The 469,618-nt window shown below is 39.2% G+C and overlaps 14 protein-coding genes and 1 long non-coding RNA gene across 28 annotated transcripts; 8 read left to right on the forward strand and 7 right to left on the reverse strand.

The window, feature by feature from the left end:
* Positions 1-246: 246 nt before the first annotated feature.
* On the reverse strand, positions 247-70,219 carry samd4a (sterile alpha motif domain containing 4A). 4 transcript variants are annotated; one of them, XM_054769618.1, is made up of 13 exons: positions 70,055-70,219; positions 68,535-69,136; positions 43,443-44,021; positions 33,502-33,783; positions 31,499-31,608; positions 31,186-31,272; positions 29,841-30,087; positions 29,685-29,754; positions 27,435-27,553; positions 27,088-27,304; positions 21,740-21,860; positions 16,643-16,726; positions 247-9,192 (listed from the first exon to the last, which is right to left on the reverse strand). In XM_054769618.1, the coding sequence occupies exons 2-12, from the start codon at positions 68,728-68,730 to the stop codon at positions 16,667-16,669; spliced, it is 2,088 nt and encodes a 695-aa protein (XP_054625593.1). In that variant the 5' UTR covers positions 68,731-69,136; positions 70,055-70,219; the 3' UTR covers positions 247-9,192; positions 16,643-16,666. The 4 variants fall into 4 exon arrangements, with proteins under 4 accessions (XP_054625593.1, XP_054625591.1, XP_054625592.1 ...); XM_054769616.1 differs by having other exon boundaries at positions 29,669-29,754; positions 70,055-70,218; XM_054769617.1 differs by having other exon boundaries at positions 27,088-27,307; positions 70,055-70,217.
* A 6,641-nt stretch (positions 70,220-76,860) lies between these two features.
* Positions 76,861-135,614, forward strand: pacsin3 (protein kinase C and casein kinase substrate in neurons 3). 4 transcript variants are annotated; one of them, XM_054769958.1, is made up of 12 exons: positions 76,861-77,236; positions 84,357-84,438; positions 98,259-98,359; positions 100,033-100,189; positions 101,751-101,986; positions 102,089-102,244; positions 105,427-105,602; positions 111,483-111,603; positions 115,018-115,160; positions 118,010-118,179; positions 123,218-123,362; positions 123,887-135,614. In XM_054769958.1, exons 3-11 carry the CDS (start codon positions 98,306-98,308, stop codon positions 123,331-123,333), a joined length of 1,329 nt encoding a protein of 442 aa, XP_054625933.1. In that variant the 5' UTR covers positions 76,861-77,236; positions 84,357-84,438; positions 98,259-98,305; the 3' UTR covers positions 123,334-123,362; positions 123,887-135,614. The 4 variants fall into 4 exon arrangements, with proteins under 4 accessions (XP_054625933.1, XP_054625931.1, XP_054625935.1 ...); XM_054769959.1 differs by having other exon boundaries at positions 76,892-76,957; positions 77,152-77,236; positions 123,218-135,614; XM_054769960.1 differs by lacking the exon at positions 84,357-84,438 and having other exon boundaries at positions 76,882-76,957; positions 77,152-77,236; positions 123,218-135,614.
* On the reverse strand, positions 126,567-162,746 carry LOC129178115 (Golgi apparatus protein 1-like). Of its 2 annotated transcripts, XM_054769955.1 has the most exons (26): positions 162,392-162,746; positions 156,833-156,862; positions 156,496-156,582; positions 155,173-155,388; positions 154,875-155,078; positions 152,472-152,543; positions 152,149-152,335; positions 150,706-150,923; positions 148,124-148,245; positions 147,950-148,051; positions 145,790-145,943; positions 142,391-142,528; positions 142,100-142,186; positions 141,953-142,015; positions 139,596-139,709; positions 139,157-139,245; positions 136,009-136,126; positions 135,852-135,944; positions 135,642-135,779; positions 135,435-135,558; positions 133,656-133,798; positions 133,477-133,578; positions 133,303-133,410; positions 132,193-132,313; positions 130,835-130,941; positions 126,567-129,195 (listed from the first exon to the last, which is right to left on the reverse strand). In XM_054769955.1, the coding sequence occupies exons 1-26, from the start codon at positions 162,722-162,724 to the stop codon at positions 129,028-129,030; spliced, it is 3,438 nt and encodes a 1,145-aa protein (XP_054625930.1). In that variant the 5' UTR covers positions 162,725-162,746; the 3' UTR covers positions 126,567-129,027. The 2 variants fall into 2 exon arrangements, with proteins under 2 accessions (XP_054625930.1, XP_054625929.1); XM_054769954.1 differs by lacking the exon at positions 126,567-129,195 and having other exon boundaries at positions 129,283-130,941.
* Positions 162,747-166,929: 4,183 nt separating this feature from the next.
* On the forward strand, positions 166,930-172,483 carry LOC129178399 (troponin I, fast skeletal muscle-like). The gene is made up of 6 exons (XM_054770604.1): positions 166,930-167,001; positions 167,087-167,123; positions 168,909-169,037; positions 170,958-171,047; positions 172,068-172,244; positions 172,339-172,483. The coding sequence occupies exons 1-6, from the start codon at positions 166,994-166,996 to the stop codon at positions 172,423-172,425; spliced, it is 528 nt and encodes a 175-aa protein (XP_054626579.1). The 5' UTR covers positions 166,930-166,993; the 3' UTR covers positions 172,426-172,483.
* Positions 172,484-172,846: 363 nt separating this feature from the next.
* On the forward strand, positions 172,847-182,171 carry aph1b (APH1B gamma secretase subunit). The gene is made up of 6 exons (XM_054772000.1): positions 172,847-173,116; positions 175,548-175,718; positions 176,584-176,657; positions 176,812-176,934; positions 178,029-178,156; positions 181,143-182,171. The coding sequence occupies exons 1-6, from the start codon at positions 173,004-173,006 to the stop codon at positions 181,308-181,310; spliced, it is 777 nt and encodes a 258-aa protein (XP_054627975.1). The 5' UTR covers positions 172,847-173,003; the 3' UTR covers positions 181,311-182,171.
* Positions 182,172-188,166: 5,995 nt separating this feature from the next.
* Positions 188,167-272,013, forward strand: otog (otogelin). 2 transcript variants are annotated; one of them, XM_054771617.1, is made up of 57 exons: positions 188,167-188,313; positions 188,400-188,457; positions 189,138-189,192; positions 190,925-191,576; positions 192,809-192,907; positions 194,525-194,682; positions 194,865-194,986; positions 195,292-195,500; positions 196,323-196,453; positions 196,685-196,791; positions 196,980-197,089; positions 197,186-197,311; positions 197,380-197,488; positions 200,148-200,194; positions 201,271-201,416; positions 203,475-203,607; positions 206,601-206,778; positions 210,024-210,148; positions 211,336-211,548; positions 211,711-211,876; positions 213,860-213,934; positions 214,996-215,039; positions 215,201-215,366; positions 222,717-222,824; positions 223,296-223,434; positions 226,130-226,264; positions 226,476-226,550; positions 227,453-227,572; positions 227,753-227,869; positions 230,515-230,671; positions 230,824-230,850; positions 231,304-231,474; positions 234,528-234,806; positions 236,743-236,860; positions 238,498-238,577; positions 240,091-242,498; positions 242,601-242,778; positions 242,931-243,076; positions 243,151-243,240; positions 243,335-243,521; positions 246,403-246,623; positions 246,753-246,891; positions 247,030-247,218; positions 247,285-247,494; positions 249,044-249,148; positions 252,975-253,079; positions 253,173-253,274; positions 253,380-253,478; positions 253,587-253,627; positions 255,817-255,892; positions 256,088-256,266; positions 258,548-258,652; positions 258,824-258,943; positions 259,821-259,866; positions 260,315-260,386; positions 264,137-264,216; positions 266,927-272,013. In XM_054771617.1, the coding sequence occupies exons 1-57, from the start codon at positions 188,241-188,243 to the stop codon at positions 267,125-267,127; spliced, it is 9,927 nt and encodes a 3,308-aa protein (XP_054627592.1). In that variant the 5' UTR covers positions 188,167-188,240; the 3' UTR covers positions 267,128-272,013. The 2 variants fall into 2 exon arrangements, with proteins under 2 accessions (XP_054627592.1, XP_054627590.1); XM_054771615.1 differs by lacking the exon at positions 260,315-260,386 and having other exon boundaries at positions 226,404-226,550.
* A 22,936-nt stretch (positions 272,014-294,949) lies between these two features.
* LOC129178503 (myoblast determination protein 1 homolog) lies at positions 294,950-298,130 on the forward strand. The gene is made up of 3 exons (XM_054770788.1): positions 294,950-295,495; positions 296,676-296,748; positions 297,937-298,130. Exons 1-3 carry the CDS (start codon positions 294,950-294,952, stop codon positions 298,128-298,130), a joined length of 813 nt encoding a protein of 270 aa, XP_054626763.1.
* Positions 298,131-300,176: 2,046 nt separating this feature from the next.
* On the reverse strand, positions 300,177-328,713 carry LOC129178872 (troponin T, fast skeletal muscle isoforms-like). Of its 4 annotated transcripts, XM_054771517.1 has the most exons (15): positions 328,563-328,713; positions 322,606-322,645; positions 322,463-322,476; positions 315,879-316,022; positions 312,239-312,256; positions 310,308-310,328; positions 308,587-308,605; positions 308,441-308,486; positions 306,533-306,649; positions 306,364-306,441; positions 304,076-304,189; positions 303,883-303,992; positions 302,914-303,004; positions 301,989-302,029; positions 300,177-300,440 (listed from the first exon to the last, which is right to left on the reverse strand). In XM_054771517.1, exons 2-15 carry the CDS (start codon positions 322,623-322,625, stop codon positions 300,404-300,406), a joined length of 870 nt encoding a protein of 289 aa, XP_054627492.1. In that variant the 5' UTR covers positions 322,626-322,645; positions 328,563-328,713; the 3' UTR covers positions 300,177-300,403. The 4 variants fall into 4 exon arrangements, with proteins under 4 accessions (XP_054627492.1, XP_054627493.1, XP_054627494.1 ...); XM_054771518.1 differs by lacking the exon at positions 310,308-310,328; XM_054771519.1 differs by lacking the exons at positions 310,308-310,328; positions 312,239-312,256.
* Positions 328,714-340,474: 11,761 nt separating this feature from the next.
* On the reverse strand, positions 340,475-375,108 carry LOC129178917 (caldesmon-like). Of its 2 annotated transcripts, none has more exons than XM_054771607.1 (15): positions 374,920-375,108; positions 367,516-367,653; positions 365,369-365,591; positions 365,161-365,282; positions 362,965-363,142; positions 361,871-361,993; positions 360,661-360,684; positions 359,332-359,373; positions 358,759-358,790; positions 357,302-357,386; positions 357,092-357,232; positions 356,520-356,618; positions 355,132-355,215; positions 354,597-354,696; positions 340,475-340,881 (listed from the first exon to the last, which is right to left on the reverse strand). In XM_054771607.1, exons 1-15 carry the CDS (start codon positions 374,973-374,975, stop codon positions 340,877-340,879), a joined length of 1,452 nt encoding a protein of 483 aa, XP_054627582.1. In that variant the 5' UTR covers positions 374,976-375,108; the 3' UTR covers positions 340,475-340,876. The 2 variants fall into 2 exon arrangements, with proteins under 2 accessions (XP_054627582.1, XP_054627581.1); XM_054771606.1 differs by lacking the exon at positions 374,920-375,108 and adding an exon at positions 373,486-373,656.
* Positions 346,226-350,883, forward strand: LOC129178916 (proline-rich protein 33-like). The gene is made up of 2 exons (XM_054771605.1): positions 346,226-346,684; positions 348,904-350,883. The coding sequence occupies exons 1-2, from the start codon at positions 346,628-346,630 to the stop codon at positions 349,696-349,698; spliced, it is 852 nt and encodes a 283-aa protein (XP_054627580.1). The 5' UTR covers positions 346,226-346,627; the 3' UTR covers positions 349,699-350,883.
* A 6,690-nt stretch (positions 375,109-381,798) lies between the features above and the next one.
* Positions 381,799-391,283, reverse strand: foxr1 (forkhead box R1). Of its 2 annotated transcripts, none has more exons than XM_054771272.1 (7): positions 391,141-391,283; positions 389,019-389,111; positions 388,044-388,258; positions 385,860-385,928; positions 385,620-385,747; positions 383,317-383,549; positions 381,799-381,901 (listed from the first exon to the last, which is right to left on the reverse strand). In XM_054771272.1, exons 1-7 carry the CDS (start codon positions 391,259-391,261, stop codon positions 381,873-381,875), a joined length of 888 nt encoding a protein of 295 aa, XP_054627247.1. In that variant the 5' UTR covers positions 391,262-391,283; the 3' UTR covers positions 381,799-381,872. The 2 variants fall into 2 exon arrangements, with proteins under 2 accessions (XP_054627247.1, XP_054627248.1); XM_054771273.1 differs by lacking the exon at positions 391,141-391,283 and adding an exon at positions 389,196-389,306.
* A 2,324-nt stretch (positions 391,284-393,607) lies between these two features.
* atp6v0d1 (ATPase H+ transporting V0 subunit d1) lies at positions 393,608-401,959 on the reverse strand. The gene is made up of 8 exons (XM_054771907.1): positions 401,778-401,959; positions 401,240-401,411; positions 398,107-398,285; positions 397,968-398,047; positions 397,605-397,682; positions 395,881-396,057; positions 395,694-395,771; positions 393,608-395,372 (listed from the first exon to the last, which is right to left on the reverse strand). The coding sequence occupies exons 1-8, from the start codon at positions 401,902-401,904 to the stop codon at positions 395,211-395,213; spliced, it is 1,053 nt and encodes a 350-aa protein (XP_054627882.1). The 5' UTR covers positions 401,905-401,959; the 3' UTR covers positions 393,608-395,210.
* An 8,801-nt stretch (positions 401,960-410,760) lies between these two features.
* On the forward strand, positions 410,761-419,543 carry LOC129178623 (low choriolytic enzyme-like). Its single transcript, XM_054771003.1, has 11 exons — positions 410,761-410,885; positions 411,869-411,977; positions 412,087-412,174; positions 412,947-412,974; positions 413,578-413,625; positions 413,723-413,854; positions 414,939-415,059; positions 415,287-415,465; positions 416,604-416,685; positions 418,162-418,286; positions 419,346-419,543. The coding sequence occupies exons 3-11, from the start codon at positions 412,118-412,120 to the stop codon at positions 419,351-419,353; spliced, it is 780 nt and encodes a 259-aa protein (XP_054626978.1). The 5' UTR covers positions 410,761-410,885; positions 411,869-411,977; positions 412,087-412,117; the 3' UTR covers positions 419,354-419,543.
* Positions 419,544-427,784: 8,241 nt separating this feature from the next.
* LOC129178687 (uncharacterized) lies at positions 427,785-446,950 on the reverse strand. The gene is made up of 3 exons (XR_008569827.1): positions 446,811-446,950; positions 441,315-441,395; positions 427,785-441,175 (listed from the first exon to the last, which is right to left on the reverse strand). It is a non-coding gene; the product is annotated as an uncharacterized LOC129178687 (long non-coding RNA).
* Positions 441,385-448,414, forward strand: LOC129178686 (hatching enzyme 1.2-like). Its single transcript, XM_054771146.1, has 10 exons — positions 441,385-441,534; positions 441,618-441,703; positions 441,934-441,970; positions 442,072-442,122; positions 443,993-444,157; positions 445,816-445,936; positions 446,008-446,186; positions 447,608-447,689; positions 447,774-447,898; positions 448,096-448,414. Coding segments are annotated over exons 2-10 (816 nt in total). The 5' UTR covers positions 441,385-441,534; positions 441,618-441,649; the 3' UTR covers positions 448,098-448,414.
* Positions 448,415-469,618: the final 21,204 nt, after the last annotated feature.

Raw genomic sequence — 469,618 nt, forward strand, 5'->3', positions numbered from 1 at the left:
GCACCCCATTTAACAGAATGATTCAATAGTTGTATGCTCAAATGTCTGACTTGACATCTGAATGAAATGTCTATAAATCATGAGACGATTATTCATTTATATGGTTACAGTTACAGGCGGCCATAACTGTGATGTGGCCCAAGGTAAAAACAAGTTTGATGACCCTGCTGTACAGCCTCTCACTGTTGAGGGACATTTGAGTCTATCGGAAAGCTTGTTTAGTCTTACAGAATGTCACACACAAAGTGCAGGACTTATAACTTTTTTTTTTTTAATAGATAACAGGGCATGCCAAGTCACAGCATTCTGGTACGTCTCAACAAATTACAGCAAGACAATAATACAAATTTTTAAAAAACTTGAATGCATCCATACACATTCATAAACATCGTTTGTGTCCTCCACACAGAACAGGAAGGCTACGGACGGCCACCGCGTGATGACGGCTGTATGGCTGTGTTCACACGGCAAGGGTCGCTGCTCTTATCGCTTTATTCCCTGCACTTGGCCAAATCCAAAATCAATGTTTTGTTAATGCTTTGTCAGATTAAAAAAATAATAAAGCGAGCACAATTAGCTGCAGTGTGAACGAGCCCCAGACCTGCCATCACTGGTTTCCTCCTGTAAGGTTTCAGTCTATAAAGTCCATGAAAACAACACATTTACATTAGGGGTAAATGTCTTGAGTACAAAAAAAAGGCACTGCCATTTGTTATTCTAAATATGACTTTTCAGCCTTCTGCGCGCAAGTTTAAAATATAAATTATCCCCCATCTCCTCCTTTTTGTACATTTTCCCCAATTTTCTGTACTTTTTTGCAGGTATTTTTCTTTATATTAAACCACAATATTTTTTTGTGAAATATATATGCAAGCCTGCAGTCAATACAGGACATTGGCTCTTTGATCAAATACAAATACATGAACTAAAGGAATACAGTAAAGCTGTAAAAATGGGTTACAGGGTAGTTGAGTTATGCTGAATTTAAAAAAAAGCAGAGCCTAAGACAAATCTAAAGATACAAAACCGCAAATACAGTGGGGGGAATGATTATCAGATCGTCTGCTGAAGTTTACCTTGTGGGCTTGCGGGGGGGGGGGGGGGGGGGCTCTAGGGGAAAAAATATTTACCCAATCAACCTTATAAAATAAATTTCAGTTTTTTTTGCTTGATAGCCTCTAGAGCTGCAACAATGACTCTGATTAATCGATTATCCAATTAATTGATATACAATTAACTGATATTACAACTTAAAAGAAAAACTAATATTTCAACGTTATGCTACTAAAATGTTATTTTTCCTCATAACTGTACGTTTTTCTCGTAAAAGTACGACTTTTTCCTAGTTAGAAAACAGCTCTTATCTCTTTAATATTTTGAAAAATTATTGCTGATTTTTTTTCCACTTTTGCTGGATTTCCCCCCCCCCCATTATCCAGTCAAATTATATGTTTACAATGTACCACAAGCCAATAAAATAAATAGCCACGGGCCGCAAATGGTCCACGAGCAACACTTTAGTCACCCCTGGTCTAAGGTCAAACCGAGTACTCGATTAAATGGGACAACAAGCTCCAGATTAATCGACTGGGGGAAAAAAAATGTTAGTCGCAGCTCCAATAGCCTCTCTGTGTTACAATAAACCTACCATAAATATCTGGACTGTTCATTCTTTTGTAAGGAAAGAAGCACATGCTTATTTCCCCCACTGCATATGCCTCGAGTTAAAAGTACATGCGTAAATTCTGTTGGTACCACACTAACGGCAAATACTGCAGCTCACATATGACTTTAAAGTCAGTATTTGGTTTGTGGAAGCATCCAGGACTGTCCAATACAGGCATTTCAAGTCACATGGACAAATGATGCAGGAAAGCACATTTTTGAAATGAAAAGACAAAGCGTGTTGCTTCATGGTCGTGCTGCCTTTGGGGGGGAAAAAAAAAAGTTGAAACAGCGCCATCCTTTTTATCTGTGTAGAGTCTAAGTCATCCAGGTTCATGTTCATCTTCATACGTTAAATCGAGGCAGCTGGCCTTATTCTTGCTGTGTGAAGATGTTTCACTTTAATCTAAAAGGAGTCTTCATTTCTAAATGTTTGGATAATGTGACTGGTGACAGGTCTTTTTCCTTCTGGGTACAGATTTGTGTGGGTACAGGAGGTGTTCTGTAGACCTCATTCACCATATTTATCATGCACACAATAGTCCCGTACTAACCTTAATATAGTAAATATTTGGATAGCTTTTTGGTCATGTGAACACCTTTTTCAGGCAGTTGGGGCACTGCGCTCCCCACGCAGATAACTCAAGTGGTCCCCAGGTCCAGACATAAGAAATGGGGAGATGGCTCATTTGCTGTGTCTGCTCCTAAACTCTGGAATTCTCTTCCACCTGGTCTACAATCTACAACTGACCTATCAGTTTTTAAATCACAGCCAAAGACACACCTATTCAAACTGGCTTTTGGCACATATTGTGTGTTTTAGAGTTATGTTGTCTGTGCTGTTGTGTATACGTATTTTATTTCTGTGATTTGTTACATTGTGTAGAATGCTTTATAAATTGTTTGACTGTTGTTAAGGCACTATACAAATAAATATTGATTGACTGATTTTTCAGATTGCCAATTTCGAATCATTTTCCAGTTATTAAAAACCCAATTCAAACCCCTGCCGTATGCCTGTGCCAACCCAAATATGAGGTCATATCAACTCGCAAAATCGAACCGGTTATTAAGTTATTGCACACACTCAGATCATAAAGGATTGTGGGATTTGTTTAGGTCTGGGATGGTGTCAAACGAAGGTTCACATTTCTAGCCTGAGGAGGAATGTACTGATGGATATCCTTAATACTTCAGTGCTTCAATGGCTGTAAGTATTGGAACAGTAATATTCCTACCAGTTTATGAAATACTGGTAAGCCAGTCGATACAAATATGTTGATTTTGTATTCTGAGTATGCTGATTAACATGTAAACGGGAATATTCGTACTGTTGTAATGTTGTGTGCATGTAAACATGGTCAATGTTGAGGCTGCCGTCTGTCCCTACTCGTACTTTAGTCTGAAACTGGCAGTGCAATCTTTCAATGTCTTCTAGATGATGTTGTCTACAGAGTTCAAAGGCTTGGATCTTGAGCAGTGTGTCACCCACAAATGTGAACTACAGTTTGTCAAACTAGAAAGGCCCTCTCTCAACAGAGGTGGAGGTTTGCACCATCACCTGTCGTCATCTAGTCTAGCTGCCTCCTGGACGCTGGGAGGAGGCCCAGGGGCAGACCCAGGACACGCTGGAGGGATGTCTCACAGCTTGCCTGGGAACGCCTTGGTGTCCTCCCGGTGGAACTGGAAGAAGTAGCCAGAGACCTGGAAGTCTGGACTTCCCTATTGAGACGGCTGTCCTTGTGACCCAGACCCGGACAAGCGGAGGTAAATGGATGGGTGGACCATTATCTCACAACGCCAACATCTCCCCAGAATAATGTGTCACACCTTTGAGAAAGTTGTCACTTTAAACCAGGGAGGGGAATGACCTGCCGTTATGCCAGTCACCGGTCACACTTTGTAACAAAGGATTTTAATGTGAACATGTGGGACTCCCCAGCAGAGACATAAATATGGGAACTCTGCACCAGCACATTTAGAACTGAAGAAGCCTTTTGGATTAATGTGAATGTCTACACCTAGCCCTAGTCCTAACCCTAAATCCAGTTACCTTGATTTCAATTTTTGTGCACTGCTGAACACGTCTTTGACTCCTCTCACACGTATTCACAGTACAAAGTACCAAGTCCCTTTGATGATGATAGCAGTTAATTGGATAAAAACAATTGTGGAGGGGAAGGGCCTGAGAACCAGCCTTTTGGTGCAGATTCAGATTTTCACCAGTTAACTGTCACCAAAATGATGGGCAACTATAAAGTAGGACTGCTGAATGAGGTCTCACTCATGAAATACTCCAGGCAGGACCAGTCCGCCATTTACAGTAGTGTTGGGAAAGCCATTAGTTGTCAAATTTGAAATTCAACCAAAATTTGTAAAAAAAAAAAAAAAAAAAAAAAAAGTCCTTGGAGTTGCGCAAAAACTCAACTGAGAATTCAGCATATCTGGTGAGACTTTTGCATTTATGATTTCAGAGAAGAAAAGTTTAGTAATGACCATAGAACCGGAAATTGCTATTGTGTCATCGTAATGTAGCATACATGTCAGTCTTGGCAGCATAGACAAAGACAACAACAATATCTCAATAAGGCTAACCCTCCATGGCACCCTGTCGATACAGAAAGCGCCAAGTCTCTTATGCAAATAACACACGCGGTCGTTCAGTACACACATCTTTTGCCCAGGCAGATCAGCACAATATGGGAAACACAACAACAATGATGCTTTTCAACTGGCAAAACCAGGCACTACTGGCCATTGCAACAACAGTAACACCCAGACGTTATCCTGTGGACTTGATCCCAATGCGTTTAATGCAAACTGGTTTCCCCTCATAATTAACACTTAGATAACAGTTAAGTAGAGCTGAGTCAGTATGAACATGTCATATGATTATTACGACCAAAATTGTCACTATGCCATCAATATTAGCACAATATAGGTCAAATTTGCACTTTGCAAGATTGCAATTGAGTTGCCTTCTGCCATGGTTCAGATGCTGAAGACAGTATTTTCCCCCTTTCTTTCTTCCTCTCCATTCCCCCGTATGTCACTTCTTAAAATATGTACTGTCCAGCGGTATGCCAAAAAAAAATCCAATAGAATCACAACAAGAGTAGTTTTACTGTAGTACAGTAAATCTGTACTAGCTCAAGGCATACAGGCCACTTGTACACAATGCTACCGGTGGAAAAAGTTTGGATATCCCTGGTATACTGTTTCATCCTGAGAGTTACAAATGTTAAACTATGACTTAAAACATTGCTTGAACAGTGGATAAATGTTATGAAACTCATTGACAAAAACTGATCTTTATGGGGGGAAACATGTTGCATCGTGGGAAGGGATTGTTTCCACTGTATTTTGCAAAGACGTAATGTGTCTTTGTGAGAAAGTTGCACTGACTGTCCTCCCAATTCTTCCTGCCGTTGTGTGACTGAACATGTACTGTATGTTGCATGTGCGAGTCGTGGACCGGTTCCTGCATAGAGCTGCACTCTGACACCAAAGCTTCACATGACAAATTACACTGAATGGTTATAGATCAACAAAACATCATTAAAAGTACAAATAAACAACAAAACAACGGTTAATATTTGAGATGTTCGTATGGTCACCAGCCATAACTTGTTAATACATATGGTACTTTAAATAATAACAATACACCTAAACTGAGTAAAAGTATGACATCTGCAACAATTATGAAGAATAAAAGAATAAATAAGTGTATCTTCTTTAAGTACTGAAACGTATGGCAAGGGTTATTGCTATCCTGATGCTGCCCCCTGCGACACACACAGTGCAGTGCACGGTGAGCCTGAAGGTTTATAACATCAGTCTCTCCATGCATGAGTGAACCAGGTTCCTGTCACATTCACGTCATGGAAGCGAGGAACCGAAGGGCCTGTAATGCGACAGAGATCAGAAGAGCGATAAACACTGAGACGTAATCTGAATGTGCAGCATCATCGTGACACATCTATGGGGTGTGTGGACAAAAGACTCATCATACACAGGCAGTGTCTCAAATGGAATACAGTAGATCCCCGCTTTTTGTGAGCGCTACGTTCTGGACCAGTGAAAGGGGGGAAAAACATGAGTAATTGATACGCCCGTAAAAATATCGATTTTTGACACACGGCTCCCTCCTACCGCCCAAACCCTCCTGCTAGACCTCTGATTTTGGATCATTTGCAATAACAGTGACTTGTAATTATTAGATTAGATTCAGCTCCAGAACCCTCTCCTTCTCTCTTCAATATGCCTTACACATTTATTAAACACATTTAAAGCATAAAATGTACAGGGACTCGCCACTAATGAATGATAATGTAAGATGATCCATGACTGTTGAAGCTAGTGCTTCCGTAGCCAAACAAACTTTTCTCGGCACACAGCTACGATGTGTTGGACCGCTAAACAAAGTGCAAGAACTCAATGTTTGATGAAAAAACATTGACACATCAGTGAAGCATAAAGACAAACATGTATGCTGTACATTTTACCTGTTTTAGCACATATTTATACATTTATTACCGACTTATGGAAATAAAATACAAAACAATTTGTTTTTTGACCAAAATTCACAAATTTGCAGGCTGTCAATTGTGAATCCCAAATATGCGGGGATCCACTGTACTTCCTTCAAGTATAATGTGTACATTGTGTACTTAGCTCTTAAAGGTGCAGATTTTGACAGCATAGTGATGTCCCAAATCATTTACTGCCATTACTCACTTACCAATAATGCAGTATTTACCCGCTGCTGCTTATTTTGTTCACTACTTTACACCTGTAGGGGTTGCTTCTCAGCCGCCATTATTTCAAATTACTCCCTCCTCTTCCACTGTGTAGCCAAAATGGTGACTATGTAAGCATCCATCAGTGCGCACTCACTGTATTAGGCGCTTTGAGTGGGGAACTGACAGCGTTTTGCCAAACGTGCGTGTGAACACACTTATGCAAGTCAGGCAACTAAAGGCTTCATTATGCCACAGTGTCACGTACGCCGGCTCACTCCTCCCCTTGCAAACCCCCTGACAGAGCTTGACATGCGCCTGCAAAAAAATCTAACCTTGCGTTTTTTTTGTTTTTTTTTTAGTACAGCAATTCCGATATGTAGCCTTTCCTGTTTTTCAAAAGATCATACAAGTACGGCTAAGTTTGTCTCTGTATTTGTACAGCACCCGGTGGCCAGATCCGAGTCGTAGGTCCACATTTTGGTCAGTGAAGCATCCATGTGTGGGCGATGTGGGTAAAGTGTCTTTAGGCCCAAGGACACACACTAGCAGTGACTGGGATGGAGGAAACGGGATTCAACCCGGGAATCCTTGGTTTACTAGACGACCCACCATTTTTAAAAGTGTCTAAAGTTCCACATCGATTAATGATCTGGATTGTCGCTTCAATTGCCACTGTTCAATACTACTACACAGGAAGCTAAACAGCTAATCATTGAGAGTTGAAAAAACAGTGCCCCTAAAATTTTGGTAGAGAACTATTAACAGGAGCAAGACTACCCTGTAGCATAACGAAGCCTTGAGCCTTACGTACAGAAGTGTACCAATTGAGACACAGCCTCAGTCACAAGCCTCTATCACTGGATCTGGCAGTGTGGCCTGTCACATGCAGAATTTAGGCACCATGTCAGAATTTTCGGCATGTTTAGTCCCTATACTGCCCAGCATGAGATCAAAACAAAGGGGCTCTACATCCAAAATCTTAAAACTGCGCTGGTCTTTTAACTGTGTGTTCAGCACACAGTTGATGGACAGGACACCAAAACGTAACTGAACATCTCTGGTGGAGGACCCAAAGATCGCCACTGGGTGTCTGTACTGACAGCTGAGAATCACTGTACTGGTACTTTGTCCGTTTGGATCTTGCCCTATCACATTATCATATCAAGTGCAGGATAGAAATAAAGTACTATACAATTGCAATAAAAGAATGAAGAACCTAAATAATGCACCTACTATCAAATCACACTTGCCGCACATCATTAGTTTCCTAACCACCTCGGCCATTGGATAAAGTCTGCATTCCAGACACAATGAATTGGGGTTAAATTAAATTTCAAAACAACATAAGAAATAAAAAAAAAAAAACATGTCAGCCTATATTCAGAGGAAGCTACAGAAGAGTTTCATTTACCCTCAACCACCAACAATATTTGGCCTCTTTAGAGTGGTCAGGTGAACATGCACCGCCACCAACTTTTTGGCCAGCACGCGGCAGTATCTCCAGTCTCTGGGACGCAACCCTTCATGGACCGACTGTCTTAACGGCTGTGTCTCAATTCACCCACTTCCATACTTACACTTTGAGTGCACTAAGTGCATGAATTGAGACACAGCCAGTCTACAATGTTGCAAACCTTCTCATTTTCCTCACTCCACATTTCAAATGTTCCTTTGCACTAAGAAAATTAGACTACATAGCTTAAATCACCCCTGTTTTACAAAGGTTTTTTACAAAAAAAAAAAAATCTTAGAATCTGAACATGCATACAAATCCCATTGGTAATACAGCTGTATTTATCTCCCACTTATATGAAAGACTACGTTTTAAAGTCCTCCCCTACACTAATCCTCTGAATTCAGAGTTGATACAATACAAGCTAAAGATAAACAATATGTAACTGACCAGTCACTTCCTATTCCACTCACAGGACAAACTAGCAACACGAATCCACGTGACATCGTCTCCCTCCGTCATTTTAAGGACATCAAAAGGTCCGGCCTCTGATTTTTTTCGCTCCTTCAAAACATCCGCTTCCTTTTGGAGGATCCCTTCTCATCGTCCCAGCTCATTCCCTTCAACCTTCTTCGCCTTCTTTTCCTTTTTGCGCGTCTCCCTCGCTTCTCACCGTCCTCTCCTCACCCTTGATTGGCACATTTTCTTCAAGCCTTGCGTTGATAAATATAATAAAGGATAAGCATGTTGGTTGTAAACTAGCGTGATGGCTACTGAGGGTGTAAAGCTGGCAGTCAGTCGAGGCTTTACAGAATAGTATAACCCATACCTGATTTCTTTTTCATTCTGTACCCTTTTGAAAGTAGCATCATTATGTAAACAAAGACAAGGGGGCTTTTTCCCCAAACCTACGATCCTTGGAGAAACTCTTAAATGTACGGGGACCAAAGGGACCAAAAGGGCTTCAATGGGCCCGGATCCTCAGCCCGGGCATCTCCCACTCTGCTGATCTGTCTGTTGTAGTGCTTCTGATCTCCTGAGAGGGCGCTGTTCACACACGCTGATCAGACCTTTCTCTCTCTCTCCTCACACAGGTGACACAGGTGAGAACTTGTTGGTCACAGCAGGAAGTGTGTTTTCCAACCCCGTCAATGCAGCCAGTGTGATGGCATGTGTTTCTTGGATGCCCTTGCTTGATCTCTACCTTTGGCTACAGGAAGAGGGCACTGGAGGGCAGGTGACCTCAGGGTGACTTGTTGTGAGAGGGCCTTGTGAAGCTTCAGACACGCTTCTGGCCCTCATTTCATATTGTTGACGTGCGATCGGCACCGTCTGAGGATAAAGAGCACAGAAAGACAGAATGTTAGTATTAACACACTGAAACGTGTGCATCCGTTTCAAGCTTTATCAAGTATAAAAGGCTGGATTCACACCCAGCTCTGATTTAGTGTCGACATTTTTTGTACATTTAGTGGTTTTATTTTTTGACCATCTACTTTTAAAGACCATAGCTCATATCACTATGCTTAAACTTACTGTAAAGCCGAGAAACCCTGTAAGCATCACTTGCTCAAAAAGCACACGAACAAAATGCCAGCTCTGAAACGGAAGCAAAAAGTTACTGTATGTACCGTCAAATGAAAGGTGAAAAGTAACCTCGGCATCCTTGCTGCATGCTGCCATCAGTCATTATCACTATTGGACGAACATATACTGTGCTTCAATGATCAGTGTATTTAGATGTCCAACTTACAATAAGTTACTAACACCGGTAATCTCATTCACAGCTGCTATCCGCTCTCCAGTTCACTCACAGAGATGTGATGTTTATGAACGAGTCAAGTCTTTTGAACAGCTCTATTAAGTGAAAGATGAACCGATTCAGTTTATTGCAGTTATATATACGTTTGAAAAAATGTGGTAGGGTGAAGTCACAAAATTCGAAACGTGAGAGATGACGAGTCGTTCTTTTACGCACATGGGAATCGGGTTCTCATTCTTAAACCTAAAACAGGGGTCTCTTTTTCCACTGAGAGCCACATAATGAAAAATGAAAGGATGCAAGGGCCACTTAAATATGCTAAGCTAAATTACATATACTTCAAGAAAAAAACTGCATCTCAGCTTTGTGATATAGGTGAAAAAGTCTATTAGTATCAATTTTGCTGTATTGCTCTTTTTTCCCCATTTTTGTTGTTTTTAAATTCTTTAATAATCATCATATTTTGACTCTATTCCTATATTATGACCATATTTTCCAAAAATGTCAACTTTTATTTTGTTTTGTTTGTTGCTCATAATTAGGCCTCCCATGATAAAAAAAAATTTTGCCTTAAGATAATTGTCCTACAAATTATTGTCGATAATCGATATTGACACAATTTTGTTTGACCTTTTTTCATTAATTATATGGCATTACAGTATAATGAGAGTACATCATATCAAAAGCAATAAACTTTAATTTCTCAAGGGTATTTAACATTGTAATTGGAATGTCAAGCGCTTTTAAGTAAAATTGCAGATGCAATTATATTTTATTTTGTTTTATTTATTTTTTTTTAGCTTTATTAATGTAAGCTATTTTTATGACACCCTTATTTTATTACCACTATTACATTACCACTATGCACAGGATGTGCACCGCTCTTATTTTGAAGACTGGAAGTGTGACTAAAATGACATTATTTTTCCTTCATAATATTACGAGTTTTTTCTCGTAAAGCTAACTTTTTTCTTGTTAGAATACAAATTTTTTCCCCTTAGTATTTTGACTTTATTCTCGTCAAGTTACCGCTGTTTTTTTTCTGTTTTTTCTTTTTTTTTAATTTCAACTTTCTTGTAAATTTTCTTCTCCTAATGTGACTTTATTCCCATATTTAGAATTTATTCTCATAATATTTTAACTTTCCACAACCATAAATGTCCAAATATTCTAATTTATTTTGTTTAGTTTCTCATATTACAGCTTTAAAAAAGAACGATGTTTTTCCTTTAGTATTTCAGCTTTATGCTACTAAAGTAATTTTTCCTTAATATTACTCGGGTGCAACGATTACTGGGGGTGCACAGGAGTGAAATATGCGTGAGTGACTTAATTTCTTGTGTTAATTATTATGGTTGATCATTAAAATTCAAATGAAGGTTTGAACTTTTTTGAGTGTGTTTAAACAAGAGAGAAATGTGAGGAAATGTTATTGCCTATCTGAGAAAAGTGTATGGTGAGGAGTTTTACAGCTGTAAAACATACATCATTGTAAAAAAAAAAACAACAACAAAAAAACTTACTACTTACTTCGCCGATTTCACTTATTGCGAGCTATTTGCATAACTGCTGCATTACAGCAAAAATTGTAAAAAATATTGCAAACAATGAGAAAAAGCTGAAATGTTGATGCCAACAACCAATAATAACACAAAGCTTTGTATTTAAAGACAAAGCTTGAAATACGTATCTTTTTAATTTACTTTATAAACCTTTCTACAAAATAAATAGATAAATATATGTATAATTTAAATATATATACTGTATATACACAATATATATTTAAATATATTGTATATATATTTCTAGGCATATACTGTGTATCCGAAGGCTTGGGGGTAGATCTTGCGCAGGCAGGTTCACGGCCGAGACCAGAGCTCAAAAAGGTTGGGGACCACTGGTGTAATGGAACGAGGAAATGCATGTGTCGCTCACTGAGTTGAGAGTAATGTGTTCCACCACACAAGGTGTTTTCATTTTACTTTGAACATTGCAAAAACAATATCTTACAAAGAATATTTGTCTTATTTCTAGTCAGCCTCTCTGTAAGTTTAGGATTTATAATTGCACAGCCATCAACATAATGTAATATGTAATTTAGTCTTAGTAATGTCTAAAGTAATTATTGTTTCTCTGCTTTTCCAGGAAATAGTCTGGGATGGATAAATTCATCTACAAAAACACCATCATGTGGTCCATCAGACCCAACAAAATACAGTTTGTTCTTATGCACAATGTCGATTTAACAAATAAAACGGTTAATTATTGAAGAAATTAAACCAATTGGACGTTCATTTTTTTTATTTTCTCTTGTATATTCATAATTGTTCTTTTAAAGGGATAGTTTGTATTTTTTGACATCAAGTTGTATGACATCCCCATCAGCAGTGTAGTGTATCAACAGTGACTCTTTTTGAACGCATATTGTTTTGAGAATCCAAACTCTTTACTTAAGTGACCCCAGCAACTAACCGTAACTACATTCCTCCTCACCGAAATCCGACCAGAACTCCACTGACCGAACAAAGTGGGGGGTAAGTCACTGTTGATGCACTACACTGCTGATGGAGATGTCATACAACTTCATGTCAAAAAATCCAAATCATCCCTTTAACTAAGCACAAATATGTTTTTTTTCCAATTACTCGTTTATTTGAAAACATTTTCAGTAGAATACTCGATTACAAAAATATACGATAGCTGCATCCCTAAATTACGTTATTGTTGTAAAATTTTATTGTAAATTATTATAATTTGTAAAAGTTTCAAAAGACTAACCGTTCACCAACATCGCATCACTAAGCCAAACAAGAGGCAACTAATGTCCTAGTGGTGTGTCGAGTTAAAGTTGTTTTGAGGATGTAGGTACAGGCACTACTGCAATGTCATTGACATAAAAGGTAAGAACGGCATGGGTTAATCTAACCAATCTAACCATATATCCATTTTCTATACTAGTTAACCTGTTCAGGGTCACGAGGAGCTGGAGCCTATTCCAGCTAAGTGGAAAAGCAAAAGGAGCACTACGCCCTGGATTATTCACCAGTTAATCACAGGGTACATAAATAGAGACAACATGTAGTTGAAATCGTTCTTGAATTTCTTTGTGATGCTGGTACGATACACACGTATTTGAGTTTAGCAGGAATTTCACCATGCCATGTGCTGTTTGGGAATGAGGCCTGGAAGTGGCAGACAGTCAGGGGTCAGGTCCCTCACTGTCATGTACGGGAACAACACATCTGTCAAAATACAGATCGAGGCGTTCTGAGTAAAACAACAGTTTGACAGCTGTTGCCTCTGGTGGGGCTGAATAGGAAAATGTTACCAAGCCACACTTTACTTCCTAATAATTACGCCTGAATACATGAATCCAATTATATTTGCTATGGGTTTTTTGTGCTATGGGTATTTTTTTTGGCTTTTGTGATATTTTCTACTTGAACTAAGTTCTTGCTTTGCAGCTAGGGTGTGTTAGAAGCTAAATAAAAGGTGTTCAAGGCGCTTGCCATGCTAATTAATGAGTGTGATGGCAGAGGACTCGAAAGGTAACGATTGTTATTGGATTTCCGAAGTGTAGCAGAAATCATCAGTAATGACTTCCAACGCAAATCTTTTTACAGGATGCAATTACATTTCATATCCAAAGCACTCAATAAAACCTTGACATTCCTGTCAGGTTTTTGTGGTCCCCCCCCCCAATATCCAAGATTAAATCATCAAGAAAAGACCAGCTGTTATCCAACATTCATTTTATCAACACTACACCTCAATGATGTAACAATTGTAACCATAGAATTTCCATCTCATCTACCACTTTACATAGATCCTTGTAAAGATCTCTACAGGCTCAGAGAACGCGTCATTCATTCATTCATCTTCTATGCCGCTTATCCTCACTAGGGTCGCGGGTATGCTGGAGCCTATCTCAGCTGACGTTGGGCAAGAGGTGGGCTACACCCTGGACTGATCGCCAGTCAATCGCAGGAGAACGTGTCATATACATGTTTAAAAGTATGCATACAAGTGAAGTAAAGTCCTATTTCTGCCATTCATTCTTTGACTGGACAGATAGTTCCACCTTGGCGGAGGTATGTGCCCCACTGAGAGCCATCCTAGTTGTGTTGAGTCCGCATTACCTTTCCGTTGCTGTTAATAAATTTTTTGGCTTTGAATGAATACACATGTTGGATGCAAGAGTCGAGAAATAGATGGGGGAAAAAATGAAGCAAGGTCCTACATTTTTAATTGGTGCTGTTCTGTGCCTTCCCGGCGCACACATACACAAAGCAGCACTTGTCAAAAGTTCAGTAAGGAGCACTGAGGCCCTTCTGTCTTCACCTCAGTTGAGTTTAGTGGGGGGTGGAAATGACTGTAACCCTTGGCAAAATTAATTTTCGCACATATTCTTCACACACACTACCATTACATAAATTCCCAAAGTCTGCAAATATTTCATCATTGACATCATAGGATCATGCTTTTTTTCATTTTTATTTTTTTAAAGGTGAGTAGCAGTGTAAAGAGATTTGATGGCAGCCACAAGATGAAACCTTCTGTACTATACTGTATAGTTACATACTGTGCAATGTTGTCGTATAAGTAGGTTTTTAGTGAGGATAAGCGCCATAGAAAATGATGATGATGGGAAAGAAGTCATAATATGATGAAACAAAAATTTACAAAAACAAAGTTGGAAATAGCGGGAACAAAACAGCAGGAGCCTAATTAGAAAAAACAGCTGTAATTTTATGAGAATAAAGTCAACATTTTTAAAAAATTGTCATTTTAGTAGCAGAGTTGAAATATTAAAGAAATATTGTAATTTTTTTTGTCGTAAGGTCATATGCGTAGGCCTGTCATAACAAATTTTGCTGGACAATAATTGTCCTACAAATTATTGTCAATCGACGTAATTGACAGCATTTTTTGAGACCATTTTTTTCATTAATTATATGGCATAATAATGCGAGTACATTTTATCAAAGGGAATAAACTAACTTTAACTTCTCAAGAGCTTTTAAATAAAAAAACAAACAAAAAAAGACAGAAAAACCCAATGAAAATAAAATGGGCGCTGGGTCACAATCATAATCAAAAACAAAATAACAAATAGACACCGTCTCAGTTAAGAAAAAAAAAACCACTACAATAAAAAGCAAACTACAATAAAAAAACTACAATAAAATGGAGTATCAAGTCTAAACAAAATTGCACTTGAATAACATTGATAATAAGATTGGGTATTATTCCTTCACAGGGAAGCTTAAAATATTGCGAACGACACAGTGTGCACCATTTTGCGCAGATTTTTCTTCGTCGACCAAACACCTCGGTAAGCGCTGACTGTCGGGACGAAGGCTCCACTGCACCTCCTTCTTAGTTTTTTTTTTTTTCTCAGGTTGGAAAACTATCGGTCGGTCATCAGTGTTCATGCGCTCACTTTGTTCTTTCTGTTTAAAACCAAAATATTCCCACACTGGGGCTGTGGCACTCGCCTTAGAAACCATCACTTTTGTGTCCTCATTCATGTTGGCGCATGCTTGCTGTTAGGCTAACTTGCTGCTAGCACTGTGTGTATCCACTCACTAGTAGCCCCACCTCCACGTACTGAGACAAAGAGGCTGAATGGCTAAGAGGAGGGTTTACTCTCTCTGTCTATTCCACTATAGAACCAACGTGCGCAGACAGATGCAGAGTGAACCCTCTTGTCATCCCTCCTGTGTTGTAATGAGACGAGGAAAACAAACACGCATGCACACACGTCAATTTATCGAGGCCGGCAACATTTTCGGGTTTATTTTTATCTAATGTTTGATTATTGTCACAGGCCTAGTTATGAGAAGAAACAAAACAACATTAAGTTACATCATTGGAAAATTAGGTTGGGAAATGCTATTATATGGGAATAAAGTCATTATATTATGAAAGAAAATTTACAATGATTATTTAAGAAGAAAATTTAAAACAGCAAAAATGGGGAGAAAAAAGACTGAAGTTCCTAGTAATAATACGCTTTTTCACCTGTATTACAAAATATCCAAATTGCCCTTGCATCCTTTCATTTTTCGCTTTGTGGCCCTCACTGGAAAAGGTTTGGACACCCCTGATATGATCCTACACACAAAAATGACATCTTGACCACTGTTAAGTGACTGATACCACGCAACGTCTGCAACAATTAATCGATGAATTGATTATCCAATTAATCAACAACAATTTTGATAGTCGATTAATCCTTAATTTAAAAACGTAATTATCCTCTGATTTCAGGCAAACTGGCATGAATTCAGCGCAAGCATATTGAACTGCCTGTGATGAGTCAAGTGATGTAAACGATATGAACTCTGGTGGGCTTTTTTTAATGTTAAAGTTGGTTACGTTTTGTTTTAAGTTTACACAAATACAGGAACGACCCAAAAAGGTTTACGTAGTTCAATGTTTTAAATGATTTCAAAGCAGGCCAACACATGCACTGTGCACTTCTGTTACCTGATTTCTGTTGTTGGAACAGGTGCATAAAAAAAAAAAAAAAAAAAAAAGATTAGAACTTTGAAAAAATGTATGCGACTCCAAGCTATGTTTTCTTTACTGGAAGACGAGGCAAAATGGCTCTTTTGATGGTAAAGGTTGCCGACCCCTGGTCTAGGGTCTAACACAGGGGTGTCCAAACTTTTTCCACAGAAGGCCGCATATGGAAAAGTCTAAGGATGCACAGCTCAAGACTGTGACTAAGACTAAATGGTCACATCTTGTGACTAAAATTTGAGACATTGCGAGTAAATCTTTCATCTACCAGACCAGATACTGGTCTGCAGTAAATATTGACAGAGTCAAAAATAATTGTGCACAAAAGTCAACATGACTGGGTGGATTCATTGTAATCCTGTAGAGTAAATAAATCAATCCTGAAAATACTCATTGGTGTGCTGATGTTTGTGTCATGATGTGTCTCAAAGAATATTCTACAATGAAATGTTAATTTTTTGTCGTAAAGATCAACAAGGAAAACTGTATTACCTCCCAAGGCATGCTCTGTCATACTCAGACATAAAGATTCAAGGCGATTGTTGATGTCTGGCTCTGTAACTGGCAACTGAAGATCTATGTGGAGGGGGGGAAAAAAAACAATGAGTGTTACTAAACAAGTTCATATAAACTGAATGAGATTTATGTTGGTACATGTAAGCTACGACTCAACCAGCTCCAAAGCAACAGGGGCAATATGAGTCCAATCTGAGAAATAGAATTATGCCACTCACTGGTGTGCCTAAAGCCTTCTCTGCTGGCCTACCAGAAGCACAGACCTACATTTCAAACTTAAATTGTCGTGTTTGTTCCATGAAATTATATAAATTTATTTCCAACAGTCTGTCATCTTCATTTAGTAGCGTGTATCTTGGCTGCCTTGCTTCCAGTAGTGTATGTGTATGTTAGATTTTTTTGTATCCAATCAGATTTCCACTTCTGTGTTGCCATATCAATGTAATCTGCCCAAGGCCTTGAGAATCAAATTCTTGGACATCCTGGCGAGGTCACTGTCACATACACAGTAACAGTAGGACTGTCTTTAGCAATGGGTGGTAGCAAAGGGACTTCTGATTCAACATTTAGACTTGCCCTGCAGGCCTCCAGCTGTGATTGGTTGATCAGAGCAAGGAGACAGGCCCCTTGTAGTGAATGGTTGATCAGAGAAAAGTCTTCTGCCATTGTCCATTGAAATTTTTTGATTTGCAAGTTGCAACAGACCGTTAACGTCACAGGCAGGAGAAAAAGGGGCGCTTGATTTGGTCACCAGCACAGTACGGGTAATCTTGCCTCATTGGAGCCTTTTTGGAGCTATTTGTTATTGTTATCTGATATATAAGTATGATGTCATAATTTCGCATACATTTATCGTGTACCTCTACTTATTGTGACATTTTTGTTTGGTGATACGTTGTGCTATTTTTCTAATTTATCGTGCTAATGACACAAAACACATGTTCATCTTATTTCCGCCGAGAAAAATAACATTGAAAGGCATTTTTCCTGTGTTAGATGTGTGCGTGAATGTTTAAATATGTATTATTTTTTATAATTTCCGTCACTTCTTCCGTGTTTCCATGAATACTGTATGTGTACTGTAAGTGTTCTAGACATTAATTATTAGCACAACATGGCTTGTAATCACTCGTCTTTCTAGCCTATCTTGCAGGTGATCTGTCAGCTTCAGTCAAAAATTCAGTTGTTTTTTTGTTGTTTTTTTTAATAGATCTATTCTATGAATCTTAGATTAATAGTGTGGGGGCTCATTCCAGTGTTAAATAAGCAACTCTGCTCTGATGGCTGCTCACTGGTCTTATTTTGCAGTGTGCGTAGAGCTGTCTCTGTCACTTTCTGGCAGTTAAAAAAAACATACTTGTGGTCACTTTTTCTGTGTTATATCAGTTATCGCAACACAATATCGTGAATGGTATTGTTGTGAATATATCACTTTCTTGGCTTTGCTGTGACTTCATGGTTGCATGTGTTTGAATCTGTTTCCTGCAACCAAGACGGCGTCTGTTCAGACTACTCACTGGGGGCCGTGTCAAAATTACCACTTGATTTCGCTCTTATTTCATATTGGTTTATTTATCTGACAGCAGTATGACAAAAATGTTTTTAATTGAGTACATTCCTTTTGTTTTGTCACAATTATTGTGAGATTATTTAGCTGAAAATATACCGTAATTCCAGCTTCACTTTATATCACCTTTGACACAGCATATATATTGTTTCAATGTTGTAACATAGTTGTCTTTCCTATTAGCATTTTAGTACATGGTTTATTATTTTTAAATCTCCCAGGTAACAGTTGTCTGACACTGTTTTAGTTGTGAAGTGGGTGAAGAAGTATGGGAGAAGGTTAGGTTGAGGTTGAACATGTAAGGGTGTGTTGGGCGTATATTTTGGACTGTGCAACCAAGCAACCCTGGCGAGCTATTCAGTCTTTAGCCGAGTCTGGCCAGTGAAAATCCCTTGTGGTGAGAGAGAAAATCTAAGTTAGGCGGTCATCCACAGTAAACTATTTATAGGCTCCAATGATCTGCCACCCCTTAGCCCCCAAATACATTTACTCTCTCACTCCCTTTATTCTAACTGTGCTGCGTCTGCATGATTCTGCAGATTTGTCAAAGGAGGAGAGATGACAGTACGTCAGGGAGGGAGAGAAGGCAGCAAGTGGGCCAAGGAGTCGTCCTCACTGCACAAAGAGCCTCATTGTAGGACTCCTCAAACTTTCCCAACCCTTCCTCTCTCTCACACACACACACACACAACGTTCCCTCCATTTGGGGGTTTCACTCCTGATTCTTTTCAGTGGAAGAGTGGAGGACGACCACGGTTTCTGTACGTTGCTTTCGTGGGAGAGTTGAGACAGCAAACGCCACGACCTGAATCTGTGTGGATATTGGGTGATGTCCTGACTGCTTCTTTTCAAGGATGTTTGTTTTCCTTTTAAACTGTATACTACAGTGGAACCCGTTTAAGTGGACACACAATCTTCTTGTAGCCGAGAACATCTTTATTTAGAACAGCACAACACCGGTAGGAGCGAGTGTGACAGCGATAATGCCCAATTTAACACACCTGATCCCCATTCACACCTGAGACCTTGTAACACTAACAAGTTATGATGAGTCAGGATCCCAGGAGGAAAAAAATTGCAAATTGGGCCCAATTAGTACAGTTTAACATAAGCATGGACTCACTTTTGATGCCAGCGATTTAGACATTACCGGTTGTGTGTTGAGTTATTTTGAGAAGCCAGTAAATGTACACTGTTATCCGGACTACTTAATACTATACTATAGTACATACAGTCGCCCCTCGTTTATAGCAGTTAATTGGTTCCAGACGTGACCGCGATCAATTTTCCACGATATAGGATTCAATGTTAATAAATGGAATATTTCTGCATTTAGAGAATAGAAACCTAAATACGTTTTTAAACATTATTAGAGCCCTGTAGACATGAAATAACACACTTATGGTCACCTTTGCACTCGTATTATTCATTGTTTACAACACATTGCACATCTTTTATGCTGTAGGGCCTCGAGACGGCCGCTAGCTAGCGAGCTAACCAGTTAGCTTCAAAATAATTTATTCTAAACTTAAGCCAAAAACCTACCACTTCCAAACGGAATGGGAGAAGAACCTTTTTGTGACTTCATGCAGTTTTAAGGTAATGTAATGTAAGGCAATGTCTCATCAATGTTGTGTGTCATTATTGCCGCCTAGTAACCAGAATGCTACATATCAGTACTGTGAATTTCTCTTGGAGATGAATAAAGCTATCTATCCATATATAGATAGACAATAGTCTACCACGAAACGGCGATCGTTTATAAATTTCTGAAAAAAGCGCAGTATCACGAGGGACGACTGTACGGACTACTTTACATTCTATCAAAGTGTTGTTGAGCCTGAATCTGCAGTTAATGTGCAGGCAGGTTCAATAATACAGTAGATCCAATACAGACACCCAGAACAAGCCTTCTCTCTAAATTGAGACGTGTGTGTGCGTGTATGCGTGTGTATATATATATATATATATATATATTTATATTTATATTTAAGTAGAGCTACAATATGCAAAACCAAGAAGGGGGATTGAGACAAAAAACATTTGGAACTTGTAATTTAAACAACAACAAAAAAAACTGAAATAGGTTGTTTGTCACCTGATTAAAAGTTTAAGACCACAGGCTATAAAAGCCAAAATCTGCCCAAAATGTTCATTTTCTGTCAGGCATTCACACCATCATGCCCTCCTGATGGCTAAAGCTAAGAAGCTTTCTCTTTTTGAATGTGGTCGGATTGTGGAGCTGCATAAGCAAGGCCTCTCGCAGCGTGCCATTGCTGCTGAGGTGGGGCGCAGTAAGACAGTCATTCTACATTTTTTTTTTTATAGATCCTGAGCATTATGAAACAAAAAAGTCAAGTGGTAGACCAAAAAAAAAAAAGTCACACCTGCGCTGAGCCGGAGGATCCGATTGGCTGCCCATCAAGACACAGGGCGGTCTTCCACCCAAATTAAGGTCCTTACTGGTGCCGACTGCAGAGCAATAACCATCAGACAGCATCAGATGAAAAGGGTTAAAAAAAACAAAAACGAATCCAAAGACCTCGTCTCCTTCAACACCACAAAACTGCCCGTTTAGACTTTGCCAGGGAGCATCAAACATGGGACATTGAAAGGTGGAAAAAAAGTTTTATTCTGAGGAAAAAATGTAACCTTGACGGTCCAGATGGCTTCCAACGTTACTGGCATGACAAGGAGATCCCACCTGAGATGTTTTCTACCCGCCACAGTGGAGGGGGTCCATCATGATCTGGGGTTCTTTTTCATTCAGTGGAACACTGGAGCTTCAGGTGGTGCAGGGTCGTCAAACGGTGGATGCTTACGTGCAGATGTTGCAGCGGGCATCCCTCATGATGAGGTTCCTCATCTGTGTGGTAACAGCTGGGTTTTTCAACAGGACAACGCTGCAGTTCACAATGCTCGCTTGACCAAGGACTTCTTCAGGGAGAATAACATCACTCTTTTGGACCATCCTGCATGTTCCCCTCATTTAAATCCCATAGAGAACATTTGGGGATGGATGGCAAGGGAAGGTTATAACAATGGCCATCATTTCCAGACAGTTGATGCCCTTGGTGAAGCCATCTTCACCACTTGGAGCAATGTTCCCACTAGCCTCCTGGAAACACTCGCATCAAGCATGCCCAAACCCATTTTTGAAGTGATTAACAAGAACGATGGAGCTACTCATTACTGAGTCCTACTGAGAACATTTTTTGTTCCGGTTTGGAGAGTTTTTTGTTATTTTTTGAGCGATGGTCTTAAACTTTTGGTCAGCTGATAAACAGCCTATTTCAGTTTATTTGTTGTTTTCAATAAATTACTTTTTCAAAATGCTTTTTGTCTCACTCCCCCTTCTTGTTTTTGTATATTGTAGCTCTACTTAAAACCTCATTAAGATCCAAATGTGCAAAATGCAAATTATAGCAATTTTTCAATTGGTCTTAAGATTTTGATCAGGTGTGTATATCTTATGAAATAAAACAATGTACTTTATGGTTTCCTACCAGCTTGTTGGAACATGACCATAGGCGTTGTGTGAACTGGCAGTGAGCGTGTCCGTTGTACAGAGCTGTGGCTTCGACTGGGCATACTGTTGCTGCCTCCGGGGTTGGCAAACCACAGACCCTATGAAAACAATAGGATTCAATGAACATGGTCTTTCATTCTTCTACTGAAGAGACACAAACTACGGTATATCAGAGTTTTCCATAAGTAGCAGCTCCTGGCAAAAATTGGTAAGTTCTCACTCCCAACACCTGGCTTGAAACTTTTATATTGTTTACTTGGACATAAAGTGGCACCTGTAAATGCCCCTCACTGCTGTACAATTTACAATTCAGTGTTTTATGGGCAAATAAATCAAAAATTGATTTAGTTACCGCTGTCTCGGTTACAGTCGGACCTTCTGGAACGAATTAATGACTCTCACCAAGGTTTCTGCTACATGTAATTTATCATGGCGGCGTGCCACTACAAAATAAAAGCCATTGCATCTTAAAAATTTGGGTTTTTTTTTCCAAAACTTGAAAAATTTTTATATATTGTGTGAATTTATATATATGCTATATAGATACCTATATAGATTATTATTATTATGCACATATTAACCATAATTAGTTTGAAAACAATTTCAAATATCATTAAAATTTTGCATGCTTTATTTTGGTAAGCAAGCAAAGGTTTATTCACTTTATTATCGGGAGAATAAGCAATAGTCCGTAAAATGTGTAGTCAATTGACGACAGCTTGTCACATGCTAAGCCTACAGCATCTATGCTAGTGTGTGTGATCTCTGACATTTCAATATCATTCTACTTTCTGGCATTTTTGTTTACATGCCTGGATGGCGTCATCTAGCGAGCTCTGAGCTACAGGTGGCTATTACGTTCATGGGGTACATCAATCATCACAACTTACTTTTTTAAAGTGTCACTTAATCTTGCTCTCGTCATTATAATACTTATGGCGTGTCTTCATAAACACTAGTTGTGGGTCTAAGTTGTTCAACAGAAACACGTAGTGTGTACAGCTTTAGACAGTCACGCTATCACAGGAGTCTCCAACAAGGGTCTCCAGTCCAGGTTGTACCCGCCTCTCGCCCAAAGTCACCTGGGAGGGTGAGGATAAGCGGCAAAGAAGGTGGATAGATGTTTTTCAAAGTCAAAGCAGATGTGTGTGCAGTGTTTCCACTAGGATTTTTTTAAAGCTTTGGTACTGACGCCTGTTTATTTGAACTGTTAATTGAATGGCAAAGTTGCTGAGAGCACTGTCAACATTTAAATTGCACTTTATTTACAAAGCACATCTCCACTCAGTGTGCTCATTTGTCAATAAATACAGGTGTCATATTTGACATTTACAACATTATGATATTTGACATTTTGACTGATAAAACAGTTATAAAAAAATACTCAGGTGAAGCAAATATTCTTTGGTGGGCTACAGTACAGCTAGCATACGATCTGTGATAGCGTCACTATCCTATAACTGGACACACTGCGTGTTTATGTTGAACAACTTAGACACAAATTATGGAACGGATTGAGCAAGGAACTCAAACAATGCACTACGATGAGCGATTTCAAGAAACAATACAAACAGTTGATGTTTGCAAAGTACAAGGAGGAAGAGTCTTGAAACACTGTGCACATGCTGTACAATGCTATGTCTAAACTACTACACTCACTACTAACGCTTCCTTCTTGTCACTTATTACTCTTTATTCTTTAGGGAGTACATTTCCAGTACTAACCTATTATCCAACTGTGTTCTGTTCTATTTCATTTGTCAATGCTATGTCTAATCACTACTACACTTTTTACTTTTTTTGTACTACGTCACACATTCTCATTCATTTTCAACGTATTCAACGAGAAGAGAGTATATTTAGAATACAGGAAGTGAACAAATGTATTGCAATTGATGTAAAACAACTTTGCTTCTTCCTACTCATTTTTGGACATGTGGAACTGTGAATGTGACATATTACATTATATAAAACTTGTATGCATGTTCAAATAAATTAAACCATCGCCATTACCAACTAGTGTTTGGAAGACAAGCCATAATTATTATGATAACAAGAGAGCAAAATTGTTAAGTGACACTTTAAAAAAGAAAGTTAGCATGAACGTGATAGCCACTTGTAGCTCGCCCGTGGAGCAAAAAGGAACTAGCTGCCGCCAGAGAGGCATTTTAAAATTGTTTTCAACATAATTGTGGTCTATATAGCATATACAGTATATCCATTCATACAATATATTACTTAACATTGTTTTCAAGTTTTTTTAAACAACTTTTTTAAGGTGTGGCGGCTTTTATTTTGTAGTGGCGGTGTGCAACGAACAATTACATGTAGCGGAAACCCCGGACATCTAACCCCCAAATAATTCACAATCTGAGATGCTACAAATACAAATTCATCACGGTGACCTGCCTATTTTACCTCCGACACTACGACTTAGTCCTCCCCTAGCTCCCTCTTCCAACCCCCCTCCTGGCCCTCCAGTGCCGCAGGCCAAGGAAAAACAGGAAATGCCTATGCACTGTTCTCACTGCCTTTCTCTCTCGAATATAAATACTATCTCGCTCTGTCTTTTGCCCCTCCCTCAACAACACCTACCAAACAATGACTCACATTTCTCTCCTACTTTTCTGTCCACAGATCTACCATGCAGACACACAAGTAGGTCCAGAGCGAGGAAGAGGAACTGAGGTATTTCCTCCCATTGTAAGGGATGAGGATGTGTGTGAGTATGAGAGAGAGAGAGAGAGAGAGCGAGCAAGACAGAGGTTTACAATGAAATGGGTCAGCCCAGACCAAAACGTGCCAGGATGAGCAAGAAACAGCTCCATGGCTCCTCCTGTTTCAGCGTTCAGCACTGACGCAGGGCCTCTGGTATGTGGCCTGACTTCCCTACAAGTTCCATCCACCTTCTTTCATTCGTCAAACACCACCAACACTACACCCTTTTCCTTTCCCTGCATTCTTATGTTATGAAATAAAATTAAAGAGGAAAAAAAGCTGACTTTATATGGAATAAGTGATGAAGACGTCATTCTGCTATCCAGACCCTTGTAAACATCCTGGAACATATTGTTCCACATCTTGAAATGTTCTTTTGTAGACCAGCACTTGCATATTTCAGGCAGCTCATGAACAAACTGCTCGTGATTCACACCCAGTGTTTTCATTTCTTACATTTCCTGTTGTGGATGACTGTAAATATGTGGGAACTACAGCAGGGATAAATGTACAAGCGGTGTCAATTAACTAGAAATACAGTCATTCCTAACTAAAAGTAATTAGTTGGATTCTTCAAAAAATAACCATCACCAGTTCTTATGCTATGTAATTTTAGCAGCATGCAAAAATGTTGCTATTGCAATCAACCTTTTATGCAAGAAAAATAGAAAAAAATACAGAAAATGGCACATTTTGTACATTAAAAGATACTAAACCCAACCCAATGTAGGTCAATATATGCTAAGTTAACTGAACAGAACATCTACATCTTAGCTTTGTGTTACAGCTGACAAAGCAAATTAGCGTTTATCCCTCGTTGATGCCAGTTGATTTGTTCCGTGATATTTGAATCTCCGCTAAGTAGGATTCCTTATTTATAATTTGAATATTTTCATAGAGCATAGAAAACCTGTTTATGACTTTTTAAATATTGTTTTTAATATTATTAGAGCCCTGTAGACATGAAATAACACCCCTATAACCACTGTTACACTCCTGTGCAGTAGACCGAAAATAGGTCATTTAAAAGGAAAACTGCACCTCTTTTTGGAATTTTACCCATAATCCACAATCCTTATGTGAAACATGAACACATATTTCTTTATTTTTGTCTGCGCATTCTAACAAGAGAAAACGAGTTAGCGTGAGCCAACTAACACAGCAAGTCATGGGAGGCACCTATTTCAACGATAAAGCCCTAAAAGAACTAAAAAAACACCAACAGTGTACCATTTACATAACTGACCTGTATATTAACCAAGCTACAGCGATATTGTTATTGTAGCAGCTAACAAAAAACTTTATTTACAATACCTGGCGGAGTATCAACGCCTTGCTAGTCTCAGCGTCACAACACCTCAAGTCGGGACAGACGGAAGTGGATACTACTGGATACTACTATTTTTTTACCTGAGGATAGGAGCACAAGTCTTGTGCTGAAAGACACAGCCATCCCAATGAGAGCAGACATTGTAAGTGTCGTCGCTGTTTCTATGCTGCTGTTGCTGACGAAAGTAGCGTTAGCTCCTATGGGCTATGTGAAATCAATGCACCTAGGAAAGAAGTCTCGGTAATGTTTTAAATGAAAATACGTCAAGATAAGTATTACATGTTATCATCAATGTACTTAATGCATGATCACCACATGCATATAAAACGTGGGTTTTTTATGTTATGTTTTAGAGCGCTTCATAGTCGAAATAGGTACCTCCCATGACGTGCAGTGTTAGCTGGCTCATACTAACTCGTTTTCTCTCGTTAGAACGCACAGAAAAGGGGGAAAAATATGTGTTCATGTTTCATATAAGGATTGTGGATGATGTGTGGAAAGTGCAGTTTTCCTTTAGGACATAAGACTTGTACTAGGGGAGCTGAATCGGGGGTCAGACAGGAAGTGACGTGGGGGGTATTGGCAGAAAAATAAGATATCAAATGATATGGGTATAATTTTTTCCTCAGATATTGACATCGCTACGCAAGTGATGACGCGTTCCACAGAGCAACTTGTTCTGTATGTTTGCCGTGTGGAACTATTTCCAAGTTTTGCCTTGTAATTGTAAATATTTCATTTGCAATGACTGTAAAGTGTTCATGTCGCATCGCCTTAACAGTAGCGCTGACTACTAATGAGAAACTGGTACTACTGCATGTAAAACCAAAATAAGAGCACAAAACAGGAAACGGTGTGAAAACTAAAGTCCAACCTGTCATGTGCAAAGCGTCTTTCCCTCAATACTTCTAATATCACACCTCGGGAAGAATCCCTCAGTCACATGCAGTGTTTTAGCACTTTTTCTCTAACTTGTATTGCATATTGCAGTATTCGTGTAGCAAGAAAGGACACATAATGTGTTCATTGCACAACTTTAGTTTGAGGGAGGAGCTGCTGCCTATATCGGTATTGATAAGGACGTGTGATACGATACTGATTAAAGCCAGTATCGAGCATCTCTATGTTACAGTTTTCACTGTCTTTTGTCATGCCAATGCGTCACAGTGGGTTCTGCATGATGCGTTATGCCACCACATAATGTGCCTTGCCTAAGAAAAACGATGGCAATAAGTTTTACATGCTTTTTTCCCTTATCCTGTCCTTGTTTGACTCACCTGTTTCCCTTGCTTGGGGCCTGTGGGTGTGCTGCTGCTGCTGCTGCTGCTGCTACGGGGTGTAGATCCCAGCAAGCCTCCGCTGCCCAACAGGCCCAGCCTTGCTCCTGGTAAGCTCCTAGAGGGCATCTGGAATTGCCGAAGGCTTCTTCTGGCCATGACACTGCTCCCAACGCAGCTTGTGGTGGGGAGAGAGTTGGACTGACCAAATCCACGGCTGCTGCAGAACAAAGACACAGTTCTTCTATATTCAGATTCATATAGCACTCCTACAACAATGCCATGTGTGGGGGTGCCGGTTGATCAAATATGCAACCGCAACATACTGAACACATTATATACTCTACCTCCTCTGCGGTCGATAACCTGCAATGTCAAGGAGCGTTTTTCTCGGGATGGCCCGGAACAGCCTCTGGACCTGTTGTTTCCATGACAAAAGCCTCTTCTTCTGAGTCTCGCTAAATGACTGAAGGGCAGGAGAACAGGAGGAGTACAGAGTTCAGTGAAGAGCACGACTCGGGTATATTCGTGCATCATTCAAAAAGAAGTAGAAGACCATGCAAATGTGGAGAGGTTTAAATGTAAACAGATGCTTACACATTAATACACATGCAAAACAATCTCATTTATACTCATTTACAACCTAGGAAGTCCACGTGCACACTTCCAACAGGAGGTTACGATTGAAGAACCCCCACAAATGGCAGAAAAAAGGAAATGATGGATACATCCATAGAAAGCCTTAAAAATGTATAGTTTTGATAAACCCAGGGCCATTTTCGCCCCACAGCTCTTTTTTTTTTTTTTAATTGGCCATCGTCATGTAGAAATTGAGAAAATAAAATGAATTTAATTATTAATGAGATATATTAGATATTACACTAATTTGCTTTCCCATCTGTAACACAAAGATAAGATATATATTGTGTCCAGATAAATTAGCATATATTGACCTACAGTGGATTGGTTTTAGCATCTTTAATGCACAAAATGTATTAAAGCGGCCCCCACATTCTTTAATGTTTCTGTATGTGGCCTGCTATGGAAAAAGTGTAAACCCTGTAATATGCCTTTCACAGTTTTTAAATGTACGCCAGGGTTGGGCGATCATTTTTATATACGCCGGTATATACATGTAAATTCTTCCAATGATAATAAAATGACCAATACCGGTATAAATGATCTTTTAAAACGGAAAAAAGCAGTGTTGATGACGTGTTTTTCCTGCGACTGCGTGCCGCCGCGCACATCTACCACAGCATGGTCCAGCGGTGACCGAGAAAGCAGAGCAAACGACAAAAGAGAGAAAATGAGCATGGCTAAAGGCGGCGGAGAAGCGGAAACAATAGACGAACAAATAGTTGCTAAACGGGGAGGTACCTCAGTAATATGGAAGTGGTTTGGTTTAGATAAACCTCAACCATATATTTGCCTCACGGTCCACTACATAACCAGTCACTGAACTTTGAAGTCATCCTGTCTCCAGACAAGTTTTTTTTTCCCGGAGGAACACACGGGTGAAAACATTGCAAGTGAGTTGAAGGAGTTTCTCCAGGAATTGGACTTATTAACTACTGACAGTGGTGCTAATGTTGTGAAAGCAGCTGCCACGAACAACTGGACTAGACCGGCTTGCTTTGGACACTCTACACAGTGCCACAGGTAAGCTTACTTTTATTTTAATTCTTTTCAATTATATGGGTTAAGGTTTGGAGCTTTTTATACACGACTCCGCTAAATTTAATTATATCGTGATACATCCCAAGGTCCATATCGCCCAACCGTAATGTACACATGACAGTAGCGTCCTTTCAAAACATGCAGTTACGCAACATCCCGTCCTGTCACAGCATCTTCATGCTGGAAAATGTTGACTCGTGAGACAGCACCCTCTGCTGGATTCATGGCTGCTGCACTCTACAAGTACTAGGGGTGTCACGATTCACAAAACTACTATGCACGTGGTGTATAGTTTTGTCGACAATGTACTGACAGCTAGGCATAATATAGCGTGAGTCGAGGTGGTCCATGAAGCGTTTAAACCCGTTATTACTCGCCACCGACGGGGGCTGGTCATCTTCTGTGTTACAGCTAATGACATTTTGCCAAGTTTCCCGTGTGATGCTGCTGCAAATACGCGATGAGGTTGGTCGTGTTAAACTTCTCCGGTTCTGTGCCACCACGGGAAACTTGTGCATGGCATGTTTTGCACTCCTCTGTCTCTTCTTTTTCTGACTTTCACGAAAAAACTGCCACACAGCCGACATCACTCCTACTCCTTGTGCGCTGATGCGGCATCTCGAATAGACTGCTTGTATCTGAGGGCCAATGGCAGAGATTTTGTCCGATAATCCTGATACTGTTTACTTTTTTGCTGATATCGGCCCGATATCGGCTTGAGACACCTACTTTTTACCATGCCGATAGCGCCATCAAACCATTTTAGATTTAAGTTACCATAAATTAAATTATTCACAGTTTAAAGCAGAGAAAATAAATCTCTGAATATGCGGGAGAGCGAATGTCAAACAGCAAATAAGTGGGGATCTACTTGATGTTTACTTTCAAGGATGGTGCGCACCTCATGTATAAGGCACCTGTCAATGAGTTGCAGGTATGAGCTGATGTTGTCCTCATCCGATCTCGAGACTAGTAGTTGAGTGCAAACTGAGAATAAGACAGAAACTGGACGTAAGACAACCTTTATGTATGATGATGTTAACTGAGTTAAATGGGAGCGCTATCAAGCTCACCTTTGCCCATGACACGAATAAACTGGCTGGGTAGATCTCCCTCCGCAATCACACTTGAGCTAGCCTCAACCTCTCCACCTCCTCCAGCAAGGTGGGATCCAGGTGCAGAACTTTTGGCATCTGGGTTCAGAGGAGGGCGCTGTAAGGACGTCTCCTCGCCACCACTGAAAGCCTTGATAGGTGTTGTGATGATATTATGGAGTTCTTGCAGTGGCACACGCAGATTACCACCTTCTAATAATACATCCTGGCGGGTGGAAGGACCCAAGACAAATGGAGAGAGAAATGGTAAAGTGAGGTGAAGAACTACACCAAGCACCAGGTGTCTTTATTTGTTACAATTACTATGGGATCATATGTTGAAATGGCTCAAATATTAAGCTTGATTTAGCTTTCCAACATAATCCATGCTCTGGTATGCCCTAGAGCAAGGATGTCCAGATGACAAGAAAATGTAAAAAAATTAAATTAAAAAAGGAAGAGAGTAGTTTTACAAGAATACAGTCAAAATATGAAGAGAAGTACGTTGTAATCTCACGAGAATGTAATCTTATGAGAATAATGAAAATGCTGTCATTTTACCAGCTTAAAGTTGAAATGTTAAAGAAAATGCTTATTTTTTAAGTTGTAATTTTTGGAAAATTAGGTTGCAGAAAAAGTTGTAATGTCAAGAGAATAAAGGCAAACTATTAAGAGAAAAATAATGTAATTTTAGTAGCATAGAGATTCAATATTAAAGTTGTAATATGAGGAAAAAAACAAAATTAAGTTGTAATTTTTGAAAAACCCGGTTGGGGAAAAAGTTATGTTCTGCAAATATAATATTACGAGAAGAAAATGTATGAAGATTATTTAAGCAGAAAAAAAGCAATGGGGAAAAAAGCGAAGTTGATACTATTAATAGCTTCTTGATAATATGCTTTTTCACCAATATCACAAAGATGAGATGCAGGTTTTTCTTGAAATACAAATAACTTCTTAGCTATCCTTACAAAATATCAAAGTGGCCTTTCGTTTTAAAGGTGGTCATTGCACACCCACGCCCTACAGCAGCAATTACCTAAAAATGGGTCGTGGACCCATTTTCAGGGGATCGCGGCTTTTTAACCTTGCGCTTTTATTGTGAAGGGGATTTTTGTTTTTTTCCCCTAATACTCCTGTAGGTGGCAACAATGCTTTGCAGTGCTACTTGAAACCTGCTGTCATAGAAGAAGACCAACAACATTTGTTTAGTAGCCGGCATGTCGAATGTCTCTAGTTGAGCCTTTGATTATCTTACGTCTGCAATTGGGTTGCAATCTGCTGACTCTGTAGCCTGAAAGAACAGAAACATTTGGTCACTGACCTTTTCTAGGCTGCGAAGCAAGTTTTGTCTCTCTTTGAGCTTTTGAATGCTGATAACAATCTTGTGTCTTGCTCCTTTGGTGACTTTCTGCAGAAACAGGAAGAATACATCGTACACACACAGTACATGCGTACATTTTGAGCAAACGGTAAATTGATTGACTACAAAAAGTTGTCTCAAATCGGCCAAAAGCATCGATCCTACCAGTTCAATTGTAACTACAGTCCAACGTGCTATTGTTATTAGTAGTAAAAAGTTCCCACATCAGCCAGCCAGTCCAAAGGACCTCGACTGTAAACGGATTCTGCTGTACCTGTGCTTCCAGTTGTTCTTCCGTAAGTGACATCATTTCATCATACGTCATGGTGGAAAACAGTGCTGCATATTTATGGAGACGGAGACCCTTCAGCCATGAAGGAACATCTATGACAGACAGACAAATACCGTCTATTCCAATAGCATTTCATGCCAATGTGGGATTCATACAAGAATGACATTGAAACAGTGGAATAATAAATATTTCCGGGCCTCGGGACAGTCCACAGCAGCAGTGATATGACATGCATTCATTAAAGCACTTCCACCATTTTCTATGAAACAATTTGATTTATTTGACGGCTTCCAGTCAGTATGTAGAATGCATCATAGTACAATAATCCTTGGTTTTTCACATTAGTCCCAAACCCGACTGTGATAGTCAATTTCCATTACGTAGGATCTCTTATTTACAAATGTAATATTTTCCTCGTTACAGCGTAGAAAACCTCTTTATGACCTTCTAAATTTCGTTTCTGACATTATTAGAGCCCTTTAGACATGAAAAAACACTCCTCCAGCAAGGGTGTCCAAACTTTTTCCAGCGAGGGCCACATATGGAAAAATGAAAGGATGCAAGGCCCACTTTGGTAGTTTTTAAAGCAAAATGATAAGACGTTATAATATTTCAAGAAGAAACTGCATCTCAGCTTTGTGATATACAGTGAAAAAGCTTATTATTAGGAGCAACTTGTTTTAGCGCCTAAAAATTTTGATTTTATTCCCATAATATAAACTTTTCCTCAAACAATTAAAAAAAAAATGACAACTTTGTTTTGTTTCTCATGACCTAAAAAATAAAATTTTTTAAATATTTCAACTGTAATGTGACTAACAATGTCATAAAATAATGTAATGACATCGTTTTTCCTCATAATATTGAGTTTGTGACTTTCTCGCATAACATTTTTCCCAACCAAATTTTTCAAAAATTACAACTTTATAGGTTGTTTTGTTTGTTTGTCACATTTCCTCATAATATTGTATTATTCTTGTAAAATTAATTATTATTGTAAAATTTCTCGTGAGATTTACAGCTTTTTTCTCTTCACATTTTTGCTGATGTTTTTTGTAGTTTTCTTGTCCAATTATGTTGTTACAATTACTGTTACAAACACATTTATTATTTATTTTTTATTTTATTTTTTTGAAACAGTCGCCATACTTTGGACACCCCTGCCCTATAGTATTACCCAATATAGTAGACATAAGAGTAAACATGCCATTTAAGATTTAAATAAGACTTGAACTTATGCGTGTGTTGCTGTAAATGTGTTCCGGTACTAGGGGAGATGAGTTTGGGACGGACAGGAAGTGACGTCAGGGGTTCAGAGTTGAGTTTTAGCTTGGCGTGAGTTAGGGCCGCAACAGCAGCTCATGTTAGGAAGTATTGTGCCTGTTGTGAGATCATTCAAAAGTCTGGTGCTTGTGCGTCTCACCCAACATTAAAATATCATTACAAGTACTAACAACTAGTCACCAGTGTAGAATTCTACATATCGTCGCAACACCTTTGAATGTGTCTTCTGAATGCCTTATATTTGTATTTTACTTCATTTAGCTAGTTTTCTGCTTGAAAATCCTTAATTTAGGCAAAAAAATTTAACATTTGCACAAAAACATATTTTTGGACTAATAATTGAGCATATAAAAACCGTGACACAACCGACCATTAAGGAACTGTATTAAATTGGTTTAAATACTACAAGTATTTGTCGCATTGCTTACTGTTTGTATCTATCGGGGACAACAAATCATGTGCTTTTAAGTTAACCACGGTGTCCACATGCTTCCAATAAGCAGTATTATTTAACTTCCACTGTGATGCACACTTTATCAATGAAAGCAAATGAAACTAATCTTCTGGCTCGTCTTAAATATACCAAACGCTGGATGACTTTAATAGTGCTTTGAAAGAAATGGGAGTTGTTGGCGCTGAGTAAATAAAAGAGAGACTACTAAATATACAGTTAGTATACTACTACTACTACTACTACTCACCCCTCATGCCACTACCCTCCTCATGGAAGGAACTGCGATGCAGACCCGAGCCGCCTCCTAAACTGCCCTCTTCCAGATGTTCACTTCCTCCGCTGCCTGAAGAAGCAATGCTGCTTTGAGGGGATAGGGGTGCGTGATCGGGGGCTGGGCCTCTGCTACTACGTAGATCTTCCTGGGACAACCAGACAGGACCCATGGGATGGTTGCTCGGACCGCTCATTGGAGGAGTGAGTGACACTGAGCGCTTCAGAGGACTGTGAGGCTGATTGCTGCTTGTTAGGACTGTCAATCACAAAACAAGACACTTTTAAATCATGCATCCAAAGGAATGGTACTAACAAGTAATTGGACAGTCACGTATTCTGTCAAATTTGGCTTATTTGAGAATATTTTGTTAAAAATAAGCATCACATGACTGTATGTGTATTCATCAAATTATGACAATTCTTATGACGATGATGATGATAAAAATGCAATCTTTCAAATCGCTGATACAAATTATGATGGCAAATTGACTTGTTTGATACCTATGTGACATACCTATGACATGCATTATATGATGCTTGGTGGCTGCACAGAGTAAAGAACTGGTAGATGTAGTAGATTTACAAAGAAACACTAGTACTCAAATGAGTGTAACGAGAGAAGAGCGGAGAGACTACGTAGTTGCGCAGAGTAAATCGTTGCAAACCCATGGAACTGTCGTGTATTTAAATGGAACACAAACCAAGTGACTCAAGTAGGGCTTGTAAAGTCAAAAGGCAATTCAACACCACTAGACCAGAAGGGAGCTATCCAAACTGTTCAGGAAGCTATTTCAACATTGCTAAGATCATCACAAGAGGATACACTGACGACACTGGATGGCAAAATAGATTCGAAGCAATTCGCATTCAACTAAAGTGGGAGGCAGTTTTTCCAAAAGAAATGGCCTGTAAGGTCAAACCATCAAAGGAAGAACTAGAGAACTCTCTGGAAGGCCTCGTCCATTCTTCCCAGAGCAAAACAGGTATGCCCAACTCAACTTTAGTCGGTTAGCGCTTTCTAAACATGAAGATACTGAGCTTTATTGTGGGGGGTCAAAGCCGATACATTTGACACACACCGAATTGCAGCACAGATGAATCCTTCACCCAACGAAGGATTACAATCAATGACCGGTTCATCCAAACTCTGGTCAAGCGCAAGAACAAACATCGGAGAAGGCAGACTTGCTCTTGGGAAACTTTGTTTCAAAAAACGCTCAACAAATCCAACGTGGAATTCACTCAAACAGGAATCAGTATGATCTTGGAGCATCAACCGCACAATCCCACCCCTCCGGATTGGAGCAACTGAGGTGACCAGAGTCCAAATAGGAAAGCAAGCTCTCACCAATCTTGAAGGAAATGGGGTTTGATTTGGGAAGAAATCCAATTTCTCCTTACGGTGACCCATGTTTGCACATGAGACCCACTGATGCAAGGATGCCGAGCCAAGAAGGGCGTGTACACGTCAGTGCCAACACACGTCTGCCAGGGCAAACCAGGAGAAAGACAGGAAATTTCCAATTTCAAGTTTGTAAAAAAAAAAAAAAAATGGTGTGACCTCCTTGGGTTGAAGAACCAGGAGGTCAAGTGAAATATCTTTTGTCAAATTTGTCCTATTTGACAATATTTTGTTAAAAATAAGCATCACATGATTGTACGTGTATTCAAAGAGTGTGACAATTCTTATGGCGTTATGATGCCAAGAATACATGCCTTTCAAATCCCTGATACAAATTATGATGGCAAATTGGCAAATTGTTTGATACCTATGTGACATACCTATGACATGCATTATATGATGCTAGGTGGCTGCACAACTATTATTGCTTCAAGATGCAACTCATTAGTCTGAGTAGTAATTTGATGCTATTCCTCTTTGAGTCAACGGTTATCAACCTAACCTGACAAGCTGCTGTAAATAAGTGAGAAAGTGTGAAATAAAACTCGAGAAAATTTTACAGGAGTTGAAGTGTGCATGCTGACTTTAGTCCAAAAGAACTTGACAACATGTTTTGCTAGTGTACACCACACAATGGATTAATCACGACTTACCTATGGATAAAAATGCGACTAACCGCGATTAAACATTTTAATCGACTCGATAGCCCTAGTTAAACTCCTAACCAGGTTGCAGCCAAGTGGTTTTCTGGGGGCCACTTTTAAAGCTGTGTCCGTCTGGCGTTATTCAATGTTGACTTTTTTGTGTTTAACAGATCGTATACATTAATCCCTCGTTTATCGTGGTTAATTGGTTCCAGACCCGCCCGTGATAAGCGATATACATAAATGGAATATTTTCACAGAGCACAGAAAACCTGTTTACCTTCTAAATACGGTAGCCCTCTAGACATGAAATAACACCCTATAGGCACCTTTACACTCCTACTACCCAATATAGTTGACATAAGAAAAAACTAAGCCATTTTACACATAAATAAGACCCGTATTCGTGTGTGTTCTGTAAATGTGTTTTATCTACTGTATCTGTTTTATCTTGGCGAGGGTTCCAGTCACAGCAGTAGCTCGTGTTAGGGATTATTGTGCCTGCTGTGAGATTTAAACCTGCAATAAAAGCCTGTTGTTCTGGCGATCAAGTCTGGTGCTTGTGTGTCTCACCCAGCATTACAGTACCATTACTGACACCTAGTCACCAGTGTAGAATACTACATGTCATCCCAGCGTCTTTGAACGCATCTCTTGAATGCTTTATACCTGTATTTGTATTTCACTTCATTGAACCATTTTTATGCTTGAAAATGCTTAATTCAGGCAATAAATACATACAATTTGCTTAAATATGCATATTTTTGACAAATAACGGACGGTATTCAAACCGAGAAACAGCATGATTTATTACATTTTTGAAAAACCGTGAAAGAGTGAAGTCAAGGAAGCCTACAAAATAGTCATAAAAAGATGAAATATAAGAATGAAATGAAACAGTAATAAAGAGAACAACTCCTTACTTTCATCCCTGTGGTTGGCATGCAGGCCTTTCTACTAGGGGTGCAAATATTGGGCCAATATGAGGAATGATGACGTCATACCAATAAATCCGATAACACTAAAGAAAATAGCTCCAATAAAAGATCATTAAAAAAAAAAAACGCTCCACGAGGCTAGACTACACTTACTGTGCTGCTGGGTGAGATGGTGAGCAAATCAAGCACTCCTTTTCTCCCGTGTGGGACCACCCCACTGCCTTGGCCCCCTCGCGTGTTAGTGTCCCAAACGCACCGCAAACACTTGGCAACGACATAAACAAACATCCACCCTCAACACGAGCCATGGTTTGTACTTCCGAGCTGCTGCTATTTTTTTGTTGTTGTTAATAATGGTGATGTCATGATATTTGGTTAGGACAAATCTACAGTTAGTTTGTCAAATCCAACTTTGTTTGACTCGTTCTAACCTCCAGGTGTGCACAAACTACAGTTAAATCAAAATGTGAAAATTAGAGATAGATAGATGGATATTTGGAGATAAAAAGTCAGTTGCCCCAGGCTAGTCTGGAAGGCTAACGTCCTCATCTCCCCCCAGATCTCCTTGTAACAGTGCATGGAATCCATGACCCCGTTAGCATTCAATCATCTTTATCCTTAATGATGGTTGCAACAGTGGAGCGGTTTGGACCAAACAAGCAGTCGATATTGGTGGGCGTGTCTCCTCTCTCTGAGCTTTTTATGACGTTCATTTTCACTTTTCTTTTCTTTGGTGCACTGCCACTTGGGAGACATAATGAGGTGTACAAAGTTAACCCATAAGCGATGTTGTTCTTCCAGGGGTTTTAATGGACAAAAAATATGGACCATGAAACATCCTGACATCCGTGGTATTAAGTGCTGGTGTGTTGCAGTATCAGCCTGGACTGTAGCACCTGGATTGGTGATAGAAAAATGAACATTCAATCGTGGTAGCACACATTCTTTACAATTGTGAAAGTAAGTAAACTGGATACATTGGTGAAGGGCCAAAGAGTGTTGGGTTTGTGTTGCTCTCTTTTCTAATCCTATATGTGATCCTCTTACTGTTGGCGCTATGTATAGGACTTCACGGGCCCTGTTTAAAATAGGTGCCCAGCTAACATTACATGTTCCATTCCCTAAATATTAGCCATTTACCCTAAATACAGTCTCCCACAAAGGCTGCCTTACAAGGGAAAGGATGTATGGCATGCTCCGCTGTGGCTTGGGCTCCAGCTCAAACTGCGAGCGGGGGTCGAGCGGATGGTCCCATCAATAGCACACTTGGTGATGTGATAGGAAAATAATATTCTAGTAAGAATGATCATAACCACATGAACACAGCTGGAGCTTAAGACTCGCTTTGTTACTGATTTAGAACCGCTAGGACAGTTAAATAAAATAAAACACCTGACTCTAGAATAGGTGCCAATGAGATGGATTACATACTTGAACATCACCATGATCCTTGCGTGCTAGAGAGATTCATTTATTCTACTTTTTCCAGTTGGGTTGTGTTTGACCAGCCTACTGGTTTCCTGTGAGCACAGGTAACTCTGGTTCATGAGTTCTGAAACCCTGGAGAGCTTACTTATAGGTCTTGGGCTGCAAGCCGTCGAACTTACAAGATGACATTTCTTGGGGCTGCCAGCATAGTTTTAAATATGTCTTTATTTATAAACCTCAGCTGTTTCTTTCGTGTACCAGGAACAGGGGGAAAAAACCACACAGCCCTTGCATTCTTGTCTGGAAATATCCTGCTCTGACACTGGTTCCGTTCAGTTTCAACAGGTCAGCCTCATCACTGTGTTGTCTTCCACATCGCTCACTCTCTGCAGGTATCTTAAGAGATTCTGTCAGAAACAGTGGTCGCTTCAAAGGAGTTGTTTGTGGGCTTTACAAAGTCAGGATTTTTGACGTGCGTTCATCGATTGGTGAGTTTAAATAAACCGATCCGATCACCTGCGCGCGCACTACGTCTATTTTAAAAAGGACCTATTTACTTCATATCCTTATGTACTGTTGGTGGAGTTTAAAAAAAAAAAAACATTCTTCATCCTAAAGCGAGATTAGAAATTAGGGTTGAATGACGGGGGAAATAATCAAAGGCCCTGTCCACACAGAAAGATAAGAAAATTACATTTTCGGGATTGTATCATTAAATATTCCTGTACACACAAAATCACCTCAAACGACTCAAATAAGATGTAGTACACATGCCAGTGCTATAAATCCTACCACGGAAGAAGACACACAGCATGCAGTAAAATGAGACAAAGAAGACAGAAGCCACAAAAGCGAGTCAGCAACCAAAACAAGGGTGGAGTAGCGACTGAGTGGTTAAAATATTGACCGGCAGTCAGATCAAAATCCTGCATATTGTATTTTGTAATAGAGTAGTAGAATTGGATGTAGCCAATGCTTTATTTTCACAGGTCAGCAGCAATCATAATGCCATGAAAAATGACCACCCAACTCACGAGACGAGACTGTAACGTTCATTTTAGGACAAATAAGCTTTATTTAACAAGTCACAAAAAAATGCGAGTTGAAATGTCTACTGTCCCACAAATTGACGCCAAAAGATACCGTCTACAATTTTTGAGACCAAATAAACCACTGTTGTGATTATATATAATAATATATCATAATAATGCAATATTTCCTTTATGTGTCATCATTCACTCTATAAAGTTGTGGAATTGGTGGTCGTGACACTTATTTTCTCACAGGCAACTCGTACAGTCTGTCAAACGTTTGCAACATTTCTTGAAATGCTGGCTTTTCAGCTGTATTAAACTACAATGTATAGCAATGTATTAAACTACTCTATCTAAACACACACCATTTTTCACTGTTCCATTTGTATTTACTTTGAAGATCAAATGTCTCAGTGAGTGTTGACTATCAGTGTGTAGTTTTTTTTTTCCTAGATGGGAAAACTTGGGTTGGGTGGACATGTTTAGGTGGGTAATGTTTAGGTAAGTTTGTTTTGTTTATGTTGCCACCACTTTAGAACAAATTCAGCATACTGGCTCGTTTATGTTGATGGGCTCACCTTGCTCATTATTAATATTGCCACACAAGGGCTGTGGCATTTGGCTTTGCATTCATCTTTTTTCCTCCTAATTTCTACAACCTTGCATTGCTCCTCATTTATTGTGTGTATGCTAGCGGCCCCGCCTCCGGCTACAGAAACAAAGTGACTGTATGACTGACAAGAGGTCTCACTCAGTCTCACAACATCTCAATCTGTTCTATGAGGCGTCTAGGTGCTGAACCAATGCACACAGTGAATCCTCTTCCTGCCTGTTTGGAGGTGAGAGCCGTGGAAAACAGACACGCATGCACATGGCAATATATGGAGGTCAGCAAAATGATCCATCAAAATGATCATGTGATTAATGTATTTATTTTCACGATCAGTTTTTTTCTGAACGAGAAATCTTGTCTCCTCCCTGAGCTACCACCTTATCGTGGTGGAGGAGATTGCGTGTCCCGATGATCCTAGGAGCTAAGTTGTCAGGGGTTTCTATGCCCCTGCTAGGGTCACCCACGACAAACAGGTCCTAGGTGAGGGATCAGACAAAGAGTAGCTCAATAGACCTCTATGATGACAAAAAACATTGGACCACGTTTTCCCTTGCCCGGACGCAGGTCACCGAGGCCCCCCTCTGGAGCCAGGCCTGGAGGAGAGGCACGATGGCGAGCATCTGGTGGCCGGGCCTACGCCCATGGGGAGCGGCCGGGCACAGCCCGAAGAGACGACATGGGTCCCCCCTCCAGTGAGCTCACCACTCATGGGAGGGGCCAAAGGGGTCGGGTGCAGAGTGACCTGGGTGACAGCCGAAGGCGGGGACCTTGGCGGTCCAATCCTCAGCTACAGAAACTAGCTCTAGGGACATGGAATGTCACCTCTCTGGTAGGGAAAGAGCCTGAGCTGGTGCATGAGGTTGAGAGGTTCCGGCTAGATATAGTCGGACTCACCTCAACGCACAGCAAGGGCTCCGGAACCAGTCCTCTTGAGAGGGGTTGGACCTTGTTCCACTCTGGCGTTGCCAGCAGTGAGAGGCGACGGGCCGGGGTGGCAATTCTTGTTGCACCCCGGCTTGTGGCCGGCATGTTGGAGTTTAACCCGGTGAACGAGAGGGTAGTTTCCCTCCGCCTTCGAGTGGGGGGACGGGTCCTGACTGTTGTTTGTGCTTATGCGCCAAACAGCAGTTCAGAATACCCACCTTTTTTGGAGTCTCTAGAGGAAGTACTGGAGTGTGCTCCCTCAGGCGATTCCCTTGTTCTGCTGGGGGACTTCAATGCTCACGTTGGCAGCGACAGTGAGACCTGGAGAGGCGTGATTGGGAGGAACGGCCCCCCTGAACCCGAGCGGTGCTTTGTTATTGGACTTCTGTGCTCGTCACAGATTGTCGATAACAAACACAATGTTCAAGCATAAGGGTGTCCACATGTGCACTTGGCACCAGGACACCCTAGGCCGCACTTCCATGATTGACTTTGTGGTGGTATCATCGGACTTGCGGCCATATGTTTTGGACACTCGGGTGAGGAGAGGGGCGGAGCTGTCAACTGATCACCACCTGGTGGTAAGTTGGCTCCGATGGTGGGGGAGGATGCCGGTCAGACCTGACAGGCCCAAACGTATTGTGAGGGTCTGCTGGGAACGACCTGCAGAGTCCCCTGTCAGAAGGAGTTTCAACTCCCACCTCCGGGAGAGCTTCGACCATGTTCCGAGGGAGGTGGCGGACATTGAGTCTGAATGGGCCATGTTCCGTGCCTCTATTGTCGAGGCAGCTGATCGGAGCTGTGGCCATAAGGTGGTTGGTGCCTGTCGTGGCGGTAATCCCAGAACCAGTTGGTGGACACCAGTGGTGAGGGATGCCGTCAAGATGAAGAAGGAGTCCTATCGGGCCTTTTTGGCTCATGGGACTCCGGAAGCAGCTGACAGGTATCGGCAGGCCAAGCGGTCTGCGGCTCTGGCAGTCGCTGAGGCAAAAACTCGGACATGGGAGGAGTTCGGAGAAGCCATGGAGAACGACTTTCGGACGGCTTCGAAGAGATTCTGGACCACCATTCGGTGTCTCAGGAGGGGGAAGCAGTGCACAGTCAACACCGTGTATGGTGGGGATGGTTTGCTGCTGACCTCGACTCGGGATGTTGTGGATCGGTGGAAAGAATACTTTGAAGACCTTTGGAGTGGCCGGGGAAAGGAAAATCTGGGCCTCCCTGCTTAGGCTGTTGCCCCCGTGACCCAATCTCGGATTAGCGGTATAAGATGGATGGATGGATGGATGGAGAAATCTTGTCACGTTTTGATCTCACGAAATCCCATGACACCCCGACTATAGAAAAGGCTTGCTTATGTGTTTGGGAATCAGGTGCATGGCGCTTTGCATGTCACCGACAGCCTGGTTAGACATTCTAGTTGCACGTTCCACTTGCACTCTGTGGAGAATCAAGGAACAGAAGATGGAAGTAAAATCCTTTGCTGCTCATCGTCGTAGTAAAATAAAAATAAAAAGCATAACATTTGTGGAGAAGTCCCAAGAAGTCCCATTAATTCCATCTTGGGATGCAGATTTTTGACGTCATCCATTCACCAAAGTACTCGGGATGTCCTGATCCACATTTTTTGGCTTCTGATCCGATCCGATTTATTTTATAGCCTTGCCGATCCAATCTTTTTTTTCTTTTAATAATAAGCTTTTTTTTTTTTTTACAAACATGAATTTTTGCAATTGAATATGGTTGTGAAAGCATTAAAAATAATGCACCTCCAGGGAGGATGAGGACATACGGTAAGAGCTGGCGAGACTCTTCGGGGTGACGGCCATGCTCAGTTGTGTGAATCTTCGTTGGTCATCTCTGTGTGGAGTTTGCATATTCTCCCCGTACCTGCTTGAGTTCTCCCCCGGTACTCTGGCTTCCTCCCGCATTCCAAAAACATGCATGTTAGGTTAATTGGAGACTCTAAATTGTCCACATGTATGAATGTGAATGTGAATGGTGCCCTGCGATTGGCTGGCGACACCAGTCCAGGGTGTACCCCACCTCTTGCCCGAAGTCAGCTGGGATAGGCTCCAGCATACCCCCGTGACTCTAATTAGGATAAGTGGCATAGAAAATTGATGGTGTGATTAATGACTATTATCGTCCCAGGCCTACGTGCCCACGAGACGTTTTTTTTTCCCTGAACAAGAAATGTTGTGACACCCCTAGTGTGTTTGTCTTTCCTCCGAAAGTCCAGCGTTTGTTGCTTTGGCGTAGCAGTTTTTTTGTCTGTGCGCTTCGTGCTCCGTTATAACATTTGGTTGTCAGATTACGGATGAAATGTGTGGAATGTGTACTGAATGCAGCTCTGCTATCACCATCCCTTGAAATTGTTATTTTGCAGACATCGCAAGTGGCTGTCGGACAATTTTCATCAACAATGAAAAAGTACTTCCACACGGTCGACATGGCTTTGTTTACTTTCCGGCCTGCTGCAAAAACAAAGCACATTACGGCAGCTGCTGGAATAACTGGGTGGGCTCATCCTCCCACCTCTGATTAATTAAAAAAAAAAGAAAAAATTGATAAAGATACGGAGTTCCCTTCATTTAAAAAATAAAAATCTGCGTTTCAGCAGTCAAAGTACAGTCAGCAAAGCCAGTATGGAGCATTGTGTCGCGACCTACCGAACCAGCAACCTACCCTCACTCTGAATTGTCTGGCTTTTAACCTCTAACAAGGAAGGTCAAAGGACAGGTTGCACCAAGAAAAATCTGTCACTTCAGGCACTATAATTAAAGCTTGAGAACAAAGCCAAGTTGTTCATATACGTAGCAAAGCTACTCTGTGACTGACTGAGTGTGTTCTTTCTTTATCCATATTAGGATCCATCCATCCATCCATCCATCCATCCATCCATCCATCCATCCATCCAGAATTCACTTACTTGCGTTACCACTTCCACCAGTTCCAACTGTGTTGATGGTTGCTGGTACTGAGGATGATGGGTAAAGAGGCAGGTGTCCATTCTCATATGCCTGCTGCTGCCAACCTCCACCCAATCCTGAATCCCTGGAGCTCTGCCATCCATTTAGGCGATCATCTGACCCGTAGCGCTGGTGATGGTGGTGCGAAGAGTACAGGTTACCCGATGAAGAGCTGTTGATGGAGGATCCTGATGTAAGGGTGGATGGCGGAGTGGATTGGCGATGATGTGGCCCGGTAGGAGATGGCCTTTCCAGTGAGTCTCCCCTGGCAGCAGCCCTCTCCTCCAGGTGGTTGAGCCACAGGGCCAACGCGGCACGGTCCTCCAGGGAGGTGGCAGGGTGGATGAGGGCATACGACAAGAGCTGGCGAGACTCTTCCAGGTGACGACCATGCTCAATTGTGTGAGCAAGGATGCGCGGGAGCAGGCGCATGTACTCGCCTTTAGCTTCAACGTTGCCTGGTTTGAGTAGTGGCAAATGGGTGAGGACAAGTGAGATGACACGTTCTTTTGTCTCGCCTTGCCACTGGCTGATAACGTCTGTCAGAAGAAAGGAAGAAAAAGAAGATTCATTCGTTAATGAATGCACTCGCTCCTCCTGCAAATGATAAAATGATCCGTCACTTTTCACCTTTGCAATAAACAGAACGCCTAAAAGTAAAACTTAAAAAATAAAAATACAGGCCAAAAGTTTTGGGGGTGATTTGTGTTTCAATGACTCCGCTGCCTCTGTATATTATACGAAAACTCTTGGTGTCTGCTTTTGAGAGAGTTGATCATGAAAAATGATATAGACTGCCAACATAGAAGAAATAATCAAATAACAAGAATTAACAAGAAATAATCAAGCGCACACATTTAGACGGGACACAAAAAGCCATGTGTGCCACAACAACGTAGTCTATCCACATCCCTTTTTAATATTTATACAGAACTAATCTTTCACCACACTGGAAATCTAAGAGGTGTTTCTAGTAGGGGTGCACAGATTTTTGGCTGATCCCTGATCTTTAAAAAGCCTGACCTGGCTATTCCGATTTTTGTAAATGACTGACTGCATACAGCACACATGTTCCAGTCTTACATTGGAACCATTGTTGAACAATACCAGTGAAAATGTGAAAACTGCTGTCCGAACTACTAAATGATCAGCCCCTTTAGTCTCTTATTTTTCACATTTCAAAAGACAAACTAAACTTGCACAATAAGCTCCACTGCAGACCCGATTTGAGCCTCTTACCAAAAATAAATTGCACAGCAAGTGAAAATGCCTAGTCGTCTCATGCCCTGAAGTCAGTCGTTTTCCTCATAGTAGTGTAAGCTATTTTTTATGACACCCTTATTTTGTTACCACAAAATGTGGCACACCGCGCTCTTATTTTGAAGGCCGGAAGTGTGTTGTGTGTGTTGCTAGTCTCTTGACTCTTGCTAAAGAGAGCTGTGTACATGAATAAGTGTGCCTCCTGCAGCCGTGGCCCCTGTCCTTTATTGACACCAAACTTAGTAGCGGGCATCCGGAAGCCCTTGGTTGCAGTAGCTATGCTCTTTTTACTGCTCATAAGCAGAATTCAGACCTTTGCGGAGGTAAATAAAATTGGTGGATAAGATCGGTTTCATATGTAAGCATCGGCTGATCCCCCAAAATTAAGGAAATTGACGCCTATCGATGGGTGCATGCTTACTTTCTATTGGAAGGCGAAATGTGAACAACTTGCGATACGCGGATGATAGTAGTGCGCTGCCTGCTGAAAATGACCAGCAAAACGTAGTGGATATTGGTGCTGTCCTACAATATTAGAGACTATTCGAGGATTCGATTCGGAGGAGTCTGATTTGACGATCGACCTTGCAGTCGAATCGTTTGAAAATGTCATGTTACCAAGATTGTACCATTCTGACTTACATGCCTGACTGACATACTGTTGTTGCAGCTACCATGTTTGAGTGTTTTAGCTTTTTTCTTTGCGGTGAAAAAAGTCGCAAATGAGATCTGTTTATTTGGAGGGACCCCCCCATTAGCTATGATTAAAAAAAAAAAGTTTAATCAACTTCAAACAATCTAAGAAATTTGATTTGACTCTGAAAATTCAAAGTCGAAGACAGCCCTATTGGATACCATCAAAGATGTGGGAACAATTTACAGAATGAAATGCAAAAAAGACCAAGACCATGTATACAATTTTTTTTTTTAAATGATTGAATTAGTTGAGGGATTTAAATATTTAGTACAAACAATATCAATAAAGAGATCATGGGAGAAAGAAAATAAATGTTGAATAGCTCGACTCAAATTTTTTTATTTTTTGTTTCAACATCAAGGAAAAGGGCCTCAGAGGAAGTGGTACATAACGTTTACTTTATTATATTGCTCTGAAACTTGGACAATAACTAATTAGAATCTTTTGAGATGTGGTGTATACAAGTACATAAAATATTAAAAAGGTATCCTGCAAAGAAAGAAAAACAACAACAAAGACGTTCTAACAATGGCAATTCAACAGAGACATTACAGAAAGGAAAAACATTTTCTTTGGGCACCGAATCAGACACAAACTCGACTCCCACAAAGACAAATAGAAGGAAAAAGGTAAAAGACATGGACCAAGACGCAGCGGTGTGCACGTGGTGAGCGTTTAAACGGTCGTGTATGTCACAGTTTGAATATGAGCACTTAGGCCACCCTCGACCTGACCAGAATGATGTTGTCTCTATGTTTGACGTATGAGGTCAAACTACAAAATACACCTGCCACGTCCAAAGATATCATGCTGTACTTTGTGGTAACACGGCGGCACCAATGGAAACCCTGTGTGTGTGTGTGTGTGTGTGTGTGTGTGTGTGTGTGTGTGTGTGTGTGTGCGTACGTGTATGTGGAGGGGGGCGTTTGAGGGTTAGAAAAAGTTGAGGTGAAACTTACTAAGGGACATTTAACCAAATATTCCTGACTGCACCTGTACATGTTCACACAATATAGGAGCAGTAGTAGTGGTGGTGGTAGTGGTAGTAACTAGTAGAACAAATGGTCAAAGTAAAAATTGAGGTTCTGACTTCAGAAATAGGGTATTCTGAACTGCACTGACTGTTAGAAAACATTACTCATTTTACAAGAAAAATAAGTCAATGGAAAGTCATGCATGAAATATACCAACTAACTAAAATGGCTACTACTGAGCAACTATAGTTTTAAATGAATTACAGTAGTAAGATGAACGCTAGATAATATTCTTTGTGTATTTTACATTCACTGTCATGTTTAAAAAGTGTGATTTCCCCAAGATTCCAAGCTCATGCACGATGTGGGTTCTAGGATGGAACAACTCGCCCATCTTGCACAGAACTTGTGGTTTGTTGAAGACCAGTTGGAATTATGGTGGCTAATGTCACTTGAGGACATGTTGGCATCTTTGCTTGTTTATGAACAGCATTTGTTGGAAAGTTGAACAGTTGAGTAGCAGGAAAGTGGAGATTTTTTTTTTTTTTTTTTTTAATGCTCAGATTATCATTTCAGTCTAAACACTGAAGAAGCGTCAGTTGCAAAAACAATGGCTGTCACGCCTGTACCCATTTGGGCTGGGCTTCAGCCTGTGTATGATCTGTTTGTTTCATTAATAACTGGCAACATTAATTATATGACATGCTTACACACAAGTAAATGCACGCACCCGAGGGAGAACAATTGTGATTTGACTCTGTGGATTATTTTGATTATTTGTTTATTTTTATTATTTATTTATTGTTTATTTTTTGTTTTATTTGTTTATTTTTAGTATAGTAGTTATCCTCAGTAAGTGCTAGTGCAGTTGTGGGAGTGCAATAGTCAGAGTCGGCAAGAATGTATTAAACACTAATGATGCGCAGGTAAGACAGCACTTCAGACTCATTGGCCTCTCAGTCACTCAGTTCATAGTTCAAAAACTAGGAGAAACGGTGGGCGACAGAAAATTGATCCAATTATACTTGGCAGTGGTAGACAGAGGGGAAAAAAGCAAATGTGAGCATGCTCTTTATACCGTATACAGGTGGTCCTCGGATTACGAACCAGTTCCGTTCCTACGACGCGTTGTAGTGTAATTCGGAACTCATACCTAGATTGACACGTCTCTGGCACTGTACACAGAACGCTTCCTTTCGACGTATTTAACCAGGAGAATAAGGAACACAAAAGTCTCTTTGCAAAAGTACCATTGCCAAGAGAGGCCACAGTACGTACAGAGACAAAAGAGACAGGCACACTTTTTAACCAATTAGTCAATCAGGCGTTGGACGAGACTAGGGATGCTCCAATCAGGGTTTTAAGCTACCGATTCCGATACCGATCATCCATGAGCGAAATCAGCCGATACAGACACCGATCACGTAGATTAAGTGTAATTTTTTTTTTTTATTTACTATTGGCTACATGATATGAAAAAGGGAACCATAAAAATCACCTTCATTTAGACAAAAACCTATTTGACTGACTTTATGAAATTTACAGAGGATGAGACACCTTTAAGGAGACTTTGGATGTGATATCGAGTACACTGGTGGAGCTCTAGCAGGACTTCCAGTAGCACATAGGTGGGTTCCAAGCGGTCATCTCATCCGATCAATTCAATTATTTTTCGGGTTATTTGCTTTAAACCTCTGACTGTGACGCACATACGAGTGTCCAGTGTTGGCTACATTACCTGACTGATGATTGAAAACTCACCATACTTCGTCAAGTGTTTGGCTGTATTAAAAGCTTTTTAACGTGCTACCACAGCAAAATATTTTTCGTGGCATGTTTTACAGGGTGTAAAATTTATATCACTCTCACAAACGACAGGTAAGTCCCACACAGCAGACATGATTGTTTTGGGTTTGGCACACATGCGCAGTGTGAAGGAAAGGAAAATGGGCGGGAGACGCTTGCTACAGGCTGCATGCTGCAATAGTACAAGTCACAGGTGATCGGCTTCTCTGATCGCCGTTGAAAGGCATATATCAGCATATACCAGCCACGTGCTTTATCATGGAAATCGGCCGGTATTGATCGGGGGCCGATCAATCAAAGCATAACTAGACGAGAGCCCATACTTCCCCTGAATCTTAATTATTCATAAATGATTCCATAAATGCATGCCTGGATGAATTTGTAGTGAATGCTGATGGTTGTGATTGGATGTGGTTGTGTTTGATCCATGTCAAAGTATCCTTGGGCAAGATACTCCACCCCTACCTGCTCTTGATGCTGCATCATCAGTAGGTGAATGAGGTAACAGTATCAAAAGGAAGAAGGTAGAAAAGCACTTTACAGTGGAACTTTGGTTAGCGTCCCAAGAGCTTCCGAGGACTTCCGGACAGCTGCCGAACCCCTTTTGTCCGATTATTTACACAAAATAAACACAGTTAGGACACTGATAAATTGTTACTTACAGCTTGCTCTTCTGACTCTTCAACACATAACAACACCAAGTAAGATTGGAAAGGCATCTGACTTCAGCAACAGCTTGGCGGATAATCCAGCTTCGTACTTGCCCATGTTCACAAAACAGTCCCGCGTGAAGTGCCGTTGACAGATGAGCATATTTTTCTCTTGCCAGGAATCACCAACTCCAACCACTTCTGCCTGACGCTTGCCTCTTTAGGCACACCCGAAGAAACTGTTCCTGGGAGCAATGCGTGCTAACACGGTGAACAGAGCAGAGCGAAGCAGAGCAGGCCAGGCCTACATCGGTTAGCATATAAGGAAGTCCGCGTTGCGTTGACGTCAGTAAAACACAGCATGCAGTGCCAACCAAAACTGTTTTCAAGTCTCACAACCAAATGTGAAAACCTCATCTGACATGTTGGCATCGTTTAACACGAAAATACAACATTTATAGGTCAGAAAGCATAACAGGTCCCCTTCAGGAATGTGTAGAGCCCTAGGATTTCCACGTTAATCACGGAATGGCCAATAAAAACAGAGTCTACTGTTAAATGCAGAATTTCACTAAATTGACATCATGAAAACGAAATGCTGCCATCGTGAGGAGAAGAAACACTGGAGCGTATCGTGGCGGAATCTCATCACAAACACTAGCCTGCGCCCTCCCGAACAAAACATGTCGAAACGGCGACCTGAAACACCGGCGAAAGTTGCCAAACAAACTTAGAAACTGAATGGAAGCCAGCGAGTTAGCTTAGATTATCGGCGCATGCTAGTGCGGCTGCGTGTGTGCGACTACGAGTGTGTTTACACCGTGTTGTCTTTTACCGCTTGTTCATGCAAAGGATTGTTTTACGATGCCCGCTGACGTCGCGCAAGTTCTGAGTGAAATAAGGACGAGAGGCACGTTTATTCTTGCACCCAGCTGGTCTAACCCTCAACAGACATCCTTAACACACACAACACTTCCGGCCTTCAAAATAAGAACGCTGTTCGCCACATCCTGTCCATTTGAGTAAACAAAATAAGGGTGTCAAAAATAGGATAGGATTTTGTAGCATTGTGCGCAGAGGCTGACATCTCGTTAGAAAAGTTAGCCAAGCGACATCCATTTCTGAAATACTGGGCAAAATTTGATAATGATGTACTGCATCAATAAATGTAAAGATTTTTGCAATCAATTACCGGACATTTTATTTACATGAAAAATAAAACGGATTTCATAGGACCCTGATTTGTTAGTAGCGTATTGAGGACTATGAATGTCTGGAGAAGAATGCAGTCTTTCATGGCAATGTGTAACAAGTCACTATGTGTGTGTGTGGCCGTGTAAACCTGTGTCCTGTGATTCTCCTGTTAGCAAAACAAACATGCAACTGGCTCACTCTGTCCCAGTACTGGCAGCGCTCAAGCCATTGTTGATTCAACACCACATCCGACATCGCTGGCTCCCTTTTCCAACCAACAAGAGACCAGAGGCTTCATTTTGGACAAAGTAACTTGCAAGTTCAATATGTGCTTTCTAAAACATCACAGTGAGTAACAAAGATCCTGGAATACTTTTTAAATAAACACATTTTATGACCAGAGTGTCAATTAATTCCAAAAATACAATATAGAGGGCAGTGGGTGAGCAGAAAATTAGATGGGATAGTGGCGAGGGTGACTTAGGGAGAATTTAGCAGAAGGGGTGTGAGGGTGTACAAGAGTGGGAGGATGTACTGCATGAAGGAAAAGTTCCCGCTGCTGCTTTCTGAGCGGATTCTCCAGCTCAGCAGTGGGGAATGTGCTGGCATACTACAGAACCTGCTGCTAAAGAATGCTGTGATTCCTAATGGACCCACAGCTGAACTCCCTCCAATGCACGCACGTACACAATCACTTGGGTAAAAAAAGTCATTCAACAATAGGTCAGATAGGTCTGAACGCTACACACCAAACGGGAACACATACATCTCAATGAATGAAATATTCCAGCTGAAAATCTTTATCCGTCATTACATCATGCAATGCGTTTTTGGAGGTCTGGATTCAGAATCGTACTCAAAAGTGGAAAAATCAGATCACTAAGACGATTCAAAGTGAGTCTGAGGAAGTCTTGTGCAAATCAGGCCCTTATACCACCCTCATGGAGTCAGTTTCTGACAGTCTGAGCAGAAATATGCACATTAGTGACCTGCTAGAGGTCATTTTTGTAGGGCTCTGGCAGTGCTCCTCCTGTTCCATAACACGGAGCAGACCGCAAACCTGGTTAGGGCTGGTCAATTTTATCGATCGTGTGATATATACACAGTCAGGAGATCGGGAAGACCTGGGTTCGAATCTCCGCTTGGGCATCTCTGTGTGGAGTTTGCATGTTCGCTTGTGTTCGCTCCCCATGTATCCGTGGGTTGTCTCCAGGTACTCCGGTTTCCTCCCACATTCCAAAAACATGCATGTTAGGTTAACTGTCCACAGGTACGAATGTGAGTGGGAATGATTGTCTATATGTGCCCTGCGATTGGCTGGCGACCAGTCCAGGGTGTACCCCGCCTCATGCCTGGGATAGGTTCCAGCACACCCCGCGACCCTAATTAGGATAACCAGCACAGAAAATGGATGGATGGATGTTTCCAAAGAAACAATCTTACAGCTGCAAGTGTCGATATATTTAGTCTCATTCAAAATCCTGTGCTCCACCTGGAAGAGCGAATAGGTCAACTAGCCGCTACTGTCACTATAGGGCATTCTAGCAAATTCCGCTGTATAATAAATAAATAATTAAACAAATAAACAGTCTTTGCAAATGTTTGCTTGAGTGGAGGACAAGGACTGGTAGCATCACTGAGTTTAGCTGATGCACACTATGAATGTTGTGGACTTTCGGCTTTTCCCGGCAGGGACGACACTTGCACTATATTCAACATGTCCAAAAAGAAGTAGGAAGAAGCAGAGCATGTCTCACGAATGTTACTGATAGTTTGTTTCTGGAATTCCCCCTTGTGGGACGAATAAAAGGCATATCTTATCTTATCGTTGTTTACTTCTTTTTAAACATCACAGGGAGGCTGAAGCCTGTTGGAGCAGACCTTGTGCGAGACACATGAGACAATCATTCACACCTATGGGCAACTTGGAATGTTTTGATGACCCGTGCAAGCATGGGGAGAACGCGCTAAAATGGCCAAAAAGAGATTGGAAAACCAAGCCAAAAATAGATACAAAAAGATGGGGTGGGAGTCCATGTCATCAAAAGAAATGTAGGATGTCTTCCAAAAGATGTAAAAGTGCCATAAAAGCGATCTATGCATGGACGCACATGCACAGGTGCATACATGCCTAAAGGGAAAGAATCACGGGGGATAAAATATGACAACGTTTATTTCTGCATTGGAAGGAGAGTCAAGGGTGGAAGAGCCACAGAGAAACATTCATGTTTGGGTTTAAATATCCTTTCAGACCATTTTATGAGGTCAGCAGTAAAATGAAACCTTATAATTGTGCTAACGGTGTATGTGTTCTGGACTGTGTGTCCATATGTGGATATGTACCTCAAGAGACAAAGGGGTGTTCATCTTCATGAATCTAAGTAGGAAGCACCTGTCTGTGACAACATATTTGTCTTTCCTCTCTGCAGGAAAAGGAAAAACATCATCACAGCTACTGTTCATGCAGACATCCTGTTTGAATGACGAGAACGCTACATACAGTATTACAAACACAGTCTCAACATCTTACACCGTCACGGTGTTGGGGGCCGATGACTGATTGGTAAGTTTAAATAAACAGATAAGCAAGCTGATCATCCATCTTCTAGACCGCTTGTCCTCACTAGGGTCATACATGTAGGTATGCTTGAGCCCAATCCCAGCAGTCTTTGGGTGAGAGGCGGGGTACACCCTGGACTGGGCTGCCAGCCAGACAAAACAACCATTCACACTCACATTCACACCTATGGACAATTTAGAGTCTCCAATTAACCTAACACGCATATTTTTTGGAATGTGGGAGGAAGCCGGAGTACCCGGGGAGAACATGCAAACTCCACACAGAAATGTTCCAGAGGAGACACAAACCCACGATCTCCTGACTAAGAGGCCAAAATGCTAACCACTAGGTCACCGTGCGGCCGTGACGGAGAATTATGTCAATTTAAACAACCTATTTATGGTGTAGACTTATGTACTGTTTATATTACAGTATAGAAGCATTTTAACCATTTTAGACAAAAAACATTTGACATGCAATTTGAATTTTAGAGTTTATTTTATTTTTCAACAACATGTAATCAATGATTTTGATATGAACAATATTAAACAAGTAACATAAAATGTTCTTTTCTGTAGGCTGGGAAAAAAATTACAATTAAAAAAAAATTAACATATATTTATATATAATCATTACTGACTTCTGGTACATGAGATGTTTCCTGCAAGAAAAAAAACAGCCTAATTTTAGAGGAAAAAAATAGAAAAATAAAAATTAGATAGCAAATGCTGCATTGCAAATATGCGGGGGATCACAAGTAATCACAGCAAACTACTAGCAGGTAATCTCCAATAAATAAAATCGTCAAATAAAAAAAGAATAATTGAAAAAAAATGTTAACTGGAAATACTCATTTTCAATATTAATACAGTACATATTAATATTGTTATGTTTTTAAAAGCACCATCTGCTCCCCTGCTGCAGGAATCACATAAGTACTGAAGGTCTCGGAGGAGCGGCGTGGGGCCTGGCTGGAAGAAAAGCAGTAGATTTGCAGGCTACCTGTGGAAGTCTACATTTATACTCCACTGCTGGGGAGGCTCTGAAAGTGGCAATCACAGCTATGCGGGGAATGTCAACCTCAACGCTGCCAGGGTTGGGCTAAAGTAGCCCACAACTCTATTTAAGGAAATGCTAGTCAGAGGGCCATTGACAATGCTCTCTTCCGCACCAATTCTATCTATTCAAAAATCTTCTACATTGGAATTCTGTGGGAAACTTCTTCAACTATGATGAAAACAGGAATTGGGAGCACAAATGTTCTAAGGCTCAAATATATACATTAATTCTTTTGAATCCTGTAAAAGGTGGTGATGAATGTTCTAGAATGACAAGGCCAAACCCTATTAACATCTTGGTGGTGATCATGATTGGTTGCAGCTGATAGTTTCCCTTTGCCAGCATGAAATAAATTGACATCACTCATTGGATCGACCCCTACTCAGAACAATGGGAAAGTGCAGAGAACTGCATGAAGATCAAATCATGATAACTGTAGATTTACACAAGAAAGTCTTTTGGAGCCATTTCTGCAGACAACTGCAGATTCCAAGATCATGTTAACACTTAGCCAAGGTTTGGAAGACGAGCTATACTGTCAACCTCAGGAACAACCCAGGAACCACTTAGCGTCCACTCTGTCATGAACTGGAAGCTGCTGGAAGAGCAATGTCATTGTGCACAGTGAAACCAGTTTTACACGGCCAGGGACCAACAGAGTTACAAGAAAGAAGCCCCTGGTCTGTTCAAATTCAAGTTCACACCTACGGGCAATTTGGAATCTCATGGATCTGACAATACCTTAAATCCTAGGTTCCATGGCTTCAGTTCAAATGTCAAATGAAGGGGTACGCGACTGTAAAAAAGGTTGGGAATCACTGCCTTAAATCAATAAATTACATTAGTACCGCATCAGGGGGCTGGTTTTGAATTGGGTGTGAAGTTACTATGAGTGTCCCTATATAACCTTTTCACTTGCAATCAGATTCCGATATTGCGGCCTTAAATATCGTCCGAGACCAATATTGCTCAGATGTCAGATCATGCATACTTACACGTGTGTGCGTGCGAATGTCAGTGTAGCTCATCGCTACAACTCCGTATAGTAGATGGCATCGTAACTCTGCTTCTCAAAAGAAAACTGCACTTTTTGGGGAATTTTGCCCATCATCCATAATCCTTATGTGAAACATGAACACACGTTTCTCTTTTCTGTGCCAACTAAAGATGTAAAAACAGATAAAAAGAGGCCGCTGAGAATGCGTGTAATGGGACACACCTATTCCGCCTATAAAGCCTTCTGAAAAAACTTCCAAAAAGTGCCAACACTCCATTTAACATAATGTGACCTCCATATTAACCAAGCTACAGCGACATTGTTGTTATTAACAATGTTACGACAAACAACGACGTTACTCGCGTAGTGACACCTTGCCACAAAAATTCCCCCAAAAAAGTACAGTTGTTCTTTAACACACATGATACGCACATACAGTGCCACAACTGACTTGTTGCACATTATAAAACGCATCCGTTCTATATCTGTTCAGATGTACAAGAACATCTTTAAAATCAGTGTGCACTTACACAAATGTTAATGTTTTTTTCAACAGCCCGTGCGTAAACCAAGGCGCACGCTACCACTGCGTCAAATTAAACATACATTCGTAAGTCAAGTTTAAGAACATGAGATCTCTACTACGGCCTGGGTTTTGCATCATTGCCAATTATGCACATTATGCAATGATGTAATCTACTGTAAAATATGAGACAGCACGTACTGTATTTCAGATTTTTTTACTTTGAGTTCTTTGTGTGTGGTCTCAGATCATTTGCTTTGCGGGTTAACAGCTATCCATGCACTCCAAAAAGTGGAAGATGAAATAACTGAAACCAGGGTCAAAAGTGCCTTTTGCCAAGCAAGTAATGTTAGCCTATAATAAGAATTACAATAATTGATTGGATTTCTATAGAATCCCAAAGCACTTTACACTGAGAGCCCATTATTCACTGGTGGTGGTAGGCTACTATACATCTGCACCCACAGCTGCCTTGGGGCACACGAATGGAAACATGGCTGCCAATTTGCGCCAGCGGCCTCTTCGAGGACATTCATACTGCACACCAGTGTGTTCTGCACTGACGCAGCAACACCAGTCCGCTCTCCCATGCACCACCACAGCTTCAAAAAAATCCTGACGATAATTTGTAGCGCAATTATCAACCAGCAAAATTTGTTATCGTGATAGGCCTACGGACTAAATTTTTTTTAAGAAATAAAGTAAATACGATTAATTCATTCAAGAACACTCTTTTATAGTTTTACAATGATAGTTTAACATGCAGAAAAAAATTCTAAATGCATATAAATACACGTAAATTATCACCTCAATACTGTAATCCAAAATGCAGCCAAAGAAAGTTGCAAAGTGTCAGCATTTTGATACAGAAGGTGAGAAACACTACTGAATTCAAGACCGGGAACAGACCTCAGGAAAGACCCAGGACACGTTGGAGAGACTATGTCTCTCAACTGGCCTTGGAATGCCTCTGAATTCCCCGGGTGTGGCTGTACGAAGTAGCTGGGGAGAGGGAAGTCTGAGCTTCCCTACTTATGCTGCTGCCCCCACAACCTGACCTCGGATAAGTGGAAGAAGATGGATAGATGGATGGAGTCGCCAATTAACCTAACATGCACATTTTTGGAATGTGGGAGGAAGCCGGAGTACCCAGAGAAAACCCACGCAGGCATGGGAAGAACATGCAAACTCCATACAGAGATGTCCAAGGGAGATTCAAACCCAGACCTTCCAGATCTCCTGACTGTGTGGCCAACATGCTAACCACTATGCTGTGTTGTACTGTAACACATTCATAAGGTCTCTCATTGGGGTTCTTTATACTATAAGCCAACCAATATATCTGTATGCTAGTATAATTCAGTTTTATCAAGACATAATGCAAATTTTAAACATGACACACAAATAGTTGTGCAGTCTGCAGCATTTGACCAAACACCTGCAATAGGCACATCTACTTGTCTATGCAGTTGAGTTTGGACAGCTCCGAATTAACCTAAAAAAACAAGCACACTAGGCTACTGTACAGTTCCACCAACTGGCTCACAGCGCAGTGGGGAAGGGCTGTTCACTGATGGTCTATAGGAGGAAACACTGAACGCTTGTACAATATGTCTGGCCTGCTGAGAAAAGAGGACTGACTAGTGATCTATGAGACATCCTCACCTGTTGTCACCCTAAGACATTCCATCACACTCTTTTACTCATAACTATGTACACGTTTACTGTATAAGCAATATAACATTGAGCCATAGCTAGGCAATGTTATTTATAGAAGTGGTACATTCATTCAAGTACACGTTCATCTGTCATAGATTCAATTCAATCAAGCAATCCTCCATACATCATAAATAAAAATCTTCTGTATCTCACTATAAATGCCATGTTAAATCTGAGCATTCGTTGGCCTCAGAGTGCTCTTTTAAATATGAAAAAAGATTTGCTTGCAATGCAGGGAGCATGAGGGAGCTAACAATGTACATAACGGGACACCTATTTTGACCATAAAGCCCTCTAAAAAAAACCCCACAACAACATTTTATCATTTTATATACAGTACATGCTGTGACGATGCAGGTGCATTCATGATAACATGTAATACTTCCAGTATTTTGATCATTTTAAACATTACCGGAACTTCTTTCCTGGGCGCATTGATTTCACAGGGCCCATTGATAGCAACCAGCTCTACTTCCATCAACAAACAGCAGCGTGTCTATGTGCAACTACTCATCATGGCAGACTTCATGAGAGACGCCGATGACGACTACTTTTGGGCCAATGAGGATCCAGAGCCTTATCTTTTTGAGCCTGAATATACGACGGATGAGCTACAGGCTTTAGAAGCCGAGCGGGCAAGAAGCGGACAAGAAGAGAAAGTGTCGGAGCGGGCGGGGGAAAGGCTTTGTGTATATGGCGAGGAGAACATTGCATCACAACAAACTAATAGTCGTCAGCGTTAACAAACCCTGCAGTGGTACAAACTTTTTTCCACCTACCCAACATCAACTGCAAAGGAAGCCCCAGTCCAGCTGGACCAGACGGACAACTGTCCATCGAGTAAGTCACCATGATATAGTGCTTGATATCACAGCTATATACACAGTCCACAGCAGTGTGTACACAAAACATAGAATGTGGGCTAATACTTTACAGATAAGTTAGTTTTTCATAGAAATGGCCCCTTCAGGCATGACTTTATGAGTTGGTAGACAGATTGTCATCATAAACGTGGTTTGCGGGTGTTATTTTCCAATATTCCTGCTATTAATTTACACTTGTCCCATACCTGTGTCCATCTGTCTCTCTCTCTCTACATATGCACATCTGATACTTCGAGTCACTTTCGTCACTTCAGGGTACTAATATTACGCAAGCACACTTTCCCTTCATACTAACCACTGACAAGAAGGGCCTTTAGTGTAGAAAGAGCAAGGAAGAGAGACAGGCCTTATTCCATTTTCCCCTCTGGTCGTTTTGGCAGGCTGTCTGTCCCCATTCCTGAGGTTCAGTATGAGTTCACGGAACTAGCCATCAATTTCCAGAAATAAACTGTTTGCTCATGCGTGGGTGCTATGAAATACTTTGGTGTCCAAAACAGAGAAGAGTTTTATCTCTAAGACCTCACATTACATATAGAGTCTCCAAAAAAGATTGTCAACATGATGGGAAGGACAACAGCTTGGCTTGTCTGAGAGTGTAATCCCAATGAAGAAAATTGAGGAAAGTGAGGACAATCACAAAAGGTTGGAAATGGTCATCGTGGAACAGGCTATGGGTAGAATGGGTATACAGTAAATCACACACATGTTACGAGGGCAGTATTGTGTGATTTGTTTGTTTGTGTTCTCCTATTCAGTGTATTACTTTGTGACAAGGAAGTAGGCGAACAATTCTCCGCTGGCAGATCAACGGACAGCAGTCTTCTACAAGCAAACCCATGCGCCCTACTGTGATTTGCACCATAACGTAAAGTGTGAAGGTTCAGTTCAAATATTTATGGACCATGCACAATGGAAACAATAAAATGCATACCGTACCAAACGGAACTGACAACCATAATGCTTGTTAAAAACTATACCACACTACAGTTTGTGCTGAACTTGGCATTCAGGAAACCCAGGTTACTGAGCTGTAATTCAATGCACAGTTAAATAAATGAAGACCTAAGTTACAGTCAGTCAATCTCCATTCATGGATCCTGTCCTGAACAAAAAGGAAGAAACTTAGCTTTGCCCAAAAAACATTTACTTTTAATCAAATTTAAATATATAAAGTAAATACAGTGGAACCTTGGTCAGCATCTGCCCAGGTTAGTGTGTTTTTCCTTTAACATCAAAAATTTACGCTACAATTTTGCCTCGGTTTGCCTTCATTCTCTGGTTAGCGTACAATATAGCGAGTGTCTTGTCGTATGCTTTATGTATTTACCACAAAACAGCCTTCCTTTTTGCATCCTATTAGCTAGCTAAACAAAACAGCAACCGGAACCGGAAGTTATGTCGTTCGTCTATGATGTCATCAGCAGTTGACTCTCAAAAATGTTAACACAAAACACGTTTTTATAGTTTTGCAATTATAATTTTACATGCATGAACAATTCTAAATGTGTCAAATGAAAGGGATAAATTAACATTGAAGGTTACTTTTACCTTCGCTGAAGACACAACTGTTCCCAAACACACCATGTAGCAGCGAGGTCAATCACCACCACCGTCCCGTTTTCAGTCCCGTCAAGAATCACGTCTTCAATGAAGGTAAAAATAACCTTAAATGTTCATTTAATTAAAATTAAATGTAATTTAATTTAAATTTGTTTCAGTTAACGTCCGTTTCAGTTCAGAGTTCAGGGTCGGAACATCTGTAATAACCGCTAACCAAGGTTCCACAGTTTTCTTGTTCCTGATAGGGGTCGCCACAGTAAGTCAATCACATGGATAGTTTTGGGTCACCTTTTTTACGCCAGATGTCCTTCCTAATGTAACTTTGGCCAGGAATCGAACTCAACATGCAAAATACTGTAATCCCCTGAAATGGACACCAAGTAATTTGAATGTAATGTAGATTCAAGTAAAAAACACACACACACACACACACACACACAAAAAAAAAAAAAAGTTCTCCCTAAATTAAAATAAAAAATTTGAAACATTGTCTTCCGAAGCAGTGATTTTCACGTGTTTTGGCTGCGGGACCCACCATCACTCCTCAATGACAAGCGGTGATCCAAATTGCGGGAATTTTGCAACTCAAAGTTCTCATATATGCAATCGTTTGAGGGACTGTTTTCAAATCTATCTAAATCTAAACACAGCATGAGCTGCAGCACTGAGATGCTGTCGCTTTATGGCGTGCTCTTTTCCAGCAGATATCTGCAGCTGTGTGCCAGACAGACAGCACCTTAAGTCTCCACTCGATGTCCTTCCTCTCCGACATTACTTTTTTTTTTTTCGCCAGGCAAAGACCCGCAACCCACTAAAAATGGCTGCGCAACCACCATTTGAGAGTCACTGTTCTAAAGATGTTTTGCACTACGCAGATGAAAATTAGGAATATATATTCCTAATAACCACAAACGCAAATTAGGCTGCAGTTTACTTCCCCAAAACAAGTAGTTGAAATCAGCAACATATCTTTCAAGACGTCAGAAAAAGATTTCATAATTAAATTATACATGATTTTGTGTCGAATATTGTGTTTGTGTTACAACTTGAACAGTTATATTAAAGGCACACAAGTATTGCTCTGATGTTCAAAAATAACAAAGCTGCTAAAATGAAATAAATACGCTCTCACTAAATTGCTTGTGACAATGAAAAAAATGACAATCATAGCATAAGTGCATAAAAGCATAATATGTACAAGTGCAATAATGAAAAAAAACATACAGTACGCTCCTCTGGTGTCAATCTTTGGGTCACAACACAAGGGAGCTTCTCAGTCGCTCAGAAGTAGGCCACTGAGGATTCCATTCATTTGTACACCACTTTTCAAACAGTTGCATTTTCCACTTAGCCAGAGACAGCCAGCTGTAGTTTAACCCCTAACCAACCAGCAAACACAATCTCTAACTTACCATTAACTCACTGTGCACTTTGTTGGAATAAATTCCAATATGAACTCAAGATAAATACTCTTATGTTTTTTTTTCCATATATCAAAACCTATTAATACTGGGTTGTGTCCATTCTGATCAGTTGATCAATGCCTAAACAGGCCGCTAAGGCAAAACAAAAAAAAAAAAAATCACAAAGTACTGTACCTTCATGTCTCGTTTGTAGTAATGTATTTGAAAAAATAGCGATGATGAAACACTCAGGTTATTAAAGCTTGAATAAAACGACAAAGACTTCAAGAACAGTACTGATCAGTAAACATAATAATAATCATAATAATCATAATAATAATAACAATACACAACATTAACACTCAAAGGAGTTACCACAACATACCAGAGGGCTTAAATAATCCGGACAGTCTACCCGATCAGCATTATTCCCAAATGAAATACTGCACTCTCACAGACTTCCAGGAGACCCACTGATTACATCCTATTTTGCTGATTCAACTGAAGCAGAGACACCACAAGCAGAAAGCTGAGAGACATCACCCAAAACTCAACACATACAGAAACCTGAAGTGTATAAAAATCGTCATCGGTACGACTTGATTGCAGTAAGAAAGATTTTTAAATGATGTGGCGGCATTGCTCAAATGGTACTGTGACCATCCAGCAATTTGAGGTCTGCTGATTTCGCTCTCGGTTTCCCCTCTGCCCTGACTAAGCATTCTTGAGCAAGCTAGTAAGCCCCCAATTACTCCTGATGATCAGTGTGTGAATCAGACGGTTACTTACGTGGCCAGTCATTATCATTGAATGCACCACAGCTCATTGCTTTGAAGGTTGAGTGTGAGTGATGCAACAATGTAAAATACGATTCAGTGTTTCCACGACGGTTACATTGGGGGCATGACTCACACTGTACACACAGCACAGAACACAAGAAGGACATATAAAATACAGTAATAGAAAGATGAAATACAAGAAGTAAATGAAACAATAAAAAGAGAAAACTCCTTGTGTTTGTCTTGGAAGGGGCGTTCCAAAGCAGGGAGAGAGAGGCTTATTGGGAGAAGGAAATCTCAATGAGACCACTGCCCTGCTTAGTTATAACTAGGCATGTCACGATAATCAATAAATCAATTAATTTAAAAAAAAAAAAAAAACAACTGATTGATGATTATGATGCCCTCGATAAATTGACATGTGCATGCATGGGTGTGCATGTATGCGAGTGTGTTTCATCTGCTCGTCGCTCTGTGCCACACAGACTGGATGACAAAAGGGTTCACTCTGCATCCGTCTGTACACATTGGTTCTATAGTGGAATGAGCGGAGAGAGTGAACCCACCAAATAAGCCTCGTGAGAAAGCACATGCCAACGTGAATGAAGGCACAGAAGCAATAGTTTCTAAGGTGAACGCAACAGCCCCAGTGTAGGAATATTTCGTTTTTTAACAGAATGAACACGTAAGCGCATGAAAAGGTTCCCCACTGTTCCATGTTTCCGTCATTTGTGGATAATGGCTCTCACCGTGGTTTGCTGGAGTCCCAAAGCTTTAGAAATTGCTTTATAACCTTTTCCAGACTAATAGATCTCAATTAATCTCACTTAAGTTATGTTTTAACGGGGGGCAATCACTTTTCCCACACAGGGACATGTATGATTTTTTAAAAACTGCATTTTGTGTTCAGTTGTGTTGTCATTGACTAATATTTGAAAATTTCTTTGGTCTGAAACATTTAAGTGTGACAAACATGCAAAAAAATAAGAAATCAGGAAGGGGGCAAACACTTTTTCACACCACTGTATTTCCTCTGTTCCAGATGGACATGTGAAGCGATCCATCTGGTGTGACAGTATAGCCCTGGCGTAACTCAATGGGAATTGAAAGATGAAAGACAACACAATCTCTTTAACTTGCATCCACGCAGTTAGCAATTAGAAAAAAAATGAAATAAGCCTGCCATGCAGGGACTATGCGGCACAGGAAATGGATGGATAAAAGAATTGTGATGTAATTGTGACAAACGGTTGTGGTGAATTGACAGACTTCCTGTCATGCATGTTACTCTGGACTATTTTAACCTCTGGCCCTCGTTAAGGCGGCAGAAGCAAGTGAGTGACAAGTGCCTCCATTAAAAGCATATATACGTATGCAAACTGTCAGTCTACAAATACCAACAGTCACTGGTGTTCAAACACGGCTTCACAGCCTTTTGCTCATATATTACATACAATAATTGTTGTAGTCACTATGTATTCTTTACTTGCGTATCTTGCTTGCTGCTGTAACAAGTGAATTTCCCTCCTGTGGGATAAATAAAGTACAATATAATACAATAAATCATGCAGTAGTGTGTCACAGCACATGGCATGGCCATTATCCCGTTGTGTCACCTGAACGAATGTCTCTGGAAATATTGTGAACAAGCAGACGCGTAATGCAGATGCTGCAATTGGTACGATGTGAACTACTCATTCCACTTGCTTCGAGTTTTCAAGAGACAGGTAGGTTGCCAGGGTTTGTTTCCATGGCCACGCTTGCAGTGTGATGCAACAAACAAGCCATGTCTCCCAATGAGAGCCTGGTGGGGGCAATACTATTACAAACACAGTGAGCAGCACAGCACTATAGGTTGGCACATTGTTGTGTGTCGTAGATGCTTCTTTCGCATAGATTGATGGCATTCCACTGCACCAGTGTTTCCACACCTTTATTGAGCCAAGGCACATTATAATACAGTCAAACTTGTCTATAGCGGCCACTAGAGGGAGTCTGCAAAAGTGGCCGCTATAGACAGGTGGCCTCTATAGACAGGTTGGCGTCCAGTTTGAATGTTGACCAGTAGAAGAAAAAAAAGAAAAAAAAGGGAAATAATAATAATAATAATGTTGACCAGTAGAGGGCACTGCGGACTGCGGATAAAAGTTGTACAGCACTACTAGGCTTGTTATTATCATGGTTCGTGGTTCATGGTTTTAATTCATCCTGAACATGCATATGAGTCAAACAGTAGCACATCACATAGCACAATTCACAATTTTGCATGTCCAAAAAGGAGTAGGAAGAAGCAAAGCTTATTTAATCCTACCCCTCATCAGTTTCACATCAGTTGCAATACATTTATTCACCTCTTGTTCTTCCAAGTGTACTTTGTAGGTCTACATGACAATGTAGTGCAATCACAGCCAAGGTTTTTACTTACTAAAAGGAAGCTAGAGGCTTAATAATAACTGATAGAATATATCCACGACCCACAGAACAAAGCTGTGCTAGTAATGTCTTACGCTTGTTTTTAATATTTTACTTTTTATACGGCAGAGTGTCATCACAGCTTTAGTTCATCAGGAAGTGACGGGAAGTGACGGTGGGCGTCCCGAGCAGGAGAGCTAGGCTCAGTGCTAGCTGTGAGTTTGGAGAGAGTTGGGAAGTGTGTTTATGTTGGCGTGGATGTAAAGTCCTGCAGTGTTCTCCGCTGTTAATAAAGCCATTAAAGTGCATCGGCGACGTGAGTCTCTCCTTCCCCACAACAAGCGGCATTACAGTATTGACCAGTGCACACCAGGAAATAAACGGTGTCATTTCTTACAGGCATTGGCTGGACAGCTATGTAGTGGGGCTTGTTTAACCTTTGCCTTGTGGGCAAGCAGGAAGAAGAGACGATGCTGAGAGATGTGTGTGTGTTCTGAGCTGCTGTCTGGTGGCCGATTTCAAGAAATAAAGTTGGCAGAAGCAACAGGAGAAGTTTCCTTCTTTGCGTCGGAGCTGAATAACACTGACAAGTTAACAGACTAGTAGCGAACGGAAAAGAAGACGGCTTTGTTTGTGTGGAATACAGAAGATGAGGACTTTGATGGATTTGTGGATGAGGATTGATGAAAAATAACGTGAGTACATTCTAAAATACTTCAATTAAGTACAACCAAACTCAGTTTTGCTCCCGCTGCCGCATGCATGCTAGCGTATGTTTTTTTTTTTTTTTATTGTAGCGTCGCTGGGAGCACGTCCTGTTCCCAGTCTACTTTGCGGTAATGTTTTGGTGCAAATGCTCTTAAAGTTACATGTTTGACCAGGAAATAGCAAGTTCAAAAGAAGACGGCTTTTTTATGTGGAACAACTGACAGTTTGTGTGGATCTTGTGAATGATTGTGACTGAGCTAGGACTCAGTAATTAAAGTCTACACACGACGGCTTCATTTATTGAAAAACGAAACTTTTTCGTGCATGAAGCTTCTACTTGAGTTGGTAATTTGGCCGCTATATGCGGTCAGATATTGACCAAGGGAGACAAAATGGGTGGCCGCTGGCTGCATTAGACAGGTGACTGCTATACACAGGGTCTATAACATGTAAATTTGCTGGGGGGGATTTTTCAGTGGCTGCTATAGGCAGGTGGCTGTTCTATACAGGTGGCCGCTAAGACAGGTTTGACTGTATTACAAAAATGTAACAGCACACCACCAAGTATGCCATGACTCTTCCTGTACTGGTATGAATGGCCACAGGCGGATACACAGCTTATTTACATCCATCTAGTGTCCAACCACCCTGCCCCGCAACATCACAGGATGCAGGGGCCATTTTTACATTTTTTAAAACCAACCCGTGTAGATATGCTGAGACGTTTTTTATATTTAAAGAAAAAAAACTAGCCTGCATCTCAGCTTTGTGTTATCAGTGACAAAAGTGTTTTTAGTATGAACTTTTTCTCCATCCTGTTTTTTTTTAAGAAATATTTAAATTTTCCTCTAATATATTTTTTCCTCATACTAATATGACTTTATTATTATTATTATAATATTTTGACTTTATTATTGAAATATAGCATTTTCTCTTCCTATTTTTCCAGAAATTTTAACTTTATTCCTCGTTTTGTTTGTTTCTCGTATTACACCCTTTACTTTTTCTACTTTATGCTATTTTTTCTCTTAATATTATGATTCTAATATTTTGCCTTTATTCTTTCCTGCTCTTTTTTCCATTTTAACTGTTATTTTTGTTTTGTTTATCTTCTTGTTTAAATTGTATTTTTCGAATGTGCCAAGGACCAATAACAAAAAAAAAAAAAAAAAAAGAACAGCCGCAGGCCATAAATGGCCCCCGGGCCGCACTTTGGACACCCCTGATCAATACAAGGCACAAAAAGGTCCGAGAGCTCCAAACAGAAATGATCCAAAACCAAAAATACACAAACATGAAAGTGCTGCAATCACATAAACCCTGCAGGAGTAAAAACAATTGTGAAAGAAAAATGCTCCAAATGCCAAAAACACACACAACCCCCCCCCAATGCAACTACATGTGAGAAATGCTACAACTTCACAGAACAATAACGGAAGTTAGCAAGGCTAGGGGGGGCGCCAGACTTGCGACGTATGGCATTTGCAGTATTTTTCTTTTGCATTTGTTTTTGATCCTGGAGCGTTTATATGACAACAGCATTTTTAATTTGCTTCATTTTCCTGATGCATGTGTTTTATAGTGTATGTGGTTTGGTTTGGATCATTTCTGTGTTGAATTAGAAGTTCCCATAGTGTGGGGCGCACCTCCTTTGGGCCACCAAGGTGTTGCTGAGGGGCCATGGATGAAATGTCAGCATCAGGGTTACCGTATTTTCCCAGAAGTCACACTTTTTTATAGTTTGGCTGGGTCTATGACTTATAGTCAGGTGTGATTTATATATTAAGTTAAAGTAGGGTGGTGGTTGGTGTTTTGGCGACATCTAGTGGCTGCAATAATTCATTGAGATGAGCTTGTGACACAGTTTGGCACACAAATTGAATGATACAGAGCATACTGGACGCTTTTTGTTATGAAGTACTTTATACTTCTGCCTCGGAGGCTGTGTGTCTGTAATGTGCAACTACAATGGTATGATACCTGTGTAGATTGCCAAATGTGGTATTTGAAATAGCCGAGTAGTTTAATTCCAGCACAAATTATGTCTAGCTTGGCTATTGTAGCTGCAGTGTCAGCCAATTCCTAAATAAATACACACATTATTTTCAGTCCTTTTTAAATTCATTTGTGAATACAAAAAGTGAAGTTTTGGTGTTAAAATCCAGCTGTTTCATATGTTTCTACACACTGAGATGCATCCAGGTGTCATGTCACATATTACAAGTGGAATCTTTGAGAACCTTCTGACATTTATTAAACTGGTCTAAGTCTGTATTGTATCCATATACTTAAAAGAATGACTTAGCTCAACTTCTCTAGCTTTAGTTTTGTCTTCTCTTGTGAAATTAATGTTACTAGGAGTGGCACACCAAAAAAAAAAAATCACTGATAACAGCTCCATCATAAATACGACTTATAGTCCAGTGCGGCTTATACAATATGTGTTGGGGGGGGGGGGGGGTTTCCCCTCTTCATGATGCATTTTTTGACAGATGCGACTTACACTCCTTAGCAGGGCTGTCCAAACTTTTTCCAACAAGAACCACTTTGATATTTGGTTAAGCAACACATGTAGATATGCTAAGTTTTTATTTATTTCAAGAAAAAACTGCCTCTCAGCTTTGTCATATAGGTGAAAAATCCTATTATGAATATCAACTTCACTCTTTGCTGACTTTGCTCTTTTTTTTCTTCTTCTTTTTTTTAAGTTTTCTAAATATTTCAGCTTTCTTCTTAAATAATCTTGGTAAATTTTCTTCTCGTAATATCATTACCTTATTATATCCCAATATTTTTGACTGTATTCAAATTATATATTATTACTTTTTCCCTATGTAATTTTCCAAAAAATACAACTTCATTTTATTTACTTTGCGTTTCATAATTATACGACTTAAAAAAAATCTTCGACATTTAAACTCTGTGCTACTAGAATTTAATTCTTTTTCCTCATAATATTAGGAGTTTATTGTTGTAAAATTGCAATGTTTTTCTTATTAGAATGTAACATTTTTCTCTTAATATTTTGACTTTATTCTCATAAAATTACATAAGTTTTTCCCCCCCCCCATTTCTGCTGGGGTTTTTTTTAAACAATTTCAATGTTGTTCTTGTAAATTTTCTTCTCATAATTATGACTATTGCCAAAATATTTTGACTGTATTCTTGTAACTTTTTGAGAAATTTTCCCCCCAAAAATGTGTCTTGTTTGGGTTTAAAAAAAAAAACGGTTTAAAAAAAAAATGTCTTCCTCATTATATTATGATGTTATTCTAGTAAAATTACGACTTTTTCTTGTTAAATTCCAACTTTTTTCTCTTAATTTTGTTGATGTGATTCCTGTAAAATTACTGCTGTTCCATTTCTTTTTTACGTTTTCTTGTTAAATTATATTTTTAGAATGTGCTGCAGGCCAGTAAAAAAACAAAACAAAACAAAAAAACACAGTTGCGGGCCGCAAATGGCCCCTGGGGCGCACTTTGGACAACACTGCTCTACAGCAACTTATAGTTCGAAAAATACAGTAACAAAACAGGATTTTAAACCAACTTACTGACAGAGCCACTATTTTTAAAAAATCTCGTTTAAAATGTATTTTTACAGAGCAAATGTTCAGTGTTCAGGTGGGGTTATGTTGAACAATGTCAACTGGGTTACAGTATATGTTTTTTTTTTTACGTGCAGCAGAATCCATGGTCATGTCATTGCAAAGGATATTGTGTCAAAAACCACATAAGCAATATTTGAATCGACCACAGCGTTAGAGGCACACTTGGCCAATCTATGAGATTCAATATAAGAGTTGTATCAATAAATCTACACTTTACAAAGACAATAGTTTTGAGTGTGAAAAGTTGGCTGGCCTACCTGGATTGTTGGCATCTGCCTCCAGAACCTGCAGTTCCGTGCAGTCGGCAAGGGAGTGCTCCAGACAGAGCTGAAGGAAACGAGCCTGGGTCCGGCTCACCCTCTTCAGCAGAGACAGCAGAGCCACCGTCTGCTCGCACTCATTCCACCCTTTAAACCAGCCGGCAAGTACGCCCACCTGATCGCGAAACATCATGGTCTGGAAGCGAGGCTGCAGGCGGGGTGACAGTTGCGCCGCCGGCTGCCTTTCCCAAAGCGCAGCGTGATCTTGCCTGAACTGTCCACTGATGTTCTGGATAAAGCTGGTGAAGGTTCTTGCTATTTCTCAACGTTGGCTGCCTTCAGCTGAAGCTGCGGGAGGACATTCTGAGCTTTGGCGGCAGCAAGACAGCAGTCTTGTTGGTGCCACAAGGTAATCCTTCAGACTCGGTCCCCGAGTGAGGCGACGGCGATGCTCCTCTTGCTATTGACTGTTACAAGCGGCCCTCAGGAAATTACTCACACACAGTGGAATGATATTTGATGAGTCAGCTTTCCACCTTGCAGTACGTCTTATCAGCTTCTGCATCACTGGCATATTCTTAAGGGAACCCCTTTGGGGCCTGCAGAAAGGTGTTAGATGTTAGTGGAGGAATGGAATCGGAAAACCTCACAGTTTTATAATCTGGACTCTCCGTTTTTTATTTTTTTTTATACATTTTGCCACACAACAAAATGTTGTCCTGTGCCTGTCCCTGTTGCTGTTGTTTCAACTTTGCACACTTTGCAACACAAGAGTGCCTGTAAAGCAGCATTTATAGGCTGCCGCCTCCTCGCCGCCGCTGCCAGTGCGTTTAAGCTCATGGTATTCATTCCCGAGACAAAAATAAATTATTTTCACTCCTGGTATCCACCCATTCCTAAAAATACAGCAGTCTGTCGGCTACTCCCGGCGCTGCATCCCGGAATGACCTACAGGAAGGACGCCAGGTTAGCGGGCGACAAACGCACGCAGGAGTGTGTGTGCGTGTGTGTCGGTGCTGGAGCAACTTCCGTTCTCTTATTTTAATGAGCTCGTCCTTTATAAACATGCACTTTTTGAAGGCTTAAAGTCGCAGAGTTTTCAAAGGGGACAGAGTGAGGTGTCCACAGGCTAAACGTTAGCCGCCCTTCTAAAACTGTCACTTTGCTTCATCAGCACACAAGGAGTGACTTGTGCGTGCGTCGGTCTGTGTGCGTTGCCTAAAAACAATCAAAACGTTTCCATGGATTCACTGCGTAAAAAAACAGTGTTTTTAAGTAAGCCTGAGTTAGCTTACTCAATTGTATGCTATAATCGACAGATGTGGATACACAGCATCAGATTGCGTCAACAGGTAGCAAATATGGTCTAACTTAACTCCAACTTCACGTTTAATAAACCTGCCAGCGATATTGGCGGTAAATGGGGGAATGGAGTAGGGAAGGAAAATAGACATTGGAAAATCCCGTCAGAAAATAAGAGGATACGTAAAGAGGCGACACAAGTCGTACGAAGTTACCTTGTTGCGCAGTTTGCATCGCTGGCTTTGTCTCCGGAAGGCCGACAGGCGGTATCTTTTTTTGGGGGGAGCGGTGCCCCTTCACTCCAGCTCTTTGGGATTTGCCATCTTGACTAACTTTTCCTCCGTCTCTCCCTGCTGCTCCGCTCTAAAAAAAAAAAAGTGCTGCAGTCACCTCAACGCAACATGCCGTGGGAATGTGTGCTGCCGGTTTTCAAAATAAGAGCATGGCGACGTAAGGGTTCCAAATTTTGTACAGCTATAACGACACAATTGCGTTATAATATATTATCTCAAGTACTTTAACTGAAATTGTGTGTGCCAATACTTTTTTTAACACGGTTTTTCTGTATACAGCGACCGGCGCCTAGCTCAAGAAATTGTATTCAGAATGCATGGGCAATCTTTTCCGCCTATATTTCGGGAAGCTTGATGCTGACGCCCAGAGCAGCCAGTTTCCACATGCTATTCATTAATAGTGGAGCATGACGTCAGGGGCTTGGCAGCAAGAGGGAGCACCAAAATAGAGAGAGTGAGAAAGAGAGACCCTGCGACAGAGAGGCGGCCAACCACCAAACGACACCAGAAGAAAGTGGAAGAAATAAGTATTTGAACCCTTGCTGATTTTTCTAACAAAGATATGAACAGCCCAGACTAGGCTTGGGTACATATTATATTCACCTGTTATCCCATAAAGCCACATAAGACATTTTTTTCATGTACTTTGGTGATCATATTGACTTTTTCCTGATGTGTCCAAAAACGTAAACAATATAAACACAGACATCTGTGAAAATAAACATAGAAGACAACTGAAAAATGTTGATAGTATGGATCTGATACTGCTAAAGCCCTTGGTACCGAAACTATCACTATTGAATCAATCCGTCCACCCCCTAGTTTCCAGTTGAATAGTCTAATAGTTTTTATTAAAATTTAAAAAACAAATCAATTAAAAATCAAATTAAAGTTAAAGTTGAAATGCAAAAGAAATGAACAAGAAAAGGAAAAAAACAGCAAAAATGAAAAAAAATCATTTTACGAGAATAAAGCTGAAATATTATGAGAAGAGTAAAATAGTAAAAAATTAATAGTAAAAGTTGTAATTTTGTAACAATAAAGTTGTAATATTATGAGAAAACATAATTATTAAAATTAAAAATGTAATAATAAATAAAAAAATATTTTTTGCTGTTTTTCTTTCATTTTCCTGTTTCATTTGTACCATGGGCCAGTGAAAAAAAACAGCTGCGGTTGGCTGCGAAGGGCTCCCGAACCGTACTTTGGACACCCCTGCTCTATTTCAAAAACAATGAAGATTTTTTTTAACTAGTTGTAATGCACCTGATGTCACTGTGGAAATAAGGTTGGCACTGGAAGTACATGTGATTACGATCACAAAATGTCATAAACTATGACATCATATGAGACAAGGTTATGACAACATTGTAGAGGGCCACACACTACAAATTAAGCCTCACTTTTCCAGTCGAGTTAACGAGTGTAGATATGGACGGTGCAGTATATTCTGACGTTAATTTATTATAAAGGTGCTTGCAACTATCATCACTCAAGTAAGTACTGCAGTAACATTGTCATTTGAGGTTATGCTGATAGTGTAATCCGAATGCTTCTATTTGTTATACTGGCCCACGACACATTCTAAAATTACTGTTTAACGAGAAAACTTTAAAAAGAAAAAAGAAATTGAAAAAAATCAGCAGTAATTTTACAAGAACAAAGTCAAAATGTTAAGAGAAAAAAGTTGTAATCTGACGATAATAACGTTGTAATATTATGAGGAAAAATCATGTTATTTTAGTAGCATAAAGTTGAAATAGTAAAGAAAAAGATGCAATTTTTTGTAAGTCGTACTATTAGGAGACACAAACAAAGCAATGCATAAAGTTGGAATTTTTGCAAATTTAGGATGTCAAAAATTTTGTGTTTTGAGAATAGGGTCATAATTATGAGAAGAAAATTTACAAGAACAAAAGTGAAATAGTTGGAAAATAAAACAAAAGACAAAAAACAATAACAACAGCAGAAATGGAAAAAAACAGCTGTAATTTTACGAAAATAAAGCCAAAACACTAAGAAAAAATAAATCATATTCTAACAAGAAAAAGTCTCAATTTTACGAGAACAAACTTGTAATATTATGAGAAAAAATGATGTTATTTTAATAGCATACAGTTGACATATTAGAGAAAAAATATGTATTTTTTAAAAGTCAAACAAAACAACAGAAAGTTTTGGGAAAATTAGGTTGGGGAAAAAGTTATAATATTATGAGAATGAAGCCAAAATATTATGAAAAATAAAGTTTGAATATTACAGAAAAAAATGTAAAAAGATTATTTAAGAAGAAAGTTAAAATATTTGGACAATCAATGTAAAAAAAAACCCAGCAAAAATGGGGGGGGGGGCGGAACAAAGAGTGAAGCTGATACTAATAATGGGCTTTTTCACTTATATCACAAAGCTGAGATGCAGTTTTTTCTTGAAATATATATCACGTCTAAGCATATCTACATGTGTTGCCTTACAAAAATATCAAAGTGGCCCTTGCATCCTTTCATTTTCCACTATGTGGCCATCGCTGGAAAACGTTTGGACACCCCTGGTGTAGCCTTTAGCCTGGTCATCAGACAACACCCCTGATGCTTTCAACGATCGCTGAACAAAGTACAAAATCACAATGCTTGAGGAAAAAACATTATAAGTGAAGCATAAAGACGTAAACATTTTAAAATGGTTGGCAGCGTGTATGCTGTACATTTTACCTGTATTATCATGTATTTATCAATTATTATTATAATTATACAGTGTTTGTTCATTAAAAAATATACACAGTAATACCGAAAAAGGATGCAAAAACAGCAAAAGTATTACCACCTACTTAACTTAGCACCTACAAGAGGAGGAGCAATTATTATGAAAGATTGCTAAATAACTGAGCATCATTTTTTTCACATCTGCAGATGCACCTTCAACCCACTAGGTGGCTGCAAAGCTATGCAAAAGCCATAGTTGCGCTAGGCAGAAGACTATCACAATGCCATGCTCTTTTCTGAGCATTTCAAAAAGCCACAGTGCAGGTAAAATTACGTAAAAATTACGGCGTACAATGGGCAAATGCTACGTATATTTATTTACTGCCAGAAGTATGGAGAAAATAGTAATATAGTACTATATACGACACCGAATTTGGTCAATAAACATCAGTTTAGGGCATTTTTTAAAGTAGTTCCCCCTCACTGTGCACGGACTGCTGTGTCATGGTGGTACGGGAAGCGCCGCTGTACAGTGGCGGAGCCACGTGGTTGCCAGGGGTGGCCGTGGCCGCCCTTGGTCACTCTCCGGCCACCCCACTGGCCATTACAATCAAATTGTAAAAAAACGACAGTTTGGACACTCTTGTTTTAAGGGTCCTGTATACAAACTTCCAAAACTCACCCATATGAATGTTTTGGTTTGGGATTTTTGGGCCAAAATCAGGGGTCGTATTTTGACGAACTCCTCCTTGGGACTCTGACTAAGTGAGCCCAAATCAAAATCACTGATACTAGACTGATGGACGATGACATATTACAAAGCATTTTAGCCTACGCCCTAGGATGTGGGCGGGGCATGGTGACAAACATTGATGGTCAGTTTAACGATTTCCCACAAAAATGTAAACGTTAATAACGCTTCTCCACATAGTCAGCTCGCTCGTGCGTAGGTCACTTCATGAATTCGCTCAATCTGGAGTGGTCATGAGACAGTCACAATGTGGTTGTGTTGGTCACTCCAGCATAAATGGCACACCAAGGTTAATCCTATAAAGTGAGTTAAATGCTGTTGGCAAGCACTCACTACCTAGCACCTGATTAACACCACTATGTGGGGACTAGTGGTGTCATTTTGGAAGGTGGGATATGCCTCCTAGGTGCACAGTCTGTTCCTGATCGTCTTGGAGAAGTCACAGTGCCATATCCAAAGTTGGCAGCTGGAATAACATGGCAATTCTTGGCGCGGTCACCCAATACCACTTTGGCAAGGCCCAGGACCCTCACAGATGGCGGCAATCAGCACCTATGACATTCTTTTGATGGTCTTCTGGTTTAATCACATGGTCTTTAACAAACAACAGAAACGTTTTTTGACTGTAGTGTTCTGTATATTTGGATGACTGTTGAATGTCCGAGAATCTGGCATCAAACTGTGCTTTGTTCACGAAACAGCTGTCCGTGAAGTAGCAAGAATAGAGGAGTGATCGTAAGGTAGGTCTTTAGCTCCCAAGAAAACAATAATACTTTGTATTGTGGCCTAACTCCAGTTTAGAAAAATAAAAACGTTCTTACTGCCATTATCAAGAAAACGTGATGGGAAAAAATTATAGGTCTTTAGCTCCCCAGAAAACAAAAAAAAAATCCTATTGCGGCCTAACTCCTGTTTAGATTCTAGACACAATTCTTACATCCCCCCCAAAAAAACACTTTCTCGCTGCCATTTTCAAGAAAACGTAACGGAAAAAATGGTAGGTCTTTAGCTCCCCATAAAATAAAACGACTTCTACAGTTTAGAATGTAGACACAATTCTTACAACTGGAAAAAAAAAACACTTTCTGGCAGCCGTTTTCAAGAAAACGTGACGGAAAAAAATGGTAGGTCTTTGGCTCCCCAGAAAACAAAACAACAAACTTTCTATTGCCGTTTAACTCTAGTTTTGATTCCAGACACAATTCTTACAAAAAAAAAACCACTTTCTGGCCGCCATTTTCAAGAAAACGTGACGGAAAAAATCGGTACTGGGCATAGTTTGCCAGCAAGTTGCCATACATGGACTTCCTAAAGTTGTGATGTGAGAAATTCAATAGAGCTGTGGAAATCTCATGAAGTTCTTGTACACAATCGTTCAGGAGATTTAATAAAAAAATTAAACCAGGGGTAACTTAACAACACACCAACCTCATGATATGGTACTTAAAAGTTGCCCCCTTTAATGAACTTTTGAGGTACCTTATTCAGATTTTTTTTTTATTAATACTGTGTTCTATTTAATCTTGCTCATGGTCATACTCATTATTTGTTTTGGACATGCAGCACCTCCTGAATGTGCTGCTGGCTTGGTGCTGGGGTACGTCAGATCGTACAAGTACCTTGGTATCTGTTTGGACTCGTCTTTGTCATTCACCACACGCCATCAGTCAAAAATCAAAGCCAATAGAGGGTATTTCAACTATTTTACCAATCTTACCCTAATCATATCTACACTTCTCCTAATCCTCGATTAAGGTGACATTGTCTGTAAAATGGCAAAAGATGGACCCTCTACCACTCAACCATTCGTTTTGCCGTAAATGCAACATTCCAAACCCACCTTTGTGTTCTTTATCATCTGGTTCAACTCCTTCCCTGGCTTCTCTTAAACACTTCTCGGCAAAACTCCAAACATTTATCATTTCTACTTCACTTTTCCCATAATTCCTATGATACCAACACATTAGCTCCAGTACCCCCACCATTGGTCGCAACTCCTTCTGTTTTGCAGAAGCAAATGGACCCTTGATCTCCTGGTTATGAGACCATCATGCCAACGACTAGGTTACCGTGCGCCCCTATTGCTAATCCCCACTGTATTATTATTATAAGCATTTACACACACTCACTTCTACACCCCATGCATACATTTCCTCCTATTATACACATACTTCTCCTTGTGGCATTTTTAGTCTTCAGCTTGATGTTTAGTTTAGGAAAAATGGGGGAAAAAGAGGAGGAAAAAAAGGGGAAAAAGTGCAAAAAAGACAATGTAGAGAGAAAAAGCTAAAATGTTGACACAAATACCAAAAAAATAACACAAAGCTTTGTCTTTAATAACTTCGTTAGCCTTTCTGCAAAATAAAAACAATATATACAAATATTAAAGTGGGCAATGCAGAAATAAAACTAAACCAAAACAAAAACAGCAAAAATGGAAAAAAGCAAAAACAAAAAAATAAAAAATACAGCAAAGGGAAAGTAAATGGAAAAGCTAAAATGTTGACACTAATAACTAAAAATAACAGCTGTGTCTTTTCTAACGTATTTTTAGCCTTTTTACAAAATTTTAAAATATCAAAGTGGGCATTGTAGAAATAAAAATAAGACGAAACAGCAAAGGGTTAAAAAAGGACATTTGACATTAAAAACTAAAAATGACACAAATCTTTGTCTTTTATAACGTTTTTTCAGCCTTTCTACAAAATTAAAAACTATCTAAAAATATTAAAGTGGTAATTGTAAAACTAAAACTAAACCAAAACAAAAACAGCAAAAATGTGATGAAAAGGGAAAAAAAATACTGAAACAAACACAATGTAAAGACAAAAAGCTGAAATATTGACACAGATAACTAAAAAGAACACATTTTTTGTGATAGGCTCCAGCATACCCCCACGACCCTAAAGAGGAGAAGCTATTGAAAATGGATGGATGGATGGATGGATGGAGGGACAATTTTTTGTCTTTAATATCGTTTTTTGCCTTTTTACACATCCACATAACTTGATTTTTCAGTTTTGGTTTAGTTTTGCTGGTTTGGACACCCCCTTGTTTAGTTGTGCGTTCAGGATTCAATACTGATTTGCCCGACGGTTCTGTAGGGCAGCACAGTGGAGGTTGTTGAGTAACTATACTTCTCGTGAAGCCCGAAAACGAATCAATTATTGATGTTTTCAAGGTTAGATTGCGGGTTTCCCTACGGTCCTGAAAGGCAGCACAGTGTAGCTCGGCAGACAGTGAAGGGTTAACGTGTAATAGGATGAATGGATATTGTGACGAGCAGCGTCTGATTACAGCCTGAGAAGACAGCCACGATTGTGGAGGGAGGACGCCTCGCTATCGAACTCTAAAGTGCGTCCGTAAACTTTAGAGGTAAGCACACATGGTTTCATCTCAGCCGCAGAAATACTAGTTGAGTGTTTTACCAACACGGACCTTGCTAACAAGCACCTTAACCCCGGGCATTATTGACGTAATAATGGCGGAGTGGAGTAAAACTTGGAAGATGTTGAAATGAAGACTTAACTTTGGAGCAAGACTTCGCTTTTAACATCTGATTGTTCAAGCGTTCAACCCGGGAGGGAGGCACCTCGGCGCCCAGGTGGAGTTTTACCTCTGGGTTGTTCCTCCAGCACGGAGCGATCGAAACAGGTAAGCAACTTCACCTGTTGACTGAGCACATACGGTATGTTCAATATTGTAGTGGCAACGTAGTACTCTTATCTGGAAACTTCAAGCATATTTTTGCGTGTTAAAGCCCAAATGCTAACATATGGCACTTGATGACGCCTGCACTATGAAGCAGTACTTTTGTTATCAGTATTATTTTATGCTGCTACCATAATAACAATTAGTAATGTATGTCGGTGGTTCTTCGGTCTTGGTTCTTAATGAAATACTATTTTACGCATAGTATCTTATGTTTTCATAGCATTTTATTTAGTAGGGTGATATTTTTGTTGCAATCAACACAATCCGGGTAGTCTTAGGTTGCGTTCACACTTGCAGTGTTTGGTCCCATTAAAACGAACTCGAGCTCGCTTGTTCTGCTACTACAGTTCATTGCTCAAGTGTGAACGCAGTCGACCGTTTCCAGGACCGGACCAAACAGGTGGACCAAGACAGCCAAAGACAGGGGCGTGCCAAGTGCAGCCCGGGGGTGGGCCATTTGCAGCTCGCAGATTGAAATTTTTGTGGTACATTGTACAAATAAAATTAAACCAGAAAACCCAGCAAAAATAGAGCAAAAAGTAAAATGTAAAGAGAAGCAGCTGAAATGTTGATATTAATAACAAATAATAAAACAAAGCTTTGTCTTATAAACACACACAGTATATAAATAAATTTGTCTTATTTATATAAATGTTTATAAAGTTATTTTAAAGCCTTTGCACAAAATTAAATACCCCTGGCCTAAGGGCTGTGCACAACACAACACTTCTAGGTTAATTATGATTACATGACTTTTTTCCTACTCTGGAAGTTTTACCAGCTGACCTTTTACCATATATATACATATGAATTATATAGAGGGCAGCACGGTGGCCGAGTGGTTAGCATGCTGGCCACACAGTCAGGAGATCGAGAAGTTCACCCCGTGCGTGCGTGGGTTTTCTCCGGGTACTCCGGTTTCCTCCCACATTCCAAAAACATGCATGTTAGGTTAATTGGAGACTCTAAATTGTGAGGGAATCATGAATGTGAGTGTGAATGTTTGTTTGGCGACCAGTCCGGGGTGTAGCCCGCCTCTCGCCCGAAGTCAGCTGGAATAGGCTGCAGCATACCCGCTACCCTAGTGAGGATAAGCGGCATAGAAAAAGGATGGATGGATGGAATTATATAGAAATGTTCCTGGAAATGTTCTGCAAGGAGATGGCTTTCTGATGACAAATGATTGCAGCTGGACTGTTCATGTTGCCTTAGAAGACGTTGCGCCTCCAATCCACGCAGGCTTTATCAGTTCATGCTCAACGACTAGTTGGGACAAACACTACAGCAGTATGACTACATAGGACAGCTCTTGTCTGAGAATTTGGTGCAAGTATTTATCCTCTTATGGAGGAGGCATGTTTATATTTTGCTCACCTTTCTGTTGTGCTTTGCCAACTATTGCCTGGTTTCGGTCGCATTAGGTCGACACATCTAGTGATTTGGTGCATTCGTGTGGTTGGCCGTGCCTACTCTTGTATTAAAGTCTATTTACTGACGGACTGAAATGTGTCAAGGCGTACTTGTCATTTTTGGTCCGAGATCGTTTCGGTCTGTTTCCAAGCGGACCCTAGGACTGAGTGTGCTGACTTGCACCAAAACTTTGGATATGATGTCACCTAATGCCATACCAGGAGATGCTTATCAAAACCCAACAGAAATCTGAGCTACCTGGAAGCCCAGAAGCATAAATCATACCTGGCTCTTTTCAGCAAAGGGGTCGAGTTGCTCATTACAGTTTGTTGAAGTTTTCGGAAACGTCAAATGGAGGAACTCCAGCAACCTTTTTGACGTATTTTATTTCTTTAATACCCTCTGAAAAAGTCCTGTGATTGTATGTAATCCAAAAGACCTGCTGTTTTGAATGCGAGTTTTGTTGCACAGTCGACATGCAGCATAAACGACCTAATCGAGGCGCGAGTTTATGCATATGCTTTACTGAGAGAATTATTTGATCTGCTGACAAAAATACAAGTGCAGTAGATCCCCGCTTTATGCTGGGGTTACGTTCAAGACCATCCGCAAAGGGTGAAAAAAACGCGAGTAACTGATACACCTATAAAATGTCTATCACACACAAACACTCTCTCTTCAATTGCCATTGTTCACTTGTGACACCATCCAGGTTTAAATGTAAGACGATCGATGGACAGATGCAATCAGTCATGATGTAGTATTTAGCATGGTTGTCAGAACTATGGACAGCATGTATGCTGTACATGTTAACTGTATTACCACATATTAATTATTACCAATTACCGTAAATGCTGAACCGCGAGTGTGCAGGGATCCACTGTATAATAGTACTGGACTACTTAGCGTGAGCGCACCCTTAAGCTGCTTTTTTGTTTGTGTGGGTTCTCCATGATAAGATATGCAACAAAGACATAATAGAGCGGCTTCCTAATAGCTTGTTTACCGTGGTGGCAGTAATGCGTCCATGTCAGCAGTTGCTACAGACGATACATCCAATAGGTACATTTTAGGTAAAGCTGTTTGACTTATAGTTTTGGCTTGCACTCCTACTTTCAAGCACATGGATAGCATCCAAGTTTGAAGTGAATGCGTCCATGTTTATGACCCTGCGTCCAGACCGAAAAAAAGACTTCCAGAGGGACATAGTGATGGGAGTCAATGGAATGTCAATGACACTCAGTGATAATGGGCAGTCAAAATAACTTCTAAAGTGTTAGAACGGCATTTGGTCAATACACTAGATTTGGAGTCCTCCAAAACATGAAAAATGTTGGCTGTTCTATCAAGGGAAGAGGGTGTTTCTGTTCTTCAGGCAAGGTGTGGAGTATATTGAAAAACTAGGACAACCATTTCTTGTGTCAAAAGATTTCATTTTCTTTAGGCAGTGGTCTGAAGTCTAACTGGAATCCACGTGGGGGAGCTTGGGAAGTCCTGACAAGCTGCAGTTGGGTTGGGTGGGGCTGTGGGGGGTTAGCAGGGAGTTAGGTCAAATCCTCCTCCAGCTCCAAGCCAGTGGAATTTTGTGGAAACATGAAACAAGTCAATGCTTGATGTTAATTCCCACCCAGTCAGTGTCAGGCCTCTGGTTGGCCCTGTTAATCTACACGCCATCTTCACTCCATAGTTCTTTGGTGCTTTATTTTGCGTAGAACTTTTGGAACCTTCAGTTTATAGAAATGCTGAGTGTTTTCCTGGGTGAACAGCAGGACAATCAGATTCTGGGTTAATCTTTGGCAGTATTGCATGCGACATGTAGCGGATTACGCCAAGCCACCCTCAGCTAGTGTCCATGGGAGTGTGGATGGTCCTGTTATGTGTAGGGAATGAAATGATAGAACAGCTGTATGTGTGGGAAAAGGCTGACTTATCCCTTTCTTTGACTTTGCTGCTGTATTTTGCCTCTCTGGGATCTACTCTGAACTGTCACTTGCTTTCTTCTAAGAGAGACACAGAGCTTCAGGCTATTGACTGAGCAAACAGTAACATAACTCAATACTGCAATATTGACACTTACACCAATATCGATTTGCATTTAAGGATTTCAAGTTTAGGAACACTGCTCATTTCTCTCTGCAGTCTTTCTGGAACAATGTTTCATTCATTTTGGAAAAAGACTTGTATCCAACATAAAATCTTTTTACAAACAAAATGCGACACAAAAGCTTAAAATGTTTTGCCTTTTGTTGGGTCAAGTGTTGGCGTTTTGGTTATACATGGCTAAAAGGACTAAAATACAAATATAAGGCATTCAGAAGATGCATTCAAAGAAGTTGTGATGATATGTAGTATTCTACACTGGTCACTAGGTGTCAGTGAAGTTACTATAATAATCCTTGACATGGCCGACTGTTGTGGCTGTCTGAACCCCCGACGTCACTTCCTGTCCGCCCCTGTTCATCTCTCCTAGCACTGGAACACAATTGTACAATTGTATTGAGTCTTATTTATGTCTTAAATGGCTTATTTTCTGTTATTGTGTCTACTAAACTGGGTAACACAAGTGTATAGGGGTGTTATTTCATGTCTGGATGGCTCTAATAATGTTAAAAATCGTAATTAGAAGGTTGTAAACAGGTACATACTACAAAAGTATTCAATTTATAAATAAGGTATCCTACTTTGCGGAAATGTACTTGTCACGGTTGGGTCTGGAGCCAATTAACCGCAATAAACGAGGGATCACTGTACATTCCGCCACAAATAAACTTGGATAGTCAAAAATATAGGCACTTCCTGTTTGTGTTCACAATTTAATGGGACCTCCGCTTTCTGTCATACAGCGGGAGCTGTAAGTGGTTTAGACTTTTTCTGGTATACCTTGCAACTCTGCATTGTTCTCTCTTATTTTCTTTCACTAGACTTCATACTTTCAGAGCTCTTTAATTCCAATCCTTTTGACGTGTACATGCCTTATCACGCATGCCTTATTTTTTGCATGTCTTTTTGTTGTTGCATCATTCATGTATTGCATTCAATACTGTTCTGTTCAGTCTGACGCATAGAGATCACATAAATATATACTAAAAAAAGTTAGGGATATTCGGCTTTGGAGTGAAATTTCAGGTTGAACCTAAAATGCACTACAGTCCTTTGTTACACCGCAGTTCGAAATTGCTCCCTCACTCTTTCGTGGTTTTTCAAACATGAATTTGTTAATAAATGATTGCTGTTTTGTAGTTGACTAAGGGCTATTATTAGTAAAATAGTATGCATATTTAAGCAAATTGTACATATTTTTTGTTCAAGTTAAACATTTTCAAACATAAAAATAGCTAAATGTTTCTAAAGTACAAAAAGTTATATGTGAATAAAGTCAAAATATCACGAGAAGAGTTATGAAAATTGAGAAGAAAGTTGAAGTACAGCGCTGTGAAAAAGTGTCTGCGCCCTTCCTGATTTTTTTTTTGCATGATTGTCATACTTAAATGTTTCAGATCATCAAACTAATTCAAATATTAGTCAATGACAACACAACTGAAGACAAAATGCAGTTTTTAGATGAAACTTTTTTTATTAAGGGAGAAAACAATCCAAATCTCCGTGGCCCTGTGTGAAAAAGTGATTGCCCCACCCCTGTTAAAACATAGCTTAACTGAGATTAAATTAGATCTATCAATCTGGAAAAGGTTATAGAGCCATTTATAAGGCTTTGGGACCATAGTGAGAGCCATTATCCACAAATGGCGAAACATGGAACTGTGGTGAACCTTCCCAGGCGTAGCGGGCCAACCAAAATTACCCCAAGAGCACAGCATCTTCTCATCCGAGAGGACACAAAAGACCCCACAACAACATGCAAAGAAATGCAGGCCTCACTTGTCTCGGTTAGGGTCAGTGTTCATGACTCCACCATAAGAAAGATACTGGGCAAAAACGGCATGCATAGCAGAGTTTCAAGACGAAAACCACTGCTGAACAAAAAGAACATTAAGGCTTGTCAATTTTGCCAGAAAACATCTTGATGATCCCCAAGAGCTTTGGGAAAATAATCTGTGGTCTGACGAAACTAAACGTGAACGTTTTGGAAGGTGTGTGTCCCATTACATCTGGCGTAAAAGTAAAGCTGCATTTCAGAAAAAGAAAATAAATACCATCAGTAAATTATGGTGGTGGTAGTGTGGTGGTCTGGGGCTGTTTTGTTGCCTCAGGACGTGGAAGACTTAAGATAAATGGAACCATGAATTCTGCTGTTTTCTTAAATAATCCTGAAGGAGAATGTTTGTTTGTGACAATGATCCAAAACACACCAGCAAGTCCACCTCTGAATGGCTGAAGAAAAACAAAAGGAAGACTTTGGAGTGGCCTAGTCAAAGTCCTGCTGTGGCATGACCTTTAAAAAAGGCGGTTCATGCTGGAAAACCCCCCAATGTGGCTGAATTACAACAATTCTGCAAAGATGAGTGGGCCAAAATTCCTCCACAGCGCTGTAAGAGACTCATTGCAAGTTATCGCAAATGCTTGATTGCAGTTGTTGCTGCCAAGGGTGGTCCAACCAGTTATTAGGTTTAGGGGCACTTTTTCACACAGGGTCATTTAATTTTAATTTGTTTGATCTGAAACATTTAAGTGTGACAAACATGCCAAAAGATAAGAAATCAGGAAGGGGGGAAACACTTTTTCACACCACTGTTTGGAAAATTTAAGAGAACAGCAGAAATTAGGAAAAAAACAGCAAAGACCAAAGTTCATACTAATGATATGCTTTTTCACCTTTTTTTCCAGTGAAATATCTACAACTTCTTAGCACATCTACATGTGCTGCTTTACAAAATATCAATGTCACCCATTCATTTTTTACTATGTGGCCCTCACTGAAAAAAGTTTGGAGACCCCCCCTGTAAACATTGCCCTCTCCCTCTCACATGGTTTTCTTCTTACTCCAAAGCAACTTGTAGTCAAATACGGTACTTACGATCATATATTAACTTGTGTTCTGGGACCGGCTGGACTGTCGAAGCTAGTGCTTCTGTAGCCAAACAAGCTTTTGCGTCTCAGCACACAGCTATGGTGCGTTCAAGGAACGCTGAACAATGTGCAAAATCTCAACGCTTGACAAAAAACCTTACCAGTGAAGCATAAAGACATAATGGAAAAAATTTCGGCTTTCTAACAGTACTACATGTATGCTATACATTAAAAAAAAATAGAAATAAATTTAATATCTGTGAATTTGTGAGGGGATCCATTTATAGTTTTGTTACGTTAGTTTAAAATTGAATTTCAATGTATTTGTAAAACAAAACAAAGCACTAGAATCAATTCTGACACGCCTAATGCAGAATCTGTTGTGGTCCTTTTTGCCTCCCTTTGCAAGTTCTTGCCGAAGCAGGTTCATGTAGTGGTGGGAGCTAACCGCAATAAGGGCTCGGAGGTCCCTTGCCCGCTCGTTAAGCTTGGCCTACATGCTCCATGTGTGACATTTCACTCTGACACCCAAAATGTGCCACCTTCCAAGCACCTCCAAACCTTATAAATAATAAGCAGGTCCAGCTCAAAAGGAGTCGTGCACGGGCATCTAACTGCATGCTGCTGCTTCGCTGCTGTTTAACAAACATCTTTCTGCTTTCTTCATCTTTTGCTTGCGCAGGCTTTTTCTGCTCCACTGTCTCCCAGGCCTGAGGAGACATCCTTTGGGACGTCTGTCCATATCTATCTTTGTCTCTGTGAAGGTAAGTTCTGCTGGCTCAGTGTTTGAAGTCCATCCTTGAGTAATGCTTTGTTGTCTGCTTTGCTATCAGCATTTTTGAGGGGTCTGTTATTTGATGTTATTGTTTTTGGGATGACATTTGAATAGAGTGGTGGCAGGCATGAACTGTGACTGGTTTATCAGTGATCAACTAAACTAAACTAAACTAAAATGAGTTGGTCTGTGCATGCCTTTGGGATGTAAATCGCTTTGTGATAGATGATTCGATTAGAATCTAGATACGCAGGTTACGATAGGATTAAAAAATGATATATTTTAAAAACAGAACGATACGATTCAATACAATAGACATCAATCTTACATTATAAAATAAAGGTGCCAAGTATATGAAAGTGGCATTCTTACAGTATTCTAATGTATACAAGAGCACATCATATCCCCAAGGATGCTGTAAGGCACTGGCAAAAATAAAGTCAACCGAATATCATGTCAAATGTTTATATTGTTTAGACAAAGACCAAAAAAAGACTTGCTGAATGAACATCTTTACCTTTGCTGGGGATCAATATTTTACATTCTATATCTAGATTTTTATACATAAAACTTAAATTTGGACCAAGTTGTGTCCAAGTTGTAACATGGGCTATTTACACAGAAACACTATAAACCTTGCAATCCTACCTACACTCCGTGTTCCCAGTGTCACTCGTTAGCTCCGATGAGTGAGATGCTTTTTTTTCATCGGAGTTCAACAGCTGCCGCAGAAGCAGAAGCTGTAGTAAATATACACTTGATCAAACTTATGATTTGTCAGATCAAAACATGATCGCTGCCTAAGACTTTCTATTGCAGAAATGCACTACTTTCTGTTTTGACACTAAGCATCAAGGGAACTGCAGCTGTTTTAGCCATAAATCAGCCGCATCATTGTTTAAGCCGAAGGGTTCAAAGTGTGTGGGGAAAAATTAGCAGCTTATAGTCCGGAAATGACTGTAATGGCCACGCTTTTGGCAGAGGAGCTAACTGTCAGTGACTGACAGTGTTATCAGCTGATATTGTGTTTATGAGTTCAGTTTTGCCCCAATAGTTTTTTTTCTCATTGTCAATGGAAAAATCTACTGGTAGCTCCAAAATAGACAAGAGATCAGACAAGTTATTTGAGATTAATGAGCAGTACAATTGAATAAAACGTGCCCGCAAGCAGACGAATGAATACAACCTGAACAGACAGCTTCTAGAGCAGGGTCTTCAATTAAAATCGAGTAAGGTCTGTTAATGCAATTTTTTTTCACAACGAAGGTCCGAGACTAATTTTGCCTTAAATTGCATCAAACAGACCAGCTCATATGAATATGGAATGTAATGAAGCTCTAGCCCTAGTGTTTCAATACAACACAGTTAACTTGACGCACCTGCTGAACAATGTGGTTAAAAGAAAACAGAACCAAATTTTACATAAATAAAAGGTTGGACTGTACAAACAATGAAATGAACAGCAGAGGAGGCTTCTGCATTGTTTTTTTAGAAAACAATAAGTGTCTCGTTAAAAGAAAAGCGGCATCTGTTAAAGTTTCAGATTTTCTTGTAATTGTTGTAGCTGAAATTGGGATTTGCTTGATTTTGTCACACAATTCCTCGTCCTGTTTACCTTTTGAGTAAGGTCTCAGCAGAAGCACTCCTTCACAACTCTATTTCAGAATATAGAGATATAAAGAAAAGAGTGGCATGGGAACTCTTCTGTGCCAGAGTAAGCATATCTGCTCAGTTTCCGTTCATTTTACATTGACATTTCAATACTACTAAGATCCGGTACTAGCAAGAGTACTCGATCAACAACGGCTGCTTTTCCTCCTCTGAGCTACTTTGATACCTCCATATTCCCTCCACATCTGACAGCCAATCAAAACCGTGGGAGACTCGTACAATTCACTCTGGATGTGAACAAATCGCTCACTGGCTTCGCTGGTAACAGACACTTGTTGCTGCCCGTGTGCATGGTTTGCTACGCGTTGGTGACGAGTTTCGCCAATCGCAGTCGTTTGTCACCTCCCGTGTGTGGCGCCCATTAGTTTTAGTTGCTCTGCTGGAAATGAATGTTATGACTGCAGATTTTTCTTACAGGGATCTAGCAAGCCATGGTTGCCATTCAGCTCTCTGGAAGTAAACAAACAATTTTTTGGGCTCATTTTGAGTGACGTAACCGAAATTACGCTCGCAATCTGCCGCTGCGATCGGTCAGTGAACATGATTACAGTGTATTATTACATTATAATTCCCATAAACGTTAATTGATCATGTGTCCGTAAAGGGCCGTATCCGGACCGAGGTCCACCATTTGCTGATTGCTGTTCTAGAGAAAATATCTTTACTATTCATGCTAAAATGTTAGTTAACATAGGAAACCACATTTTAATGTGGATCTTAGCAGAAATGCATGTATGTTAGTGCATAATCATAACTAATATTGGTTAAATTAAATGGAATAATGGACACAAAACATTTTATAAGTGCAATAACAAACCATGCTTTCTTGACAATAATGTTATAGCATAACACTGAGGTCATAATGGTCACAAGAACAATTTTACAATTTGATGCATTTAAAACCTAAACGCAGGAGGAAGGTACTTGTACCTTTCTTCATTCAAATGACATTTGTCCAAGCAGATGCCTCTTAAGCTGTACCAGATTGCAGTAAGCCACATGGTTTGCATCTGTTTGCTTTACTTAGCACAGGACTCTGTGCTTCTTTAATGGGGGAGGTACTGTACTTCTAATCCCCTGCAACACTTTTTGTTTTTAACTCTTGGTTTTGATCAAATGGTTGATTGATCGGCACAGACAAAATTAAATATGGCTTAATTACTGTATTTTTTTTTTTTAATTGTCGCCCAAATTTGGGACCAGAACAAACACTAGCACCAGTTGCTGTGCTAAGATGACCATGCAACAAAACACAGTTCTGCAAAAAAAAAAGGTTTTTGGCATCTACGTCTAACAGTGTAGTCTCTTAATTTCACAAAAACTATGTAAGATGGAAACAGCATGTAAAACCTTTCACACTAGACATTTTAAAGCGGTGCAGTGCTTGCAGTTGATCATTTTCCAGGAAATACAAATGTGTCGTATCGGAAAACAGATCATAGCCCCACTGATGTACACCCCTGATTGTCAGGCTGCGTTATGTAGCTAGATGTAGGCAGAGTAACAGTAGCTCCAGCAAAAAATAACTCCAAAGTGCTTCTGTTTATAGATGTTGGGGAGCCACCAGGCCCTAATGAGTGCCTTCGAAACCATTCCAAATGTTGCTGGAATGTAGCAAGGGAAGCTTGGAGAATACTGGCGGAGCCCTGCCTGTGTCCGATATGTATAGCAAGGGTGTACAATAATCAGATTAATGACGAGTTTACCAGTAGGGCTTACGAGGTCTGGACCGGCCTGTCTGTTCATCCCTCCCTCCTCTCTGGCCTGACCCACTTTTTGTGTAAACCAACAATCACATCTAGTTCTTTTTAGAAGCAGCAGATGTTTGGATTGTTCTGTGCTATGGTACACTTATATAGTTTTACATTGCAGTTAGGGCTGCAACTAACTTATTCGATTACTCGATGAATCTTTTTTTTTTAAATTTAAATAAAAAACATTTTTAATTTCTGCCTCTTTATTTAGAAATCGAAGATTTGAGCTGACAGAGCAAATAAGTGCACAAACACCAGGTTGCCGCTTGAATATTCTGTTAAAATAATAAAAAATGTAAATGTTTGCTTTAGTAAAGCAACAAATGTACAAATGCAATCATGATCATTTTCTTAGTCGATTTAATCTGAGGCTTGTTGTTTAAATTCATGGAGTAATCGGTTAGGCCACAGATGAACCAAATTAATATGAAGCAAACAACTAGAATTAGTGACTGGGTCCGCAACGTATCAGAAAACAGGCTAGAACACACAGATAATAGGTCTGCTTTCATGGATGACTAAGGAAATGAAAAAATATTGGCTGAAATCAGAGGATATTTCCAAATCAAACGATTAATCGATTACCAAAATAGTCGATTAATTGGGTAATCGATTAACCATCGATTAATGGTTGCAGCTCTAATTGCAGTTGTGAACCACGTTGTTTGTATTATTCTCTAAGTTATAAATATTGATGCATGCTTTGTATGAATCTGCTGAGATATGGGCAAATAGGATCTACATTTTGGATCACTGATGTTATACAGTCGTCCCTCGTTTTTTGCGGTTAATTGGCTCGACTGCGATAAGTGAGTTTCCAGTATGTAGGATTCTAAATTAAGAAACTGAATATTTTTGTAGTTAGAGCAAAGAAAACCTTTTTATGACTTGGCACAGGCAGGCTATGGAATCACTGCAGGGACATAGTAGATGGCCACCACTAGCATAGCAAGCTACCGAGCTAACTAATTAGCCTCTCCACTCCAACTTAAAGTGATTAATATGGAGTGGGGAAGAAGGACAAAGAAGCCAAAAACGTACCACTTCCACACGGAATGAGAGGAGAACCTTTTTTTCACTCGATAGTCATGGCATGTCCATGTCAGTCATGGCTGAGATCAACTGAAGTAACTTTTTAAAATAATTTTTAGATTTGGCTTCTCCTTCGCGCACAAACACATAATGCGACTGTCAGGGTAACTTGTTGTTACAACTACGTACAGCTGACTTGGTCGCCAATTACAACACATCTGTTCAACAATATAGTGAGATATTAGATGTACAATAGCTTTAAAATCAGTGCAGACTTACATTTTTACATTACTTTTTTTTTAATTGCCTGTACATGTTGTTAGGAATGGAATATTTTCCACTCAGTTTTGGATAAGGAATGCAACCTATTTGTGCTTATCTGCAACAGAGAGGTAACACACAATCACAAGACCTTTCACTTGGAACAAATACATCCTCTTCTTATTAATTATCACGCACACACACAAACACACACAGTTTCATTATGAGTCCTGTCTCCTGGCTGAGACGCCCAGCCACCTAGCCAACACTGGTTTAAACCACATCAGACTAATACACTAACAAACAGCTGACAGGAAGTTTCCTGAACATTGGACTCTCCTCCACAGAAGGCTTACGAGGAAGAGGAACTCAGTTTCACTTTAGAGACCTCTTGGACCCCGGAACTTGGCTGGGTGGCTGACCCTTTCTCTCCAGCGCTGGCATTGCAGTTGCTTGTATTCACTTCAAGTAGAATATATATTGTTGAACTTACTTTTTGATTCAGATAGTTATTTCACAGTTTGCGTCGTGGTCAATTATGCAAATTAGATGATTACATTAGCTAGCCCAACACCACCTATAGATTGCAGTCCTGTGGGAAACACTAGCGTGTACAGTGCTTGGTTTACTGCAGACAGTGTATGTACCTTGCAATGCGATTGACCAGCAACCAGTCCAGCGTTTAGCTGTCTTTTACCTGCAGAGTCAAGATGGGCTTGTGTCCAGCTCATTTTTTATTGGCCCGCGGCATATAATGAAAATAAAATTAAAGACGGCCCACATTAGAACTTTGCAAAAAGTTTCAGGGACACATTTTGGGGAGGGCTTACAAGAAAAAAGTTTATGCCACAGCAACAGCATTGATCATTACCAAAATCAATTTTTCATTGCTTCTATTGGCCAAGGTGTCCAAAGTGTGGCCTGGGGCCATTTGCGGTTGACACCTTGTTTTTTATGGCCTGTAGTACATAGAAATAAAATAAATAGGGGAAAAAAAGAACAAAAAGGGGTGATGTAACAAGAAAAAGTCCATACTAATAAGATACTGTATGCTTTGTCACCTACAATGCAAAGCTGACATGACTTTTTTTTCTTTGTAACCTTTTTTTTAAAAAAATGAACTACATTTAAATTTAAAAATGAACATTTTCAGCATGCAGCTCGTTTTTTGTTGGCTTGTGGCACATGGGAAAACAATATGGTGCATAAAGACCCTAAAATAAATAAAACTATAAAATTGGGGGCGGGGAAAGGTATTAATTTTGTTTTACTAATAACATTAAAAACAATACATTTGGTCAACTATAATCCAAAGCTGACACCAAGTGTGTTTAAATGTATATAATGTCGTCTTTAGCCTTTTTTGTACTATTTTCCAACCCCACCCCAGAAAAAATATTAACATATTTTTAATTTATTAACATTCTCAACATAAAATGTATATGTAATTGGTTAAGTGTAAAAAAAAAATCGCTTGTTTGCCCAATAAATAACCTTTTTATCTTTTGAAATATTGAAAAAATATGACTTTTCTCCTTTTTATGACAGGTGGTCGAATAAACCCCTTTAAGCACTGTGCCTTGGATTGTTTTTAAACATCTTTAATGTACAAAGTGTGTCAAAATGGTCCCTGCAATGTTCAATTTTCCTCTATGCATTCCTTGGTGGAAAAAGTTGTGACACCCCTGATCTACTGTACAGTATATGCACTGTAGTCTCATGAGCTGATCCATTTTCATTAAGAGGCAAACAGGCAAGTACAGACGGAGCAGGAATGGGTGTCATCATCTGGTGTGGTCATGCACAAATTCATATGCACGGCCGCCGTGGAGCGTGCATTCAGCTCAGCTGCGCTTCACGGTAAAACCTCTATCTGTGGACTTTTTTCTCCAGTGTTTGAACTGAGGGGACTGACCCCAAACTCATGACCAAGGCCAAGTCAACAACCTTTCATTGGTAAACGTTAGAAAGGCATGTCTTCAAATGGGTCTTCTCGAGCAGGGGGGACTAGCAGGTATTGCAGGATGTCAATCGATTACGTGTCCAAAGAGCGGTTTGGGAGCCATTTTCAGCCCGCAGCTCTTTTTTTTTTTAATTCAGAGTCAGAATTAGGTTTATTGGCCCACAGCATATTCTAAAAAGAAAATTTGTGAATATGCACCTATAACACAAAGGTAAGATGTGGTTGTTTTGTTGTGATAGCTTAGCATATATTGACCTATATTGCCTTTCTTATTTTTTTTCTTATTTTTTTATTTTTAAATTGAATTCATTTTAATTTCATTTTTCATTATTATTTTTGTATTTTGTATTTATTTTTAAATCTTTTTGTATATTGACCGATATGATAAAAAAAATATCCCGATGGTAAGTAATAATTATGAGAGAAAGAAATTTATGAGATAAAAAAGTCATAATTGTGAGATAAGAGTCATAATCATGAGATAAAAAGTCAAAATTATGAGATAAAGTCATAAGTATGACATAAAAAGTCTAAATTCCAACTACAGCCTGTGCATATGATAATTCTGACTCTTATCTGACTTTCTTATCTCATAAGTTTGACTTTAAGAATTTTTTATACGAGTTTTTATCTTGTAATTATGACGTTCCCATGTCGTAATTTTTACTTTTTATCTCATTATGTATATATTTTTCTTTCAGTGGCGGAAATGGGCTTCCATACTTTTAGCATTTTTAATGCAAAAAAAGATTAAAATGAAAGAAAGCATCGCTGGGTGTCTTATTTTCTCACAGGTTGCAGAAAACATCGTGTAACTTGTACATCTGCACACCTTGAGCAGGACAGTTGTTAGCAGCCATACCTATTTCCAGACAACCACACCCTGACACGCAGACGAGAAATTTTCTTCATGTCGTAGTGGGGACCCATCAAGGCTACATGTTAACCTCTGATGTTGATGACTCAACCTTCCCTAACCGTCACAACCAACCCTCAATGTCATGTAGACACACAATGTGCTGTCCTGTAAGATGTGCAAGCATGAGTTCGCAGCCCACAGTAAAGTCAGGTTTTTCATTCACACTCGTGTTGTAACATGCGAGATTCCTGTGCTTTGCAGATGCCTTCAATTCATCTGTGAGTCATACACTGTGTGTGTGGCGTCCCGGGCGGGATTTTATAGGGTGCCATCCCTCAATCTGCGATTGCTTACAAAAGAAATGCAATCTTTTTTGGTATTACATGGTTAGCAAATTACAAATAAATACATAAATTCCCTTACCACACAATAAAAACCTTGTAAATAAGTGGATAAATAATTATAGTAATGAATTATGAATAGAACAGCAGCAAACAATTGAAGTAACCACACAGTTTGCACTCTTAACTCTATACGTAAACTACATTTACACTATGCAATAACTATATAAAAAAAACTACAAAAGCTATATAAAATATCTTACAACTACATGCAAAACTATGTACAAAAATGATGGGTGCATTTGGAGCACAGAGGAGCCTCGGTTAGCGTCATTGATTTGTTCCAGACGGTTCGATTCCAACCGAAATGAACACTAACCAAATCAATTTTTCCCATAAGAAATAATGTCCAATTAATTTGTTCCGGAAAGCCAAAAATGTTAACACAAAACATGTTTTTATAGTTTTACATGCAGAAAGCAATTCAAAATGCGTTTAAATACATATAAATGATGAATGAAAGGGATGAAGTGAACATTTAAAGTTACTTTTACATTCACTGAAGATGTGATTCTTGACGGGACTGAAAACCGGAAGGTGGTGGTCGTTGATCTCGCTAAGGGCGCCCCCTGGAGACCACTGCGCCCTTAGCACCTGCCTACGTTGCCTAATTGACACGCACACACACATTGCCATCAACACCTGTGCTGTCTGAATGGGATTATCTTGTGTCTGAGAGGTGCAACGTGACGCCTTGCAGAGTAAGCAGAGTAGGGAATTAGAAGGCAGCTACAACTGCCTTTATATCCACTATATTATACTGTAATGTTTGCACAAACAAAGAATTTTGCGTAATTTTGTGTTACACCTGGTCCGCAACTGCATCCGACAGTCTCACACTTAGGTTTCAACATATTTAAGTTATTTTGTTCACACTTTTTGTCTCTCTCACGACCTGAATCTTTTGTCACCAACATCCGCAGCGACAGTCAATAGCCCCTTTTACACAGCTACTGTTCAAGGCATGTTTTCTTGTAAAACAATAATGCGTCTTTGTGGTAATGGAATGTGGTAATGCTGGGACAGGGTTGTGGGGTGGATGAGCTGGGAGTGATGTAAATACGTCATCGGATAATTTGCATAATTAATCATCAAACTTTGTTGAGTCGCCTCTCTTTGTAATGTTTTAAAAATTTCACAAACGAAACGGAGTCGCCCGTGTGGAACCCACAGCAAGTGTTGCCAACTCTGCCGACATTCCAAACCCTCTTGGCGACATATTTTCTTAAACGCGACTAGTGACAAATCTAGCGACTTTTTCTGCCGTCTTTGGGGTGTTTTCTGGTATTTGGGGCCTTTAAAAGTGAAAGCACGCATTGATTTGCAGTTTCTGTTCTCACTGAACAGCTGCGGGTGCTGCTGAGAAGTCTGGCCCGCCCCAAAGAAGTCACAAGCCGTCAGTGCGTTGTCAGCTCCTGCGGCGCACTGAGAGCATAGTGGAGCTCCATGCATCCATGAATCATGCCGCTGCGGTGGATCTTGCTGTTTTACAGAGCGGGATATAAAATGTAAATGTTTCTTAATCTTCATTAAATCACTCCTCATTACACTCTAGCCTCATTCGGACTGGGTCCCGTACCTGTCAGTGTGTCAGAGTTGTGTGATAAATGAAACAAGTAGTCGGAACTGCAAGATAAAAGCTGGAGGCTGGAGGCTGGAGGCTTGTTCGAATGGAATTATTACACTGGCTAGACTTTGAGAGGCGCTGGCTGAAGTGATGGCCAATTTGAAATGAACAAACCAAGAACAAAGTTTATTTATAGTTCTAAACATAATTAAAGTGTTTTTACTCACTTTTTTTGTCTCTCCTACGAGGATATGCTTTTTTTCCTACAGCATCCCTTGCAATATCATATGCAAATAATATGCAAATTAACCAATGATGTCACCTAGCAACTTCTAGGACAGCCAGTAGCTAATTTTCTTACTGAGGAGTTGACAACACAGCAGAGATAGCTGCACGTTGAAAAGACGGATGTCAGTCATCTCTCGCCACTTCCTTTCGAATTTACTCTTTCACGGGTTTTCAAAAATAGATTAATTAATGACTTATGCCGTTTCATGGTTGAATATGGCTTATTATTAGTCAAAAGTAAGCATATTTAAGCAAATTCTGTATATTTTTGGCCTAAATCAATCATTTTCGTGCGGAAAAGTGACTAAATGAACTAAAATACAAATATGACATTCAGAAAACGTGTTCAAAGACATTGTGATGATATGTAGTATTCTACACTAGTCACTTGCTGTCAATAATGTTATTGTAATGTTTGGTGAGACAAGCATCAGACTTGATCGCCGGAACAACAGGCTTTTTAAAATGTATTTATTTTATTTTAATTTTTTTTAAAATACATTTTATTGGAAGACATTTCACAGGTGGCAGCACAACAGTGAAATTGAAAAGCCAACAACAGGCTTTTATTGCAGGTTTGAATTATCTCACAACAGGCACAATAATCCAATAAAACTGTGTTGTATTATAATAATATTGAATATTTTCCTTATTGAGTGTTCAACACTGTTCAGGAGTGGCCAAGTTTTTAGATATGTCAACCCTAAAGAACGACATTCCTTTTGTTTGTTTCAGCAGATGTATTTTGTTTTGTTTAATTGTATTTTTGTTTTGAAACCATTTACAGACAATCGCAAACCTTAATGTTTTGAGTAAGAGCGTCAAATTTGTTATGATTACGCCGTGTCTAGATGGCTATAATAATGTTAAAAACCGGACTTCTATAAGATGGTAAACAGGTTGTCTGTGCCATAAGTATCAAAATATTCCATTTATGAATTTAGCGCGGTGGGGTCTGCAAGCAATTAACCGCGATAAACGAGGGATTACTGTGTACACCTATTAATAATAATGACAACAAAAAATATGAAATCCCAACTGCATACAGTACACATTTTCTGTGAAAATTGGCAGAACAAATACATTCAGCACGAAAGATTGTCATATTATTTTTATTTTATTTTATTACAATTTTTTACTGTAAGTATGATTTCAAACTAAGAAATAAAATTAATAATAATATAGTTTTAAAATTATTTTTTAATTTTTAATTTTACTAAAAATTTAAAAAGGAATGTCTTATATTTATTTTAATTATTATATTTATTAATTATTATGCTGTGGCGTTCCGACTTTGGCCCCTGGGCCTTGAGTTTGACACCTGTAGATTAGAGACTCAGGAGCAGTGGTTGTTTTCCTCCCAGGTTGTTGTGTCTGCAGCAGGAAGTTTTCTAGCCTTGAGAGAGTGCTCTGCCCAATGAACAAAAAGCAGGAAGTGGATGTATAGACAAGTTAGGTCACAATGAACTGTGGGCAGGGTTCATCATCATCAGAATATCCGCGGGTGTTTCACAGCTGAAAAATATGACTGATGAATATAAGCTCAGAATGTAGTTTGAGATGACGTAATGATATTTTCACATCTTTAGCCTTAGACACCGGTGCTGCTCCTCAGATTGTCCTCCGTGTTGGCTTCATTCACAGGCTCAGTTTGAGTTGCATGTTTGATGCTTTTCTTTACTCCATTACGTTACATTTGATGCTATCAGGGAATCCCCAACCCCATAGATGGTCTGACATGCCTCCGCCCTGATGCATCATCATCATTTCGACTTTTAATATGCTTTTTTGTCAGTATACACTGTATATATAGTTTTTATCTGAACTACAGCATACCATAGTTTTTCATCAAAAAGTATTGGCTTTTGTAACATTTTAGTATGCATTAAACCAAGTGTGTCCAAACTGCGGCCCGGGGGCCATTTGTGGCTAGCAGCTATTTTTTTATCGCTCCGTGGCACATTCTAAAAGTACAATTTAACAAGAAAACTAAAAAAAAAATACAACAACAAAAAAATGGAATGGGAAAATCCACAGTAATTTTACAATAATAAAGTAAAAATATTAAGAGGAAAGGTGTCAATCTAATGAGAATAAAAGCTGTAATTCATGAGGATAAAGTAATATTATGAAAAATTATGTAATTTTAGTAGTTGAAATATTTAAAAAAAAAAAAGATGTTTTTCTAAAAGTCATAATATTATGAGAAACAAAGCGTCTGTGTAGGCTCTCAGTCGTACAGGAGTTGTCCATCGAGGGAAAGGCTTCTTGAGACGTCATCTGTACTTCTGTGAAGAGGGTGTCGGACGTTTCGCTCCTCATCCGAAGAGCTTCGTCAGCGAACTAATAAGTGCTGGTAGCCTAGGCCTTAAATACAGTAAGAGTGGGCGGAATTGGTGTGCCAACACCCTCCTCCTATTGGTTCCTTACACTAAGCCTGGGCGGAGTAGGTCTAATCCTCTCCCACCATTAGCACCTCCGATAAACGGGAGTTGTCGCTCCCTGAGTTGGGTATGAACGACTCTGAAGTGGCTCGTTGTTATGGCAACACAAAAAATTCCTACCTATTTCAAACCAGTAAATACCCTGAGACAAAAATTAGTGCATTTTAAAGACAGGCTCCCAACCAAAAACAGAGCAATGTGGTTTATTCCATCCACTGTAAAGATGAGGAATGCAAAGAGCACTACTTTGGGGAAACCAAGCAAATGCTCCAAAAAAGGCTTTATCAACATCGCAGTACATCTACACCTTAAAGCAACCAATCACTCTTTTGAGGACAGCAAGGTAAAGATTTTGGCCAAAGAAAACAGATGGTTTGAAAGAGGAGTAAAGGAAGCTATTTTTGTCAAACAACAGAACCCATCATTGAATCGGAATGGTGGTTTGAGGTTTAATTTGGACCCTGTGTTCAGCAGGTTACTGAGACCAAAACCCACAGCTCTTAGTCTTGCAAATGAGGTGAAGCCAGGGCCGAGCCAGAACAATAGATGCTAACGAGCCACTTCAGAGTACCCAACTCAGGGAGCGACACTTCCCTTTTATCGGAGGTGCTAATGGCGGGAGAGGATTAGACCTACTCCGCCCAGGCTTAGTGTAAGGAACCAATAGGAGGAGGGTGTTGGCACACCAATTCCGCCCACTCTTACTGTATTTAAGGCCTAGGCTACCAGCACTTATTAGTTCGCTGACGAAGCTCTTCGGATGAGGAGCGAAACATCCGACACCTTCTTCACAGAAGTACAGATGACGTCTCAAGAAGCCTATGAGAAACAAACTAAACGAAGAATAAAGGCGTAATTCTTTGAAAATTAGGTTGAGGAAAAAGTTATAATATTACAAGAAGAAAATGTACTGGAAGAAAGTTGAAATTTTTGTAAAATTATGTTGTTGTTTTTTTACTATTTTTCTTATTTGTTTTTATAAAAAAAAGCAGACATTTTACAAGAATAAAGTCGTATTCTAACGAGAAAGTTGCACTTTTATGAGAATAAATTTGTAGTATTAGAAGGAAAAATTGAATTTGAGTAGCACAGAGTTCAAATATTAAAGTTAAAAAGATGTTTTTTTTAAAGACATAATGTTATGAGAAACCAAACAAAAAAGAAAGATGTCAGAGTTACCAGAAGAAAATTTAAGGACAGTTGAAGTAGTTGAAAACACAGCAAAAATGGAAAAAAAACAGCTGGAATGTGACAAGAGGAAAGTCAAAGTATTACGTTAAAAAAGGTTGTAATCAAATGTGAAAAGCAATTTTACAATAATACATTTTAATATATTATGGGCAAATAGGCTCCAGCATACCCCCGCGTCCCTAATGAGGAGAAGTGGTGTAATGTATAAGTGGATATTGTGGGCAAAAATAAGTCATTTTAGTAGCATCTCACCTAGTATATCACTAAGCTGATACAAAATATCAAAGTGGCCTTTCATTTTTCATTATGTGGCCCTCGCTGGAAAAAGTAACACCCCTGCATTAAACTGAATCGTTTTTGTTTTTCAATCTTTCTCAGGTTCAACCCGAGCCGCCACCATTCCGTGCTGTAAGGCCGACCGTAAAATGTCTTCCGACGGAGACCTGAGTAACCTTGGAAGCTGTGGTAGCTTCTGGGAGGTAAAGTTTGTACAACAATCATGTGTTCCTTTTCCTGCAGACTACTGGCCCCAGTTTATTGTGATTCTTAACCACGTTCATCACTGGGTATCAAATAGATGTGAGGATGCCACACTGAAAAGTCAATGTTTTTACCTCTTACGTTGTTGAATATTGTGTTAGGACTTTTGCAATGATACTTTTCATTGTAAAGGCTCTTTAGCACAGGAGTGCCCAAAGTGCGGCCTGCAGCACATTCCGTCCGCCCGCATATCTGTTGACAGTGGCACATGTAGGTGTGCTTTGTGTATGACATCATTTTCACACAGTTATCCGTTTCTGTCTGGATGCAAATACTGTATTTAATAGTCCGGCAGTGTGGATGCTTTTTTCAATCCGCAAAAAAACAAATCCCAATAACGTTCCCGTGTGGACACGGCCTAAAAAGTACCTAATGCGAAGTCAACATACATTTTTGGCATTTTGACTTTTGTCAATTTGAGATCCAGAGGGGTAATTTCTATAAATCGGCCCATTTATTTTGACACGTGTGGTATTGTTAACGTCATCATTATTGCTCATGTGTGTTTGCCGACTCGTGGTGATGCCAAAATCAACACCAACAAGTGAAGAAGGGCGGGTAGGGCAACAGTACAAAGAACTGCCACTTCTTGCCACATGGCGGTGTGAATTTTATGGCTTCGCGGTTTTTCAAAAATATTTTAATAAACCATGCTGTTTCGTGGTTGAATACCGCCTATTGTTAGTTGCTTAAAAATGCATTTTTAAGCAAATGTTACATATTTTTTAATAAATATTTATAAATTATGCTACTTTTCACACAGAAAAATTGTTAGATGAACTGAAATACAAATATACAAATATAAAGCATTAAGAAGCTGATTGTAATGTATAGTATTCTACACTGGTCACTAGGTATTAGTAATTTTATGGTAATGTTTGGTGAGATAAATATCAGACTTGATTGCCGGGACAACAGGATTTTATTGCAGGTTTGAATTATCTTACAACAGACACAATAATAACAACATAATAATCTTAATAACAATAACCAGACTGTTGTGGCCGTAATCCACTGAACTCTGAACCCCCGACGTCACTTCCTGTCCCCACATGTCCGGGACATATTTATTGCAAAACACATGAGCATGAGTCTTATTTATGCTTTAAATGGCTTATTTTCTGTTATTATGTCTACTCTACTGGGCAATATGAGTGTAAAGGTGACTATAGGGGTGTTATTTGATGTCAAGAGGGCTCTAATAATGTTAAAACCGTATTTAGAAGGTCGTAAACAGGTCTTCTATGCTCTGACTTTCCATTTATAAATAAGGAATTCTACTTAGCGGAAATTAATTTATCATGGTCGGGTCTGAAACCAGTTACACGCAATAAACGAGGGATTACTGTGCACCTAAAGGATGCCAGCAAAGTGCTGTAGGTTGAAATATTCTTGTATTATCTCCTTATGTCGCTGGTGAAAGTCACAAGTAAAATAGCAGTGACTATTTACGGTCACGTCGACTTTTTGGTAATATGGCCTTTTAACGGGTTCTGATGTATGCGTCTTGGGAGAAATTGTCTGGCCCACATGACAACTTGTACAACGTGTGTAAACACACTTTGATTGATGTAACCTCATGCTTGTTATGTTTGCGTTGTGTCCTACGCAGCCAGGAAACTACAAGAGAACGGTGAAGCGGGTTGACGATGGCCACCGACTATGTAATGAGTTAGTCAGCTGCTTCCAGGAACGTGCTAAGATCGAGAAAAGCTATGCTGTGCAGCTGAGCGACTGGGCCAAGAGGTGGAGAAGTGTGGTCGAGAAAGGTAAGTTCCGATGCTACAGCTGAGCATCCATCATAAAGCCGTAATTGAACAATTAGGTGTATAAATGTGTACGTAAATGTGGCAGCAGTGTGTCAAGGCAGCAAAGTGTGGCGGATGGGAAAGTGAAGCCAGCCATCCTTAACTTTTTTTAACCCACAGTTTGACTTAACGAGACTTAACGTGGCGTCCGTCTGACACACGGATGCAGATATCTGCTGGAGAAGAGCGTGCCATAAAGCTGTGCAGCAGCTCACGTTACATTGTAAGCAGTCCATTAAAACAAAATATAAGCTAAAAATGTAAGCTATCTGAGAAGTTTGAGTGGAAAAATTCCTGCAATTTCGGTTACCACTTTTAGGGGGTGATGGTGCACATAGCCAAACCAGTTGAGAACCACTGCTTTCGTACAAATGCCATTTGCCAAGCTTCATGTATTGATGCTTCTATTCTCTAAAGCCGGGGTTCCCATTACATCGATCGCAAGCTACCAATAGGTTGCCAAGGTGTCAGCGTCACTTTGTAGGTGTCATATGACATCAATCAGCTGACATTAAGCTCCCCTCATGATTCACTCTTGTCCCCCTGCGGCATTTCAAGCTACACATGTATTCTGAATACAGATAAACTAACTCAGCGGTAAGATGTCTATATCTATAACAAAAGTTATCTGTTCACTTGTAGCGGATATTTATGTAGAAAAAAAGTGTATTGTTTGATGGCTTTGCTTCGCGTCATGAACTCCACTACAGAAATCAGTGCTTTCTACACGTCCGCTTCTTAAGCTGTTATTTCATGATGAAATGGAAAATGTGCCCATTGCTGAAACCTTTTTAATATGTTGCCTTGACTTCGGCTGCATTGTCTTTTGCATAATCATTTTCAATTCTTGTATATGGGTAATGTTTGATAGCAAACTGATAGCTTACTGGATGTAGTACATGAACTCCTAATGAACGTTACGTAGCTATTTTGACTGACATATTACCAGTACTCAGGTTATGTACACAATTGAGGAATCATGCATAATTATCTTTATTGCCATATTGAATATAACTGTATCAACTACTTTGATTACCTGTAAACTTTGAAAATGTGAAATACTAATTAATATTTACAATAGTATTTCAAAGTTTAGCGGTTAGATTTTAGATATGTCATATGTTTTATAGAAAGAGGTACATCATTTTGACGTGTAACTTGCATGCTGAAAAAGTGCGTGCACTCCTGATATGCATGTATAATGTACATAAATACATACTCATATTTTTTTAAAATAAATATAGTAAATATATGTATCTTTTATATTTACAGTAGGAGGTAGATATTTGGGAATTGGTCATTTTAAAAGTAGCTTGCAGGCTGAAAAAGTGTGAGCACCCCTGCTCTAAAGTAATCCCATTTGATATACTACATCACAGTCACAAGTTGTACTTGTGTAAACGGAACGATGACCGCTCATTATGAGTAATTACACCATATTTGACTATGACCAGCCTCAACCTCCATAGATTTACATTTGTTTTCAAACAGTAATTGTTCATTGCTCGTGCACATCACTCAGGGCCTCAGTATGGTACCTTGGAGAAGGCGTGGCATGCATTCATGCAGGCAGCCGATCGGCTCTGCGAGCTGCATCAAGAACTGCGTGACCGGCTGGCGGGAGAAGACAGTGAGAAGGTGCGAAATTGGCAGAAAGAAGCCTTCCACAAGCAGATGATGGGAAGTTTCAGGGAGACCAAGGAGGCTGACGATGGCTTCCGCAAAGCCCAGAAACCGTGGGTCCGCAAATTAAAAGAGGTTTGATACGTCTCTTCCCCCCCCCCCCCCCCCCCCCCCCCTTCACAGGGCAAATGTATGTGGATAGCTTACGTTAAAAGAGCTGTGAATTTCTATGTTTAGTTGGAGTCAAGTAAGAAGAGCTACCACCATGCCAGGAAGGAGGAGTGGACAGCCATTAATAGGGAAACGCACGCTAAGGCTGACCCATCCAAGTCTCAAGAGGAAGTCCGCAAATACACGACCCGGGTGGAGCGCTGCAACCAGGAGGCTGAAAAAGTACAAAGCTTACATACGCACACGCACACACACAAAGCTTTAAATTGATTTTCCTGATGATTGCTTTTTATCTTTGAAGATGCCTTAAAGAAGACTTCACACTAATTGTATTGGCCGTTAATTAGCAGAAATATAAGTAGCATCCCAACATACCGAAACCCTGCTTTTTAGAAGATTTATTGACCAACCAACAGGTTACTGAATGTCACCAACTCTAAATTGCATTTTCTTTCAAACAAAATATATAAGAACCCCACCATCACCAGTGAGCATATCTTACAAATAGTGGTTTAAAAGAACAGATTGTACAAAAAAAGTATATATTTTTCACAATTATGCATTAAACTAGGGATGCTCCGATCAGGGTTTTATGCTGGTGATTCCGATACCGATCATCCAGGACTGAAATCAGCCGACACGGATCACATGGATTAATTATACATTTTTCAATTTATTTATGATGAGTGCCAGGGGTGGTGTATTGTAAAAAGGGGAACAGTCAGGACAATTCCTGGGTCCCTTGACTGCCACGGGACCCAAAAAATATTTAATTACGAATAAAATTAGTAATTAATTAATAAATGGGGGCCACCGTGATTTTTTTTCATGGGACCCAACATTCCTGGCTGCACCCCTGCTACTGGCTGTATGATACGGAAAAAAGAAGCATACAATCACCTTAATTTAGACAAAAACATACTCGACTAACTTTTTGAAGAGAACATATAAACTTCCAAAGGATGACATGCCTTCTTTAAGGAGATTTTGGGTGCGAGAGTACATTGGTGGACCTTCCAGGTACATGAGAAAGCACTCCGCGAACTCTGTGTCTTCCACTGCTGAGAAAGGCTGGTCATCTCATCCGATGAATTCAGTTATTTTTCGGGTTATTAGCTTAGCCTTCTGATTGTCACACACGCACATACGCGCGAGTGTTAGCCACATGGCTGCGTGAGCTACCGTTTGACTGATCACAACGTGAGCCTCGAAAAGTCACCATACTCCGTCAGTTGTTTGTTCTTCAAATGCCGTATTAAAGCTTTTTAAACATGCTACTCCTAAGTGGAATGTTTTGGCAGTTGATTTTCACACGGCAGACATGATTGATACTGTTTTTAAGGAAAGTGGGAGGACGGCGCTGCCAAGGGTGTTAGGTCAAGACACTACACTGTACAAAAGGATCGCTTCGGCCCGCAATAGCGCTTGCCACAGGCGATCGGCGTTGAAAGGCATTTATCGGCATATGCTGAGCTTGTGATTTTTCATGGAAATTAAAATACTGATCAGCGGCCGATCAATCAACAAATACAAATTGTCGCTAGGACTGAAAAAGATGACTGGTGTTCATGGCTCTCACTCACGGCAGTCGTAGAGAAGCGACCAACAATTTGCACTCATGCTGTTGTGCCAACTATACATTCAAATATAGCTACCATGAGTAGCTAAATTTCCAAATCGATATTATTAGCTGACAACAAACATGACTAATGTGTGTGCATGTGTGTTACGTAGGGTGTAATTCACGTACTGCGAGCAGGAAGAGGGTGGGATCAGTGTGGTCCTTTAATATTTGTATTTTAAATGTATTTTCTGTCTGAGTCCACTAGTTTTCTTAACATTTTCTTAAGTAAAAAGTGCTGAATTTACACATTTCCTGATCAAATACATGGTAGAAACCTAAGATGAGGCCACCGTGAGCGTCTCCTCGCCTCCCAGTTTGTTTGTCAGCATGTCACCAATAATATAATGACTTTCTACAGCCTGTGTAATGTCTTTAATGTAAGTTTGATATGATTATTTGTGCGGATCGGACTAAAGAACAGAGAAATGGCATATGCAGTACTCGCTTCATGCTGAAGTGGAGGGTGGTGCGTGAGCCTGAAGGTGCTTGTCACTGCTGTTCTTCCACAGAAAGGAAAAAGCTCAGGATTAAGCTCACCAGAGGGTGAGCAGACTTTTACAACAAAGTATGAGCTTTTTCTGGAGAAGGACTGGGTGTATGTGCTTCATATACAAATAAAAGATAAGAACACAAATGCTTTTCAGTTCAGAAAAAAATGGGACTATTAGAAGTACTTGAAAACAATTTTAAAAATTTGTAATGATTGCAGCACGGTTGAAACTCAGCCCGCTCTAGAAAGCTGCTTATTTATCCGTGACTTACAGCAGCTTGAACCTACGCCAACAGCAGCACGCAGACTGTCTACTACTGTGCATACCGGCGCAAACATCACTGCCACATTGCATTCACTGAACTCCGGAATCTTGAATGACATTACTGACCCATAACTGTCACTGTTAACATCACCCAGGCTATTTCAATAGCACATTATTTTAGCAATTACTTTAAATTCAAAGGAGAAAGCCACAGATTTGTTCTTAATCGTGATTAGATTGAACCCTTGCATCTCATCTTTGCGGCATGGCAACTGTTTCAAAAGGGTTAAGGATGCTTTTGCTCATTGAACAGTACATGAGTATAATCAGTAGTGCTATAAAAACATGCATATTGTTCCGTCACATGATCGGATCAATTATTGGTTTATTTAAGCTCACTAATAAACCCCTCCAAAATCCTGATTGTGTAACGTGTACTGTAAAGAATTCAACCTTAAGTTGAAATGCTGGAAATACAAACACAATGATTCCATGTGGAGCTGCTCTTGTCCCAATCTGGGTGTGTCCGGGAGTCCAGAAAAACATACCCGTGTGTAATTTTGTGACTTTGAAATATGAACGAACTTGTTTCCTGTGTTTTCTGCTCCTCAACATAGAAGAAAGAAGGGTAGGGAGGGAAATGATCAACCAAACAGGGAAACCCTTTGACAAATTCTAGATCAGTCGGTAACCAGATGTGAGGCAGCCAAGAGGTCTTTAAGAAGAATCCAGCACGATGATTCCAGGAAGAATGAGATAACATCAAAAATAGACCATACAGGAGGTCCTCTGTCTACATACAAGTTCCGTTCCTACGACCACGATGCAAGTCAAATTTTAGTGCAAGTCATACCTAACACACCCAACTCGCCAAACGAGACGATACATGTAACTAGTTTTCTGTTTATTTCTGTACAGTAAAGAGTGCGTTATAAACACGAAATGTTGTACTACACTGTATGTACTGTGATGGAACACACAGTATGTCCTTGACTGAAGGTCAGTATGTCCTCTGTGTTTTGCAGGCAAAGGAGCGTTATGAAAAGGCCCTGGAAGAACTGAACCGCTGTAACCCTCGTTACATGGAGGACATGGAACAGGTGTTTGACCTCACCCAGGAAGCTGAGCGCAAGAGGCTGTTCTTCTTTAAAGAGGTCTTGCTGGACGTTCATACACACCTTGACCTGTCCAGCAAAGAAGGGTAGGACAGACTTAATTCGCTTAAAGTCACTCTTGCGCAGTACAGTCTATTATTAGTTAAGAAAGTGCATATTGATGCAAATTGTAAGTATTCTTGGCCTAAGTTAAGCATTTAGAAGCATATAAATGGCTAAATGAATACAAATCCAAATATAAGGTAATCGGATGACGTGATGTAGTGTAATATCTGTGCGCCTTTAAGGTGCGGGGCCCGGGAAGTGATGTGTTAAGCTGAGTGTTAGCAGTGTGGAGAGAGCAGTGACTTGCGGGAGTTGTGGCCGACAGCAGCTTCTTTCTGAATGTTCACTGTATATGTGTTCACTGCTTCTTGATAATGGGCTATTCACATGGAGGGCGACAACAGCGGCACCGGTGAGCAACGTGCTCACATCCAGAGCGAATTAGTCTTCCATGGTTTTGACTTACTGTCAGATTTGAAGAAAATTTTGAGGTATCAAAGTAGTTCAAAGGAGAAATAGCGTCCGGTTTTGATCGAGTACTTCTGCTAGTGCCGGATCTTGCTAGTATCCAAGATAAACTTACATACAGTAAATGTCTGTGTAAACTAAGGTAAACTTACTGTACCTGTTATGCACTGAGAAGTGCCCATGCTACTGCTTTTGTGTTTATACAGTAATCAGTAATCCTTGTTTATTCCGGTTAATTGGTTCCAGACCCTAATACTTTGAATTTCTGCAAAGTAGGATTTCTCATTTATAAATTGAATATTTTGGTAGTTAGAGCACTGAAAACCTGTTTATTATCTTCTAAATACACTTTTTAACATTCTTAGAGCCCGTTAGACATGAAATAATACCCCTGTAGTCACCTTTACACTCAAATTACCCAATATACTAGTAATAATAAAAGAAAATAATCAATTTAAGACATAAATAATACCCTTGCTCATGTGTGTTTCAATAAATGTCTTCCAGAAGTGTGGGGAGGAAGTGACGCTGGGGATTCAGGGTTGAGTTTTAACTGGAGCCACAACAATACCCTGTGTTATGATTATGATGGTTATTATGATTATTGTATTATTGTGCCTGTTGAGAGATAATTCAAACCTGCAATAAGTGTTGTTGACAGCGATCAAGTCTGGTGCGTGTTACTTCTGACACCTAGTGACCAGTGTACAATACTACCTGTCATCACTACATGTCATCGCAATGTCTTTCAATGCGTCTTCAGAATGCCTTATATTTGTTGTTTTAGGACATATAGCCATTTTATGCTTGAAAATGCTTAATTTAGGCAAAAAATACATAAAATGTGCTTAAATACGGATACATTTTTACTAATAATGGGCCTTATTCAACCACAAAACAGCATGATTTGGGAATTTACATATTTTTGATTGTGATAGTGTGACGCTGCAAATCATACATATCAAGTAAATTCTACAATTCTTTTCAGACTAAATGTGTTCATTTTCAAATATGGTTGCCTTCCCCATGATGCAAACTAAGATAAGGTAAAGATTAGGGTGTGTGTTGACATGCATGTGTACACTGAAGTTAATGGAAAACCTGTGCTGTTGTCCATTAACTGTTGGTCCAGCATTCTGTTTAAACAGCCCACGATTACCATGGCAACCTTGATTGGCAATGCCCAATGTCTTAGTGTAAACATTGAACACATTCTTTTGATTCACGTTGCACTGTGAGTAGATTCTCACAGAAGGTGTGTACTGTAGTTGTGAAGGAACGTATACTGTAGTTTTTGGTCTGTTTGATTTTTGTTTTGTAAATTAGACAAAAAGTTGATTTGATGGCGGTGGAGAGCCATGAGTGTGCAAGTTTATTTCGCTGTGTGGCAGGCAGACTCATGAAAGACCTCTGTCCTTCATCAGTGACCCAGTTCTTACTGGAGCACTTCACTTCCACTGTCACAAACTGTATTTACAGAGTCTGTAATTAAACTAACTGGTCTCAAACTTCTTTGAACAATGTTTGAAGCTCTACTCAGTGGTACATCAATACAGCCCAATAATTATGAGATTGCTTGGAAAGGTAACAGGCTTTTTCCACCCCAAAGCCATCTGCTAAAGCTGGTGGGGTGGCACTATGTTGCCATGAGAGATTTTGCAGGTCATCCATTTTATTCCGCTTATCCTGGTCCGGGTCGCGGGGGAAGCGGTCTCAGGAGGGAAGCCCAGACTTCCCGGTCCCCGGCCACTTTTTCCAGTTCCACCGGGAGGACACGAAAGCGTTCCCAAGCCCGTTGTGAGACATAATCCCCCCAGCGTCTCCTAGGTCTGCCGTGGGGGCCTTCTCCCGGCTGGGCATGCCCGGAATATTTCACCTGGAGGTGTCCGGGAGGCATCCGGACTAGATGCCCGAGCTACCTCAACTGGCTTCTCTCGATGTGAAGGAGCAGCGGCTCTACTCTGAGCCCCTCCTGGATGGACAAGCTCCTCACCCTATCTCTTAGGGTGAGTCCAGCCACCCTACGGAGGAAACTCGTTTCAGCCGCTTGTATTCACAAACTCATTCTTTCAAAGACCTTTCAAAGTTCATGACCATAGGTGAGGATGGGAACATAGATTGACCGGTAAATTGAGAGCTTTACCTTCCGGCTCAGCTCTCTCTTCACCGCGATGGTCCGGTACAGCGACCGCATTACTGCAGACGCTGCGCCGATTCGCCTGTCGACCTCACACTCCAACCTTCCCTCACTCGTGAACAAGACCCCGAGATACTTGACCTCTTCCACCTGGGGCAGGACCTCATTCCCAACCTTGAGTGTGCAATCCAGCCTTTTCAATCCTGGCCTCGGATTTGGAGGTGCTGAATCTCATCCCAGACGCTTCACACTCAGCTGCAAACCGCCCCACTAAACGTGGAAGGTCACAGCCCGATGAGGCCATCAGGACCACATCATCTGCAAATAGCAGAGACGATATCCTAAGGCCCTGGAACTAGACTCCCTTGACGCCTCGGCTGCCCTTAGAAATTCTGTCCATGAAAATTATAAACGGAATCGGTGAGAAAGAGTAGCCTTGGGGGAGGCCAACGTTCACACGGAACAGGCTCGACTTACTGCAGGCAATGTGAGCCAGGCTCCTGCTCCGGTTGTACAAGGACCGAATGGCATGTAGTAGCGCGCCACCAATTCCGTACTCCCGGAGCACCCGCCAGAGGACATCGCGAGGGACACGGTTGAGTGCCTTTTCCAAGTCCACAAAGCACATGTACACCGGTTGGGCAAACTCCCATGGATCCTCCAGTATCCTTGCAGGGGTGTATAGCTGGTCCAGTGTTCCGTGAAAACCACATTGCACCTCCTGTAGCCAAGGTTCGACTAACGGTGGTACGCTTCTCTCCAGCACCCCTGAATAGACTTTCCCAGGGAAGCTGAGGAGTGTGATCCTCCTATAGTTGGAACGCCCCTCCCATCACCCTTCTTGAAAAGGGGGACCACCACCCCGGCCTGGCAATCCAGAGGTACTGTTCCCGACTTCCACGCAATGTTGAAGTGACGTGTCAGCCAAGACAGTCCCTCAGCATCCAGAGCCTTGAGGAATTCAGGGTGAAACTCGTCCACCCCCGGAGCTTTGCCACAGGGGCGGTCCAATTCCAATACGGGGTACGTGAATAAAAATGAAAAGCAATTAGCATCTAACACTCAAAATTATGAGTGCGCCTGAATGCATCACGGTGCAAGGAGAACGGACCAGAAAGGAGACAAAGCATGAAGTTGTTCATTGCTCTGTGTGCATTAAATGAACAAATAAGTAGGTTTGATGATTATTTTGTGCATTAAGAGTGTTTAATCTCATTTATATTGGTGTCAATATTATATTGGTTACAGTCTCCGCACGGTGCAGCGGTGAAAACCTGTCACTGTGAGTGTGGATTCCCCCGAAAATTAGGCTTTATCGTTGGTTGTATGCATTTTTGTACTTCGGATAATGCTTTATCTTGATTGTTAAACTTTCCCATTCAATTTGGTATGAAATTAATACGCCGACTTAAACCATCGTGAGTGGACAAAAAAAGTGAATCTCACATTGAACCCATTGAAATGGAAGCATGCCAACATCAGACTGGAATAAAAGATATACAGGTTGATTACTTATTTATTTATCAATGCTCATGTGAAACTTGATCAAAGTGTTACCATGCAAAATACAGCATTTTTACCCGGAATTACTATAAAATTAATAAACCAATTAATTATGTTCAATATTTCTAAAACATATGTAGGATGATTACTGATCAGTGCTCATGTGAAACTTGTATCTAAATGTGACCATGGAAAAATATATAACAAAAATAAAACCAAAATATAAAAACCAAATATAATAACCAATTAATTATCTTAAATATTTAAAGTTAATTAAGACGAAAAAAAGTGTATGTTCTTTAAGTGTGCTGGAGTAAAGGGTTCATGGCTTCAGGTCAAATGTCTGAGGGGTAGTAAAAAGTTCTGCTGCCCTCACGTGACCCAAAATGAATCTAAGATTCAAATGTGGCTGCTCATTGTTTATAGCCATTAGAGAATAATTGGACAATAATGATAATCGGCCGAAATGGCTCTAAGGCTACATTCACACTGCAAAATCAGATTTTTTTAATGTGGTTGTTCACATTACCAAAAAATGCAAAATGTCCGGGAAGTGGCGTGCATGCGCAGAAGCACGAGGTCACATGCATTTTTGTGTGTTTACGGAAGTAAAGATTGCTGCGGTGTGTGCTCTCCTTAACGCGTTTGTGGCAATTTCAAAGATTTTGTGCAACGGGAGTCTATTTTCTTAACCAAATGATTCCATGTAGGATATTAAGAAGAAAGTTGACAAGAATTTTGGCTATGGCATTTTGTGTGGAACTTGCTGTAACGCAGGGGTCACCAACGTGGTGCCCGCGGGCACCAGGTAGCCCCCCACAACCACATGAGGTGCCCGCAAGCCTGCTTTTCATTCAGGTTTTCAGTTAATAATGTGAGAACACTAGAAAGAAAAGTATTCTGAAACATAAAATGTGTGCATTTTGTGAATGTCTTGGTAAAACTTGGGTTGAAATAAGGTATGAAAATCATTTCTACAAAAATGAGTAGCTCGTGGCCATTTTCATTTTCTAAAAGTGGCTCTCGCAAGAAAAAATGTTGGTTACCCCTGCTGTAACGTCTGTTTCGAGGCGTGTGTGCATGGCAGGAGTCGCTTCACTGACACTACAGATCGGATACAGATCTCTACATACGAACAAGGCCTGAGTCACATTTGAAAAATCTGAATTGTACTGTTCACACTGACTTGAAAAAATCAGATACAGGTCACATATGAGCAAAAAAAATCAATTATTCCATTTTGTGATTTTTGTGATTGCTTTCTTTGTGGAGACTGCCTTGTTCAAGACAGTTAAGTACATATTATATGCGGGCCATAGACCATTATAGTTTTAGACTGGCATGCGCCATTTAAAATTGGATCGCGGCTACATTTGGCCCATGTGGTGTAGTTTGGACACCCCTGCACTAACAAAATACAAATACAGTATTTTTTTCTTAGAAATGAATGACCAATTTAACCGGCCGAATATGGCTATTGGACAATAGATGTTTACTATAAAAGTTGCATTATAGCCTGTATCTATATCTGTTATTGGATTAGATTAGCAGTAGTAACAACTAAAAGTACATTTCTTAATTCATATAGGCTTTGCATGATTATTTTATTTTCCAGAGGTTTACTGCCCTTTTGCACATCATATTTATTTATTTTATGTTGAAATTGTTCATATGCTGCTTCCACAAATTTTCAGTTTGTATAAATATCTGAAAATAGTGAAATGTTCTCCCTTCAAGTGTTTGGAACTACAATGGAATGGAAGGGCAGACGACTGTGTGAGTGACAGTATGAACCTTTCACCTTTTCTGACAGTTTCAGACAGCTGTACCAGGACCTGGGTCAGACCATCCGAGCAGCTAATGAGGCAGAAGATCTGCGATGGTGGCGGAACACCCACGGGCCAGGCATGAGCATGAACTGGCCCCAGTATGAGGTAGGGACGCACCGCTCAAATAGATGCACATAGGAACAATGTAACAACTTTGAATTGACAATATTGTGAAATTATGATTGATGTAGGATCCTGTCATGTGAAAAGATCATCTTTTCATATTTTTACACGCACCATCCAGTCAGTAGTATTGAATGTGTGTTAGTTTCAGACAAACTGAATACTAAATGGGCTTTCTGTGAAAGCCTTGTTGTTACTGAGTCCTGAGTGGGTCAACGGAATGTTGGCACGCACACGCACACACACACGCATACACACAGTTTCCCTGTCAGTGGAAAACTACTGGTTTGGGACTGATCCTAATAAAGACAAATATTTACAAAGAGATTTTGGCAGATAAAAGCATAAAAAATACAGATTTTGTCTCATCTTTAAAATCGTCAACTAATTATCTTCAGAGCTCTCGAAATCATCTTACAAACTCAACCATGTTGTAGACCAGGGTAGAACCTATGGCTCGTGAGCCAGATGTGGTTCTTTTGATGACTGCATCTGGCCCTCGGACATTTCTTAATACAATCAAATTCATTTATTTCAATTTTTATTTTCCAGGTCAGACACCAAAACTCGATCATTACTGGATAATGCGGTTGCCCACCCGGTTCATTGAGAGGTCAAGAAGTAAACTTCCCTCCTTTAATCAAATAGTCAGCTAACCATCTGCAGAGCAAAACCCATTTGACAAGGAAAAAAAAAAAAATAAAAAATGAATGCTTAAAAAATGAATGCATTTAGTTGTATTCAATGTTAAAACACATTATATGGATTTTGTGGAAATACATTTTAAAATATGTGGCTTTCATGGCTCTCTTCGCCAAGAATATCCCCGACCCCTGTTGGAGACACATGGTAATGACTTTACGCCATCTGTTACCTGCAGATACATACAGTTGGAGAAAGAATTATTTCATCCCCTTTTGATTTTGAGGTTTACTCTCATACAAAGACATGAAAAGTCCCACCATTGTTATGATAGTCTTGTTTTAACAGAGTGACACATAATATCACCCCCCAAAAATCCATATTAATACAGTAAATAAGAGTTTTAAATTACAGTGGAGTCATTATGTTGCAAAAGGTTCGATGACGGCAGCGTATGAAAACCGAACCAGTTTTTCCCTTAAGAAACAATTTGAGTTAAATGAATAAATAACATAAACACTAAACATTTTAAAGAGAATAATGATAGTTAAACATGCAGAAAAGAAAGGAAAGTACATTTTAAATAACGAATTAAATTGATAAAGGAAAGTTTAACGGGACTTTTACCTTTTATTAAAGACTAACGAACACGGAAGAGCCATGCGGACGCCGTTTCATTCTCGTCTGTTAGAAAGATAACATTGAAGAGAAAGGATGCTCTGATCAGGGTTTTATGCTGCCGATTCCAATATCGATACTCATGTACATTTTTCAATGTATTTGTGATGAGTGCTGATTTTGTGTAAACATTTGCAATAAAAATGACGGCTGGAAGCACCGATTAGTTCCAGCTGCAGTAACACTCCCCTTCTCTCTTAAATTACAGTTGTTTGCTTGGAAAGTTAATAGGGACGCTAACAAGCTAAATAGTCGACAGGAGCTGTGGTTGCTCACAGAGTTGATGTCATGTGTTCACTCCTGACGAACATCTGCAAAAGCAAGGGTGTCCAAAGTACGTCCTAGGGGCCATTTGCAGCCCATGGCTTGTTTTTTATTGGTGCGCGGCACATTATAGACATAAGATTATACCAAAATAATCAGCACAAATGGGAAAAATACAGCAGAAGCATGAGGATGTAATAATAACAACATAATATATAGATACATGTTGTTTTATATATTTTTTATTTATATAGTTTTAATGATAAAATAAAAAATATAACATGTATATTTAATATAAATATATAATATTTATAATAATTTTATTATAATAATTTAAAATAAAAAATAAAATAAAATAATATCGTGTGTATGTTATTTGTGTGATTGTGTGTGTGTGCTGGATAGTATATTTGTATTATATGTGAGTCGCCAATTAACCTAACATGCATGTTTTTTTTGGGAATGTGGGAGGAAGCCGGAGTACCCGGAGAAAACCCATGCGCACACGGGGAGAACTACTCAACGGAGAATAGAACCCAGATCTTCCCGATCTCCAGACTGTTCCTGTATTGGCCAACATGCTAACCACTAGACCCCCAAATTTAAATATGTTGATATAAATATTTAAAATATATATAAATATCAAAGTGGCCAAGTGCGGGGAATACTCCTAAAATTCTTCAAGGTTGGCAGATCTGCTGAGGGCACAGAAGGACAACATTTGCCATTTTAGTAACTAAAATAACATTTGAAGAACAATAACATTTTAGCAAACCAGCGTCTAGCAGCATAGCCCAAGCAAATTGCTGTCACGTCTGCCCAGCAATTTGTTGCCAGCTAGAATTTGTGGAGCTTGATGAGCTGTGCCCCACAGGCAGGCAAAAGCAATTGCCGTATGCCAGTCACACCTGTTGGGCTGTTTGAATGACAAACTAGCAGGTGATGAAGTAGAGTTGACTTTGGAGCTGGCAAGAGCAAAAAGACACCAAAGAAATGACTCAAAAACTACTTTCAAGTGCATTTGCATATTAGAAAGAAAAGCGGCACCACCTGGTAGACCTACGCAGTCACACTGCTGCTCAACTCAACTCTGGTTTTACAGAGCCTTAACACTGTCATGTCCTTCACCACTTCACGATTTTCAAAAATACACTTAGTAATAAATTGCTGTTTTGTGGTTGAATACGGCCTATTATTAGTCAAAACATATGCATATATAAGCACATTTAACATAGTTTTTGCCTACATTAAGCATTGTCAAGCATAAAAATGGCTAAATGAATTAAAATACAAATATAAGGCGTTCAGAAGACACATTCATAGATCTGTTGTAATGATATGTAGTCCTCCACACTGGTCACTAGGTGTCAGTAATGTTATATTGATGAGACAATAGCCAGGAAGTACTATACAGAAGTAAAAAAAGGAACAATTAACTCTTCCAGTGCTAACATGTGAGTCTATGTTACGTCTTATTTATGTCTGATGTGTCTTATTTTCTCGTATAATGTCAACTATATTGGGTAAAACAAGTATAAACGTGACTGGAGTGGTGTTATTTCATGTCTAGAGGGCTTTAATAATTAAACCATATTTAGAGGGTCGTAAACAGTTTTTCTATGTTCTAACGCTGAAAATATTCCATTTATAAATAAGAATATGGATTTGGATCTGGAACCGATTAACTGCGATAAATCAGCGATTACGGTACTGTAAACAAACATACGATAAAGTAACTTTAATGTGACTTGCTTCTGTGACACATGAAATGATCACTTATTTAATAACTAAGCATTGTTTGTGTGTCTACAGGAGTGGACTCCAGAGACGGGTCGGCCAATCAGCAGGAAGGAGCGAGGTGGACAATCCGACGACAATGTAGTCACCCTCACCAACATCGTCACCTCAGGGGGAGATAACATCCCACCCAGCCCCATCACCCAAAATGCCACCAGGTAGGGGACACTTCTTCACCTTCACAGCGCATAGCTCCTTTTTTCACTAATCTTCAAAGTAAACAATGTATAAGTATCTGTAAGTATAGAACTTCTCAGATTAACATGGGCGCTGATGAAATCTAGGATTGTTATTTCTATGTATGCATAAAGATGTGCATACATGGAAGGAACTGAAACATGGATTGTGAAGAAGGTACCCTTCAAATCTAATAAAATAAATTAGATTGCGATAATGTACGTATGTTTTACTGTTGTGTTGAGGACTAGCTTGTGCGCTGCTAATGCTATCTAATGCTAGCGCTGCTAGTGCTTCGGCTGTGGTCACACTGACAGAAGCCCCCACACAGCTGTCCTTGGCTACGCCTGCCGTTTACAAGCAGCTCGTACCCAAATTTTAGCTCGCAGTTAGAAGCAAAAAAATCAGCCCCAAGCTCGCCTCTGAAAAACAACACTTGGGACACTTTTATACCAAGGTACCACTTTATAAATGACAACAAAAAATACCGGCAGTACTTCAGTGCGTTCCCGACGACGTCTGTGACAGTTCCAATCCCAGAGACAGCTGATACAATTAACTTTGGTCTCATTGCGAGAGCCATCTGTCATGACTCTGAAGCTAAATTTACCAATCAAAATACCCTTTTTATTTCTCACTTTCTGCTCAATATTTGCTGCCGCTCTTAGCTCCAGGTCACCGCTGCTTCCTCAGACTACGGCGTCGCTCGAGGGTCAAACAGGACGTGTGCATGTTAATCGTGCGTCCGAAAAAATAGTGCCGATAAAGGAAGCTATTCCATTTATTAGTGTGAAATTCACTTATCACGGTTGGGGCTGGAACCAATTAATTGCGATAAACAAGAGACGACTGTAGAGATACACTGGAACCTTGGTTAGCGTCATTAATTCGTTCCAGAAGGTCCGACTCGAACCGAGTCTGGTTATTTGCTAACCAAATAACCATAAGAAATAATGTATATCCAATTAATCAATTCCAGAAAGCCAAACATGTTCATATAAAACAGGTTTTCATAATTATATTTTTAATTGGAAATGCATATAAATATAGATCAAAATAAATATATATAAATGATGAATGAAAGGGATAAATGAACAAGTAATGTTATTTTAACCTCATTGAAGACGTGATTCTTGACGTGACTGAGACAGGAAGGTGGTGGTCGTTGATCTCGCTGCCACATCGGGTCTTTGGGAGCAGTCACGTCTTCAGTGAGGGTAAAACTAACCTTAAATGTTCATTTATCTCTTTCCTTCCTCATTTATATGCATTTACAATTGTGTCCTCATGTAAAACTATAAAAACGTGTTTGGTGTTAACATTTTTGACGGGCGATGTAGCTGACTTCCGCATCCAGTTCCCATTTTGTTTAGCTAGCTAAGAGGATGCGAACAAGGAAGGACATTTTGTGATTAAGAACACATTTGGACTCGCACAGTGCATTAATAACACGACAGGCGCCATATTGTACGCTAATACAAACCAAGGTAAAATTGTGGCGTCAATTTTTGTTAACCAAAAAACATGTTAACCGGGGTGGACGCCAACCAAGGTTCCTCTGTAATATTAATAAAGGCCTCCCTGGGATAAGCACCTTACTCCCAAATGCATCTTGGTACTCCTGCAGCTTCGAGTATATCCACATCCGTGGCAACTGTATGAGGAAAAATACAATATGTAAATAAAGCTAAGTAAGATAGGACAGGGTATTCAACACTGAGGTAACATTATTGGTGGCATACAGTAGTCCCCTTAAGGAGTTAACACTGTCTGCATCACACTCTCTAATTAGTTATAAAGTGTGTGTGCATGCGTGTGTGTGGATGTTCACACTCCCCTTGGAATTTGTCCTCCAGCAAAAACATTCCTCTCTCAGCTTAAACCAGGCATGGTGCCATACTGGACAGATTCCAGCCCAAACTGAGATGTGTCTGGTTTTTTAAAGGTTTTATCTTACTAGATTTTGATGGAGAAACCAGTGTGTGGAGTCTTCTATCAAAAATATATTAATTAAGAAATCGTGCTGTCTTGTGGTTGAATACAGCCTATTATCAGTCAAAAAATTTGCATATTGAAGCAAATTTTAGTTGTTTTTTTTTAAACTAAATGAAACATAAAAAATGTAAAATACAAATAGAGGGCATTCAGAAGACACGTTCAAAGGCACTGTGAATTATATGTAATGTTCTACGCTGGTGTCAGTCATGTTACACTAATGTTTGGTGAGACACACAAGCACCGCACTTGATCCCCTCGACCGATGTCACTTCCTGTCCGCCCACACTCGGCTCTCCTAGGGATCACATTTATAGCAACACGCAGTATAAATGATGAAATCATCTTTATCCTGATCCTAATGATGGTGGTGGCAGTGGAGCAGTTGGGACCCAAAAAGCGGCCAATATTGATGACCGGTTCTTCTCAGTCTTTTTCTGGTGCTTTTCATGATATTCATTTTCACTTCCATGGTGATGGCTTTCCTTTTCTTTGGCACACATCCGCTTGGGATAGAAAATGAAGTGTAAAAAGTGAACTAATAAGCAATGTTATTCTTCCTCGGTGTGGCTGAGCAGGCACACAATGTATTCATCCGCCCAGCACGAGGCACACACTGCATTCTTGTGCTTCGAGAGGCGCGTATTCTTCCGCTGGAAGCGCGCTGCAACTATGGTACTTCTCGCGCGAGTACCGTGTTTATGGACAAAATAGTTTTTAATGAATTTATGGGAGCACGTTTGTAAATCGTGGTCCATCACCAGTCACGTTTGACGTCAACACACGTACTAAACCATCTTAAGTGACAGCCCATCCTCATCTTCTGCTCACCCAGGGTTGCAAAAGACTACTCGTCAGACTGGTCAGATGAGGATAACCCGAAGAAGGTGGCCGTGAACGGTGTTGGAGAAGCGGAGGCCAAAGAGGAGCAGGTAGAGGGGGTGCGAGTCCGAGCGCTCTATGATTACGCGGGTCAGGAGGGTGATGAGCTCAGCTTCAAAGCAGGTATTAACCCCAACTAATTCTTCATGAGGAGAGGCATCACAGCAGAGATTCAGCCATTGTTTCTCAGAAAAGACTCACAAAAAAACAATCTCCAATATGTGACCAAAATTGGATTTTATGGGTAAGTGTGGGAATTTTATTTCAACACAGAGGCGGAATGACAACAAAAAATCCAGAAAAAACATTCAATAAAGGTTTTTTTTTTTGACTGAGTGAGGTAAATAATGGATCCCCAACCAACCAGCAAGAATTCTGATCCTCACAGAAGAAATACAAGGTTAGAGATGCAACAATTAGTATTTAATATATAATATAAAATTATTATTATTACATTTAGTGTGTATGTACAATATTAATTGTTATTTGTTATTTTGGAATTTGATAAATCGTTTTTTTTATTTAAAAAAATGGAAATATCCTCTGATTTGAGCCTGGTTCATAATGATTTGGTCCGTCTAGGGTACGGGTGTCCAAACCTTATCCAGCGAGGGCCACATAGCGAAAAATGAAAGGATACAAGGGCCACTTAAAATCAACACATGTACATATGCTAAAGAAGAAACTAGAAAGAAGACAAAACTGCCTCATATGACTTTATTCTCATCCAATTATGACTTCAACATCCCTCAACCTAATTTCCACAAAATTACACCTTTTATTTATTTTTTTGTTCGTTTCTCATATTACTTCTTCAAAAAAAACCCAACATATTTTGTCTGTAATATTTCAGCTCTGTACTACTAAAATGGTGTTTGCTTTTCCTCATTTCACAGTTTTATTCTCATAAAACTCATTTAACATTTTTTCTTGTGACTTTTTTCTGTTAATATTTTGACTTTATTCTTGTAAAATTTCATTTTTTTTTCCATTTCTACTATTGCTTTTTTTTTTTAAATGTTCCAAATATTTAGATTTTTTTCTTGTAAATGTTCTTCTCATAATTTTATGACTTTATTGGCATAATATTTTGACTTTATTCCCATAATTTTATAACTTCCCCCCACCTAATTTCCCCAAAATTACCACTTCATTCTTTGTTTGTTTCTCATAATATTGCGACTTAACGAAACATAGTTTTACTTAAATATTTTAACTTTATGCTACTAAAATGATTAAATTGTTATAAATTATTTTTATTATTTATTTTTTCTCATCTTACTTTATTCTCATGAAATTAAGACTTTTTTCTCACGAGACTGCAACTTTTTCTGTTAATATTTGGCTTTGTTTGTAATACAGTATTATAACTTTTTTCCCCAGCCTAGTTTTCCCAAAATTATTACTTTATTCTTTGTTTTGTTGTTATGTCTTTAAAAAAAAAATGTCTTTGATATTTTAACACTATACTACTAAAATGGTGTTTATTTTTCCTCAGCCCATGATTTTGCTCTCATAATATTATGACTTATGACTTCAAAAAGTATTTTTTTCTTTAATGTTTCAACTTTATGCTTCAAAAGTGATGTTATTTTTTACTCATAATAATGCTTTATTTTTTTTAAATCTTTTTTTCTCATTAGATTACAACTTTTTTCTCTTAATATTTTCACTTTATTCTTGTAAAATTACTGGAGACATTTTTGTTTTCTTGTTAAATTACATTTTTATGGGCCAATAAAAAAAAAACAGCCAGTGGCCGCAAATGGGCCGCACTTTGGACACCACTGGTCTATGGCCGAACCGATTCCTCGAATAATCAATACAAGCTTCAGATTAAACGATTAAGAACATAGTTGTTGGTTGCTGCCCTATACAAGATACTGTATTCATATTTATTGTCAACACAAAAACACAACGTTAGGAAAATCTTCAAGGAATTTAATCAGGCATTTTATTAGGAAATGACGAGGAACACGTTAACTGCATGCATATAAATGCAGAAATTAAAATTACACATCATAATTGCTGTAAATAAGCAGATATTTCAGGTATAACTGTACAATGGGGACTAAAATATTGCTCAATTTTACTAAAAAAAAACAAAAACAAACAAAAAAACAGAACAAAGTCAGACATTGGTTGGTTGTGACTTTCGACCAGCTGTCTGTGACCCACCCAGAATGGATCCGCGACGCACTGGTTGAGAATAACTGAACCAGAAGGTACGTCTGGCACTCGCCAACAAGGGTTTCTCCACCAGTGTTTTGTTTGTCTTGGGATCAAATGTTAATTTTATTCAATCAAATACAATTTTTTTTACTTAAGAACTTTTATTGAAGGTTTTTCGCTGGAGATTTTGTCAATTTTCTCTCAGCTAAAATAAACCTACCAAAAAGGATTTATTGGAGGAAAACTGACGTTACAAATTATTATTTTTTTATTTGATTTATTATTTATTTGCAGTTGCAAAATGTATAAAATGAACAAAACGGAAACTATTTACAGCTCAAAACAGCTAACATTGCAAACGGTCACTTTTTTTTCCAAATGGAAAAGTGTACATTTGCAAAATGATTGCAGCTTACAAAGAATGCTGAATCATTTTGAGTGCAGCTGTGTACATAAATAACCTATTTTGAGAGTGTTTATAAAAGACAATAAAGCGCACAGAAATCGACCCGTAATCTTAGAAAAAGTATCAAGAAAGAAACATGGATTTTATCTCCAGCTGTGATGCCTCGTTGCACATTTTCCACACACAACATGAACTTGTGAACGTGTGTACTGATGCTGAAATGTGTGATATGCTTTGGGATGACGGCCACAACATGCACACATAGAGGGAAGTCAAGAATTTTGGCAAATGTTCCAAAATGTGTATGCATGGATTCATGTAGTTGCTTGCTGAGTGGCTTAAATTGGATCCGGTGTACCGTGAAGCATATTAACATCATCATATCAATTTGGATATTGAGTAGTCAAGAGATCACAGAAAACAGAAACATCTCTGTGGTCTCTGTGCTTTTATTTTGATAGTGCTTTCCTATTCTTTTGTTGCACTTTTAAAAGCAACTCTTAACCCATCTCACCATGAAGACCATCTAATAGTTGAAAGTGAAGCACACCCGTATGTACAATATGCAAATATGCATTACATAAGGCATATTCTCTTCTACTGTATGCACACACACTTAAATCACCTTAATAGTTGCTTCACAAAAAGCTTTGAAAGTGACTGTACAGTTTACACATGCACTCCTGATCCAAATTTTAAGACCGATTTATTGCAAACAAGTATTAAAGTGAAATAGGCTGTTCATCAGCTGATCAAAAATGAAAGATCATATGTCAAAAAACCTGGAAACACTCCTAAAATAGAAATAAAAATGTTCAATAAAGGACTTAGTAATGAGTAGCTGGGCCATCTTTGTTAAACAGCTCAAAAATTGGTTTGGGCATGCTTGATGCCAGGTGGTGTAGATGGCTTCACGGAGGGCATCCACTGTCTGGAACTGATGTCCATCTTTGTAAACTTCCCTTGCCATCCATCATGTTCTCAATTGGATTTAGACCAGGGGAACACGCAGGATGGTCCAAAAGAGTGAGCTTATTCCTCTGGAAGAAGTTCTTTGTCAGGGGGGGCATTGTGAACTGCAGCGTCCTGTTGAAAAATCCAGTCATTACCACACAGACGAGGGCCTTCAGTCATGAGGGATGCCCCATGCAACATCTGCACATAGCCAGCTGCCGTTTGACGCCCCTGCACAACCTGAGGCGCCATTTTTCCATTGAAGGAAAAAGCAGCCCAGATCATGATGGAGCCCCCTCCGTATGGAAAACATCTCAGATGGGATCTTGTTGTCATGGCAGTAATGCAGGAAGCCATCAGGACCGTCAAGGTTACATTTTTTCATTCTTTCATGTCCCATGTTTGGGGCTCTCCTGCAAATTCCAAACGGGCAATTTTGCCTTCTCTCACAGATGCCGTCTGATGGTTATTGGACTACACTCGGCACCTGTGACAACCTTCATTTGGGCCGAGGTTGGTCTTGTGGCTTGACGGCAAGTCGGATCCTCTGCCTCAGGGCCGGTGAAATTTTTGGGGGTTTACCACTTTTTTGTTCCATAACCCTCAGGGTGTTTGAAGAAGTTCCAACCTCGGCAGCGATGGTGCGCTGCGAGAGGCCCTGCTTATGCAGCTCAACAATCCCACCGTGTTCAAAGAGAGAAAGCTTTTTTACCTTTGCCGTCAAGAGATCATGACAATGTGAATCCCTGACACAAAATCACATTCAATCACATTTCTGCCAAGATTTAGCCTTTTAAAGGCTGCGGTCTTAAACTTTTGATCAGCTGATGAACAGCCTATTTTGCGTTAGTGTTCTTTTGCAATAAATTGCTTACTCAAAATGTTGTCTCACTCCCGTTTCTTCTTTTTGCAGTTTGAATCTCAAGAACCTCCTTAAGATCCAACAGTGCAAAATGTCAATTCTTGTTATTTTGCAGCTGGTCTTAAAATTTTGATCCGAAATATATTATATAGTTGACATAGATAGATAGATAGATAATAATCCATCACTACTTCAAATTTTCACTCTCACAATTTTTCACAAATATTAATAATGGTTGATTATGGCCAATTATTAGTAAAAAAAAATGCATATTCAAGCAAATTTTATGTATTTTTTATGTAAATTAAGTATTTTCAAGCATAAAAATGGCTAAATGGACTCCAACACAAAATATAAGGCATTCAGATGACAAACTCAAGACAGGATGTCACGCAGTACTCTACGTTGGTCACTAGGTGTCAGTAATGTGTCACATTGCTGAGGCAACAGCAACACCGCTGGCAACAAAAGTGAGTTCACCCAACGTGAATATGTCCAAATTGGGCCAACTAAACCATTTTCCCTCCCTGGTGTCAGGGGACTCGTTAGTTTTAGATGATCCCATGTGTGATTGGGGAGCAGGTGTGGTAAATTTGGTATCGAAAACAGAATTTTTACTCTACATAAAGATTTTTTTAGGCTGTAAGAGGATTGCCAACACCCTGAAAGTGAGCTGCAGCACGGTGGCCAAGACCACAGCTTCCACTTGCCAAATCCTGGGAGTTAAGTGTTGTTCTTTAATGGTGTTTGCGTGGTCTTCCCTGCAGGAGAGGAGCTGCTGAAGCTGGGTGAGGAAGATGAGCAGGGCTGGTGTAAAGGACAGCTGAGCAGCGGCCAGGTGGGCCTCTATCCCGCCAACTACGTCCAGCTCACAGATTCCTGATGACCCGCCCCCTCTTCACCTCGCCAATGGTACAGCTTACACTCAAGGAGTTACTGACCAATACTCAATCATTGAGTTTGTTTTTCTCCATTTTTAAGTTCAGCACATTTCACAATAAGCGAACACTGAGGGGGAAATTTGTGGGTAACTGGCTTTTTTAACACAAATCACCAAGCCATGTGTAACCGGCGCAAACTGTGAACCCTTCCCTTCCCTTCCATTTTCACTTACGGTTATTTGGTCCACGTTTCATTAATAAAAAAAAAAATATTTAGGAAATAATTGCTGTAAAATAATCGCAAGTTACATGTTCCCTCTCTCCGCTTGGTGTGGTCAACGTGATGCTAGGGGTGCCAAGCTAAGCTATCCTGCATAGTTTTATGAAATGCTCCAATATACTCCTTATTATTCCTTAAATGAGCTCATGTGTGTATATATATGTATAAAACCAAAGAAGTATTTTAGGTGAAGTTTGTGAATTCACCAATAGAGTTCTTTATTTTCTCTTTATTTCTTTACCCGGTGGCCGAAAATGGAACTGCATGTACTGTAGATCATCATGACAGAACTGCTTTGCAGCGCCGCCCTGCTGTCTGACTGAGGGATTGCGCCATCAGCCGGGTGATGGCACACTAATGGTGTCATATGACCCCAGCAGATGGTTTTTTTTTTCTCCAAAAAAATTTTATTTTCAGTGCAAGCAGGATGTTTGTTTTTATTCGCTTCATATTTAATTCATCTGCTGTGTGAATCCCTTTTTCTTTTATATGTGATAGCTTTATGAGGCTAGTAATTATTATCATTATTATTTTAGTCTTGTATAATTATGCTTTCAGATTTTCCTGTTAAATTTAGCAATGCTGGGGACTAGAAATGAGAGCATGGAGCACACATGCTTCAGAGAAATATCTTTGTGTTTGAGGTTTTGCATGTTTTAAGTTCATGAGGGAGCTCCTTCTCTAGCTTGAACTCTACTTCCTGCGCTCCTTTTTTGACTCTTTCCTTTATCTTCCCCAACTTGTCATCTGTGCAGCACATAAAGTTGTGACTTCCACTATCTTTGTGTCGCGCAGCATCATTACTTACACTTACCTCACTCAACTGATAACATGTGAACCACACAATGGAGCCGCACCACACGCACCGTGCGGGCATTACAACAGACTCTTACACGCAAATATACATGCAAAAGAATGCAAACATTTTTACTCATTTATAACCCGCAAGGCACCTTCCCCAACAGAAAGTTACCCTGCATGCTTTGCGGGTTATGAATGAGTATAAAATAACATTGTTTTGCATGCATATTAGTGTAAGTGTCTACTTCCATGCCCGCATAATCCGTGGGGTGTAGTTACTTATGTTATGTTTGGTTGCATCGTGAGCGAGGTCACCATGAGGTTTGATGACCTCCTGCCGGTCTGTGTTGTGTGAGCATGAGCATAAATGTCGGGCTAAATGTACAGTAGCGCCATAGACGTAACCCAGGCTTGATGACCGTGTCAAAAAGAAACATTTTTGTCATTCGCAGGACATATACTGTTTATACGAATTCATGCATTCACGCTCACATTTGCACCTGTGGACATTTTAGAGACTGAAGAACCTAACATGCATTTTAATAACACAACTGCTGATGCTTCAGATACTTAATGAACCTTAAGGAATGTGCCAGTCATGAATGAGTTGTTCAAAACTTTTTTTTTTTTTACTGAACTGGGTCTCGTCTCCGCTAACTCAGTGATTGACTCACCCACACCGCGCTAGCTAAATTAAAAAAGGAACCCAGTTAACATGCGTTAGCCACCTGTGGAAAAAGCCTCAGATCATCTCCTCTACCCGCTTCCTGCCCAAGCAGCGTCACAGGATCGACAAAACCAGCAGGGTGCTTGACGGAGACTCGCATTTCACTGACTCACATGCGTGACGAAGACTGGAGTTTCACTGACTCACTGGTGCTCGACGAAGACTCAACTTTCACTTTCTCACAGGTTGACAAGACTTGAGTTTCACAGACTCGGACTGGTGTCTCAGTGGCTCACGTGTGCTGGACCGAGACTTGAGTTTCACTGACTCATGGGTCGACAAGACTCGAGTTCCACTGACTCACAGGTTGACAAGACTCGATTTTCACTGACTCACACGTGCGACGTAGACTTGCATTTCACTGACTCGGGTGTGCTCGATGAAGACTCGAGTTTCACAGACTCACAGGTGCTCTCCGAAGACTGGAGTTTCACTGACTCCTGTGACTCAATGACTCGAATTGAGTATTACTGACTCATGGGTTGACAAACTCGAGTTTCACTAACACGTGTGTGCTCGATGAAGACTCGAGTTTCACTTACTCACAGTTTGCCAAGACTTCACAGACTTGTGTGTGCTTGACAAAGACTCTGACTGGAGTTTCAGTGACTCACGTGTGCTCACTGACTTGAATTACTGACTCATGGGCTGACAAGACTCGAGTTTCATTGACTCACGGCTTGACAAAATTCAAGGTTCACTGACTCATGGGTTAAGACTAGAGTTTCATTGACTCCCGTGTGCTCGACGAAGACTCGAGTTTCACTGACTCGTGGGTCAAGCAGACTCGAGTTTCACTGACTTACTGGTTGACAAGATTCAGGTTTCACTGACTTGTGTGTGCTCAATGAAGACTTGAGTTTCACTAAGTCACAGGGGCTTGACGAAGACTTGCCTGTCACCGACTCACACGTGTGCAACGTAGGCTCTAGTTTCACTGATTCATGGGTTAACATGGTTCGAGTTTTATAAACTCACACATGCGGCGAAGACTTGCATTTCACCGACTCGTGTGTGCTCGACGAAGACTCGAGTTTCTCGGACTCGCCGGTGCTCTACGAAGACTAAAGTTTCACTGACTCCTGCGTGCTTGAAGACTCGAGTAATACTGAGTCGCGGGTTGACGAGATTCGAGTTTCACCGACTCATGGGTTAAGACTAGAGTTTCACTGACTCCCGTGTGCGTGATGAAGACTCGTGTTTCACTGACTCACGGGTACAACTTGTTGCACATGTGTGAGTGATTCCAGTAAATCGAATCAGTGATTCGCACATCATACTTTTAAAAGCATCTTTTTAAGCATCGGGTAAGTGATAGCTGTAAATGCTGCATTAAAGTGCTTGTGAATTGCATGAAAATTTGTTTGTTTTTTTTCTTTGAAAAGAAATTTGTGAGCGACAGAGGCAAACTTAGGAAAATGTGCAGACATTTTTATTAAATTAACATTTTTATCTGTACAGCAAAATAAAATGTCACAATAATTCTGTTCCATCTTCATATTCCATGTTACAACCTGAAAACAAGATGCGTTGCATACTTGCATATAAATAGAGAATGGGTATTTTTACTTTGATTCTTGGACTTATTCAGACTCATGTAAAATCACACAAAGGAAATCGTACAAAAAAAAAGTGTGCCGTCTGTTTGCATCTTCAGTTGTAGTGTTTGCAGTTTCTTTCCACCCGAGTGTGAAGGCCTTGAGGGAGGGCGCACACCAGGGGGGCGGGGGCGATGGCGAGGTTAGCCAATCTCTTCCTCCTCTTTGCTGGAGGCTTCACGCTACATTAGCTGTTGCTAACGCAGCAACACAGCAAGGGCGACGACAACTTTACATAGCTGCCATCTTCAAAAATAAACATCTATACCACTTAACCTGCTCAAGGCCACGGGCTGGAGCCTACCCCAGCCCACTCTGGTGGAGAAGCACACTAGTCTATCACAGCACTGAGTGGGAATAGAGGAGGTCAGCTTTGTGAATCACGAGCCAAAAGTCATCGGTTATGCGGTTGAAGCCAGAGTGCTTGTGGAGCACACAACTATGGTGCATTTGAGGACCGCCAAAGAATGTGAAATCTCAATGCCTGATCAAAAAACATTATCAGTGAAGCTCAGAGACATAAACATGTAAAAATGGTGTTTTTTTTCTAAAACACTGGTACATGTATACTGTACATTTTACCTGTATTATCACGTATTCATAAATTATAGTGAATGAGATGTGTTTTCTGTGGGAAAAAAAAACAGCCTATTTTCGGAGGAAAAAACTGCATTTAAAGGAAGAACAGCCTACATCTCAGCTTTCTGTTATCAAATGAAATACTAAAAATATTATATTGAATTAAGCCGGCGGTGTCCAAAGTGCGGCATGGGGGCCATTTGCAGCCCACAGCTGTTTTTTTGGCACATTCAAAGACTCATTTAAAAAGAAAACTACAAAAAAAAAACAGCAAAAATGGAAAAATCAGTAGTAATTTTACAATAGTGAAAATATTGAGAGAAATAATTGGAATCTAATTGGCAAAAAGTCTTATGAGAATAACGTAATGAGGAAAAATCATTCTTGTCGTTTTAGTAGTATAAAGGTTATATTTTAAAGAAAAAACATTTTAAAGTCATAATATGAAAAATAAAAATAAAGTTGTAATTTTTGGAACATTAGTTTGCAGAAAAAAGTCACAAGAATAAAGTCAAACTATTATGGAAGTACAGTCATAATTACGAGAATAAAATAGCAATTTTACAAGAATAAACTTGTAATATGAGGAAAAATCATTTTAGTGGCAGAGTTAAAATATTAACGAAAAAAAATATTTTTATGTCGTAATATTATGATAAACAAAATGAAATAAAGTTGGAATTTTAGGAAAATTAGGTTGGGGGAAAAAGTTATAATATTATGGGAATAAAGTCATAAGAGAAGAAAATTTTGAAGAAAGTCAAAATAGTTGGATTCATATTATGAAAAGAAAATTGACAGAAATTATTTAAAAAGAAAGTTGAAATAAAAAAAAACCTGCAAAAATGTGAAAAAAGAGCAAAGATAAAAGTTGATATTAATGTTTTTTCACCGATATCACAAAGCTGAGATGCAGTTTTTTCTTGAAATATACAGTATAGAACTTCTTAGCATATCTACATGTGTACAAAATATCCAAGTGGCAAATTTGCATCCTTTCATTTTTCACAATGTGGCCCTCGCTGGAAAAAGTTTGGACTCTCCTGAATGAAGCCATACTGTTGAGGCCATGGGGCTATAAAAAACGAGTGGCGTCTTCGAGCAACAGGCTTGTTGGAGTGGACAAAAATATGCGTAACGAGTCTCAATGCCCCCGAAAAGTTGGAGCTTGCACTCCGGTCACCTGTTGTAAACGCCACCTGCACTCAGTGATGACTTGATACTGCATCCTTTGGCTTCACGAGCACAAATCCCATCAGCAACAATGATAGAACAATAAAAAAATGGCATAGATATACAAAATTTGAACAGATACGTAATGCAAAGAGAACACTGGTGGTCATGGCAAGCAGGTTGATCTTCCTGTACAAGCGGGAAAAAGTTTGCCTCGTTGTTTGAAACTGCTGCTTGTGCGTTTCAGGAAGTCTCTTGGAAAAAAAAAAAAAGATCTCTTGAGGATCTCTGCATGCTCCAAGTTTCTTAAATATGACTAAAAACAGGAGGTTGGGAGGGGGAGCAGTTCTCAGTCAAGCCTGAAAGTGCCGATTTGACACTTTTCATGTCCCACGCCAAATAATGTTCTCCGGAGGGGGGAAAGAAGCGACTGAAGAAATGCTTTGATTTGGCGTCTGGCGGAATTTGACCACAAAGCTGAAAGTTTGACGGACTGGAAGCGGAGAAAGGGAGGAAGGGGAAGGGCGGCGGGTGAACTCTACCGGTCCTTCAGTTCTCTGGTCACATGCTTGGTGATGCGACCGCACAGCAGCCCCACCAGGAAGAGGATGCACATGCTCAGTGCGATCATGAGCAGGATGTAGTTCTTGGAGGGCGACGTCATCACCTGCACCGCCAGGTCTGAGAAGCCCTCTGCTGGCGCCACCTACAGCACGCACAAGCACAGTCATGTTATTGTCTGATATGATATCCATAGTATCGATACCAAGGGTGGTGTCAATATCAGATGATAATGGCGTGGTGAGATCGATATTTTCAAAATCGCGGTTAACCGGTTCCGGATCCGACCGTGATGAGTGAATTTCTGTGTTTAGTATGTAGTCGTTATATATAAATGGAATATTTTTGTAGTTGGAGCATAAAAAAACTTGTTCACAACCCTCTAATATTGTTTTTTAACATTGTTAGAGCCCTCTAAACATGAAAAAACACCCATACAGCCACCTTTGCACTCCAATTAGCCAATATCGACATAATAATAGAAAATAAGATATAAATAAGACTCATGCTCGTGTGTGTTGCTGTAAATGCGTCCTGGTGCTAGGGGAACTGAGCGGGGGGGTGGACAGGAAGTGACGTTGGGGGTTCACAGTTGAGTTTTTTTAGCCTGGCATGGGTTATGGACGCAACAGTAGCCCGTTTTAGGGATCATTGAAAGCTGTTGTTGACTGTTGACTAATGAAAGTTGTTGACTGTTGTTCCAGCAATCCAGTTCTGGCATTTGTGCGTCTCACCGAACATTACAGTAACATTACTGACACCTAGTGACCAGTGTAGAATACTACCTGTCATTCTGAGAACCTTTGAATGTGTCATTTAGCCATTTTTATGCTTGAAAATGCGTAATTTAGGCAAAAAAAAAAGCGTAAAATTAGCGTGATTTATTAGTTCATATGAATTTGAATTGAGTGAAGCCATGAATTTCAAAGTGTGAATTGGTGAGGGATTACTGTATAGGCAATACTAGACCTGCACATTTGCAATTCAGCGTTCAAGACTCCGCAAATTTGCCGATTTATACAAAAAAAAAAAATGTTTCTACAAACATTTTCTCTCAGAAAAAAGTCCGTTTTGTCCCGCAGAAAACGCATCTCGTTCACCGCAAGTTGGTAATCATTTGTAAACAAGTGATAACACAGCTAACATGTACCACTGTCAAAAAAGCCCACCATTTTTACATATTTATTTCTGTCTTTATGCCTCACTGATCATGTTTTTTTCCACTATGCGTTGCGATTTCGCACTTTGTTTAGCGGTCCTTGAACACACCATTATATGTGCTGTGATACACAAAAGTTTTTTGTTGTAGTGGTGAGTAGCTATACAGTACATTTGATACTTCAAATGTATTTAATAAGTGTGTGAGGCACGAGTCAACAATGGTAATCGAAGAGAGAAGGGGAGGGTTGTGGAGCTGAATCTCTAATCTCATCATTACAACAGGCACGTTTATTCCAAATGATCCGAAATCGTCGGAGAACGTCTCACAAATAGGCATTTTTATGACAGCATCAATTAACTGCATTTACTTGGTATCGGGTGGATACCAGAATTTGCAGTATCGCCCATAGATCCCAGCCTTTTAACTGTCGTGGGCAAGTGGACTGGAAGTGACGAGTCATAACAAGAAACAAGAACGAGAACAAGAACGGTACAGACAGCACGAACGCACAGTAAGAAAAATGGTGAAAAATGGGAACATGCGACTGAAATAAAACATGCCCCATAAAAAAAGATACATTAATCATCATGAAAAGAGTAAAATACTGCTTCCTGGTTGTTACCTTCGCAGCGTAGCTCCACATGTCGATGCGATCCTGGAGTCTTTTCTTACACTCAGGCTGCAGGCGAACTCTCTTGTCCTGTAACGCCTCCATCAGACACGACATCTCTGCATCGTGAGACACACCACACCATAACATGTACATTTTTCACACACATTGGAGGGTTTTCCAGCATGAAGCGCCTTTTTAAGGTCATGCCGCAGCATCTCAATAGGATTCAGGTCAGGACTTTGACTAGACCACTCCAGTCTTCATTTTGTTTTTCTTCAGCCATTCAGAGGTGGACTTGCTGGTGTGTTTTGGATCATTGTCCTGCTGCAGAACCCAAGTTGGTTTCAGCTTGAGGTCACCAACAGAAGGCCGGACATTCTCTTTTAGGATAGACAGCAGAACGCATGGAATGCAAGTCTTCCAGGTCCTGAAGCAGCAAAACAGCCCCAGATCATCACACTACCACCACCATATTTTACTGTTGCTATGATGTTCTTTTTCTGAAATGTGGGGTTACTTTTACGCCAGATGTAATGGGACACACACCTTCAAAAAGTTCAACTTTTGTCTCGTCAGACCACAGAGTATTTTCCCAAAGGTCTTGGGGATCATCAAGATGTTTTCTGGCAAATTGAGATGAGCCTTAATGTTCTTTTTGTTCAGCAGTGGTTTTGGTCTTGGAACTCCATCAGACAGGCGTTTTTTGCCCAGTGTCTTTCTTATGGTGGAGTCATGAACACTGACTGAGGCAAGTCAGGCCTGCAGTTCTTTGGATGTTGTTGTGGGGTCTTTTGTGACCTCTTGGCTGAGTCGTCGCTGCGCTCTTGGGGTCATTTTGGTTGGCTGGCCACTCCTGGGACGGTTCACCACTGTTCCATGTTTTCGCTGTTTGTGGACAACGGCTCTCACTGTGGTTAGCTAGAGTCCCAAAGCTTTAGAAACAGCTTTATAACCTTTTTCAGACTGATAGATCTCAATGAAGTTATTTTTTAACGGGGTGGGGGGACCATGTAGGTTTGGATTTTTTTTTCTCCTTTTTAAAAATAAAAAGTTTGATTTAAAAACTTAATTTTGTGTTGAGTTGTGGTGTCATCACTCTTATTTACATTTGTTTGATGATCTGAAACATTTAAGTGTGCAAAAAAAATAAGAAATCAGGAAGGGGGCAAACACTTTCACACCACTGTGTGTGTGTGTGTGTGTGTGTGTGTGTGTGTGTGTGTGTGTGGGTGTGTGGGTGTGTGTGTGTGTGTGTGTGTGTGTGTGTATATATATTCAGTCGCACCGGACTGAAAAAAGTGCGACTTATACTCTGGAAAATAGGGTATTGTACATAAGAAGCCAAATGATTGTGTGAAAGCACCCACGTCTTCCTCTGCCGGGTGTAATAGCAGCACAGTGATGTTTCAGGTCCAGGGCACAGGCTGTGTGGAGGACCGGGTCTACAAAGATGTCTGCTTTACTCTCCTTCAGCATGTTCAGCACTTCCTGCAGACAAGAACAAGCAGCAATTTTATCATTTTTCAGATGTTCTTGATGGAAATACGATGTGTGTCACTTGTGATGTGTGATGTGATGTGATGTCCACAACAACATTCAAACAATTTCTGCCCTCCATGAAGAAACTCATGGCTCATTTGGATCAGCCTCCCTGGGAAAGTCTATTCCAGAGTGCTGGAGGGAACCTCGAACCTCAGCTACAGGAGGTGCAATGTGGTTTTCGTCCTGGTCATGGAACACTGCACCAGCTCTACACAATTGCAGGGGTACTGGAGGGTGGATTGGAGTTTGCCCAACCGGTCCACTTGTGCTTTGTAGACTGGGAAAAGGCATTCGACCGTGTCCTTGAGGTGTCCTGTGGGGGGTGTACCGGGAGTACGGGCTTGGTGGCACGCTACTACATGCACGCTGCTACGTGCTATTCGTGCATTGGCAGCAGTAAGTCCCTACTGAGACTGCTGCCCCCACCACCCATACCCCCAAAAAATGGATGGGTGGATGGATGGATATCATTTTATGGCTTCTACTTGGTGGCTTTATGAAGCTGTGGCAGCGTCTGGGAAGGGTATATAAAGTATCCTGCAAGCTTCACTTTTGCTTTGCAACACACAACTATGGTGCGTTCAAGGACACCCGAACAAAGTGCAAAATCTCAACAGTTGACGAAAAAGCATCAGTAAAGCATGGAGACATAAACATGTACAAATTGTGGTCTTTTTTTTTTTTTACAGTGATACATGTATACTGTACATGTTACCTGTATTATCACTGATTTATAAATTATTATGGACTTATAATAAATGATCTGCAGGGAAAAAACGGCCTATTTTCATAGCAGAAAAAAAAATCCAATAATATATCACATTTCTTATTTGATATCTTTGTCTCAACCAAAATAATGATCTCTAAAAACATCAAGCTGTTGGCTCTCAAATGGCTGTGAAGAGAAAGTCATATTAAAGGATACACAAGTATACCTTTTTGCAGGCGTCCTGTTTGATCTTGAGCAGGTTCACTTTCAGACATTCTTCTACCTGACCAGTCTGCTCCTGAGCGGCTGCCTCCTCCGCACACAGCCTGGAGATCTGGAGGAGAAAGTGCAATGGCGAGGGGAGGACATTTTGCCGTTGACATTTCTGCAACATGCATACCTCGTCTGAGCAATGCATCTGCAGCTGCGGGTCCAGCCTGTAGTCCAGCGCAGACTCCTGGAGAATCACTCGGATCTGGTCCTCACAGTCTGGAGACAATCTCTGACGTTGAAGGTGAGATTTAAGAAAGTGATGTCCTCGGTTACCATATGGACTCGGTCTCTGATGATTGGACTGACCTGATCGGCATATTTGAGCTTGAGGCAGGCGATCACCTGACCCTCCAGCTCGCTGTCCTCACTCCCTTTGTTCAGGATAGACTGGCAGAACTTGGGAATATCCGCTCTGCAAGATTTCCTCAACACTGGGTTCAACCTGTAGTCTGTTGAGGGTGAGGATACATGGCAGACTGCTTTTATCGACATAAACGGGCACACACTGACCTCCTGTTCAGTGCAAAACAGGGATGTCCGATAACGGCCAACCGTTATCTCTTCAAGGGCTGCAAAGGTACATGGTTTTACCGTTCGGTTCGCCCTGCATGGGGCAATCCACCTTATGGATTGGCGGTTTTGCGATACATTTTGCACGTCAAGGTGCAGTGCACCTGTTTTTAAACACTTCACCTCTGTAAAGGGACAAAGATGAGTGCATAAGATGAATGCAGCGTGTTGCCATTGTTCAGCAGAGATGAGAACGCTGCACTTGAGGAAAGGAGCTTTACAAAAAAATAATCATCAAACACTTACTGTGGCACTTGCACCTTCCTAAAATGAAACGCTCTAAACCAGGGGGGTCTAAACTGCAGCGCAGGGGACATTTTAGCCTGCAGCTTGTTCTATGTTATATCTAATGAGATATATTAATAGATACTACACTCATTTGCTTTGTCACTTACAACACGAAGCTTATATAGCTTACAGTATGGTATAATACTGATCTACATTATATTGCTTATGGCAGGGGTGCCCATTACGCCGATCGCGAGCTACCGTTCCATCGTGAAGATAGTTCGGGTCGATCGCATGAACGTCACTTCATAAGTGTCATATGACATCAGTCAGCCGGCATTAAGCTCCCCTCCTGATTCGCTCTTCCTCCCCCGCGGCAATGGTGAACGTCATGTCTCAAACTACACACAGAGATGCAACTTTCATCATCTATATGTTTTATAGTCAGAGATAGATCATGTTGACTTATAGCGTGCACCTCGATATTCATGTACAATGTATGCCCTTTCGGCTCAGCTCCCTCTTCACCACAACGGACCGACGCAGAGTCCGCATCACTGCAGATGCCGCGACAATCCGCCTGTCGATGTTGCGTCGCGTCCATCCCTCACTCGTGCACAAAACCGAGAGGTGCTTAAACTCCTCTGCTTGGGCACTCCCCCCTTTTCCGAGTGAGCACCATAAACTGTCTTCCTTTAATACTTCAGGAAAAACCACTCGGGAGTCACAAACAGCTAGCGTACCTGCAGCAAAATAAGATGCGCTTGGGCACATGCTGAACGGGCCCAGTTTATAATTTCTTGTATTTTATGTTTCATACTTTGGACTTGACTTTGTTTTTACACGGATGTTTATGCCACATAAAAATGTGAATTATGAATGTATAACCTGTCTTACTTATTGACAGGAGAACATGTTATTTTAGGTGACGATGGATCATGATTGTTTTAATGACTATTTTGTTGAGACAAAATGTTTGAAATAAATATGGCATTTTTTCTATAACTTACACTGCACATTGCAGTATCCATTTTATTTGTATGGCATCACAGTAAAATAAGTACAGTGTGTTCATTCATTACGTGACATTAGTTGGAGGGAAACCTGCTGCCTACATCCACATCGGTTGATAGCGGAAATAAAGTGCCAGACGATATCGGTAAATTGGCAAGAACGCCAATATCGAGCATCTCTAGTGCAAAGTACAGTAAGTTTCAGAATAAAAGCATGGCATTCGGAGGTGCTACTGTAGCTTGTCTGCACGTGCACTAGAAGGTGAAGGTGTACCTGTGTTCTGGGTGATCTGCCTCTTCGTGATCATCTGTTTGCACTTTGGATCCATCAGCTCGCTGTTCTTGTTCTGCTTCAGACACTGAAGAACATTTCTGGCATCGGCTTCAGTGCAGAACCTCTGCAGAAGAGAGTTCCCCATCTTGTTGAGTTTTTTTTTTTTTTTTTATAATACAATCTCAGTTCTTTCCCTTCTCCTGGCACCTTAATCATCTGCTTGCAGACTCTCATCAACTGGTAGTCGAGCTCGGGGTCTGTCATCTCGGCCTCCTGCAGCCGGAAGATCCGCTGGTGGCAGCGCTGACTGAGCTGCTTCTTCTGCTCCTTCAGACACTCGATCATCTGAGGACGGTGAGGAGCGGGAGATTGAAAGAGTGAGAGGTGCGCGATGCTGCCGTCCTTAGCAAACCTTACCTGAGCGTTGCCAAAAGCTATGTTGGGACACAGGCGAGTGATGTCAGACTTGCAGGGCTCGTACAACTCTGGTTCCAACCTGATGTCCTCCGACTAGCAAGACATATTTGACATCAGTTTCTACATCCATTTCCGAGACCTGCACAGATGTATCTACCATCTCCAGCTCCTCTACCCGCAGTTGTTTACGACATTTGAGGGACACCCGCTGCTCTTTGGCCTCATGCAGCGTGTCGTTCCTGACGGTGGTACTCAGGCAGATGACCACATCCACCCTGAATCCAGACAGGACATCATTATTGACGTTCAATGCTTATTTAAGACAGTTAAGTTGGTTATGCTTTGTTTATTTCGAACGTGCAGCAAAATGTTACATATTTATTGAGCTACATCACAAACAAACACTGCCATTTTACTCAAGCACTTCCACCTCATTGATCACCGACTTGCCCTGTTCGGCGAGGCTCGCTGGCTATCATTCACCAGCTCGCGGGAAGAGCAATCGCATTCATTAATTGCCATCTTGTTCACTTTTTTGCCTTACTATTCATTTTTATTACCGTATTTTCCGGACTATAGTCGCACTTTTTCTCATGGTTTGGCTGGTCCTGCGACTTGTACTCCGGAGTGACTTATATACTGTATGGTTTTTTTACACTGGCAGCCGCGAGAGGGCGCTCTAGGCTTGTGTGTCAGTATCTGCTACTCCGATCGCTCATGTACCACTGAAAATTTACAATGTAAACATCAACTGATAAAGACAACTAAGGGGGTATCCACACGGAAATGTTTTCATGTCAAAACGGCATATTATTTTATCAGCCTCTCATCCACAAGGGAACGGCCTTCTGGCAATACGAGAACGATGACGTCGCCGACCCACCACCGCCTCGTCGCCGTCAAGTGACCAGAAGTGAGCTTTGACGACAAGCCAACATAATATCTCAATATTCTGAAGGACTTGACTCACCTCAGTCAACATTCTCCTGCTATTTTGTTGTCTTATGCTCCATAATGACTCGCAGAAGTAATTCCACTTCTCGCAAGCGAAAGACGACGGACTTATGCGCATCCGTTCTTTTTTCTTCTATGGTTTGGAGTGTCATGTGTTTCCGTCTGCGTGCCTGTTCACAGCGACTACTTATAAAGACAGCTGAGAAAGACGAAACACAAATGGCCCCAAAAAGAAAATCATATTCTGCAGATTACAAGCTGCGACTAGTGAAATTTGCAGCCGAAAACGGTCATCAAGCAGCAGAAAGAAAGATTGGAGTGAACGAGGAACTTGTCAGGGACTGGCGACAAGCGGAGGATACTCAACTGCAATGAAGAAAACAAAAAGAGCTAATCGCGGGCTAAAAGCTAGATGGCCACAGCGAGAGGAACAAGTTCAGAAACTGGGGCTTGAACAACGTGTTCCCGGGAGAGACTTGTCAACAGTGCAGTTACGTCTCCACGCCCAGGTAGGCACCAAGGCGATGAATATGGATGACTTTGCGGGTTGTTTAGGCTATAGTTATCTGAATAACTGTTAATATGTCACGTTAACATACCACTTATTCACGTTACGTTAACAGGGACCAATTTAGCTTATTGTTCTCCATATTATTGTTATTTCCATAACTTTCAAAATGTAATATCTGTTCTTGCTCTCTGATTTTACAAAATAAATTTCCCCCCCCAAAAAATACGACTTACAGTCCGGTGAGACTTATATAAGTTTTTTATCCTCTTCATTGCGCATTTTTGACCGGTGCGACTGATACTCCGGAGCGACGTATAGTCCGGAAAATACGGTAAGTCCCCCGTCAACTGTCCTTCCAGACCAGGTGGAGGTTTATTTACAGCAGAACAAGACAATGAGGAGTATAATAATAATAACAATAATAATACAAGAGTTGAATTTCTAAAACGTAAACACATGGCCCTGAACATAGTGTGTGTATGTGTGTGTGTGTGTGTGTGTGTGTGTGTGCGTGTGTGAGAAAAAAAACGTCCCAAACAACTGCCGTCTCAATTCTAAGCAAGGATTACCTAGATTAACATTTTTTGCATCATCGTGCAGCCCTAATTAAAGTACAGTAATCCCTGGCCACTTCGGCCTTCGAATTTTGCGGCTTCATCATATCACTGTTTCTCAAAAGTATATGGGTGCTGTTTTGTGGCTGAATACGGCCTATTACTAGTCAAAAAATATGCGTATGTGAGCAAATGTTACATATGTTTTGCCTAAATTACACATTTCCAAGCATAAAAATGGCTAAATGAACTGAAATACAAACGTAAAGCATTCAGAAGATGCATTCAAAGGGGTTGTGATGATATGTAGTATTCTACACTGGTCACTAGGTGTCAGTATTGTTACTGTAATGTTCGGTAAGACACACAAAGCTTTTGCTGCAGATTTGATGAACCTCACAACAGGCACAACCCCGAACATGGGCTACTGTTGCGGCTGTAACCCATGCCAAGCTAAAACTCAACTCTGAACCCCCGACGCCGCTTCCTGTCCACACTGCACTAAGGTCCTCTAGCACTGGAACACATTTATTATGTCTTATAAATGTCTTATTTTCTGTTATTATATCTACTATATTGGGTAGATACGGTGTAAAGGTGACTGTAGGTGTGTTATTTCATGTCTAGAGGACTCTACTAATGTTAACAACTATATTTAGAAGGCTGTAAATAGGTTTCCTACGCTCTAACTACAAAAATATTCCCTTTACAAATAAGGAATCCTACTCCACGGAAATGATCACAGATTAACCGATGAACTGCGATAAACGAGGGATTACTGTACATCACATATTTTTAATTTGAATTATTATGAAGTGAAGTATTTTGTTCACTTCCTGTGTTTAACATGAACCAGTTTACCCTTTTTTTTAAAATTAGTAACAGAAAATGATTAAAAAAAAGTTAGCAATGTTAATAGATAAAGTTAATACATTTAATAGGGTTTGTAGCTAGCTTGTCAAAAATTTAAAAAATGAATCAAAAAATACATAACAAAAAAGAAAAACATGGGAAAACTAAATTTGTAAATAATATGTACACTGTAAATAATAACGTAAATGAATACATAAATAATGAATACAGGTAAAAGTTGAAAGAAACGGCAACAGATAAGTACAGAACATATGATAAACAACAGACAGAATAAATAGTAGGTGCAGGAGCAAACCAGGCATGAACATTGCATAATGAATAAATAATAAATACCTTCTCAAGACAGAGAACGGGGTAACTCAGAAATCCAAAACTCTCTTTAGGCTTTGGGATGAAAAGATTCTTGAACTTACTTCTTTTTGATGTTTGGGCACAAGCGAAGAACATCCTCCTTGCAAGCCATCTTGAATTTATATGAGAAGCGGAAATCCTTCATCTGAATCTTCACATTGAGGACAAGGCGACACCGTTAGACAATCCTCATCAGTGCTCAGTATTCTGAGTATTATGTAACTAGTTGATTTATTTTCCAAACAAAACTTAAAAATAACATTTTGAAAAAGAAGAACACCCCTGTCAGAGCTCTGCAGTTCATTTCCAATTTATATTCCATCAAAAAGTGCAAGCATTTAATTACATACATTAAAAATATATCATAATTAATACATTAAATGATAAATACATTAAATAAATTAAAAAGAAAACATTCAAAAAGAACACAACAGTCCTAAAACATGCAGCATGCACTGATTAAAACAAGGCGTGCCATGCAAAACAAGGCAGAAAACCTACCAGCTGGAAGTGTGTCACACCAACCGAACACTTGTCGTTCATTTCCTTTTGATGTTTGTTCTGAACCAAACACTCCATGAGATCACCAGTGTCGATTTGGTTGTCTGCCAAATCCTAGGCACACACACACACACACACACACACACACACAATAAAATGTTTACCATCCTCTACACCAGAGGTGTCCAAACCACATGAGGGCCACATACTGAAAAACGAAAGGATGCAACTTTGCTACTTTGCCATTTCTAAACCAACAAAGCTTAACAGGTTGTGAATTATCTCACCGCAGGCACAATAATCCCTAACATGGGCTACTGTTGTGGCTGTAACCCACGCCAAGCTAAAACCCCTCTCCAAAGGAACACATTCACAACAACACACACGAGCATGAGTCTTATTTATGTCTTAAATGGCTTATTTTCTCTTATTATGTCTACTATATTGGATAATAAAGGTGACTATATGGGTGTTATTTCATGTCTAAAGAGCTCTAATAATGTAAAGAAAAACGTATTTAGAAGGTCGTACACAGGTTTTTTTATGCTCTGACTACAAAATTATTCAATCCTACTTAGCACAGTCGGGTCTAGAACCAATTCACTGAGATAAACAAGCTGTTTCTGTACATGCGTTCATGCTGAGTCACCAAAGGTGTCCCAAGGGCCAGAAAAGGTCGCTGGATTTGTCGCTGGTCGATCCTTTGAAAAACAGCATCTAGAGTGGTCTGAGTACCATAAATTCCGGTGGATAAGCCGCTACTTTGTCTTAAAACTTTGAATTCTGCGTCTTATACAGCGGTGCTGCTAATTTATGGCTAAATTCTAATCCTGTGACATCTCCTTTACTTCAGAACTACTACTAATTGTTTAAATACTGTGCCCCTCGCGAGTCAGTGAGGAAAGGGTAGCTCTTTCTTTGGCAGGAGCCAATCACGAGCTATCAGTGCACTTACAGTGCCTGTTGGAAATTGCAGGAGGTTATTACATGTAACAGTATAACAACATAACAGTCTGACTCACGATGTCAACTTCCTAAGAACACTTTAATAACAACACTAAATTCATCACACAGCAACTTAACTGGATACATAAACATGTACCGATACGAGTGTAAAATGAAAAAAATAACATCTTAAAGTTTTCCTATAAGACATTGTGTCTTATGGCATTCATTGGGGCGCTGCAATGACGTCAGCCTCCCTCTGGGCTCTGGGTCCTCTGCCTCCATCTGGTGGACAGAGGCAGCATTGCAGTGCCATCCACCACTTTCTATGCTCCTCCAATGAAATGGTTTTCTCAAACAAAATGCATTATGGGAAACTTTTAAAATGTTTCCATTTTTAGATCGTATTGGTACATGTTTGTATGTTTCTGAGGTATAACTTTTGAGTGTGGCGAGTTTGTTCTGTGGTGAATTTAATGTTGTAATGAAACCGTGAGTCAGACTGTTGAGTAATTGAGTAACGACCTGCAATTTCCAATAGGTTGACAAGCTCGTCATGAGTTTTTTCATAGCTCATTATTGGCTCCTGAGCGGACTGGTCTTCACAGACTTGTGCGTGCCACAATATGCCATTTTATGATGTGGACACGTGTGGCTTTGCATGTACAAATGCCTTTTTTTCCTCTAAATTTAGTGAGTGCAGCTCATACCAAGGAATTTACCGTACTTGCTTTACGTATATAGAGACAAAGTCCCTAAGTTGGCAACACAGATCCAACCTGCTATGTCTTCGCCGAAAAAGGTGTGTTAAGAGGCAGAGTTATAACGCCATCTACTCTAAGCCGTTGGAATGACAAACTAGACTCAGTACCTTTATAATGGCTTTATGAGCAAGGGTGAACAGGTAGTGCCAAATCTATGTATCAAAATGGAGGAGGCCTGTCTCGATAACAAATTTTGCTGGATGATAATTGTCCCACAAATTATTATACTTCGGGAATCACAGCAGCTGAAACGTAAGTTCCACCCTTTTTGTATAATTTATTTCATTGTCTTTGTTACAAACTTTTTCATGTTAAAAAAAAAAAACAGGCTGAAATTGACATCAGGACGTGTTTTATACACGGTGGGCACGAAAAAAGTATTGGATCGTGTAGCACACAACACACACAACTAGCAAGTAGTGCACTCGCTAGCGCGCAGCAAAAAGACTGATTGGGTGACAGGAGGGCTCACTCACTCCGTTCATTCCACTATAAAACCAACACGTCCGGGTGCTGAGACAGATACAAGGAGTGAACCCTCTTGTCATCCAAAGCTGTGACCCGAGGGGAAACCCTGTCACTCTGATTTTTCTCAGCTTCTTCACAAGCGTGCAGGTGGTGTTTGTGTTTGTGTGTGGATATTCTTACCCGGCAGTGGGCCTGGATCATGGGCTCACACGCTCTGATTAGCAGCGCATCTATTTGGATGTCCTGAATCAGACAACAACATGAAAAGAGCTGAACGTATGATTTCACAACATGATTCATGAAGTCATAACATTGTTAACCTCTGACCTCTGATTCTAACTCCGTCAGGTTGCCCACGACATCCCTGCAGGCAGACACCAGGTCCTCCAAATGCTCCTGCAGACACTCCAACTCCTGTAACAAACACCAATCAACCCTTTACTCAATGCCCTTGAGCTTGAATGTAAAAGTTTCCAGATGCTTTCTCGTGCTATTGAATGGCAAAGTGTCTCCGAACTTTTGACCGGTACTGTTATGTTCAGTAAACATTTGAAAGAATTGAACAAACTGCACATGGTAAACAGTGCAGATTATGTCACCATCAGTCCAGTATCTGACCTGTCCCGTGTCTGTCTTCTCGCTGCACCACTTCCCAAGGTCCGTCATGCAGCGCTTCTGCAGCTCAGGGTCCAGCTTCACATCCAGCGCCCTCTGGTGGAGAATCCGCTGAACCTCCATTTTGCAGTCCCTAGATAACTGCAAACACACACGACACAAGTTTAAACAAAGGACACCAAATAAAGCAGTTGCCCTAAGAGTGTCAACCATGAGTAGGACACTACGACTTACACTCAAAATGATTCAACCTTTATTTATTTGCAAAGTGCATAAACTTGCAGTTCTTTGCGATAAACAAAAAAATGGATTATCTTTTTCTATTCCAACTTTGTACACTTTGAAAATAAATGTAATTTAAATTTGTACAGTTTGGAGTGCAACTGTTTAACCAATAGGACATAGCATATACCAGGGGAGCCGAGACTTTTTCCAGCGAGGGCCATCATTATATATACTTCAAGAAAAAAATGCATCTCAGCTTTATTTTCCCAATTTTTGTTGTTTTTTTTCCCAAATATTTCACCTTTCTTCTTAAATAATCATCGCAAATTTTCTTCCCATAATATGATCACTTTATTCCCATCATATTTTTACTTTATTCCCGTAATATTATGACGTATTATCATGCTATTATCCACAGCACAAAAATTCCCACTTTTCCTAACATGCCCGTTTTTCCCCAAATGCTGAATGCCTTTGATCTAATAACATCAAAGACATTCATCAACTACTTCCACACTTCTCAACAGATTCCAACCATTCCACCATCAAACCACTGAATCAATAATTTAGGACATTTGTGCTATTATTCATATTTCACTTTTCTCGATATGCCCATTTTTCCAGAATGCTGAATGCTTTTGATCTGATTAGATCAAAGGCATTTGATGCTTTTATCCATTTGATATTTGTGCTGTTATCCATATTACAGCAATTCCCATTTTTACCGATATTTCAATTTTTCCGGAATTATCTTAGTGCTATCATTCATACATCCGTTTAAAATTTTGCCAGGTTTCCGCGCCGTTTCATCTTGCTTTCGCCTCTTCTGCTTCGACACTTGTTTGCTTTAACATACATACATATACTTTGTCTTTCATGATGTCATATTCTTGAATACTCTTATACCGTACATCACATATAATTTGTATTCCTTTTAGTCCTTCATTTCCTTTTATTATTAGTTTTTTTGCTCACTTTTGTTTTTCCCCCACCTTATCAGGCTCGGGCATTCACAGGCAATGTCTCCAGACATTGTAATCATCTAGTATTATTATAACGTGTTACAAGTTTATTCTTGTAAAATTGCAACTTTTTTTCCCATTACAATAAAACTTTTCCTGATAATATTTTGACTTTATTATCGTGAGATTACAGCTGTTTTTTTCCATTCATGTTGCTGCTTTTTTTTAATGTTCCAACCATTTCAATGTTATTCTTCAATATTTTCTTCTCATAATGTTATGACTTTATGTGATAATATATTCTAAAAATAAAATTAATTCATTATGTGATTACATATGACACTAATTTGCTTAGTCACTTATAACACAACACTAAATGTTGCATAAATTGGCTTGGTTTCATCTTTTTTTCTTTAATATTTAAACTTTTTGTTCTTAAAATTAGTTTTTTTTTCTGAAAAATTGCAACTTTTTCTGTAAATATTTTGACGTGACTAGTTTCTCATAAAAACATCTTCTTTCTTTAATATTTCAACTTTATGCTCCAAAAATGATGTTATTTTTTTCTCATAATATTACGACCTCATTCTCCCCAAATTTTTTCTCTTAATATTTTCACTTTATTCTTGAAAAATAAGGCAAATTTTTCAATTTTTGCTGCTCAAAAATAAAAAAAAAACAGCTGTAGCTGCAAATGGCCACCTCATTTACTTTGGACAACCCTGGCCTATAAAAACAATATACAGCAGGGGTGTCCAAAATATCTGTCCTTGATATATTCTAAAAATAAAATTAATTCATTACGTGATTACATATTAGACTAATTTGCTTAGTCACCTAAAATTAGCATACATTGGCCTGGTTTTACCATCTTTAATGCACAAAATGTCTCAAAGTAGCACCCCCACATCCTTCAATTGTTCTCGTTGGAAAAAGATAGGACGCCCCAGATATTCAGTGCACTACACAGTATTGTGCTATGTCATACTTGTTGAAATATTTGACTTACATTTGTGTTGGACTCCACTGGAAATTTCAATAAATCAAATAAATTAAATAAACAAACAGTGCCATCACTCCTTCAATGCCCATAATGCCATCGTGGTGAAAAATCATAATGAGTATTACAGTTTGTCTACCAAACAGTAAAATCAATTTCCTCTTGAACAATAAAATGTGATTAGAGCAAACCATGTCATGCCAGATGTAACATGGAAAATTACCCAAGTAAATTAACTCATTCAATCCCAGCCATTTTTCAAAAGTCAACCCCTGAAGTACCGGCCATTTTAGACGATTTTGATCGATCTTTCAAAGCACACAGAATATTGTGTTCTATGAGGATATAAACATGGAACGTACCAAAAGAAAGATTAGACTCCCGTCTTTGTCAGAAAAAAAAGTTTGCTTCTAGATTTTTCCGTTCTTTAGTAATCAGCAGTAGAACATAGGTCAGTTTCAGGAAAATATCAGTTCCTGACTAGAAAAGGGAGGAAACCAGCTTTTTGACACAAATATTTTTTTGCTTTTGTGACAGTTCAAATATCTAAACAACTAAACAACACAAAAAGGGGGTGTCTTACATCAAAATATTATTTACTAACATGACAACATGAAGTATTTGCAATTTTCACATTTGGAACTGAGCTATGTGTGTGCGGGCGTGTGCGTATGCACGCGTTACAATTTCCCTACAACGCGTAACCTTCTGCACGCTACACTCTTCCACGCTCTCTCACTTCCTCCTTCCTGTCATGTGTGATTTTCTGTTCACTTGATCTCTGCCGAGCTCTTATCAAATGCTCTTCTGCCACCTTGTGGTCGTTTTTATGGTTTAAAAGTGCCCTGAAGTGAAATGCATTAGCGGAGAGTTGCGTCATCGCCTCCTTTTGCCTCATAAAAACATAAAAGATGTATAAATACGTTGTTGGGATCAGGCGTTCTGGATTATAAAAACATATCAAATACGTCTTTGGTACTGAATGAGTTAAAATATCACTCCATCCCTGATTCACCATCATCAGTCCTATTTTTCATCCATCAACAGAAATCATATTGAGATTGGCAGGGAATGTTGACTACTTACCTGTTCATCTGGGTCCACCTGTTCAATTAAAAAAAACGAAACACTTCCTGATTCTTCAGTCAGACAGAGAACGCCAAATTCATCAAATAAAACAAAGAATGCAGATCCGAGTTTACGGCGTCATCGTACCCGGCGGCCCTGCTCCTCTGTGCGGTAGGCGTGGCGATACAGGCAGGAGAAGACGGCGCCTGGCGGCATCAGCTCACTGGTCTCATTCCACCCGTGTGTGTGGCACAGTCGGGCAGCATCTCCTTGACATTTCTTATAGAGAATCGGGTCCAATCTGGGAGACAAACGTATTTTTTATCATGTCACTAAGCAGCGTGGTGATGCAAATACAGTAGATACCTGCTTTTTATGGGAGTTACCTTCCGGGCAAAAGAAACGCCAGTAATGTCTATTTTTAACACACGGCTCGTCTCTGACTGTTCCCAAAGACATGATGTGGCAGCGAGACACCACAAAGATACCACCTTCCTGTTTTGCCATGAGTTATTTCCTGAATTCGATAGTGTTTTTCACCTCAATAACCCAAAATGGAGTCAAAGAAAGTTGCAAGTGCCAGCATTTTGATAAAGAAGGTGAGAAACAATACGTATTGAATTCAAGGGATAACTCATGACAAAACGTGAAGATGGTGTCTGTGTGGTGTCTCGCTGGCACATCGTGTCTTTGGGAACACTCGCGTCTTCAGTGAAGGTAAACGTAACCTTAAATGTTCATTTATCCCTGGCATGCATGTAAAACTATAACTGTAAAACTATAAAAACGTGTTTTGTGTTAACATTTTTGAGAGTCAACATCGATAGGTTGCCAGTTGCCATTTTGTTAGCAAGCTATGTTAACAAGGACGTTTGGGATAAAAACACATTAAGAGCACAGTTAGACTTACTCGGTGTATTAATAAAACAACAAGATTTACTGGATACGACAATATTGTACGCTAACTAGAAAATGTACGCAAAACGAGCTACAAGTGTGACATAAATTTTCGTTGTTAACCGAAAAACGTGCTAACCCGAGCAGACGCTAACTGAGGTTCCACTGCATTGCATTTTAAGCACAACAGGCTTTATATGGATGTGTTTTTTTCTAGCATTTTTAATGATGAAGACATTAAACTTTATTCAGCAGACAACAAAAGGTAGCATGGCGGATGGCAACGGACAAGCCGGCAAACAAGAAATAATTAAGCCACCATTGCAGTCCAGTGTGTGGAAACACTTTGGCTTTTGTAAAGAGGAAGACGTTCGAAATAAGTCACTCGCTTTTGTGGGATATGTAGGAGTCAAGTAAAATACCACGGCAACCCGACAAATATCTCCAACCACCTACTCATGCGCGATGGGATTTCACACGCTGATCATCCGGGCACCTCTCATTCCCGTTGAAGACATGCGACCCAACAGTGTGGTTGAAAATCCGGGATTCTGTGAAATGAGTCATACATTGGAGCCACGGTACCCTTCGGAGCTGACCACACTTCTCAGAAAAGTTTTCCCTGCATTGTACGAAAGTACTAAGAATGATGCGAAGCTATCGCTCTCTCAAGCTGAATGAGTAGCGATAACGACGGATGGCTGGACGTCATGCTCAAATCACGGGTATGTGACCTCCATTCACATTGATATCAATATTGTATTATTTTTATGTTGAAAAACAAAAGCAGAAGCAGCAGGTAACCCTACTGTTGAAATGTTGGTTGCACTTACTGTACTTTTATTGAAAATGTATTGAACATTGAAAATGAGAGCAAAAAAGGTTAACCTGTTAATTCAACCTGAAGTGTTGGTTGCACTGTATTCAAATAAAATGTGAATGCGTTTGCCATTAATTGCTGTTGACTTGTTTGTTTATATCTAAAATGAATTTATAACTAATTCCCTTACAAAAAAAAGAACGGGAATCTAGGAAACTTCACCTGAGCTGTCCAGTGTCCAGGTATTTATTTCACAGTCACACTGTTTGAATTTTTGGCTAGAACGCTTCTGAATCAATAGTGGCTGAATCGTTTCGGATCATATTGTTTTAAATGAATCAATATCGTCCCTATCGTCCTCATGATACGAATTGAATCATTATTAAAACGAATCGTTACACCCCTACTGATCACGTACTTTGCCACGGAAATCGTGTCTTCAAACAACTTCCGATTGTTTTTTTGAGTGTTAAAAAGTAAACACAACGGCGAAGAATATCAAAGTGGCCACCAGCATCCTTTCAATTTTCTGTAACCGGCTTTTGGACATCACAAGTCAAGCCACAGGAGAGTGAAGCAGGTACACTCACTTCCAGTCCCTGGATATGAAATACTGCAGCTCCAACAACCGATGCTCACAGTCCTCCACCATCTTCTCCGTGTACAGATGCTCCATCAGACAAGACAAGATCCTACGCACACACAACGGGTGGTTCAGACAAGTTGTCATATTTCAGAAATGTAGTGCATGCATGTGCCCTCACATTGGGTCTCCATTTCGGATATGCTTGCAGGCTGTCTGGATGACGGATTCACAGGCCTCATTCAGCGCTCTGTCAATCCTGTAGTCGGCCCCGGGGTCGGCAGACTGGATTAAAGTCTGAAGCTGGGGTGGAAGAATAATTCATGAGAAGAACTGACCCGATACCACTTTTTCATGTACTGCAACGTTACTGCTGATAGGTAGGCTTTTGAATTGGATCAAACTGGGTTATGTATTTTCTGATTTTGTATTTCTGATCCAGTAAATTTGGCCAGTATCAGACCGATACCAATCCTGAGTATCGGATCGTACCATCTCTAATAACAACTCGTATCACAACTCCCTCATTCATTTAGTTAGTAGGGGTGTCCCAATCCAATATTGATATCGGTCCGATGTCAGCCAAAAAAAACAGCATCGGCCTGCATGTAAAACCTCTGCTATTTGTACTCCAATGCTAGTCAATTCCAGACTCCGCACCAGTACTTCTATCCAGCAGCAGCACTTCTATTCAGCCTGCAGAGCCCATGTGATCACAACAACAGCGCGTGCTGGTGTGTTTAGCAAGGAGTAGGCGTGATGTCAGTCGTGTGGCTGTGTTTTTCGTTGAAGTCTAAAAAAGACGTCGCAGCTGACTGCAAAACTTGCCATGCACAAGTTTCCCGTGGTGGCACAGAACCGGGGGAAGTTTAACACGACCAACCTCATCGCGCATTTGAAGGATTTTCGCAACACCACGGCTTCTTAAAACATCCATCGCTGTTTGACACTTTTGCAAAGCGTGAGAAACTCCCGCTGGACAGCAAAAAGTCATGGGCTGTAACAGAAAAGAGCCGGCCCCTGTCAGGGGTGAGTGATGTCGTGTTTATAACGCTTCTTTGAGCATGTCTTTGAGCATTCTACATTATGCCTATTGTGGATGAAACTATAAACAAGATGCATCAAGAAGTAAATGGGTGAATTTTTCTTATACCTACTATTGCTGACTATTGTTCTCTGTTTGAGTAATATAACTCGATCAAGCCTTTCCTAACATTCCACTCAACTAAACCTAAAAGTTTGTATGATCTGTGCTGATATCAGCATCGGTATTGCTAGATATTTAAGGCTGCAATCGGAATCGAATCCAAAGTGAAAAAGTTGTATCGGGACACCCCCATTAGTTTCATTGCCATTTCTTTCCTGCTTGTCCTCAATAGGGTCATGGGTGAGTTGGAGGCTATCCCAGCTGTCTTCAGGCGAGCAGCAGGGTACCTCCTGGACTGGTCACCAGTTAGTTTCTACCACAGGGTTTGTTATCATACACAAATTCCGGACTATTGCTGCACCCACCAAATCTCAAGAAAAGAATAATTTTGTACATACACAAGTCGCAGGTATCCATGTTGTAACATGGAATATTTCCATGGAAAGATACACTATAAACCTTGCAATCCTATCCACACTCGGTGTTCACAGTGTCACTTGTTAACGCGTTACTCGTTAACATCTCCTCTACTCCATTCATTTTCAATGGAACCTGCGCTATTGGGCGATTATCGCGTTACAGTCCAGCCAAGCAACACGCAAAATTCGTTCATGTGAATGTTTGTGTTCGTGAGTGTCATCGTGCACACAGAAAGTTCCCAGTTCCCAGAAAGTTTAAAAATTTGTCATCGCTGTCACACAGAGGAGGACCAATCACTGGGAGTTTCATTGATCGACCTATGAGCGGACAGGATGCTAATCAATACGCTATACTTGCCGAGTCAGATTTCCTATTCTAAAAAAGAATATAGAGATATAAGCAAAAAAGCAGCGGCATGGGAACTCTTTGGTGCCAGAGTAAACATAGCGGGTAAGCTTACATTGACTTACATAGACATTTACCTAAGTTCATCTTCAATGCTAGCAAGATCCGGTACTAGCAAGAGTACTCGATCAACACCGGCCGCTTTTCCTCCTCTGGACTACTTTGATACACCCCCTCCACATCTGACAGCCAATCAAAACCGTGGGAGACTCGTACAATTCGCTCTGGATGTGAACAGGTTGCTCACGGGTGTTGTTGGTCACAGCCGCTCGTCGTTTCCCGTGTGCATGGTTTGCTACACGCTGGCAAAGAGTTTCGCCAATGGCAGTCGTTTGTCGCCTCCCGTGTGTGGCACCCATGACACCGGAGACACTTTTTTTCATCGGAGTCCAACAGCTGCTGCGGTCCAAGCAGATGCTGTAGTAATTCCACACTTGCTCAAACTTACTTAATTTGTCAGATCAAAATTGATCAGATTGCTGCATAAGGCTTCAAAACGTGATATTAGCGGCTACTTTACTACTCCAGTTCACTACTTTCTCAATTTGCACTCCTTGCAACATGGGAACTGCAGTTCTTTTAGACATAAATTGACTCCATCACTGTTTAAGATGCAGGATTCAAAGCGTTAAAGAATAGTCTGGAATTTACAGTATTTTATGATTATAATGGAATGCCTCACGTGCAGTGAAAACATGTAAATGTAAAACTTAAAAAGTAGATTTTGGACAGCATTTTTCCAGCCAGTGTCTCTGCATCCTCTGAAAAAATGTGTAAAGGCGGTGACTTACTGCACTCTGGCACACACTGTCGACAGTGGCACTGCGGTCATTGCGTCCGATCCTCATCAGGCAATGCAGAGTGCGACCTTTGCGGTGAAGGCCTGAGCAGTGAGTCTCAATCTCAGCCCTGCAGTGGAGCACAATCTCTGGACTTAGAGAGAAATCCTCCATCAGCATCCTCCGATAGTCCAGCATCTCCCCTTGGCATTCGCCGGTGACCGGACGACCTATGCAGCACACAAACCCTGATCAAACAAGGGATGCATGCAATCGTACAAATGCGTTGCAAGGGAGGGAGAGATAGGCTTATTGCAAGGAGGAAGTCACTATAATGACAGCGTTACACTGCCTCGTTATCACGATCCATTTCATAGGAGCAGATCCTTTCACACGTTCAAGGATACCATCTTAAGCTATCTTTATTACTTTAGGGGTGTGAAAAGTGCGGCCTGAGTGCCATTTGCGACCTGGAGCTATTTTTTTTTACTGGCCCGCAGCACATTTTAAAAATATAATTTAACAAGAAAACTAAAAAAAAAGCAAAAATGGAAAAATCTGCAGGAATTTTACAAGAACAAAGTCAACATACTAGGGAAAGAAGTTGTGATCTAATAATAAGAATTCTAGTTATTATAGTTAAGAAGAGTTATAGTTAGTAACGTTACAATATTATGAGACTATAATAATACTATATAATAATACTAACGTAATTATGACAAGAGAATTGACATGAATAAATTTGAAATAGTTGAAAAAAAAAAAACTTCAGAAATGGAAAAAAACTGAATAAAGTTGTATTCTAACTGAAAAAGTTGCAATTTTACGAGAATAAAGTTGAGGCTATTATGAGGAAAAATATAATTTTAGTCGCATAAGTTGAAATATCAGGGCCGCACGGGAAGACTTGGGTTCGATTCTCCCTTGGGCATTTCTGTGTGGAGTTTGCGTGCGTGGGTTTCCTCCCACATTCCAAAAACATGCATGTTAGGTTAATTGGCGACTCTAAATTGTCCATAGGTATGAATGTGAGTGTGAATGGTTGTTTGTCTATATGTGCCCTGTGATTGGCTGGCGACCAGTCCAGGGTGTACCCCGCCTGTCGTCCGAGGTCAGCTGGGATAGGCCCCAGAATGCCCCCACGACCATTGGTTGGGGAAACAATGATAATATTATGTGAATAAAGTCAAAATATAAATAGAATAAAGTCGTAATATTCCGATATGAAAATTTCTGGAAGTTATTCAAGAAGAAATTTGAAATATTTGAAAAAAAAAGCCCAAAAAACCCCCACCAAAAGTGGAAAAAAAGAGCAAATAGCTAAGTTCACACTAATAATACGCTTTTTCACCTATATTACAAAGCTGAGATGCAGTTTTTTCTTGAAATATATATAACTTCTTAGCATATCTACATGTTTTGCTTTGCAAAATATCAACGTGTGTAGGTTACCACCTCTGTGCACGGCGGCCTCCAAACACAGTAGCAGGTATGAGAGTCGGGCTTCGCGAGCTCGGGGCAGGTTGCTGTCGATGCTGCAGCGATGCTTCCTCAGGTCAAGCTTGCAGGCTTTAGCCAGAGAGTAACTGACCCTGTAGTCCTGTGAGATCAGCTTCTGGCGGGTAGTCAGTGCGTCTCTGCACTTTAGAGGGAAGTAAGGAAAATATTTTCTGTGAATCCCAAACATTAACCAAGTAGGAACAAGTAGGTACCACCTTGGGTCACGAGAAGTCTCATAAAGCAACAAACTAGCATTGGATGTGGAGCTGGATGCACACCTTTTCTGACATGGCCTCTTCAAACTTGTGGTTGAACAGACACTTGTAGACTTTTCCTTCCCCTGCTTGAATCTACATGAAAGAGAATGGAAATTGGTTCATCATCATCAGTATAAAAAAAATCACATCCTGCCCCCTAAACAGACTTTGATTGCTCAAGGATATTCATTGCTCACGGCACGTGAGTGAGAACATCAGGTGTGTCGCAGGAAATGATCCAATTTCACTTAATTGGTCCAAAAATGATGATTTATTTACCACAAACAATGTATCTTTGAGCTATATTAGGGCCAAAAGTTTTGTACTTAAAAAAACCTGAAAATTCATGTTTTGGTGTTGAATTTTGAAAAATACACGAGTGCATTCAAAGAAAAAATAAGCGCAAAATTTTTTTTCAGGTTAAATATAATTACAATTCACTCCTATGGAAGCCTGTTTCCACCACTGAAAGAAAAAAAATATCCCAATGGTAAGTCATAATTACGAGATAAAATGTCAAAATTATGAGAAACAGTCTAAATTATGAAATAACAAAGTCATAAAGCTGAGATAAATCAGAATTATGAGATGAAAAGTCATATTTATGACATAAGAAAGTCATAATTATGAGATAAAGAGTAGAAATTATGAGATGAAAAGTCATAATTAACAAATACAATGCCAAAATTATGAGATAAAGTTATAATTACGAGATACAAAGTCGAAATTATGAGACACAAACATGTGCCAAATGCCAACAGAGGAAGGCAGCCAATAAGGAACTTATAGTATATATACAGTAATCCCTCGTTTATTGTGATTAATTGGTTCCAGACCCAACTGTGAGACGTGAAGTTCGGTAAAGTAGAATTCCTTATTTGTGAATGGAATATTTTCGTAGCTATGGCATAGAAAACATGTTTACAATCTTCTATTTACAGCTTTTAACATGATTAGAGCCCTCTAGACATGAAATAACACCCCTATGGTCACCTTTACACTCCTATTACACAATATAGTAGACATATACAGAGAAAATAACACATAAGACAGAAATAACACTTGTAGTCACGTGTGTCACCGTTAATGTGTTCCGTGTGGAGAACAGGAAGTGACATCGGGGGGTCAGAGTTGAGTTTTAGGGGTTACAGCCACAACGGTAGCCTGTGTTATTATTATGATTATTGAGTTATTAAATGTTATGCCTATAAATGTTATGTAATTAACATATGCTTAAAAAAAACGTGATAGAATGAAGTCGCAAAATTTGAACCGCAATGTGACGAAGGACACCTCTACTACAAATAAAACAATCATTTCCACATATTATCATTTATTTTCATAGTTAGAGGATAGAAAACCTGTTTACAACTTTCTAACAATATTAGATTCTTCTAGACATAGAATTAACACCCCTATAGTCACCTTTACACTCATATTACCCAATATAGTAGATATAATCAAAGAACATAAGACATTTAAGGCATAAATAAGACTTGTGCTTGTGTGTATTTCAATAAATGTCTTCCAGACATGTGGACAGAAAGCGACGTTAGGGATTCAGAGTTGATTTTCAGCTGGAGTACCTCCTGTTATTATTAATATTATGATTATGACGATGATTATTATTATTGTGCCTGTTGTGAGATAATGCAAACCTGCAGCAATTGTTGACAGCTATCAAGTTTGATGCGTGTGTTACTGGTGGCACCTAGTGGCCAGTATAGACTACAATTTATCAGTTTAATCCCTTAAACTGTATTTTTATTTTAGTTAATTTTGCCATTTTTATGCTGGAAAATGCTTAACTTAGGCAAAAAAAATATGTAAAATCTGCTAAATATGTGTATTTTTTGACCGATAGTTAACCGCGAAACAGCGGCCATTTATCAACAAATTCATTCTTGAAAACTGAGATAGCGTGAGGGCACAATGTTCCAATTGTGAAGTGGAGAGGGACAACTGTACCGTTGTACTTACCTCCATTGTTTCACGCTCCTAAAAATATCATATTTATTTTTTATTCAAGAATCTCATTTATTGGCTAAGTTGTTTTATTATTTGTATTTTGTACTATTACATTACAAAAACGAACCAAACCATGACCTTGAAACAAAGGTATATACCAAACTCTAATTGCCCCTTTGGGGACAAATTAAGTTTTTTGAATTGAATTGAATTGTTACACCCCTGTAAAAATTGCACATGTTGGCAGGTCTGATATAGTGTTGGTATCTGTTACAATGTGTAGAGTTCTCGGCTGACTGACACAGAACTCTTGAATGTTTGAATATCGGTTGAAAAAAACCCAGTACTAATTTGTCGAGTTCACTCATTGAGTCAGATATCATTTCAAATGTTCACTGAATCTTGTAATTGTGATATACTGTAAATTTGTATTACTTTTCCAGAAACGCTCCTTACATTCTGGCAGAATCTCTCGCGGTCATCTCGGCAGGAGAAGTAGAGATGTCGGTCGAGGTGAAAGTCATCCGACGACAGCTCTGCCACTCGCAGAATCGCCCTTTGACACTCCTCTTTGATTGCGTGAACCCCATTTTGTTGCTCCGCCTCCCTCACAAGTGCCTTTTCCAGACAAGCGATTACCTCCCCCTGCGAGTGGATGTCCTGATGTTGCAACAACGGAGTAAACCAGACTCAATTAATAGCGGAAAAACCTAAAGAACCAATGCTCGGCTTCAGGATGATGTGTACAGGTCACCTTGTGTCCTATATTGATGCTGCCGCAGCGTAGGTTGTTAATATCTTCTTTGCATTTGTCCACAAAGCCGCAGATCAGTCGGTAGTCACTGAAGATAATACTGGTCATCTTGGTGATGTACTGGTTACACTGGTACTCGCTGATGTTGCCACGGTGATCGACCAGACAGGACACAAGGTAGCCCCTCCCACGCTCCTCCTCATTGCACTCCTTCAGCTATAGGTATTGAACACAAGAAGAAAAGTATGTAGGAACTAAAGTGATAAAGAAGGTGAGAAGAAGAAGGTTATCACACATCAGAAACAGCAACTGGACAAATAAGCATTTGTCTTGTCAAAAAAAAGTTTTCTCTTAAAATAGATCGTTTTTTTCTGTAGAAAACACATGTCATTCACCATAAGTCAGTAATAATTATACAGAAATAATGAATCACCATTAGAAAACCCACAATCTTTACATGTTTATTTCTTCATGCTTCACTGATCATGTTTTTTTTTTCTCAAGCGTTGAGATATTGCACTTTGTTTGGCGGTTCTTGAACGCATCATAGTTTGTTTTCGCTATGGAAGCACTAACTTTGACAGTCAATCTGGCCTCAAAACTTCATAATAAATGATGGTAAGTCGTTACTGGAATTCCAACAGGCAAGCAGTGTGGATTATGTAGACGCAGCTTGTAGAACTCAAGCCGGCTAGCCTCTAGCGCTAGCCTGACAACAGCCATGACTCCGATTCCATTTGTTCCTAGTGGTTAGCATGTTGGCCACACAGTCAGGAGATGTTGAAGACCTGGGTTCGAATCTCCGTTTGGGCATCTCTATGTGGAGTTTGCATGTTCTCCCCGTCCGTGCGTGGGTTTTCTCCAGGCACTCCGGTGTCCTTCCAAATTCCAAACATTGGAGACTCTAAATTGTCCGTAGGTATGAATGTGAGTGTGAATGGTTGTCGTGCAACGTCAAGCTAGCAGGAGGATTTGGGGAGGAGAGGTGAAGCATGTGTCAAAAATAGACACTTTTATAGATGTATCATTTACTCATGGTTTTTCACCATTCGATGTTGGTCCTGGAACGTCACCCACCTAATGATGCATGGGGTCATTTTGATACTTCTTAATTTGTAAAAAAAAAGATGAAAACAATCCAGTTTGTTCAGAAGTTATATATATTTAAAGAAAAAAAATTTGTGTTATTAGCGTCAACATTTCTGAGCTGCGACCCGCGAAGGGACACCTCTGACGTAGAGGAAACATTTCTTGGCCCCATGGATATTTGACATACGTATCATTGATATATGTATCATTGAGACTGCAGTGGCGGACACTCACCTCAGTGATGGTGCTCTTGCAAACCTCCACAGCCACTGACTCAAACTTTGGGTCTGTGGTCAGATTAAATTTATAGTTCCAAAGGAGCTGAAGGAAAGAGGAAAGAGTGAATGATGAAGAATGAGGAAGAAAAGTGATAAAGATTTTAAAATAGCAGACAACTTGTCAGAAGGGTGAGGGGTGTACTCACTTTTGTGAGGTACCCTATGATTGCAATGGTAAAACATTCTAGTGACAGACAGACCTGTCAACTATCCTGTTTTCACCGGGAAAGTACTGTATTCTTCCCTTCCTTCCAGGTAAAGGTAAAGACAAACAAGTGCTTGTATGTACTTACATGGTTGCAAGCAGGAGCAATGTCAGTTTCCTGCAGAAACAAAAAAAAAGAAGAGTTCAAACATTTGTGTTAAACACGCAGGCTGTTGCAAAAACACAGAGAAAAATGAATTCCTACATAAGGATGCAGATGTGCACATTGATAAATAGGCTGGGAATATAACTCCCATTTAGAATACATCACAGTTCTGGTTACCCTGCGAGGGTCGCCTTTAACTGTGAAACCATATTAACGTATAATCCAGTGGTTCTCAACTGGTGGATCAGAACCTACGAGTGGGTCGCGGAGCCGTTTTCAGCCACAGGTCTTTGCCTGGGGAAAAAAATTAAAGAATAATATAATAAACCAATGTCTGTGAATGCACCTCACGTTCTTGTCTGCACTATTCGCTTGCTACGCCGCCGCGAGGTGCATGCCATATTTCTGGGCGACTGTCAAGCTTGAGTGGGCGGGGAACAACATCGAGTGATGATTCAAGGTGCCGTCCTTCCGACGCACAGCTGCAGATATTTGCTGGAGAAGAGCGCGCCATAAAAAGACGGCGTCTCAGCATTGCAGCTCAAGTTGTGTGGAAAACAGTTCCTTAAAAATGTAAGATATATCAGACGTTTGAGTTGAAAAATTCCCACGATTTGGGTCACCAATTGTCATTGCAGGGTGATGGTGGGTCCAGCAGCCAAACCAGTTAAGAACCATCCATCCATCCATCCATTTTCTATGCCGCTTATCCTAATTAGGGTCGCGGGGGTATGCTGGAGCCTATCCCAGCTAACTTCAGGCAAGAGGCGCGGTACACCCTGGACTGGTTGCCAGCCAATCGCAGGGCCCAGTTGAGAACAATAGGTATAATCACCTCATGATGTTATTACACATTTGATGACAGTTATCATTTTTATTTTGTTTTGTTTTACCAACAAATTGACATTGAAATAAGAAGTCAAGGTGCCAAGCGGAAATGTTGTATGCAACTATTGTATAATTCATTTTAAATGGGTTTGACAACAGAAAAATAAACTCCAAGTGCATGCAGTACAAATTTCCTGTCAAAATTGACAGAACAAATACATTAAGCAAGAAAGATTATGTGTCTTTTTGATTTTTTCCAAATTCTTTTGTAATTTTTAATAAATAAAATATTATTATTATTATTATTATTACTTGTACATAATTTGGATTAATAAGTATGTAATAACAAAGTATTTTTGGTATTAATTACAATTATTAAATAAAATCAATATGAATAATAAGAATAAGAATAATACATCTATTTTTTTAAAAATAACGTAAAAAATAGTAAAACAATAACAAATACAAGTGTCTTTTGACGTGCATTATTTTCAGGCTTTTGCAGGCCACATAATACAATATGGTGGGCCGAATCTGACCCAAGCGAACGCAAGAACGCCACCTTGTAAAGAAAAGCCATGAAAGCACATCATCCCAAACTTGCTGTGCTCGCAGGAACAGGATGACAAATATATCACTTCAAACTTTCATTTATAATAAATGTTACAAGGGCAATGAATAAGACCACATTCATCAACACACACGATCAAAGTAATGAGACAACCCTGACAAACTGTCCAGTGGAATAGCGGAATTCGACGTCAACACACAGTACATGGTCAACCGCTTTGTCGACAGAAAATGGGAGCGCCAAAGGGTTCATTTCCATGAAAAATGGGTCGGTTTATGTCGACATGTGATGTTTTATTGTCAACTTTGTCATTAACTAACCAGCGTCAATGACATAAACAAATTTGGATTGCCACCAACAGATTTGGAGCTACCTGTTCACCCTTGCGCATAAACACATTACAGTAATCCCTCGCCACGTCACGGTTCCAATTTGCGGCTTCACTCTCTCAGAGTTTTTCAAAACGAAATTAATAAATCATGCTGTTTCATGGTTGAATACGGCCTATTAGTTAAAAAAGCATATTTAAGCAAATGTTATGTATTTTTTGCCTAAAGTAAGTATGTTCAAGCATAAAAATGGCTAATTGAACTAAAATACAAATATAAGTCATGAAGAAGACGTATTCAAATGGTGATATGTAGTATTGTACACTGTTCACTAGGTGTCAGTAAGATAACTATAATGTTCAGTTAGACATACAAGCGCCACACTTGATCACCGGAACAACAGACACAATAATAATAATGTAATAATCACAATAATAACGCAGACTGCTACTGTGGCCACGCCAAGCGAAAACTCAACTCTGAACCCCTGATGTCACTTCCTGTCCTCCACACATCCGGAACACATTCACTGCAACACACACAAGCACAAGTGTTATTTATGTCTAAAATGACTTCTTTTCTGTGATTACATCTACTTTATTGTGTAAGACGAGTGTAAATGTGACTATAGAGGTGTTATTACATGTCTAGAGGGCTCTAATAATGTTAAAAACATATTTAGAAGGTCGTAAACAGGTTTTCTATGCGCTAACTCTGCATTCAGAAGATGCACTCTACAATGTGATGTTATGTAGTATTCTACACTAGCCACTAGGTGTCAGTAATGTTACAATGATGATACCATAGCAACCACAGTAAGTATTGTGCAGGAACCGGAAGCAAAAAAAAGAACAATGAACTTTCCCAGAGATAATGTATGAGTCTATACTATCTCTTATTTATGTCCAACATGTCTTATTTTTTCTTATTATGTCCACTATATGGGGTAATACGAGTGTAAAAGTGACTATGGGGTGTTGTTCCATGTTTGGAGGGCTTAAATAATGTTAAAAAAACTGTATTTAGAAGGTCGAAAGCAGGTTTTCTATGTTCTAACTAGGCATTCAGAAGACGCATTCACAGACGTGATCATGTGTAGGATTCTACACTGGCCACTAACAAACAAGATGGCGCCCTCCGTGGCAGACGTCTCTGTTTTACTGTCCCGTTTTTTTCTATTTTTTTGCGATTTTGTTGTTTATGTTGGACATTCAACGTGCTGCGTTGCATTGCGGCATAGAGACAACTTTTGAACATTGGCGGGGTTCACCGTGAGCTTTCGTTCAGCCTCTCGGACTGGCTTTCTTCTGCGTCGGGAGGACGCAGCAGCCTGCAGGCCTGGTGAGCTAAATGCCCAGGAGCGTCCGGGGCGGAGGCGAGGCAGGAGGGGCGGCCTGCGTGCTAGGCTAAAGGCTTTAGCGACTGGGCCACTGCTGCCGAGCCTGCTGCTGGGCAGCGTCCGCTCTCTCGAAGACAGGATGGACGAGCTGAGAGCAAGGATTGCAGCTACGTGAGATCGGAGAGTGCTGTGTGTTTGTGGAGGCCTGGCTGGACGGAGGATTTACCGGACTCGGCGGTCTGTTTGGGGACATTTGCCGCTTGCCGGGGAGATTGGACTTCAACGTCCTGTGGACACAGAGCCTCGGGACTGTTCTCCCCGAATGTTACCAGCATGTAGGCTTTCCCACGAGGGCAAATAGCATCCTGTACCAAGTCTACAGCAACATGAAAGGTGCTTTGAAGGCTCTTCCAAGTCCCCATTTTGAAAAAGCTAATGTCTCTTCTGTTGTTGTTGCTTAATTTATTGTTATTAATGTTTCTTCTGTTCTTATTCATTTTCTTGTGTTTTTCTTTCTTTCTTTCTGCTGGGAGAATGAACAGAACAAGAATTTCATTGCATAGCAGAACTACCTGTTTTACTGTGCATATGACAATAAAACTCTTGAATCTTGAATCTTGAATCTTGAAGTGTCGGTAATGTTATATTGATGAGACAATAGCCACCACAGGAAGTACTGTCCAGAAACAGGAAAGAAGAACAACAACAACTTTCCCAGTGATAACTTTTGTGTCCTATTTATGTCCGATTGTATTATTTTCTCTTATTATGGCTACTATATTTGGTAAGATGAGTGTAAAGGTGACTATAGGGGTGTTATTTCATGTCTAGAGGGCTCTAATAATGTTAAAAAGCGTATTTCTAAGGTCGTAAATAGGTTTCTATGCTCTAACTATGAAAATATTATATTTATCAAGAAGGGATCCTACTTTGTGAAAATTCACTTATCAGAAATTCACTTATCAGAATCAGAACCAATTAACCGCGATAAACGAGGCATTACTCTATGCATATGTCTGAGAATGTAGCTCACCGTTCCAAGGCCGTAGAGTCTGCCAGAGAATGCAGGAGGCATCGCTATATTTAGCAAGTATTCAGAATTTCAGACCTCTCAATGTTGTCTTACTAAAACATAATAATTGCGTCATGGCCAATTATGCAAATTAGACAATGATGTCATCTACTCAACGCAAACCCACCGCCACAAATAGATTGCAGCCCTGCAGGAAACACTGAATCCACAGGTGTTGCACGCCAGCTTTGACACTAAATCAGCTGGGCTGTAAAAGAAATACATGCACTGCTAAATCACCTTTAAAAGAAAATAACACAAGAGAGAACACTAATGAAAAAAAAGCTGCCGTACTCTTCGTCTGTGTCGTTCAAGGCCAGCTGACACCGATATATCCTTAATTATGCTCAGCGTGTCGTAAAATTGGTCACGCACATCCCTCGCTCTCTTGTGCAGATTACCAGGATTCTGAGTGAGCAGGTGTGTCGTATTCCTTTCTTTTGGATTGAGCGAGGATTTATCACACTTCAACAACATACAATGACACAAGAACAACAATGTAACACCCCATGTCTATTTGTAACATCCTTATCGTCCAACCTCCCCGCCCCTTCTTTCCATCTGATACACCAGTGCTCCAACTCAGTGGTGACACACATAAGCAGCATGCTATAAAAGCTAGCCTTGTCCAGAAGGTCATGTGACCATTTTGCACTTTACTCAGTATAGCTGGCTGTCTGATGATTAAATTTTAACATAGTGACCATGACTTCAACACAACACACCACTCACTTGTAATTTAACTGAAGTAAATATGTCATCCATTTTACAATCTTGTTTTTATTTAGTTACCTATAACAAAAATGTGTGACTAGGTATTTCTCTCAAGGCAACAGTGTCCAAAGTGTGGCCCGGGAGGGACCGTTTTCGGCCTGCAGCTCATTTTTAATCGGCCCTCAGGCATATTCTACAATTAAATTAATCCAAAATTAGAGATATATTATTAGATATGGATGTTTTGTTCAGACGCCTTAGCAATTTTTACTTAAATTGCATTTGTTTTAGCATTTTAACGTAGAAAATGTATCAAGCCTTGTATTTAAAAACAAAAATCGACCCACAATGAAAAATTCTATGAATACATTTTTTTGTAAAAGCTACTCAAATATATTAATAGTCGACGCAGTGCTGGAAACATTCATATTTATGTTTATTTTCTGGACAAAATGGCAAAAATATGGGCTTGAGTACATGATTTCCATCTGTACTGTACTTTAAATGTAGGAGTTTATCTGTGGTATCACACACTTGCCCTACACCAAGCAGATGTGTACAGTACTAATCAGATATGTACGGTACTGGTGCTGATTCACCTCCACCACTGTGGCCATCTGACAGCCGGGATGGGTGGATGGAGGCACCGTGGTATCACACGCAGCATCACCGGGCGACGGCCGCTTACCTCTCTACGGTCTTGGAGGCACTCTAGCACGGACAGGTTGTTGGCCCAGGTGTGTTTAGGGCAGAGCCGGGTCAGGTCTCCTCTGCAGGCCTCTTCTTCCGACAGCTTCCAACCGGTCGTCCTTCGAGGCTGTGAGGCCCCAGCGGCGGCAGCGGCGGCGGCGGCGGCAGCAGGTGCATCCTTGGCTTGCGGTTCGGCGGCTCTGAGGACGGCCGGGTTGGGCGGCACGGCGGGACCGCTGGCAGCCTTCAGGCCGAAGACGGGTCCAAAACTGCAGAGACACACGGATGATAACAGCAGCAGCAGCAGCGGAGAGCGACTGGACGTCGCCATCTTCAGACCACTGTTAAGTTAATTCTATAAGCAGAACAACATTACGCTACTTCCGGTATCCTGGTTCACAGTAAAAGCTGGCAGAGTGACGCTATTAGGTTTTTATTGCCTTGGTTTTTTTTTTCTATTTTTGTATTTTTTTGATATAATGACACATGCGTCATTTTTATTTTTGTTTATTTTTATTTTTGTTGAAAACGAATTTTCATTCATTAAGTGTTTGGGAATGATACATAAAAAAGAAGGTTTGACCACAGAAAAAATAAAACAGTTTATGAGAAATTACATTATTTTATATTTTTTAAGAAAAATACTTTATGGACACCCTTTAATTGTCTTATAACTCAGTACTCAATACATGGCATGTAATGTATTCCGGATATTACTTTGATATCCACATGTTGGGGGGCCGGGGGGGAATCCTTCAGCCTTCAGCCTTCTTATAGTTGAATTTCTCCCTTTGGATAATAAAATTGTGTAATAAGGGTTCAGACATGAATTAAATATAGATCATTATGTAAGGGGTCAGACTGAGTTTAACTTTAACTACAACAACACTAGTAGAAGTAACACTAGTAGAAGAATTAACGGTCATTCTGCTTTTTTTCTTGAGGCCGGTCTAGTGAGCAGCTGATTGGGAACAAATGAGCACAATAAATCCTCCTAAATTTAGAAGTGACAGCTGCTGTTTTTTTCTGGCCCTCTATAAGCTACTAATCTACCCTGCTCTCTTAGTTACAACTTGCAATTCAAAGTGTATCACGCTGTTGCAGTACAAATCCTCAATCTGAATAAACAATACATAAAAAGTGATGTTGAAAATAAAATTGTAGTCTAATTTAGACTTTCATTTGCCAATGAAAGTCAAATGGAGCGTATAAGGAGAACCAGAACCCTGCATGTGTTAATGGACATTCTATAAACGTAAACCAACAAAGTCCCAGCGAGGGCCACATAGTGAAAAATGGAAGGGTAAGGGCCACTTTGATATTTTGTTATATACAAGAAGATGCAGAAAAAACTGCATCTCAGCTTTGTGACATACATGAAAGCATATTATCAGTATGAATTTCAGTTTGTGCTCTTTTTACCCCATTTTTGCTGTTGTTTTTTAAAAAAATATTTCAACTTTCTACTTCAATAATCTTTGTTAAAAAAAAAAAGTCATAATATTATGACTTATTCCCATCATGGTATAACTTTCTCCCCAACCTAATTTTCCCAAAATTACAACTTTATGTCACGTTCCACGGGCTCTTTCTGGTTGCCCCCGTCTCCCGTGCCTTTTCTGTGTTTCTGTCCAGATCCTTAGTTCCTGGCTGGAGGCGGAGCTGCTGAACGCACCTGTAATTGAGTGCCTACGCCACTACTTAGGCTGACTACGGACAGCTGGAGAACGCCGGATTATTCCTTCGCTACACCACGTTCCAGCCGTGTGTGTCCCTCAGCCTCGTACTGTTTCCAGTCTCTTGCTAGCGCTCAGCAGACCCTGCCTCCAACCGGCATTATTTGTGTTCTATTTTTTCATGGTGAACCTGTTTTGTCACCATCGCTTTACGTTGTGAATTCTGGAACAGAATAAATTCTGTGCTCACCTACCTGCCTCCAGCCTCTGCATTTGGGGTTCCCAGACCGGCACCTGACCGCACCGTGACACTTTATTTCGACTAAAATTGCATTATTTTTCCCCATAATGCCACAAATATTCCCATATTATAACGTTTCCCCCACCCTAATTAAAAAAAGAATACAACTTTATTTGTTGTTTTGTTTGCTTGTCATATTACCACGTTATAAAAAACCTTTTCTTTAATATTTATCCTACTAAAATTACATTATTTTTCTTCATAATATGTTATTCTTTTTCTTGTTAGATTACAACTTTTTTGTCATGCCCTGCAAGACACGAACTGTTACTTCCTGTTCTGTGCTTTTATTTTGCATTGCGTGCTTCCTGCCGGTTGTAATGTGGAGCCGCTTTACGCTTGTGGAACTGTGGGTGCAGCTGTTTGCGATCGCTGTCAGCTGGGTTCAGTTAGTGATCAGTGGGGTTTATTTATTCCTGCTGAGTCATTCTAATTTCACTGGTTCATTGTTGCTGATGTCGCTGTGTTGCTTACCCAGACTTTTTGTCATTTCTTTTGCACTTCTCTAGTGCTTACCTGGTTTGTGTTTTCGCAGAGCCTTTTTGCCTGGCTAACTGAGTACCTGCACCTGCTCGTGCTTAATAAATGGCTTTTATTTGCACGCAGCCTCTGTCTCTGCATACCGGGGGTTCGACAGCTCCATCGTGATTCCTACCATTTTTATCTCTTAATATTTGGACTTTATTCTTGTAAAATTACTGCTGTTTTTTCCATTTTTGGAAAACTGCATAGCTCTGTTTGGACCCCAATCCACAGAAAAACGAAGTGAAGTTAAAAAGGGTTACTGAGCAAAAGAAGCATGATACACGTAAATACAAACAAAAAAAGAACAGAAGGTGTTTGCAACAAAACTTTGACATAAGGGAAAAAATGTACCACAAAAATCACAGCACACAAAAAATACAAAGCATAACTGAAAAACTAGGCAAACCAGGAACTAAATGCATGAATTCTCCTGGTGAGATGGGAAGGACATTGAAGGACATCCAGTGGGGGCTACCGGGGGGGACTACTAGTGTACACCACATTTCAAGACTTGGAACCATGTCTGTCGGTGTGTGGAAAAATGCACCCCAACAAAACGCAATACAGCATGACCCTGTGGATATGCCCTCTTTATGCCCATGGTAGAAACCAGGTGTGGTGGGAGGAAATTTCCCTGGAATCCAGACTCTATGAAAGCCTGGAGGACCTACTCCAGACAATGTGCTTCACAAATCAGAGGAAGATTCTCATGAGCGAACAACAAGAAGAAGATCCATTCATCAGTGGTGTGTACAATGGTGTGCAGTCAGCACCAGCAAAGCCTTCTCTACTGGCCAAACCTAATTCAGAAACACACAACCTACATTTACAACTTCAGTCTATTATTTTCAATTACTCTTGTTTATCTTGGCTGCACTGCTTCCAATAAGTGTATGTGTATGTTAAATTTTTTTTTCAGTCAGATTTCTGCTTCTATGTGTTGCCATGTCAGTGTAATCTGCCCAGGGCCTTCAGAATCAGGAGTGCTGGCCCATGTCACTTAAACACTATTAGCATGGCAGAGTGGGTAACGATGCTGGTGCTCGATACAGGGTTTGAATCCCAGTCACGGTGTATGGCAGTATATATCATTATTATTAGAGTTATTTTTTTCAATAATCCTGGTCCGTACAATGGGGGTGTTCTACGAAAGTGGCTCAACCAAACCAGGCTTTGTGCTCAAGACGCAGCTCAACAAAACCTAAATTTTATGTTTCTGTTAATTAAATGCAGTAAAAATGGGCATATTTCATACATAGTTGCAAATGGTGATTAATCATGATTAATTCATTTAAAAACTGTGATTAATCCGATTAAAATATGTAATCGTTTGACAGCCCTAATATTAATTAACTTGTATTCACCTCATTGCAAGATTTGAGAACGAAATGACTGTCAAAGCCAGTGATTTTGTAGGTTTCGCGTCTCCGCACACAACTATGGTGCATTCAAGGACAGCCGAACAACGTGCAAATTCTCAACGCTTGACAGAAAAAACATCAGTAAAGCACAAAGACGTAAACAAGTAAAAATCATGGACTTTCTAAGAGTGGTACATGCATGCTGTACATGTTACATGTGTTATTCTGTATTTATAAATTATTATTGACTTTTGGTGAATGAGATGTGTTGTCTGCGGGGCCATGAATGTTGAATATCGAATGTGCGAGGATCCTTTACACCTTGCGAAAAAGCCAGCAGAAATAGACAGCAACCAGCTCTCACAGACTGAGATGGAGTAAATTGACGCAGCATAGCAAACACATAGAACGTCGTTATAGTTGTTATTATCAAAGCCAATGCTGAACATTGTCAATGCAGCACCGCTGTGGTGTCTCGCTGTCTAGTGATGCTCCTACAAGGAAATTCCTGGAGCATTTGTTGCTCAGCTGCCGCCGTCAAGCCCAGAAGTCCCACATTCTACCAGCAGCTTCCGAGGACAACTGGTCTAACACACACACACACACACACACACACACACACGCAAACGTGCACATAAAGGCACACTATAAAGAGAGGAGAGGACCGCTGCATTCACGTTCATCTCCTCGCTTCTTCTCTGCGAGCCACATAAGGCAGGGTCGATTGCAGCGCCAACATGGCAGAGTAAGTCCTCAATTCCCTGAACTTCAATTTCTTTAACCACAAAAAGTCCTGGACAATAAATCTTGTTATTTATTTTTCTATGAAGGAAAAAGATGACGCTAAGCCGGAGGAATTTCCTGAAGGTACAGTACAATGGTGATATGTAACACTGTGAATGGGGGACGCTTTTAGGTTTTTTTTAAACCAACCCATGTATTGTAGCTATGCTGAGACATTTTTTATACTTTGCATTTTGGTGATGAAGTATATTATTAGTATGAATGAAGTTTTTCTCCTTATGTGACACTTTTTGGTAGTTTTTTTTTCCATTTTTGCTGTGTTTATTTCATTCTTACAAATATTTGAACTTTCTTCTTGTACATTTTTTCTTGTTATATTATGTTTTAGTTCTCATAATGTTTGACCCCATCTAATTTTGCTAAAATTGCAACTTTATTCTTTGTTTTATCTGTTTCTCATATTGCAACTTTTTTTAATTACATATTTGAGTCTTTCATATTTAGTTTATGCTATTTTTCCTCTCAATAGTTTAGACTTTATTCTCCTAATATGTTGTCTTTATTTTCGTAAAATTACTGCTCTTTTTCATTTTTTAAAATTATTATTTTTATTATGATATTATATATTTAATTTTCTCTAAAATTGCAAAATTGTAACTTTATTTTTTTGTTTTGCTGTTCCTCATAACACAACTTCCTTAATATTTACTTTACGCTATTTTTCAGTTCTATGCTACTAAAATGACATCATTTTTCCACATATTATGAGTTTATTCTCATAAAATTTTTCTTGTAATTATGACTTTATTCCTTTTTTTTTTACTTTATTCTTGTGACATTATATTTTTTCTGCAAAGTAATTTTTCAAAAATTACAACTTAGTTTGTTTGGTTCTCATTTTTTAATAACATTTTCTCTGTAATATTTCATCACTATGCTACTAAAATGAGATTATTTCCCTCCATAACATTATGAGTTTATTCTCGTAAAAAAAACATTTTTCTTGTAATTATGACTTTATTCCCAGAATTTTGTTACTTTATTCTTGCAAGATTATAACTTTTTCTGCAAACCAAGTATATATTTCAAGAAAAACCTGCATGTCAGCTTTGTGACATACAGTAGGTGAAAGCGCATTACTAATATGAGTTTCCATCTGTGCTCTTTTTTTCCAATTTTTGCTGTTTTTTTTCAAATATTACAACTTTCTACTTAAATAATCTTCGTAAGAAAAATGTAAATAATTTTATGACTTTATTCCCAAAATATTATAACTTTTTCCCCAATCTAATTTTCCAAAAGTTACAACTTTATTTCGTTTTGTTTGTTTCTCATAATATTACGACATTAAAAAAATGAATTTTATTTTATTATATTAAAAAAATATATTTCAGCTCCACATTACTAAAATGACCCCCCATAAAATTACCAGTTTATTCTCGTAAAATTGCAACTTTTTTTGTTGTAATTATGACTTTATTCCTATCATATTTTGACATAATCCTTATAACAATAATAATCATTGTAAAAACTTTCTTCCCATAATATTTTAACTTTTTCCTCAACCTAATTTTCAAAGAATTTCAACTTTATTTGTTGTTTGTTTGTTTGTGATAATATTACCACTTTAAAAAATAAAAAAAATGTTCTTTAATATTTCAACTTTCTGCTTAATAGTTTTTCCTCATAATGTTAAGCCGTTATTCTCGTTAAATTACAACTTTTTCTTATTAGATTACATTTTTTCTCTTAATATTTTGACTTTATTGTTATAATTTCACTGCAGATTTTTTCATTTTTGCTGTTTTTAAAAAAAAATTATATTTCAATCACATTTAGACCCCTCTGGCATAGCGTTTTAGAGTAGTGAGTGTGGCGTTGAAAGTGTCTGCTGTTCTCATTCCTCAGAGCTTGCTGCTGCAGATTGGCCAGGCAATGTTGGACGAGGAGGCTACGAAGGTCGAGGAAGAGAAGAGCAGATACATGGACGAAAACTGCCCCACCCTCTCAGTGCCGGGATGCATGCAGGAGCTGCAAGTAAACTTTTCAAGCACGTATATATCGTCAACATTGACACAAATCATGCTTCACACTATATTTTATGAGGTTAAAGTAATCCCAACACCTTTTCAGGTGCATTAGTCAGCATTTTAGGGTGCTTTCATACCTGGTCCCTTACAGTTGTCCAATGAACATGAAGTGGTCCAGATCCAGTTTGCCTCGTTGTTTTGGGATCGAGTGGTAACGCTTTCATTCATCACCTTAGGAAAAATAAAAACAATTATAAACTTGTTATAAACCACTCATCCACTATACTGCATGAAGGAGTTATTGTAGGCACACACGCATGCATTTCTGCATCTTGATGCATTTGTGGCCTCAAACATCGTCATCATTTGAAATGAATAAGTAGTAAATAAGCGAATGAGTAAATAAATCCTCATGTGCACCACAGAGGGCTTTGGAAAAATGTTGTTTTCAGTACATTAAAAATAACTACATGCTCCCAAAACCACTTCAAACTATTCATTTAAACCAGGAGTGTCCAAAGTGCGGCACATTCTGAAAATATAATTTAAAAAGAAAACAACAGAAATAATGGAAAAATCAACAGTAATTTTACAACAATAAAGTCAAAATATGAAGATATTATTCTCAGGAAAAATTCATAATTTCCTAAGAATAATATCTTAATATCATAGGAAAAAATAATGTCATTGTAGTAGCAGAAGGTTAAAATATTAAAGAAAGACGTCATTTGTTTAAAGTCGTAATATTACAAGAAACAAATAAAACAACAAATAAAGTTGTAATTTTTGGAAAATTAGGTTGCAGAAAAAGTCATAATGTTGCGAGAATAAAGTCAAAATATTATGGAAATAAAGTCATAATTGCGAGAGGGAAATTTAAATGAAGAAGGTTGAAATAGATGGAAAATTTAAAAAAGAAGAACAAAAAAACAGCTGTAATTTTACTTGAATAAATTAAGATAAAAAAGTTGTATTCTAAAAAGAAAAAAAGTCTAAATTTTAAGCAAATAAATATATTAATATTATAAAGAAAAATTATGTCACTTTAGTACCATAGCGATGAAACACTAAAAAAATACCACTTCTTTAAAAAAAAAGTCATAATATTATGAGAAACAAACAAAAAGAATAAAGTTGTAATTACTGGAAAGCAAGGTTGTGGAAAAAGTTATAATATTATAGGAATGAAGTCAAAATATTACGGGAATAAAGTCATAATATTATGAAAGAAAACTGTACTAAGATTCTTTAAGAATAAAGATGAAATATTTTGAAAATTAAGGGAATAAAGTCATAATATTATGAAAGAAAACTGTACTAAGATTCTTTAAGAAGAAAGATGAAATATTTTGAAAATTAAGGGAATAAAGTCATAATATTATGAAAGAAAACTGTACTAAGATTCTTTAAGAAGAAAGATGAAATATTTTGAAAATTAAGAAAAGCGGCAACAGCAAAAGAGCAAAGTTGATGCTAATAATAGGCTTTTCCACCTATATTACAAAGCTGAGATGCATTTTTAAAAATATATATATTTATAATGTCTTTGCAAATCTACATGTGTTGCTTTACAAAATATGGAAGTGGCCCTGGCATCCTTTCATTTTTTTACTATGTGGCCAGTTTGGACACCTGAGTTTCTATCTCTAAAAACATAATCACTTCCCCACATTCTGAACAAGATCCGCAGAAAGAGAGTGGAGAGCACTAGCCATCCAGCTAAAAACTCAGACTGTCAACTCGATGTCCCGAGCGGCGCATGAGATGCCACACTGACTGGCATCTTTTACATATGCATTAGTTTTTTCCTTTCCAGGCTACATATTCATCCATTGGAACCTTTTTACGTCAACAGATTCCATGCAATAAATTCTCGCAACATTCCCGAACTTTATCTTTCATCTCTCCCCATTTGACCCAAAACCAGGAGCTCTGTCGGAAACTTCACAAGCAGATTGACCTGGTGGATGAGGAAAGGTACGACATGGCTATGAAAGTGAAGAAGTCTGAAAAGGAGGTACGTCTTCTCGGGGGAAGTCCTCAATATTTACGAGAAAACAGATCAAATGCCAGCTGACCAAATTATTAGATACTAAGGGTGGGCAACATGGCCAACTTTAGTAACACTGAAAATGAGCTTTTTCTTTTCATTTCAATATTTTTTGGTTTGTAAACAACATAACAATAGAGTGGATGCCTGCACATTTGCTATTCAGCATTCACGGCCCTGCAAATTCTGTTATTTGTGTTTATTTTCTCCGAAAATAGGACGTTTTCCACAGAAAACACACTCATTCACCCTAAGTCGGTGATCATTTATGAGTATGTTGTAATACAGGTAGAATACTCAGCATACATGTACAGTAGCACTGTTTAAGAAGCCCACAATTTCTATGTCATTAATGCTTCATTAATCATGTTTTTTCTGTCAAGTATTGAGATTTTTCATTTTGTTCAGCGGCCCTTAAACGACTGCTAGCCCCTGGAGCTAACCTCAAGACCAGGCTAAAGGCTACACCGTGGATATGACTCCATCTGTTCAGTGATCATCATCAGCATTCTCTGATAATGTTTGTTTTTTTTGTCAAGCTTTGAGATTTAGCACGGCCCTTGAGCGCACCACAGTTGCTGTGAGACTTAGGTAGCACTTCAACACCGTGATTCTGATTCCATCTGTTCATGGATCATCTTACATTATCATTCATTAGTGGTGAGTTCTTGTACATTTTAACATTTAAAAATAAGACATCTTTGTGGGCGTCTCTATTACTCGTGGATTTTTGCCATTCACTGGTGGTTCTGAACCCCCGCGAAAAGCAGGGCTCAGCTGTATATGCAGTATACTGTATATAAAACAGTATCAACAATATAACAATATGAAAAACAAAACAAAAACACACAGATATTTTTGAAAATAAACATAGAAGAGAACTGAAAAATACCCATCTCACCAGCTAGTATCATCTCGATACTATTTGGATTGATGCTCTCACCTCCTATTAGATACGCAAATTAGTAGTATCTTCTTCACTATCAGGTCAATGACCTGAAGCTGATGGTTCAGGATCTCAATGGAAAGTTTAAGAAGCCGACCCTGAAGCGAGTGCGAATGTCGGCGGATGCCATGCTCGCCGCTCTTCTGGGGTCCAAACACAAAGTGTCCATGGACCTGAGGGCCAACCTGAAGCAGGTCAAGAAGGAGGTGAAGGAGGAGGTGGGTAATTAAACATTTATTTGGTTGAATTCTTCTTGCTCATGCCGACTATGAGATTTAAGTGTAACTGACGGATTGTATGCGTCTTTCTCAGGAGAAGCAGACCGGAGACTGGAGGAAGAACGTTGAAGACAAAGCTGGGATGGATGGCAGGAAGAAGATGTTTGAGACAGAGGCCTGAGCTGCTGTGTATTTTTCTGCTGTTGACGAAAACATAACATAACACGGTTGAATTTGTTGTCAATAAAGTTTTTTGAAGAAACGTTTTTTTCCCCCTCACTCAATCATTAGAGAAGCTTGTGAGTCGTGATGGGAAACTCAATTCCTTTTACTGACTCGAGTTCTTATGAGTCAGTCACTGAAGTAAATCGGTTACCTGCGTGAATCGAGTAGCCAATCGGGTAGCCAAAAAGTTCCGTCGGCTCCCCCAACCTTTCACGCATTTAATCACACCCTGACATGTTGCCTGATTTCCTTTTTTGAAATTTAGCTAGCGGTAGCAGGGGTGAGTAGGTGACGAGTACCCGTGAGTCCCAATTCTAAGAAAAACACTCGCCAGTTTGAACGACTCGTTCAATACTCGCACATTCATGCCCCTGAGACTGGCGGAAGTAGAGGCACTTCTTGGTACGATTAGAACAAGCAAACAGGCCGCCATTATCATATCAATAAATTGTCACATAAATCGCTTGTGTAGAAAACTTGACAAAGCGCTCTGTGTGTGCGCGGCTTTCTGCTCATTCACCAAGATTTGCCAAAATGACGGCGGCGGTGTTTTTTGGCTGTACTTTCATTGCTTTCGGCCCTGCTATTGCTCTGTTCCTGTTTACCATCGCCCGGGAGCCGCTGCGGGTCATTTTCCTCATAGCTGGGTGAGATATGATGTCTTCTTTCGGCACCTTTTTGTATACTTACTCTTTCATTGTGAGTAAAACTTGAATACGATCGTGCTCACATTGATGAACTCCCGTCACTAGCATGCTAGCAGGGAGCTTTACTAGCTTCCTCTGTTGGAAAAACAAAGCCAGGGTTCACTCAAATGTACACTACACTGTATAATCTTTGATCTGGTAATAGACTGTTATGACAAGGGCATGGGAGAATGGGCGTCTAATAGTCATTGTTTTTGGTGCATCCCTTAGTAATGTCAGATTCCCACTGATACATTGTCTATTATTTAAAGCACTGGTGGGCTCAGAAATAAGTGAGTAATCTGATGGGTATGTGATCAATCCATATATCTTTCTTTATCTTTTAGTTAAAACAATATAATCGTGTGGAAAATCTGATGTGCCCTTGTCATTCAACAGATTTAACATGACACGATTTAAAACCAATGTGTTTGGGATAGTTCAAGGGCACTGCACCTCATCTTTACAATTTGTGTCAGGTTTTACTTGTGAAATGTGAATCCCCATTTTCTTGCAGAGAATCTCTTGGATGATTTTTTTCACACATACACACGCACACAGGCGAGTTTAGTGGCTTAGGGATGTCTGTTGAGTCTAAAGCCAAGCTTGCACTATGAAGGCGGCTCTCTTTTAAAGCAGCTATTGTATCACCATGTTTACTTAGGCTAAACTCATTCACCTTAAAATAGGCCAAAAAGGCACCAGTGTTTCACTGTGTAACTCATTTGGAGGTGGCGTCACCATTTGTTGAGAACTCGGTGGACCTGGGGGCACTAATAATTTGGGCAGCACTACGACCGGGGTGGCTTTTTCAAGATGGCGTTGATCTGCTAGCATTCTCCAGAAGAGGTATAGATCAGCCGCAGGAATATGTTACATTTGCTCACCTTTTGAGCCGAGCGTCAGGAATAAAATGCAATATGAAATATTTGTTCAGCCAGTGTTAGCAAACCTATATGTCACAGCAGCCCTAGCATGCTCAGCCTGTTGGTCTTCTTATATTAAAATATTTGCATTCATTAACTGAAATAAATCACGTCTTTATTCTATCGAAAAGGAAAAAACTCGTCACAAAACACTCCAACACTGCCATCTAGTGAACACAACGAGGCATGTGTAATATCCATCCATCCGTCCGTTTTCTATGCCGCTTGTCCTGACTAAGCTCGCTGGGGTATGCTGGAGCCTATCCCAGCTGTCTATGGGCGAGAGGAGAGGTACACCTTGGACTGGTTGCCAGCAGGGCATACCATGTGTAATCTACTACTCACAAGAAGTTAGGGATATACCTGAACCTAAAATGTACTACTGTATATTCTTTATAAACTTTACAAGGGAACTTAATTTGAGCTTCTCTAATTTTGAATGCACATGTCCAAAATGTATCAATACTTAACGCACTGAATGCACAATGTGCAGTTCTCTTACATAACAGCTGTGCAAATCCGTAACTTTTTGTGAGTAGTATATATATATAGAAGTAAAATATGAAAACATGCTTTAGTTTATATATTTTTTAAACGGATAAGTGTCTAAATGTAAACGGTGAGCTTTCAGAAATGAAAACACTAAGGGTATAGTGTAATAATCAGTGTTATTTACATATTTACACGCTCGGCAATTTTCTGCCTCTCTCTCTCTGTTGACAGCAACAGTGTTGTTTTTGGCAGTGATAATCTTTTTGAACTCCTCATAACGCTCCATAATAATTGCTTGATCCTCTTGTGTAGAATACACCGGCCCCAGGATTTGCATGGAAGTAGAATAATAAGATGTCAAACGCGCACTGAGCATAAAGGCCGGGTATGTTCAGCCACTTTCACGGTGCAGGCCTTAGGGCTATCTGCTTAGGTTTTAAAGAAATCACACTTTTTTTATGATTGTTACCACTATTATTTATTATTATTAGACTCCTACTTGTCTTATTCTGCTTTTAAGAAACTGTTCTTCAAGGGAGGTCCTGGAAAGACAGATCACGGGGTACTTCCTGAATAAAAACATGCATAGAAAGACAAGAAACTAGAAGAGTGAAAAGCATGGCACGCTCGCTCACTCGACAGTACATTCATGGACGTAATGAAGACAAGTCAGAAGACAAGTCAATGAATGAGTGATGACTGATAGACAGGCCGTCAGAGAGGGGGTGGAGGCAACTCGCCCTGGCCAGTGAGGGTCGCTGGGCGAGAGTGAGGGTGACGTGTCGTCAATGGCAGTGTTTGTTCTGCAGCTTGTTAAGTAAAATCAAATTCAATTAGCTTGCATGTTTTGCAGTGTGAATTGAAATTGTGTTTTTTTGTGCAGCCCTACAGAGGATTGACCACTCTAGAAGAAAAGTCACATGATCGTGTTACATTCTTTCATGTAACTTGTGTGTGTGCTTGTTGTCTTACAGAGCATTTTTCTGGCTAGTTTCTCTCCTGCTGGCGTCTCTGGTTTGGTTCATCTCTGTTCAGATCAGCAATAAGGACAGTGCGGAGCAGCAGAAAGGCCTCCTCATCTTTGGTGTGGTGCTGTCCGTTCTCCTGCAAGAGACCTTCCGCTTTGCTTACTATAAGCTGCTCAAGTAAGCTGACGCACAGTTGTTGGGATGTTTTTAGACGCTGATGTAACTGCTACATTCAGTGGAGCCTCTATACAGTTTTTTTGGAGGGCTTACGGTCCAAACCCCCCAGCAAATGATGAAAAAACACATATACAGTAATCCCTCATTTATTGCAGTTAAGTGGTTACAGACTCGGTCGTGATAAGTGAATTTCCGCAAAGTAGGATTCCTTTGTTATAAATGGAATATTTTATTGCTGTATTATGAGAAGCAAACAAAACAACAAATAAAATTGTCATTTTGCAAAAAGTTGTAATATTATTGTATTTAAGACGAAAGTTGAATTTTTGGAAAATTAAAAAAAAAAACATTAAAAAATGGGAAAAGTCTGAAGTTGATACTGATGACACACTTTCACCTACGTGACAAAGCTGAGATGCATTTTTCTTGAAAGTAACAGAGTTGAAATATTAAAGAAAAAAATACATAATTTTTTTAAAAGTCGGAATATTATGAGAAACAAGACAAAACAAAGTTGTCATTTTTGAAAATTTTGTTTGAGGAAAATCTCATTATATTACAGGAATAAAGTCAAAATATTGTGGTAATAAAGTCATAATTACAAAAAGAAAGTTGAAATATTTGGAAAATGCAAAAAAAAACTCAGCAGAAAGATATATATATATATTTTTTTTACAAAGCTGAGATGCAGTTTTTTTCTTGAAATATGTACTGTGTATATATATTTATAATTTCTTATGTATAACTTTCATATCAAAGTGGCCCTTGCATCCTTTCCTTTCATTTTTCACTATGTGGCCCTCGGTGGAAAAAGTTTGGACACCCCTGTGCTTTAAGATTGGTGTGTTTGTGTGTTTTCCTGCAGGAAAGCGAATGAAGGGCTTCTCACTCTGAGTCAGGAGGAGACCATGCCCATCTCCATAAGACAACTGGCCTACGGTACAGTTAGTCCTTACTTTCAAAACAGTATTTTTGTGCCCTATCCTGACTTTGTAATTGAGGACAAGCTAATCAATCTAGCTATTCATTAATTGTTCTAAAATGTCTGCGGTCTCGTCCCCAGAGATGTCACTTTGCTTATGATATGTCTTAGTGTCCGGCCTCGGCTTTGGCTTCATGAGTGGAGCATTCTCCGTGGTGAACATTCTGGCTGACTCTGTTGGCCCAGGCACTGTTGGGATCCATGGAGACTCACAACATTACTTCTTGTCTTCAGGTACTTTACTCTCATCCAGCATGATTCCACAAGCAGTACAGACCAAGAGTCTGCGCACCCCTTTAAAATGCCACGTGGCCTAAAAAGTAAAAAATGGTAATGTTATAGTAAAAAAAACCCAAAAGATGTGTTAAGTGTGTACTCACACTAGGTCATCTGCACCAGGCCTGGGCCCACCTAACACCCACAACAGCGTATATTGTCTACGAGTGCCCTGAATTGTGCCCTCTTTTGTCACAATCGGAAGAGGGGTGTTAGGATTGTGAATGATAAACCGATATGACCGGATATCCGGTTTGCAAGAGATAGGCTGCATCGGTAGCAGCCTCTTCCATAAGAATGAGACATAAATCCTCAGATTGGGTGTCCAGAGTGCAGCCCAGGGGCGCTGTTGTTTTTTAAAATATTTTTCCTCAGCACATTTAAAAAAATAAATCAAAAAAACAATAGCTAACATATTATTTTAATTGTTTTAATTATTGTTATTTTATTATTTTAATTATTGCATCTTATATATTATTATATTTAATTATTTACTATTATAATTATAGGGAAAAAATTCATAATATGAGCCAACAAAACAAAGTTGCACATTTTGGAAAACTGGGTTGGGAAAGAGTTATAATATTATAACAATAAAGTCAAAATATTATGAAAATAAAGCCAGAATATTACAAGAAAAAAATCGACCGGAAGAAAGTTGAAATATTTACACAAAAAAATTAAATAGCAAGGAAGTGTAATGCGGGGAGGAAAAGTTGATACATATACTGTAATACGCATTGAAGCTGAGATACAGCCTCTTTTTTTTCTTTAAGTATAAAAAACATCTCAGCATATCTACACGGGTTGGTTTACAAAATGTAAAAGTGGCCCCCCTTCATCCTTTTGATTTTTCAGTGTGTGGTCCTCGGTGGAAAAAGTTTGGACACCAAAGCCACCTCATGTAGTCGGATTTTCCTGACATTTATATAAGCTGGACATGCAGGACATACCAAAAAGCCAAGCCGTTTGCTTTCAACCAACAACATTTGAAGTGAAAATTGAGGTATCTGGCATTTGTTCTCCATTTAAATAAACTCGTCCATTTCCAGCATTCATGACGATGGCCATCATCCTTCTGCACATGTTCTGGGGTGTCGTCTTCTTTGACGCCTGTGAAAAGAAGCGTTGGTGGGCCGTGGCTGCTGTTGTCATCAGCCATCTGGTCGTTTCCTGTCTGGTGAGTGATGTGTGAAGTGAAATACTTTTAAGGTCTGTTGCACTCTGGGCTGTGTGGCTGTCGCTACACAGTTGGGGTGATACATTTCCAGGGTTTTTTTTCCGATGTGGCCTATTTCTGATGTGTCGAATGTGAGCTAATTATGGTTCTGTATATTAGATGTATACAGACCATTACTTAAGACAGATGATTTGATGGCAGCAGCCAATGGAGAATTGTGATTTAGAAATGCTTTTAATGTTCTTGCAATGTTTTCTGTTAAGCACTTTGAACTACCTTGTGTATGAATTGTGCTTTATATTTATACATGTATATACAGTATGTATATACTGCTCAAAAAAATTAGAGGAACACTTTGAAAACACTTCAGCTCTAACCTGGGGGAAAAATTATCTTGAATATCTTTCCTGATAATAAGTGGGTGATGTATTAGTAACAAAATCATGCCACATAATTTGATAGAAATGAAAATGATCACCCTATAGAGGGGGGAAATCAAAGACACCCCAAAAATGAAAGTGAAAAAATGATGCAGCACACTGGTCCATTTTGCTAAAATGTCATTGTAGCAACTCAAAATGATTCTCAGTAGTTTGTGTGGCCCCCACGTGCTTGTACGCATGCCTGACAACGTCGGGGCATGCTCCTAATGACACTACGGATGCTGTGCTGGGGGATCTCCCAGATCTGGACCAGGGCATCACTGCGGTACCTGGACGCATGGAGGAGATTCCAGGAGACCGGTAGTTACTCCAGGAGAGCTGGACAGGGCATAGAAGGTCCTTCAACCCTCAGCAGGATCGGTATCTGCTCCTTTGTGCAAGGAGGAACAGGATGAGCACTGCCAGAGCCCTACAAAATGACCTCCAGCAGGCCACTGGTGTGAATGTTTCTGACCAAACAATCAGAAACAGGCTCCATGAGGGTGGCCTGAGGGCCCGACGTCCTGTAGTGGGCCCTGTGCTCACTGCCCAGCACCGTAGAGCTCGATTGGCATTTGCCATAGACCACCAGAATTGGCAACTACACCACTGGTGCCCTGTGCTCTTCACTGATGAGAGCAAGTTCAACCTGAGCACATGCGACAGACATGAAAGGGTCTGGAGATGCCGTGGAGAACGTTATGCCTCCTGCAACATCATTCAGCATGACCGGTTTGGTGGTGGGTCAGTGATAGTCTGGGGAGGCATATCCCTGGAAGGATGCACAGACCTCTACAGGTTAGATAACGATAACGGCACCCTGACTGCTATTAGGTATCGGGATAAAATCCTTGGACCCATTGTCAAAACCTACGCTGGTGCAGTGGGACCTGGTTTCCTCCCGATCCACGACAGTGCCCGACCTCATGTGGCTAGTGAATGCAGGTAGTTCCTGGAGGATGAAGGAATTGATACCATCATTGTTCTATTGTCTAATTTTTTTGAGCAGTATATATTTCTATATACTGCTCAAAAAAATTGGAGTAACACTTCAAAAACACATCAGATCTAAACTGGGGGAAAAATGATCTTGAATATCTTTCCTGACAATAATTGGGTGATGTATTAGTAACAAAATGATGCCACATAATTTGATAGAAATGAAAATGATCACCCTATAGAGGGGGGAAATCAAAGACACCCCAAAAATGAAAGTGAAAAAATGATGCAGCAGACTGGTCCATTTAGCTAAAATGTCATTGTAGCAACTCAAAATGATTCTCAGTAGTTTGTGTGGCCCCCACGTGCTTGTACGCATGCCTGACAACGTCGGGGCATGCTCCTAATGAGACTACGGATGGTGTCCTGGGGGATCTCCTCCCAGATCTGGACCAGGGCATCAATGAGCTCCTGGATAATCTGAGGAGCAACCTGGCGGCGCCGGATGGACCTAAACATAATGTCCCATAGGTGTTCTATTGAGATTAGGTCAGGTGAACGTGGTGGCCAGTCAATGTATCAATTCCTTCATCCTCCAGGAACTACCTGTGTATATATGTGTGTGTGAAAAAAGTGTTTTCCCCCTTCCTGATTTCTTATTTGTTTGCATATTTGTCACACTTAAATGTTTCAGATCATCAAACAAATTTAAATATTAGTTCATGACAACACAACTGAACACAAAATGTGGGGTGTTATTTCAAAAAGAGGTCACAAAAGACTCCACAACAACATCCAAAGAACTGCAGGCATCACATGCCTCGTTTAAGGTCTGTGTTCATGATTCTACCATAAGAAAGACACTGAGCAAAAACATCCTGCATGGCAGAGTTCTAAGACCAAAACCACTGTTGAACAAAAAGAACATTAAGGCTCATCTAAATTTTGCCAGAAAACATCGTGATGATCCCCAAGACCTTTGGGAAAATACTCTGTGGTCTCACAGACAAATTTGAACTTTTTGAAAAGTGTTTGTCCCATTACATCTGGTGAAAAAATAACGCCGCGTTTCAGACAAAGAATATCATACCAACAGTAAAATATGGTGGTGGTAGTGTGATGGTCTGGTGCTGTTTGGGACCTCAAGCTGAAACAAACTTGGGTTCTGCAGCAGGACAATGATCGTAAACACACCAGCAAGTCCACCTTTGAAGGCCTAGTCAAAGTTCTTGACCTGAGTCCTATTGAGATGCTGTGGCATGACCTTTAAAAAGACGCTTCATGCTGGAAAACTCTCCAATGTGGCTGAATTACAACAGTTCTGCAAAGATGAGTGGGCCACAGCGCTGTAAGAGACTCATTGCAAGTTATCGCAAACGCTTGATTGCAGTTGTTGCTGCTAAGGGTGGCCCAACCAGTTATTAGGTTTAGGGGGCAATCACTTTTTCACACAGGGCCATGGAGGCCATGGATTTTTTTCCCTTTGTAAAATAATAAAAAGTTTCATTTAAAAACTGCATTTTGTGTTCACTTGTGTTGTCATTGACTTTAAATTTGTTTGATAATACACCACTGTATAAACTTGCCTTGCTTCATGTTGATCCACCTCTTGTCTCATCTCACAGACTTTTCAGAATCCGGAGTATGTCGGCAGCCTGGTTCCCACCTACGTCATCTTGTTCCTAATGGGCATGTGGGCCTTTTACTCTGCTGGTGGCTCGCTGAGGAACCTCAAACTTTGCCTCACATGCAAGGACAAAGACTTACTGCTTGCCAACCACCGGCCCAGATAACGCAACACTCCAGGGAGCATGCGGGACTCTACATCCAAAGATAACACACACACGCACACGCACACACACACACAGAACCCCACGAGACAGATAATGTGCGTTTTGAGTAGATTTTTGAAACCTAAGAATATTTTCTTGTTTAAAAAAAAAAAAAAGGTACCGTAAAAGCAGTGAATGTTTTGCAGAAGAAATACAACATTTTGATGGAGGTTCACATCTAAAATCCCTGTGCTGCATGGTGCACCATGTTTTTTTTCTTGGCTCCAGTCTTACAGGAGCTTGTCACGTTAAAGTTTCACTCCAGCCTTATGTGGTTTTGTTGTCCAATGTTTTTTAAAGGGTGAATTCTGAACAATGAATACAAAATATGCATATTTCAGCATTTATTTTCCCATTTGGTTATAGAATGGACATGAGTTTTCTACTACTTAACTCCTCCACTCAGCTTGTCAAACTTGGGCAGTGTGATTTTTGCTTTATCGTCACCATTATTTTGTTATTTGCAGCGGTCAACACAAGCAATGAACTGTAAAATTGTGATCTTCGAATGTTTCATTTCTTTCTTGCCTTTTAATATGATTTAGTCTCATTTTTTTGGAGTCATTTAACTTTAAATGACATTAATTTTAAATGTTTTTTTCAGGGTAAGTGCTTCCTGTTTACATCTTTTGAAGAGCAGGCAGGCTTTGTTGGAAATTTCAATATCATACTTCTAGACAAGCGTGCCAATTTTCTGTTTGTTCTGTTAAGATGCATAGAACTAATGAAAGAGTGCAAAAAATAACCTGTTGTAGAACCAGTAAAATGCAAGAGAGGTTTCACTTGTTTGCACTGCCTTTCTAATAAATTTGTTGTATTCTGTTTTTTTTTTTATTTTTTTACTCAGCTCAGCTTGTATTAAAATGTTCTCATAGTTTTATAGGAAGAAATACTGCAGTGGAACAAACGGACAACATGGTCATCACTACAGACTAGTTAGCATTAAAACATGCACAGTGACTTCCTGTTCAATGCAAAGTAAGCTTCAAAATAAAAACATGGCGATATTAACCTGGATTCAACCACGGCAGCTAACAAAATGCATCCAATGCATTTATCTTTTCTTTTTTTTTTTTTTTAGATTGTTAGCCACTGGAAGAAAGATTACCGAACTGTGATGAAAGTTGGTCAGCCCTTGCCTGTTGGCGAGCAGCGCCTCTGGTTGCATGCTTCCAACTTTGTGGAAAAGGTTAAGGAAGACCCTTTTCTGTTCCAAGAGGACAGCAGTGCACAAGTAACATCTGATGAGTTTAGAAAGCCTGTCAAATAAGCATGGAGTGAAGTAGAACAGAGATGGAAAGCGAACTGGGAAAAAAAAAATCCAAAAAAATTCCACACACCAAAATCTTGGAGGTCTGACAACTGTTGACTGGATGTGATAAAAAAAAAAATTCTTTAGAAATAGTTTTTTAACTCAGACACGAGTGAATTCAACACATAATAATCATAATAATAACAAAACGGGCTACTGTTGTGGGCGTAATCCAGCTAAAACTCAACTCTGAACCGCCGACGTCACTTCCTGTACACACATCCAGAAGACATTTATTGCAACACACATGAGCAAGAGCACTTATTTAAATGTATATAGCTTATTTTCTCTGATTATATCTACTATAGGAATGTAAAGGCCACTATAGGGGTGTTACTTCATGTCTAGAGTTTCATCGTTCCCTGGTCATATGTACCCCCATAAATTAATTAATTACAGTAATCCCTTGTTTATTGCACAATTGGTTCTGCACCCAACTGTAGTAGGGTTCGTTAATTATAAGTTGAATTTTCATAGAAAACCTGTTTATGGCCTTCTATCATTATTAGCACCCATAGTCACCTATACACTCGTATTACCTAATATAGTAGACATTATAAGCGAAAATAAGCCATGTAAGACAAATAAGACAGTAAAGTTGCACGTTATCATTGGGAAAGCTCCTTGTTCTTTTTTACTTCTGGTTTCTGTACAGTACTTCATGCATTAGCTATTGTCTCATCAATGTAACATTACTGACGCCTTGTGGCCAATGTAGAATATTACATACCATCACGTCTTTTTAATTTGTCGTCTGAATGGCTTGTATTTGTATTTTAGTTCATTTAGCCATTTTTATGATTGAAAGTGCTGAAGAATAATGGGCGCGTAAAGGTGACTAAATAGGTGTTATGTGCTGCACATTACAATATGTACAAGGCGAGGCGTCTGGTGCTGAAATACGGTACAGTGTTTTGTCTCTTTCACAGCCATAAGGATTGAATAACGTAGCTTATTAATTCACTTTTTTCACTTTGGTATGTCTACCAAGTGTAAGGCAGGCTCTGCTGGTGGAAGTGCGTTGAGAAAAAGAAAAGCCATCATGGAAGTGAAAACAGACATCATCAGAAGTTCAGGGAGAGGAGAAACGACCACCAAGACTACTATGCAGAAGGATCTGCTCCTACGAAAGTGACAGTGATAACTAAGCAACGTAGTGGTCTTACAGTGTTATTGAGATGGAAAGGTTGCTTGTGCTCTGGCTGGAGGACCAGACTTAACACTGTATCCCAATGAGCCTTGTGTTGATTCAGGAAGTGTTGCTGTACGCCTTCTGGAGAGTCTCCTGCCTTTTTCTACTTCCTGCTCCCACTGAACAGGAAGTGGGAAGTAAGTTATCTCTTTTTTTAAATTGCTGTTTCATTTCATTCTTGTATAGTATTTTATGTCCCATGTATTCTGTGTAGAGTTCAGTTAGGTTCAGTTTAGGTATGGAGTCGACTCACATCACAGTCTAGGAATGTATCTTATACTTAACCACCTGTAATTGTAACAGTCCACCTGGAATTATTTTAGCTTTAGAAGTGTGGAGGTTGTTTCGCATTACAACGATGCTATAACGACAGATCACTTAAAAAAACGGAACTGAATTTTGCAGCTTTTTACTGAGACACACAGAATGTACTGTACAGTACATGAATAAAGAACGTGGGATTTACAATATGAACAATATCAAGAGTATGTGAAGGAACCTCTTTGTTTACTTCCTGAACGACCTCCACAACATGTTTTGCAGTCTGGCAAAAAAAAACGACAACACGGCGAGGTACACAAACTAAAACATAAAATACAACGGAACCTTGGTTAGCGTCAGTAATTAGTTCCAGAGGGTCCGACTCTAACCAAAAAGGACGCGAACCAAATACATTTTTCCCCTAACAAGTAATGTAAATCCCATTAAAAAAAAAAGCCAAAAATGTCAAAAAACACGTTTTTATAGTTTTACATGCCGAAAACAATTGGAAATGCATATCAGTACATATAAATGATGAATGAAAGGGATAAATGAGGTTGAAAGGTTACTTTTACCTTCACTGAAGACGCTTCACTGAGTGTTCCCAAAGACGCAATGTGGCAGCGACTTCCAACACCTTCCTCATCAACACCATTTTCTTGTTTTGAGTTTTCTTTCTTGAATTCAACAGTGTTTCTCAACTCAGTAACCCAGAATGGAGCCAAACAAAGTTGCCAGTGCCAGCATTTTGACAAAGAAGGTGAGAAACACAATTGAATTCAAGAAATAACTCATGGCAAAACAGGAAGGTGTCAATCTTGCTGCCACATTGTGTCTTTGGGAACAGTCAAGTCTTCAATGAAGTTAAGTAACCTTAAATGTTCATTTATCCCTTTCATTTCTCATTTATATGCATTTAGAATTGTTTTATGCATGTAAAACTATAAAAATGTGTTTTGTGTTAACATTTTTTAGAGTCAACCGCTGATGATATCATTAATGACGACATGGGTGCCGGTTGCCATTTTGTTAGCAAGCTAAGGATGCTAACAGGACGTTTTGTGATTAAAAAATACATTAAGAACACAGTTGGACTCATGCAGTGTAGTAATAACGCGACAAAACGCGCGCCATTTTGTACGCTAAACGGAAAATGTATGCAAACCTAAGCGTAAATATTCAAAGTTAACCGAAATACACGCTATCCGAGGTTCTACTGTGTCACTTTTCTGCAGAACTTTGATGTCTTTGATGTGTTAAATTACTTAGTGTAATTTAAAAATAGCATTGCAAATCCTATTGCCGGCTACAACTTTGGTATTAAAGGTTTAAAAATAATAATTTGGAACTGAAAATCTTAACACCCCCCCTTGTTACCCTGTATAACAAAAAACTAAGAACCGCCACCAACCGCCACCACCCCTGTCTTTTTCCCCATTTATGCAAGGGGAAACCCCCTCGCTGTGGGAAACAAAGCCTACTGGGATCTCTGAGGGGTCCATAGAAGTCAAAGGCCTTTTTAGAGGGCAAAGAAAGGAGAGATTCAGGAAGTGTGGCCGCCGCCAAAAATGAGACATTCACATGCTAATAAAGCCCAGGGAGGCTGGTGACACTGGGGGGCAGAGAGTTTTCTTATCCGGTACGGTTAGCCTTTGTTCAGATTTTGAATTTCCCCCCAAATGTAACATAAAACAACCTATGGGGATGCCAATTGTTGAAGCAAATTGACTAAATATTTGTTGTGTTTTCAAATGCAGCAGTTACGTGTAACTGCTGCATCCACAACAATATACTGGACTGTAATGTGAAATTACACAAACTGTACAACTGTGACGACTCCATATAAGCTTGGAAACTGTCCACAGAGTCAGGGAAATTGCAGTAAAACAGCAGAATAGAGGTGGTGAAGCTTCATTTTTCAATACTGTTGTCCCTCGCCACATCACGGATCGAATTTTGTGGCTTCACTCTATCACGGTTTTTCTAAAGTATATTAAGTACTAAATCATGATGTTTTGTGGTTGAATACGGCCTATTATTAGCCAAAAATATGCATATATAATCAACTTTCATGCATTATTTTGCCTAAATTAAGTGTTTTTTTTAAATGAATTAAAATACAACTATAAGGCATTCAGAAGACACATTCAAAGATGTGATGATATGTGGTACTGTATTCTACACTGGTCACTAGATGTCAGTAATGTTAGTGTAATGTTCGGTGACACACACAAGCACCAGAACCGATCGCCAGAACAACAGGCTTTAATTGCAAGTTTGAATGAGCTCACGACGTGCACAAGAATCTGTCAAACATCAATGATGCATGAAGACAAAAAAAAATGGTAACATTGTGGGCTTTTTTCAAACAGTGGTACGTATATGCTGTACATTTTACTTGTATTTTCACTTGTTTATCAACGATGAGCATGAATGATATACAGTATATATGGGGGTGGTCGATTATCGTATTGATCCAATTGTAAGTAAACAAAGGGTCTCCAAATTTTTTCCAGTGGGGGCCACATAGTGAAAAATGAAAGGATGCAAAGGCCAATTTGATATTTTGTAAAGCAAAACATGTAGATATGTTAAGACGTTATATGTATTTAAATAAAAAACTGCATCTCAGCTTTGTGATATAGGTGAAAAAGCTTATTATAAGTATCAACTTCACTCCTTGCTCTGTTTTTCAATTTTTGCTGGGTTTTTTTAATTTTCCAAATATTAAAATGTTTTTGTTCAAGGGCTAGTTCAGATTTTTTCACATGAAGTTGTATGACATCCCCATCAGCAGTGTAGTCCATCAACGTGACTCACACCCCACTTGGTCTCCTTAATCCCGTTCTAGTCGGAGTTTGCTGATGAAGAATGTAGTTCTACGTAGTCTGGGGTTTCACAAGTAAGGAGTTTGACTTCTCAAAACAATATGCATTCAAAAGAGTAATACATTTGCATCATAAAAATGCCTACTCGGAAAAATCTGACTTCACAAATTGCTCTGCATTATATTTATCTCCCGCCATATCCCTGCGCACTTAGGCCTCTCCATTCTTGTGTACGTGACGAAGACGCTCACGTCTTCTTCCGCTGTGGAACAAACACGTAAACAAGATGGCCGCAGCGCTCCGTCGCGGGTGTAGATGCGCGTGTCTTCGTCACGCACACAAGAATGGGGAGGCGACAGTGTGCAGGGATACGGCGGGAGACAAAATATAACACTGAGTGATTTGTGAAGTCTGATTTTTTTGACTTTTTGTTTGTCATTTTATTACGACGTTTAAACAATAACATACTTTGTCTTTAATATTTCAGCTCTACTAAAATTATATTTTTCCTCATAATACATAGTTTCTTCTCATAAAATTGCAACCTTTCTTCTTGATAGAATGAGATTTTTTTTCTCTATTTTAATTTTATTCTGCTGTTCTTTTAATTTCTGCAGTAGTTTTATGTCTATTTATTTAAACTTTCTTCTTTTACATTTTCTTTTTGTAATTATGACTTTATATTTTGACTTCATTCTCATAACATTGGAAATTTTTCCACAACCTAATTTTCCAAAATGTGCAACTTTATCTGATAGTTTTTTTTTTTAAATTACAACTTTAAAAAAAATTTCTTTCTTTAATATTTGAACTTTATGCAACTAAAATGTGTTATTTTTCCGCATGATATTTTGACTTTATTCTTGTAAAATTACTGATGATTATTTATTTTTTATTTTTTTTTTAGCTTTCTTGTTCAATTATAATTTTAGAATGTATTGTGGGTCAAGAAAAAAACAGCCTGGCTGCACTTTGGACACCCCTGAAGTAAACACTTTTACGGAGTGTCTGTTACAATACACTGCTCCACATCAGATGTTGATGATAGCATAGACTTGTGTCATCTGGATCCGCTGAGACTACCTCTGCCTCTCCAGAAGAGTGTTGGGCGCGTTTTATTGGCTTGGCCCCGCCCACCTACTGCCTTACGTATGCATATTTTATGCTAATGAGAAGGTGCCCCGGCTCTTGGGGCTCTCAGCCGGCTGCTTGAGGATGAGCTGGATGGCGCAGAGCAGGCAACAGCGGGAGTCCAGCCAGAAGGTTTTCACCAGGTGATGCTGTCGAAACCTGACTGAATGGATCGTTACTTAGGACTTAGCTGGAAAAGGCTTTTGCACTTATCTTTATCTTTAATCCTAATTTATCAAGGTGAGACACTACTTTCACAACGCGTACCTGTGTTTCTAGCAATGTAATTACTCTCGTTCATCTCCATCTGCTTACTTTGATTTCAGTGCAGCTATCGAGCAATGAGGTGGAAGTGGACCATTTGAACTCAGATGAATTTAATAAGTAAGATGTGATTTATTTATTCATGTATATTACATTATTGCTCAGTGTACAGTCATGGAAAAAATGAGTAGACCACCCTTGTTTCTTCAGTTTATTGATTCATTTTAATGCCAACTGGTACAACTAAAGGCACATTTGTTTGGACAAATATAACAAATATAGCTCATAAGAGTTTAATTTAAGAGCTGATATCTAGCAACTTCCATGGTGTTCTTGATAACCAAAAGCACTTAAGTTCTTACATGAATAGCTATAGATAGCACTGCCCAACAATTCAACTCTTATGAGCTATTTTTGTTGTCATTATTTGTCAAAACAAAGGTACCTTTGGTTGTATCAGGCATTGAAATGAACAAGAAACTGAAGAAACAAGGGTGGTTTAATCATTTATATACTTCATTGCATATAACAGTCTTGAATTGTATTTTTTGTTTTACCAAAATGCTAAACATGTGCTGTTTTTGAAGAAATTTCTTTAATTTACTTTTTAAAAAAAAATATAATATACATTAATATACATATAAATGAAAATACATTTAATTAAAAAAATAAATGAATTACATTTGTTGCATAATGCAAATGGTACAATTTTGAGTTGACAGTTTAGTTTGGTTGTTGGCGGGTTTATGGTGTCATGGGGGAGATCAGCAGCAGGAACAAATCTGTCCTTGTTCTTTCAGACACAGCAGCAGGATAAAGCAGCAGAAATGGGACACCGCTTCCCAGGGAGGGCAGGTAGGCAGCGACATTCACCATCCTTGCTGATGGACGTGGTGCACAACCAGAAATATCCAAAGAGCGACACGACATGGAGCACTTTTCGACTTTTTGTCACACACTCTATTTAGCCCCCCCCCGTGTGGATGTTCAGTTAAAATTCTGCAGAAAAAGACACGCAAGGAAGTCCCAGTAGGAATATACAGTAGCTGTTATGTCGTTTTTCCTTTTGTCCAACTCTCCAGAAAGGTGTGAGAATTCCGGTCCAAACTATGGATGTGACAAAACAGTTATCAGCACAAGTTGCAGGTCACTGGTGCACAGAGCAATGTCATGTTGGATATTGCAACAAAACACTTGTATTGGTCTAAAAAGTCACTTTGGTGCTTCAGTCTTTGGCATCTGGCTCAGCTGCACTGTGGCTGGTATGTCTAAAGCGGACTTTTACTATGTCTGTTACTGATCTTTGATGAAAAATTGATGCTATGGAGCCCCCACATTGCCCCTAAAGGTCACCTTTGCCATCTGCTTTGTTCCTACTGCTTGGGTTTTAGAGCTCAGGTGTCCACAGAGCCTCTAAGTCTGGGAGCATTTTTGGTCTGTCTGCCAAAGAGAAATGTTTTACATGTATGTTACATAACTTTTACAGTGTTACCAGTTGACTCATTATCAGGGTTGGGTGTTGGTTACATACAGTATTATCCAACATTGTAATTTTTGTACCCAAAAGGTGCGCGAACCAGTACTTAAAAAAGGAAATTACAGTATGACACGTTCTCCGAACCTGCTTCCAAAAATATATCACGTGCTGGTGTGTTAAACTTATTGGACTCCAAGATGCAGAGAGGAACAGAACGGTTGTGATAACAAAAAGGTTTCATACAAAAAGAGACCTTCGTGGAGGAAAAAGGCAACACAAAAATGGTCAAACAGTCCAAGAACAAAAATACAGCGCTAAGCCACATAAAACTAAGCAACAAAAAGCGCTGCGAGCCAAAAGGGGTGCAGGGGAAAAAACACACAAGAGGTGAACAGAAATCGCTGCTGAAAACCAAGCAGGTACTTAACATTCGCTGTTGCACACCGAACAGGATCACTTCTGGAAGTAGCCAAGCAGGAAAAAAATACTCACTACGAGGTAGGTTCTGAGATCAGAAAGCTAGTAGTGAACAAGGCAGGTTGGCACAGGTTGCAGGTGAGGAATGAAGGAACAATCTGGCACTGAACAGCTGCCCTCAACAAGCTTAACAAGGTGTAGAAGTCATTGGCTGCAGGTGTGTGCCAACAGCTCCGCCTCTGCAGGACAGCATGCACTAAAACAAAAGGCAGACAGGCGGCAGCAGAGCGACAACACAGATTATGACAAAAAAACGGACAAAGTGAAAAATTGTGGCACATAAAACACTGCACTCACAAAACATTCATGTCACTGATAACAATCGTGATGATTGGACACCACATAATTATACTAGCCTAGCTTCTTTGCAGCTGGTGTGTGTTGGAAGCAAAACAGAAGGCCTTCAAAGCGCTTCGTAAGCGGAATAACGTGCATGATGGTGATGGGTGAGCCATCACAACAGTTGACTCGCCGGTACCTATACCTCATTTCCGTGCAGCAAAATGAGGCACCGATATCTAATTATTTGGTCCAGATACCACCGTTGCCACCAGTGCCATTATGATACTGTGTTTCTGTACACATCCCTAATCATAACTAATAATTATACTGTATTAATTTCTTTTCTTTTAGGAACCCCAATCAACATCTGTTCCATCAGTCCGCAACACATCTGCCTTCAGGCAAACTCCAGTCAGCCGGACGGCCACATCCAATGTGACCTCCAATGACTTGCCGCACACAAGCTCCAGCTCTCAAAGGAGACTGAACTCTAACTTCACCGCATCTTCAACAATTCATGTTACGATACCATCAAGAACAGATTCATCCAACCAACAGCAAGCTACCATGGCATCGCTCAGCCAGTCAGCAGACACAACAACTCCACCCACCAAAGAGACACCTACACAATCCGCCACTGTTACGTCTAAGCACAGTCTTACGCATACAGTACTCACCAGCCCATCAGGCAGCGCTCCAGCACCATCACACACAGCATTATCTAGCTCATCGACTCCAGGAGTGACCACACCACAAACAAGCCAGTCACCAACAAGGCCAGTCAAACAACCAGTACTGACCAACACCAACCAATCAATGCCGAATCCATCACCTCCCGGGGAAACCTCGATGAGCTTGGTAAAACCATCAAGCTGGTTATCAGCTAATGCAACAGAAAACCCTGCCAGCGGAGTCTTTTCGCAAGACCATCGTCCAGTTCAGGATTCAGTATTCACCAGACAGGCAAAAGAAGTCCTGAGGTCAAGGTTGCATAGGATGTCAGGTAATTGCATGCACTGATGTATCAGAGAAAGAAGTTTCCGCATTCATATCTTTGTTACTATTGGATGACGTGTTCTTTGTTCTCCGTGTGCTTATCGAGATTCCTCCAGTTACTCCAGCTTCCTCCCACAGTCCAAAAACATGTTTGTTAGTCTGGGTGATCATAACCCCCGAATGAAAGAGAAGGAAGATAAGCTTTGGCGTACTAATTAAAAAAAGTCGTGTGATATCTGTACCTTTGTGAGATGCGGCTGAGTGAGCACACATGCTATGCTGCAAGCCCACTCAGCAGATGGTGTAACAGGCGGGATGAGGAGCCATTGTTTTGTCTTTGCTAATTTGTTCAATGACTGCCTACTTTTTGGAGTTTCATTACTCTAGAGGGCAGACAGATTGGGACTTTTCACTTTGGGAATTGAGACCTCCACAGTCAGCTCTGCATCACTTTTTTAAATTTTAGCATAGGTAGGTGACAATTTTGTACTGACGTGCGGTGAAGTTTATGGCTGGTGAGGCACCGACTCCCTTGGAGTTTTACTTTATGTTAATACTGCTTAATAACAACAATCATAACAATGTCGTTGTAGCTTGGTTAACATACAGGTCACATTATATGTAAATGGAGCTTTGTTGGCGCTTTTTGGAGTTTTTTTCAGAAAGCTTTATAGGCGGAATAGGTAATTCCCATTACGCGCATTCTTAATTGCGTCTTTTTAGCTGTTTTTATATCTTTAGAATGCACAGAAAAGAGAAAGACACACTGTATGTCATGTCTCACGTAAGGACTGTGAATGATGGGCAAAATTCCAAATAAAGTGCAGCTTTCCTTTAAGTCAACAACAACAAAAAGAGGAGAAAAATTCACTTTTGTTAAAAGCTTTCTGGTCAAATACTTGTCACTCCCATTTATTATTGTGTTATTATTGTGTTTTGGTTAAAAGCAAATTAGTCTAATACCTATCTCATTAATACTGTAGTAATTTTATCTTTAGAGCTGCGGTTTGAAAATGATCCCCCCCCCCCATGCCTTAGTGGTTTGCAGTCTAAATCAAATAACCGTGCCATATTGGCTCAAATATTTTGTGGGACTAGAAACCGAAATAGCAGTAAGTCTCCTCTCACTCGCCACAAGAAATAGATGTATGCACCATGTATGCATGCGACGAAGATGTTGGTCTTGATGCAATGGTTAACAGGTGCTCATTAACCTGCTGTTTTCTTGTCTTTTTCAAGAGTCATGTGACTTTCCCTGTCTGAACGGTGGTTGGTGCACTCGGACAGATTCATGTGACTGCAGCTTGTTTCAGGCTTCGGGACACAGGTGTCAGACAGGTAAATCAAATTTTAGGTCCACTGTTTTCAACCAGTTGGGTGATCTGAGAATCTTTTTTTACTGCGTAGGTTCCGAACAGAAGTGCTTTGTACAGAACATCACATTCATAATTTGTTGTTGGGGTGTCCAAACTTTTTCCAGCGAGGGCCACATAGTGAAAAATGAAAAAGGCCACTTTGATATTTTGTAAAGCAACACATGTAGATATGCTAATAAGTTATATATATATTTCAAGACAATACTATATTTCAGCTTTGTCATATATATCAGTGGTCCCCAACCTTTTTTGACCCACGGACCGGCTTGTGTTCCCACAAATCTCATACACACAAATACATTATAGCGATCTAATTTGATCTTATTTATTGTGTAAAACTAAGACATGAATAACATCAAATTAAAAGCACAAAATGAATGCTGACCCACCATCCACCAGTTCAAGTTCCAGCCAAGTTTTTCCACAGAGATTATTACATCGCTGTTTGACGTGTGTGGTACAAGGCAGTGTGCTAGCATGAATTAACTTGAGACAAATGTGCACATTAGCATTCAATAAGTCATCAAAACTTACCTTTATGCATTCCCACATAGTATCAGCATTTGAGACCAAATATGAGGTGAAAGAAAAATGGTAAAAATACAGTAGTAGTCTGTCTGTGCGGCATGAGATAAAGTTAGCACACGCACAATAGACATGCGTTAAGTGAGACGGATGTAACAGAGAGAATCCGGCCACTTTTCAAAATAAAACATCAAAAAAATGAAATAATGGAAATTATTTTTTCTTTCTCTGCGGCCCGGTACCAAATGACCGGCGGCCCGGTACCGGCTGGGGGTTGGGGACCACTGATATATATGACAAAGCCTATTAGTATTAGTATCAACTATGGTCTTTGCTCTGTTTTCATAAAATTCTGACTTTATTTCCATAATGTTTTGACTTTATTCCCATAATAATTAGATGTGTGCCCAAACCAAATTTTCCAAAAATTACAAATTAATTTTATTTGGTTTGTTTCACATAATACACATTGCGACTTGATTTTTTTTTTCTTTAACATTTCAACTCTGTGCTACTAAAAAGACATTAGTTTGCCTCATAATACTATGTGTTTATTCTCGTAGAACTTTTTTCCTCATTAGAATATTTTGACTTTACTATCGTAAAAGATAGTTGTGGGAAAGCTGTGGGATAAATAAAGTAAAAATACAAAATTTTTTTGCTGTTTTTTTTTTAAAAATTTTCCAACAACTTCAACTTTCTTCTTGAAATTATGGCTTTATTTCCATAATATAAATTATTGCCATAATATTTTGACTTTCTATTCTATTTTCTATTCTATTCTCGTTACATTATAACTTTTTCAGCAACCTAATTTTTCAAACATTACAAATTTATTCATTGTTTTGTTTATTTCTCATAATTAGAATAATTAATAATAATATTTTGACTCTATTGTTGTAAAATTAGTGATGATTTTTCCATATTTGATTTTTTTTTCATTTTGTTGTTAAATTCTATTTTGAGAATGTGCCACAGCTGTACTTTGGACACCCCTGTTCTACCCAAACATTATAATCCAGTCTATTTTCTGCCCTGGTCCATGTGTGCTCAGTTCCAAATCCTGGTTTTGAGAGGGAGATGACATGCAGGACCTGGGGTCAGTACAACTTTGAGACCTTTGATGGCCTCTACTACTACTTCCCTGGTCGATGCACGTACACACTGCTCAAAGACTGTGAGGAAACCACCCAGGCCAGCGTCGTTGTCCAGGTGAACTTTCATAGCAGTATGGTTCATTCATTTTGCTTTTGGAGAAAAATGCTCAAAGGAATGTAAAATATTAGCCATGCGTCAAAAATAGACATTTTTAAGGCTGTATCACATTTTTTCGCCTGAGGAAAAATGGGCATCTACTGTAATAGAATTGATAGATGACATCCTTCTGTTTGCAGGTGCACAATGACCCTGACTGTGGTTCTGAGCCGTATCGCTGCCAGCGCTCAGTCAGCCTCTTCCTTCCGTGGGAGGGCGAGGTCCGGTTGCACGCCACCAATGTGACGTTCAAAGAGCAAAGGTCAGAAGTGAAAATTAACCTTTTTTTTCTTTTTTGGTGGACGACCAGAAGCTTTATTTCTCTCCATCATGCAGGTCTTTTTATATCCAGCAGAGATAGCGCAGCTGTCCTACCTTGCTTACAGTGACCTGGTGATTGAGAATATTCGCAAACGTAACATTGAAATTAGTTGGAATTTCCTACTACTGTATGCAACTAATTTAACTCATAAAAACACCACATGCTTTTCAATGTGTGTGTTTTTTTAAGCACGTACTGAAAAGAAAGGCTCAGTATTTCTTATTTTAAAAAAATGACATCTCCAGTTTGCAGCTTCCACATCACATCCATGACCTGCATCTGGAGCAGATCTCCCAGTACGTGTTAGTGACACAACCGCAAGGCTTCACGCTGGCCTGGGAGGGACACAGTGGCTCGGTATACATCAAACTTAGTCCAGAGTTTGTGGGCAGAACCTGTGGCCTCTGTGGCAACTTCAACGCAGATACTCAGGATGACCTCAGGACCAGCTACGGTAAGTTCCATTCCTAGGCTACCTGCAAATTGTGAAAAACTGCGAGTAATTGAGCCTATAAATAAAAATGTCTATTTATGACATTCTAATCAAGCCTGGGCTATGCTGCTGCGTCACGGCCGTACTGCACATAACAGTTAACAGTTAACTCATTACTTGCTATGAATTACAGTACAGGCCAAAGGTTAGAACACACACAACACAACTGATGGTCCCAACCCCATTAATAAGGCAAGATATTCTACTAAGTAACCCTGACAAGGCACACCTGTGAAGGGAAAACCATTTCAGGTGACTACCTCATGAAGCTCATTGAGAGAACACCAAGGGTTTGCAGCGCTATCAGAAAAAGCAAATTGTGGCTACTTTGAGGAATCTAAAATATATGATGTATTTAGTTAGTTCACACTTTTTTGTTCAGTACATAATTCCATGTGTTCATTCATAGTTTTGAGAATCTAGTAGGTAAATAGTCCTGAAAATAAAGAAAACGCATCGAATGAGAGGGTGTGCCCAAACTTTTGGCCTGAACTGTAGCTCACCCAACATAAACCAATTCAATTCATCGAACCACATGCCTACCTCACTCACGGTGCAACCAAAAATGACACAAAAAGCAACATGTGTGGAAGACACACTATAACTAAATCTCTGTACATTTTGGCAAAATCCAGCATGGCCTTCCTGTTCTTTGATGAAAATTCCGCCAATTTGTGGGGTCACAAATGCCGAATAGGCAGAGAATCACATATAATTAATATTCATTATTAATTACATTATTCATTATTATTAACAAAGTTAATATTTGTGTGTCTCTTTCAGGTATACTGAGTCATGAGCTAGAATTGTTTGGAAACAGCTGGATGGAGATGCCGCTGCTCCAGCCTCGGTGTCCCATGGTGCCTTCAGGTTTCTCCTCACCTTGTGCAGATGTTGATGTGCACGTTCTACTGGTAAGACTAATATCTGCATCTGTTCAGTTAGAGTGGGGCCTCCTGGAACGAATTAATCCCGCTAACCTAAGTTCTACTGTAATTGGTGTTCCTATTTAGTTCAGCTGGGGTTTCAAATAGTCGCCAGTTCATTAGGGTTTGGACTATGGTTACATGTGTGTTGGATGCATACCATACATATACTCCATAATGTTGCTTTAAATGTTATCATTTATTTATTTATTGTACCAGAAAGTGGAGGAAGCGTGTTTAATGCTGCTGGATCCGCCATTCCAAGGCTGCCATGACTTTGTCAACCCTTTGTCCTACATGGCCAGCTGTTTTAACATCCTCTGCATGTAAGAAACCCAGTTTGCATGTTACGATCTATTCCATGCGTCATTTTCACCAGTGTTGTGGAACATCATATGATGTGATGTCCTTTGTGTACTGTATAATTGTTAATATTATTTGATGGATGGGCAACAGTATGAAGAGTGCAGCCTGTTTAAGGTTCCCTTTCCCTCTTCAATATGCTTCCTTCAAGGTCGGGCCCTACTAGGGAGGCAGTGTGCCAGGTGTTCACTGAGTACTCCAGGGCCTGTGCCCATGCTGACCAGTCACTGAATGACTGGAGGGACCACATTCCTCAGTGTGGTATGTGGTTTGTTTGTGCCATAGATGCACCAATGACCTGCTGACGCCTTACAATTTGCAATTGATCATTTTGTGTTTCTTTACGATGGCAACCAGCAAAGCAGTGTCCGGCAGGTCTACAGTACCTGGAATGCATCAGCTGCTGCCCGGCATCATGCAACAAAGAGAGGACGTGCATTGACAGCAGGCTGGCCTGCCTGGATGGATGTTATTGTCCAGATGGTGAGCTGGCATCCATTTTCCATTTTCTTTGTATTGCAACATTTGTGACTCTCGGCCTCGGTCGTCAGGTTTGATTTATTCAGAGGGGAGCTGTGTAACACCCTCAGACTGTCCCTGTGAAAACCATGGCATCTTCTACCAATCTGGACAAACGATACAGGAGGAATGCAACAACTGGTGAGCCTCAAAAATCTCCCACCTTTTTACTGCCTTTGTACCTTAATTAAACCGCAGATGGGCCCATCTTGCTGGATAAAATATCCCCCTCGTGGAAATTTTAAGACCAGTTGAAAAATTTCCCAAATTCTAAGTAGAGCTTCAAAATGCAAAAAAAAAAAGAAGAAATGGGAGTGCGAGAAAAACATTTCTGAGTAACCGATTTATTGCAAACAAGCCTTAAAGTGAAATAGGCTGTTCACCAGCTGATCAAAACTTTAAGAACACAGCCTTTAAAAGCCAAAATCTTGGCAAAAATGTGAAATCAATGTCATTTTCTGTCATGATGTCTTGATGGCAAAGGCAAAAAAGCGTTCTCTCTTTGAAAGCGGTGGGATTGTCGAGCTGCATAAGCAAGGCTTCTCGCAGTGCGGTTGGACGCAGTAAACATCCTGAGGGTTATGGAACAAAAAAGTCAAGTGGGAGACCCAAAAAATATCACCAGCCCTGAGCCAGAGGATCCAATTGGCTGTCCGTCAAGAGACCATCCTCGGCCCAAATGAAGGTTGTTACTGGTGCAGAGTGCAGTCCAATAACCATCAGACGACATCTGATAGAGAAGGCTTTTGAGAACAAATGCCACAAAATTGACCGTTTGGAATTTTCACGAGAGCACCAAACATGGGACATTGAATAGTGGAAGAAAGTTTTATTCTTTGATGAGAAAAAATTTAACCTTGACGGCCCTGATGGCTTCCAACGTTACTGGCGAGATCCCACTGACGAGATCCCACCTGAGATGTTTTCCACACAGAACAGTGGAGCGGGTGCCATCATGATCTGGGCTGCTTTTCCGTCAATGGAACAATGGAGCTCCAGGTTGTGCAGGGGCGTCAAACGGCAGATCGCTAAGTGGAGATGTTGCTGGGGGCACCTCTCATGACTGAAGGCCCTCGTCTGTGTGGTAATGATTGTTTTTTTCAACAAGACAACACTGCAGTTCGCAATGCCCGCCTGACAGAGGAATTCTTCCAAAAAATGGGGGAAAAAAATGGACGTTAGTTCCAGTCAGTGGATGCCCTCCGTGAAGCCATCTTCATCACCTGGAGCACTAGCCTCCTGGAAACACTGGCATCAATTTTTTGTATTGTATTTGTACTTTATGTATCCCACAGCGGGGAAATTCACTTGTTACAGCAGCAAGCAAGATACGCAAGTAAAGAATACATAGTGACATAGTGGCTACAACATGGTTCAGGTGGTGCAGGTGTTGTAGAGCCTGACAGCGGTCGGTATGAAGGACCTGAGGAACCTCTCCTTCTTACACCGTGGGTGTAACAGTCTGCTGCTGAAGGAGCTGCTAAGGGAACCCACAGTGTCATGTAGGGGGTGAGAGGTGTTGTCCATGATGGATGTCAGCTTAGCCAACATCCTTCTCTCCCCCACTTCCTCCACGGAGTCCAGAGGACCATCCAGGACAGAGCTCGCTCTCCTGATCAGTCTATTGATCCTGCTCCTGTCCCTGTCAGTGCTGCCCCCTCTCCAGCAGCCCACAGCATAGAAGATGGCTGAGGCCACCACGGAGTCATAAAAGGTTTGTAAGAGTCCTGCACACACCAAAGGACCTCAGTCTCCTCAGCAGGCGGAGGCGACTCTGGCCCTTCTTGTAGAGGGCGTGGGTGTTGATGGACCAGTCCAGCTTGTTGTTAAGGTGAACACCCAGGAATTTGTAGCTGTCTACCAACTCTATGTCCGCTCCCTGGATGTTCACCGGTGTAAAGTGAGATGTTTTCCTCTGGAAGTTCATGATCATCTCCTTTGTCTTGCTGGTGTTGAGTTGTAGCTGGTTAAGCTCACTCCAGCTGACAAAGTCCCTGATGACCGTCCTGTATTCCAGATCATTCCCCTCTGAAACACAACCAATGATGGCTGTGTCGTCGGAGAACCTCTGGATGTGACACTGTGTGGAGTTGTGTGTGAAGTCCGAGGTGTAGAGGGTGAAGAGGAAAGGGGAGAGCACCGTACCCTGAGGGGCACCTGTGCTGCAGAGTACCATGTCAGACACACAGTGCCGGAGCCTCACATACTGTGGTCTGTTGGTGAGGTAGTCTATAACCCATGCAGTCAGGTGTTGGTCTACTCCCACACTCTCCATCTTCACTCTGAGTAGTGACGGCTGGATGGTGTTAAAGGCACTGGAGAAGTCAAAAAACATGACCCTCACAGAGCTCCCGCTCTCCTCCAGGTGTAGCAGTGATCTGTGCAGCAGGTAGATCACAGATTTATTGAGGTGATTAACAAGAATGGCACATATGGAGTCCTTTTTGGAACATTTTATTTTTATTTTAGGTGGGTTTCAGGGTTTTTTGGGCGACGAGCTTAAACTTTTGATCAGCTGATGAATGGCCTATTTCACTTTAATGCTTCTTTGCAATAAATTGCTTCCTCAAAAAAATGGTTGTCTCACACCTATTTCTTCTTTTTCATTTTGAAGTGCTACTTAGAACCTCCTAAAGATGCAACAGTGCAAAATGTAAATTCTTGCAATTTTTCAACTGGTCCTAAAATTTTGATCAGGAATGTATTATTTTGTCTTCTATGACAATCAGATATGATCCCATTATCATCCGCCTTTCATTTTCTGAGAGCAATCCAAGGATGTGTCTGCTTTGTGTTTCAGCACATGCTTGGCTGGAGTATGGAACTGCACCGACTACAGCTGCCCGGGTAAAGTCAAAATCTGCTACTTTGCTACTTTTAAAATGATCTACCTCCTACTATAAATATAGAAAATATATATATTTACTATATTTATGAAAAAAAATATGAGTACGTATTATGTACGTTACACATATTGTTTATATCAGGGGTGCACGCACTTTTTCAGCATGCAAGTTACAAGTTAAAATGATGTACCTCTTTCTATAAATCATTTAACATATAGAAAATCTAACCGGTAAACTTTGAAATACTATTGTAAATATTAATGATTAGTATTGTACAGTTTACAGGTAACCAAAGTAGTCGATACCATAATTATATTCAATATGGCAATAAAGATAATTACACATAATTCCTCAATAGTTGCGTACATAACCTGAGTACTGGTAATATGGCAGTCAAAATAGCTACGTAACGTTCATTAGGAGACACAGTTCATGTATTACATCCAGTTAGTATTTGCTATCAAACCGATATACAAGAATTGAAAATGATTATGCAAAAGACAATGCAGCCGAAGTCAAGGCAACATTTTAAAAAGGTTTCAGCAATGGGCACATTTTCCACTTCATCATGAAATAATAGTGTAGGAAGCGGACATGTAGAAAGCACTGATTTCTGTAATGGAGTTCATGACGCGAAGCAAAGCCATTAAACAATACACTTTTTTTTTCTGCATAACTAGCTGCTACAAGTGAACAGATAACTTTAGTTATAGATATAAGCATCTTACCGCTGAGTTAGTTTATCCGTAAGAAGAATAATAAAGATGAAGGTTGCTTCTCAGTGTAGCTTGAAACGCCGCGGGGGAGCAAGAGCGAATCAGGAGGGGAGCTTAATGTCAGCTGACTGATGTTATATGACATCTATAAAGTGACGTTTATGCGATCGACCCAAACTACCATGGCGATCTACCCGTAGCTTGCAATCGACACCCCTGATTTACAGAGCGCATCATATCAGGACACGTTGTCACACGAGGAGCGCTTGTATGCAGAATCATCTGTCATTTGCACACAAAGAATGACAAGCAAGTATTTTTAACCCAACCTAATGTGGAAATTGTCTCCCTCCTTCTGTAGGCGAGTGCTCCGTCACTGGCGACATGTATTTCCAGTCATTTGATGGGCGTGTCTACACCTTCCCGGCAACGTGTCAGTACGTCCTGGCTAAGAGTCGCAAGTCAGGGAAGTTCACGGTCACCATCCAAAACGCCCCCTGTGGAGCTGTGAGTCAACTTTGCAATCCTTTAGGTGTCCCAAATTGGGATAATGCGTAAATAATAACGACAACTTCTTTTTGACATACTTGCATGTGCTGTAGTTTGGAGAACCAGGAAACGATGCAGCTGAAACATGACCCTGGCAAACCTATCTGTTAGCTGGGCAGAATAACAGAGCTGTAGGTAGATTTTTAGCAAGGAAGGAAGCTAGAGAGGAACTGGCAGGGCTAGGGATTGCTTGGAAAAGAGAGGTGGATGATGGGCAGAGTAGAAGCGGGGAGCTGGCGGCACATGGTGTCATCTAATGGGCTCATTGGCCCCTTACAGTATGGTATGGTATGATTTATTAGTTTCAGACATGAAGGAACATTGCATGGTTACATTTGCATGGGTTAGGGTTTGCCTCTCTTGAGCCCACCTAAATCTGTGATATGAAAATATGGTATGGAAAAAGGAACCATAAAGTCATCTTAATTTAGACAAAAACAAATTTGACTTACTGTTTGAAGAGAACATATATCACTGGTGAAGCTTACAGAGGATGAGACGCCTTCTTTAAGGAAACTTCAGATGTGAGAGTACTTTGGCGGGATTTCCAGGTAAGTGAGAGAGCACTCGGCCTTCCACCGCTGAGAACGGCTGGTCATCTCGTCCGATGAATTCAATTAATCTTCCGGTATTTTGCTTAGATTTTTGACTGTCACACACATACCGGCTTAGTGTCCACATGGCTGCGTTAGCTGCCGTTTGACTGATGATCACAGTGTGAGCCTCGAAAACTCACCAGACACCGTCGAGTGTTTGTTCTTCAAATGCTGCATTAAATTAAAGCTTTTTTAACGTGCTACCCCTGCAAGATAGTTTTTGTGGCATGTGTTGGTAGTTAGGTTGCAGGCATGCATGATGTTTTTGTTTTGGCATGCCTGAAGGGAAGTGGGAGGACACTACAATAGTACTGGCCACAGGTGATCGGCTTTTGTGATCGGAGTTGAAAGGCATTTATCGGCATATGCCGAACATGTGATTTTTCACGGAAATCGGATACTGATTGGTGGCTGATCGATCGGAGCATCCCTAGTTGAAATAGTTGGAAATTTAAAAAACAATCAGCCAAAATGACAAAAAAGCGCTGGAATTTTACAAGAAAAAGTCAAAATATTAATAGAAAAAAGTCGTATTCTAATGAGAAAAAAGTTACAATTTTAGGGGAATAAACTTGTAATATCATGACGAAAATTAATGTCAGTTTAGTAGCATAGTGTTGAAATATTAAAGATTTTTTGGTATTTTTTTTAAAGTTGTAATATTGTGAGAAAGAAACAAAACAAAATAAAGTAGTCGTGGTCATTTATGGAAAATTAAGCTGAGGAATAAGTCATAATATTATGGCAATAAATTCATAATATCACAAGAAGATAATTTACGAAGATTTTTACAGAAGGAAGTTAAAATATTTGGAAAAGAAAAAAAAAACAGCAAAACAAGGGGGAACAATGACAGACTGAAACTGATACTAATAATAATTCAAGTTTTTTTCTTGAAATATGGATATCTTCTTAGCATATCTACATGTGTGAGTTTACAAAAGATTAAAGTGGCCCTCATATCCTTTCATTTTTCACTATGTGGCCCTTACTGGAAAAAGTGGACACGCCTGGAGTATACCCTTTTGAAACAGATCATGCACTAAACTGGATTAAGTGTCAGTGACACAAAGCATTTCTTAATATCAGAGTGCAAAGATTGAGAGTTGCTAAAACAAGGTCATTACTTTTGGTGTTGAAGCAGTTCCAAAGCGCCAGGAACTAGAGGAGTGGGTCAAGGTCCCGGCACCCCTGCCTAAATTTATGGTACTGATAATTTTTGCAAGAAAATGCATGTTCAGATTACGTGTTTAAAATCATTCCTGAACTGAATGAAACCAGCAGCAATCCTTTCTACTACATGTAGCAGTAAAATGTCACTCTCCATCATGTACTGTACCGCTCAGTGTGTTTACCGCTCTGCTTCCATTTCTTAAAAAACACAGTTTTGGAGCTTCAGGCCATCTTGTTTCCACTGCAGAATCTGGACGGGGCGTGCATCCAGTCCATCAACTTGGTAATTGATGAAGATCCAAAAACGGAGATTACACTAAGCCACATTGGTGAGGTCTTCATGGCCGGGCGGTACCGCATCTCCCTGCCCTACTCTGACGGTAACCATTCTTTTACTACCTTCCACGCTGACTTACAGCTAGTAGCATCTCAAAGCAATGTTTTATGAATGGGTTCTATACCATGTGTGTAAATGTGTTGTAGTGATCAATAAGTGTCTGTAAAGGTCTTAAAAAAAGGTAAAAGGTAAGTAAGGGAAGGTGAAATAAGGGAAGAGGACGATTGACTTGACCTTGAGTAATCCCATTCATATAAACGGTGCACCTTTGTAGAATTTGTCTATGAAATGCTAAATGTCAGAGGAGTTATGAAGTGTCATTTGGTATCACATACCAGGGGTGTTCAAACTCTTTCCAGCGAGGACCACATGATGAAAAATGAAAGGATGTAAGGGCCACTTTGATCTTTTTTAAAGCAACACATGTAGATATGCTAACAAGTTACATTTCTTTCAGGAAAATACTGCATCTCAGCTTTGTGATATACTGTAGGTGATAAGCCAATTATTAGTATCAACGTCGCTCTTTGCTCTTTTTTTCCACATTTTTGCTGTTGTTTTTTCTCAAATATTTCAACTTTCTTTGTAAATAATCTTTGTAAATAGTTTAGACTATTTTGACTTTATTCTCATAACTTTTTCCCCAACCTATTTTCCCAAAGATTATACATTTATTTTGTTTCACATATTGAAGCGGTATAGAAAATGGATGGAAGGATATTTTTTTCTGTAATAGTTCAACTCTGTGCTACTAAAATGACATTATTTTTCCTCATGATATTACAAGTTTATTCTCGCAAAATTGTAACTTTTTTCTTTTTTCTCTCTCTTTTTTCTTTCAATGTTTTGAATTTATTCTCGTAAAATTACAGTTTTTTTTTTTTCAATTTTCAACTCTCTTCTTGTAAATTATGACTGTATTCCCATAATATTTTGACTTTATTTCCATAATATTATAACTTTCCCCCAAACTAATTTTCCTTTTTTTTTTTTTTTTTTTCCCCCAAACTAATTTTCCAAATATTCCAACTTTCGTTCTGTTTGTTTCTCATGATATTACGCCTTTTTTTTTTCACATTTCAGTTTTATGCTACTAAAATGACATTATTTTTGTAAAATTACGACTTTTCTTGTTAGATTACAACTTTTTTCTAATTCTTGTAAAATTACTGCTGATTTTTCCATTTTTGCTGTTGCTTTTTGTTTTCTTGTTAAATTATATTTTTAGAATGTGTCCCGGTCCAATAAAAAAAGAGCTCTGGCTGCAATCGGCCCCTGGGCCGCACTGTGGACACCCAGGCCATATACAGTAGAGCCCCGCTATTTGCAGGAGCTAGCTTCCGAGACCACCCGCAACGCAACGTAATTGAGACGCCCATGAAAATGTCTATTTTGACACCCAGGCTAGTTCGTCTGTGACACAGGCTTGCTGTATTATAATGCGGCTATGTATGATGATGACATTTTATGCTTTATTATCACATATTTATGAATGATGATCGACTTAGGGTGAATGAGATGGGTTTTCTTCCAAAAAAGGCCTATTTTTGCTGTGGCATTTTGCTTTGCAATCATTTTTCCCCCTTCTAATTTCTATTGTGTTACCTTGCATTGCACCGTACAATACTTACTTGCTGTACTCTGTGTGTATATGTGTGTGTATGCTAGCAGCCCCGCCTCCTCCCCACAGAGCCAAAGCGACTATATGAGTGTCAAAAGGTCTCCCTTTGTTCAAGCCATTATTCTATGGAACACTGTTCCTATGAAGCGTGTCGGTTGCTGGCGCAATGCGCTGTGTGAACCCTCTTACTGCCTTTTTGGAGGAGAGAGATGATGAAAACAGACACATTATTGAGTTTGTTGTCGTTTAGCGTGTGATTAATTAATTTGTTTGTTATCGCAAGCCAGTTTTTTTCTGAACAAGAAATCTGGTCATGTTTTAATCTCGCCAGCTCTTGTGACATCCCTACTAAGGACTAGCAAAAACTGTTACCTGGATGCTGCTTTTTCTTTCAGTTTTGCACATGTTCATTTATATTTGATTGGTGATGCTGTGTTGTTTCACTGTAAATAGTTGGACATTTACAAATACACATAATCACACTGGACCTTTTTGTCAAATTAAGATGTTTTTTTAGTGCCCGAGCACCTAGCTATAGCACCTAACAAAGGCCCTCTTGAAACTGCTATTTTTATTATTTTTCATTATATATATTCCGCAACTTTCCTCACATTTTTGCGGACCTTAACTTGCATGAAAATGCACCAAAATGTACAATCTCGTCAAATCCGGCGAAAAATGTTATATTACCGGCGTCCCAAAACCCCCAAAACTCACTCAGTAGCGCCCCCTCTAAATTTGTAAAATATTAGCCCCTGCCACCAGTTTCATAGTTTCATAGATCATCACGAAATTTGGTGGAAACATCAATCATAACAGGGCGCACGAAAAGGAACCCTTTCAAGAACCCATGTTCCAAAACAAACAGGAAGTCGTCCATATTAGGCGAAAACCACAGGTTGTATTCCAACAAACAGTCCTTGACCAAATGAGCCCAAATGAAAATCACAGATACTAGACAGACGAGCGATTTTAGGATGTTCCATAAGATGTGGGCGGAGCATGGCAACAAACTTTGATGATCAATCAGACAATTCACCACTGAAACGTTAAACGTTAAAAACTCAGTTCTGCATGGTCAGATCTTCATCATAATTGGTACATATGATGAAGACGACACCTTGAAGCTACACATAGGTCCCTTCTTGAATTTGCCTCAACACCACTCAACAACAGGAAATAGAATGCGCATGCCCTCGGACTCACGTGAACCCTGAGTTGTGTGGGGGTGCAAGGGCCCGTTCAACTCTGCTCGTAGCTTTCATTGTTTTTTTGTTTTGTAATGAATTATTCTTTTATTATTATTATATTAATAAATCCTGAAGATTTCAGCCGAAAGCCGAAGACCCCTAACTTTTCGAAAGCAGTGTACCTTGCTGTTGGGCTCAACTTATTTAGTCCTCTGTCTATTTCAGACATCTTCCAAATTCAGGAGCTGACATCCATGTTCCTCCAAGTGAAGACGACGTTTGGCCTGCGTCTGCAGTACAGCTGGAAGGAGTTTCGTCTCTATCTGCAGGCCAATGCATTGTGGAAGGACAACACAGTGGGACTGTGTGGAACCTTCAATGGCAACATTCAAGATGACTTCTTGTAAGTGGGAGCATTTCTGTCCATGATGGGTTTGCATGTTACAGTAACAATCATGTAAATTGCTTGTAGGTCCGCAAATAATAAAGCATGCATGCTTTCATGTGGGCCACTGCAAAACTGTATGTAGAATGAGGCATATAGAACGGTCCTTTGCTAATGACATGCAGTACATGAGATTATGTTCCCAACTCCGATAATATTACAATATTATTGTGCAGTCCTCAATGTAAATTTCTTTCTCACACTCTGTAATGCACACTGCTTGGTCTGCTTGGCATCAAAGTCAGACGGGCAAGACGAGACAGCTTCTCAACAAGGAATTTACTGTTCGAGGTCCACTGTTCCGTATCGTCACGGCCAGCCATGAAGGGCGGATGTTGTCTAACAGCAGTAAAAGGATATACATCGGAGTTGTGACTAGCGGGCTTGTACGCTGCGAGAAAGAAACTGGAATTCACTTGACTTGAGGTGACAAAAACTCCCACAGAAGTTGATCCATAGTCTTCAGCTTTCTGGTGTCCATCTTGACTTGTGGATTTTGTTCTCGTCTTAAGAGTAACGAATAATTGACATTTGTTGCTCCTGGTTTTTACACTACACAAGCAAAACATATTTTGTTGTATGGTAAAGCCCCGGGCTTTGAATGAGAGTCAAGAGCACTAGCCGTTGAGCTAAAAGTTTGGACTGTCAACTCGACGTCCAGTGTGACTCTTAACTTAACTTAACTTAACTTAATTGTTTAAGCTGTTTTTCAAGCTACACACATGGTGGACCCTAAGCCTAACCCTAACCCCCCTAACCCTAACACCCCAACCCTAACCCCAACCCTAACCCCAACCCTAACCTCAACCCTAAGCCTGACTGACCCTGTAGAGCAGTGGTCACCAAAGTTTTTGAGATTTTGTTTCTGCTGTGATGCAATTACAAATGAGCCATGGATCACAGATGGCCCCCGAGCAGCACTTTGGCCACTCCTACTTTTGTGGATCTTGGTCGGGGTCGGGCTTGTGGCGTTGGCTCCCTGAGGAAACCGCAACTCTTATTTGGCTTGTTGGATCAGTGTCGTGGGCGAACGATGGTGGTTGAGAAGAGGGAGGGCTGCTCAATGGCCGATGCGACACCAAATTTTTTTAGAGATGCACCTTTATGGAGTTATACTTGTGCCTGAACTTTGAGGGAGCAAAGGTCAGATTTTGAGCCATACTAATGGGCAATAATTACTGTTGCGTGCGCAGGCACATCGCTTCACTCTGTCACTCCCTCCCTCCCTCTCTCGCTCAACCTTTGCAAGCTGCTTGTTCAACCTTTTTGGTAGCACTGCGAGGCAAGTCGGTGTGCGTGCGCAGGTACTTCCGGACGAGTTTTGGGGACTGGGCTCCTGGCTGGGGCTTGCGGGTTGCTGCCTGGAGAGCGGCGAGGCGTACGAGCGTGTTCAGTGGACAAAATGCGTGCCTGTTGTTTGCTTTTTGGGAGGGTAGGGCACTGATGTGATCATACAGTTTTTCCTAATATTATCATGATTGACTGGCAACGTACCAAAGGTCGACTAGTGGATCGCGATCAATGAGTTGGCGACACGTGCTATAAAGTCTTTAACAATTCAGTGGTTAACAGAAATGGATTGCCCCTCAGAATGTGAAATATGTGGGAATGCGGATCAGTAACTGTAACATGACCTTCACAGAACGTCACAAAATTTGGTGGCGACGCCAACCATGACAGGATGCACAGAAAAAGCATATCTACACGTGTTGCGTTACAAAATATGAAAGCCCTTGCATTCTTTCATTTTTCAGTATGTGGCCCTTGCTAGAAAAAGTTTGGACACCCCTGCATGACACGAATGTGCTTCAGAAAGTCCTCTTTATTTGCAATGAATTAGATTGACATTTAGACCCATAACTTGCATATCATAAACCAACAGGAGTTCACTCCCAGTGCAACAAAAAGTAACCTGCAAGACATGCTGGGTAACTTCCTTGTGGAAGTGTGCATGTGGGCTTCCCAGGATGCCTTGCGAGTTGTAAATGTGTATAAAATTGTATTATATTCCATGAATTTTAACATGTAAGCTTTTATTTTGACATCCGCATAGTGTGTGTGGTGCAGTTACATTACACAATGTGCTACTTGCACTGCGAGTGAGGTAGAGGGGTTTGGTTTGAACTCTTGTTGTTTTGTGTTGTGTGAGGAAGCGTGTAAATGTCAAGCTGATTCACTGAAGATAACGAGCCCTTCCTCAAGCCTCCGGCGACTTGCTGTGCAATTCAAGCTTGCCACAGTGTGCTGTGTATCAATGATGCTGCATTATTCGTTAGCACATATTTATGGATTATCACCAATGTAATTTAAATGAGTTGTGTAAATGGGGCAAATGAGTTCTGCCACATAAATGGCATATGGAGGTTAAAAGCACAAAAGGGCGTAATTTATCGCAGTTAATTGGTCTAAACCCGACCGTGATAAGTGGATTTTGGATTCCTTATTTATAAATGGAATATTTTCGTAGTTAGAGCATAGAGAACCTGTGTACAACCTTCTAAATATGTTTTTTTTAAACATTTTTAGAGCCCTCTAGACATGAAACAACACCCCTATAGTGACCTTTTACCTTTTAATCCACCTTTTATTACCCAATATAGCAGACATAACAGAAAATAAGCTATTTAAGACATAAATAAGACTGGTGTGTGTTGCTATAAATGTGTTCCCTAGGGGAATTGGGTGGCGTGACGGACAGGAAGTGATGTTGGGGGTTCATAGTTGAGTTTTAGCTTGGCGTGTGTTGCAACCGCAACAGTATCCCATGTTTTTGCTAGGGATTTTTATTAGGGATTATTGTGCCTGTTGTGAGATAATTCAAACCTGCAAAAAAAGCCTGTTGTTATGGCGATCAAGTCAGGTGTTTGTGTGTCTCACCGAACATTACTGACACCTAGTGACCAGTGTAGAGTACTTCATATAATCACGTTTTTGATAGTGTCTTCTGAATGCCTAATATTTGTATTTTAGTTAATTTAGCTATTTTTATGCTTCAAAATGCTTCATTTAGGCAAAAAATACAGAACATTTGCTTGAATATGCATTTTTAAAATACTAATAATAGGCCGTATCCAACCACAAAACAGCAACCTGACCTGATTCTTCGGGCACATAACGTTACCTAACCAACTGAAGCAACCCCAACCCTATTCGCTTGCACACTCACGACTAGCAGGCACCCATGTTGTCTTTGCCCCCCATAGGTCGCCTGCTGGTATGATAGAAAGCACACCTCTACTGTTCGGAAATGCATGGAGGGTCTCGTCAGCATGTACATTCAGCCTGACCACCCCTCTGCTGGAACCCTGTGACACACACCAACAGGCAGGTCAGTTGTTGTACTTTCATTCCACGCCCATGTTCAATCTTGTGCAGTGATGTGTATGCTGTGTATAGTAAGTGTACCCATCCTATAATGCAGGGGTGTCCAAAGTGCGGCCCGCAGGCCAGGTTTTTTAATTGGCCCGTGGCACATTCTAAAAATATAATTTAACAAGAAAACTAAAAAGTAAACAACAAGAGCAACCTAAACGGCAACATCAGCAGTAATTTTACAAGAATAAAGTCCAAATATTAACAGAAGAAGTTGTAATCTAACGAGAAAAAGTAATAATTTTATGAGAATAATGTAATATTATGAGGAAAAGTAACGTACGGTAATTGTAGTAGCATAAAGTTGAAATATTAAAGAAGCGTCTTTTTAAAGTCGTAATATGAGAAGCAAATAAAACAACAAATAAAGTTGTAATTTTTGGAAAATTAGGTTGTGTAAAAAGTTAGAATGTTACAAAAATATTATGGGAATAAAGATTCAAGATTCAAGAGTTTTATTGTCATATGCAGAGCAAAACAGGTAGTTATACTACGCAATGAAATTCCTAAAGTCATCATTACAGAAGAAAATTTACAAGAAGCAAGTTTAAATATTTGGAAGATTAAAGAATCAAAAAAATAACAGCTGTAATTTTACAAAATAAAGCAAAAATATTAAGAGATAAAAGTTGTATTCTAACGGGAACGATTTTTTATGACGAAATAATGTCATTTTAGTAGCATGGAGTTGAAATATTAAAGAAACAATACGCTGCTTTTGAAAAGAAATAATATTATGAGGAAGAAATAGTAATTTTGGGGAAATTAGGTTGGGTAAAATGTTTTAATATTATGGGAATCAAGACAAAATATTATGGGAACAAAGTCATAATATTCCGAGACGAACATTTACAAAGACTAATTAAGAAAAAAAAAAAAATTGTAAACACTGAAGTTCATAGTGGTAATATGCAGTTTTTTCTTCAAATATGTAACTCCTTAGCATATCTACTTTAGAAAATATCAAAGTGTCCCTTGCATGCTTTCATTTTTCACTAGGTGGCTCTCCTGGAAAAAGTTTGGGCACCCCTGCTCTAATTGTTCTGTCATGTGCAAGCAGCCTGCACAGCCTGTTGAGCTTTTCCTGTACGCTCGTCTTTTAACGCCATGTTGGCCTTCTCTTGTTTCCTTGTTTGTGTTCAGTGGCCTATGCATCTGAGATGTGTGCTATACTGAACCAGGATCTGTTCTCTCCCTGTCACGAGTACATCAGTCCAGTGCCTTTCCACCAGCAGTGTCGCTCAGATACTTGCAAATGTGGAACAGCTTGCTTTTGCTCTGCCGTCGCCCACTACGCTCGCCACTGCCGTAGATTCTCCGTCATCATTGACTTCCGATCGCACATACGTGACTGCGGTGAGTGACACTTTTGTCCCATGATTCGGGTCCCATAAAACCTGATCATTGAGGATTCAGTCCATAGCAGCTTTGGGTTCAAATCTCTGGTTTTCTGGGGTATTCTTCAGAAGTCAAACTCAGATTCAAAACTTTCATTGATGCAATTTTGTGACCCTGCAGCGGTCACCTGTCCCTCCACCATGCAGTATGGCGTCTGTGTGTCATCCTGTCAACGCCGCTGCTCCGCCCTCTCTTCTTCGCAGCACTGTGAGGAGGAGTGTGAGGAGGGTTGCGTCTGCCCGATGGAACTGTTCTACAACGAACAAACACACACCTGTGTGCACAGGTCAGACGGGCTTAGGGGGTTCGATGTCCAGGCAGAATTGAAGACAAACACGACTTAGGTTTATGTAAAGTACAACGGTGGAACCTGTTAAGTTGACAACCTGTCTAAGTCGAGCGTGTTCTTCTTATTATTAAAAATTGCCCGGCTTACACAGTCGCCCGCTTTTGTTGACGTAAAATTCGAGCGAGACCCAAAGGGGTCATTTCTACGGAAATCGTCCTTTTGTGACGACCTGTGTCGTTGTATTGTTAGCTTCATCATTATGTAACCCGCCTGGTTCAGCCAACCTCGTGTTCCCCGTTGGGCTGGAACCAACGTCTGCTGAATGAGAGTGCTAGCTGTCGAGCTAAAAGCCTGGACTGTCAGCGCGACGTCAGGTGAAGTTCAGGGAGTGAGGTAATTACCAAAGTACGTTTGCACAGGTGTTATGCCAAAATCTATAAAAATGAAAGCTTCCCAAGACTCAAATGTTTTAGAGCAAATACAGTGTGTTTATGGGATTTTTTTATACTTCGTTTCTGTCATTACTAGCTTGTACTCGACATCAAAGACTGTCTAATGGTGAGAGGATCTTTCAGTCTTGCTGCCACTGAGACGAGTCTTTTTGGACAAGATGTCTCACTTTAACTTTTTGAGAATAGCTTTTCCAATTTTTTACCATACATTTTCAACTGATTTATTTACCAACTATGAACTTATTTACAGATTTTAAACCAACCCAGATATCAAACGAAACCCCACTGCACAGGACCTTTCCTACTGTATCACCCATTTCACCCTCCTTACATCTCTGTAAATGCAAATAATTGCACATTCGGATATCAACTTAAAGGGGTTCCACTGTAATGGGTGGACAAAATATGTTTAATACTGACGACAGGTAAAGAATCAACAATTTGAGGTGTCCTAGCATCCTCTAATTTAACTTCCTTAAGGACAATAGCTATGTGTATTTACGGTAAATTCCACAAAATAAACAATGCTCATACATCATTTCGTGTGCTTTCTATTTGACACAGGACTGTTTATTTAAAAAATGTATTCAGTTTCCAGTTGCTAGCTGCAGTGAGCCTGGCATTGCCTTTTAACACTGCAGTTGGTGTCCCAACAGAAGGGTATATTAAAGTGGTGAGGTCAGAGATCAAATCCCGGCCATACCAAGCTGAACCATATTGCACTGCTTGTTGGAAAAAATACCTTGGAGACCTCACTAATTGAGCACTCCCATTCATGCTGTCTCGCCGTGAAAGACATACACCTTACTTACTCTTAACTGTCCCACGATGTTACATCCCAATGTAGCATTACTTACCATGTGCTAGAGTTACTTCAAGGAAGTCACCGTGAAACCCCCCTTTCATTCCCACTTAGGCTCGGGACAACACAGATATCTGATAACCAGTGAGAGAGAACTTAGGACGGAGGCCAATGTGTGGCCCATATGTCACAAAGGCGTTGAGTATACGGCAGGGGTTCTAAATTATTTTCTGTCATACCCCCCAGGGACCAATTTTTTTTCCCTACACCCCGAAAAACTAAGGAGAACCTGATCATATGTATTTATTTATCTGTACAAACCACTTTATGATTTGCTGGCACCAGCATCGTTCAAGCATGAATAAAGACACAAACAGACGTGTCAACCTTGAACAATAGTGGGGACCCGCCCCACTATTTGAGAAGCCATACAGAGATCTACTTTAATTTTCTCTTGCTTTGTTTCACATTAAGTCAAACCCAATACATCCCTCATCACTACCTAACCTCATAAATTGAAATAAACGTTATATTCTACCCATGGCACCATCCCAGCACCTTTTATTAGTCAAGCAAACCAGGAAGCAAACTAGTCAAGTGTCAGTATGGTAGCATACTATCTTGGGAAATTCAACCCTCCTCCCGTCCATGCGTTCATGTCAATAGACCATATGCTGTATTTTCATAGCTTATTTTAACTCCCATTTTATGTCTGGTGCTTTGCAGGAGTGAGTGTCCCTGCGCGTTTCTCGGGGCTGATTATGAACCGGGAGATGTGATCATGACATCTGCAGGTGTTCAGTAAGATCCTCCTCTCTGTCTCTGCCTCAACTCAATGAAAACGAACTGTGGCCAAAATGTTAAAATAGCGCCTTCTCAGTGCGCTGAATCAGTTGCAACTGGAGTGTTCAGGCTTAGAAGATGTTTCGCCCCTCATCCGAGCAGGCGTTTTCAGTTCAAGCTGAAAGATAAGCTGGGACAGCTCTAGTCTGAGGGTTTAGTCACAAGAAGACATTTCGCCTCACATCCGAGCAGGCTTTATCACTTCATGTTCAAAGACTAGATAGGACAGCTCTAGTCTGAGTGTCTAGTCTCAAGAAGATGTTGCACCTCTAGTCCAAGCAGGCTTTATCATATCATGTTCAAAGACTAGATAGGACAGCTCTAGTCTGAGTGTCCATTCTCAAGATGTTTCGCCTCCAGTCCGAGCAGGCTTTATCAGTTCATGTTCAAAGACTAGATAGAACAGCTCTAGTCTGAGTGTCTAGTCTCAAGAATATGTTGCACCTCTAGTCCAAGCAGGCTTTATCATATCATGTTCAAAGACTAGATAGGACAGCTCTAGTCTGAGTGTCCATTCTCAAGATGTTTCGCCTCCAGTCCGAGCAGGCTTTATCAGTTCATGTTCAAAGACTAGATAGGACAACGCCAGTCTGACTCTCCTATCTAGTGTTTGAGCACGAATTGATGAAGTTGCTCAGATGAGAGTCAAAACATCTTCTAAGACAACCTGAACAGTTCAGTTGCGATTGATTCAATGTCCTGTGACTCTAGGGGTACATAATTGTAATGTCTAAGGCGGCATAAAGAGTAACTATTCATAAATTATTGTAGTCCCAACGTCCTGACTGAGGCGTACAACAGTGCTTTTACTCTCTTTATTAGAAGGCTCTTGTTTGTGAATAGCAGAAAGTAAAAACTCCCATAGGACTTGCACTAATAGTCTGCATTGGGTTAAACTACTAAAAAACAACTTGTGAAAAATGCTGAAAAATATGACGTTAAATTGCATTGTCAAGCAGTGTATCAGTATATTTAAAATGATCATCCATTACATGGCTTTTCCATGCTTGTTCTTGCAGGTTGTGTGTGGATGGTACATTTTTGTTACAAACAACAGACGGTGGTAAGTAAAAGCTGCACCACAGTATTGTATCTTTATCTTTAAGATGAAGACGCTCAGATGTTACTGGGCCCTGACTGAGAGGTATTACTTGTTATGGGGAATGTTGAGAAGACTGTTAACTTACAGGTGCTCAGAATTCAGAACTGTTCGTCTTCTTGCAGACAGCTTATGTCCAGACGGTCAGTTATACCACAACTGCTCAGAGGGTCAGAGCGGCCGGCTTCCAGGAAGAGGTGTGGCCTGTGAGCGCACCTGTGAATCTCACCTGCTCAACCTCACCTGCTCTGCACATGAGCCATGTGTGAGTGGATGTATCTGCCCTTCTGGGTGAGTTGGACTTTACTACTGAGAGGAAATACAAATACATTGTTACCGATATGCCTGACTTCCATTTCTGCTAGTAACTCCTATGTTACTTCTAGTAACATAGGTGATTGGAGGTGCTTGTAGATAATTTGTTTCATTATCCTTAGTAATTTATTAAAAGGTGCACAATCTTGGATTTATTTGGGATTTTTTCTGATTTACACAGGGCCAATATTATACATAGAGGCTAAATTTGGAAGGTTCCATAATGTCTATTACCAAGGCCAAGCATCGAGCTTAGCTAGTTTCTCTTTGGCAGTATAAAATTATTTGCTTGACTTATTCGATCAACCAATACTCAGAACAATAGGGAAGTCCAAGGAACTAAGATTTGAAAAGGAGAATTTTAGATTTACACAAATCGGGAAAGTATTTTCGGTTCTAGATTCCAAGATCATTTTCCATAAGTACAAGGTATTTAGATGCTGAGGCCTGGAAGAAGATGTAAGAAAATCGATTAGGATGTTCAGGAACAACCCAGGAACCACCAAGGAATCATCAAACCTGCCATGAACGGGAAACTGCTGGAACACCAGTGATACCAGAGGGTGACGACCAAAAAGAAACCTTTCTCCAAAATCGGAACTATCAAGGGCTGCTGAAATTGGCAGCTACCTTGTGGAAAAAAGTTTGCTGATCAAAAACGACAAAAAGTCTGTAAATGATGCTTTCAAACTTAACACAGTAGCATTGTGCTGCTAACATCACACTCTGGGGCTTCCAAAGTGGATGGACTCAGGAAGGAGGAGGACTACCTCCAGATTCTGCAAATTCACCTCAAATCTAGATAACTGAAACATGGCCATATTTGGATGTTCCAACAGGAAATGATCTTAAACACATGGAAACTAGTTTTTGGAATGGATAAAATGAAGCTTTTGGAATGGCTTACCCAAAGCCCCGACAGCAACCCTACTGAACATCTGTGGACTATACTTAAAAGTCGAATCCATGCCAACAAACCAACCAATTTAAATGAAGTGGTCAAATACCCAGCCAGAATTAGCTACAGTGGCTACAAAAAGTGTGGTGGGTAAAAATGGCTATGAGATATGGCTATGAGATATTTAACCAAATATTAGCCGTATGTATGTACAGTATATATGTGAGCCTGTGTGTATACTTTTGACCCTATGTAAATTACAGAAAAATCCAAAGGAAATCCAAAAGAATTAGTCAAATTGCACTCAATTCGTGTTTTGAAAATAATTGAAAGGTGTACATTGATGAGAGCTGCAACAGCTAATTGATGATTAATCAATTATACATTTAATCAGCAACTATTTTGGTATTGAAGTAATGTTTTTTTTATTTAAAAATGAAAATATCCTCTGATTTCAGCCTCTCAAATATGACTATTTCTAAATTTCCTTTCATCATCCATGAAAGCAGATCTATTATCTTTGTGTTTTAGGACGATTCAAGACAGTCACACACATCAGCTTTGACTTTGGAAAACAGTGATGGATGTATTTGTTTCTTTTTTGATATGTTGCGGACCAAACCACTAACGCATTTGATTTTATCTGTCTAGGGCCTAGCCGATTACTCGATTAATCCAAAAAACAAGCTTAAGGTTACCAGTCATCAACTAAGAAAATAATTGTTAGTGGCAGTCCTACGTTGTATAATCATTCCATCCTGGAAAAGGTAACTGTTCAAATAAATCCCAATAAGGCCCAAAATGATTGACCTCCGACCATCAATGGGTACCTCGGCGTTCGTCCTTGTTGCTTCGGTTGGATGTGTTGGGTCATCATCATGCATGAAGACCCATCTACAGGGACTTCACGAGTCAATATAGATGGGTTGTCGACATAAGCATGTTCCAGTGTGTATACGGCAGTATTGCTGGTATGTAGCCTACCCAAGTGGTTGAGTAGACTACTGGTTTGTAACATGCGGTTACTACATACAGTACAGTGGAATTCCTGCTAAATATAATTGAAGACGACTACATCCTTGGGCAAATCTTAGATTGTCTACAAGACAAATGTTCTCATAGCCAGCCAGTGAGGACCTCAATCATGTGCCCAGTTATCTGATCCCTTTAATCCAGATTGGCTGCATGCCCAAAAAGAGGGTTAAGTGGTTTCATTCTGTGAGACCAAGCAAAAAGTCATCGTGATAACACTTGTACAGGCGGGGTTAAAGAAATGCATCCTAGTTAATGACCCCTTGAACAGATTACAGGGATGACTGACACATGCAATTGGTCAAGGCATTTTTTTTCTTTACGTGAGCCATGTAAGCATTTGAGATATGCACTTACATTTTCAAAATATGTATGAAAACATGATTTCAAATTCCCCCCTAATTTACAAAAATATATCACGTAACACAAAGTTATTTAAATATTTATTTTTCATCCATCCGTTTTCTTCCGCTTATCCGGGTCTGGGTTGCGGGGCAGCAGTCCCATTCGGGAAGTCCAGACTCCCAGGTCTCTGGCCACCTCTTCCATTTCCACCGGGAGTACACCAATGTGTTCCCAGGCTAGCTGTGAGACATAATCCTTCCCGCGTATCCTAGGTCTGCACCGGGGCCTCCTCCCGGTTGGGCATGCCCAGAACACTTCACCAGGGAGGCGTCCAGCAGGCATTGGGACTAGATGCCCAGGTCACCTCACCTGGCTCCTCTTAATAGCCACTTGTAGCCATGATCTCGTTCTTTCGGTCATGACCCAAAGCTCATGACCATAGGTGAGCGTGGGAACATAGAATGACCGGTAAATTGAGAGCTTTGCCTTCCAGCTCAGCTCTCTCTTCAACATGATGGTTTCGGTACAACGGCCACATTGCTGCAGACACTGCACCGCCTGTCGACCTCACACTGCATTTATTTTTGTTCAACTTAATCTGTTGGCCACGAGATGCACAGGTGGATTGGTGCGGCGTCTGTAGTGATGTGGACTCTGCATCGGCCTGTCGTGGTGAAGAGGGAGCTGAGCCAAAAGGCAGAGCTCTCAATTTACCGGCCATATCTACGTTCCTACCCTCACCTATGGTTATGAGCTTTGAGTAGTGACCAAAAGGACAAAATCTCGGGCACAAGGTGTAGGGTGGCTGGGCTCCACCTTAGAGGTAGGGTGAGCAGCACTGTCATCTACGACAAACTCGAAGGATAGCTGCGGCTCCTCCACATTGAGAGGATCCAGATGTGGTGGCTTGGGTATCTGGTCAGGATGTGTCGCGAATGCCACTCTAGGGACGTATTCAGGCCACCTCTGACTGGTAGGAGGCCTCAGGGAAGAACCAGGACACGTTGGAGAGACTATGTCTCTCAACTGGCCTGGGAATGCCTCATGATCTGCCGAGAGGATCCGGACAAAGCAGCCAGAGAGAGGGAAACCTGGGCTTTTAGTATTAAGCTGCTTTTTTGCCCTGCGATCGACCTCAGATAAGTGGAAGAAAATGGATTAATCTGTTGGCGCTGGTGGTGTAATGGTACACGCTGCTGCCTTACGTGCAGAAGGGTTTGATTCCCAGCCGGGGGCCCCAACACCCAGCTACTGGATATGTCCCGTGCCGGTCCCAAACCCGGATGAATGAAAGGGTCGCATCAGACTCGGGAAAGGGCATCCGCTGTAAAAACTAAGCCAAATCAAGTAAGTGATTGACTCACTGTGGCGTCCCCTGACGGGAAAAGCTGTCCAAAACAAAACAAAAAAGTTCATCTTCAGCTCTTGAATGCCATTTCTCAGTGACGAAATTCCTCCTTTTATCAGGCCATGAGCAGAAACAGTGTTCTTGACAAGCTTAAAAGGTTAGCCAGATGCACAATCTTTTGGACTCTGCGTCATTGGGGGGGTGATTCATTTAGTCCTGGTCTGGTAGTAAACCAAGATGACCTTCATTAATGGAGGCATGATGTTGCAAGTTTTAAGTAACTTGATAGTGTGGCCTTTCAGTGTGAGTATGAACAGAGAGTTTATCCTTTGATCACTGCTTGATGACTAATCGTACAGCAGACCAGTACATTTTGTAAACAGGTATAGCCATAACACATGCAAAAAGGAAGTCTAAACACTTTGGACTTTGGATTTTTTTTTACACGTTTTTACACATCACCTAACTTGTGCATTTTGAATGCTCTCTGTGGAGAAAGTGTTCTGACCAAGCTCCCTTTAACTGAACTCTTTCCCCTCACATTAACATTGCCTTGGGCAATCGAGCTCAAAATGTTTGCGACATTGATGTTAGTAATTGATCCAAAAAGTTGGCAGGTGGATAAAGGGAACTGTTAACGCAGTTTTATCTGTGGTGTAACTCTAGTCACTTGTACCTGGGGTTTTGAGGAGGGGGTCATTCAGTTTGTCACTTTATTGTTTGCAGTCTCACTCCAGGATATAACTCAGCCCGTGATATTACAAGATAGTTATCTTGCAGAGCAGCATACAAAGGCTGTCTCTCCCTCCCTGTGTGAGAATCCTAAATATCCAGATTTCTCATGTACTTGTAGGTAATGAGTGTAACCACTTTTTATTCATAGTTGAAGCGTTTCCTGGCATCGCTCTGTGACGGTTGTGAGCCTCTGGACACTCCCCCATATGTTGCTTTGAAAAGGAGTCGTTCCAAATGACCATTATCTCATTGCATAAATTCAGTGGGTGCCCACACATTCGCATTGTTGAGATTTTGCACTTTGTTCGATGTCCTTGAACTTTGTCTTTGAACGCGCCATAGTGTGTGAGATATAATAACGGTGGTTGTAGAAGCACTATAGCTTTGTCAGTCAAACCCGGCCTCAAAACCTGCATGGATCATCTTGCATTATCATTCATATGTGGTGAGTACCTATGCATAGGGATGGGTACCTTTCTCATTTGAACCGATACAGTACCATCCCGATACGATACAGCACCGATGCCAGTAAAAGGTTTTCAGTACTTTTGTGTGTTTATGTGGTCATAATCGTTAATTAGCTCCGCCAAGTGCAGTGGAAGCGCAGCGCGGAGGTTATGTTTTTGCCGGCGTTTATCTGTTTGTTGGTTTGTGTTCGAAATAACTTTAAAAATTCTGAATGAATTTGGATGAAATTTTCAGAAATTGTCGGAAATGAGATATGGAAGAACTGATAACAGTTTTGGGATGATCTGAATCACCATCTGGATCCAGGAATTTTTACAAGATTCTTCAACATTGCGGGATAGGACCATTTTCGGCATTTGTGCAACTCCACAAAAAATGGTCAGAGCACTTGGAAGAAAAAATTACAGGACAAGTTTCCAAACGGTTCTACAATACAGTCAAACCTGTCTATAGCGTCTACTGAAGGGAAACGGCAAAAGTGGCCGCTATAGACAGGTGGCCGCTATAGACAGGTTGGCAGCAATTTTGAATTTGTGCGCACACATATTAACATGTATTCACAAAAAGACTGGAGCAAAACCAAGAGACATAGGGGAAAACGCTCTGTTGACACATAAACAGGTAGGTAAATCTAGGTAACAGCTCCGGTGAGGAAACTAGTAATATCAATAACAACAGCGCCGCACATTCGACGGCGCTGGCCTTTTATCCGCCACAAATGTTAATTGACCGCAGCTGCTCGGCCACCAGGCATGCAGCGGCTGCCTCTTCCTCCCCGGAGAAGGCTCACCCCGCCAAACAAGAGCGCCGGACAGGGGACGCTCGCTCCTGTCCTGCAGAATGTCACAAATTTCCATCTTTGATTTTTTTAAAAACACGATTTTAAAAGCAAGAAATAAAAATTTTAGTGAACGAGCCCGAGGATATATGTACAGGATACGCGTGAAGCAGTCATGAATGGGTGTGTGCATGAACAATTGAGTGCGGAGGAGGTGCGAACATTGTCGTAAACTAACAATACCATCGCTCCTTTCTTATTGAATGGGCTTCTAATCTCTAATTAGTTGGCAATTAAGTGATATTTTAGATGTTTTATTCAGGTGTTTTGGCTATTTTAGAATTTATTCTCGGCATTGCAAAGTGGGAAGATTACCGTTTTGGACGTCATTGAATCTTTTCAGGGGGGCATTGCAAAGTAAGAAGACGGCTTTTTTATGTCGAACTAGGACTCAGTAATTAAAGTCTACACACGACAGCTTCGTTGCTTAAAAAAAGAAACTTTTTCGTGCATGAAGCTTCTGCTTGAGTCGGCATTTTGGCCGCTATATGCGGTCAAATATTGACCAAGGGATACAAAATGGGTGGCTGCTGGCCGCATTAGACAGGTGACTGCTATACACAGGGTCTATAACACGTACATTTTTTGCGGGGGATTTTCCAGTGGCTGCTATAGGCAGGTGGCTGTTCTATACAGGTGGCCGCTAAGACAGGTCTGACTGTATATCAAAGACTGATCCAAAAAATGTAGGATTATTTTTTTGGTGTGAACTATGGCGCTTGGCAGAGGTTTGCGATCTCAGAGTGTTTCTCTAGTTTACTATTTTTATTAATTTATTTTTAATTTAAGATATTTATCTCTTGATATAAAGTGCTACCTTGGTTAGTATCATGAATTCCTTCCAGCAGGTCTGACTCGGATGTTAACCGAATCAAATTTTCCCATAAGAAATAATGTAAACCCAATTAATCATTTCCGGAAAGCCAAAAATGTTAACAAAAAACAAAACAAAAAACAGTTTTACATCCAGAAAACAAATGAAAATGCATATAAATTAGGGCTGTCAAAATAAATTTCCTTTAATGTCTGTTTTTTTTTGGGATGTGCGAATAAAGTGCGCACAAAAAAAAAGCCCCCAAAAAATTGGCATTATATCGACTCAAAAAATATGGTATCGCCAGTCATTAACGGCAATGCAAATGCCCCTTACAGGTTCTTAATGATAACCGACGAAATGTATGATAGAAAAAAAATACAAAGACCCAAAATGATCCAAAAGTCAAACCCCACATTTGTGTGCGTACTAAAGACGTGACATTTAATCCATGCGATCACGTGTCTCACAAGTAATTAACTATGATGGCAACCTTGCACAAACTATACAGCATAGTCATAGTGACTATGATAATATTCCACAAAGTCAGAGAAATTGCAATAAAACAGCTGGATAGAGCGTGTCATTTAATTGATGCGATCGCTCCTCTCCCAAGTGATTAACAACGGCGGCCACCTGCAACACAAGAATTGATCAAAGCGACTTAAAAATAAGACCGAAAATATTCCACAAAGTCAGAGAGTAGAAGTGCTGGGAAAACAAACAGGCTCTGAAACCAACACTGGTTGGGCGACAGCAACGCAGGAACATAGCATAGCGCTGCCTGCTCTGTTAGCTATTAATTTCTATTCTATGTTCACAAAACAATTTTTCTCTCCACCCACCAGCTTGCTGAAACATGGAGACGAGTGCTTTGAGCCTCAAGCCTGCCCCTGTCTGTGGAAAGGAAAAGAGTATTTCCCTGGCGACAAAGTGTCTTCCCCCTGCCATCAGTGGTATGTCTATACAGTGTGTTTAGCACAATACAGGCTGCATTTGAATAAAATGCAATACACTTTTTACTTGTATTTCAGTGCTTCTTCTTTCCTTTGGTCAATCGCAACTTACAATAAACCTATAACGATGTTGCTAAAGTGTAAATTTTGCCTAAAAAGTCATGAGAGAGAGCCGTGCCAATGGCCACCTGATATCATAACTTTATGATGACACAGCAGAAAAGGCTGAGAAACAAGCAGGCTCTTGTACAACTCTTGGATTCTGAATCAAAACACGCACTCTGCTATCTCGGTCTTTTCTTCCATTGGCCCATTTCCAGATGGTGATGACAGCCTTGCAGCGCAATGAATGCTCACTCAGTCATTTGATCGTTCACTTTGCTGCCACTCGTACACTATTTTACAAAGGGGGTGGTCATTGGGGAAAACAATTGACAGTAAAATGATGCCGCACTGTTGCTGTCTTTGTAGCGTTTGCCAGCACGGGACGTTCCAGTGTGTGTTTCGGCCGTGTCCGTCCATGTGTACGACGTATGGAGATCGGCATTACAGGACCTTTGACGGCTTGCTCTTTGACTACGTTGGTGCTTGCCAAGTCTATCTTGTAAAGGTAATGGACCTATATTTACTGTATATACTAAATCTGTCAGAACTGTCGTTCAGTATACAGTAATGCAGGGGGTGTCCAAAGTGTGGCCGGGGGGCCAATTAAGGCCCGTGGCTGTTTTTTTTTTTTATTGTCCCGTGGCACATTCAAAAAATATAAGTAAACAAGAAAAAACTACAGAAAAAATGGAAAAATCAGCAGTAATTTTACAAGAATAAAGTCAAAATATTAACAGAAAAAAGTTTGAATCTATCGAGAATAAGTCGTAAGTTTATGAAAATAATGTTGTAATATCATGATGAAAAATAATGTTATTTTAGCAGCATGAAGTTGAAATATTCAAGAAAAAAGACATATTTTTAAAGTCCTAATATTATGAACAACAAAGAAAAGACAAAATACAGTTATTGGAAAATTAAGTTGCAGAAAAAGTTACAACGTTACGAGAATAAAGTCAAAATTTTATGGGAATAAAGTCATACTTACCAGAAGAAAATGTACAAGAACAAAGTTGAAATAGTTGGAGGGAAAAAAAACCCAACAGCATAAATGGAAAAAAACAACTGTAATTTTATGAGAATAAATCCTAAATATTAAGAGAAAAATGTGGCATTATGATGAGGAAAAAAGTCACAATTTTATGAGAATAAACTCTATAATGTCATATAATCTATAATCTATAATGTCATTTTAGTAGCATAAAGATAAAATATGGAAGCAAAAATATGCTATTTTTGGAAAGTTGGAATGTTAAAAATAAAGCTGTATTACAAATAAATTAATAAACAATTTTAATAAACACATTTTTTGTAAAATTAGGTTGGGGAAAAGGGTATCATATTTTTGGAGTAAAATAAAAATATTATGGGAATGACATAATAATATTCCAAAAAGAAATTTACGAGGATTAGTTAAAAAGAAAGTTAAAATATTTGGAAGATTAAAAAAAACAACAACAAAAAAACACAAAAATGGGCAAAAAGGAGCCAAGAGCAAAGTGGATACCAATAATAGGCTTTTTCACCTATATCACAAAGCTGAAATGCACTTTTATTTTGAAATATATAAAACTCCTTAGCATATCTACATGTGTTGCTTTACAAAATATCAAAGTGGCCTTTGCTTTTGTTCATTTTTCATAATAATAATAATAATCCGTTGTTTATCGCGGTTAATTGGTTCCATATAAGTGACTTTCCCCCCAAGTAGGATTTCTGATTTATAAATGGAATATTTTTGTTTCGTTAGAGCATAGAAAACATGTTTACGACCTTCTAAATACAGTTTTTAACATTATTAGAGCCCTCTAGACATGAAATAACACCCCTATAGTCACCTTTACACTCATTTTACCCAATATAATAGACATCATAATGGAAAATAAGCCATTTAAGACATAAATAAGTCTCATGCTCGCGTGTGTTAATGTAAATTCGTTCCGGTGATAGGGGAGCTGAGTGGGCGAACAGGAAGTGACGTCAGTGTTTCAGAGTTGTGTTTTAGCTTAGTGTGGGTTACGGCTGCAACAGTCGCTCGTGTTTTTATTGGATCATTGTGCCTGTTGTGAGATCATTCAAACCTGCAATGAAAGCCTGTTGTTCTGGCAATCAAGTATGATGCTTGTGTGTCTTACCGAAATACAAAAATGTGCTTAAATACAAGTGCTTAAATATGCACATTTTTTGACTAATAATAAGTTGTATTGAGCCATGAACAGCATGATTTATTAAGTCATATACTGTATTTTTGAAAAACCATGATAGAGTGAAGCTGCAAAATTTGAAGCGCGAAGTGGTGAGGGATCACTGTGTAGTTTTGCAGGGGTTCCGTTCCTAGCCTGCACCGAGTGGCGAAATTCCGCGAGTAATTGATAGACCCATAAAAATGTCTGTCGCTCCTACCCCCCCCCCAACCCTCCTGTTTGCTTCACGTAGACGTCTTCCATTTTCGAAAATAAATATACCTCGCACACTGATAAAACACATTTTAAATGATGAAATGTATAATCACTCACCACTAATGAACGAAGATGATGATGATCCACAGAACAAGTACTTGCAAGAGGACCTTGGTCTACATACGGATTCCGTTCCAGTGATGGTGATGTAAGTCGAGTTTTAGTGTAAGTCGGAACTAAATTAACACCTAAATTAAGTCACTGACTTGGGAGTAAGGAGCCTCAGTAATGAGATCACTGCCCTGCTTAGTTATCACTGTCCCTTTCATAGAAGCAGATACCTTCACACGTTCAAAGATACCGTCTTTGCCCAGGATGATGGTCGCATACAGCCAATGTTGATATATGTTTCTCCACTCTGAGCACTTTACAATGTCTAATTTCACTTTCACTTTCTGTTTCTTTGGCGCACTGTCAGCAGAAGAGTCTGCCTTACGCTTGGGAGACATCATGACCGGACAAAAGTTCACCAAAAAGAACAAAAGTGACTGTCCTTCCTCAGTGTAGCAACGCGCCATTATGGAGTCTACCGCAGCACGTGCATAATTAGTTAATTATTTATGGGAGTGCGTCATCACCACAAAATATCTTAACATGAGGACTGCCCATACATCTGCAAGTGATTGGTGGACATTTCATTGCATAAAATGTTTTAGTTTATTTCAAATATGCTTAACAAAATTACATCACCATGTTTACACTTGCAATATTTGTTGGTGGGTTTTTTTTTCTCGTCCGCAGAGCAGCGCTGATGTGATTCTCAGTGTGACGGCTGAGAACATCGACTGTTTTGACAACGGCGTCATTTGCAGGAAATCACTGTTGATTAACATTGGGAGATCATTCGTAGCTTTTGATGACGACACTGGGCAGCCTGTAAGTGATGCAGTCTATTTTTCTATTTCACCCTTTTTAGTATTTGGTTACTCGAGTGAATGACTTATTATAAGACATCATTGTGTACAATTGTATTGGAATTGTAAAAAGCACACAGTTATTATTATACGTATTGCAGAACCCATCCAGTGTCATTGCAAGGAATCAGAGGATGCTCATATGGCCTGCTGGTTTATTCACTGCAATTCAGTTCCCAGAGGAGGACGTTACCATCCTGTGGGACAGTAAAACCACCATTCACGTCCAGGTTGGACCTCGTTGGCAGGTAGGCGGCTTACTTCACCTCAAAAGACTTTTAAAATAGCTTTTTCTTGAAAATGGCTGCCAGAAAGTGTTTTTCGGATGTAAGAATTGTGTATCTACATTGTTGTAAGGCAGAAATGCAAGGAATTTTTGTTTTCCGGGGAGCTAAAGACCTACAGTACCTAATGGTCACGGCTCCTTCACAGACAGCTGTTTCCTGAACAATGAACAGTTATTCTCTTATTATATCCAATTCTTCTTTACTGTTTGCTGATAACCATGTAATCAGTTGAGGGGGGCGTGTCTCTATTTAGAAACAGAGTAGACGGGGTGGGGGGAGGAGACTGCGGAATCTGGGCATTTCGGAATGCAGATTTACCCTGTACGCAAGCTTGAGATTTATGGAGTATTTTACTGAAACAAACTTACTGTAGTACCCCACTGGGATCCCATTCATTTTAAAAGCCCCTGAAATGAGCAGGATAGGGCCCCCTTTAACGAATTCAGTAGTGTCCATATTAGAATAGAATCACCTAAATAGCTCATTAGACTCAAATCATGACTTGGTCTTCTACCATGTTGCCGTCTGTGTGATGTCATTTTATTTATTTCTTTATTTTTTGCAGTTCTATGTTTTTGCAGTATTTACCAATTATGTTTAAATATGTAAATATTTCCCTTCATGTTTTTTCTGTTCATGTCATTGTAAAATAACACGTTAAAATAATTTTGATGGCCCTGTCATTGTTACGGCAACTCCAGCTCACTTCCTAAAGAAAAAACGTACTAAACAAAAAGAAAAACTGGCTCCTTGTTTTTAAATTTATTTTTTAACCTTATCGCTTTCAGATAGTGGTTTTCGACTAATGACTTGTAGTCCTACTCCACGTGTCATTGATATAGTGATGGTAACGGTGTGTTCAGGGAAAGTTGGGCGGACTGTGTGGAAACTTTGACTTGAAGACCGTGAACGAGATGCGCACTCCTGACAACATTGACTCCACAACTCCTCAAGAGTTTGGAAACAGCTGGACAACAACAGAGGTGAGTGATGCATCGTCGTTGTGATACAACTGAACAGAAGAATTTAGGTATAACATTTTCTTATTACGTACCGTTTGGATTCTCCAAGTTACTATTGTCATCATCACTAGCTTACCATCTACATTTGGATTCTCAATAACTATAATCCACTGACTCCTCATCTGTCTGATGTGCGTTCAGTGTGTGAATAGCCCAGATATGAGACAGCCGTGCACCATCAGCCCGCTCAGAGAGCCCTTTGCCAAGCAGCAGTGTGCCATCCTGCTCAGTGAGGTCTTCCAGGCCTGCCATCCGGTGGTAAGTAGTTGAATTACAGTCACACTACTGCATATGTACATGTGATCTGACATATACTCTACACACTACTTACACCAAGGTAGGGGTATTCGCTTTTCGGGTGAAATTTCACGATTAACACAAAATGCACTATAACCTTTACAGGTGGAATTAATTTGACCCTCCAACTGTCCAATGTTTCTGTACTTTTTGCACAACTTGCTGTTCCCTAACAAGGAGCTGAATGGTTAAAAAAAAGTCCAGCTGAGATCAATTAGTTTCAATTAGTTTCACTCAAAATTGTCTATTCCTCATTGCAAATTCTATTTATGTTTATAAACTTGCAGTAAACTAACAAAACAACTATTTTATTTCCTATCTAGTCTTTGGGCATGAACTAGATAGGGCAGACTAGACTAGAGCGGTCCTATCTAGTTTTTGAGTACAAACTAGACTACCGTTGTCCTATCAAGTCTTTGGGCATAAACTAAATAGGACAGATTATACTAAAGCGGTCCGATCTAGACTTTGAGCACAAACCAGACTAGAGCTTTCCTAGCTTTTCTTTGAACATGAACTAGATAGGACAGACTAGACTAGAGTGGTCCTATCTAGTCTTTGAGTGCAAACTAGACTACCATTGTCCTAGACTATCTACAGTAGTCTTTGAACATAAACTAAAGTGTTCTAGTCTTTGAGCACAAACCAGACTAGCGCGTTCCTAGCTTTTTTCTCTGAACATGAACTAGATAGGACAAACTAGACTAGACCTTTCCTATCTAGTCTTTGAGCACAAACTAGACTTGTCCTATGTAGTCTGTGAGCATGAATTAGACTTGAGCTGTGATATCTAGTATGTGAGCATGAGCTAGAATAGGGCTGTCCCTCTACTCTTTGAGCACCAACTGAACACTCTGAGGCATCAATCAACTGCAGTAAAACACTTGTTTTATTAGAAAACGGACAACAATTTAAAAAGTCGCCACAAAACACGTCACGGGCAAAACACTGTCATCTAGTGGTCACAACGAGATACAGCACATTAAAATTACATGAACTTATAACTTCAAAAACGAAAGTTGTTGCTCCAATGTATTTATTTTTTAAATGGATGAGTGTTAATATGTCAAAGTTGTGCAATGTTGAGCGTTGGTAAATGAAAAGATTAGTAGGATATAGTTTTTATAATAATCGCATTCCAGCGGTCCTTCCTCCTTGTATTGGCGGCGACCATGTTGCTTTTAGCAACCATGATCTTTTGGGAACTCCTCATAAAGCTTCATAATGATTACTTACAAATTTTTTGTAAAATATACCTGCTGGGATCGCTTAACTTTCAGCGGAAGTAGAATAATATGACGTCAAACGCCCCCTTTCATGTGAACGCGCAATTAGCACAAAGCGGACTTGACAAAGTAAGTTGATGACCACCGTTGCGGGACCAATTAAGTCTGATTGCGGATGTTAGGTTTTGTTGCATCTTGAGCGCAAAGCCTGGGTTTGTGGAGCCACTTTCGCTGTATACCCCCTCGGGCTCTGCGATATGGAGAAAAACTCAAAACCCGATATATTTAGGCTGAAAATCAATATACGACATATATCCCGATATTTTTTCCACAAAATGGGTTTAGACAAAGTCAAAGCCAAATATGCGTGCAAAGTTGTTTTATTAAAATGTAAAAAATCTCATTAAAAAATTGCCGCTAAAATAAAATAGTCCATCCTCTTTTTGTAATATAGAAAAAGTTAAATCTAATCTTCAATCTTCTTTATAACAAACCTTTAGCTATGCTGAAATCAGCTAATACCAAAAGCACAAAAGGGCAAAAGATGAAATAAAGTGTTCCGTTGAAGAGGAAATTTTTAAATGTCAGAAGCTACCGTACTCGAAAATACTGCATTTCCTTTTCTGACCCGTTCCTCCACCGCAGACGTTTTCGCTTCCTTCACTTTGACGACTCAGCGAGGCTTCTGTTTTCCGTGCATGAAGGAGGACAGAGGAGGGGGGCGGGGCAGGAGCCAGCTCAGTGTCGCGCTCACACACACACAGTGCAGGGTGATGAGTGAGACCTTGATGAGTCAGAGTTACAGCGCAAATCCAGTCTACATTATATCAATGTGAACGATATGCTTGTTTTTGATATCGTGCTTAAAGGAAATATCGATATATTAATAACATCGATATATCGCCCAGCCCTAGGTGAGATGCTGGCTCTCTCTTTATGGCGTGCTCTTCTCCAGCAGATATCTGCAGCTGTGTGTCGGACGGATGGCATGTTAAGTCTCCTCTCGATTTCCAGCTCAAGCTTGAAGTCAAGTAAACATGGCATGCTCCCCAACCCCACGGAAGCATAGCAGGCGAATAGCACATACAGGAATGCGAGGTGCATTCATTGACTTTGGGTCATTACAATTTTTTTTCCCCCTGGCAAAGACTTGCGATCCACTGAAAACAGGTCACGACCCACCGGTTAAGAATCACTGTTCTAAGACAACCTGAACAGTCCAGTTGCTATCAGTTCAGGATGTAATAGCATTACCTCATGCTATGGCAACTTCCTGTCTAATAATATCTGTATTTGTTAATAAATAATCAGAAAAAATCAGAATGATAAATCCTTATTTTTATACTTTCAGAAGAAAAAAATAGATTTCTTTGTACTCAGGTGGATGTTACCTGGTTCTACATGAACTGCCTGGCAGACACATGTGGCTGCAGTCGGGGCGGCGACTGTGAATGTTTCTGCACCAGTGTGGCAGTGTACGCCCAACGGTGCTGCCACCAGGGTGTTCCCGTCGACTGGCGCTCCCCCTCTCTGTGCTGTGAGTTGAATGCAACACTTTCATTTGTTCATATTTTGACAATTATGACTAACTTTGTTATTAATGAAAAAGCCTTTTTGAAATGCATCCTCAGTACGAGGCACTTTGTATTCTGCTAATAATAATATATTTATCTGCGCTTCTCTCTGCAGCATATGACTGTGAATTCTACAACAAAGGTAAAGCAGCTTTTCCACTTTGTTTATGCTTAGTGTCAAGTTTGCACTGTAATTCCTATGACTACTAGAAGAGGTTTACCTGCTCTAACTTAAAACCTTTTATGACAAACACAGAAGCTGTAGTTTTTTTCCCCTCCCCATGATTAGATGTCATTGTTTTGGTGACCTCAGATTGCCATCATTCCAGATTCATTGAAGATGATGGTTTCAGTGACGCGTCAGAGAGTTTTAGCTTTCTTCATAGATATTTGTCTATGCCTGTGAATGCTCTCATTTTCAGGTCATTGTGTTCTCAAGGAATCGAATCGATCGCAACGGGAGGGTCTGTTCAGGTTGTCTTACATCTTCTAAGACAACCTGAACAGTCCAGGTGCGATTGATTCAATGCCCTGAGAATGATTTATCTATGATTTCCTTTCAGCAACATGCAATAACACAGCCTCCTTTCTGCAGTTCTTGGTAAAGGCCCCTTCAGGCTGATCCCCTTCAGGGATCGTGCAATGGTGTTGGTTGCCACCAGGCCCGGCAGCTCAGTGTTAATTAAACGAGGAAACATCAGCGATGTCACTGGCACCTTCTCCCACTTCATGATGACACCAGGTCTCAGCAGAGCCCGACCACATGGTAAGTTGTTTCTATGAATTCTTCTTTTTCTTGTGATTGTCAGACTAGATGCATCTCTGGCTTATTGCCACCCTCATTGGTCAAGTCACATGTTCTTCATGTGGTGTGGAGGAATTCCATCAGAGTCCTGGTTAGTTCAGCAAGTGTGACTGGTTTAAAAGTTCTCTCAATTTGGAGAGCTTCCTGAACATCTTTCTCCTGTCCAACACATGCTTTACTGTTTCCACTTGTCCACATCGCTATTTTCCGACCAAGCGTGTCCTCATCAGAGATAATCCCACTTTTTAGCCTGCAGTGTCCAGTCCTCAGAAAAGCTTGATCTGATGTGGTCTTTTCTCCTGATATCCTGCTCCTTTGTGGACTGCAATTTGCTCGCTCACATGCTGGTAATATTTGGGGAGAACAGTCCTGAGGTTACAGTGGTTGAAATCGCCAGATATAATGAATACAGCGTCTGGGTGTTTGGTCTCGTGTTTATGAATGATGTCATGCAGGAGGCCTAGTGCGTTAGCGGTGTTAGCTCGTGGTGGAATGTAAACAACGCTAAACTCACGAGGCAAATAAAAAGGTCTGCATTTCACCATCAGCAGCAGCAGTCAGCAGTTTACAGTGATTATAGCACGACCACTTAGGTAAACAAACATAGCGGTGTACGAGACGGAGGATGTTTACAGTGATTATAGCACGACCACTTAGGTAAACAAACATAGCGGTGTACGAGACCGAGGATGTTTACAGTGATTATAGCACTACCACTTAGGTAAACAAACATAGCGGTGTACGAGACTGAGGATGTTTACAGTGATTATAGCACGATCACTTAGGTAAACAAACATAGCGGTGTATGAGACAGAGGATGTTTAGAGTGATCATAGCACTATCACTTAGGTAAACAAACATAGTGGTGTATGAGACAGAGGATGTTTACAGTGATTATAGTGAAGACTTAAGCGATGTGTCAGTAGTTTTCAAGGATAAAAGAAGGGAAAAACATTTGGAGATGAAATAGAGAACTTGCAGCACATGGACTTAGAAATGGAAATGAAGATTGGTCGCCTCCAAAAGACAGAATGGTTAAGTGTTATGTAAACAAGACATGACTTACTGTTCTGTGGCAACAGAGTGGTCGTTCTTGTCTTGTTTTTTACCTGTGTACTGACAGAATAGCATCCTTTTTTGAAATGCATTTATACTGTACTTTCAAGCCAAATGATTCTTGTAAAGGTGTTCCTTCAAATAAGTCGTCAGTGAAATAAACACTGCAAAGAACAGAACTCGAGGTGGGCTTTCATCTGTCTCTCGTTCTTTGAACTGGCTTCACCCGTTTTGGTCTTAAACCTTCCTCTTTTGGAAAAAAAAACCCAACTTACAGTATTACTGTAAACATCCAGCAGCAACGCGTTTAGACATGACTACAATTTTGATGAAAAATATACTGAACCAAGTCCACAATGTACCGTTTCTTTACTCTGCTTTAGCTGAGAGGTGTCACCCAGATGATGCCACTTCCGGAATGAGGCTGAACTGCGAGAGCTAGTTCGTCATGGGTAGTGCCATGAACTATAATAATATTATAGTATTAATAATATGTAATATTTGCAAATTTACCGTTCGCTTTCAAAACTCGAACAATGTAGAACATAAGATATTTAAGCAAAGTGGATGAATCATGTCAGGGACCCGGTAATTCAAACAGAAGTGCTGGTGATGTCTTGAGAGCCCTTCAGCACAATCTCGATGCTTTCACTTGTACCACATCACTGTTGCTGCTTCTGATACGTAAGCAGACAGCCTAATCAATGCTGGATGCTGGACTTCATGGCAGACAAACAACCTCAAACTTGGACCATCTGTCCACAAAATCTTTTTCCAGTCTTCCAGTGTTTTTTCTCAGCGTCTTCCTTTTGTTGGCCAGTTTTAGATATGGCTTTTTTCTTGGCAATTCTGCCATTTAGTCCTCTTCAGTGTTGATGCTAACACTGGTCCTTGGCGAGTACTATTCAGTGCAGCTGCCAGTTGACAGTCTGTGAGTCTTTGTCTTAAACTACACATTCTCAGACATTAGTCTCCTTGTACAATGGTGCATCGGGGCCTCCCGCTCCTCTTTCTGCCATCTAGCCAGTTTGTGCTGCTCTCTGAAGGGTATTAACAGCACGGTGAAAGATTTTAAGTTTTTTCAAACTTTGTCGCACTGAATAGCGTTTTTAAGCGCAACAATAAACGGACAGGTTTCTTTTTTTTCTTTTTGGTAATTTTGAACCTAACAAACAATTAGTGATGCTTCGTGGTCCTTTTCTTTTTTTTTTATATAGGACGACTGCATGTTTCCATTGTCTAGGGTTTGGTCCGCAACATATCAGAAAGCAAGGCACAAATGCCCATCACTGTTTTCCAAAGTCCAAGTTGATGTGTGTGAATACTTTGTTCTGCCTAAAACACATAGCTATTGATCTGCTTTTATGGATGACTAAGGAAAAAATATTCACATGTGAGAGGCTAAAATCAGAGGATACTTACATTTTTACCTTAAAAAATGATTAATTGAATACCAAAGTAGATGTCGATTAATTGGGTAATCGATTAATAATCAATTGTTGCAGCTCTAATTTCAATGCCTCATAAACTGGTTAATTACATCCAATTAACTAGGGAAATATGCTCCAACAAATTGCACACAAGCGAGTAACTTTTGTTTGGTTTGATAGACGTATTGAACTGTACATAACTGCCATCACGTGTACAAATTGGAGTATACGAGATGCGTAATCTGTGATCTCTATAATCTATGGTTTCCTGTTGGCTGAAGTTACCGACCTTCTACTAGGGATGGGTACCGAAACTCAAAGTTCCACACTGGCACTGGTGCCGACTTAAACGGTTGTAACCGGACCGAACATATATATTTATTTATATGATTGAAGTATTTCAATGACTATTCTCTTCAACTTGCATGTCACAATATTCTGTAAAAATAAGAAATAATGTATAATAAAACAAAATGTATGCGTTTTCATTTTTAACACTACCGTATGTACTGTATTTATTTTGAACAGACATGTCACGGATCTCCTTTGAGGCAGCCAGCAGACCTAATCACTTCCTGTATGTGAGCCGCAGTGGCCAGGTGAAGCTGGCCAAGTGGGAGGAGAGCAAGGAATTCTGGGATCGAGCCACCTTCGTGCTCCACAGGGACACCTGGATCTCGGGCTATGACTCCCTGGAGTCCCAAGCAAAGCCAGGATTCTTCTTGCATGCTACCATCCCTCGCCTACACCTGTTAAAATATCGTCACAGCGACAGCTTCCGCAGGGCCACTCTCTTCAGACTTACAGGTATTAATCACTGACTCCCTAAAGCAGTCATTCTCAACCACTGTGCTGTGGCACATTAGTGTGCAATTATCCAGTCTCACGTAACTGATCATAAATTGATGATTTATTTACTGCAAATAAGGTATCTTTGCCCATCTACCTGACAGCGACATTTAGTGACAAGCAGAAACTTTACCGTATTTTACGGACTATAAGTGGCTCCAGACGAGGAAAAAACACATAGAAGTCGCAGTGGGGTATAAGTGGCATTTACCAGCATTTATATTGGCGCTATTATCAGAGCAAGCTTTTTTTAGGAGTTTCCTGGTGCCGCTTCTAACGACATTAAATTCACAGGAGAAGAAGATGAAGCTAGACCCTGGTTTACGCCAAAAGGGAGACACAAACAAAGGCTACAGAAGCTGAATTAAGTCCATTTTTTAAAAAGTATATGGCTGCAATAAATTTACCCGTTCAGTAAATGTCAGAATGTTCTCGAAGAAGACACTTTTAATACGAGACATGACGCCTGGCTGACACAGCAGCTACGTTCACCAAGCTAGACAAAATTAGTGTCCTAATCAAACAACACTACTGTCTAAAATAGCGCATTTCTCAGTCCACACAGGTATCGTATCATGATAGTTGCACATTACTTACAGACATAGCCTCCAAGGCAGAAGTGTATTAGAAAGTATTCCGTAACAAAAAGCATCCGGTGTGCTCTGTATTATTCAGTGTGTGCCTAACTGTGTCACAGGCTCAACTCAATGAATTATTGCGGCCACTAGGTGTGGCCAAAAAGCCAACCACCACCCCACTTTAACTACACAGGTATATTGCAAGCAACGAAGCAACAAGAGTGACATTCATTCAATATTGTTGCTTACTTTTCTCACCTCAGCAGGCTTCTCTATCCGTATTTGCATTTATTTTTGTCAGTAAAACGCTTGAAGGATTATTTCCATGCCTGTTGGGGCTTCACTCAGCTGTCTGTGAGTGTTTTACTGCAGCTTCAGCTGGTGTCAGTGATCCTCATTTGGGGTCAAAGGTCATCACTTCTGGCGGTCCTCATATTGCAGTTAAAAACAGAGCAGCATTTGTTTCCAGCATGGTATGGTATTTATTTGTTTCAGACCTGCTTAACAAGGACACAATTCTACTATTAAAAGGAGATGGAAAAAACTGTGTACTTAATCCCACCCCTTCTCCATGTCTATCACAGATTATTCCTTTACACCATATCTTTTACATGTTGACACTTCAATTTTGCCATTTCATCAAAATCAGCAGTAATTATGCAAGAATAAAGTCACAATATTCAGAGAAAAAAAGTAATATAATAAGTAAAAGTCATAATTCTTCAAGAATAACATCGTAATATTCTGAGGAAAAATTTCCAAAGGTTTTAGCAGCATATAGTTGAATCATTAAAGAATTTTTAAAAATTTGTAATATTCTGAAAAACACACAAAACAACATATAAAGTTGTGGTTTTTGGAAAATTAGGTCGTGGAAAAAGTTCTAATGTTAAAATGTTATGAAAAGAAAATTTACATGAAGAAAGTTGAAAAAAAAACGGCATAAATGAAAAAACATCTGTAATTTTATGAGACTAAAGTAAAAATATAGAGAAAAAAAGTATTCTAATGAGAAAAAAGTTGTTACTAATAATGGCTTTTTCACAAAACTGAGATGCAATTTTTTCTTGAAATATAAATAACTTCTTAGCAAATCTGCATGTGTTGCTTGCACCCTTTCATTTTTCACTATGTGGCCCTTGGTGGAAAAACTTTGGACACCCCTGGTTTATGTGTTTATGTGGTTTGGAATTATGCTCACTGTTTTATGTAATTATTGCTGTTTTATTAAAACACAAGTCAAGTCTAGGACAGTTTAATAATATGCTCTTGTGAAGTGGTATTCATAACTGAACCAGTTTTTTTTTCCCCATGAGGCTCTGGCCCAGATGCCCCACCAGGTCCTCGGTGCCAGTGGAGATATGACTCCTGCACAAGCCCCTGTTTCAAAACCTGCAGCGACCCATCAGCAGAAGCATGTGTCTCCATCCCACAGTGAGACCTTTCACCTTTTCTTGAACTCATAGTGAGAGACACTTCTGCTCTATTTTATATATATATATATACAGTATATACTGTATAGATACAGTATACAGTATACAGATACAAAACGTGCTTTCTCGAGATAGTCCATGAATTGCAGTTGCACTTAAAATTATTCAACCCTCATTGTAAATTGTATTTATTTGCAAAGTTTATACACTTGCAGTCGCACATTTTTTCCACAGAACCGCATCTCCTTCACCATAAGTCGGTAATAATTTATAAATCTGTGATAATACAGGTAAAATGTACAACATACATGTGCCACTTTTAGGAAGCCCACAATTTTAACATGTTTATGTCTTCATGCTTCACTGATAATATTTGTTCATCAAACTTGGTGATTTCGTACTTTGTATGGCAGTACACTCGGTCCCCAACTTAGGAACACAATTGTTTCCAGATGACCGTTCTTATGTCGAATTGTTCTTAAGTAGGGGAAAAGGTAATATTACCAATGATATAGGTACTACATGTACGTGTATACATATACAGTATATGTGTATGTATGTAAATATGAGTTTGGATGCAGTAGTAATATTAAACGAGGATATTTAATGAAAAAAACAATAATAAAAGTGATATAATAATATGTAATGATAAATGTTATTTACCTTTGAAGAGGAGTGGTCGAGCATACGTCGTTGTGGTGGAGTTGGAGGAGGAGTTATTGAAAAAAGGACAAATCGTCGTTGTCGTTAGACTCTTCTAAAAGAGGTAGTGTTCTGTGGGTGGTGTAGAATTAAGCAGGCCTATTAACCCTTCATAAACTTTAATCACACGCTCTGTCCGAGTTGTATAATTTAGCTTTCCCCAGCGTCTAACTCTTCCTCTGTTGGTCCCATTAACTCTAACGCTGCCTCTGTTGGTCCCATTAGCAGTGTCACAGTGCCCTCTACTGGTCAAGCATGTACAGTAGCAGTATAAATACTTAGTATATAGCGACTGACTACAAGGCAAAATAAAATAAAATATAGACCAGTCGGCTTGTGTTCGTATCCGCGAGTGTTCGCTAGTCGGGTGTTCGTAAGTTGGGGACCTAGTGTACTTGAACGCACCATAGTTGTATGCTGTGACTGACTACAACGGGACCCCGATTTTCATTCATGACATTCATTAGTGGTGAGTACATTTTATACTTTAAATGCATTTAATAAGTGTGTGAGGCATATTTAGGGCTTAAATGTGGATTGTGTCATGAGTGACCAATGGCAATTGAAGAGAGAAGGGGAGGGTTCTGGAGCTGAATGTATTCTAATAATTACAACATTTTCTGTAAATGTTGATCTGAAATCGGAGGAGAACGTCCGCTTCAGGATAGCTGAGGGTTTGGCCATCCATTGAAAATGTTGAGTCCAACTGTATATTTATTGAATACAGCTTGATTACCAATTAAATGACACTCGAGCTCATATGTAAAATTGCAGAAAATTTACTTTTATCCATGAAATAAATGATCAAAAATAAGACAGGACTTTACACATCACAGCGTAGACCTTCCCCTCTTTAACCCTGAGCACTAAATGATATGATGAATAGACAACTGTGAGTGCTCTGTGAGATTCATCAGTGCCGTTTTACATGTGCAGACTGGAGGGCTGCTTTCCTTTCTGCCCGCCACACATGGTCCTTGATGAAGTGACTCGCCGATGTGTCTATGTCAAAGACTGTGAGTATCAGCCTGACTCATTTCACTGGTGTGTATAATGGATGCAGATTGGAAAGACCAGAAATGTTAAATTTAGTTAAAATCTAAATTAAGATACCCTTATTTATGCTTGCGTTAACCAACAATGATAATATACTTTGGCACTATGTCTTCACATGGATATATTACTGAATGAGAAACAGTGGTCAAATAGACAGTGTTAAAATAACGTTCAAAGTACAAAATATTCTCATGCATTTTAATCCATCCATCCATTTTCTAGCACAATGCGGGTGGCCAGAGGCAATGCCAGCTGTCCTTCCTATATTTTCCGGGTTAGACACCAAAAGTCGATTATTATTGGATAATGCAATAAACTACCTGAGGAGATAAATAAAGTATCTATCTATCATTTAAAGAAGTAGACTTCCCACCTTTAATCAAATAGTTAGCTAGCTAATTCTGCAGAGCAAACCCTTTTGACAAAGAAGATGGCGAAAGGATGATGAGTACCGTGCAAAACCATGCAGATGTTGCATGAATGGTAAGAAGTACTTTATTATTATTATAATACTACTGGATAGCTTCAGTATAACAACGTTATTAAAAATAATACATTTTGAGACTTACTATATTCTAAAATTGTTGATGTTGCTTAAAAACACACACATTTAGTTGTATTCGGTGTTAAAAAATATTCTATGGCTCTCACAGAAATACATTTTAATATATGTGGCTTTCATGGCTCTCTTAGCCAAAAAGGTTCCCGATCCCTATGTTAGAATATAGATGTTGTGGGAATGTCGTGGTTGACACAACTTTGCAACATTGCGTGGAAGTTGAGAATAGTACAAGTACCTGTGGACTGAGACCCAACCAGGGTGGTGGTCCCCCTTATTAAGAAGGGTGACAGTAGGGTGTGTTCCAACTACTAGGGGATCACACTCCTTGCCCTCCCTGGGAAAGTCTCTTCCAGAACGCTGGAGAGAAAGGTGCCCCAGATAAAGGCGTTAAAGTATCTGTCGTGGTGAAGAGAGAGCTGAGCCAGAAGGCAAAGCTCTTGATTTTACGATAAACGTTGTACGTTCCTATACTCTTGATGGTCATTAGGTAGTGACCAAAAGAGTAGGATTGCAGATGCAAGCGGCCAAAATTAGTTTCCTCAGCAGGGTGGCTGGTCTCATCCTAAGAGGTAAGGTGACGAGCTCGGTCATCTCGGAAGAGCTCAGAGTAGAGCTGCTCCTCCTTCGAGAGGAGCCAGTTGAGGTGGCCTGGGCATTTAGTCCAGATACCTCTCAGCATTCCCAGATGGGAGCATGCCACAGGGTAGATCTAGATGCTAGAGGGATAATATCTCTCATCTGGCCTGGGAACGCCTCGGTGGAACTAGAACAGGCGGCTGGAGACCGAGAAGTCTGGGCTTCCCTACTGAGACTGCTGCCCCCACAACCCGCACCCGGATGAGCGGAGTAAAAGGGATGGATGGATATTAGAATATCAATCTCTTTTAACATGTTTTTTTTATTCTCTTTAGGTATTAAAGCCCCAGTCATAAAGCCCATATTCCCAACTAGTACCCAGCCAACCTCTGCAACTCTCTCCTCAACAACCACTAAAGTTGACTCCTCTGTTCCATTCAAGACTGCCACTGTCCCCTCGGTCTCCTTGATGACAGGTCTTACCACCAAAACCACCACCACTCCCGATGAGTCAACCCAATTTCGCATCCCCTCACCAACTCCAGTTCCTGAACCGTCCAGTACAGCAGTCCCCCCTGCTGTAAGGCCAGAAGTGGTTGAACCTCTTTCAACCCTAAAAGTTGAAGCCGATTCCACTGCTGAGAGTGCTACTATTAGCCCTTTTAGATCCAGCACCTTCAGCTCAAGCATTGCTCCCTTGGCAATCACTTCTCTTTTATGGCTAACCTCCTCCACCCAGTCCACTGACTCCCTCCGACCACTCTTCACCACCAAAACCATGCCCATGCAAGCATCTCCTAGTACAGCACCAAGCACAAGCTTTACTGAGGGGCCAACCACCACTTCACTGCTTGCCACTGAGGAATCCACAGAGCGTACACATTCAGTAGTGGTTTTCCCATTTGGAACCACTTCTCAAACACCTCCAGCTTTAATTTCAGAGACTTCACCAGTGACAGAACGGACCATTGTGCCCAAATCTACTACCACTGCACAAATGGAAGCCAGTAGCACAAAGCCTTTAACAGTTGAGGGAATTGCTTCAACTTCAACTTCCACAACTGCACCCATCACTCCTGCTTTACTAAGCACAAGGTCTTCAACCACTTCCTCACTTTTGACTGTACCTGTCAAAACAACAGTGCCAATGTCAACAGTCTCTTCAGCAAAGACCACAGACTCAGTCACTCCAGTTGAACCTGGTAAAACCATCACAACACAGTTTATTGGTCCAGAGACCACAGCGCCTCTCATTTCTGTGCTTACTACAGAGAAGATACTTTTCACTACCCCAGCTGCTCCTGAGATACCACAATTAACTCCAGCCCTCGTCTCTCTGACCACAACTGTGCCAAGTCCTACCTCAGGTGCTTCAGACACGCAGGAAGCAAAAAAACCAACAACCATACTTGAATCTACTGTATCCAAAATACCTGCTGCCATCACAACAGTAGCTTCTCAGCCACCCCTTAAGCTTACAGACACAATTTCTATGTCCACTGCAACTTCAAGACCTCCAGAGGTAGCTGCAGCCACAACTGTGGCTACCAGAACTGCAACTGCACCATTAGTGTCCCCCATGAAAACCACTGTTGCTCCACTATCACCAATCTCTACCACACAGAGCTCACAACCATGGCATCCGCCCCATTGGGACACGTCTTCAACTCAGTTGTACAGCCCCACAGCAAAGTCTACACCAGCACTCGCCTCTCAATCTGTTCCACATGTGGTCAGTGTAACTAAAACAACTGAAGTACCTCGTCTTCCGGTATCAAGGCCGGTCATCACCTCTGCTATACAAGCTACTGTCACAACCACAACTGCTAAAACTACATCTCTCAGCATCCCTACGATAGAATTTCATACCAAGACGCAAGTTACACCAGAGCGTTCCCCTGGACCTGGTGTTCCTGATACTTCTTTTACCACTGTTCCTGCCAGAGTCCCACCCGCTGCTATTGCAACCACACTCAGACCTGTCACAGTAAAACCAGTCACAGAAATGCATCTGTTTACAAGCAGAATGGAATCGACAACAAGAGCCACAACCAGACCAATCTCCTCTTTATCACCACCTGGTACAACTACTTCGCCTGCGACACCAAGAACAACTTCCCCTGACAAAATCACCACACGGCTTGTGTCAACTGTAAGATCTACATCTGCTGCAACACCCAGAACAATCACACAGGCAGCCTCCATCAGGACAACACAGAGTGTTGCAGTCACAAGAGTTACACCCAAAATCAGATCAACTGAGAAGCCAGTCACTACTAGGGTTACCGTGGAAACAAGACCCCCGCTAGTCACCACCAAATCTACCACGCTCATCTCACCAGCTTCCATGCCTCATCCAAGCCTAACAATTCGAGTCCCAGAAGTTCCATCTGTAACCATCTCCACATCAGCCGAGCCATTGACTCCAGTGACCACAACAACACCTGCTGGCACAACCACAGTGCTCAGCTTGACCACTTCAGTGGCCTCACCACAAATGCCTGATTCCACTCTTACAACTGTGACTTTGTCTTCACTAGCACCCAGAAAGTCAACCACACCAGTATCTGTCCTAACAACCACAGAGCCAGCAAGTACTTCCCAACCCGTGACTTCCGTTCCTGCTATAACTCCCATCCCTGCAACCACAACGGTCTTAACGACTGCGCTGGATAAGAGAAACCGCACTAGTCCGGGTGTAATGACACCTCTTGTGCAAGTGGACACAACAAGAATGTGCACAGTGGGTTAAGAAACATGATCTATTTATCAAAATTGTTTCCTTTGATTAAAAATATTTAATTCACTGATTGTACGGTTTTAAGATTACTATTTTGTTTTTCAGCCTCCATATGCAGAGATTGTTGATGAGTGCACCAGGTACATCTGTGTCAACAACCAGCTCGTCTTGTTCAACAAATCCCAAAGCTGTCCCTTCTCCTCTGAGCCACCAAACTGTGGCCTGCTTGGCTTTGCTTTACTCGTCAATGGAGACAAATGTTGTCCTCAGTGGGACTGTCCATGTAAGACAAACACAGACATACAGTAATTCATTCAAACCAAAATCCTGTGTCAAGTAAGATCATGGTAAATTAATTTGGAGACTCAATCCTAGATTTCTGTGAGGGTATCATGTCACCTTCATTATTTCAATTGTATTTTTCTTCTATTCCAGGTCGCTGCTCTGTGTTTCCAGACTTGAATGTGATCACATTTGATGGGAACAGTGTTGGCATCTATAAAGCGGCGTCATTCATAGTGACCCAGCAGCCCAATGAGACTGTCAGTGCTCTGGTTCAGGGGTGTTCTGCCGAGTCACCAGTGAGTCATTGTCATACTTAAAGCGATATTATACATAGTATCACTTTTTTCCATATGTGAATTTCCTTTAACAGCTCCTGGGGAATTTTACCAACCTTTGTCTGGTTGCACTCAACATCACCCACAATTCCAACCACATCGTCATCAACAGGCTCCAGAGAAGGGTAGGACAAGGCATTTCTTTTGTTTGCGACTCTCACGTTAAAGCGACAGTGTACAATAATTTGTTGACATGAGCAAATGCGTGTTTTTCACCAGCTCTATGTCAACTCACGGTACGCCAGGCCTCGATTTAAAAAGTTCGGCTTTGAGATCTACGACACGGGCAACATGTACCTGGTTCGAAGCCCAGCTGGTCTTAAGCTGCAATGGTATCACAGCACTGGAATGATGGTGATTGACACCGACAGCCCTAGCAACAAGCCACCCACCATGGGCCTGTGTGGTAAGAACTGTTTTAAATTATTTAACAATTTGCAGTTAATTCAACATGTTCCTTCAGTTAGCATCAAAAACAAATGTTTTAATTAAATTCCGCAAAAACAATATGAGATACAGTAGTGGCTTGACTTACACGTTTAAGACATTCACTGAAGGAGCTCGTAACTCAAATTACTTGCAGTTTTCCCTACTAAAATGAATTGAAATGCCATTAATCTATTCTGGGCTCCCCAAAAACACTACAAATTTTTGCTACATGTTTTAAGATAAGAATAATTTACTTACAAATAACAAATATTGCATAAAAAAAACAATACAGTAATCCCTCGTTTATAGTGCTTAATTGTTTCCATACCCAACCGTGATAACTGAATTTCCGTGAAGTAAGATTTCTTATTTACAAATTTAATATTTTCATAGTTTAGAACATAGAAAACCTCCTTACGACTGTCTAAATAAGTATTTTTAACATTATTAGACCACTTTAGACATGAAATAACACCCCTATAGTCACATTTACATTCGTATTACCCAATATAGAAGACATAATAAGAAGAAAATAAGACATTTTAGACATGTAGGGGTGTCACAAGATCTCGTGTCATAATATCTCCCGAGATTAAAACGTGACAAGATAAAAAACATATATCTTGTGGGCACTAGGCCTGGGACGATAATAAACAAATTAATTAATCACAGAATAAATGAAAATTAACTGGATAATTATGATGGCCTCAATATATTGCCATGTGCATGCGTGTCTGTTTTCCTCGTCTCTCACCTCCAAACAGGCAGGAAGAGAGTTCACTCTTTGCATTGTTTCCAGCACCTTTTGTCTGTTCTAGGGGTGTCGCGAGATTTCATCACACGAGATCCTGTGAGACGAAAACGCAACAAGAATTCTCGTTTGGAGAAAAGCTGTATCGTGAGAACAGGGCAGCTACTATGAACCATAGTACAGTAATGGAAGTGGCAGTGTGCAAGGCATTATTGGAAGCGCACATTAAGTGATTTATGCACACCTTGCAATCCAACCTACCTCGTTGTTCACAGCATCAGCGTCAGCGAGTGATGTGGGGCTGTTTTTTCCACAGTTAAACAGCTCGTTGCTACTTGTTGATGTTCAAACAGATGCTGTAGTAATTCTACATTTGATCAACTTTACTTAAAGACTTGTCAGATCAACCCAGAAAGCTGTTCGGACTTGTCCGCACCCTTAATCACAGAGCGCTTCTATTATTACACAACATATCACGTTGTCTGAATCCCTTATATTTATATTTTCGTTCACTGAGACATTTTTATGCTTTAAAATGCATAATTTAAGACAAGAATATGTACAATTTGCTTAAAAATGCATTTTCTTTTACTAACAATAGGCCATATTAAACCACGAAACAGCAACCATTTATTAGTTTTTGAAAAACCACAATAGAGTGAAGGCGCAATGTTAGAACCGCAATGCAGCGAGGGACGAGTGTACAATCGAATGTACTGCAATAAAACGCTTTGATTAAGAACAGTACAATGTACAGCATTTGCTTTGGACATCAGATAACTTGAGGATGCTGACGGTACATAGCTTGCGCCTTCTCGCAGATTGTAGCCTCTGTCACAGCTGCTTCTCCGTCAACCACACCATCAGCAACTTCTTCATATTTTCATGAATAGATGTCCGCTGTTTAGAAATTCATCTAACGACCTTGGTTTTTATCAGTTCCCTCTGCGTCTGTATGGTGCAGATCGTAGAAGTGCTACGCTCCTCACATCATTCGCTTCTTCTTCTCAGCAGTGTCCTTTGCTTTGCACTCACTTTCTTCAATTTAGCAAAATAACTGCTAGCACAGCACAACACAAGACACCAGATGCTGGACAGATGCCAACTAGCGGAGGAGAGGTATCTGAAGCTGGCTCGTAACCAGAGTTTTAGCCGCAACTTAACGGAAAAAAATCAGTCGAGAGACAGCGCGTATCTCGAAAGACTTGCTCGTTGGGACACTCGTAAGTCAATGTACCACTGGATATACTGGTGCCACTGTCCTACCTTGCTTCTGATGGCATGAGACCTGAAAGAGTTTGATACTCTGCCAGTATCAACAAAATTCTTAGTTAAAGCATCATTTAACTAAAGAATCATCATCATTAATTATATACTTTCTGCCATCTAACGGAAGAGCTTTTAATAGTTCTGCTGTTCCTATAGAGTAATCCCTCATTTATTGCTGGAATATTTTTGTAGTTACAGCATAGAAAACCCATTTATGACCTACTAAATATGTTTTTTAACATTATTAGAGTTCTCTAGACATAAACTATCACCCCTATTGTCACCTCTACACACATTTTACATTCATAGTAGGTATAATAAGAGAACATAAGACATAAATACTGTAAGAGTCGTACTTGTGTGTGTTGCTATAAATGTGTTCGTTAAGGGAGCAGAGCGAGGAAGTGACATTGGGGGTTCAGAGTTGAGTTTCAGCTTGCGGAGGGTGATGGCCGCAACAGTAGCCCCCGTTTTTATTATGGATTCTTAGGAGGGATTATTGTGCCTATTCACACCTGCAATAAAAGCCTGTTGTTCCGGCGATCAAGTCTGGCTCTCACTGAACATTACGGTAGCATTACTGACACCTAGTGACCAGCGTAGAATACTATGCCAAGATCTTTGAATGTGTCTATAAAACAACGTGGAATTTTCTTTAATATGTATATGTGTTGACTAACAATAGGCCGTATTCAACCACGAACAGCATGATTTATTCATGAATATATTTTTTAAAAATCTTGAAAGAGTCAAACCTCGAAATTCAAACCATGAAGTGGTGTACAGTACGTCTCTGGTATAGATATCACATCATTTTTCTTTGGATTTGCTCCCACAGGTTTCTGTGATGGAGACCCAAGCAATGACTTAATTTTGGCCAATGGCACCACTCTTAAACGGGGTGAGGACCCATCTCTCTTCATTGACAGCTGGCAGCTTCCCAACACCACCAGCTACGTCAGTCACAGTCGGCGTCGCGAGTTCAACTGCTCCACCAGTGACTGCTCTCGGTGCTTGGTCATGCTGCAGAACCCTGCCTTCTTCCAGTGCCACACCTTTGTACGTTCATCTCTTTCATCTCTCAACTCACCTCCGGCACTGCAGGGCTTTTCTTTCTTAAGCTTTTTTTCCCCCCAAAGAATATGATTTTCCACATACTGTAATTATCAACTTTTGAAATTCTTGTAGGTCTCTCCAAGCACATTCTGCGAGGTTTGGGTCCAAGATGTAGAGTATGTAAACAACCAGTGTGTGGCGCTGGCTGCCTATGTAGCCTCTTGCCACAAGTTCAACATCTGCATTGAGTGGAGGAGACCCGATTACTGTCGTAAGCTTTAAACCCCTGTAAAGCATTCACCACTTGTCTGGTGCTAAGGCCATGTCCACAATGGGCAACATGATGACATCAATAGATTTTCCACTGTGTGTAGTTTGTTCTGTATGAATTTTTGCTTGCTTCTTGCAGCCTTCATGTGCCCTGACACTCTGCGTTATAAGGCCTGTCTGCCAGCCTGCACTTCTCAGTCCTGCCCCCACCCGGACTTTGACTCAGACCCAGACCATTGCTCAGGGCTGACCGAGGGTTGTGTGTGCCCCCAAGGAACGCTACTCCATCGACCGTACTCTGCCCTCTGCATACCTCCCAGCAAGTGTGGTAAGGGCTCATATCTGTCTGTACAACTGTCATGCGAGGACTTTCTTAATTGTGGTGTGTGTGTAGCCTGCACTGACAGTTCTGGGGTTCCACGTGCACACGGTGAGGTGTGGAAGGCCTCAAAGGACGTTTGCTGTATGTACCGCTGCGATAAGGACACAATCCACCCTGTGGACTACAACTGTTCCACGGTGGAGGCGCCTGTGTGCCGGCGGGCAGGGGAGGTGGTCGTTAGTCTGGCAGAAGACACGAGCTGCTGCCCCCGTAAAGTCTGCGGTAAGGCCATTATGCACTATGTGGACAGACAAAATTGCTCATACAGGTGGTCTACGGTTTACAACGTTCCATGGTTACGAAAGCGCCCCTATATGTTGTTACTTCAAGACATAATTTTGGTCGGTGAACACGAGATGCTCGAGAACTAGTTACAGCATGGAAGAATACACGCCACATGCAGCACAAGCGTGTGCCTCGTGCTGGGCAGACTTCATTATATCTCCCAAGTGGCAGTGCGCCAAAGAAAAGGAAAGCCATCAACCATGGAAGTGAAAATGAACCACCATCAACGACCATCATTAAGGATAAAGATGATTGATTGTTAATGAATGCAACAGGTTCATGGACCCCTTGCATTGTTACAAGGAGATCTGGGAGAAGAGGAGGTTATCCGTCCAGATTAACCAAGGACAATATTTTAAGAGGTAAAAAGAAGGTCTGCAAGACAACTACAGGGATAAAAGTCAGGAGTTGTTCTTTTTTTTTTATTATTGTTGCTTTAAATTCTTTTATTTGATCTTTTTATTACTGTATTTCAGGGTTGTCCAAACAAACAAATGAAAGGGTGCAAGGACCACTTCGATACTTGGTGAAGCAGCACATGTACAGTAGATAGCTAAGACGTTACCCGTATAAATATTTCAAGAAAAAAAATGCCTCAGATTTTTGCTTTAGGTGAAAATTACAACTTTAATCTTTTTGTTTGTCATAATATTATGGCTTTTAAAAGTTGTAGGAAATATTTTAACTCTCTGTTATTAAAATCATATTATTGTTCCTCATAATATTATGAGTTTATTTGCTTAAACTTGAGACTTTTTTTCTTGTTAGAATACAACTTTTTTCTCATAATATTTTGACTTTATTCTCATAAAATTACAGCTGTTTTTTTTCATTTCTGTTTTTTTTATTTTCCAACTATTTCAACTTTGTTCTTAAACGTAAATTGTCCTCTCGTAATTATGACTGTATTTCCATATTTTTACTTTATTGTCATATCATAGCTTTTTCCGCAACCTAATTTTCCAAAATGTACATATTTGTTAGTTGTGTTGTTTATTTTTCATAATATAACAACTTTAAAAACATTTACATTTTCTTTAATATTTGAACTTTTACCAAATGATGTTATTTTTCCCTATAATATTACAATGTTCTTCTCATAAAATTATGCCTTTTTCTCATGAGATTGGATTTTTTCTCTTAATATTTTTAAAATTACTGCATATTTTTTCATTTTTGCTGTTATTATTATTTTTTAGTTTTCTTGTCAAATTATATTTTCAGAATTGGCCACAGGCCACTAAAAAAACAGCCGCAGGCTGCAAATGGCCCCCGGGCTGCACTTTGGATGTCCCCCATGTGTTCTGTCTACAGTGTGAGTGACTTGGGTGTTAATTTAGCTATAATTAGGTATAAATTCAAACTTACATTACCACGCCAATTACATCACAGTCTACGCATGGACCTCGTTCGTAACCCGAGGACCACCTGTAGTCTCATTTGACAAGTACAACGTGTAATGAGATGATGTGATATGACATTGCAGTGTGTAATCAGACGCTGTGTGACCTTGTCCCTCCCGAGTGTGAATCTGGGGAGAGGCTGGTGTCATACTACAGACAAGACTCCTGCTGCCCAGATTATGTGTGTGGTGAGTAACACAGTACTCTTTCCACCCAAGAGAATATACTATAAGAGAATTTAAGAGTATATATTGTTAAAAATGAGCGCAACATGACTTTACGTGTATTCAAAGAGTATGACAATTCTTATGACAATTATGATGATAAAAGTGCGTGTTTTTCAAACCCCTGATACAAATTATGATGGTAATTATGATGACTCGTTTCATGGCCATGTGACATACCTATGACACACATTATATGATATGAGGTGTATGTGCAAAGTAAACAATTGGTAAACCTAATAGACTACAGAAAGTATTATGACGACTATTCAAGAAGACCGGAGACACCACGGGTATGTAACAACTTTTATTGTTCCTAAGTTACAAACTGTATAGTAATGAGTAGTAATTTGATGCTATTCCTCTTTGATTCAAAGGTTATCAACCTAACCTGTGCGCCTATAAATAGTTAAAGTGAGAAATAAAACTAAATCTACTACTGGAGTTTACTGGAGTCGAGTTGATAGAGCGTCCTCGACCATCTTCTCGGCCTTTTCAAGTGCAGGCTGGCTTTAGTCCAGAAGAACTTGACAGTCGATAATCAGTTGATAACCACAGAGCAGTTTTTGGACAGGAAATAAATTCCTTAAACTTCCCCAAACTGCTGACCAAGCTGAGGCCTATCGAAATGGAAGGTCAAGTAACAGAACTCATGACACTTAAAAGGACACAAGCAGCTGCAAAAGTTTCCTTCACAAAGAAATGTAACTTCATTCACGAGATGGCGGACAAGATGACGGAGAAAGAGCTTCAAGAGGAACTCGCTGCACTCTCCAGACACTATTGGAAAGTAAGTGACACAAGTGAAGACTACAAAACTGGCCTCCTCGAAATGGAAGCCGCTGATGGAGAGACTGAGGGAAAAGAGAGCACATTGCTGACAGAGCACTTGGAAGATGACCTGAGGAAAACAAAAGTAAAGCTTGAGGAAGCCGAGGAGCTCGTCCGAGCCAGTCTAGTGACAAATCATATGGAGCACAGCCTCATATCTGTATTCAGAAGGGCTGAAATAGAATGTGACATAGTCAGACGACTATCCCCTGCTGACATAAACCGTGATGACTACAAAACACACCTGGACGACCTGGAAAAGCGGGTGACTGAAACAACACAAGCCTTGTCAGCGTGGCGAATGTGGGTACCACAGAATGAGAAAAAGGAAATCGAGGCAAGGGTCCGCAAAATCCTAGAGACTAAAAGTTTCCTGGACCATAGGAAATCCCAATTCCGCACCCCACAGGCTGAGAAAGAGAGGTTAGTGCAAGCACCACTAGTCCCAGTCCGTCCAGTACCTGTCTTCAGTGGTTGCAACAGAGACCACCACAGATGGACATTTCTAAACGATCAAGAAAGCATTCATGAACAAACCTATCTTTGCCCAAGTGAACCTGACTATGCTTTTGAGAGAAAGCAAGCGTTTACCAAAGCGTCAACCTCAGTGAGGGACTCTGAAAGCACATGCATCATGTGTGGAGATGACCGGCATCATGATAAAATCTTCTTTAAGAAGTTCAAGGGACTCGGACTGCACGACAAAAAGTCTGCCGTGGCACGATTAGGGGCATGCGAATTGTGTATAGGATGCCACGATGAAGAGGAGCACTGCGATAAAGCATACATCTGCGGCCATAAAAAGTGCAAAAGGGATTATCACTACCTCCTGTGCCCAAGAAAGGTAAAGGGCAGTGAGAGAAGAAAAGAGAGAAGCAGCACTCTCTCCAGTGAACAGATGAAAGTCTTGTCAAGCTTGTCGCCTGAAGGGATAGAGGAGGCCAGAAAGTTCCTGTCACTCGAGAGTGCCAAAGAAACCAAGAAGGCTTTCATGAACAAATCAAGCACTTTCATCAAGTATGATGATGCATCAAAGATAGGTGAAAATGCCGTCAACACTGAAGACAGACCGACTGGTTGCATTGTTCAGGCAGCTGTACAAAAAACGGCAAGAGTAAACATTTCCCAAATGGAGGAAGAATTACTTCATGTGAATACCATTCTGACAACCCCTCAAGGAATTCAAGAACATGTGGATACCATTCTGACAACCCCTGAAGGAATTCAAGAACACGAGGTTCTTGAAGTAGCTCAATAGGTTAGCCATCTACCAAGATAAAGAGTACGTAATGAAGGGGGTCGAAGCCCATACATTTGACAATTTTTTTTATTTTTATATTGTGCAAAAGCCAATAGCTAATTAAGGTGTCCCTGCTTATGGGAGTTCCAAATTAGACAAATGAAATGGTTGGCTGCTGCTCAGAAAGAGTATCGTGGCTGTCAAAAACATGGGGGAAAACATTACACTTAATGTATTTATAAAAGAAAAACAACCAGAACCCTACCAGAACCAGGTCTTACTGCACTGTTCTCTATTGAAGGATCGAGTCCAGCCAGCTCATAAAGCCTAGTGATTTACCTAGAACACAATGGGTCATCCAGCCACACGTTCTCCTGACTTTAGGTTTTCTAGTAAGTTGATTATTGGCACAAGGGTTGCTAGCCCTCGTACTGAGAGCGCACCTGAGCAGTGCGGTAGAGGTATGTGCTATACATCACCGAGTCTGAAAGCATCAAGAAGACTCCTAACAGACCGTGTTCCAGGAGGAACCACTTGGCCAAGGATCACCACTGTTGAAACACCTCTACTACTCCATTAATATATCTACAACCATTACCCCATACTACCCCCACTCCAAATGATGCACAAATGAATCCTTCAGCCAACAAAAGACTGAAATAACCGACCGATTCATCCAAACTGATAATAAGGGCTGACACTTCCTGTCCTCCACACATCTGAAACACATTTACTGCGACACACACGGACACAAGTTTTATTTACGTCTGATTATGTCTACTATATTGGGTAATAGAAGTGTAAAGTGTATTATGTGTTATTGCACTACAAATTTGATGTGATACGTATTTATTCTTATTCTCGTCTTATTTTTTGTATTGCTCATGTTTTGCCTTGGTTGTTTGATTTTGTGATTAAGTCATTAAGTACATATGATATTTTTGCAGAGCTGCTGGAAAAGTGAATTTCTCTTGGAGATGAATAAAGTATGTAAAGGTGACTATAGGGGTGTCATGTCATGTCTAGAGGCCTCTAATGTTAAAATCCGTATTTAGAAGGTTGTGAACATGTTTTCTATGCTCTAGCTGCGAATATAATCCATTTATAAATAAGGAATCCTACTTGGCAGAAATTCACTTATCACGGTCGGGGCTGGAACCATTTAACCATGGTAAATGAGGGAATAGTGTATATAACTTCTACACCGTGACCCCAATTTCGTCTGTGCATGGATCATCTTACATTATCACTCATTAGTGGTGAGTACCTGTACAATTTATACCTTAAATGCTTTTATTAAGCATGTGAGGCATATTTAGCAGAAGCTGAATCTAACATAATACAACAGTCGCTTTAATTGGGCCGAAGTCCGAGGAGTATCAACATAAAGCTAGCAGGAGGGTTTGGAAGGCAGTGAAAATAAGCTGTGTGTAAAAATATTCATTTTTATGGAGGTCCCAATTATACACAGATTTTCGGCATTGGCCCATGGCCCTGTAAGGTAACCCCCGAGAAAAGCGGGTATCTACTCTACTGAAGAAAAGCATTAAATTTGCCTGTACGAGCAGTAATTCCATACTTCTCTAATTCCATGTAAATAAATGAATAGATATGAGAAATTAATAGTCGTCCAGTGATTAACTGGCGACCCGTCTGCTTTAAAAGCGGTTTAAAATGAATGAAAGTGTACATGATGTGCATTGCATGGCTGTGTTACAGAGTGTGACCCCGCACGTTGTGAGTCTGAGCTTCCCACCTGCAGAAGTGACCAGACATTAATTGCCACCAAAACTGATGATAGCTGTTGCCTGGATCACATCTGCAGTAAGTATCAAGTATGAAATTCTCTCTATTATAATATTAAAACAATATTTTGGTTGCCGTGCGGGATGATGATAAAACGTGTCTTTGCTGTAGTGTGTTCTTCCTGTGTGGATCCTCCACCTCTCTGTCGGGACGGGGAGGTGCTAACGGTAGATGGAAACATCACGGACCGCTGCTGCCCCACCTACCGATGTGGTCAGCATAGACACTCCACCCACACACATTCATACACAGTAAAGTATACTAGTCCTTTAAAAAGAGGCTTACATGCTGTACTGTGTATCCCCAACATGTGTGTAGTGTGTGAGCCCTCCAGGTGTCCCCAGCTCACCTGTCCAGTCGGGATGTCGGCGGTGTCAGTTCCCCGTGCAGATGACTGCTGTCCCAACCAAACATGCGGTATACAACCTGCAATACACGCAACAATTGCGATATGCAGCATCCACAATACAAATCACATTATCGGCAATTATTGAGTCTAAAAAATATGTCAAATGTCATTTTTAGAGTGCTCCTGTGACAAGATCACCCCTCCTAAATGTGGCTTGGTATGTTTTTGTTGGTACAGTTTAGGTGTACAGTCGTCCTTCGCTAAATCGCGGTTCAAACATTGCACCCTCACTCTGTCATGGTTTTTAAAAAATGAATAAATGATTGCTGTTTGGAGTTTGAATACATATCCAGAAATAATCAAGAAACTGCTAACGTGTGAGTACTAGTTACAAAATGCATATTTAAGCAAATTGTACTTGTACTAAATTAAGCATTTTCAAACATTAAAGGCCCTGTGTCACACCTTGACGATTTAGCCAGCTTACGCCAACGTATGAAAAATTTGGCCAATTCGCTGGCGTACGTTGAATAAGTTATGGGCAAGTTTTGTATATGTTAACAGCACGCTGAAGCACGCCGGCATACGTCGTAGTACGTCTAAGTCGTCCAAAAATTTTGTGCATGCACAAAACTTTTCGACGTATGTCAACGTATGATTCATACGTCCCGCATCCGCGGGCAATAAGTTATGCCATCGTTGACACCCGTTCACACACGTTATTTGTAAGTTATGCACAAGTCACGTCAACATACCTTGAGACAAAACTATCTTAGCTTGACCAGTAGAGGGCACTGTGACACTGGGAATGGAACTAACATTTATTTTTTATTTTTGTCTGAGAGAAACAATGCACGTTTTAATCAAGCATCTTGCTGGGTTCTGGGGTCTCTAACTCAATTTCACTGGGGGCCAGTGGAGGAAGAGTCTGGGCGAGGCCGGGCCGCATTAAGTATTGGGAGTAGGGTCTGTGTAGGCTCTCAGTCGTACAGGAGTTGTCCATCGAGGAAAAGGCTTCTTGAGACGTCATCTGTACTTCTGTGAAGAAAGTGTCGGACGTTTCGCTCCTCATCCGAAGAGCTTCGTCAGCGAACTAATAAGTGCTGGTAGCTTGCTGGTAAATACCTTATACCTTGAGACAAAAATTAGTGCATCCTAAAGACAAGGCTCCAAACCAGAAACAAAGCAATGTGGTCTATTCCATCCACTGTAAAGATGAGGAATGCAAAGAGCACTACATTGGGGAAACTAAGCAAATGCTCCAAAAAAGGCTTTATCAACATCGCAGGGACAATTCTAGTGGTCCTCAATCAGCAGTACATCTACACCTGAAAGCTACCAATCACTCTTTTCAGGACAGCGAGGTAAAGATTTTGGCCAAAGAAAACAGATGGTTTGAAAGAGGAGTAAAGGAAGCCATTTTTGTCAAACAACAGAACCCATCATTGAATCGGAATGGTGGTTTGAGGTTTAATTTGGACCCTGTGTTCAGCAGGTTACTGAGACCAAAACCCACAGCTCTTAGTCTTGCAAATGAGGTGAAGCCAGGGCCGAGCCAGAACAATAGATGCTAACGAGCCAGGATCAGAGTCGTTCATACCCTATTCAGGGAGCGACACTTCCCCTTTTATCGGAGGTGTTAATAACAGGATAGGATTATACCACTACTCCGCCCAGGCTTAGTGTAACAAACCAATAGGAGGAGGGTGTTGGCACACCAATTCCGCCCACTCTTACGGTATTTAAGGCCTAGCTACCAGCACTTATTAGTTCGCTGACGAAGCTCTTCGGATGAGGAGCGAAACGTCCGACACTTTCTTCACAGAAGTACAGATGACGTCTCAAGAAGCCTTTTCCTTATTGGGAGTAGGGCTGGGAATCTCGGATGTTGCGGGCTGCAGTTACACTACTCTTTGATGTCCAGTTGCGGGCTGCAAGATACGATTTGGTGGGCCGCAAAATGCCCGCGGGCCGCGAGTTTGAGACCCCTGATGTAAAGCCATTTAAAGCCACCATTACAATACAACATGTGAGTCTGTTATCTTTTTTATGTCTAATTTGTCTTAGATTATGTCTCCTCTATTAGGTAATACAAATGTAAAGGTTACTATAGGGGTGTTATTTCATGTCTACAGGGCTCTAATGATGTATTTCTTTTTATTGTAAACAGCTTTTCTATGCCATAACTATGAAAATATTCCATTTATTAATATTGAATCCTACTTGGCGGAAATTCACTGATTGCGGTCGAATCTGGAACCAATTAACCGCCATAAACGAGGAACGACTGTACTGCATGACATTGTCTAACATCACTTCTACTGTACGTCATACGTACTTAAATACTGGATTATTTATTTACATTATATAGGCATTCTGCCATAGTTCTTTGTATCTGTTATGTAGGGAGAGGCTCTTCAGCTGGACGGCGTATTCCTGTCTGACCCACAGAACCCGTGTACCTGCAAAAGATACAAGTGTAGTGAGTATTGCTGGTTCAGGTCCCCATCTAGAACTCCTTTTTAATGAGCAACCTGTATTAACATAAGAAAACACAAAAAAACCTCCAAAGGAGTCAGTGCCTTACCAGCCAGGAACCGGACCGCATGTCACTGCTAGGCACCCAGTAAAAGAGTACTATCAACCCCGCAACGCTGCCTTTGGTTCATGTGTGCAGTGCGAGAAGCAGTCTGCGTGTACGGGGAGCGAAGAGTGCTGCGGCCCGGTCAGACTCTGGTAGAACATGGCGAGGACGGCTTGTGTTACAGCAGACAGTGCAGCCGAGTGCTGGACATGTCGAGTGGTTTGCACTTACTACGCACCAGCAGCACCAACTGCTCAGCCCACTGCCAACAAGTAAGACAACTTACTGACTACTCGTACACGTCGCCACAACATTCACAACAGGGGTGTCCCAAACTTTCCAGCGAGGGCCACATTATGACCTTTGACTTTTGTTTGACTTTCCCATAATAGAACTTTTTCCACAAACAAATTTTCCAAAAATGATAACTTTATTCTTTTTGTTTGTTTGGTTTGACTTTTAAATAATTTTTTAATAACTTTTTAAATATATATATTTCAACTCTATGCTACTAAAATTATAGTATTTTTCCTCATACCGTAAAGAGTTTATTTGCTAAAAATTGAGACTTTTTTTCTCTGTTGATCACAACTTTTTTCTCTTAATATTTTGACTTTATTCTTGTAGAATTACAGTTGGGGTTTTTTTTCCCCAACAATATCAATCTTCTTGTAAATTTCCCTCTCATAATTAGGACTTTATTTGCATAATGTTATAACTTTTTCCACAATGTAATTTTCAAAAATTTACAAGTTTGTTTCTCATGATATTATTACTTTTTTTTGTTGTTTTTTTTTTAATAAGAGGGACTTTTAAAAACATATTTCAACTCTATGCTACTAATGTGACATTACTTTTCCTCATAACACTGCAAGTTTATTTGCTTAAAATTAAGTTTATTTGCTTAAAATTAAGAAATTTTTTTCTCGGTATAATGCAACTTTTTCCTCTTTCAATATGTTGACTTTATTCTTGTAAAATTGCACCTGTTTTTTTCATTACTGCTGTTTTTTTTTTCAATTTTCCAACTATTTCAACTTTCTTCTTGTAAATTTTCCTTGTGTACTTATAGCTTTTATTTTCATAATATTTTGACTTTATTCCCATAATATTATAATTTTTTCCGCAACCTAATTTTCCAAAAATTACAACTTTATTCTTTTTGGAGTTAAAAAAAAAAAGAAGGTATATTTCAACTCCATGCTACTAAAATATTATTTTATATAAGTTTATTTGCTTAAAATTGAGCCTTTTTTCCTCATCAAACTAACATACAATAATAATAATATATAATAATATATATATAATATATAATATATAACGTAAAATTACAGCTGCTTTTTTCATTTAAGCTGTTTTTTTCCTATTTCAACTTTTTTTCTTGTAAATTTTCCTAGCGTAATAATGATTTCATTTCCGCAACCTAATTTTCCAAAAATTACAAATTTTTCATTGTTTTGTTTGTTTTTCATAATATTACGACTTCTAGAAAAATAAAGTCTATCTTTAATATTTCAATTTTACAAATTACATGTTTAACTTTATTCTTGTAAAATTACTGCTGATTTTTCCATTTTTGCTGTTTTTTTTCAGTTTTCTTGTTAAATTATGTTTTTGTAATGTGCCACGGGCCAATACAAAAACAGCCGTGGGCCAAAAATGGTCCTTGGGCCGCACTTTGGACACCCCTCATTAGAGGTCGCTATACGATATATATACCGATATTTTTTCCGCAAAGTGAGTTTAGACAAAATCAAAACCAAATAAGCGTGTCAGGTTATTTTATTAAAATAAATACTTAACATGAGGATGGGTTTTTTTAAGTTTTATAGCTTCATGCAAGATGCACATTAAGAAAATCTTATCTAAAAATAGCTGCTAAAATAAAGAAGGCCGTTCTCTTTTTGAAATAAATATCGAAAAAGTCTAATAGAAATTTTTTTTAAATATAACAAACCTTTTAGCTACGCTCAAATCCTCAGCTAATCACAAAAGAACAAAATACAAAGCGTGCCCGGTTTAAGAGGAAATTTTAAAACGTCAACAACTCAACAGTACTTTAAATTGAACAGTAGTATTTTTTAGGTAAACATTTTTAGAAGGCACAAGCAAGTCGTTATTTTGTGCCAGGAACACCAACTGTCTGTCTGACGTCCTTGTACATTTGTGGTAGAGCTTGTCATGCTAAATAATTGTGACTGCGAAACTCACTGGACATCGCGAGCCCATTGTTTTCAGCAGGTTTTTAAATCCGTTTTTTCCACTGTTGCACAGGGGACCGTATCTTAGCAATGTGATAGGACACCTCTTTGTTTTGTGGCAGGAGTCATGCAGTCAACGCAGCGGGGTAGGAGCTCACACACGGTGCAGAAAGATGAGGGGAGTTGCTGCGCAAATCCAGTCTATATCGATATGAAGGGTTTTTATATCGTGCTTAAAGTATCAATACATTAAAAATATCAATATATCGCCCTGATTTCACAACAGTTAATCACCTTTCTCTTCTTGACCTGCTGGTTTGTATAAATGAAAAAGCTCATTTGTGTGTTGCAGAATCAGATCTACGTCCCTGCAAAAGAGGCGTCAACATGTTGTGGAGTTTGTAAGAATATTTCCTGCCTCTATGCTCATGAGAACGGATCTACTCTCCTCTACAAGGTGGGAGGTTTGTGTGGGAATATTAGGACGTGAATAGTCAGCATGCTTTGTTTGTGTCCAGCCCTATTTCCAATATTGTCTTCTGTTTTACTTTCTGTCCTGAACGGGTGTTTTCAACAGTTCATTAGCCGTGTACTGTAGTTATCGTTGTTGATGTTAATGTGTTTTCAGCCTGGGAAGTTTTGGATGTACAACTGCATGAAGTTTGAATGCATAGACACTCTGTCTGGACCAACACTCATCTCCTACCCCTTCAGCTGCCCTCCGGTCAATGAAACAGAGTGTATGAAGGTCTGTGCAGCCACATACACATACTGTGTACACAGTGGAGGAAATAGTTATTTGATCCTGTGTCGGGGGGTAAACTCACAAAGGTTAGGTTAAATTTTTATGGTAGGTGTATTTTAACAGAGAGGTGTGTAACGTTAACAATAAATGAGGGAACACTATTTCAACTTACTTGTAAATTTTCTTCTCATTATTTTTATGATATTTTGACATTATTCTTTTAACATGTAACTTTTTCCGCAAACTTTATTCATTGTTTTGTTGCTCATAATAATACGACTTACTACAATTGTATTTTTCCTCCTAACATCGGGATGTTATTCTTGCAATATTAAGGCTTTTTCTTGTTGGATTACTGCTGATTTTTCCATTTTTGCTGTTTTTTTTTTTTTTTCAAGTTTTCTTGTGGAAGTATTTTTAGAATGTGCTGCGGGCCGATAAAAAAAAACAGCCGCGGGCCCCAAATGGCCCCTGGCGGCTCTTTGAACAGCTTATGTTTATACGTTAATTGCAGGTAATAAGTGTGAGGGACGCTTAAACCTGGACTGTGTCGCGAGTAAACAGTGGCTATTGCTTCACTTTGATGTACGTATTATTAAATCGGAGGAGAACACCAAGCTAGCGGGAGAGTTTACAGCTACTCGCCAAATTCTGCAAATTTTCACACTATTGCTTGGCAACTAGAAGTTTAATCTCACTCCTCCTTAATGAGCTTCTTCTTGAGCCACTTCTTTGTTGCTCTATGTTTTAAATGTGGATTGGTGTCTTTGCAAAGATGCTTAACTTACTAAATCGAAAGTGGATCAAATAATTATTTCTCTTACTCTATATTTGAAATGAGGGAAATCCTTAATTATATCGGGTTCTCTTTTGCACCCAGATCGGAGGAAGTGTTGTAAGTTACATGGACGGATGTTGCAAGACATGTGAGTATGTGACATGAGCATGGCACAGCTGCAGTGTAGTTTCTGTAGAGCTGTAGGCTGCAGCCGACACTCACCTGCCACCCAACATGCCTCCAGCGTCATGCACACCGTTTCACGGTTTCATTCCTCAGCACAATGTCCTGTTTTGCTAGCACAGTTGTCTTCTAATTATTCTCACGGGTGTGCTCTGTCAGTGTGCTTTTCAGTGACAGCAAGGACACAAGTTTGATTGGATTTTTTTCTTGTTTTTAAAATTCATTGAAGATGTACAGTATGTAGGATAATTATTCCACCCTGGGAAAAAAAACCAAACACTTTTGCCCATAATGAGCATATGTACTTATGTCATGTCTGATCGCACCTCTGTCCCTGAAGCACCTGAAGACATGTAAGTGGCGTAGCGGTTTACGTGCTGCAGCTTACCATCATCATGTACCGATCCCACCAGGTACTGGATCCCCTCTGTTCCCTTTCTCTGTTAGCTCCCTGACTCCCACAGTAAACACAAACTGTGAAAGAGGTACCAAGACCACGAATCGCCAGTGCTATTGTTGATATTCCACAATGTACTCCCTCCCTCAGTGACGTTTCTGAGCACACCAAAAGTTGCCCCCACCCCCCCAAAAAAAGCAAGACAGTTCCCTCAGCAGTTACCTCATTTCAACCTGAATAGAAACTGCATACAACACAAATAAAACAGTATTTCTCTCATGGAAATGTACTATTTATAAGACTGTTTTTATTATGGTGTTTGCCGTGTTTGTTGGTTGAAATGAGTCGCATTTGAGAGGCCTGCAACATGTACACATTTGCCACCTCCCTGCCTTCCCTGCAGATCTGCACACAAATGATACCCTCTCCACATAGCACTGTCTGGGCAGTGCATTGTTGATTGCCAACAATGTGCTGTTGGTAGAAGCCCAGCAGTCGGGCTTAGATGTCTGCATGTTTCTATAGATCGGGGTGTCCAAAGTTTTTATGAAACGATGCAAGGGCCACTTTGACATTTTGTATAGATATGCTAAAAAGTTCTATATTTCAAAAATAAAAACTGCATCTTAGCTTTTTTTCCCTTTTACCACATTTTTTTTCTTTCTTCTTAAATAATATTCTTAATTTTGCTTCGAGTAATATTATGACTTTAATTTTATTAGGACTTAAAATAAGATATTTCTTTAATATTTCATCTCCTAGCTACTAAGATGAAATTATGTTTTGTATTTATTCTCAACTTGCAACGTTTTTCTCTTAATATATTTACTTTATTCTCATAAAATTACGGCTGCTTTTTTCCATTTCTGCTGTTTTCTTTTATCTTCCAACTATTTCAACTTTCTTGATAATTTGGACTTTAATTTCCATCATATTTATTCATATATACCTTTTTCTTTTCATTTCTGCTGTTTTTTTCTGCATTAATATAAAATTTAGACTTTTTTATAAAATGAGAGCTTTTTTTCCATTTCTGTTGCTGTTTTTTTACATTTTCCACTGTCATCTTTGTTCATGTAAATTTTCTTCTCGTAATTATGACTTTATTCTCATAATATTTTATCAAAAATTGCATTGTTTTGTTTGTTTTTCATAACATTACAGTTTTTTTTAAATAACATATATTTTTTAATATTTCAACTCGACTACTGAAATGACATTTTTTCCTCATATTACGAGTTTATTCTCGAAAAATCTCAACTTTTTTTCTTGTTACAATACAACCTTTTTCTCTTAAATGTTTTGACTTCATACTCATAAAATGTTTTTTTAAATTTATTTTCCAACTATTTAAATTTTCTTCTTGTAAATTTTCTTCTTGTAATTATGAGTTTATTGTCATAATATTTTGACTTTATTCTTGTAACATTAGAACTTTTTTCGCAACCTAATTTTCAAAAAAATTACAACTTTATTCATTTTGTTTGTTTCTCCTAATGTTATGATTCTTTAAACGTCTTTTTTAAAATTTGTATTTCAACTTCCTGCTACTAAAATTAAGTTTTCTTTCCTCATAATATTATTATTATTATTCGCGTAAAATTTGGACTTGTTGACACTCGATTACAAGTTTTTTTCTTAATATTATACCTTATTCAAGTAAAACGCTGCTGATTTTAACATTTTTGCTGGTTATTTTTGCGGGCCGCACTTTGCACACCCCTGCCATAGTTGATAGTGATAATGAGATGCTGTTTGTGTCCATTTTCAAGTAGTGGCTGTAGAAGATTTGCATGCTGCTTGTTTGCTTCCAGCGCTCCAGAGAGCATAAGTCGTTATGTGAGGCATAGCGCTGACAGGAAACATGACGAGTGACTCATCATTCGCACTTCCTGGATGGGCCAAGGTTATTTTCTCATATTGCCACATACACACTTGCTTTCCTGATTCTTAAAACATGTTCAAGTCACCCTTATTTTGAGTAAGTTGTTGTGTGTAAATCAATAGCTCAATCCGCAGGGACCCACAGGGTACCGGTTCAAGTACCTTGCAGAATTATAATCAGTACTATAACTTCAATTACAAACCAATAACCACATGTCCAGACTTTTGAGATATAACCCGAGCTTGGACAATGTGCACACGAACGAGACCATTACTTTGAAAGAAATATGACGGGACAGACCACCCATTCGTGGGAGCTCGGCTCTCACCGACTCCCACGTAACTCGAAACCTGGCTGTGCCGCCTGTCTCTGACAACAAAGGGATTCATTGAGTTGATTCCGTGGCTGCCTGATGGCTGCAGTTGTATTTAGAGCTCATCACTCAGGATTGAAATGTCTGAACGCAAAATAGAAGGACACCCTCAACGATTACACACAGTATACTCGCACAATGGAATGGGATCACACGTCCTAAACCTCGGACCACCTGTGTCATACAGTCATACTAATGATATGAATACACAGTAGTGTTTGTAATACGGAACGTTAAAGCAGGGGTGTCCAAACTTTTTCCAGTGAGGGCCACATAGCGAAAAATGAAAGGCCACTTTGCTATTTTGTAGATACGCGAAGAAGTTATCGCTCAGCTTTGTGATATAGGCGAAAAAGCCTATTATTAGTATCAATTTCAGTCTTTGCTCTTTTCCTCTTTTTGTAGATTTTTTTGTAAATTTTCCAAATATTTCAACGTTCATCTAAAATAGTCTTTGTAAATTTTCTCCTCATAATTTTATGACTTTACTCCCATTGACTACTTGTAACATTACAACTTTTTTCACAACCTCATTTTTTAAAATTACAACTTTATTTGTTGTTCTATTTGTTTTTCATACTACAACTAAAAAAAATAACATCTTTAATATCTTTTTATGATTTTATCTCTAAAATCTTTTCAACTTTATGCTACTAAATGACTTTTTGCTCATAACATTACGACTTGTTAGATTGCATTGTTTCTCTTAATATTTTGACTTTATTCTTGTAAAATGATTGCAGATTTTCCCCTTTTTTCCTACTGTTTTTTGTTCAATTATATTTGTAGCATGTGCCGTGGATTTATTTATGCAATTTTTTTTCCCCAAACATTTCAACTTCCTTCTCAAATAATTTTCGTAAATTCTCTTCTTGTAATTATGGCTTTATTCCTATAATCTTTTGACTTTATTCTCGTAACATATCTTTTTCCGGAACCTAATTTTCTAAAAATGACAACATTATTTCTTTTGTTTTTTTTTTTGTAGTATGACAACTTAAAAAATGTCTTTCTGTAATATTTCAACTTTGTACTACTAAAAAGAAGTTAGCTTCCTGTAAAATTATGACATTTTCCCGTTAGATTACAACATTTTTGTCTTAATATTTTGACTTTATTCTTGTAAAATTACTGCAGATTTTTCCATTTTTGCTGTTATTTTCTTTTTTAATTATTATATTTTAACAATGTGCCAATAATGGGCCAATAAAAAAAACTTCTGTGGGTCGCAAATGGCCCCCAGCCCGCGCTTTGGACCCCCTGCATTAAGTATTTGTATTAGCACATTCAGCACTGTTTGATCATCAGTGATTAAACAATTGAGGTAGTATTAATAAACACTACCACCAGGTTACCCAGCATGCCTTGTGGGTAGTAGATGCGGGTATAGTATTTGACCTCGCCTCTCGTCACATGCATTTAGTCCCACAGCTTGTGCATGATAACCGTCAGTGCTCCTCTTTCTCTTCATCCGTCTTTGTGGCGCTGTGCCTCCTCGTGGTGTTTGCTGTGTTGTAGCACAGGTTGTTGCTCTTGTTGACTGACGTCTTTTTGTCCCAACTGGTTTGGTTTGTGAACAGGCAAAGAAGACGGGAAGCCCTGTCAGAAGGTGACCGTCAGGATGACTATCAGGAAGAATGACTGTCGCAGTAACCGGCCGGTACGTGAGTCACTTACTCACTCACTCACTCACTCCTTTGGTCATCAATTTAGGGTAATAAATGGATACAACAAAACTAACCATCCTATCATAAGTTGGGGGTGGCCAAACTTTACTCTTTACCCGCATACAGAAAAATGAAAGGATGCTGGGGACCACTTTTATACATTTTTAAGATGCTAAAAGCAATCCAAGGTGGCCTGGTGGTTAGCATGTTGGCCACACAGTCAGGAGATGGGGTCGAATCTCCGTTTGGGCATTTCTGTGTGGAGTTTGCATGTTCTCCTCGTGCGTGGGTTTTCTCGGGATACTCCGGTTTCCTCCCACATTCCAAAAACATGCATGTTAGGTTAATTGGTGACTCTAAATTGTCCATAGGTATGAATGTGAGTGTGAATGGTTGTTTGTCTATATGTGCCCTGCGATTGGCTGGCGATCAGTCCAGGGTGCACCCCGCCTCTCGCCCAAGTCAGCTGGGATAGGCTCCAGCATACCCACGACCCTAGTGAGGAGAAGCGTCATAGAAAATGGATGGATGGATCTTAAAAAAAAAAAAACGTAAAAAATTGAAAAATCTGAAGTCATTTTTCAAGAATAAAGTCAAAATATTAAGAGAAAAAAGTTGTAATCTATTAAGCAAAAGTTGTAATTTTACGAGAATGACATTGCAATATTATGAGGAAAAATAGTGTCATTTTAGCAGCATAAAGTTGAAATATTGAAGGCACATTATTTTTTAAGTTGTAATATTCTGAAAAACAAGCAAAGCTGAAATTTTGGGAAATTTAGGTTGCGGGAAAAGTTCTAAGGGTACTGCAATGAAGACAAAATATTATGGGAATGAAGTCATAATTACGAGAGAAGAAAGTTGCAATAGTTGGAAAATACAGCACAAATGGAAAAAAACAGCTGTAATTTTACATCAAAGTCAAAATATTAAGAGAAAAAAGTTGTTTCCAACAAGACAAAAAATAGACACGGAAGATGAGGACAAGTAATGTCATTTTAATAGCATAGAGTTAATATATTAAAGATTTTTTTTTTTAAGTCGTAATATCATAAGAAACAAACTAAAATTGGGGAAAATGACGTTGGGGCAAAAGTTCTAATATTATGGAAATAAAGTCTAAATATTATAGGAATAGGGTCATAATTACGAGAAGAACATTTTGAAAGTTGAAAATTGAAAACAAACCTCAGCAGGAATGAAAAAAAATGCTGTAATTTCATGAAAAAAAGAGAAAAAAGTCGGATTCTAATGAGACTCAACTCGTTATATCTTGAGGAAAAATAATGTCATTTTAGTAGTATAGAGTTTAAATATTAAGGAAAATTTTTTTTTAAGTTGTAATATTATTTGAAACCAAAACAAAATAAATGTATCATTTTTGGAAAATTTCGTTGCGGAAAAAAATTCTAATATTATGAGATTAAAGTCAAAATACAGTAGTACCTCGAATAACGTAAACCTCCTTTTACGTAAATTCCACTGAACGTAAAGAATTTATGTACATTTTTCGCATCGTATTACGTAAGGAATTCCATATAACGTAAAGCGTCAAGTCCATGCAAGCGACGGAGAGACTAACAGTACACTTGGTGACGCCTTCTGGCTTCACGCTCTCATTGGCTGATTATCGGGGCACCGCCTACACTCTCATCTCATTTGCTGATTATCGGGGCACCGCCTACGCTCTTATCTCATTGGCTGACTTATCCAGCGCGTCCAGTTTGTGTGTGAGCTCCCTTCCTCATCTTAGTCGCCCTTAAACTAGTTCGCACGCATTGAAATCTCTTTTTAATTTGTTTACTTTTCTTTGTGTTAAAATTAGCGGAGTCATGGGCCCTAAACCAAGTGTAAGTGAGAAGAAAAAAAGGGAAAAGTTGTCGAGGAGGAAATGATCCAGAAGCATGACGGTGGTATGAAATGAAGTGATGTTGCTAGACTATACGGCCGTTCCCCATCGACCATTATACCTTATTTAACTTATTTTATATTGGAATGTTACTCTACTATGTTTATGCTAACATTTTCTTATATTTTCCCACCATATTTGGTGGACTTTGAATATTTTGAAGGCCCAAAGGTGTGAGTTTGGGAAGATCTTGGAACGGATGAGGCTATTTACATGTATTTTACGCTTCGTATAACATAAAATCCCTATAACATAAAGGTTCTCGGAACGGATTATTTACATGTTAGGGGCGTCTACTGTATTATGTAAATAAAGTGATAATATGTTGAGAACAAAATTTACAAAGATTATTTAAGAAGAAAGTTGAAATATTTTGGGGGAAAAAACAGCAGCAAAAATGAGGAAAAAAAGAGTAAATACTGAAGTTCATACCAATAATAGGCTATTTTCACATGCACTTTTTTCTTGAAATATACACAACTTACTAGCGTGATCTACATGTATTGCTTTACAAAATATCAAACTTTCATTTTTCAGCATGTGGCCCTTGGTGGAAAAAGACCCCCCTGCTCTAGACGCTACATAATCAATTTGTATGCAAACTACTGCAAGTTTCTAAAGTTTAAGTAGAAGTTACAAGCAGGGTTGAATAATTTTGAGTGCAACTGCACCTGTTTGCATTACAATATAATATACTGGGAACCGGAATGTATTATAATTGTAATTCGTATAGCTCGTAACAGCGAATGCCAATGATATTCTTCTGCCGCCATCTTGTTGTCTCTGTGCTGCAGGTGAACATTGTGTCATGTGACGGGAAGTGTCCATCGGCCAGCATCTACAACTACAACATCAACACGTACGCTCGCTTCTGCAAGTGCTGTCGAGAGATGGGCCTGCAGCGGCGCTCGGTGCAGCTCTACTGCAGCGGCAACTCCACCTGGGTCATCTACGCCATTCAAGAGCCCACCGACTGCTCCTGCCAGTGGTCGTAGTGGTCCTGGAGCTCTGGCTGCAAACAACCCCTCCCCTACACACACATACACATAAATATTCAGGTCTACTTGGTGGAATAAGGCAGATGTACTGTTTGTACAATACTGTATATTGCAGTGCGTGTCATTGCTTCTCTAGCAGGGAAGTAACGACTGCAGTTGTGCCTCGCTGGCAGCTGCAAACACACACGGCACTGTGACATTTGACCTCTGACCTCTCGGGGCTAGGTAAGCGACAGATTTACTTTGCAGGGATAGAAATAGTCACAAGGAGTAGAAAAAAGGGATGCCTTGAGTGACAATTCAGAGACTCCCCACGAACAAAGTCCATTATGAGCATCAATCCTGAAAGCAAGAATAAAACACACAGGGGGGCCTCGGGTTGTCAATGACTTCCGCCCCCTTTAGTATTCATTAGCAGTCAAAAATCGTTATCTTCGTCGAGCAGTTGGGACCAAAAGAGCGGCCAATGTGATGTGATGATGAGCGGTGATGGCTTTCCTTGTCTTTGGCGCACTGACGCTTGGAAGACATAACAAAGTGTAAAAAGTGAACTGAATTCTAAAAAAATAGAATTTAACAAGAAAACTTCAAAAATAAATAAATAAAGTCAAAATGTTAAGAGAAAAAAAGTGTAGTTTTACAAGAATAACATCTTCATATTGGGAAGAAAAATTATGTCATTGTAGAAATATTAAAAGACATTATTTTTAGTGGTAGTATTATGAAAAATAACCAAAACAACGAATTTTTGGAAAATTAGGTTGCGGAAAAAGTTACAATGTTCCGAGAATAAAGTCAAAATATTTTGGGAATAAAGTCATAATTACGAGAAGAAAATTTACATGAAGAAAGATGACATAGTGGGAAAAAAAAAAAAAAAACCAGCAACAGAAATGGGAAAAAAAGCTCTCATTTCATGACAATAAAGTCAAAATGTGAAGATAAAAAAGTCGTATTCTAACGAGAAAAAAAGTGGTGACTTTACGAAAATAAACTCTTAATTATTACAGGGACAAATAATGTTATATTTCAGAAAAAAAATGTAATTGCAAATTGGAAAATTAGGTTGGGGATGAAGTTTTAATACGGCCATAAAGTCATAATAATACGAAAAGATACAGTAATTGACTTTAGAAGATGAAGTTAGAATATTTGGGGAAAAAAAGCAACAGCAAAAATGAGGAAAAAAGGGCAAAGACCAAAGTTGATAGGAATAATACCCTTTTTCCACTTAAATCACAAAGCGGAGATGCAGTTTTTTCTTGTATTGTACATAACTTCTTAGCATATCGAGTTGCATCCTTTCATTTTTCACTATGTGGCCCTGGCAGGACAAAAGTTAGGACACCCCTGTAATAAGCGACGTGTGCCCATGCAGGCTGTATTCTTGTGTTGCACGTGGCGCGTATTCTTCCGCTGGTGCGCGCTGTAACCCGATCGAGTCTCGTGTTTAAGGACCACAGTTACGCTTTTTATGAATTTATGGGACCGCGTTTGTAACCACGGAAGGTCGTAAACCGAGGATCACCTGTAGTTAAATAAAATAAAAACACTGTACACTACACACTTTTTTAAAATTATGTTTTACTTTACCACAATAGTTTTTAAAAGCTTAGTGTTTTACTTTTAATACATTTTTTTCCCTTTTACTCTGTTTTGCCTCAAAAATTCAACTATTTGCAGTCCCAATGTGATTGTTTTTACTTTTAATTTATGTTTAGAGTGCCCCTCTTCTGTATGGCTTAAAATCAAAATAAATAAATGTAGTGTAGTTTGAGGATTGTCAGAAAGATCTGTGGGTACAGTCGTCCCTCGCCACATCGCGCTTCGAATTTTGCGGCTTCACTCACGTTTTTTTTTTTTTAAAGTATGAATCAATAAATCAAGCTGTCTTTGTGGATGAATATGACCTATTATTTATCAAAAAATGCATATTTAAATGATTTCTGTTGCCTAAATGAAGCATTTTCCAGCATGAAAATTGCTAAAATGAACTAAACTACAAATATCAGGCATTCAGAAAACCCATTCAAATTGTGATATGCAGTATTCTACACTGGTCACCAGGTGTCAGTAGGTGCAACATAAAAAAATGGTGAAACATTATCTCACAACAGGCGCAATAATAATAACTAGGGCTGTCAAATTTAACACCTCATTAACGCATTAAAGCAAGTTTACTTTATCAGCACAATTTTTTTGATGCGCAATTAACGTGCGCGCGTCCCCTTTGTCCCTCGGCCAACGCCGTCGTTGCCAGCTGTAGCTACAAGTTGGAGCAAATATTGAGCAGAAAGAAGGGGGTATTTTGATTGGTAAATTTAGCTTCAAAGCCCTGGCAGATGACTCTGGCAGCAAGACCAAAGTTATTTGTATCTACTATCGCTGTGATTGGAACTATCACGGACTACGTCATCGTCAACTTGCCAGAGAGAAGCGAGAAGTTACTGAACCACTGACGGAATTTTTAATTGACATTTATACAGTGGTACCTTGGCATACAATTGTCCCAACTAAGGAGTGTTTTTTTTTAGAAGCGAGCCATCTCTGGGCTGATTTTTTGCTTGGAACTGCGAGCTACAATTGGGTATGAGCTGCACGTTAACAGCAGGCATAGCCGAGGACAGCTATGTGGGCGCTTCTTCAATTCAGCGCTAGCCAGATAAGACGCCTGCTAGCGGTAGATTTAGCCATAGACATAGACGCCGCATTGAGTGGGTTTGTCCACTGCTGCGATACGCCGCCATATTGGATGGGTCAACTTTATACATTCACACACGCCCTAATATACAGTACTTGGGAAACAGTTAGGCACCATAAATAATCACAATCACAAGTTAGGCACCATAAATAATCACAATCACATTGTACAAAAGCAACAATCACTTTTTCTGTGCTTCCCAAGTATATTAGTGTGTGTTTGAATGTATAAATGAGAGGAATTAACTTAAATTTCTTTGTAAAAAGGTGCTTTATGAAAGTAAGTACACTGACTTGTATTCATTTACATGGCAGCCTTGACCCATCCAATATGGCTGCCGGATATATATAAACATTTAGTCTATGTCTGTGGATTTAGCTAGAATTAGCAGTGCACTAGCTAGTCATCATCACATCAGTAAAACATACGTACATTATAGCAATCTAATTTATCTTACTTATTGTATATTGTGTAAAACTATGACAGGAACAACATCAAATTAAAAGCATGAAATGAATACAGAATACAGAATACAGGGCTGGACTTCTTTTCCAAAGAGGTTGTGTACCGCAAATTGCACGTGAGCACTCAATAAGGTCATCAAATCTTACCTTTATGCATTCCCACATAGTTTCACCTTTTGGGAGTGAATATGAAGTGAAGGAAAAAGGGTGAAAATACAGTGTAGTAGTCCATCTGTGTGAATTTCTCTTGGAGATGAATAGTATCTATTTGTGCAGCATTCAAGAAGGTGTGTTCAAGGACGGTCAAACAAAATGGGACAAATCTCGGCTGGCATTAAGCATTTAAGCACCGGGGTATTTCTAATTTTGAATCCAAAATTTTGATTTTTGAATCCACCATCCACCAGTAGGAGCCTGGACTGCTTCTCAGAGAGGTTGTGTACCGAACAAATATGCACACTAGCACTCAATAAGGTCATCAAATCTTACCTTCATGCATTCCCACATAGTATCAGAACCAAATGGAACCAAATGTGAGGCGAAAGAAAAAGGGTAAAAGTACAGTATACTAGTAGTAATAGTACTGTAGTAGTGCTGTGCAGCGTGGGACAAAGTTAGAAGGTGCGTTCAAGGACTGTTGCCGCTCGCAGGAAACATACAAAAACTGTGTGATTTCTAATTGTATATTATTTTTGGAATAAAATAAAACATCACATTTGTAGTTATTGCAGTTGCGTATCGAATCGTTTACCACAAAGAGATTTACGTCCCTACTTGTAGATACAAGCCTTTTTCATCTGCGATTAATTATGAGTTAACTATGGACAAAAATGTGATTAAGCGTGATTAAATATTTAAATCGATTGACAGCCCTAATAAAAACATCATAATCATAACACGGTCTACTGTTGAGGCCATAATCCCGCTAAAACTCTCCTCTGAACCCCTGTCACTTCCTGTCCACGTGTGTGGAAAACATTTATTGCAACACGAGCACAAGTTTTATTTATGTCTTAAACGGCTTATTTTCCATGTTTATGTCTACTATATTCGGTAATACAAGTGTAAAGGTGACTATAGGGGTGTTATTTCATGTCAAGAGGGCTCTAATAATGTTAAAAAACATATTTTAGAAGGTCATAAACAGGTTTTCATTTCATTACATTTATAAATAAGGACTCCTACTTTGTGGAAATTCACTTATCACGGTCAGGTCTGGAACCAGAACCAGACCACATTTGGGTCCGGGACCAATTAACCGCGATGCACGAGGGATTACTGTATTCAGAAAAGTCATCCTTGCGGTTCAATCATTTAACTCCATATTCAAGTCGTAGAAACGTTCTAAGTAGATAATTAGTTAATACTATACTGTATATTTGGACAGGGGACATATTTTACACTATACTGTGTCTATACTATATAAAATGAACAATAGTGAGTTCACTGATTTGAATCCAGCTGTATGTGGAGCACTTTATTTATTTATTGGAGACGGATAAAGCATAAATGTGTGAATGGCCTAGTCACCACCTTTGGTTTCATTTACTTTCTTATATTTGCTTTTTAAAAGTCTATTAAAGAAGTTTGGCATTGGTGTAATTACTGCACGTTTTGAAGCAACTTGTCATGAATAAGTGAGCTGGAAAGTGTTGTATGATACAAATGTACATTCACATCTCTTATAAATACTTCCCTGTTTATTGTGTGTACACTAATACTGGACAATGTGTAGTAAATATCACTGGTAGACGCCTGCATTGCACATTTCTCTTCTTTGTTGGAAGCAAATCTCCGCTGCAGTTGACATCTGACATCTCTCTCCCAAAGATTGTGTCATTCCATGGGAAGAGTGCACACTAACGAGCTGTTTTGCCACCGGGCAGACGCCCGGCAACAACAACAACCCACCAGGGACATAATAGGGAGACGCCACACCTATATTACCAGGACATGGTAATGAGGTTAACGTGAGGTTAACTTGGCGGCTGGTTTGCTGGTATCGCATTTTCTCAATTCTCCATGCACACAGGTATCAATATCATTATAGTTGCACATTACTTACAGACACGTAGTCTCCACAGCAGATTAACTGAGAGAAGCATCCCGTATTTGTGTTATGATTAAATTTGTGTGCCTAAGTGCAGCACAACACTCTCAACTCAAAAGTATTGTGGCCACGAGGTGTTGCCAAAAAAACAACCACTACAAAATTACAGGCAGATTCTCAAAACTCAGCATGAACAGTACATCGCTTCCTCGGTCTCTTCTTCGGCAGAGGTCACCAACCCGGCGATCACGAGCTAATAGTCGATCGAGAGATTGTTAGAAATAAAAACCTATTATTAAATCAGTGCTCTCCCCTCCTGGAAAGTGACCAACAAGCATGCATTTTGAACGCTGAACACACCCGTACTCCTTGCCCGCAGACAGGAACCCAATCCCCAAAACCCGGGACCAGCGCACGTACACCTGCTCTACTTGCCCCGCAACAACAAGCGTTCAGCGGCAAGCGAAAGAGAGTGAGCGAGAGTGAGGTGCCTGAGCACACGGCTCGGCATAAAATTTAAAAGAACAGTACAAATGGTAAAAATAGAGCAAAAGGCACAATGAGAAAAGGCTGAAATGTTGACGCCAACCACCAATAACAACACAAAGTCATATACTGTATGTACAGTATATATTAGGGATGTTCGATAATATCGGCCCACCAATATTATCTGCCCAATATTGACATAAAAATTGGTTAATATTGGTATTGTTTTGTTTTGCTATAACGAAAGCCGATATAGCTGCTAACATGCCTTGTGTACTTAATACTTTACACTAAGTGATGGCGGACATCTCTGTAACTTCAATGTGAGCCGCATTTTTTGGGGTGGCAGGGAGTGGTGGGTGGTACGGTGGCGCTAATGTGGAGGAGTGCGGAGGTGGCGGTGGGCGGACGCGGTGCTGGATTTCTCGGGTGTTTTCTTGCGCGAGTTGTGCAGTGTTGTTTGCGGCCATGTCGAGAAGCTTAATGCTGATGCTGTCCATTGGCTTCACAGCAGGTGTGTGTTGAGATGGATAGCTAGATAGATAAATATTTCGCTGGGGTGGCATGTTAAAAGCTTCAGTTTGGTGCTGCACTTGGTTGGGTGCGGCGAGTTTTTGAAGCTCGTGATGTGATCATCGGTCGGGCGGCGCCTAATGTGGGCAAACGCTGGACACTCGCCCGTGTGTGCGTGACATTCGGACTAACACAGATAGCCTGAAAAGTGGTTGGCTTCGTCGGACTGGATTGCCGGTCTTCGTTTGCCAACTGAGGTCCTGCTGGAGCGCCATCAAGCTCTGTGCTCTCGCATCCAAAGTTTCCTTAAAGAAGGCATCTCATCCTCTAAGCACTGTTCTACGGAGTCATTTCCTAAAAGCTAGCTCTAACCCAGCATGTAAAACATCACTGCCCTCTACAGACCACACTCTGAACAGCAGCTCAGAACTACACAATACACCCGTCGCTACGGTAACATTACTGACCTCTAATGGCCAGTGTAGAATACTACACCACCAAGACATATCACGTCATTTTTATGCTTGAAAATGCTTAATTTAGGCCAATAATATGTACAGTTTGCTTAAATTTGAGCCACCAAATGGTGAGGGATGCCTGTTTCATCTTTTCTGCAGCGCAACACAGCATTATCGCAGCAATCAATCAGCATCTCTGACTTATCTTGGTGGAACTTGGAGAACTCGAAGATTGAAGCAGAATCACAGACAATATTTGTGACACATACGATGACACACGGTCACTTCTTGCTTCATTTTTCAGGAAATATTCAGGTGAGAAATGTTTTACGGGTGATTCATTTGGCAGAATAAAAAAACAAAAAACGAACATCCTTAGAAAAGATGCCTAGCCGCATGTTTACTGGTAACACTGGTCCAGCGTGCTTCAAGTAAAATGGTGGTGGATATAACACACAACACGTGGAACACCTTTTTACTAAAATACTACCAATTAATATCAAAGATGCTCAGGAGTTATATGCAGTATATTTCAAGAAAAAAATGCATCTCAGTTTTGTGATATCGGTGAAAAAGCCTATTATTAGTAGCAATTTTGTTCTTTGCTCTTTTGTTTGTTCCTAATTTTTGCTGTTTTTTTTCAAATATTTCAACTTCCTTCTCAAATAATCTTTGTCAATTTTATTCTCGTAATACTATGATTTTATTCCCGTATTAAGACTTTTTCTGCAACTTCATTTCCATAAATGACAACTATATTTACGTTTGTTTGTTTCTCATAATATTAGGACGTTTAAAAAATAACATTTTTCTCTTTAATATTTCAACTCTATGCTATTAAAATGACATTATTTTTCCTCATATTTGGAGTTTATTCTCAGAAAATTTGTTTTTTTTTCCTGTTAGAATACAACTTTTTTCTCTCAATATTTTGACTTTATTCTCATAAAATTACAGCTGTTTTTTTGTTTTTATTTTCCAACTATTTCAACTTTCTTCATGTGAATTTCCTTCTTGTAATTATGACTTTATTCCAACAATATTTTGACTTTATTCTCATAAGATCATAACATCTTCCACAACCTAATTTTCCACAAATTGCAACTTCATTAGTTTTGTTTGTTTTTCATATTATTACAACTTTAAAAGAAAGTCTTAACAAAAAGTTTATGCTACTAAAATGACTTTTTGAGATTTTTCCTCATAATATTATGATGTTATTCTTGGAAAATTTAGGCTTTTTTTCAATAAATTAAACATTTTTTTCTTGATATTTTGACTTCATTCTTGTCAAATTACTGCCAATTTTTCAATTTTTTCTGTTGTTGTTGTTGTTTTGTTTTGTTTTTTAGTTTTCTTGTTATATTTTTAGAATGTGCATATTTTTAGAATGTGTCCCGGGCTGCACTTTGGACACCCCTGTTCAACTAGTTGTCGGGTACAAAATACAATTTTGCGGCTTCACTCTTTCACTGTTTTTCAGAAATGTATTCATTCATGAATCATGCTGTTTCGTGGTTGAACACGGCCTATTTGTAAAAAAAAAGATCCACGTTTAAGCAAATGTTACATATTTCTTGCCTAAATGAAGCAGTTTCAAGCATAAAAATGACGAAATCAACTAAAATCCAAATATAAGGCATTCAGAAGGAGGTATTCAATGACGTTGATGAAATGTAGTATTCTATACGGGTCACTAGGTGTCAGTAGTGTTACTGTAATGCTTGGTGAGACACAAGCACCAGACACCAGCATGAGGATGATTTATGTCTTAAATGGCTTATTTTCTCTTATTATGTCTACCATTTTAGGTAATAGGAGTGTAAAGGTGACTATAGGGGTGTTAGTTCATGTCTAGAGGCCTCCAATAATGTTAAAAACTGTATTTAGAAGGTTATAAACAGGTTTTCTATGCTCTTAAAACACAAAAATATTCCATTTATAAATAAGGAATAGTACTTGAGGGAAATTGACTGATCACGGGACTAATGAACCGCGATAAACGAGGGGTTACTGTACTCCTTTTTCCACGGTGTCCTTGTGTGGGAGGTAACATGGTGTTGTGGTTGGAGGGGGGTGCCGAGGGTCTTGCTAATTCGCTCACAACAGCTGCATCCCTGAACCCCTCTGCACCCCCACCCTGCCCCATCCTGCCAACATTTATGGCCTTTGTCTTGGCGGCATTCATCAACAAGAAGTGTTGCAGCCACAATTAGCAATAAAGACACGTGTTGTTGTGTTTGGATGACTTGTTCTTCTAGTGGACACAAAATACTTTCAAGGTTGCTTTCAGTTACTAGGCTGTAGCTTGGAATGTGTAGTCGGTGTATCGCAATTCAAATGAAAATGAGAATGAAAACTAGTGAAAAATGAAAGGGTCCAACTTTGCCACTTTGATATTTTGTAAAGATATGCTAAGAAGTTCTATGCTAAACCGTAGTTCAAGAAAAACACTGCAGCTCAGCCGTGTCATTGTCACTATAAACTTCTTTGCTTTTTGTTTTTGCATTTTCAAAATATTTCAACCACCTTCCGGTTTATTTTCTTCTCATTATTATAACTTTATTCCCATAATATTTATTATCACACTTTCCACAACCTAATTTTCAAAAAATGACAACTTTATTCTTTGATTTTTGGCAACTTTAAAAAAATACAATCTTTTCTTTAATATTTCAACTATTTTCTCTTAATATTTTGATTTTATTCTTGTAAAATTACAGCTTTTTTTTTTTGCATTTCTGCTGTTGTTTTTTTGTTTTAATTGTCCAACCATTTCAACTTCCTTGGATTTTTTTCTTTCAGAATAACTTTATTCCCATAATATTTTGACTTAATTCGCAGAATATTAGAACTTTTTCTACAACCTACAGTAATTTTCCCCCAATATCCAACATTATTTGTTGTTTTGTTTGTTTACTTTAAAAAAATAACATCACTTTTCTTTAACATTGTAACTTCATGCTCCTAAAATGATATTATTTTTCCTCATAATACTACAAGTTTATTGTCATAAAATCACTACTTTTTCTTGGTAGATTACAACTTTTTTCTCTTCATAGTTTGACTTTATTGTAGTAAAATTACTGCAGATTTTGCCTCCAGGCCACACTTTGTTCACCCCCGAGGTACCAGGACGGTGCTGAGAATTGAACCCCATTCAATCCTAGTTGAAATATCATACAATATACAGAAAAATAAACCAGTGAACTTACTGCAGAGGAAATGAACGATGCACTTTTTCAGAGGGCGTGATAGTCGGAATAAGAAGTAACAAAATCTGTAAAAAGAATTTTGAAGAACTAAAATGATAATTTTTCATGGTAAAGTCTAATTCTAACAAAAGCTGTTCAAGGTAGTTTAAGCTAATCTTTTAAATTGTATTCATTAAATATGCAAGCAGATCAATGTGCAGGACACTTTCCTTCCGAAAAAAATACAAAATGGACAATTGTAATCGTTACCAGTCACCGATTGTCCTCGAGAGCAGGGGTGTCAGTGCAGCCTGGGGGCCAATTTTTTATTGGCCTGCGGCACATTCTGAAAATATCATTTACCCAAAAAACAACAACTGCAAAAATGGAAACATCAGCAGTAATTTTTACACAAATAACATCAAAATATTATGAGAAAAAAAGATGTAATCCAATGACAAAAAGTCATAATTTTACGAAAATAATATTGTAATATTATAGGGGAAAATAACGTCATTTTAGTAGGATAAAGTTGAAATGTAAAAAAATATATCTTTTTTCAGTCGTAATATTATGAAAAACAAACAAAACAACAAACAAAGCTGTAATTTCTGGAAAATTAGCTTGTGGAAAAAGTTACAAGAATGATGTCTAAATATTATGGAAATAAAATCATTATTGCGAGAGGAACATTTATTTTTATGAGAATAAATACATTTAATTTCATGAGAATTAAAGTCAAGTTACTAAGAGAAAAATAAATTCTAACAGGAGCAAAAGTCTAGATTTTATGCAAATAAACTCGTAATATTATATATCATTTTAGTAGGAATATAGTTGATCATTTTTTAGGAATATCATTTTAGTAGCATTAGAATTGAAATATTTGTAAAAAAAACAAAAAAAAAAACAACTTATTTTTTAAAAAGTCATAATATTTTGAGAAACAAAGAAAAACAATGTAAGAAAGCTGTAATTTTTGGAAAATTAAGTTGTGGAAAAAGTTATAATATTATGGTCGTAAAGTCATAATATTATGAGAGGAAAATGTAGATGCATTTTAGCACAGAGTTAAAATATTACACAAAAAAATGACATTATTTTTTAAAAGTCATATTATTGCCTTGAAAAACAAACCAAATTTGTTTTTTTTCTTTTGGATTAGATTTGATAGCGCTTTTCAAGGCCCCCAAAGCGCTTCGCATTGAAGTGAAGCCATTATTCAGCTCTGCAGTCACACACTGGTGGTGGTAAACTACATCTGTAGGTACAGCTGCCCTGGGGCAGTCAGACGGAAACATGGCAGCCGACGGCCTCTCCGACCGTCACCAAACATTCATTCAGCAGTGTGGGCAGCACTGGAGGCAACCTTCCGGTTTCTGAACCACCATCAACAAAGATTATTTAAGAAGAACGTTGAACTACTTGCAATATAATACAGCAAAAATGGGGAAAAAGAGCAAAGAGTGAAGTTGATAGTAATAATATGCTTTTTCACTCACATGACAAAGCTGAGATGCAGTTACACATGCAGTTCAAATATCAAAGTGGCCCTTACATCCTGTCATTTTTCCAACGTGGCCCTCGCCTGCCATAAAGCAACACGTCAGTGATGTCAGCACTTCAGTCTCTGCTCCGTTTAACGCGGCGTCTTTGAACCGAGTCCCTGCGACGCTCTGATTTACATCCATGAGAAGGAGGAGTGAAAAAACATCCCAATGTCAGAGGCTGCTGACGACAAGGCCAGACCGTGTCCACCAGAGAGGGAGAGAGCGCTGGACATTTGTCCCCTCAACAGGAAGTAAGCTGATGGCTTTGTCACAGCAGGAGCAGATAGAGACAGCACGCTGAATTGATTTAACCTTTGACCCACTCACAGGAGAGAGGTACCTGATCTCTTCTCAAGACCAAATCACAATAGTATGATAAAACAAGACTTTTTTTAAAATTAGCAGCAAAATTCATAGCGTACGCCCCGGTTAGCGTGTTTTTTGGTTTAACGTAGAACATTTACCTCGGTGTGCGTGCATTCTCCTGTTGGCGTACAACATGGTGCGTGTCTTGTCGTGTTATTAACACACTAACACACTAATAGGGATGCTCTGATCAGGGTTTTATGCTGCCCATTCCGATACCGATTTCACAGACTAGCGTTGATTCTCGCGGCAAACAAGACAAAGTGCGTCCCTTGTCGGCTCAATAGGGTGTTGGCAACCCGAGGTGACACAGCACACATGCACATTCATGTCATGTTTGTGTTAACATGACTTGACTGGTTACGTCGCCGCCGTGGGGCGATCTCTTTTTGGGATCGGCTTTGAAAGGCATTCATCGGCATACGGCATTTCCGTGTTTTTTAGGGAAATCAGCCGATAATAATCGGTGGCCAAACGATCGGAGCATCCCTAGTTCTTCATGGAATTTGATCACAAAACGTCCTCGCTTGCTAATACGTCGGACCAGGAGGCGGGAACCGGCTCCTGGTCCGTCACCTGTCTATGATGTCATCAGCGGTTGGCTCTCAAAAATGTTTCAACAAAACAGATTTTTATAGTTTTATGATTGGAGTTTTACATCAGGGGTGTCCAAAGTGCAGCTCGGGGAACCGTTTTAATTTAACAAGTAAAAAAAAAAAAAATACAAAAATGGAAAAATCTGCAGTAATTGTAGAAGAATAAAGTAAATATTAATTGCAATCTAACAAGAAAAAGTCGCAATTTTACGAGAATAACATCGTAATATTACAGGGAAGGAAAAATAACGTCATTTTAGTAGCATAAGGTTGAAATCTTAAAGAAAGACGTGATTTTTTAAAAGTCGTAATATTATGAAAAACAAATAAAACAACCAATAAATATGTAATTTGGGGAAAATTAGGTTGCGGAAAAAGTTAGAATGTTACGAGAATAAATGGAAAAAAGTCATAATTACAAGAGAAGAATTTACAAAAAGAAAGTTTAATATGATGGAAATAATGTAATTACGAGAAGGAAATTTACAAGAAGAAAGATTAAATAATTGGAAAATAAAAAAAAACAACAACAGAAATGTAAAAAAAAAAAAAGAAGCTGTTAATTTACAAGAATGAAGTAAAAATTACAAGTCATAAAAAACTCATAATTCCGAGAAGAAAATTTACAAGAACAAAGTTGAAATAGTTGGAAAATTTAATAAAAACAGCTGAAAAACAAGAAGAAACATTGGAAAAATATGCAAAAATGAAAAAAAATCTGTAATTTTTAGTTCTAGGAAATGATTACTTTTTTAAATCAAATTAATCACAGTTTCAAATTAATTAATCATGATTAATCACCATTTAGCAGCTCTGTGTGCATATGTATTTTTTATGAACAAAAAGATAAATTACATGATATATTTGTACGTATTAACAGATTCAAATGAACAGAAAAAGTAAATCATGCTTTTTGCTGTGATTTCGGAGTGTCCCTGAATGCGCCTCGCTCAGGACTAGAGACGTGTTTGTGAGGTGGAGATACATACTGTACACTACATGGTGGTGGAATTGCACTGCTGTTGATGTGTTCAGGTCAGAATATTAGTTACAAAAGAGCGTCACACTCCGTGGAGACGCTATTGTGCCCCCTTTTGTCACCACAACAGCGTGGGGTGGCTTGACATGGTGCGCGTGCGTTAATTACGCTAAAACTTTTAACGTAATTAATTAAATAAATTTGTTACCGCCGTTAACGCGCTATTTTTGACAGCCCGAGTACTCTTACAAGAATAAAGTCAAAATATCAAGAGAAAAAAGTTGTATTCTAACAAGAAAAAAAGCATCAAATTTTAGCAAATACACTCCTAATATTATGAGGAAAAATAATATAATTTTATCAGCATAGAGTTGAAATATTTTTTTAAGTCATGATATTATGAAAAACAACCCAAAAAATTAAGTTGTAATTTTTAAAAATTAGTTTGTGGAAAAAGTTACAATATTCTGAGAATAAAGTCCAAATATTATAAGAAAAAACATTTACGAAAATTATTGAAGAAAGCTGATATATTTGGAAATATAACCCAGCCAAAATGGGAAGAAAAAAGAGCAAAGAGTGCAGTTAATACTCCTAATAAAAATACAATTATTCATTGAGTTTAATTGAATAATAGACATCCCTACAAATATGACATATTTCATATGTTTACAGTATGCTTGTACTTACACAGAGGTGGCGGATGAAACAAAAGATGCCGAGTCATCACGAGGACACGTGGGATCCCAAGGAAAAGTCTGCTGACATCAGCGGTCTGAAAAAGAAAGATGTTAAAACAATCTGCCCGCGTGTGTCTCAGCAGGCTAAATACGTCCTATTAGAGCCGCGAGTGACACTCCGGTCAATCACAAAGCACCTAAAGGTCAAGCACCTCACTTACACAACAGGAAGTAGTCATTCTCAGTGGCAACTGCGACGTTGTTCCACCTGTCAGGGGGAGACAAGTTGTGCACCTGTCTAACTCCACTTCCACCTCTGCATTAGTACGCCTGACAGCAGCTGTTTGCTGGCTAAAATACTTTTTATTTTTTTATTTCCTGCAACCAAATCATGTTAGAGTGGGTCAATACATGATATAACATGCGCTGGTTCCAATAATGGCATCTTTTTTATCCACCTGTGTGATATTTGCCACAATAACACCACCGATATACTTACATACATCAGCAACACATGTAGATTTTTATGCTAAGAACTTACATAGATTTCAAGAAAAAAACTGCATCTCAACTTTGTCACATCGGTGAAAACGCCTGTTTGTATCAGCCTCACTCTTTGCTCTTTTTTTCCACATTTTTGCTGTAGTTTTTTTTTCATTTTCGATATATTTCAACTTTCTTCTTAAATAATCTTTGTACATTTTCTTCCTATAATATTATGACTTTATTTACATTATATTCTAACTTTTTCCACAGCCTAATTTTCCAAAAACGACAACTTTATTCTTTGTGTTTGTTTCTCATAATATTATGACTTTTAAAAAAAGATATTTAAAAAAAATATTTCAACTTGGTTACTAAAATGTTTTTTTTCTCATAATATTACAAGTTTATTTGCTTAAAATTGAGACTTTTTCTCATTAGAATATGACTTTTTTATCTTAATATTTTGACTTTATTCTTGTAAAATTACAGCTGTTTTTTTCATTGCTGCTGTTATTTTTTATTTTCCAACAATTTCAACTTTTTAAAATTTTCCTCTTGTAATTATGACATTTTTTCCATAATATTTTGACTTGATTCTGTTTTTTTTTCACATTTTTGCTGTAGTTTTTTTTTCATTTTCGAAATATTTCAACTTTCTTCTTAAATAATCTTTGTATATTTTCTTCCCGTAATATTATGACTTTATTTACATTATATTCTAACTTTTTCCACAGCCTAATTTTCCAAAAATGACAACTTTATTCTTTGTGTTTGTTTCTTATAATATTATGACCTTTAAAAAAAGATATTTAAAAAAAATATTTCAACTTTGTTACTAAAATGATATTTCATTTCTCATAATATTACAAGTTTATTTGCTTAAAATTGAGACTTTTTCGCATTAGAATATGACTTTTTTTATCTCAATATTTTGACTTTATTCTTGTAAAATTACAGCTGTTTTTTCATTTTTGCTGTAGTTTTTTTTCATTTTCAAAATATTTCAACTTTTTTCTTAAATATTCTTTGTAATTTTTTTTCTTGTAATATTATGACTTTATTTAAATAATATTCTAACTTTTCCAAAAATTACAGTTTTATTTATTTTCTTTGTTTTCATAATATTACGACTTTTAAAAAAAAATAGCGTCTTTCTTTCAAATTTCAACTTTATACTCCTAAAATGCTGTTATTTTTCCCTATAATATTATGACTTTATTCACGTAAAATTACCTTTTTCTCGTTAGATTACCGTAATTTCTGGTGTATAAGTCGCTACTTTTTTCTTAAACTTTGAATCTTGCGGTTTATACAGAGGGGCGGCTAATTTATGGCTGAATTCTAATCTCGTGACATCTCCTTTACTTCAAAACTACTACTAATTGTTTAAATACTGTGCCACTTGCGAGTCAGTGAGGAACTGCAGCTCTTTCTTCGGCAGGAGCCAATCGCGAGCACTCACAACAAGCTTGTAAATCCATTGGAAATCGCAGGAGGTCATTATGTACAACAATATAACAGTCTCACGATGTCATCTCACAAATAATGCTAAACTCATCACACAGCAATTTAACACTCAAAGGGTTTACCTCAGAAATATACAAACATGTACCAATACAAGTTTTCCCTGAGAAACGCATTCATTGGTGCCTGCCGGGGCGCTGCAGAGACGTCAGCTTCTCCCTGGGCTCCCCTGGCTCCCTCATTTTAAACTCCATATAACATCTTGCCTGGAGAAGGAGTAGGATGAAATAAATTCAGCTTTTTCCTACTCTTTTTCAGGCATGTTGAATACAAACATGCTCAGTTCCTCAATGGAACTTAAGCACGTCTGAAACAAAGAAACCATTACAATAGGATTGCATCTTCTGGATTCTTCATATTTATTCCAGCCCTGATGAGCCAGGATGATGCAATGAGGCAAAGAGTGCATGTTCTGCCAATGACAAGCATACAAAGCCCTTACAAGGGGCCATTTGCGGCCGGGGGCACATTCTAAAAATATAATTTGACAAGAAAACAAAAAAATAACAACAACAGCAAAAATGAAAAAATCAGCAGTAATTTTACAAGAATAAAGTCAAAATATTAAGAGAAAAAAATATGTACTCTACCGAGAAAAAAGTGGTCATTTTACGAAAATTATAAATTGGAATATTATAGGGAAAAATAACGTCATTTTCGGAGCATAAAGTTGAAATATTAAAGAAAGAAGCTATTTTTACATTTTTGGAAAGCTAGGTTGTGGTAAAAGTTACAATGTTACAAGAATAAAGTCAAAATATTATGGAAATAAAGTCAGAATTACAAAAACAACATTTGCAGGAACAAAGTTGAAATAGTTGGAAAATTAAAAAACAGCAGAAATGAAAAGAACAGCTGGAGATTTACGAGAATACAGTCAAAATATTCCATCCATCCATTTTCTATGCCGCTTATCCTCATTAGGGTCGCGGGTATGCTGGAGCCTATCCCAGCTGACTTCGGGCGAGAGGCGGGGTACACCCTGGACTGGTTGCCAGCCAATCACAGGGCACATAAAGACAAACAACCATTCACACTCACATTCATACCTATGGACAGTTTAGAGTAGCCAGTTAACGTGGGAGGAAACCGAAGTACCCAGAGAAGACCCATGAGAACATGCAAAGTAGAACTCAGATCTTCCTGATCTCCTGATGTGTGGCCAACATGCTAACCACTAGTCCACCGTGCAGCCCAGTCAAAACATCATGACAAAAAATGTATATTTCAACAAGATAAAAAGTTTCAATTGTAGTATTATGAGGAAAAATAATATGATTTTAGTAGCATAGAGATTTTTTTTTAAATGCCTCCCTTTTAAAAAGTCAGAATATTATGAGAAACAAACAAAAAAAATAAAGTTGTAATCTTTACAAAATGAGGTTAAGTTATAATATTATGGGAATAAAGTCATAATTATGACAGGAAAATTTACAAGAATAAAAGTCAAATATTTGGGGGAAAAAAAACAGCTGTAATAAAAAAAATGAAGTTATGTGAAAAAATGAGAAAAAATGTTGCAATTTTAGTATTATGAGGAAAAATAATATTCTTTTAGTGGCATAGAGTTGAAATATTTAAAAAATGCCTCTTTTAAAAAAAAAAAAGTCCTAATATGAGAAACAAACAAAAGGAATCAATTTGTAATTTTTGGACAATTAGGTTGCAGAAAAATTAGAACATTACAAGAATAAAGCCAACATATTATGACAATAAAGTCATAATTATGAGAGGAAAATTTACAGGAAGAAAGCTGAAATAATTGGAAAATTAAAAAAAACAACAGCAGAAATGAAACAAAAAAAACATCTGTAATTTTACGAGAATAAAGTCAAAATATGACGAGTAGGAAATCGGATTCTAACGGAAAAAAAGTCTACATTTTCATATTTCGAGAAAAAATATCATTTTTGAAAAATCATTTTGTACTTTTCTTTTATGAGAGAAAAGAATTTTTTGGAAAATTAGGTTGTGGAAAAATTCTAATATTATGAGATTAAAGTCAAATATGAGAAGAAAATGTGTCAAGATGATTGAGAAGGAAGTTGGAATATTTGGAAAATTTAAAAACACCAGCAAAAATGGAGCAAAGTTGCTATCAGTAATGAGCTTTTTCACTTATATGACAAAGCTGGGTTGCAGTTTTTTTCTTGAAAAATATAAACTGTAACTTCTTAGCATGTGTTGCTTTACAAATTACTGTATCAACGTGGGAAAGCTGCATCCTCCCATTTTTCACTATGCGGCCCTCGCTGGAAAAAGTGTGGACACCCCTGCCTTCCAACTCAGACCGAGACTCACCATGGGACGGGATTGAGGCCATCTGGGATCCTCATCAAGATCTCTGTCCCTTCCTTGCAAGTCCCAATTTGTCCTCTCACAGGATATCAGACCTGATTGAGCTTTTATGGTTTCCTCATTTACGCTTTGATGGTCAGGTTGCCGACACGTGAAGATTTATTCAATGTTTGTTTACATTTAACTAAGAAAAAACAACAGCTTTCATTGTGACACATTTTTACTTCAAAAAAGGTGATTAGGAATGGTCTGCCTTTTACCACGGGGGGGGGGGGGTGAGTGGGAATGTTGTACCAGGGCCCCAAGCACTTAATAAGCATTTTAATATATCAGTTTTAAAAACCGACGTCATAAATGTTCAGATTTGCTGTGAAAGTTCAATAACGAGGTCGCTTAAATCAAATTCAGAAAATGTCTGAGACTAGTCACGCCCACAAATTGCAAAGTAATTTGTTAAGTACGCAAAATGCACCTTGCACTCAACACATTCTCACAGGTGTCATCAAAGCTCACCTTTATGCAGTCACACACAGCGTCAGGAGGATGAGGTGATACAACAGGAGTGTCCAGTTTTTCTAATGAGGGCCACGTAGCGAAAAATAAAAGGATTCAAAGGGCCACTTTATATTTATAATTGATATTTTGTGAGATGTGAAGAAGTTACATATATTAAAAATAACCTTGCATCTCAGCTTTGCGATATAGGGAAAAAAACACATTAGTATCAACTTCGCTCTTTTTCCTCCATTTTTGCTGGTGTTTTTTTTTTTTTTTTTTTTAATTTTCCACATATTTCAACTGCCTTCTCCAATAGTCTTTGTAATTTTTTTCTCTGAATATTATGACTTTATTCCCATAATATTAATTAATCTTTATACATTTTCCTCTCACAATATTCTGACTTTATTCACATAATATTTTGACTTTATTCCCATATTACAACGTTTTCCACAACTTAATTTTCCAAAATTTACAACTTTATTATTTTTGTTTATTTCTCATAATATTTGGACTTAAATTTTTATTTAAACATTTATAATTTTAACTGTATGCTACTAAAATGATATTTTTTTTCCTCATAATATTGTGAGTTTGTTTGCTTAAAAATTAGTTGTTTTTTTTCACCTCATAATTTGACTTTTTTTCTCTTAATATTTTGACATCGTTCTCATAAAATTAAAGCTGTTTATTTTCATTTCTGCTTTTGTTTTTGTTTTAATTTTCCAAATATTCCTTTCTTCTTAAATAATCTTGGTAAATTTTCTTCTCATAATATTTTGACTTTATTCCATGATGTTAGAACTTTTTCCCCAACTTAAATTGCCAAAAAAGACAACTTTATTCATTTCTCATAATATTATGACCATTAAAAAAAGAGTTTTTCATTACTACTGTTTTTTTTTGTTACTTTAAAATTTTAACAAATTTTTACTTTCGTCTTGTAAATTTTCTTCTCGTAATTATTACTTTATTCCCATAATATTTTGACCATTATAACATTTTCCTCAACCTAATTATCCAAAAATTACAACTTCTGTTTGTTTTTCAAAATATTACAACTTAAAAAAAAACATCTTTCTTTAATATTTCAGCTTTATGCCACTAAAATGACATTATTTTTCCCTATGATATTACAATGCTAACCAAGGTTCCGATGTACAGTATTTATACATTGTTGATATGTTATTACGGACTATGGTGAATGGGATGTGTTTTCTGCGGAAAAAATGGCCTATTTTCTGAGAAAAAAAAAGGTTTAAAAAATGTTTTATTGTTGAACAATCTGCAAAATTGCAGGTACCTACTGTACAATAAAAGGCATGCATGCAGGTGGAACATATTCAAAAAACTTAGTAACAAAAAAAATAATGAAATGATAAAATAAATGAAAAAAAAACAGATCTTGGTGATGCTCCTGCCTGAACTCTTAAATCTTGCAGCAACCTAAAACTTGCAGCAGTGAAACAATTCCAATGGACGATGGGGAGCGGAGGGGGTGGGACACAGTTGAAGGCCCGCTCACTCCAATGGAACACAGCGGCGTGTGAATGAGAGAAGGGGAGGATTATTTCCAGGCATCACACTCATCCGTGTGTGATGATCAGTATGCAATTCCCATTTAACAACAAGGCTCGTCTGAGAAACATCAAATTAGTAGCTGAGTATCACAAGCTGACCGATGAGTCATGACGTGATTGTCACTCTTACAGTCATAAACGTTGGGAAATAGGACTGATTGAGGAAAATGACTTTTTTGTGTTAAATAATTGAACGGTGGATAAAACAACACACATATTTTTTGGTCAGACAATGTTTGTTTCTTTGTCTGTTGTCTTTTCTGTTGTTTAAAATCAGAGATCGTTTCAATAAAGCAAACTGAAATGCAGTTTATAGCTCTCCTTGCCTACATTGTCAGTAATGTTGCTGGAATGTTTGCCACCAGACTTGATCACCAGAACAACAGGCTTTTATTGCAGGTTTCAATTATCTCACAACAGGCACAATAATCTGTAATCTACACCAATCTAAAACTCAACTCTGAACCCCCCAACATCACTTCCTGTCCTTTACAGCAACACACACGAGCACAAGTCTTACTTATGTCTTAAATGGCTTATTTTCTCTTCTTATGTCTTACATATTGGGTAATTGGAGTGTAAAGGTGACAAAAGGGGTGTTATTTCATGTCTAGAGGGGCTCTAATTATGTTAAAACCCGCATTTAGAGGGTTGTAAACAGGTTTTCTATGCTCAAAGGATGAAAATATTCCATTTATAAATAAAGAATCTTACTTTTTGGAAATTCACTTAACCCATTCAATACCGAAGACGTAATTATACGTTTTTATAAATCCTACTCAACAACATATTTATAAATCTTTTACGTTTTTTTCACAAGAGAAGTGATGACGCAACGCCCCACTAATGGATGTCACTTTTAGAACAATTTTAAGCCATAATAATGAGCAAAAGTGCATTTTATAAGAGCTTGGCAGGGTCATATCGATCGAAGAATCACACATGACAGGAAGGAGGAAGTGAGAGAGTGTGGAGGAGTGTAGCGTGCAGAAGGTTACACATTGTAGGGAAATTTTAACGCACACACACATAGTTCAGTTCCAAATGTGAAAATTGTAAATAGCTAATGGTGTTATATTTGTAAATAACTTATTTTGATGTAAAACAACCCTTTTTTTGTGTTGTTTATGTTGGTATAGTGGTTTAGATATTTGAGCTATCACAAAAGCAAAAAATATGTGTATCCCTGAACTTAAGTAAAACTAAAATAATGCTATTTGATAACAGGAGAAATGACACGTACGACCAAATACAAATAGACAGAGCGGACATTGAAAGGGTGAACGAAAATACATTTCTGGGGATCATAATAGATGACAAAATGATCTGGAAATCTCACATCAAAAATATACAACATAAGGTGGCGAGAACTACTTCAATATTGAATAAAGCAAAATTTGTTCTTGATCAAAAATCACTCCGCACTCTTTACTGTTCTGTGGTCTTACCATATCTGACTTATTTTGTGGAGTTATGGGGTAAAAACTAGAAAAGCAATCTTCACTCGCTAAATGCACTGCAAAAAAGATCAGTGAGGATAATTCATAATGCCGCTTATAGAGAACATACAAATCCCTTATTTTTAAAATCACAAATAGTAAAATTTGCTGATTTAGTAAATGTTCAAACCGCTAAAATAATGAATAAAGTTAACAATAACCTGCTGCCCAAAAATGTCATAAAATACTTTTCTACAAGGGAGGAGAAAAATGATTAAGATGATTAGATGATTAAAAACCCACAGCATTTCAGGATGTTACATTCCCTTATCATTATTCCATGTATTAAAAAAGCACATATTCAATACAGGAAGTGAATAAAATGTACTGCACAAGATGTGGAACGGACAGGGGTAGGATTAAATAAGCTTTGCTTCTTCCTACTCCTTTCGGACATGTGGAACTGTGAATTGAATTATGTGATGTATTCCACTGTAACTTGCATGCATGTTCAAATGAAATGAAACCATTAACCATAAAGTTATGGTTGAAATGATCTTTTGACAAAAAGCTGGTTTTCTCCCTTTTCTAGTTAGGAACAGATATTTTCCTGAAACTTCCCTATGTTCTACTGCTGATTACTACAGAACAAAAAAAGGTAAAAACAAACTTTTTTTTCCTGATGAAAGACGGGAGTCTAATCTTTCTTTTGGTAGGCTCCATGTTTATATCGCCATACAACACAATATTCTGTGTGCCTTTAAAGATCAGTCAAAATCGTCTCAAATTAGTTTTAGAAAAGTTGGCCTGTAAGAAAATAATGGCTCTCTTTTCCAGTTTCACTGGGCAAATCAATAACATAACCACATGGAATAATACTGGTTGTATAAATCCAGCAGAAAAATAATTCAAACCAGGATGTTTTTATAACTTTCTCAAAAAAACAAACAAAAAACATTCCAGGATGTGAAAACAGGGCATGTCCTGGGAAAACAGGGCATTTGGTCACCCTTGTATTTATTAGTTAGTGGTAAGTCCAATGTCTGATGTGTTGTTTTCAGTCTCAGTAAATGACTGTATCATCAGGTGCGGCCCGGGGGGCCAGTTGTGGCCATGACACATTCTAAAAAAAACATTAAAAATTGAAAAATGCGTAATTTGACAAGAATAAAGTCAAAATATTGAAAAAATATTGAAAAAAGTTGTAATCTACCGAGAAAATAGCGCAATATTATGAGGATAAATAACATCAATTTATTAGCATAAAGTTGAAATCAAATTTTTTCAAAGTTATAATTTTATGGAAACAAACAAAACAATGAATAAAGTTGCAATTTTTGGAAAATTAGGTTGTGTTAAAAGTTAGAATGTTACAGGAATAAAGTCATAATTAAAGTCAAAAGATTAAGGAAAAAAGGTGTTTTCTAGCCAGAAAAAATGCTGCAGTTTTACAAAAATAAACTGCTAATATTAGGAGGGAAAGCAATGTCACCGTAGGAGCATAGAGTTGACATAGTCAAGAAAAAATAATGTTGTTTTTTTTTAAGTTGTAATATTATGATAAACAAACAAAACAAAATAAAGTTGTAATTTTTGGAAAATTAAGTTGGGAAAACAGTTATAATATTATGGGAATGAAATGAAAATATTACGGAAATAACGTCATAATATTACAAGAAGAACATTTAGGAAGATTATTTCAGAAGAAAGCGGAAATATTTTTAAAAAATGGGAAAAAGACCAAAAAACAAAGTTCATATTAATAATACATTTTTTAAGCTGTATCACAAAGGTGAGATGCAGTTTTTTTCTGTATAACCTCTTAGCATATCTACATGTACATGTGTTGCTTTCCAAAACATCAAAGTGGCCCTTGCTGGGACATAAAAAAATATGGACACCCCTTGATTCAAAAGTCACTTTCTACATTTCAAAACACAACAACTGGCTAAAATGAATCATTTACTTGAACATGCTGCTTCATATGACAGCAATTTTGGGAAGATGCACTTTCTATTTCATTGGACAAGCACCCCAAAATCAGCGGAAAGCCTGGGATGCCTTCCCATTCCCCACAGGGGAACATGTTTTATTCTTTTAAAAAGTATTTTGCATTTAAAATAAGGATGTGAAATACCTGTAGGACCAAATGTGTTGCTGGGTCTCACGACAATATAAATATTTGGACACATCCATAATGCATATGAAGGTAAATGCACCTTAACTTCTTTAACGTTGCACAAAAATGCTGCGTTAGCCGAGTATCAGTACCTGAAAGTGTCCAGCAAATGGCTCCTGATGCTGCGTCATCACTGTGGTGACTCTGAATCATGTATTGCATAACAATGATATATTACTGTAAATACACTGACTGGCAACATCTTACCTCTTGTGCAACCTAACAAGGGATGAACAATACCTCTAAACCAGGCTATCAGTCTGGAGGTGGAGTCGGGGTGAGACTGGGCCGCATCAAGTATTCACTTCTGAGTGACTAACTAGTCAACAAACACCACCGGGCGCTGTCACAAACCTGAGCTTAAGAAAAGAAATGATAGAACATGAATGGAAAACTATAGTATTGTGCTTATTTCAGAATAACACCAGCTTAAGATCAAAGTTCATCGGCCGTGGGTTTCACAAGCTGCTAAATGGAACCATCAGCCATCTCGTCAAGATGCTTTCCAACGTCACGCTCCGTCCACTCGTACAGCTGGGGTGTCCAAACTTTTTCCACCGAGGGCCACATACTGAAAAATGAAAGGAAGCAAGGGCGTCTCCGCGTTGTGACACCGTATACTGCATGTGAAAAAGCCTTTTTTTAGTGTCAGCTTCAGCTTTTGCTCTTTTTTCCCCCATTTTTGCGGTTGTTTGTTTTTTTTCAATTGCCCAAATATTTCAACATTTGAAATAAATAATCATTGTACATTTTTTTCTCATAATATTATGACTTTATTTTGTTTTGTTTCTCATATTACCACAAAAACACTATGCTTTGAAAATGACATCATTTTTCCTCATATTACAAATACATTTTTGTAAAATTGCTACTTTTTTCATGTTAAAATACGCCTTTTTTTTCTTAATATTTTGACTTTGTTCTCTTTTTTTATTTATTCTCGTAAAATTGTTTTTTTGAAACTTTTTCAACTTCCTTCTTGCGAATGTTTTCCTCGTAATTATGACTTTATTCCGATGCTATTTTCAACTTTATTGCCATAATGTTATACATTTTTTCTCAAACTAATTTTAAAAAATTGCAACATTATGTTTTCTTTGTTTCTCATATTACATCGAAAGTCTTTATTTTTTAATATTTCAACTCTATGCTACTAAAATGACTTTATTTTTCCTCATAATATTACGACTTTATTCTCCTTTGACTTATTTTCTTGTTAAAAAAACTCAACTTTTTTTTTTATTTTCCAACTATTTCATCTTTCTCCGTGTTAATTTTCATCTTGTAATTCTGACTTTATTTCCATGATGTTTTGGCCTTATTTGCATAATATTTTACTTAAAAATTACAATTTTATTTGGTTTTCTTCGTTTCTCATAACATCGTATTAGATTCCAACCTTTCTCTCTCAGTATTTTGACTTTATTTTGTGTACAATTACTGCTGATGTTTCCATTTTTGCACTTGCTGTTGTTCTTTTGTTCAATTCTATTTTTAGAATGTGCCACGGGCCGATAAAAAACAGCCGCGGGCTGCAAATGGCCCCTGGGGCGCAGTTTGGACATCCTGTTTAAAGCATCAAGAATACAGTCGACATTTAACGAGTGCGATGCAGCAACCCAAACCACAATATAAAGTTTGTAGTCATGAAATAAACGCATCATTTCAATAAATAATCGTAATAATTGAAAAATAAATACAATAATTTGAAAAAGAGAGGGCACAATATTTGTAATTTGATGAAATGCAGTATACATAAAATACTATTCACACAAAACAATGAGGAAAAACACACAATGTTTGATACAAAAAAACCCAGAGGAGAACTTCAAATGAACCCTTAAACAAATGAAAAGTAGATGCGTCAGTGAGTTTAGATCTTGTCACCTGTTCAGACAAATTGTCTTAAACTGTTGTCCAGGGATGACCCTCAGTGGGGGGGTGCTTGTCCTTCTCAGATCAGAGACAATCTCATGACCTTGTGACCCGCTCAGCAGGACGGTAGACTGAAGCGCTTAGCAGCCACGCTTTTGCTTCACTGTTCGGTCTGTATTGTTATTCAAATCCACGTACCGCCACTTTACAGTTAAAGCAGGGGCTTCACTGTATTAATGTGTTACTTGTTGCTGTTCTACAGTTGCAAATGCAAAAGAAATGAAAAAGCAAAAGAAAGTAAAAATTAAAAAAAAGGAACGCGACGAAAATGTCACCAATGTCCACGTTTTTTCCACCGATATTTTAATTGGAGTAAAAATACAACCTATTAGTAAAAATGGGGTGCATATTTAAGCCAATTTAACATTTTTTTTTGCCTGAATGAAACATGATGAGATAAAAAGTCGACATTCTGAGATAAAAAGTCGTAAATGTGAACTTCTTCACTGGAGCCTTCGTCGCATGGCACTCGGCACATGCGCACTTTGTATCTCATAATTTCAACTTTCTATCTCATAATTATGACTTTATTTCAAAGTTAGGACTTTTTATTTCGGAATTTCGACTTTTAATCTTAGAATTATGACCTTGTTATTTCATCATTATGACTTCTTTTTTCATAATATCAACTTTTTATCTCATAATTGTGAATTTCCAATCTCATAATTTCGCTTTTTTAATCTCATAATTAGGACTTTCCTATCTCACAATCAACTTTCTAATTTCATAATTATTACTTTTTATCTCATAATATGGACTTTTCATCTCATCATTATGACTCTCCTATCTCATGTTTATGACATTTCATTTCATAATTTCAGCTTGTATCTCATCTTTATGCCTGCTTATATCATAATTAGGACTTTTTAATCTGCGAATGTTCACTTTTTATTTCATAATTATGACTTTCATATCTCATAATTTGGACTTTTTGTCTCATAATTACAATTTACTATTGGGATTTTTTTTCTCAGTGGCGGAAACCTGCTTCCATAAAAAATGTTGTTCATTCTTGTTCAGTGACTTTTTATATCATAACATTTCATTCGCATATCATTTCATAATTTCAACTTTTATCTCACAGTTATGACCTTTTATCTCGTCCTTCTGACTTTTTATAATTAGGACTTTAGTTTTTTCATAATTATTCCTTTTGATATCATAATTTTGACCTTTTTTTACCTCATAAATATGAATTTCCTAACTCGTTTTTAAGGTTTTTCATTTCAGAATTTTGATTTTGATCTCATAATTGTGACTTTTTGTCTCGTTATTTTGACTTTTTACGATTCTGACTTTCTTATTTCATAGTTATTACTTTTTATATCATGATTATTACTTTCCTATCTCATGATTAGGACTTTTTTTTCACAATTTCCATTTTTTATCTCATAATTATGACTTTTTATTTCACAATTTCCATTTTTTATCTCATAATTATGACTTTTTATCTCGTATTTGTAATTTTTTATCTCATAATTATGACTTTCATGTGTCATCATTTGGACTTTTTTCTCATAATTAGGATTTACTGTTGGGATTTTTATTTTTTTCCACTGGCAGAAACAGAGAATTGAAGGTTCTTTGCTTCCTTTTTGTTGTTGAGGTGTTCTTGAGTAAGCCTTCCTACACACACGTAACCAAGCCCCAGTTGATTGGCCAGTCTCCCCCGAGCCCCGCCCCATCGGCATGTGCTATAAAAGCAGTCAACAGGGAGGTGAGCTTCCACAGTCGCTGCTCATTAGATACTTCAAGCTCATCCACGTTTTCCTTTGATTTGACTGGCTTTCATGTTGAAATCCACCAGAGCAACTTTTCAAGAGTGACTCCCCGGCTGACCCAAATGGATCTGTATGACCTTTCCTTCCCTCTCCCCTCCACTGATGACCTCTATGATGACTCCTGCTTCAGCAGCGGGGACATGAACTTTTTTGACGACGCGGAAGGCAAACTCAGCAACGTCAGGGAGCTGAAGTCAGCGGACCATCTCAGTTATCAATACCACCATCAAGTCCCAGTGGCGGGCGAGGACGACGCGCATGTGAGGGCCCCAGGGGGCCTCCACCAGGCAGGGAACTGTCTACTCTGGGCCTGTAAAGCCTGCAAGAAGAAGACAACACATGCAGACAGGAGGAAGGCGGCAACTATGAGGGAGAGGCGACGTCTGAGCAAGGTGAATGATGCCTTTGAGACCCTGAAACGCTGCACCTCCGCCAACCCCAACCAGAGGCTACCCAAGGTGGAGATCCTAAGAAATGCAATCCACTACATCGAGTCTCTGCAGGCGCTGCTGAGGTCAAATAGGGATGACAGCTTCTTCCCAGCGCTTGAACACTTTGCCGGAGACACGGACGCCTCCAGCCCGCACTCCAGCTGCTCTGATGGCGTGGTCAGTGTAAGATGCTTAGCGTTAGCGTTGGATTGTTTTCTGTCTGTAAAATCAGACGCGATATTCTTCTGGGCGGATAAATGTAGTCGAGTACCAGTCCTCATTTGCAACTTTCAGACTTACAGTATGTATACCGTAATCCCTTTTTTAGCACGCTTCATTGAAATGTGAATTACCGCAAAGTAGGACTCCTTTAAAAATGGAATATTTTTGTAGTTGAGCACAGAAAGCCTTTTTACGACCTTTTAAATACAGATTTTAACATTAAAATAACCATAGAATCACCTTGACACTCATATTACCCAACGTAGTAGGTAGAATCTACTACAAAATCTAAAAGTGTCCCATTGGACATGACAGTCACATTCCAGACACTCGGTTTATGTTCACACTGCAGGAAAATTCAGATTTTTTTGCTCACTTATTTCGACTTTTTATCTCATCATTAGGACTTTCTTATCTCATACAGTAATCTTATCTCAACATGATGAGGTTGGTGTGTTTTTCAGTTAGCGTACCCCTGGTTTCATTTGGATGGCACTTCTATATCTCCCCTAAAACGGGGGGTGTCTAAGTTGTTGCCAAAAATGAAAAAACTGCTGTCATTTTACACAAATAAAGTCAAAATATTACGAAAAAAAAAGTTGTAATGCGACGAGAAAAAGTGGTAATTTTATCAGAATAACATCATAATATCATGAGGGAAAATAATGTCATTTCGGTAATGAAGTTGTCATTTTTGGAAAATAAGGTTGGGGGAAAAAGTTATGATATGAGAATAAAGACAAAATATTATTGAAATAAAAGACATAACATTATAAGAAGAAAATTTAAATAGTTGGAAATGGAAACAAAAGGCTGTAATTTTGTGACAATAAAGACAAAATATTCAGAAAAAAAAAGCTATATTCTAAAAATAATTTGAAAATGTTCTAAGAATAATCTCGGTATCGAAGCAAAGATGTGAAGCTGATACTAATAATAGGCTTTTTCTCCTGTATCACAAAGATGAGATGCGGCTTTTTCTTGAAATACATAACTTTTTAGCATTTCGACATGTGCTGCTTTGCAAAATATCAACGTGGCAAAGTTGCATCCTTTTATTTTTCAGTAAGTAATGATGTCATTTTGGAGATTCAAGAGTTCATCTTTTGAGTGACGGTGTGGTCTTTGTCTGCAGGTGGATTTCTTCTCTCCATGCGCCACCAGAAGCGAAAACCATGACGCTCTCTACTGCGGTCAGACAGCAGACGGTCAGTTTCCCTTTTCAGAGCTTCTTTCAAAAGTGACAGCTTACTCCTTGCGAGTTCTGCTTTAACATAACTTACTCGAGAGTGACCAAACATCCTGTTTTCCCAGGACATGAACATGTCCTGGCTTTCATTGGGATGCTGCATTAGGGCACTGTGCCGCATGTGACGTAATTCCCGAGAGGCTGCAGTTTGGGCGCCTTGTTGAATTAGTGTTGCCAAAAAGCCACAAAAAAACAAAAAAAATGCAAAACCTGCAGAGTTCATCCTTCGATGCTTGCCATGTTCAAGTCTAGTAAAATTGGGGACGTCATGCATAGCAGCGGTTCAAGTTCTTGCGACTTTAGAGGACACATTTTTTTCCTGCTTACACTCCAAAACAGCTGTAATTTTACAAGAATAAAGTCAAAATATTACAAGAAAAATGGCCTATTTTAATGGAGAAAAAGTGCAATTTTACAAGAATAAATTCATAATGTTATGAGAAAAAAAATAATGTCATTTTAGTAGCATAGCAGTTAAATATTAAAGAAAAACTTTTTTAAAAAGTTGTACTATGATAAACAAAATTTGAGGAAAATTAGGTTGGAAACAAAGTGATAATATTATAGGAATAAAGTCAAAATTTTACGGGAATAAAGTCATAATGTTACAAAAGGAAAATTGCTCAAGATTATTTTAGAACATAAAAAAAAAAACAGCAGCAAAAATGGGGGGAAAAAAGCAAAGAGTAAAGGTGATACTAATAACTTCTTATCATATCTACTTGTACATGTGTTGCTTTACAAAACATCAAAGTGGTACAGTGTGTGGCCCCGCACACAAACTACTGAGAATCATTTTGAGTTGCTACAATGACATTTTAGCAAAATGGACCAGTGTGCTGCATCATTTTTTCACTTTCATTTTTGGGGTGTTTTTGATTTCCCCCCTCTATAGGGTGATCATTTTCATTTCTATCAAATGATGTGGCATCATTTTGTTACTAATACATCACCCACTTATTATCAGGAAAGATATTCAAGATCATTTTTCCCCCAGTTTAGATCTGATGTGTTTTCCAAGTGTTCCTTTAATTTTTTTTAGCAGTATATATATGTATATATATATATATTTTTTTTTCTCATAATATATATATATATGATTTACCGGAACTCAAAAACTGATATTTTATTTCTATTTTCTTTTCAGATTTAAACAAGAGCACACCATCACTCCTTTCTAGTTTGGACTGTTTATCCAGCATTGTGGAGCGCATTAACATGGACCAGGTTGTGGCCTGCCTGGGGGACAGCGTGGTGCCCCGTGGGCCGGGATCCCCGCAGAACAGCCCTGCAAGCTGTGGACTTTTTGAAGAACCCAACAGCATTTATGAGCCTCTCTGAAGCTGATGGGACCAAGGACTATTTTCTCCAAAAACTCATCTAATAGATTTTTTTTACCTGCAAAACTTGAGAGAGACACTGTCATTATAATTTAAAGATTAGGTTTAGTTCAGGTTGTGGACTTTGCGGGCGCTTTCTGTGCACACTTCACAGAACTGGACAATGGATGGATTTTTTTTATTGACTTGAACCGAACTTTTTTCATTTTGTGATGAAAATGAAATGTTTTAATTCTGGTCCTCGATGTACAATTGTAAATAAGAGCTAAGCTGTGCGTTAAAGAGATAGTTTGGATTTTTTGACATGAAGTTGTATGACATCCCCATCAGCATTGTAGTCAAATAACTGGGACTTACCCCCACTTGGTCTCCTAAGTCCAGTTCTGGTCAGATTTCCGTGATGAAGAACGTCGTTCCACTTTGTTGCTGGGGACAATTAAGTTAATTAAAGCCTTTGGCTTCTCAAAACAATATGCGTTCAAAAGATTAATTCATTTTTATCACAAAAATGCCTTCTCAAAAAAATCAGACCTCACAAAACGCTCGCTGTTATATACTGTATTTGTCTCTCGCCGTGTTCCTGCGCACTGTTGCCTGTGCGTTCATGTGTATGTGACGAAGACCCTCACATCTAGACCAAGTGTGTAAGTCGCTGTTATTGGACTACAGTATGTCATACAACTTCATGTCATAAAATCCAAACTATCCCTTTAAGATGTATCAACCACCACAAAAGAACCTTTGCTATGTATTTTATCTATAATTTATGAGTGATTTACATTTATTAAATAATAATTACAATCTGAAGGTTTGCGTAAAAACTGGCTTTTTTCACAATACAGTAATCCCTCGCCACTTCGTACGTCGAATTTCACAGGTTCACTCTATCACGATTCTCAAAAACATATTAATTAATAAATTAGCACTGTTCCGTGATTGAATACGGCCTATTATTAGTCAAAAATATAATTATTTAAGCAAATGTTATGTGTTTTTTGCCTAATTTAAGCATTTTCAAGTATAAAAATGGCTAAACTAAAATGAAAATACAGTGAAACCTTGGTTAGCATCATTAATTCCAGAAGATCAGACGCTAAATGAATACATTTTTCCCCTAAGACATTATGTAAATCCAATTAATCCGTTCCAGAATGCCAAAAATGATCACATGATGGCAAATTGTCATGTTATCAATACACTGCGTGAGTCCAACTGTTTTCTTAATGTATTTTTAATCACAAAACGTCCTCAGCATCTAACAAAGAAGCTAGCTTGCTAACAAAATAGCATGTCTATGGTGTCATCAGCTGCTGACTCTCAAAAATGTGAACATAAAACACGGTTTTATAGTTTTACATACAGTAAACAATTCCAAATGCATATAAACACATATGCATGAAAGGGATAAATGAACATTTAAGGTTAGTTTTACCTTCACCGAAGATGTGATTCTTGATGTGAGTGTTCCCAAAGACATGACGAGGCAGTGAGACACCACAAGGACACCATCTTCCTGTTTTGTCACGCGCTTTTCATTGAATTCATTAGTGTTTCTCACCTCAGTGAGCCAAAATGGAGTCACAGAAAGTGCCAAGCATCACAATTGAATTGAAGAAATAACTCAGTAGAACTCCGGTCTCGCTGCCACATTGCGTCTTTGGGAACACTCACATCAAGAATCACGTCTCCAATGGAGGTAAAAGTAAGCTTAAATGTTCATATTCCTTTCATTCACCATTTATATGTATTTATATGATTTCCAAATGTTTACTACATGCAGAACTATAAATGTAAAACTATAAACAAACGTGTTTTGCGTTAACATTTTTGGCTTTCTGTAATGGATTAATTGGATTTATGTTATTTCTTATGGGAAAAATGGTTAGCGTCCTTTTTGGTTAGAGTCAGACCATCTGGAACGGATGAATGACGCTAACCAAGGTTCCACTGTTGTTGTAAAACGACGTTGGTTTAAATGAACATTTCTTATTGGAGTTGTGTTTTCATACAAAGCAATCAAACTGTGAAACGGGAAATAATAATTGCAGATGTTTATTTTCTGGACAGTCACATCATCCTTAAACAAATACAATGATGACCTTTGTCTGCGCTTTAGTGGAGCTAAAGCCATCCAGACCAATCATTTCACGCAAGCAAACGCAGGCAAGTAAGATGTCCAGTTGTGGTTTTAGTACTGGCGCTGCAGGTTTTTCATGGATGTGGTGGTCGCAGCATCGGCCAAGTGTTTCCTGTCTGGCCTTACTGGCAGCGACCTCACTTCCTGCGGCGTGTGGCGGCTCCTTTCTTGCTACTGCAAAGGCACAGGAGGACAAAGTGTTAGATCTGCCAAGGGATTTTTAGCACTTGGTGACAAGAAAGTGTGATGACATGTGGTCAAGTAAAATTGTGCATACTGATGCAAATTTAGACAATAATGCAGTTCCATTTTTTCAAAAAAAGTTGAATGGACAGCACACATCCATCCATCTTCTACCGATTATCTGAGGACAGGTCGCGAGGGCAGCAGCCTAAGCAGGGAAGCCCAGACTTCGCTCTCCAGCTTTGTCCAGCTCCTCCCGGCGGATCCCAATGTGTTCCCAGGCCAGGGAGAGACGTCGTCGCTCCAACATGTCCTGGGTCTTCCCCAAGGCCTCCTACACCTCCCCGGGGAGGCTTCCGGGAGGCATCCTGACCAGATACCCAAGACACCTCATTTGGCTCCTCTCAATTAGAGGAGCAGCGGTACTACTCTGAGTTTCTCCCTGGATGACAGTGCTTCTCACCTTATCTTTAACGGAGAGCCCAGCCACCGTACGGAGAAAACTCATTTTGGCTGCTTGTACCCGCGATCTTGTCCTTTCCGTCACTACCCAAAGCTCATGATCATAGGTGAGGGTAGGAACGTAGATCGACTGGTAAATTGAGAGCTTTGCCTTTAGGTTCAGCTCCCTCTTCACCACAACGGACCGATGCAAATTCTGCATCACTGCAGACGCCGCGCCAATTCGCCGGTCGATCTTGCGTTACATCCTTCCCTCACTCGTGAACAAGACCCAGAGGTACTTAAACTCCTTCACTTGGGCCAGGATCTCATCCCTGACCCAGAGATGGCCCTCCACCCTTTTCCGAGCGAGAACCATGGACTCAGACTTGAAGGTGCTGATTCTCCTCCCGGCCGCTTTACACTCAGCTGCGAACCGAGCCAGTGAGAGTTGAAGATCACGGCTCAAACGGAAGCCAGCAGGACCACATCATTGCAAAAAGCAGAGACCCAATCCAGAACACCTAAACGCCCTGGCTGCGCCTGGCAATTCTGTCCATAAAAGTAATGAACATTGGTGACAAAGGGCAGCCCTTTCGGAGTCCAAACCTCACTGGAAACGTATTGCTGGCAATGCAAACCAAACTCTGACGCCGGTCATACAGGGAACGACCAGCCTGAATTAGGTGGTGCGGTACCCCACATTCCTGGAGGACTCTCCATAGAATTCCTCCAGGAAGATAATCGAATGCCTTCTCCAAGTCCATAAAACACATGTAGACTGGTTGGGCAAACTGCCATGCACCCTGAAGGACCCTGCTGGGAGTGTAGAGCCGGTCCACACTTCCACGACCAGGACGAAAACCACACTGCTTCTTCTCAATCTGAGATTCAACTATCCGGCGCATCCTCCTCTCCAGGACCTCTGAATAGAGCTTACCAGGAAGGCTGAGGAGTGTGATCCCACGATAGTTGGAACACACTCTTCTTAAAAAGGGGGACCACTGCCAACCCAGAGGCACTGCCCCCGACGACACACAAATGCTTGCATGAAACACACACGCACACACACACAGTTGAATAGTAGAGTATTCTTACTGTTTTTGCAGCTCATCGATACGATTCCTAAGAGAGACGACCTGAAAGACAATATGATGATATAGTTATTTTTCATGTCTTCATTCATGGTTTGTTCATAATCTTAAACTTTGAAAATCTGTTGCAATTTTACGAGAATAAAGTCATAATATTATGAGGAAAAATAATGTCATTTTGGTAGCATGGAGTTGAAATATTCAAGAAAAACATACTTTTTAAAGTACAATCATAAAAATATGATGGGAATAATGTCATAATATTATATTAGGGAGAAGATTATTTAAGAAGAAAGTTAAAAAGTAAAAAAAAAATGAAACAACAGTAAAAATGGGGGAAAAAAAGCAAAGACCGAAGTTCCTACTAATAAGATGCATTTTTTTCTTGAAATATATAACTTCCTTGCGTGTTTACATGTGTTGATTTACAAAATATCCAAGTGGTCCTTGCATCCTTTCATTTTTCACTATGTGGCCCTCTGTGGAAAAAGTTACGACTGTTTGGCTGTTTAAACCCCCCCACAGTTTTTACATGTTTATGCCTATATGCTTCATTGATTCATTGACATTGTCAAGCGCTGATATTTCAGCCTTAGTTCGGCTGTCCTTAAACACACCATAGCTGCTGTGAGACGCAAAAGTGACGTTTCTACATAACTCTGATTCCATCTGTTATTATTCCATCTGATTATCAATTTCATCAATATGTGCACGGTTGGTAATGTGGATAGATGTGTGTGATATCACATGACCTTCCAGTCATTCCAGGGTTCTGTAACAAGAGGAGAATGTGGATGTGGTGGGGAGACGCGTGTCAGGCAGATGTGTCACTGCTGGTAAACTACGGTGTCATCCAAATTCACGCACACGCGTCTTACTGCTGCTTCCAACTCTGGAGCCCTACTTGTGGTAGCGTAATGGTGACTGACCTCATATCGCTGTCTCTTGAGCCTCTCGCAGTGGTCGTATTTAATCTCCTCCAGGCTGTACAGCAAGTCCCACAGCTCCTTGGCCTTTTCCCTGATAGACACAAACCAACAACAAACCGCTCAATATTAAAAGGTGTCTCTATCTTGAAATGCAAACTGTAAGTGGTATAGTCATCAAATGAATGTATGTTTATGTGCGTACTGGCGGGAAATATTTATTTGAGTCCCTGCTGACTAACAGAGCAAATATGATAAACACGATAAAGTAATGTCTACTTGATGGAGTGAAATAAATATTTGATCCTCAAGCAAAACATGACTTAGTACTCGGTGGTGAAACACTCGCTGGCAAGCACAGGGTTCAGACTTTTCTTGCAGTTGGATACCAACTGACCCTTGCTCCACATTGTTCCACTGAAGGATCAAGATGGCGTCTCCTCCAATGTGCCGTGTGGAAAACAACTCAGGTAACGTTGGAAGCCATCGAGACCGTCAAGGTCACATTTTTTCCTCATCAGAGAATAAAACTTTTTTCCACCATTCAGTGTCCCATGTTTGGTGCTCTCCTGCAAATTCCAAATTTTGTGGTGTTGAAGGAGACGATGCCTTTCAAGACGTTTGTTCTTAAAAGCCTTTTCTCACATATGCCGTGATAAATAAATGACGTCTTTTTTCTTTGATATTTCAACTTTAGGCTACTAAAATGACTACTTTTCCTCATAATATTACAACCTTATTCTTGTAAAATTAATACTTTTTTCTCTTACCATTTTGACTTTATTCTTGTAAAATTACTGCTGTTTTTTTTCCATTTTTTCTTATTTCTTGTTAAATTACATTTTTAGAATGTGCCGCAGGTCAGTAAAAAAAAAACAAACGACGGGCTGCAAATGGCCCCCGGGCCGCATTTTGGACACTCCTGCTTTATCATCTCACCAAATAGTGTTTCATCTTTTATCAGTGTTTTACCTCAAACTGCTGTCACTGAGATTGTCGATGGCCAGAGGTTGGCACCTCTCTGCCAGGACCTTCTTCTTCTTTTCCCTTTCAGTCTGCTTCTTGCCTCTCTTCTGGTCCACCTGCCAAATTCCAAGACATTTCCACTCACTGTTCTTTTCATTTCCAGGTGTTTTGCGATTGCAATGGGAACATGGGAACATACCCTCTGCAGATGGCTACTGAAGCCGGATCCCATGCTAGACAGGGCTATCTTCTTCTTGGCTTCATCCTCAGCTTTCCTCTGGGCATCGGCTTCCTCCTTTCTTATCCGCTCGGCCTGCCACATGAATGTGAGCAATCAGTACTTAACTTATTCAATCAGTGCAATCGAATGATAACGCCTTTTCTGCGTTGCTTCTTCTGTTTCTTGATCCAAGGGGAAACTTGTTTTTGCTGCCCTCTAGTGGATCACCTCGCCTTTGCACCTTCATAGAGCTGCCATAAAATACTCAAGTGCTGACGGTCCTATTCCACTGGATTGATTCAAATATCGATAGCATCAATACCGAGAGTGGTATCAGTGTCGGATCGATACTAGTGTGATGAAATCAATATTTTTCACTTTGTTTCTACGAATATTTTCACAATTATCTGTGTACTTTTCTTTTTTTTGTTGATATTGTAATATGTAGGTATTGCTACATTGTTTCAAATACATACAAATGTAGTTTTATGTATATAAATGTACATACATTTACAATAATCCCTCGTTTACTGCGGTTAATTGGTTGCAGACCCGACCACAATAAGTGAATTGCCGCGAAAATAGGATTCTTGATTTGTAAATCAAATATTTTTGTAATTACCGCTTAGAAAAACTCTTTACAATCTTCTACATGCTGTTTTTAATATTATTAGAACCCTCCAGACATAAAATAACGCCTCTATAGTCCCCTTTATACTCCTATTTCCCAATATAGTAGATATAATCAGAGCCATTTAAGAAATAAATAAGACTCGTACTCATGTGTGTTTCAATTACGTGTTCCAGAAGTGTGGACAGGAAGTGACGTTGGGGATTCAGAGTTGAGTTTTAACTGGAGTACGGCCACAACAGTAGCCCTTGTTATTATGATTATGACAATGATGATTATGTTATTATTGTGCCTGTTGTGAGATAATTCAAACCTGCAATAAAAGCCTGTTGTTCCGGCAATCTTGTCTGGTGCTTGTGCTACTACTGACACCTAGTGGCCAGTGTAGACTGCAGTCCATCAACGTCTTTTAATGACTTAAATTGTATTTTTTATTTTAGTTCATTTAGCCATTTTTGCGCTTAGAAATGCTGAAAGGGATAGTTTGGATTTTTTGACATGAAGTTGTATGACATCCCCATCAGCAGTGTAGTGCATCAACAGTGACTTACCCCCCACTTCATCCGGTGAGCCAAGTTCTGGTCGGATTTTGGTGATGAGGAACCCGGTTCCGATTATTTGGTGGGGCCACTTAAGTACAAAGTTTGGCTTCTCAAAACAATGTGCGTTCACTAAGACATTTTCATCACAAAAATGCCGTAAAATCCACTTGAATATGCATTTTCTTTAAACTAATATTGGTCGTCGTCAACCACAGCACAGCAACCATTTATTAATTAATCAATTAATTAAAAAACGTGATAGTGAGGCACAATGTCCCAACTGCAAAGTGGCGAGGGACGACTGCATCCAAATACAGACGGGAGAACTTGGGGGCAAAAAGGATCAGACTGAAAATCAATTGTAGTTTTTGCTTTTCTTAACTTATTTTTGCACTGTTTATTTTATTTTGCTCCATGTAATAAAATATGAATATAGAATAAAGTAGGGAATTAGTTCATTATTATGTTGATATTTTGACATTATATATTATTTTGTCCAGTGATTTATTCCACATAGAATCCATACCTGTCAACTATGCCGTTTTCCCTGAGAAAGTACTGTTTTTGCTTTTTATTTCGTTGCCATCCCTGTTTAAATAGTTTCCCCTTACTTTCCCTTATTTCACGGACAAAATCTCTCATTGTCTAATCTAAATGTAGTTATGTTATAATCACGAAAAACAAATTAAAGGCAAAATCACAAAATCATTCCGTAAACTTCAAGTTATTTTCAAGTACAGTCGTCCTTCCCCACATCGCATTGCGCTTCGCAGCCTCACTCTATCACGCTTTTTCAAAAATATACAAATGAATAAATCATGGTTGTATACGGTCTACTATTAGTCAAACAATATGCATATTGAAGCAAATTGCATGTATTTTATGCGAGAAATCATATTTTTTAAGCATAAATATGGCTAAATGAAGCAAAATACAGAAAGAAGACGCATTTAAATGCACAGTGAATGATATGTAGTATTCTACACTGGTCACTAGTTGTCAGTAATGTTACTGTGATGTTCGGTGTGGCACTCGAGTCGGCTAGACTGGGATTACTGTACACTGAAAAACGTCACAGTTAAGAAGCTGTGTACCTCCCGTCTGGCTTGTCGCTCTTTATCCTTCTCGGAACGAATCCTTTGCTGCTCTGCTCGCTCCGCACGACGCTTCTCCTGAACGTACGTCAGCCAAAAGACATCGTTACACGCTGAGCTCTGAACACAGTACAGATATAATACTAGTACGCCAGTGTAAAAACCTCACAATTCTTTCCTTAAGAGCAATTAACTCCTCTTCCTCCTTCTTCCTGCACTCAAAGTGGGCATCGATCAGCGACTGGAGCTCAATCAGGTCTTTGTTTTGACGTTTCTTCTGGATGTCCTGCGATATGTAGAACAACGGCGGACCTCAGACATGTCTTAAAAGCACACGTACATGGCACATACACATATGGACAAAAGTTTTTGGACACAGTGTCCCCTTTGTCACCCACATCGTGATTTACAGGAAACATTTTGGAGTGGTTGTTATGTGACAGTCATGGTAAAATAGCTCATTTTTTGCCTTTTAAAGGTGATTTTAAAGCCATTTAACGAGGCGCCACATATCTCAATATAACTGTCCTTACTATATTTATTGAATTAATTCATATATAAAAAAGATAGGAAAATACTGCCATTGTTATGGTTTTCTTTTGCTATAAAAAGCCTGATGTTGCATATCTGCAGTAACGAGTTACTAGTTACTTTCCCAAAAGGCTAATGGAATTAGTACCAGAAATATTGCAAGGGCAATTGATATTTTGTAAAGCAACACATGTAGATATGCTAACAAGTTCTATACAATTCTAGAAAAAAACTGCATCTCAGCTTTGTCGTATAAGTGAAAAAGCCTGTTATTAGTATCAACTTTGCTCTTTTCTCTTTTCCCCCCATTTTTGTGTTTTTTTTATCAAAATATTTCAACTCCCTTCTCAAATAATCTTAGTAAATTTTCATCTCGTAATATCAAGACTTTCTCATAGTATTACTCGTAAAATTAAGACCTTTTCTCGTTAAATTACAACTTTTTTCTCTTAATATTTTAACTTGATTTTTTTTACAGAAATTTTCCATAAAAATAAAAATAATGACAAAATATCTATATAAATAAATAAGGGAAAATAGTTGATGACCAGAATTTGTTTATGTAATATGTTTTCCCAAATTTTTCCTTATTTTTAAAATGTTTTCCTGGTAAATTTACTGGTATTTTCCTGGTACAGACCTTGTGTAAAGAATCATTTTACAAAAATGACAACTTTACTTTGTTGTTTGTTTATCATAGTAATACAAATTTAAAAATAACGTATTTTTTCTTTAATATTTCAACTTTATGCTACTAAAAGGATTTTTTTTTTTTACCATAATATAACGAGCTTATTGCCCTGTGATTGGCTGGCGACCAGTCCAGGGTGTACACCGCCTCTCGCCCAAAGCCAGCTGGGACAGGCTCCAGCATACCTCCGCAACCCTCGTGAGGAGAAACGGCATAGAAAAGATGGATAACGAGCTTACTCTCATAAATTGTTTTTTTCTTATTATATTTGGACTTTATTTTTGTAAAATTACAGCTTTTTTCATTTCTGCTGTTGTTGTTTTGGGTTTTTTTGTAATTTTCAACTTTCTTTGTGTAAATGTCCTTGTAATTATTATCCCACATTTTGACTTTATTCTTGTCACATTATAACTTTTTACACAAGCTAATTTTCCAAAAATTGCCACGTTATTTGTTGTTGTGTTTGTTGTTCATCATATTACAACTTAACCAAGTATTTCGTTAATATTTCAACTTTATGCTACCAAAGTGACGTTATTTTTCTGCACATTTGACATTATTCTCATAAAATTACAACCTTTTAAATTAGATCACAACCCTTTTTTTCTTAATGTTTTAACTTTATTCTTGTAAAATTACTGCTGATTTTGCCATTTTTGCTGGTGTTGTTTTTTTCTTTTTTAGTTGTTTTGTTAAAATATATTTTTGGTCTAGATGGAGGTTATTGATTACCCATGGATACACATTCTGAATCATATGACAATACCTCTACTCTATGTGATGGGGGTTTATTTTTAGCCAGTGACTGCAATTAACCACGGCTGAGTGAAGCTACCTGTCAACTAAGATACGTACATCAAAGTCTACTTTCTCCCCATCGGGGATCTTGGGAGCCGTTGGTCTGTGGAGGCAAACAACATTCCATATTCACCATGAGTTATACAACAATAATACATCACCAATGCATGGCTGCTTGTTCAATACATCCAAGAATTCCTCACTTGAACTTTGGCTTTTCTTCTGGATGATCAGCGTCATGGCGACAGCAGAGGGAGAGAGGGGACAGAGATCACACTGTTAAACGCATAAAAGTGGAGGAAGATGAAGTCCAGCACCCTGTTGGTTAATTGTGGGGAGGGGGGGTCCATGTCGAGTAGCTGAGTTACAACACAGGGCTGCAAGTGCTTTCACACCTCCAGTAGTAGATTCCTGTGTTAAGTCCCCTGGGTTGACACGGTCACCTGATTTATTGAGTTAATTTGGTGTGTATTAGTGTGTAAAGGAAACACGGTCATTTACCTGAATAGTTGTTGGGGTTTTTTTAAACATACGTAAGCACACATTGGACTGTTAATCGATGTGCATGGTAAAAAAAAAGGAGCTGGGTTTTCACGGGACTGTTCATATGGTTTGTGATGAGTTTAGGTCAGCAATTCCCAACTACCGTGCCGTAAGAGATCAGCGGGAAATAATCGAATTTCACCTACTTGGTCCGAACAGTGCATACACTCCTGATCAAAATTTTCAGACCAGCTGAAAAATGGCAACAATTTACATTTTGCACTGTTGGATCTTAAGGAGGTTTTAAGTAGAGCTTCAAAAAGCAAAAGGAAGAAACGGGAGAAAGCAAAAACAAATCTGAGTCAGCAATTCATTGCAAACAAACTTTAAAGTGAAATAGGCTGTTCATCATTTCATCAACAGTTTGAGTCCACAGCCTTTAAAAGCCAAAATCTTGGCAAGAATGTGGATTGAATGTGATTTGGTGTTAGGTATTAACACCGTCATGATCTCTTGATGAAGCAAAAAACACGGTGGGATTGTTGAGCTGCATAAGCAAGGCCTCTCGCAGCGCCCCATTGCTGCTCCGGTTGGATGCTGTAAGACAGTCATTTGAAACTTCATCAAAGGTCCTGAGGGGAAACAAAAAAGTCAAGTGGTCGACCCCAAAAAATGTCCAATCTGACTGGGTGTTCGTCAAAACACGGGACCATCCTCTGGCCAAATGAAGGTCGTTACAGGTGCCGAGTGCAGTCCAGTAAACATCAGACGGCATCTGCGAGAGGCGGCTTTTAAGAAAGGTCTTCGAAAGTCTCAGCTCCTTCAGCGCCACACAATTGCCCATTTGGAATTTTCACGAGAGCATCAAACATCGGACATCGAAAGGTGGAAGAAAGTTTTTAATCTCTGAGGAGAAAAAATGGAACCTTGATGTCCTGACGTTACTGGCATGACAAGGAGATCCCACCTGGGATGTTTTCCATACAGCACAGTGGAGGGGGTGCCATCATTATTTAGGCTGCTTTTTCCTTCAATGGAACAATGGAGCTTCAGGTTGCGCAGGGGCGTCAAATGGAAGCTGGTTATGTGGAGATGTTGCAGGGGGCATTCCTCACGACTGAAGGCCCTCGTCTGAGGGTTACGGAACAAAAAAGTCATTTCTGTCATTTCTGTTTCAGGCGGTTTTCGGGTTCTTTTGAGCTGTGGTCTCCCATTTTGTCTTTTTGTAATTTTAAGCTCTATTTAGAGCCTTCTTAAGATCCATTCTTGCTCTCTCAGGGGTGTAATTAACCACCCATTCACACAACATTTTGTTTGGTGGTGTGCCATGAAATTTTTGTAACGCAAAATAAAGGTTGGGAAAGACTGGCTTAGATAACCCCACTCCAACAGGAAGAAAAAACAAGCAAGGCAACACGACTCAGCAGGAAATACAAAGTACCATCTTGATCTCCCTCCTCCACTGGCGGGACACATTCATGCAAAGAAGAGAAGAGGCAGAGATGAGTAGTTTAACCATGAATCAGCGTTTTGGTTCTTCATGTTGCACTAATGCAGCGTTTCTCAAGCTGTGCGGTGTGGAGACCAAGTCAGAACTAAAGTTTAGCAGGTGGAATGAAAGTTTGGGCGTCGCAGTAATAGGGTTGGCTATCGTTTACATATTATCTGATACTGATACTTTTGAAACCGGTGCATAAAAAAAGTTTGAACAGAATAGTAATTTAAAGTTTAACACCCACATTTTACCAGATAAATAAAATGTCATTAAAATGAACAATAACAAACTGCTAGATTTTACAGTACTTTAAATGCATATATTCTGCACAACTGGAGCACAAATTGAACATTGGTAATCATTTATGGTGATGTTAGACTACCGTTACCATTAATGAAATTAGCGTAGCGACCCACTTGTGTTGTAACGTTGGTGTTCAGAATTCCAACGCTCATGAATGCACCTTGCAGTTAGTGGTGGATCATGAGACAGTGTCGCGAGAAACTCGTGTGTGCAAGTTACTGTACCTCGTTTCAGAGCTAAATTAATAATAACTATTGATTTAAATTAATACAATTATTACATTTAAAAATAATAATAAATAATAAATAATACACAATAAATAATAAATAATAAATAATCATAAAATGACTATATTAATTTAAATTTCAGTGGAAAACTAATATAGTCAATATTCATTTAAATTAATAAAATTTATAAATCTAAGTGAAATAAATAAAATTATTAAAATAAATATAATAAGATACAATTGAATTAATAGAATTAAATGAATGAAATCACTATAATGACTACATTTCAATTTCAGTGCTAAATTAATATATCAAATATTAATTGAAATTAATAAAATTAATAATTTCAAATCAAATTGATAAACATTTAAAAATACATATAATTAATAAAATAAAACTGAATTTAAAAAATTGCATTATATTAATAAAATTAAACAACATAAATAAATGGAATTCATTAAAATAAATGAATTGAAATTTCAGTGCTATATTAACGGTAACTATTAATTTGGCACCGAAATGCGGCACTGTTCGCTATTTAGTTTTTCGTCGTCACTGACGCCATTTCGATACTGAGTTTCGTTACGCATCCCTTCGTAGCAGAGGTGTGGACTCGCGTCACGTGACAATTTTTAATGACGTGGACTTCACTTGACAATATCATCAAGACTTGAAATTCGATTTGGACTTTGACATGAATGACGTACGACCTGACTCAGCCTTTGGACTAATGACTTGAGAGTACTTGAGATTTTCAGTGAATGTGTTGAGTAAAATGTGTCCCCGTTCAAAGTATCGAACTACCGTGATTGTTATTATGTCATTTCCAGCAAGACGACATCTTTTTCCCTTTGAATTTGCCACATTGAATGCATCTATTAACATCCAATCAGGTTTAAGAACAAACAACAAATGTGTGTATTACTTAAAACCTCAATGGTGTTATTTAAAACAAAACATTGCATTGATTGTATTTGTCAAATGTAATAGATTGTTACTTTGTCAAAATGGCATTTTATGACTTGTAAGGACATCAAAATTTCAAGCCTATGTTGAATTTGACTCAACCTGTCTTGATGACTTAAGATTTAACTTGGACTTGGACGTCTTTACTCGAGACTTGAGTCGAGACCTGAGATTACAGACTTCAGCCTTGCAGAAGTGGGAAAAAAGTTTGAGAACCGCTGCATTAATGACACCACGGAGACAAAATGATTTCTGCCTTTCTCCGGAAAACCAAGTCGGCGTGTGGAAAAAGCTTTGTGTACGTAAAAACACATAATAATAGAATAACATTTTTTTAATGATTAAAAAACAAATCAAATAAAACAATCTAGATCAACATACCTTCCTCTTCATAGGCGTCTGCATGCACCAAGCGTCCAAAGCAAGAGCAGAACAGAGATTATTAGTGGTCAGACTTGCTTGCTGCCACTTTACAATGCACTGCTCATGAGGCCCATTTACCAAACTGGGGTGTTGCATGGACAGTGGAAGCCACTGCGGGTTTGCGTTTGCTTTGAATGACAGCACCCCAGTGTAAATGTTATGGTGCAGCTTGCCGCAATCGCTTCTCATCTACTCGCAAAAAAAAAAAAACGCTAACACTAGAATTAAGGGAGTCGAACAAATGGCTTTTACATGATGAAATAATCAAAGGATACAATCAATTTCAAAAATGGTCTCAATTTAAAAAGTGGACCCCATGCAAATGATGAGATGGGGCAATTAAGCCATGTAAAGGATTTCTTCTTCTCCCTGTCATCATTTTATGCATATTTCATTTCACAGTCGTAGCACACTCGAATGCAGAGAGCTGGACAGTTTTGTTCTGATTATGTGACGCTGAACCGGACTAAAGTGCAAAGTGCAACAGATCCCTGTTCCCCATAGTCAGCCTTCAGTAAATAACCTTTAAATACTACTTTTTTTTGTCCCCACATGACTGTGCTCTGGATTCTTGTGATGGACTACTCTTATGGTGAACAGATAATTCATGGCTTAAAGCGGGGGTGTCCAAAGTGAGGCCCGCGGGCCATTTGCGGCCCATGGCTGTTTTTTATTGGCACACATAAAAATATTATGGAAATAAAAGAGCACAAATGGGAAAAACAGCTGTAATTTTCAAGATATAATGACAAAAAAGTCAAAATGTTATTCCAATAATAATAAATAATAACAATAAATAATGTCATTTTAGTAGCATAGAAAAAATATTATTTTGTTATTATCTTTTATATATTATTATTTTAAGTCTTAATATCATAAAAAACAACATTTTGGAAAATGATGTCATTTTTGGAAAATTAGGTTGGGGGAAAAGTTATAATACTATGGTAATACCATGGTCCAAATATTATGGGAATAAACTCAGAATATTACAAAAAGACAATTTACAAAGATTAGTGAAGAAAATATAAATGTTTGGTAAACAGCAAAACAGCAAAAATAGGAAAAAAAGAGAAGTTGATACTAATAATGCACTTTTTCACCTCTATCACAAACTGAGATGCAGTTTTTTCTTGAAATATACGTATATAACTTCTTAGCATTTACAAAATATCAAACTGGCCCTTGGATCCTTTGATTGTCCATTTGTGGCCCTCGCTGGCAAAAGTTTGGACACCCCTGCTATCACGTGGACTTCCTAAAGTTGTGACGTGAGAAATTCATACCCGAGCATTCAGTGGCATAAAAATGAAACTTAAAAACACACCATCACATGATACGACACTTCCACATGGTGTTGAATAAGAGTCGTTCATCAGTAATAACATTTTTATATGGTCCAACCCTTGCCGATTTAAAATGTGACTGTTGCAACCATTTGAATGTTTTGACATGCATGTTTCTATTTCCACAAAGCACAGCATATGCTGCCTGCATGCTTCCATAATGCAAGACAGGTGTTGTTACTAACTAACATGAAGCATGTAGAATGACATCATTTTAGTTGCTTTCCACGTGAACGCTGACGCTCAACACCTAAAGTGAAACAAATTGCAATGCAGATTTTCCAGCAACCTTTAGCCCTCTATAGCGCACTCGGTTCAAATAGAACATTTTTACTTGAGAAAATGATTGAAATACAGTGGAACCTCGGTTAGCGTCTGCCCCGGTTAAAGGTTTACGCCAAAATGTTATACGGTGCGCATTTTGTCATGTTGTCCAGCTGCGTTCGTAATGGGGTTTTTTAACGTCAGAATATCTTTCCTTGGTAGCATCCTATTAGCTAGCTAAACAGAATGGCAACCGGAACTGGATGTTACGTCGCCCGTCTATGACATAAAACACGTCTTTAAAGTTTGAGTTACCAAATATGGTTCCTTACCCCATAAGGTGCTAAAAGTAGGGTTGCATCCTGTTTGTCTTGGTTATTTCAATAGCTTTAACCAGTGAAGCTATGTTTTTTATGCCAAAATGTACATACATTCTCTGGTTAGCACACAACATTACGGGCGTCTTGTCGTGTTCTTAATACACTGCGTGAGTCTAACTGCCATCTTAATGTTTTTTTTTTTTTTATCACAAAATGTCCTTCCTTGTTAGCATCCTATTAGCTAGCAAACAACACAAAATGGCAATCGGGCCCGGAAGGCGCATCGCCTGTCTAAAATATAAAACACGTTTTTTAAGTTGGAGTTACCAAACGTGGTTCCTTGCTCTATAAGTTGCTAAAAATAGCATTGCGTCCGCTTTGTCTTGGTTAACCAGTGAAGCTATGTTTTCACGCCAAAATTGTGCCTCGGTTTACGTACATTCTCCAGTTAGCGCACAATGTGGCGGGCGTCTTGTCGTGTTGTTAATACACTGCATGAGCCCGACTGTTCTCTTCATGTATTTTTTTGTATCGCAAAATGTCCTCCCTTGTGAGCATTCTAATAGCTAGCTAAACAAAATGGCAACCGGGACCGAATGTTACATCACCCGTCTATGACATAAAACATGTCTTTAAAGTTTGAGTTGCCAAATATGGTTCCTTACCCCATAAGGCGCTAAAAGTAGGGTTGCATCCGTTTTGTCTCGGTTATTTCAGTAGCTTTAACGAATGAAGCTATGTTTTGCGTCAAAGTTTTGCCTCGGTTTATGTACATTCTCTTGTTGGTGTTGTTAAAACACAACATACATGCATAAAACAATTTGAAATTTAAGGTTACTTTTACCTTCACTGAAGACGTGACTGTTCCCAAACGATGTAACGATGTGGCAGTGAGATCAACCACCGAATTAATGATGCTAACCAAGGTTCCACTCAAAGAATTTAGGGTTTATTATTATTATTATTATTTATTTATTAACTGGGATAAATGACAAGGTTCTACTGCCTTATAGTGAGGTGGAACCTCAGTTTCTGTGTCAAAAATGTTGCCTCGGTGTGGGTGCATTGCCACACATTGTCTTATTATTCATACACTGTGTGAATCCAACTCTGTTCATAATTTATTTTTCTCACAAAACATCGCTGTTAGCATGGAAGCCGGAACCGGAAGTCATTGTCCCCTACTTATGTCACTTCGTCTACGATGTCATCAGTGATTGGCTCTGTAGTTGTTTGCCAACTAATAGAGTTCCGCCACAAGAAGGTGGTGTCCGTGTGGATCTCTGCTTGTCCCTCCCCGATGCCTCAACAATCAAGTCTTCAGTGAAGGTAAAAGTGACGTTAAGTGTTCATTTAGCCCTTTTCGTCATTTACATGCATTGCCTTTTTTTTCTACACGTAAAACTATAATTGTAACGGATTGTAAGGCTCTATTGGAACGGATTGATGATGCGAACCGAGATTCCGCTGTATCCGGACTTAAGTGTGAGCTACCAAATATGGTTCCCTGCCCTACGAGGTGCTAAAAGTAGCGTGGCATCTGGTTTGTCTTGGTTATTCCAACAGCGTTAACCAGTGAAGCTGTGTTTTGCAGTGCCGACAGTCCTAGAGAGCAGAGAGCTGAGAGGGTAGCAGGAGAAGGGTGAACAGACTGCCCAAGGCACGTACCTTCCTCCTCATGAACCACCTCCTGTGGCTCTGGTTCTGCCTCTGGTTCAGGCTCTACCACAGGTTCAGGCTCTACCTCGGGCTCTGCTTCTACCTGGGCCTCCGCCTCAGGGGCTACTTCTACTTCTACTAGCTCCTCCTGGGCTACGGCCACGCAGCATGCACCAAACCGCCAAGGAGAGGGAGGGTGTCGGAGGAGGCCATTAATGAAGACCACAGACATGACAGAGCCATTAAAAAACAAAAGTGAGAGATTGCTTTAGTTACACAGAAGATGGATTGGTGAGCGAAGGATGGTGCTGCTGGAAAACAAAAAGAGAAACAGATGATGATGATGACGATGGGAGCCATGTGACCTTATTCACACAGAGGCCATGTTGAACTTCCTGTCTACCCGGTTTAGCATGAAGGTCCATGTTACACCAATCTGAAGAGTGAAATAACTTTTATATTTAAAATCAGTTTGTTATGACACGAGGCCAACGCACATCAACGTCCATATGTTCCAAACACAGAAATGATCAAACCCAAAAACACATGCAAAGTCAGCCATTCGCAACGATTGCGTAGCGACCCACTGAAAATGGCTCAGGGTCGCGACTCGTTGAAAATCACTGACGTCCCCCGGGGACCCGAGTGGGGACTTTAACGTTCTGTCCGTCCGCCACACAGCTGCAGATATCTGCTGGAGAAGAACGTCCCATAAAGAGAGGCTTGTCAAACCAGTTGAGGACCACTGGTTTATGTGATTTTCCCGTTGCATGTGTTTTATGATTTTGGATCATTTCTGTGTTTGGAGTGTTTGGACATCGCTGTGCGTTTGCTCCCTTCGGCCACCGTATGCACAGTGCCCTCCAGAAGGATTGGCATAGTGAGGTCCATTGCCTAATTTTTGCTGTAGACTGAAAACATTAGGGTTTGAGATCAAAAGATGAACATGAGACCAGAGAGCAACATTTCAGCTTTTAGTTCCAGGTATTTACATCTGGATCGGATGCACAACTTAGAAGATAGCATCTTTTGTTTGAACCCACCCAGTTTTCATGTGACCAAAAGTATTCTAAGACAAACATTTTATCCACTGATGAATTTTTTAGGCTCATCTTTGTAATTTTTGCCAAATTCCAGTCTGGTCTTTCTATTCTTCTTTCCAATGAGTGGTACGTTTGGATTTTTTTTCAGCGATACCTTCACCTCTGCCCTCTACAGGTTGTTGCTAATGTCACAACCGGTTGTTTTAGGCTCCTACTTGACATCTCTCTCAATGTTTCTGTCATCACCTGCTGATGTTTTCCTTCAGGACGTTCCAAACGGTTTTAGTGGCTATGACCAATGTTTGTGCAATGGTTGTGATTGATTTTCCATCTTCTCTAACATTCACAATTGCTTGTTTTTCCACCTATGGGCAGCTCTCAGGTTCTCATGTTGTTTTCACCTCTAAATGCAGTTTACACAGGCAAAACCCATCCTACCCAATCTGAAACTGAGCGTAGACGTTCAGTGCTATTTATTGATTGAATAAGCAATTCAATAGGATGCGCCATTCAGTCACGTGGTCCAATACTTTTGCTCATATAAAACATGAGTTAATACTACTAAAATCTCATAATATTATGGCCTTATTCTCATAAAAGTTTGACTTTTCCTTGTTAGATTAGAATGCTGTCCTCTTAACATTTTGATTTAATTCTTGTGAAATTACTGCTGATTTTTCCATTTTTGCCGCTCTTTGGGGACCCCTTGTTATAAGTTGTGTATCCAATCCAGATGCAAATACCTCGAAATAAAAGCTGAAATGTTGCTCCCTGGTCTCATATTCATCGTTTTATGTCCAAATCAAACGTTTGCGGTCTACAGCATAAAAAAAGGACTTGACCTCACAATGCTCATGTCATATTTCAGATAAGAAGGCAGGAAAAAAAAATAATCCTGTGAATTTGGAGACTATGGGAGACACCCCCTTGGCCTTTGCGTGAAAGATGTCAATGACAAATGCACAAAAGTGTAACAGATCACATGGCAAGAAAATAAATACAGTGAGCCTGCAAGCTCACTGGCATTTTTTGCTTCACCATGTGATTTAAATCATCACTCAGAAGTCCACAGTACACCCTTAACTTAGAACTATTTGACTGACAGCTGGGTCTTAGTTTGGGCCAAACATAGATTTTAAATAACTCTTAAATCTATGAAAATGAGCCATAAATGTTCTTTATAAAAAAAAAAATAAAAAGAAATGTACGGTGCATTGCACAACAGATTCAAAGTGTTCCCTTATTTTAGACTTTTCCCCTGGAAAATACTGTAACTGCCTCTACATGTGTGACAGCAGGTCTTATCTAGACACCAGATGTCCGCGTCAAACACTTCAACTTAAGCGTGGAACTCAGATGCTAACAAATTAGTGTAGACCAGTTGTCATAGCTTACAACCGCTTCAGTCATCTTTACCTTCCTCGTCTTCAGTTTTGCAAAGACAGCATGAAATGGGAAAACAGAAAAAAAAAAAATAATAATAATTATTGGCAACATCACCTGAGGTGAGTGTGATATTTTTTATGAGTTACCTTTGTACTGTGATAGAAAGAAAATACATTACTGTACTTCCAAAAATGTGGTTTACATTTTGGCATTACTCACCCAGCAAGAAGAAATCAAAATCTGTATCGATACCAAGTGTGATGATATCGATCTATTTTCAAATATCTGTGTGTTTTTATCTCGTGCTGTTGATATTCTTACATTGTTGATATTGTTATATTTACTGTACACTATTACTGTACACTAGATTTGAATGAGAGCCAATGGCATTTTGTCTTTCGTTTGCTTATTTTGCAATACAGTAGTCCCTCGTTTATCACGGTCACGTGGTTGCAGAGCCGACCGTGATAAGTGAATCCGCCAAGTAGGATTCCTTATTTATAAATGGTATATTTTCATAATTATGAGCATAGAAAACCTGTTTACAACCTTCTAAATACAGTTTTTAACATTATTAGAGCCCTCTAGACATGAACTAACACCCCTACAGTTACCTTTAAACTTGTATTAACAATATAGTACACATAATTAGAGAAAATAAAACATAAAAGAGACTCATGCGTGTGTGCGTTGTTATAAATGTGTTCCCTAGCCTGTGTTTTTATTAAGGATTATTGTGCCTGTTGTGAGATAATGAACCTGCAATACAAAACCTGTTGTTCTGATGGTCGGGTCTGGTGCTTGTGTGTCTCACCAAACATTACAGTAAAATTACTGACACATAGTGACCAGTGTAGAATACTACATGTCATCACAAAGCTTTTGAATGTGTCTTCTGAATGCCTTATAATATCCATCCATCCATTTTCTATACCGCTTCTCCTCTTTAGGGTCGCGGGGGCATGCTGGAGCCAATCCCAGCTGACTTCGGGTGACAGGCGGGGTACACCCTGGACTGGTTGCCAGCCAATTATTATATATATATATATATATATATATATTTTTTTTTTTTTAAATTCGTTTTTCCATTTTTATGCTTGAATATGCTTAATTTAGGCAACAAAGACATAGCATTTGCTTCAATATGCTTATTTTTGACTAATAATAGACCGTATTCAACCATGAAACAGTATGATTTATTAATTTATATATTTTTGAAAAAACGTAATAGAGTGAAGCTGCGAAATTCGAAGCGGAAAGCGGCAAGGGACAACTGTATTGACTTTATCAAACATTGGTAGGTCTTAAAAGGGAACAGTTGTATTATTTTGTGGATGGTGTTACATTGTTGGATTTATTGTTCACAACTAAGTCAAAAAAAGTAGAAGAAAATAAATATTTTTGTGTTCACCTAAAATGTTAATCCTGTATTTCATTGTAATTAAAATCATGAACAGCAAACTAAAAACAAAAATCTCAATGTCATTAAATGAACTTGAAAAATTCCATGGGTGTCAGTTAGGGTATCAGCAGTATGGGCTCTGTGCAGTGGATCCCCGCACTTTCACCATTCAGCATTCACGGCAAAATTTGTAAATTTTGGTCAAGAAAATACAATTTTAATTTTTCCTGCAAAAAACACATCAAATTCACATCAAATAATTGATAATACAGGTCAAATGTACAGCATACATGTGGCACTGTTAAAGAAAAGCCAATTTTTACAAGTCGGTGTCTATTATGCGTCACTGATAATGTTGGTTTTGCCAAGCATTGTGATTTCGCACTTTGTTCGGTATTGTTGAACGCACCACAGTTGTGCGCTGAGATGCAAATGTTTGTTGGGCCACAGGAGTACTGGTAGTAGTAGTAGTAGTAGTACTAGAGGTAGTAGTGATGTTCGGATCGATACTAAAATATCGACACCAGCTCTTCTGATCATCTAAAATCAGGTCTTAAATTAAAATATCGATACTTTTGATACTTCAGTCATTTCAGGTAATGTTGGTCTGAAACGTTTGTCTGTTGAAACGACGGCTGATCGTAAACAGAGCCATGTGTGAATTGTGAATAAAGTTTTCATTCTTATGGTAGTTCATACATATATAAAATACAGTATATACAGTACAGTACAGTATATAATATATATATATATACTGTATATATATATACAGTATATAAAATAATACATGTATTTTAATGGTTTTAATATTTTACTTATTTTCTCTTTTTATTGTATGAAGAAACATTTTCACTTATTTTATATGATTTTGTCCTCTGTTTTTTCTGTGGTTGTATATTAGCTTGGCTATATTGTATCATATAGTAACTTAAATTAATTATTGAACTATTAATTTACTTAAATTAACAATTGATTTAAATAATATATTCATTTAATTATTAATTTTGTATTCTTTAGGGTATAATATGAAATACACAACTTTTTAAAATTGACCGAACACATGAGGTTAATTTGTATTGGTATTTGATCGTTATCGTCGATACCAACCTGAATATTACTAAGTACCTGATGTGATTCCATCCATCCATCTTCTATGTCGCTTATCCTCACTAGGTATGCTGGAGCCTATAAGCTCTAAAATTGATTCTCAAATCAAGATATTGATACTTTGATACGTCAGTCATTTGAGGTAATGTATTTCATTAACACAGTGGCTAAAGAAAGCTAATGAAATTATTAATACCTTGTTTAAATGATATGCAGTTGTTTAAAATAAATGAAGTAATTACTCCGATGTCTTTATGAGCTACGAAATTATTCTTTTATTTTTAATTATTCTAATTATTATTGGATCGGTGTCACCGATACCAGCCTGAATTTTACTCAGTATTGAATCAGGAAAAAAATCGGGGGTATCGCACATCACTAAGTACAGTAATGTCTCCTTTATCGTGTCTAATCGTTTACCGCGACCGTGATAAATGAATTCCCACAAAGTAGGGTTCATTATTAATAGATGGAATGTTTTTGTCAATTATGGCACAGAAAACGTGTTTACAATCTTCTAAATACGGTTCTTAACATTATTAGAGCCCTCTAGACGCGAAATAACACCCCTATAGTCACCTTTCCACTCGTATTACCCAATATAGTAGATATCATCAGACAAAACAAGACATATTAGACATAAATAAGATAAAATAGACTCACACATTAGCAGTTCCTTCCTAAGACATAAATAAAACGAATGCTCGAGCAGCGTCATGGTCAATGTGTTCCCTGGGGAACCTGAGTGAGGCGTCTCGTGCCTGTCTCACCAAACACCACCACCTAGTGGCCAATGTACAATACAGTCCTACATATACTACATTCACAATTACGATGCTTCTTCTGCCTTGTATTTGTATTTCAGTTTATTTACTTAGATCATTTTGCCATTTTTATGCTTGAAAATCCACAATCTAGGCCAATAATAAGTACAATTTGTTTAAATATGGATATTTCTTTACTAATAATAGACCGTATTCAATCACAAAGCTATGATCATTTATTAATTCATTCATTTTTGGAAAAAAACAAGATATAGTGAGGGAGCGATAACTGAATCATGATATGGCGAGGGACGACTGCAGTACATTATCATTCCTGAGTGGGGAGTACTGATACATTTTGTAATTAATAAGTGTGTGAGGCATATTTAGGGCTTAAACCTGGATTGTGTCACAAGTGAACAATGGCAATTGAAGCGAGAAAGGGGAAGGTTCTGGAGCTGAATCTAATGTAATAATTACACAAGTTACTTTTATTGCAAACGTCGATCTGAAATCAAAGGAAAATTTCAACATCAAGCTAGCAGGAGAGTTTGAAGTAGGAGTTGTGTCTCAAAAATAGCCATTTCGAACGTGACCCGTGCGAAAAGCGGGGATCCACTCTACTTGGTATGGAATTGATACCAAAATTTGCAGTATCACCCACCGCACCTACTTTTAACAGCATGTACCGGTACGTAAAAAAAAAGAAAGAAAATCAATCGACCTCAAAAATGATTCAAGCATTATGATCAAAACCTTATTTTAGGACATCAGTTGACATGGGAACATCATCAACAGCTCAACTTGGTCCGTGTAAAGGACACGGCGTGACAGCTGAAACGACTGCGGATGCTTGAAAACTCAATCAAACATTCCCGAATGGTCACTCACCCTCGAGTTGATCCCTGAAATATGAAAACAAGTCAGAAATCAACCAAACAGGAAGACACAGCTGTCTGTGCATGCTTGAAAATCATCAGTCAACATCTGACAGCAGCACATGCGCTTTGACCGACAGCGTGTGATGCACTTACACTTCCTCGGTGTCCGACATGGTGACAGCAGAACTCGCAGCTGAGGGCAAAGACAAAGAACCTCATGTGACCACAGTGTTTGAAATAGCCGCTTTTTACGTCACCTTCCTCTTTATATTTGCATTTTGTCAGTCACAATGTTTTGATGGAACAGTGTAAAAATAAGACACCATCAGTAATTAACTCATTCAATCCAATGAGCCATTTTTCAAAAGACAACCCCTTTTTTTACTGGCCATTTTAGCCGATTTTCACTGATCTTTCAAGGCACACAGAATATTGTGTTCTATGGCTCTATAAACATGGAAGCTACCACAAGAAAGATGAGACTCCCTTCCTTCATCAAAAAAAAAAGTTTGATTCTACCTTTTTCCGTTCTTTAGTAATCAGCAGTAGAACGTAGGTAAGTTTCAGGAAAATATCAGTTCCCGACTAAAAAAGGGAGAAAACCAGCTTTTTGTGAAAAGATACATTTCAAGCATAACCTTTACTTTGACACAAATATTTTTTGCTTTTGTGACAGCTCAAATATCTAATCAACCATACCAACATAAACAACACAAAAAAGGGGTTGTTTTGCAACAGAATAACAATTTATTTACAAATATAACACCATGACGTATTTACAATTTTCACATTTGGAACTGCATGTTGTGTGTGCATGCGTGTGTGTGTGCGCGCGTGCGCGCATGTGTATGCGTTAAAATTTCCCTACAATGCGTAACCTTCTGCACGCTACACTCCTTCACACTCTTTCACTTCCTCCTTCCTGTCATGTGTGTTTTTTCTGTGCACATGATCTTTGCTAAGCTCTTATCAAATGCACCACCTTGTTGTGCCATAGCCTCTTTTTGCCTCTTGTACAAAACAATTTTAAAAACATATAAATACATTGTTGGGATTGGGCGTTCGGGTTTATAAAAATGTGTAACTACGTCTTTGTTATTGAATGAGTTATTAATGATTTCATCTAATTTGACAAAATAAATCAAATGAGCTACGGCCCCCATGCCGCACTTTAGACACCCCTACATTACATAGTTGACTTCCTTTATCCATACCTGTCAACATTTGCGTTTAAAAATTTGAGACATTTTTCAGAAATGAAGGGTAAATGATGGAAAATAGGGCAAATTAATGGTTAGGCCTTACTTTTTTTTTCACACCGGATGCCCTTGCAACTTTGTTTATGCTACTGGCATGCTTTTATTGTGAAGGCCCGACTTTACCGGCAACAGGACGCTTACGCTGATGTAGCCCGGAAGTTGTGCGGCTCCGGCAATTCTAAAACTTGAAACTATTAAAATGGGAAACAAAATGACAAAATTCTGACATTTCCTGGGGAATTCAAGATTCAAGAGAGTTTTATTGTCATGTGCATAGTACAACAGCAGTTATACCATGCAATGAAAATCTTATTCTGTTCATTCTCCCAAGAAAAGAAAGAAAACAAATGAAAGAATAAGAACATAAGAAACATAAACACACAAACATATATACCAATAAATTAAGCAACAACAACAGACGAGACATTAATACAAGTAAATAATACAAATAAATAAATAAATAAAGTGCTATGAGTGTGTGCGTGTGTTGCGCCTTGATGATGGCTGAGTTCTGGAAAAAAATGATAATTTATTGGTAGTTAACATAGTTTAACATAGTTTCTTATAAGTTACATGTATTATTTTTTTAACCGTTTTAGGGCTGCAACTAACAATTATTTTCTTAGTCGATTAATCCGAACATTGTTGTTTTGATTAATTGATATCGGTTGGGCCATAAACTGACCAAATCAATATGAACCAAACAGTGAGTAGTTTGGTTTGCAACATATCAGAAAACAGACAAAAATGTCCATCACTGTTTTCCAAAGTCAAAGCTGATGTGTGTGAATATCTTGTTTTGCCTAAACTCACAAAAATAATAGGTCCGCTTTCACGGATGACTATGAAAATGAAAAAATATTTACATTTGAGAGGCGGAAATCAGAGAATATGTACATTTTTAAATAAAAAAAAGAACCAAAGTTGTTGTTGCTTAATTGGATAATTGATTCATAATTCATTCATCCATTAATGGTTGCAATTCTAAACTTTTTGTATTATTATTTTATTATTATTTGTTTTAAATTGTCATATCTCAACACACTGTGTATTACATGTAAATGAAGTCACTTTCAAGCAGGCGCTTGTCACTGCAGGGTATGATGTCCATTCCAATTTTTTGTTGAAATCGGATCTTTTTATGTAGTCGTTCCCATAAAAAAAAAACTAAAAATTGTGTAAAATGTGACAAAAATGTGAAGACGTCACATGCATGTGTGTTCACAGAAGTAATTTTGTGCAACTGGAGTCAACATTTTTTTTTAACCAAAATTATTTCACATAGGAGATTAAGACGGAAGAGGGCAAGATTTTGGCTAAGAAAGTTTATGAGGAACTTGCTGAGATGTCGACTACGTGTTGGGACATTGACGTGAGCGTGTCACTCAAACAGATTTTCAAAATCATTTTTGGATGACAAGAACTTTTGCCAACATTTGTGAGTGAATACCTTTTCCCAACTTTTGAATGGCTAAACACGCCTTTCAATGATGTAGAGGTCGGATATACAGTACCGGACCCGAACGTTCAGACTGTAGCAGCATCGGATATATATCGGACTTACACACAAAAGAGGCCTGGGTTGCAAAAATTGGAATTGTACTGTTCACACTGACATGAGAAAATCAGATACAGGTCACATATGGGAAAAATAAACAGAATTGACCTGCAGTGTGAACATAGCCTTTGACGCTTTGGGTGCTAACATATGGACCCCATCCTGGTCCTTACTAGACCTGGACTATGTTCCCACTACAGGTCAGTTCCAATTTTTTTGGCTCACCTGTATCTGGCTTTTTCATGTCAGTGTGAACAGTGCAATTCAGATTTTTTTCAAATGCGACTCTGGTCTTGCGCATATGTTCATATAAATCCGATATGTATTCAATCTACTTCAGTTTGAACGGTCAGGTCGCATATATTCGACCTATACGACCATGTGGGATTTGTCTAAAGGTACTCACCGATGTAGGCAAAGTGATTCTTGTCATCCGAAAATTATTTTCAAGAAGAGAGTGGCCAAGACTTGGCTATGGTAGTGTGGAGAGCTTGCTGTGACGTCTGTATTGTGGAGCGTGTGGGGGGATGTCGGAGCCAGCGGTGGTGGGACAATGACGTGAGCTGCTTCGTTGACAGATTTTGAAAATAATTTTTGGACAACAAGAACAATTTTTGCCCACATCAGTGATCTTTATTCAAGTCTTAGTAAGCACGGCAAAACACCTTTCAATTAACGTGACTTCACCGCTCAGACTGCAGTAACTCCGGTATGTAGCAGATTTATATCTACATATGAACAAGGCCCGAGTCGCATTTGAAAAATTTGGAATCGTACTGTTCACACTGACATTAAAAAATTCAAATATGAGGTTGAATATGAGCAAAAAGAATTGCCAAAGGCTACGTTCACATTGCAGGGTATGATGCCCAAACCAGATTTTTTGTTAGATCCAATCTTTTTATGTAGTGGTTCACATTACCAAAAAAACGCGACTTAACCCAAAACCCATAACCCATAACCTATAACCCATAACCCATAACCCAGCCATAACCCAAGTTCTTGCCGTCTTCCTTCTTAATCTCCAACATGGAATTATTTAGTTAAGAAAATGTTGACTCCCGTTGCACAAAATCCTTGAAATTGCCACAAACGCCAGGACATTAATGAGCTATCAATTCCAAAACATCTTGTCTTTGTCACTGACTGTTTTTCGCTTCTTCGTCCCCCATGTCTGTTTTGTCGATAAATTGTGACGTTTGTCACCTTTCGATGACATATAAGTCACGTTCAGACTGCAGTAGAATTGGATACATATTGGATTTCTATCTACATATGAAAAAGACAAAAATTAGCAAAAAAATCGGAATTGACCTGCAGAGATTCAGTCAGGAAGCTGTTGTTGGCCAGACACTCTGCATGTCATCTGACCCCTTTGCTAAGGTAATCAACCGCACAAGTTTTACATCTTTATTCCAGACCTCCTCTGTCTTATTTTTTCCCCAAAGTAGTAATGAAAACTTCCAAGACAAGCGTGAAAATGTTCCTACACTGCACGTTGGTGCTGAACATCACTTCCAACACCGATGCTATTTCCAGTCCAGGGGAGATGAGTAGCAGCTCAGCAAGAGCCAAAGTGGCAGGATTTCTGCTAACTGTACACAACTGTATCATATTTGATATATATAAAGTCTCTTTGGATGACTCCTTCACACTTCGTGGCGGGCACAGGTGCAGAGGACTTAAAAGGATTAGTTAAGGATCATATTTCGACCCATCAGCTGAGAAACAGAGTCCAAATAGCGACTTTAATCCTCAGGCTTGGACCGGAGGGAGGATCCTCAGCAATCCATCAGCCAATCAGCATCCACTTCCAACGAACGAGCGCTTTGATCGACTTACAGCGTGTCTCCTTTGTGTCCGGTACCCAGTCAGTACATACCGACACATCAGCGCTCTGTATATTTAGTGGACGGCCGCTTCATTTCTCTAGTATGGGAAACACGAAATGCTGAGAAGTATTTCGGAGTCTTCCTGAAATCAAAACTCTGCCGTGAAGCAGGTGAGACTGTGGAGACAAGCATCCTCCGCCAAAGTGACTGCAGATTTAGATCGAAATGCCAATACGAGTTGTATTTATAGTCCACTGCATCAGTCTGACACGGCCAGCCAACAGGACTTAGTATGTTATTACTTGCATCAAAATCTCATATATCACTCAAGAGACAGCCGGGTTCACATATTACGCATTCACGTCATTGGTCATATCATCATACTGATATACCGAATATGTGCAAGTGATGAGAAGGTAATACTTGTTATTGTGCTTCAATGAAGTAGAAATCCCTTTCCAATCTGCTGGTGTAGAACCTGAAACCTGTTGCTAAATCTGTGAACACACATCGGCCTCATTTGCAGATGTTCAGGTACAAGTGCCCACATAGCTGTCGTACTAAAGAGGGAGTCCGTTTCAGCCCTCAGCACACAGTAAGGAAATAACTGTGGAAATGTTGGAAAGAGAGATAAGGACAGTCACGGGTTTGGATCTCCGTTGGCTTTTCTCTGCTTATTCAAGCTTCCAAAAACACGCATGTTAATTGGAGACGCTAAATTGTCCATACGTTTTTTTGTGGTCAGTCGTGTGTTCTGTGATGGACTGGCGACAGGCTCCATCTCATGTGGACGAGGGGCGTAGAAAAAGATGGATGGCTGGATTATTCATGTCTTTTTTTGTATTCTTTTCTCAATTAGTCATTTATTCATGTTTTTATTATTTGATAATATTGACTTAAATAAAGACAATATTTGAATTAAATATTATTTATTAAATACAAAAATTCATGGAAGACTTTGGTGTGACCCTAATGTGGACAACTGGCGTAGAAAATACATACACCTTGTATACATACCAGGATGGGTGGCTTATTAGCTATTGTATTACATATTATATTATTCAATTAAAGAAAGTACGTATTTTAATTAAATAAATATTATTTATTGTATTTGATTTATTTAAAAAAAATAACTCGGATCAATACTATATTTCAGCAAAATGCTGTATTAGTCTTATACATTTGAAAAGAATGAGGTTTAATATCATTCCAAGTTGCAATGCAATTTGAAAAAGCTTTCAATGAGCTGATGAGTTATAACAACTGTTTCCAACAAGTACAGTACATATTTAAAATCAAGCATCATCCCGGACATCAGAAGCTGCAGCCTCAAACAAAGGATGCAAACTTGCGATTCATTATCACTACCACATTTATCGTATCCTGTATATGTATCGTAAAAAAAAAATCAATCTCCCTATGGCATGTTTCATTTGAAAGGGTGTTTGCCTGTCTGCTTACCTCAGGGAGGAAGAGAAGCTCCTATGAAGATGAAGGTGTGCAGAATCTGCTGCCCCTTCTCCGAGAATATGTCCTTGTGTTACAGTGATACTTGAGCTTATCTGGCCCTTATTGGCTGTGGGATGACAGTGAGGTGTGGGTGTAGTATATATGTTTGTGTGTGTGGGAAATGTGGGGAGGGGGCCAGCCATGACCCCAGAGAAGGAGATGGATGAAATACTGTGGATGGAAGAGGAGGGCTTGGGTTTTGGAAAGGAGCAGCTGAGAAGCTTCTGATGCTAAATTTACAGTGATGGAAGGCTGGGAGGAGGGAGGGGGTTACACATCAGCTTGGCATCCAGACAATGGAGTGAGTGAGTGTGTGTGTGTGTGTGTGTGTGTGTGTTTGTCAGCTACTTCATGAATCAGTCCGTCAACCAGTGTGGCATGTAAGTGAGAGAGTGTAGAAGTAGACCATTTCATGTAAATGTAGATATGCTAAGAAATTATAAATAGTTCAAGAAAAAATGCATCTCCGTGTTGTGATATAAGTGAAAAAGTAAATTACTATTACCAACTTTTTATATTTTTTCCCCACCATTTTGGCTGTTATCCAAATATTTCTACTTTATTTTTAAATAATCTTCATAAATTTCCTTTTAATAATTTTATGATAATTTTATAATATTATAAAGTTATCCACAATCAAATTTTCCAAAAATTACAACTTTGTTTTGTTTCTCATAATATTACTTTTCTCCTAAAATGGCATTATTTTTCCTCATAATATAAGTTTATTCATGTAAAATTGTAATTTTTTTCTCTTAATATTTTGACTTTATTCTCATGCAAATTTCAATCAATCAATCAATCAAAGTTTATCTATATAGCGCTTTACAATAGCCCACGGGTTCCCAAAGTGCTTCACAATAAGACGATACATAAGAACACAGCATAAAACATGAACACAAAGTAAACACAGAATAAAAACGCGATAAGAAAATGCTTCAGTGCTGCAGCGTGCTAAAAGCCTTTAAAAGTACATAAAATGGGAGTCAACAAGAACTAAATATGCATAAAATGAACATAAATACAAGACCGCCCTAGTCGGTGTAGAACGCCTGTCTAAATAAATGAGTTTTCAATTTCGATTTAAAAAGGCCGACTTCAGTAGTGGTGTGAATATCAGTGGGCAGTTTGTTCCACAGTCTGGGAGCAGCGACGGAGAAAAAGCGTTAGCCCCACTGTTTGTATTTTGCCCGTGGGACTTCTAACAGAAGCTGTCCCGAGGAACGCAGGGCCGTGTCGTGATTGCGGATAGTTAAAAGCTCCGACAGGTACGACGGAGCAAGGCCGTTAATGGCATTAGAAACAAATAGTAAAATTTTTAAATCAATTCTAAAATGAACTGGAAGCCAGTGGAGTGAAATTTATGCTTTTTTTTCCAATTCCTGCTGGGTTTTTTTTAATTTTACAACAATTTCAACTTTCTTCTTGTAAATTTTCTTCTAATCATTCTGAATTTATTTCCATAATATTTTGACTTTGTCGTAACATAACTTTTTCTGTAACCTAATTTTCCCCAAATTACGACTTTATTTGTTGTTTTGTTTTTTCTGATAATATTACGACTTTAAAAATATAACCATTTTTCTATTTGATATTTTAACTTTAAATGACATTATTCTTGTAAAATTACAACTTTTTCTCGTTAGATTACAATTTTTTTCTTAATATTTTGACTTTATTCTTGTAAAATTACTATTGATTTTTCCATTTATGCTGTTTTTAAATTTTAGTTTTAGCTTTCTTGTTAAATGATATATTTTGATAATAAATAATGGCCAATAAAACGGGCCAATAAAAAAACAACTAAGCCAATAAAATGACCATGGGCTGCAAATGGCCCCTGTGCCGCACTTTGGACACCCCCGGTTTAGCGGTTTGGTACTCCATAGCTTAGGTAGATTAATCTTTTCATGTTTTTTGTAACCATCACAGGGTATTATTATTATTATTATTATTATTATTATTAAAAATGGCGGAAAAAACACACAAGCCTTGGGATTGGTCAGAGAGGATCATCACTGGCGTCATCGCTGCATCACTGGGTGTTGGCGTCATCTTTGCACCGCATATAGCACACTGTGGTCACACTTTTCTCTCCATTACACTCTTCTGTAAAACAGTCTTAGTCACAATAAAAGGTGTGTAAATTATCTCAAGATGTTCAAAAGTGCTACATTTTAGAAGACTATGATAGTTTACAAGTACGTGATAAGTGAGGTAAAATGGACTGTACAGCATAAATGTGCCAGCCTGGTAGTCCTGGAACGTGCCGTAGTTACGTGAGGCAAAGCTAAAGTGAAACGTATACACTCTTGATGTCTCTTCAAAAGAAATAAAATGTTGAAAAAAGGAGTCAGTAATGAGTAGGGATGGGCATCGTTTGACAATTCCGATTCCGGTTCCGATTCCTCGTTTCGAGTCCGGTTCCTAACAATTCTTGATAAATAAACTTGCCTAGCCGTACCTCCCATCGTTTATTTACACTGAACTTCCACATCAGCTAGCATCCTGAAACCCTTGGTTATATTGGCATGAGACAGACGTTATTTCTTGTTTGACTTCCTGATTCTGACTGACTGCTTACTACACCATTAATGTGAATAAAATCATGTTGATCATGCACCTTCCTTTGCATGATCATAGTGTTGCAAATGTTGCACTGAGCCGACCGCTCGTACTTATGAAGTTCAGCCTAACTTTTTAGCCGCTTCTTCTTCACTGAAGCTCGCCGGCTATTTCCTCGGTTCGGCAAAGTGGGCATCGAAACTAGGAATCTAGGAAATAAATACATTTGAACTATCCCGAGAGAATCGGAATGTTAGTCCCGGTTCCCATCGATGTCCGACACTTGATGCACAACCCCAGTAATGAGTAGCTGCGCCATTCTTGTTAATCACCTCAAAAATTGGCTTTGGCATGCTTGATGCCAGTGTTTCCAGGAGGCTAGTCAGAATGTTCCTCCAGGTGGTGAAGATGGCTTCATGGAGGGCATCCGCTGTCTGGAACTGATGTCCATTTTTGTAAACTTCCCTTGCCATCCATCCCCAAATGTTCTCAAATGGATTTAGATCAGGGGAAAACGCAGGATGGTCCAAAAGAGTGAGCTTATTCCTCTGGAAGAAGTTCTTTATCAGGCAGGGACTGTGAACTGCAGCATTGTCCTGTTGAAAAGGCCAGTCATTACCACACAGATGAGGGCTTTCAGCCATGAGGGACGCCCCCTGCAACATCTCCACATAGCCAGCTTCCCTTTGACGCACAACCTGAAGCTCCATTGTTCCATTGAAGGAAAAAGCAGCCTAGATCATGATGGCGCCCCCTCCACTGTGCTGTATGGAAAACATCCAACATTGTCATGCCAGTAACGTTGGAAGCCATCTGGACCATCAGGACCAGGACATCAAGGTTCCATTTTTTCTCCTCAGAGATTAAAACTTTCTTCCACCTTCCGATGTCCGATGTTTGATGCTCTCGTGAAAATTCCAAATGGGCAATTTTGTGGCGTTGAAGGAGCTGAGACTTTCGAAGACCTTTCTTAAAAGCCGCCTCTCGCAGATGCCGTCTGATGTTTACTGGACTGCACTCGGCACCTGTAACGACCTTCATTTGGCCAGAGGATGGTCCCGCGTTTTGACGAACACCCAGTCAGATTGGACATTTTTTGGGGTCGACCACTTGACTTTTTTGTTTCCCCTCAGGATCTTTGATGAAGTTTCAAATGACTGTCTTACAGCATCCCATCTCAGCAGCAATGGCGCGCTGCGAGAGGCCTTGCTTATGCAGCTCAACAATCCCACCGCGTTCAAAGAGAGAAAGCTTTTTTGCCTCTGTCATCAAGAGATCATGACAATGTGAATACCTGACAGAAAATGACATTCAATCCACATTTTTGGCTTTTAAAGGCTGCGGTCTTAAACTTTTGATCAGCTGATGAACAGCCTATTTCACTTTAATTTTGAGTTTGCAAAGAAATTGCTTACTCAATACATTTTTGTCATACATTTTGAAGCTCTACTTAGAACCTCTTTAAGATGCAACAGTGCAACAAGCAACATATAACTCCGAGCCTCTACACTACAACGTCATCTGGAACAGTTAAGAATCAATATTCATGACAAAAACATAAATCGTTTAATTAGAATACACCATATTCACCAGAGATGCTGATTATTTATAGACTACATCCATCCTCTTTTCCAGATCGGTAATGACAATTTGTTGAACAGTTTTACTCTTATCAACCAATCAGAGGACAGGAAAAAGGTTGACATTATTAGCAAACCTGAAATCTGATTGGATCAAAATACAGCGGCATTGCTAATAGTGTGTAAGTGATATGGGCCAGCACTCCTGATTCTGAAGGCCCTGGGCAGATCAGGTAGCAACACACAGAAAACAATAAGAAGATAATAGACTGTTGGGAATAAATGAATACAATTTCATGGAAAAAATAATAGAATTTAAGTTGTAAATGCAGGTCAGTGCTTTTGATCGCAGGGAAGGCCTCGCTGGCCCTGACTGCATGCCACTGCATTCTAGAATGCCAGCAAAGGCGCTAAGCCTATTGTTGACACCCGCATTGTTTTCACACTTCAGAATGCTATTCAGGGGAGTATTACATATTGTTTCATTCTGTCTAAAGTCTCTACGTAAAGAAATTAATAACATGTGTCAATATTGCTTGTTTTGTTTGTGTTATGTTACGATGCAAGACTACAAAATGTCGGAAAGATGTCCACATGTAAAACTTAAAAGGAGGATCCAAGCACCAAAAAGCAATAGAGAACAGCATTTGGCACAGCGTGAGTTAGAATAAGTTAGCACAAGGAGTTAGTTGCAGAAGTGTCCAGGTTCAGTCCAGTCCACCAGTCTTTGATCCCATTTACAACTGGTATTAAAACGGGATCTGTGTTCGGACACGTTATCCAGATAATAAACAATCCAATCTTGCCTTTGGGTTTGCACCTGTTATTTGTAATACATCTCATTATCCTCATTGAGATCATATCTCCTGTCGAGCAAAACCTGCGCATGAGCAGCAAATCAGCTGTAGACTAAGTATCAACATTGCAGCAACACTCACTTTTACTGTACCATTAGTTTATTTTTCTATATATGTCTTTGGATAGTGAAGGAATACACAATTCACGGATGGACCCGCAAATTCTTGGTTTTGTTTGAGCTTGAATTTTGGCCAAAAATGAAACATTCAAGTTTGTTTAACCTGAGAAGAGATCAGTCGGACACACTTTTCTGTATTTTCAATCTTGTCTGGAATTGTCTGGAAGATGTCACAAAGTTTAGCGCTGGACTTCAGTCCATCAAGCAAGAAGTGTCTAACCAAGAAGTGCCTATTGTGTTATGCTATTCTTGAGTCCCGCCCATGCAGGGGAGGTACACTTTGCCTAAGTGGATCAGTGGTGTGTGGCGATGAGTCTGCATCTAACTGGCTCCAGCTTGTGTCAGTCAAGGGTATGTGTGTGTGCTTTCTACGTGTGCAAGCTGTAGAAGGCTTGATAAGGTTGCCAAGCAACCTGCATGCACAAATAACAGTGCATGGCATTGTTAAATTCAACCCTAAGAAAATGATTTTTTATTCCAAAAATAGGCAATTTTTACATGTTTATGTCTTTATGCTTCACTGATAAAGTGTTGAGATTGTACACTTTACTCGGCGATTCTTGAACGTGCATTAGCTGTGTGCTGTGAGATGCAAAGGTTACTTTGGCTATGGAAGCGCTAGCTTCGACAGTCAATCTGGCTTCAAAACTTGCAGTGCTAAAAACACAAGTTAATATTGGAATTACAACAGGCAAACAAGAAGAACTAAAATTGTTTTCAAATACTTCTTAATCCTATTTATTTATTTTTTTTATAACAGAAAAACATTTGTGGACTTACCTATTCTTCTTGATACTTTGTTGTAAAATTCTGATCACCTGCCGGTAAGCTTAATAAAGCCATGGATCTGGGAAGCCATGGTCCTGCAGACTGGCCAGGTCTGGGCCCCATAAAGGAGCACTGGCAAGACGGTGGCATCGTAGACCCGAAGCTTGGTGCAACCACTATGGAGATGTCATGCTATCTCCATAGTGGTCTCCAGTGATTTTTCATTGACTTCTCAGCTCCGGTAAACAAATAATGAAACAAACTCATCAGACTCAGAGCCATACACAATGTGGGGTGGATTGGGACCATAACGGACAGGCATTAGTTTGGTTTTGGACTACTTAACATGCAGTCCCAGATTCACTGCCGCTCCCTCCAGCTCAGGGTATGAGCAGCAGAACAGGGTGGTGTCGTTGGCGTAGTCTAGGTCGGTTAGGTCGTAGTCACCAATCTTGACTCCAGGGAAGCGGGCGCACACTGTCATCATCAGATAGTCATTGACACAGTTAAACAGGTCTGTTGTGGCCACGCAACCCGAGCGGACATGGCCGCGATGTGGAAACAGTCGGCCTCACTGTTGTTTACACGAACACAACACTCGGCGCCGCCGTCAAACAGCATCTAAAAGAGTCTGAATAGCTTTGGTGGAAGGGTGAGGGTGCATGTATGTTTTCATGTTTTCGTAGTTAGAGCATAGAAGTCTTTTTACCACCTTAAAAATACGGATTTTAACATTATTAGAGCCCTCTAGACATGAAATAACACACCTGTAGTGACCTTTACACTCCTAGGACATAAATGTGTGTGTGTTGCTGTACATGTCTTCCGGTACTAGGGGAGCAGATTGGGGGTCGGACAGTAAGTGACGTCGGGGGTTAGGAGTTTAGGTTTAGCTTGGCACGGGTTACGGCCGCATCAGTAGCCCATGTTAGATATTATTGTGCCTGTTGTGAGATCATCAGCCTGCAATAAAAGCATGTTGTTCCGAGTCTGGAGTCGAGTCTGGTGCTTGTGTGTCTCACCCAACATTACACTAACACTACTGACTTCCAGTGACCAGTGTAGAATACTAGATATTATCAGGTCTTTGAATGCATCTTCTGAATGCCATATATTTGTATTTTAGCTGATTTAGCTATTTTATGTTTGAAAATGCTTGAGGTAACAATATGTTAAATTTGCTTGTATATGCAGGTTTTGTTTTTTTTTACTAATAATTGTCTGTATTCAATCACGAAACAGCATCATTTATTATTTACAGTTGTCCCTTGCCACTTCAAAGTTCGAACATCGCTCCCTCACTCCATCGCGGTTGTTTAAAATTGTATTAATTAATAAATTATTGGTGTTTTGTGGTTGATTATGGACTAGTATGAGTCAAAAAATATTGAAAGACAAGTCATATGTATATTCCGGTCACTAGGTGTCAGTAATGTTACACTGAAGAGACATTACCTTAGATTACATTACCGTAACACTGCATGGAGTCAACCATGGCATGTCCACCATAACAGTGAAAAAAAGTTTTCCTCCCATTCTGTGTGGTAGTGGTAAGTTTTTGGCTTCTTACTTTGTCCTTCTTACAAACTCTGTTTGAAACCCTTTCTTAAGTTCAGAATAAATAAATTGGAGGCTAACTTGTTAGCTCGGTAGCATGCTAAATGCTTAATGCCATCTCTATGTCCTTACAGTGATCCCGTAGCCTGCGCATAAGTGTTGCGCAGTGTGGTGTAAACAAAGAATAATACGCGTGTAACACTGACTACAGGGGTGTTATTTCAGTCTACAGGGCTCTAATAATGTTAAAAAAAAACATATTTAGAAGATCGTAAACAGGTTTTCTATGCTCTAACTACGGGCATTTTCCATTCATTAATATTGAATCCTACTTCACCTAAATTCACTTACCGTGGTCTGGTCTGGAACCAATTGACCTCAGTGATAAAGGAGGGAGTATTGTAATATATATTTGAAAAACAGTGATAGAGTGAAGTCCTGAAATTCTAAAGGCGAGAGATTTATGTAGTTGCAAATGCAAATTAACCATAATGAATTCATTTGAAAACTGTGATTAATCTGATGAAACATTTGACAGCCCTAATCAAAATGTACAAATGTACGCTTTTGGTGGACTTTTAGGTCTCTGTCAGTTTTTGCCTCACTACACACACTTATTAGCTTCCTTTATATACAGTGAAATACAATACAGTGAAACCTTAGTTAGCATCTGCTCCGGTCAATTTTTTGCTACTAAAATTACCTTATTTTACCTCATAATATTAAGATGTTATTCATGTAAAATTAGGACTTTTTCTGGTAAGAGTGCAACTTTTTTCTCCTAATATTTTGATTTGATTCTTGTAAAATTATTGCTGATTTTTCCATTATTGCTGTTGAGTTTTCATTAGTTTTCTTGTTAAATAATAATTTTAGAATGTGCCGCGGGCCGCAAATAGCACCTGGGCTGCACTTTGGACACTTTATGTAAATGTATCATATTTGTAATGTATAATATTTGATATAAAAGAGGAATGAAAGGGATAAATGAACATTTAAGGTTACCTTTACCTTCACCAAACACGTGACGGCTCCCAAAGACATGGCAGCGAGATCAACCACCACCACCTTCCTGTTTCCAGTCACGTTAAGAAACACGTCTTCAGTGAAAGTAAAAGTAACCTTAAATGTTCATTTATCCCCTTCATTACTCATTTATATGTATTTATATGCATTTCTAATTGTTTTCTGCATGTCAAACTATAATTGTAAAACGATAAAAACGTGTTTTGTGTTTGTAACGTTAGCTTCTGGAAGAAATTAACAACGCTAACCAAGGTTCCACTTTAAAGGCCACTGATATTCCAAAGTAGCTTTGAACTTTGGCCAACTTTACCCGGTTTACCAAGTCTGGTGAATGTATGAGCACCCCCTTGCTGGTGAGGTGGCCAGCGGCCGCCTGTAGGGGCTGCACCTTGATCACCTCAGGTGGTCTGGAAAAGCTCCCAGCTATGCCTGCAACATGCACTGGAGGGAAGAGTTTTATTTTTGGAGTGGCCAGCGCAGTGCGGCTCTCTCCTTAAAGCTCCAGTTCACTTGAGGATGAGATGGCCCGTGGCACTCTGAGCCGGGATTAACAAGCAGAGAGCAGTTTGTCCTAACATCCGCTCACCAAAAGGTAAACCAAACTGTGTGGCTTGATGGACAAGCTGGTGATATGTCCTTGTCTGGCCGGGTGCCAGTGGCTTACCTGCACACAGCGCCAATGGAATTGTTAGCAGCATGTATGCTACCTTAAATCTTAAATGCATGATACATAAAATAAAAAAAAACGATACAGCCGAAGGTATTTCTGCAAGCAAGTGCATTTAGCAAAAATGCAACAAAACATTGACGTAACATTATTTTACTGTTAACTATGGACAGCTCTAGTAATATTGGGCTCTTGTTGTACCAACAGGATTGAAAGCAAAACAAAAGCAAAACCTGCATCTACCATCAGGTATGCGCACCCCTCATATTCACAATATAATAAGAAAAAGTTCATTTGGGTTTCATTTTGTTTAACTGCCTTATTTAAATATAGATCGGTTGAGGTCACGGCACAGTTTTATCAAAGATAATCTTACACTTTCCACTTTTGAGCTGCTTCAACGTAAGCCAAGACACCCAAGCCTGTAGCCTTAAAAAGGGACTTCTCATGTATCAGCTCCCCTCCTTGCCACTGGCGTCTCTCGGACAACAGAAATTCATGTATAAATAGTGTTCGATTGTCAAGCCATAAAAAAATGTCATTTTTAAGCATGCTGCGTGGTATTTTCATGCAAACCTCATGCATGTGATTCCGATAAACGTTCAGGAGACACAAGTCAAAGCTTATGGAAGCTCTGAGAGGATTTAGGCCTCATATTGATTTCCAACAGACTGATGTTGTTTCTGTGAGTGTAAGACATCAGGCAGCAGGTGCTCAATGTCAGAATGTTTGCTGTTATTTCCCTCAGACTAAAATTAGACTGCAGACCCTTTCTTGCACCAAGCACATACGTATATGATTCGAGCTAAAAGGAGACCATTCCACAAAACAACTAAGTCACCAAAAAACATACACTCTGTATTATGGTGTAACACAGGCGTGTCCAAAGTGCGGCCTGGAGGCCATTTGCGGCCTGCGTCTACTTTTTTTTTTACTGGCCCGCGCCACATTTGAAAAAAATAATTTAATAGAAAAAAAACAACAACGACAACAAAAATGGAAAAATCTGCAGTAATTTTAAAAGAATAAAGTCAAAATATTAAGAGGCAAAACGTCATATTGTAGACAAAGTTGTAACTGTACGAATATGCAAATAACAAATATATGAAAATAACGTAATTTTAATACCATAAAGTTGACATGTTTAAAATAAAATATATATATATATATATATATATATATATATATATTTTTTTTTTTTTTAAATCGTAATATTGTGAGAAACAAAACAAGATAAAATTGTTATTTTTGGGAAATTAAGTTGGGGAACAAGTGATAATAATATGGGAATAAAATCATAATATTATATGAAACAAAAATTTACAAAGATTATTTAAGAAGGAAGTTGAAATATTTGGAAAATTAAAAAAAAAATGCAAAAATGGAAAAATCAGCAGTAATGTTACAAGAATAAAGTACTAATACTCTAATAAGAAAAAGATTATTTAAGATTAATATTTTTTATACGTTACACATGAAGCAATTTACAAAGATTATTTCAGAAGAAAGTTGAAATATTTGGAAAATTTAAAAAAAACAGCAAAAATGAAAAAACTGCAGTAATTTTACAATAATAAAGTCTAAATATTAATACTGCAATAACAATAATACATTTTATTTGTTGCCGCCTTTCAAAACACCCAAGGTCACCTTACATGCAATAAAATAATCACAATAAAACCTACAAATAAAAATAATAATGCAAAGGGGCAACCGCCAGACACTCAATACTAAAAATCCAAGGTCGAGAGGAGTATGCAGTTTTGAACAGGTGAGTTTTAAGTTGCGATTTAAAAATATTGACAGAGTCTAATAGACGGATGTGTAGTGGAAGAGTGTTCCAGAGTCTGGGTGCTGAGCAGCCAAGACAAGAGTAAAGTCAAAATATGTAAGAAAAAAAAGTCATATTCTAATAAGAAAAAGTTGTAATTTTACGAGAATAACATCAAAATATTACGGGAATAAAGTTCTAATGTTACGAGAAGCAAATCTGCAAAGATTATTTAAGAAGAAAGCTGCAATATTTGAAAAATGTAAAAAATGAAACCTGTAAGATTGGGAAAAGACCGAAGTTCATACTAATAATAGGCTTTTTCATCAACATAAGATGCAGGGTTTTTTTTAAATATATATAACTTTTTAGCATTTTACAAAATATCAAAGTAGCCCTTGCATCCTTTCATTTTTCACTATGTGGCCCTCACTGGAAAAACTTTGGACACCCCTGATTTAATAGTCTAATAGTATCTTGGGTGTCATTCATTATTTTTTATTTCTCATGTCAGTTCAACAGGTTCGCTTCAGATCACATTTGAGGTTTTTAAGTAGCAAATGAGACACACCTCCCTGCCAGTCTTGCATATGCGCACCCTCCTCTGTGTGTCGCTTACTCTTATTTCATGCCAAGGTCATTCTTAAATCTGACAGAGAGACTTGAGAGACTATTTTCATAAGGAGCTTGTCATCATTTCAATGCATCCTTGCCATAAACAACAGCTTTACATGCCTTTCTATTTCTAATAGGCCTTTGGTAGCAAGGCATCATCTTCAGGACTTTATTAAGACATTTAAGATGTAGAAATCAGATTCTAATTTTAGCTGCAGACATGACTCCGCCCCACTTATACTGCATCAGAGCAACCAATTCGCATTTGGTTACTTCAACCATTACCACTTGCAGTAAAAATACACAGAAACAACACAGAAATAACAAGGTTATTTTATTAAATTCCAGGATATACGTAGCTATAAGTACTACACGTTGTTCACTACCTTGTGGTGTCCAGACCTTTTCTAATGTGACAATTATGCGTGACAGAGAATCTTTACAACATTAAGGGAAAAAAGGTATCATTCATTGCAAAGAAAGGCTGGTAAACAGTGGCAGAGCCAGACATTTTTAATTGGGGTGGCCAAAGTGAGACCATTACTCACATAGGGGTGGCAATAAGTTGATACCTGAAATGTTTAGTTGGCCAGTGAGGTGGCCGGACAGTGGGCAGTGGTGGCTGTGGCCACCATGTAACTCCGCCACTGCTGGTAAAGTCAAAATGCAGCAACCGTTTTAGCAATGAAGCAGAATTTTTGTTTTAAAATTCAACATGGCATGTCCAGCTCCTGTGTTTCTTTAGGCTGAAAAAAGAAGATATCACAATTAATAGTCATCTGTTAAAACAAATAACTAAACACATATTAAAGTACAATCATCCCTCGCTACATCGCGGTTCAAATACCACGCCCTCACTCCACTGCGGTTTTTCGAAAAATAATTAATAACTGATCCCTCTTTCATGGTTGAATATGGCCTGTAAGCAAATTACACATATTCATGGCCTAAATTAAGCATTTTCAAGCATAAAAATGGCTAAAAGAACGAAGATACAAATATAAGGCATGCGGAAGACGTGATATGTAGTGTAATATTTGTGATATTTGTGTGCGCCTTTAAGAAGCGGGGCCTGGGAAGTGACGTGTGTGACGTCAGCTAGCTAGAGTTGCCTGTGTATAGCTGAGTGTTAGCGGTGTGTGAGAGCAGTGACTGGTGTGAGTTGTGGCTGACAGCAGCTTCTGTGTGAATGTTGACTAAATGTGTGTCTCTCCTTAAAGGAAAACTTGAGGGAGCAATGCACGTCATGGGACACACTTATTTCTACTATACAGCCCTCTAAAAAGTATTTTGCCGTGTTTTGATCATTTTAAACATTACCGAAACTTCTTTCCTGTGTGGCATGAGGGGCTGCGGAAATACACCAGAAAAATAGTTCTTTGTGTTAGCTGCTACAATAGCAATGTTGCTGTAGCTTGGTTTATATACAGGTCAGTTATGTAAATAAGTAGTATATTAATGTAAATAGAATAGAATACGATAATAATAGTAATATAATATAAATAGAACATTGTTGGTGTTTTTTGGAGGCGTTGTTTTAGGGCTTTTTTAGTGGAAATAGAAAAGAAAAAGGCATGTGGTAATGTTTCATGTAAGGATTGTGGATGATAGGAAAAATTCCCAAAAAAGTGCAGTTTTCCTTTAACCACAAACAGTATTCTACACTGGTCACAATGTGTCAGTAACGTTACATAAATTAGGCAAAAGCCACCGCAGGAAGCACGCTGTTAATGCTAACGTGTGAATCTATGGTATGTCTTTTATGTCTAAGATGTCGTATATTCTATTGTTATGTCTATACTACAAGTACACTGGGTAATGGTAATGTAAAGGTGACAATAGGGATGTTATTTCATGTCTAGAGGGCTGTATTAATGCTAAAAAAAAAAAAACATATTTAGAAGATCGTAAACAGGTTTTCTATGCTCAAACCACAAAAATATTTCATTTATACATAACAAATCCTACTTTGTGGAAATTCACTTATTACGGTCAGGTCTGGAACCAGTTAACCGTCATAAACGAGGGATGACTGTATATGTATGAAAAATCTATTTATGTAGCCCTTTTGACGAAGGCCACAATGTGCTATACAGTGGAACCTTGGTTAGCGTCATTAATCTGTTCCAGAATGTACGACTCTAACCGAGACAGACGCTAACCAAATCAATTTTTCCCATAAGAAATCATGTAAATCCAATTCATTTGTTCCAGAAAGCCAAAAAATGCACACAGAACATGTTTTTTAAAAATAGCTTTACAATTATAGTTTTACATGCGGAAACAAACTCAAAATGCATAAACAGGGTTCCGACAGACTTGACATTTCAAAATTCCATACGATTTCCAGACTCAATAAATAGATGTGTATCATGTCAATAAATGGTGGAATTAATGGTTTGTTTTCATTATTCTGAATGTGTATGCCGTTATGTCACCATATGATTTCCAGGAGATTATAGCTAGGTAATGTAACTCATACAAAGAAAGACAAAACCCACATGCATTGTCGGTGCGGCAGAGAAGGTGGTGACCAGATGACAGTGCTTTTTCCCCCTACATATGACTCACAACCGCTGCCACTCCCATGTTAGGGATGTGAAAAGATTTAACATAAAATCTGCATTTAGCTTTTTGTGTCCATTAAGGATCTTTAGCCAGTCAGTATTAATATTTAGGCTCTTTAACCCAGTCTTCAGAAAACTTACATTTTCCAATTATCAGTTCTGTCTAAGATGGGTACAGAACCTGTCTGTTGAAACAGCAGTAAAACTTGATGACATCTGGGCAGGCTTTAAAATGGATTAGAAGAGGACTGACCTTTCAACTTGTCAATCTTTTCCATACCTGCGTTGGAACCCTGCACATAAATGATGAATGAAAGGGATAAGCTAACATTTAAGTTTACTTTTACCACCTTTACCACCTTCCTTTCTTGAATTCAGTAGCGTTTCTCACCTCAAGTGTCTGCTTTTTAAAAAAATTTAACATGGCTGAAAAATAACCCAAAATGGAGCCAAAGAAAGGTGCAAGTGTCAGCATTTTGATCAAGAAGGTGAGACACACAATTGAATTTAAGAAACAACTCGTGCCAAAACAGGAACGTGGTGTTTGGTGTCCGTGTTGATCTCACTGCCTCATCACGTCTTTGGGAACAACACGTCTTCAGTGAAGGTAAAAGTAAGTGTTCATTTATCCCTTCATTTGTCATTGATGTGCATTTAAAAAACGTGTTTTGTGCTATCATTTGCGAAACTTGTAGAGTAAATGTGTTAGCTAGCAAAGAACTACAGAGTCCACCGCTGATGATATCATAGACGGGCGATGGAGCTGACTTCTGGTTCCTGTTTCCATGTATTAGCAAGCTGCAGACAAGGACATTTTGTGATAAAAAATACATTGAGGACAAAGTTGCACTAACGCAGTGTATTAATAACACAACAAGACGTGTGCCATACTTTACACTAACCTGAAAATGTTGACCATAAATTTTCTACATTGACCGAAAAAATGTGTTTTTTAAAAGTCGTAATATTATGAGAAACAAAACAAGATAAAATTGTCATTTCTGGAAAATTAGGTTGGGGAAAAAGCCAAAATATTATGGGAATAAAGTCATAATATTACGAGAAGCTGATTTATGAAGATTATTTAAGAAGAAAATTGCAATATTTGGAAAATTAAAGAAGAAACAACAGCAAGAATAATTTTGCAAGAGCAAAGTCAAAATAATTAATTTTACAAAAAGACATATTCTAACAAGTTTTTATTTTACGAGAATAACATCGTAATGTTATGAGGAAAAAACAAAAATTGGAAAAGGCCAAAATTTATACTAATAATATTTGCGGCTGTTTTGTTAGTTGCCCGCAGCACATTTTAAATATATAATTTAACAAGGAAGCTAAAAATCAGTAGTAATTTTACAAAAATAAAGTCAAAATATTAAGAGAACAAAGTAATAATTCTAACAAGTTGTAATTTTACGAGAATAAAGTCATAATATCATGAGGAAAAATAACGTAATTTTAGTAGCATAAAGTTGAAATATTTAAGAAAAATATATTTTTTTTAAAGTCTTAATATTATGAGAAACAAAACAAGATAAAATCATCCTTTTTGGAATATTAGGCTGGGGAAAGTTAATATTGTGGGAATAAAGTCAAAGTCGAAATATTAGAGGAATAAAGTCATAATATTACGGCAAGCAAATTTACAAAGATAATTTAAGAGGAAAGTTGAAATATTTGGAAAATTTTAAAAGACAACAGCAAAAATGGGAAAAGTTCATACTAAGTTCATACTAATAACATGCCTTTTCACCAATATGGGATGCAGTTTTTTCTCATTATGTAGTATACATAGCTTCCTCGCATTCTACAAAATATCAGAGTGGCCCTTGCTGAAAAACATAACGTACAATTGTAACTGGGTGTGACATACAAGTGGTCAAACATTTACTAAACAGATCCAGGACCATTAAATATTCATATAAAAACATTGCCATTAAATTCAGGTCTCATTGTTGCAGTCATTTATGGATTTTCAATAAAGCAAGTTGACTGATGTTATCTTGTGCAGGACGTGACATGCTGATGGACGTAAGCAACATGCTGGAGTCTGGTCAATATCCTCCACCCTTACTGCCAAAACCTGGCAAAGACAATGCAAGGCTACAGAAATTAAAGAAGAAGAGAACCAAGAAAAAGGGCAGTCTTTCTCAGACACCCGTTCCATTCCGCTCCTGTTTGTCACCCGTCAATGAGGCCAGCACAGATCTTGAGCATAGCGACCAGTCCAGTCCGCCGAAGACGCCCGACTCAGTCTGCACTGTGGAATCTTTGTGGTCCAATTTACAAGTTGGCTCCCTCGGCGATCGGTCTGATCAAACTGCATCTGCATTCCCTTACCCTGACAGCAGCTCCTTCGCTGACAGCTTTCCTAACAGCAGACAGCAGCCCCACAAAAGTCAAATCAGGACTTCTGAAGAGCAGGTGGCACCCCTATATGAATGCTCCTCATTCTTATTTGATGAATTGACTCCTTCCACCATGCCACCTGTGGTATCAACCTCAAGTTTGAATTTTATTTCATCAAATTCCCTTGGGTCAGCCACAACAATCCATCCTGTCACTGTGTCACAGTCCAGTCCTAAAATATCAACGCATAACCTGCCCCGATCCCCAGCTATCCTCAACCATGGCCCATGTCCAACGCCTTCTCAAATTGCAGGTCTGCCTCCTGTTCCAGTGCTGCTATCAGTTTCCAAGACACAGACAGAATATTTTACTCCCAGCCAGAGGGAGACAAACACCAGTTTGAAAGAACACGTTCTACCCAGTAAGTCATCATCTTGGAAGCCTGCGTCTATTAACAATGGTCACTTGGTAAGCAAGACATCGCCAGATATAAGGTGTGATGGCCCCCAAAACACAATTTATGTGTCAAAAGCTAAATGTTACGAGATCGCAAAACGTCCTTCCTCACAAGACCCAACCTACATAGAAGAATCATTAGAATTTGCATACATGACGAAAAAAGAGCCAACACCAGCTTTTCCCAAGATCTTACATGGAAAACCCAAGGATGCCTCTTGCACAGAATCATCCACTCCTTCTTGTGAAGTATCTAAAATGTATCCTATTTTAACAAGTACAGCACTGAACTCCTCCCAAAATGGGTTAGGTTCCTCAGTTTCTGTCAAGCTTCCAAGTAGTAAGCAACATGCTGAAATAGAAGTAGAGCAGAATGAAAAGAAAAGGCAGAGCCATTACAAAGGGATGGCGATTGAAGATACCTGTAGGAGAACCCTGAATATAGGGTTTTCAGGTGAAGAGAATTTAACATTGAACACTACGACAACTGGCTTTGCCAAACCAGGCCTCAAAGAACACAGCCCAAACCTGAAAACCGACCAAGCTGCACACTTACCAAAGGTCCCATCATTTTTGTGTACTGCACCACAGAATCCTAATCTTACCCCAATGCAACAGTTTCCGCCACAAGGATCTACAAGTTTGAGCCACCTTTTGCCCACCTATCATCGTCATCACGTGGAGGCACGCAAATCTTTGTCATCACTACTGGAAACACAAATGTCCCTAGCCACCTCAAAATCCAAATCACAATCTACATATTACGGACTTATTCCTGTTCAGTATGCTGCCCATGGTGGAATTCGAACTTTAACATCATATCAGAGCCTTGTACCCTGCAGAACTGAACCAACCTTTTTGACCAAAACACAGCCAGGAGATGCTGTAGATGTCTCAAAACGTGAGTCAACAAAACATCTTAACGGACATCAGGATCTGCCTTCCGCACAAAAGAATTCAGAACTTCAAAGAGAACCGTCCATCCAAAACAACAAAGACGTATTTGAGAAACGTTGTGAAGTCAAAACTCTTCAATCTGCAACATCTAGTTTGGATATAACAAAACCAGAGCTTCCCCTTGGCTTGGTACATAAAAATATGTATCAATCCACAAGTGATGTATCTACACGTAAAGCCTCATACTCTGAGGCTTCAATATCCATTCCAAAAGCAGGTGAGGTACACACACAGACTGTGACAATGCTTCCCGTAGAATCCCCTTTAAATACGATCCCATGTCTAAACAACAGCAATCATGATTCAAAAGTCATGCGAGATTCAAATACAGAAATACAATGGATTCAAAACCTTGTAAAGTTAGACAAACCTGCAATTTCTAAATCTAACAATAATTTTCAGTTAGAATCCTCTGACTTGACTGCAAGGCAAAAGGTTGGCAGGAATACCAGTGGTGTCAGATCATCACCAGTCAATAATAATTTACCAAATGCCAAGCCTTTTAGAGGCCGAGATGAGGAAAAGCTAGTTTCAGATCATCCATCTACTATAACGGCAAACAATGCTGGGTTACACAACCAAAAAAAGGTCTTAAAACCCAAACAAAGTAACAGCAATATGCACACTATTCACGAAAAAGTACACAGTGGCTGTATATTTAAAACTGTATCTAAAAAACAAATTGTCACGACCGCAGAATTAAGGTTTCAAAATGAGTCTGCGACGCAACAAAAAAGCAGCAAATTGTCTGAGACACACAATTCTAGACTCAATGAAACTGTCGAATGCAATAGGTCCTTCCTAGGAGAAGGTCTTTCTTCTAAATCATCAAGTGTAACATGTCCTAACCCTGTGAATGAATTTTCAACCAACAATCCTATGCTACATACCAAACTCTGTGACATATCCACAATTCCAACCAAATCACCAAACAAATTCCCTTGGGAAAGAGACCAACAACCTCACAAAACTAGTCACAATGGAGGGAGTTTGAGCGTTGACTCCATCAAGGCCTCAGAGGACAGACTGCGGGCATCTCTAAATATTCAAACTGACCTTGCTAAAAATACTATAGCCGTCAGCAAAGAAAATATAGAAGGTGAGGTGAGCATTGCCAAAGTGCATTCCCAGCCGACCAATGACAGTGTCTTTTTGACCGAAAAATTAACCACAGAGTCTTCTCACATCACATCGGTTATGCCGGAAAACAAAATAACTGGGCTTAAAGATATAAAAAATACCTTGACTATTTTAGATAGAAAAGCACTGCTGAACCTGGTGGGTAGTGATAGTCAACATTGCAACACACCATTCATAGGATCACTGGCTTTCAGCAAGACAAACATCACAAACGTGAGTTCTGCTCTCAAGTCAGATCTAAATACCAATTTTGGTGGCAATCTGTCATGTAGTCCTGTCTCTGAGGTTATAGTAACAAGCTCAGTGATGAGTGGAAATACACGCCGTATCAAACCTGTGCCTGCAAGTCCTACAATGAAACATGTCACTCAAAAAAGTCCTTGTCTGAGAAGATCAGAATCTTCAACAAAGGCAGCAATGAATGCAGTAGCAGAAAAAACTGAGAACCAACCTCATTTCACACAGGAAATGATATCTCAAATGAATTCTCCAGATTGTATTACTGCAAACATATTGAGTAAAAGTGTGGCAAACCCTTTGTCTGAGAACAAAGTTCCAACTTTTGCGACTTTAGAAGGCTTTCAGACAAGAGTGGAACAAATGACCCGCGTTGGCAAAGAAGCAAGTAAATCTGTTGAAGCTGACGTTCACAGGGTACATATGAAAAACATTTTACATAGTGTTGTAAATAAAACAACCGCAACAACTGATCACGTGTTACCTAAAGTCACTCGATCTGATCATGCGCCACGGAGTCCAACAATACAAACTAAATCTTTGATCGCCCCAGGAGACTCCTTGTTACAAGAACCAAGAGTTTGTAGTATACCAATAGAAACCTTTGATTCAGTATTACCACAGGCCCCTCATACTTCTATGTACAATACAACAGATAACAACCCCTCTCTGGTAAAAGCGAAAGGTGATAAAATGTCTACAAAAACAATTTCCAGCATGGCTCAGTTCTCCCGACCCAAAAATGTAAAAACAAATTTGCCGTCAAATCCAGAAGAAGACTTAAATATAAAAATTAAAACTATCCCTCCCATCTGTCATTTCATCGGTCTAAACACACATCCTAGTAAGCAGGTAGGAAGTCGACCTTCTTCTGCCACTGTAGAAAAAAAACCTGTTGTAAGCTCCCGCAGTCCAGCCTTTTCTGACGAAGGTCAGCCTCTGACAGAGCTACCAGTACAGAACATTTCCCCTGCAATGCCAGCAACAGATACTGTCATGAAATCATCCATAGTTAAAGCTGCTGTGATTGATTCTACCACTCCTGCCTCTCTGCCTCAGGCCTCAGTCTCAGTCTCAACTCCATCCCCAAACAGAGGAACGTCACCGCTATCTCAGCCAAACACTGGACTCAAACACAAGGACGTTTTGAACATCAGGGGTACACCAGGAAAGGCGAAAGCCCCAGCAGTCGAACCCTTCACGAAGTCAGTGACATCAACTGTATCTTCAATTTCTGACAAAAAGACAGCCGGGACAGGAACATCACCCTCACCTTCAGATCCCAAGGCAGTGGAGAAGTCAAAAGGCCTTAAGGGTAAGCTCAGTGGATGGACACGGCTTAAGAAACATTTGGTGGTTGAACCAGAGGAACCTTCCTTTCCCGAGCCACTGGCTAAATCACAGGATGAAAGTGCCGACCAAATCACACATCATGATTCTTCTAAGGATGAATTGCCAGAAGATCAATGTGATAATCAAGATCTGGTGAAGAACAAAGAGAGTCCCAGAGCCCTAAAGATGTGGGATGCCCTCCTTTTCCAAATGTTCTCCACAAAAGAAAGAATCCTGCACCAGATCAACATCACAAAAAAAGATTCAAAAGATCCAGATAAGAAGAAAGCCTTGAAAGACTCCCAATTAGACGTTCCTTCCTTTGTCAGTCGCCTTCCAGTTTTGCTCTACAGCCCTCGATTTGATGCCAGGAAACTAAAAGAGGCAGCAGAGAAGCCACTAGCAAAAATAGCAGCAGTTTTTGAAAGGGGACTGTTAAAACGAAAAACTCAGGAGGATGATCACAAGGACTTCAATAGAACAGCCAGAGGATTTGGCTCGACTAAAATAAAAGAACTGTAACTTCGACACATGAGATTTGGGTTGATCAATTATATTATTTGGAGCCTCTGTAATAAACGTATCTTTTGAATAATTTGGGATGAAATATACAAATGTGATGTTTGGCATGTACAGTGAAACCCCGGTTAGCGTCTGCCCCGATTAGTGTGTTTTTCAGCTAACGCTGAGAATCAACGGCACAATTTTGCCTCGGTTTGCGTACATTCTCCAGTCACCACATGTTATTAATACACTGTCTGAGTCCAGCTGTGTTCTTAATGTATTTTTTTTTATCACAAAACATCCTTTGTTGTTAGCATCCTATTAGCTAGTGAAACAAAATGGCAACTGGAACCAGAGGTTCCATCGCCCGTCTAAGATGTTAACACTTTTTCATAGCTTTACATGCATAAAACGCGATGTGGCAGCGAAATCAACCACTACCACCTTCCTGTTTTCACTCACGCTCACGTCAAGAATCACGTCTTCATTGACGGTAACTTTAAATGCTCATTTATCCCTTTCCTTCATACTTTGTATATATTTCAAATTGTTTTATGCATGTAAATCTATAATTGGAAAACTATAAAAACATGTTTTGTGTCGGATTAATTCGATTTACATTATTTTTACTAAATTTAATTCGGTTAACGTCCGTTTTGGTCAGTCCTTCTTGAACGAACTAATGACGCTAACTAGGGATCCACTGTACTGTATGTATGATGATGAAAGCATACGCTACACACATTTGTTAATTTCTGCAAAACAGCAGCCATATATGCCATAATTATTTCCTCCCTACTGAGTTTTCTAAGTTTAACCTCTTACAAAAACATGAACAGATTTTGATGTGAGGTTTGTTTTAACAAGTCAGAAAATTCCAGGAAAAAAAAAAAACATTAAGTGAAGGTTCTAAATGAATTTGTATTGTGTTGCCATCAGTAAAACATAGCAGATGATCAAATCATTTCCCCACCTACTGTAGGTTACAAGAATGTTTTAGTTGTAACAGTTTGGTTTTTTTCAGCACTGATGAACCTTGCCTTGGTAGACAGTTGCCCTTTTTGTCTAAAAACGTCCACTAAATAAGTTGCACCAGATGCAATTGCAATGAATATACAGGACATCATATGCAAGGTCTGTATTGACATCATTGAACTTTTCATAAATGTCATCCAAAAAGAGTTAGATATTTGTTTTTGTTTTTAAATGTTTGTTATAGAACTAAATCACTGCCACTAAAGAAACACTGCACTTTTTTTGGAATTTTGCCCATCTTCCACAATCCGTATGTAAGACATGAACACACTTTTTTGTGTGTGTTCTAAATAGAGAAAAACAATGCACATAATGGGATTCACTTACTACGCCTATAGAGCCCTCAATTAAAACACCTCCAAAACCCTACAACAACGTGTTATCGTTTTATGAACACACTGTGACCGTGTAGTAGCCGGCACATTCATGATAACATGTAACAATTACTATATTTTGTCGTATTTTGGTCATTTTAAACATTACCGGAACTTCCTTCCTGGGCGCATTGATTTCACAGATCCCACAGCAACAAACGCTACTTCCGCCAACACCAGCAGCATAGAAAGCACGTTCGCTATTGCTAATCATGGCAGGCTTCGTGAGATCGCCGACGAGTACTACATTTGACTTTTATGTAGCGTTTATAATAACGTTGCTGGGTGCTTGGCAGATCCATCTATAGTGAAACACTAAGCCATTCTCGTAGCACTAGTGCTAAATGTTTCATGGGCAAAATAAGAGCCTAAGAAAAACAGTCACTTACAATGTCCGATGGCTGTATCTTTGAGCACAAGACTTGTACTCCCCGTTGAGCTGGTAAATTCAGGATAGTCCTCAGGTAAAAAATGCTGCGAGCAAACGAGCATCCAGCTGAGCATCTTCCTAAAGATGTTGACAGCCAGTATCCACTAGTTGACCAACTTTTCCTCTTATTGCCACAACTTTCTACTACACACTTGCGAGGCATGATTTGTAATTAACTTTTCCAAACTCACAGGCGATGCAGCAACAGATCCAATAGCTAACAATATCTCTCGGTAATGGCCTGAGACATTGTGAGTGGCGCTGTGAGCGAGGTGCTGTGCCACTACGCCAGAGAGGTAATTCTTCGGCGTTAGCTCCCACAATAACAATGTCGCTGTAGCTTGGTTAAAATGCAGGTCACGTTATGTAAATGGAACATTGTTGGCATTTTTGGAGGTTTTTTGGGAGGGCTTTAGAGTCGAGATAAGTGTGTCCCGTTACATGCATTGTTAGCTGCCTCATGCTAGCTGTGTTTAGATATTTTTCAATGTCAGTTTTCACATGTCCCCTTCGTTTTTTCAGGATCGTTGTTTTTCAATGTCAACTTCCTGTTTTTTTCACATTCAATGAAATAGTTTTCACCCACAACTTAATGGCAGTGTTTTGGCATCTAGGAGAAAGACTAGGAGTGCATGAATTGGCTTCAAGACAGAGATAAGAGCTGGTCTCTTCTATCGGCAAGCTAAATGTGACTTGTTAGATACTGTAAAGTTAATGTGTCATTGTGCTATTGTTACCCAAGTGTTAAGCTAGTTGGCATGTTGGCCAGCAGCAAAGTCAGCAGTTGTAGTGTTACGTTGTCATCAGGCAAAGCGTAAGGGTGGCTATTTGTCTTAATGTATGACGAACTGACCGTGTTCATGTCATCGCTGTAAGCGAAAATGTGGTGTTTGTTTTTGGAATGCACTTTTCCGTCAGGTCGAGTTGATCCTGACGCAGCAGAGCTGTGTGTGTCCCCACCATTGAGGCACACAAACACTGAGGTAAATACAGTAATTGTGCAGGCCACAAAAACAACAGTATTGTCGTTCAGGTATAAGCGGGATAATCTAACGCTGCACTATTGTATCTGCTGTGATGTTTGTCTGTGCAGTATTTAAAAAGACAGCGGTAAGTGGACGCCTCGCTGGACACGAGGGAATGAGTGAGAAGATGTGAACTGCCCCGACACTAGAGTAGACTGGACTGGCTTAACCATAAGCACATTTTTATATGCACATGTTTGTATTGTATTGGATACACAATAAACATTTCAACCAAAGCGTGTCCTTTGCCTATTCCTGCGTTTCACTGTGGCTTTACTTCACTATATCAATCACAGATCATTTAAACATTACAGTATGTGCAAGACTATATCTGACCATGTATTCATATTTACACTTTTTCATATCATTGTTAACAGTACAATTCTTATTTTGTCAAATCTCGGATTATATTGGCCTGCATCTCAAATCTATATCTAAATATTGGCACTTGGATACAAGCAGTCGATTCCAGACTCCGCCCCAGCACAGCGATCCAGCAGCGACCCGATAGGGACCATGTGATCACAATATCAGTGTTTGCTAACAAAGTAGCAAGGAGCAGGAGTGATGTCAGCCGTGCGGCAGTAAAAAGACGTTGCATTTCAGTGTAAAACTTGTCATGCGCAAGTTTCCTGTGGTGGCACAGAACTAGGAAAGTTGAATACAACCAACCTCATAGCACATATGAAGCAGCATCACAAGGGAAACTGCAAAATAAGTCATAAAAGTGTAGCTGATTCGTGCTTTTCCAACATTTAATAAATAAATGATTGCTGTTTCCTGCTTGAATATGGACTATTATTAGTCAATAAATATAAAAACATGACACAGATTACCTTCACCCTGCAGTCAGCCATGGCAAGTCCGAAATGACAAAAAGTTCTCCCATTTTGTGTGGAAGTGGTATTTTTTTGGTTTTGTTTGTCCTTCCGCTCTCCGTTTGAAACACTTCCTTAAGTTTAGAATAACTACATTGGAGAGGCTAACCAGTAAGCTAGGTAGCTTGCTATGCTAGCGGCGGCCGTCTCTTATGTCCCTGCAGTAATATCGTAGCCTGTGCAATGTGCTGTAAACAAAGAATAATATGAATGAAAAAGAGACTCGAGGGGTGTCATTTGTAGGGATGGTCGATTGGCCGCCATTTTCCGTAAAAAAACATGTGACCGACATACGGCGATAAATGCCTTTCAAAGCCGATCACAAACACCGATTGGCATGCAGCGGCAAACGCTACATGTGTCACGTTGGGTTGCCAACACCCGTGTTGAGCCAACAAGGGACGCACTATGTGCCGTATTGCCGCGAGAATCAAAACTAGTCTATTAAACCTCAATGGCTTTGACAGCTTGCCACAGGTTACACCAATCCATGCCAGCATGTTCGATCACTCCCTTATCAAACCTATTGCTGTTCGACTTTGTTTACATGCTTTGGCCTAGCTGTCACTGGCTTCGGACTCCATGTGTGACTTTTTACCACAGTGACATTTTGTTTTTAACTCAAACAAGCAATGCGTTTAGTTTGGAGCTCGTTTTTGTCCCACGGGAAAGCTACAAGTGGATATCACGTTCATACGGGGGACGTACTGCACAATTTTGCTCTCATTGTCATTATACTAATTATGTCTTGTCCTCAAAACTCTATTTATGCGTCATTGTGCTTATGCTGGTGATACTATCACAGGGGTCTCCTGTGTTGCCAGGTGATTTTGAGTAGCTCACAAAGGCTCAAGGAATATTTGCTTCAACTCTTAGTAGTTTTGTAATATAACTGTTGAATTCAGACTTTATGCTTTTATATAACGGCAAATGGCCATAAAGATAACGGACACACTGTTTGAGTGGAGATCTGCTTGGGAAATAAAGCAGTGTACAATTGAAATGTTGCCAGTCATAAATAAAACACAAATAGTTGACAGCTCTAGTAGTGATGAAAGTTGGAGACCCCTTGTGTGCATTTGACATCGCAAGTACAGTAGGTATCACAGGTAAAGCAAAAAAAAAAAAAAAAGAACAAACAAAAACAAAAAAAATATGCATGATGGCTGCTTACCTGACCAGTTTGTATCTCTACAGCCGTCCTCATCAGAAACCTTCTCATACTCCCCATGACTCGTCACAACACAGGTATGCTTTTTAGCGGTCGTGCATTCCTACAACAAAGTTGAAAAGCAAGGAAACAAAGACTGAGAAACTACTATAATGATCATCTTTATTTATACTGTAATTTTAGTATTACTTCAGTATGTAACACCGATATCAGTGTCACTCACTAATCTCCACACATCTGCAGTGCACAGCAAGAGCTCCATCAACGTATTTTCCAGATTCATAAGCAAAGTTCCATGTGTAAGGCCAAAAAAGTCCATACCTACTCAACTAATATAGTTTGGGCATAAATTCAAATAAGGATATTAACTGGCTAATAAGGTAAACGTTACTGCATTTTTTTTTTTTTTTTTTAGTAAAAGCAACTGAATGTATTAATTTGATGTCACAATTATTTTTTCCCCGGCATCTTGATAAAGAGGATTTTCCTAATTATTGCACACAACAAAATTCTTGAATTCACCACAGAAAACACCAACCTTGCCATTCCATCCAGGAGATACCACATCGCCAAAGCTCTCCCACATATTTTTCTTGACTAAAACACCACCAAGTTGTATTTCCTGCAAATAAAGTTCATGTTTGCAGGGTTTATTGACATTTTTACAACACATTATATTCATTATAATCCCATAATTTATTCACACTCTGCTGTATACAGTCGACCGCCACTTTTTGCGGGAGTTATGGCCTGGGACCACCAGCTAATGTTGAAAAACCACAAGTAATTGATATATATGCACATAAAAATGTCTATTCCAGACAAGCGGCTCGTTCCTCTCCCTCCAACCCCTCTAGCTTGATGTTGTCCTCCAACTGTGGGTCAACATTTGCAAAAAGTAATAATTATACTGCTGTCATTATTAGATTAGATTCACCTTTCTGTCTTTCTTCACTATGCCTCACATATTAAACACATTTAAATTATAAAATGTATAGCTACTCACCACTAATGAGTGTCCAAAGTGTGGCCCACGTTTTTTATTGGCCACATTCTAAAAATATGATTTAACTAGAAAACTAAAAAAATGCAACAGAAAATAATAATTTTACATGAATAAAATCAAAATATTATCTAACAAATTTTATGAGAATAATGTCGTAATATTATGAGGAAAAATAATATTTTAGTCGCATAATGTTGAAATATTAAAGAAAAAAGAAGATTTTTTATAAATTTGTAATATTATGAGACGCAAACAAAACAATGAATAAAGTTGTAGTTTTTGGACAATTAGGCTATATAAAAAAGAATGATGTCAAAATATTATGGGAATAAAGTCACAATTATGACAAAAAAACGTACAAGAAATATTTGGAAAATTAAACAAAAACAACAGCAGAATTGGGGAAAAAACAGCTGTAATTTCACAAAAATAAACCAAAATATTAACAGTAAAAGGTAGTATTCTAATGAGAAAAAGTCACAATTATATGAGAATGAACTCGTAATATTGTGAGGAAAATTTATGTAATTTTAGTAGCATAGAGTTGAAATATTAAAGAAAAAATTGGTTATTTTTTCAAGTCGTAATATTATGAGAAACAAACAAAACACAACACAGTTGTCATTTTTGGAAAATTAGGTTGGGGAAAAAGGTATAATACTAGGGGAACAAAGATAATATTATGAGAAAAAAATGTATGAACATTATTTTTTCAAAAAGTTAAAAGATTTGGAAAAGTAAAAAATAAAAAGTAAAAGCAACACACTGCTCAGCTATTAATTGCTCTAATAGCAGTGGCGGAGCTACGGGGGGGCCAGTGGTGGCCGTGATCTCACCTCGGCCACCCCAATGAAAAATTTCTGGCAAGGGTTGTGCATTTTGTGTCATTCACAGGCAGCGGAGGATGTTAAAAAACTCACTGCTGGTTTGGAAAGTGAGCTGCTTCCACTTCCACTTTCCCCTCCTCTCAGCCACTGGTTGATGAGCTCTGACACTCCAACTTTTAAAGTGTCTGCATCCTGAAAGCATTATATCGTTACTTTCCAAAGCATTTTTTTTTTTACATTCGAGCTCGTCATACAAATAATTAAAGCAGTAATCTAGGCAAACTCATGCATACAAAGGTAATGTCTCATCAATGTTTTGTGTCATTACTGCCGCCCAGTGACCAGGACAGTACATATCACTTGCATACTGAAGTATGTTTTGACCATAGTCTACTGCAAAATTTCGGAAAAACCGCAACAGAGCGAGGGCACGATAATTGAACCGCAATATTGCTACGCCCGTGACTGAAAATGTCCAACTTCTGCCCAAATATTTTGTGTCGCTACCATGATTACCAGGAAATTTACATATTATACAATCTCCCATGAAAAGATAGACCAGGAATCAAACATACTCACTCTTATGAGGTACTCTAACTTTGAAATGCTTTGTTACCAACAGTGTATGCTTAATCTAAGTCGCTATGAAGTACTTCTTAATAGACCTTTGATGGTGTGTTTGTAAGGCTGTTGTAGTTCCAGGCCTCCCCGGCCTCAAACATGTTCCTTTTGTGGGCGACAGGCAAAGCGGGACTTGTCAGATCCACTGGGACCTGAGAGGCTGCTCTGCCTTCCTTCGAGGAAATCTGTGAAGAATTAAGCTGATGTTGGGAAATTTCACTGGACGGAAGATTGCATCAGAGAGGGAGTCTTGCCTCAAGAGCGTGCGTGTACTGTTGCAGTCTTCTGTCAATCTTGGAAACACACATAGGCGGCGACGTCTTCTTCATGAAGTTGGCACTTGCAAAGGAAACGAGGAACAAAAAGCACATGTCTGGTCAGAAAATGATCCATGAAATAAAGACGCTACTGGATTGCATTGCATAGTATAACTGCTGTTTTACCATGCACATGACAATAAAACTCTCTTGAATCTCTTGAATCTTGAATCTCTCTTGATATATGGGGGATGTTTTGATTTGATTCAGAGGGAGGTTTTCATAATGCTAACTGAAGCTGCTGGTGATGTCAAGTCAATGCACAGACAAAAAATAGAGATGAAACCTTGCAGTCCAATCTAATTTCTAGTACATTTCCATAAACGTTCCATTCTTTACGTAGAGTAGTGAAATGTAAACACACCAGATTCTAGCATTGAATTTATCGCAACTGGACTGTCATAGGCTGTCTTTTGAAGATGTTTCGCCTCTCTTCCGAGCAGGCTTTATCAGTTCGTGCTCCAAGACTAGGTGGGACATACACAAGTCTAGATAGACTAGATTCCAAGTCTGAGAACTTGGAATGGTTTCAGATACGAATGGTTTTGCTCTTTAACGGTGTCAAATGACGATCACTAGGGTACAATGGAAGATGTCATCAGCAGTTGACTCTCAAAAATCAAAACACAAAAGGCGTTTTTCAATGTTTTACATGCATAAAATAAATCCAAATGCATATAAATGAAAGGGATAAATGAAGATTTAAGCTTACCTTTACCTTCATTGAAGACATGACATGACTGTTCCCAAAGACACGATGTGGCAGCGAGCTCAACCACCACCACCGTCCTGTTTTCAGTCACGTCAAGAATCACGTCTTCAATGAAGTCTCATCAATGTAACATTACTGACCAGCGTAGAATACTACCATCACAACGTCTTTGAATGTGTCTTCTGAATGCCTTATAATTGTACTTTACTTTATTTAGCCATTTTATGCTAGAAATTGCTTACTTTAATTTAGAAAATACGTAACATTTGTTTGAATAGTTCACTAATAACAGTCTGTATTCCACCACAAAACAGCAATGATTCATTAATTCACATATTTTGGAAAAACCGTCAGTGCTACTCCGTGCCTCTTGCCTCGTTATCCTTGCTACTAGTCTCGATTTTTGTGCCTTGTTTGTTTACTTTTGTATGTGTGTCTTCTCCTGTTTTTGGTTTGTACTTTGTTTAGTTTTGCTTTGCCCAACCTTATGAGCCGCTTTGTGACAGGCGAGAGATTACTGTAGTACATAATAAAAGACACATGTAGCACATGTATTCTTTAAATTGGACATTTTCCATGGGAAGAAATGAGAATAGATTTTTGCACCACTAAGCTGTCAGTAAACCGTGTAATGATACTGTGGTGATGTTCATTGACGATATGTCTATTGCACATCACCTACCTCTTTCTCAGAGATTCTGTTCGCTCTGTGATCTAAAACAAAATGAAAAATGTGATAAGTGACAATGAAATGCACTCGTCTTTAGACACTTTACATTTGCAGTGGATCCCCGCACATTCACGAACCTGCAAATTCACAGATTTTTGGTCCAAAAATATATTATTATTATTATTATATATATATTTTATAATATTATAATCATCAATGTTATTTTATTGTAATATTAATATGAATATAATTTTTATTTTTTGGCCAAAAATGGCCAGAAAACACATCTCATTCACCCTTAGTCGGTAATCATTTATAAATACGTGTAATACAGTTAAATGTACAGCATACATGTACCACTGTTTAAAAAAAGCCCACAGTTTTTACATGGTTATGTCTCTACACTTTTTCGTCAAGCATTGCATTTTTGCACTTTGTTCGGCGATCCTTTAATGCAACATAGTTGCCGTGAGTCAAACTGTTTTTTTAAATCATAATTTTCATGGAGTTATATCATGACCACATCAATGCGATCAAATTCTAAAAGTAGCATGTACTCAATGAGGACATTCAATCCTAACTTACCACACATTTACCATCCGTCGGGACTCTGCTCGTCACTTCTTCCTGTAAAGAGAAATATTGTAGTGAGTCGGTCACAAAAAGATACGACTCTTAGAGTGTCCGACTCTCTGAAGTCAGGTCCTGCCTGAAAACTGGAGCCGCTTCGTTGTTTTTTTATTCAAGCCGCACCTCATTGGTCAACAGCTGAAAAAGCCGGCTTTTTTTTGTGTGTGTGTGTGCCGAGCCACAAGAAACGACTCCTTCATGGTTTCACTTAAATGCATTAAGCTGTTAAATCTGAACAAACTCTTTCACTACTTTGCAGGATGTAAGCAATTCAAGATTCTTGGAGGGTGACATTATTGAGCACATACAGTTAGCCTCGGCCAGGGACATCCAAAGTGTGGTCCGGGGACTCATTTTTCATTTTCACATAGCATATTTAAAAATATATATATATATTTATTAATTAATGATAAGACACAGTAGTGTTTTTCTGTTAAAGTAAAAAAATTACGCCAAAATTTTGCCTCGGCTTGCGTATATTTTACGATTAGCGTACAATAATGTCATCTTATGAATACACTGCGTAGGTCCAACTGCGTTCTTAATTTGTTTTTATCACAAAACGTCCTTGTTAGCATCCTATTAGCTTGCTAAGACCTGGAAACAGGAACTGTAAATCAGCTCCGTCACCCTTCTATGACATCATCAGCGGTTGACTCTGCAGTTCACGTTTTATAGCTGATTTTTCATTATCACTTGGCATATTAAAACAATAAAATGTATTAATTCATGTTGAGATGTATTATTAGATACTACACTGTTAACTATTTGAATTAAGTACAACACAAAGCTAAGAGGTCAAGATAAAATGCTTTCTTTAAGTACAGTCATCCCTTGTTTATGGCGGTTAATTGTTTCCGGACCTGACTGTGATGAGTGAATTTCCGTGAAGTAGGATTCCTTATTTATTAATGGAATATTTTTGAAGTTAGAGCACAGAAAAACTATTCACGACCTTCTAAATACGTTATTTAACATTATCAGAGGCGTCTAAACATGAAATAACACCCCTATACCCCTCCTTATTTATTAATGGAATATTTTTGAAGTTAGAGCACAGAAAAACTATTCACGACCTTCTAAATACGTTATTTAACATTATCAGAGGCGTCTAAACATGAAATAACACCCCTATAGTCACCTTTACACTCCTATAACCCACTACAGTGGCAAGTTTGCACAGCCCCTGACCTTTGCAGATTTGCGTTGCATGAAAAAAATCACGTCATGCACACCAAACCACCACCTTTCACACAGCGACATGAGGAAATTCCACGTACTTACTGGGTAAAACTGAATGAGGAGTTTCTGGTGAAACAACATAAAAGAGATTATTAATACAGATATTATCATCACATCACATCACATACACAAATGTATTGTTAGTGTCATGATCCGCTTTTGAATTTTGTTTTCTGTTTTTTTTGTTCTGCTTTGCGTTCTGTCACTTTTAGACGGCTTGGGGGCACAGCATCAAGACACACCTGAATGACTATTAGAGCAATTACGGTAGTACCATTCTTTAGCGTGGCCTGTCCATGAGTACTACTCAGGAGGGGTGGAGGGCCTTGTGGGGATAGAACCAGATATCAACAGTATCAATAGTATCAGTATCGGATCCATACTAGCGTGATGAAATTGATATTTTTCAGTTTTCTTCGACAGTATGCTTATTTGCTATGTTGTTCATAGTGTGCATACAATACATTTGTAATACATTTACAAATTCAAAGAATAGGTTATTGGACAACGGAGGGCTTCGGGGGCAACAAGCCGGCAGCTGTTGATTTTTTTGTTGGCCCACAGAACATTCTAAAAATATAATTTCCCAAGACAACAAAAAAATATATATATATTAAGAAGAAAAAGTTGTAATCTAACAAGAAAAGTCGTAATTTTACAAGAATAACTTTGTAATATTGTGAGGAAAAATAATATTATTTTAGTCGCATTAAGTACTTTTTTTTTTTTTAAAGGACAGTCATATCATAAGACTATCATAAGAAACAAGAAAAACAAAATAAAGCTGTAATTTTTGGTAATTTTGGTAAATATTATGGAAATAAAGTCAAAATATTATGGGAATGAAGTTTCAATTACAAAAAGAACATTTGTAAAAAGAAAAAAAACAAAAACAAAAACGGAAAAAACAGCTTAAATTTGAAGAGAATTTGAAAAAATACCGTCACAATATTAAGACAAAAAAGCTGTATTGCGTTAAAAAAAAAGGTCATATTGTAAAGAAAAAAAAAGTCACAATTTTACAAGAATAAACTCCTAATATTATGAAGAAAAATAATGTCATTTTACTTCCACAGAGTTGACATATTAAAGAAAAAATATATGATTTTTTAAAGTTGTAATAATATGTGAAACAAAACAAAATAAATGTCAAATTTTGGGAAAATTTGGTTGAGGAAAACGCTACGTTATGAGAAGTTCATACTAATAATACGCTTTTTCACCTTCTTCAAGATCTATTTCTTCATCATACCTTGAATGTTGGGCTCATGGGACCATAGCAGTTGAATGCATCCTCTTCTTCACTGCTGCACACAGAAAATGCAGACCGCACATTTCTGTCCTCATCCTTCCCGTATTGTTCTTCCCTTGACCTCTACGAAAAACCCAAAAAACATGACTGTACTACTAAAATAGCACATTTTTTCCTTAGCAGCTTCTAATGTTTTATGTGTCTCTTTTGTCTGTTCATTATTTTCTATATATTCTCATTGACTTATCGTGGTTTTTCAAAATGTAAGTAAGTTTCATTTGCTAAAAAACATTTTTTTAGTATACAGGTTTGTTATTATTAGTAAAAAGAAATGCATATTTAAGCAAATTGTAAATATTTTTTCCCCAAATTAAGCATTTTCAAGCAAAAAAAAAAAATGCAAAATTAACTAAAATGTCATCCTATATTGTTATAATTATTATTGATGAGATGTATTATTATAGCTATTATACAAATTTGGGCCGCACGGTGGTCTAGTGGTTAGCACGTTGGCCAACACAGTAACAGCCGGGAGATCGGGAAGACTTGGGTTCGATTCTCCCTTGGGCATTTCTGTGTAGAGTTTGCATGTTCTCCCCGTGTACGTGTGGGTTTTCTCCGGGTACTCCGGTTTCCTCCCACATTCCAAAAACATGCAGGTGAGGTTAATTGGAGGCTCTAAATTGTCCATACGTATGAATGTGAGTGTGAATGGTTGTTTGTCTATATGTGCCATGCAATTCGCTGGCGACCAGTCCAGGGTGTACCCCGCCTGTCGCCCGAAGTCAGTTGGGATAGGCTCTAGCATACCCCCGCGACCCTAATGAGGAGAAGCGGTATAGAAAATGGATGGATGGATTGTACAAATTTGCCTTGTCACCTATCTAACCCAACACTAAGCTGTGGGTGTTTGCTGTGTGCTCATATACCGTAGCTTAGCATGCAGTATACTGACCTACAAAAAATCGGTTTGAGCATCTTTAATGCACAAAATGTACCCAAAATGTATGGGCCTCTCACTAGTATGAATGGAAGCAGTTAAACTGAGAGATGCTGTAGTCACAGTTGTAGTTTAGCTATGTTAAAAAACTGACCTGCAGCTTTGGGTTCTCTCTACCTTCCTCCTTTTCATGTGTCAAGTTTAGCTCATCTTCCTCTGGCTCATCTTCATATGTCGGCCTGCTTTGGTCTGACCTCCACTTCCTCTGAGAAATCCACTGTACTTCTTCTTCCTCTTGTTTCGTTGCTCTGTCCACCGTGCAGACATCGTCACTGTAAACAAGATATGTCAAGTTATGGAGATAGCTTGTTCTTGTGCAGGAAGTACTGTACTATCTATGCTACAGTATCAAATATTATGTAATTTGTGAGTCTGTATCATTGATATAGTGAGTCTTTTTATGTCTAATTTTATCGTATTATGTCTACTACGGTGGCCAAGTGGTTAGCATGTTGGCGACACAGTTAGAAGATCTGGACGATCTGGGTTTGAATCTCCGTGTGGACTTTGGATGTTCTCCGGTGTTAAACTGACGGTGACTCTGGAGTCCAACATGGCCTGAGAGAGGTCCATGGCCTCACCTCTGCGAGATCTGATCCTAATGCAGGACTTCCTGTTGGTGGCGGCTTCTCCAGATACTCCGGCTTCCTCCCACATCCCAAAAACATGCATCTTCCATTAATTGGAGACTCTAAATTGTCCATAGGTATGAATGTGAGTGTTTTTTTGTCTATATGTTCCCCTGGGATTGGCTGGCAACCAGCCCAGGGTGTACCCCGCCCTTCACCCAAAGTCAGCAGGGATAGGCTCCAGCATACTCCCGCTATCCTAATAAAGATTAAGCGTCATAGAAAATGAATTAATGAATGAATGTCCACTATATTGGGTGATACAACTGTAAGGGTGACTATAGGGGTGTTATTTCATGTCAAGAGGTCTCTAATAATGTTTTTTTTTTTAAAAAACATTTTTAGAAGGTCATGCACAGGTTTTCTATGCTCTAACTTCAGGGTGTCCAAACGTTTTCCAGTGAGGGCCACATAGTGAAAAATGAAAGCATTGGCCACTTCAATATTTTGTACAGCAACACATGTAGATATGCTAAGAAGTTATACAGGTATATATTTAAAAAAAAAAGTGCATCTCGGCTGTGTGTTATGGGTGAAAAAGCATATTATTATATTATATATTGTCAACTGCACCCTTTTTTTTCAAATTTTTGCTGTTTTTTTTTATTTCCTAATATTTCAACTTTCTCCTCAAATAATCTTCGTGAATTTGCTTCTCATAACAATATGACTTTATTCCCATATATCATCTAACTTTTACCCCAACATAATTTTCCAAAATAGGTACATTTTATCTTGTTTTGTTTCTCCTAATATTATGACTAATTTTTTTTCCTGATAATATCATGATGTTATTCTTGTAAAATTACAACTTTTGTTAGACTGTTTTTCTCTCAATATTTTTACTTACATTTTTGTAACATGAGTGCTGATTTTTCCCTTTTTTCCGTTGTTGTTAAATTATCATGTTAGAATGCGCCGCGGGCCAATAAAAAAACAGGGCCACAGTTTTGACACCCTATAAATAAGGAATCCTACTTTGCAGAAATTGCCAAGGGCTTACTGTATTAAATATTGTTCAAATGGTTTGTTCCTAATGTTTTTGTCCGTTTAAAATCTTTGCCCGGTATTTTATTCTGAGTATAATCATGATCGTTGGAAAAAATTCCAAAAACATGCATGTTAGGTTCATTGGCGACTCTTGTCCATAGGTATGAATGTGAGTGTGAATGGTTGTTTGTCTATATGTGCCCTGCCATTGGCTGGCGACCAGTCCAGGGTGTACTCTGCCTCTCACCCGAAGTCAGCTGGGATAGGCTCCAGCATGCAGAGCTGCTGGATAAAGTTAATTTCTCTTGGAGATTAATTAAGTATCTATCTATCTATCTATCTATCTATCTATCTATCTATCTATCTATCTATCTATCTATCTATCTATCTATCTATCTATCCGCAAATAAAATGCATGTCTGGATAATCCTGTTCTAAAAATTAAAAGTAAATCTTGTAAGTAAAAATGATTGGTCTCGGTATCCGTATTAGCAGGGCTGGTCTTTTATCGCATAGATACCAAAATTTGTAGTATCGCCCACCTCTAGTATAAAGTAAAGTATTGTGTAAACATATAATATAGAATATTCATGCCCTGTTATCAAATATTATTGTCGGTGGATGGATAGATATAAGTGAAGCAAAGGCCAGACAATGTGTGTAAAACGCACTCTGGTCTCATCCGTCCAGTGGCCATGTGGGGCGTTTTGTCTGCAGGTTGCTGGATGTCAGGTTGTCTCGCATCTTGTGACAGAAACACTGTTGAGCTGTCTGACGCCTTTACTTCTCTCTCCTAAAAGTACAAATACAAGGTGACTGTTGCAAGATGACAAATCTCAAATGTTGACTGGTTGATTATTGACCGGCTGGGCAGCCTACCCCCACAGGAGAGCTTCCTGTAGATTGGAGGGACTCATTCATTTGTTCCGCCACTTCATTCTCCTGAAATCTGCCTGCTTTCCACTGCATCCACGAAGGTGCCTGCTCCTTGACCCTGAAGTGCTCACAATCATTACGGTTGTCCAATCGGTGGCTCCAGTCACTGAAGCCCTCGTCCTCATCCACAACAAGGCAGCAACTTGGCTTCACCTCCTCATTCGACCTGAGGAACAGCAGATGTTTAACAATTAACAATAAACCAGGTGGCAGATGGAACCTGCAGTGTCAGGTTGCATCACGGGAGCAGAAGGTTTCCACAGGAACACACAAAGATCCGCTGCTGGCTGCTGAGTCGGGCAAACGTGCAAGCATCGGTACTCGTTAGACACATGGTTTGCACCAAACTGAAGTACAAATGAAGACAAAGATGAATGAATACGTACACTTTTTCACAATTCTGTTATTAACATGTAAACCAGGGCTATCCAAAGTGTGGCCTGGGGGCCATTTTGCAGCCCTTAGCTTCTTTTTTTTTAGTTGGCCGGCAGCACATTCTAAAAATATAATGAACAAAAACAGTCATTTTATAGAATAAAGTTAAAATATTAAGAGAAAAAAGTTGTAATCTCACAAGAAAAAGTAATTTTACAAGAATGACGTAATATTGTCAAATATTATATATAGCAAAAATAATCATTTCAGTAGCATAAAGTTGGACATTTTAAGAAAACAGACATTTAAAATGTCATAATATTATGACATCAAAATAAAATAAAGTAATTTTTGGAAAATTTGCTTGGGAAAAAAGTTAGAATATTATGGCAATGACTTCAAAATATTGTGGGTATATATGATGAGAAGAAAACTTACAATAAATATTTGGAAAATTAAAAAACAACAGCCGAGAAATGGAAAAAACAGCTGTGATTTTTACGAGAATAAAGCCAAAATATTAAGAGAAAAATTCTAACGAGGAAAAAAGTTGCAATTTTACAAGTGTAAACTCGTAATATGAGGAAAAATAATGTAATTTTAAGTTGTGATGTTTGGAAAATTAAATGGGGGAAAAAGTTATAGAAATAAAGTCCAAATATTATGGGAATAAAGTCATAATATTATGACAAGGAAATTTGCAAGATAAAAGTTGAAACCCCAAAAAACAGCAAAAAAATGAACAAATGAGCAGTAATTTTACAAGAATAAAGTCAAAATCTTAACAGAAAAAAATTGTATTCTGACGAGAAAAAAGTTGCAGTTTTACAAGAACAAACTCCTAATATTATGAGGAAAAATAATGTCATTTTAATAGCATAGAGTTGGAATATTAAAGAAAAAAATTGTTAATTCATTCATGAATGAATTAATATAATGAAAAACAAACTAAACAAAATAAAGTTGTAATTTTTTTTTTAGAAAGTTTGTTTGAGTTATAAGTTGTAAGTTGTTATATCACGGGAATAAAGTTAAAATATTATGAGAAGAAAATTTACACGAAGAAAGCTGAAACATATAAAGAAAAGAGCATAAAAAATGACAAAATCTGCTAATTTTACAATTTTACATAATTGTAATATAATATTAAAAAATATATAGAATTTTAGTAGCATAGAGTTGAAGTATTACAGAAATTTGTACATTTTCTTTAAAGTTGTATTATCAGAAACAAACTAAACAAAATAAAGTTGCACTATTGGGAAAAGTTCTAATATTATGGGAGGAAAGGGGAAGAAAATTTACAAGAAGAAAGTTGAAATATTTGGAAAATTAAAAACATGAAAAAACAGCAAAGATTGAAGTTGATACTAATAATAGGCTTTTTCACCTACAGTGTATGACAAGGCTGAGATGTGAAATATAGAACTTGTTAGCATATCTACATGTGTTGCTTTCCAAAATATCAAAGTATGTGGCTCTCGCTGGAAAGGGTTTGGACACCCCTGGTCTAAGGTCAACCACAGCATCACTGGACTGGAAGTGCACGTGCTACATTTTCCCTCCTCATCAGCACTGAAAACGTCATGAAGTATGTGTGGAACTAAAGGTGTATGCTAGTTCTCCGTGTGAGAGAAGGGGAAATTCATCACCCACCAGTTCACAGGATAGAAAAAATGAAGCAAAGCATAGCATAACAGCTTGAAAGCCCTTACTGTGTTGTCAACGTCAGGTTATTTTGCTGCTGAGGATCAAAAGAAGCACTCGGCTCTTCTCTTTGCCTGTGCCTTGCTCTCCTCCTGCGCTCTCGCTCCACCTCCTCTGCATCTTCCAGGCTCCGCTGAGCCGTCACCCTGCAGCCATCAAAATACAAGTGAACTATGAACACAGAACATTTCCAAAACAGCACCAAAGATAAAGTGTTGCAAAGTGTTGTTGAAATGTGGGCGCTAACTCCTTAAGAAGGGGCAACCACTGTTTTTCCAAATCTTGCAAAAGTAGCAATCCGACACATCATTTCAATGTGTGCGCTGATGCGTTGCGCTCTCAAACCTGGCCGTGTGCAGCGGTGTTACATTGTTAAATCCATGGGAAAAAAGGCCGACAACTATTAGTTCCACAGGGGAAGAATTGAGCAACAATAACTTTTTATAGTCCAAGCACATCTGGAAGGCTTGGAACCATCTGCACTGGAGTCTTGACTTCATGTCCAAGGCAGGATGGGTGGAGCTCAGCTCAAATACAAAGCAAATTGCTTCCCTCTTTGTTTATCATTCAATTCTTAAAGTGTAAGACATTGTTTTATTGTCTTTACTCTTACTTGGATGATAATAAACCATCTTAAAGGGATCCTAACCTGCTCATTTCAGGGGCTTTTAAGATGATATTGGGCACTATACTGAGTTTCATTTAGTGGTGGTGTACAGCTAAATCTGCATTCTTCTCCTCTTGGCCGAAACTCTCGGATTCTGCAGAGCTGCGTACAAGCATGCCCCGACAGCAGAACTTTATCCAGCGAGGGCCACAAAGTGAAAAATGAAAGGATGCAACTTTGCCTCTTTGATATTTTGTAAAGCAACACGTGTGGATACTCTAAGAAGTTGTCAAGGCAAAACTGCATCTGAGCTTTGTGATGTAGGCGAAAAAGACTATTATTAGTATAAACACTCTTTGCTCTTTTTTTCCCATTTTTGCTTTTTTTTTTAATTTTCCAACTATTGCAACTTTCTTCTTGGAAATGTTCTTATTGTAACATGATTCCTTTATTCCCTTAATATTATAACTTTTTCCCCAACCTAATTTTCCAAAAATTAATAACTTTATTTTGTTTAGTTTGTTTCTCAAAATATTACGACTTTAACCAAAAAAAATATATATTTTAACTCTATGCTGCTAAAATGACATTATTTTTCCTCATAATACAAGTTTATTATCATAAAATTACAGCTTTTTTCCTTGCTAGAATACGACTTTTAATATTTTTTACTTTATTCTCATAACAATTACAGATGTTTTTTTCCATTTCTACTGTTGTTGTTTTTTTCCAAATATTTCACCTTTCTTCTCGTAATGTTATACCTTTATTCCCATAATATTACAACTTTTTCTCCAACCTAATTTTCAAAAATTACAAATGCATTTTGTTTTGTTTGTTTCTCATTACGACTTTTTAAAAAAATCTTTACTATTTAAACTTGTATGCTACTAAAATGACAGTTTATTGCAACATTTTTTATTGTTACGACTTTTTTCTGTTAATATTTTGACTTTATTCTTGTAAAAATGGGATGCTGCTGATACCAATAGCGATCATCCCCGAGTGACCGATGCCGGTTACATACCTTAAGTGTAAATTTGAAATATACTATTGGCTATATCAGTGGTCAACAAACTTTTTTCTTGTCAGAGTTATTTTTACAAAATGAAAATGGCCAAGGGCTACTCATTTTTGTAACATTTATTTTTCATAGCTTATAAACAAACAAGCAAATATGCTTGTTTGAAATATAAAATGCTCACATTTTGTATTTCGGAATGCATTTCTTTCTGGTGTTCTCACATTGTTAACTGACCTGAAGGAAAAGCAGGCTTGCAGGCGCCTCGTGTGGTCGAGGGGGGTGGGCTATATAATATGAAAGGGGAACCATAAAATTTCGATAAAAACATAATTGACTTACTTTTTCCACTAACTTAAAGGATCAGGCGCCTTCTTTAAAAGGATTTTTGGACATGAAGTTGTATGACATCCCCATCAGCAGAGTACTACATCAACAGTGACTTACCCCCCCCCCCAGTTGGTCCCGTGAGTCCGGTTCTAGTCGGAGGTCCTTGACGAGGAACGTACTGTACTTCCGCTTATTTGCTGAGGCCATTTTAGTAAAGAGTAACAATATGCATTCAAAAGAGTCATACATTTGCATCACGTAAATGCCTTCTCAAAAAAATATGACCTCACAAATCGCTCTGCACTATATTTGCCTCCCGCCGTATCCCTGCGCCGTATCGCCTGTGAATTCTTGTGTATGTGATGAAGATGCTCACATCGCAAGCCTCGAAAACTCACCACACCCTTCCAAGTGCCCACCCCCCAAATGCCGCACCCAAACTAAAGCTTTTTAAGGCGCCACCCCAGCTAGACATTTTTCGCGGCATGTTTTACAGGGTGCAGAACTTATCACTCTCACAACGACAGGAAGTCCCACACGGCAGATATGCTTGGTTTTGGCTTTGTGAAGGGAAAGTGGGCGGGGACGGTCGCTATTGGCTGGATGCTGCAATGGGGCCGGAGGGGATTGGTGGAGGTGATAATTATAATAATTAGAAAGCAAGTATCGGCATGTGATGATACCGTGCTTCTTCACCGAAATCGGCTGATACTGATCGGTGGCCGATCGACTGGAGAACCCCTACTTTTTTTTCCCATTTCTGTTGTGGGGGTTTTGTTTTTTTCTCTCCAAATATTTAAACTTTCATCTGTAAATTTTCTCCTGGTAATATTACTTTATTCCCACAAAATGTTTACCTTCTTCCCATTTTTTTATGATCTTTTTCTCCAATCTAATTTTCCAAAAATTACACCTTTTTGTTTTGTTTTATTTTTCATGATATTACGACTTTTTTTGGATTATTTTTTCTTTAATATTTCAACTTTATGCTACTAAAATGATGATATTTTTCATCATAATATTACGATGATTACAACTTTTTCTTGTTAGATTACAAACTTTTTCTCTTAATATTTTGACTTTGTTCTTGATTTTTCCTTTTTTTTGCTGCCTTTCTTCTAGTTTTCTTGTTAATTTAGATTAAATTGGATTTTTTTTTTTTTTTTAATGGCCACCTGGCTGCACTTTGGACACCCCTGAGTCACCACCACAAATACATCGCAGAACTTGAGGGAAACACTGAGATCACACGGAACAAATCTCACGGAAGTTCTCGTACCCGACCTGTTCATGAGATTCACGAACCAGGGATAAGTTCAAAACACACCAACATCACTGAGCAGCATCACATTTTAAGCATAGATATGTCGGAAAAGTTCCAAATGTACACTGAGAACCAAGCTGATCAACTTCTTTTTTTTTTTAAATGGCCTTTCCCAAAACTGTAAAACTTTCCCAAATGTTAACACCTCCTATCAGTAAACAAGTTGAATGACGTAATGGGACAACTATTTCTTACATGCAAAATGAATTACTGTAGCTTCCACTGCTGCACTGTGAGTGAAACATGCTGCGGCCCGTATTAAGTGGTGAAGAGAGCCAGAAGCGATCATATTGAACAGAGGGGGACGAAACGGGGGTCCATATTTATAAAAAAGCAACAGAAGCGGTACAGATGTCTCCGCCCTGGCTGCTCAGTACAACATGGCTACATTTGTAATAAGAATTGGTGTAAAAGAAGAACCAAATGAGATACATTTGCGGGAGTATTTATGTGTAGCGACTAGCAAGCATGTCTTTCTGTAATTACAAAATTTGATTTTGACTTCATCTAAAACCCCCTGGATGGTAGCAAACGTATGTTCACTGTGTCAGGGATGAGTACAGTCACATATTATCCCACACTGGTGCCAAATTGGTAGTTACGCCCAAACTGGTATTATACTGGTAATATTTTTACAAAATTCTGTGACACACAATAGTCATTTAAAAACTTCAATAGCAGAAATAAAATGATAACTAAGTAATAAATTGACCACATGAAATCAAATTCACAACAAATAATCACAGCAAAACCAGAAGCAACACAGAAAAGGTTTTTACAGGTTTTGTGTATTTCTCATACTATTACGACTTTGATTATTATTTTTAAAATTCTGGAATATTTAAAATTTATGTTACTAAAATCACATTATTCTTTATCATAATATTACAAGTTTATTCTCATAAAATTCAGACTTTTTTATATTATGTCATTCTTGTAGAATTACTTTTTCTTGTTACAGTACAACTCTTTTTCTCTTAATATTTTGACTTTATTCTCATAAAAATGACAACTGTTTTTTCTCTGCTATTTTTTCCCAAATATTTATATATTCTTGTAAATTTTCTTCTTGTAATATAACTTTATTCTCACAATATTTTCACCTTATTCATGTGATATTGTAACTTTTTTTCCCCAACCTAATTTTCCAAAATGACAACTTTATTTTGTTTTGTTTGTTTACTTTTTATACTTTTTTTTTTTTTACATTTCAACTTCATAATACTAAAATATTAGTTTTCCTCATATTATTACGTTATTCTTGTAAAATAATATTTTCACTTGTAAAATTACAACTTTTTCTCATAAAATTACATTTTTTTTCTCTGAATATTTTCACTTTATTCTTGTAAAATGGCGTTTTTGCTTAGTTTTCTGGTTAAATTATATTTTTAGAATGTGCCGCGGGCCAATAAAAAAACAGCCATAGGCTGCAAATAGCCCCCGGGCCGCACTTTGGACACCCCTGCGTTAAGTGCATACATTCCGCACAATCTGAGCAGAAATCATTAACTGATTACACCAAGCTGGCAACGTGCTGTGTTGTAATGTGGATGTTCAGAATTCCTTTGTTTGTGAATGCACCTCGCTCGCCATTGGTGGATCACAAGGAAGGGTTGTATTGCATGTTGGAAGTGAGCACTTAAGGTCAGCAAGAAAGTTTAAAAAGAGCGCCAGACTCTGTGTGCATCTGTCAGGAAGCTACATTACTTACAAGGTGTGACTTGCATAATATCCCCGTCAAGCACTTGTTGCAGGTGGATGAGTCTGCATTCATTTAGCACCAAAATGAGGCAAAATAGCCATTTAGTTTTCAGTTTTTGGTCCGGTTACTGCTGTTTACATGTGCCGTAACGATACAGCGTTTCAGTACTCATCTCGAGGGATGAGTAGGTAAGACAATAGCGCCTTTTCCACCAATGCTGGAACTAAAAGGTTTTTGTGGCCCATTGTGTTTTGTGTTTTCACAGCTCCAAGTAGTCATCCAATCAAATATTTTCGCTGCAGCCCCCACTAAAACGTTCCACGGACTTATGTGATATGTGAATGGGCAAAATTATGGGATCTGTGTGATTATGCATCTGCTTTTCCACCATTTACACAATGAAGTAATGGAACCGAATTTGAACTGGTCTGTTAAAACTGAACAAAATGTCAACCTATACTCTGAGCAGACAAGAGAAAGATTTGTGAGATGACGTGTGTGTGTGTGTGTGTGTGTGTGTGTGTGTGCGTGGGGGTGCGGGGGGAGTTCAGGACACAGCCAGATGATGTCATTGCCATAAGGGAAGTTGCTGCTATAAAAGACACCATTGAGCCGAGAACATTTCCAGTGAAATCACACACATTTTCCACCAATAAGTTGGGGAACAAAAACCTCACTGACAATGAACAACACGGGTCCTCTACTGTCCAATAGGGGGAACAACAAACAATCAATCACTCGTGTTTTTGTAGGGTTGTCAAACATAGCGCGTTAATGGCAGTAACTAATTTATTTCATTCAAATTTTAAGTTTTAAAGGCATAAGCATCATGGCAAGCCACGCCTCTCCGTTGCGACGACAGACGGAAGCATAGTGAAGCGTCCCCACAGAGTCCCACAGCGTCTGACGGTCTTTTGTAACTTTATTCTAACCTGAACACATCAAGAGCAGTGCAATTCCACCATCATATATGTACGTCCAACTCACGAACATGTCTCCACTCCGTCCAGCCTTGGAACTTTCTTCGTTGTCACTAGTTACTGCGAGATGCATTCATGGACACTCCGAACATTAAAACGTATTTATTATGCGTGTATCTGTGGTCTAAATAAGCACAAATACAAAGAAAAACATTAAGTGGATATTCTTATCACTCACTACGTAACTGTTAATGCGGAAGTACAATTTGCTACTCGGAAATCCCAGAAAATACACTCAAACCAGTGAAAACACTTTAAAGGACGTGGTGTCATTGAATGCATCCCCTCTTTTCTCCGTTCAAGTGTGATCCAAATGTTCTGCTGCTGTTAAAGAAACTAGATTTTCAGATATGGGCGGCGTCTTTTAGCTTGATTTAAATTTTCAGTTAATTTGGAGCCGTTAATACATACAAATATACATAATCTTGCCCTGCGTCTTTCTTTCAATAAACAATAATAAATATACAGTAAATAAATAATACAGTAAAATGGGCATATTTCAGACATAGTTACAAATGGTGATTAATCATGAATTAATTTGAAAACAGTGATTAATCTAATCAATTTTATTTATTTGCCAGCCCTAGTTTTTTGCCATTCTCTGGTGGTCCTGGAAAGTAACACCACGAAAAGTAGGGATCTACTGCACTTTGTAAATCATTTATTAAAATAAGTTTATACAATGTATTGTCACGAATGCAAGGATTTCCAAACTGTCGCCCTGGGGCCAATTTCAGGATCATGGCTGAATTTTTTTTTTATTGCCGCTTGGCACATTTTAAAAATACAATTCAACAAGAAAGCTCGCAAAAATCATAACAATGGAAAGAAAGAGATATTAATATTTAAAAAATTGTAACATTAAGACGAAAAAACGTAAATCTATGAGGAAAAAAAAATTCACAATAATTTCCACAATAATTTTGCAATATTAGTAACAAAACAAAGAATAAAGTGTCAATTTTGGGGAAATTAGGTTGGGGGAAAGGTTGAAAAAGTGATATTCTGAGAATAAAGTCAAAATATTATTGGAATAAAGTCACAGTGTTAAGAAAAAAATGACAAGAAGACATGTGAAATATTAGTAAAATTGAAAAAAACAGCAAAAATGGAAAACCAAGCAGCAGAGAAAAGGTGATATTACACTCTGTCATCTACTGTATAACCCAAAGCTGAGATGCAGGCTGTTTTTTCTGTAAATATGTAGAACTTATTAGCATATCTACATGGGTTGCTTTACCAAATGCCAAATTGCCAAATGCCAAAGTGGCCCTGCTATAGCTTCAAAGGTTTGGATACCCCTGCGCGAATATGAGATCTTTGTCTCCAACAAATCAAATCAACTGTGTGTATGAAAAGTGACTTTAATATAAATGAATGAAAATTTGGCGTCTCTTAAAATAAATCTAAGTAGACCGATACACAGACACGACATTTGTTCTCACTTGATGAGGTTCTGCAGGAGCTGTCTGCTGGAGCTTCTTCTGATGGACTCTGACATGGTGAACGGGTCTGCTCCTAATCTTGGCTTTGATATTATTGCTGCCTCCAGTCCAGTCTGGTTCCTGGTTCAGGTTCTGGAAGACTTCCTACAGTTGCTCTCTAGTTGGTCCAGCTTTGTATCTGTAACTCATCTTGTCCTCACTCTTTCTGTTCAACGCAACCCTCCCCTCCATGAGGTTTTCATCCAAGTGTTTGGGCCCACCCTCCCTTAATAACCTGGTCATGTGACTCCCCCCAGAGGACATAGAAGATGATCTCATTGCAAGGGATGTGGGAGTTCTTGCATGTGGACTGTGTGATAGATCTTTGTGCATCGGCCTATTCTGTCTATTTGTGTGTCTTGACATACACACACAATGCAAACGTCAGCAGAGATGTGCGAGTCATGAACGAGTCGTTCTCACCAATGTTTTACTGAAAGGACTTCCTCCGCGAGCTGCATCATAGGTTTGCCATAATGAACGACTCAATCCTCAGCCTCACCGGTGCTCGACGAAGACTCAAGTTTCTCATGGGTGCTTGAGGAGGACTCGATTTTCACTGACTCGCGGGCGCTCGAGAAAGATTCCAGTTTCACCGACACGGGGGTGCGTATCGCTTGAGTTTCACCGACTTGCAAATGCTCAACGGAGACTCACGTTTCAACAACTCGCGGATGCTCGACGGATACTCAAGTTTCATCGACTTGTGGGTGTTTGATGAAGACTTGCGTTTCACACACCCGTTGGTGCTCAACAAAGGCTCAAGTTTCACTGACATGCGGATGCTTGAGGAAGACTTGAGTTTCACTGGCTCACAGGTGCTCAACAAGACTTGAGTTTCTCTGACTTGCAAGTGCTTGGAGGAGACTCGAGTTTGACCGACTTATGGGTGTTCGACAAAGACTCGAGTTTCTCTGACTCACAGGTTCTTGGAAAAGACTCAAGTTTCCCAGACTTTCTGGTGCTCAGTAAAGACTCGTATTTCACTGACTCATGGGTGCTCGACAAAGACTCGGGTTTCACCGACCTGCGGGTGCTCAATGAAGACTCGGGTTTCACTGACCTGCGGGTGCTCAACAAAGACTTGAGTTTCTGTGACTCGCGGGTGCTCAAAAGACTCGAGTTTCACTCACCCACCGGTTGGCAAGGAGTCGAATTTGACCAACTTATGGGTGCTTGACAAAGACTCAAGTTTCACTGACTCACGGGTGCTCGGTGAAGATTCACATTTCACTGACTCGCTGGTGCTGAGTGAAGACTCTAGTTACACTGATTCATTGGTGCTCGATGAAGACTCAAGTTTCACTAACGCATCGGTTTCTGAGGACTTCAATTTCGCTGACTCACGAGTGCTCGACAAAGACTCGTGATTCACCGGCACGCAGGTACTCAAGGAAGACTCGAGTTTCACTGATTCGCAGGTTCTCGGAGAGGACTCGAGTTTGACCGACTCACGGGTGCTTGACGAAGGCTTGAGTTTCACCGAATTGAGGGTACACACAGATTTGAGTTTCACTGACTCACAGGTGCTCAATGAAGGCTCAAGTTTCACTGACTCGTGTGTTTGGCGAAGACACCAGTGAATCGACTACATGATTCACTTCAGTGAGTGACGCATAAGAACTGGAATCATGACAAGGAATCAAGTATCAACATGGGAAGAACACATTACATCACAAATGTCCAAGTGAAAGCCCAAATGTAGTCGCAAAGACAGAGCGGACCCAAGTGGTTTGCTTTCAGTACCAGTATTTAGTACCAGAATATGAATTGGCATTAAACATTGTAGTAAACACAGTTTTATTAGTATTGGAGTGTTCATTGCTGTGTTCAGTAGATGAGCATGTGTTGAGTATGTTAGCCCCATGATGTCTTGCAGCAGCTCTGCGATAGAAGAGGAACCTTTCACCAGCACCCACACAGATGTGGATTAGGTCACCCAGGCATTTGTAGCCAACACTGATTTACACTCATACAAACACTTTTGCTCGCTTGCTTGCCCGCCTGCCAATATCCTGGAGGAGCTCGAAACACTCAGATGCATTCCATTAAACAGTTGCCACAGCAACACAATCTGACTGTGGAACAGCTCAATCTGAACCTGTTAGAGCACAGATCTGTTGCCTCGAACACAACAAAAAAAAAACATAAAAAATAACCAAAAAAAACCTATGAACAAGACTTTTGAGAAGGTTTTAGATGTTCGCCTAGGTGGGGGGTTAGTTTGGGGCTTAGTCTGGTTCAGCTGGGTTCTGGAAAATATGAACATCGAGTATTTTCATTCAGTTAAGTTTATGTTTAAAAAAAAGGGTGCGTTTTTACACCAGATGCGCCTTCCTGACACAACCCTCCCATTTATCCGGGCTCGGGCTGGCACTGGACATCTCCAATGGCTGGGTATTGGAGATGTGTACACGTAATATGACAAAACAAACTAAAATTTCTCCTAATAAAGAAAAACTACAAACAGCAGAATGAAATGCACCTCAGTGCACAATGCTTTAGAACAGGGGTGTCCAAACTTTCTCCACTGAGGGCCACATAGTGGAAAATGAACGGATGCAACTTTGCATCTTTGATATTTTGTAAAGCAACACATATACTGTAGATATGTTATATACTGTATATTAATATATTGCATATATATAGAATGTATTGTTTATATACTGCTCAAAAAAATAAAGGGAACACTAAAATATCACATTCTAGATCTAAATGAATGAAATATTCTTATTAAATATTTTGGTCTTTCCATAGTTTAATGTGTTGACCACAAAATCACACATAAATTATCAACTGAAATCAAATTTGTTAACCCATGCAGGTCTGGATTTGGAGTCACACTCAAAATTAAAGTGGAAAAAGACACCACCTGTTGTCTATTCCATTTGCTCAACAGCATGTGAAATTGATTGTCAACCTGTGTTGCTTCCAAAGTGGACAGTTTGAATAACGACGCAGCAGTTTTGAGTTTGAATTGAGTGTTCCCTTTATTTTTTTTGAGCAGTGTATATTGTTATATATATTTTATATATATTGCAAGAAAAAAAATCAGCTTTGTAATAAATTTATGCCACTATGTTATTTTCCTCATACTACGAGGTTATTCTCAAAAAATCACTTTTTGACTTTTTCTTATTAAATTACATTAAAAAAATTTCCCGCCTAATATTTTGACTTTATTCTTGTAAAATTACTGCAGATTTTTTTTTGTCTTCGTCCGTCCATCCATTTTTCTATGCCGCTTATCATCACTAGGGTCGCGGTACGTTGGAGTCTATCCCAGCTGACTTCGGGCGAGAGGCGGGGTACACCCTGGCCTGGTCGCCAGCCAATCGCAGCACTCGTATAGACAAACAAACATTCACATTCATACCTAAGGACAATTTAGAGTCTCCAACCTAACATGCATGTTTTTTGGAATGGGAGAGGAAAACGGAGTACCCGGAGAAAACCCACGCACGGGGAGAACATGCAAACTTCACACAGAGATGCCCAACGGAGATTCGAACCCAGATCTTCCAGATCTCCTGACTCCCAACATGCTAACCACTCGGCCAATGTGCGTCCCTTTTAGTCTTCTTGTTAAATTATATTTTTAGAATGTTATGCGGGCCAATAAACAAACAGCCGCGGGCCACAACTGGCGGCTATCAATCGTGTTGTTTAACAAATTTTACTATGCAATTTACTATCTGCAGTCTGGGTTTTAAGACGTTTGAAGTCTTTTTCTCCCCTCTGGGTGCAAAAACCTGTTAGTCTCACTTAGCGCAATAAACGTTGCCAGCTGTCCTGTAAAGACATTGTCACGAAGAAGAAACTGATCCAAACATTTGGGGGAGTGAATTGAAGATGAATTACCTTCAGCAGAAGCAACCAAAAGTAAACTATGGCAAGAATGTTAAATGGAAGAAGCTTTTTTTTTTGTTTTTAAACCCAATAACTGCATATACTAACATTCATGGTTACAACGCACTGCCATAAATGATTAATTCTGTACAAAAACAAAAAGAAGTAGTTTTCTATTAACCTTTTTCCCTTCTGCATCAAAGAAAAGGAAAGTGAAATGAAATTAGACATTGTAAAATGCTCGGAAAGTGGAGAAACGTAGATCAACATTGGCTGGATGCCCGGTCCAAGCCGCTCATACAGTGTCTCCAGTTCAGAATTGGCTACACTCTCCCTTTTCAGAAAAGAGCCAAACCCGAGTTCTTTCTAAAACAAGTCAGCACCTAAATAACCCCCTGCCCCCCCATAAAAAAAATATTTTAATTTCTAATTCATTTCTGAAATTAGCTGTGGACTTCATAGCTAGCATTGGGTATCATTTAGCTCAGTGGACGCCAACCTGTCAATCGTGATTGACCAGTTGATTTTTGGGACTTGCCTGGTCAATCGCTGGTGTTAATTCCCCAAGTATGCGTTATGCATTTATATTTTGTGTAGGCAATGTTCAATCCAATTAAATTTAATTTATATCGCGCCAAATCACAACAGCAGTTATCTCATGGCACTTTACACATGGAGCTCAAAACAGAGAACCAGCTGAAACCCCACATGAGCAAGCGCTTGGAGACGGCGGCAAGGAAAAACTCCCTCTGGGGAAGAAACTGTAAACAGAACCAAGGCTCTGTGGGGCGGCCGCCTGTCTCGATCAGTTGGGTTAAGATATAAAAATAAAGTAGAGGCATAGATGGTAGATCAAGATAGAAGTCTTAGTCTTAGTTTGAGGAACAGAGAGGAGTGTCTCTGATACATATCGGTGTATCAGGGGTCAGATGTAACGATATGCTTTAGCAAAGAGGTACCTTTTGGGGAGATGGTTCCACAACAGAGGAGCCTGATAACTAAATGCTCTGTCTCCCATTCTAATTCTAAAAATTATAGGAATGGCGAGTAATTTTAACTTCTGGGAGCGCAGTGTTCTCCTGGGTTGATAGGGTTCTAGGAGCTCTTTAAGATATACTGGTGCCTGAACTGTGTAGTGCTTTATACTGTATGCAAGAAGGAGAGTTTTTAACTCCTAAATTTGACAGGTAACCAGTGCAGTGAGGCTAATATGGGTGAGATATGATCTCTTCTTCTGGTTCCGGTTAAGATTTGTGTGGCAGTATTTTGGACTAACTGACAGGTGTAAGGATTTCTTAGGGCAGCCTATTAACAGAGAGTTACAGTAATCCAACCTGGAGGTCACAAAAGCATGAACAAGTTTTTCTACATCTGGTAGTGGCAGGAATTTTCTGATGTTCTAGTCAGAAGACTGACACGAGACACGAGTTTGGACAGCTGACTAGTTTGGTTAGGTTTCATTGATAAGTGCAGTCGTGTGTCATCTGCATAGCAGTGGAAATTAATGGAGTGTTTTCTAATGATATTGCCTGAGGGGGACATATAAAGGCTGAACAATACAGGTCCTAGCACAGAACCCTGTGGGGTGCCATGACTGACCTTCATATGTCTGGATTCTTTCTTACAAATGGATACAAACTGCAGGCGATCTGACAAATAGAACTGAAACTATTTTAATGCATTTAATGTTCCTTTAATGCCAAGGGCATGCTCTAATGTCCGTATTGGGATTTGGTGATCAATTGTGTCGAATTCTGCTGTAAGGTCGAATAAAACTAATACTGAAACGAGGCCGTTGTCTGATGTGGTGAGGAGGTCGTTCGTAATTTTCACAAGTGCTGTTTCTGTACTGTGGTGCGTTCTAAATCCAGACTGAAAGACCACAAATAGGTGGTTTATTTGAAGGAAACGGTGTAACTGGTTGGCAATTACTTTCTCAAGGACCTTGGAGAAAAATGGAAGGTTAGATATTGGTCTGTAGTTAGCTAAGACGTGGGCCAAGGTTATTTTTTTTAAGAAGGGGTTTGATTCCAGACACACGAGTGACATATTATCTTGAGAAGAGCTGTGTTGACTAGTTGGGTAGTATCTTTGAACAAGTGAGTAGGGATGGGATCTAACTCGCAAGTTGAGGAGTTTGAGGAGGAAATTGTAGAGGCTAGTTCAGAGGGGTTGATGGAGAAAAACTGTGTTTCAGTCATCGCAGTTTCCTCTATGGTCACCGTGTTGGAGGGATGTACAGCATTGGTTGGTAAGGGGAGGTGGTTCAGGGTGGAGTTCATGTTTTCAGGGCATCTGAGGGTTCTTCTTAGGAACAATGGCCCATTCGAACCATCCGGGCAGCTGCTGTTGAAATGAGCGCACTGTATATGTTCATGTCTGCCTGTGTTGGTGATAAAAGATACCAGACAATACATCGACGACAAATCAGCCATTCGAATGAAAATCTGGACCAACAGACACGCACATTTTAAGCACTGAACACGCCCGTATGCTTGCCTAGGTTCACGGTTGAGACTAGGACTAGGGACCTTGGGCTCAAAAAGATTGACCACTGGTGTATGTAGGTACTGTATTATGTGTTACTGGTAAATTGGTACTATTGCCAGTTCACAGGTGAAAATGTCCAAAGTTACTTGAAAATGAGTTCCTCAAAATGAAAATTTAAGTTAATTTCTTTGAAGTATTCAGTTTGATATGCATGAAATACAAATAATTCCTATTGTATCCTGTACAAATGCCAGGATTTTACTTTTTTTAATCGGCTCTTTGCAAAAACAACAACAAAAAAAATGTAAACAGGAACCCCAACAAAGGACTTTGAAAAAGTTCAAGATCCACCTCCTCAGCAACAAAATAATATTCGCAGACCATCACAGTAACTTGCATCATTTTATTTGGAATTTGTTTTTTTAATGAAATAACTAAATCAAACATTTTCTTCATAAGCCATCAAATATGAAATTAAAGAAATTCTATTAAATAATATTCATATTTATCATAACATACGGGAAAATTAAATTTCAAGGTGCAGCCACGTATTCTTCCATTTGGACAATTGAAAATCACATTGCAAGCAGTTGTCCAATTATATCTGAAATGAAAAGAAAAGTGATCATTCTCACACTGCAACCTTCGTCATCACATCAGGATCTTTTGTTAATTTCCTTTAAATGGAGCAAAACACAGCAAAAGCTTGCCGTAGCTCTCAAATACCTTGAAAGGCATTAAATAAGGATATACACCCCTGGTCAAAATTTGAAAAATTGCAATAATTTACATTTTGCACTGTTGGAACTTGCTTGGAACTGGGCGTGCTTGATGCCAGTGTTTCCAGGAGGCTATAGTGGGAATGTTGCTCCAGGTGGTGAAGATGGCTTCACAGAGGGCATCCACTGTCTGGAAATGATATCCCTTTTTGTAAACTTCCCTTGCCATCCATTCCCAAGTGTTCTAACTGGATTTAGCTCAGGGGAACAAGCAGGATGGTCCCAAAGAGTGAGCGTATTCCTCTGGTAGACGTCCTTGGTCAGGCATTGTGAACTGCAACGTTGTCCTGTTGAAAAAGCCAGTCATTACGACACAGACGAGGGCCTTCAGTCATGAGGGATGCCCCCAGCAACATCTCCACATAATCATCTGCCATTTGACGCCCCTGCACAACCAGAAGCTCCATTGTTCCATTAAAGGAAGAAGCACCCCAGAACATGATGGAAAACATCTCAGGTAGGCTCCCCTTGTCATGCCAGTAACGTTGGTTCCATTTTTTCTCATCCGAGAACAAAACCTTCTTCCACCTTTCAATGTCCCATGCTTGGTTGTCTCGTGCAAATTCCAAATTTTGTGCCATTGAAGGAGACAAGGCCTTTGAAGACGTTTTTTGTTCTTAAAAGCCTTCTGTCGCAGATGCTGTCTCATGGTTATTGGACTGCACTCAGCACCAGTAACAACCTTCATTTGAGCCAAAGATATTCCGTGTCTTGACGGACAGCCAATGGCATCCTCCGGCTCAGGGCTGGTGACATTTTCAAGATTCAAGAGTTTTATTGTCATGTGCACAGTAAAACTGGTGGTTCTGCTATGCAATGAAATTCTTGTTCTGTTCATTCTCCCACTTGACTTTTTGTTCCATAACCCTCAGGATGTTTGAGGAAGCTATTTTGCCTTTGCCATCAAGAGATCATGACAGGGTGAATACCTGACACAAAATCACTTTCAATCCACGTTTGCCAAGAGTTTGGCTTTTAAAGGCTGCAGTCTTAAAGCTGATGAACAGCCCATTTCATTTTAATGCTTGTTTGCAATAAATTGCTTAGTCCAATTTTTTTTTTTTTTTAAATCTCACTTCCATTTCCTCTTTTTGCATTCTGAAGCTCTACTTAGAACTTCCTTAAGATCCAACAGTGCAAAATGTAAATTCTTGCAGTTTTTCAACTGGTTAACTACTACCGGGTTTTTTGGTCGGTCAGTTGTGTTCTCGTACGATTGATCATGGTTTTACCAATTTACCTGGACAAGACATGCTCCTCTCCAACTGCTTCAAAGTTTCTCTCGTCAACATGCGGATCTCATCCTTCAGTCGGCGATGGCCATCCAGAGTCAGGTGCCAAAAGCAGGACTTCCTTTTACCATCTCTGGACATCTGATTGCAGGTTTTGTGGAAGCTGTTGTTGAAGCAGAGGTTGTGTCGAATTGTGTTCTTCCAGCCACCAGGAGCTGTCTGAAAGAACGGGAAGTGCTCTCTGGGGGAAGCCAGGAATACACAGAGTCATCCAATGTACAGTATAGTCCAAAAAAGAAAAGTTTAATATTGATTTATTTGCATGTGTCGTGTTCAGAGAGAACTGTATTTTACCACAATACACAGAAGCAGAAGTCAACTGATTCTTTTCTTGCCATGCATTTTCAGGAGTCTGCCTTTGTACACCATCACAATGAACAAAACAGCCAACATGTGACTGATAGCTTTCAGTTCTTTTCTAGATTTATTTCCACAAATATCTATGTGTTTTTTGTGGTGTTGTTCAAATATAATGTATAGACACTCAAACCTTGCTTTTCAGATGCCCCGGTTTTCGTATTATTCTGTTCTTCTCTAAAATTCTACCTCGGTTTACGTACACTGTCTCGGTTTTTTGTCTAATATTGCATGAAACAAACTAGTCAGTTTGTCTGTATTGTATTGTTTTGTGAAATCAACTGCCCAAAAAAAAACACCCTAAGCCAGGGGTGTCCAAACTTTTTCCGAGCGCCACAGTGAAAAATTGTCACTTTGATATTTTGTAAAGCAACATACTGTATGCAGATGTGCTAAGAAGTTATATATATATAGTTCAAGAAATCACCTCAGCATCTCAGCTTCATCATATAGGTGAAAAAGCCTATTATTACTATCAACTTCGCTCTTTACTCTTTTTTCCAATTTTTGCCGTTTTTTTTTTTCCATTTTCAAAATATTTCAACTTTCTTCTTAAATATATTCATACATTTTCTTCTCATAATATTATGGTAAAATGTGAGTCTCTGATGTCTTATTTATGTCTATATTATACTACATATTATACTATATATTATGACTTCATCCCCATCATATTATCACTTTATTCCCATAATATAACATTTTCCCCCAACCTAATTTTCCAAAAAAATACAACTTTATTCTTTTTGTTTCTCATACTATGACTTAAAAAGAAGTGGTTGGGTTTCTTTTGTAACATTTCAGCTCTGTGCTACTAAAGCAGAGCCTCTCAAATAATGGGGAGCCCCCACCCCTGGGGGGGGGAAGACACAGTGAACTGTCAGGGGGTCGTCAGAGGCAGGGAGGACTTTCAGTATTAGTGCAGACCTGCCAACATGTAGGAATTTGTCATATTCGGCATATAATTGAACTCTTAAGCACGCTTGTATGCTTCACTGCTCTGCATTTTGTTGAATTTTGCTGGTTTCAGTTTTGAGTTCAGTTTGGACAGTACAGATAAATAAATATTACTTTCCCAATAGTATTTCAAATTGGGGGGAAATACAAAAACATTTCTGTCCCCCCTTAGGGGGATGGCAGAAAATAGAGGACCACTTTACTAAAGTTATATTTTTCCTCTATATTTTTCCTCATAAGTTAAAGTTGCTTAAATTAGAGACTTTTTTTGTTTTAATATTTTGACTTTATTCTCACAAAATTACAGCTATTTTCATTTCTGCTGGGGGTTTTTTTTCCAAATATTTCAACTTTCTTCTTGTAAATTTGCCTCTCGTAATTATGAGTCATAATTCTTGAAACTATGACTTTATTCCCATCATATTCTGTTCTTATCGTTTTTCCACAACCTAATTTTCCAAGAAATACAACTTTATTCATTTTTTTGTGGTTTTTCATATAATGACTTAAAAAAGTACCTTTGCTACTAAAATGTTATTTTTCCCCATACTACGTTATTCTCATAAAAAGACGACTTTTTCTCGTTAGATTACAACCTTAATCTCTTAATATATTTCACTTTATTCTTGTACAATTACTGCTGATTTTGTTTTATTTTTTCCTGTTTTTTTTAAGTTTTTTTTATTTTTGTATTTTCAGAATGTGCTACGGGCCAATAAAAAAACAGCGATGGGGGATAAATGGCCCCTGGGCCGCACTTTGGACACCCCTGGGTTATGGACAACATAAAACTCTCAGAAAGTGGAGAAAGTGTGTGAAACCTCGAAAATTTGAAATTTGAAAGTCTACATTTTAATACGTTTTGTGGTGGTATCAGGAGAATGTGGTTTTGTATGATTTCATTGAACCTTGCTTTGCCACACAGTTATTTCCTGACCTGGTAAAGTTGTAAATCTGCTGCACTTTGAGGCACCCAGTGTGGCTGCTCCTAAGCGCTAGAGCGATGAGGGTGCAGTAATTTACTGGTGGACGAGGCCAACATCCCGCCTTTACTGTCTTATTGTCCTGGAAAGAAGCAGACGTTATTCCCAATGTGATGCAAAATATGAATGTACCTGCGTTGTGTCGTGTCTTCTTTTAAGATAGAGTATGTTGTGTGCAGGCTTTGCTTCCTCACCCTTGCTTTTGAGGGTCTCCCCTTGGGTCTGCTGTATGTGGTCTGGCAAGAGGCTACTTCATCCTTTATCTAAGTCACAGTAAAAAAAAACAAAAACAAGTTTGAACCTGTTGTCAAGCAAGTACATAAAAAAAAAATACATATTGAAAAATCAGTCTTTAGGGATGTGTTCTTGCAGTAGACTTTAGTTGCTAGTATTATTTTTGCATCAGTCCTCGATTGGAGGTATGATGTTGTGGTTTTTGTATATGAAGTAATGACCTAATTTAACTACAACTTGCACGAATTATTCAATAAAACTGACAGAAGCAAAGTGGTAGCCAAACTTTCCAAATGCGGGAATGACCCCAAAGCTAGAAACGCCGTAAAACGAATGCATCATGTAAATGCTGCAATCACAGTACAGTACAGTACAGTACAGTACGTGCAGTATATGCTGCAGGATCAAAAACAAATGCTGTGATATCTGCCTTTAAAGACTTAATACAGGGGCGTCCAAAGTGCGGCCTGCAGCGCTGTTTTTTAATTGGCAGCTGGCAGAAAAAAAAAAATAAAACATAAAACTACAAAAAATAAAAGAAAAAAAGAAAAATCACTAGTAATTTTACATGAATAAAGTAATAAAAATGTAAAGGCAATACATTTATATGAAAATAAATATTAAAGGGAAAAAAGTTGTAATCTAACGAGAAAAAGTCATACTTTTAGGAGCACAACGGCATAATTGTAGGATGAAAAATATCATTTTAGTAGCATAAAGATGAAATCTTGAAGAAAAAAAAAGCCGTAATAAGAAGACGTAAAAAGTCGTAATACGGTATTACGAGAGACAAACAAAAGGTGTAATTTTTGGAAAATTAGGTTGTGGAAAAAGTTATAAGATCAAAAGAATAAAGTCAAAATATTATGGGAATGAAGTCATTTTCATTCCCATTCCCATAGCTTTGAGCAGAAAATTTTGAAGAAGTTGAAATAGTTGGAAAATGTAAAAAAAAATAAAATAAAAAAAAAAATAAAAAAGCAGAAATGGAAAAAACAGCTGTCATATTACCAGAATAAAGTCAAAATAGTACAGAAAAAAAAGATTTTTGGACATTTTTTTAAAAAACAGCAAAAATGGGGGAAAAGAGAACAGAGTCAAGTTGATACTAATAATGTGCTTTTTCACCCGTATCACAAAGCTGAGAGGCAGTTTTTTTCTTGATATACAACTTCTTAGCATATTTACGAGGGGGGTCACGAGATCTCACGAGATTAAAAAATGTGACAAGATTTCTTGTTCAGAAAAAAACTCTTGTGGGCACTTGGCCTGGGATGATAATAAATAAATGAATTAATGAATTAATCATACATGAAAATGAACTTGATAATTCTGCCGGCTTTAATATATTGCCATGTGCGTGCGTGTCCGTTTTCCTCGTCTCTCGCCTCCAAACAGGCAGGAAGAGGGCTCACTCTGTGCATTGGTTTCAGCACCTTGGTGCGTTTGTTCCATAGAACAACAGCATGAAGGGAGCGAGCCCTTTTGTCACTTATATAGTCGCTTTGTCTCGGTGGGTGGAGGCGGGGCAACTAGCATACACACAGAGCGCATAGTAGAAATTAAATTAGTAGATTGCTATATATTTTTTTCATAGTATTTTTCTTAAAAGTAATGGCAAAATCTCGTCTCGTTCCCGTAGACCCAATCTCGTGGATCGTCTCGTCTCGTGAACTGAGTGTCTCGTGCACCCCTAATGTCTACAGTACATGTGTTGCTTTAAAAAATAACAAAGTGGCCCTTGCATCTTTTCTTTTTTTACTTTGTGGCCCTCGGTGGAAAAAGTTTGGGCACCCGTGGTTTATGTGATTGCAGCATTTAACCGTGTTGTGTGGTGTTTGTGTGTTTTTGGCTGAGGATCACCGTTCGTTCATTTGTTTTTCCATTTGAAACCCACACGAAAAAAAACTCATGATTGTTTTTTTTTAACCAAATTAAAAATAATTCAAGCTTGTATTTTTCTTATTTGACATATAAGTGATCTAATCAATTAAAGGCCAGATTCAATGCTGCCAAAGTCTAAATCGAGCTGCAAGTCTTTGATGAAATTGTCAAGTCGAGTCCAAAGTCCCCAAAATTGCGACTCGAGTCCAAGTCACGTGGCTCGAGTCCACACCTGTATGTCGATATCTGCAACTGTATACCATGTAGTCAGTGGAGGAGGAGAGAACATGCAGCATTTGGTCTTTGGAGGAGAACATGTTGACATTTGTGGCCGGTGAATCCCGAGTCGTTGGATTTTGAATCGGCTCTGCAAGGTCTAGGATTTGGTCCGTATCTGCCTCGGGTTCTCCGTAGACTATAGGACAGGCGATGTTCGGATTGACCAGGAGCCACAGGTTTGGCTTCACAAAGGTGTCTGACCAAAAAAAAAAAATGGCACATGCATTATGTTATTGTTTTTATAATATTGTCTTCAAACCTAGTATCATCCATCCATTTTCTATACCGCTAACGTATTCCATTTTATATGTACTTCCTATACAGTCGTCTGTGGTTTGCTTGAAATAAAATGCAATATTTAAGCAAATTGTACGTATTTTTTTGCCTAAATGAAGCATTCTCAAGCATATAAATGAATGACAATACAAAAGGATTCATAAAACTAATATCTTGTTGTGCGCGCCTTGACGGAGCGCGACCTGGGAAGTGACGTGTGTGATGTCAGCTCACGAGAGTTGGCTGCGTTTAGCTGAGTGCTGGTGTGGAGAGTGCGATTGACTGGCACCGGTTGTGGCCGACAGCAGCTCCTGTGTGAACGTGCACTGCATGTGTGTTCTCCGCTTGTTAATAAAGTGATCAACCACAAACGGCAGCATTCCAGTCGTATTCTAAAGTGGTCACTAGCTGTGACGAGACAATAGCCACCGCAGGAAGTATGCAGTCAGTGCTAAAATGTGAGTCTATGATGTCTTATTTTCCGTTACGTCTACTATATTGGGTAATAGGAGTGTGAAGGTGACATTAGGGGCGTTATTTCGTGTCTCGAGGGCGATTGCATTAACTAAATGACAATTATTAATTGACTTTTTTACTTTTTTTACTTTTTTTTTTTTTAACTTTGTGGATTATTTCTGAATCTTTCCAACCTCTATACTAAATGATTCAATTTCACTCACCTGATGTTTTATCATACCAAATGAACTCATCTTTTCTCCTGGAGGCTCTCGCTGAAGGTCTCTGAACAACATATTGATCACTAAGTTTGTCGTCTGTCAGTGAGGAGAAAAGACAAAAGACTTGTAAAAACTGAAAAAGCCTTAAAAGAATATTATCACTACTTTGTGTTGGTTCACTTTTGGGGAGAATTCCCATCCATCCATCCATTTTCTATACCGCTTCTCCTCATTAGGGTCGTGGGGGCATGCTGGAGCCTATCCCAGCTGACTTCGGGCGACAGGCGGGGTACACCCTGGAATGGTCGCCAGCCAATCACAGGGCACATATAGACAAACAACCATTCACACTCACATTCATACCTATGGACAATTTAGAGTCACTAATTAAGCTAACTTGCATGTTTTTGGAATGTGGGAGGAAACCGGAGTACCCGGAGAAAACCCACGCGCACACGGGGGGGGGGGGGGGGGGGGACTTCCCCATCTGTTGAAATTATATTATACTGTAAATATTTTTCTTATCATTTCGTATCATGAGCAAAACCTTTACAAGGAAAATATACATACCCTCCCATTTTCTCAGGGAAACTCAAGTATTTTGCTTGTCTTTCCCGGCACCCTCCAGTTTTAATACTTATAACTTTCATGCAAAAATCTGTTATTTTTTATTTTGAAAGCCTGACTCCTGGCTACAGAAAGTGTTACGATTATGCTACCAGAGTGAGGGCCACAACATACCTGGCAACCCTCCCATTTTCCCTGGGAAACTCCCGTATTTTGCCCGTCTTTTCCGGTGCCCCCTCCAGTTTAATTTTAATACAAAATTTTTTTATTTTTTTATTTTGAAAGCCTTACTTTCTTGGCCACGGAATGTATTACATCGATGTTACCAAAGTGAGGGCAGGAACATACGTGGCGACACGCGCGTGTTCCCTGAGAAACTCCTGTATTTTGCCCGTCTCTCCCGGTGGCCCTTTCATGCAAAAATGCATTATTTTTTATTTTGAAAGCCTAACTTTACCGGCTACAGGATGTATTAGGACGATGATTCCAGCGTGAGGGCCGGAACATACCTGGCAACCCTCCCGTTTTTCCCGGGAAACTCTCGTATTTTGGCCTTTTTTCACGGTGCCCCCTGCGGTTTAACTTTCATGCAAAAATGTGTTCTTATTAATTTCGAAAGCCTGACTTTACAAGCTACAGGATGTATTACGCCGATGTTGCCAGAGTGAGGTCCGGAACATACTTGGCGACCCTCCCATTTTCCCCAGGAAACTCCCACATTTTGGCATTTTTTCCCGGTGCCCTCCGGTTTTAATAGTCACCATTTTCATAAAAAATGTATTCTTCATTTTGAAAGCCTAACTTTACCGGCTACAGGATGTGTTACGCTAATGTTGCCAGACTGGGGGCAGAAACATACCTGGCAACCCTCCCGTTTTCCCCAGGAAACTCTCGTATTTTGTGCTTTGTTCCCGGTGCCCTCCCATTTTAATAGTTTCACAAAGGAAAAAAATCCTTTCAAGTACTGCCGGAGCAGCACAGCTTCCAGTCCATACCAGTCAACATTTGCATTATAAAATAAGGGATATGCTCCGAAAAAATAAGGGAAAATGAAGGAAGTTCTGATCTTCCATAAGAACTTCCACCAGCCAGCTACCAGACTGGAAGCTGCGCTGCTCCGGCAGAACTGGAGATGACTTTTTTTCCCTCTTTATGAGAGTTAAATGTGGGGCAAAAAACTGTGGCACTATTCAAATGTGAGGGTTGCCAGGTATGCTGCGGCACTCCAGCAACATTGACCAACACATCCTGTAAATTCTGTTGGAAAGACCTGAAAAATGTCCCCCATTTTCAAATGCAAATCTTGACGTATCCAAAAGATATCTTTTTCATATGTCATTTCATTTGAATTTCCTGTGTAAATCGAGATCAAATGATAAAAAGTTGTCTTTGATTTATATTTTTTTATATGATCAGAATGCCAGTACCACACACTTTTCATTTTAGAGGTGACAAACGTCTGAGTTTCCTTGAATATCATTCAAGCAGACAGACACAGCTCAAGCTCCGTGATGAAACCCAAAGAGCTTTTTCACTATGATTGAATTTTTATATTTACCATGGTAAAACTGGTCAGTGGTTGTTGCCAGTTTCATCTCTTTGTCCATGTCCCAGTCTGTTAAACCTACAGAACAGTGCAGGTCAAAGAGTCGAGCTTGGGTTTGAAGCTGTAAAGTCATGTCAAGACCTCCAATGCGGGGACTTCCTTCAGTTTTTGGCCACCTTGGTGGAGTCCTGAAGGCTTCTGATGCTGCAGCTGGAGCTGATTGCAGTTAATTGAACTGCTGCAGCATTCTTAACTGCATTTAAACAGACGCCAAACGTTGATTTAACAAGTGAGGAATCTGTGGGGATTTAGACCGCAGAACACGGGAGCCCAAACTTTTACCAGCGAGGGCAACAGAGTGAAAAGTTAAAGAATGCAACTTTGATATTTTGTAAAGCAACACATACTGTAGATATGCTAAGAAGTTATATGCACTTCAAGAAAAAAAGTGCATCTCTACTGTTAGTATCAACTTCGCTCTCTGCTCTTTTCCCCCCCTCGTTTTTGCTGTTGTTTTTTTGTTGCATTCTCCAAATATTTCAACTTTCTTCAAGTAAATTTTCTTCTCGGAATTTTGACTTTATTCTCACAATGTGTTGACTTTATTCTCATAATATTCAGACTTTTTCCCCAAAGTCATTTTCAAAAAATTCTAACTTTATTTTGTTTGTTTCTCATAATATTACGCATTTAAAAAAATAATGTATTTTTTTCTCTTATATTTCAACTTTATGCTACTAAAATGACAATTTTTCTCATATTACGAGTTTATCTTGTAAAATTACAACTTTTTTCTGTTAATATTTTAATAGTTACGACTTTATTCCAAGACGATTTTGACTATATTCTATATATAAAACATAACAATATAACTTTTGCTACAAACAAAATTTCCAAAAATGACGGCTTTATTCGTTGTTTTGTTTGTTTCTCATGATATTCCAGCGCTAAAAAAATAACGTATTTTTTCTTTAATATTTCAACTCTATGCAACTAAAATTATTTTTTTCCCTCATATTACGTTATTCTCATAAAATTACAAAAAATTTTGAATATGACTTTTAGCTCAACTTTCTTCTTGTAAATTATCTTCTCAAAATGATGACTTTATTCCCATATATATATATATTTTCACTCTATTCTAGTCATTAATTTTGAATTGTTTCTCATAATATTACGACTTTAAAATGTGTTTCTTTAATATTTCAAATTTATGCTTGTAAAATTACATTATTGTTCGTCATAATATTACGTTATTCTTGTAAAATTACACCTTTTTTTATATTTTTACTTTATTCTTGTTAAATTACTGCAGATTTTTTTTTATTTTTGCTGTTTGTTTTTTTTGGGGGGGTGTGCAAAAACTGTACCTTTACTTTTATTTTAGTGACTCAGAAGGAAGTTCACATAGATGCACAGTCCAGCTTCTGGTGGCGGTTGGCTAGCTCAATAGCATTGTTCGGTACGCCACTGTTTAGTCATGTCTAGGGAAAATTATCCGTTTTATTCACTAAAGACCACACTTTTTTTCTAACGTCAAAAATTTACGCCACGATTTTGCCTCGGTCTGTGTACATTCTCCGCTTAGCGTACAATATTGTGCGCGTCTTGTTGTGGTATTAATACACTGTGCGAGTCCATCTGTATCCTGAATTTTTTTTTTATTGTCAGAAAACGTACTCCCTTGTTAGCATTCTACTAGCTCGCAAACACAATGGAAACCGGAAGTACATCTTCAACCATTGCAGCTCAAAAATGTTGAAGCAAAACATGTTTTTTTTTAGTTTTATATGCATAAAACAACTCTATATTCATATAAATTACGAATGAAAGGGCTAGATGAACATTTAAGCTTACTTTTACCTTCACTGACTACAGTTTTCAAAGACACGATGTGGCAGCGAGACACCCCACTGACACCATCTTCCTGTTTTGTCATGAGTTATTTCTTGAATTCGTTCAGGCTTCTCACCTTTATCAAAATGCTGGCACTGGCAACTCTCTTTGGCTCCATTTGGATTACAGTAGTTCTATGAATTTCTATACATTCTGAATTGTTTTCTGCATGTCAGACTATAATTGTACAAGTATAAAAATACTGTATATTTTGTGTTAACATTTTTGGTTTTCTAGAACGGATGAATTGGATTTACATTATTTTTAAAAATTGTTTGCAGTTAGCGTTGGACCTTCTGGAACGAATTAACTAAGGTTCCACTGTAAATATATTTTTTTCTCATATTTCTTTTTTCTAAATATAACTTAATTCACCTAATATTTGGATGTTATTCTCGCAAAGTTACTACACTTCCATTTTACTGTTTTTTATGTTTGTGTTAGTGTTTAATTGTATTTGTAGAATGTGTAGATATTAAAAAGAAATTGGCCCCCAGCTCGCACTATGAGCACCCCTGCCTTAGAATAAATACGTGAATTGTGCTCTAATTATTTAGAAATCAGGTGCAACAGCCCGTTGTTGACATTATGTTATTTATTTTTTATCACATTTACAACACATTTCACAGGAAAGACAGCGAGAAAAGCAATATGTACAGCGTGAATGGAAACGTAATCAGTCTTTAATAATCTAATCTTTAAATAGCCGTCTTTTTTACACCGACACACAACATGCCTCATTCTAGACTTCAAACATATAGTACAAGTACAACCATGGATGGAGAACGGTAGCTCCTGCATCGGATATCGAACAGCACTCTAGTTTGCAGAGGATAATGACTCACATTTGACATAATAGTTCATAGGAAACGTGACAACAGTGGAGGTGATATAGCTTTAGCTTTAAATAGTAAGTTTATGTAAAGAATCCACACGTTAGCCAGGCTATGGCTCTCACCTGATAGATTTACATTATGATTCGAAGTTGAGAGAAAATAACATTGATCGGCCCGAAATACACAAGCATATCCAGTTGCCAATTTCTGATGATTGGCTTTGAGGGTCTTCATCCTGTACGGTTTAAAACATCACTGAAAAATGAAAAATGAAATGAAATGTTTGTTTTCGATGTGTACTTGCTCAGCCTGTCTCGCACGGGTGTCCAAACGTCTTCCAGCGATGGCCGCATAACGAAAAATGTAAGGGCCACTTTGATATTTTGTAATGCGTATACTAAGAAGTTCCGTATATTTCAAGAAAAAAAATGCATCTCAGCTTTGTGATGTAGGAGAAAAAGCCTGTTAGTGGCAACTTTGAACTTTGTTCCCCATTTTTACAGTTAGTTTTTTTATTTTCCAAATATTTTAACTTTCTTCTTCAACAATCTTGATACATTTTCTCTTCATAACATTTTGACTTTATTTCCATAACTTTCCCCAAGCAAAATTTTCCAACAATTAGTTTTCTCATAACATTATGACCTTTAACAAATATTGTTTTCTTTAATATTTCAACTCTACAGTATGCTACTAACCATGACAATTTTCCTCATATTAAGAGTACTACATAATATTTTGGCTTTATTTTCATAAAATCACAGCTGTTTTTGTTTTTTTTTTAATTTTCCAACTATTTCAACCTTCTTCTTGAAAATTTTGTTCTCGTAATTAGGACTTAATTCCCATAATTGGACCTCAATCTCATAACTTCTTCCACAACCTAATTTCCCCAAAATCGCCACTTTATTTGTTGTTTTGTTTCTCATAAGATGACTTTTACAAGAAAAATTGATGCAACTAAAATTACGTTTTTTTTCCCCCTAATCTTATGACATTCCCCAAGCTTGAGACACCCCTGCTTTATCATGATGCTGGAAACCGCTGATTTACATGTACAGTACTGCAGATCATAAGATACTGGTGGAAGGCTTTCCACAACCTGGCACCATGAATAAAGTTTACATTACAGGCTCATAAACATACAATGAGTTGATTACAACCAGTGTAACGCCAATCAATGGATACTGACCTGTGTAAAGGGGTCAATTCACGCTAACGCATAACGAGTGGAGGCTGCTTAGCATGGAGGCAGCAGATCATTTAACACCAAGGTGGGAGTGGACAGACTGAGCCAAAGGACTGGATGACATGGGTCTGGAAGGAAAGAAAATAAAAGTGCGAGGGATCTTAGAAGATAGGAATGTAGTTGTCGATCTTGGCACGGTGCCGCTGGGCGATGCACTCGGCGATCCAGACGATGTTCCTGCACTCCTGCTCCTTCAGCTTGACATAGGCATAGAAAACACTGAAATGGAACTGATTGAGGAAAGCCAGTTTGTTCAGTTTCACCTGCAGGGAAAGGAAGAAGACTTCAGGAGGCTGCACGAGCATGACCATCCAAGAGAGTTGTTTATTATTATTTTATTTTATTTTTTAATGGGGCAGTGTGTCATCTATTAATACTCCTATAGGTGGCAACACACTTTAAGTGGAATGTGCATCTTTGTTATCTATTTAATGTTCGAAATCTCCATGTGCGCTGTGTTCCCAGAGAGTAGCCGACACATACAGTACATTTTTTATTTGGCAAAAAAAAGTTGAACAAGGGCTACAAAGCCAAACACATTGGCGAGCAGGTGTTGCTTTTGTGTGTGTGTGCGTGTTGGTCACCTCATGTTCAAAGAAGCGATCCTCCAGCGTTTTGTCACCAGGGTTGCTGCCAGCACCCTCAAAAAGTAACTTGTACTCCTGAAGAGGACACAAGCAATTGTGTTTGGTCGCACAATTGGAAGTTACACAAACAGAAAGTACGCCCTCCGCTGTGCAAAGAAGAAGCACAAAATGCTCCAGCACTTACAGGATAGTAGTCCGCCACAGCCTTGACCTGCTCGTAGTCGTCAGCCCGGGCCAACTGAGCAAGGCCTTCTGGGTAAAGCTTCCCACAATGAGGGAAGAGCTTAGCACGGTCCTCCTTAGACAGCTCGGTGCCAAAGGAGTTGATGGTGATGATGAAGGCTCTCCTGTCAGCCTCAAACTGCAGCAAAGATTGAGAGGTTAGCGGTGTCTATTTCATAAACATTTTCGGACAACGCCGCCTTTAGTCCAAGTATTACGATTAAGGACGCTATACACTCGTCCCTCGCCACATCGAGGTTCGAAAATTACACCCTCACGCTATCACGTTAGTGTTAGTAGTTATAAATGATCGCTGTTTTGTGTCTGAATATAGCCTATTATTAGTGTGGTTTTTTTGTGCATATTGAAGCATGTAAATTGAGCATTTTCAAGCCTACAAATGGCTAAATGAACTAGCTGCATGAATTAAAATAAAAATACAAGACAGAAGAAACATTATAATTCTGGATGTAGTATTCTACATTGGCCACTAGGTGTCAGTTCGGTGAGACAGGCACCAGACGTGATCGTCAGAAGAGGCATTTATTTGCAGGTTTAAATATCTCAACAGGCAATAATAACATAATAATCATAATAACACGCGTTACTGTTGGGGCCATAACCCATGACAAGCTAAAACTGGCCTAATGCCCAAAAGGCCCAAAAGGCAGCTTGGATAGGTTCCTCCCCGAGACCCTAGTGAGGACAAGCGGCATAGAAAATGGATGGATGGATGTCTACTACATTGGATAATATGAGTGTAAAGCCATTTAAAGCCACCATTACAATATATTGATGACACAGTAGTCCAGAAAATAGTCCTGTCCAGAAAAAAAGCAACAAGGAACTGCTAATGTATGTTATCTTATTTATGTCGAATATGTCTATTTTTTCTGATTCTATTTACTATATTGGGCAATACAAATGTAAAGGTGACTATAGGGGTGCTATGTCATGTATAGAGGACTCTAATAATGTTTAAAAGCTTATTTAGAAGATCGTAAACAGTTTTTCTATGCTATAACAGCAAAAATATTCAATTTATTAATATTGAACCCTACTTAGCAGAAATTCACTTATCACGGTTAACTGATTCCAGACCAGTGAAATTCTGCTAAGTAGGATTCAATATAAATAAATGATGATTAATAACTTACGAGGGACGATTTTATTGGCTGACAGGCTCTACAGTGGGAGAAATAATGCTTTGATCCCCTGTTGGTTTGTAAGTTTAACACCTTACAAAGACATCAACAGTCTGTATTGTTATGGTAGGTTTATTTGAACAGAGAGAGATGGAATATTAGCATTATTATTATTATTATTATTATTGTTGTTTTTGCTGTATTAGGGTTGATTGAGTGAGCCAGTCTGTGGGGGATGAAAATTTTTCTGGTTGGTGGGGGATCAAATACTTCTTTCACTCAATTAAATACAAATAAACTTACATTTTTTTCTGGATTTTTTTTCTTCCTGATATTCAGATTCTCTGTTAAAAATAAACCTACCATAAAAATGATGTCATGTCATGATGCCATGTCTTTGTACAGGGGAAAAAGTTACAAAATCAGCAGTGGACCAAATAAATGCTTCTCTTCGGTAAATTAAGATTTCGGTGTTTTCTTTCTTGGGTTACAAAATAAATGTGCAAATGTGATAAACAGAATGAATTAAAATGTCACTCACCTCCAAGATGGGACACATGGTATCAGCTGTGGTCCCTCCCAGGTTGGAACAGAACTTATAGAATGCTTCCAGATAAGCCTGAGAGGATCGATAAAGACAGCAAATAAAATGATGATATGATGACAGTACTACAGCACTATTGCTATCAGAAATAATAATATCAACCACATATGATTTCGATATCAGTATTAACATTGTTATCCTATTCACGTAACCAATTATGACTTATTTAGGTGTGGTTTTTTTTAAGTTGTGTAGTACATTGTCATTTCTCTTGCAGTTGTTTGCGTCCATTTCTTTCTCCATTTGCTGAATTCTGTCTAGGACAAGTACATTAACAACAATCTACAGTAAATCTTTTACCTTGTAGAGTGTGTTACGAATGATTTCGATGTTCATTTCGTCCAAGTCCTGCTCAGATATACAGTCCTGGAAAAATGCAGCTGAAAGCAAAACAAAAGGTGAAGGTTTGTCTTATATTTAGCGCCGTAAGGACAATTACCTAGGGGTGTGTCCACCAGAATGGCGTTGTACAGCTCAGCTGGAGTCTGAGCGATGTTCACCGCCTCCATCTGCTCAAAGCTGCCCAGCGGGTGACACTTTGGCACCAGCTCAGAGATGGCCCGCTGGTGAAGGGTTCCCGTGATAAGCAGGATGACGTTATCAATCATATAGCTGTACCTATAGTCACCGAGACACACAAAGTAATCAGGAACTTTTCTTTTTTTTTTTTTTTCAACAATTTGTGGGCCGAATCTTATGTGGCAGACTCAGCCGCCCGGTCTAGGTTGAATGGAGACTCTAAACGGCCCATAGGTGTGACTTTGCATCAAAGGGATAGTTTGGATTTTTTGACATGAAGTTGTATGACATCCCCATCAGCATTGTTCAAAAAATTAAAACATTTGCATCACAACAATGCCTTCTCAAAAAAAAAATCAGACCTCACAAAACGCTTGCCGTTATGTATTTGTCTCCCGCCGTATTCCTGCACACTGTCGCCTGTGCGTTCATGTGTATGTGACGAAAGACGCTCACATCTACATCACGATAGAGCTCCACGCCCATCTTGTCTATGTATGTGTTCCACAGCGGAAGAAGATGCGAGTGTCTTCGTCACATTCACATGAACGCAAAAGGCGGCCGTGCGCAGGGATACGGCGGGAGACAGATATAACGCCGCGCGTTTGGTGAGGTTTGAGGGTTTTTTTAAAAGGCATTTTTATGATGCAAATGTTTTAATCCTTTGAACGCATATAGTTTTTAGAAGCCAAACTCTTTACTTAATTGTCCCCAGCAACTAAGCGGAACTACGTTCTTCATCACAGAAATTGTGACCAGAACTGGACTTAGGAGACCAAGTGGGGGGTAAGTCTCTCTGTTATTGGACTACAATGCTGATAGGGATGTCATACAACTTCATGTCAAAAATACGAACTATCCCTTTAAGAGTGAGTACTTGTTTGTCTATATGTGACGTGTGAGTGACTGCCAACTGGGTGAGGGTGTATCCCGTCTGCTGCCCAAAAGGCAGCTGGAAAAAGCTCCAGCTCACCCATAACCATAAACAAGCTACGCGGTAGAAAATTAGAGACACACTAGGAACCAGGAGTGCATGAAAATGATCAGATCAATATGAGGAATTATGACGTCATACTGATACGTCACGCCTTCGCCACATTGAAGTTCGAGTTTCGCAGCTTCACTCTATCACGGTTTTTGAAAAATATATTAATAAATCATGCTGTTTCATTGTTGAATAGGGCCTATTATTAGTCAAAAAGCATGAATATTTAAACAAATGTTAATTGTTTTTTGCCTGAAATATGTAGTATTCTATACTAGTTACTTGATGTCAGTCATGTTACTATAATGTTCCGGGGCATACCCCGCGGCTCTAATGAGGATAAGCAGCATAGAAAATGCATGGATTATTAGGGGTATCACAAGACACGACGATACACGAGATTGGGTCCACGAGAACGAGACAAGACTTGAACATCACTTTCACGAAAAGTACAATGAAAAAATCTAAAAAATATGACAATATATTGCAATCTACTGTTTTCATTAATACTACGTTAGACTCTTCTGCACTCTGTGTGTGTATGCTCCCAGCCCTGCCTGCACCCACCGAGATAGTGACTGCATGACTGACAAAAGGGCTCACTCCATTCATGCTGTTCGATGGAACAAACACGCCAAGGTGCTGAAACCAATGCACAAATTGAACCCTCTTCCTGTCTGTTTGGAGGCGAGAGATGAGGAAAACAGAAACGCGTGCACATGGCAATGCTGTATATCGAGGCCAGCAAAAGCATCAAGTTCATTTTCATTTATTGTGTGAAAAACTCATTTATAATCGTCCCGGCCTAGTACCCACAAGACATTTTTTCCATGAACGAGAAATCAAAAAATGTCACAGTAATTGGTTCTTCTTTCATAGTTATCGTATAGAAAACCTGTTTACAACCTTCTAAATATGGTTTTTAACATTATTAGAGCCCTCTAGACCTGAACTAACACCCATAGAATCACCTTTACACTCATATTACCCAATATACTAGACATAATAAGTAGGGGTGTCACAAGATTTCACGAGGTTAACTGCACTGGGATTACTGTATTTCAACTTTCTTCTTGTACATTTTTTTCCGCTTAATTATGACTTTATTCCTGTAATACTGTGAGGTTTTTCCCAAACCCAATTTTTCAAAAATTCCAACTCCATTCTTGGTTTGTTTTGCATAACAAAACTTTTAGAGAATAACATATTTTTTTCTTGAATAGTTCAACTTTATGCCACTAAAATGACATTTTCATTATTATATTTTCATTATTATATTTTCATAAAATTGTGACTTTTTCTCGTTAGAATACAACTTTTTTTCTGTCATTTGTATATTTTGACTTCACTCTTGGTAAAATTACTGCTGATTTTTCCATTTTGCTGATTTTTTTAGTTTTCTTGTTAAATTGTTCCGTGTGTCACAAAATCTCTTGAGATTAAAACATGACAAGATTTCTCATTCAGAAAAGAAATGTCTTGTGGGCACTAGGCCTGGGACCACAATAAATACATTAATTAATCACACAATAAATGAAAATGAACTTGATCATTTTGCCCGTCCCAATATATTTCCACATGCATGCGTGTCTGTTTTCCTCGTCTCCAAACAGGCAGTTAGAGTTCACTCTGTGCATTGGTTTCAGCACATTGGCGCGCTTGTCCCATAGAACAAAGGCATGAACGGAGCGGAGTAAGCCCTTTTGTCAGTCATACAGTCTCTTTCTTGGTGGGTGGAGGCGGAGCTGCTAGCATACACACACAGTACAGAAGAGTGTAACATAGAAGAAATTAAATCCGTAGACTGCACTATAATGTCATGTAGTTTTCACATTTTTCATTGTTCTAAAAGTAATGGTAAAATTTAATCTCGTTCTCGTAGGCCCAATCTCGTGTATTGTCTCGTCTCGTGAACTGAGTGTCTCATGACACCCCTATAAAAAAAAATTTATAGACTGTGACGTGGGCCAATAAAAAAAAACATTGGACAAACCTGCTGTAACTGGACAGCGTATACAGGGAATGTAACGGTGTGCAACATCTTCCTACAGACAAACAATTTCCTCACGTGATGAAATCCATGAAGCTGGCCAGTGGCTCATATGACTGGTTCCTCATGTGACGAAACTCCACAACCATCTTCTCCTTTAGCTTGTCGTCAATGACGGACACGGTGAGAGGTGATGCCTCGTTGGCCAAGAAGCTGCCATAGTCTGTGCTCTGCAGGTGCAGCTTCAGGTCTGGAGGAAGGCAGAGTGCGGGAAAAGGGCTTTTCATTCATCGACCAATTAAGCTAACGAGACATTAAATAAATTCATTGAAGCTTATGTACCAGGAAACCTACTCCGGTACAGGAAGCTAGCGTCGTGCTGGCTACCAGCTGGCTGGCTACCAGCTATGAGGACGTCTTTTAAATTACTTCTTGCTGAACAATAGACTAATACCAAACGACTCTCGTACACTACATCGACTTGATCGCTAGTCTCGAAATAAAATAGACAAATAAAGCAAAAATTCTAACAGAACCGGGCTATGTGTCATAGAAATGACAGCTAGCGCCCATGAAGTTAGCTTGCAGGGTTAGCGATTAGTTATATTAAACTCACCTTCTAAGGTCTCACATTGCACCAGGTTTAAATAATCAGCCTGAGACAGAATTCCAGCTTTAAATCCCCTGACCAGCCCCTCAAGGTACCCATTATCGACGTTGAAATAAAGCTCGGAGAACGGCATCCTGTCTGACAGTCAGATCTTTCGCTACAGTCTGACCGGGGTGCTAAGCATTAGCATTAGCATCAGCTGACTGAATCACGTGACTGTCACCTGACCAGTCAGCTCTTTTCCGCTGTTTTGCTTGGCTCATATTTTTGTGTCATACAAAAATATGGTACACGAAGACTTGTTATTTTAGCACAGCAAAGTTTTGTTCATTTTGTAAAGGGTTAGATACATTACACTTTATTGCCATTGCGCATGTCACAGGTAGGTTTACATACATCCGTGTCCTTGGTAGCATCGTCCATGGTAGTATATGTTGACTGGGGGATGTTAGTTCATTGCAGTGCCAGTAGATGGCGGTGTTGTGTCATTTACATCAGTGGTCTCCCACCTTTTTTGACCCATGGACCGATTGCACCTGAAAGCTTCCCGTGTTGCGGTAGAGCCCCACCCATGGATCGGTACTGGGGACCCCTGATTTACATGACTCATGAATGTGAATTGGGTTCATTCAATTCAAGAGATTCAAGAGTTTTATTGTCATATGCACAGTAAAACAGGCAGTTATACTATGCAATGAAATTCTTATTCTGTTCATTCTCCCAAGAAAAGAAAGAAAACACAAGAAAAAGAATAAGAACATAAGAAACATAAATACCAATAAATTAAGCAACAACAACAGAAGAGACATTGATACAAATAAATACAAATAAATAAATAAATAAAGTGCTATGAGTGTGTGCGTGTGTTGCGTGCGGCATGTGTGAGTGCTTCGTTGAGAAGTCTGATGGCCTGTGGGTAAAAGCTGTTTGCCAGCCTTGTGGTCCAAACTCCTGTAGTGTCTGCCTGATGGTAGGAGTGTGAATAATGAGTGTTGTGGATGTGTGCTGTCCTTGATGAGGTTGTATGTTCTGCGTAGGACTCTAGATTTATAAATGTCTTGCAGTGAGGGGAGGGCTGCCCCAACAATGTTCTGTGAGGTCTTCATCACCCGCTGGAGTGCCTTCCTATCACGTGTTGTACAGTTACCGTAGCAAACAGTGATGGAGGCTGTAAGGACACTTTCAATAGTGCATCTGTAGAAGCAACTGAGGATTTTGGTGGACATGGCAAATTTCCTCAGTCTTCTCAGGAAGTACAGTCTCCTTTGGGACTTCTTGATGATTTGTTGGGTGTTGTGAGACCAGGTGAGGTCCTCGCTGATGTGTGTGCTGATTCAAGTGTGTAGTGGGGGTTTGTTTATACTAAAAGCAAAGTTAATGCCTTATTTGTATTGTAATATGTGACAGTAATTAAGCCTTGTACTGTATGTTACAGTACCCCTTTTCCTACGGCAATAAACCTGTGGAACATTTCAGAATTTATATGCATTAGAGTTTAGCTGACTGTCGGCTTCCTAGCGAGCAAGATACCGTGAACGCGCTGGTAAGGAAAAAGTCATCACACTCTATAGTGGTCGCCTAAGTGGTTTCAATTCCTTGGAAGCTACGCAACGTGGCCAGCGGCACAAACGCTTGAAAGTTTCACGATAAAGAATGACAACAGGGCAACTTTTTATTTTGTTATTTTTAAATAATTATTATTATTTTATGTTTTTTTTTTCAAAATAAGTTATTTTTTCTAGGCCCTCCACAATTGTGTGAGTACGTCGCTCACGGGTGTCGCCAATCGCAGTCGTTTGTCGCCTCCCGTGTGTGGCGCCCATAACGCTTACTGAGGCGTTTGGTCGGCAAATGTACACAAAAAAGTGCAAAATGGTGCGCTGTCACAACCAGTGTCGCTGGCTACATTACAAAATCATAGGGACAGGCAACTTCTGTGTCAAGCTAATGTCTCACACAGGTACACCAAACACTATGCTTGAGTACCATCTAGTGGTTCACGATGGTACATACTGTACACACAGCTCAGAGGGAACAGTGGTGGAGGGTAGAACCATCTGTACGCTACTTTTCTAGCCAGATTCCCAATTCCAAATCTGAATGATATCTCAAACAGCCCCCCATACCTTTGACTGAGAAGTTGTGTGGGAGGTGGCACATACTGTACACCTTGTAAAATGTATTAAATCATGTTGACAGGACCGAGTTGAGTCAGAGACTCTTACACAGCACCTATAGAGTGACACTGTTGATGATCCTTCCAAGGAGATGAAAAGAATATACAGAACACTATGTTAGCACACTCCATAGGGTTTGAACAGTATGTTCTCCAACCCTGTCATGTCAAGTCAACCTTAATGTCATCCACAGATCTGTTTTTGACCCTGCCTTGCCCAACTTTGTGTGACATTGTCAGTGTTTTTTAAGGGGCCAGCCACAGGGAAACGTTTTCAGGTCAAAACGGCAAAGTATTTTATCGTTTCAGCCTCTCATCCACACGGGAAGGGCGTTCTGGGTGACCTGAAGCGGTATTTTTTGAAAACTTCCAGAGCGGGAAAATCTGAAAACGCCGGCTTGTCGTTGCCGTGTAGAAAGGCAATAGGAGAACGGTGATGTCATGGACACAGCGCTGCCTCGTCGCCGTCACTTGACCAGAAGTGAGCTTTGACGACAAGCCAACATAATATCTGAATATTCCGATGGACATGACTCACCTCTGTCGACATTCTCCTGGTATTTTGTTGTCTTATACTCTGTAGTGACTCGCAGATGTAATTCCACTTCTCCTAAGCGGAAGACGACGGACTCATGCGCACGCGTTCTTACTTCTTCTAAGGTTTGGAGTGTCACGTGGTTCTGTCTGCGTGCCTGTTCACAGCGCCACATGTAGGTGTTCCTTGTGTATTACATAATTTTCAGTCAGTGATGCGTTCCCGTCTGGATGCAACTACGTACTATTCCGGCACAGTGAGGATGCGACTTTTTTCAACCCGCCAAAAAAAAAAAATAATCTCAAGAACGTTTCCGTGTTGACAGGGCCTTAGTTTGATATGACACAAGAGTCATTTTCACACTGACTAGTTGTGAGTTCTCAACTGCAGTACTTCTGTTTGTATGGGTACTCTCAGAGTACATTTTGTTCTCCCCACAGTGCATGAACAATGTACAGTGGAGGTCGTACAATTCGGAATTTGAGCACAACTTTGGTTTGAATTACCGCCTGACTTTATGTCCCATGAAATGCCAGCATACTGTTGGAGATGTCTGCAAATCGCTTAACACTTAATCTTGCTTTGTATTTTGCTTTGGGATTATCAACTTCAATAAGGGGTTTGAAAGAAGAACATAAGAAGAAGTAGCATCCAGTACAGTACATTAATCTGACTTACATTCAAGGCAGTAAAACTCCAGCTCATCCCTGTCAATCCTTCCTCCTGGATTTTGCCCTTCTTTCCCGTGGCTCTCCCATAAATGTCCCGTATTTCAACTTTAATCAAAAGCTCCTGTGTCCAAAGACTCATTCCATGAATTTTAAACAATATTGTGCCTTCTGTGTCCAAAGACTCATTCCATGAATTTTAAACAATATTGTGCTTTCTGTGTCCAAAGACTTATTCCGTGAATTTTAAACAATATACAAATATATAACCATATGTTTGAGCAACACAACAAGGAACACATATTTGTAAAAAGCACTGCTGTTGAGTGTTAACGTTGGAATAAAGCTAAAAAAAAAAGACCTCAGTGTGCCTCTGTCGGGATGTTACAGTTATATAAAGCACCCTGTCATGCATTCATTTCATTGACATTTTATAAACTACAGTCGTCCCTCCCTCACACAATAATAATAATCATCATCATAATAACACAGACTACTGTTGGGGCCATAACCCACGACAAGCTAAAACAACAAGCGAACCACTGGACCACCGTGCGGCCAATATCAGGAAAAAATCTGAGCTGTGACAGACAGTTTGAGACTGACATTCTGGCAAAACACGTGTGGCTGGATGGTTATGTTGCATGTTACTCATGTCATGCACACAACATACTTGTGTACTTGTAGTGCCTTGGGTTTTTTCATCTTTAACAAACTAGGTCACGACACCTATGACCTGTTTTACTGGAAATGTTGCTACCAATGTGAACTTGAGGACCGGGGGGCAAAAATCTTTTCTCAGCAGAAATATTTGAAGTACATATGGATATTTTTTTCATATTTCCTGTCAAATGTTAAAATCAGCTTACGGTAAGTCAATAACCAATCACTGTGTATGGGTCTCTAGGTTATGTAAGTTATAGACCGAACACTTTCAGACATATATTTGTAGTCGAGTCAAGTTCACAGTCCGGGAAACTGGAAATGGTTTGACCACCTGCTGATTTTGTAAGCTTACCCCTTTAAAAAAGCACGAATATTCCAGAATTTCCGGTTGGTTTATTTGAACAATTTAAGGGAGCCGGGACGACATCCATCCATCCATCCATTTTCTATGCCGCTTCTCCTCATTAGGGTCGCGGGGGCATGCTGGAGCCTATCCCAGCTGACTTCGGGCGACACCCTGGCCTGGTCGCCAGCCAATCACAGGGCACATATCACCAAGAAAAAAACAATAGTAACACATCGTAATTGATTGAGATCCTCCATTGTCCGCATGACCTCCCCTGCTCGAGTCTGAAGTTTGTCAATGAAAACTTGAATAATTCAGGCAAGGCTTGGGAGAAAGTGATGTGGTCAGACGAAACCAAAATTGAACTCTTTGGCATCAACTCGGATTGTTTGGAAGCAGAGAAATACCGTCAAAGCTCAGTTTTTGTACGCCCCAGTTTTTGTATGAAAATGTTCGCCAAAATTTTGCCAAGGTTTTTGTATAGTATCGGATGTACCCTAACAAACTACTCTGTTTGCTCAGTACTGTATCGTTCTCTTAAATTGAGTGTCCAGACAAAGCACCCATATCCTGCATGAACAATAAGTTCCATCCATTCGTCATTTATAATTATTTTTGCATTATTTTCTTTTATAAACCATAAACACCAATTGAAGCAATATGTAATAATATGTAATAGCATACAGTACATGTTATTGTAATCGCGATAGGTGAATTTCCACAAAGTAGGAGTCAATAAATGTTAATAAATTGAATATTTTTGTAGTAGAGCATAAAAAACCTATTTATGACCCACTAAAAACATCTTTTTAACATTATTAGAGCCCCGTAGACATGAAATAACACCCCTATAGTGACCTTTATATACGCAATACTCAATATAATAGACATAGCATACAGTACATGTTATTGAAATCGCAATAAGTGAATTTCCACAAAGTAGGAGTCAATAAATGTTAATAAATTGAATATTTTTGTAGTAGAGCATAAAAAACCTATTTATGACCCACTAAAAACATCTTTTTAACATTATTAGAGCCCCGTAGACATGAAATAACACCCCTATAGTGACCTTTATATACGCAATACTCAATATAATAGACATAGCATACAGTACATGTTATTGAAATCGCGATAAGTGAATTTCCACAAAGTTGGAGTCAATAAATGTTAATACATTGAATATTTTTGTAGTTAGAGCATAAAAAACCTGTTTATGATCTTCTAAAAACATCTTTTTAACATTATTAGAGCCCCGTAGACATGAAATAACACCCCAATAGTCACCTTTATATTCGCATTACTCAATATAATAGACATGATAAGCAATAATAAGACACAATAACTCACGTTGGTATCGCAAAATGTCATTGTTGTTGCATGGAATTGGTTAGCAGGGACACAAGAGACGGCCACCACTTCAAGCAAGCTTCCAAGCTAACTAGTTAGCCTTCAATTTAGTTATTCTAACCTTACAAAATTGCTTGAAACTGAGTGGGGAAGAAGGACAAAATAAGAAGCCATAAAGGTAGCAATTGCATGTGGAATGGGAGGAGAACTTTAACCTTTTTTCACTATGTCATGTCGGACTCTCATGTTAGCTAATTTCTTGCTGTTGAGTGAGTTTGCTCTCTGATGCGGGCGCTCCTCCCTCGGCAGCAACACGGACGCTGTGGTAAATCTTCATTGATGCTCAAGCTACAGCTCATGGAAACTCACAGCGACAAAGTAAGGCCCTGATTGGATAAACCAAAAAAAATCGTCACTTCCTTGGGAAGCTGTGCTTCACTGGCGATCTATGGAGCAGCGCGGTTCTTGATTTTGACTAACTGAGTCCGCATGCCTGCGTTGTATGCCGGGAAAGGGGAGACAGCGGTCAGAACAGATGTGAAGTCTCTTTCTGAGTGAAGTATTTCCCAGCAATTCAATTCTAGAGATATTTTGTCACTTTGTACATAGTATATTGTAAGTCAACTACATAATCCCAATGTGAATTTTGGTAGTTCGTAAATCATATCACCGTTATGGGAGGTGTAGCTTGTTAGTTAGCCCAGCCAGTATGGCAGCAGACAGCGTTGCTAAAATCATGTTAGATCTACGTCAGACCTCACTGATCTTCCTCTGTTTCAAAGACCAGAAGCCGCCACTGATTCAAATGTTAATGTGAATACTTTATGTGATTAATCTTCCATATTAAAATCACTCCTGCTGACGTGACCCAGGCAGGACAGATGACCAACATGTTAACTTACAGTGCAGATGAACATGGACTCCTGGCTAACTAACAAAAGCAAGTCTGGGCACTCATGGAGTGACAGTGGGCACGGCCAATCACACGTTAGCAAAAACAGCAGAGCCAATTGATGAGCTTTCGGGCTGTCGAAAGGGAAACGGGCTTCAACTTGAGTAGCCGTTTTCCGCTTGGTCATCGTGCTTGGCCCGTCTCAAGTTCCATTTTATATAGTGTAACATTGTAAGGCGCTGCAATGAATAAACGAACGGTAGTCCATCTGCCCAGTTCGATCAACCCACTGGGAAAACTCCTAGTAATCCCAACAGCCAATCCACCCCTGCCCCAAGACTTGTAGGGACAGTTTTCTGCTTACGATTCAGTCAGACCTCACTGTTGTGAGGAGCTGATAAATAGATCCTACTATAGAATGTTGGGTGCCGAGCACCAACTATCTTTATCCGGATCCTCACCTAAAACTAATGAAGTCATCCTTGGCATACCTTATGCAAAGTTAGCTGGAAACTAGTTTTGCATAATCCTTAAAAAAACGACCCTTGACCAAAATGTTTTGTCAGTGCAGTTGACAGATGGCGCATGATGTTGAGATGTCAGTGGCTTGATAAAGAGGACTGTTCAAAATTAACCATCACAATTGTTGGTCTGGCCATGGATCATGCATCCTTGTGGGTTTGGCCGTGCGTGCGGGGGACGCCGGGGAGCTGGGCATTGGACAGGTGCATTCAGAGACGGGAGGGGGTTGGCCTTTGGAGCTGTGTGAGCAATGTAACATTGTATGCATGTTTGAAATAAACCATACTAAACCTCGAGGAAATGTGGCAATGGACTGTCCATCCCCACTTGCCTGTACTTGATGTGGTACCCTTGACCAAGTCACCTAAACCCTAATGATAAATACAGTATATCCCCCCCTCCCCACCTGCCCGATCCAGTTTTTGTTGTGTTCACCGGTGTGATGGGTTAAAGGTAGCAAATTTAATGAATCTGCAAGTAAAACACGTCAATTCATGACAATAAAACGCTTCTTCTTAATTCCTAACAAAGCATTCAAATACCCATTGGAGCCCTATCGACTGTATGAACTTCAAATGTGTCCATTCTGCCTTTGCTCCCAGGAGACACTGACGGGCTTTTTGGTTTTGTTTATGTTAACATGCTGACACTACAACACCACAGAGGTAACATCACCGGGACTTAAAACTGAGAAGTTGAGTAGTAGGTTTGGAAACTTGAATCTTGGAGCGAAACAATTTTGTACATACTGTGGAATTCATTCAGTCATGTTGACAGGACAGAGTTGAGTCGGATGATCAAGTAAAGTCTGAGACTGTTTTTGTACATACCACTTATAGCGTGTCACGATGCTGTTGATCCTTCGTAGAAGATGAAAAGAATGCACAGAATTATATGTAACCGCACTCCACAGGGTTTGAACACGTCGTGGGAAGTCAATCTAAATAGTAATCGAGGAGAGTTTTCAACCCTAAAGCTGTCAGCTTAAAAATGGTTTAGTGATGATTTTGATGCCTTGTCATGCTTATTTAGTGTGATTGCATAACTCTGTGTGACCTTTTGACATTTTCAATGATATTTAATAAACACACTGGTGAACACCAGCAGAGCATCAACACAATAACCCAATAATGCTATATTAGCGTATGTTTTACACTAACGTAGTCGTTACACATTACTTACTGTTAACTTACTGAGCTGCATAGCCAGGTGAAATCCACACTAAACACCTAGAAAGTCAAGAAGGAGCCCTTGCAGACCTGGACTACGTAAATGACATCTGCCTGATGTTTTACGGTGTGGAGCAGGCACAGGAACTCCTGATCAGAGCAGACTGAACGCTGTCTTTTCTCTCTTTCTACTTTGTCTGTCATCCCTCTATCCATGTTGTGTTTACTTTCTTGTCTAGTTTTAACAATAAATTAGAAATTTAAAGAATGCATGTCAAACCACAATTGTAAAACTATAAAAATATCTTTTGTGTTAAAATGTTTGAGTCAACCGCGGATGACATCAAAGAGAGGCAATGTAACTTTCGGTTCCGGTTGCCGCTTTGTTAGCCAGCTACGCTAACAAGGATGTTTGTGATAAAAATACATTAAGAACACAGTTGGACTCACCCGCCGTACTAATAACACACGAAAATGCGCGGCATATTGTACGTTAACAGGAAAATTTTGGCGTAGATTTTCGATGTTAGCCAAAAATCACACTAACCGGGGCGGACGCTAACTGAGGTTCCACTGTATTTTCAGACTTCTTCCGACCATTCAGGTAAGTAAAACAATAAATTACGCTGATCTTATGCCAACCTTGAAGCAGCAAACAAACTGTACTTTATCCTGCGAATACGGTGGTTGACTCAAATATCCAGCTAACGTAATAAGGCTGTGTATTTTTTCATAGACAAACGACCTGATGTTAACCCCAGCTTTAGCCAGGAAGTTGATCAGACCCCATGTAAGTGTTACTCCATTCACCGTACTTGTTTACCGTAGTGAAGTTAGTTTCACCTTGGACGTTGGATATTCATCTCCGTCGCTGTTAAGTTCACGTTGGCAGTTAGATATTCAGCTCCGTAGCAACACTGGTAGTTCCCCCTCACTGTGCACGGCCTGCTCTTACATGGTGCGGGGAGCTTGCACGGGAAGTGCCGCTCTAATCGCTGATTGTGTATAATAGGGACCGCCAATAAATTACTATTGCGTTGAAGGGAGTTTGTTAAAAAAAAACTAAATCAAACCATCGACTTTCTGCACACAGGTTAGTAGGAACTCAGTAACATGGTTAAGTTATACTTTGTCTATTCTGCATCATAAGACACTCTCCAACACATAAACAACAGGATATGTGTAATTGTTTTTTCAAGACACAAAAAAAATGTTCATATAATGGAAAAAAAATCATTGAGACATTCAGACATTTCATCCAAGAACTTTATTTAGCGCCCTCATTTAAACCATGCAAACTTTTATGACCCTACCTCTGAAAAGAATCGGAATCGAGAATCGTTCGGAACCAGAATCGAAATGAGGAATCGGAACCGGAATCGGTCAAACTCAGACAAACACTACCGGCGACCAGTCCTTACGCTAAAGTTAGACTTTGACGACATTGAGGACACAAAGATAGCAAAGTTAAAAACTCCATTTCTCATAAGGAATTCAAGTATTGGTAAATGAGAAGGAGGATGACATTTAACCCGAGGCAAGCGAGCAAAGCATTCAACCTTCACGGAGATTACTGTCATACTGTCATAAGTTACTGTTACTGTCATAAGTGAAAAAACTGGAAATATACCTTCTTCTACTAGATTCCATTCTAACTATGTCACCTGTACTGTATTCATGATATCATTATTACGAATCCTGTTCTCTCTTAATTATCCTTCTTGTTGTGACATCCTTCCTGCATCAATACTATCTCTTCATTTTCCTGCAAAGAAAGTATTTTGATTGACAGCAGAGATGAACAGACACGCCCGTTGTGAGACGAATATAAAGCAGGAGCCTCGAGCATATGCATCCAAGCATCGGGGACCTGGCAGGAAAGGTAAACATCACCTACTTATTACTTACTACTTGCGTATAACTTGGCTACTTGTCACATTACTTACTGCAGAGGACATATTATCTTATTACTCTGTCTTTTTTTCACCCAGATTTGAAGATTAACGAAATCAGACTGCAATCATGACTCCAATCATGACTTCTATCATCCTGTTGCTGTCACTGATAAGCATTTATCCAGTAAGAATACTAAATATGTAAAAAAAAAAAAAAGAGCTGTCAAATTATTAAACATTTTAGTCAAAGGATTAAATATTTTCATCAAATTAATCAGTTTTCAAATTAATTGATCTGATTAATCACTATTCACAACTGTGTGAAATATGCCCCCTTTTTTAAACTGTATTTTATGAACAAAAAAATAAATTTCAGCACACAATTTTATATATTTGTATGTATTAACAGCTCCAAATGAACTGAAAATTTAAATCAGGCTAAAAGATAGCGCACATGTCTGAAAAGATATTTTACCTAACACTAGTCTTTTTAATAGTAGCAGAATCACACTTTAACCGTGTTATTATGAGCCATTAAGGGTTGCGTTCACAGACACCATGTAATTTTTGAAGCTGAATGCATATTTAAATGCAGCAAGTTGTACCTTCTGCAGTAAGAATGACCCTAGTGAGTGATAAGAATATCCACTTACTGTTTTTCTTTGTCTTTCTGTTTATTTAGACCAAACATACACACTTAATAAAGATGTTGTTGTGAAAAGAACGGCAGACTCGGTGGGGAGTCGATTGCGTCCCCGTCTGTCGTCATAACAGAGAGGGGGTGGCTTGACCTGCGTTAATTGCACAAATTGTTTTTTTTTTAACAAAATTAATTAAATAAATTAGTTACTGTCATTAATATGCAATTTTTGACAGCCCTAGTAAAAACATACACCAAAATCATTTTTAATTTGCCTTATACAGAGACAAAAAAGTGATGTATTTTTGTTTTTCAGACCGTGTCCAAGGGCAGTGATGAGAATGGTAAGTAAACCTGTGCAGAAAAGTGTTGACCCACTCTTTCTGCTAGATCAGGGGTGTCCAAAGTGTGGCCTGGGGGCCATTTACGGCGCGTGACTGTTTTTTTTATCGGCCCTTGGCACATTTTAAAAATATGCTTAAACAGGAAAACAAACAACAAACAAACAACAGAATAAAGTTGCAATTTTAAAATTAGGTTGGGGAAAAAGTGGTAATATTATGATAATGAAGTCAAAATATTATGAAAATAAAGTACATGAAAATAATGTACAATAAGAAATTTGAAATATTTGTAAAAAAAAAAAAAAAACAGCAAAAAAGTGTAACGTAAGGAGAAAAAGTTCATACTAATAATACGCTTTGTTAGCTGTACGTCCCAGCATATCTACATGGGTTGCTTCAAAAAGTGTAATTTTTTTATTTTTCTGTACGGAAAAGGTTTGGACACCCCTGTTCTAGATTTATAAACTTAACCAGGACAGTAGTAATTGTTATGTTTAATTTATTCACTTATTAATTTAATTGTAAATTAAATTAATTGTAAATTGTATATATATATATATATATGTATTTTTTTAACTTATTTATTTATTTATTTATTTTTAGAAAACCTGGATGTCAACGAAATCATTGCAAGGGTAAATGCAAACATAAGTAAGAGCACACACACACACACACACACACACACACACACATATCTTTGTATTTGTATAATTAATTTGAATATATTTCTTCTGTTTGCTGTTTGAAGCGACGCATCTGATTCATGGCGACATCGCCTTAAATGTGCAAAGGAATGCCGATCCCTGCACAGACACAGGATGCAAATGGCCGAAATATGGAAAATATGTCTACATTCCCATCTCTATCTCCTCATCTTACAGTAAGTAATCATCCATTTATTTATTTCTTATTTATTTATTTATTTTTGTAAAAATGATACTTTTTTTCTCATTAGAATACTGCATGACTTTTTTCTCATCATATTTGGACTCACAAAATTACAGCTGTTCTTTTTTCCATTTCTATTTGGAGTTTTTCAGCTTTCTTCTTGTCCATGTTGTTCTCCTGATATTATCACTTTATTCCCATAACATTTTGACTTTATTCTCATAATATAATAAAGTTTTCTCAACCTATTTGTTTTGTTTGTTTCTCATACAGTAATATTACAAAAAATATATATATAACATTTTTTTTCTTTAATATTTAAAATTGCATTATTTTTCTTCATAATATTACGGGTTTATTTTCATGAAAATCCTACTTTTTTCACATTGGAATATGATGTTTTTCTCTGAGTATTTGGACTTTATTCTCAGAAAATGACAGTTGCTTTCTTTTTCCCATTTCATTTCCAACTTTTCAACTTTCTTCTTGTACATGTTCTTCTTGTAATATAATGACTTTTTTCCCCATATTTTGACTTCATCCAAGTAGCATTATTTCCACAACCTAATTTTCAAATATGTTTAAATATATTTGTTGTTTTTTTCTCATTATGTTACGACTATAAAAAAAAATCTTCTTACTTTAATATTTCAACCTATTAAAATGATTTATTTTTGCTCATAATATTATGACATTATTCTTGTAAAATTACAAATTTTTGTTAGATTACAACTTTTTTTAATATATATTTTGACTTTATTCTTGTAAAATTACTGCCGATCATTCAATTTTTACTTTTTTTTTTTCTAGAATTTTAGTCTAAAAGGATATCTTTAGAATGTGCCACGGGCCAATGAAAACACAGCCGTGAGCCACAAAAGGCCCCCGGGCCGCACTTTGGACACCCCTGATGTATGGCATTGGGTTGCATTGTCCTATGCTGTATTGCACCTCAGTGTGCTCGTACTGCATGTTTCAGTGCATTTTTAGGACAAGTGATTTCAATAGGTACTGTAGATAACTAGAATAATGTTGAGAGGGCACTCACTACCAGTACTGCATGTGTGTGTCCACAGGCCGCACAGAGCGATCGACCATCATCCGTGGCTTGCTGAGTTTCTATAAAGACACCTGCATTCGCTTTAGGTGGAGACGCTGGTGGCATAGAAACTACCTGTACTTCTTCCCAGGATCTGGGTAGGGAATCACATGCAGCACATTGAAGTTAATGGGACAGAATAAGAAGAGGTTAGCTATTTGTCTTGTGGTGAAGATCTCTAGTAGTAGGAGAAGAAGAAGTAGTAGGAGGGAACTGCCGACAACAAAAGTCGGCAGTTTGACTTTCAGCAAATGAAAGTGGACGGTACAGCTGTTTGGTTCTTGATGATTAAACTCAGAAATTTTCCGAATAATGTCTGTGTCAGGTGTTGGTCGTACCTGGGTCGTCAGCCCAGAGGACAGGCAATCTCCTTGCAGAAAAACGGCTGTGTGTACCTTGGCACTGTGCAGCATGAGGTTCTTCATGCCCTTGGATTCCACCATGAGCAAGTTCGCTCTGACAGAGATGATCACGTCACCATTAACTTCGACAACATCAAAGACGGTTAGCTCGCCTACCTAGATCACATGCAGGCCATATTTTCCACACACCTTGATGCAAACACTCAGAAGAAGACATGGCAAAAAAGAAGATAACATATATAGGCTGCACTTGTCTATAAGCGTCAGGTGTCCACGTTGTAGCATGGGATATTTTAAAGACACACTATAAACCCTGAAATCCTACCTACAACTGCCGCGGTGTTAATGTCCAAGCAGAAGCTGTAGTCATTCTACACTTGGTCAAACTTACTTAAGATTTGTCCGATCAAAACACAAATGGGATATTAGTGTACACTTCACTACTTCCTGAATCTGCACTCTTAGCATCATGGGAACTGTAGTTCTTTTAACCATAAATTAGCCGCATCAATTAAGCCGCAGATTTTAAAGCGTGTGAAAAAAGTAGCGGCTTGTAGTCCGAAATTTACAGTATTCAATTACATTGGTTAACCGTGGTTAGCGTCCGCCCTGGTTAGCAAGTTTTTCTAAAATTTACGCCAAAATTTTGCCACGGTTTGCGTACATTTTCCAGTCAGTGTTACAACTGTGTTTGTAATGTATTGTCATCATAAAACATCCTGTTAGCATCCTTAGCTTGCTAACAAAATGGCAACTGGATCCAGAAGTCAGCTGTGTCGCCTGTCTATGATGCCATCAGAAACTGACTCTAAAAACCCCCCACAGAACACATTTTTATAGTTTTACAGTGATAGTTTTACATGCATAAAGCAATTCTAAATTTATACAAATTACAAATGAAAGGGATAAATGAACAAGGTTACTTTTGTCTCCATTGAAGACTTGGCTGTTCCCAACGATACAATGTGGCAATTTTGTCATGAGTTATTTCTTGAATTCAAGCTGCCTGGTCCTCACGGACCCGTGCGCACCACAATATGCCATTTTATGACCGGCTTATACACCGATGCGGCTTTATGTACAAATCAGTTTTTTCTTCTAAATTTAGTGGGTGCGGCTTATACACAAGAATTTTCGGCACTGTACATTATTTCTTATGGGAAAAATTAATTCGGTTAATGTCTGTTTCGGTTGGAGTTGGGCCTTCTGGAACCAATTAATGATGCTAACCAAGGTCCCACTGTATATTTGTATTTATTCTGGTCTGATCTTGCGTGCAGGAGCTGAAAGAAACTTTCAGAAGGTGGACACGAACAACTTGAGCACTCCCTACGACTTTGACTCTGTCATGCACTACAGCAAGTGAGTATGAACGTGTGGCTTCTAGTAGTGAGGCTCACAGTGTGAGACGTTGAAAACGCTTGCACGGGAGTATAACCTGCATATTACTCTCATGCAGGGGGTTTTCAAAGTCTCACACTGTGGGCCACACAGCTAATGAGCCTGCCTTTTAAGTTTCTTTTTTTTTAAGACAATGGCAAAATATGTTGCGTCCAACATATTTGTGAAACATTTTAAATATCAGTATCTGTTTTAACACCCTAGTGAAGATCAAGCGGCATAGAAAATGATTGAATTAATCTATTTAAACGTTCAATATATTTCATTTTAACATTTTGCCTAAACATTCGAAATGGCACAGATAGACAGCTTAAATGTGAGACTGGAATCAAATACTGTTTTTTGTCGTCAGCTGGTGTGTTTAGCTACAATTTTAATGTTTTTTTTAATGTCATATGATCCCACTGTCACCACTCAAAGTCACGCCTCACACTTAGAAAACGCCTGCTCTAATGGGTGTGGCATGTATTCTATAACAGTGGTCGCAGATGAGTCAAAGTCAAAAATGACATAAAAATATGTCACATACAACCGATGGCTGACATGTTTTTTTTTATTTTGAAGTAAAATTGAGGAATATTTTAGTCATCTTCCTCTTTGGTATCATTGAAATATGTGATTTTGTAGTCTTATCAGGTCATTTTTCATATTTAATTTTCATTTATGCATTATTTGCATGCAGGTATGTCCTTCCTCATTTGCTTGACAAAATGTCTTAATAAATTCCTCGAAAATGCGCTTTGGACATGTAATTATCTGTAATACTGTTTCATTGGATGACATTTATGTATGACATTTATGTATGCATTTGCTTGGTTTGACTTAAATAAAAGTATAATAATGTATAAATGAAAAAATAAATAAGAATATATCAAATAATATAGACTTAAAGAAAGAAAGTGTACAAATATACAAATAATAAAAAACAAATACAAATAAAATAAATACAAAGTAAAAATAAAGTTAAAAAAACTTAATAAGTGAAAAAAATAAATACAAATATATCAAATAAAAAAGACTTTTAAAAAGTGTGAAAATATATCAGTAATAAAAATAAATTACAATTAGTTAAATAAAAGTAAAAATAAATACAATAATCATAAATGAAAACATAAAATATAAAATATACCAAATAAAAGAGAAAGTGTAAAATTATGTATATAATAAAAAATAAATAAAAATAAAGTGGGTCACACCTAATTACCCTTGGAAAATGTGGGTCCCAGGTTGAAACCATTTGAGAACCCCTGTTCTATAAGGTGGTCTTTATTTCTTTATCATGAAACTTGAGCTGAGTTGACTGTAATAACTGACCTCTGTAATAAATTGACTGTAATAAATCAGCAATATTTATGATGAACTGGCTTCCCATTTTCATAGGATTACTGTTCTGTATGCCACTGATGATTTTTTTTTTAAATGTTATTTGTCTTCCAGCATGGCTTTTTCCAAAAACGGAGAACCAACCATTGTTGCCATAAACAATCCTGACGAGGTGATTGGTGGTGCTCAGGAGATGAGCGGCAATGACACTGCACGTGTCAATGAGCTCTATCAGTGTGGTAAGTCCGTTTTTTTCGGGTTATTCACTGAGGTGGCAAATATAGACTTTCATTTCCACTTTCTATTATTTGAGAATACTTTAACTTCAGTGGTGCCTTGGTTAACGTCATTAATCCGTTCCAAACCAAAACGGACTCTAACCAAAGCAAATTTTCCCACAGAAAATTATGTAAATTCAATGAATCCCAAAAATGTTAACACAAAACACATTTTATAGACATTAATTATAGTTTTACAAGCACAAAATAATGCAAACATAATTACAAATGGCAAATGAATGGACAACATTTAACATCACTTTTACCCAGTTTATGCACTCCTGCCACAAAACGTTAAAGGATTTTTAACATGCAATTTTACATTCAAATAATAATGCCACAAACATGACCTACTGTATGAAATGGAGACGTGAACATTTAACATGATTTTACCTATAGTGGACACTCTTGGACAAAAACAAATGGACAACCATATAACAGCAATTTGTTCACCAAAAAAACGTGCTGCTGTCAAATTTGACAAATGTAAAATCCATAAAAGCACTAAAAAGGTGGCGCAACCAATGTGCAAACAATGCAGGCGGTGTGTATCAAAGCGTGTCTCTGCGTGTCTCATTCACATGAATGGGTTCACTTTTCCACCATCTCTTGGAGCAAGTCGGGGGGAATTCTCAAGTAGGTGTAGATAATGGAATTAATGAAGCTAAGGGTAACGCCTGCTGTTGCGTGGCGGGACGCAGCGAGACACGACTGCTTCACAGATGCAGGAAGTGGTGATGACAATGCATACCCATGCGTGCGTACTATTGATCCAAGATGGCGGCGTAAACAAACTGGACAGTGTTTTGGATGCTAAACAAGCAGGCGAATGCAAAATTTGGGATGTTACCCGAAAAACACGCTAACCGGGGTGGTTGTTAGGTGAGGTACCACTGTACTCAAAAATAGAATGAATGGTGCAGTATTAAAATATTGTGAATGAAAGTGAATGTGATCATGTTTGCGAGTATTATGAGTATTATGACCTTGTTTTGTCACAATCTACTATTTTTCTTGCAGATGTGTAAACCATAGAGGGAACGTGTTGGCCGTCAGATTCTGCAGCTCTCATTTCATCGTACATGCTTCCAGCCTAAAACGAATGAACAAGCAGGCGAAATTAATGCCTGCGAATATGAGACAAGGAGAGCGGAACTGCGGCTATACTTTCGAATCAGAATTTTTGTGCCATTTTCTGTTTAGACGGTATACGTCAGGTAAAAAAAAGAAATAGGAGAGAGATTGTTAAGAGACAGTTTAAAGTCTCAGGGCATTGAATCGATTGCAACTGGACTGTTGAGGTTGTCTTAGAAGACGTTTCGCCTCTCATCCAAGCAGGTTTCATCAGACTAGGTGGGACAAACACGAGTCAGGCTAGACAGGACAGCTTTAGTCTGAGAAACTGGTGCAAGATCCAGTGTATTTATCCTCTAAAGCCATCTCTGAACAGCGGGGGGGGTCTGCGACACCAGCATTCTCCCACATACAAAGTACAATGCTGTCCTTTCATCCCTTCCTAAAAGATTCAATCATGTAGCTTCTAACAAATAAACAAGGCATAGCCACCTTGGTTTCAGGTGCATCCATGACCATGATTACGTCTGAATGGAATGCTAACAAAGGTGATATCAAATGACCATCGCTTGTGGGCGGGGGCCCCACTCCATTGTGTCCTAACGACTGTCGTTTGACACCACAAAAGAGCAAAACCATTCCTGTCTGGACATGCCTCCTTGTTTACAGGACAAATACATACTCGGATGAGAGGCGAAACATTTTCTTGGACAACCTGAACAGTCCAGTTGCGATTGATTCAATGCCCAGAGAATACAATGAGCTGGATGAATGAGAATATTCACAGTCAGTCATTTTGAAGGTCTTTCTTGCCCTACTTTGTCCAATTATGGCATTTGATCATTTACTTTTCTTTGATGTCATTGGTGTTGGGAGACTATTTAACTACAAAAATTAAAAGGACTGTATGGTGCGTCACACCATCATCAGGAGTTAAATTATGTGTGCATGTGTTTTGCTTTTCCTGCATATACTGTATATCCAACTCCAGGCCCACAGACGGAATGACTTGGTAATTTAATGCAACTGTTCTTAGAAATACAACCAGTGCAGTGTTCCCTCGATACATTGTGGTTTCGCTAAATTATTTTAGTGTTGTGTTCTGCGTGCTAATTGGCTAAGGGAGAACCCACGTGTTGTGTCCTGATTGGGTAAGGGACGGTAGACCATTGGCAATCAATCTCCTCCGTGACTTCCTGTGCGGTACAGAATGCGTTCGGCTTGCCAAATTTACATACAGTAAATGCTCGATCGCGAGTGGTGTGACAGTGCTGTATGTTTGCAAGTTTTATCACCCACGATGTCGAGAAACGTTCAGCATCGTCAAAGGCACCTGAGGTCGTACCCAAAAGGCAGGGGAGAAAGCTGGACTTGTGGATATGCTAAAGGAATGCAGAAGTTACGTGGCTGTAAGGCGCCATTACGGAATGCTGTAAATGAATATTCAGTTCAAATACGACGACAGGAGCAATATGTTTTTACAAAGATACAAAAACGCTACAGCTGAACGGCACCAGGACAGGAGGCACAGTCAGGGGAGTGAAATACGTGTGAGTCACTTAATAATTTCATGTGTCCAAGTAGGTTGATCATTCAAATTAAAACAAAATTTGGACTTTGAGAGTGTTTGAATGAGAGAGAAATGTGAGAAAATGTTAACGCCTGCCTGAAAAAATTAAATAAAGTGCATTGTGAGGTTTTACAGCTTTAAAACATATTTAAAAATTGTAAAAAATAATAATAATAAGTTGGCTGCTTTGCGGATTTCACTTATTACAAGCTACAAACCTCTAATGCAGGTGGATCCAATGTGCGCACATTATAGAAATATCATTTTACAAGAAAACAGCTAAAATGGAAACATCAGCTGTAATTTTGCAAGAATAAAGTAAAGATATCAAGAGAAAAAAGTTGTAGTCTAAAGAGAAGAAGTAATTTTCTGAGAGTAACATCATAATATTATGAGGAACAAACAAATCAAAGAATAAAGTTGTAATTTTTAGAAAATGATGTTGCAGAAAATGTTATAATGCTACAAGAATAAAGTACATAATATCCATAATATTCTAACATTTTCCCCAATCAAATTTTCCAAAAATTACAACTTTATTTTGTTTTGTGTGTTTCTCAAAATATTACAGTCGTCCCTCGCAATATTGTGGTTCGATTATTGCTCCCTCACTCTATCAGGTGTTTAGAGAAATTAATGAATTAATGAATGATTGCTGTTTCGTGGCAGATGTATGGTCTATTAGTCAAAACATAGTGAAATAGAAGTGATATGTAATATTCTGCTCACTAGGCGGCAGTAATGAAACTAAACATTGATGAGACATTACATTACATTACCCCAGTGCTTCTCTCATAGTGGGGCGGGTGGCCACGTGGGGGGTGGGTGTGGATGGGGGGCGTGGTGAACTGTAAGTGGGGCGTGGAGGACTGCAGGGAGGACTTTCAGTTTAGTGAAGACCTGCCAACATGTATAATTTATTGTACAGCATGTCCAGCATGACAGAATGAAAAAAGTTCTCTGTCCATTCCATGTGGAAGTGGTAAGTTTTTGGTTTCTTAAGTTTAGAAGAAATAAATTGGAGGCTAACTGATTAGCTCGCCTGCTTGTTAGCTCGCTAACTTGAAAGCTTGTTAGCTCACTAGTTCGATAGCTAGCAGCAGTCTCGAGTCCCTGCAGCATAAATGGAGTGTTGTAAACAATGAACAACAGGAGTGTAAAGATGACTATATGGGTATTATTACGTATCTAGAAGGCTCTAATAATGTTAACAACCGTACTTAGAAAGTCATAAACACGTTTTCCATGCTGTAACTACGTAAATATTCCATTCATTAACATTTAATCCTTTATCGAGGAAATTCATTTATCACAATCGGGTCTAGAACCAATTAACCGCTACAAATGAGGGACGACTTTTAAAAAGTAACATATTTTTTCTGTACAATTTCTACTCCATTCGACTAAAATGACATTACCTCTCCTTATATTACTCATAATAATAAAGTTTATTCCCATAGAATTGTGATTTTTTTTTCCTCCTTTGAGTATGGACTGTTTTTGCTTAATATTTTGCTTTATTTTTGTAAAATTACAGGTGTTTTTTTCATTTCTGCTGGTTTTTTTTTTTGTAATTTTCCAAACATTTCAACTTTCTTCTGGTAAATTTTCTTCTCATAATTACAAATTTATTCCCATAATATTTAGACTTTTCCCTTAACAAATTTTCCAAAAATGACAACTTTACTCTTTGCTTTGTTTGTGTCACGATCTGCTTGTGGAGCTGTCGAGTGCTTGACCCCCAGTACGCAGACACAGGCAGCGGTGGGAAAAATAAAAGTCTTTAATGAAGCAAACAAAGGCGGCAGAAGTAAAAAGGCTCTGTGACAAGGTGTACATTTGGCGGGATAGACACAGAGGAGGAACATTTAAGTGACAGCACAGGAAGAGCAAAGGTCCAACGAACCAGCGCCGTCCATGAGACGACGCTGGGCTTTTAAACCCCACTAATAGTAATTGTGGCCAGCTGTGCAACATACCACTGGGGTGAAGCGGCTGCAGCTTCCCCCCAGCAGGAAGTACAGCACACCAAAATACAGTAAGAGCGCAGGACAGGAAGTACTCACTCCTGTCCTGCAGAACATGACAGTTTGTTTTTCATAATATTACCGCTTTTTAAAAAAAATCTTTTTTCTTTAATATTTCCATTTCACGCTCCTAAAATGATGACTTTTCATCATAAGATTACGTTATTCTCGGAAAATTACAACTTTTTCTTGTTAGATTAACACTTTTTGCTACTAATATTTTGACTTGATTTTCTAAAATTACTGCAGACTTTTTCATTTTTTAAAATGTTTTTCTGTTAAATCATATTTTTAGAACGGGCCAATAAAAAAAACTTGAAGCTTGAAAGATGGTCACGTTATTCCATCCTCCAATAACCCATAACGCCAGGAGCTATTCTGGATAAATTTAGAAGTAAAGAAAAAAATCTTACTAAAATGCTATTCCTCCGCTTGGGGACATGTAAAAAGTTATTGCAAAATGCGGATGCTGCACTTTTTTAAAATGACAAAACATGACAGATTATTACAAATTGCCGTGTTATTACACAATGAGGTGAACATTTTTTACATTGTTACAAAACGCACCATTATTACTAAAATGTGGTGCTTCATCGCACACGGTGTTTGGTCACGAGAAAGGCACACTTTTAATCAGTAGAAAAAGAGGTGCATCGCTGGTACTCAGACTGAACAGTAGATGGTAGCAATGCGCCTTCTAAAGAAGGTGTAGGTTGCTTTTCACACTCATTAGCCAAAATGTCTCTGTCAAAAAGGAGAAAAGCAGATACAGCCTGTAGAGTTTTCCAGGACACCGCTTCCTGTTTATTTACAGACTAATGGGAAACCTGGGTGCTTGGTGTGCACTCAGTAAGTGTCGGTGCTCACGGAATGTCACTATGAGGCTCATCATGGTGAAAAATATAACATCTTGCAATGGCAACTGACGAGAAAGAAGATAAATGAATCGCTGCTGGCTCTGAGGAAACAGCAGTCCATTTTCACCCGGAGCCGTGAGGTTGGCGAAGCAGCAGTAAAAGCCAGCTACCTGCTTGCTAATCTAAGAGCATTAGCGTCAAAGCCGAATTCTGATGGTGAGTTTGTCAAAACATGCATGATGGCGGCTGCAGAACCTGTGTGTCCCGAGCAGGGGTCCTGTATCGAGGGAGAAAGGTAGGAAAATTCCATAGGCCCTGGACTGACAGGGGGCTAAAAAATAGTTGTTGTAATTGATGAGAGCACCGAAATTACAGATGTGGCTCAACTGGCCGTATTTATTCATGGAGTTGATGAGACAGTGATGATGAGTCATTGAGGAGTTCCTTGAGTTGGTGCCTATGATGGACACCACAACAGCTGAGGACAGAGTTGGAGTGGACTGCTCTTGCACCGTCTCCGTAGCTACAGATCAATCATGTGATGATAAGCAGAGAAGGTTTCTGGCCATTTGCACGAGGAGGCATTACGTTGCAAGTCGTGAAAAATGGACCAAGACATGGAGGTGGCTGTCCAATCCAGAGGCCTCAGTTTGATTGCCTTCTCAGTGACAATCTTGTTGCCACATTGCACTGAGGTAAGATGGTTAAGCGGTGGTGCTGAGCTGAGGCGTTTCTTTGAGAGGATATTGGACAATTCACGGACAAAAAAACAGTGATGGAATTAAATGGTACTGGTTCAAGTCCTATCTGGAGGACAGGAAGTACTTTGTTGGAATTGGTTACTGTGTCTCAGAGCAAATGGGGTCAATCCTGGGACAGGTCAGTCTGTACATGCTTCCTTTAGGCGAGCTAATATGCAGCTGCAACGTGTCCTACCACAACTCTGCAGACGACACTCAGATCTACGTGTCACTGACGGCCGGTGAACATGGTCCTGCAGATTTACTTTGTCACTGCATCAAACAGATCAGTGTGTGGATGCAAAACAACTTTCTAAAGCTGAACTCAGACAAAAATGAAATCATTGGGCCCCATTCACAAACATCTTCTTAAAAGTCTTCTTAAGAAGTGTACTTAAGAAGGCGCGGGTTGGAAACTGCGCCACATTCACGACACGTTCTTAAGTAGGGATAATCGTTCGCACCCGTGTTCTTAGGTTGATGAATGCCAACTGCAATGCACGTGCATGTAAGGCCTAATTTGCATAGGCCACCGCCTATTATTTCCTATATAAGGTAAAAAATGTGCCGTGCGCAACAGGCAGCTGGAGGCGGAGATGGCAACACGCAAGGGCAAGACTGAGGAGCAGCTGGACAACAAACGAAAGAAAAACTTCAATTCTACTGAAATAGAGGTGCTTTTACAAGGAGTGAGCGAACACAAGACCACCTTATTTTCACGTGTATCCACCGGTCATCAGGCCATCCAAAAAGAGTCGGCATGGAGCACCATTGCAGGAAACATAAATGCCGTTTCCACGGAGAAACGCACCACCGCAGAGGTTAAAAAGAACTGTTTTGACTTAAAATAGACTAACAAAAAAAAGATTGGACTGCACCGGAGGGATCTGGAGGAAACGGGACGTGGGCCATCAATCAGAAACCAAACCATTTCGGAAACTCTAGAAAATATTTACACAATCATGATGGAAAAATAAAGTCAAAATACATAGTCTGTGTGGTTACATTTGATTAGACGCTGCCTAATTAATACAGCAGCCCCGTGCTCTGGCTCAAGACGTGGCTGGGGGCGCATGTCGTTATCTGGGGGTGCTACGTGCGCAATAGGCACACCACGTTTCATTGCGATGTTATTCTGATGATCCTGCACACCTGCAAGAACAGAGAGGGAAGCCTGAAGCCTGAAGCGGGACATCAAATATTCGTGGCTTTCAGCAAATAAATCTAATGGTCCCTTTACATTCTCTCTCTGCGCAGTGCACATCCAGCCAGCTACTTTTTTTTTTTTGATGAATTGGGATTTGAATATATATTTATCCATGGAGTATATTTTAGTTGTTTTGATGATAAATAATTGTTGGGATATTTTATTTGCGCTACATTTTTTGGGATCAGGTTGCAAAATCCATCATGAGGGCGATTGCGCATTGAAAGTGCAAGCGTTGCTTGTGCGTAAGAGTCCTCCTGAGCGTTCGTAGAATTTGTTCTTAGATCTAAGAACTGTGAGTTAAGAACACGTTTCGTGAATGCCAAAAATCTTCGTAAGAAGGCTTTAAGAACACATTTGTGCGTAAGAACGTTTCGTGAATGAGGCCCATTGTCTTTGGCCCACGGAACAAAGAGAAAGTGTTATCAGTCACCTCGAGACTCTTTCTCAAAAACCTAATCATCAGTTTAGAAATCCAGGGGTGATAATGGACTCACATCTGAATTTATTCAGCCACGTTAAATCAATAAAAATCATCAGCTGTTTACGACCTAAAAAACATTGCCAAAATCAAGGGAATAGTGATTTAGAGAGCGTAATCCACGCCTTTGTCTCCAGCAGGCTAGACTACTGTAACGGCCTAGTCACCGGGCTCTCTAAACGAACTGTAAAACAGCTGCCGTACATCCAGAATGCTGCTGCTCGAGTCCTGACCGGAACCAGGAAATATGACCATATTCATGGTGTTGCACCAAAGTAAATCTCTGACATGTTAGAGCCACATAAACCATCTCGAGCTCTGAGAAGCTCAGGGACTGGTCTCCAGAGTCAGAGTCACAACTAAACACGGTGAGGCTGCGTTTCAGTTTTATGCTGCCAAAATCTGGAACAATCTTCTAGAAGATGTGCGACAATCCTCAACTTTGGCAATGTTCAAATCCAATCTCTTGATTATTATTCTTTTTTGTTTTATGGAATCATTTATGGAACTTTATGTAATGATTTTAGAATGATTTTATGTTTTTATGGAATGATTTTATGAAGGGATTTTACCCTTCTTTTCTGTAAATCACTTTGAATTACCTTGTGTATGAATTGTGCTCTTTAAATAAACTTGCCTTGCCTTGCATAGTTTGGTTGACATGACAAAGACATAACATGAACCCCTGCAGCTGGTCTGTGGCCAGTCTACGGCTCCAAAATCAGCACGTTACACACGCGCCCTCCATGTGTTTCTTGCCGTAGGATCATGTAGGACCGGTTGTGACCTATTGGTGGATGAAATGAAAGTTCAAACAGAAAAAACTTTCTTTGCTGGGACACATAGTGTCAGGAAAAGGACTACAGCCTGACGCCTGACATGTGACAGCTGTATTTCAAGTACTTCTGCCTACAGAACTACTGCCAAAGTAAGGTCATTCCTAGGGCTCACGTCATGGCACTCCAAATTCCTACCAGACTACACTGCAGTTGCTGAGCCCCTGAAAACGTTCACAATGCAGGTCAATTCTGATTTTTTTGCTCACAAGTGACGCGTATCAGATGTTTTCATCTTAGTGTGAATCCGTGTATCATTCGTTTTTCAAAATAAAGCCAAAACTAAAAAAAATGACTATTTTTTTCAATATTTGTGTCTAAACCAAAGACGAAAAAACGGATCATGAATAATTTTTCCGATTTCCAATTTTGTGCACAATTTGAAAATGGACAAAACCGATTGTCCAATTGTCCAACTTTGATTTGATGCAAAGTGAGTGAAGTTGAGTGGAAGTGAGGTTGCACTTTAAAGACCAGGGTTAGCAGCAGATAACCATCACAGACATCAACAATGCACCGAATGTGACTGAGGAATACGGATTTTTTTTTAAAATGCATATATTTTTAGCATTATGGCCTTTTGTCGACAAGCAAACATAGGGTTTTGTCCTTAAAAACTGAGCTTTTGTAAAACTCCAGCCAGGGTGAAGATTTTGGAAACCATTTACATAATCTGCCAAAGACAAAGGTGGATCAGGCAGTGTGGCAGCATGAGAAAGACGTGGATTACGTTTGGTGTTCCAAAAATGGGCATAAATTGTGTTAGTGCTTTCACAACTGACTTTACAGTGGCTGAGCGAAGCAGGTATGCTGATTGATACCTGGTTCACTGACACATCATAGTCGACAAATATGGACTACCAGGCTTTGAACTAAGCTGCAGACCCACACAGCCAGTTAAGGTTGTGTAGAGGTAGGATGGCTCAGGTTTCACAAACTGGTTGGGCTTCCATGTCATTTGGCAGATGTGACAAGCTTTAATTTGATGACACATTGCGTTTCACACAAAACATATGATTATGTCTTTGTAATCCCATGTCTCGTGACTTATCATGATGAAACTTCTCAGCAACTACAATCTGAAAGAGGAGTTTACCAACAAAATCGTTAGCATTAGGTAGCCATTTTCTTACCCAGTCATCCATCTATCTGCATATATCCACGTGCAGCATCCTTGCTGTCTTCAGACATGAGAACATCCTTTGGAACAGCTTGCTTAAAGAGGAATCATCTCTCTGTTCAGCTGCCAAACCACTGCAAGGGCCAGACAGCAATGAATCTAGCAGAGATCGTTTCATGTTGTAAATGGGCCATAGACGTTGTTGGTTGGTTGGTTGGTTGGTTGGTTTAATTTATTTCGAACACACATATGTCCGAAAAGTTGTTACAGCACATATGGTAAAAACACGGGGAAAGAACTTGTTTAGTTTTGTCTACCACAGTCAAAGGGGAACAAGTAACTACCAGAAGTGGTGGACGATCAGCCTATACATGACTTCCTACTAGGTCATTTCCTAAAATGACATGAATGCCCTCAATAGGAAGTGCAGGTCATTGTCACTTCACCGTGCCTAAAGGCACACTGCAAACACAATTGACGAACTGTCACTGGCACCACAGACAGTCCCACTTCGACCTGTGAATATTCTCATTCATCCAGGTAATTGTATTCTCAGGGCAAATGATTCGATCGCAACTGGACTGATCGGGTTGTCTTGGTGGGACACACACCAGTCAGATAAGATAGAGTAAATGCTGTAGTCTGAGTCTGCCCTCAGCAACCTAAGACAACCTGAACAGTCCAGTTGCGATTGATTCAATGCCCTGAGAGTCCCACTTTGACTTCCACACTTCTATAGCTTCAGTAGATGCTTCAGACAGTCTTAGTTTTCCTATATGTTCGGAACCGTTGCCAATAAGCTTCACTAAAAAACTCGTATGCATTTTTTAACAAGATAATAAATTTTACTTTCAGCCAAAGACAGTGTGGAATATCCCTCGCACGTTTTGCCTGCCAGTACACATTGCAGTAACAACCTGTGGTTGACGTCCAACCACTGTCTCATCACAGCAACATGCTCAAACAATGAGAAATATGTGTCAGGATCATGCTCAATAAACTCAACCGAACATCATACAGTGGTGTAAAAAAGTGTTTGAACCCTTCCCGATTTCATATTTTTTTGCATGTTTGTCACACTTAAATGTTTCACATCATCAAAAAAATGTAATATTAGTCAAAGACAACAGTTGAACAGAAAATACAGTTTTTAAATGAAACCTTTTATTGAGGGAGAAAAAAAACAAAGCTACATGGCCATGTGTGAAAATGTGAAACCTAAACCTAACAACTGGTTGGGCCACCCTTAGCAGCAACAACTGCAATCAAGCATTTGTGATAACTTGCAATGAGTCTCGTACACCGCTGTGGAGGAATTTTGGCCCACTCATCTTTGTAGAATTGTTGTAATTCGGCCATCCCAATGAAACATTTCTGGCTCTGCCTCTGATCACATCCCAACATTCAACAAAAGCAAAAGAGTGAGTTTAGTTTAACTTTATTCTACTATTTAACAATAACTTCAACGGCGCTGCCTCCCAGTCTTAGTAAAGGTGTGTACGGCGTCGCTCATCACTCGCTCCCACGCCGCTCGCAACTTCACTTTGAACGCCCTGTTTACACCAATGTCCAGCGGTTGGACTTCTTTTGTTAATCCTCCCGGAATGATGGCAAGCTCCGAATTCATTTGCTTCACTTGCTGAATTTGCTTCGCTTCACAATTGTTTATTTTGCAGCATACCGGTAGTATTTCTACCGGAGGCATGGCGGAAGTAAGCATACGTACTGTACGTATTATGTAATGTTCTCTGATTGGTTTATCGCTGCCAGCGTACGTACTGTATGTATTACATCCCTGTGTCAGCGGGAAATGGTCCGACAGTCAAGCGCTTACCAAAGTCGCACAACAACATTTTTACAGATTTTGGAACTCAGTGCACACATAAGGCGCACTGGATGATAAGGCGCACCGTAGATTTTTTAGAAAATTAAAGGCTTTTAAGTGCGCCTTGTAGTGCGGAAAATACGGTATTTGTATGTAATAACAGCTCCAAATGAACTGAATATGTCAATCAAGCTAAAATATATCACACAAGTTTAAAAATCCATTTGTATAACGCTTGTCTCTTTAATAGTAGATAATAATCATAATAATAATAATAATAATAATAATAATAATAATAATAATAATAATCCATCCATCCATTTTCTATACCGCTTCATCCTCATTAGGGTCGCGGGGGCATGCTGGAGCTTATCCCAGCTGACTTCGGGCGACAGGCGGGGTACACCCTGGACTGGTCGCCAGCCAATCGCAGGGCACATATAGACAAACAACCATTTAATAATAATAATAATAATAACAATAATAGATAATGAATCATTTTTCCGATTTCCAATTTTGTGCACAATTTGAAAATGGACAAAACCAATTGTCCAATTGTCCAACTTTGATTTGATGCAAAGTGAGTGAAGTTGAGTGGAAGTGAGGTTGCACCTTAAAGACCAGGGTTAGCAGCAGATAACCATCACAGACATCAACAATGCACCGAATGTAACTTACACTGAGGAAGAACAATGTCTTATATTAAATATCATGTCCACACGAATAAAGATTATTTTTAAATGCATATATTTTTATGCATTATGGCCTTTCGTCGACAAGCAAACATAGGGTTTTGTCCTTAAAAACTGAGCTTTTGGAAACTCCGGCCAGGGTGAAGATTTTGGAATACTCTGGCTTCAGCGTATGTGTGTGGAATGCGACGGCGCTTTTGGCTTGTTGCTGACAGACGACGTAACAATTAAGTGCCGTCATTTCCACACTAGATAAGTATATTTTAATGTGTGTAACGCAATTTATGACCCGTCACTGGCACCACGGACAATCCAATCCCTCTTTGACCTGTGAATATTGTCATTCATCCAGGTCATTGTATTCTCAGGGCATTGACTCAATCGCAACTGGACTGTTCAGTTATGTGATTATGTGAGGCATAATCCCTCCAGCGTGTCCTAGGTCTGCCCCGGGGCCTTCTGCCGGCTGGGCATACTCTGAACATCTCACCGGGGAGGCGTCAGGGAGGCATCTAGATGCGTGGCACGCATAGACTCCTGGTGCCAGACAGTCTTCAACCAAAACATCCTTGGCATTTGACACAGTTTTTGAAAAGCATTTACATAATCTGCCAAGGACAAAGGTGGATCAGGCAGTGTGGCAGCATGAGAAAGACGTGGATTACATTTGGTGTTCCAAAAATGGGCATAAATTGTGTTAGTGCTTTCACAACTGACTTTGCAGTGGCTGAGCGAAGCAGGTATGCTGATTGATACCTGGTTCACTGAAACATCATAGTCGACAAATATGGACTACCAGGCTTTGAACTAAGCTGCAGACCCACACAGCCAGTTAAGGTTGTGTAGAGGTAGGATGGCTCAGGTTTCACAAACTGGTTGGGCTTCCATGTCATTTGGCAGATGTGACAAGCTTTAATTTGATGACACATTGCGTTTCACACAAACATATGATTATGTCTTTGTAATCCCATGTCTCGCGACTTATCATGATGAAACTTCTCAGCAACAACAATCTGAAAGAGGAGTTTTCCAACAAAATCGTTAGCACTAGGTAGCCATTTTCTTACCCAGTCATCCATCTATCTGCATATATCCACGTGCAGCATCCTTGCTGTCTTCAGCCATGAGAACATCCTTTGGAACAGCTTGCTTAAAGAGGAATCATCTCTCTGTTCAGCTGCCAAACCACTGCAAGGGGCAGACAGCAATGAATCTAGCAGAGATCGTTTCAGGTTGTAAATGGGCCATAGACGTTGTTACAGCACATATGGTAAAAACACGGGGAAAGAACTTGTTTAGTTTTGTCTACCACAGTCAAAGGGGAACAAGTAACTACCAGAAGTGGTGGACTGTCAGCCTATACATGACTTCCTACTAGGTCATTTCCTAAAATGACATGAATGCCCTCAAGAGGAAGTCCAGGTCATTGTCACGCTGCCACCCAGCTCACTCTGCACCCAACCTCTTTGGCCCCTCCCATGAGTGGTGAGCTCATTGGAGGGGGGACCCACGTCGTCTCTTCGGGATGTGCCCAGCTGGGCCCCATGGCCGTAGGCCCGGCCACCAGACACTCGCCATTGTGCCCCTCCTCCAGGCCTGGCTCCAGAGGGGGGCCCCGGTGAACCGCGTCCGGGCAAGGGAAAACGTGGTCCAATGTTTTTTATCGTCATAGAGGTCTATTGAGGTCTATCTATGCATAGAGACTGTTACCGCCACCAAGTATTACAGAAAATACCCTAACCAAAAACCGTGGATGAACTGTGATGTAAGGGCTAAGCTACGTGCTCGTTCGACTGCATTTGTCATGGGCACCGCTGAGGACTACAAAAAGGCCAGCTATGACCTGAGGAGGTCCATACGAGAGGCCAAAAGACAGTGCAGACAGAAGCTGGAGGGCTACTATTCCACCTCAGACCCCCGGCGCATGTGGGCGGGGCTCCAGCCCATCACAGACTATCGACAGCGGAGTAGCGTAGCCACGTCCAGCCAAACCACACTTCCAGATGAGCTGAATGAGTTCTATGCCCGCTTTGACACCCAAACTCCTGATGAGCAGAGAGGGTGGCTGGACTTGGGGAGCACACAGGACTCACCTCTCATGGTGACATCAGCTGATGTGCGCAGGGTTCTAAACAAAACAAACCCATGAAAAGCAGCAGGCCCAGACAACATCTCAGGACGTGCACTTCGGGTTTGCTCATCAGAGCTAGCTGATGTGCTTGCTGACATATTTAACCTGTCGCTTGCACAAGCATCTGTACCGACCTGCTTTAAGTCCACCACCATAGTGCCCATACCCAAGAAGAGCAACGTGACCTGCTTGAATGACTATCGCCCTATAGCACTCACTCCTATTGTTATGAAGTGCTTTGAAAGATTAGTCATGACCCACATCAAAAAGAGCATCCCGGCAACTGTGGACCCTCTACAGTTTGCATATCGCCAGAACCGGTCCACGGATGATGCAGTCAACACTGCCATCCACACAGCCCTTTCTCACCTACAGGGCCAGGACACATACGTCAGAATGCTCTTTATAGACTATAGCTCTGCTTTTAATACAGTCTGCCCCCACAAACTCACAAATAAGCTCCTCACACTTGGCCTGTCTCCCTCCCTCTGTAACTGGGTGTTTAACTTTGTAACAGGCAGGCCCCAGTCAGTCAGAGTCCACAATCGCACATCCAGGTCAAGAATTGTGAGCACTTGGACCCCACAGGGGTCTGTGCTGAGCCCACTCCTCTACACGCTCTTCACCTACGATTGCGTGGCCTCCCAGAACAACACCAGCATCATTAAATTTGCAGATGACACTACAGTCATCGGACTGATCACTGGTGGTGTAGAAACATCATACAGAAGAGAGGTGGCGGATATCATAGCTTGGTGTCGTGATAACAATCTCCTTCTCAATACAGATAAGACTAAAGAGATGATCATCGACCCAAGAACAAGGGAAAAGGAGCCGCATAGACCCCTGTTTATTGATGAGACTGAGGTGGAGAGGGTGAAAACCTTCAAGTTCCTTGGCACACACATCAGCGAGGACCTCACCTGGTCTCACAACACCCAACAAATTATGAAGAAGTCCCAAAGGAGACTGTACTTCCTGAGAAGACTGAGGAAATTTGGCATGTCCACCACAATCCTGAGTTGCTTCTACAGATGCACCATCGAAAGTGTCCTTACAGCCTCCATCACTGTTTGGTACGGTAACTGTACAACACGTGATAGGAAGGCACTCCAGCGGGTGATCAAGACCTCACAGAACATTGTTGGGGAAGCCCTCCCCTCACTGCAAGACATTTATAAAACTAGAGTCCTGCGAAGAACACACAACCTCATCAAGGACAGCACACATCCACAACACTCATTATTCACACTCCTACCGTCAGGCAGACACTACAGGAGTTTGAAGTCCAGGACCACAAGGCTGGCAAACAGCTTTTACCCACAGGCCATCAGGCTTCTCAACAAAGCACTCACAGACGCCGCACGCAACACACGCACACACTCATAGCACTTTATTTATTTATTTATTTATTTGTATTAATGTCTCTTCTGTTGTTGTTGCTTAATTTATTGGTATTTATGTTTCTTATGTTCTTATTCTTTCTTGTGTTTTTTTCTTTTCTTGGGAGAATGAACAGAATAAGATTTTCATTGCATAGTATAACTGCTGTTTTACCATGCACATGACAATAAAACTCTCTTGAATCTCTTAAATCTTGAGCTACGATGCTACAATGCTGCGCTTTGTCTGGTCCCTCACCTAGGACCTGTTTGTCGTGGGTGACCCTACCAGGGGCATAAAACCCCCCGACAACTTAGCTCCTAGGATCAACGGGACACGCAAACTCCTCCCTCCACTACGATAAGGTGGTAGCTCAGGCAGGAGCTGAAATTTCCAATTGTACATCCGAATTAAGAGTTACGAAGTGAGTGATAAGAATATCCACATCATGTTTTTCTTTATCTTCCTGTTAACTCACATCAACACGCAGAAATTATAAAGCCGTTCTTGTGATGTTCGAAGTGTCCCTTCTTGCAGTCTTGTAATGAGAATGAGGAAGTGTTGTTTCTGGGAGAAGCGAACCAAATACGTGTGTGAGTGGGAGATACATACAGTACATGGTGTTGGAATAGTACTGCCGCTGATGTGTTTGGGTCAGAATGAAGTTCTAAAACAGCATCAGACTCTGTGTGACTGTGTGGGGACGCTCCACTGTGATTCAGCCTGCCATAAGAGATGTGCTTGCTCTGGTGCACATGCGGTAATTACAGTAAAAAAAATGAACGTAATTAATGAAATAAATTAGTTCCCGCCTTTAACACGTTATTTTTGACAGCCCTAAATAATACATATATCAAAACTTATAAATACTATTGAAGTATAGTTGAGCTATTCAAATGATCCTTAAATGTAAATCTATATGTAAACACCTTTTAAAAATAATGTGTTGTTGCTGATCAGAGTGTTGTACAAATGAACAAAGTAGCCAAAAAGTAATAAATAAATAAAGTAGTTATCAATATTATTGTTGTTTAATATATCAGCTTTAGCGGTGAGCTGGAGACCTCTCTTCTCTCTCCTGTAAAAACTAAAACGAATAACTTTGCGTCTATAATGTCACATTTTGTTTGTTCGCCTCCACTTTAGTTATGTTGTGTGGCGAAACAACTTTGAAACTCCTCTCTTACGGAGCCAGCGGGTTAGCTTTGTTTGACTTTGTTTGTTTGTGTGACTCAGGCTGTGTGAGTGTGTTGACACCGTGTTGTGTTTCCCCGCTTGTTAACGTAAACGAGCGTTTCACGATGCCTGCCGACGTCGTCTAAGTTCTGAGTAAAATAAGGACGGGAGGCACATTTATTCTTGCTCCCAGCTCGTCTTGACTGACAACAGACATTTTCAACACACTACACACTTCCTGCCTTCAAAATAAGAGCACTGTTCGCCATATACTGTCTAATTGTGTAAACAAAATATGGGTGTCATGAAAAATATCTTACATTAATAACACATTTGGAATTGCATCGGTGACGACGTCTTCCTAAACCACAAGCAGGGCCATCACAGTTTGTTCAGGATTGTATAGCAAAGAATGACATCCCATTAGAAAAGTTAGCCAAGCTGCATTCCTTTCTGGGCAAATACTGGGCAACATTAGCAAATGATGTATAGCATCAATAAATGTAAGGATTTTTGCATTTAATTAAAAAAGATTAACATGGACAAAGACGGAATTTGAGGCTAACGGTCAGCATATTGGCCACACAGTCAGAAGATCTGGAAGATCTGGGTTTGAATCTCTGTTTGCGCATCTCTGTGTGGAGTTTGCATGTTCTCCTCGTGCACGCGTGGCATGTTAGTTTAATTGGAGACTCTAAATTGTCCATAGATATGAATGTGAGTGTGAGTGGCTGTCTATATGTCTATATGTGCCCTGTGATTGGCTGGCGAGCCGGCCTCTCGCCCGAAGTCAGCTGGGACAGGCTCCAGCGTACCGCCGAGACCCTATTGAGGATAAGCGTCATAGAAGGTGGATGGATGGAAAACGGAATTCGGTCTACAGCCCAGAGATGAAGAAAGGCTTGTCCCTGAAGCTGATAAATAACTGGGTTGGACCATCCACTCTTCTGGAGAGGAGGTCAGACGTCTTGACTCTTCCTGGAAGCCCTATCTTGTCTGGTCTCATAAAAAAACAAATCAATTTGCTAAACTTTTGCCACCACAAATAATAAATGAAGATAACTGCTTGAACCGGGGATGAGGGAAGCCTATTTATACCACTGCAATGATACCATAGATTGCAGAAATGTCCTTTTCAGTATAGAACTGGGGTCGGCAACCTTTACGATCAAAACAGTCATTTTCCCGTCTCTTCTACTTAAGAAAAATAGTCTGGAGCATAAAACATAGCCCTGTTTAAAAGCTTTTCAAACTTTTAACCTATGTTTATTTTAACTGTTACAACAACAGAAGTGCAGTGTTCATTGTGATCGTACGTTGGTCAAACCTCACTAGCTGACACCTTAACAAATGGTCAATTGACGACCATTTCCCTTTTTATTTATATGTTTTATTTTAGGCATTCATGATTATTGTCTCACGAGCAGCCCACCACACGTAGGCGGGCAGTCACACAAAGGCTTTCCCCTCCCTTCCCATTGCTCATCCAATCACCAGTCAGAATTCAGCCAGGACGCATTCATGGACTTACAAATAGTCGGATATTTTTAACTCGTTTCAAAACTGCGCATTTAAAAAAAATATTGGAGCTCTGTGAATGGAGCCACATGGAGGCTAAAGAGCCGCGGGTTTCCAACCCCTATATAAGGTAGAGAGCATGACTCGTCATTCATGCTCATCGGGTGTTACACAACAACATGACTCATCTGTGTCTGGAACATTAGATGAGACGAAAATATGAAACAGCTTGTTCTGTCTAACAGATGTTTAAAGTCCCTTATATGAACTCAAAATACATGGTGCTGAACAACCACAATACCACAGATCCATCACCAGTTAATGATGCACAAGCTGATTATGGAATAAAGTCAGTAGTAGTCGTCAGACAAGGCACTGTTGACTGTGCACAGAAAATAGAATTTGAAAGACGACAGTGATTCCAACATCTAGGTCAGGGGTAGGGAACCTATGGCTCGGGAGCCAGATGTGGCTCTTTTGATGCCTGCATCTGGCTCTCAAACATGTCTTAACACGATAAAAATGTATTTTTGTTTTTTTGTTCGCTGACCTTTGTACATTACAGAAATCACAGTGTTAAAAATAACACTCAAAATATAAAACTTTGTTATGCATTTTAGTCCATCCATCCATTTTCTACCACAATGCGGGTGGCCAGAGCCAGTGCCAGCTGTCCTTCCAATATTTTCCGGGTCAAACACCAAAATTCGATTATCACTGGATAATGCGGTAGCCTATTCGCGGTAGCCTATTCGCATGAACTTCCCTTCCTTAAATCAAATAGTCAGATCGCTAATTCTGGAAAAAGAAAAAGATACGGAGTACGGTGCAAAAGCACGCAGCACCAGAAGTCGCATTAATGGTAAGAAGTAATTTATTTATTATTGGATAGCTTCAGTGTAACAATGTTAATAAAAAGAATAACTTTAGAGGTCCTCCTTAAAAATGCCCACATTTACTTGTACTCAATGTTAAAAAATATTATATGGCTCTCAAGGAAATCCATTTTAAAATATGTGGCTTTTATGGCTCTCTTAGCCAAAAAGGTTCCCGACCCCTGATCTAGGTGATACATGCAATTGATGTTGTATTTGATGTAGGTGAAAAAGCCCAATAATAGTGTCAACCTCCTTCTTTACTCTTTTTTTCCGCTCCCATTTTTGCTGTTGATTTTTTGTTGTTGTTGCACTTTCCAAATATTTCAATTTTCTTCCAGTAAAAATATTTCTTGTCATTATGTCTTTAGTCCCACAATATTTTGACATTATTTCCTTAAAGGGATAGTTCTGTTTTTTTGACATGAAAATGACATCCCCATCAGCATTTCTCATAATATGAGGTATTTTGTCTCTGATATTTCAACTCTTTGATACAAAAATTTCATTAGTTTTCCTCAAAATATAACAAGCTTCTCTTAAAATTACAGCTGCTTTTTCCATTTCTGCTGTTTTTTTTTTTAATTTTCCAAACTTTTTTCCCACGTTCTTCAAAATTTTTCTTCTCAAAATTGTGACTTTATTCTCGTAAAATCACAACTTTTTTTGTCTTAATATTTTGACTTTATATTCTCGGAAAAGGGCCGCACAGTGGTCTAGTGGTTAGCACGTTGGCCAATACAGGAACAGCCTGGAGATCGGGAAGATCTCCCCTGGGCATTTCTGTGTGGAGTCTGCATGTTCTCCCCGTGTGTGCGTGGGTTTTCTCCGGGTACTCCGGTTTCCTCCCACATTCCAAAAACATGCATGTTAGGTTAATTGGCGACTCTAAATTGCCCATAGGTATGAATGTGAGTGTGAATGGTTGTTTGTCTATATGTGCCCTGCGATTGGCTGGCGACCAGTCCAGGGTGTACCCCGCCTGTCGCCCGAAGTCAGCTGGGATAGGCTCCAGCATGCCCCCGCGACCCTAATGAGGATGAAGCGGTATAGAAAATGGATGGATGGATTCTCGGAAAATTACAGCTTTTTTTCATTTGGGTTTTTTTTGCAACTTTTTCAGCGTTAAATTTTCTTTTCAAAATTTAGGCTTTATTCCTGTAAAATTATAACTTTTTTCTCCACATATTTTTACTTCATTCTCTTAAAACGACAATTTTTTTTTTCAATTTCTGCTTCTCAAAATTATGACTTCATTCCCATAATATTTTGCCTTTATTCTTGTAACATCATAACTTTTTCTGCATTCCAACTATCATAACATTATAACTTTTTAAAAAATATTCCCACTTTTAAAAAATAACGTCCTTTTTCTTTAATATTTCAACCGTATGCTCCTAAAATGATGTTATTTTTCCTCGAAATATTCCAAGTTTATTCACGTAAAATTCAAATTTTTTGTCTCTTTAGAATATTACCTTTTTTCTCTTAATATTTTTGACTTTTTCCTATTAAAATTACAGCTGATTATTTTCATGTCTGCTGTTTTTCTTTTACCAACTATTTCAACTTTCTTCTTGTAAATTTTCTTCTCTTAGTGATGATTTTATCCCCATAATATTTTTACAGGACACCCCGTATTACCCCCCAGGCAGGCTGTGTTATTTTCCATCATAAGAAATCGTCATACGCTGTCAGTTCACATTCCAAAATAATCACAACTCTTGAACTGAACTGCTTCACACGCAGTGCAGTTTGACAAGAAGAAAAAAATAAATCAAATAAACAAGAAATACATTTTTGAAAAGCCTGGACTGTCAATTTGTCATCCAGCATGACTCTTGATGTGTCAGGGATTGAAGTTTACGTACATCCGCACAGCCCCTCCAGCTGCCGCCCGTTAAGTCAGTCATGAATAAAAGAAATACATCTTTAGCATAGTTCGTCTAAAACCAAAATCAAAAGCCCAACTTAAATTCAACAGAAGCAATATTTGAGAACGTTTGGCTGCACGTTGCAGCAATGTTGGCAGAGCAAGACAAACTGAAGGAAATGGTGCGTTCTGTCAAGAGTATCCTCGTCAGAGCGGGCAAACTACGCAAAGGACACGTGAAGAGTTGTACCCTTTGACAGCTTAAGTGCTTTAAAAAAGTGAGCCATGGCTAGAGAGCCAGCACCTGTCACAAGTGCCCTTTAAACTGTGACGTCCAGCAGCTACCCGCTACTGCAGGGGTGCCCAAACTGTTTCCAGTGAAAAACGGAAGTATGCAATTTTGCCACTTTGATATTTTGTACAGATATAAGACGTTACAGTATGTATATTTCAAGAAAAAAGAAACTCTCAGCTTTGTGGTATAGGTGCAAAAGCCTATTATTAGTATCAACTTTGGTCTTTCTTCTTTTTTTCCATTTTTGCTGTTGTTGTTTTCTTAAATTTTCCACATATTTCAACTTTCTTTTTAAATAATTGCTGTCAATTTTCTTCTCGTAATATTAATGACTTCATTGCCAAAATATTTTGACTTTATTCCCATTATATTATAACTTTTACCCAACCAAATTTTCAAAAAATTACAATTACTATATATACTATATACAGTATATACTACAGTATATATACTATATATATTACTATATTTCATAATATTATGAATTATCATATTTTTTTCTTCAATGTTTCAACTTTATGCTATTAAAATAACATTATTTTTCCAAGTTTATTCTCCTAAACATTTTTTGTTGTTGTTGGAATACAAATTTTTTTCTCATAATATTTTGACTTAAAAAAAAAAATTACAGCCGTTTTTTTTTTCTTTTCCTTTTCTGCTGCTGTTTTTTTCAATTTTATTGTCCAACTATTTCAGCTTTCTTCTTGGAAATGTCCTTCTCATAATTATGACTTTATTCCAATAATAATTTGACTTTATTCTCATAACATTATAACTTTTTTTTAACCTAATATTTGAAAAATTGCAGCTTTATTTGTTCTTTTGTTTGTTTGTCATAATATTACGACTCGAAAAAAAAAAAATCTCTATGCTGCTAAAATGATATTATGTTTCCTATTTTTTTTTTTATATTTGGACTTTATACTCGTAAACTGCTGATTTTTCCTATTTTTGCTGTTGTTGTTTTTTCTTTATTTATCTTGTTACCAAATGTAGCAGAGAGAAATTTTTCATGATTCTGTTGGGTTCCATTTGTGGCTCACAGCACTCCGTTCTTGTTCTCCATGCGCTCGGGTGGATTTCCTCCGGCTACACGTGGATCGATACTGGCGACCAAACCAGGACGTACCCCACCTCTCATTCAAAGTCACCTGGGATATATTCCGGCTTCTGTGAACGTGAACAGGTGTCGTTGCAGAAAATGAATGAATGAATATTGGGAGCTCCCAGTTTTAAACTGTATAATATTATAAAACTGATTATATTTAAGAAGCAATTTTTTTTCATGACATTGAAATGGTTGTTATACTTCCTGTCTGTGTTTCCACATTCCAGTCATGATTGTTTCCCATAGCTGTCAATTGGCTGTTGGTCTTTCCAGGAAGTCACCCTGCAAAAAAACCACAAACACTTTGACTGACAGCTCAGGTGGAAAGGAAATAGCTACGTCTTGGCCACACCCTTTGTGTACCTCCTATAAAACACAACAAGCCATTACCAGCTTTCATGCACATAACAGGCCTGGTCTGGTAAGACACAATTATTCCACTCTAATCTGCTTTAAAATAATAATAATAAATCTCTCTAAATTTCTTCTTTGTATTTTTTCCAGATGTTTTTTTTAGACAGCGAAAGACCAGCAGAATGACATCACTTGTCCTCACCGTTCTCCTTCTGCCTCTAACGGTCATTTCTCCGGTAAGGTCATGATTTATACTGCTTATAATGACTTAGCTTAATTGTAATTAAACTAGGAAAACATCAAACCTCTTGAATACCTTATAAAAAATAAAAATATTCATTAAAATAATGGTGGCATCCATTATTTGGTCATTCATTTTTTCCTATTATAAATACAAATACTTTCTTTAATGAAGAATTGCTGATCTACACAAACTTACACTTCAAAGAGTCTAATTTAATTTCAGGCCTCGATCAATACTAGTAATGGTGGAACCAAAACAGGTGAGTGAAATCATACAAAACAGTCCATGGTGTTGCTTTATGATGATATGACACCATTAGAGTTAGTAATGTGTTATTTATTCTTTGTTTCCTCCCTCAAGAATTATACACGTCTGAGAAAATTGAAAGGGCGAACGAGAATATCGTGACAAGTAAGTGGAAAAAATACTTTTGAAAAATCTTTTCAATCTTTCTCCATGATGCATTTAATTTCACGAAAATGTTTCACATTTGTATTAATGGTCTTACTTTGTAATACATGTTAGTTATTATTACACCTCCACATTCAGACCACAGTCGTCCCTCGCCACATTGCGGTTCAAATATCGCTACCTCACTTTATCGTGGTTTTTCAAAAATGTATTAATCATTAAAGGATCGCTGTTTCGTGGTTGACTATGGCCCAGTATTAGCAAAAAAGTATTGAAATACAAGTTATATGGAGTATTCTGGCCACTAAAACATTGAGGAGACATAACATTACATCACATGACCGTGGCATATTTGACAAGGTAGAGTGAAAAGAAGTTCTCCTCCTATTCCGTGTGGAAGTGGTCATTTTTTGGCACCTTACTTTGTCTTTCTTCCCTGCTTTGTGTGAAACCTTTTCTTAAGTTTAGAATAAGTAAATTGGAGGCTAACTAGTTGGCTCGCTGGCACCATCTCTTGTGTCCCTGCAGTGATCCGTTGCCTGTGCTTTAGCAATGTGGTGTAAACAAAGTATAATAGGAGTGCAAAGGTGACAACAAGGGGTGTTATTTAATGTCGTCATGGCGCTAACAATGGTTTAAAAATGTATGTACTTGTAGAAAGTCATAAACAGGTTTTCTATGCTCTATGAAAATATTTCATTTGTTAATATTGAATCCTGATTCGCAGAAATGAATTTATTGTGGTCGGGTCTGGAACCATTTAACTGCGATAAAAGAGGGGCGGCTGTGTTAGCTCACTGCTAACAGCTTCTCATGGAAGGCCGCCTTGACAACACTCACAATCACATTTGCACAGTTTTGACTTTATCCTCATAACATTAGAACTTTTTCTGCAACCCAATGTTCTAAAAATTACAACTTTAATTGTTGCTTTGTTTGCTTCTTGTAATGCTTTAATAATTTTTATTAACTTTAACATTTTTTCTTTAAAATTTAAACTCCACGCTGCTAAAATGCATTATTTTTCCTCATAATATTACTACATTATTCTCGTAAAAACTGGTTCTTTTAATATTTTGACTTTATTCTTGCAAAATTACTGCAGATTTTTTACCATTTTTGCTGGGGGTTTTTAAAAAATGTTTCTTGTTAAATTATATTTTTAGAATGTGCCAAAGACCAATAAAAATCCAGCCGTAGTACACGTTTAAACAAATACATTTCTCTGTATTTTATTGCTTTATTAGCCAGAATAATGATGTCACACAGGATATTGGCGACTGTTTATGACACATTAACCAATAAATCCTTACCACCCAAAAAAGCACAAAAAAGAATACAGCTGCAAGTGACGTAAATAGGATAGCAGACGTCTGTCATTGAAAAACAAACTGAGTTTGGGACAGCGCCGGAATTATTCATACTGAAACTGAATGTCAATCATACATATTTTGCAAAGGAAAATGTGAAAAAGAGAGTTCTCGTCATGCGATCTGAAAAACAATGCCATATATTTACAACATCTCTGTGTGCTTTGCCTGTTCTCACCGTGCTTGCGTTTGTTGTGTCCGGGTACTCCGGCTTCCTCACACGCCCTAAAAACACGCATGTTTGGCTAAATAGGCGTGAATTGACTGGAGACCAGTCCAGGGTGCATCCAGAGCCTCTTGCCCTTAGTCACCACCTAGGACCCTAATGAGAACACTTTAAAAATATCACTTGCTATTATATATGCTATTTCTATGTATATTGTGTACATATACGTATATTATATAGCCTAAATATTGTGTGTCATTTTTCAGAATGACAATATTATTGTCAGAATCGATTGTCGCTGAAATGGTTCATCATGCAAATCCTGTCTCAATAGGTAATACTGCAGGATCACACTTGACATATGGGGACATAATGGTGGACATGATCGAGGACGGAGGTGTTTTGAGGAATGCTGTCACCTGCACCGCCTCGAGCTGTAAATGGCCTAAAAATAAGAAAAATAAGGTCAAAATTCCCTATGAAATCACCAGCGATTTTTGTAAGTCATCACCAGCGAAGTGACTTTCTGACCTGTTTGAATGCCATTTGGAATACTGTGTAGGTTTTAGAGTTTTTACTTGAAGGTCTGAGATAGGGCTGCACCATAATGGGATTTCACGGTCATGTGCTTACGTTTCAAGGAAGTCACGCAGGTTTTTTTAATTAATATTGTCAATATTATTAGACTCGTCATTGTCTTACACTGCTTTAAAGGAAAGCAAGGACAGTTGATAGGGGACTTTTTAAATAGCCGTACCTGGAAAAGTTTGCATTTGGAAATAAGGGACATTTTCCAGAAAATAATTCTATAATATAAAATGATAAATACCTATTAATATCTATTAATATTAGTACCTATAAAATACCTATAATACCTATAAAAACCCTATTATTACAATCAACTTGCGCCTGTGCTTTTTTTCCCCCAATTTTTGCTGTTTGTTTTTTGTTGCATTTTTTCTTGTAAACTTTTTTCTTGTAATAATAAGAATGCGTCTTTTTTCTCTTAATATTTTGACTTTATTCTTGTAAAATTACAGCCGTCTTCCATTTCTGCTGTTGTTGTTTCTTTTTATTATAACTGTTTATCATCTTTTTATATACTGTAACTATTTCATATATTAAAAAAATATATAGAAAAAAAATATAGATAAAAAATATATATAGATAAAAAAATATGTATATATCTTTTCTCTAATATTTCCACTTGACATTATAAAATGACATTATTTTTCCTCAAAATTTTTATTTATTTACCAGTTTATTCTGGTAAAAAAAAAAAAAAAGATCTCGTCCTTTCTCATTAGGTTTTTTTTTTATTTTATTTTACTATTTCAACTTTCTTCTTGTTATTATGACTTTATTCCCATAATATTTTGACATTATTCTCATAATATTATAAGTTTTTCTGCAGCCTAATTTTCCAAAAATTACAACTTATAACAATACTAAAATGATGCTATTTTTCTTCATTACAATGCAAATTCTTGTAAAATTATACCTTTTTCTCTTTAGATTACAACCTTTTTCTTTTAATATGTTGACTTTATTCATGTCAAATTACTGCATTTTTGCTCTTTGTTTTTTTCCCACGATTTCAACTTTTTCCTGTAAATTTTCTTCTCAAAATGATCAAGTTATTTCCTTTTTTTATTACAACTTTATTTGTTGTTTGGTTTATTTGCACAATATTACAATTTATTTTTTGTTTCTTTTTTTTCTTTAATATTTCAACTCTATGCTTTTAAAACGATGTTCGTTTTCCTCGTAATATTACGTTTTTCTCGTAAAGTGATAACTTTTTCTCATTAGATTCCAAATTACTGCTGATTTTTCCATTTTTGCCTTTTTTTGGTTTATTTTTATTTTTTGGGTTTTCTTGTTAAATTATATTTTTAGAATGATCCACCGGCCAATAAGAAAACAGCCGCAGGTCACAAAAGGCCCCCGGGCCACCTGGTCTAATTTGTTTCCTGGCTCGTAGACAACACAACCAATGTCGATGGAAAATAAAGGCCAAACGCTGCATTGGAGATTCACATGTAGAAATAGTGAAGAGGTATTTTGCTTCTATTTCAGGGACTCGTCCTAAAAGCATGAGCTACTTTAATTTGGATCAAATCTGTCAGCTGTGCAATGTTTCGTTTTTCTCTGCAGCCAAAAAGGAGGCCAACTTCATTAAAAAAATCCTGAAAGGTTTCAAGAAAAGCACCTGCATCAGATTTATTAAAAAGAAGTCAAAGCACAGGGACTACTTATCCTTCATTTCCGCCGACGGGTAAGAAAACACACCTTAAATAAATGTTTTGCAGCCGCACACGTTGTAATTTTGTGTTTTGTGTGCGCCAGGTGTTGGTCGTACCTTGGCCGTACAGGAAACCGACAGCAAATCTCCTTGAAGAGCCAGGGTTGTTTATTCACAGATATCGTGCAGCATGAGGTTCTCCATGCGCTTGGGTTCCACCATGAGCATGTTCGCTCTGACAGAGACGACCACGTTGAAATTAATTTTGATAACATCCAACCAGGTCAGTATCCTTTTTGTCACCGTTGCATCTCATAATGAACGATTGCGTTTCAGTTCCTTTGGCTTTCAGATGGCACCCACGTGCACAGTAGTGATGTGCGATACCACTGATTTTGTTTTCGATCCCAAACAAAATTCAGCCTGGTATCAGCGATATCGATCTGATACCAATACTTTGTGCGCATTCACCCGTGACTGGTAAATTTGAAAAAGTTGTGTATTTCATGTCACAGCATAAGGAATACAAGACAGTTAATTAGCTCATTCAATCCCAGACATTTTTTCAAAAGACATCCCCTTCAGCACCGGCCATTTTAGACCAGTGGTCCCCAACCTTTTTTGACCCACGGACCGGCTTGTGTTCCCACAAATCTCCCGCGGACCGGGGGGTGGAGGTGGAGGGCGGCGGGGTTGTCATACATTATAGCGATCTAATTTATCTTATTTATTTATTGTGTAAAACTAAGGAATGAATAACATCAAATTAAAAGCACAAAATGAATGCCGACCCACCATCCACCAGTTCAAGTTCCAGTAAAACGTGTGTGGTACAAGGCAGTGTGCTAGCATGAATTAACTTGAGACAAATGTGCACATTAGCATTCAATAAGTCATCAAAACTCACCTTTATGCATTCCCACATAGTATCAGCATTTGAGACCAAATATGAGGTGAAAGAAAAATGCTAAAAAATACAGTAGTAATCTATCTGTGCGGCGAGAGCAAGTTAGCACAAGCACAAAGGACATGCGTCAAGTGAGACGGATGTAACAGAGAGAATCCGGCCCCTTTTCAAAATAAAACATTAAAAAAATGAAATAATGGAAATAATTTTTTCTTTCTCTGCAGCCCGGTACCAAATGACCAAGTCCCGGTACCGGGCCACGGCCCGGGGGCTGGGGACCACTGTTTTAGACGATTTTGAGTGATCTTTCAAGGCACACAGAATATTGTGTTCTAATGGCTGTATAAAAGTGGAACCAACCAAAAGAAAGATTAGACTCCCGGTTGTTTCTACCTTTTTCCGTTCTTTAGTAATCAGCAGTAGAACATCGGTACGTTTTAGGAAAATATCAGTTCCCAACTAGAAAAGGGGGAAAACCAGCTTTTTGTGAAAAGCTTAAATGGCTTATTTTCTCTGATTATGTCTGCTATATTGTGTAATAGGAGTGTAAAGCTGACTATAGGGGTGTTATTTCATGTCGAGAGGGCTCTAATAATGTTAAAAATCATATTTAGAAGGTGGTAAACAGGTTGTCTATGCTCTGACGATGAAAATATTTGATTTATAAATAAGGAATCCTACTTCTTGTAAATTCACGTATGACGTAACCACAAGAAACAAGGGATTACCGGACCTAAAACCAAAGTCATGGAACTGATATGGTCAAAAATGTTATTCCGGTCTCTCCTTGTGTGCAGGAGTGGAACGCAACTTTGAGCTTTCGCCAACAAACAACCTGGGTACCCCGTATGACTTCCAGTCTGTGATGCATTACAGCCCGTGAGTACTTCAATCCAGCCATTACACTATTCACAGACTAGTATTGTTTTATTTATTCATTTTTCCGTTTGCTGTTTTTTGTAGATACGCCTTCTCCGTAAACGGCCAACGAACAATCACTGCCAAAAACAACTCCATCACTAATTTTGGCAATGCAGTTGAGATGAGTGTTAATGACTACGCCCGTGTCAAAAGGCTTTACGAGTGCTGTAAGTAAACACTTCACACACGTGGTCCTCGGGTTATGAACAACTTCCCACTACTTCTCAAGCTAGTCCCAAAATTAGGTTTTTTATTCATTGATGGGCACTGAACATCGTAAACCGAGGATCGCCTGTACGTCTTACAGAGATATGGCTTGTGTGTTATGCTCGTCTAATAACGGCAATCTTTTTTCACCAATCAGAAACGTCATGACGGAGAGAGGGCGTTGGCCTCCAGTGACCAGCGTTGTTCTCAGTGAACGTAATGAACAAACAAACCACAGCAGAGCCAATCATTTTGAAACTTCATTTCCATATTAGATATCGATCATATTACAATGAAATGAATGATTTTGTAATTATTCCCCAAAAGCCATGATTTAATTGTACTTGATGAATTTAATAAAGAGTGAAGATGTGCCCTTCCGCATGTTTGAGTGTGAGAAAGTGTGCTAACGGTATAAAATGCAAATTAGTATTAGCTTCTTCCTGAATAATGACGTTTCTATTCTGAGGCACTTTAAGTATGCTAGTCTTTCTCAGTTGGATGGCGGAGGCCAGGAGGTGTCCAAACTTTCTTTTTTTTTTCTTTTTTTTTTTTTCTTAACCCTGTCCTGTCCAGCCTTTAAAGCAGATAGAATTGTACATCTAAATGCCATCAAGTGCTCAACAGATTTACTCTGCCAGGGAGAAGTGTGATATACAATTCCCCTGTTATACTGAATTTATTTGACTTTGATGCTTGTTATTAAGCAAATCCGGACCGGAGCAGGAGGGGACAGAGAAGAAGAGAAAAGGAAAGGGGGGGGTGCATGGATGAGAGGGGGACAAAAAAAAAGAGAGACAAGAGACAAGGACAACAGCAGCAACAACAATTGTGACAACTTGAACAGAACAACAGAAACATACAGAACGACATCAGCAAATAAATGTCTGTGACAACTATAAAGACGAACAAGGACATAAGGACAAAACAATATCAACAACCAGAATGACAACGCTGTCAATGACAATCACACATAATAGCAGTCATGAAATGATGAACTACGATAGTGATCACAATGACAATACTGCATTGAAACAGTCACACATAACAGTAGTAATGAAATGATTATCTATGACAGTGATCACAATGACAATACTGCATTGAAACAGTCACACATAATTGTAGTAATGAAATGATTATCCATGATAGTGAACAGAATGATCATTATTGTAATGCACATCATTGTAAAAAAGACTATAATCATACTGCTGATATCACCGTCGCTGTAATAAAACCAACAACATAATAACACCCTGGTTAACTCAGTGAGTAATGTGGGGAAGTACGTATGTACTGTGAGTGTGTGTATATATAAGTGTGTACAGGTATCTCTGTATGTGGGGAAGACTTCATATATATAAAGGTGCAAGAATGTGTGGGCGTGTAATTGTCACTGAGAATGCATGAAAGGAAAGGGGCCGCACTCCACCTCCCAGAGAGCCCCGCCCCAAATAGCCAGGCCAAGCCCCCGCCGCCAGAAGGCCACCAGGCCCACAGGGGCAGCACAAAGATCAGTGCCCCAAGAGCCAGGCCAGAGAGCCATCCCCCCCCGGGAAGACCAGCAAGGGGCCGAAGAGAGGTAATCCCAGCCAAGGACAGGGCACCGGCGGGCCAGAAGACAGCCAACCCCTGAGACCAGCGAGAGAGCACAGCCCACAAAGGCAGACGAGTACTGGGGGCCACAAACCGGCAGGCCCAGAGACGCCCCCACAACCGGAAAGAAGCCCACCCGCGCTGGAAGCGCCAATCCCCCCCCCCTCCACCGCCACCCCCACCCCCACCCCCACCCCCAGGGAGCGGAGCCCGGCCCGCCCCGGGCCAAACCCCGCCCGAACCCCTACACAGGGCCGCCCCGCCCAGGGATGCAGGAGGCACACCCTCCACCCACCCGGCGGAGGCACGGGCGGCAGAGATGTATCTAAAATAAATAAATAAATAAAAGTACACACACACACACACACGCACGCACATACAAACTCCTACGCACCCACATGCATGCACATACACACTCCTACACACCCACGCACATGCACATACACACTCCTACGCACCCAAGCGCGCACACACACACACACACACACACACGCACACGCACTCACACACACACAGTGGTCGACTGCCCGACACCCGGAAGCCTCGCCCTATCCCCCGTTGGTAACCCAAGGAGCAATCCATTTTCAATAAAAGTACAGTAAGTGCAGCCAACATTTCAACAGTAGCTTTATCTGCTACTTCTGCCTTTGTTTTTCAACATAAATACCTTGCGTAGAAATGTTACAAAATTTAGAAATACGTAAAGTCAAGTCTGTGATTAAGTCTATCTGATAAACATGACTTGAAGTTTAATTTGATACCTCATTCACTTCTCTACCCCAAGTATTAAAGAAGTTAGAGCAAATTTTGTACCAGGAAATAGTGCCTTTGGTTTTCATGCCTTTTACATTGGGTCAAGACAAAAGCTGTGATCGACCCGCGGGAAGTACAACCATACTACAAAATATATCATAAATTAGGCTGTGACATTTGTTATAAAAGTCAACACAGAATTTACATTTTTTGACCATCAAAAAGTCCAGGGAAAACAATCAAGTGTCATGATTTTCATGAAGGCTTGCACTCACAGTGCAGCAGCACGCTGTATTCGTTTCCACGCCACACTACTAATTGCATCTACACGGTCATTCCGGGCCAAAATTATATGCAGTGTTCCCTCGTTTATCGCGGGGATAGGTTCCCAAAATAGCCCGCAATAAGTGAAATCCGCACAGTAGCCAACTTCATTTTTTTTTACACTTATTATATATATTGTATTGTATTTGTACTTTATTTATCCCACAGCGGGGAAATTCACTTGTTACAGCAGCAAGCAAAATACGCAAGTAAAGAATACATAGTGACATAGTGACTACAACATGGTTCAGGTGGTGCAGGTGTTGTAGAGCCTGACAGCGGTCGGTATGAAGGACCTGCGGAACCTCTCCTTCTTACACCGTGGGTGTAACAGTCTGCTGCTGAAGGAGCTGCTAAGGGAACCCACAGTGTCATGTAGGGGGTGAGAGGTGTTGTCCATGATGGATGTCAGCTTAGCCAACATCCTTCTCTCCCCCACTTCCTCCACGGAGTCCAGAGGACCATCCAGGACAGAGCTCGCTCTCCTGATCAGTCTATTGATCCTGCTCCTGTCCCTGTCCGTGCTGCCCCCTCTCCAGCAGCCCACAGCATAGAAGATGGCTGAGGCCACCATTATATATGTTTTAAGGCTGTAAGACCATACACTTTATATACTTTCCTCAGACAGCCATTTTCGCACATTTCTCTCTTTCTTTTTTAAACAAAAAAAAAAGTTCAAACCTTCGTTTGAATTTTAATGATCAACACAAGAAATTATTAAGTCACTCACACATATTTCACTCACGTGACCGTGCCTTGTCGTCCTGGTGCCGTTCCGCTGTACTGCAGCGTTTTTGTACCCTTGTTAAAACATAATGCTGCAGACGAACCGAAGATTCATTTGCAAGCTAACAAGCAAGCAAGCTAGAGATGACACAGGAGACATCAAAGTCACAGATAGACGCCGCATCGAGTGGGTTTGTCCGCTGCTGCGATACGTCAACGACGCCGCCATATCAGATGGGTCAAGGCTGCGCTGTAAATGAATACAAGTCAATGTACGTACTTTCATAAAGCGCCTTTCTACAAAGAAATTTAAGTTAATTCCTCTCGTTTATACATTCCCCATCGCTTAATACACTTTGGAAACAGTTAGGCACCAAAAACAATCACAATCACACTGCACAACAACAAAAACAATCACATTGTTGCACGAGGGAGATTGTTTGACAATGGTCTACAGCCAGAAAACAATGGGCAGTGCAGACAGATGAGAGAGGGAAGAGATAGACACTCAACTTCCCACAATGCAATTCTTCTTAAAGGGCCAGGCTCTGCCTGTAGCAGCATTAATACTGTAATGAAAAAAAAGAAGCACTAAAAAAATCCACGAAACAGCAAATCCACGAAAGGTGAACCGCGATTTTAGATTTCAGATTTTAACAAAATTTCATCTACAAATATATATCAACGTGAATTAATATCCTACATACCTTTTATCTTGACCTGAAGCTCCAATCCATGAGTTTTAAAGTTGGACTTAACTTTCAAAGCACTCGTAGGTGTCGATATGGTCCAACACTCATTAGAAATCTGATTGAAGAGGAAGAAATAATCTACCTAACAAACATGTATACGAATGAAAATACACCCGATATCATATGAAAAAAATACATTTTTAAACACAACCACACAAATCGAGTGCGCATACGGGGATGGTAACATTCCTACCTGCTGCTGCAAGGAGGAGCCTAGTGAGCGTTGTGTCAAATCCCATGGCGCCCTTTGGCGTGCTGGTGCGTGGCAATGATGTCGCAGACAGACTGAATCGAATGCTAAAGTGCTAAAAAATACACATCCGTATAAAGCCTGCCTTGCTTAAATCCAATGCTTTATTTCCTAGTATCGATGCAATCGATTGATTATCTTTTAAACGATGTCAGATATATGTCGTCCGGAATGGAAACTTGCTGAATACAGATTAATGTAGTTGGATCACAGGAATATAAATCGATGCGTCGATGTGGTGGATGAATTGTTACACCCCTACCAAATAATTACGACTTTATTCCTGTAATATTTTGACTTTTTCTTAATCAAATTTTCCAAAAATTACAACTTTATTTTGTTTATTTCTCATAATATTACGACTATTAAAAAAATAATTACAAATTCTCTAATATTTAAACTTCATGCTGCTCAAAGGACAATATTTTTTCCCATAAAATATTGACTTTATTCTCATAACATGACAGCTATTTTTTCTGTTGTTTTTTTGTTAAATTTGTTGTTAAATTTTCTTTTCTTCTTTGTAATTTTTTTTCTCAAAATTATAACTTTATTCCCATAAAATTTTGACTCTATACCTTTCTGCAACCTAATTTTCCAGATGTTTTTGTTCCCATTACTGCTGTTGTTTTTTTAAATTTTCCAAACATTTCACATTTTTTCTAGTGCGTTTTCTTCTCAGAAGTCTGACTTTATTCCCGTAATATTTTGACCTTTTCCCCAACCTAATTTTCCAAAAATAACAACTTCATTTTGTTTTGTTTCCCATAGTTGTATGGATTTTTCTTTTCAAATAATGTAATTTTCCCTGAATATTTCAACTCTATGCTACGAAAATGACATTATTGTTCCCCATAATATTATAAGTTTATTCTCATAAAATTACAACTTTTTTCTCCCAGTATTTTGAATTTATTATTTTAAAATTCTTCTCAAGATTATGACTTTAGTCCCATAATATTTTGACTCCCTTCTCGTCATAAATAATTTGACTTATTGCACTGCATTTGCTGTCAAAGTGACAATTTGCACTCAGAATGTGCTGAAAACCCGATGGCGTCCATATCATTAGGAACTCTCAGACAGTTTAAGAAGGTCGCAGGAGATGGACCAGCTATTGCAACTTTATATGGTTTTAGTCTGTGTCCCCCCTCGATGCTGCCCCCACCTGAATTGCACTGCATTTGCTGACAAAGTGACAATTCTCACCGAAAATGTGCCGAAAACAATATGGCGGCCATAACATTAGGAACAATAATTTATTTTGATTTGTTTTTTTCTCATAATATTACAACTTATAAAACATCGCCTTTTTCTCTAATATTTCAACTTGATGCTACTAAAGTGACATTATTTTTCCCCATTATGTTATGAGAGTTTCTCTTAATATTTTTGAATTTATTCTTGTGAAATTGCAGCTGTTTCTTCCATTTTGTCTGCTTTTTTTTTTTAATTTTCCAACAAATTTGACGCTTTCAGTTTTCTTCTCTGCAATGCCAGCGCTGGAGAGAAGGGTCAGCCTCCCAGCTAAGGTCTAGCGAGGTCCAAGCGGTCTCTAACTGAGTTCCTCTGCTGTGGAGGCGGTCCCAATGAGCAGCAAATATACAGTATATTACTTAAAAAAACAGCCGTGGGCCACAAATGACCCGTGGGCCACACTTTAGACACCCCTGCCCCAAGTACATCACTGATACAAAACCACCCATGTTTACAAAGGCTAATGTAAACGCTGTAATATGAACATTTAGGTAGCCTACAATGCAATAAAAGCAGGCTCAGTAAAGGCTTGGGGGAAGACGAGGAGACAGTGAGAGAGAGACGTGACAAAGAAGGACAACAGCAAAATGAAGAAGGACAGGACAAAAGCTGACTGGGTGTCTCCAAATAGGAAGATATAGGAGAAGGACGAGCAGCGCGATGTTTCACGTGGAGTCCTATCTGCATGATGAACTGATGTTGAGTCAAAAATCATCCTGCAGGGGGCATAAGCGTGTCAAATACAGCACTCAAATGTTCCTGAGCAATATCAAAACCAATTTATTTTAATCTGCAGGTGACTGTTGACAATATAAGTGGTGATATATGGTAAATGATATTGATGTCCAGTCAGGATGGACATAATCATAGACTGGTAAGACGTGTTCATTTGTTGTGTTCATTTAAAGGGGCAATTGAGAAAATGTCAAGTGAAACATAGCTTATTGGGCAGCGGTGTCCAAACTTTCTCCAGAAGGGCCACATAGTGAAAAAGGAAAGGATGCAACTTTGCCACTTGGATAAGAAGTTATATATATTTCAAGGAAAAAGTACACACAGTGGTGTGAAAAAGTGTTTGCCCCCTTCTTGATTTCTTTTTTTTTTTTGCACGTTTGTCACACTTCAATGTTTCAGATCATCAAACAAATGTAAATATTAGCTAATGACAACACAACTGAACACAAAATGCAGTTTTTCAATGAAACCTTTTATTATTACGGGAGAAAAACAATCCAAACCTACATGGCCCCGTGTGAAAACCCAAGTGGCCACGTTTCAGCACCTTGGACCGGGTATGCAGCCAGTGTTGATTTCTCCACCCATCGTCTTTTGAAACCTCATTTCACTTTCACTTTCACTTACTCACTGCCACCAGACCAGTCTGCCTCACTGGGAGTCATAATGGAGGCCAGAGTTTAAAAAATTGAGTAAAAATGTGAAAACAACACGTGACCTTCCTCTTACAGTAGGTGTCACTCCGCCAGTCCGCCAATGTATTCATCCGCCTAAGTCAGAGGGGCAGTGGCGGTTCTGGCTATGGGCCACATGGGCAATTGCTCAGGGCAGCATTCTCCAGGCGGTGCCGCGGGGAGGGGAAAGAAAGAAAAATCCTATTTTCCTATTATGCTCAGCGCTCATGTGTGGCGGATGGGCGCCCTCTACAGGCGTGATACTCGCACCCTCATGCTGCTCAAACGTGATCGAACGTCCACCGTGTGATATGGATCAAACCAAAGAAAAAAGCGAGGTTAATTACAAGGTAAAAAACGTAAATTACAAAAGTAACTGCTCAAAAATAAAACATATTTAATTGTAAATATTATATGAATTATATCGGAGACCAAGAGTCTCAAACATGTTATTTCACTTGGAAAATGTGAAATAAAAAGAAAGGAATTTTGAGTAGATATTAATTGGTTTAGCCTTGACTTGCTAGTTCGGTGTGGGAGATGATGATAAAAGTGCTGTTAATTTGTGTCAACAAAACATGGAAAATACAAAGTCAAAGCCATCGGGTGCACAATTTAGAAAGAAGAGGGAAAACGGGCCAAAGATAAAGGTATGGAGCTACAGCATCACGTTATGTACACCACATTATGGAATGTATATGATCAAATAAGCTAACGTTACTTGGTGGCTATAGACTAACTGCTGTTCATGTGCTCTCAGCTTGGGTCTGCCCAGGGCGTCATTCAAGCCAGAACCGCCACTGGTCAGGGGTGTCCAAACTTTTTCCAGCGAGGGCTACATAGTGAAAAATGAAAGGATGCAAGTATGCATCCCTCAGAGAATAAAGTAAAAAATTCAGACAAAAAAAACTGTGTGATGAGAAACTATTTTTTTTCAAAACATATATAGAACTTTTTAGCATATCTACATGTGTTGCTTTACAAAATATCAAAGTGGCAAAGTTGCATCCTTTCATTTTTCGCTATATGGCCCTCGCTGGAAAAAAAATTGGGCCATTATCTACGCTTCATTGAAGACTTCATATCCTTGCATCCTGAGGGTTTATTGTCAGCATAAGCAGGAGCTACAGGATAGAAGGTTCTTTTTCTCTTCATTATAAAAATACAGCAGATGGACACTTAATTTGTGCATGTGTTGCTCTAATAATAGCAGGTGGTGTTTTACAGTGATGCATTCTGGGGGAAAGTGCTATACTGTCTGTTTGCATTGCCTTGCACTTGTGTTGCATTTGAGTAATATGCATTATTTATCCACTGTGAAACAGAGATAGCTCAACAGGACAAGGAATTGATGTACTTTAATGCATTTGCAGAGTGCTATATGTGATGCCATCACTTTACCTTATTGCCATGGAAACATGAATGGAACTATATCTCTTGTTAATTGTGGTGCTAATTAAACGTACTGTATTGTGACATACTGTTTACGTGAGACAGTACACTATTAGTTTAAAGAATAGGATCAATCTAAAGGGGTTTTCTCTTTGTAAGGCCACAGTGATGACGATGTCTGAGCCGCTTTGCTCGAGATCAGGGGTGTCCAAACTATTTCCACTGAGGGCCGCATACCGAAAAATCAAACGATGCAGGGGCCGCTTTTACATTTTTTTTTAAATCAACCCAAACAAAATATTGAATATAATGTGTGTGTGTGTATATATATATATATATATATATATATATACAGTATTTACACATATGAGATATATTTATTCATTTTATCAGTGACAAAGTGTATTATTATTATTATGAACGTTTTTTTATGTTTACTAATATTTCAATGTTCTACTTGTACATTTTTTCTAATACTAATATAACTTATTTTCATTATATGTTGACTTTATTATCATAACATTATAGCCTTTACCCAACCTAATTTTCCTAAAATTTCACCTTAATTCCTTGTGTGGTTTGTTTCTTATATTACAACTTTTTTCCTGCAATATTTCAACTTATTGCTATTTTTTTCTGTTTATATAATGACTTTACTCCCTTAACGTTTTGTCTTTATTCTTGGAAAATTACTGCTTTTTTAAATTTTATTGTTTAATCGTATTTTTAGAATGTGCCGAGGGCCAATAAAAAAGCAGTCGCGGGCCGTAAATGCCCCCGGGGCCGCACTTTGGACACCCCTGCTCTAGATCACCCGCAGGAGACAGAAGTTTGTGCCGCGGCAGAGTAATACTTAGGCCAGGGGTGTCCAAAGTGTGACCCCGGCCCCCGGCCTAATGATTGGCAAGCAGCCACACCGCGCAGTAAGATACGACTTCAACCAAAAGCGAAACATAGAAGTCACATCACTGATGCATTTTAAAGAACTTTAAATAAAACTGCAATTAAAAAATGATGTCTCAAGTAGTTAACATGAGCGACCAATCCAGGGTGTACCCTACCTCTCGCCCAAAGTCAACTGGGATAGGCTCAAGCATAACCCCGCGACCCTGGTAAGGACAAGTGGCATAGAAAATGGATGGATGGATAGTTGACCTGACCTTACAAAAGAGGACATTTAGTCACCCGACTGTGTCCTTTCACTGGTATGTTATGGTTCTGCACTGAACCAAACTAATACTTTGTGAAAACATATTTTTGTAATAGTTAATGGTGCGACATTGTAAACGCAGGTTGAGTACATTGCAGTGAGAGCGCAGGTAATGCAGCCCATTCACCATAGCTTACATCCAAAAATGGGAAAACTGATGCATCAAGTCCGACTAATAAAACAAAGGTTTTTGCTTGAGGTTGTAAAGGTTTCTGCCACTGTGGGCTGCCCCACTTTCATTATCAGGTCTGTTTTTATGGAACAGACTGGCACACCAAATATAGCAACACGGTGGGTTCAGTAACACGGCAGACAGAACAAAACATCCCCGCTGCAGCTGCTCATAATGACAAATGCTAATCATGCTGCGCCACCAAAACAGACTGCTTGTTGAAACAATTTTACACACCGATGAAGCCATCATTAGTCAAGCCGTCATGAGAATTACGATACAGAGGTGCTCACCTAAAAGGAAACGAAAAACATGGTGACCGTACTTTATCATTTGTTTGTAATGGGATATAATGAGTTCTGTAATAGAGTATGTGTGTAGAATGTAAAGTGGGGTTAATGACACAATTACGATGGCAATTAACACAATCACACTCACGCCAAAACAACCACATGTGTCTTTTTTTGCCGCGAGTGTGATTGTGTTAATTGCCTTCTGCAGAGGGCTAAGAGGAAACTGACATCATTTCAAATGAGATTTTCACAGTTTCACAAACTTTTGACAGGGGTGCCCAAACCTATTCCTGGATGGGGGGGTGCCACTTTGATATTTGACATTTTGTAATGTTCTACAGTGGTGTGAAAAAGTGTTTGCCCCCTTCTTGATTTCTTTTTTTTTTTTTACATTTTTGGTCACACTTAAATATTTCAGATCACAAACAAATGTAAATATTAGTCAATGACAACACAACTGAACACAAAATGCAGTTTTTGAATGAAAATTTGTATTATTAAGGGAGAGAAAAAATCCAAACCTACATGGCCCTGTGTGAAAAAGTGACTGCCCCCCATTAAATCATAACTTAACTGAGAAGAATTGAGATCTATCAGTCTGGAAAAGGTTATAAAGCCATTTCTAAAGCTTTGGGACTCCAGCGAACCACAGTGAGAGCCATTATCCACAAATGGTGAAAACATGGAACAGTGGTGAACCTTCCCAGGAGTGGCCGGCCAAGCAAAGCTACCCCAAGAGCGCCGCGTCGACTCATCCAAGAGGTCACAAAAGACCCCACAACAACATCCAAAGAGCTGCAGGCTTCACTTGCCTCAGTTAAGGCTAGAGTTCATGACGCCACCATAAGAAAGACACTGGGCAAAAACGGCCTGCATGGCAGAGTTCCAAGACAAAAACTACTGCTGAACAAAAAGAACATTAAGGCTCGACAAAAGTTGAACTTTTTGGAAGGTGTGTGTCACATTACATCTGGTGTAAAAGTAATGCCGCATTTCAGAAAAAGAACACCATAGCTTGATGAGTCTGGTCTTAGGCTGGACTCACCCTAAGAGCTCAGTCATCTGGGAGGGACTCAGAGTAGAGCCGCTGCTCCTTCACGTCGAGAGGAGCCAGTTGAGGTGGCGTGGGTATCTCGGCCGGATGCCTCCCGAACGACTCCCAGGTGAGGTGTTCCGGGCATGCCCAGCCGGGAGAAGGCAGAGAAAGAGAGAGGGCAGACCTAGGACACGCTGGGGGGATTATGTCTCACAACTCGCCTGGGAACACCTTAGTGTCCTCCCGGTGGAACTGCAAGAGGTGGCCGCGGACTGGGAAGTCTGGGCTTCCCTACTGAAACTGCTTCCCCCGCTACCCGAACCCGGATAAGCACAAGAAAATGGAGAAATGGGTGGAACAGCATACCAACAGTAAAATATGGTGGTGGTAGTGTGATGGTCTGGGGCTGTGTTGCTGCTTCAGGACCTGGAAGGCTTGTTGTGATAAATGGAACCATGAATTCTGCTGTCTCCCAAAAAATCCTGAAGGAGAATGTCCGGCCATCAAGCTGAAACCAACTTGGGTTCTGCAGCAGGACAATGATCCAAAACACACCAGCAAGTCCACCTCTGAATGGCTGAAGAAAAACAAAATGAAGACTTTGGAGTGGCCTAGTCAAAGTCCTGACCTGAATCCTATTGAGATGCTGTGGCATGACCTTAAAAAGAGGCTTCATTCTGGAAAAACCCTCCAATGTGGCTGAATGACAACAATTCTGCAAAGATGATTGGGCCAAAATTCCTCCACAGCGCTTCCTGTAATATTTCAACTCTATGCTTCGAAAATATGTTTTTTCCCCTCATAATACAGTCTTCCTTCGCGTCGTGGTGGTCTGAACATTGCGCCCTTACTCTTAACGTGTTTTTTTCAAAAATTTCGTAGTTGAATATGGCCTATTATTAAAACAGATGCATATTAAGCAAATTGTACTTATTCTTGGCTTAAATTAAGTACTTTGAAGCATAAAAATGGCTGAATGAACTACTTTAAGAGTAGGGAACCTATGGCTCATGAGCCAGATGTAGCTCATTTGACGACTAAAAATAATGTTCAAAATATTAGCCATTCTTATGCATTTTAATCCATCCATTAATTTCCTATGCGGGTTTCAATGCGGGTGGCCACAGCCAGTGCCAGCTGTCCTTCCGATATTATCGATTATTATTGGCGTACGTGGGTCATTGAGAGGCCAAGAAGTAAACTTCTCTCCTTTAATCAAATAGTCAGCTAGGAAGACGGCGAAAAGAAAGAAAAATGAGAAGTCCCATGTAAAATCATTAATGGTAAGAAGTACTTTATTTATTATTACTTAGCTTCAGTATAACAATGTCATAAACTGAGAGACTTATATTTAAAAATTATTGGTCTTATTTAAAAATGCCCACATTTAGTTGTATTCAGCGCTAATACATAAATATAGTAATAATAACAAAATAATCATAATAACAACACAGGCTACTGTGTTCAAGTTTGAAACGACGTCACTTCCTGCCCTCTACACATCTGTCCGCCTACCACCAAGGTCCCCTGGGGAACACATTTACTGTGACACACAAGATCAGGAGTTTTGTTTACGTCTTAAATGGCTTATTTATTCTTATAATGTCGACTATATTGGGTAATACGAGTGTAAAGCCATTTAAAGAAGCCGCCATTACAATAGATTGAGGACACAATAGTTACTGCAGGAAGTACACTGGCCAGAAAAAAAACAAGGAACTGCTAACGTTATTTATGTGTAAGATGGCATATTTTCTATTATTATTCCCTCTATCCATCTTCTACCACTTATCTGAGATCGGGTCGCGGGGGAAACAGCCTAAGCAGGGAGGCCCAGACTTCCCTCTCCGCGGCCACTTCGTCCAGCTCCTCCGGGCGGATCCCGAGGCGTTCCCAGGCCAGTTGGGAAACATAGTCTCTCCAACGTGTCCTAGGTGTTCCCCGAGGCCTTCTACCGGTCGGACGTGCCCTGAACACCTCCCCAGGGAGGCGTCCGGGAGGCATCCTGACCAGATGCCCAAGCCACCTCATCTGGCTCCTCTCAATGCGGAGGAGTAGCGGTTCTACTCCGAGTCTCTCCCGGATGACAGTGCTTCTCACCTTATCTCTGAGGGAGAGCCCTGCCACCCTACGGAGAAAACTCATTTCGGCCGCTTGTACCCGCAATCTTGTCCTTTTGGTCATTACCCAAAGCTCATGAGCATAGGTGAGGGTAGGAACGTAGATCGACCGGTAAATTGAGAGCTTTGCCTTTTGGCTTAGCTCTCTCTTCACCACAACAGATCGATGTAGAGGACGCATCACTGCAGACGCAGCACCAATTCACTTGTCGATCTCACGTTCCATCCTTCCCTCACTCGTGAACAAGACCCCAAGGTACCTAAACTCCTCCACTTGGGGCAGGATCTCATCCCCGACCCGGAGATGGCATTCCACCCTTTTCTGGGCGAGAACCATGGACTCGGACTTGGAGGTGCTGATTCTCGCCCCGGCCGCTTTCCTATTATTATGTCTACTATGTTGGGTAATACAAATGTAAAGGTAACTATAGGGGTGTTATTTCATGTCTAGAGGGCTCTAATAATTTTAAAAACCGGATTTAGAAGATCGTAAACAGGTTTTCTATGTCATAACTACACAAAATATTCAATTTATTAATATTGAATCCGACTTTCTTATGACTTTATTCTTGTAAAATAGTAAAGTTACTGCTATTTTCTTCCATTTTTGCTGTTGTTTTTTTAGTTTTCGTGTTTAATTGTATATTTCGAATGAGCTGAGACCCATTAAAAAAACAGCTCCGTGCCGCAAATGACCCTCCGGGCTACACTTTGGACAGGCGAGTTAGATACTCTGCATAAATAGTCTTTTGTAGCAAATGACTTCAGACTCAAAGGTAAAAATTTCCATTTACTAAAGTTGTAAATCCTGGTTATGCAAGACTTGGAGATGCAGCTGAGGTGACAAGTGCCAAATGGAAGCGAGAAGTGACCTAGAAAACATGCACTATACAGTATGTTGTAAGTTGTAAGTTCAGTTCATGTGCCTCGTGCTGCCGGGCATATCCCCCCCCCCCCGATTAATTAAAATGTGAGGCACAGCTCAGCATGTCGGCAAAGTTTCCACATTTCTTCAATGTGACTTTCCACAAGAGGCTATAATCCTGTTAGTGGAGGATGATGAAGTTATCGATGTGTATTGTGCTCCCCTGCCATGACGCCTCCATGTCCTCCTTTTTTAATCTGTGTACAGTTGCCTGCTCGTTCACTTCAAGGATGGGTGGCATACTTGTCATCATTTGTGCGTAGGGCCTCACGATCCATGGGGGGAGCTATTTTGCGCATCGCTGTCGTGAGGCGTAGAACACCAAGTCAGCCCGAGGCTGTCACGTGACAACGTGCTCATTGCCACAGTGATTGACAGCATGCAGCAGAATAAGACGACAAAGTGACAGGATTCAACCTGGTGGTGTAATGGTACAGCTGCTGCCTTTTCAGACAGTTTTTGATACCATTTTTATTACTCAAACTAACTTTTATTATTTTTTTTATCACCTTGAGTGTAAATATCCTTGTAGGATGTATCCTTTCTCCTTGAACTTCATTTCCATCCTTCTATTTCACACCACCCGACCTTCCCTCCATCTGTCAGGTTGTTCCCCAGAGCTTCATCACATCTTTCTCCCATGATATGTTTTCATCTATCACATTTTTCCTCCTGATATTTCCCCAAGGATCCTCTTGTCCGCCTGTCTTGCGTTGTTTCTGCATGGATGATGGGATGGTGGCGGTGGACACTGGAAGTATTAAAAAGGTACGGATGACATTGGCTCCCTGTTGGTGAAGAAAACTGCTGTATATTGCAGCGTATATTCACTGATATTTGTATTTTTCCCCCAAAACAGGGCATGGTTTCCGCAGAAACCGCATCTCATTCATCCTAAGTCGGTAACAATTTATGAATACGTGATAATACAGGTCAAATATACAGCACACATGTACCACTAGGGGTGTCACGAGACACCTAACTCACAGGACGAGACATTGGGTCCACTAGAACGAGACGAGACGAGATTTTAACATTAAATTTAAGAAAAATACATTGAAAAAATATTGGACAAACTTTTTGATTTAACCAAGTCAAAAAACAATGCAGGTGCGTTTTGAAATGTTTATTGTCCCACAAAATGACGCTCAAAGATATAATTGTCAACATTTTTTGAGACCAAATAAACGATTGTTATGAGAATACATAATAATAATAACACAGCCAATGTTTTTCTCTTGTCTTCTTGCCTTTGTCTATTTACATCAGGGCTGCCCAGCTGTCCTTTTGTTAGAATTATAAAAAATATATATCATAAAAACAAACATACATATATTTAAAGACAAATCTTTGTTATGAAACGGAACCGATGATCGTGGGTGCTTGAAAGTTGGCTTAGCCAAATGCAATGCGCGTCAATAAAACCGCTCGGTGATTAAGGGTGCGGACAAGTCCTTACATCTACGTGGGTTGAGCTGACAAATCTTTAAGTAAAGCTCATTAAATGCAGAATTATTACAGCTTCTTGGACATCAACAAGTAGCAACTCCGATGGAAAAAAACAGCCACACGTCACTCACTGAAGCTGACGCTGGGAAGACAAAGCTAGGTTGGATTGCAAGGTGGGCCTAAAGCACACCTTAATGTGCGCCTCTAATAATGCCTTGCACACTGCCACTTCCATATTACTGTACTATCATTCATGAAAGGCTACACCGTGATTCTGATTCCGTCTGTTCATCGATCAACTTACATCATCATTCCAGGTGTCCAAAGTGTGGCCCAGGGGCCATTTGCAGCCTGTGCCAGGATTTTTATTGGCTCGCAGCACATTCTAAAAATAATAAAATAAAATAATAAAATAATTTTAGATATATATTTAATTTAACAAAAAAAAACACCCAAAATGGAAAAATCAGCAGTAATTTGACAAAATATTATTAATATTAAAATATTAAAATATTAAAAGAAAAAGGTTATAATCTAATGAGAAAAAGTGGGAATTTTACAAGAATAATGTCATAATGTTATGAGGAAAAATAACGTTATTTTAGTTACATAGCGTTGAAATCGAGGGAAAGGCTTCTTGAGACGTCATCTGTACTTCTGTGAAGAAGGTGTCAGGCGTTTCGATCCTCATCCGAAGAGCTTCGTCAGCGAACTAATAAGTGCTGGTAGCCTAGGCCTTAAATACAGTAAGAGTGGGCGGAATAGGTGTGCCAACACCCTCCTCCTATTGGTTCCTTTCACTAAGCCTGGGCGGAGTAGGTCTAATCCTCTCCCACCATTAGCACCTCCGATAAAAGGGAAGTGTCGCTCCCTGAGTTGGGTATGAACGACTCTGATACTGGCTCGTTAGCATCTATTGTTCTGGCTCGGCTCTGGCTCCACCTCATTTGCAAGACTAAGAGCTGTGGGTTTCGGTCTCAGTAACCTGCTGAACACAGGGTCCAAATTAAACCTCAAACCACCATTCCGATTCAATGATGGGTTCTGTTGTTTGACAAAAATAGCTTCCTCATTGAACAACAGAACCCATCATGAACCCATCAGAAATGGAAAAAGAGCTGTAATTTTACAAGAAAAAGTCAAAATATTCAGAGAAAAAATTTGGATTTTCAGAGACAAAATAAGTACATAATAACTAATAAGCACATAATGTTATGGGGAAAAATTAAGTCATTTTAGTAGCATATAGTTGAAATATTAGATTAAAAATACATTTTTTTAGAAAATTATGTTGGGGAAAAAGTCATAATATTACAGGAATAAAGTCAAAATATTGTGCGAATAAAGAAAATGTACTCAGACAGAAAATGATACTAATAATAAATAGGCTTTTTCACCTACTACAGTATATATCACAAAGCTGGCATGCAGGATAATTTTACTTGAAATATACAGTATATAACTTCTTAGCATAGCTAATGTGTTGCGTTACAAAATATCAAAGTGGCCCTTGCATCCTTTCATATGCGGCCCTCACTGGAAAAATGTTTGGACGCTCCTGCAATAACCTTTTATTACGGTGGTTATTTCCGGTGTTTCATCTTGTGAATCACAATAATGACTTGTGTGCGTCTACATAAATTCATTTGGATTTTTGAATGACCGCTTTGGGCTTTTATTGGATTAATCTTGTAGCACAGCAAAACGCAGCTGTTATTACAGAAATATCCCAGGAGATTTAAAAGTATATCTCACAAGACCAGTCCAACATTCCTCAGATTAAATTTGGTAAATATATTTTTCCCTCAACACAGTATAACCCTTTTGGCACATAAAGTGGGTGAAGTGTTTGCCTGCGTTCTGCTCCGTCACCCTGATCAGACCTGACAGGAGCAACCAAAGCCGCTGAGGCTCACCTCTAGAACAGCTACTACAGTACGATTAGGACTCTCGGGCAAAAACGGATCTAAATTCCAGCACATAAAAGCATCACTCATGCAGGAAAACCCACATGCTCAGTCATGTTGACAAATTCAAATCAGCTGTTTCTTGCAAAGACATACTCCAGTCCATAATTGTTGTATCTGCTTTCTTTTATAAGAGAATAACAACAAAAATCTACTAGAGTATAAATTCATTTATATTTCATTGACTGAAATAAGTATTTTATCCCCAAGAAAAAAGGGGACTTATTATGAGGTCTAGAAACTTTTGCAGGCAAGCACAGAGATCAGACCTCAGATGACATATCAAAATAAGACTGGGGGATCAAAACTGTGAAGCTCTCTATCGCTCTCTCTGACTTTCTCCACTATCAAGATCTCACACCCCCCAAAGCTTGGATTATAACCTGATTTTGAATGTGGAACGCTGATACTGCTCTACCGTGTTACGCTGTGCTAAAAGTGTCACGTCTTGGTTTAGTGATGTTGTGGCGCGACCCCGGGTATGCGGAGAGATGAGACCCGATTGCCGGTAAAACATATTTATTAAACGATGAATGGCTGGCGTGCTGCGGCAGGAATACAACAATGTGCAAAATGAACGCAAACAGTAGCAATGCTCCAACACGCCAAAGGCTCCACTAAATAATCAAACATGTAGGAACATAAATGTCAAGCAGGCAGAAAACAGCATAGGCAAAACAGGAAGAACTACAAAATAAGAGTAGCTAAACAGGAACTAAGGAATAAGAGTGAAACTAAACCAACTGTCAGGCAGGCTACAACACAGAGCGTCACAAAAAGGTTACAGTAATCCCTCATTTATCGTGGTTAATTGGTTCCAAACCCGACTGTGATAAGTGAATTTCCGCCAAGTAGAATTCTTTTTTTAAAAATTAAAAAAAGCTGTTAGCAATCTTCTAAAAGTGTATTAACATTATCAGAGCCCTCAAGATATGATATAACACCCCTATAGTCACCTTTACACTGGTATTACCCAATGTAGTTCACATAATCAGCTTGTGCTAGTAGGGGAGCAGAATATGTGGCGGACAGAAAGTGACATCAGGGGTTCAGAGTTGAGTTTTGGGTCTTCGTGGTGGGTTTTGGCTGCAAAAGTAGCCTGTGTTATTATTATGATTATAATTACAGTGAAACCTCGGTCAGCATGTTTTTTAGTTAACGTCGAATGCCATAATTTTGCGTGGGTTTGTGTGCATTCTCCGGTTAGCGTACCATACTGCGCGCGACTTGTCGTGTTGTTAATACACCGCGTGAGTCCAACTGTGTTCTTAATGTATTTTTTATCGCAAAAATATGTCATTTATGTCATTCCTTTAGCATTCTATTAGCTACAGTAGCTTACAAAATGGCAAACGGAACCACAATTTACGTTGACTCTCACAAATGTTAACTCAAAACACGTTTTTATGGTTTTACATGCATAAAACAATTGTAAAGGCATATCAATGACATGATCATTTAAAGTTACTTTAACCTTCACTGAAGATGTGACTGTTCCCAAAGACACAATGTGGCAGCGAGATCAACCACCACCACCTTCCTGTTTTCAGTCGCGTCTTCAATGAAGGTGAAAGTAACCTTAAGTGTTAAATTTATGTTATATACTATAAAAATGTGTTTTGTGTTAACATTTTTGGTTTCCTGGAACAGATTAATTGGTTTTACATTATTTCTTATGGGAATAATTTATTCAGTTAGCATCTGTTTCAGTTCGAGTCGGTCCTCGTGGATCGAATGAATGACGCTAACCAAGGTTCCATTGTATTATGATTATTATGTTCTTATTATTTTTGTGTTGCATTAAAAGCCTGTTGTTCTGGCAATCAAGACTGGTGCTTGTCTCACCAAACAATTACTGACACCTAGTGACCAATGTAGAATACTACATTCATTCATTCAATTTGAATGCATCTTCTTAATGGCTTGTATTTGTATTTTAGTTCATTTGGCCATCTTTATGCTTGAAAATGCTTAATTTATGCCAAATATATATCTAATTTTCTTAAATACACATTTACAACTAATAGGCCATACTGACTCACAAAACAGCATGATCTATTCATTGGTATATGTTCGAAAAGCCGTGATAGAGTGAAGCCGTGAAATTTTCAGCACGATGTGGAGAGGGGCGACTGCACACTAGTTCAACACTTGACATAGCTCACATTGCCACACATTTATAACATCCAAAAGTGACCTCTCTAAGTATACAGTGCATCTATGAAGTGATAATTACTGTCCTGCCAATGCGTGTGCCAGTCTACTTCTGCAGCCAAAGCATAAAGTGCTGCTGGAGCAAGGAAGAGAAGAGAAAAGGGTGGTTTGATCCGCCCGCCTGCTCACACAGCACACATGCTATAATTGGACTCAGAGGAAAGAAAAGATCCTCCCTCAGGCTTTACATTATGCAGATATATACTTGTAGCATATCATGCCAAACCAACATTCCTATTTCAGGCACATCTACAGCATTAACTTAACGGGCACGTACAAAGATGGCTTTACAATAAAATAGCAATCAATTTTTATTTTCCTAGGCATACAAGTATTATTACTGAATTAAAGAAGAGGGCAATAAAATGAATGTGAGGTAGGTTTATAAATACATCCAAAAGTCCAGAAATGTGTATTTGGTAGAGTATTGCTGTCTTTTAGTAATGCCGCTTGACAAAATAATAACAAACAGGTTTAATTCCCTTCTAAATTAATTTTGAATGAATTTGTTATGTGTTCTCTTTTTTAGCCATAAGACCACCAGAATCTACCAAAGGACACCAAAAAAAGAGTCAATAGCAACAGCAAAAAATCAGAGGCGGATTTGGCACATTTTACGTAGCGTAATGCACATACTCAGTGCTACTTATCCCCAAAATGCATGGTCTTTACAAAGTCAGGTCAAATTGATCACATTTTTTTAGCACCAATTCACAACAAAAGTTATCTCAAGGTACCATACATGTTAGGGGTGTCCGATATCAATATCGGGCCGCTATCGGCAAAAAATCGGATTATATTGGCCTGCATCTAAAATATCTGATATCGGCACTCCGATACAGCAGGCAATTCCAGACTCCGCCTCAGCATGTCTATCCAGCGGATAGAGCTCACGTGATCCCAACAGTGCTAAGGTGTTAACAGAGTAGCAAGGAGTAGGAGTGATGTCGTCTGTGTTTATTGTTTGTTAAAGTCCAAAAAATACGAGTGCAAACCTTGTCATGCACAAGCTTCCTGTGGTGGTACAGAAGCGGGGAAATTTAACATGACCAAATTCACTGCTCATTTGAAGCAGCATCACCCAGGACGACAACAAGTCATTAGCAATAACAGAGAAGATGACCAACCCCTGTCAGTGGTGAGTAAAGTTGAGTTTAGACGCTTAATTCAGCACCTCGAACCCTGCCGCAACATTGTTGAAAAAAAAACATACCCCACATGCAGAAAGAAGTAAATGGGTCTGTTTTTTCATGCCTGATTATTGTTCACTGTTCGAGTAATGTCACGTGATCAAGCCTTTTCTAACATTCCACACAATAAAAGAAGTAATACAAATATGAATGTTCCTGCTGATATCGGTATCGGCTGATATACAAGGCTGCAATATTGTTATTGGGTCAGAAGTGAAAAGGTTGTATCAGGACACCCTACTACTTGTACATGTTTGCTGTACACTCGTCATCATTCACTCACTCATACCCGTTATGCCGTCTGACATGTAGGATGGCAACAAAGGTATTCCACTCCTGTCCGTTTTGGGCCAGTTTTTGGATGGTCTCCCAGGTTTGATGGAGGATCTTGAGCTCCCCTTCTGCAGTTCGACGCCAGGTGTTCTTGAGTGGCCCCCGCTTCCACTTCCTCTCCGGTGTCCATTGAAGGGCTATGTGACAGATGTTGCCTGGTCTTCTCGTCACGTGTCCAATCATCTCCGTCGTCTTTGCATAACGATGGTGTCCATATTGTCTTGGAGAAGATGGTGATTAGAGATGGTTGTTAGCATGGAAGGTGGACAGCTTGTTAACGTCTATTTCAGTCATCCTCCAGCATTCTGAGCCGTA

The sequence above is a fragment of the Dunckerocampus dactyliophorus genome, chromosome 3, assembly GCF_027744805.1.
Source record: "Dunckerocampus dactyliophorus isolate RoL2022-P2 chromosome 3, RoL_Ddac_1.1, whole genome shotgun sequence".
In the NCBI taxonomy this organism is placed as follows: Eukaryota; Metazoa; Chordata; class Actinopteri; order Syngnathiformes; family Syngnathidae; genus Dunckerocampus; species Dunckerocampus dactyliophorus.

Excerpts from the sequence above, each read along its gene's own strand:
- samd4a (XM_054769614.1), bottom strand. The coding sequence starts at position 68,730 with ATGATGTTTCGCGATCAGGTGGGCGTACTTGCCGGCTGGTTTAAAGGG. Across the intron at positions 27,554-29,668 it reads ACAGGTGCCTTATACATGAG|TCATTTAGCGAGACTCAGAA; the intron begins GTGCGCACCATC and ends CCTGCCCTTCAG. Across the intron at positions 16,727-21,739 it reads GGTCATGTTCCAACAAGCTG|ATCTTCAGTTGCCAGTTACA; the intron begins GTAGGAAACCAT and ends CCCTCCACATAG.
- pacsin3 (XM_054769958.1), top strand. The coding sequence starts at position 98,306 with ATGTCTTCCGACGGAGACCTGAGTAACCTTGGAAGCTGTGGTAGCTTC. Across the intron at positions 100,190-101,750 it reads GAGAAGTGTGGTCGAGAAAG|GGCCTCAGTATGGTACCTTG; the intron begins GTAAGTTCCGAT and ends CACATCACTCAG. Across the intron at positions 102,245-105,426 it reads GCAACCAGGAGGCTGAAAAA|GCAAAGGAGCGTTATGAAAA; the intron begins GTACAAAGCTTA and ends TGTGTTTTGCAG.
- LOC129178115 (XM_054769954.1), bottom strand. The coding sequence starts at position 162,724 with ATGGCGACGTCCAGTCGCTCTCCGCTGCTGCTGCTGCTGTTATCATCC. Across the intron at positions 155,389-156,495 it reads GCAAGAGCACCATCACTGAG|CTGAAGGAGTGCAATGAGGA; the intron begins GTGAGTGTCCGC and ends CAATACCTATAG. Across the intron at positions 133,799-135,434 it reads GCAGATCACCCAGAACACAG|ACTACAGGTTGAACCCAGTG; the intron begins GTACACCTTCAC and ends CACCCTCAACAG.
- LOC129178399 (XM_054770604.1), top strand. Across the intron at positions 171,048-172,067 it reads TGAAGAAGTCTGAAAAGGAG|GTCAATGACCTGAAGCTGAT; the intron begins GTACGTCTTCTC and ends CTTCACTATCAG. Across the intron at positions 172,245-172,338 it reads AGAAGGAGGTGAAGGAGGAG|GAGAAGCAGACCGGAGACTG; the intron begins GTGGGTAATTAA and ends CGTCTTTCTCAG.
- aph1b (XM_054772000.1), top strand. The coding sequence starts at position 173,004 with ATGACGGCGGCGGTGTTTTTTGGCTGTACTTTCATTGCTTTCGGCCCT. Across the intron at positions 175,719-176,583 it reads GCTTACTATAAGCTGCTCAA|GAAAGCGAATGAAGGGCTTC; the intron begins GTAAGCTGACGC and ends GTTTTCCTGCAG. Across the intron at positions 176,935-178,028 it reads ACATTACTTCTTGTCTTCAG|CATTCATGACGATGGCCATC; the intron begins GTACTTTACTCT and ends GTCCATTTCCAG.
- otog (XM_054771615.1), top strand. The coding sequence starts at position 188,241 with ATGGATCGTTACTTAGGACTTAGCTGGAAAAGGCTTTTGCACTTATCT. Across the intron at positions 200,195-201,270 it reads CACCGACTACAGCTGCCCGG|GCGAGTGCTCCGTCACTGGC; the intron begins GTAAAGTCAAAA and ends CTCCTTCTGTAG. Across the intron at positions 243,522-246,402 it reads ACCCACCATGGGCCTGTGTG|GTTTCTGTGATGGAGACCCA; the intron begins GTAAGAACTGTT and ends TTGCTCCCACAG.
- LOC129178503 (XM_054770788.1), top strand. The coding sequence starts at position 294,950 with ATGGATCTGTATGACCTTTCCTTCCCTCTCCCCTCCACTGATGACCTC. Across the intron at positions 295,496-296,675 it reads CCAGCTGCTCTGATGGCGTG|GTGGATTTCTTCTCTCCATG; the intron begins GTCAGTGTAAGA and ends CTTTGTCTGCAG. Across the intron at positions 296,749-297,936 it reads CTGCGGTCAGACAGCAGACG|ATTTAAACAAGAGCACACCA; the intron begins GTCAGTTTCCCT and ends TTTTCTTTTCAG.
- LOC129178872 (XM_054771516.1), bottom strand. The coding sequence starts at position 316,101 with ATGTCTGTGGTCTTCATTAATGGCCTCCTCCGACACCCTCCCTCTCCT. Across the intron at positions 302,030-302,913 it reads TCAAGAGACAGCGATATGAG|GTCGTCTCTCTTAGGAATCG; the intron begins GTCAGTCACCAT and ends ATTGTCTTTCAG. Across the intron at positions 300,441-301,988 it reads ATCGATGAGCTGCAAAAACA|TAGCAAGAAAGGAGCCGCCA; the intron begins GTAAGAATACTC and ends GTGCCTTTGCAG.
- LOC129178916 (XM_054771605.1), top strand. The coding sequence starts at position 346,628 with ATGTATCTACACGTAAAGCCTCATACTCTGAGGCTTCAATATCCATTC. Across the intron at positions 346,685-348,903 it reads AATATCCATTCCAAAAGCAG|GCCTCAGTCTCAGTCTCAAC; the intron begins GTGAGGTACACA and ends TCTCTGCCTCAG.
- LOC129178917 (XM_054771606.1), bottom strand. The coding sequence starts at position 373,547 with ATGCATCTCGCAGTAACTAGTGACAACGAAGAAAGTTCCAAGGCTGGA. Across the intron at positions 356,619-357,091 it reads TTACAAACACACCATCAAAG|GATGCAGACACTTTAAAAGT; the intron begins GTCTATTAAGAA and ends TAATGCTTTCAG. Across the intron at positions 354,697-355,131 it reads CTCCTGGATGGAATGGCAAG|GAATGCACGACCGCTAAAAA; the intron begins GTTGGTGTTTTC and ends ACTTTGTTGTAG.
- foxr1 (XM_054771272.1), bottom strand. The coding sequence starts at position 391,261 with ATGACTTTACAGCTTCAAACCCAAGCTCGACTCTTTGACCTGCACTGT. Across the intron at positions 385,929-388,043 it reads CCTCCTCCACTGACTACATG|ATAAAGGATGAAGTAGCCTC; the intron begins GTATACAGTTGC and ends ACTGTGACTTAG. Across the intron at positions 381,902-383,316 it reads GAGGAGCATGTCTTGTCCAG|ATATAATTGGACAACTGCTT; the intron begins GTAAATTGGTAA and ends TTTTCATTTCAG.
- atp6v0d1 (XM_054771907.1), bottom strand. The coding sequence starts at position 401,904 with ATGCCGTTCTCCGAGCTTTATTTCAACGTCGATAATGGGTACCTTGAG. Across the intron at positions 398,286-401,239 it reads AGCTTCATGGATTTCATCAC|GTACAGCTATATGATTGATA; the intron begins GTGAGGAAATTG and ends CGGTGACTATAG. Across the intron at positions 395,373-395,693 it reads ATCGCTTCTTTGAACATGAG|GTGAAACTGAACAAACTGGC; the intron begins GTGACCAACACG and ends CTTTCCCTGCAG.
- LOC129178623 (XM_054771003.1), top strand. The coding sequence starts at position 412,118 with ATGACTCCAATCATGACTTCTATCATCCTGTTGCTGTCACTGATAAGC. Across the intron at positions 415,060-415,286 it reads TACTTCTTCCCAGGATCTGG|GTGTTGGTCGTACCTGGGTC; the intron begins GTAGGGAATCAC and ends TGTCTGTGTCAG. Across the intron at positions 415,466-416,603 it reads CTTCGACAACATCAAAGACG|GAGCTGAAAGAAACTTTCAG; the intron begins GTTAGCTCGCCT and ends TCTTGCGTGCAG.
- LOC129178686 (XM_054771146.1), top strand. The coding sequence starts at position 441,650 with ATGACATCACTTGTCCTCACCGTTCTCCTTCTGCCTCTAACGGTCATT. Across the intron at positions 441,971-442,071 it reads TAATGGTGGAACCAAAACAG|AATTATACACGTCTGAGAAA; the intron begins GTGAGTGAAATC and ends TCCTCCCTCAAG. Across the intron at positions 442,123-443,992 it reads GAACGAGAATATCGTGACAA|GTAATACTGCAGGATCACAC; the intron begins GTAAGTGGAAAA and ends CTGTCTCAATAG.